This window comes from Schistocerca gregaria, chromosome 4 (assembly GCF_023897955.1).
Source record: "Schistocerca gregaria isolate iqSchGreg1 chromosome 4, iqSchGreg1.2, whole genome shotgun sequence".
NCBI classification, from domain to species: Eukaryota; Metazoa; Arthropoda; class Insecta; order Orthoptera; family Acrididae; genus Schistocerca; species Schistocerca gregaria.
Genome location: NC_064923.1, coordinates 453,779,392 through 454,356,107, shown reverse-complemented (window position 1 = coordinate 454,356,107; position 576,716 = coordinate 453,779,392). Strand labels below are relative to the sequence as shown.

General features: G+C 41.3%; 6 protein-coding genes, 1 long non-coding RNA gene and 1 other non-coding gene across 14 annotated transcripts in view; 4 read left to right on the top strand and 4 right to left on the bottom strand.

The window, feature by feature from the left end:
* Window positions 1-119,004: 119,004 nt before the first annotated feature.
* On the top strand, window positions 119,005-249,923 carry LOC126267315 (protein patched). Its single transcript, XM_049972411.1, has 23 exons — window positions 119,005-119,509; window positions 152,326-152,518; window positions 211,843-212,038; window positions 217,093-217,162; window positions 217,250-217,353; window positions 217,501-217,615; window positions 225,465-225,557; window positions 230,844-230,965; window positions 231,049-231,196; window positions 231,288-231,428; window positions 232,838-232,996; window positions 233,080-233,175; window positions 233,512-233,637; window positions 235,622-235,990; window positions 236,615-236,770; window positions 237,138-237,450; window positions 239,296-239,705; window positions 240,027-240,353; window positions 241,529-241,671; window positions 242,381-242,480; window positions 242,703-242,954; window positions 243,618-243,744; window positions 248,505-249,923. The coding sequence occupies exons 1-23, from the start codon at window positions 119,357-119,359 to the stop codon at window positions 248,597-248,599; spliced, it is 4,008 nt and encodes a 1,335-aa protein (XP_049828368.1). The 5' UTR covers window positions 119,005-119,356; the 3' UTR covers window positions 248,600-249,923.
* LOC126267321 (uncharacterized) lies at window positions 243,110-274,692 on the bottom strand. The gene is made up of 2 exons (XR_007548993.1): window positions 274,605-274,692; window positions 243,110-243,833 (listed from the first exon to the last, which is right to left on the bottom strand). It is a non-coding gene; the product is annotated as an uncharacterized LOC126267321 (long non-coding RNA).
* Window positions 274,693-274,798: 106 nt separating this feature from the next.
* On the top strand, window positions 274,799-404,894 carry LOC126267319 (vesicle transport protein USE1). Of its 3 annotated transcripts, none has more exons than XM_049972419.1 (8): window positions 274,799-274,905; window positions 350,241-350,341; window positions 363,438-363,487; window positions 385,851-385,929; window positions 396,011-396,158; window positions 396,241-396,416; window positions 396,514-396,655; window positions 404,765-404,894. In XM_049972419.1, the coding sequence occupies exons 2-8, from the start codon at window positions 350,246-350,248 to the stop codon at window positions 404,797-404,799; spliced, it is 726 nt and encodes a 241-aa protein (XP_049828376.1). In that variant the 5' UTR covers window positions 274,799-274,905; window positions 350,241-350,245; the 3' UTR covers window positions 404,800-404,894. The 3 variants fall into 3 exon arrangements, with proteins under 3 accessions (XP_049828376.1, XP_049828377.1, XP_049828375.1); XM_049972420.1 differs by lacking the exon at window positions 274,799-274,905 and adding an exon at window positions 296,867-296,886; XM_049972418.1 differs by lacking the exon at window positions 274,799-274,905 and adding an exon at window positions 346,776-346,905.
* LOC126267318 (neuronal acetylcholine receptor subunit alpha-10-like) lies at window positions 289,967-346,691 on the bottom strand. The gene is made up of 10 exons (XM_049972417.1): window positions 346,589-346,691; window positions 346,029-346,496; window positions 344,345-344,493; window positions 336,568-336,612; window positions 321,311-321,417; window positions 314,683-314,893; window positions 296,486-296,654; window positions 292,404-292,556; window positions 292,144-292,316; window positions 289,967-292,062 (listed from the first exon to the last, which is right to left on the bottom strand). Exons 1-10 carry the CDS (start codon window positions 346,650-346,652, stop codon window positions 291,877-291,879), a joined length of 1,725 nt encoding a protein of 574 aa, XP_049828374.1. The 5' UTR covers window positions 346,653-346,691; the 3' UTR covers window positions 289,967-291,876.
* On the top strand, window positions 322,383-322,457 carry Trnas-cga (transfer RNA serine (anticodon CGA)). Its single transcript has one exon. It is a non-coding gene; the product is annotated as a tRNA-Ser (tRNA).
* Window positions 387,978-483,437, bottom strand: LOC126267320 (osteoclast-stimulating factor 1-like). Of its 2 annotated transcripts, XR_007548992.1 has the most exons (6): window positions 483,356-483,437; window positions 456,561-456,607; window positions 428,742-428,859; window positions 413,667-413,878; window positions 413,282-413,569; window positions 387,978-388,333 (listed from the first exon to the last, which is right to left on the bottom strand). XR_007548992.1 is itself a non-coding variant. In XM_049972421.1 (5 exons), the coding sequence occupies exons 1-5, from the start codon at window positions 483,411-483,413 to the stop codon at window positions 413,333-413,335; spliced, it is 672 nt and encodes a 223-aa protein (XP_049828378.1). In that variant the 5' UTR covers window positions 483,414-483,437; the 3' UTR covers window positions 404,830-413,332. The 2 variants fall into 2 exon arrangements, 1 of the variants encoding a protein (XP_049828378.1); XM_049972421.1 differs by lacking the exon at window positions 387,978-388,333 and having other exon boundaries at window positions 404,830-413,569.
* LOC126267317 (cleavage and polyadenylation specificity factor 73) lies at window positions 483,345-550,657 on the top strand. Of its 4 annotated transcripts, none has more exons than XM_049972412.1 (15): window positions 483,345-483,649; window positions 483,840-484,069; window positions 484,153-484,216; window positions 497,449-497,546; window positions 498,867-498,995; window positions 503,759-503,936; window positions 507,083-507,172; window positions 513,154-513,304; window positions 518,472-518,647; window positions 518,725-519,030; window positions 522,068-522,329; window positions 538,777-538,961; window positions 539,147-539,275; window positions 540,085-540,207; window positions 550,541-550,657. In XM_049972412.1, exons 2-15 carry the CDS (start codon window positions 483,999-484,001, stop codon window positions 550,643-550,645), a joined length of 2,067 nt encoding a protein of 688 aa, XP_049828369.1. In that variant the 5' UTR covers window positions 483,345-483,649; window positions 483,840-483,998; the 3' UTR covers window positions 550,646-550,657. The 4 variants fall into 4 exon arrangements, with proteins under 4 accessions (XP_049828369.1, XP_049828370.1, XP_049828371.1 ...); XM_049972413.1 differs by having other exon boundaries at window positions 483,354-483,688; XM_049972414.1 differs by having other exon boundaries at window positions 483,358-483,639.
* A 17,653-nt stretch (window positions 550,658-568,310) lies between these two features.
* LOC126267314 (3-ketoacyl-CoA thiolase, mitochondrial-like) overlaps window positions 568,311-576,716 on the bottom strand; it is a 16,903-nt gene continuing 8,497 nt past the window's right edge. The window contains exons 3-8 of the mRNA XM_049972410.1: window positions 576,601-576,716; window positions 575,992-576,256; window positions 570,104-570,279; window positions 569,712-569,912; window positions 568,601-568,755; window positions 568,311-568,521 (exon numbers count right to left, since the gene is read on the bottom strand). The exon at window positions 576,601-576,716 is cut by the window's right edge and continues 16 nt beyond it. Coding sequence (XP_049828367.1) covers window positions 568,437-568,521; window positions 568,601-568,755; window positions 569,712-569,912; window positions 570,104-570,279; window positions 575,992-576,256; window positions 576,601-576,716 — 998 coding nt within the window. The 3' untranslated portion in view covers window positions 568,311-568,436. The remainder of the gene's footprint in view (window positions 568,522-568,600; window positions 568,756-569,711; window positions 569,913-570,103; window positions 570,280-575,991; window positions 576,257-576,600) is intronic.

The following is a 576,716-nucleotide window of genomic DNA, read 5'->3' as shown; positions in this document are numbered from 1 at the left end:
CGTCCGCTGACAGAAGTCGTCGATTTTAATGTAAGATGAGGACACATACTCCAATGTGTTTCTACTCCGTTTTGTTTTGTGAACGGCACTATGCTTTGCTAGACTTTTTAGCGTTTGAACCTCATGAGCTAAGTTTTACAACGTGATGATGAGAGCATTGTCTCTCAAAACGCGATGCTGAGTTACGTGTAGGCCAAAAACTACAGCTGAATATTGCCTATTATTACTAAGAGTATTCTGAGGTTTAAAGACGGTTGAATAATAATGTAGTGTTCAATGCTGAGAAACAAACTTTTATGCAAAATTACATCAGCAGCACAACAGAAGGGAAATCAAAAAGGAATATGGTCACTAACACTCATTTTTAAAATACCATTTGTGTCAACAAGTATTCGTAACTCCCGGCGTCTTTTGCGAAACATCTTCGCAGTCGCTGGTGCAAGGACTTATAGACAGGCCGAAGAAATTCCTTCGATACCAATGTGCATGCTAAAACAATGCGACGTTTTAAACCCTCTTGGATCGTTGGAGATTTTGAATAGACTTAATATTGGAGTTTATTCCAGAGAAAAAAGTCCAGAGACGTCGAAGTAGGCGAACGTGCTGCCCAGCTGACAACGCCTTCACGTCCCATCCAGAGCCCAGGAAAGAGCTGGGTGAGCGCTTTCCTAGCCATAAGTGACCAATGAGCCGGGCACCCACCGTGCTGATACCATATACATGTCCGTATTTCAAGTAGTACTATCTCTAGAAGAGTCGGTAGATCTTCGGTAAGAAACATTACCGTCCTGAAGAGGACTGCAGGAAGTTGGGCGAAACGTCGGAAATTTAGCTGTCTTCAGTAGTTACAATGACTTAGACTACTACCCAAATTTATTTTATCGAAAATACACCAGCCTTAAAAGTTTACCAACATATACAATTGTGTGCATCTTTTAGCCAGTAAAGTTTCTTCATTGAAGTAAGGAACAATCAGGTTTCTGTTTTTTTTTTTTTTTTGGGGGGGGGGGGGGTGATCTTGTTCTGACTTTTTTTTTGTATTACTGTACTTATCTTCTGTACTATTTACAGTCCGGCTTTAATGGCCTTATCAATTACAATGCTGTCAGTTCTTAGACCATTAACATGTCACATCCGTTAAGGCAGTTCAAAGCAGGTAAACAAGACTCTTGTCAAATAATTCTTTGAAGAAAGAACCTATTGTCTGATGTCTCATCAAAACTGAGTGACATAATCCCTTGTGTCGCTGCAGTCCCACTTGTTAATCCGCTGTTGAAGTGACCCATGATACAAATGGAAGCTATTTGACCGCAAAATGCGAAGAGCATTGAGCTGACTTATTTCAGAGCCTATCGTTGTTTCTCTGGACCTAAAATCTATTTTGTTCGCTCCGCTTATTTCATGCTCGCTCTTTATTCCCTGAATAGTATACCAGTGCCCACTGTGAAGATATTGCTTATTACGCAAGATACATTTTTTCTACTTTCTTGTCTTTTTCTTCATTTACTGTATACAAATATTTTTGATGGTCTAGAATATTTTTTGTTTTGTTCTGTCACATGAAATGTGCCTAGTTTTCTTTACTAATATTGCTATATGAATCTCTCGTTAATTAAGTATGCAAAAGAGTCAATATATGTTTGATTTTCTTTGTAATTCTCCTATGAAATGCATCATGCGAAACTACAGGTAATGTGCAGCACTGTTGTATGAACTGTGAAGCGAGAGCGATATCGCCAGAGGCGAACAGAGACAGCCAGTAGGAGTGCAGAGGCGTGGCGTACGGGCGTTTGGGTTGGGTAATCGTGCTAGTTTAATACATCATGGTTGCAAAATACTAACACGAATCCGTACAGAAGAACGGAAAAACTGGTAGAAGCCGATCACGGGAAAGATCATTTTCGATCCCGGAGAAGTGTCGGCACACGTGAGGCAATACTGACTGTACGGCTTCCTTACAAGATAGCTCAAGGAAAGTCAAACCTACATTTATAGCATTTGTAGGCTTAGAGGAAACTTTTGACAATGTTAACTGAAATACCCTCTTTGAAATTCTGAAGGTATTACGGGTAACACACAGGGATCGAAAGGCTATTTGCAACTTGTACACTAACCAGGCGGCAGTCGAGGGGCATGAAATGGAAGCAGTGCTTGAGAAGGGTGTGGGACAAGGTTGTCATTCAGTATGTAACTCAGCAAACAGTAAAGGAAGCCAAAGATACATTTGGAGTAGGAATTAAAGTCCAGGGAGACAAAATAAAAATTTTGAAGTTTTCCAATGACGTAATTCTGTCAGAGGCGGCAAAGAAGTTGGTAGAACAGTTGAAAGGAATGGGGAGTGTCTTGATAGGAGGGTATAAGATAAACGTCAACAAAAGCAAAACCTGGATAATGGAATATAGTCGAATTAAATACGGTGATGCAGAGGGGATCATATTGCGAAGCGAGACAGTTAAAGTCGTAGAAGAGTTTGGACAGCAAAAAAACTGATGATGCCCGAAGGAAAGAGGAAATGAAATGTAAACTGGTAATAGCAAGAAAAGAGTTTCTGAAGAAGAGAAAATTGTTAACATCGAACACGAATTGAAGTGTCGGTGAACTCTTTCCTGAAAGTATTTGTATGGCGTGTAGCAATGTACTGAAGTGAAACGTGGACGCTAAACAGTTTAGACACAATGAGAATATAAGCTGTTGAAATATGGTGCTACAGAAGAATGCTGAAGATTAGATGGATAGATCACACAACTAATGAGGAGGAACTCAATAGAGTTGGGGATAGAGAAATTTGTGGCAAAACCTGTCTAGAAGAAGGGATTGGTCGATAGAACACATTCTGAGACATCAAGGAATCACCAGTTTAATACTGGAGGGAAGAGGTGAATATGGTAAGCAATTCAGAAGGATGTAAGTTGCAGTAGTTAATCAGAGACGAACAGGGTTGCACAGGATAGAGTAACATGGAGAGTTGCAGCAAACGAGTCGTTAGACTGAAGACCACCACAACAAATATCGTGCTAAACAGAAGCACGTAGAAAAATTATGCCCCTGTTCATATCTTTCGGTCACGGCTTCCACTAAATTTCAACGTGAACATTATGAAGAAAAAAATGTTAGATTGTATGAATACTGTGACCTTCGGAGAGAACTATAAACAACATTAACAATGTACACGTGAATGTATAGTAATTTTCATTGCTAGAACCAAAATGTTTGCATATAACTAAGTTGCATGAAGTAATGTACTTGAAGGTGACTGTCTTATTTGATTCTTGTTGAACTGTTGCTCGCCTTAAAACTGTCGCCCTGGACACTTTCAAACTTATTATTGCGTGCGGTACAGTTTTCGCTAGAACAGTAACTTTGCGATCTGGATCGCTGAAAGCGGAAGTGCTGTAGTTTCACGATCGACGAATTAATGTGAATTTTACATCATTTTAAAAATATTTTCGGGACGTTGATGACAGAATCGTGTGCGTAAGTAACTCCTTATTTCATATATACGAACTCGGATTTGTGCTGCAGTAACCTCGTCTAACCGGCCTATAGGGATGTGAGGTAGCATTACTGGCTAGAAAAACATTTTCCAAGCAAGAGGACAAACGCACGAGAATTTCATGAATGGTGGTATAAGTAGGCTGTTTAGGTTTTTATGTTGGTAACGCCACGTAGCGCTCTGTATGAAAGTCACTGACTGTGCTGTGTACAGTCTGTGGCTAGTTTGCATTGTTGGAATATTTGCTATTGTAGTGTTGAGCAGTTGGATGTGAACAGCGCGTAGCGTTGTGCAGTTGGAGGTGAGCCGCCAGCAATGGTGGATGTGGGGAGAGAGATGGCAGATTTTTGAGAGCGGACGATCTGGAGGTGTGTCCGTCAGAAAAAAGAAATTTGTAAAACTGGATGTCATGAACTGATATATATGACTTTTGAACACTATGAAGGTAAATACATTGTTTGTTCTCCATCAAAATCTTTCAAAAAAAATGGTTCAAATGGCTCTGAGCACTATGGGACTCAACTGCTGTGGTCATTAATCCCCTAGAACTTAGAACTACTTAAACCTAACTAACCTAAGGACATCACACACATCCATGCCAAAGGCAGGATTCGAACCTGCGACCGTAGCAGTCGCACGGTTCCGGACTGCGCGCCTAGAACCGCGAGACCACCGCGGCCGGCTCAAAATCTTTCATTTGCTATCTATGCCTATCAGTAGTTAGTGCCTTCAGTAGTTCAAATCTTTTATTTAGCTGGCAGTATTGGCGCACGCTGTATTGCAGTAGTTTGAGTAACGAAGATTTTTGTGAGGTAAGTGATTCATGATAGGTATAGGATATTGTTAGTCAGGGCCATTCTTTTGTAGGGATTATTGAAAGTCAGATTGCGTTGCGCTAAAAAAAGAAAATATTCTGTCAGTTTACTGTTGATCAGAATAAGTAAAGAGAGAAATGTCTGGGTACATTCAGTTTTGCTCAGCTGTTTGAAAATCAAATAACGTAAGAGGTTTACCAGCACAGTAATTCATTAATTTTTCTAAGGGGATGTTTCAATGGAACTACAATAAATTAGCGGTTATCATATCGAGCCGCCATCGAAGGCAGATAGCAACGACCCCCCCCCCCCTCCCCCCCGCCACACAGAGAGAGAGAGAGAAGCTGCAACGCCCAACGCTCCCCCTTTACAAAGACTAAAACTATCTCTTGTAGTTTCAAGTGTAATTTGTTTCTCTTACGTGGAAAACTTCTCGAGTAACTGCTTTCCTCAAAAATTAAAGTAAATTCAGTCAAATGCATTATAATTTATGTTGACACTGTCGATTCCACGATTAACACTACTCAATTATATTTGCTATGCCTTTTTCTCTTTTGTTTAGTTATAGGTGTTATGACCTGTGTATATGGGCGCAGTGCGTTCATTATACAAATTCACGTGTTTTGTATTTGTGGTATGTCGCAGCCCCAGCAACTTGTGGCGTCTGCTATTAAATTCGGAGAGCCGACCAATCACAACTGTGCATGGTACGCTATAAATAGGAATTTTGAATTTCACTGCTGTCAAATACATAAAGTATTTACATTCAGTGGGACGTCATATTACTGTGTGATCCAAAGTGCGCGTTTATTTGGCATTCACATTTGTAAATGTACAACTTACAGCCATTCCCTTAATTATTTACGAAATTATTTCCAGGATTTTTTCTGTTTTATAGTATTTGGGGATTTGTTAACAAACTCTGATGAGGTGAATTTTGAAGTAAAACGGTTTTTTTGGGTCTATATAATGAAGGGAGATCACTGAGAATCGTTTACTTCAACCTTTGTAATAAATTTTCGGGCAATCGCTAAATTGTCATTCTTGTTGACATCGTCTGTTGGGACACGTTTGTGCGTACAGCGTAACTGTTGGCGTTCCTTCTACATTCTCTGCAAAGAAGTAGCATTTCTAATTCCTCGTGGTGTGTGAAAATCACTTTTTATTTTCAAACTAACCGGCAGTCGACACAGGATGAAAACTACATTTCCCCTATCCCCCTTTTATACTGGCATCGTAGCAAATGGTTCAAATGGCTCTGAGCACTATGGGACTCAACATCTGAGGTCATCAGTCCCCTAGAACTTAGAACTACTTAAACCTAACTCACCTAAGGACATCACACACATCCATGCCCGAGGTAGAATTCGAACGTGCGACCGTAGCGGTCGCGCGGTTCCAGACTGGAGCATCGAGAACCGCTCGGCCACACAAGGGCCGGCCGGTATCGTAGCAACCCAACACTGTTTCCTCCTTACTGGATGTGCGTATTTTCTTATTTGGATATGAAATCATGAACTTCCGCAAAAGACATCAGTCAGTTTCATGTTTAATACAAATAAATCCTAAGTATTAGATATCGTAATTACTCTGAAACTAGTAATCAGATTTTGAGGGTGAAGCGCCATTGGATTCGTTTCTTTTAGAACTATAAGAATAGCAGAAAAATTTTCTATTGTTCCATTTGAAAAGTGAAGTTGATACGGACACGTCTGTAATTACAATAGCTGTAAAAAGACACCATACTTCGTTTATTGAGGACTTTCGCACAACGCATCTGGGTGAAACTATAAGAATAGCAGAAAAATTTTCTATTGTTCCATTTGAAAAGTGAAGTTGATACTGGCACGTCTGTAATTACAATAGCTGTAAACAGACACCATACGTCGTTTATTGAGGACTTTCGCACAACGCATCTGGGTGAAAAGAGAATAACGATATCCTACACGGTGCTGGAGATATCCGAGGTTAGCAGCTGAGATGAATTAACCTACATATAGGGTGCTTCAAAGTCTTTGCATCAAACGGCTAGGGGTGATAGAAGATATCATGAAAAACATTTGTTTTAGATCAAATGTGTACTGACAGTACCTGGCGAAATCAGGCATCCTTTAATACTGGTTATGCCTGGTTAGGTGGTTAGCCATAGCATTCTGTGATGTTCGTGCACCATGTGTATTGCCTGTCCTCCAATCATATGTTTCGCGTGAAAGGGAGGCCTAGAAAAATTAAAGTTCCTGATCCACTTCTAAAATACCTTTCTCTGCTTAGAGACACACATTCTTACGGTTTTCTTGGTTCAAATGGTTCAAATGGCTCTGAGCACTATGGGACTCAACTGCTGTGGTCATTAGTCCCCTAGAACTTAGAACTACTTAAACCTAACTAACCTAAGGACATCACACACATCCATGCCCGAGGCAGGATTCGAACCTGCGACCGTAGCAGTCGCATGGTTCCGGACTGCGCGCCTAGAACCGCGAGACCACCGCGGCCGGCGGTTTTCTTGTTGGAGATCACTATCAATTTATCGGGGTAGGTAGTATGCGGAACACCTAGTTAGTAGACTCCGCTAATTTGGTAAAATGTCATATATATACACTTCAATTATTAAATTTGCCCATGTTTGATGCATATATTGGACACATCTCCCCCTCCCCTGCCTCCTCAGCCAGTCTCTCTGTCTACTCCATCCTCCCTCTTCTATCAGTCCATATCCTCATTTTCTCTGTTCCTCCATCTCCTCCTCCTCCCTCTCTTTGTCCATCTCTTCCACACCGCGCAGAGTGGCCGCGTGGTTGGAGGCGCCATGTTAGCAATTGTGCAGCCTCTCCCAATGGAGGTTTGAGTCCTCCCTCGGGCATGGGTGTGTGTACTGTCTTAAGCATAAGTTAGTTTAAGTAGTTTGTAAGTGTAGGGACCAATGACCTTAGCAGTTTGGTCCCTTAGAAATTCACACACATTATTTCTTCACCCCCTCTGTGTTGACAACTTCCTCCTGTCCCTCTACCTCATTTTCCTACCTCTCTTCCCTCCACTTTCTGTCCATCTACTCCTCTTCCGCCATCTCCATCTCCTCCCCTCTCCCTGTCCATCCCCTTTCCCCCCCTCTCTCTCCTCCTGCCCAATCCTCTCTGTGTCCGTTTGGACATACAGCCCCTGTGAGGAAGTTGACAAAGCAGGCCGATACTATGGCTACAACATGCTTGATGTGCTGGGCAGGCTACATGTCAGGTACCTGAAAACAATTTTTGCCCCTGACCTGTCGGTTACCCTCCAAAGCGGGTCAGTAAGGCAGGCCCATAATAATATGTCAGTCATGCAAAGCAACCTACATGTCCTACATGTCAATGGCTGGAAAATCCTTTCTTGCTTGTAACTTGTAGTGTGCCCTGCAAAGGAGGTCACGACAGGCCAATACTACAGGCACAATGTGCCTGTGTGATTGTGAAGGGGCTACGTTGTGCTTGGTTCACAATATGGCAGATGTTCCCATGCAGTCCCAACATCACGTCACTGTCACTCTCAAATGCCCCTCATATCTGGACATTGCACAATTAGGCAGGCTTCTAAATGGGGAACCACAATGGGAGCACTTTCAAATTCTTACAAGTGCTGATAACGGTGTCTCACACAGGTATGTGGAGTCTCCCTGTTTTTAACAGTGATTATTCACCATCTGATGCAATTCATGCCCCTCACATGCCCTACCAGACCTGGTAACAATACTAAACAGGAACAACACTAACAAACTGTGGTCACCATTCTGCCTGTCACAGAGAACTGCAACTCTAATGATCTACAACATGCCAATGGTGTGTACGTGCACAAAGTTAAATCGATATCCAATCATATATTCTGGGTGCTTCACCGTTTTTTTTTTTTTTTTTGTTAGTGAATGTTTCGAATAAAGACAATAAAAGAAAACTAGCACAAACGATGATAACACAAAGTAGGTGCTAGACTAATCCCAACGTATGGGCCTGAAGTGAAGACCATGCTTTCTATCAGCATGAGAAAAAGTATGAGATTTTAAACAATGTCATAAATATCGATATTGCGATATGGACAGAAGGGATCTCAGGCCTGGGAAGTAAGGATGAACATAGATTCTCTCTCTCTCTCTCTCTCTCTCTCTCTCTCTCTCTCCCTCTCAATGTATCTGTCTCGCTCTACCTGTCTGCCTCTCTCTCTTATTCTGTCTGTCTCTCATTCTGTCTGTCTCTCTCTCATTCTGTCTCTCTCCCTCTCTCTCTCTATCTATCTCTCTCTCTCTCTCTCTCTCTCTCTCTCTCTCTCTCTCTCTCTCTCTCTCTCTCTCTGTCTGCCTCCCTCTCTCTATCTATCTGTCTCTCTTTCTATCTGTCTGTCTGTCTGTCTCTCTATCATTTCCTCTCTGTCTGTCTCTCTATCTGTCTGTCTCTCTATCTGTCTGTCTCTCTCTTTATCTGTCTCTCTCTCTCTCTCTATCTGTCTGTCTCTCTCTCTCTCTCTCTTTCTCTCTCTCTCTCTCTCTCTCTCACACACACACACACCTGCTTGTTAACCAAGTTCGCCTGCGTAAATGGTCAAATGAATATGTACTAAAAAGTTCTATTGAATAAAGTTTGGAAAATAACAAAGCCCATCAGAAATAAGTAATCGAAAATGACACGTAATTTGTTTTGCTTATTTGCCAACTCAGTGAATTTCGCAACTCTTCACACCACACAATGTTACTGCTTAAGTTTAATTTTCTCGAGCTCCCAGTTGCACCGTGGTTAAATATTCTCTAGCTTCTGCACGAGAGCGTCTCGGATATTGTCAAGTAGTTACTATCGTATGGTTGCTGTTTCAGTCCTTAAATAGGCGTGCAGCCGCCTATGACGTCACTAGTGCCCATCTCTGCGCCTTATAGGTTATTCGTTTTGTAGCGCGGTGTAAAGTAAGAGATTAAGTAAGAAGACTGAACAGACTCACTTCAGACATAAGAATTTTATCGTCAGGGAATCATCACCGATATCGAATAACAGCATCTTACGTATTGCCATTAAATGAAACTTGGTGAGCTTTGTATATAATTGATTGGTGAACAGAGAGGGGAGGTGGAAGGTACAGAGAACGGTAAGGGGTGGACAGTGAACACTTACGAGCCGTAAATTGGCGGTGAGGCGTGTGTCGGATCAGCTAATAACCGCCGCGGGGAACGCCAGCTCCCTTTCAAGATACCGCTGCTATAATGACCGGATCCATGCGCGTAGTCGTCGCTGTTATTACGTGAGCGAGGGACGTTTCGCAGAAACGATTTGCGGCGTCGTTGGGATGATCGAGTCACTGGAGACAATTGCCCAAAGCAACGTGCTGCCCACTCTTTCTTCTTTTTCCTTCCGACCTCTTTGTTTGGCGCTGTTCCCACTTCTGGGGATTCCTCCTGTGATCGGTATTTGCTTGCTTAAACTGTCCTCACTAGAGCCGCGAATTCGAACGTCAACATGGAACGTGACGAGTTTCTGAGGTCAGAGCGTGCAAAATGTAACTTGCACAGTCTTTCCATTAGTCCAGGGCAATGTCCAGCATGTCAGATATTCGAAACGGGAATTCGATTGTGAACCAATGAAGTGGAAGAAGGTTACCTACGTCACGTACATGTCGATTCTCTTTACCGAACAGACAGGACATCAGGCCCGCTTGGACACGAGATGAATTACGTGCACTGATAGATACCTTTAAAGAACAATGTTTGTACAACGTGAAGAGTAAAAATTATAAGAATAAACACTGTCGTGTGGAGGCTCTCTCGAGAGTTGCAGAAATGAAAAGCGTTTGGCCGTAGTCAAACAGCCTGAAGGTTTACCACACAAAATAAGCTAATAAGCGGAAAACATCAAGAGATGATACTCCGCGGCCGTACTTCCTACCTGTCGTGATAACGTCGACTTGAAACCGTGACCTACATAGCAAATTTCATGAAGTTTCTCCTTACCTGTGTTGTTGAATCCTTTATTGCAGGAGAAATTCGTGAAGGTTCGGTGCAGCGGCATAGTGTACGCGATCTCTCTGTGCTCCGTATAAATTATTTCTATATTTTCAACTTAGCCACTCGACCATAGAGCATCTGACGTGAAAATGGGGTACGAGCCGAGTGTATTCTAAACGGGTGCAGAAAATTATCTAAAATATGTAAAGAGCCCGACTGAAAAAGTAAATCAGCAGACATTATCTGGGATGGCGTATTAAAATCGTCTTTGCTTCTCATACCTGCGTTACAGCACAGAACATCACATGTCATTCGCAACAGAGTGAAATCTCCAGACTTAAAAGTAACATCCTGCGTAACCCCAAGGGAGTTTTATAGAACCATTACCCTTCACAGTACATATAAATAACCGTGTGGGTAATGTTGGACGTTGCATGAGGCTTTTCGCATATGATACAGAGAAGTCGCAACGCAAAAAAATCGTACCGAAATGCAGGAAGATTTGCAAAAGATCGATGTACGGTGCAGGGATTAGCAGTTGATCCCCAACATGAACAAATGTAACGGTCTGCGCAGAAGTAGTCCGGTAAACTCTGTATTATGTGATTATATGATTGCAGAAAAATAACTGTTTTGTTTCTGTAGAACATCTAGGACTATGCGTACGGGGCGATTTAAAGAAGAACGGATACATACGCCACACTGAGATTCATTGTGCTAGCTAACATCCCGAAGATGTTCGGGCTCATGTGCGGTTCATCTGCATCGAAATGTCTTGGCACAAACTTGTCTAGGGGGTAACCCCCACGTGTCGCATTACTCTCCCCAAATTAGACACTTGTGACACTTTGGCTAAATTGTCTGGCTGATGGTAAGTTTGAGAAATAGGAAGTTAACATAACATCCAGTAACAGTAATAATAATACCGGGAAGTAAATTAACGACCCATAAATGATATAGGCCACACAGTTGCGATTTGGTTAGAACAATGTTTATTCAGAAAGCAAACTAATAGCGAAAGTGGTTGTATTTAGAGTTACTGTTACACTCAAGCGCATTCGCAGTCTCATCGCGAATTACAAGTTCGATACTCCACCTCGTTAACAATGCGAAAAGTTAAAGAGTTCACACCAGGCGCGCGGCTGCTCACCGCTCAGAGACTGTCCCGTGATACCACACAACGCGAAATTTTCTAAGTCGTTCACTTCCTAGCTACCTAAAGACCGACCGCCCGCTTTCGCGTCTCAATGCGAAATATACCCTTTTGTGTCTCCAGCCGAACTGTACTCTTTGGTGTCTAGACCAGAACTGCCCTTCCGCCTGTCTCCGACCGCGTTTCCAGCACGCCGAACATCTTCGCTCAACTGACTAGCGCAGTTCCCTTTCCTGAAGTCAATCATCTGATTGGCTACAGCTTATTCTATATACATTTTAACATATTTAAATAATCAAAGCTTGACCACTTTCGCGTTCTAAATAAAGTAACAATAATATCCATTACATAATAAACGTTAAATTCTTTTAAATAAAACCAATACAAATTCCTTCTTAACTTCGAATTCCACCGCCAGTAGCCTTGCACCAATGTGCTTTCTGATAAATAAATAAAGAACAAGAGTAACTATTATGCACTAAACTTTATACAAAATATTCTATTACCTAATGATTCAATATGGTGTCATGCTGTCATCGTTCAATGTGTTTTGTGTGGAGGATATGATGATCTAATGCTTAACTGAAAATACTGATAATTAAAATTTATTATATCTTTTAAACAAATGCAGTTACAGACTTGATATTTACAACATTTTGTCATATTAATGATGCGGTTCTATATGAAATGTCGATCGTTAAGATCGACTAAAGCCTTCAGATTTTAGCATTCAGGTCTCTGTTACAAAACTTATGAATTTCAGTTTAACTGTAAATCCTAAACTGTTATAGATATAATTAATATTCAAGGTTTATTGGGATCACCATGAAATTTTTCGAAGGATGGCAGAGTAAAATTACTGTGGCTTGATTCCCTTCACTGCTATAGAATCAAACAGTTTTCATAAATGTTTCCCTTTATGGCAGAGCTTAGGTCTGCCGTATTTAACACTGCTACGTCTCGTTTGTCTCACTCGTACACTACAGCACGTAGGCCTCAATAGACGCCTGTGAGTTTCCCCATCTCGTAGTGAATCTGTGCCCTTTCTGGCACGCGGTCCTTCAACGACAGGGTTCGTTTCATAAAGCCTGAAGGCTGACTCTTTCGGCCATATATTTAAATGATTGCGAAATGCTCGTTAACTCGCAATTGAAAGGTTAGCTAGTAAGTGTAGCCCACCTACAAAGGAGGTAGCTTCCAAAATCCTTATAACCCTTATTCGATCAATACTTGAATAATGCTCGTCAGTTTGGAATCCACGCCAGATAGGATTACCAGAGGAAATAGAGAAGGTGCAAATGAGAGCAGGTTCATTTAGTAAGCGCGATAGTGGCAGACGTTGCAAGATAATCGTTCTGCATCTCGGTGTGGTTTACTGCTAAAATTCCTAGAAGAGTCAATCGAAATATTGCTTCCTACTACGTATATCTCGCGAGAAGCCCACTAAGATAAAATTAGATAGATTCGAGCCCACGCAAATGTTTACCAACAATCGTTCTCCCCAAGAACCTTTCGCGACTGTAACAGGAAAAGGGGGAAAATAACAGTGGTACACAAAGGTGGCTTATCCAGCGTAGATTGCTCTGACCCTTGAGTACACTCAATTACTTGCAAGCAGAAAAATGGAAAAAGCTTATTTTGTCTCCTCAGTGTGGCGCCACTTTATGACCCTCTTAGTAATTTATGAAAGACTCTCATTTTTCAAAGTAATACCACACTGGCGTTCAAGATTAAAGCAACAAACCTCTGTTTCCCCGTCTTGTGTTTAATTCACGATAAAATCAAACTGTCAACGTCTGTACGATAGTGTTCTGCACGGAAGATGTCATTTCGGTCAACAGAAAACCACGTCAGCGATGACGTCAGGGAATCTATCAAATAGAGCAGTGTTTGTCAGGTAGTCCCACATCCACACAGACGGTGCAATGTGGCACAGAGAAGACACTTACCAGACTCTCTGCGGTGGAGGGCCATAGGAAGAATGGAAGCAGGGCAGTCACAAACTCATGTGGCCCGATGGATTAACGTGAATCGTTCTGTTGTCCTTGGATTTGACGACACTTTATAGAGACGGAAACTGTATCACGGAACCAGGGCAGGACCGACCACGTGTGATATCAAAAAGAGAGGGGATTATTTGGCTGTAAATGCACGACGGTACCACATTAGTACTGCTTAGTAACTGGCATCAGACCTCGCAGCATCCACTGGACGTGTTGTGTCGGGGCAAACGGTGTAGAGAACACTTCGACAGAGTAGCCTTTATTGTCGGAGGCCTACTGCATGTGTGCCTCTGACGCGTCTTTACAGATGGAACGTCTAGACTGGTTCAAACGGCTTTAATCACTATGGGACTTAACATCTGAGGTCATCAGTCTCCTAGACTAAGAACTACTTTAACCTAACTAACCTAATGACAGCACACACGTCCATGCACGAGGCAGGATTCGAACCTGCAACCGTAACGGTCGCGCAGTTCCAGACTGTAGCGCCTAGAACCGCTCGGCCACCCCGGCCGGCGATCGTCCCGCAACATAGTACAGAGCTGCATCGCTTCCACGTCGCAACAGATGTTGAAAGTGGCCTTCATGGGATACAGTGCACACGTTCACACATCGCATCACGGATTGTTGCACTCTTTCCCAAGTTCCGGCCTCTTTCTGAATAGCGTCGCACGCTTCGTGAACACGCTGTTGAAGAGTCTACACATCACCAACTAGTTCAGCATACACAACGGTCTCAGAAGTCCTCAGAGCTAAAAATCCGTGTTCTTAAGTCCGGTCATCCAGCAGGCCATGCTACAGGGCCTCCGCTTCCTATTCAACGTCCGGGGAAGATGTTGTTGAGGTGTCGGCGAACAGTAAAACGGAAGTGGGGGTGGTACTCCGTCATGCAGAAACCACATAACCTGTCGTATTGCTAAAGGCACAGTCTCAAGTAGCCCATGCAGTGCAGGTACCATCCTCCATCGAGACGTTGGACTAATATGCTGCCCCAGTACGTGGTGCCCAGGAATGCCTGCCCGGGCATTGACGCTGAACCGATGATGGTGAGACGCCTCAACGGCCCCAGAATTGTCTTTAGCCCACAGATGACGACTATGGAGCTTGATACCAGTTCTGCTAAAGTTTGCTTCGGCGGTAAAGAAGACTGATGACAGAAACCCCATACTTGTGGTGGTCTGGTGCAACAAACCATCTACAAAATCCTTCCCGTAGAGGGAAATCCGCTGCTGATAATCCCTGCACTCGCCGAACGTAATAGGGACAGTAGCAATTGTCATGCAAGATACTTATAATCGTACTCTGGTTTACACAATGTACTAGGGTTCGTCTCAATATGCTGTCCTCCAAATCCGGTGTCCGCACAGTCCGCTACCTCCCTGCACGTTCGTCGGTATGAAAGGACCCGCGATCATACAAACGTCTGAAAAGGGCTTGAAATGTTGAGGTTGGTACCTTTGAGGGTGCTAACTCTCCACCGTTTGCATCTACTTGGCCGTACAGAAACACCATCTCGGCTTGTTTCCAACATGAATACCGGACCATTCTACTGTAAGCTGCGTAAATCACACAGTCTGTAACACACAAGGAACACACGGCAGGCGGTCAGAGGAACTTTCATCCATCAAGGCCATCTATCGTAGTCACGATGCATTTATGGACACATGTTCATAGGACAGGTTTCCTACATTTCCAGTTTACACACTGTATAATGTACAGTTATTCTCGACAATGACTCGTTCGTTCTATTCCATTCTCTTCTGCTTGCCTTTCAATTACCATTGCGACTCCGGCCCCTGTTCTGATGAATGTGTCTGTTTCTAATTTAAATAATGACGACCTTCTTAACGCCATCTGCTATCCTTTACTATTTCGAAACCTTAAAGTTAAAAGTGGTCACTGTAATAGTGTTAGTGGAAGCTGGTGTGGTCTGCGTAAAGCCATTAACTTATTTTCATTTTGAATACCGATTACTTGTATCTATCGTTCAACTGGGTTACACGGTGTCGATAATTATACAGTAGGTGCACACTGATCAGCCAGAACATTATGACCACCTACCTAATAGCTTGTATGTCCACCTTTGGCACGGATACCAGCGGCGACGCTTCGTGACATGAAAGCAATGAGGCCTTGGTAGCTAACTGAAGGGAGCTGGCACCACATATGCAAACACAATTCACCTAATTCCCGGAAATTGCGAGGAGATGGGAGACGAGCTCTGACGCCATGTTCAGTCACTGCGAACCGGTTCAGATCTGGTGAGCTAGGGGGGAGCCGGCCGTTGTGGCCGTGCGGTTCTAGGCGATTCAGTCCGGAACCGCGCGACTGCTACTGTCGCAGGTACCAATCTTGCCTCAGGCATGAATGTGTGTGATGTCCTTAGGTTAGTTAGGTTTAAGTAGTTCTACGTCTAGGGGACTGATGACCTCAGATGTTAAGTCCTATAGTGCTCAGAGCTTTTTGAACCCGTTAGAAGATCGCTCGCCTTCCCAGTACTACATACGGAAAGCACACTCACTAATGCTACACCCATCGTGCCTGTGCGTGACGAGTAGTTATTCCTCGACAGCTGACGGTGCTATAGCCTGGACGGATTTATGTCGATAGTAGGTAGATGGTCATAATCTTCTAGCTGATCAGTGTATATTTGAAAGGCAACCTCACAAGCCGAAGCTATTCAGTAACTTTAGCTTGAGAAGAAATCAGCGTAATTTTTTCTTAAGAAAGAAAATAATTTGATCCAAAAAAGAAAATATTACACGCAGCCTTTGCTAATAATTCAACGCTAAACTCAGACATTATTTGCTTTAGATAACCATTTCAACTGCGAAGAATTTATAGCCGATCCTCATGAAATATTATTGCAAACTCTAAAAGAAAGGTCTCACGATTCTTTTGTTTAGAGATAATTTCAAATACCAATAGAGGTCAGTTCCGTCTGCCAGTTAATTTATTGCAGTGTCAATGACGATGGTCCACAAGCGCTGCTTAGAGCTGCAACCACTTTATTTTTAGATTTAATCGCTGTCCTTTCTTTATCTCTGCTTTCTACTTATTGCACCATGTGGATATTTTTTCCGTATTTCTGTGCAATGTTCGGTATTCGATGAGAAAATGTGGCTTTGTGGCGGAAATAAGAAGTAGAATAATTATATTTAGAAGAACTTTCGGAAAAGGTGAATCGTTTGTTGACAATAACTAAGGAAGAAAGTTGCCAAGTGTTTTGTAAAGAGTGAAGTATTGCAAGGTAGCGAACCATGCGCGGTAAAAAAAAGAGAGGAATGTATAATTTTGAAATGTGTTTGATATAGAAATTCTAAAAGTTTAACACATAGTCAGAATGCCGAATGAAAAAGTACTTATATGAAAATGGGTGAAAAACTTGTCGCAGTGTAACATGACTCATACATACGGGTCACGATTCTGTATCAGTTCAGTCACATTTATTTTATATACTAGCGACCTGCCCCAGCTTCCCATATATAGCACTATCTGCGGCCTGTATACTTGTTTATAATATGTATTGTATTGTATGTTAACCGGAGGCCTAGAAACGACGGAGAGGTTCCATCCCCACCACAGCCGCAGTGGTCCACAACCCCACGATGACTGCCGCAGTTCACTTCGCCTCTCCGCCGCCCCACACCGAATCACTCTTCCAGGGTTATTGTGCCGTTGGGCCCTCGGTGGACCCCCCAGGGAACGTCTCACACCAGTGTAACCCCTATGTTTGCGTGGTAGAGTAATGGTGTACGCGTACGTGGAGAACTTGTTTGCGCAGAAATAGCCGACATAGTGTAGCTGAGGCGGAATAAGGGGAACCAGCCCGCATTCGCCGAGGCAGAAGGAAAACCACCTAAAAACGAACCACAGACTGACGGCTCGCCGGACCTCGACACAAGTCAGCCGGACGGATTCGTGCCGGGCCCAGGCGCTCATTCCCAATCCGGAACTGGTACGGCTTACAATATGTAGTGAGGAGCGAGATGATGCATGTCACTCTGTCAGTTACGATGCGTCACACTTTCGGAAGGAGTTTCCAAACGGGGAGTTAAAGCTTGATGTCCTCGAGCCGCAGCAAGTCTCGCCTCACGAGCCTGACTGGACTCTACAGACTGCATAATCCTCAGTCTTTTAGCCATTCTGCCGGCCGGGTGGCCGAGCGGTTCTAGGCGCTTCAGTCTGGCACCGTGCGACCGCTACGGTCGCAGGTTCGAATTCCGCCTCGGGCATGGATGTGTGTGATGTCCTTAGGTTAGCTAGGTTTAAGTAGTTCTAAGTTCTAGGGGACAAATGACCTCAGATGTTAAGTCCCATAGTGCTCAGAGCCATTTGAACCATTTTTTAGCCATTCTAGTGTATTTTTACTCGACATTGGGGATTTTTATTTGTAGACAAAACGAAATCAAAATATAATAAATAGGCACATAAATCCTAGCCACGAAGTCAGATAACTGAAGAGCCAAAGAAACTGGTATACCTGCCTAATATCGTGTAAGACCCCCGCGAGCACGCAGAAGTTTCCCAACACGACGTGGCATGGACGAATGTCTAAAGTAGTGCTGGAGGGAACTGACACCATGAATCCTGCAGGGCTGTCCATAAATCCATAACAGTACGATCGGGTGGACATCTCTTCTGAACAGCACGTTGTAAGGCATCCCAGATGCGCTCAAAAATATTCATGTCTGGGGTGTTTGGTGGGCTGCGGAAGTTTTTAAACTCAAAACAGTGTTCCTGGAGCAATTTTGTGGCACTTATGGACGTGTGGGGTGTAGCATTGACCTGTGGAATTGCCCAAGTCCGTCGGAATGCACAATGGACATGAATGGAAGCAGGTGATCAGATAGGATGCATATGTACATGTCACCTATCAAAATCGCATCTAGACGTATCAGGCATCGCATATCACTCCAACTGCACATGCCACACACAATTACAGAGCCTTCACAAGATTGAACAGTCCCCTGCTGTCATGCAGAGTCCATGTATTCATGAGGTTGTCTCCAAACCTGTACACATACATTTGAAAGGAGACTCGTCCGACCAGGTAACATGTTTCCAGTCATCAACAGTCCATTGTCGGTGTTGACGGGCCCAGGCGAGGCGAAAAGCTTTGTGTCGTGCAGTCATCAAGGGTACACACCTGGGCCTTCGGCTTTGAAAGCCCATATCGATGATGTTTGGGGTTGAATGGTTCGCATACTGACACTTTTTGATGACCCAGCATTGAAGTCTGCAGTAGAGGTCTGCATTATCTCCGATTTTTACCGGCGAGTGCCGCTCGCCCCTCTGGCTCTCGCGAGTACGCGGCCGAGCGTCCTCTTCCGCCGGCTGTGGGCAGCCGATCGCCAGTGCTCGGCCGAGTGCACCAATCGCTCGGCCGGTCGCCAGTAGCCGGTGGACTCAGTGCCAGCGAGCGGCGCTCCGTCACACCCCTTGAGATCAGAGGTCACCGCTTCACACTAACCACTCACTTATTTCATTAACAAATGTCTTTGGTTGTTTACTACCAGTTCTATGACCTAAATCATACACTTGTATATGTTACATTTGATGTTTGTTAATATGTTGCAGACTACTGGAGTTTCGCCTTTAAGGTTATCATGTATTCCAGTAATTGTAACGTTAAAAACTGTAATCTCTGTATTTAGTATTATGTTCCGTTCGGTAGACAAACGGGAACACAGTAGTCTGTCTCCAAACACGGGCACGTATACGTTGTACTAATATTGAATGCAGGATCTGGAAGGAATGACGGAGTTAAAAGTAATACTCACGAAATTTTGTTGCACGAACGTTAATTTCTGAACAAATTGTGGCCTGTAAATAACGTTACAAGTGAATCATGACTATACAATTCGTTTTTCGTCATTGGTTCTCCATGATACACAGGCGTCATTTGTGTTCCTGGAGCTATTACTACAGCTGACGGTTTGAACTTTTTCCTGTGAAGTCAATGAAAGTGGAATCATACATTTATAGAGTTTGAGGAATGTTTCCTTCTTTGTGATTACGTGGTATGTTGCGAATACTTACGTAATTATGATGGATCAATAAGAGATCGTCCAGCTTGTCTGATACAAGGCACGATCTTTTGCTAGACAGCAGGTGACCGGCTTTGCTAAAATTTCTCTCGCTGGCAGCACTAGTGGCAGGAATACAGAGACCTCTTCTGGCTTCTACCGACAGCCTTGGAAATAACCCCGCGTGCGTTTTCCACCACTGCAAAATTTGCCCTTAGGCACAGCTGCAGTCTGATTTGGAGAGCGAAAGGTACCTGTCGAGTTCATTGGTAGTAACTGTGTGTCCATCTTCGTCGTCCTCATCCGATCTCCACTCCATCCCGGACTTTTTCATGGGAATAACGTGGTCACTGTTTGCTTGAATGGACTCTAAACATGGATGAAAACATCCGTAAGATATTCCTATCACCTTCAAATATGTATACACCGCAGTTAGACTGGTTACTAAACGACTGTATTTACAGTGACATTATATATATATATATATATATATATCGCACAGATTACATCAAAACGCATTGTGGAATGTTTAAGCTGCGAAACCTTTCCCAAATATCACATTGAAGGCGTAATAAACGTTGATCTAACGAAAGATGGCAGATTAGACAAACAAACATTCGTTTACTAGTTGGTTTCAGTGAATGAACCTTACCATTTACGGGCAGTTCCGAGTACAATCTCTAACATTCTGCGTGGTGTCTGTTTGTTCTAAGTAGTGTCTCCCTACCACTTTCGTGCAACGACGCTCTGAGCGTATGTTTTAGGGAATTGACTCGTTTGAACCTGGGACCTGTTGCTGGTAAGGAGACGCCAGACCACACATGACGTGCAGAGTTCACAAGAGTTCAGTGAGACTAGCGATGATATAATAGCCGGCCGCGGTGGTCTCGCGATTCTAGGCGCGCAGTCCGGAACCGTATGACTGCTACGGTCGCAGGTTCGAATCCTGTCCCTGGCATGGATGTGTGTGATGTCCTTAGGTTAGTTAGGTTTAAGTAGTTCTAAGTTCTAGGGGACTGATGACCACAGCAGTTGAATCCCATAGTGCTCAGATCCATTTGAACCATTTTTTTTGATGATATAATCAAATACTTTCAGCGTCAGCTCCACTGAACTCCCTGTAAAAGAATCTTAATACTAACTAAATTTAGTGGTAGGGATTCAAGGCTTCCCTATTTTTAGTTAGCTGGTAAAATAATGTCGAAAAAGCAGTTAAGTTCACCATTGGAAATTTTATTCTACTCACAAAATATTGTTCATAAATTTCACTATTGATAAAGGGAAATATGTTAATACAGGATGATAAAAACCAACTGCGTTCAACAAAAATGTGAACGAATATTCCCTGAATGGGTTTCCAAGTTCTACAATGGATCGAAGGATGACCTACTCCATATCACATCTATAATCTAGATTTAAGTTAAGTTTCATAAAAGAGAAAACTATCAAAATGGTGTACAGTGACCCTCAATTATCTTTAATTACTTATTTAACTTGTCGTAAATTACAGTAGCTGATGTGGTTTCTCAATAATTATATAACAGAAAAATCATCGCGTTTCAGATTTTAACTTACGTACAAATGTGAATACCACCAAGTTTAATTGACGATCGACACTAGTATTACGCAAAAAGGGGGTGTAACAGATGAGACTTTTACAGTTCTGAGTGAAGCCTTATGCGCTGTTATGCGGCATCGCGTGCGTTCATTACCTTGTCGTTGGTTAGGCAGCGTCAGAGGGTGGCGGGCGGCGCAGCTCCACACCTTGCCGTCTAGGAAGCAACATTCTCTTAACTTCTCCTTACTACAATTTACCGAATTTGGTTTAAAAAACTATCTGGCTGAGTTTTCAACTGACCAATCAGGGTCTCAATGTTAACCATAAGCTCCGCCTACAAAAATTCTGTCTATCCAATGAGAAATGTTATACTCTTCGTGGTGGGACAATGTTTTTACAGTTTGCAACCTAGCAGAGACACGAAAAAGTCTCACGCTAAAACTTGCAGTTGGTGTGGCCCTTTTAGTGTTATCGTAAGATCTATACTGCTCTTCTGGAGGGCTCTCTCTTTTAACATGCGCTGGGGGTGATTTTGACGGTCGGCTGGGGACGTGTGTGTCCGTCCCTTATCGTAGGGCGTCCTAGCCTACACGGTTCTGCTCTCGGCTTTTGTTTTCGTTTCTCCCCTCGGAACTGCGCCTGTTTCACGGTGGGAAGGTGTGACATCCATTTAGGCATTCTTGTGTTAGTCTGTGGTATTCCATTTGCTCACTCGTTGATCGTATTACTTTGGTTAATTTAATGTCAGGATTTATTTGGAGCTATGTGACATACTGCCAGATTTGCTATCATGTCAGGGTTTTCATGGAAGGTGTTGGATTTGCCTGACACCTTACAAATCATCGAACTTCAGCATACACGGCTTGCTTTTCGTCTGCTGTGAGGTTCTTCAAATGACGCCGTGATGGCCATAGAACCGTGGCAACGTAATGGATAACCTCAATTTTGCACTTCTCTGTGATGAAGTATGCTGTTCTCCTTTTTATTTTCGTCACGAGCTGAAAAGGAAACCCAATATACATAACTGAACTCTGATAATTCAACAGTTGTATAAAAGATCGTAACCCATAGAAAGTGTTCTTACCTCGTTGTCACTGTCTATTGGTTCACAATGATGTAACAGACTCTTGTACCACGGCAGCACACGTTCCAGCGTTGTTATCTTTGCAGTTTCCAAACCCAAACTCGCTTCTTTAAAGGGGGTTAGAAAAGCGACAACGCCTCGTACGCACCCTTCTTGGAAGGTTTCTAAGAGTGGCGATTGCCCCCGGGATTCTAATAGATCTCGATATCGTCGATTTGACTTATGACGGAATTGAGCAATAACAGTATACTGTTCCACCGAGTTACAGCTTCTTGCTTCACAGAGTGCCGCAGACGCCCCGAGTGACCTGATCTCTTCAAATAGCCTTCTATACCTCTTGCTGATAGTGGACACGACAGGATATCAGGGGTTTCGTCTTATAAAAACGTCTCTTGAAATGTGTGACGAAGCGCAGTCATCAAGCAGTGATCAAAGCAAGGCAAATGGTCGTAAGATTCAAGTGCCTTCTTCATATTAGTAACATTTCGTAAGGTCACTCTTGTTAATTCCTAACTCAAGCATCCGCTCTTAGATTTCGTGCCGTATGTTCTCTCCTGCCTTAGGTACGTCTGGAAAGTCGGTTGTTATCAAAACCGGCGTTTCTAGCTGCCATTCAGCATTCACTTAATGTGATGTCACAGTCAAAAAATTTCTCTTCTTGTAGTTATCAGACCACAGATCAGCGTATAAAGCGCACATTTTGTTCTTTAAGGCGCGTATTAGCTAGGGCACCATTGTCACCTGTATTTTGTCTGCCTTTTCTTTAATATGCCGCGATACGGTGGTAGGGTGCGGAAGAACATCTTCTATACTGACTTTTCCGTAAGTGGTGCCATCATTGATGAGCTCCTGCGAATAATTCTTGAAGCCAATCTTACTACAAGTATTTAACGGTAGCAAATCTATTCCACTCATATCGACCAACCTATCAACAACAACTTTCTTCTTTAAACGCAGTGCCTACCTCCTCCCTCGTGATTTCATCCATCTCCACAGACAGCTACCACCACCCTTCACAGAGGAATGGGATACTTAAAACTCTAGTACATGACGCAGAGAGTCTACCCCAGGAACTGGAACATCTGAGAACTGTGTTTCGAAAAAATGGGTACTCAGAGTGGCAGATTCAACGTGCTCTCCGCCCAACCACTACAGCACAACCTGTGGAGATGGATGAAATCACGAGGGAGGAAGTAGACACTGCGTTTATTCCATATACAGGCGCACTCTCGAGGAAAATCGCCCGCATTTTGAAGAAACACCGGGTCGGAACTGTGTTTTGTCCTCCGTATAAAACTCGTGCACTGGTGGGGAGCGCCAAAGATGACCTCGGTTTGAGGAAGGACGGTGTGTACCAGATTCCGTGTCAATGTGGCAAATCGTATATTGGTTAGACGATGCGTACCATCGATGATCGATGCCGTGAACGCCAGAGGCACACTCGACTGATGCATCCGAGCAAGTCGACGGTCGCTGAACATTGTTTGTCGGAAAATCACGCTATGGAGTATGAACGCACGAGGATTCTGGTACAGACGTCGAGATACTGGGACAGCGTTGTCAGAGAGGCCATCGAAATTCGCACCAATGACGCCCTCATAAACCGTGACTGTGGCTGTAATCTTAGCAAGGCTTGGGAACCAGCGATTGGATTAATCAAGAGTCAACCGAGCAAACGTATAGTTGTGACGACCACGGCGGACAGAGCCATCACACCTACGCCATCTCAGACGCCGTCGCAATCTGTTCCACCGCGCGACCGCGGCGCGGGGCGCGGATGGCGGAAGGAGTGCGCCGCGGGCGGAGGATATTTAAATCTGCCGCCGCCGCGACCGAGATTCCCGCTCACGCTGCGGTGAGGTACGCATAGCTGATTGTCGCTGTTGCCACTCGTGATGACGGGACGCGGAAGGGGACGCAAAGCTGCTGCCTTGGCGGAGTTGCTGCTCACGTTAGCAGGGACACCCGGCAAGAAGAAGAGGAAGACTGCAGCGCAGTGCTTTCGCTGCCAAAAGCTTGGCCACGTCGCCAAGCACTGCAGTGGAGCAGTTGCGTGCTTGAAGTGTGCGCAAGCACACGACACACGCGACTGCAAAAAGCAGAAGGACGCCCCCTGTACCTGCGCCAATTGTGGCGGCGCACATGCGGCCAATGCTCGTTCCTGCGGCTACAGAAGAAATTGGCGCGGGCCGGGGAAGATGACGCAGAAGCAAGTGACCACCACACATGAAGAGGTGGTCACTTGCACTGAAGACGTAGTCACCAGGCGCCTCAACGACGCCGTACAAGAAGCGATGTCCGCCTTCAAATCTGCCATGGCGGAAGAGAGGGCGGCCATGCTGGCGGAACTGGGCGAGGCTCGGCGTCAGATTGCTGTGCTGACGCAGGAGCTTCGCTCAGCCAAAGAAGTTCCCGCCACAACTGAAGACACCGCCACCCAGACGACTCCTTCACGTGAGAGGGAGTTCGCGACGGTGGCCACGCAGACCGACGAGCCTGCCGAAGGGGAGGCGACACAGCACAAGGAGGACACCGAGGTAGCAGCGCAAGAAGAAGAGTGGGAAGAAGCTCCATTCCTCCCGCTCCCGGATATGTACAGCGCAAGCGCTGTAACAAAGAAGATCGCTGGGTCGCTTCGCGATGGCACATACCCCCACCACGAAAACCCTTATCCCTTCGTTCCTCCTAACCATCCCAAACCTCCACTCCCACATCGCCCAATTGGGTATCCAGAAGGCCTTACAGGTCTTTCTAGGGAGGATTTCGACTTGATCGATTCCTACCCTATATTCACAGAGCTGCAAATGCGCTGCGTCATCATCAATCTGGTCCACGGAGAGATTGATAAAGAGGGAATCCGTATGCACGGGTTCCCAACCGAGGCAGAGCCCTCTGCAACCAGCAAGAAGAAGAAGAAAAGTCGTCATATCGACAAGACCAAGAAATAGGCCACCGGCACTCCTTGCCAGTCCAGATCCAATCCAAAAAGTATAGACAGAAGATCCTACAAGATTCCCAGGGGAGTAAAGGCCAACAGGCCACAAACTTCCACCCGAACCTCCTCACAGAGAGGAAGTCATATAAGGAGCAGCAGCAGCCGCGACCGAACCCAGTTCCCCCTGAGCAGCCATAGCGTACGGATCTCCGTACCGGCACGTTCACAGGAGCTCAGTCCGTCAGTTCACCTGATTATGGCGACATGTATGATCGCCGAAATATTGTGCCCGTTGGACTCTGTACACCGGCAGTACACCCATGGATATTTTGATCATACCTGCTGTGCTTGACTGGTCCGAAAGTATGGTATCACATGTGGTACATTGCACGAAACCAGCAGAAGCCTGCGTGACAGAATCCACTACAAGTGCAAACGATTTCCAAGCTTCGCTTTTCGTCTCATCTTCCGACATGTCTTTCTTCTTCGGGACCAATGAGCCGCTCTATATTCTCGCCATAATACTTCTCTTCGTTTCATGAACGGAACGTGTACAACCTATACTTGGTTTATCCATAACGCTGTCTGCGCTGGTCAAAGCCAGGTCGTCAACTGCGTTTACACACGGTTTCTGATGCGATTCGGCACTGTAGAGCGCGCGGCGGTTGTGCTGTCACCGGCCGAGATTGTGGGTGCCCTAGAGCGCCCGTCAGCGTTCGACAGCCCAACCGATAACCGAGAGGTGGAGGACAACCGGCCGCATGGTGCATTAGAAGCCACAGCCGTATCGCAGCGTGGGGCTTTCCCAGCCGACAAGCAGCGGCACGAAATGGGAAATGCTCGAGCGGTTGTTTTCATCGAAATGCAGAGCTCTAGTCTGCAGCAATTTGCCGAAGGGTTGCAAGTCTGTCACCTTGAACGATTCTCTTCAGTCGTCGTCGATCTCGTTATTTCAGGATCATTTTCCGGCCGCAGCGACGTCGGAGATTTGATGTTTTACCGGATTCCTGATATTTACGGTACACTCGTGAAATGATCCTATGAGAAAATCCCCACTTCATCGCTACCTCGGTGATGCTGCTGTCTCCCATCGCTCGTGCGCCGACTGTAACACAACGTTCCAACTCACTTGAATCTTGATAACTTGCCACTGTAGCAGCAGTAACCGTTCTAACAACTGCGCCAGACACTAGTTTTGTATAGGCGTTGCCGACCGCAGCGCCGTATTCTGCCTGTTTACATATATCTGTATTTGAATACGCAAGTCTATACCAGTTTCTTTGGCGCTTCAGAGTGTAAAAAAACCTGTCGAAGAAGCAAAACAATTTCGTTAGTTTTTAATACACAAAGTGAAATCAGTAAATCCACATATCCCTGCTAAGTAAATTCAGTATTAGTTTCTATTCATAGAGATAACATTACAGCGCTTCATTTTGTCAGTGATGTAAACTGCCAAAGCCACTCTTCTCACTGAGGTAAAAAGTTTAACAGCACAATTTATTGATTCTTTGGTGTACTACGACACTAATAGCGCCATATGTCGTTTCTTTGGTGTACTACGCTATGATGATAGACATCCGAACTACTAAGCTGCACAGATTCCTAAAACTTAAAATTAATATGCCTTTGTATCTGTGATCCAATTTTGATGATATAAAACCTGTATATCTCCCCAAGCCACGCTCAAGTTACCTGCGAAAACCCGATGAAATTTATCTCGTAGTGTTGGAGACTTAGTACATTCAAACAGGCAAACTGACAACGTTTTTAAAAACAGTCTTACTGCATTCTGTTACATCCCATACATCACACACCATCAGTATTTGGCGCAGCATGCATGTCAACAAGATTCCTGCCTTTTCATTTCACTGAACTGTGAGAAAATCTCTACCGTCTCAACAGAATTTCTGTCCCCTACCCCTGTTAGACACTGCGTGTGCTACGTGCACTAATACTGAAAGAAGGTAATGAATCGTTTACACTATTTGTACACAATGGACGTCAGCGAGATTTTTAGCGGTATTCCCTTCATTTTTAAGCTTCAAGAAACAGTAACATTCGTCACACTGGACGCAAGCGCGCTGTCACCTCTCCAACGGAGTTTTGGAGTGAGAACAGAGAATCTAGAATTCTTATCATTCGCTTTCTGGCGTTCGCTCCACGCTTACTATGCTGATTGAAGATGTAAATGTCACTTCTGCCAATAATATGAGGTATTAGTTTCATACTTCAAAATCTGTGTGCAGTGTAGCTGTTTCTTTTGCATCTTCGATGTAGAGTTTATTGAGTTATTTCTCTTGTTTATTTGAAAATGTGAGCTGGCCGGATGAGGAACTCTGATCTTGTTCTTCTTTCAGATTTCCTAACGGTTTCAATTAAACTCCCACATAATTAGCTTCCGTTATTCCTGATAGCCTTTCAGTATTTTGTAAGAGTAACATTGGAGCAATAATTCACGTTGGTTTTAAAAATTGAATGAAAATTTTGTATTTAAGGAATCGACTTCCATTTATGAAACCTACTTCCTATAGCTTCTCTCGTGATTAGGTGACCCTGATTTACCAATCAGGAATACTCTAAGTTGTTTTTTCAGTGTGATACCGTTTCCGTTCGCACTGTAGTAAAATTATGAGTGGAGTTCAAAAAAGGTTCAAATGGCTCTGAGCACTATGGGACTTAACTTCTGGGGTCATCAGTCCCCTAGAACTTAGATCTACTTAAAACTAACTAACCTAAGGATATCACACACATCCATGCCCGAGGCAGGATTCGAACCTGCGACCGTAGCGGTCTCGCGGTTCCAAACTGTAGCGCCTAGAACCGCTCGGCCACTCCGGCCGGCCTATGAGTGGAGTAATACGTAATACGATGACGAGTGGGTAGCGCTCGCAGGTTTTACTTCAGAGTTCAAACCAGTTACAAACGCAGATTAATTTCAGGAGAGAACGAAAAATCATGTCTACTAGGAAATAGATTGCGAAGATATTGCCTACAACGAAGATTCATCAGAGTAAATAGTGCGGGGAATAGAGGGAGACGAAGAAGAAGACACGAAATATTGGACGATATTAAAAATAGACGAACTTAGCTGCCGAGTAAGGAAGAAGCCCAGGGCAGAGGAAAGTGGGGAGCGGCCAGTCGATGCATGTTGCAAGACTGATACCCTGAATAACAAAGCCGGCCGAAGTGGCCGAGCGGTTCTAGGCGCTTCAGTCTGGAACCGAGCGGCCGCTACGGTCGCAGGTTCGAATCCTGCCTCGGGCATGGATGTATGTGATGTCCTTAGGTTAGTTAGGTTTAAGTAGTTCTAAGTTCTAGGGGACTGATGACCTCAGAAGTTAAGTCCCATAGGGATCAGAGCCATTTGAACCATGTGAATAACAAACAAGGATTCTGCTGTAACCGAACATGAAGACAAATTCATCAGGTTGCCAGATTTATACTCAGAACATTAAAAGCCCTGTATACGGTGTTCTGTGAACTGCACCCAGAAAAAATCGAAGAAAGATCTTCTGATCACCCAGTGTGTGCTCCACAAATTGCCTTGCAGGTAGAAGAGCCGCAGGCTCTTATCTAAAGTTCGGATGAAGAGGAATGGAGATACTCGAACGAGAACTGTCATACCAAAAATTTTACAACCGGAAGAGAACTTTTTTTATTTTCTGTTCGACATAATCACAAAACTTCTAGCTATAGTCCGATCTTCAGAAACTACAGTGAAAAACCTAAAAACCAAATTGCAAAGACGGAATTTAAGTATCGTCTCTTCTGTACTTAACAAAGCATACTTTAAAATAAATGTAATTAAAATACGGTCCTTAGCCATGGATCAATGTATGGCACATGCAATGTAAATAAGATGGGTTGTCATATTAACTAAAAGGCCAAGATTTTGAGCTTGAATAGGCGATATAATCTATACGGAGCTTCTCCCACATCTGGCGCTACGAGCGCGCAAACTTTATATATGTTGTTGTTGTTGTGGTCTTCAGTCCTGAGACTGGTTTGATGCAGCTCTCCATGCTACTCTATCCTGTGCAAGCTTCTTCATCTCCCAGTACCTACTGCAACCTACATCCTTCTGAATCTGCTTAGTGTACTCATCTCTCGGTCTCCCTCTACGATTTTTACCCTCCACACTGCCCTCCAATGCTAAATTTGTGATCCCTTGATGCCTCAAAACATGTCCTACCAACCGATCCCTTCTTCTAGTCAAGTTGTGCCACAAACTTCTCTTCTCCCCAATCCTATTCAATACCTCCTCATTAGTTACGTGATCTATCCACCTTATCTTCAGTATTCTTCTGTAGCACCACATTTCGAAAGCTTCTATTCTCTTCTTGTCCAAACTAGTTATCGTCCATGTTTCACTTCCATACATGGCTACATTCCAAACAAATATTTTCAGAAATGACTTCCTGACACTTAAATCTATATTCGATGTTAACAAATTTCTCTTCTTCAGAAACGCTTTCCTTGCCATTGCCAGTCTACATTTTATATCCTCTCTACTTCGACCATCATCAGTTATTTTACTTCCTAAATAGCAAAACTCCTTTACTACTTTAAGTGTCTCATTTCCTAATCTAATTCCCTCAGCATCACCCGATTTAATTGGACTACATTCCATTATCCTCGTTTTGCTTTTGTTGATGTTCATCTTATATCCTCCTTTCAAGACACTGTCCATTCCGTTCAACTGCTCTTCCAAGTCCTTTGCCGTCTCTGACAGAATTACAATGTCATCGGCGAACCTCAAAGTTTTTACTTCGTCTCCATGAATTTTAATACCTACTCCAAATTTTTCTTTTGTTTCCTTTACTGCTTGCTCAATATACAGATTGAATAACATCGGGGAGAGGCTACAACCCTGTCTCACTCCTTTCCCAACCACTGCTTCCCTTTCATGCCCCTCGACTCTTATGACTGCCATCTGGTTTCTGTACAAATTGTAAATGGCCTTTCGCTCCCTGTATTTTACCCCGGTAACCTTTAGAATTTGAAAAAGAGTATTCCAGTCAACATTGTCAAAAGCTTTCTCTAAGTCTACAAATGCTAGAAACGTAGGTTTACCTTTTCTTAATCTTTCTTCTAAGATAAGTCGTAAGGTCAGTATTGCCTCACGTGTTCCAACATTTCGACGGAATCCAAACTGATCCTCCCCGAGGTCCGCATTTACCAGTTTTTATTTGATCGAACTGTCAAGAATGTTCTTCAAACCAATTATGAACAACTGTAGTCTGCTGACTTGGTGCACTGTCATCCATAAAAATTCCATCCTTGTTTGGGAAGCTGAAGTCCATGAAAGGCTGGAGATGGTCTCCAAATAGCCGAACTTAACCATCTACATTCAAGGATAAGTCCACTTGGACTAGAGGACCCAGTCCATTCATGTAAACACAATGCACCCCATTATGAAGCCAGTACTAGCTCGCAAGGTGCCTTGTTGACAACCTGGGTCCACGGCTTCTTGGGGTCTGCGACATACTGGAACCCTACCACCAGCTCTTACCAACTGAAAGCGGGACTCATCTGACCAGGCCACGATTTTCCAGTTGTCCAGGCTCCGCCGTATGGTCACGATCCCATGAGAGGCGCTGCAGACGATCTTTTCCTGTCAGCGAAAGCACTCGCGTCTGTCACCTGCTGCCATATCACATTAACGCCTAATTTCTCCCTTCCGTCCCAACGGACACGTTCGTCGTACGTCCCACATTGTTTTGTGCGGTTATTTCATGTAGTGTTGCTTGTCACTGATAACTTACGAAAGTGGCACTGCTCTCGGTCGTTAAGTGAACGCCATTGGCCGCTGCGTTGTCCGCCGTGAGAAGTGACGCCTGATATTTGGTATTCTCGGCACACTCTTGATATTGTGGATCTCGCAATACTGAATTCCCAAACGATTTTAGAAATGGAACGCCCTATGTTTCTAACTACAGCTACCATACCGCGTACAAAGTATGTTAATTCCCGTCGTGCGGCCATAATCAGGTCGGAGATCTTTTCACATGAATCATCTGAGTACGAATGACAGCTCCGTCAACGCACTGCCCCTTTATGCCTTGTGTAAACGGTATATGCCCTCAACCATTTTCCCTTATCCGAAACCATGCCCGATTCTCTCTCCAGGCGTCTTCCAATTGAGATAGCACTGCGTCTCCAATAACACTTATACTGACAGAGTGTTAAGCCCAAACATTCTTTCTTACATTGTTTCTCGTATGGTTTTTTCTGACGAGTTTGTCATTTCTTTTGCGGCTTGCGTGACAGAGTAATCAGTGTGTCGCAGTGAGATATTGAGGAACTTAGTCTGATACCGGATAGCGCTGGAGTTTTTCTTCGGTGGGAGGGCTCGAACACGGGCTGATAAGAATATTGTTGATTTAACATGTCTTACATTGTTCACATCTTACTGCTAGTTCCCTAGCACGAATTACGTAGTTTAGAATCGTGTATCATCAGTATAATTTTGACCCCACAGCTTTACGACATAATACAGCGCCTTACCTCTGCACGAGTACGTAAAATACTTGCTTTAATCGAAATTTTAAAACAATATACTTCATCCCAGAAGGAATATTCACCCTTTAGCGTAGAGTACGATAATTCCAAACTTCATTGCAAATCAAAACTGGATGCCGGTCTAGGACAAGGTGTGACCTTTGCGTTTCGCGAAATGTTGTACCGCCTGAGGTATCCGAGAACGACTCACGACCTGTCCTCACAGCTTTATTTCACCAGTACCTCATCTCCTCCAAAATATGAAATCTGAAAGGTGGGAGATACTGGCAGAAGTAAAGCTGTGACGGCGTCTAGTGTCAATACGAAGACACTCCGAAGACGAAGCGAAATGCTGCGAGATGGCACGTAGATGTCATCCAACCGACGTCGTGGCTCCCACGTAAGTGGAGGCGCACGGCCTAAACAGAAATGTACTCTCTCTCAGTCGCCTCGTGGCTTTTGCAAGATGGCGGCTGTAGGGATATGACGAGGGGTAACTCCAAGAACCCTTCCACCGGTACCCGAGAAAATCGATACGACAGTCACTGGGGACGGGGACGCAGTTGAGTGATGTCAGGAGGGGGAGATGTGGGTAGGGAAGACTCACTCTGTGCCAGACGTGTACATACATACATCAAATCTGCTCGCATTACCAGTGCGAAAGCATATTAAGAAGTAACGTTTGCAAAAGAATTGTTCACATGGAATAGATACACAGTGCGTGAGCAAATCATCGACACACATGAATAGATACTCGTATTTTTATCTGTCTTATTGTCCCAGAATAGATTAAAAATAGCTCTACTAACTCAGTTCTGACTAGGATTTTCTGGAAGTTTCGCTTGGTAGTAACGGAGATGCCGTAAATGGTAATCCCCTCCCAGATCACAATTTGGGATCCCCTCTGCCACATTACTAGCTCGACATTATTTGCCTGAAAAAACTGGGCTCTGGTCGGGCATCGGATAACTTGCTCTACCCTTCAGGATAGAAAACAGAATGTATATTTTTAAAAAAAAAATCTGAAGAAAGTTAGTGTCACGTATACGGAGAACGAACGTAAATCTCCTGAAAATATACTAAGAAAATTCCAAGAACAGATTCATTAACAGTAACCTGTGAGTGCATAAGATACTAGGACAGCAGTTTTAACGCCCTGAAGCTTTTCTGAGTCATCAGTCTTCTGACTGGTTAGATGCAGCTCTCCGCGAATTCCTCTCCTGTGGCAACCATTGGGAGTAGCACTTACAACCTTCGTCCTCAATTATTTGCTGGATGTATTCCAATCTCCTTCTACCTCTGCAGTGTAAACCACTACAATTCCATCTACAATACCATCGAAGTTATTCTCTGATGTCTTAATAGATGTCCTACCATATTGTCCCGTCTTCTTTTCAATGTTTTCCATATCTTCCTTTCCTCGTCGACTCTCCGGACAATCTCTTCATTCCTTGTCTAGTCAGTCCACCTGATTTTCAACATTCTTCTGTAGCACCACATCTCAGATGCTTCAATTCCCTTCTCTCCCGGTTTTCCTACAGTCCGTGTTTCACTGACACACAATTCTGTACTCCAAACGTACATTCTCAGAAATTTCTGCCTCAAAGTAAGGCCTGCGTTTGGTAGTAGTAGAATTCTCTTACCCTGGAATGCCTTTTTGCCTGTACTAGTCTGCTTTTAAAGTCCTCCGTGTTCCGTCCGTTAAGGGTTATTTTGCTGCTTAGGTAGCAGAATTCCTTTACTTCATCTACTTCGTGATCACCAATTACGATAAGTTTCTCGCTGTTCTCATCTCTGCTACTTCTCGTTATTTTCGTCTTTCTTCGATTTACTCTCAATCCATATTCTGTACTCACTTGACTGTTCATTCCATTCAACAAATCCTACAATCCTTCTTCAGTTTCACGGAGGATAGCAATGTCATCAGCGGAACTTAACATTGTTATCCTTTCACTTTGAATTTTAATCCCACTCTTGGACCTTTCTTTTACTTCCGTCATTGCTTCTTCGACTTACAGATGGAACAGCAAGGGTGAAAGACTAGATCCGTGTCTTACCCTTTTTAATGCGAGCACCTCGTTCTTGGTCTTCCATTCTTATTGCTCCCTCTTGGCACTTGTACATGTTGTATATTACCCGTCGTTCCCTATAGCTTACCCCTATTTTCCTCAGAATTTCGAACATCATGCACCATTTGACATTGTCGAACGGTTTTTCCTGGTCGACAAGTCCTATAAACGTGTCCTGATATTTCTTTAGTTTTCTTTCGATTATCAACCGCAACGTCATAAATGCCTCTCTGGTGCCTTCATGTTTCGTAAAGACAAACTGATCGTCATTTAACACATCCTCAGTTTGATTTTCCATTCATCTGCATATTATTCTTGTCAATGCATATTATTCTTGTCAACAACTTGGATGCATAAGCTATGAAGCTGATTCTGCGATAATTCTCGCACTTTTCGGTTCTTGCAATCTTAGTAATTGTGCGGAAAATGTTTTTCCGAAAGTCTGATGGTATATCTCATACAATCTACCCACCAACGTGAATATATTTCCCTCAGTGATTTTAGATATTCCGATGGAATATGGAATGCCATCTATCTCTTCTGCCTTATTTGATTTTAGGTCTTCCAAATCTCTTTTAAATTCTAATTCCAATACTGGACCTCCTCTCTCTTCTATACCGACTCCTGTTTCTTCTCCTGTCACATCAAAAGACAAATCTTCCATCTCACTGAGGCTTTCAATGTACTCTTTCCACCTATCCGCTCTCCCCTTTGCACTCAACAGCGGAACTCCCATTGCACTTGTAATTTTATCGCCATTGTTCTTAATTTCACCTAAGGTTATTTTGACTTTTCTATATGGGGAATCATTCCTTCCGACGATCATTTTGTTTTCGATTTCTTCACACTTTCCATGTAGCCATTTCGCCTTACCTTCCCTGCACTTCCTATTTATTTCATCCCTTAAACATACCTCATTTTTAAGTGAAATTCGACTCAAAAGTGAACAACAACGCGACCTGACTACCTTCAGCCTTGTATAGTGTAGTGAACATGAACTTTCTCATTGCGCAAGGGAATAGTGAAAGGCTTACTCCAAATCATAAACCTTGTAGCAAATTTCATACAGTTACTCCCTGTGAACGACAACACGACCTGACTAACTTCAACCTTTTATGGTGTAGTGAACAGGAGCTTTGTCATTGCGCAAGGGAATAGTGAAATGGTTACTCCAAAACATAACCTTTATAGCATTTTTCCCTACCTGTGCTGTTGGATCCTTCCCTGCAGGAGCAATTCGTGCAGTGCAAACAGACATGCAGAAGGTATACTACAACGCCCGATACAATAAAATGAGTTCCTATGAACTAAACATCTGCGTCTTCGTGATCACAAACACGTACATTAAAGTTCTACTACTAAACGCACTTACTGTACCTCGTTAGCTGAAAATTGCGTTGGAAAACAAAATAATCTGTCTGCTAAAGTCAGGTCATTCACTTTCTTCGTGAAGTACACTGGCGTGCAACACTTAAGGACGAGAGTAACTTGTGCATGATATGCCACTTACAAGTAACATCGATCGATGAAACTTGGACCATACCTAGGAAGAACTGCTACTGTGTAGTACAGAAGATAAGGGACAGAAATACGCAATGAGACTTTTATTCAGAGACAACAATTTCACTTAAGTCACCGCTATCATGATGGAACACTGGACATTAGAAATGGTGGGACATGGTTCTTAATAAGGTACGTGATCACTAAAGACTTCTTTTTAATACATTCTACATCTACATCTACATTTATACCCCGCAAGCCACCCAACGGTGTGTGGCGGAGGGCGCTTTCCGTACGACTGTCATTGCCTCCCTTTCCTGTTCCAGTCGCGTATGTTTCGCGGGAAGAACGACTGCCGGAAAGCCTCCGTGCGCGCTCGAATCTCTCTGATTCTACATTCGTGATCTCCTCGAGAGGTATAAGTAGGGGGAAGCAATATATTCGGTACCTCATCCAGAAACGCACCCTCGGAACCTGGACAGCAAGCTACACCGCGATGCAGAGCGCCTCTCTTGCAGAGTCTGCTACTTGAGTTTGCTAAACATCTCCGTAACACTATCACGCTTACCAAATAACCGTGTGACGAAAATCCGCCGCTCTTCTTTGCATCTTTTCTATCTCCTCTGTCAAACCGACCTGGTACGGATTCCACATTGATGAGCAATACTCAAGTATCGGTCGAACAAGTGTTTTGTTAAGCCACCCCCTTTGTTGATGGACTACGCTTTCTAAGGACTCTCCCAATGAATCTCAACCTGGCACCCGCCTTACCAACAATTAATTTTATATGATCTTTCCACTTCAAATCGTTCCGTACGCATACTCCCAGATATTTTACAGAAATAATTGCTACCAATGTTTGTTCCGCTATCATATAATCATACAATAAAGGATCCTTCTTTCTATGTATTCGCAATACATTACATTTGTCCACGTTAAGGGTCAGTTGCCACTCCCTGCACCAAGTGCCTATCCGCTGCAGATCTTCCTGCATTTCGATGCAATTTTCTAATGCTGCAACTTCTCTGTATAGTACAGCATCATCGGCGAAAAGCTGATGTAACTTCCGACACGATCTCATAGGTCATTTATATATCTTGTGAAAAGCAATAGTCCCATTACACTCCCCTGTCGCACGCCAGAGGTTACTTTAACGTCTGTAGCTGTCTCTCCATTGAGAACAACATGCTGTGTTCTGTTTGCCAAAAACTCTTCAATCCAGCCACACAGCTGGTCTGATATTCCGTAGGCTCTTACTTTACTTATCAGGCGACAGTGCGAAACTGTATCGAACGCCTTCCGAAAGGCAAGGAAAATGACATCTACTGGTAGCCTGCATCTAATATTTTCTGGGTCTCATGAACAAATAAAGCGAGTTGGGTCTCACACGATCGCTGTTTCCGGAATCCTACTCTGCAACGTGCTCCACTCCTAGTGACAAGGGTGGAAAGGGGTTCCTATTTCAGGCGTTCCATTGCCCCACCACAGTAGTTCACATCTGCTGGATGGTCGTTGGTGCTGCAATGCTTCTCCCCAACGCATCCCGTGCGTGCTCGAAAGGATTTAAGTTGGAAGAACGTGCAGGCCAGTCCATTCGCCGAATGTCCTCTCGTTCCAAGGAATCCTCAACCGTCACAGTTCCATGCCGTCGCGTATTGTCATCCACAATAATGAAGTCAAGGCCGAATGCACTCCGTAAAGACGCACACAGTGAAGGATTACATTTGATCTATAATTAGAATATATTTACCGTTCGCAGGTTGATAACAGGGAAAATTGGAGCAAGAATGTTGTTGATGTTATAAAACACGGTGACTGGCAGTAGGGTTGAAACACGTCTATTGGGAGTTTCTTATTTGCATTTCTGGAATTTGAACATACTGTGGGTGTCTCAAACCCTAAGCGAAAATTTTGAATGTCATATGATTCACGCGCAGTCTTTGATCAGAGTAGCTGTGTCGCTAGAAGATGTGTTCTTTTTGTCATCGCTGTTCGGCATCGAGGACCGCGACAGTTCTATCGTTAGTGTAGTAGTGAGAAAGAAGCCGAGCAGACGACTCGTGGCAATGTAGATGTAAAGTTAAGTGCATCTGTGTGTAAGTAAAATGATTTATGTTTGAATATTGTGAAACAGAGGAGAAATATTCGATTAGTGGTTTAGAATGATATGTAAGGATATTTTAAAAAAAGGGTATGAAGAAGAATAAAAGTAATACAGGGTTTATCAAAAAGAATCGTCCGATTTCAAAAGTGATAAGTATTATGCTGTAAGTAGGCTGTTTATGTGTGTGTATGTTGGCAGTGATATGCAGCCCTCTGCATTAATAACTCTGACAGCGCTGTGCACACTCTGTAGGAGACTCTGTGGCTGGTCGCACTAGCAGTTGGAGGCGATGGAAGTTGGGAGTGAGTAGTCAGCAGTGGTGGAGGTTAGAGGTCAATAATTAGCAGTGTTGTAGGTTTGCAGTATTAGTGCGAGCGAACGGTCTGAATGTGTATCTGTCACGGAGATTTGTTACTGATGATTACATAATCTTTGAACTGGTTGTCACTTGATTAAGGTAAAATGTGCTAAATACATTGTTTGATCTGCAACAAAATCTTTCCTTTGCTAACCACATGCCTATTAGTAGTTAGAGCCTTCAGTAGTTAGAATCTTTTATTTAGCTGGTAGTACTGGTGCTTGTGGCATTTCTGTGGTTCGTGTAATGAAGATTTTCTGTGAGGTAAGTGACTTATGAAATGTATGGGTTATTGTCAGGATTTCTTCTAATTCAGGGTCTTTCTTTTGTATTAATTATTTAAAGTCAGGTTATTATTTTTGAGCAGTCAGATTGCGTTGCGCTAGGATATTGTGGGTCAGTGTTGAAATGATAAAATAGCAAAGAGACAATATAGTCAATTTCACTCAGCAGATTAAGTAAACAATTTATTTCATAAAGAAGTTTCAATGTTATTTGAGATATGTGCGTGAACAACGTTCTGTTGGAAAGAGCGAACTCTCAACTTTTACATGATTCCCGTTAGGTAGAAGCAGTGTGCGCCCACTTCAGTTCTAGTAAAATTGGTGTCAAGGCAACAGAAAGCGTTTTGTGTTCTACGTTTTGCGCAGTGCGGGTCAGTAACAACAGTTGAGCGTGACTTTCATACTAGATATGTTGTTGAGCCTTCTACAGCATAGATCGTTAGTCTATGTCATGAACAATTCTGAGAAACAGATTGTTTGTGTAAAGGCAAATCGCCGGGCCGTTCCCAAGTGTCTGACACAGACGTCGAACGCATCTGCCATAGTTTCACAAGGAGTCTGCAGAAATCCGTTCACCATGCAGGTCGACAGCTCACCATGCCTCCGATGTCCGTCTGGCGTGTGTTGCGTAGACGTTTACACATGAACCCATAGAAATTTCAGTTACTGCAAGCTCTTCGTGAATGTGACAAACAACAATGTGTGGAGTTCTGTAATTCGTTCTTGGATGGAGGATGACAGTTTTCTTCCACGCTTAGTACTTAGTGACGAGGCGACATTCCACTTAAACGGAAAGGTGAACAGTCATAACGTGAGAATATGTGGTACGGAACAAGTACATGACAGGGGCTCTTCAAAATTTAATGTGTTTTGGGCAGTTTCACGGGAACAGGTGTATGGTCCATTTTTCTTTGCCGAGAACACCGTTACAGGAAGCACATATCTCTATATGCTAGAGAGCTCTCTTTTATCACCGTTGGAGATTGATTCGAAAGACTTCATTTACCTACAGGATGGGGCACCGCCACACTGGCATCTGGAAGTGCGTGTATTATTAAATCAAAAGATTCCTGAACGATGGATCGGTCGCACTGGACCAAATGATTTAGCCTTACATTACTGACCTCCAAGGTCACTGGACCTGACTGTATGTGATTATTTATTTTGGGGGCTTATGAAAGACTCTGTTTATGTGTCTCCGTTACCAGCAACAATGAATGAACTGAGACATCGCACAACAGCAGCTGTGGAAGCTGTAACTCGCTGCCGTGTGGGAACAATTTGAATACCGCATTGACATATACCGTGATCTTACGGGAGGCATACTGAACACCTATGAAAAGGTATGGAAAAAAATCTTTTTGAGTTTCCCGTTCATCAAAAAACAAAATTCATTGTATATGTTTATTAGTTTCAGACATACAGACTTGCCAAATCTGATGACTCTTTTTGATACACCTGTATATTTTATTTGGTGGCACTGCAGTCACGCGAAGTTAGGATTCATTGTTGAATGACACATCCGTATCAGGGAACTTTACATTCTTCATTAAAAACTGAATAATTTTCACTCTAAGGTATTTTTCATGTTTATTGTTCGTCTGAGTTTTGTGAGAGTAAGAGTTTGATATCAGTGGTGCCCTTTTTCAACGTTAATGTGTGTCGTAACATGAATTTCGTACAATTAATAACATATCAGATATTTTAAAACCAGTTTGTTACAAGAATATTCCACGTAAGAGCATTGTCCACATCCTCGATCCAAGTCATTTTTATTTAAAGAGTGTCTCACTCAGCGATGTGCATAAAATACACTAATTGTTGTCTGGAGCATTGCACTAAACTCTCAGCTTTTGTAGTTAGAAATTTGCAACTGGTGCACAGAGAGGAGCAAGCACCGGTTTTCCAAGCAATTACGTTACGAGATAAGACATTTTCATTTCAGGATTAGTTTCCCTCGAAAATTATCAAAGGACACGGACCATTTCATGAAGAGCATTATTATTCAGATTTCTTTAATTAAAGAAATTAATAGCGAAGTTCAGAATTTAATCAGTTAGCATATTTTTAGAATGATTATAAAACAGGGCCAAATTCATATTGTGGTCTCGCAGGCAGATACATTTGGTTTCTCTCGCAGTTGAAATGCAGAAAATCCCCCTTAGCTAAACAATAGTAATGTCATAACCGATCAACCAAGCCCGTTCAAAATATTAAATGAAAGAATTTGATAAAGGAAACATTCAGGGTGCATTTCATAGCCTGCATGTCCTTCCTTATTAACCCGGTGACGGTTGTTTGATGGATTACGCTAGTCTCCATTTTTTGAACTTTCCTCAGATGATTTGTCACTATTATTTTTTTGAACTTTCCTCGGATGGTTTGTCGCTATTAGATTTTTCTGAGTCATTTGTTAATGCTGATTCCAGAAATGACTTCCGTTTTGTTCCATCACGTCAGGTTTCTGCACAAAATAATAAGTTGCATTACAAAGAATTGAACAATTTCATTGAAACGAACATGTTACAAAATGGCCGATTTTTCTCAACAAGCATTATTGAGACATTCAAAAAGCACAGTACTAACAAATCTGTATTTGGTCTAGCAAAGAGGAAAGGGAAGATGTCCACTAATTTTCAAATTCATTCTTTTTCGACTTACTTGCATACCGGCCGTCTTCTCCGCCTTTACCGTACCTCTTTAACACCCAGCAGTAGTCAGCCATCATACTTTCATTTCATATTCCCTGGTATCTTATCTCCAGCTCCCCAATGTCCTGGTGGAAGCGTTCAGCTTATTTTTCACTGCAATGTCCCAGATTTTCCGGAAAATAGTCGGTGTGGGAGTGCAGAAAGTGAACACTAGTATTGCAGCCCCACTTCTGGAAGTTTTCTAACATGGTCTCAATAATACTATTGGGATTTAGGTCTTTATTCCCAAGAAATTTTTCAGTGACAGATCTGAAGGAAGTCCATGCATTCTTTCTCTCTCATTTACTGTCTTCTCAAAATTCTCCATCCCTCATCAATTTACGAATACGAAGACAGACAAAAATTCCAGCGGTTAACTTTTCTCGTGTGATGAAGGGGAATTTCATTAAAAGATACTTGAAGCAGGACCCATTTTTTGGTAGAGCCTTTACAAACCGCTTCATCAAACCTAATTTGATATGTAGTGGTGGAAGCAAAAATTCTTGGGATTCACAAACGGTCTGTGTACGACATTTTTAGTTCCAGGAGTGAAATGCGTCCGCTCTGGGCAATGTCTCTTACCAATGCCTCTGTTTCTCTCTGCTGTCCCACTCGCATAAAAAGCAAAGCATTTCAGTACATCCCGCCTGTTGTCCTAATACCAGTCCTATAACTTCGGAATCACGACAGACAAACCACTCATCTTCCTTATATTTCATTAGAACTGAATGAGCCACAGGAAGGGATCCATAAACATTCCCATTATGAAGTAACACCCCCTTGAGGCTCCTCTTTGATGAATCTATAAAGCCTCCACTGATTAGAATCTTGTTCAGTTCCATACAACTACGTTAACTTGTTAACATTGCAGTACACTAAAAGAATTTTTATGTGAGTTTAGAGGAACTAGTTCTTTTTCTCTTTGTCTGCACCATGAAAATTTTGTTTCTGATGCCAGAAGATTCTTACTTTTTAGCCGCGACCCTCGTAATTCGGAAGATTTCTTAGGCATATTCAGATCTCGTACTAGGTCGTTAAGTTAACTCTGGGAGAACTGTTGTGATGTTACGTTGTCTGGAGGATTGTAGTCATCATCATTACTACCAGTATCACCTTCGGCAGTATCACTTTCAGACCCTTCTGGTCCTGTGTTCTCAAAATCATACTGTAAGGAGAGGGGCAGCCAGGTCTTCTCCGCCTGAAACGGGCCTAATGGCAGACAGAATATTTAGGCACACGATGTGATTCTTATTTTTTGCACTACATCCCTGAACTTTTTGTAAACAGAGATAGCAGTCAGTAATGTGGTCTTTCAGCTCCCTCCAAACCATAGGAACTGCAAACGCCTTGCATGATTTCTTTCCCTTACTCCACAACCTCATACTCTGAACACAATAACGCAAACTTTCTTGGACGCCCATGCCTTGTCCTGGTCTCCAAGTTTAACTTTAAAATAAGCTTAATAAGCTTTCTTCACAAAGTCTATTATGTCTGTTCGTTGCACTGTCAAGTTTCCACAACTGTAACAGAAAATATCACGTCTGTTCATAAATTTGCGAATCGACATTATCACAGATAGAAGAGGTATTTCACGGAGATACAAGAAAATTAAGAGCATCTCTCGAAGAAAAATTATACATAAAACTGCCCTCCCACGAAAATCACACCAATCACTGCTGTGCAAGAAATACTAGTGCACTCATTTCACTTGAAAACAACAAGAAAAGCCGCGCGGGGTTGCGGCGTTTTCTCAAGGGTTTTGTCCCGGTCCGTGCGGCTTTCTCCGTCGGAGGCTCGAGTCCTCCCCCGGGTATGGGTGTGTGTGTTGTCCTTGGAGTAAGTTAGTTTAAGTTACATTACGTAGAGCGTAAGCTTAGGGACCGATGACCCAGTAGTTTGGTCCCATAAGACCTTCCTACAAATTTTCAAATTTTTTCCAAAACAAACAGCTGGTCCAGTTGTGCCAACACAACGGCTTGCAAGTCTGTAGAGTGAAATTTCCCTATCCAAGTCCCTAAAATGTACTCGCTTTCATAGCGAAAAACCTGTACACGTTAGACAGAAACTAAGAACAGTTTTGGAATCAGGATAAGAAATGGAGTTAAAAACACACATTACATTTCAATCACTCGATAGCATGCAGACTAGAATGATTAAAGGATGCGTGGGAATGTGCGGAGCAAGGGACTTGAGACAGAGCAACAGGAAACGCTTTGTCCAAGCAGTGTCGGTGACCGGTGGACAGGACCGCGTCCGGGGTGGCGTAAGATTCTTGGAAGTGAGGTCAACCCAGAACTCACAGGTGGCAGCAAGCATTGTCCTCCCACATCAGTGTTTGGGGCTAAGGGCCGGCCAAAGGCGGTACTGTGCTTGGCCTGGAGTTAGGGAGGGGGTGCTCCCATGCTTTCTCCCTTTTGAAGATAAGTATATGCCATTTCCGGAAAGCGCAGGCCACAGGAAACAAACTTTAGCCTCATAGTGGCCCTCTTTGAATTTCTCTAAGCCTGTTGCTACACTACGAGCATTGGCGGGAGAACACGCTGTTGGTGTTAAGATGCACGTTAAGTCAGGCCGTAGTGTTGAAAATAACGCTTTTGAAAGTAGGGGAGAGCTTCAAGCTTTCATTGGATTCTGGAACAGACGCACTATTTTCGGCGGATCTCTGTTGGAGGAAATCCTATCGATTGGGCCGAAGTGGCTCGTAATTTTTCGATTGGCGACTGACACGTTTTGGTGGCAAGGAGTACGCAGGGCGTAAGTGTGTGCCGCAAGAGAAGTACTTATCGTCAGTGGGACACGAAAGTGTCTTTTTCGGCTCGGTGGTAGGAAGCAAGAGGGTCCAGTTACACATTCCGGTAGGGCTCTCGAGTGTCGTGATCGACTTCGCGTAGCAGAATGGTACAGACTGCCCCATCTTGGAGTCCTGCAAAGGACCTCAGGACTCCGTCCTCGCTAAGGGGCCAGCACGTCTGCAACGCACAGCTTGGCGCAGCCCACTCATACATACTGTGAGCGTAATTTGCAGAACAGGCAGGGTAGTTCAATTTGATTTCATATTTGTAGAATCCAGAATGATCACCTGTCCTACCTCCTTTCACACTGATGATGAGTGTGTGGACTTCTGGGTTTTAGTCATCAACTTCCAGTCACTGTTCCGATCGAGAATTACAGGATTAAATAGTTACCAGTCATCGAAAAGATCGAGTGAGAGTAAGACCTTAAGAGGGCAAAAGATAATTTAACTGACAGGAAGCTGCCACTGCTTTCCATTTAATCTGCATACAAATTTTGATAGATATAATTATCACAGAGTTCTAATTATTCACTTTCAGTTTTCATCACATGAATAAATAGGAGTATTGAATTTAATCACTCTTCCCGTTCGACCGCTTCACTACTATAAGTTGTAGGGTTCAATCTGTGTCCAGGAGGATAATAGCTATCAGGTCAAAATTATAACCAGTACAGAGAGTTATTGAAAGTGAGATATTTGTATCTCAATTTCCCCACTTTAAGAGCTATGCCTAGGGCTGAGCCGGCAGCGGTGGCCGAGCGGTTCTAGGCGCTTCCGTCCAGAGCCACGCGACTGCTACAGTCGTAGGTTCGAATCCTGCCTCGGGCATGGATGTGTGTGATGTCCTTAGGTTAGTAAAATTTAAGTAGTTCTACGTTCTAGGAGACTGATGACGTCAGATGTTAAGTCCAATAGTGCTCAGAACGATTTGAACCATTTGAACGTAGGGCTGAAATTTTCACATTATACATTTAACTTTTCGCGCAAACGTTTAGAAGTTAGTTCTTAAAGCGGCGGACTGCCCACAATTAGTTTTGGACGTTTTAGATAATGTGCACCACTGTGCTGTCTGTAATAATGTTATTTCATTTTGCTACCGGCTTCGGTTGTGAAAGATCATCAAAGGCAATCGATCAAAATACTCAAGAAAATTATCACAGGCATATCAAATGTCATACATGCGGTAAGTAGGCTGTTTACGTTTTTATGTTGGTAACGCCACGTAGCGCTCTGTATGAAAATCACTGACTGTGCTGTGTGCAGTCTGTGGCTGGTTTGCATTATTGGAATATTTGCTATTGTAGTGTTGGACAGTTGGATGTGAAGAGCGCGTAGCGTTATGCAGTTGGAGGTGAGCCGCCAGCGTGGTGGGTGCGGGGAGTGAGATGGCGGAGTTTTGAGAGCGGATGGTCTGAACGTGTGTCCATCAGAAAGAGTAAATTTGTAAGAGTGGATATCAAGAACTGATATATATATATATATATATATATATATATATATATATATATATATATATATATATATATATATATATATAGGTAAATACATTGTTTGTTCTCTATCAAAATCTTTCATTTGCTAATTATGCCTATCAGTAGTTAATGCCTTCAGTAGTTAGAATCTTTTATTTAGCTGGCAGTATTGGCGCTCGCTGTATTGCAGTAGATCGAGTAACGAAGATTTTTGTGAGGTAAGTGATTCATGAAAGGTACAGGTTATTGTTAGTCAGGGCCATTCTTTTTAGGGATTATTGAAAGTCAGATTGCGTTGCGCTAAAAATATTGTGTGTCATTTTAGTGATGATCAGAATAAGTAAAGAGAGAAATGTTTGAGTACGTTCAGTTTTGCTCAGCTGTTTGAAAATCGAATAGTTCTAGGTGCTTTGTTCTGGAACCGCGCGACTGCTGCGGTCGCAGGTACGAATCCTGCCTCAGGCATGGATGTGTGTGATGTCCTTAGGTTAGTTAGGTTTAAGTAGTTCTACGCTCTAGAGAACTGATGACCTCAGATGTTAAGTCCCATAGCGCTCAGAGCCATTTGAACCAAAATCAAATAATGTAAGGGGTTTACCAGCACAGTGATTCATAAATTTTGAGAAGGGGACATTTCATATGTCGACCTTTAGCCGAAGACACCTCACTGGAATCTTCTGATTTTTTCTTGTAGTTTGTGTAATTAGGGTAGCTATTATTTATTGCTAGCGCGTAATTATAGAGAGAATTTCCTTTGTAGTTGTAGTTTTTCATTGTTACAGTAAAACAGTTGTGGCATGCATGTAGATTTGCACCAAGTATTTCGCAGATGCGCTTGCAATTAACTAGATATTATTTTCAGTGCTACGTTAATGTGTTTTCTTATTTTTGCTCTTCAAATTGTGCTTTTCTTGTTACCGTGTGAAATACGTGATAAATATGGCCTGTGAAAAACGTAACACTAGGCTCCAAAGTAAATTGAGAAATGATAGTGACGTCGAGCGTAGCTTATCAGCATCACCGTGTAATGAATTACCAGGCATTCAAAGTAGTAATTTGATAACTGTGCATAGGGAAATGGAGCGGGTGGCAAATAATGGTGTAGACAGTGAAACAATTAGTGAACAGGGAAGCATTATCGATCGATCGGTCGGCAACAGCTCGCCTAAGGAATCCGAAATGACAGGACATAATCTTGCAAAACACTTGCGTCCTCACCCGTTTCTCAGTCAAGTCAAGACACATTTTCTGCTTTTCAAAATGCGAATATAGGCTTTTCAAATGCATTGCCGAACAGCACTGAGGACCATGTTTCAGACACCAGTGCATTGTTATTACAATTAATGCAACAAATGGGACAAAAGCTTCAAAAGTTAGACACTATGGAACAAAATCACATACAAACACAACAACAGCTTCAAAAGTTAGACTCAATGGAACAAACGCTTGAACAAATACGTGAAGGTTTGCTGAGTTACTTAAAATCTAATGGAAATTTCAAAAAGTCTGTAATGATGTAAAAACACAAATTTGTGAGCATTTTCAACCTATTTTTTCGCGGCATGAAAATGCATTACAGAATGACGAAGCAGCCATAAAAGAACTGCAAACTATTGTTCATGAAAATCACAACACCTTGCAAGCTAAAATTGACCCAGTTGCATCTACCGATTCGGTTACCCAACTTGCAAAAATCAGGAAAACGTAAAAGACACAGGTGATACGATTTCAACACAACTGGACACTCTGAAGCTTGGTTCAGAAAAACGCACTGAGGAAATCAGTTCACTATTGGAGAAAGTAGCCGAACTTTCGGATCAGTTCACTAACTTCTCTACAAAGGTAGATATGATATGAATGACACAAGACCCGTAGCCTTCACTGACACAGAAGAGTATGAACAAATTAAGAAATTTCAACAAAATAAAAACCAAATTAATACGAAACACAAAAGAGAAATTCGGGAAGTGCAAGATCAGTTGGCACAAGTAATACAAGAATTACATATTTCAGAGGACAATCGCACTCCAATACGGGAAGAGGGACAAAGAAATACAGAACAACCACAAAATAATAACACAGGGCACTTCGGAAATTATGAAAGAAATTGGCAAGGTACACCGAGTTTTGAGATGGAACCGCCGAAACGACGTAACAATGACCGATATGCGACTCGCCGACACGATGACTTTAACTATAAGCTGTTCGTTACTACACGTAAATTCAAAACATTTAAGAATGCCGGCAACGACATTCATTCACAAGCATGGCTTCATCAATTCTCTCATTGTTTTTCTCCCAACTAGTCATTGGAGCACAAGTTAGAATTTATGTGTGGCTACTTACAGAATGAACCAGCTGTAATAATGCGATCGGTCATTCACGATTGTCACAGTGAAGGAAAATTTTATCATGCCTTTCTCTCAGCATATTGGTCTCAAGCTACTCAAGACCGAGTAAAACATAGCATCATAATGATGAAACATTTCGAACAGTCTGAATTTTCCAGTCTTGTCAAATATTTCGAAGACATGTTACATAAGAATCAGTATCTTTCAAACGCATACAGCCCCTCCGAACTCATCCGAATTTGGTTAACCAAACTGCCTGAACATTTACGACATATTATTTTGGCAGGACGTTGCAAAGACGACATTGAAGCTTTTCAGGGACTCGTACAAGATTTGGAAAACAACACTGACAATCGCGGGACGCGAAAATAGGAACACAACAATTACAGGTCACATCCGTCACAATTCAGCGATGAAAGAAATAATAACTGGACACGACAAGGCTATTCTTACAAAGCAAATCGTGATCAAAACAGACACCACCCATATGACAACCACTGGCAGAGTAGTAATTACAGGGAAAGATCACCTCTCCGCAGTAATGACTATCACAGAGACAATCAGAGAAACAGACAATATGGGAACCAAAATAATTATTATCAAGGGAGACAGAATAACTTCAGATGCAACGGTCCATCGCGCAGTTATGATTCCGGGAGAAATTCTCCACCACATGACCGATAAAAAAGAAACTATGTGAACTACCGACAAAAGGACAGACCTGAATTTCACCAGAACTGGCGGGATTCAAACAGGGCAGGACTCTATCGACAAGGTGAATTTGTAGAAGCTAGGTCTCCCAGTCCCAATAACGCTGCGCGCCAACAAAGAGACAGTAGGCAATGACTCAAACCGCAGGCAGCCACGTGCGCCAGCTGGCTCAGAGAAAAATAACAAAGACGCATGGTTTCAAGTTAACTATCCAGTCTAGAACGTAGGGAACATATTTAGACAGTAATTACGAATGCATTGTTATTGTGAACAAAAGGCACAGTGTTGTTATTTGTACATTCTTGCTTGTTATTTGCACGATTACGTAACGAATATACGGCTTACATACTTAGAACATATACTGCTAATTAGATTTTAATGCAACATTTAGGTTTTCTTGAGCAGACATTCTTTATTTGAAGCACATCCTGTGAGATTAAAGATGACTTAGCATTTGGTTTCTTTGACAGCTACAGGATTATATCACGACGCTATTAATGAGTGACACAATTTATATTACTGCTTTTGCGCTGTATCTGTTTTATATCTGCACATTTTTTCTGAATTCTTCGGGAAAGTAAAAGATGTTTTAGTGGTAACTTTTGTGGTATAGCTACAATGGGACAGCCTTTTTCGTAGCACAAATACACGTTACAGTACAGTACTCTCTTGATCACGGTACTGTACGTAGTAACTACGATATCTATACGCATGGCATTTCGCTTTTGTTTATTACGAGGTAAGTACATTGACTTCTACAGAATTTTGCTTACGGACAACTATAATTACGACACTTGGCATGTTTTTTTACACTTAAGTAATGACAGAGATTATCTTACAACAAGATGGACAGTTTAGCACTGCAGTACACGTATTTGAGCGATTAATTTTGTACTTATTTTTAAAGATTTTTGAATTACAAAGATACAAATGTTTTCCGTGATAAATTTCATTCCATTGCTGTAATCTGTAACGCCTGAGGGTATAATTACATTAATCCTCAAGGAGGTACATGCTTACTTTGTGTACCATGTGTTTGGCAAGCACAAGGAGCCCTAGCTAATATGGTATTTGCTAATACAATTTCACACATCGGTACTACATTTCTCTAACACGTAAATTACACGGCTATCTGATCATTTAACTGAGAGAGACAAACATTGTTTTTTTTTTTTTTTTTTTACCACGTCAGTGGCACATGTTTCCGCAATTACACAGTTAGATAACTTCACACTTATGTAATTGTATTTTGTCTGTACTTTGTGAACTGTTCATATTTTTTTCGGAACCATTATGATACTATCAGAGCTTTGAATGATGTATTTGGTATCGGATCATGATTTTGATGTAGATGACACTATTGAAATGAGCAGAGAATTTTTTTTAGGTTTTGAAATTATTGCAGAAAGCTACGACGTTTTTCAGATTTGACTAAGGTATTATGATGTTGTTATTACGACAACGATGTGTAATTATGCTGTTGAGGTATGTTTATGATTAATAAGCTGATGCTATATGAGGAATTTCATTATGCTACGTATTTATTACGATGAAATGTTGAAGTGTTGACAAATATGTATATGTGTAATAAGGTAAGGAATAATGAATAGTGGATAGGTACTCTGATTTGTGAAAAGGCTGTTGGAAATGAAGAATCGTACATTAAGAATTATGAAATGTGTGTACATGCTTGAATGTATCACAATGCCAGCGAAAATTTTTTAGACACTGTTATATTTATAGGATTTTGTTTCTACACATTTGTAACGCAAATTCTCGACCTGTGAATTTTTTTTATGTGAGACTGTTGCTGTAGCACAAACGGCTGTTGTAACTATTTCGGTAAGAAAGCTAAGTGACCTTGATGTAATGCAATGTGGGCGCCCAGCTGTGCCACCTGCCTGGAGAAAAAGCCATTAGGTGAAAAAAAGAGGCCATTAACCTTGTTTGTGTTAATTGTTTTGTATTGCTGCATTGCCTCGTCCCTTAGTATATGTATCTGAGCTCAGTAGGCCATTAACCTTGCTATTGACATTTCTTTGTAGAAAGCATCTCAAATATGACACGCTATTACTTGGAAACATAATGTGGAGCTCATACATTGTGCTACGTATTGAAATGCTTATGAATTGATGGGAAATATTCATACACCTGCACACCTGACTGAGACAACTGGCTTTCTACGAGAGTTGAGAGAATTTCTACTGACTTATGAGATTCAATATGGCTAGTGAATGATGTTTCACGCCTTGCTTTATGTATATATTTGCTCATTTTGTTTAATATCTAGTTTCTAGTTGCACTGCAGCATTGGTTAAAATAAAATTTAATAGATGTACTAATATCATTATTTTCTTTCTACAGACCCAGTTAATAATAATTTTATGATGTACTTTCTTAGCAAAGAGAGGACAAATAGACATTTCCCTTCACAGGAATTGCACACATAATTTTTCAACGATTTGGTAACATTTTTGTCAGAGAACGTTTTTGTGATGCATCACTCTAGTGTTAAGTTCTGTCATAGGTATTAGACTTTTCCTATCTTTACTGTAATATTTTTTCTGCTTGAACTTTGTCATTTTTAGGTATAAGTTATTGCATTTGCTGCTGCTATTTGACAGGCATAGTGCTACTAAATTTCATTTTGTATTACTCTGTTAAGCTAGTTTTACTACTTATTTATTTTTCTTGTTTGCCGCACTGTGCCTTATATTAGTTGTAATTTTGCAATTGCTTTGCTAATTTAGATATACTGCTGCTCGCTTTGCCAATTTGCATTTTTTGTCATTGCTGTTTGTGTTAATTGTTTTGTATTGCTGCATTGCCTCGTCCCTTAGTATATGTATCTGAGCTCAGTAGATTTAAGTTAGCTTAAGAGGGGGCGATACTATATAAGAAACTAACTGTGGATAATAGGGAAAGAATGCATTGAGAAGTTATATGAAAATGATTTGGGCAAAAATGAGTATTGTACAATGAGAAATATTTATTTTGAAACAGGATATGAACAAAACAGTAGGGTTTAAGGACAACAGGCTTAGATAGGACTTATTTTTATTTTTATTTATTTATTTATTTATTTATTGCAGGAGCAAATGTTGAAATAAGAGGAAAGATATATGGAATGAAGTTTTGGGTTGGACTGCAGTACCAAATGTTACACTGAAAACGAACCCTGTCATTTCCTTTTGTGTTATTCCGCTATGTGTTTGTGTACCCTTGTATATTTGTGTTTTTCATGTCTTCATGTGTTCAGCTAATAAGATTTACATTGTAGAATTTTTCTAATGCAAAGCTACATTCACTATGATGAGGAATACTGTTATCCTCAAATATAATTTGCATTAATAATATGCTATTTACTTTGTAAAGATGTTTAGACATTATTTTTGAAAGCTATTCTGATCTTTTTTTGTATTTACTTGTGTCATAATTCCTGTAACACTGATGTATATGTTTATTTCTATTCTTTTGTAAAGCCCATATTGCTAAAAATGTTATCTGTACTATTATGTTCCTTAATGATGTATTTTGTACCTTTGTAATTGTATTCTTATGTTGTAAATTTCTAATTGTATAGACACCAGTTCTTCAAATTAAGTTTCATTTCACTACACATGTTTCTGCTGGTCATAGTATATGCACAATATGTGAGAAGTTGGGACTGTTACTGATTGCACATGTGTTAATAATTCAGCAAGGGACTAGTTAACAGCATTGATGGTTCTAAGGAGAATTCCAAAAACTTTGTGAGTGTACAAGTAGTGGTTTATGGACTTGCGATATTGTCTGAAAGACTCTTCGATGGTGATTGTGTACCTGCACAGTACCAACAGATGGCTGCTGGCTGTCTCTACAAGGACAGCAGTGGATCTGCACCTTTTATGGCCCACCAATTCGATACTCTCTACCAGGACTACAGTGGGTCTGCTCTGTGATGACCTACCTACCAATAGTCTTCAAAACTTCAACCGACTCTACTGTGGGTTTGCTCTGTTGTGGTCCATTACCTGTCTACATGTCAAGAGTCAGCACTGTCTTTCCGTTGGAAGGACAACACTGCTTCTTGAAGACTGCTTGGAAATCCGCTACTTTTGTGTGCATTTTGTTTTACTGCTCAGACTTTGTAAAAAAACTGTAATTACTATTGTGATAAATGATCAGGACTGTCTTTATGAGAACAATTTTAGCTTTTGACCAACATTGTATCAATAAGTGTATGCATTTGATTTCTTTGTTATTGTAATTATGAAAAAAATTTTCAAATCTGTATTGGCCACTGCCCAAAACAATTTGTAAAATTTTTTATGGGTAACATGGGGGCTATGTAAGTACGCTGTTTAGGGTTTATGTTGGTAACGCCACGTAGCGCTCTGTTTGAAAATCACTAACTGTGCTGTGTGCATTCTGTGGCTGGTTTGCATTGTTGGAATATTTGCTATTGTAGTGTTGGCAGTTGGATGTGAAGACTGCATAGCGTTGTGCAGTTGAAGGTGAGCCATCAGCATGGTGTATGTGAGGAGTGAGATGGTGGAGTTTTGAGAGAGGATGATCTGGACGTGTGTCCATCAGAAAGAGTAAATTTGTAATATTGGATATCATGAACTGATACATATATGATGACTTTGGACCATTATTAAGGTATATCATTGTTTGTTCCCTATCAAAATCTTTCATTTGCTAACTATGCCTATTAGTAGTTAGTGCCTTCAGTAGTTAGAATCTTTTATTTAGCTGGCAGTATTGGCGCTCGCTGTATTGCAATAGTTCAAGTAACGAAGATAGTTAGTCAAGGTCATTCTTTTGTAGGGATTATTGAGAGTCAGATTGCAATGCGGTAAAAATATTGTGTGTCAGTTTAATGATGATCAGAATAAGTAAAGAGGGAAATGTCTGAGTACGTTCAGTTTCGCTCAGCTGTTTGAAAATCAAATAACGTAAGGGGTTTACCGTCATACATAAATTTTTCTAATGGGACGTTTCAATGCTACGACAGGAAACCCTAACTGCCAAGATAAAATAAAGCCAAAAATTGTTAAAAGATTAAAATACACTCCTGGAAATTGAAATAAGAACACAGTGAATTCTTTGTCCCAGGAAGGGGAAACTTTATTGACACATTCCTGGGGTCAGATACATCACATGATCACACTGACAGAACCACAGGCACATAGACACAGGCAACAGAGCATGCACAATGTCGGCACTAGTACAGTGTATATCCACCTTTCGCAGCAATGCAGGCTGCTATTCTCCCATGGAGACGATCGTAGAGATGCTGGATGTAGTCCTGTGGAACGGCTTGCCATGCCATTTCCACCTGGCGCCTCAGTTGGACCAGCGTTCGTGCTGGACGAGCAGACCGCGTGAGACGACCCTTCATCCAGTCCCGAACATGCTCAATGGGGGAAAGATCCGGAGATCTTGCTGGCCAGGGTAGTTGACTTACAACTTCTAGAGCACGTTGGGTGGCACGGGATACATGCGGACGTGCATTGTCCTGTTGGAACAGCAAGTTCCCTTGCCGGTCTAGGAATGGTAGAACGATGGGTTCGATGACGGTTTGGAGGTACCATGCACTATTCAGTGTCCCCTCGACGATCACCAGAGGTGTACGGCCAGTCTAGGAGATCGCTCCCCACACCACGATGCCGGGTGTTGACCCTGTGTTCCTCGGTCGTATGCAGTCCTGATTGTGGCGCTCACCTGCACGGCGCCAAACACGCATACGACCATCATTGGCACCAAGGCAGAAGCGACTCTCATCGCTGAAGACGATACGTCTCCATTCTTCCCTCCATTCACGCCTGTCGCGACATCACTGGGGGGCGGGCTGCATGATGTTGGGGCGTGAGCGGAAGACGGCCTAACGGTGTGTGGGACCGTAGCCCAGCTTCATGGAGACGGTAGCGAATGGTCCTCGCCGATACCCCAGGAGCAACAGTGTCCCTAATTTGCTGGGAAGTGGCGGCGCGGTCCGCTACGGCACTGCGTAGGATCCTACGGACTTGGCGTGCATCCGTGCGTCGCTGCGGTCCGGTCCCAGGTCGACGGGCACGTGCACCTTCCTCCGACCACTGGCGACAACATCGATGTACTGTGGAGACCTCACGCCCCACGTGTTGAGCAATTCGGCTGTACGTCCACCCGGCCTCTCGCATGCCCACTATACCTCCTCGCTCAAAGTCCGTCAACTGCACATACGGTTCACGTCCACGCTGTCGCGGCATGCTACCAGTGTTAAAGACTGCGATGGAGCTCCGTATGCCACGGCAAACTGGCTGACACTGACGGCGGCGGTGCACAAATGCTGCGCAGCTAGCGCCATTCGACGGCCAACACCGCGGTTCCTGGTGTGTCCGCTGTGCCGTGCGTGTGATCATTGCTTGTACAGCCCTCTCGCAGTGTCCGGAGCAAGTATGGTGGGTCTGACACACCGGTGTCAATGTGTTCTTTTTTCCATTTCCAGGAGTGTATGATGGCGCATTGTCACAAGAACAACAAGTCATGATCAGCTATACAAGTCAAATAACTTCAAAGTCAAAGATGACATTCTTGGCCCAATACAAACAATTTGCCAGTAAAAAATTCTGTGATACTCAGATTACAAAACTGATGCGTTAAGTTCTACAACTGATTGAGTGATTGAGATTACATAAAGACACAAATAAAATAAAATATAAGGTAACAGACAACACGACTGGTAAATGTAGGAATATACAACATTTTACAATCTATTCAAAAAACGAAGCATGTAAAATACAAGCTAGAGAGCAATCCACGAAATTAAATTTTTGAATGGATTGTAAAATATTGTATATTCTTACGTTCATCAATCTTGTTTATCTCATACTTTATATTTTATTTTCTTGGTGTTTTCGTGTAATCTCTCTGAAGTGTAAAATTCTTACTACTTCAGTTTTGCAATCTGACTATCTCAGAATTGTTTAATGGTAACTTCTTTGGACACGGCCAAGACCATCAGCTTTTGACTTTGAAGTTCTTTGATTTGTATTGCTTACATAACTTGTTGTCCTTGTGTCAATGTAATCTTGGCAATTATGGTTTCCTGTGGTAACTTATGTTAAAGGATGTATGGCATGTGATACACCTGTGATAATTTTCGCGAGTATTTTGATACATTTGACTTTTTTCCATTTTTCTTATTTCGATTGGCATTCTCACTCCTCTTTTGCATGTTGTACAGCTGCCGTTGATGATGGTGTAGAAACGAAATCGGTAGCAAAATAAAATAACATTATTACAGACAGCATAGTGAAATGCATTTTCTAAAATTTTTACATGCTGTTGATCACTGATTTGTAACATGGCTATAATATTACACCTTACAAGCACTCATCAACATATTTTGCCATTATTTACAACTGGAATTAGGTAGCTTTTAATAGGTTGTACATCGTATATACTATGAATATTTAAAGAAGATTGACATTGTCACATACATTTTGTAAATACTTATTAACGCTTATTGCATGAAATGTGATGGAGTATCTTTATTATCAAACTGGCATAATGAATGATTGCCCATACTAGTAGAGGTTGGAACGCCAGTGGAGATGAAACGGCAGGCGTAACTCAGTCCCTGGGTGGAAAAGCCCGCACACGTGTATTGGTCTTGCTTAACACAGGAAGTAGACAAGACGGACAGTCGGGGCACCTGAGCACTGACGCACAATACACCAGCAGCCAGCCGGTTATGTAGTGGGGCCAGAAGGATAACTGGATAATACTTTCGAAACTCTGAAAATCTTGAACGCAGCAGAGAGGAAGGAGGAAGCGTTACCTCGGAAAGCGCATAGGGTTATTTCCAAGGATTTTTACTCTGAGAAGCGTACCATTGTATGAATTCGTAATTAACGGGAATAGGTATTTCCTCACAAACTTTCCGCTTTGGACGACAAAAGACTAAAATATGGTTGGTCGGCGTTCAGAAGAATCTGTAGAGAGGGAGAATATTCCGTGGTTTCAAGAACATGATTCGCCTTCAGCTGCAGCGAGGGAGAGGGGCCGAGCTATTCTGGGAAGCCAGCGGTGGAAAGAAGGTAGTCTTCCGTTTAGAGCGCCCGGGTTTGGCGATCGCTCACTATCATCTTTTGTTGGTAAAGACGGACTTTCTGTCTTTGCTCTCAAGAGATTTTATAGTTAGAACGGTCAGGCACTGTACTGTTACGAACTTATACGTTTCTGGGCTTCGCCTCTGGATAGGGAGTCGTCTTTGAGTATGCAGCGTTCAGTGATTGAGAGCACTTCTGCTGTCTATACTCACGTAGAGGCGTTATGTGAATTCCGTCTTTGTCGCTAGGAGTTCAGGTTTCTCGTCTAACACAGAGAGGAGAAGACAGTGTTAGATTATGCTAGTCAGAGGACCGCCTTCTGCCGTCCTAGTGTTTGAAAGAGTTTATTTTGTGACTGGAGTTCTTCCATCATCGCAAACTTGTACGAGAATCATCACTTCGACGCACCAGACGCAGTTCATACGTTGATATTTCTAATTGCTTCGGCTTATTTGGGCTATAGGGCTAAACAGCTGTCATCACGTAAGTTTTATTTCCACTGAGGTTGCACACCAGTGTAGATCATCTTTGAAAGTAGTGTCTTTCAGTGTTTGGTATGTAGATGATGTCAGTCATATTGCGTTATTTATATTAGAATGTGTAGCCATAAAAAGAGGCAGATTTGGGCAGTTCATCAGTAATATTAGTTAGGAAATATAAACATTTGTAATATAAAGAGGTTTTTAATATACAATAAATGTATAAGCAGAAACAACATTTATCATTTTGTAGTTACTAATTCACTTAATCATTCATTCGTGTTTAGGTTGTAATTTATATGTTAAAGTGCAAGAAGAAGGAAATATACCACAATTAAGAGATCCTAAGATCTGCTTCAGGGGGTAGTCAGACAGGGCCAAATCTTCATTTTCGCGTTCAGTATTTTCCTTGCGCACATTCATTTCACACCCACTGGAGTACCATAATGGAGCTTAAGCAGGGTGCATAGTTTTGGAGGGTTCAGGAAAATTCTACTCCGCAGGGTTTTGCAATTGTACCATGTTCAAGATGCGGAGGACACTACACCTATGGAACACTATGCCTCCGCACACTATAACGTCTGGATCACCATAACGATTATTTTCGACAATGTTTGCCGTATCCTCATATTGCAAGAATGGGAACACATAATGCACCCAGGAACACTGTCGAACTGCTGCGGCTGTAGTGACCTCCAAATCACTAACCCGGTACAGTCTGCGGTCAACGTTATTTTGACAGTGTAAACCTTCGTCATCGAGTCTTTTCACGTGTGCGTTAGGCCCTGACTTCATTTCTATGCATGACAATGCGCGAAAGCTTCGAACAGTGCAGATGGAGGAGCTTTGCAAACGAGAGGGTATTCAGTGAATGGACTGGTCCTCATGTCGCTCCAACTTAAATTCCGTCGTGTGTAGGGGGAACATACTGCATCACGCCCACACGCATCATGGACCATCAGCCAGTTGTCAATCATGCTGGTGGAGAAAAGGAACTCCCCATCACGAGAACTCCTGACCAACCTTGGGACCAAAATGGGAGTATCTTTCAGAGAGTGCATTGCTGTCCCACGTGCTCACACACCCTACTAAGAAACATATACACCTTTTCTAATGTCTAAGGGATCTTCATTAATCACACTAAATTCACTGTAATTATTAGCTTTGAGAAAAAGGGTCGTTTCTGTTCGTCTGATTCCGTATTTCTTCCAGTTCAGTTATCTTCTCTACTATATTGCAGCAGTTCTTCATGTGTACGGTCCAAGTTTCATCGAGCTACGTTACTTGGCAGTGAAACATTTACTTGGCAGTGAAACATCAACCGAAAGTTACTTTCGGCCTTAAGTCTTGCACACCAGTCAATAATGAGACTGAATCCGATTCTCTCGTGAGAGATGTTCTTAAGGGAGCACACGTGAGGATTGTAAAAAAGATCAGAGGACTGAAAAATGATTTCGGAAGAGTCGTAAATTATGTGAAAACTGAATATAAAATGGGTGTTAGTATACATGCATGTATGCATGCATGTGTGCATGTTCCACATCTCCTCCTAAGCCACTGTACCGATTTCAACCAAACTCAATATATACATTATTTACTGTCTGGAAGAATCGCATTGTCGGTAATAACCACCTACCTATCAATGGGGTGGGGATGAAAAAGAAGAGTGATCCATGACGTGCGAATGGTCAGAATTTATTCATCCAGTATTTGAGGATGAGAGCATTTAGTGACTTCCAAAAAACTTTGCACTTGATTTCAAACATTTACGGAACTTTTTCTCGCCGACAATCCCCACTAAATTATCTTTACTACTAACGGTTTTCGCGACACGTGTTGCATACAGAACCCACATATACCACTGAGTTTACTTGCAGTATTATATCATTGTACCACACAAAACTGCAGGACAAAATTCGCCTGGGACACAGATGAGCTATGTGTACAAATAGGCGGTATGAAATACGTTAAATATATGTGAGTATGCGAGCAAAGTCACGCATAAAAAGTCCCTCCTACACACCTGGATCTGTTTCAGCCAAGCTTGTCACACCTTTTTACTATATGGAAAGAAATACTGTGAGGATAAGAACTAGCAACCTCCTATTGGGATGGGAGTGATAACGTGGAAAGAGAAGGGGGTGAGAGGAGATGGACAGAGAGAGTAGAAAAAGGAGATGGGTAGAAAGGGGAGAGGTAGAGTTGGAAAGAGGGAAGGAAGGGGAGGAGATGGATAGAGAAAGGAAAAAGTAGGAGATGGTCAGAGAGAGGGAGAAGGAAATGGCCAGAGAACGGGAAACGGAGGAGACGGACAGAGTGAAGGGGAAGTGGAGATGAAATAATACCCGGACAATGCCGGGTATTCAGCTAGTGTTTATATATTATACAGAACGAGACTAGCCAGGAAGCACAAAGAAGTGGGATACTTGTAAGTACTAAGGAATGAGGAGATAACGCTTGACGTTCTCTGTGGCTATAGGTACTCGGATAGTGAGCAGCTCACTAGCCATTTCAGCTGAAGAGGAATGGACGTCTCCAAAAAGAGCAGTCACACAATATGGAGAGAAAAACGTAGATACGAGGAAGGAAAGGCCGAAGAACCCATGGGTAATGGAAGAAATTCTTTATTTGATCGAAGAAAGAAAAAGTGCAAAAAAGTTTAGGGAAATTCAGGAATACAGAAATATGTCACGTAGGAATGAAATAAACAGAAAGTGTGGAGAAAGCAATGCCTACATGAAAAACGTGAAGAAATCGAAAAAGAAATTGTTGTCGGAAGGAGCTTGTAAAAAAGTCAAAACAACCGTCGGTGAAATTAAAAACACAGGCTGTAACATTAATAGTGCAATGAAAATTCCACTGTTAAAGGCAGAGCGGAGAGGGGATAGGTGTAAAGACTACATCGAGGGCCTCTGTGAGGAGTTGGAATTATCTGATGACGTTATAGAAGAAGAAACAGAAGTCGACAGAGAAGAGATAGGGAATCCAGTATTGAACCAGAATTAAGAAGAGCTTTGAAAGACTTAAAACTAAATAAGTAAGAAGGGATAGAATACATTCCATCGAAATTTCTGAAATAATTGGAGAAAGCGGAAACAAAACGATTACTTACGTTGGTCTGTAAGATGTATAAGAATAGTGATATACAATCTGACATTCGGGAAAACATCAACAGCACAATTCCCAAGATTTTAAGAGCCGACAGGTGTAAGGTAGACGAGGTACTGGCGGAAGTAAAGCTGTGAGGACGGGGCGTGAGTCGTGCTTGGGGTGTGAGTCGTGCTTGGGTAGCTCAGTTGGTAGAGCACTTGCCCGCGAAAGGAAAAGGTCCCGAGTTCGAGTCTCGGTCCGGCACACAGTTTTAATCTGCCAGGAAGTTTCAGGTGTAAGAATTATCGGACAATCAGCTTAACAGCTCATGTATCCAAGCTGCTGACAAAAATAAAATAGAGAAGAGTGGAAAAGAAATTTGAGGTTCCGTGGATGTCGGTAAGTTTGGCTCCAGGAAAAGTAAAAGCACCAGAGAGGCAGTTCTCACTTTACAGTTGATATGAAATTGAAACTGAAGAAGAAACAAGACAGGGTCATAGGACTTGTCGACCTGAAATAAGCGTTCGACAACATAAAATGATGCAAGATGTTCGAAATCCTGTGAAAAATAGGGGTAAACTATAGATAAAGAAGGGTAATATACAATATGTACAAGAACGAAGATGGAACTATAAGAGTGGAAGACTAAGAAATAAGTGCACGGATTAAAAAGGGTGTAAGACAGAGGTGTAGTCTTTCGCTCATGCTGTTCAATCAATACGTCGAAGAAGCAGTGACGGAAATAAGGGAAACGTCGAAGAGTGGGATTAAAATTCAAGGTGAAAGGATACCAATGTTTAAGATTAGCTGGTGACATTGCTATCTTCGATGAAAGCAAAGAATGATTACAGTATCAGTTAAATGGAATGAATAGTCTAATGAATACAGAATATGGATTGGGCATAAACCGAAGAAAGACGAAAGTAATGAGAAGTACCAGAAGAGCGAGAAACTTATTATCATAATTGATCACGAAGTAGTTGAAGTTAAGGAATTTTTCTACCTAGGCAGCAAGGTAAGCAGTGACGGACGGAACAAGGAGGGCATAGAAAGCAGACTAGCAATGGCAAATCTGGCATTCCTGGTCAAGAGATGTCTACGAGTATTAAACATTGGTCTTATTTCGAGGCAGAAATTTCTTATAACGTACGTTCGGAGAACAGCATTGTATTCGTAGTGGGTCGCATCAAACCAGTCAGAAGATGGTTCAAATGGCTCTGAGCACTATGGGACTTAACTTCTGAGGCCATCAGTCCCCTAGAACTTAGAGCTACTTAAACCTAACTAACCTAAGGACATCACACACATCCATGCCCGAGGCAGGATTGGAACCTGCGACTGAAGCGGTCGCGCGGTTCCAGACTATAGCGCCTAGAACCTCTCGGCCACTTAGGCCGGCCAGTCAGAAGACTAATGACTCAAAATGACCCTAAGCACTATGGGACTTAACATCTGAGGTCATCAGTCCCCTAGACTTAGAACTACTTAAACATAACTAACCTAAGGACATCACACACATCCATGCTCGAGGTATGATTCGAACCTGCGACCATATCAGCAGCGCGGTTCCGCACTGAAGCGCCTAGAACCGCTAGGCCACAGCGGCCGGCAAGGACTCAAAAAGTGCAAAAAGGTACAAAGTCTGAGGTCTTACATATAAGCGCTCTTCAACGGACCACGTGGCTATTCATGACTATACATTTCAAAAAAGGCTGAAGACAAACCTGTATTCATGTTAAGGCCCACAATATTATTTATTGAGTGAAAATGTAATAGGGTATACTAATTGCAGACTGAGATGAATGAACTGAAAATAGCCATTTCTTACTATGTGCCTCAACTAAGTTGTGAAACCGAACAAATAACTAACTTTTCTCACATGGAATGCAGTAGAAAAGCATCTCGCGTGAATCGGTCTGAGAAAACACGTAGCAAATATAATTACGCCAAAGCCTTGCAAGCAGTCAGTCATCTCTCCATAGTCGTGGACGATGTCGCTTCTTTGTACCCATTTCAGTATCACGAGACAAGTGTCTACAGTAATTAGTTCGGGACATCAGCCGGCCGGAGTGGTCGAGCGTTTCTAGGCGCTACAGTCTGGAACCGCGTGACCACTAAGGTCGCAGGTTCGAATCCTACCTCGGGCATGGATGTGTTTGGTGTCCTTAGGTTAGTTAGGTTTAAGTAGTTCTAAGTTCTAGGGGACTGATGACGTCAGAAGTTAAGTCCCATAGTGATCAGAGCCATTTGAACCATTTAATTCGGGACATCAAACAAGCAGTATACCAGAGGTTGTTTCCGGTAGCAGGAGGATGCCAAGAATGCCCCTTTGTCTAACAAGCCACGCTAAATAGTACTATTGGTCGATTGATCGCAGGGTTTAATTCGCGAAATTAAGACATTACTTTGCTACTCTCAACAAAAGATGAAGCTACTCTTGTAGACGAAAGACTGAACGTATGTTGTTAGCGACATGAAAGTGCTCAGCAATACGCATATGATGGAAAACGTCTGTAATGAGCAGGCTTTTATCCTTGGTGCAAATCCAACGCAGTCCATGAAAATAAAAGTGATAGCAGCTCGCGTAAGAGCATCACACACGTTTCCTCCCGGTGTGTGTTTACAGTCGTTTAGTACTACGCTTGTACTGCCACTTTTCCTCTTTTAGCGCAAATTCTTATGCGAACCTAAGCAAATGATCTATATGGCTCCAACACCCATTACGACTGCTGAGACAGATTATCTCTGAATCGTGACATAAAAATTCAGTGAATAAAATGGACTTACTTGTGTCTGATTTATAATTGCGGAGAATAGGATCGCAACGGGATTGTAATTATCGGCATTGTTGTAAGCTGCCATTTTGAATACGGAATGAAATTTGATTAATTATGATAACATTTCATCTCATACAACAGAAATGTAGCTATGGTGATCATCGATGTAAACAATATAATTTCATGAATGGAAAGGATACACTATATGATCAAAAGTGTCCGGACACCTGGCTGAAAATAACTTTGAGTTCGTGGCGCCCTCCATCGGTAATGGTGTTGGCTCACCCTTACCCTTGATGACACCTTCCACTCTCGTAGGCATAATTTCTGTCAGGTGCTGGACGGTTTCTCGGGGAATGGCAGAGTGCCGCACAGAGGAGAGGTATTGATGTCGGACGGTGTGGTCTGGCGTGAAGTCGGGGTTCCAAAACATCCTAAAAGTGTTCCATAGGATTCAGGTCAGGACTCTGTGCAGGTCAGTCCATTACAGGGATGTTACTGTCGTGTAACCACTCCGCCACAGGGCATTCACTATGAACAGGCGCTCTATCGCGTTGAAAGGTGCAATCGTTATTTCCGAATTGCTCTTCAACAGTGGTAAGCAAGAAGGGGCTGTGCCACGCAAAACAACAAAGGGTGCAAGCTCCCTCCATGAGAAACACGATCACACCATAACACCACCACCTCCGAATTTTACTGTTGGCACTACACACGCTGGTAAATGACATTCACCAGGCATTCGCCATACCCACACCCTGCCATCGGAAGAGCACATTGTGTACCGTGAGTCATCACTCTACACAAAGTTTTTCGACTGTTCAGTGGTCCAATGTTTACGCTCCTTACTGCAAGCGAGGAGTCGTTTGGTATTTGCTGGCATGATGTGTGGTTTATGAGCAGTTGCACGCCCGTGAAATCCAAGTTTTCTCACCTCCCGCATAACTGTCATAGTACTTGCAGTGGATCCTGATGCAGTTTGGAATTCATGTGTAATGGTGTGGATAGACGACTACTGGGACTTAACTTCTGAGGTCATTAGTCCCCTGGAACTTAGAACTACTTAAACCTAACTAACCTAAGGACATCACACACATCCATGTCCGAGGCAGGATTCGGACCTGCGACAGTAGCGGTGACGCGGTTCCAGAAAGTTGCGCCTAGAACCGCTCGGCCGCTTCGGCTGGCCTCTCTTCAACTGTCGGCGGCCTCTGTCAGTCAACAGAAGAGGACGGCCTGTACACTTTTGTACTGTTCGTGTCCCTTCACTTTTCCACTTCACTACCTCATCGGAAACAGTGGACCTAGGGATATTTATGAGTGTGCAAATCTCGCGTACAGACCAGTGACCACGTTCGAAGTCTGTGAGTTCCGCGGAGCGTAAGGTATCGTAAGCGAATAGAAACAAGACACACAGCCAATACCGTCGACATTCGCACTGGTTCAGATGGCTCTGAGCGCTATGGGACTTAACATCTGAGGTCATCAGTCCCCTAGAACTTAGAACTACTTAAACCTAACTAACCTCATCACACAACACCCAGTCATTACGAGGCAGAGAAAATCCTTGAGCCCGCCGGGAATCGAACCCGGGAAGACATTCGCACTGTTATGCATTATTTTCAGTGCGATGTAAACACATCAAAAAAAGTTTTGCATCACCACGGTTCCCAGAACTCCTGAAGATGGACGTTGACTGTGGATTTTGTCACACACACAGTCCCTTTGATTCTTCAGAGATGTCACTAAACCTGCTCAAAGATGTAAACAACCATGCATGAGCAGTCCCTATTTGACGGAGAGGCTCCGACAGCTGATCAGTTCCAGTCATTGCACTTGGAAGGAGGTACACGGCTCGTGTGGTCTGTAGTTCAACCATGCCTTAGACGGCCAATACCGCAGTTCGATCGCGACCGTATTGTTACTTTGAGCCAAGAAGGGCTCTCAACAAGGGAAGTCTCCAGGCGTCTCGGAGTGAACCAAAGCGATGTTGTTCGGACATGGAGAAGATACAGAGAGACAGGAACTGTCCATGGCATGCTTCGATCAGGCCGCCCAAGGGCCTACTACTGCAGTGGATGACCGCTACCTAAGGATTATGCCTCACAGGCACCCTGACAGCAACGCCACCACGTTGAATAATGCTTTTCGTGCAACGGAGGGACGTCCTGCTAAGGCTCAAACTATGAGCAATAGGCGTCATGGTGCGCAACTTCACTCTCGACTTCCACGGCGAGGTCCATCTTTGCAACCGCAACACCGTCAGCGCGGTACACATGAGCCCAACAACGAGCCGAATGGACCGCTCAGGATTGGCATCATGTTCTCTTCACCAGTGAGTCTCGCATATGCCTTCAACAAGACAATCGTCGGCTGGCCGGGGTGGCCGAGCGGTTCTAGGCGCTACAGTCTGGAACCGCGAGACCGCGAATCCTGCCTCGGGCATGGATGTGTGTGGTGTCCTTAGGTTAGTTAGGTGTAAGTAGTTCTAAGTTCTAGGGGACTGATGACCTCAGAAGTTAAGTCCCATAGTGCTCAGAGCCATTTGAACCAGACAATCGTCGGAGACGTGTTTGGAGGCAACCCGATCAGGCTGAACGCCTTAGGCATACTGTCCAGCGAGTGCAGCAAGGTGGAGGTTCCCTCATGTTTTGGGGTGGCATTATGTGGGATCGACGTACGCCGCTGGTGGTCATGGAGGGCGCCGCAACGACAGTATGATACTTGAATGCCATATTCCGACCGATAGTGCAACTATATCGGCAGCATATTGGCGAGGCATTCGTCTTCGTGGACGAAAATTCGCGCCTGAACCGGGCACATGTTGTGAATGACTTCCTTCAGGATAACGGCATCGCTCGACTAGAGTGCCCAGTGTGTTCTCCAGACATGAACCCTATCGAACATGCCTGGGATGAATTGATAAGGGCTGTTTATGGTCGACGTGATCCACCAACCACTCTGAGCGATCTACGCCGAATCGCCGTTGTGGAGTGGGACAATCTGGACCAACAGCGCCCTGATGAACTTGTGGATAATATGCCACGACGAAAACAGGCAAGCATCAATGCAAGAGGACGTGCTATTGGGTATCAGAGGTACCGGAGTGACAGCAATCTGGACCACCACGTCTGAAGGTCTCGCTGTATGGTAGTACAGCATGCAATGTGTGGTTTTCATGAGCTATTGCTCATGTTTGTGTTGGTCTCTATTCTAATTTTCTGTACAGGTTCCGGAACTCTCGGAAGCGAGGTGTTGCAAGGTTTTTTTTATGTGTGTAGAGACAAAGCCAATTGGGGGCAAGAAACCAAACCAACTGCGGTAACCAAAATAGTAGGAAAATATGCTTGAACAACCTCTGAAGGTTTTTCGGAGTTCTTGTTCGTTTTGTGTATATACACTGATGTGACAAAAGCCAGGGGTTAGCTAAATGCACATATGCAGATGGCGGTAGATCGCGTACACACGTTATAAATCGGCAGTTCATTGCCGGAGCTGATTTTGTACCCAGGTGACTCGTATAAAAGGTTTCCGACAGGAATTAAAAGACTTTGAACGTTCAATTGTAGTTGGCGTTAGACACATGGGACATGCCATTTAGAAAATCGTCAGGGAATTCAATATTGAAAAATGAACGTTAAGAATGTGCCGGGAACACCAAATTTCAGGCATTAACTCTCACCGCGGACTACGCAGTGACCGACGGCATTCACTAAATTGCCCAGAGCAGCAGCGGTTCCGTTGGGTTGTCAGTGATAACAGACTAGTAATATTACGTGAAATAACCGCAGAAATAAATATGGGACGTACGAAGAACGTATCCGTTAGGACATTGCGGCGAAATGTGGCGTTAATGGGCTACGGCAGCAGATGACCGACGCGACAGCACGACATCGCCCGCAGCGCCTCTCCTGAGCTTGCTACCATATCGGTTGGACCCTAGATGGCCGAAAACCGTGGTCTGGTCAGTAGTTAGTAAGAGCTCATGGTAAGGTTTGAGTGCGACGCATGACCCACGAAGCCATGGACCCACGTAGTCAACAAGGCATTGTACAAGCTGGTGGTGACTCCACGATGGCGCGGGTTATGTTTACATGGCATTCACTGGGCCCTGGTTATGTTCGGCTACTTAGAGACCATTGCAGCCGTTCATGTTCGTAAACAGCGATGGCATATTTATGGATGACAATGCACCACGTCTCCGGGCCACAGTCGTTTTCGATTCTGAACAGTTCGAGTGAATGATTTGGCCATCGCATGATACGAATCCCATCGCGACATAATCGAGAGGTCTGTATGTGCATAAAATCTTGCACAGGCAGCACTTCCGCAATTACGTGCGGCTATAAAGGTAGCATGGCTCAATATTTCTGCAGAGGACTTCCAACTACTTTATGAGTTAAAGAGCATTTCGCTCACATTTAAGTATATGGCCGAAAGAGTCAGCCTACAAGAATTGTGAAACGATCTCTGTCGTCCAGGACCGCGTGCCACAAAGGGCGCAGATTCACCACGAGATGGGGAGACTCACAGGGGTCTATTGTCTATTGAGGCCTAAGCGCTGTAGGGTGCGAGTGAGACGACAACCTACGTCATAGGGAAACCCAGCAGAAGGCTTTTGTGCCCAAGGAGACATAGCAATGTTAAATATGGCGGACCTAAGGTCGACCGTAAAGGAAAACATTTATGAAAACTATTTAATTCTGTAGTAGTGCAGGGAACCAAGCCACTGTAATTTTAATCTGCCATCCTCAGGAAATTTCATGGTAATCCCAATAAAACTTGAATATTGATTATATCTATAATAGTTTAGGATTTACTGTTAAAGTGAAATTCACAAGTTTTGTAACAAAGAGTCGATTCTAAAATCTGAACGCTTTAGTCGATCTTAATGATCGTCATTTCATAGCGAAGCGCATCATTAAAATGACAAATGTTGTAAATATTATTTCTGCAACTTCATTTGTTTAAAAAATATAGTAAATTTAAATTATCAGTATTTTCAGTTAATCATCAGATCATCATTTCCTCCACACAAAACTCATTGAACGATGACAGCATGACACCTTATTAAAACATTAGGTAATAGAATATTTGTTGTTAAGTTTAGTGCATAATAGTTACTTTTGTTCTTTATTTATTTATAAGAAAGTACATGGGTACAAGGCTACTGGACGTGACATTCAAAGTTAAGAAGGAAATTGTATTGGTTTTATGTAAAAGAATTTAACGTGTATTATGTAATGGATGCTGTTTTTACTTTATTTGGAACGTGAAAGTGGTCAAACTTTGATTATTTAAATATGTTAAAATGTGAAGTAATGTAGAATAAGATGTAACCAATCAGATAGAAGGCTTCAGGAAAGGGACTATCCTAGTCAGTTGAGTGACGATGTTCGGCGCGCGGGAATACGCGGCCGGAGACAGGCAGGGGAGGACAGTTCGGCTGGAGGCAACAAAGGGTACAGTTCCAAGTGAGACACGAAAGCGGACTGTCGGTCTTCAGACAGCTAGGAAGTGAAACGACTTAGAAATTTTCGTGTTGTGTGGTATCGCGGGACTTATTCCCTGAGCGGTGAACAGCCGCTCGCCTGGTGTGAACTCTAACATTTCGCATAGTTAACGAGGTGGTGTACGAACTTGTAATTCTGATGAGATTGTGAATGATCGAACTGTGTCAAATGGATGTACGCTCGAGTGTAACAGTAACTCTAAATACGACCACTTTCGCCATTAGTTTGCTTTCTGAATAAACATTATTCTAACCAAATCGCAACTGTGTGGCCTACATCATTTATGGGTCGTTAATTTAGCTTCCCGATATTATTATTGCTGTTATTATATGTTATGTTAACTTTGTATTTCGCAAACATGCCATCGGCCAGACAATTTAACCAAAGGGTCACAAGTGTCTAATTTAGAGCGTGTAATGCGGCACGTGCGGTTCAACCACTAAACGAGTTTGAGCCAAGACATTTCGAAGAAAAGGAACCGCATGTGACCAGAACGAGATTTTCACTCTGCAGCGGAGTGTGCGCTGATATGAAACTTCCTGGCAGATTAAAACTGTTTCATATCAGCGCACACTTCCTGGCAGATTAAAACTGTTTCATATCAGCGCACACTCCGCTGCAGAGTGAAAATCTCATTCTGGAAACATCCCCCAGGCTGTGGCTAAGCCATGTCTCCGCAATATCCTTTCTTTCAGGAGTGCTAGTTCTGCAAGGTTCGCAGGAGAGCTTCTGTACAGTTTGGACGGTAGGAGACGAGGTACTGGCAGAAGTAAAGCTGTGAGTACCGGGCGTGAGTCGTGCTTCGGTATCTCAGATGGTAGAGCACTTGCCCGCAAAAGGCAAAGGTCCCAAGTTCGAGTCTAGGTCGGGCACACAGTTTTAATCTGCCAGGAAGTTTCAACAGCATGTGAGCCCGAACATCTTTGTGATTTTAGCTCGCAGCTTGTCGAGTCCATTCCACGTCGAGCTGCTGACTTTTGTCTAGTGAATAACGTGAGAAAAGTTTCGTTACGCATTTTGCAGGCGGTGCTGTGGTCTGTAGGAAGGGCGCAACACAGGAAGACCGTAGCGGAATGTGGTGAGACTGCAGAGGATCGCTAGTTGCTGCTGGATCTTGTAGTTGACATGAACGTAAATAAATGAAATATATCGGGAAAGAAAAGGTAAAAAGAACCTTTACTTTTTGATTGTACTATTTTCAATAAATCACTGAAAACAGTAACAACGTAAAATACCTACGAGTAATCGTCCGGAGGGATCTAAAGTGGAATGGGCTCACAAAACTAATTGTAAGAAAAGCAGATGTCAGGCTGAAATTCATTGCAAGAAGTCTAAGAAAATTTAATTCATCCAAGAGAAAAGTTACTTACAAAAACCGCGTTAGAACGAGTCTGAATTTTGTCTGTCAGTCTGTGACGCTTTCCGCGTTGGATGAATAGAAGAGAGAGAAAACTTCCATCAATAAGAGTCTCATTGCGTGGCATGTTCGTTTAGTAAACGCAAGAGACTTACGTAGATTCTCAACACACTAGTGGCAGACGGAACAAGAGAAGTGGGGTGGTTTACTGTTGAACTATCGAGAAAGTACGTTCCAAAATAGTCGCGCAGGACATAAGTCTCGCGAAATGATCACGACGAGAAAATCATAGAAATTGGAGCTTGTATGGAGACCTACCATAAGTCGATCTAACTACGCATCATTCGCAAAATCAGCAGGGAAACAGGGGGAGGGGGGGGGGGGGGGACGGGGAGAATGATAGGATACTGGAAGTACACTCCGCCACACACCGTATGGTGGCTTGCGGACTGTAGATGTAGATGTAGCAGTAGCTGGCAATGTCTGATAAGACAGTCAGTAGACTGAGTAAATGCGAGCTGGAAGCTCTAGCCTTCATAAACGTTTTGTTTCAAAGGAAAGTATGGATATGGAAATCCAGAGATACCAACTTGTTTACAGAGAGATGTGTTAGTGTTACACAGCTCTGATGATAGTGGGAAATCAGGTGTGTTTGCAATAGAACTAAACGGTGTGTTCTAAAAAGGACGGTAGCTGTGAATTTTATTTAATAATGAAGGATATGCGTATCTGAAAGCAGGCAGGTGCAGCGGGTAAGAATGTACCACACAACAGGAGTCTATCGAGTTCAGATAGGTAAGTGTGGAACGTGTGGAATGTTGTTGCTGATAGATGTTCCGACAGTGGTTACTACACATTGTCGGCTGCGCCTGCTTTTCTCAAGACAGAGAACAAGGGTTCCGTAACTTGGTGGATAAATTCTTTCAGACTCGCTCTCCCTAGCCGACACCTTTACGCCACATACTGCAGGTTTCACATTTGTTTATTTCTAGCTCACCGTGACAGTTCTCTAACCGCCCGCACAGGTCTCAGAAAGTTTTCCCCCTTTCTTCCTTCGGTGACCCTGTAGCAGAAGCACTTGTGGTCCCACTGTAGCCACGTTTCACTCCTCCATTACTCTTTTCAAGTGCAGGCAACACAATAGGCTCGGCACAAAGGAATGGTGGAAGTGGCGCTCTGGCATGCGACAACATGCAGTCTCTTCTGTAGGAAGGTTGTAAAACTGTCAATGTCGCGCGCCTAGAGTAAAGTGGGAGTATACGTTAAAAGGAACGTCAGCCACCGGAGATAAATTAAGATTATAGTAAGGCGAAGTTCAGGTTGTCTCTTACGGGACCACAGTACATACCAGCAGCAGCAGCGCAGCGGTACTGGTGGCCACAGATGTTATTCCGGATGATTTCTTATAAATTCCGAAGGATCCTGTACCACTGGGCAAGTTATATCACTCGTTTAACGTCGTACAAAATGACAAAATGTCCAGTTAGTTGATGGCACCTTGGTGGTTTGCTTTTCAATTTCGCTGTTTATTTATTCGAGCGCCATCTAGTCTAGTGGGGCCAGTTGGATCCCATTCTAGGTCTTCTCATCGAACCAGGTATCTCCACTTCAGTACAGAGTGATGCTAACCACATAGACAGTAGTAAAACATATAAGATTCCAAAGATTCATTGAGGAGCTACAACTTTATGAATACCTGCGTAAAAGCTAGTTAACCGCATTCGGGCATCAATACAAATGCCAGTGTGTGTAGTGTAGACTGAACAAGCCCTTGGCAGATTTGCAGAGATAGTTATATGTTGTACTAGATGTCCATGAACATCGCGCAGTTCGTGTAAATTATGGGCCAATGGTTTGTGAGCATGGAGCTGGCGCCTGATAGCATCCTACAGGCAATGCTGTCACCTGAGACACCGTTTGTTAAAATCGCATGAAGCAGTTAAAAGTTGGAAGTTCATTGTGCAAAAGTTTATTCACTATGAAACATTAACTTCTGCAGTTTTAAAAATGTTGAAATATGTTGTGTCATTGGATGCGCCTCGTTAATCTGAGATCGCCCATATATTCAGATTTGCGTTACTTGTAAATGAGTTCAAATTATTGTAAATGATTATAGACTCTCCAATTCAAATGAGGCACTAGTCAGTAGCAATAATTATGGCAATGTAGGCGAAAGTAATGTAGATGATTTTGTATCGGAGACAAGTGAAGCTATCTGTGAAAGGAGCGAATAGTAGCCTCGTCAGCTGGAGATGAATTTTGTGCCGTATCGACGGAAATACGTGAAACTACTTGTGTAGGCAGCGCAGCAATAGTCTCGTCAGCTGGTGATGAATATTATGTATCGGCGGAAGTGGGTGATTTATTGTTAAAGGGAAACAAAGGTGATGTTTTAGAGCTGTAGTTCCTAAAGTTCAAGAGATATCTCGGAGGAAGGAGTTTGTGCATTTATTTCTGTTAGTGGAAGCGAACCAATGGCTCTTGATGAAAGCTTGAATTATGAGTGGATGTGGAAGAATGAATGTGGAAGTAATGTGTTAGGTAGTGGATCAGAATGAAAAGAGGGGGTGAAATAGGAGAGGAAATCTTACGGAGACAAAAGTAGATCTGAATTTGGCGCAGTTCGAGTATACTGAGAAATCTGATGTGGTGCGATGCAAGAGGAGCAGCGTGTATGGTGTATTGGAGGAGATTGACAAAGTTATTGATGGTGATTTCTATAATGTATGGACGGGTGTAATGGACGTTTTAAGTAATGAATCCTATGAGTTATCGGCGGACGTTAATTGAGTTAATTTTGATGAATTTTTGTTGTGATGCGGCAGAAATAAGTGTAATTTTGTATAAGGAAGACGAAGTTGTGGTTAGTTGTGAGAATATTGCGGCTACTTCAGAGGTAGCTTACGACAGTGATGAAACGAAGGATTTTGAGGGCGAATTAAAGCCTACAGATGAGTTGGAGGTAGATCAGGAGAATCTAGGAATGGATAATGAGATTGAGGGTTGCTCTGAAATTGCAATGTGTACCGTAAATCTGGAGGAAAAGGGAATAAATCTTGAAAGTGATCTTTTGATGAAACAGTTTTTAGAGAGGGGTGAAATTAAAAATGTGTAACCTGTAAGTGATCTGATCGATGTTAAAGATGAAAGAAAGTGTGCATATCTCGAAATTAAAAATGGTGTTCCAGCAGCTGTCACAAAATTTGCCTCTAAACGCAAGAGTCCATTGATAAACAAGGAAAAAAGCCTCGAAATCGAACAATTTAAAAAACGTAAAAAAAGTGAGATTAAAAAAAATAGACTGTCGAGAGAAATGCTATAAGAGGCAACAGTGGCAGCGTTGCACCTCGTGAATGAAGAATGGAGTGTGCATAAATATAAGTATGTATATATGTGTAATTCCACGTGTAGTATGTAAGAATTTTGAGGGCTACGTCTGTTTAGCGTAAGGGGTGATTTGGTAAATTTAAGGTGTCAGTGACGGATATTTATATGTGTTACCTGTAGTGTTTTCTATGTGTTTCTCGTGTAATATATTTCATCTGTAATTTTTTTCGTACGAAATTTGGTGGTTGGAGGTCACCAGACCACCTTAAAATTTTAATTACTTGTGGAAGTGGAAGCCAATTTGTTGGGGGTATTTACGTAGGTTAGTTATACAATGTATGTTACTTTGGGTTTTCAACATATTTACGCACGTAAAACCATGGGCCTTAAGTCTGGGGATAAATTGAATATTAGTGCAACTAAGAGTGAACATTCGTTAAATTTATGATCCAGCTACGGGCAGAGATAAGTCTTGGAAGTTAAAGGGGCGGTTTATGCATGGGTAATATTAGTTTTAGAAGTATATGATTAGATGCAGCAAATTTGTAGAGAAATGATAAAATCTTGGTTGATTTATGGTGTCTAACAAATTTCATACTGCCAAAGACGTGTTTTTAGTGGGAACAACGCCAGAGTGTTTGCTTACTACCCTGTTTGTAAACAGGATAGAGACAGTATTCAGTGCCTAATATACGGGGACTCGGCAAGTCATACGATTATTGGTACCGGTAGCTATACCACAACCATATTTCGACAGCTATGACGGTTATTCGCCGCAGTACGTGGCCAAGAGGATGCAGAGGTGGCTGGACTATGACATTGTCATAGCCATCACATATGACGTTGTCTGACATGCTGGGTGCAACCGCTCATACTTACAGAGTCTTGTATTCCTGTATTTTCTTTCCTCTTTGGAAAACAGTGAAATCTGGTGAGCATGAAAACGATACTTTCCACACTTGACACAGATGTAGGGAGGTGCACCGGGAGCATTTGCATGCGGTGCTCGTCCACAGTCTCTACAGTTGGGGCTAGCATTGCAACATGAAGGTGTGCCTAAATTTCAATCATTTGAAGCAGTGCATGGGGGGGAAATACGTTTTCACATCACATCGATGTACCATCATCTTGACCTTTTCAGGCAATGAATCACACTGAAAGGTCAAGACAAAGGCATTGGTAGCAACCCTATTTTCCTTTGACCCCTACGCACATGACGGAAAAAGTGTACATCCTGTCGCTCCAAGCTCATCATCCAGTTATAAGAGCAGGTCTTCGTGGCACGTATCCCTTCATCAGATCGTAACAGCAAGTTTCTGTGGAAAATGATGCCCTGAGCTAGATGTAGACTGTTATGGAGAGTGATAGTCATTCCTTTGTCACGCAGCTTGTTACAAACGAACAGTGGCCGTGACTGCCACTTCCCCAAACTAAGTTCTTCACAAAGAACAAAGGCGTTGTGGCCAAGAAGGAATCACCATGAGTCTTTGTACAAACAAAATACTGTGGGGAGTGTTGCTCTGCTTGCCACTTAGCTCTACATTCCTCCCACAGCGCATCAAAGGAAGGGAACATTTTACGGTCATGTCTTCCTGCATCGAAAAAGGATTGTCCTTTTTTATAGCGACTGCTGAGATTATAGAGATAGATAGATAACTTCATCCACTACATTTGTGGCTGCCATCCACTCTGGATGGGAGCTCTCCCCAAGGGCACAACCCAGTAATCCGTTGCTTGGAGAAGCCATGGCCATGCTCATGACGAGCACATTATCCTTGGCATGCATGGCGAGTTTTCATCTCAGGCACTAACAGTGCAATTCCTGCATGGTCAGGGAGCTACCACCGCGCAGCTAGTTGACAACACACCCCACAACCATACTGGCTTTTGGGTATACTACTGTATTAAAGGGGGGCGTGCACAGATGGAAAGGCACAAAGATGGAGCACGCACTACACTGGGCGACCTCCCCTCCACGATTCGCACTTCTGGAGAATTTTAAAAATTGTTGGCAGGTCAATCACAATGACAGGGACCATGTGTTTGTTTGACGAAAAGTTTTAGAATATGCTGAAAGTGAAAACTCGAGACCCAGTCATAAACCAGGTCTAGGCAGGGTCGGAACCAATAAAACCATCCGATGGAGAGGGGACAGTGGAAGTATAAGCAGACAGCACAGAAGAGGAAGTAATGCCGCGAAGCCTGGGACCCCGTGGTAGCTAAGCATGTACTCACAAAAGAGTTACGAGCCCCCAGGAGGCCCAATACCGAGAAGCATGCTCATGTTTGCTCCCCCATGACGACACCCCAGTCCACAAAGCTTAGATTGTGGACGAGCTTTTAGTCAGAAAATGGACCACAGTCCTGAATCAACCACTGTATTCAACAGATTTTGCCCCAGCTGATTTCTGGTTGTTCCCCAGGTTGAATTTGGTAATTAAAGGACGCCGTTACGGCGCAATTGAGGACATTCAAGGCAGAACACTTTGAAAACGATTTCAGCTGTGTTTGGTTCAGGAGGAGACTATTTTGAATAAATACAGTTATTTTGTGAACATAACCTATGAATTTTTTTCATAGCCACAGTTATAAGGGCACTGGGACCACTGTACATTTACATCCATGGTTCACGAGAGGAGAAATATCTGCATCAGTATAGGACGAACTGCATGAGATTATTTTATCTTATGCTCTTGACATTTTATCATTTCTTACTTATTAACTACTTACATTTTTATTCCTATTTTCATAGTTTTCTGTTTGTGTTTTTAAATGAACTTTTAATATTTGAAAACTAAACAAAACAAAATCGTGTATGAAATGCTCTATTTACTTACATTTCCGATAAAAATCAAGCACAATTTAGTTTGAAAAACCATTCAGTTTCAAACAGTTTCTCGGTTCCTTGTGACATAATAAACATACACACATTGTCCATAAATATAAATGTTAATATTATACAACGTTTTTATAATCGGTATTCGCAAAATACGTTTTAATCCAGGCTTAAATTGACAGACTTCAGGAGTTCTAAGTGACACTGAAAATATATGGTCTGGTGCATCCACAATGCTCCAAAAACGTGGTTTTAGATCATAAATTTTTCAACTTTTTTCAAGGGAATCTTCAGTTAATGCTCTCTTGTCATCTATACCCTATCTATTGAGCCGTCTCTCCCCAACAAATTAGTGCTAATGACGCCCTTGGGAGGAAAAGCCACGAACAAAACTCTACAAATCCTGTGTGCTGATGGATGAATGTGTGATGGAGGTGCGTCTAAAGGTCAATTTTGTACGTTTTTCTAGAATAACACGAAAACCGTGGCCTCCGGCGAAGACTTATTCCAGTGCAAGTTGTAACTACATTAAGTATTCTACAAAAAGGTACTCGCGTGTAGTTTATGAAGGCCAGTTATGACATTGCGGCTTGCATAAAACACAGCAGTAGGAGCATGTGAATCACACTGAATATTGATTTTTCAGGGCTCTTGGACGAGTTTCTCTCATAGCGTCGCTTTCCCCTAACTCTTCTCTAATTCCTAGAAATGCCTGACCTCGGTTGAAATAATTCACATGTCTGCGGCATAAAAAAATGTTTCATTTATTAAGTGTTTTTATAGTGTTTTCAACGCTGATTTCGGGGAAAATAGTGAAAAAATTCCATCACGTACCGTCATTTCACAAACTGCTTGTCTAGTTTTAGCTTTTTTCGATATTTCAGCACTCTAGTGAGTTTGAATTTTGGATTTTAGGATTTCCATAAACTGTTACTTAGCCGTTCTTGGATGATACAGATGATCGCCAGTCATTGGCTCAGCAAGGTGACAATGAAGAAGACAGAGGTTGCTACGATCCTGGCACAACCGATCTCATTCAATTCTCACAATCTGAACTGAACAATTTAGTTAGATACCAAGGCCTTTCTAAAGAATCGGCAGAGGTTTTAGAATGTAGATTGAAAGATAAACATATGTTAACTCCGGGAACATCCTTTTCTTGGTGTCGGTCGAGGGAAAAGGAGTTTGTATCTTTTTTCTCTCAAGAAGGTGACCTGGTGTTTTGCATTGATTTTCCTGGACTTATGGCACGTTTCAAAATAGGATATGCTCCTGATGAGTGGAGAATTCTTCAGAAAGAAGCCTTAAAGCAGTACTTCTATACAATGGTAATAAGTATGCTTCTATACCAGTTGGACTCTCGGTTCACTTAAAAGAATGTTACGAAAACTTTGAACTGGTTTTAATGAAACTCTTCTATTTAGACTGCAAATGGACACTATGATTTAAATGTGATTTCAGTGCTGCTTGGTCAACAAAGTGGCCACACAAAGTTTCCTTGCTTTCTCTGTGAGTGGGACAGTAGAGACAGAAAGCAACACCACATAAAAAAGCTTAGCCCTTGAGAAAAACCTTACAGTTAGGGGTAAAAAATGTTGAGAGGAAAAGCCTTGTGGATCCCAAAAAGGTGTTACTTGCACCACTTCACATTAAGTTGAGGCTGATGAAACAATTTGTTAAGGCATTGCCAAAAGAAGGGGCGTGTTTCAGATATCTTAGTGAACAATTTCCTGGTTTATCCGAGACAAAGCTACAGGAAGCAATCTTTGTCGGACCAGACATTAGAAAACTAATGACAGATCCCAACTTTGTTGACAAAATAAAAACAAAATAGAAGGCAGCATGGACATCTTTTAAATTAGTTGTTACCGGTTTCCTAGGAAACAAAAGAGATCCAAACTACAAGACAATCGTCGCAGACATGCTCGACAACTTTAAGAAGCTGAGTTGTAACATGAGCATTAAAGTTCATTTTTTCCACTCACATCTCGACTACTTCGCTGCAAACCTTGGTGCTGTAAGTGAAGAGCAGGACGAAAGATTCCACCAAGACATCAAAGAAATGGAAAGAAGATATCAAGGAAGATTGAACGTCAACATGATAGCGGACTACTGCTGGATGATAAAAAGGGATGATCCTCAACGAGTCAACAGCCGGAAAAGCAATAAAAGAAGCTTCGACAGAAAGCGAAAGCGTTATTATAAGGATTTATGAGCTTAAATAGAAATGGAAGTGTAGTTTAGAACATGATTTATACATTAAATTAAATTTTATAACTTTGGAAAAAATGTGATAATTGCTTAAATTTTGTTATTATACATAAAAATTCTACCTTTTTGTGAGAAAACCTGACGTGTTAGAAAAAAAATTGATTGTAAAAATCAGCGCTGAGAAGTACATAAAAGCCAGTGATCAAATTTGAAACAACTTTCAAAAAATATTTTTTTGCAGACCCGTATAATTCTCAAATGCGGGCGAACTTGCTACCATTTCAGCGTTTACTTCTGCGGTTTAGTCGGTGATACCGACGTTTCATAAAGGGTTGCTATTTTCTGGCAGTGACCGTCGCTCTATGGGTGCTCCACTGTCACCTCTGTGTGCTTTCACTGCTGTGGGACTCTCTACTTCACGCCAGCCGCATCATGCCTCCCCTTATATTACTAGAATTTGACATCGATGAAGTTTGATATCTATGACATATTCTGTGCTGTTAATTCCTTAGTGCGGCTGCGGTATGATGCAGAATGTGGCAGTCAGTCCATTACCTGTTCTCACATGGCACGTGCAGGTGTGTGCTGGTACGCAGTACGGCAGTCCTCCCTTATGGTGGTCAAACGCGGTCGACTGGAGCCTCTATAATGAGTCTGCTTGCCCTCTCGTTTGTATGCTGTCCAACAGCGAGCTACTGCCACATCCGAATGCCCCACAAATCTGGATGTTGCGCGATGTGACTGGCCTGCCAAACGGAAACCCACAATAAGGTCCCTTTCAAACTCTGTAAGGTACTGATAACGCTTTTTATACGAATACACGGGGTCTCTGTGACCTTCACTGTGGCCACTCAACATTTGACGCTGTTTGCGTCCCTTGTACACATACACCATATCAGATCTAGTAACAATACGGCACACAAACAACTCCGATGCACCAGTACTGGGGAAAAGAGAGAATGAGTGAGGTTTGTTAGAGCAGGTTGCATACACTCAGGAGCAAGCATGCATTCAGGGGGAATGATCACGCCATGCTAACGCATGTTCTGATTCATGTCAGCCCTTAAATATTGTTTATGGCATTTTGTATCAAACTGACATCAGATTATATGAAGACAGTAACTGTTCTCGAAAGAACAGAATACTGTTGATGACCGGATGGATGGGCAAATGTCTGTAAGGTACATTACATATGTAGAATTGTGGACAGTTGGGAATATGTCTCACGAGAAGCGTGCAACGGATAAGTCCCTGCAGTCGCGCTATTCATCTGTGTCCTCGGTGGCTCAGATGGATAGAGCGTCTGCCATGTAAGCAGGAGATACTGGGTTCGAGTCCATGGCGGGGCAAACATTTTCAGCTGTTCACATCGAGGTATATCAACAACACCTGTCGCCAGCTGAGGGTTTCAGTTAGTCATCATTTATGACATCAAATTATGCATGCAAATTAATTAAATCGATCAGTTAATTACCCCACACCCTTTTGAATACTAGTTCTAAGCCACTTTTCTTTATCACCTTCCCTCTGGGAAATCACCACTCCTCGCCCATCCCCTCCCCCTCCTTCCTCCCCTTAATCTATTGTTCAGTTCTATGCTACTTTTCCCAGTATTCTGTCATTGAACATGAGCTGCTTCAGATCAGGCCCGAATTATTCAAATATTCCCCTCCCACTCTATCAATTTGACTGACTAATTAATTACATCAATAACCCTTTGTGTGGGACAGTTTTCTTTGGTGGATACAGCCCCCTTCTTGAAAGATTGATTGACTGTCTATTTGGTGGGAAATCGATTGCAGTGCATGGAATATCGGTTAAACAATTTCTGATAAACAAGGCAGTGTGTTGATTATTGTTTATTTAAACAATTCATGGGATACAAGGCAGTGTATGGAATATAGTTTATTTATTTGAGGAGTTTGTTGGACAATTGACTGCAATGTATGGAATACTGTTTATATAAACAAGTTGTGAGTGACAAGGCAGTATGGAATATTTAAACAGTTGGAGCACTTTATTATTTCACTCGTGGAAGGAAAACTGTCATGAAACACTCACCACACATAATCATACAATCACAGATTGCGTTAAGTGTATCTCGGGAAAAAACTCCTGATCACATCACTGACTGCTGGGTTGATTGTACTGCACCATACCACACACGCCAGGGACTGCAGGAGCGCTGGAGTGCACTAATCGTCCACAAACAAAGCATCAGGTAGTGGCATCCCTTTGAATTTTGGTACCAGACTCACTTCCTGCCTGCCTGCTCCCCCCTCTCTCCCCCTACCCCTATCTCCCTTGCCCCCTCTGTCCTCCACCTCTCTCTACCACCATCTCTCCCCTACCTCTCTCTCCCTGTCTCTCACCAACTGTTCTCCCCTCTCTCCCCCCACCTCTCTCTCCCCAGTCTCCCCACTCTCTCTCCCCCTCTCTCCCACTCCCTCCTCCTCTCTGCTCTCCTCCCCCTTCACCCTCCCAACTCACTCTACCCCCTTTCCCTCTCTCTCCCACCTCTCCCCTCCCTCTCTCCTCCCTCACCCCCCTCCACCATCCTCCCCCCTACCCCCATGTATAATTGTATTAAATCCTAGCTGTACTTTGTGCCAGTTACTCCTGTTTGGTGTCAATTAATGAATAAGTTATAGCTGTTGTGTGGTGCTTCAGTGTTCTACAGTTTGTCTACTGAGGCAATAAGAACACCTGAAAATTGGCTGGTGTACAAATAAGCTTTCCAGTCAAGCAAGATAGAGAAAAGATTATGAATTATGTTGCATCTCCATACAGATTTAATTATTTACCTGTGAAGTAAGAGGAAACTCTTAATATGGACTCCAGCAAAAAAAAAAAAAACATAAGTGTTATAGTAAAGCAGAATAAACATATTTTTATATATATAAAGCTCCATCGCCATCTGGATCTGCTTAAAAAGAATCAGCTCTAAATGCTGTGAACTGGATGTTGTGCGCCTTACAATAGAACAGCCACTCACAGAGTTTAAAACCTATGCAGCAACAACATTTAACGCTAATTTGTTTGAGAAAGTTGTAAATTTAAAGTTAAAGGTGGAAATTCCAGAAGAATATGGAGCAGAAGAGTTGCCATTGTACACCTGGGAAGATGAGGACTATTTTAACAACAGTGCTGATCATTTTTGGAACACAATCTACGACCAGCCTAGAGACAAAAGTGATGACACTTTCTGCAGGACCTGACCATCATTTTGCAGGACAATGCTCAAGCATGTACAGTACAAGCTGTTACTGATTTGTTTGACTGATGGGGCTGCTAAGTGCTATACCACCTACTGCACTCCACTGACTTAAGCCCTCGTGAGTTCAACTCGATTTCTAAACTGAAAGAAACACTTCACGGCATTCGCTTCAGAACTGCTACAAATTCGTCAAGCAATAGAACGCACCGCTCGAACTGTCAACACAACTGGCACTGCTAAGAGTATCCTACGACTTCCACATCGCTGGCATGGGTTATACACAATACTGGTGACTACTTTGAAGGTCAGCAAAACTTTGAAATATGTATCTATTTTGTACGAGCTGTAAATAAATAGTTGCCATTATTAAAGTTCCAACCTCGTAACAATAATCGTTTCAAAATTATCGATCCATAATTTTGACCATCAGATGTAGTCAGTTGTGCGTTACGGGACAAATTACTTGTAAATTTCACGTGAAATGAGGGTATAAAAAGTAACGCAGTCAGGAGCTTGGAGTCACTGACATCAGCAGTACGGTAGAGAAATATTCACTAGCGAGTAAAAACGACTCACGGCATTCGTTCCTTCAGTTATATTTTCATCTATTGGCAAGGCACAAAGAGTGACACAGTATTTGGCCACAGTAAACGAACACCACCAGAGAAGAGTGTTGTACATACAGCCACAGCTGAGAACGTGAGCCAGGTGTCAACATCACGACAAGGTCGCTAAGACCGGAATGGATCGTTTTTCAGAGTTCACAAGCCTCCACCACTAACAGAAGGTTTGACTAATGCAGCTAGGGAGCTGTAGAAGGTTTCTGCTCATCTGATCGTACAAGATCGAGCTACTGCCGAAATGAGAGTGAAGATTATACTTGAAGGGATGTACAGAGCCCACAAGTAACCAACCCAAACAGGTATTTGACTACCAGCAAACACTGAACATTGAAAAGATTGTTTTGGCAAATTGGCTAGTTCGATCAGCACTTTGCACACGCAGTACATACAGTAATAGCTGTGACTATTCCAAAACATAACACGAAACGATATTAATAACTTACTATCGTATAGTTTTCAACAAATATCTGTTTCCAGCACTGATTATACAGGCCTTGAGTCAACAAGGCAAAACCTTTGATTGGAAAACTGTGCAGAATCGCCGTCACATTCGATTGAATCTATTCAGTACTCTTAAAATGCTCCCCTTGAGTATGGGAAAGAACGTGAAGTCTGCTCGGATGAAATCACGCGAAAATAAGTATGAGGGATTGTTGGAGGACTATCATCGCTCTCTAGACCAAAATCTGACAGAATAGAACAGTGTTGTGGGTCGCCAAACAATACAAAGAAAATTACAGCAAACACCCTTCTACATAGCTGAATATTTGATCGATTTGGAGTAGGAATTAAAATCCATGGAGAAGAAATAAAAACACTGAGGTTTGCCGATGACATTGTAATTCTGCCAGAGACAGCAAAGGACCTGGGAGAGCAGTTGAACGGAATGGATAGTGTCTTGAAAGGAGGATGTAAGATGAACATCAACAAAAGCAAAACGAGGATAATGGAATGTACTCGAATGAAACCAGGTGATGCTGAGGAAATTAGAGTAGGAAATGAGGCCCTTAAAGTAATAGATAAGTTTTGCTATTTGGGGAACAAAATAACCAATGATGGTCAAAGTACAGAGGATATAAAATCTAGACTGGCAATGGCAAGGAAAGCGTTTCTGAAGAAGAGAAATTTGTGAGCATCGAGTATAGATTTAAGTGTCAGGAAGTCATTTCTGAAAGTATTTGTACGGAGTGGAGCCATGTATGGAAGTGAAACATAGACGATAAATAGTTTGGACAAGAAGAGAATAGAAGCTTTTGAAATGTGGTGCTACAGAAGAATGCTGAAGATTAGATGGGTAGATCACATAACTAATGATGAGGTATTGAATAGGATTGGGAGAAGAAGAGTTTGTGAGACAACTTGACCAGGAGAAGGGATCTGTTTCTAGGACATGTTCTGAGGCATCAAGGGATCACCAATTAATATTGGAGGGCAGCGTGGAGGGTAAAAATCGTAGATGGAGAGCAAGAGGTGAATAAACTAAACAGATTCAGAAGTATGTAGGCTACTGGGAGATGCTACAGATTTTTTTTATTCCACATCATTCAACGTACGAGTAGCTAATAATAAAAAGTTCGAACTAGGAATCCATAACTTTTAAATGATTAGACTTTGAAGTGAAGGTTATTTTTGGCTGTGAGCACCAGAGGATGACACAAAAATCAGTCAACAAATTGCACACCCGAACTGAGACGGTGAACCACCCGGAAAAGAATGAGATCTATTGTGGATGTGGTGACTAAGACAACAACCCAGCTAGTTGTATGTAGTTCTGCCAAGTGCTACTTTGTTACGGGTGCCAAAAATGCGACCAACGTTATGGCTCACACTCTGCAAATACGTTCTAAATTCCAGTAGTGTGCACTCAAGAGCGGCTCGATACGCCCCATTTACCTACGTCAATCAAACTAAGAAAAGCCACAACTAATTTTTTCGCATTTCTTTACGTCTTATTTGTTTTATATACTTATCTTACAACGAATATAGTCGCATAGATGTAATTGCTCCGTCACCCAGGATAAACACCACGATTTCAACACAAGAAACAAGAAACAATATTATCGCTTGAGATTGTTAGCTTTTTTTATTTCGTTATTAAACTGGGCAAAGAAGTAAAAAGGTAGCATGTAGATTCTTCCTTGAAACTCTAAACTAAAATGTTGACTTTGATTCTGAAGTGACCGTCACTTATGATTATTTTATATGGCAGTTGTATTGTGCTCAGTGTTGAGAATATCTAATGTGTTGTAAAATGGCTATTTTTTTATGCTGTTATTGGGAGTGTTAGTATTTGTAAATTAAAATGATATATTTGACGAATTGTGACCAGAGAAACAGTTTTTTAGGCAACAGTATCTGTGTCTGCGATGGCAGCTCCGTGGAGCAGTAGAATCTTTGACAGCCAGTAGTGGATAGCTGCAGTGAACAGCAGGCGGATTTCTTCGTTGAGTGTACAGTGCAATGCATGAACGCAGTTTTGGAACTGTGTGAGTTGCATTTTATTACGAGGAGGAATGATGACTCAGAACAATGGCTGGATAGCATATGGACATGAATAGGTTTTGAAATGAAGAACAAGGTATTAGTTGATGAGGTAAAAAGTTTAATTTTATTTTTGTAGTCTTATATTGTTGGTCAGCTTCACCCTCGTCACAGTCAAGTTTTTCATAATTATTCTACTGATTGATCCTTGGAGTTAATTTACTGTACCATGGACGTTATTAGATTAAATGAATATTCATATTAGTGTCTCTAATTGATCTCGTTCGTAAGTTCCTTCCTAACTGGAATTTCCGAACTTAAAGGTTGAGTCATGTGTTTCATTGGAATTCTGTGTCAAAATTATGAACGCAATTTCCCTGCACCAATGGTAGTTAGTGTTTAGCAGTATTTTTTTGTTGTTTCCGAGTCTGCGGTGCTGCTGTTTCTGTCAGCACTTCATTTTGCACGCGAGATTCACAATACGTGATTGTTTTGTTTCCTTTGCTCAGTGTAGGTTGTGTCAGCTTTTTTTTTATTTTACCAGGGCCATGTGTCAGCGCAGAAAGTTATGTGAGTTTCAGGTTACATTCTTATACAGGTCCACATTACAGTTTTTAATATATACAACCACTTTTTTTCAAACAGTTCGCACTGACTACGTCTACTGAGCGTGAAATTATTGGTTTGCTTATTTATTTTCTTGTGAATGAGATCCGTTTTCACACACACAAGATCCTTTCCAGTTTAATGTGGCTTTGAGCCCAGGAGCACGTTTAGGTTGTCGTTTCACATTCCCGGCTTTTTGTTTAAGGTAACATACTCCAGAAAAGGCTACTCACTTACATTGTCTCGAAATCTACCTCAGCATATGATAGCCAAGTTCGTAGAGTAACAGTATGGCCGACTGACTTCAAAGTCTCAAACACAACAATATTATGTTGTTTTTTTGTAATCTGGCGCATGGTGTTTACAAATGGTTCAATAGTGCCAAATAGTGCTGCGGAGATGCAGTCCTCGATAAAAATTCATGGTGTCTTCTTTCGGACATGTATGCCGCATCAGGACTTTGTGCGGAATAAGAGGCGACGAGTAAAAATGTGTACCAGACCAGAACTGCTGGCCCAGAACTGCTGGACCGGTGCTCAAACCCGGGATTTCCTGCTTTCTAGGCAGTTGCATTAACCAGTGCACCTCCTGGACACAATGTTTATCCGAAAGAAAAAGTTCATATGTGTGTGAATTCTAATGGGACTTAACTGCTAAGGTCATCAGTCCCCAAGCTTACACACTACTTAACCTAAATTATCCTTAGGACAATCACACGCACCCATGCCCGAGGGAGGGCTCAAACCTCCGCCGGGACCAGCCGCACAGTCCATGACTTCAGCGGCTCAGACCGCTCAGCTAAGCCCGAGCGGCTATCCGAAAGAAAAGACATCACGAATTCATATAATTGATTCGCCTCAATCGGCAATGAATCCACCACCTTCAGTGCGAATGCACATTTACCTTAGACCTCCGCGGGTATCTAAAATTAGCAAGCATGGAGGACACAGACAGGGACTGCGGACAGGCGGCTACGTGGGAATGCTGGTCGGCCGAAGAGCTAGCCGAAATAGTGTGCACATTTGCGATGAATATTGTGTCCGGGTGGCTCACTGGGTGTCACAGTCCGCACAGTAAGCAGGAGACCCTGGGTTCGAGTCCCGATCCGGCACACATTCTAACTCGTTGCCGCGGACTCCCTACAAAGTTCCGATGCGGTTGATATCATTAGTAAATCCCCGTTCCTTTCCTTTCTCTCCCCCCCCCCCCCCCCCCCCTCCCACCTACATCTTCAGTTTACTCGATATGGAAGTTGCACATGGCCAAGCATTTTTATTACTCATAGAAATGTCTGCGAAAAAAAAAAATGGTTCAAATGGCTCTGAGCACTATGGGACTTAACATCTGTGGTCATCAGTCCCCTAGAACTTAGAACTACTTAAACCTAACTAACCTAAGGACATCACACACATCCATGCCCAAGGCAGGATTCGAACCTGCGACCGTAACGATCACGCGGTTCCAGACTGAAGCGCCTATAACCGCACGGCCACACCGGCCGGCTGTCTGCGCTAACAGTTCAGTTACTTGCTGCTTTACAGACTGTACTATATGCACGAGAACTACAATTTGACAGATTCGCAACATGTTACGATCCCATAAATTCCGTCTGTTACTTATGATGACATAAAGAATTACTTTAAGATATCGAGCAGAGGAATCCTAATTAATTTTACTATAATGATTGACCTGCATAAATCTATATTTTTTTAGTGGTAGGTCGCGTCACATAAAGACCAAAGAAGGAACTGTCAAGTTTTCCTGAAATCTGCAAAAAAATTCAACAGTTTGTAATCTACCCAACCTTCTCTTAAATTCTGATTACATTCAAATACGTACATGCCCTGAACAAATGCCTTACTCAACGTAAAGCTTAAACAGAATAAAAGATAACAGTATCTGGCTACTATTATTGAACAGAACAAGAGAAGAATAGGAGCAGCTCACTTTGCACAACTTAATAACACATGGATTGATTCTATGATCGTACTAATTTGTGATACGCTCGTAGCATGGATATAAAACGTGTAACTAACACAACTTGTATCCATGTTAGGTGCTGTGAGCATGCTTGCCTCAGTCCAGATAAAAATTTGAAATTTTAGGCGTCACAGTAATCAACTTGTATATAAAGTTATGAACCCCAATCTCTCTCTCCACTTCCAGCTGATGACATCTTCTGGCCTGAAAAAAAAAAAAAAAAAAAAAAAAAAAAAAAAAAAAAAAAAAAAAAAAAAAATGCAAAGAAATAGCCGAAGAGTACTATTGACTGCAGTTTTGATAAACATGTATACAGATTGTGATAGTAACCCAGGAACACTGGAGTAGTAGGAAAAGGTCGGCGTCGCCCCACTCTGCATTATTGCCAAATTTATTCGAGATGGTGGATACAACATGGCAGTGATAGACATGCAAATGTCGCAATGACGTCATAGTGGGAAGTACAAACTTTGGAGGGAAAATAGGTCAACTGGGCTACCTCCACTAACCTAACCCCCTTCCCTCCTCTCCCCAAGAAAATGGCAGAAAGATCAAATTTTAGTGAAAAAAAGATCGATCGGGCCTCCACCACTGACCTGAGAAAGTGGCGGGAAGAAAGGTCACTTGGACTACCTCCACTAACCTAAGTCATCTGACAGCCACCTCTTCCAAGGAATTGGCGGGAAAAGGACTCTGCCTGTGCTGGGCTGCTGGATAGGGTGGATGTAAGTCTTTATTTTGCATGTAGTGCTCATTTAAACAATAGCTCCTTCCAGCGTGGTCACCATGGGTTCCAGAGCCCTACTGACTTAGTATACAGTACTGCCACCAGAGGGAGCCATCATCCCCCCAGGATATAATCCAAAATGGTGGTCTGAGAAAAAATGGCGGGAAAAGGACTCAGCCTGTTCTGGGCAGCTGGACAGAGCAAGGAGTGTACTTTATTTTTGAACAATTTATTTAGGGATGGATCTGGCACAATATGTTTATTACACTGATACAAAACAGTCGCTCTGACATGCTTGCGGTCACACTACATAGCCTACATACCTAGAAATTACTCATGAATCACCGAGATAATGTAGTACACTGTTGTACAGACATACAAACAATTGTAAATTACCAAAATAATGCTACTACACAGTAGTGTATCGTCCCATGTGGTCTGGCTAAAAGTGGCGGGAAAAGGATTCAGCCCATTGTGGGCTGCTGGAGAGAGGAACAGGTTTACTTTCTTTATTTTGGAACAAATTATTTAGGAACATATTTCACATAGTTTATTTATCACACTAATACAAAACACTCGCTCTGACGTGCTTGGGGTCACAATACACAGCCTACAGACACGTAAACAACTCGTAAATTACATAAATAATGCCATATACAGCATACAGACCTGCAAAATACTCGTAAATCACCGAAATAATGCTGGACACCGATGTGCAGACATGAAAACAACTTGTAATTATCAAAATAACGAATGTAAAACGCTCTGCACACATGCTCACTAATTCTAAACTGTCCAACTAATGCAGTACACAGCATACAGACCTGAAACCTACACACAGTATACCGAAATAATGCAGTACACAGATGTACAGACGCGCAAACAACTCGTAAATTGTCAAAACAATGCATGGTCTAAATGGTTTAAAAATGTTCAAATGTGTGAGAATTCTTATGGGACTTAACTGCTAACGTCATCAGTCCCAAAGCTTACACACTACTTAACCTAAATTATCCTAAAGACAAACACACACACACACACACACACATGCCTGAGGGAGGATTCGAACCTCTGCCGGGACCAGCCGCACAGTCCACGACTGCAGCGCCATAGACCGCTCGGCTAATCCCGCGCGGCTCAAAATGTTTCAAATAGCTCTAAGCTCGTTGGGACTTAACATCTGAGGTCATCAGACTTAGAACTACTTAAACCTAACCAACCTAAGGACATCACACACTTCCATGCCTGAGGCAGGATTCGAACCTGCGACCGTAGCAGCTGTGCACTTCTGGACTGCAGCGCCTAGAACCGCTCTCCCACAACAGCTGGCACAATACATGTAAAAAGGCTGTGCAAACACGCTCACAACGCTTAAACAGCCGAAAATAATGTACTGCACAAACACTCAGTGCACCTAATAAACTCTTTCAAACAATCGTCAATTTACGAAATATCAGCGAACTATTCTAACGCATGCACATGTCAATGCTGCTGACACAGCACAGGCACTTTGCAGGACCAATTGGACCCAAGCCAGCTCCGGAGAGACAAACGCTGGGGCAAGCGCCATCGCTCTCACACTGCTGCTGCCTGCAGCAAGCAAGTGAAAGTTGCATCTATTTTCAGGTATACAGCTAGAATTCTTCGAGTGTTATACTGATGCCACCTGTCTATGTAAATAACAGCCAAGTCACCCTCTAGACGTGCGCGTGTTTACCATTGCTGGTGGGATGCCTCTCTACCTGTGGTCCAGCAAAGACCTAATTGCTGACTGACTCACCCCCGCAGACACAGCTTCTCAATGCTATACTGATATCACAGGTCGCACTATAGAAATCTGTTACAATGCTTTCCAGATTAGCACAGGGTGCACTGTCCCTGGCGATCCTAACAGGACATGTCAGCAGCATCTAGCTGTGCATGCGTTTGCCTTCCCAGCTTAACTGAACCGCCATGAAACGTTTCTGTAGTGACTCACCATTGCAAGCGCATCTAAAAGGATCTCAATGTTGTATTGACGGCACATGTGTATGTAAATAAGAGTTAAATTTACCTCTTGGAAATTGTAAATTGTCCCAGGAGTAGTTAACAGTCGCTTTTGTAGGAGCTTGTCCGCATGGAAATTCTTGTCATATTAGAACCTGTTTACGGAAATAGCCCAGAATAACGCCGAATTCATTCCTCCTGATGGTCCTAACATGGAACCCCGTCCATCACGTGTTACCCTTCCTGGAAATCGTTAAGTCCAGCTTTCAACAAACATCTCCAAAACACAAAAGTTCTCACCGCTATGTAGAAGCTCCTATGTCCTGGCACGAAGGATGTCTTGTGAATGAATGGAGCATTATGATTGGCTCTTACTAAATTTACCCACCGAGTTAGTGATGCTGCTAGTGGAAGCATTGTCCACATATATCTTTCTGCAGACAAGACTTTAGCGGTAAAACTTTTTTGTACAGATTGCCATATTGTACTGACAGTAAAGCCCTGCAAAGGTAGACTACAGATCGTCAAATACAGAAAGATTCATACTCAGTTACACTGCTCTGCCACTGAGGATGGAAGCTTGAGTATTAGAGCGTGAAACCGATCTCCAACCCGACAATATATCATCGTCTACCGTGTCGATGTAGTAAACATACAATTCGTATCCTGCACTATACAAATCTTCCCTTTGCATCACTCATATAGCTATCGACCGGCAGACACGCACGTTTATACACTTGCAGTACTAGATATTTTCCAGCAAGGTCAGGCAGTCATCCACCACAGCCAACGGTCACAAGTCATGCGAACACAATGTGTGACCAGAGCGCCCTCAGCCGACCGAAGTCACTCTCTGAGCTGTTGTACAAAGATGGACTCATTTCCCCTCAGCACAAAGGCGTTATAGTTACTGGCTCTGACCTGCTTGGTTGCTTGCTTCCTTCACCCAACTCCAGACTCTGGGATTACAAGAACAAATGTAATTTCACATGGTTTGACAGAATATCATATCATTTAAGTATTAAATCTCGATATAAAGGGCACAGGAATATCGCTTACATAGCACTAGTATCGCTTGCACAGTATAATCCTAGAGATACAGACTAGGAATTATTTCTCTAGAAAAACGAAACTTCAGCGAGGTGTAGCATGCTGTAAACCACTGAGTAACTAGAACCTTATCCTATCTGCAAAGACCTTTACACGAGAACTCAAAAAAAAAAAAAAAAAAAAAAGACGGAACTGATATTTCCATTCACGAATACTGATGTTGGTGATGTTACAGGTACCAAACCATTCTTATAATTAGGAAAGTCAACTAAGGTGTTTATCATGTCTAGAGAACCAACAAATGTCTTCCACCTGTCTTTTACCTGCTGGATGCACACACCATAATCAATGTCCCCTCAACTAAATACAGACACGAAATGTATAGGAGCAGTCAACCAAACAATTTACATGGGAGGGAACAATGGTCCAGTGCAAACTTATGTCCATACTGAACCTTCTCAAGTCCCACATGATCACGAAAGCTATCCAAGACATACTAAGTATTAGTTCGGTATTCGGGCATCTAGAGGACGATACTGTTAAGTCAGCTACATTCCTGCATCTCATTAGGCCTCTCCATTTGGACAGCCAGAATCGTGAATCATTCCCGCCACCAGCGCAGACAGAATCATCCTACGAAATGGGCCCCATATATATTTTATCAGTATTCTTACAATTAAATATTACTGTCGTGGTGTCAATTGGTCGACATTTGACAATGAGCGAAGTATCGGAAATACACCTTGCTGACAGCAATGGCTCTAGAAATAGAAATATGTATACCATCCTTAGGACTTGACATACTCTTCCTTTTGCTACCATTGTATTCCATATCAAATCCATACCTTCCTTATGACTGGTAGTTGTCACTTCCTTTGCACATGTCAGAACACAAAGACATACTTCAGAAGCCTGATGCTCAAGGCGAACCTATCTCGCATCCCTCATTACTAAGTATAATTCTGTGGCAATAACTTATTGCTGACGATAGAAATAATACCGAGTGAAAGTGAGTGAGGGATTGACATGTCTCATAAGTTTTTCTTGTGCGGGATACCACTGTGTCTTAGAAAGAGAGTTGTAATCGTCTTACAAACCACCAGATGTTAAAAAAGAAAGATCGTAACAACTACTGTATGTTATTGTCACAAGCGGTCTTGGTTCTACAAGTGCATACAAGTATCTGTGTTAAAAGCTATACTGGCTTTATAAATAGAGGTGTAGCATTACCTCCAAATCAAGTGGTTTTTCCAGACAAATACCGTGACACAGAAGTGTATATTATCAGACCAACAGTAGAGTTACACGTTGCTGACAGTGCAACCTCGTAATAAAATTACCGAATTTAGAAAATCATTCGGCTACAGAACAGAACTTTCTATGTAACGGGTATTTGCAACTACCTCATGCTGCCAATAGATATTTCTCCAGTATTTGAAATTATTCTGTCTCGATGTCACGTCAGAGGTTTGGTGATATATCGACTGGGTTATAGGTGATGGTTGATTGAGAAGGATCACCAACAGCAGATGGTGTGCTGATTGAGGTCTTTCCATTCAACCACATACCTCCTTTGTATCTGATGGATAAGTCCTATAATGGTTACAGCCTCAAGTGAATCATATTTCTGGCACTCTCAAATCTCGAAATGAGAGGCCTTTTTCAAACCTATCTGCTACAGTAAAGTTTTATATAGGCTCTATGCCTCCTGCAACCGCTGCCATTTCTGCAGCTTTGCGCATGTGATTGTTCCAATTTAAGTTGGAACTGAGCATAACTCAGAGAGAGCTATATCCACCATCATCTGCAACCCATGTAGAAACAGAGTGACCTGAGCTAGGCGACTGGACCGTATTTTGACCAGTCGGTGAAAATGGGAAGAAGTTGTCATAGCTCTGCCAGCAGTGTATGATGTGTAAGACCAGTGAGAAACGAAGCCTGCTTCTGCAACACGAGGTTGTATAAAAGACAGTACGGGAACTGGGAGAAGGACGGGAGGTTTACTACTGCATTATGGTACATCACCAAGCTACATACAGATACTTCAGTCAGAAGTAGATCTGTGTCCCTCAGGGGCCATTCATGTCCATCACTGCAACATGCTATCAATGTTATTCTGCGCCATCCAACAGAGAAAAATTACAAACTATAAAAGCACCACTAACTTCATCCGATACAGAACTCTATAAGATTCTTACTGCATCTCTCGCCTCCCATAAATCGAAAACAGATACCATCTGCATGTTGACATTGAGTAACGAGACCATCCTATTAAATATACATGTGCTGATACATTGCACAGACCAGTGTAAAGTTGCATCGCCTGTACTGTAGGAGGATGAACGTATGCCACACACTATACTATTTGTGGCAAGAGACACTCCCTGTGACCCTGTGTCGTTGTTTGAAACATTGTTTTCCTGCTGTAACACACTTGTACACTGCCATACATTTTGTTTTATCCACCACAACTTCGAGGTCTGTGTCAGTTCTAAACTGACATTAACACATTCTGATCCATTGTTTCTCACAGAAAACTATATGTCGCACGGTGTAAAATCACGTTGTTACTGCAGTACCGTAACACGCCATACACACTGGATGAATTTAAATGAAAGACAGTTACAATATAAGGAAACTGTAAAAGTTTGGCGGTGTTGTCAAGCGATTACAAACTGCTATCTGAAGGTGATTTATGATATCTACATTTAAACTCATCTGTCACAGTGATGGAATAGCTGATGTCTCTGCCTTCTATTTCAACTGATTCCTCATATTACAGTCAGGTAAACGATCTTTGTTTCTGTGATAGCCATTCCCAGAAGGAGTTGCCCTCCACCAAACCCTCTCTCCATCCCAAACAATGTGGTAACCAACAGTGTACCAGTGGATGGATGGGATGGAAAAGACACCGTCGATGTACTGTAATAATAAACATCACAGCTGATAATACGAACAATATTAGCAATTTTATAGTAATTTCAACACCTATCAATGATGTGACAGCATTTTTCGTAATTTCGGTGTCATTGCTAAACTGCCCCTTCTCTACTTTGCGAATATCATTGAAGATGTTGATAGGCTGTGCAGTACGTCCATTCATTGTTAATTCTCGAACATATGCATCATCAAAGTATACCAGACAGCGCTCTACTTATTTCGAGCACCTTGAGCATAGTGCATAATTTATGATCTATCTCTATGCGTATGGGAGTCGCTGAGCATTCTCGCAGTCTTAGGACAAAATTAGAGACTGAAAGATCCACTCATACTATCTTTGACCAACCGGCCCTGTAGCACTGTTACTGATTTAATCTGCAGCTGACCAGAAGTAGACCACTACATTCCCCTCCTCGTGAATGAATGGAGTTTGCTGATTCCTCACCCTTCCAGGTGCACAAGATTTCTCCAGATGCGCTCATATCGAGGAGGTTAGCACTCCTTATTGGTGTACAGTAACGTATTTGAAAGGGTTGTGATGTAATAGCAGATGGTTAAGAAGAACAAGTAATGTGTGATTTTTTTTCATGATGGAGCTCCAGACAGATGGAGTTCGAAGCATTTTACGTAAATCAACTACGCTATCGATTTTAAACTATTGCTCTGGTGTCTGGGAACAGTACCAGGAGGATATTGGTAAGAGAGAACATAAACACATGCACTTGTAAGGCTACACGCTTCTGCACTTAAAACTGGCTATGATGTTAGATCGCTTCAGTTTCTGACCTATCAGTCATGTGGATTGCAGTGCTGTAATATCCCGCTGTAAAAAATATATTTCCAGCGCATGGCAAACACCCTTCTTGCAGGTTTCTCTACGATTAAATATGGTAACAAACTGTAAAATGAAAAAACAACTTAAAACATTCTCTCAGTGTGATACATGCGGAATTTAGTTTTCCAGAGATATTTAGCGTTCACTTTTCACATCCGATCATGGTTCAGAAATTATACTATGCCTGCATAACCCTATATAAAATAATCATTTGTAACTGAGAATATCACTAACAAGGAAACAGAGAAACGCATAGAACCGGCGTCCGACATGTGAAATTACACGTCATGCCGCAACTAACTCTGTAAACAGCACATCCATCAAGCATATGTATTCATGGGGATTGCAGTGTCTCACAGGCACCTATCGCTAACTTAGAATCACCTTAGTTGTGGAACTGAAGTCTCGATTTTATTCCCAAGATGCGACAGGGAAATGGAGTACATTGCATAATTCTTGGTTCGTTTCGAGGAATGTGTTGAGTAGGATGGTCACGTTTCATCACACATGAGATGGAAGTTCTCTGATGACCGAGAGGTTTGCTATTATCGATCCCAGTTAGACAGTGCTGTAAGTCACAACACACAGAACACGTGGTTGTATACAACTGGAATGCAGGTTATGTCATGCATCCTGACAGAACAGAAATAACGGTCAAATGACCTGCATCAACATCTTCCTCAGAATGCATCATCAGTCTGACATTAAATCATATCTCATTACAGTTCCATCTCGATCACCCCGTCCAGTCTCTGTTATCCTTTAACGCAGATGCATGTAAGTTTCGTGGCAGATGTTTCTCTGTTTTCCTGAAAAGCGTCACATACAGTAGTCAACCCGCGTGTAGCACTGTTATCTCAATAGACATACAGTAGGAAGCTGCCTTGACAGAAAAAAGTGACTGTTTCCCTCGTTCCATTCACTTCCATATCGACGTTTTCTCGGTTCCACTTGCTGTCGCATACTTGTTCCCATGTACAATATGTGTTCTGCGCCAACCACAAGACGTGCAAGTACTTCCTCAATTTCCCTGAATTTCATTGTATTTCATTGTATTCTATCGACTTTTTTATGACACTTCTACCCATGCGATCATGACATCGTTTCTGATTATGTTTTCTAAAATTGCTTGTAAATGTAGTACTGCTGCCAACATCTAGCGCAAATGCACTATTTTTTTGATCGGGAGGTGTACTATAGCACTGTACTCGATTGCATCGAGTCGCCTCCATCCACATATTCCACATTTGTAGTGCATTTTCTCTGTTTTCTGCATGTCTGTGTATGTGCTAGTGTCGCAGATTACTCCCATGACTCAGTCCTCCCGCTGGTGGACCCAACTTCGAACACAGACACGTCTTCAGACATAGCACGTGGTTGGTCCACATACCAGTCCTATCGCAGTTGCGACATTTGGTGGATCCGCCTCTGAACATCGGTTTGGATATACAGGGAGGTCGAAAATTCCCGTTACAGACGTCTAGCACTTGTAGAGGGGAGTGAGTACATTGTATTTTGAACAGGAACCCATGTCCGAAAACGTCATCCAACGAAACTACAGAGCGTCAAAGTTATAGGCGCGTGCGTCTGTAAATGTACGTATCAACGGGGTGATTCTGTGATGATGCTACAGACTTTATAGGATGATGGAGAATGATAAATGTATTAATTTGAAGTAAGGATCCCTGTACCGGAAACGAACAAGTGGAAAAGTATAAACGAAAACCGTTCTGATACCTCTGACAGTTGAATACATGTACCAGTTCTTGTGCTGCAAAGAGTGTAGGGTTGGTAACTTTCAGTGGCGGTGATGTGGACAAAAACGAGAAAAAATGTCCAATAAATGTGGGCTCTAAAGTGCGTACCTTAACAGCTATGAACACTTGCTCAGTAGAGGAGATGTGTTTCACACTAGCGAAGATGAACGAATGGTCATAGCTCCTCAGGTATGAAATTTAGAGCCCACATTTATAGGACATTTTTCCTCGTTTTTGTCCACACTACCACCACTGAAAGTTACCAACCCTACACTCTTCGCAACACAAGAAATGGTACATGTATTCATCGTTTATAACTTTCGACTCGTTCGTCTCCGGTACAAGAATCCTCACTTCAAATTAATACATTTATCGTTCTCCATCATCCTAGAAAGTCTGTAACATCATCACGGAATCACCCCATGTATAGGGGTGATTCATTTACAGATGCCCACGCCTGTAACTTTAACGCTCTGAAGTCTCGTTGGATAACGTTTCCAGACATGGGTTCCTATTCAAAATATGATATACTCACTCCGCTCTACAATTCCTAGAAGTCTGTAACGGGAATTTCCGACTACCCCGTATAGTGCATGGCAGATCCACACTCAAATGCTAACTTGGAAGTGGTGTATTGTGGATCTGAATCCCAACATTGCTCCGGACTTTGTGCATGGTGGGTCCACCTTCAAACCCTATCCCGGACATGGCATATTGCGAATCTGCATCCCAACATCGCTCTGGATATAATGTGTGGTAGATACCCACTCGAACCCTAACTTGGCTGTACTGCGGGACCTGGGAAATATCCTATACATACACATCAAAATCAACCATTTCTTGTTGTTCTTAATCGTCAGCTATTATATCACAACATTAGTACTACATTCAAATCTGTTACTATACACTGATAAGGAGTTCTAACCCCCTCAACATGAGCGCATCTGGAGAAATCTTGTGCACTTGTAGGGGCAAGGGCTCGGCAAGCTCCATTCATTGACGAGACGTGGAACGTAGCGGTCTACTTCTGGTCAGCTGCAGATTAAATCAGTAATGGTGCTGCAGGGTGGGTTGGTCCAAGACAGTGCGAGGCGGTTTTTCAGTCTCTAATTTTGTCCTAAGACTACAAGAATGCTCAGTGACTCCCATCCGCATAGAGATAGATCATAAATTATGCACAGTGCTCGAGGTGCCCGAAATCTGTAGACCACTGTCTGGTATACTTCGATGATATATATGCTCGAGAATTAACAATGAATGGACATTCTGCACAGTTATCTATCTACATTTGCAAAGATACTCGCAAAGTAGAGAAGCAACCAAGTAGGTCAGGGCCAGTAACTATAAAGCCTTTGTGCTGAGGGGAAATGCGTCCATCTTTGTACAACAGTTAGGACAGTGTCTTCAGTCCACTGAGGGCACTCTGGTCACGCTCGTGAGCGAATTTCTTGTGACCATCAGCTGCTATGGATGACAACCCAATCTTGCTGGAAAATATCTAGTGCTGCAAGGAGTATATATGGTGCGTAGGATTATGCTGTCTGTCTTTGTGGTATATGTACGAGTGTCTGGCGGTTGATAGCTGTATGGATGATGCAAAAGGAGCGATTTTGCATGGCGCAGGATACGAATTGTATGTTTACTATATCGACACAGTAGAAAATGATATATTGTCGGGTTGGAGACCGGTTTCACGCTCTAATATTCAAGCTTCTGTCCTCAGTGGCAGAGCAGTGTAATTGAGTATGAATCTTTCTGTATTTGACGATCTGTACTCTAATTTTGCAGGGCTTTGCTGTCAGTACAATATGGCGATCTGTACAAAATAGTTTTGCCACCAAAGTCTTGTCTGCAGAAAGATAAATGTGGACAGTGCTTCCACCAGCAGCATCACTAACTTGGTGGGTAAATTCAGTAAGAGCCAGTCATAATGCTCCTTGCATTCACAAGACATCCTTCGTGCCAGGACTTAGGAGCTTCTATATAGCGGTGAGAACTTTTGTGTTTTGGGGGGTGGTTTAGTGATGATATGGAAATTGGGAAACATGCTGTCACATCACTGGTCGGTGTTGAAATTACTGTAAAATTGCTAAAATTGATCGCACTATCAACTGCGATGCTTATTATTACAGTTCATCGATGGTGTCTTTTTCATCCCATCCATCCACTGGGGCGCTGTTTTTTTTTTTTTTTTTTTTTTTTTTTTTTTTTTTTTTTTTTTTTTTTTTTTTTGAAAGCTGGACTTCATGATTTCCAGGAAGGGTAACACGTGATGGACGTTGTGCCACGTTAGGACCACCAGAAGGAATACATTCGATGTTGGTTACCACATAATGCTTGAGTGACATCGCTACTTTGAGATGGAGTAAGAGTTTTGGTGGAGGGGCAACAACTTTTGGAGATGGCTGACACCGAAACAGTGATTGCTTACATGACTGCAGTATGAGGAATCAGTCGAAATGGAATGCAGAGCCATCAGCTATTCCATCACTATGACAGATGCATTTAAATGTACAGGTTGTCAATCACCTTAGGGCAGCAGTTTGGAAACGCTCAACACCACCACCAAACTTTTACAGTTTCCTTATATTGCGACTGTCTTTCATTTAAATTCATCCAGTGTGTATGGTGTGATATGGTAGCAGAAGTAACAACATGTGACGCCTAGTTTTCTGTGAGAAGCAATGGATCAGAATGTGTCAATGTCAGTGTAGGACATAACACTGATCAAAGTCCTTTTCAAAAACAACACGTATGGCTGTATACAAAGCATATTACAACAGAAAAAACAATTTCTGTTGTGGTTGGCAAGAGAGCCAACACCGTTTTACTAAAGGAGGCCGAAATGCACGCGTTAGCTCACTCAGGCTGGCGTGAGGTCTGGAACATGACGAGGAAATTATAATTTAGAAAAACGCATGAAGCTGGTGGAACACTTAACTTTAATCCATTAATGATGAACGTCGGTTTTGACGGTACATGATTCACAATATCAATAGTAACTGATAATGGCGCCTTGCTAGGTCGTAGCAAATGACGTAGCTGAAGGCTATGCTAAACTATCGTCTCGGCAAATGAGAACGTAAGTAGGCAGTGAACCATCGCTAGCAAAGTCGGCTGTACAACTGGGGCGACTGCTAGGAAGTCTCTCTAGACCTGCCGTATGGCGGCGCTCCGTCTGCAATCACTGACAGTGGCGACACGCGGGTCCGACGTATACTAACGGTCCGCGGCCGATTTAAAGGCTACCACCTAGCAAGTGTGGTGTCTGGCGGTGACACCACAATTTCCAAACAGCGACACAGGGCAACAGGGAGTGTCTCTAGCGACTGATAGTATAGTTTGTGGGATACAGTCATCCTCCTACAGTACAGGCGATGCAACTTTGCACTGGTATGTGCATTGGATCAATACCTGTGTATTTAAAAGGAGCATCCCATGTTCTCGATCCCGGCATGCAGATCGTATTTGTTTTCGCTATATGGGAGGAAGAGATGCAGCAAAAATCGTATGCAGTTCTCCATCGGATGAAGTTAGTGGAGCTTTTATAGTTTTTTCTGTTGGATGGTACACAATATCAATGATAGCTTGTTGCAGCGATGGGCATGAATGGCCCCTGAGGGACATGGATCTAATTTGGACTGAAGTATCTGTATGTAGTTTGGGATGCACCATAATGCAGTAGTAAACTCCCCATCCTTCTCCCAGTTCCCATTCTGTCTTTTATTCAACCTCAAGTTGCAGAAGCAGGCTTCGTTTCTCACTGGTCTTAAACATCATACATTACTGGCGGAGCTATAACAACTTGTTCCCATTTTCACTTACTGGTCAAAACACGGTCCAGTCGCAATAACTCAGGTCTCTCTGTTTCTAAATGGGTTGCAGACGGTGGTGGATATAGCTCTCTCTGACTTATGCTCAGTTCCAACTTAAATTTGAACGACCACATGCGCAAAGCTGCAGAAATGGCAGCAGTTGCAGAAGGCATAGGGCCTATGTAAAATTTTACTGTAGCAGATAGGTTCGAAAAAGGTCTTGAGATTTGAGAGTGCCAGAAATATGATTCACTTGGGGCTGCAATCATTATAGGACTTCTCCATCAGATACAAAGGAGGTATGAGGTTGAATGGAAAGACTTGATTCTAAATCATAGACTTCATTTCTACCATAAAGCGTAACACTAGCGATCTGAAAAGATAGTGTACATTTCTTACGACCTCAATCAGCACACCATCTGCTGTTGGTGATCCTTCTAAATCAACCATCACCTATAACCCAGTCGATATATCACCAAACCTCTGACGTGATATCGAGACACAATAATTTCAAATACTGGAGAAATATCTATCGGCAGCATGAGGAAGTTGCAAATACCCGTTACACATCACGTTCCTTAGTCGAATCATTTTCTAAATTCGATAATTTTATTACAAGGTTGCACTGTAAGCGACGTGTAACCGTACTGTTGGTCTGATAATATACACTTCTGTGTCACGGTATTTGTCTGAAAAAAAAAAAACACTTCATTTGGAGGTAATGCCATACCTCTATTTATAAATCAAGAATAGTTTTTAACATGCATACTTGTATGCACCTGTAGAAGACCGCTTGTGTCAGTAACATACAGTAGTTGTTGCGATCGTGATTTTTAATTTCTGGCGGTTGGTAAGACTATTACGCCTCTCTAAGACACAGCAGTATCACTCACAAGAAACACTTTTGAGACATGTCCACCCATCGCTTATTTTCGGTCAGTATTATTTCGTATTGTCAGCAACCAGTTATTGGCGAAGTATCATACTTAGTAGTAGGGGATACATGATAGATTGCATTGAGCATGAGGCATGTAATGTACTTTGTTTGTGTTCTGACATGTGCAAAGGAAATGACTATGTCCAGTCATAAGGAAGGTACGGATTTAACGTTGGATAACGTAATAGCAAAGGGAAGAGTACGTCATGCCGTAAGGATGGTACACATATTTCTATTTCAAGAGCCACAGCTGTCAGCAGGGTGTATTTCCGATACTTCAATCATTGTCGAATGTCGTCCAATTGAGACCACGATCGTAATATTTAACTGTAAGTACAGTGATAAAATATAAATATGGACGGTTTCCTAGGATGATTCTGTCTGCGCTGGTGGCCTGTGGGGGGAATAATTCACGTTTCCCGTTAACGGTAGGAGTTGTCCAAATGGAAAGGCCTGTTGGGATGCAGGAAGGTTGCTGACTTAATGTATCGTCCTCTAGATGGCTGAATACAGAACTAATACTTAGTATGTGTTGGATAGCTTTCGTGATAGAGTGGAAACTTGAGGAGATTCAGTATGAACGTAAGTTTGTGCTGGACCATTACTCCCTCCCATGTAAATTGTCTGGTTTGCTGCTTTTACTCATTTCACGCCTGTATTTAGCTGAGGGGACATGAATTATGGTGTGTGCATCTAGCAGGTGAAAGACGAGTGGAAGACGCATTTGCTGGTTCTCTAGACAACAGTAACACTTTAGTTGACTTTGTTAGTTATAAGAATGATTTGGAATCTGTTACATCACCAACATCGTTATTCGCGAGTGGAAATATCGGTTTCCTACAAATATTTTTTTTAACTAGTTCTCACGTAAAGATCTTCGCAGATGGGATAAGGTTGTAGTTACTCAGTGGTTTACAGCATGCTCCACCTCGCTTAAGTTTCGTGTTTCTAGTGAAATGGAAATTGAAATGAGCGTTGGCGTCATTGCCTGGGAAGCCCCTTATGGGGCAGGTCCGGCCTTCTAGGTGCAGGTTTTATTACATTCGACACCACATTGGGCGACCTGCGCGCCAGATGGGATTGTAATGATGATGAAGACAACACAACACCCAGTCCCTGAGCGGAGAAAATTCCGAACCACCCTGAATCGAACGTGGGCCGCTTAGAACGGCAGTCCATCACACTAACCATTATGCTATTGAGGGGACTCTAGAGAAATAATTTCTAGTCTACGTCTTTGGAATTATACTGTTCAGGCAATTACTACTATGAAAGCAATACTGCTGTGTGCTTGATATCGAGAAGTGTCGCGAAAATGTTATGATATTCTGGCAAACCATGTGAAATTACATATTTTCTTGTAATCCCTTAGTCTGGAGATGGGGATAGAAATCAAGCAACCAAGTAGGTCAGGGTCAGTAGCTATAACGCCTTTGTGCTGAGGGGAAATGCGCCCATCTTTGTACAACAGTTAGGAGAGTGTCTTCAGTCCACTGAGGGCACTCTGGTCACGCTCGTGAGCGAATTTCTTGTGACCATCAGCTGCTATGGATGACAACCCAATCTTGCTGGAAAATATCTAGTGCTGCAAGGAGTATATATGGTGCGTAGGATTATGCTGTCTGTCTTTGTGGTATATGTACGAGTGTCTGGCGGTTGATAGCTATATGGATGATGCAAAAGAAGCGATTTTGTATGGCGCAGGATACGAATTGTATGTTTACTATATCGACACAGTAGACAATAAAAAAAATTGTTCAAATGGCTTTTAGTACTATGAGACTCAACTGCTGTGGTCATCAGTCCCCTAGAACTTAGAACTACTTAAACCTAACTAACCTAAGGACATCACACACACCCATGCCCGAGGCAGGATTCGAACCTGTGACCGTAGCAGCCCCGCGGTTCCGGACTGCAGCGCCAGAACCGCACGGCCACCGCGGCCGGCCTGATTGGCTGGCCTTACAGCTTGTCAAAGAGTTTTATCTCATTTAGTGCGCCTGCTTAGCTGGGTGATAACGTGCTCGCCTCCCATGCAAGCGGACCCTGGTTCGATTTCCGGCCGGGTTGGAGGTTTTCTCCGCTCGTGGACTGGGTGTCGCGTTGTCGTCATTATTATTTCAGTCTTATCACCGGCGCGCAAGTCGCCCAATGTGGCGTCGAGTGAAATAAGACTTGCACTTGGCGGACGAATTTCCCCGGATGAGGCCTCCTGGCCAACGATGCCATACGCTCATTTCCATTTTCCATCACATATTGCGCTACCCGCGAGCTCTATACTAAATTGGAGAGACTACTCCCCGAAACCAAGCCGTGACGCAATGCGTCAAAGCCGCCATGAGCAAACTGTCAAATAGTCCTACTAAACAGTAGAAATGAAATCACCGTAAAAGACAGCACGTGACGCTTTCTAATTTCCAGTGTAGTTTAATGACTTCCGAGAAGCATTTGATACAACCCCACTTGAGACTGTTTACAGGGATACGAGCAAACGGAATAGGTTCCCCGACATGTGAGAGGCTCGAAGACTTAAGCATCAGAACCAAACGTGCTCGACGGCGAGTGTTCAGCAGAGACGAAGGCAATGTAGGGAGTGCCCCAAGGAAGTGCGATAGGGCCACTGTTATTTTCTGTATAAATAAATGATCTGGCAGACAGAGCGGGCAGCAATCTGCGGTTGTTTGCTGATGATACTTCAAAATGGCTGTAAGCACTATGGGACTTAACATCTGAGGTCATCAGTCCCCTAGAACTTAGAACTACTTAAACCTAACTAACCTAAGGACATCACACACATCCATGCCCGAGGCAGAATTCGAACCTGCGACCGTAGCATTCGCACGGCTCCGGACTGCGCGCCTACAACCGCGAGGCCACCGCGGCCGGCGGTCGCATTACACGCCGTAAATTAGACACTTGTGACCCTTTGGTTAAATTGTCTGGCTGATGGCAAGTTTGCGAAATAGGAAGTTAACATAACATATAATAACAGTAATAATAATATCGGGAAGCTAAATTAACGACCCATGAATGATGTGGGCCACACAGATGCGAATTGGTTAGAATAATGTTTATTCAGGAAGCAAATAAATAGCGACAGTGGTTGTATTTAGAATTACTATTACACTCGAGCGCATATCCATTTGACACGGTTCGATCATTCACAATCTCATCGCGAAATACAAGTTCGTACCCCACCTCGTTAACTATGCGAAATGTTAAGAGTTCACGCCAGGCGCGTGGCTGCTCACCGCTCAGTGACAAAGTCCCGCGATTCCACACAACGTGAAATTTTCTAAGTCGTTCCACTTCCTAGCTGCCTAAAGACCGACTGTCCGCTTTTGCGTCTCAATCCGAACTGTCCCTTTCGCGTCTGCACCCGCACTGACCTCTGCCCGTCCCCGGTCGCGTTTCCCGCGCGCCGAATATCCTCGCTCAACTGATTAGGGCAGTTCCCCTTCCTGAAGCCGTCCATCTGATTGGATACAGCTTATTCTACATTACTTCACATTTTAACATATTTAAATAACCAAAGCTTGACCACTTCCACGTTCTAAATAAAGTAACAATAATATCCATTACATAATAAACGTTAAATTCTTTTACATAAAACCAATACAATTTCCATCTTAACTTTGAATGTCACGGCCAGTAGCCTTGCACTAATGTGCTTTCTGATAAATAAATAAAGAACGAAAGTTACTGTTATACACTAAACTTTACAACAAAGAGTCTATTACCTGATGATTCAATAAGGTGTCATGCTGTCATCGTTCAATGTGTTTTGTGAGGAGAAAATGATGACCTCATGCTTAACTGAAAATATTTATGATTTAAATTTACTATAGCTTTTAAACAAATGATGATACAGACTTGATATTTACAACATTTGTCATTTTAAATACGCACTTCTACACGAAATATCGATCGTTAAGATCGACTAAAGCGTTCAGATTTTAGAATCGACTCTTTGTTACAAAACTTGTGGGTTTCACTTTAATAGTAAATCCTAAACTATTTTAGATATGATCAATATTCAAGCTTTATTGGGATCACCATGAAAATTTATGGAAGATGGTTGATTAAAATTATTGTGTCTTGATTCCGTGTACTACTACAGAGTTAAATAGTTTTCATAAATATTTTCTTTAGGCCGAACTTAGGTCCGCCATATTTAACATTGCTACGTCTCCTTGGCCAAACAAGCCTTCTGCTGGGTTTCCCTATGACGTAGGTTCTCGTCTGTGTCACTCGCACTCTACAGTGCTTAGGCCTCAACAGACAATAGACGCCTGTGAGTTTCCCCATCTCGCGGTGAATCTGCGCCCTTTGTGGCATGCGGTCCTGGACAACAGGGTCCGTTTCACAATTCCTGTAGGCTGACTCTTTCGGTCATATATTTAAATGAGAGCGTAATGCTCGTTAACTCACAACGCACCAAGATGCACAAACGTTCTTATTCAAAAATCAAACCCCTGAAGAGGGGAAGTAGTCAAAATAAACAGAATACGACATCAGTTCGATTAGTGCGGTGGCGCACTACGAAGGAAGAAAGATATACCAGCACAATCTACATCTACATCTACATCCATACCCCGCAAGCCACCTGACGGTGTGTGGCGGAGGGTACCTTGAGTGCCTCTATCGGTTCTCCCTTCTATTCCAGTCTCGTATTGTTCGTGAAAAGAAGGATTGTCGGTATGCCTCTGTGTGGGCTCTAATCTCTCTTATTTTATCCTCATGGTCTCTTAGCGAGATATACGTAGGGGGCAGCACAATATACTGCTTGAATCCTCGGTGAAGGTATGTTCTCGAAACTTCAACAAAAGCCCGTACCGAGCTACTGAGCGCCTCTCCTGCAGAGTCTTCCACTGGAGTTTATCAACTCCGTAACGCTTTCGCGATTACTAAATGATCCTTTAACGAAGCGCACTGCTCTCCGTTGGATCTTCTCTATCTCTTCTATCAACCCTGTCTGGTACGGATCCCACAGTGCTGAGCAGTATTCAAGCAGTGGGCGAACAAGTGTACTGTAACCTACTTCCTTTGTTTTCGGACTGCATTTCCTTAGGATTCTTCCAATAAGTCTCAGACTGGCATCTGCTTTACCGACGATCAACTTTATATGATCATTCCATTTTAAATCACTCCTAATGCGTACTCCCAGATAATTTAAGGAAGTAACTGCTTCCAGTTGCTGACCTGCTATATTGTAGCTAATGATAAGGGATCTTTCTTTCTATGTATTCAGAGCACATTACACTTGTCTACATTGAGATTCAATTGCCATTCCCTGCACCATGCGTCAATTCGCTGCAGATCCTCCTGCATTTCAGTACAATGAGTGGAAACGAAAGAGACACATAAGGAAAGATCAAAACTGTGGATCCAGCGAGCTAAATAACCAACATTCCCCGCCAATGCTTTCTCACACCCTTCCCCCTTCACTCACCCTCATACCATTATGAATAAGTGAATACATGCCAAGACTGTAGGGCTAATTGAGCAATAAGCCGATAAGCGTAATCGTGTGGAACCCATGAAAAGGAGAACAGTAAATTAAAACCCCAACATATTGACAGTTATTGGCACAATAAATTTTTTTAAATCGGGCAGACTATATCAAGTGCAAGGACATCTAACCATGCCAGAAATTTGAGATAATAAGATAGTAATGGACTAAGATAACGAAGTAACATAAAAGGAGAATCTGTACACATAAGGCGATCGTGTGTCTACTAACAAGGAAAGATGATATACGAAGGGAGGTGCTAGTAAGCGATGGTACGACCGCGACATACGGTCAAACCGGCGGGCTTTTTGAATGCGGAAGGTAACCATCAATTATAACTGTCTTGCTGTTCATTTTACTTCCGTGGAGTATGAAGTTTAACGGCCGTGACTGCCAGCATTACAAAGTTCTAAGGTTCTGCTACTGCTTTTCTCTTGCGAGTGCGGTAGGGATTCATGGCTTGACAACTCAGCCAGTAATACCATTGCCCACGAAAGTCCGGGTACTGGGTTTCAACCCCTGTCCGGCAAACAGTTCTCATATGTTTGTAAGTTTCAAAACAGAGTACACAAAGCTACAGCGAGTGATCCATTGTGGGCAAAGAAAAATGCATTAGGGCGATGAAGAAATAGCAACTGATTTATCTGCCATCAAACAACGGTGGTGTTGTATAAGGCATCGTCAGTAAATACACACCATACAAATGGTTAACATATGTAAATACTGTTACGCAGAACTGCTTTTTTGTACTAGTGACATAATTAGTTTTATTAGACGATTTCATAGACTACAAATTAGGTTGAATGCCATAAATTAAAATTCGACTTGTTCAAAGTCATGTACATAACAAAAGATTGTCAATTTTCTCACTATATATGAATTTATTTGTGTTGCAGAATGCAGTTCCTTTCGATCATTTCCCTACCGCTATTTTAAATTAATTTTCATGCAGTATCCTTGTGTCGTATGGTCCATTGTTGTAAAGTACATTGAGGTGACAAAAGTCATGGAATAGCGATATGCACATATACAGATGGCACAAAAAAGGTAGTGCGTTGGCGGATGTACATAGGTGATTGGCGTGGAAATGTTCCTCACGTGATCATTTCCGCACGAAGGAAATTAACAGACTCTGAACGCGGAATGGTAGGTGGAGCTAGACGCGTGGGGCATCCCATTTCGGATATGGTTAGGGAATTCAATGTTTCGAGATCCACTGTGTCAAGAGTGTACCGAAAACATAAAATTTCAGGCATTGCCTCTCGCCACGGACAACGCAGTAGCCGACGACCTTCACTTAACGACCGACAACAGTGGCGTATACGTAGAGTTGTCCGTGCTAACAGACAAGCACTACTTCGCGAAATAACAGCACAAATCAATGTGGAACGTACCATGAACGTATCCATTAGGACGGTGCGGCGAAATTTGGCGTTAATGGGCTATGGCAGCAGGTGGCCGACATGAGAACCTTTGCCAACAGCGATTTCGCCTACAGCGCCTCTCTTGATCTCGTGACCATTTCGGTTGGACTCTAGACGACTGAAATACCGTGGGCTGCTCAGTTGGGTCACGATTTCAGTTGGTAAGAGATGATGGTAGGGTTTGAGTGTTGTCCAGACCTCACAAGGCACCGTGCGAGCTCGTGATGGCTCCACAATGGTGTGGGCTGTGTTTACATGGAATGGATTGGGTCCTCTGGTCCAACTAAACCGGTCATTGACTGGAAATGGTTATTTTCGGTTACATAGAGAGCATTTGCAGCCACTCGTGGACAACATGTTCCCAAACAACGATGAAATTTTTATAGATGACAATGCGCCGTGTCACAGGGCAACAATTGTGTGCGATTCGTTTGAAGAACATTCTGGACAACTCGAGCGAATGGTCTGGCCACCCAGTTCGCCCGACATCAATCCCATCGAATATTTATGGGACGTAATCGAAAGGTCAGTTTTCGTGCACAAACCCTGCACTGGCAATACCATCGCAATTATGGACGGCTACATAGGCAGTACGGCTCAATATTTCTGCAGTGAAGTTCCAGTGACTTGTTGAGTTCGTGCCACATGAGTTGCCGCCTATGCCGGGCAAAAGAAGGTCCGACACGTTATTAGGAGGTATTCCCTGACTTTTATCATCTCACTGTAATGTATACTTACGAAACTGTCAAAACGATCCATTTAATTAGTGAACTGACTCTTTGGATGTATTGCCGATTGCCATTCAAAAGAGAATCGATAAAGAATGGGGATAAGGAAAGATATCTCAGATCTATAAGCAGAATGAAAAACCGGTGACAGGAAACCGGCCCTCCGTGTCATACTGCGGTATTTAACACGCCAAACTCCGCAAACGATCTCAGAGGTTTTCCTTTTAAGAGGCCGATTTTCTGTCGCGCATTTGTCCAGTTGAGTTAGTGATATATTTCTAATGTTCTTGACAGGACGTTAAACTCCAATCATCAGTTGTTTTCTATGGAGATGATCCCCAGCAGTTAGACAAATGTCAGCACTGAGAACCTCTCTTACGCAAAACAAGAATCAGTAGCAAAAAGTAAGCATATACAACCTCAAATATGGAAAACGAACTGATTCAAACAGCGAAACATTGAGCTGAGGCGTTAAATGGTATAGTACTCTGTGCAGCACTTATCGAAATTTGCTTATTCAGCAAAGTCTATTGGTTTCCCCCTGTGGAGGTCATCTATCCTCCAATTTATTTGATGTGCCATGCTACGATATCGTGACAATCTCTTCATCTCAGAGTATGACATACACCCAACGTTCTCAGTAACTCGTTCTATGTGTTCTGATCTATGTTTTCTCCTCCGAATTTTGCTCGCTATAGTTCCCTCTAGAGCCGTGCAACTTACTCCCTGGTCTCTTAGCACAATACATATAATCCTTTCCCTTCCCGTTAGTGTTTCCATATATTCCATTTTTCATAAATTCTACGTTGAATCTCTTCATACTACCTGTGCAGTTCGTTTTCAGCATTGTTCTGCAATACCATGTCTCAAACTCTTCATTTCCTCAGTGTCGTACATAAATAACTGTGGTCGTACAGTTGCATCTGTGTAGAAGTGTGCTCTTAAGATACATACAATCTAACATTCTGCGTGGTCTCTGTTTGTTCTAAGTCGTGTCTACCATTTTCGCGCAACGACGCTCTGAGCATTATTTTTTTTTTTGGGGGGGGGGGGGGGGAATTCAGTAGTTTGAACCTGGGACCTGTTGTTGGTAAGGAGACGCCAGACCACACATGACATGTAGAGTTCAGAAGAGTTCAGTGAGACTAGCGATGATATAATCAAGTACTTAATGATTTCAGCGTCAGCTCCACTGCACTCCCTGTAAAAGAATCTTAATACTAACTAAATTTAGTGGAAGGGGTTCAAGGCTTTCCTATTTTTAGTTAGCTGGTAAAATTTCGTCGAAAAAAGCAGTTAAGTTTACCCTTGGAAATTGTATTCTACTCACAAAACATTGTTTATAAATTGCACTATTGATAAAAGGAAATATTTTAATACAGGTTGATAAAAACCAACTGCGTTCAACAAAAATTTGAACGAATATTCCCTGAATGGGTTTCCAAGTTCTACAATGGATCGAAGGATGACCTATGCCATATCACATCTATAATCTAGATTTAAGTTAAGTTTCATAAAAGAGAAAACTATCAAAGTGATCTACAGTGACCCTCAATTATCTATGATTACCTATCTAACTTGTCGTAAATTACAGTGGCTGATGTGGCTTCTCAATAATTATACAACAGAGAAATCATCGCGTTTCAGATTTTAACTTACGTAGCAAATGTGAATACCATAAGCTTTAATTGACGATCGACACTAGTATTACGCTCAAAGGGGGTGTAACAGGTGAGACTTCTGCAGTTCTGAGTGAAGCCTTATGCGCTCAAAAATGCGGCATCGCGTGCGTTCATTACCTTGTCGGTGGTTAGTCAGCGTCAGGGGGCGGCGGGCGGTGCAGCTCCACACCTCGCCGTCTCGGAATCAATTCTCACCTAACTTCTCCTTACTACAATTTACCGAAGTTGGTTTAAAAAAGCTATCTGGCTGAGTTTTCAAATGACCAATCAGGTTCTCAAAGTTAACCTTAGGCCTTTCCTACAAAAATTCTGTCTATCCAATGAGAAACGTTATACTTATCGTGGTGGGGCAATGTTTTTAGCGATTGCAACGTAACAGAGACGCGAAAAAGTCTCATGCTAAAACTTGCAGCTGGTGTGGCCCTTTTAGTGTTATCGTAAGATCTATACTGTTCTTCTGGAGGGCTCTATCCTTTAACATTGGCTGGAGGGTTCTATCTTTTAACATGGGCTGGGGGTGATCGTGGCGGTCAGCTGGCGACGTGGGTGTCCGTCCCTTCTCGTAGGGCCTTCTCGCTTACACGACTCTGCTCTCGGCTTCTGTTCTCGTTTCTCCCCTCGGAACTGCGTCTGTTTGACGGTGGGAAGGTATGACATGCATTTAGGCGTTCTTGTGTTAGGTTAGTCTGTGGTACTCCATTTACTCACTCGTTGATCGTATTATTTTGGTTAATTTAATGTCAGGATTTATTCGGAGCTATGTGACATACTGCCGAATTTGCTATCATGTCAGGGTTTTCGTGGAAGGTGTTGGACTTGCCTGACACCTTACAACAAGTATCTTTATTGTTTTGCCCAAGATGATTTGTGGACATCGTCGCTTTTTTGTAAATTTCACTGATGAGAAAACTGCAACCACCCATACTTCTTGAAAGAGAGATTTATTTCACCTCGGGCATAGGCTCATCGTCATACGCCACCAAGAATGTCTCGTCTAACTTGTGGTTTTGCATGTTATATAGGCCTACGATATGTTAAAAAAAATAAGACGACGTATTTTAAAAGGTGGTGATATGGACCAATATAAGAAAAAAAATGCGCAGTAATAATGGGTTCTTCAGGTGCCTTCAAACGGACCATATTTTACGGCAGTATTTGGCGGAAACAGCGTTGCTACAATGTGGCTGTAAAAGACGGCAATTTTACGATATGACTGGGCAACACTGCTGATGTCGCAGGCTGTTGGTGAAAGTTGCTGACTTATTTCCGAATGGGGAATATTTCGTATTGCATGTATGTCCTTCCCTCTCGCCCTCATCTATGTTTACTGTTCCATCGACGAAAGCGCTGCAGTCACGTGTCTGACCGAAAACAATATCGTTTCGCTTTTGCCATGTCGTTTGCTTTCGTTGCCAGGAGTTTCATAGTATTCGAGATTTACATGGATTAAGAAATAATAGTGTAAGCATTGGGTGAACAAAAATAAAATAAAAATTGTGTTCTTTTTTTTCAAACTTCCCTCAATGAAATGTTTCAGTCCTTCCACCATAGCACTACATCTGGTACCAAGAGGCCTATTGACGGACAGTGAACTTTAAAGAGGTACATTAAAGTTCTGTAGAAATCGTCATTGGCTAAGAGCAGAAAGCTGATCGCCATTTGGGTTGCAATTGTTATACACTCACTCATTTTTGTATCGGTTTTAACAGTTGTCGGACAGATTGCTTGTACGAGATATTCAAAATCGTTTTCCGACATTCTGCTAACAATTTGAAAGAGACATGTATGCAACATCAGTTCACTAGTTAAATTTTCTGAAACACTTCGCTTACTTCAAAATGAACGCATCTACAAAGCTTGACTGCAATTGTTATTTTTAACTGTATTCCTCGTGTGATGTAAAACATATGGAGCCCCACTTCATCTAGCTCGCGTCCGTCTATTTCGTGGCAGTAGTGTTGCCCCTTGTAAAAACTTCAGCCCGAAAATTTATTGCCGCAAACATTTCTCGGCAATAGTGGTCGATAATGTTGTAGTGCATGTTATTGCAATTTTTTTGTGGCCGCGGTGTCCCGGACAACGTAGTGGGGATATATTGTCGGCAATATGGAGTTTTATGGCACATGTAAACGTACCATAAATGCATACCTCTTGTTGGTCTTCTCTACAGTGAAACACGTATCTTCTACTGCAAGATCTTTGCTGTTACGAACCTGCAGAATGCAGCAAACAAACGAGTAAACAATTGAGAACACGCTATGCTATTACTGTGGAACAGCAGAACTTCTAATGTTATCTGTCCTCTATTTCACACGACCTGCACTTGCGGGCCATCACTAAAGGAGGTGTGCTTATAGTGCCCATTGATAGTAAGGCATGCTTCTGTCCGACGTCTTAGGGAATCACACACTCTCCGAAAGTCTCCGGGTTGGTCACGGATGCGCTGGCAGGCTATGATGACGCGTTCATGCAGTGTTCGTACGTTATTAACGAGGCTTGTAAAGACCAAAGATTTCTAGTGTCCCCACAGCAAAAAATCCAAGGAATTAAGATCGGGGGAACGAGCTGACCAACATGGTGGACATGTCCGGCCAATCCCTACCCCACTGACTGTCGCTTTGAGGTGTTCTCGGACATTTCGGAGAAAGTGAGCAGGTGCACCATTATGCTTGAACCATATCACCGGCAGTTGTAGGAGATCAGAAGTCACAGTCTGCTAGTCGTTCGAAAAGATGGCTGAATAATTGCGCAGATACTACGCTGCGTTCTGGATAGGGCTGTTGATAAATTATCGATAATTAGATATATCGATATTTTGTCCAAGGAATTACGATGAAAAACGGCTATATTTTATTTCCCGATATATCAATATCGAAATGACAATAACAGATTCCAATATTTTTATTTTATATTAAATTTTCCCCATTTTCGGTAAATATTTGAAATTGTTCTTTTGAAATTGTAGTAGAACATAATTTTACTTTCACTGTGTAAAAGAGTCTTACTACTTCTTGAGCTTTCATCGCATCCAGTCTTTCTCTTTGGCTGTACGAAGCAACTATAGGTACCACAAAGACGTCAAATTGAACTGGAGAGTGGATGTGTGAGTACAGTAGCAAGATTTGCGATGTGAAGAAGTAGCACACCAGTTGCGTTAATAAAAATATTTATGGCAACTAGTGAGCTGCGTCTTCACATTGGCCATCTTCAAAAACAGTTGCTGAAAATGATGAACAAAATTCTAAATGACAAGACTGGTCTTTGCGGTGGTTGGAGACATAGGAGGGAGAAATTCTGAGGCAAACGGTGCCTGGCGCTACTAACAGAAAATGCTACATTTAACTTCACCATGCAATTTTGTCACTAAAACTGCTGGGTCGATGTGGTTCGATATGAAGTGCTCCAAACAAATTCGATATGTGACAAAAACGGGGACTGTCCCATCGGACACGCGATTTTGGGCCACTTACTTGCAGTTGCCATTCTTTGCAAAGTGGTTATCACCAAGCGTTGACGTGCATCGTTTTCCTTTCAATTCTTGCTCTAAGGGAGATAAGCAGCATGATAGCTTGTTGATGTACAGAATAATGAATAATAGAAAAATACTTCTACAGCTCTAAAACCGGCAGCATATTTACTATGTGTATAGATATGTTTATAGGCCGTTACGCCAATATATTTTTTTTTTTAATATATCGATACTGTATTTCGATACGTCTGGCCTATAAAGATGTATTTTTTAAATACTTATATATCGGATCTCGATATTTCCAAAAATATCAACAGTTCTATTTCTGGATGTTTTTCAGTAGTACAGGTCACGGGCTCGGCCGTTGGTTTCATTTCCCAGACCATGACATAAAGTCATGGTTGCCATTTTCCGTGTGGAATAACAGATCTCCATTATGGTGCTAAGTTGTGGCGCCTCTTTATTAACCGCTTAGTAATGTCAGAAAGATTCTCGATTTTCAAAGTAATTCTACGTATGTAATAGAAATAATTACATCCTACAGTGTTGTGATTTATGTAAAGTGTCATGTAAGCATACAGCAAGGAGATAGCGCTCCTGCTTTGTTTCGTGTTTCGGTATACAGGGTGAGTCACCTAACGTTACCGCTGGATATATTTCGTAAACCACATCAATTACTGACGAACCGATTCCACAGACCGGACGTGAGGAGAGGGGCTAGTGTAATTGTTTGATACAAACCATACAAAAATACACGAAAGTATGTTTTTAACACAAACCTACGTTTTTTTAAAAAATGGAACCACGTTAGTTTTGTTAGCACATCTGAAGATATAAACAAATGCGTAATCAGTGCCGTTTGTTGCATTGTACAATGTTAATTACATCCGGAGATATTTTAACCTAAAGTTGACGCTTGAAATCTCCGACGTTCAGTTGCGTGTTGTAACAAACACTTCATTGCAGAGGCCCAAACAGCTGCAACATACATCGCGTTTCTACAGAATGATCTGCCAACGTTGCTCTAAAATGTCCCCCTGGAAACGCGTCGACGTATGTGGTATCAGCATGATGGTGCACCTGCACATTCCGCAATTAACACTAGGCTGACCCTTGACAGGATGTTCGACGAGCGTTTCATAGGACGTGGAGGACGCATAAATTGGCCAGCCCGTTCTACTGATCTTACACCTCTGGACTTCTTTCTGTGGGGTATGTTAAAGGAGAATGTGTACCGTGATCTGCCTACAACCCCAGAGGATATGAAACAACGTATTGTGCCAGCCTGCGGCGACATTACACCAGATGTACTGCCGCTTGTACGACATTCATTACGCCATAGATTGCAATTGTGTGCCGCAAATGATGGCCACCACATTGAACATCTATTGGCCTGACATATCGGGACACTCTCTATTCCACTCCGTAATTGAAAACGGAAACCACGTGTGTACGTTACCTCATTCCTCATGGTGCGTCAGTGAAAAAGACCACTAAAAAGGTGTTAGCATGTGGACGTAATGTGCTGTTCCAGTCTCTTCTGTACTTAAGGTCCATCACCGTTCCCTTTGGATCCCTACGTAATTAGGTGCTCTCCGATACACACGACCGAACAGCGGAGGAGTGGTAGTCAAGCGTCAACTTTAGGTTACAATATCTCCGGATGTAATTAACATTTTACAATGCAACACTGATCACGTATTTGTGTATATGTTCAGATATGCTAACAAAACTAATGGGGTTCCATTTAAAAAAACGTATGTTTGTGTTAAAAAACATACTTCCGTGCATTTTTTTATGATTTGTATTAACCAATTACACTAGCCCCTCTCCTCATGTTCGGTCTGTGGAATCGATTCGTCAGTATTTGATGTGGTTTACGAAATATATCCAGCGGTAATGTTAGGTGACTCACCCTGTATACAGGGTGTCCCATTTATCTTCACCACCCTAAATAACTGTTTGTCCAGATGCAAATTACAAAATGTTTCAAGTAAATGTTCTCCGCTGCAGAGTGCAAATCTCATTCTGGAAATGTTCTTTAGCCGTCAGGGGGACATCAATCAGCATGATTGCCTTCGTTGTAGCTTTGTTTTTTTACAAAGATATGAACAGCGATATGACTTTTTTAAATGGCACCCTGTATTTTTTATTCGGTAATTCATTTTCTCCCCTAAAGACCTATTCAAAAATGTATCACAGTGTACCATTCACTGAAACCTTATTTATGTCATTTCCTATCATTTACTGTTCCGAAACATTCAAGTTTAATGAAGTCACTTTAATTGTACTAGAGGAAGATAGTGTGGTTTGCGTAACGACAGTGACTTCTACATGCACTGTTTGCTAATAATTCAACGCTAAACTCAGAAATGTTATTTAACTTAAATAACCATTTCTCTCAATTGCTACGAGTTTATAACTGATTCTCTTGAAATATTATTGCAGCCTGTAACAGGAAGTTTTCATGATCTTCTTGTTGTGACAGAAATACAAATAACAGTTGATATCAGTAATAAAGTGCAAAGATAAAATCACAATTTAAAGATATTTCACTAACTTATCACAGCACAAACTTGTACCAATAGGACTAATGCATGCATCCTACTCACCCAGAACTGTAAATACGGTTTACAGGAACAATACTAACGAATGTTTACTGCATGCTGTATCCATGGACAGCATCATATGTGCATGTGCTCATTGCTCTTAAGGTATGAATTTTAGAGAGAATGTTCACGGAACTTCTTTTTTTTTTTTCGATACGTCTCAAAATATGGAACCGCGAAGCGCACATGCGCCGTAGGCGAAAACGATCACCGTCTATGGCGCTATGAAGAGGCATTGTCATACAGACGTTTACAAAATTGCGTTGCAGGCACACAAAGCAATTGCGACCAGCAGACACAAATTGTCCAGTATGTTTGTTATACTACAGACAGAATTCAATCTTTGTTTCCGTTTTTAATAGCAACTCGGGAAAATAAATACCTAAGCAACGCCGGGTTTTTAAGCTTAGTAGATGTATGAAGAGAAATATTTCCTCAAGACAAAAACGTGAATCTTGCCAGAAAAATCCTGGCTGCCGTCTGATAATGAGCCCAGGTGTTAAAATAGTTACGATGAATTGGTTGATTGCTTGCTTGCTAGGGGGTAGCAGACCAAAAAGCGAGGTCATCGATCCCATCGGATTAGGGAAGGATGGGGAAGGAAGTCGACCGTGCCCTTTTCAAAGCAACCACCCCGGCATTTGCCTGAAGCAATTTAGGGACATCACCGAAAACCTAAATCAGAATGGCCGGATGCGGGTTTGAACCGTCGTCCTCCCGAATGCGAATCCAACGTGCTTACCACTGCGCCACCTCGCTCGGTAAGATGAATTAAATCATTCATTCAAAAAGTGTGAGTGGCTAAAGCTTTTTCTTTAGTGATTCATAGACTTAAGCTTGTATGTTTATGCTACTTTGTCGAAAAATGTCATTTTGAGACCATGACTGTGCAAAATGCAGGTTGATTCTTGCAGAGAAAGATAATGCAACCAGCCCATTTTAATATGCTATTTATTTAAATAAATAGCGCCACTACTGGTTTCGAACCTACAGGTTCATCATCAGACGGCTTGTTCACGTTAAGACACATTTTTATTGTTATTATTATTATTATTATTATCATCGTATGCATCAATTACAGTAATATACATTTAGCAAAACAAAGAAATATATATAAAAGTGAACATGTGAAATCATATATATAGTACACAAGTATTAAAACGGCTCAGACTACACTCGGATGTTGATGGACTCGATCCAGCGGAGTGCCTCGTGGGATGCTTGATGGAGCTTCTCAATGCCACCAGGGAAGCGTCTGATTGGACAGTCATTCACAGTGTGGCTCATTGTTTGGGTTTCACCACAGTCACTTGAAAAGCCCCACTTGTGCATGTCTTATTTGCACCTACCCTCTTCAGTACGATATCCGTTTAACTGCACCCACACCTCCCTTGGCTGGTGGAAGCCTGGAACTGGAACTAACTACAAGTTCGTGATTTCGGGTTCTTGTAGCTGGCCACTCAGGTTTCCACTCTGCGTCCTGGTCGAATCCTGTGGATAGCATTTGGACTTCCATTTCATATGCTTGTCTTCTAGATCTGAGGCGTTTTCTGGGCAGTGATAGCAAATCGTCATGAAGAGGGATCGAGTTATTTTCAGAAACTTGCTGACAGGGCTTGTAAAGAGCAGCCTTTCGACGGAGGCCTGGTCGACAGATGTTTGAAAGCACTGGTAGCCAGCAAGTAGGTGTAGACCGGACTGTACAAGTAATTACTCTCATAACTGAGTTCAGTTGGACGTCTGCTTTCACTTCGTGGGCGCTTCGGAGCTAAACTGGTGCGCAGTATTCTGCTGCAGAGTACACCAGTGGAAGGGATGCTCCTCGGAGGACTGATGTGGTTGCTCCCCATGTGCTGTCTGCCAGCTTTCTCACAAGGTTCACTCGTGTTTGTATCTTCTTTGGCAAGTTGGAAAGGTGTTTTTTGTATGTTAAAGTTCTGTCCAGAGTGACTCCCAGGTATTTTGGGCTTTCGTTGTGTCTGACTGTGCCAAGAGGGCCGAACTGTGGGGTGGTCTTTGCTGATGAAAGACGATTAGAGAGGTGGAACTGGCTTACCTCGGTTTTAGAAATTTTTTATTGTAATGTATTGCCACTGCAAGGGATTTTAACCATATGGGAGAATAAAAAGTGCAAGCTAACGTATACTACAACAAAAATGTATCTTAACATGAACAGGCCGTCCGATGATGAACCTGTCGGTTCGAAACTGATAACGGCACTGTTTATGAAGATAAGTAACATTATAAAAATTGCCATTGTCATCTCTGCAAGAATCAACCTGCATTAGTTGTGTTAATCTGTTTGTCGCACCTAATGGCAAATAGTGTTTGCTTTGCTTCGAGAGAGACTTTACTCCTCGCAATAAGGCAAGAAAAGGCCTCGAACAAGCGTTTCGCGCGCCGCGCTCGGGACATTTCTATTGCCGGTTTTAAGCTTGTCGTTTATCAATGGTCGTCCTCGGACGGCAGCCGGCGAACAATTGACATGTCCACCTCTGCCAGGTGGTCCGCGGAACCACCCACGACAGCGGCGTCCGTTTCAAAAGCGGAGCGGTGACTTCGCAAGACAGCGTCGGAAGCCGTCAGGTGCACAATAGCCTGGCTCGCGACTAGGCGGTCGTAATTTCGAGAGGGGGTGGAGGGAGGAAGGAAGGACACGTGTACGGCGAAAGCAGCGGTAGGTACGCGCCAACATGCGTAGTAGCCGGTGGGAGCAGCTATTTGCTGCACTAATGGCAGTGCCATTTGGGCCAGTCACGAGCGAGCGGGTACCGCTGCCCCCGGTCTCTCTCTCCCCCTCTCTCTCTTTCTCTCTCTCTCTCCCCCGGCCGGGAGGTTTTTGTGAGCGCGCTCCGTGACGCCCGCCTCGGGGCCAGATTTCTCTGTCCCGCCACCACGTGTGTGGTCCAGCGGCGCGGCACTGGCGAGGGCGGCGGCGGGGAGCGGGAGGAGAGTGGGCCGCCGCGGGGAGGGGAGGGGGCGGCCTCGGCGCAGGTTGCCAGGCAACGGCCGCGGCGCCAGCCAATCCCAGCGCTCGGCCATCTCCGGCCGCCGTCGGCCGCCGCCGAGCTGCGGAGCGAGGAGCGGCAGAGAGCGGAGTATACCAGAAGGAAGTCGCAGGCGAACGCGCATCAGTCCGGACCGAAAAGCGCGTAGCGGACGTTCTTCTCAGTGCTTGCGACAGTGCGCGTCGTTTGAGAGGTAGTGCGGTGCCGCGCCCGCGGCGATCGTAGTCAGACACGGTGCCGGCTTCAGGGAGCAACCGTCGCGCGAGCCAGCGGGTCGCGTTTCTGTTGGGACGCCTGCCCCCCGGCGCGAGGGCGCGTGTGACGGCAGAGAGTGTTGTCGAGTGCGGAGCGCCGCCACCACCCGCCTAAATGTGGATACTGGAGGCTGGCGGCGTGCAGTGGCTGCTGAAGCGGACGGCCGAGCTGCCTGCCCCTCCGCACCGACATGGTGAGCGCGGCGGCGACCACGACGACCGCGACTACGACCTCGTCCCGCAGGGCGCCCTCTTCTTCGTCCTCGAAGCCGCCGACGGATCCGGACCTGCTCGTCAGGCCTAGCTGGACCGACGCCGCTGTCGCGCTCGCCCAGGTCGACAAGGTAAGCGCAGAGCGCCAGTGGCACAGTAGTTGCGCGTGCGCGCGGTGGGGTAACGGGTTATAGGGAGAGGGCCGCTGACCCGTGCTGCCAACAGCTGGCGCGCGGCACACATACACAAGGACGTCTCGCGGCCGCCGCCACTGGCGGAGCCGCGCTGCGCTGTTTAAATCTCGCGCACTGCCCTGCACGTGTGCGCAAGTGCCTGTGCGTGGGGACGCCACTTTCCTGGCGACTGGCGAGCGTGACACGCTTGCGGCGGCCGCCGGGACCACCCACGATCCACGCCACACCGAGGCGAGGCGCGCTGCTTTCTTTATGGAAGGCCCTCCCGGCTCTTCTCGGCGGAGGACAAGAAAACGACAAAAAGGCCGCCACTCTGTCTTTCCCAAACTGTTGTGACAGGCGGCGCTCTGGCGCTCCGTGCAGCTTCCCGATTGCCTGACACTGCAAAAAAACACCGGTCTCCACTTGTCATCCCCTCTCGACGTCAAGTATTGAGAGCTTCCGCTCTAAACCTCCAGTTTTTAAGTCGTCCAAGCATAAATCCGGCAGCTTACTACACAAAATCACACCAATTCGTTCATTAGCGGTTTTGCTTATGTCTCTGTACCCCAAAGTTGGGTGACAAAGCATTTAACTTCACGGAACACACTAATTCCCGAGTGTGAATTTACATACTTTATCACGTACAGTAGAAAGCCACTGTCTTGTAGCAGGACTTAGCTAAGTTGAACGTTTTTGCGGAGAGCACGGTGCAAATTTAGTAGCAACACCTGTTTCTCCCCTTTACTCACGTTTCTAATTCAACATAATAAATCTGTCCAACACAATTAATGTTTATGTTCACTTAATGCTGTGAAAAATAAGAGAGAAATTCCACACATCTCGTACATAAGACCTGTGCTACATTATCAAAGATCTGCGACAAATACTGTATAAAGTAATGTTTGTTTGCGTGGCTATTTTCTGCAGCAGCTGTCAGTATCAATTATTATTCGTTTCACCGTCTTAAGCTTACTGCAATTAATCAAAGAGAATTTTACACCAGTTCCGTTTCAAATTGGATACAAATATTTGTGCATTTTTCGTTATTTTAGATTCCAATCAGCATTTTGTTTCTAAAGTTGGTGTGGCAATTTGCTTACGGTATTTCAGCCTCTTGTTTACATATTCTCCAAACTACTGGTTCTTCCCTCTGTGCTACCTGAGGGTTGGAGAGTATGTAAACAAGAGGCATAAACACCGTAATTAAATCGCACACCAACTTTACAAACAAATTGTTGGTTTTAATTTAAAACAACCAAACTGGCAGAATGACCACAGAAGATGCTTTGTAAATAAAAGCAAAACGCGTCTTGTGTAAAATTATCTTTATTTGATTCCAGTCAGCCTAAGAAGGAGAAACAAATAATAATTCCTTTTATACAATCTATGACCACACTGTAACTTGCACAATATGTCAAATATTTCCTAAAAAAAGTCTTTTATAAACTATCTCTGACTAACTTTAAACTGTAAAACGGTTCTAAAGCATTTACATTGCGGGACACGCAAACGCCGGCACTTAATTCATTCCATACTCTACTTTGACACTTCCGCGACTTTTCCCAACATACGTACAGTCTCCTCTGTGACAGGCCACGAATGTGTTCTTTCTCGTCTCTTTGTTGTCTCTAGGTTGCGTGCTGACGCCTTTGACCACTTTTGATCGTCTTTGTCACTCAAGCTATCTAACTGTAAAAGTAAATGTTATTTTGAACCAGTGGTTGCTATATTTTTATACTGAATATTTCATTAAATAACAAATTTTCCAGTTTTGTTACCCTCGCCAAGCAGGAAAATGCCGTCTTTGTTGGAGAACAGTAGATGTAATAACAGCCTTCTAAACTACGTCCGCACAATCCTCTTGCTCGTCGTACTAAAAGTGCAAGTATTAAGATATTTTGAAACGAAAATGAGGACCGTAAAAATAAGAACAAATCTGCAAAAAATGCCACATTATGTAACCGAAATGGACTTCAGAAGTAGCATTTTTACTAACAGTGTCAATGAATTGGTATATCCATCAATTCCTTTAATACACTGGAGACAAAACTGTTATTAATTTAGAGTGTCTCAACCATTCATCAAAAAACGAGAGAGATGAGCACATTTTTTGGCTCGGAAGTGTCTACCGTCACTCGACATGAACTATAATATCTCTTGTAACCCTTCCTATATTTCTTGTTGCATTTCTAGTCTTCTGACAATTACTTTTTTATAAACCTTATTCGGTTAATATTCGTGCAATTTAACTTCAGCTGGACAGCATAAATTCACCACTGCACTTGTTAAACTTAGTTTTCGCTTCTTATTTAGCTATGATCGAGAGCAGCTGATATAATGCGCTTGGAAATGGACTTCCTGGTAATTGCATATCATTATTGAACGTTTATAGATTATATACTTCGAAGTATTTTATCATTTGATACCAGAGATTCATGATCCACACCGAAAACTTACTTCTAAGGTTGTTCTCTTTTGTGAAGTATTGCACTTGTTTTGTCGATTCATACGTTTTGGAACGGTCCTTCCAGGACGGCAGCAGTTAGCAATTGTGTAACTTAGTGTGGAAACACCCCGCTGGCGCTAACGTTCAGCATTTCAACAGAATTATCGATTTCAACTTTCGTTTCAGTATTCAGTGTCAACAGCGTAGCACTACTGTTATCTGTGGTAAGGTTCGATCTTACTAAGAAAACGGTGGGCCTAGAGTTCTGTGAGAATTCATTCTTTCCAAGGAAAAGGGTCTTTCCTACAGACCTGAAGAAAACATATCAACAGCTGTAACTTTATTTAATAATTTTATTTCGGTGCCTCATTACCACTCAGATTTGTTGTTGGGGTGTAGAGTCCACATCTATCGAGAAGTTCTACATGTGTACGGAAACCAGTTGGATATAGTAGTCCCTATAATAACACAAACGACTGGGTGACTTACCTAGATTCGTGTTATAGGGCCCTGAATATCGTGCCAGTGAGCCACCGATACCGATAGCTAAATAAAATTACGGCTGTTAGTATCTATTTTCTTCAGGTCTTCGAGCAGGCGACGTCCCATTCCATCACAGAAGATGGAATTAGAGGACCTTTCCTAAAGTTTCTTGAGACACTAAGAAATTTCAGTAGCTGTCTTGTTTAAGGAGTGCAGTAACTTTATTGACAGAGAGTTAGTAGCCAGTACTGAATGTCAGCAGTCGTTAAAAAAGCTGTGTTACAATTATTTTTCGACATTAATTTACAAAGTTCGTGATGCACACGTCGTGAAGAGGAGAAAACATTGACGAATCGTTGGCCGTCCATTGAGTAGGAATCTAGGGACAATTCGTAAAGAACAAATACATTTCTGAGACACTACAAAAGTTTTTCCTGCACTGAATGTAAACAATCAGTGTGAATTCCTTAGCAAACTGTGTTGCCGTAATTTTCCTACGTTAATTTACAAACTTCGTCATGTAAATCTTGCGAAGAGCGCACAACAACGGCCGGCCAATGTGGCCGAGTGGTTCTAGGCGCTTCAGTCTGGAACCGTGCGATCGCTACGAACGCAGGTTCGAATCCTGCCTCGGTCATGGTTGTGTGTGATGTCCTTAGGTTTAAGTAGCTCTAAGTTCTAGGGGACTGATAACCTCAGATGTTAAGCCCCTTGTGCTCAGAGCCATTTGAAACATTTTTGAACAAAGCTCGCTCTGATGGGGATCTAGTGAAATTTAGCGAAGAAGACAAACACTTTCAAGACCCTGCGAAATTTCAGTGGTTGTTTTGTTTCTGCATTCGTAGTAACTTTGCTGTCAGAGAGTGAGTTTGTGGCAGTAATTATTGTAAACAATCTGTGTAATGGTTCTTCAACTGTTGGTAGAAAATAGTGTGAGAATAACCTGCCGTTTACAACATTTGGCTAAGCTATTGGAGAGCATAGAGCGATCATGAGCCTCTTGTGTTTTCAGTTCGGAGAGGAAGGGGATGTCAGCGGTTCAAATCCCCGTCAGGCCATTGAGATTTTCGTTTTCCGTGGTTTCTCTAAATAGCTTTTTAAGGCAAATGCTCAGAGTAGTGCCTTAGAAAAGGACTACCTTTCAGCCAGAGCTTGAGTTCCGTGTGTGATCTCATGGTTGGCGGGGTGTTGAAACCGTGACCGTCCTTCGGCTGTAGTTGTAGTCGGGCTGGGCACGGCACACAGTAGCTGGCTGGACGGGCGCCCGCCGCTGACTGGGCCAGCTCATGAATGGAGCCGCGGGCGCCTGCCGGCTGTTACGTAACGCTGACTGACATCAGCCCCCGCCAATGACGCGCGCCTACCTGGCTTCGAAGGGGGGACGGCTGCGCGGGTCCCGTCTTGCTATGTGTCGCACACGAATGCCGGACATTTGCCACACTTGCTCCTTCGCCAGGTAGCGATCCCTCAGGTAAGGGACGCCCTTCCTCGTACTACTTCTGTCCGCTTTCAAACCGCCGTCTCCACATCTTACTCGATACAACCAGTACGTAAGGGGCCTTCTTCTTCATTTTGGCCAAATACAGTGCTTCTTTTCCGAAGTCGAAATATTTACAACGTTTGGGAAACGAAAGCAATACCGACGATTGTTAGTATGTAATTAGTTCTGCCAAGTATATAGGGAAGAGACCAAATAGCGAGGTCATCGATTTCATAGTATTAGGGAGGACGGGGAAGGACGTCGGCCGTGCCCTTTCAAAGGAACCATCCTTTGCCTGAAGCGATTTAGGGAAATCACGGAAAACCTAAATCAGGATGGCCGGACGCGGAATTGAACCGTCGTCCTCCCGAGTGCGAGTCCAGTGTGCTAACCACTGCGCCAAGTATAATATAAATCCCTCTGTCTGTACGATAGCTTCCTTTCACGCTTACTGATTGCAATAGAAACAGTCCATCGCCGTGGGAGCAACAAGAAAGGAACGATGTAAAGAGAATGCGAATGTTCGCTAATCATTTCTTTTTGATCACTGCATTTGTGCCTACTTTAATTACTACAACTGCATGCCCAAAAGACAATCTACATCTACATGACTACTTTGCAATTCACATTTAAGTGCGTGGCAGAGGGTTCATCGAACCACAATCATACTATCTCTCTACCATTCTACTCTCGAACAGCACGCGGGAACAACGAACACCTAAACCTTTCTGTTCGAGCTCTGATTTCTCTTATTTTATTTTGATGATCATTCCTACCTATGTAGGTTGGGCTCAACAAAATATTTTCGCATTCGGAAGAGAAAGTTGGAGACTGAAATTTCCTAAATATATCTCGCCGCGACGAAAAACGTCTTTGCTTTAATGACTTCCATCCCAACTCACGTATCATATCTGCCACACTCTCTCCCATATTACGTGATAATACAAAACGAGCTGCCCTTTTTTGCACCCTTTCGATGTCCTCCGTCAATCCCACCTGGTAAGGATCCCACACCGCGCAGCAATATTCTAACAGAGGACGAACGAGTGTAGTGTAAGCTGTCTCTTTAGTGGACTTCTTGCATCTTCTAAGTGTCCTGCCAATGAAACATAACCTTTGGCTCGCCTTCCCCACAATATTATCTATGTGGTCTTTCCAGTAAGGAAAGAAGAAATTAGTATGTGAATCTTTGAAAAGAAGAACGACATACTCCATATTAATTTACTCTCTAAAATGCGATATCGCTTGCGGTGAAACATTAGTTTTCACTAAATAGAGATAAGAACATCTTTAACTGATATGTCATCTAAAGTCGACGTACAATTTTAAAATGTTAGAAACAAGGAAATGAAGTAATACAGAATGCTATGTTTGTGTCGTACCTTGTTCTACATTCTTTAGCTCTGGTATTTACAGGGTCATAGAGAAAGCATCCTAGGTTTTGGAGGGAAAAGCCGTAATTGTAATGATCTGCACTACAACAGAAACAAGAAGCACAATAATGTAATGTGTGTTCTAGTTCACAAGCGACATTGAAGCAGGTAGTTTCTGTGACTTAATATGGGTAGAGGTTATATTCGACAACTGGAATAAATTAACAACTGTCTCCTTTTACCGACCCCCGGTCTCAGATGAAACAGTTGCTGAACAGTTCAAAGAAAACTAGAATCTCATCACAAATAGGTACCCTACTCATACAATTATACTTGGCAGTGACTTCAATCCACCTTCTGTATGTTAACGAAAATACATTTTCAGACCCTATTGTAGATAAACAACTTCCGTAATTGTTCTAAATGCTTTTTTAAAAATTATTTTGAACAATTAGTTCACGAGGCCATTCAAATTGCAAATGGTTACGAAAACACACCTGGCCTCTTGGCCACAAATAATCCTGAACATTACTACGGATACAGGGATTAGTGTACACACTGCCGTAGCGAGGCTCAATTCCGTAACAAAGAAATTCACCAAAACTACACACGAAATATATATATATATATATATATATATATATATATATATATATATATATATATATATATATTTATAAAAGCAGCTAAAAATTCGGTTGACTTCTTTCTAAGAGACAGTCTCCAATCCTTCCAGACTGTGTAAGTGGAGACCATATGCGGCTTAAGTCCATAGTATCAACAGCGCTCGAGAGATTCATAACAAATAAATTAATAAGAGACGGAACTGATCCCCCATGGTACACAAAACAGGACAGAAAGCTGCTTCAGCAGCACCGAGAAAAGCAAGTATAATTTAGACGAACGCAAAACCTCAAAGACTGGCGAAGTTTTACTGAGGCTCGAAATTTGGTGCGGATTTCAATGCGAGATGCATTTAATAGTTTCCACAATTAAACTCTCTCTAGTAATTTGGCGGAAAATGCAAAGAGATTCTGCTTCTAAGTTAAGTAAACCAGCGGAAAGGCTCCGTAAGCGATGGGGAGGAGGAGGAGGAGACGACAAGGGACCCGACCCTTCGGAGCAGGTAAAATCGTGGCAAATGTCCGCACACCGTCGTACACACCCCTGCCGTCAAAAACAGCACGCCGGCCAAAAGGCTTCCGAAGTTCCATTCAGTGTTGTGCCGACATAGAGGAAAGTGCCAAGCAGCTAACTGCAAACTCTTCGGAAGCGAGTCCATGTTTCACTCTATCAGTTTGATTCCCACATAACATACCGAAAGCTTCGGATCAACGCTGACAGATACATGCGCTATTTCTCGATTTTCGAAAAGCATTTGACTCAGTACCATATCTTCGCTTACTGTCAAAACTACAATCACACGGGATGTCAAGTGAAATTTGCAACTTTATCGAAGACTTTTTCGTGGGGAGGATGCAGCATGTTACCTTGGATAGTGTGTCATAGTCAGATGTAGAAGTAACTTCTGGTATACCCGCGGGAAGTGTTTGGGACCCTTGCTGGTCATATTGTATATTAATGACCTTGCTGACAACATTAATGGTAACCTCAGACTTTTTGCAGGCGCTGCAGATATCTGTGATGAAGTACTGTCTGAAAGAATCTGCATAAATATTCAACAATATCTCGATAAGATTTCAAAGGGGTACATGGGCAACTAGCTTCTTATATTCAGAAATGTAAAATTGCGCACTTCACAAAACGAAAAAACGTAGTATATAGGACTATAATATCAGTGAGTTAATGTTGGAATCGGCCAACTCGTACAAATACTTGGGTATACTTTGTAGGAAGATGAAACGGAATGATAACAAAGGCTCAATCGCGTATAAAGCAGGTGGTGGACTTCAGTTTATTGGTAGAATACTGGGGAAGTGCAATCAGGAATCGCTTACAAATGACTCTATAATATTGTTAAAGTCTGTGGGATCCGTACCGAACGGAACTAACAGGGGATATTGAACGTCTACAGAGAAGGGCAGCACGAATCACAGATCCGCGGGAGAGTGTCACAGATACTGAAGGAACGGAACTGGGAAGACTCTCGAAGATAGATGTAAACTATCCCGAGAAAGCCTAACCTGCTTTAATTGATGACTCTAGGAATATACTACAATCCCCTACGTATCGCTCACATAGGAATCGCGAGGAAAAGGTTACAATAATTACTGCTTGCACAAAGGCATTCAATCAATCATTCTTCCCCCGCTCCGTACGCTAATGGAACGGGAAGAAGCTCTAATAACTGTTAGAGGGACGTGCTCTATCATGCACCTCACTGTGAATTGCAGAATATATATGTAGATCAGGCAAAGTTGTCCCCAACCCGAAAGCTTCTCCCTGTTCGAGACATTTTATCGTTGCCTTCCCCAACCCTTGAAATCATTTACCTGTCAATTACTGGGAGACGTGCAGTTTCTTGTACATTCAGAACGATGGCATATTGTCCTCGACGACGATGGTACCGTCAAGAGTGCACGAGGGAAGTGTGGTAGAACCGCTTTTATTTTCTATGTACGTTAATGATCTGGCGGACCGGGTGGACAGCAATCTGCGGTTGTTAGCTGATTTTTTATTTTCTTTTTTAAACTAATTGGCTTTCAGAACTTGTCCATGCAGCCACCTTATCACAGGAAATGTCAAATTACAATTGTTTTTGACAATTAATGGGGCAGACATTATTTGAGGCGTACCTTGTTAGTGTGTAACAGAAAATAAAATTTACAACCAGAGTATTCGAAAACGAGTGAACAAGATAAACCCGTAACACAGCATGCACACTGGTCGTATACTGTAAAAATCCTGCTATTAACACAATAAGAAATAAGTTGACGTTGGTATACATTTGGGAAATTCCCAATTCAGTCAATATTAATGAAAGTATTTCTAAATTAATATTAAAATATTCTTCGTACGTCCTTCGAGAATTGCTTCAAAAGTACTGGATAGAGAACTGAATATCTGTGCGAGTCTCCTAAGTACCATTTAGACAGACCAACAGAACAGTTTAAAAGCTTGTTTGCTGATGATGCTGTTGTGTGCGGGAAGGTGTCGCAGTCAAGTGACTGTAGGAGGATAAAAGATGACTTAAACAAAATTTCTAGTTGATGTGATGACTCGCAGCTAGCTCTAAATGTACAAAAATGTAAATTAATACGGATGAGTAGAAAAACAAACTCGTAATGTTCGGGTGCAGCATTAGTAGTGTCCTGCTTGGACACAGTCACGTCGACTAAATGTCTAGGCGTAAAGTTGCAAAACGATATGAAATGGAACGAGCATATGAGGATTGTGATAGGGAAATCTTGACATTCGGTTTACTGGGAGAATTTTGGGAAAGCGTGGTTCGTCTGTAAAGGGGGCCACATATACTGCGACCTATTCTTGAGTACTGCTCGGGTGTTTGGGATCCGCACCAGGTCGCATTAAAGGAAGACACCGATGCAAATTCAGAGGCGACCTGTTAGCTTTGTTATCAGTAGGTTCGAACAACACGCAAGTGTTACGGATTTTCGGGAACTCAAATAGGAATCCCTGAAGGTAAAGGCGACGTTCGTTTCGAGAAACACTGGTGAGAACATTTAGAGAACCGGCATTTGAAACTGACTGCAGATCGATTCTATTATTGCCAACATACATTTCGCGAAAGAATCTCGAAGATAAAATAAGATACCTCGCTCTATTTGCGAGTGGATCAGGAAAGGAAATACATGGTAGTGACGTAGGATATTAAGTAGATACAGATGTAGAATTTTCCAATTAACAGACTATAATGACAGAAAGAAAGAGAAGACCGATTGCGGACTAAACCCTGCTTCTTTATAGTTGAGGGGTCAGGAAACTAAACTGAATTTTTGCTTGAGGTAACAAGTGCTACGACGGTGGTGCAGCTCCATCTGTATTCCGCCATGTGTGTTAGACAAACTAATATTGCTTTTCCCCATTCCAGCGTACGAAACTAATAAATGCAAAATTATTTCAATGTGGGTGATGATAAATTGAAATTAATACATTTTTTCTTAAAAGGAAATATTTCAAAATGCTAATCATTTCCACAGTCAGTATCAGGAACACTAAGTCGGCGTAAGTACATCAAATAATGCAGTGATAATATTGCTTTCTTTCTAGAAGTGCTTCTTGTAGGTTAACTTGACTCTCCAGCTGTAGGCACAGAGAAAAAACATGTATACTTGGATGACTGGCAGTGACTGTGAAATAGGTGAAATGTCCTAAGGCGCTGCATTAAGAAACATACGTGAGTGTGCTTGTAGAATGCGAGTAATTTTGATGTCACCCTTATACCTGTACACACATTTTAAGCAACGTAGCTGCTCGAGGTCATTCTTGTGCGGGTTTCCACAACACGTGTGACGAACACTGCCTCTGCGGCAGTTTTCTCTGTTTATGACGACATATACTAAATGCCATTCCGACAATTTCCTCCAGCGAACACAGTAAGTCAAAATAACAAATCTACATGAATGTAATGAATAAAATATAGTAGAATCTTTTCTCATAAATGTTGACATGCTCCAGTAGGATTACGTGTTTTTATTATCATTGCAGGCACTCTTATTCTGTTCAAAAATTATACACGTTCATCTAACTGTACAGACTATTCTGTTCACTATTTCGAGGTAAACAATATATCAGTAAAAAAATAGAGGGTGTATACTGAAACGTTACAAATGGATAACCAGCTAACCTTGACGTAAAAATAAATGAAAGTATGTTTTTTATACATTTTTTCAGTGACTAAAGAATACATATAACACATGCCAGTGGTACCTCGACGTTTTATATATATTTTGTAATTAATGGCTTGTACGTTGTTAACCTTTTAGCCACCGGGAATGTTTTCGCACTGTGTGTCAGATAGAGGAAGTGCTTGAGAGGACAGGAGGGAATTCTAAAACTGTTTGACGAACAGCAGGCCCATCACATATTTGTTCCTTATTTCGAATTCCTCCTCCAAAGACGATAGCAATATTAATAATAAACTTAGCAGCCCCAGACTTTGCAGTAAAGAAGCTTATCTCGTTGAGTCATTTAAAGTTATTTTTGACTGAAAACAACTGTGTCAGGATGTTACTAATTAGACAGTGCTTACCGCCAGTTCTCTACGCTAGTCTACAACTCATTGTCTGTGTCAAAGTGATGTTTTCATAGCCAGCGGTTTCCGTGAGCAGATATTAGACTTCAAAAAGAATATAATAATTCCAAACCCAAAAGAGCAGTTGTTGATAGATTTGAAAATTACCGAACTATCAGTTTAATAAGTCACAACTGCAAAATATTAAAGCGAATTCTTTACAGACGAATGTAAAAACTGGTAAAAGTCGACCTCGGGGAAGATCAGTTTGGATTCCGTAGAAATGTTTTAACTCGTGAGGCAATGCTAACCCTACGACTTATCTTCGAAAACAGATTAAGGAAAGGCGAACTACGTTTCAAGCATTTGTAGACTTAGAGAAAGCTTTTGATAATGTTGACTGGAATATTCTCTTTCAAATTCTGAAGGTGGCAGGGGTAAAATACAGGGAGCGAAAGGCTATTTACAATTTGTACAGAAAGCAGATGGTAGTTACAAGAGTCGAGGGGCATGAAAGGGAAGCAGTGGTTGGGAAGGGAGTGACACAGGGTTGTAACCTATCCCCAATGTTATTAAATCTGTATATTGAGCCATTGGTAAAGGAAACAAAAGAAAAGTTCGGAGTAGGTATTAAAATCCATGGAGAAGAAATAAAATCTTTGAGATTCGCCGATGACATTGTAATTGTGTCAGAGACAGCAAAGGACTTGGAAGAGCAGTTGAATGGAATGGACAGTGTCTTGAAACGAGGGTATAAGATGAACATAAACAAAAGCAAACAAGGATAATGGAATGTAGTCGAATTAAGTCGGGTGATGCTGAGGGAATTAGATTAGGAAATGAGACACTTAAAGTAGTAAAGGAGTTTTGCTATTTGAGGAGCAAAATAACTGATGACAGTCGAAGTACAGAGGATATCAGATGTAGACTGGCAATGGCAAGGAAAGCGTTTTTGAAGAAGAGAAATTTGTTAACATCCAGTACAGATTTAAGTGTCCAGAAGTCGTTTCTGAAAGTATTTGCATGGAGTGTAGCCATGTATGGAAGTGAAACGTGGACGATAAATAGCTTAGACAAGAAGACAATAGAAGCTTTTGAAATGCGGTGCTGCAGAAGAATGCTGAAGATTAGATGGGTAGATCACAAAACTAATGAGGAGGTATTGAATAGAATTGGGGAAAGAGGAGTTCGTGGCACAACTTGACTAGAAGAAGGGATCGGTTGGTAGGACATGTTGTGAGGCATCGAGGGATCACCAATTTAGTAATGGAGGGCGGTGTGGAGGGTAAAAATCTTAGAGGGAGGCCAAGAGATGAATACACTAAACAGATTCAGAAGGATGTAGGTTGCAGTAGGTACTGGGAGATGAAGAAGCTTGCACAGAATAGAGTAGCATGGAGAGCTGCATCAAACCAGTCTCAGGACTGAAGACCACAACAACAACAAGAATAGGTGTCCGGATACTTTGTGCTTGGTAGTGTTTGTAAGTCGTATGGCAAGGCGGCGGCTGCAGGTGGCGCCTCGGACGGCGGCGCCGCGTCCTTCGCCTCGGCTGTGGCGAGGGCGTGCCCTGGTGCGGTGCGGCTCCGAGCGTAGGCGTGGGCGGGGATAAGCGGCGGGTCGGCCGTGAGGCGCCGCGGGTGGTCCCGCCGGTGACGTCACGCCATTGTCACACGGGCCAAACAGCGGCGCGCGGGCCCGCGGTAGCGCAGCGCCGAGGGGCTCTACCGCCCATTGTCGGGCGTGATGTGACGTGCGCACGCATCCGCCCATTCCGACATCTGGTGCTTGTGCGACGTGCCCGCACAGACAAATACGTCCATAGATCCCTCGCTCGTCTAGAAATAGGGATACGAACAGATTATAAGTGTCTGCCTTGGCCACATGTTGCTTTATTGAAATGCTCAGCACTGCCCGCGTGTGTAATTATTCCAATCTTCTATTAGTCATTCTCCTTCTTCCCGTTCTCTCTGTCCATCTTCTCCTTCACATCCTCTATGTCCATATCTCTTACAAGCCATCTCCCTATTCACCACTTCCATTCCCTCCCTCCCCCACCCCCCACCCCCTCTCTATCCATCTCCTCCTCCCGACTCTCCGTGCCCGTTTGTTCTTATCCTTCTGTGCATCTGCTCCTTCCCCCTCTGTCCATCTTCTCCTTCCCCCTCTGTCCATCTTCTCCTTCCCCCTTTGCCCATCTCCTCCTATAGACCTTTTTGTCTCCCCACGTTTACCGAGCGAGGTGGCGCAGTGGTTAGTACACTGGACTCGCATTCGGGAGGACGACGGTTCAATCCTGCGTCTGGCCATCCTGATTTAGGTTTTCCGTGATTTCCCTGAATCGCTCCAGGCGAATTTATTTATTTATTGTTCCGTGGGACCAAATTAAGGAGAAGTCTCCATGGTCATGGAACGAGTCAATACATGAAATTATAACACGATATTAGAAACAGATAAAATGACATATAAAAAAACATATTCAGGTGACAAGTCGTAAAATTAAATAAAGAAAATCAACAACGTAACACTGGAATTTGCTTAATTTTTTAGCTCTTCCAGGAGCTCCTCGACAGAATAGTTGGAGTGAGCCATGAGGAAACTCTTCAGTTTGGACTTAAAAGCGTTTGGGCTACTGCTAAGATTTTTGAGTTCTTGTGGTAGCTTATTGAAAATGGATGCAGCAGAATACTGCACTGCTTTGTGCACAAGAGTCAAGGAAATGCATTCCACATGCAGAATGGATTTCTGCCAAGTATTAATTGAGTGAAAGCTGCTAACTGTTGGGAATAGGCTAATACCATTCGACATAAGCGTATGAAAATATGCGAAGTAGACTACTTTTCGTGTTGAAGTATCACTTATTTAAGATACTGTTCAGATGGTAAATAAAGCAGCATTTAGTTTCTGAACAAGATCCTGGACATGGGCTTTCCACAACAGCTTACTATCTATCCGAACGCCTAGGAACTTGAACTGTTCCGTCTCGCTTATAATATGCCGGGATGGTTAGTTTGAAAGGGCATGGCCGATTTCCTTCCCTGATCCAATAGACCGAAGACCTCGCTGTTTGGTCTCTTCCCCCAAACAACCCAACCCTACCCTCTCCCCACGTTATCACGCCAAGTTTTGGTTCTTATCCCCACAGTATTTATACTGAGGCGATATGCAGATATACCGATGGCGGTAACATCGCGTACACAAAGTACAAAAGGGCTGTGCTTTGGTGGAGCTGTCACTTGTACTCAGTTGATTCTTGTTAAAAGGTTTCCAACGTGATTATGACCACACGATAGGAATTAAGACTTTCACCGAGGAATGGTAATTGGACCTAGACCCATGGGACATTCAATTTCGGAATTCGTTTGCGAATTCGATATTCAGAAATCCACAGTGCCAAGAATGTGCCGAGAATACCAAATTACAGGCTTTCCCTCTCACCAGACACAACGTAATGGCTGAGAGCCTTCACTTAGCGACTGAGAGCAGCGGCGGTTGTGTAGAGTTGTCAGTGGTGCCAGCTAGCGGTTGTGTAGAGTTGTCAGTGGTGCCAGCTAAGCAACACTGCGTGAAATTACCGCAGAAATCAAAGTGGGACGTACGACAAACACATCCGTTAAGACAGTGCAGGAAAATTTGGCGTTAATGAGCTATGGCAGCAGACGGCCTAGACGAGTGTCTCTGCTAGCTCTGGATCATGGTGTCCAGGGTTCGATTCCCGGCAAGTTGGGGAATTTCTCTGCCCGGGGACTGGATGTTTGCGTTGCTCTCGTCATTTCATCATCATCATTATTGTTCCAGTGGCTAGATTTGACTGTGTGAAAATTTGACTGTGTGAAAATTGAGACTTTGTACAGGACCTGATGACTGCGCACTTGAGCGTCCCACACACCAGTCATGTTCATCATTCATTCCAGATGTTTAGACATTGGAGGAGCATATTCATGCTGCCTTGGACACTGTTCGCATGCAACTTGGCCAATGTGAACGTGTGACACATAAAACGCTATGGCGCATACAAGAGCGCACTGAGGCACATGGAAACCATTTTCAACACATACTGTAACTGTGGCTGCACGGTACAGCAAGTGTTAGACCGCAGTCTCTGTAACAATGTATGACTGAATATAAATGGTCTCTAGCAGGGAAGCCATGCATTTTCAGACATAAGTTCATTAGACCTTTTTTTTTCGTATCCTCTGACCATCATTGGATAGAATTTTGAAACGTACAATTTTTTACCCATTTTCATTTTCCTGACTACAGCGTCATCAGTCGCGAAAGGAAAAAAAAAGGTTTCAGAAGAAACTTATCATTTTTGTCTAATTCTACAATGAAAAAGTAGCTGCCCCGCTCCTACACACGAGCTGGGGAGGGTGGTCGAGTTCAGTATCATTGGATGTGCCACTCCAAGACGAACAAATTTTAACTATAAATTACTTCTATCCGACGTATAGTTTTCGATGTAGTTCAATGACTTCAGATAAACTGAACAGCCTGTATACACGATCCTGGTGGACTCGGTATGCCGTTGTCTTTTGTGAGCCAGCTCTCCCAGCACCACCTCCACGCTGCGAGGCTACGGCAATAATTTCATAACTCTTAATAAGAAACCCTATTCTCGACGTTCTATTCCTCGGACAAAACGCCATTGTGGCCGTGTAACGCGAACTGCACCTTATGATAACAGGCAGTGCAGTTCCGTTAAACGGTATGAAATCATCGTCTCTCCTGCCCTCGCACCGTCATTGGATAGCATTTTAAAACACATTATCTACACCTTTTGATTTTTCCGATTAAAGCGGCTATCTGTCGCGTAACTGAAACAAATATTTCAGATAAAACTTAAGCATTTTTTCCGTGGAATCCGAATCTGTAATTACAAACTGGACTTTCGCATTTAAGATTTCAATGTAGACACCCCTCCACCCCGCCCCCACATACGGGTTGGGGTGTGGGTTGAGTTTGGTACCATTAGAAGCTCCGCAAACCGCCCCCGTCCCCCTCGCCCCGAGACGGACAAATATTAATTATAATTTTTTTGTATCCAATGTGTTGTTCTCGAGATATTTCAATGTCTTTAGATAAACCGAACACACTGTGTAGTCTGCTGACTTACATCGTTGTCATTAGCAAATTAAACTCCGTAATAGAACTCCACTCGGTACTGCCCGATTCTCGCGAAACTCACCAAACTAGCAGTTACTGCGAGAGATGCTCCGAGGGTCTCTAGGGGAAGATAGGAGGCCAAGCGTCCTTTGGTGCTCCTAGTGAAGGCGGCTGCTTTCAGTTTTACGACCCATAAATACGGCCGGATTTAAGGCGAACGATTCGGGCTATCAAAATAAAAGGCGCCGGCTGTGGCGTGACCTGTGTCCGCAGAGTGGCTTTTAGCACGCGCCGGAGCTCCTTACAGGCAGCTAGGCCCGTTTTAAAGTTACGACGGTCGCGAGATACAGCGCCCACAGGATTGAAACGCCTTGGTTCCGGATGTAACGGTATGAGTAAGTCTTCTCTACAGTTAACCATGCATGAATACCCCACCAACAATTTTAATGAGCACAGTAGAAGAATCTGTTGTCAGTATTGTTCAGCACAGGGTATAGAGTAAACCGAAGACAACAACCGCCTCAGCACCTTCATGTTGGACTCTTTTTTTTTTTTTTTTTTCCTAAGTAGTTGCCATCTCGCCAGAATTTTTTTTTAGATATCGTACCATGAGAGGTTTCAGATGCCTCCGGAATGCCATGGTATGTGATTTCAGCCAATTACATCTTGTAGGTGTTACGAATCGTCGAGTTTCAACCTAGTCCTTGAAGCTGAAGAAAACTGTCTCTCTCCACAATAGATATCATAAAGAAGGCGAATTATGCCTGTGTCCAAAGTCGAGACCTGTAATATGAGAGACTAATAATTTCCCTTTGCAATTTGCACTGCCCCAAAAGTCATAGAATCTCTACTAACATCGTGTCGGACCTCCTTATGCCCGGCGTAGTGGCTCGACGTGACATGGCATCAACAAGTTGTTGAAGTCTCCTGCAGAAATGTTGAGCCAGGCAGCCTCAACAGCCGTCCATTTTTGCGGAAGAGCTGCCGGTGCAGTATACTGTGCTCAAACCGACCTCACAACTATGTCACATAAACGTTCGAAGAGCTCTATCAGACGATCTGGCTGTTCAGATCATTCGCTCGAATTGTTCACAATGTCCTTCAGACCAATTGCGGACGACTGTTGTATGGTGATGTGGTACAAAATTCCATCGTTGTTAGGCTGCAAATGTCTCCAAGTAGCCGAACGTGAAAATTTCCAGACGATGATAAGCTTATTTGGACCAGAGGACCCAGTCCATTCATCACCACACCATTGTGTAGCCACCACTATCTTGCACAGTGCCTTATCAACTTGGGTCTGTGGCTTCGTGGGGTCCATTGGTTCTTGCCAATTGAAGTCGGGACTCATCTCCATGCCACGGTTTTTCGGTAGTCTAGGGCCCAACCGATAGGGTCACGAGCCCAGGCGATGCTGCTGTTAGCAGAGGCATTCGCGTTCTGTCGTCTGCTGCCATAGCCCATTAACGGCAGATTTCCCCGCAGTGTCCTAACTGGTGTATTCGACGTACGTCCCACACTGATTTCTGCGGCTATTTCACGCAGTGACAATTCTACACAGACCTCACTGCTCTCGATCGTTAAGTGAACGCCGTCGGCCACTGCGTTGCTCGTGGTGAGAGGTAATACCCGAAATTTGGTATTCTCGGCACACTCTTGACACTGAGGACCTCGGAATATTGAATTCCCTAAACATGTCCGAACTGGAATGTCCCATGCTTGCAGTTATCACTACAACTCCGCGAGCAAAGACTGCTAATTTCCGCGTTTCGGCATTTTTCGAAATTCAGTCGTTAAGGGAATAAAATAGCGTGTGAAAGTTTTTTTTGAAAATAACTCATTACACTTAAACTACTGAAACATTTTTGTGAAGGTACATCTGTGACCATTGGTAATTGACTTCCTGGTCAGAAACAAAAAATACATGTTTCAGTGTTTTTGGAAATTCAGTCCCCAAAGGAGTGAAATAGGGCATGAAAAGTTTTATAAAAGTATTTCATTACGAAAGCATTTCGATAGCTAAATCTATGAAAATTTGTATTTTGTTTCTCTGTTAGAAAATAAAAAAATGTGTTTCACTGCTTTTGGAAATTCAATTCCTACGAGTGTGAAATAGGGATGAAAATTCTTAAGAAAAAGTTCATTATATTAAAAAAATTTTAGCCAAATCTATGAAAATTAGTATTTCACTCCTTGATTTAATATAAAGAAATATGTGGTAGGGAATGAAAGTTTCTATGGAAATATCACCACAAGAACGTAAAAAGTATGAGTAATAAAAACATTGGACTTCAACTACCAGAAACGCTTTTTCGTCAGGAGTACATTCGGGAAAGACCAAGCTTTTAAGGCCTTATTTAGCTTGAGAAGTTAATAATGTGCTGCATTTTGTGAAAAACATAAAAATTCAATTACAAAGAACTAAAAAAAATTACGACTACACTGTCTACGCGACCGAAGCAGCGGGCCCTAAGGTATTTCAGTAAATAACAATCTACACACATGGATAACTTTCACTCAGATTTTTTAAGCCCTCATTTCCAAACGACATTAAGCCAGGCTAGGAGGCTGAAGAGCATTGTCCTGTGGGGGTTCTGTGACAAGACGCTCATTTAAGCCATTAATCCACCGACGATGCACTTCACCACAGATGTCCATGAACAGTCTCATTCTCTTTCATAAATATAGATTCTCTCGGCCCGAAAGCCAATGATCATCCCTTCTTGTAGCTCGAATAAAATCTTCATTTTCGTCTGACAGCAATGGACGAAATGGATACAGGCAGGCTTGCAGACGTGTAAGGACCTTATTCGCTTTTTGACGCACATAAGATGACGTACGCTACGAACTACGCGTTCTAGACATCAAATGTGGGAGGTAACACGGGCACCCGAAGAAATTTTTCCAGGAGAGGGAGGGGTAGACTCTAAAACTAACATTTATGATATTAATGAATGGTGGTGTGGAGAACTATAATGGCCTAAAGCACATCATCGTCGATTAGGTAATTGTAGTTTGTATTCAAGATTCAGACATCTTTTAATCTTATGATGACTCAGGTTTATCTGTCCTGTAGGCCCACATTGTATGTATGAACATTCACGAAAAACTGTCTCGCCTGTTTCTCTGATATTCAATTAAAAGTGAGTTAACGAGTGTGCTTTAGGGGCTTATGGTTCTCAACGTGTAAATTGTTCAGTTTCGAGATATGTCATTCCCTAAGAACTAAATTTTATGGATGACCTTATAACGTACTGTATCCCAGAAAACTGATGGTGCCCACTCAGACGATCAAAACTCTGAAGTCCAGATTCCATCGGGGCTGAGCGGGTGGCCGTGGGACCGGAGGGCTGGTGGGGGGGGGGGGGGGGACAAGTGACCTCTCTTCCCCCCCCCCCCCCTCCACCATCTTTGCTCCTAGCTGACACCTACTATGGGAATGGGCACAATAAAGTGTTCGTCAGTGGAGATGTGAGAACCTCATCCGATGTGGACCACCTGCGAGCCTTAGTAATTTGTGGCCCTACTTGCCTATAATGGCCGGCAGCAAAAATGTACGCGTCGTGGCGGTGCGTCGTTCAACCGCGAGCAGTGTCCGCCGTCGTGCAGCTATCAAATCAGCACAAAAAGTAAAGCGTCCACAACGGTACGCCTGTCTCTGCCCGCACGAACCTTTCCTATGACTATTACAGCTCATCAGCCTCCCATTTACGGGCGGCAATTTAGAACTAGTTTTACTATGGGCGTAGCCTTGCGAAATAAACACTGTCATGTGCTCTCTGCCCTTCGCAGTTGTTACTACAGGCGACTGGATAATTATACTGGAAAAGGAGCTCATCGTGAGTCTGCTTCGTACTGAACTATAGTTATTACTTTGTAACAGAGGATCCACAGAAAATAATTATTGTATACGGTCGATGTCGCTTTTCTCTTGTTTTCTATAGTATTTTGCCAAGTTTTCCGTAGAAAGCATACCAGTAATATTCGACAGCTAGAGTACAAGTTTTCGACTTAGCATAAAATACCTGGTATCAACATGATGTATCTTGTCCCAGTAATGATACATCACTTAACACAAAAGTAGGAAATTACGTAAGGACTTCGGAAAGTAATTCATGTCGTCTCAAGCTAAGGGCATTGCGCAACTTGTGTGGCAATATGTCAGAAGAGAGTACACGTCCTGGGTTTCATGAAGATACAGTTACGCTGCGTTACGGATAACAAGCGCGTCACAATATGGGAGTAAAATTGTGCGATAACTGGAAACGTACTCCAAAGTTGGACAGAACGGTTCTTTCGGGCAAAACGTCTAAATGGCGCACGGATTAATCCTGAAATTCTGGCGGTGTATGGACCAAAAACGCACTGTTGCGGCCAGCTGTAGTTAAATCGTGCCAGTAGTTTCACCAAGGCACCAAAAACATGAATGAATGTTTCTGGCGGGGAAAGGAAAGCCACCGGCATCGACGACAGACGACAGTGTCCAGGGAATCGGCAAGCTTAAAGAATGTCTGGAGGGAGGGGCAGTGGGGGCGAGAGCATTTACAATATCAGGAATCTGGGAAAACATCGAATCTCCGACATCGCTGCGGCCGGAAAAAGATCCTGCGAGAACGGGACCAACGACGACTGAAGAGAATCGTTCAACGTCACAGAAGTGCAAACCCTTCCGCAAATTGCTGCAGATTTCAGCGCTGGGCCATCAACAAGTCAGCGTGTGAACCATTCAACGAAACACCATCGATATGGGCTTTCGGAGCCGATCACCCACTCGTGTACCCTTGATGACTGCACGACACAAAGCTTTACGCCTCGTCTGGGCCTGTCAATACCGACAATGGTCTGTTGATGACTGTAAACGTGTTGCGTGCTCGGACGAGTCTCCTTTCGAATTGTATCGAGCGGACAGATGTGTACTGGTATGGAGACAACCTCATAAATACATGGACCCTGAATGTCAGGCAGGGGACTGTTCAAGCTGTTGGACGATGTGTAATGTTGTGGGGCGTGTGCAGTTGGAGTGTATGGGACCTCTGATACGTCTACGTACGATTCTGACAGGTTACACGTACGTACTCATCCTGTCTGATCACCTGCATCTATTCATGTCCATTGTGCATTCCGTCGTACTTGGGCAGTTCCAACAGGACAATGCGACACCTCACAGGTCCAGAATTGCTGTAGAGTGGCTCCAGGTACACTCTTCTGAGTTTAGCCACTTCCGCGGACCACCAAACACGTCAGACATGAACATTATTGAGCATCTCTGGGATGCCTTGCAACTTGCTGTTCAGAAGAGATCTACCCCCTCGCACTTTTGTGAGTTTATAGACAGCCCTGCGGGATTCATGGTGGGAGTTCCCACCAGCACTACTTCAGACGTTAGTCGAGTCCATGCCACGTCGTGTTGCGGCTCTATTGCGTGCTCGCCGGGGCTCTACACGATATTAGGCGGGTGTACCAGTTTCATTGGCTCTTCAGTTTATCTATGGAGGCACAAGTTTCGGGTTCAAGCGCTGATACTGAACATAAATTTTTTGATAACGTAGTTGATGGTATTCACAGCGAAGCGCCACTTCTGGAGATAACGCATAGATCTTGCAACTCCAGAACGATGAGGGCTGAGTGATCTCCATACGATCCAGTTCTATTCACGTGCAGGGGGAGAGTTTCCGAATGGACAAGCCAAATAAAGTCGAAAAATCCACAATTTATTGTAGGTGCTGATGTTTGCAAGACTGAAGTGATCGTGGGAACCTTTGTTGACCTCAACCTATGTACTTCTGAGTGGCCTTGTTAAAGAGCTTGAGTGGTTCTCTCCACGTTGGCAGCTACTTCACGACGAATATTTGGTGGCGCTACGCGTGCGAGTTATTGGTTTTTCAAGTGGCGTAAGTTTCAAATAACCTCTAATAAGCCTATATGTTTCGTTTAGCACTTTGTCAACTATTTTTGTGAATATGGACTTGGGCCATACTGGTTATACTCTGCAGCACTGGAACATGTCAATAGCGCCGTCGTTGTCAGGATTTGTTGTCGAGGGCCCTAAGTACTACCAGTAATCCTTGCGAAGGATATTATTCCTGGGTTTCACCTCCATTCTCATATTCTCGCAGCGCTGCTTGTACGTCAGAGTGCGATCCAGATTTGCAACAGCCTAGTTTTACGTTGTTACGTTCAAAGTGTGGACTAGGCGAGCTCCTCGCCTTCGGTAGTGTGCCCATTGGGCGATCTCTGATGTGGACTGAGTCGTTATCTTGAATCAGGAAGCGTCCAGCGGCCGGCTCTTCTCAGAAGGCATGCGCCTGGGGGCCATTCAGCGCCTGCTGGAGGGCTGCCAACAACTCTCCCTAAAGTAGATGTACCCGTCGCTTCTGTGACCTTATATCTAAAGCGAGAGATTCGGCTGCTTAGCTGACTCTCATTCATATTGTATTTTGTCTCTACCGACACAGATGTTACTAGCATGGCCAGACATTTTCTAAATACTCACACAAAGAATTGTTAGCGTTGTTCCTCGAGTCCCTTGTCGCTGTTCGAAACGCTATTTTCTCGTTTTGCAGTTGAAATCAGTCTAAGAAAATACAGTACACGTGGCACGTTAAGCATACTTTTTGACAGATTTTGCGGACAAACTAACATGGACACACGCAAAGAAGAGTTAAAAGTAATGGTTGCTCTGAATACAGCGCTGTTTAAATAAATATGACAACCTCGGCTGTAAAGAATAGCAAGGTTTTTTTGAGAAATTGCACAGAAAATTTTCGATAAAATCTCATAAGTGAGGTATGTCAAGTATATCCATTAAGATTTATTCATTCAGACGAGTCACTGTTTTCAAACATTTCAAGAACAATGACAGACTTTTAACTATTGTCCATTCTTTCCAAAATTTTGTTCTTAAAAATGCGTCAGTGGGTACTGAACATTGTTTACATGAAAACTGAGTGCACTTAACATGGCATAGAATTGACGTACAGCTGTTTACTTGTTGGGCAGTAAACGAAACGTACTACGAAACCTCTCAACAGAAATTTAAAACGTCCGAATTGTTACAGTTTATGATACTAAGATTTCCATTATCAGTATTTGCAGCATTAATTATAATTAGGTCAAAAATTTAATGTACTTCAAACACGATATGTCGCCTTACTGTAGCACGTAAGCATGTTAAAGATGGCCCTTGACATACCTTCCATCAACGTGTCTCACAAATTCTCGTAAACAATTGTAAGGGACACAACTTAACATTGTTTACTTACCTAACCTGATTAGCAATAACTTTTTAGGCCATTTGCGTTCAGGAATGCGTTCAAAACATTTATCCGAGTCGTAGTTACGCACGCACTCTCGGGTTGGTACTAAACTTGCCTGAAAAGCATTTCCCTCGCACGTTGCTACCACTACTGGCGGCCATGTTTTTCACACCTGCCACCGTTTACATGCACACATCCTGATAAAGTTTCCACTAGTGAGTATCTGAAATTAGAGACGGAGCTGCTGTTACTCGGTTTATCGCGAACCATCTTCACCCGCCGCGTTTTACGTGCAGGAACTCTGTTCCTCTTCGACTGTCCCCTACCATTGCCTACAGCCTAGACCTTAACTCTCCATACCGCCACAGCAGATTTACTTGAAACCGGAAGCAGGTAGGACTGTAGGTGCTTACTTTATAAAGATCTGGTACAAGCGAATGACATATTGACAGCCAGGAAAGTTCTTTATGACCACCTGAGAGCCAAAATGGCTCTGAGCACTATGGGACAACATCTGAGGTCATCAGTGCCCTAGAACTTAGAACTACTTAAACCTAACTAACCTAAGGACAGCACACACATCCATGCCCGAGGCAGGATTCGAACCTGAGACCGAGCGAGGTGGCGCAGTGGTTAGCACACTGGACTCGCATTCGGGAGGACGACGGTTCAATCCCGTCTCCGACCATCCTGATTTAGGTTTTCCGTGATTTCCCTAAATCGTTTCAGGCAAATGCCGGGATGGTTCCCTTGAAAGGGCACGGCCGATTTCCTTCCCAATCCTTCCCTACCCCGAGCTTGCGCTCCGTCTCTAATGACCTCGTTGTCGACGGGACGTTAAACACTAACCACCACCACCACATTCGAACCTGAGACCGTATCGGTCGCGCAGCGCCAGACTGAAGCGCCTAGAACCGCCTGAGAACTAACCAGCATGTCTCTGGATAACGCGTGTGGTATTTAAACTTTGCATCTCCCGAGAGTCCTACAAACGGGCGAAGCCTATCGAGTATTTTCGATATTCTAGCTGCGTCAGTTCCAAACTTGAAATGCCTCCCTGCGTCCCTCCTGTTCGCCGTGACTAAGATCCTCTTAATGCTACAGCATTTGGAACCCTACGAGCACAGCCGTTTCTTCGTCTGGTGCAAGTCTTTTAATTGGACGCTACTTCGGCGACTTGCTTGTCCTTAATCGGTTCTAATTATCCAACTCTGGTTAAAGTGGACCTACAGTTTAGAGCGTAATTCGAACCACGTGTCGTTCCTCGTGATACCTCACATCGTTTAGAACTGAAGGCTAGGTTAAAAGCAGACTAAAAATTTCCGTGGTCCGACGTGAGCTCGATCTAGCGACCTCTCGGTTTCCAGTCTTGTACTTCACCGCTATACCGCCACGCCTCATTAAGCATAGTATAGCTGTTATCAGGGGCTACTGACGTTAACACGTCGTACGGGAGAGGGCGGAAAACGTATGCACTAACCACACTTCCATAACTACCTCCCGTTTGAAACTATCTACGACCGGACGGATTTTCGACAAGCAGCATGTACTTAACGTCGGTATTGAAGGTACTGCAACGGCTTTATATTTCCAAAGGCTCTTTTTACGGGAGAATCTCTAATAAGCAGATGTATGTATAAAGATTAAGTTTCTTGAAATTCGCCTCGACATATCTCTGTAGAATATTCAGTTTTACGTTTAGTGGCTCAAATGGCTCTGAGCACTATGGGACTTACCATCTATGGTCATCAGTCCCCCAGAACTTAGAACTACTTAAACCTAACTAACCTAAGGACAACACACAACACCCAGCCATCACGAGGCAGAGAAAATCCCTGACCCCGCCGGGAATCGAACCCGGGAACGGGAAGCGAGAACGGTACCGCACGATCACGAGATGCGGGCTACGTTTAGTGAATGTCAGAGAAAGCATTCTCCGTAGGACCCAAAGTGATTACCCAGAGTAATTGAATTTATATTCTGAACTGACACGGTTAAAAGAATGTTTCTTTTTTGCACGTGACATACTTTCACATTTAGCAATGCCTTGGCACGTAAAAAAAAGGCCGGTTTACTTTGGTTCCGACTCCTCTTTAAATTCTTAAGGTCGAGCAGATTTACTATCGCCCGAAGACAAGCACCTCCAGTGGGATCAAGCCGAGAAAAGCACTTTGAGGTTGGTTACCTGAGAAACAGATCACCCAGCTAGAAAAGACAAGAGTATTGCTGCTTTGTTTTCGGTGACAGCCCTGAAAGCCTAAATATATATATTTTTTTAACAAGATGTTAATACCCTCCACGCCTTCCCCAAAATAGCTAATGTTTCCAATCGCCAGAACATTGACATTCTTGAAACTTCCTGGCAGATTAAAACTGTGTGCCCGACCGAGACTCGAACTCGGGATCTTTGCCTTTCGCGGGCAAGTGCTCTGCCTGGCAGAAGTAAAGCTGTGAGTACCGGGCGTGAGTCGTGCTTCGGTAGCTCAGATGGTAGAGCACTTGCCCGCGAAAGGCAAAGATCCCGAGTTCGAGTCTCGGTCGGGAACACAGTTTTAATCTGCCAGGAAGTTTCATATCAGCGCACACTCCGCTGCAGAGTGCAAATCTCATTCTGGATTGACATTCTTGCCTTTCTTCCGCCGTATAACGTTTCAGTTTGAAACGGTACCATCTCGCGAATTCATATATAAAACTATTGCCATGAATACTCTCACTTTTACAACTCAGATGTAATCCTAAAATTATCCAGTAATCGACCCGCAAACCACTGGGAGTATTAAAATGGTTCATCTCGTGGTCTGGTATCAGGCTTCTTCTGTTGTCATACTGAGCTAGAAACCTGCCTTTTAAACTAGGTGTTCATTGATTAAAAACGCTTTTTAGATAAGTAAAATACTCTTGCACTGGTGAATCTCCGCTCTAATATTATAAAATATCTCGGAGAGAACGATCTGTTACAGGACGGATTCAGAAAATATCGTTCTTGTGAAGCACAACTGGCTCTTTATTTCCACGCGGTAATGATTGCTATCGACAGTTGATGTTATATTTCCAGATTTTCAGAAGGCTTTAGACACCGTTACCAACAAGCAGCTTCTAGTCAAATTTTGCACGTATAAATACTGCCTCATTTTTGCCATTCGATTCATAACTTGGTATGTTCGTAGTAACTGACGGGAAGTCTTCGAAGTGGTATCTGACGTTCTCCAAGGAAATGTTAGTCTCTCTACCTTTCTTAATCTATATAAACGGTTTAGGAGAAAATGTAAGCAGCCATCTAGGAATGTTTGCACATATGCTGTCGTTTAGCGTCGAGTAAAGTCATCAGAAGATCAATACGAATTTCAAAAGATTTAGTCGAGATTTGTACCTGACGCAGTTGACCCTGAACAATTATAAGTGAGATATTCCAAATCAGTATTAAAAAATCCGTTAAATTACAAGATAAATTACACAAATTTGAATTTAGTTGATTCTACTAAATACTAAAGGATTAAACGGAAGTACAACGTACATTGGAACCATCTCACAGGAAATATTGTGGGAAAGGTGAACCAAAGACGGCGCTTTATTGGCAGATACTCAGACGATGCAACAACTCAACTAAAGAAATTGCCTACACAATGCTTGTTCGTCCTTTTCTTGCCTACTGCTGCGCGGTATGCGATACTTACCAGGTAATACTGGCAGAACACGCCGAGAAAGGTAAGGAAGGGCAGCTGATTTCGTATTGTCGCGAAGCAGAGAAGACAGTGTCACAGATATGACACGCGACTTGGGGTGGCCATAAATAAAACGAAGGCGGTTTTCGACGCGGCTTGATCTTTTCATGTAATCTCAATCGCCAAATTTCTCATCCCAACGCGAAAATTAGAGAAATCAGGGCTCGTACGGAGAGATTTAGCTGTCCACTTTTATCACGCGCTGTTCGACAGTGGAACGGTCGAAGAAGATGTACATCAGCGTCTGCAGAAGCCTCACTGGAGTCAAGAATCGGCACCAACAGTCGTGGCACCGTCTGTGGAAGGCGGCCTTGAGCTCAACGCTTGCGGAACGCGTCTGCGAACGCGGTCGGCTGGGCAGGCGCAGCTGCCTGTGTTTTGACACCCTGATCTCCCTCACCCTAAATCTGCCCAAATTTATGGCTCGTAAAACTGGGAGGGCGCCGCCCTCTGGCGCAGAAGCGGCCGCGGAGGTTAGTCTTCGATTGGGTCATCGCCTCACTTGAGTCAACCATTTGCCAAAACTATGTTGGCGCTTGCACCAAGAGGAGCCGGCTCGGAACGAATCTTTCATTTGTAGCACTAGTGCCAGTCAAGCAGTGTGAATGGTGGTGGAAATAGCGCACTTAACAAACACAGTTTCTGGCCGCGCATCGTATCATACAGATTTTGGTATCCCAAAATCACCTCTGACGATTACTGCAAAACTTTCTTAAAAACGCCTAAGTCACATCGTACCAACATCCTTCTCGAACTGATCTAGTTTTTTTAATGGCTACCGACGACACGAGAAACTACAATCTTGCAGCCTATCTATCGCAGAAAGTTATTTTTAAGTCGCACGTGTGAAATTATATTTGAATAATATATCGAGTCCTCACCACCCCACGAGTTCCTGAAGTTGAAACTCTACGTGTAAACTGTTTTGTATGCACGAGTGTTTGTTTTCTTTCAGTTCATATGCGTGTTGGTACCATATCTATAGTTGTCGCCATTAAACTATTGATTATCCACAAAATATGGCTCGGTGGTTCACAGATAATTCCCTGAACTCCAGTCCAAAAGTCCAGGGTTCGATCCAAGCACATCGTAGTTAGGAGTCATGCTAATCTGTAGCCCGCAGTTCCGGATGGTTGGGTAAGTTAGTTCCAACATGGGAGGAAACGAAGTCACCTCCAATAAAACACTCTGGAGTTCAAATCAACATTGATGACAAATTCATTTATAAGTTTTAACATTTGTCTTTATTACTAACTAAATACACTTTCGCCAACGGCCTTGCCGCAGAGGTGACACCGGTCCCCGTCAGATCACCGAAGTTAAGAGCTGTCGGGCTGGGATAGCAGTTGGAGGGGTTACCATCCGGTCTGCCGATCGCTGTTGCCAAGCTGAGTGCACTCAGCTCTTGTTAGGCAAACTGAGGAGCTACTTGATTGAGAAGTAGCGGCTCCGGTCTCGGAAACTGACATACGGCCGGGAGAGCGGTTGTGTTGACCACATGCTCCTCTCTATCCGCATCCAGTGACGCCTATGGGATGAGGATGACACGGCGGCCGGTCGGTACCATTGGGCCTTCATGGCCTGTTCGGGAGGAGAGGAGAAATGCATTTTCTCTAATATTGAAACTGATGGTACTGGATGGACAACTACGAGCACTTTTGAACAATTCATGTACTACAAAGTGTGGTGCATAAATGGAGAGCTTGTAGTGAGATTTACGTATATTTAACCTATGCTACCGCTTATTTCTATATTTCAGATTTTCTTTTCAGCCCTAACGTTACGTAAACCTAATTCTTTGATACGGTATATAATTCAAATTCACATATAACGCATGAAACATATGCAAGTTAATTAAACTACGTTTATGTAACTAACGAAAGCGCCATAGCTTTGTCAAACAAGATCAGATACTATACTTGAATTATTTTTCTCTTTTAAGATACGTATATCTTTACTGAAGTGAGATTATTCAGTAAAACTCACATCACCGTAACTTGGTTGCGTAATTGATAGACCAGCAGTTATAATGTCCGATGCTGCCTCTATTTCTTGGCATTTCCACTTTCCCAGGGTTTCTCTGAGCAACTAACACCTTCATTCTGATTCCACTATACGTCCATCCTTTACTAGGATCATAAGCTAGTTTTCACGTCGAAGTAGGAAAAGATGATGGTTCGAATGGCTCTGAGCGCTATGGGACTTTATATCTGAGGTCATCAGTCACCTAGAACTTAGAACTAATTAAACCTAACTAACCTAAGGACATCACGCACATCCATTCCCCAGGCAGGATTCGAACCTGCGACCGTAGCGGTCACGCGGTTCCAGATTGAAGCGCCTAGAACCGCTCGGCCACCTCGGCCGGCGGAAAAGATGATACCACATCGAACACGTCATACCTTTCAAAAAACTTTACCTCAAAGTATTAATCTTCGAAATCATTAATAAGTTATTTGCTTCTCGTTTTGCGTAAAAGGTAGATCACAGGCAGTAAAGAGTACGTGCCACAAGGTAACGAACTGCCGCGAAATCTTTTCCACGGTGCCGTAATAGATTCGTAGTTAATACGACGCTACACTATAACAGTGGAAAAATGTTCAAACAGCCACGAGAGCTTCATAAGATGTGGAGATCGTTTGTTCGTAAAATGTGCACGGTAGTCAAACACGCTGGAAAGCTTGTAAGAGTGTTTCAGTGTAGGTTTTGCTGAGAAATAATTGTTCAGAAAAAAATTCGATACGTTGTTCCGTTTCCGAGTGAATTAGGATTGAAATTAGCCTATGAGGCCTTTGAGAGCGCAAATAGAAGCCGCCCGCAAGATACAATAAATGTCAGGTGTTCTCATAGTGCGGATGATAGCACACGAGACTGTTCAGCACTTGGGTCTGTTTCTATACTTACTACCTACCTACCGTTCCACGCCCAACTTTTGTATCGCTCTCTTGCTCATTTTTTGGAATCCAAGTGAAAAACACGTTTGGCGACGCTATTTGGTCTGTGGCGGGCGACTCGAATTTGCTCGCGCAACGGCCTGATTGACTAAATTCGATGTTAACTAGTTTGAAAACGGCGTAACACGTCAATTTTTTTCTTAAGGATTATTTCTCAGCATAACCTACCCTGCAACACCCTTACATGCTTTTCAGACGGTTTCTGACCGCCCTGTATGTATGTTCTTATTAATACAGTATCTTTACTATTGTATGTTCTTATTAATACAGTATCTGTACTATTGTTCGTCGCAGTCTTCACCCATTCGTTAAATATTCATGTCACAGTCTGGGTGAGGACTTTAGACAGAAGAGGGGCAATTTCTTATTTTTCGCAACTGTTATAATAGTTTCAAAGTAGCTAGCCACACGCTGGAGGATCGTTTTACGCCCAGGTGGTCTTGTTTCAGTAGAGCTGATTTACACACCTGTGGAACTGGCCGCGCTTGTGTGGCTTCGCGGGCAGACCTGTTGCTTTCAGCTGACCCCATTACTGCCAATGCGTTGCTTCCTCAACGACGACACGCAATACTTTCTGAGAGCACGCATTGTAACCTTGACTTATGCTGTCCATGCAAGGTCCTAGAGGAGGTGACTTGCCATCACCTCCCTCAAACCTGCTATGGAATGTCACGTGTGTATGTCTGTCGTGTGAATGATTGTGACGAATGTTTATACACTGTTGTGCTGGTTTTGTTATGGATGAAGGGAAACCCAGTAATGGCATTTTTCCTACTGCTCCGAAAAGGACCCAGAGGTCCGTCGAGCTTAACTTCCCTATCCGACAGGCGCCCACCAATAAGTCTCACTTCTTGTGAGGTTTGGAATTTACTCCAGGACACTAGCGGAAAGACTGTTGATCAGAAGCTTTACGTCACCACCTCTCCTTCCCATACCGGCCAAATACTACTCTTGAATATTTCATCAAGCACAACGATTCGAACCCACTTACCTCCGAGTGGAGCGCCATCACGTAGCAGTACGTTAGCGGCCTCGGCTATGGAGGCAGGTTAGAACTTTGCAGTGTTAAATAATTTTTCGTGTTGGTGACCTCCCTCCGCCTTACTATCCGATGCGAATCCGAACCAACACAGAAGCCGCTGCAATTAGGACCCTGGAGTAGGAAGCAGAACGAAAGTGGCTTTAGTTTCGTTTTGGCCATCCTGATTTAGCTTCTCTGTGGTTCACATAAACCACTTCGAAAAAGCCTCTGTGGTATCTTCAACGAAGCCAGTGCCGATACCAAACACCTGTTCTGCATTTTGGCTTATGCGAACTAGCAAGAATCTCTGCTTGAAGACCAGCGAAATAAACGACTTGAACTGCTCAAAAAAGCCCGCAACAGCTGACTCCCGCCTCTCACAGCTTCATAGCAATCCAAAGGGACGGAAGGGGCGTGCAACTACGAACGTCTGGGCCAATGGCAGCGGTGACTGAAGCACAGTTCTCGAAGCGATTTTATCAGCGGAGGTAAGAGACATTTAATGAAACATGGACCATCTCGTCTCATTAGCACAAATGCTCGGCGAGTACTGCTATCACGGCCGGGTTCGCCTGTTGGTTAGGCTACACCTGTAGGCATTCCGCACAATTCCTGGCAAGTTCAAATGGTTCGAATGGCTCTGAGCACTATGGGACTTACCATCTGAGGTCATCAGTCCCCTAGAACTTAGAAGTAGTTAAACCTAACTAACCTAAGGACATCACACACATCCATGGCCGAGGCAGGATTCGAACCTGCGACCGTAGCGGTCGCGCGGGTCCAGGCTGAAGCGCCTAGAACCGTTCGGCCACACTGGCCGGCGCTCCTGGCAAGTCCAAAATTGTATTTGTAAATCAGTACTGTTTTATATGTTGCGGTATTACTATGGGACAATTCAACATGATGAATCGCCTTCTTCTTCTTCTTCTTCTTCTTATTCCGTGCCTGTCACCGTTGTCGAAGGGTCGGTTTGTTGTATGGGGTCTGGAAATGTTAGCGACAGTGGGAGGCCGGATGCTCTTCCTGCCGCGACTATTTCGCCCTCCCTCCTCCTCCCCTCGCCTTCCCCCTTCGACGGGAGGCAATCTGTGTACCGCATCTGTCTGCTTCTAGAACGAATCACATGTTCAAGTGCAAGAACATGCTCTAAATATTTTCTTAGCGTGTGTCCGAGGTGGGGCGTGGATACCAGTCCGGTATTTATCTAGTTCGATGTGAGAAATCGCCTAAAAACCACACCCAAACTGATCAGCTCATCAGCATTCGTCGTTAATTCGCGAGGCGGATCCAGCCACGGGCAGACTCCTCTCCCTTAATCCCAGAATCGGCGCCATAACACGCTCTGCTATTCGGATGGTTTAGTACGAATAAGTGGCTTGGTTCATGAATGAGTCCACGTAAATGCAATAAATTTAACCAAAACTTTACCTTTAATTGTAAGAACAAACAGGTTATTCAGTGGTGGATTCATTGCCTGATTCAGTGGTGGATTCATTGCCTGATTCAGTGGTGGAATCAGTAATATGAATGCATGGTGTCTGTTCTTTCGAAAATGTCCGAAAGAACGAACCGAGCAGAATCAATTATGTTCAAAAGAACTGACACCATGCATTCATATCGTATCATATAACAGTGTACGTCGAGCTCCTACGATTTTAACAAACAGTAATGTAAATGTTTGATTCCCTAGCAGACAGACATCTTGAGCGTGTGTTGCATACTGTGCTGCCGTTATATGGCAGACAGAGCAGAGTGTGACGGTGTTGCTTTTGCAGGGCAAGGCGAGCGGCGTGCGCAGCGCGCTGTGGGCTCGCGCCTGGCTGCAGGGCCACCTGTTCCAGCTGGGCCGCTTCCTGCACCGGCACGCCGGCAAGGTGCTCTTCGTCGCCGTGCTCGTGCTCTCCACCTTCTGCGTCGGACTCAAGTCTGCGCAGCTGCACTCGCGCGTCGACCAGCTCTGGGTACAAGGTCAGTAGCTACCTCACTCACCACTTGGCCAGCCAGGCCCCCGTACTTCGCGAAACTGTTCCATTTTTGGAGGGATCACTACTTTTTCTGGGCCCTCTCAAACAGTGTTTTGACAGTGAAGCTAAGTATCACTCCAAATGGGGCAGGAAGAGCATCCGGCCATGAAGTCAAAGATAAAAAAAAACCTCGTCATAAAGACAAAAAAACCACGTCATAAAGACATAGAGATTTGCGTACCATATAAGAGTTACAATTAAGAAGAAGAAGAAGAAGAAGAAGAAGAAGAAGAAGAAGAAGAAGAAGAGACGCATGACTTCCGAATAGTCACCAATTTCAAATTTGATCAGCATTACATTGGCATCTGCTTAACCATCAGGGTTTCCCAATACGCCCAGAGCTCACCTCTCTGTTCTCTAGGCTCGACTCTCGGGATTAACGTTCGAGAAAGAGGCAATGGCTGAAGGCCACTGACCCTTTCTCGAAGGTTAATCCCCAGAGTCAAGCCTGGAGAACACAAAGGTGAGTTCTAAAATACCGAATTTGCCATTGGGCATATTGGGGAACCCTGATGGTTAAGCAGATACCATGATCTAGGAAGTCAGAATAGACTATTATTATTGTGATCCACCGATCAGGTGATTACATTAGTATACATTAGTCTGCATACATCCTTCAGTTAGACTTCATGATTACAGTCCTATTGTCACTACAGGGTAAACCCCTCATGGATCAGAAAATGCCCGATTGTGTGTTCTTTCCCACTGCCGGGGAAAAATGCTACACCCGTAAGGACTGTGTTCAATGCCACCAGTGTCTATGTCCATACTAAGGTGTTGTGAATCATTTGTCACGGTCATCAATGATGAAATGGCGCTCTGGAGACCTGTCTGTAAGCCCTTTGCTTTCACACTGCAGGTAGTAACCGTGCTGAGTTCAGAGGCGAACACTGCGTGCAGCATTCATTCTAGGGTACAATCATGGCCCACCGACGAATACGTACTCCTGTTGAACAACTTCAGCCATTTGAAATGGGTCGCATTGTGGGACTGTGGGAAGCTGGATGGCTGCATCGGCCGGTTGCTGCACATGTTGGGCAGTGTACCCATGGTGTGTTGCTGCTTTCAGTAGCGGTCTGCGGACATATCCACATCCGTAGGCTAGGTTGCGTCATCCATATAGTGCAGACGCACATCAAATAGACACATTGCGAGAGCAGTAGTGGCCGACCGAACACCACCCAGGGAAGAAATCTGGCCATACATTGCACCTGATCTCTTACTGAGGACCACTGGCAACAATAGCCTGTATCAGAACTAAGGTGATGTGTGCTTCTGAACACACTACCACTGACACCACGACGGCTCCAAGCATGACTACTCTGGTGTGATGGAAGAATCGACTGGAGAGTGGAGTGTCACTCTTCAGTGATGAGAACAGGTTCTGCCTGTATGCGAATGGGACATACGCGTGAACGGTGTAAAACTGGTGAGCAGTCTATTCCGGAGTATAGCCTATTCGGCCACGACACATAGGTCCCACTCGAGACTTCATGGTGCAGTTACAGCCATCAGTTACAGCTCGCGCTCCCATTTGGTGTTTCTGAAGGGTAATGCAACCACCGCGCACTACATGCACAGGTTGTTATCCTCGTGCTACTGTCATGAAGGTGATGTGCTTCTTTAGCAGGACAGAGCACCTCCACATACGGCTCTTTCGACGCAATGTGCTCCTCATAGTGTACGACTGCTGCTCTGGCCAACAATATCTCCAGATCACTCGCCAATTGAACACGTGTGGGACACGGTGAAGCGGGAGCTTACTCACTCAAGAGCCAAAAGTGCAAGTTGTTTGGGACTACACGTCGGAGTAGGCTATTCGGCACCTTCAAGATCGTTTGCACGCGATAACACACTCCTGCGATGTCGTCAGAGTGGGGTACACTGTGTGCTGGTGCGACTGTTTGGTCACCCTTTATTGTAACATGTGTATTTCATTTGCTCTGAAATTGTATCATATACTCTTACAACGATGAACCACTTATCACATCCTTTATTAATAAAATGGCCTTGTCTTTAAGGTGCATTTTTGTCGACAGTGTACGTTGCGATAGGCTAGACTCTAGAGTGGTACCAAATCGCCGTAACTGCCGACTAAGCTAATTCCAATTACTACTCACAGTGGGCTATTCAAGACTTTAACCATCCCAAGTCTAGCAAACAAAATGCGCTTCACGGTCGTGCGTCCAGTTAAGTCTTTTAAACTATTGGCCGATCGGGAAAGGAATACGGAAGGAATCAGCATTTCAGTGAGACGTAACCGCTAGCTGTTTTCTTTATGCCGACCGGTACAAGATTGCGAAGCAGAACGAAAGGAGTACAACCGCTGATGCGTAAACGCCACGCTGTAGTTTCCGCCTGTAGTTTTTGTCTCTTGGGGCAGCCCAGAGGTCGCTGTTATCGTTTTTGCTCCGAGTAATCAGTTCACGGTCAGAAGAAGCCCGGGCAATTAAGTCATAAAAAGCTTACGATAGCTGCTCCCGCTGCTGACAGCAGGGAGTTCATTCGCTATCAGTGTGCTACGCTCCTCCAGTTTATGACCTGTGGGAACCCTTCTTCACACAGAGTAAGATATGACATTAGTCTACATGCATATGCTAAAGGAGCTCATGTATACTGACATAAAGCAAACTTAAATTTTGGAAATGCTACCCGACACCGAACTTTCTAGGGGGCAAGTAGGGCAGGCACTTTTTCTGCGCTTCCGAGTTTTTCTTTCAGGGAGTTTACAATCTCAATCCCTAAGCGTCATAATCGAGAACTGAGGAGGAAAAACATTGGGACCAAAAATCCTTGCTGATAACACCAGCAAAACCTGTTTGTTGAGGGAGCTGTCCTTCAGTAAAAAATGTTATCACTAGTTTCAAATGCGCCCTCGGTCGATATGGGGACAGTGCACTGTGGTTGACACGTGTGAGAATGAAGAACTGCTGGGGTTTTTGACGAGAATCCTATTGGATTGCAAAATAAGAACTGCAGCAGAAAGTATGGCGTAACGAAAATGGTATCATATTGGACGACCGATCATGCACTGGTGAGAGGCTGTCCATATTGTGCTCCTTCATAAGGCAAACGTATTTTTTCCTATGGAAGAATTTTTAGCTATTTCCAGCGCTAATAGAGTGATTTTTCGTGGCGTTTGAACACTACTGCAAAATAACTAATTTTTCCCGAGTAAGAAGCTTTTGATGTTGCTTAGTACCGCAAATTCAGTAAAGGTGCGTGTGTATTCCATGGGCTACCTGGCAGGGTGTAGTAGATAAGTAAGGATAGGGAAATGGAGGATTGGATTCAACAGACATCAGATCCGTTAAAAAAAAAACTGTTGCCGTGTTTCATGATTATACAGTTCTGCAAGGGTCTTTGATACTATCATCCCTTTTTCGTCAAAATGTTAGTTAATTTTCCACGAAAGCTGCAGCTCACATAGCTCCTTGTCTTCCAAAACGATGCACAGCAACAAGAACTTCCTAAATGACAGCAATCTCCAGTAATGGAAGTTAAAATCTTCTGTATTGTTAGGCTGCGTCATATTTCTTCTAAAATGATCGACGTTTCGACTCCACCGTTGGGATCTTCCTCAGGATCTTCTGGTGTCCACTACTGCTAGTGGACTCCAGAATATCCTGAGGAAAGCCTGCAGACTTAGATAATCTGCAGTAATGTCTGTTGTTAGCTGGAATAAAATATCATTTTCTTTGGATTACCTGCTTTTGCACGGGTTCGGATGTGTGATTTTCAAGTGTCTAAAATACATGCTAGCTGTGTCCTGGAACTAGCTGCTCACAAAATCATTGCCTAAGTGCAACCTAAGAGTCCTCGCCCACAGGAAACGCTCCCTGTGAGTCACTGTCTACCTGTACTCCCCAAGTCTTTGTCCACTCCCGTGGATGGCGGCTTGAACAATCACCCTTACTACGGTTAACTTTCGTATTACTAACTTCGTGTTTTTTGTATTTCTGTGTGCTTAGAGGTTCGATATGGAAGTTTTCGCGACCTTCCACAGTAGGCAGGTTATAAGGGTACTCACATCTCACAAAAAGAACCAAAGTAGACGGGATGATATTGGGCTCTGCTCAAAACAGAAATTGGCTTATTGTCGAGGAATACTTTAGACCAAAAACTGTAGGTTCAAACGATTATTAATGTGGAGCTACTGATGATGTTCCTTAGAAGTACATTACACTGAATCAGGCATAGAAGGCACGAGATACAGAAGAGAACAAAAATATGGAACGACCAAAAACACAACGCATTACTATGGATAATAAGGTGTAGGAAAACCGTTGGCATTCAGTCAGTTCCCAGTCGTCTAGGAATGAATAAATACAGGTCCAAAACATTGGAGCTTAGCGATCACACATCCTTCTCTCCAAAGTAGACTACAAAAGGTTAACAATATTGAGATCTGGTGAGTGTGGTGGCCAGGGGACAAGCGACAATCCATTCTCATGCTCGAAAAACCAGTACTGGACAATACGAGCTCTGTGAACAGACTGTCGTCTTAGAACACAGTATCATCATGGGCGAACAAACGTTGTACCAGGAGATGGACCTGATTCACCCAAAATGTTCACGTAATGCTTGGCAGTAATACGATCTTGCAGTGTAATCATGGGGCCCACGGAATACCACGATATGGTTTCCCAAATCTTCACAGGACCCACATCATGTTTCAGTCTTTGGACATAAACTCGGCCGGAAGTTGGAAACAGTGTGAAACAAACTCATCTGACCAAATGACTATCTTCTATGGCCCCACTGTCCATGTTTTATGGCTGCGGCGCCAGGTTTTACTATTATAGGCATTTGAATCACTTTTAAAGTTCCAGCTCGCACTCCAGTTCCCAATTTATGGAGTTCCCTTCGTGTTGTGTTGGTGCTAACGGTCTCCGACATCGCTGCGGTCGGAAAAATATCCTGCACGAATAGGACCAACGACGACTGAAGATAATCGTTCAGTGCGACATAAGTGCAACCCTTCCGTAAATTGCTGCTGATTACAGGGCTGGGCCATGAACAAGTGTCACCGTACGAACCAATCAACAAACATCACTTTCGGAGCCGAAGGCAGAATGGTGTACTCTTGATGACTGCATTACTCAAAGCTTTACGCCTCGCCTGGGCGCGTCAACACTGAGACTAGACTCTTGATGACTGAAAACAAGTTGGTCGGACGAGTCTCGTTTCAAATTGTATCGAGCGGATAAACTTGTACAGGTATGGAGACAACCCCATGAATCCATGGACCCTGCATGTCAACAGGGGACTGTTCACACTCGTGGAGGCTCTGTAATGTTGTGGGGCATCTGCAGTTGGAGTGATATGGGACACCTGGTACGTCTGGATAAGACTCTGACAGTTGACATGTATGTAAGCATACGATCTGATCACCTGTATTCAATCAGGTCCATTGTGCATTACGACGGACTTGGGGAATTCCACCAGAATTGCTACAAAGTCGCTCCAGGAACACTCTTCTGAGTTTAAACACTTCCGCTGGTCACCAAACTCTCCAGGCATTAACATTATTGAGCATATCTGGGAAGAGATCTCCACACCCTCGCACACTTACGGATTTCTCCAGCACTACCTCAGATATTGGAGTCCATGCCACGTCGTGCTGCGATACTTCTGTGTGCTCGCAGGGGCCCTACACGATACTAGGCAAGTGTACCAGTTTCTTAGACTCTTCAGTTTCTTTTTGATTGGCGGATTTTTTTACATCGCAATCTTATTGAGAAAATTGCGTTTTCTAGCGCTACATGACAAATCTTTGTTTTCTTTCTTTTAGAACAACATCCCACTGTTTCACGTTAAAAATCAACAGTTTCCGAAAAAAAACGCAAAGTAAACGGTGACAATTTCAGTTCTGAAATAAACACTGTTTAATTCTTAACTAATAGACAGGAGGTTAATTATGTAAAACAAAAATGTTCCATAGGTTACACTGCCCTTTACGGTTGTAGGTTCACCACTTTCGGTTTTTTGGGGAATCTATTACGAAAGTGATCGCATATGTAAAGAAAGCGATCGTTACGAAGTAACACGAAGCTATGCAACACACTCAACATACTGGTAACGCGGGTACGACGTTAACTGACCATAGCTACTAGGAGAACTATGCCAGTCTACGCTCACGTGTGGTAGTCTAGGTTAGCCTACGGTAGTTTTACAACTTCAGGTATTAGTGGAACTTTCCTCGGCCTTGTCTGGACGCACTGGGCACAGCTTACAGGGTACCTCCTCTGTATGTAAAATAGTGGAGAGTCACGCACGCCACCAGGAAGTGAGGGGACCGGCCGCAGTCACGGCAACAGAAGTCCCCTCCGGCTTGCCCGCTCGCGACGCGGTATGCGTGCTGCGTCCTCGCCCCGGTGCGACTCAAGGTCGCGGTCAACCGCCTGCCGAGGGCGCGCCGCCCCCACCTGCTTCCGGATGACCGCGAGCGCTCTGCAGTGGTAACCGCCGTGGCCACTTGCCCGTTCCATCTCTGACGATATCAGCCGGCACGAAAACCAAAGAGCTACACGTGGACAGTAAATCTCTGCACATTCCTTATGTTTCACCTTCATAGTAAAGCTGCCGTCCATCTGAAAATACTATTAAACACCACTTTTTTTCTAAGCGTGTGGTATTTTTTTTTTTTATAACAGCTTCAAACGACTGACTACTTTGCATATGAGTGATGTGTTAAATACCTGCAGTGAAAAACGTAAACGAGAAAAAGTTTGGGAAATGTTTGAATATATTTAAATTTTATTGGAGCTCGCTAAGTGCTCAGTCACCTTAGCTGAGTAACCGCCGAGTTTGACTGCCATCAGGTGGGTCTGGGCTCGGTTTCCGGTCAGATCGCAGATTTCTCTTGTAGGGGACCTGGGTGTTGTGGTGTACTCATAATTCCATTGTGGCCTCAACTGAAAAGACTTGCGACTCAGCGGTCTAACTTACCCAGGTGGGAACTCCCGGTCATCATTGCCCATACGATCACTTCATCTCTTCATATGTGAAAACTACGCGTTGAAACAGAATAAGATTTTCACTCTGCAGCGGAGTGTGCGCTCTTATGAAACTTCGTGGCAGATTAAAACTGTGTGCCGGACCGAGACTCGAACTCGGGACCGTCGCCTTTCGCGGACAAGTGCTCTACCAACTGAACTACCCAACCACGACTCACACCCCGTCCTCACAGCTTTACTTCTGCCAGTAGTTTGGGAGGAAGAAGGCGAGGTACTTGCAGAAGTAAAGCTGTGTGTGTGTGTGTGTGTGTGAGTGTGTGTGTGTGTGTGTGTGTGTGTGAGAGAGAGAGAGAGAGAGAGAGAGAGAGAGAGAGAGAGAGAGAGAGAGAGAGAAACGCTACAGGAGCACAGTGGTGCTTCCCTCGCTCAGCCCGCTCCATTTCCAGTGACACTTGATGCGCTCTGTGAAAGCGCCAGAGGAAACAAAAAGAAAACTGTACGGATTATAGTTCCTTACTCTCTCTCTGTCTCTCCTTTGTACGGGCGGCGATGTTTGGCTTAGGAAACATTTACAAGCCACGATAGCGGGTAATGTACGCTACGGGGCACGCCCGCGCGTAGCATTGTGATGGCGGCGTATTTACTGCGACCGTGGAGTCGCGCCCGCTATTACAGGCGGCGGTAACGCGCCCGCTGCCCACTACATCACGGCGGCGTGGGCGTCGGCGCTTGCCTCTCTTCCTGACGTCGCCAACGTCGGTGACCCGAGCAGGCAGTCCGGCAACAACCATGCACTGAGGTGACAAAAGTCGTCGGATAGCGACAAGCACATACACAGCTGGCGGTTGTATCGCGTACACGAGGTATAAAAGGGCAGTGCATTGACGGAGCTGTAATTTGTACTCAGGTGATTCACGCTTTCCGAGGTGATTATGTCGACCGACGACAATTAACAGGCTTTGAACGCAGAATCCTCATTGAATCTAGACGCCTGAGACATTTCATTTCGGAAACTGTTAGGGGATTCAGTATTCAGAGATCCACAGTGTCAAGAGAGTGCCAAGAATACCAAATTTCAGGCATTACCTTTCACCACGGACAACGCAGTGACTGACGGCCTTCACGTAACGACCGAGAGCAGCGGCGTTTACGTAGCGTTGTCAGTGCTAACACACAAGCAACACTGCGTGAAATAAACGCAGAAATCAATGTGGGACGTACGACGAACGTATCCCCTAGGACAGTGCAGTGAAATTTGGCGTTAATGGACTGAGGCAGCGAACGACAGACGCGAGTACCTTTGCAAACAGCGCGACATCGCGTGTGGCGCGTTTCCTGGACTCGTGATCATATCGGTTGGACCGGAGACGACTGGAATGAATCCCGATTTCAATTGGTAAGACGTGATGGCAGGGTTCGTGTGTGGCGCAGAGCCCCACGAAGCCATGGGCCCAAGTTGTCAACAAGACACTGTGCAAGCTGGTGGGGGCTCCGTAATGGTGTGGGCTGCGTTTACATGGAAGGGATGGGTCCTCTGGTCGAAATGAACATGAAGCCTATGAATGGCTGCAGAGTGTCTCAAAGTAGTCGAGTATAACGATTCCCAATCTATGATTGGTTCATTTGGATACGAATCCATTCCATATGAACACATCCCACATCACTACGGAGCCGCCACCAGTTTGCACATTACCTTGTTGACGAGTTGGGTCCATGGCTTCGTGACGCCTCCACCACACTCGAACCCTAGCATGAGCTCTTACCAACTGTAATCGGGTCTCATCCGACCAGATCACGGTTTTCCAGTTTAACGTTAAATTTCCCGGCAGTGAACTAATCGATATTTCACGCAGTGTTGCTTGTCTGGCAGCACTAACAACTCTATACAAACGCCGCTGCTGTCGGTCGTTAAGTGAAGTGAAGTGAAGTGAAGGCCGTCAGCCATTGAGTTGTCTGTGGTGAGAGATAATGCCTGAAATTTGGTATTCTCGGCAGACTGCTGACACTATGGATCTCGGACCATTTCCGAAATGGAACGTCGCATGCGTATAGTTCCAACTGCGATTCGGCACTCAAAGTCTGTTTATCACCTCGTGCGGCCATAATCCAGCCGGAAGGTTTTTCACGTGAATCACCAGAGTACAAATGACAGCTCCGCCAATGCTCTATCCTTCTATATATCCTGTGTACACTGTACTATCGCCATCTGTGCTATCCCATGACTTCTGTCACCCCAGTGTGTACCACACTAATAATCATTCAAATGCCTCGAAAATAGGAATTTAGTAATTGGCACGAGTTTATAGGGAATTTATCAGCGTAGCCGCGGTGAATGTGGTAAAGACTGAAGCCACGGCTTCTGGAATGACACAATTTCTCCTTCCTTGTAGCGTAAAGATTACATCACGAGGACAAAACTTGGCCATCGCTCTCTGAGATATGAAAGTATCGATACATCAATGTCCAATAAATCGCGCAAATGATATCATTGCTGTCTATATGAAAGCTTTCTAGGGCCGTCCAGAACCGACCGACGCAGTGCCATCTTCTACTAATGGTGTCATTCGTATGGCCATGTGGTCAACACACCACTCCCCCAGTCGTTGTCAGTTTCGCAGACCATGGACCCGCTACTTCTCATTCAAGTAGCTCTTCAGCTGACATCCCGATGCTGAGTACTCACCGTTCTGGTTCTCTCACCAAAAAAATCTCAATCAGTGCCGGGAATTGAAAACCAGTTGTCGATATATCAGATGTAAAATATCTATATATTCGACTTATCGTACTTTTGATGAAAATTAACTTTGAACTCTGGAATTGCATGCGCCTTTCTTTGCAGTTTCTCCACGTAACAGTGAGTTGAAGTATGCTTACACTATAGGGTCCCGTCAAAGTCGTGTTTCATTATAGTATTTAGAGGAGGATTGAGGAAGGAATTGGCAGTGGTCCTTTAAATAGGCCATCATACTATGTTCCTGAACTGATTTAAGAAAACCACGCCTGAACTGATTTAAGAAAACCACGGAAAGTTTGAGGAAGCCACACTCCTTCTGTATGTGGCTCTATGCTCTGCCATCATGTGTCTGAAAGACGAAATACGAATAGCGCTAATGGCAGAAAGAATTGGAAGGAGAAACTTTGAGCTTCATGTCTTTAGAGCTTAAACATTGGCTTAGTGATGGGAAGGATAGAGAGACGAACTGCATTTTTGTCAAAGGAACCATCCCAGCATTCATCTGAAACAATTTACGGAAATCACATAGAATTTAAGTGTATTTTTTTAAAAGAAAATAAAATAAAAGAAAGGCGCCGATAAACTTGCTGGGATACGAGAGCAACGCCTCTCGCTGAGCCGACGGGTTGCGTAAGTGGCTCGGAATTCTGTTGAGGCGCTGCCAAGACGTTCCTCCGTGCGGAAACTCCCGTCAGCTGATAAGGCGGGGCCAACTTCCCTGCTCTCCGGCGTGCACACAACACACCATACACTTCCAGCTGAGGTCGTCTCTTCCTGACCTCTTCGCCCATAGTGATTTCTCACGGACATAGACACAGACGAACTCATTATATTCTACATCTCTAAAATTCTCGAAAGCGCTCCACAAGGTAATGCGAGCGAACTATATGAAACAGTGTTTGACTATTATGGCAACAAAAGAAAGGGGCCAATAAAGAACAATGAAACAAGGAAATAGTCGAAATAAACATACGTCCGAAAACCAACTGTTTCCCCAATGCGACGTTTGCGCAAGTGCAGTCATGCCTGCGTTAGTATAGTGGCTATGTCTAAGACTAAATTTATTTCCAAACACCGCAAGGGGCGTAAATTATAATGTAATAAGTTGCCATCGTTTGATATTATCATCATTCCAGATACCTAAGTACTGGGAAACAGCTTTTGGACAACAAGTATAATGGTCGTTGCTCGCCAATACAACGGCCTGCCAGGCATACCGACTTGAACGACCTGGATTTTCTTTTTGTGGAGATATTTAAAACCTTTGATGTATTCCAGCCCTCGTAACACTGACAATGAACTATGGGAACGTATTGTGGATGATTGTCATTGCCTTCTGTACACGCCTCGGATTTTTGAAGAAAGAAAAAAAAGGAGTGGACGAATACTTTTTGAATTTGTTATCGCTATGGATGTATTTCCTTGTCCATCAATAAAAATGACTTACCAAAGTTCCTTGCGTATGACTGGATGTTCACATTTTATGTTCCCTTCCTTTCACGTGATATATACTTAGCTTTTAAAAAAAAAAAATTACAGCTAAAGGAATACTTTTTGGACTCCCTGTATACAGGGTGTTACAAAAAGGTACGGCCAAACTTCCAGGAAACATTCCTCACACACAAATAAAGAAAAGATGTTATGTGGACATGTGTCCGGAAACGCTTAATTTCCATGTTAGAGCTCATTTTAGTTTCGTGAGTATGTACTGTACTTCCTCGATTCACCGCCATGATTTCATACGGGATACTCTACCTGTGCTGCTAGAACATGTGCCTTTACAAGTACGACACAACATGTGGTTCATGCACGATGGAGCTCCTGCACTTTTCAGTCGAAGTGTTGGTACGCTTCTCAACAACAGATTCGGTGACCGATGGATTGGTAGAGGCGGACCAATTCCATGGCCTCACGCTCTCCTGACCTCAACCCTCTTGACTTTCATTTATGGGGGCATTTGAAAGCTCTTGTCTACGCAACTGCGGTACCAAATGTAGAGACTCTTCGTGCTCGTATTGTGGACGGCTGTGATACAGTATGCCATTCTCCAGGGCTGCATCAGCGCATCGGGGATTCCATGCGACGGAGGGTGGATGCATGTATCCTCGCTAACGGAGGACATTTTGAACATTTCCTGTAACAAAGTGTTTGAAGTCACGCTGGTACGTTCTGTTGCTGTGTGTTTCCATTCCATGATTAATGTGATTTGAAGAGAAGTAATAAAATGAGCTCTAACATGGAAAATAAGCGTTTCCAGACACATGTCCACATAACATATTTTCTTTCTTTGTGTGTGAAGAATGTTTCCTGAAGGTTGACCGTACCTTTTTGTAACACCGTGTATAGAACGGCCTCCTTTAGCTTTTATCAAAGATCTTTGCTAAAAGCTCCCTTCTACACGGCCAAAGATTTAACCAAAGGGCTTTGATAGTATTTATCGCTGTCCTCGAACACTACATTGCTGACGTCACACAGACGTGCGTTCGTATTTATCGTTGGCCACGGTAGACGTCACGGAGAAGTGTTACAGAAGTGAATCTAGCTTCTCCGAACGCACGCGGGGTGCCTCGATTTGAGAGTGGGCGCGTAAAGCGTGGTAGCCGGCAACCGGCCTCTCGACTGCCACCGGGCAGCGCGCGCGCCCACGCAGCGGCGAGTGAGTCATGCGCGCGCGGCGCAGCGCCCGTGGCCGTGCATTCCCGCGTGCCTCGCCGGGGCTGTTGTGTAGTAAGCGGCGGCCCGGCCGGCCAGCGCAGCGCCGTCACAAACCGGTTGCCCTCGTGCTGGCGCAGCTGCCTGCCGCCGGTGGTGGGGGCCGGGCCTCGCAAGGCAGGGGAGCCTTGCGGCGGGGAGGGGAGGGGAGGGGAGGCCACCCAGGTCGCGGACCACACGGCCGCGATGAATGGAGGGAAGGGAAAACACCCGGCCTGCGCGGAGCGCCGCGTGCCTGTGTGCGCTCTCGGTCGCCGACGATGGAGCCGGAAAAGCTGCGCGCTGCGTTGCGTAGATGCTGCTCTGCTGCTCCGGCCTCGGGAGCTGACAAAGTCTTCCGCTGCTACCGCGGGCAGGCGCCTCGGCTGGGCAGTTTCACCGGCGCCGCCGTGCAGCGTAATGTTGCGCAACGAGACAGTTGGAAAAAGCATTGTTCCCACTTTCAGGAATTTCGCCACTTCTTTAGTGCGAATCGTCTTACGTTTTCTGTAGTTTAGGCCTATTTTATTTTGACTGGGATTTAGGGGAATTTGGAGTAAAATCGAACTTGAACTGGTAATCCTGCTATTGGGCCCCACTCTGTGGCCGCACCCATTTATCAAAGGGAAATCCTTGAGACTGTTATTGCATATAATCCGTCTAATTTTCACTTGCTGTAATAACTGTGCTATTACCGTCAGTAAGGGTGTCATCAGAGCTTAGTCATATTACTACACTAATCGCAAAAAAGAAAGAATGAAGGAAGATTGTAGCCGAGCGGTCTAGGGCGCTGCAGTCATGGACTGTGCGGCTGGTCCCGGCGGAGGCTCGAGTCCTCCTCCAGGCATGGTTGCGTCTGTTTGTCCTTACGATAGTTTAGGGTAAGTAGTGTGTAAGCTTAGGGACTGATGGCTTGAGCAGTTGAGTCACATAAGATTTCACACACATTTAAATATTTTTGATGGAAGATTGGCTTTAACTTCCCGTCGACATCGGGGTCATTAGACACACAGCACCAGCTCGGATTGTGTCACGGATGAGGAAGGATAGCGGCCTTGCCCCTACCGGGAACCCATTCCGGTTCAAATGGCTCTGAGCACTATGGGACTTAACATCTGAGGTCATCAGTCGCCTAGAACTTAGAACTAATTAAACCTAACTAACCTAAGGACATCACACACATCCATGCCCGAGGCAGGATTCGAACCTGCGACCGTAACGGTCCCGCGGTTCCAGACTGAAGCGGCTAGAACCGCTCGGCCACAGTGGCCGGCGAACCCACTCCGTCATTTGCCTCGAGTGAGGTAGGTACATTACGGAAAACCAAAATTTGTGTGGCTGGAAGCGGGTGTGAACCGTCGTCCTCCCGAATCAGAGTCTAGTGTGCTAACCACTGCGTCACCTCTCTCGATATTAACCGCACAAAAAGTTCAGATTACACCGGGACCTGTGAAGTTGTGACGCTGTGTGGTATCGAGATGCGAGAAGGGAAATATTTTCGTGTTTGTCTTTCAGCTCATCCCAAGTAGCACGGAATGTGGAGAAAGTCTGTGAATGTACAGCCATTTTCTGCTGACAAAAAGTAGATAATGAATGCAGACGTCAAGCTCTCATCGAAGCTAAGAATTTTGGGGTTGAAGATCAGGAAGAAATTTAAAAAATCACATTTGAAATTTACTGAAATAAGTTACTAACCCTGAAAGATCATCGTGGCTATTTTCCTTACGAAAACGTCGAAGTGAACATTTCACTTTTACTAGCAATTTCATCGTCAAATACTGATGTATAAAGAGTATTCGGTGCTCTAAAAAATGTACAAAGTGCCAGATGGGATAGACAACCACAAAAACCTTAAGTAGTTGCTTCACACAAAACTGGGAATTATATGAATATGTAGTGTTGTTCTTTCGGACCTTTCCTAAAGAATAGACGCCACACATTCATGTAATTGATTTGCCTCAGTGGGCAATGTATTCACCAACTCCAGTGTAAATGCAGTTACGTTAGACTTCCTACGGGAATCTCAAAATAGCGAGCACGGAGGACATGGAAGGGGACTGTAACTGCAGATGGGTGGCGCTAAATGTGAGAGTGGATCGACCGGGAGGCGTGCCGAGATAGTCCACGTATTTGCGATAAACACTGTGTCCGGATGGCATAGTTGTTATTGCAACTGTCTAGTACGCACGAGATCCCTGGTATGAATACCATTCCAGCACACATTTTCACTTGTTGTCTCTGATTCCGCATGAAGTCCCGATGCAGGTGACATCAATATTTGCTTCCCTTCTTTTTCATTTCCTTTCCTCCCCACCCCCTCCTCCCTCCACTTTCAATGTACATAAAACTGGAATTACTAGCAAATTGCTCAATTTCAGAATCCAACAGTGCTATGCTAAATGCAGTGAAGACATATAAAAGTAATACAAGTTTCTCTCCCTGTAGATCTGTGAACGATTCGTATAGTGTACTATAGGTATTTTATGTTATTAAATATCTGAAATAATGTTGTTCTTTATGGTAATTATATTCTCTAAATCTCGGGATTTTTGGGGAATGTAGGGATAATTGAGAAAGAAACTGTGATAAAACCAAAATCGTAAAACGAAACACTGTTAAAAATAAACAACCAACTGTCACTACGCAAAGAGAACTGAAAATCTCGTCAAGGTGGCAGCTCTGTCGTATTTACGCTAGAGAAAATAGGTACATACTTACGTAGTCAATGCTAAGCGAAGCTTGAGGTGTGCTAAGAGCGACGCCACTTGATAGTACATTACTGGAAACGACTGAGTTGTAGTGATGAATCACGCTATTCCCTGTGGCAATCCGGTCGAAAGGCGTGTGTTTGCCGAAAGCATGGAGAACGGTACCTGGCAGCACGTGTAGTGCCAACAGTGAAGTCAGAAGACCTGGTGTTACTTCATAGGCTGTTTCTCGTGGTTCAGCTACATGTACGTGATTACTCTGCTGTTCACAATTGTCTGGCAGAGGGTTCAGTGAACCACCTTCAAGCTGTCTCTGAAGTTCCACTCTAGAACGGCGCGGGAAAAACGAGCACTTACATTTTTCTGTACGAGCCCTGATTCCTCTTATTTTACCGTGATGATCATTTCTCCCTATGTAGGTCGGTGCCAACAGAATGTTTCTGCAAACGGAAGAGAAAACTAGTGATTGAAATTTCATGAGAAGATCCCGTCGCAACGAAAACCGCCTTTGTTTTAATGATTGCCACTCCAGTTCACGTATCATATCGGTGGCACTGTCTCCCCTATTTCGCGATAATACAAAACGAGCCGCCCTTCTTTGAACTTTTTCGATAACATCCGCCAGGTCCCCTGATGCGGATTGTGGTGTAAGCAGTCTCTTTAGTAGATCTGTTGCACCGTCCAAGTGTTCTGCCAATGAATCGCGGTCTTTGATTTCCTCTACCCACAACATTATCTATGTGATCGTTCCAATTTACATTATTTGTAATTGACATCCCTGAGTATTTAGTTGAATTTACAGCGTTCAGATTTGTGTGACTTATCGCGTAACCGAAATTTAGCGGATTTGTTTTAGTACTCATGTGAATAACTTCACACTTTTCGTTATTCAGTGTTAATTGCCACTTTTCGCACCATACAGATATCTAAATCATTTTGCAATACGTTTTTGTCATCTGATGACTTTACAAGGCGGTAAATGACAGCATCATCTGCAAACAATCTAAGAGGGCTACTGAGATTGTCTCCTATGTCGTTGATATACATCAAAACAATAGAGGGCCTGTAACACTTCCTTGGGAACGCCAGATGTTACTTCTGTTTTATTCGATGACTTCCGTCTATTAGTATGAACTGTGACCTTTCTGACAGGAAATCACGAATCCACACGCACCACTAAGGCGATATTCCGGAGCATGCAGTTTGGTTAGCAGACGCTTCTACATCTAAATCTACATGACTACTCTGCAATTCAAATTTAACTGCTTGGCAGTGGTTTCATCGAACCACAATCATTCTATCTCTCTACTATTCCACTCCCTAACAGCGCGCGGGAAAAACGAACACCTAAACCTTTCTGATCGAGCTCTGATTTCTCTATTTTATTTTGATGATCATTCCTACCTATGTAGGTTGGGCTCAACAAAATATTTTCGCATTCGGAAAAGAAAGTTGGTGACTGAAATTTCGTAAAAAGATCTCGCCGCGACGAAAAACGTCTTTGCTGTAATGACTTCCATCCCAATTCGCGTATCACATCTGCCACACTCTCTCCCCTATTACGTGATAATACAAAACGAGCTGCCCTTTTTTGCACCTTTTCGATGTTCTCCGCCAATCCCACCTGGTAAGGATCCCACACCGCGTAGCAATATTCTAACAGAGGACGAACGAGTGTAGTGTAAGCTGTCTCTTTAGTGGACTTGTTGCATTTTCTAAGTGTCCTGCCAATAAACGCAACCTTTGGCTCGCCTTCCCCACAATATTATCTATGTGGTCTTTCCAATTGAAGTTGTTCGTAATTTTAACACACAGGTACTTAGTTGAATTGACAGCCTTGAGAATTATACTATTTATCGAGTAATCGAATTCCAACGGATTTCTTTTGGAACTCATGAGGAACGGTGTCGAAAGTCTTCTGGAAATCTAAAAATAAGGAACCAGTTTGACATCACTTGTCGATAGCACTCATTACTTCGTGAGTATAAAGAGCTAGTTGTGTTTAACAAGAACGATGTTTCCTGAATCCGTGCTGACTGTGTGTCAATAAATCGTTTTCTTAGAGGCAATTTAGGTTAGGGTGTGATCCTCTCATCGCGTTTAAGGAAATGCTGTACATGAACGTATATGAACCCACTTTTCCAGCATTTTGTAGTGCACACACAATGCAGAGATAGTAGTTTGTAGCAGCATGATAATGCACTATGTGATGCATCCCTGAGGCAATAGTTAGTGGACATTGGGTAACTTTTATGAAATAGACTGACCTGCCCAATGTCATGACCTGAACTCAATGCAATAACTTCGGGATGCGTTAGAACGTCATTTTGCTTCAGACTCCTGCGTCCAGCAGTAGAACTTTCTCTGGTTTCTGCTCTTGAGGAAGAATGGGTTGCCCATCATCAGACCTCTCATTGAAAGTGTCGTCAAAAGATTTCAGGCCGTCATAGGGCGAAAAATAGACACACCATCGTACCTTGTTCACTAATAGATGTCCGGATACTTTTGATCAGATGGTGTGGTTCTCTAAGCGACTGGAAATTTCATTTTTGCAGTCTAAGTTGCATACTGAACGCAAGTATGTTGACGTCGCGATCGCAACATCCGTGTCGTACATGCGTGCCGAGTGAGGAGAAGCGGATGTGCCTTCTGCTCAAGGTCACGGGAAGGTAAAAGAAATCTTTGGAAGAGTAGTGTGGGCCGCGGCGCGGAGCGAGCAGATTGGGAGCTCTGGTAATTGCGAGGTTTAAACGCGCGGCCGGCGAGCGTGCGCCGACATGGCGGGCGTTGGGCTAGGTCGTGCGCTCGCAATTAAACTGCACTGAAGGCGGGGGCACGGCCCCACCGTAAAGTACGAGCGGCAGGGCAGCCCGTGCCGGCAACATGAAACGCGGGCAGCGCGCCCGTGTTGCGTGCCAGGTGCCGTACCTAGGCCTGGCCAGCTAACCTCTCCTATTAGTCCTTCGTGCCACCTGCCTCCTCATGTCCAACACCACGTTTCCATTATGACTGTTTTTAGGAACAGGATAGCGCACGAAATGTGACACCATTTTGTTTCTGAACAAACGCTTTGCTATTGTGACAAACTCGAAGGAACATTGAAACGTCCCCTTTGGAAAATAATAAATGACAGTGCAGGAAAACCTCTTACATTATTTGATTTTCAAACAGCTGAGCAAAACTGAACGTAGTCAGACATTTCTCTCTTTATTTATTCTGACCATCACTAAACTGACACACAATACTTTTAGCGCAACGCAATCTGACTTTCAATAATACCTACAAAAGAATGGCCCTGACTAACAATAACGTACACCTTTCATGAATTACTTAGCTTACAAAAATCTTCGTTACTCGAACTACTGCAATACAGCGAGCGCCAATACTGCCAGCTAAATAAAAGATTCAAACTACAGAAGGCACTAACTACTGATAGGCATAGCTAGCAAATAAAAGATTTTGGTAGAGAAAAAACAATGTATTTACCTTACTAGTGTTCAAAAGTCATAATACATATAGCACTTGATGACATCCAGTCTTACAAATTTCAAAACTCCGCCATTTCTCTCCCCACATCCACCACTGCTGGCGGCTCACATCCAATTGCGCAACGCTACATGCTGCTAACAGCCAACTGCCCAACACTACAATAGCCAACAACAATGCAAACCAGCCACAGACTGCACACAGCACAGGCAGTGATTTTCATACACAGCGCTACGTGGCGTTACCAACATAAAAACCTAAACAGCCAACTTTCAACGTGTGTTACCATGGCAAAAATTCTGTGGAGGATTTATTTAGCCCAGGACGTTCTCAATATGTCCACCATTTTCATTTCTAACTTCCTTCATACGAACACTGATATTACCGATAGCCGGCCGCGGTGGCCGAGCGGATCTAGGCGTTCCAGTCCGGAGCCGCGCTCCTGCTACGGTCGCAGGTTCGAATCCTGCCTCGGGCATGGATGTGTGTGATGTCCTTAGGTTAGTTAGGTTTAAGTAGTTCTAAGTTCTAGGGGACTGATGACCACAGCAGTTGAGTCCCATAGTGCTCAAAGCCATTTGAACCATTTTTATTACCGATAACTCTATGCCACACTTCTTCCTTGATTTGACTGCAAGCTTCAAGAATAAGGCGTATGAGCTCCATTAAAGCACGTGCATGTTTAAGGAAAGTTGTTTCCTTTAGGTGCCCCCCCCCCCCCCCCCCCCCCACTGGCGGCTCATGAGTGTACATTCTGGACGTTCAGAAATTTTTGGATTCAGGTAAATGTGAGAGTGTGAAATTAATAACGTCTGGTGTATAACACCTACGCTTATCAACAAATGTAATACTAATAATAATGATAATAATAATAATATGTATAATCATCTGACAAAAGAAAGAATTGTTTGTGGCATTTTGTTGTTTTGTCCATAATTAAATACAGTTTAGTGAAATAATGTAATAATGTGTAAACTTTTGCAACTCTCCATTTCGCATTTTTGTGTACGTGGGAGTTTTTGTGCTTTTCCACTTTTTCGGACAAATGTACAAGATCCCTGACAGATGTCAGTTCACGAATTTACTTTTGGGCAGAAAATCAGATATTCTTACGCTGTTACCACACAACAACTTGCACTAACTGCACACTTCCTTGTTAAATGTTCGCTTGTAGTCACGCTTATTTGGTTTCGTCACTCACCCAGTCTAAGGACCTGTTCTCCGAGGCCTAGTCCCTTTGCGGCTAACTTTTCCTGGTAATTTACTTTTCTGTTCCCAGGATGAGATTTTCACTCTGCAGCAGTGTGCGCTAATAATAAACTTCCTGAAAGATTAAAGCTATAACCCGCATATCTAAAAGCTCGTAAAAGAAATCTGACATAGTGTCTGCAGTATTTGGCCTTGCTCCATTTTGCGTGAATCACTGCGTATTGAAGGGAAATACAGTAGCAAGAAGCTGTGGAACGCAGTTAATTGCGGAGAGTGTACAAATAACGCACACATTTGAACGGAGTGTACTCATGTATGGAAGTGAAACATGGACAATAAAGTTTGGACAAGAAGAGCATAGAAGCTTTTGAAATGCTGAAGATAAGATGGCGAGATCACGCAATTAATGAGGAGGTGCTGAATAGATCTGAGAAGAGGGTGATGCTGAGGGAATTAGATTAGGAAATGAGACACTTAAAGTAGTAAAGGAGTTTTGCTATTTGCGGAGCAAAATAATTGATGATGGTCGAAGTAGAGCGGATATAAAATGTAGACTGGCAATGGCAAGGAAAGCGTTTATGAAGAAGAGAAATTTGTTAACATCGAGTATAGATTTAAGTGTCAGGAAGTCATTTCTGAAAGTATTTGTATGGAGTGTAGCCATGTATGGAAGTGAAACATGGACGATAAATAGTTTCGACAAGAAGAGAATAGAAGCTTTCGAAATGTGGTGCTACAGAAGAACGCTGAAGATTAGATGGGTAGATCACATAACTAATGAGGAGGTATTGAATAGAATTGGGGAAAGAAGAGTTCGTGGCACAACTTGACTAGAAGAAGGGATCGGTTGGTAGGACATGTTGTGAGGCATCAAGGGATCAGCAATTTAGTATTGGAGGGCAGCGTGGAGGGTAAAAATCGTAGAGGGAGACCAAGAGATGAATACAGTAAGCAGATTCAGAAGGACGTAGGTTGCAGTAGGTACTGGGAGATGAAGAAGCTTGCACAGGATAGAGTAGCATCGAGAGCTGCATCAAACCAGACTCAGGACTGAAGACAACAACAATAACAAGAAAAGAAGTGACTAGGAGGAGGACACATTCTGAGAGGTCAAAGGAGCACCACTTTAGTATTGGAGTGAAGTTTGGAGGGGGGGGGGGGGTAAAAATCGTATAGGAAAACCCAGAGATGAATCCAGTAAGCAGATTGAGATGGTTATTGTAGTTATTTGGAGATGATTAGGCTTCCAGAGAATAGAGTAGCATGGAGAGCTGATTCAAACCAAGTCTCCGGACTGAAGACAATGAAGAGATACTGGATCGAACTGGAGGGAAAATAAATTTGTGGCATAACTTGACTAAAAGGAAGGATTGTTTGTAGCAAGCATCAAGGAATCGTCATTTCAGTAATGGAAGGAAGCGTGGCCAAAATTGTAGAGGTAGGCCAAGGATTAAATACAATAAGTAGGTTCAAATGCAAGTAGGTTGTAATAGTTATGCAGAGATGAATAGGCTTACAAAGGATATACTAATGTGCAGAGCGGCGTCAAAGCAGACTTCGGACTGAAAACTACAACTACTTCATTACAGATTACTGAATCACCTGCAAAATGGACTGAGCGTGCTACTAACATTGTCTGGAGCAGTAAGCATGCGGTCTCCCCCATCCCTTTCATCGTTCTTGATGATTACAATAGTATTATGGCTCTCTGCGACGGAAGGTGGTAGGCAGCATAAAGAGGCTGCGATACCTTCGCCGAGCCATCGGCTGTGTGTCCAGCGGCAGGTGGCGAACACAATGGCGGCTAATGGAAGGGCCCACGTCACCCACACTGCCGGCTCTATTAGCAGCCAAACACGTCCGGGCAGCTGTGCGTGGGAATCCCACCGACAAACAAGCCACTGTGGTAGCTGTCTCAGAGGCGCTGACAACACACCGACATCAGCAAGACCGGTAGTCTGTTCGTGTAGCCTTATGGCTTCGTCCAAAGCATCAAAAATGCTTCCGAAGTGATGGGTGCCTGATGTTTCTCTCCCCCTCTCCAAAAGAAGATAGGGATACCGCCGCATTCGTCCATCGAATAAGAAGCAGCGCATTTAAACAATCAAGAAGTTTTTAGAGACAGCTTCATTCTTAAAATATTGTTCACCTCAACAAAATTCGATCCCCGCTGCAGGGATTGTATTCTGGAGCATCATATTTGTGTGCGGTTGGTCAAGAAATATCGTCTTAAAGAAGTTCTCAGTGGCAAATACCTAAACTGTAGGATGCACAAGTCTTGAAAAATGAAACTGCCTAGTAGCTCAGAAGATTTTATGCAGTATGATGACGGTTGGATGTAACCATACCGGCATACCTGGTTAACATCTATGTTGTGAGGCCCCGTCATTTCTCTTCTCTGCTTCTTCTTCATTAACAACGTTTCCAACGCACTTTTGGGATGCCTGTCGAGAACTCTGAAAATGCCTAAACGCTGACGAAATACACTAATGGGAAAAAAGTCGCATCGCCCAAAGAAGTTAATGTAGAGCAATGAAATTTCGGGAATGCAGTTAGCTCGGTAGCACATTTAAGTGACTAACGTTGCAAGATTACCGGTTAATGCACGCGCGAGATAAACAATTTCAAATGTGAAATGCTGGTACATTAATGACCGGTGTAACCGCCAGAATGTTGAATATAAGCATGCAAAACATGCATGTAATTTGTTTTACAGGTGCCGGATGTCAGTTTGTGCGATTGCGTTCCATGCGTGTTGCAGATGGTCAGTCAACACAGGGACTGTTAATGCTGTTTGCGGAAGCTGCTGGAATTGTCGTCCGATGATGTCCTATATGTGCTTGGTTGAAGACGATCTGGTGATCGAGCAGACCAAGGCAACTTGTCTGCACTCTGTAGAGCGTGTTGGGTTCCAACAGCGGTACGCGAGGGAGCGTTGTCTCGCTGGAAATGACAACCTGGAATGATGTGCACGAATGGTAGCACAACAGATCGAATCATCAGACTGACGTGTAATTTTGCAGTCAGGATGTGTGGGGGTAACTTGGAGAACGTTCCTGCTGTCACACGAAATCGCACCTCACTCCGTAACTCCAGGTGGAGATGCAGTGTGTCTAGCATGCAGGCAGGTTGGTAACTGTCACCAAGGCAGAACCACCTTTCATCACAAAACACAACAGCTCTCCAGCCTGCCCTCCGATGGGCTCTCACTTTATACCCCTGAGGTCACAAACGGCGGTGGTTTAGGGTCAGTGTAGGGTGTCTGATTTGGATCTGTCCTTGATGTTGCGTCACTATGGGGCCAACTGCTGCAGATGCAGTACGATGCACCAGAGCCATGCGCCGGAAATAGTGGTGTTCCCTCTCGGTAGTGCCACGTGGCCGTCCCGTGTCAGATCATCTTGCGACCCACACTATCGTGAGCATCATTGCCAGCAATCATGTACAGTGGCTAAATTTCTGCCAAGTGTTTCTGCAGTATCGCAGAAGGAACATAGAACTTCTCGTATCCCTACTACACGTCGTCGTTCAATCTCAGTGAGGTGTTGATAATGGCGCCTTTGTCGCCTTATAGGCACTTTTGACTAACGTGAAATCACCACGTCCAGTCGTAAAGATAACTAACGCTCACGGCCATTAAAGGGTGTACTGAAATCAAACCTGATTTGCATCGTCATAGTGGCGCTACTAGCTCCACACTCATGCAACTGGCATGAAATGTGAGTTGACATCATCTTTGATGTGTAGAAACACGCGTACCAACTTTCGTTTATGTCACACAACTCCTTCTTGGTGTTTCTATTTTTCTTTTTTCCCGTCAGTATAGATAGTCCCTTCTCCATCGCGAGAGAAATTGTTTTGAAACATTGAGTTGGTGAAGAAGGCGTAGAGAAACGGCGAAGTCTAGCAAGCCAGAAGATACTTACCTAGATCGACAACGACCACAAAAACGTGTAATATAATACGTAGCTGTATAGACTTGGTTCTCTTGTCGGTTGATCTTCGTTCTCGGTCCCTTATGTTTACCCGCGAAAGCCAAACTAAGTACACAAAATTTTAGTGTTTAAAGGAGATAAAGAGCAGCACTTTATGTGACAAGAAGGTCACAGGTCGACCGTTTTCCCGCTAAAGGTCCACGAAGATGTTGACGCTACTGATGGACAGACGCGATGATGAAGCTGCTGTGTGAGAAGCCTGTTTTAGGTATTTGTCTCCCTCCTATGCGTTTATGATTGTGGGGAGAGATGAAACGTTGGTGCACGAGGGGCCAATAGCCTGCAATCGCTATTCATGAAATCAACTGGTTGTTCTGAACGTGTTAGACTATCATTAGCAAGCGTATGTCCGTTGTGCATTAATGTAAACAGATATTTTCAGTAACATCTCTAAAACAATACTCATCACACGGCAGTTTGAAGACAGCCCTGAACTAGGGTCAAAACTTTCACCAGACCCTCTAGCACCTGTGAAATTATCGACAGATAAAAAAGTATTATTTTATCTCTTCTAAACAATCTAAAATTTTGTATCCGTAGTCTTCTTACAACCTGTGTTTTGTTTAGCAAGGCGCATTGTTACATGGCAGTAAATGGTCGTCATCATAACTATATGATACTGAGGGAAGGCACTGGGTAGAGACGATAGAATTTTGTGTTTGCTTAAGTTTGCCAGAACATCTTGGATTTATAGAAAACATTCCAACAGCATGGTGCTGTAAGCAGTCAATGTACAACAAGCTATACTTGAGCAGGCCTAAACTGAGGGCAGGAGAATTAAAGTAGTGAACCATGTTCTAAGGCAGAATAGCTTCGTAGAAAACTGCGGCCGGTTGTGGAGCGAAGGTAAACGAGACTCTGAATGAAAAAATTGTGGGGGACATCAAGAGCAGCAGATAACTTCTAACATTTGCGAATCTCAAAAGAGTCGCCATGATGGCGGTAAAAAAAAATGTTTCCATTAGATACTGAAGATGGTGCTGTTCATGGTGGTGAAAGAAGCTGTGGGATCTTGATTATGATGATACTGATCGCGGTCATTTACAGCAGCTGCTACTTTTTGACTGAAACATCTTATTCGTATGAATTACCTCGATACGTCACTTTTCTATAACTGACTCTCACTGCACCTACTGTGTTTCATGGAAACTGTGACTGCCGCTTTCCATTGAATCGTGGTGTCCAAAATCGAATTTCTACACTGTCATGATGTGAACGTCCTCGAAGCGAAAGTTTAGAGAAGAGTATAAAGCTTCGCTTGCAAGTTTGCTCTCACAGTCAACTGTGACTGCCGCTTTCCATTGAATGGTGGTGTCCAAAATCGAATTTCTACGCTTTCATGATGTGAACGTCCTCGAAGCGAAAGTTTAGAGAAGAGTATAAAGCTTCGCTTGCAAGTTTGCTCTCACGTCCGTTTCGACATTTTCGGATAAAATAAATCAGCGTTTGTACCAAGAGGTAATGTAACCCAGCGTTTATGAAAGCATAAAAAGTAACGCCTTACGATTTCGAGACTACACCGCCTTTACCTTTTTCCGAAAACATTGCCTGACATGATGATTCTTCGAGGACTATGTGCAGTGAGTGGCTGTGACCTGGTGAAGGTTTAAGCGATGACGCGGCTCAAGTTGTAAGTAGTAGCTGGCACGAGCTGAACCTAGATAACCCAGGCTCCCATGTTTGTCAATAGCGGAAGGAGGCGCACATCTGGCTTTCTCTGCGCACGCCCCTTTCCACTTCGTTTATGCTTGTAAATGTTGGGAATGAACCAACACACATTAAACAGCAGGAAACTAAAATATCCAGCCAACATTCGAACCTAGAACTTTTCAATTACATATCTCGACACTCATTAATTGGAGCTATACAGACGTATATTATTTTTTTCCCCTCTATTGATAGTTGTGATGCCTTTTAACATGTACTCCGCATACCACCGAAATGTGTGTGCTGTGCGAAACATACTATATTATTAGGAATTTCCCATAATCAGAAACGAGAAGTTGTGATGTGTATGTATTCTAACAAAAAATTTAGCGAAAATCTCGTTCAAAACTGTTTTTATTGACTGGTTTCGAGAGGTGAGGTTGTCACCTTCAAATCTTTAAAAACTTTTGGGATGTACGTCACGTTCCGTTGTGCATTCAGTGCTCATGCCATGTTAACATTTTAGAGGAGAGTATACTGCTCATTCCACACGGGTTTGTCAAAAAATAAAATTACAAACATGTTTATCACAAGTAAAAATATGTGCAGGTAAAATGCACCTTGTGTAACTTGGCATGTCTGCATATGTAGCAATCCTTTGATGCTTGTCAGTTGTTAAAATCCACAATATATACTAAAAGTGCAGATTTATACCAATGTTTACATATACAATCACAATAGTTTGGTAGGCAGAAGGCGTGACGAATACAACGATGTAATTGTTTATTTTATGCTGATAAAATTCACAAAATTGTTTGGTAAAATATGCATAAACGTCAATATTGCGATTTGTAAGTCTTCAGCTAAGCCGGTGGCGTAGTAAGGCCAGATAGTCAAGACCAAAAAAGGTCGAATGTGGGAAATATTTCTTGCAGTCGGAAATATATTTGCAGAGATTGGAGGGAGTGCCGTGAACAACATACTAGAAATCTTAATCAGTCGGAGCCGAGTGAGGGTGTGTTTGAATGTCACTTTGTACATTTTCTCTTGAATAACAGGCAAACTACAGCATCTAGCGAAAACGTATCCCACTATTAAATTTAACCACATGAAATGACCTAGAAAAATATCATGTTCGTTTTTTCTATAGGACTAAAAGTTTGTGCGTAGCAAGCGAGAGAATGTAAAAACCTCGCGCATGCGCATGACAGCCAGATATAATACTGCGGGTTGCATAAAACGACAGCGGTAGGGGCAGCTGAATCACCTTGTCTATGCAGATATATATTCCACTCACCAGACTTCCTTTCATATTTCATCATCGTGAAGCCTGTTAAGGATAGCGACCGATGCTATTGGGAGAATGGCGCAACGCTGTGTTTAGTGATGAGAGCCATGTGTGACTTGTCAGTGACGGTCGTCTGAGCAGGTGGCGTCGACTAGGAAAGTAGCAAGTGTGGGAGGGCATGAGGCAGCGATGTACTGGAAAAACCCCGGGCACTACAGTATTAGGAGCGATAGCTTACCATAGGAGCACATTTCTGATATTTGTAAATGGAACACTGTGCAGTGCAAGATTCAATCAGAGCTGAACAGAGAACAAGAAATAATAACGAAATTAATGAGATGCTGAACCAGCCCAATGTTTCAGAATATCAAAAGAGCAGATTACTTGAATGGGTTGGTCAGCTAGTATGCCAGAGACCCAGGTTCCTAAGCAAGCTTTTATTGCCTACATTACAACAAAAAGACCCCTGGGCAGGGCAAAAAACAGATGTGAAGGATGCGGAAGCTTTCAAAGATGTCTGTTGGGCGGAAGCGGGAACGCACAGATTACAGTGGAAACAGATTTTAAACACAGCGCTTGGTCTCACGGGATGGTACCCGCTGGATGAGTATTTAAAGCATGTCGTCACTTTGTGCCGTTATTTCAGCATAAAAGGTAAAAAACCATTGTGAAAAGCTTCAGCTCTGCCTGACAAATTTTATAAACACGAACATGCATTTTTATTAACTATAATTCGTATTTTTTTTTATTACTCTCCATTATTTGTCTATCAAGTACTTCATCCTCAACCTTTTCGGGAAGCGGAACATCGTATTCCGCCTTACATCTTCGAAGGCAACGAAGTGAAATAAAGGGGATAATAGGGATGATGGCGCAGTAACAGGAGTCCCACACGGGGCGGATTTGCGGAATAAGAGAAGTAGGCAAGGCTGCGCCGCGCGATGGCGTAGGTGCGGCATTCCATCAGAACCTGTGTCGGCGCTCGGCGCGGTGCGCCGGCGGCCAGCTAGGCGCCATTGCCGGTTTGTCCAGGTTACGCCGCCGTGTGTGGCCGGAAGCAGGTATACAACAAGAACCGAGCGAAAGCGGCCCGGCCGCAAGAGACGGGCACGGGCCGGCCGCGCTCTTAATGAAGACGTAACGGCCGGCCACGCCAGGATCTAGGCTCGCCGCGGCCGCCGAAAGCGGGCCCGTGGCGCCGGATCCAGGTTCTCCCACTCTGCTAAGGCCGGTTGGCATTTCCCGGTACTGTTCAGCATCGGAGACTGCAGTCTGCGACTCAGAACTCTTGTCTATCTTCCTGCTTACCAATTTCCTTAATAAATGAATTGTTAATTTACTAATTAGTTCTACGTTTCGACGAATGTAACGCTGCAGACTTATTAAAACACTAAGAAACCAAATAAGCTTCATTTGAAGGATGAGTACCTTCTAACATTGTGATAAGACGACTGTCTTAATCGCTAAGACGGCAGGTCAGATGTAAATGACAGCAAAGAAAACTATGTTCAACGCTGGAAGAAGAGGAAATAAGAATAATTTGTATTAGCCTACGGTGGATATTATTTCAAAAATATGGATGTATCGATAAACTCTTGCACGTATCAGAAAATTTGTTGCAGTTTAAATGACGCCCATTCGGAAAGTGCAACACACTCGGTCATATCGTTAGGCAAAGCTGTTACTGGTGGTGTAAGTTTGCCAAAGACGTACTTCGCTTTACCAGGTAATCGCCGTTATTCGACCAACAAAAGCGCGAAAAATAAATGCTGAGAAACCGAAACTGGAACAGAAGTAAATTATCTCGCGTTAGCGTAGCTTAGAAGTTTCAAGAACCAGTATTTCGTGAGTAATCTGGGTATGAACAACTCCCTACGTATCACTACTGTAGAGACCTCAGAGAAAGCATTAGTCTACTCTAGTTTTCTTAGTTGCTTTAGCCAGGTTAAGGTCCGTACCCACGTTATCTGTTCATTAGGTGTGTTGAATACATATCGGGCGTTACCTCATAGCATTAGTTTTCTTTATATATGCGTTCAGTGTCTTACCAGATTCCTCTGAAAATCGGAAACTGTGAATCCTCTTGAAACTGAAAAACGTGTGAATTGCTAAGAGACCAAACTGCTGAGGTCATCGATCCGTACTTCAAAAATGTTCTAATATGTGTGGAATCTTATGGGACTCAACTGCTAAGGTCATCAGTCCCTAAGCGTACGTACTACTTAACCTAAATTATCCTAAGGACTAGAAACTGAGTGAAGATGTATAAAGAGCCATTCGGCACACTGGACCGTAACAACATGTGAACACTTGGCATGCGAGACCGTGTCCCACCCTCTTTATACTTCACATGTCACTCCCATTGTCTATCTCGTTTGGAGCACGGGGAAAAAGTCCACATTTCCAGGCATCTTAAAAAGCACTTGCTGCATTTTCGACCCATGCACAGGAGCACAGCGACATCAATAAACTCCCAAACATCACATATTGCTGATGTAAAGAAATTTCTGTTATTAAATGCATTCCGAATGGTCTCCAGTTTCCCTGTTGACTCATTCTCTACTACTATATCTGAATTGAAAATACCGGTGAGAATGCTGGCGGTCAGATTTCAGTGTGATCCTGGCCATACCACTACGGTTTGCTATCAGTACTCACATTCGAAACTGAATGTCAGGTAGCTCATATTTCTTGCGTGCCTCATTTGTCTGTTTCCTTGTGGGTGCCGCAAAGGCAAAAACGAAGCCGATCGTGCTCCACGATGCGTTCGTGACGTGGAGTGCTATCGCCCGCATCTTCTCGAGTGACGTCGCTTCCGGTCCCGCAGAATCACCCCTGCAGCCGGCACCGTTTCCGCCCCTCGGATAGCGGAGGCTCCCGCGAGAAAAATCAGTAAAACCCTTGTTGTGACGCAGCTTGAATTCCTTTATGCGAGTCGAAACACTTTAGAATTACATTTGCAGTGACCAAGAAACCATCTGTAGAGGTGAATCGCTAGATTTGTTACTGGTAGATACGATCAACACACAAGCAATAGGTTAAGTGCACCGTGAAATCAAACGGGAATACCTGGAGGGACGAAGACGTTCTTTTCGAGGAACATTATTGAGAAATTTTAGATAAGCGCATTTCCGAGGTCTGCAGAACGATTCTGTTGGCACAAACGTTCATGACACGTAAGGACAGCGAAGACAAATGGAGACAAATCGGGGCTCGTACGGAAGCATATTGGCAGCCGTTTCTCCCTCGCTGTATTTGCGCGTGGAATAGGAAAGGGAATGACTAGCGTATCCCCTCCGCCATGCACCGTATGTAAACGTATTTTCATTCGACCCCCCTTTTGAAAGTTTTTCGTCGCCATGCAATCTGCTTATCGACATAGGCATCTCGTCTTTTGGCCTAAATAAGTTGAATGAACTCTGTTCCCAGTCATTCTACTCCGAACAAAAAAAAAATGGTTCAAATGGCTCTGAGCACTATGGGACTTAACATCTGAGGTCATGAGTCCCCTAGAACTTAGAACTACTTAAACCTAACTAACCTAGGGACATCACACACATCCATGCCCGAGGCAGGATTCGAACCTGCGACCGTAGCGACTCCGAACATTCAGACTAAGTTTCCGCAAGTAGCAAATAGAACATTTGCCTCATTAGCAACTAACGCTTACCGTTGATAAGTCCTTTGAAACATAATTCTCTGAACTTCTGTAACAATGTATCTTTGAACGAATAACTGCCACTTGCTCGCCAACAGGGTGATTCAAAAGTCACATTCGTAGGATAAATAGGGTGAACCAGAACTTCACCAACAAACTTTCGGGGGTGGTAGTATGGACCAAAACAAGAAAAAAGGTCCAGTAAAGATGCATAACTTGAGAGCTATGAGCATTTGCTCACCTTCCACTATCCTGAAACACGTCTTTTCTACTGCAAGCTCTTTGGTTCCCATATTTTTTGAGATCTTAATAGGGATTAAAATAAGGAAAAGTGTCCAGTAAATAAAGGCTCTTAAATGCATAACTTAAAAGTTATGGACTCATCTTCAACTGACGCGATGATTTTCAGGCACATGTGAAAACTGCACGCAGTGAAATTTCATACCTGAAAACTACCTGCTCACTTCGTCACGGCCCACCATTACCCCGAGTGCACGCTCACCCGCTCCCTACGCCCTTAGTGGGTTCGTGTGCAGCTCTGCACAAGCCGCGTCGACGCCGCTATGCAAACGACCGAAATAAACAAAATATCCTACTGCCGGAATAAACGCAAGAGCGCCACCCGATATGGCCTCATACATACGCATACGGTCCTCGTTATATTTCTTTTAACGTTAATATCCTGCTTTTCCTTTTATGATGCACGCTCTATCCTTAAATGAAAAATTGATATGCACTGTCATCTTAAATTTCGATTGTCTTTTTCTTATGTAAGTTGTGATCAACAATCCACTCATTTAAAATGTGTCTTACTCAGTATACAATTTTATAATGCCCTTTCACTTTCCAGTAACAACACTGATATGCAGGACAATCCAGGACTATTGCTCTTACATAAGTCTCGCACCAGTGCAAAGATGAGCGTACACAATTCTCTTGCAAGCCCCTAGTCCTGCATTCGTATATTTAAGTTTAGAGTGTGTAATATAAGTGGACTCACTTCTCTACTCTTGTTCCCACTCTACAATTAGAGGTAACACAGCTGTCATACTGTACAAAATACCTTATCCGTGTTTCTTTACTAAGTGCACAGGGTGGTGGTATTCGGTAATACTTGACAAGGTCCCCGAGAGCTGCAGCCTTGGCTGGACGAGACATATGTTTACTCGCTGCAGTAGCTCCAGGCTACCTGAGGCATCCGCTCTCAACGGATGTTCGGCAGGACCTTCGTACAGAAAGGATCTGGAAAATCCAGTTCGGAACACACAAGGTTATATTTCCCGACAAGGAACAGATTGTATTGGACAGACAGACCTCGCCAGTTTGCAAAAACGCCACTACATAGCGCTTGGAGTGGCAACTGACTTATGGAACTCGACAATGAGTGATGTAGATATTAGTGTCAGAGGTGGTGGGAAACAGCTGAAGTTGCTAAAATGTAGCAAAGCTTTAGGACCGAATGGAGCCCCTATCACATTCTACACCAGATTTCCGTCTGAAAAATGGTTCAAATGGCTCTGAGCACTATGCGGCTGGACTTCTGAGGTCATCAGTCGCCTAGAACTTAGAACTTATTAAACCTAACTAACATAAGGACGTCACACACATCCATGCTCGAGGCAGGATTCGAACATGCGACCGTAGCAGTCGCTCGGTTCCAGACTGTAGCGCCTAGAGCCGCACGGCCACTCCGGCCGGCAGATTTCCGTCTGAGTTCAAAATTGGTTCAAATGGCTCTGAGCACTATGGGACTTAACATCTATGGTCATCAGTCCCCTAGAACTTAGAACTACTTAAACCTAACTAACCTAAGGACAGCACACAACACCCAGCCATCACGAGGCAGAGAAAATCCCTGACCCCGCCGGGAATCGAACCCGGGAACCGCACGACCACGAGATGCGGGCCGGTCTGAGTTAGCTCTTCTCTTGACTATGATCTATTGTAGATCCGTCGAACAAAAATCGGTGCCCCGTCGTTCGCAGAAGGCACCCATTCGCAAGAAGCGTGTTAGACGTGAACTTCAAAACTAACATCCAATATACTTGAGATCCATTTGTTACTCAATTTTAGCATATTCTGCGCTCAAACATAATGAGATATCTCGAAGAGAATGGCCGCCTCCATGCCAATGCAATGCTTTTCCAATTTCCCCAAAGCCTTTGACTCAGTAGCACATCTACGCTTATTATCAAAAGTACGACCGCATGGAGTACCAAGCAAAATTTGTGACTGGACTATTTTTTCGTAGTGAGGACGCAACAAGTTATCCTCTAAGGAAAGAGAAGCAACTTCGAGTACGCTACACGGATGTGTGTTGGGGCCCTTATTGTTAATATCGTATAGTAGTAACCTTGCAGAAAATGTTTTAAAAACCTTTCGCAGATGACGTAGTTATTCATAATTAGGTGCTGTCTGAAAAACCTGCATAAATAGCCAGTTAAAAACTCCATATGATTCCGAAGTCTTTTAACGAAAAGATTGGAAACTTGCTTCAAATGGTAAGAAATGTAAAACTGGGCTTTTCACAAAACGAAAGCAACATGGTAGCGCCCGATTACAATATCAGCCAGTCATGATTGGAGCAGGTCGACACATACAAGTGCCTGGAGTGAACAATATGTAGGGATATGAAATTGAATGATCACATTCGCTCAGTCGCCGGTAAAGCAGATGATAAACTTTTGAATGTTGGTAGAATACTGGGGAAGAGGAATCAATTTACAAGAGAGATTGCTAACGAAACACTCGCGCGAAAAATCCTAAAATATTGCTTAAGTGTGTGGGACCCGTACCAAATAGGACTAAAAGGAATTACAAAACGTATACATAGAAGCGCAGCAATAACGATCACACGATTCATTGACCAATAGTTTGTGTCGCGGAGATGCTGATGAACTGAACTGACAACACCTGAAGATCCAATCAAACTGTCCCGAGAAATCCTTTTTAGTAAATCTCAGGACCCAGCTTTAAATTATGAATCTAAGAATATACTACAACCTCCTACGTATCGGTCCAACAGTAATTACAAGGATAAGTTTAAAATGATTACAGCGCCCACTGGAGGTTTATGCAATCGTTCTTCCCGTGCTCCATTCGTGGAAGTACCATCTGCCACGTTTTCACAGTGTTTTATAATATGGGTGTAGATGTAGAATTATCGCGCTACAGAAAATTATTTTCGTGGTTGTAAGTCACACGTAGAGAACGCGCAGACGTAGCGGTAGAAGTGGGAGAAGGAACTACGTACAATTAAAGTCACCAATACTGGGTGAACCACAACTCCACCGACAAAATTTCGGTGGTTGTTCAGAGATATTTTCTGAGTATTTAGATATAAGAGGACTGATCTCCGGTGGCTTGTTACAGAGTAGTAATGAAATTATAATTTTATTTGGCTTTGTTCCTGTGAAAATCCAGTAAAATGTAATCATCAAAACGTAGTAACACGAAAGGGTCCTGTTATTCCTTGGTGCCTTCTTACAGATGCAAAACTGCCGTCAAATAGTGGCCGTCACTACAGAAACAGTAGATCATATCGTCGTCATGCCGATTTTCCATTTAATTAACATACTCTGATGAGCCGAAGCATTACGGCCATGTGCTTAATAGCTTGTTTGGCCGTCTTGCAACGAAGTACGTCATTGATTTTGGGTATCAGGGATCAGACAGTTTGTTAGTAAGTTTGTGGAGGTATGTGGCATTATATGTCTACGCACGGGTCATGTAATTTGCGTAAACAGCGCACCGCTGATTGGCGCACGCGATGTTGGCACCCGATAGCGACCCGTACGGGTTCCATAGGATTTACATCAGGCGAATTTGGTCGCCGAGACATCAACTTGAGTTCGCTGTAACACTCCTCAAACCACTGCAGCACGGTTCCGGCTCCGAGACACGGAAAATTATGCCCCTGAAAGACGACATCGCCGTCGGGGAAGACATCAAGCATGAAGGGAAGCACGTGGTTCGCATCAGTCAGTGGCGCGCTGCACGTTTCAAGCCGCCGTCCACGTCGATGACGGCGTTTGAGGGGACGACCTAGTGTAGCAAAAATGTGATTCACCCGAATATCCGACACGTTTCCATCGATCGATGGTCGAATCCTGATGGTGCCGTACCCACTGCAATCGTAATTTACAATGTCGTTGGATCAATATGTGGCTTATTGCGGAGCTCCTAGTTCAACAATGTGCGATGAATGGTGTGCTCCGAAACACATGTGCACCAGCATTGTGCTGTTTCGGCAGAGATGCCACAGATCACCATCTATCCTACTTTACAGAACAGACAAGCCTCCAAGCCCCACATTATGTGAAGAGTCGTGGACGTCCAACCATTTAGCGCCGAGTGTTAGTTTCACTGCCCCCCCCCCCCCCCTTTCCCCTTTCCGCAGATGCTCACGACAGTTGCACGTCAACATTCGACCAGCTTCACCGTTTTCGAAATACTCGTTCACAGGCTCTGCATAATAATAATCTTCCCTTTGTGAAAGTCGCTTACCTCAGTGGTTATCCCCATTTGCAGCCTATATCTTCGCTATGATAATCCCCCGTCCGTGTCTGCTCCGCTTACATACTTTAGTTACCCCGCGACGTGCCCACAAGGCAATCTGGTGGCATCCATCGTCGCGACGGGCATTGGTCATGTTTTGACTGATAAGTGTATCTGATTCTTGCATACCGGCGGATTTTTCATCTGTAAAGGCAAGTACAGTGAGTAGATGGGACAAGTTAATTTCCCATAAAGATACACAGTGCATACCGCCGACATTTTCAGTGTTGAGCGGATGTTTTCAGTGCAATACTGATAGAAGGGGTAAGGATTAGAACGGAATGTAATTACTCTCTAACAAGCCACGGGAGAAGACGGGTCCCTTATACCAAAGTACTCAGAAAATGTTCCTGAGCATAGTCCGAAAATTTGTCGGTGGAATTTTGGCTCGCCCTGTATACATGCATATTGATGTTTTCGTTAGAACGACAACGAATCATATGTACGTTATATATACAATATGCTGATCCACGAGTACAGACCATATTTTATCTTAAAGAATACTTTGTCGAGTAGAAGAAATAATATTTTTAAAGTCATTCCAAGCATGTGGGTCAATGTGTTCCTCTCTATCTACATTATTTCTTGATTTATTCAATTTTCAAATTTATACTGACATTTTGATCACGCGGTACGTATCGTAGGCCGGCCAAAGTGGCAGTGCGGTTCTAGGCGCTGCAGTCTGGAACAGCGAGACCGTTAGGGTCGCAGGTTCGAATATACTAGAAACGACATGTGATTACATTTTCACGCAATTTGGGTGCATAGATCCCGAGAAATCAGTACCCAGAACAACTACCTCTGACCGTAATAACGGCCTTGATACGTCTGGGCATTGAGTCAAACAGAGCTTGGATGGCGTGTACAGGTACAGCTGCCCATGCAGCTCCAACACGATACCACAGTTCATCAGGAGTAGTGACTGGCGTACTGTGACGAGCCAGTTGCTCGTATCGCCGGCCGCGGTGGTCTCGCGGTTCTAGGCGCTCAGCTCGGAACCGCGCGACTGCTACGGTCGCAGGTTCGAATCCTGCCTCGGGCATGGATGTGTGCGATGTCTTTAGGTTAGTTAGGTTTAACTAGTTCTAAGTTCTAGGGGACTAATGACCTCCGAAGTTGAGTCCCATAGTGCTCAGAGCCGTTTGAACCATTTTTTTACGTATGCTGCAGCAAGGGTCGCATCAAGTCAATATGACTCCACTCTTGCATCAGCCTACAGCCTGCGTGCTCTGAAGAAGTGGGTGCATTTTTATGTGATCCGTAACTCCGTCAGCATTCTCGACGGAACATTTGGTTTTCGGTAGGGCCGCTGTACAGGTTAGTGGGTGGGTGGATGCGGGTGGTGTCGGCGCGGTGCGTGGCTGGGCAAAAGTAGGTAAGGCGGTGGCGAGCGGTCCGGAAGCGGGCAGGGCCCGGCCGTGTGGCGGGGCGGCAGGTGGCCGGCGGCCTTTGGCCGGGCCACACACGTCGCCCGCGGGTTATGTGGCAACGCGGCAGCGCGCCGCCGCACCGCACGCCAGCGGCCAGCGGCCAGCCACCGGCCTCGGACGCCCCCTCGCGGCACGCCGCGGCGCCGCCTCGGAAGTGGGTGAGCGATGCCGGTCGCTGCCCGGCAACCCTCCCCCGTACACACTTTATTCCGAAATCGACCTTCACTCTCGATATTTACGCCTCTTTCCACCATCTACATCTACATCCATACTCCGCAAGCCACCTGACAGAGACATCCACAAGACACTAACAGTGCATCGCGGAAGTTACCATCCAAATACACTACTGGCCATTAAATTGTTACACCACGAAGATGACGTGCTACAGACGCGAAATTTAACCGACAGGAAGACGGTGCTGTGGTGTCCAAATGATTAGCTTTTCAGAGCATTCACACAAGGCTGACATGAGGAAGTTTCCAACCAATTTCTCATACAGAAACAGCAACTGACCGGCGTTGCCTGGTGAAACGTTGTTGTGATGCCTCGTGCAAGGAGGAGAAATACGTACCATTACGTTTCCGACTTCGATAAAGGTCGGTTTCTAGCCTATCGCGATTGCGATCTATCGTATCGCGATATTGCTGCTCGTGTTCGTCGAGATTCAATGACTGTTAGCAGAATATGGAATCGGTGCGTTCAGGAGGGTAATACGGATCCCAACGGCCTCGTATCACTAGCAGTCGAGATGACAGGCATCTTATCCGCATGGCTGTAACAGATCGTGCAGCCACGTCTCGATCCCTGAGTCAACAGATGGGGACGTTTGCTAGACAACAACCATCTGCACTAACAATTCGACGACGTTTGCAGCAGTACGGACTGTCAGCTCGGAGACCATGGCTGCGGATACCCTTGACGCTGCATCACAGACAGGAGAGCCTGCGATGGTGTACTCAGCGACAAACCTGCCGACACGGATGGCAAAACGCCATTTTTTCGGAGGCTGTCCATTACACTGAGATGACAGAAGTCACTGGATGCCTCCTAATATCGCATCGGACCTCCTTTTGCCCGAAATGGCGTGGCGTGGACTCAAGTCGTTGGGAGTCCTCTGCAGAAATATTGAGCCATGGTGCTTCTACAGCCGTCCATAATTACGGAAGTGTTGGTGCAGTATTTCGTGCAAGAACTGATCGCTCGATTATGTCCCCAAATCTTCGATGTGATTCATAACAAATCATTTCCACCAACTGCCAAGGATGTTCTTCAAATCAATCTCGAACAATAAAAATTCCATCGTTGTTTGGGAACACGAACATCGTGAATGGTTGCCGAACATAACCTATCCCAGTCAATGATTGGTTCAGCTGGACCAGAGAACTAAGTCCATTCCACGTAAACGCAGCCCACACCATTATGGAGTCACCACCAGCTTGCGCACTATCTTGTTGATAACGTGGGATCTGCGCCACACTCGAATCCTACCATCAGCTCTTTCCAACTGAAATCGGGACTCGTGTGACCAAACCACGAATTTCCAGTCGTCTAGGGTCCAATCGATATGTTCATGAGCCCAGGAGGGGCGCTGCAGACGATATCGTGCTGTTAGCTAAAGCACTCGCGTTGGTCGTCTGCTGCCATAACCCATTAACACTACGGTTCGGCGCACTGACCCAACGGACACGTTCGATGTACGTCCCATATGGATGTCGGCCGTCATTTCACGCATTTGCTTGTCTGTTAGCCCTGACAACTGTACAAAAACGCCACTGCTCTCGGTCGTTACGTGAAGGCTGTCAGCCACTGCGTTGTCCGCGGTGAGATGTATCCGAACTAAAGAGAGAGGTCAAGTCTCTCTTTATTTCAGATACCTTCATAACCAGACGCTATTACTGGTGCCTGTCTTACACATGCACACGTAATACTTGGTGTTATTCACGCAACAGACCTGAAGAAGACGTGACTCGAACGTCGAAACTGGTTGCCTAATAAAACAATCAAAAGGACGGCTTTTCGTACAGTATTATTGTATTCCAGTTTGTTGAAAATAGTGCATCAAGTGATGCTTTGCTATTGCGCGAGATTTGTAAATTATCTAGTACTCCTGTGGAATAAAACTGGGCCAGAGGGAAACAAATCTTTTATTCATTCATGTAATGAACTGAACTATTATTGCCGGCCGCGGTGGTCTCGCGGTTCTAGGCGCGCAGTCCGGAACCGTGCGACTGCTACGGTCGCAGGTTCGAATCCTGCCTCGGGCATGGATGTGTGTGATGTCCTTAGGTTTAAGTAGTTCTAAGTTCAAGGGGACTAATGACCACAGCAGTTGAGTCCCATAGTTCTCAGAGCCATTTGAACCATTTTTTTTGAACTATTATTTCATGCGTTAAAGCCTCATCAGCCTTCTCTGAGAGCAATCAAAGACCCTACAGTTGTGACTAGACGAAGGTAATTTCGCCTGGTCATAAAAGCTGTTGAGCTCATCAGTCTGAAACCTGGTCTGATGGGGCTCTCAAAGGTAGCCAATACTGTGGAAATGCCTCCGTCTTTCCGTAAATCCTGGAGCCTTCAGTCACTTGAACCCACTTACTGCCTTCAGGCCCGGCTCTCTCTCTCTCTCTCTCTCTCTCTCTCTCTCTCTCTCTCTCTCGGAAATATATGTGACCAGGGGTCTTTGTACCAAAATACTCAGAAAATATCCCGGAAAACATCCGTAATTTCGTCGGTGGAGTTCGGGCTCACTGTGTACAGTACAAACCCAGTGTAACGTACCTCCAGAGACTGGCGTTTGGAACGTGCCGTATAAGAAGGAACTTTGCTGAATGGTGGTAGCAGGTTGTAATCTGGTTTATTATGTTGAGGAAAACCAATAATTTAACAGTCAATACAATCCGGAAGTGAAAGGATAAAATTCGTGTATCTTATGGGCACGTAAAAAGTGGTAGGGAAGGTAATAATTTGGCGTGCGAGTAGTTAGGAGGGAGGGGGGGGCGAAATCGGGCAGTAAAGGGAGCGGCGGGAGGCCCGGCCATACATCATGCGGCGCGGCGCGGCTTATTACAGGAGGCCGGCCCTGACCTACAGCGCCGCTCGCGCCTGACGATGGCGAGGTCGAGCCGAAACGTTCCCTGCCACTTCGTAATTACGGCCTCGCACAGGGTGTTTACGATCCGAAAGCTTCGTGCAGAATTCTGTGTGCTCGATGTACTACAAGGTGTCCCACACAAAATCGGTGCGCCTCACGCCCGAAATTCAAGTAACAGTGAGTTAACTCAAAAAGAATAGTTACCTGTCTACAAGGGATGCTGGAAGCTGTGGCCACGGGCATCCAAACATCGCTGACTTCGTGTGACGACGATATCAGTAACACTCCGTAATTCTGCAGGCGTGATGTCAGAGTTCCTAGCAATGTTCCGTTTAAGATCGTCTATTGTGCAAAGATTGTCAGCATATATATGCTTTTTAGCGTGCCCCATAAATAAAAATCACATGATCTTTAAGTACGGGAACCTTGGGGGCTAGAGGTCTCTACTGACATGTTTGTCTTCAGGAAATACGTTGATGATGTGGGCCATACGTTGGCTGGATGTGTGAGCGGTTGCTCCATCTCGTTGGGATACTGACTGCATACAGCTTCCATGCATCTATTAACTGTGCATATAAAGAGTTAAAGATCTCTAGATATTTGGCACTGTTTAAGATGTAATTGAAAAATATGGGGCCAATAAAGCGCAGGGCGCACAACGCACTTCAAACACATCTTCTCTGAGTGGAAAGGTTCATCAGTAGAAAATGTGGGTTTTCCCGCGGCCTGTATCTGCATTTCTGGGAGCTTATATAACGTGCTAATGAAACCAGACATCTTCTAATATGAAGTAAACCGAGGGGTCCACGTAAACGTTAGCAGTTGATGTTAGCAGCCACTTATAATAAAGAACTCTTTTTCTTTTTTTCTGATCCTCAAATTTCAACTCTTGCGCAACACTCACACGGTTGGCTTTCACCTTCATATCACTAATTGCAGGATGACAGGATGTACGAGATACACCATCCTGCTGCGATAACCACCTTACTTTCTCTGTTTGCAGTTTCAGGGCTCCTCACTGTCTGTCGCCTAACCTGTACAGATCCTACAACCTTCCCCTTTCTTGTACAGATTGTGAATAGTGCTGGTTGTGGGGAATTTCCTACCAGGATACATTTCCTGAAACATTTCTTTTGATGAAACCTATCTTTATGCAACACTCCACTATATCAATTCACTGTAAACAGCCTAATTACTGTAACAACTCAACAATACGATCTTCTGACGACAACTGAAGCACGCACACACAGCTGAATTCAACTTTACAATAAAATAGAGTGTAGCTAGCTTTCGAGACAGTGTTGCCACTACACAAGCAATTCGACTGGAGACAATTAACCAGTAGGTGAGGCGCACCAGTTTTTGTGCGCTCTACCAAAACTACGGTTCGGTATCTAATTTTTGATATATGACATAAATGAACTAGTCAATAGTAGGATTACCGGTAGGGAAAGAAACATAAATGAATGTGTGTGAGAAACTGGGAGCCGACGACGAAAACCGGTTAATGGAATAGAACATAATTATTACAAAAAGTGACTGGTTGCTGTTTTATTTATATTCTTTGTTATTCGTATCATTGTTTGTTTTGCACATATTTAGAGCCAAACATCATTCAGTGTTAATCTATTGCATATTTTATATCCTTACATAATTTAAATTGCATTTTATGAGTAATAGATATTATTTGATCGCGCAACTTCTGCACCTTATGTAACCAAAGCAATTACCTTTGATGTAAGTAAAATTTACATGCACAAACATAATATATTTAATTTTGGTAGTTATTATGTGTTCACTAGAACGTTCTTTCTGATGGTCAAAGGCAAGCGTTTCCTTTTATTATTGATGCGAAAGTTGTTAATTAATAACAGAAACATGTGTTATATAAGTTCGACGAAGTATTGAAGTGATTTTGATATATTTTATGTAGATTTTTTCATTTTTCTTTTTTCGTTGAGAAAATTGCGTTCTCTAGCGCTATATGGTAAATTTGTGTTGTTTTCTTTATTTTTACTACAACATCCCTCTGTTTCAGGTTACAAATCAACAAAACCTGAATTAAACATTGACAATTTCAATTTTGCTATAAATATTTTAATATTTTAATTGTCAGAAGGATAACTATGTTTAACAAAAATGTTCCGTGGGTTACCCAACACTTTGCAAATCCTCAGTCAGTTTCTAGATAGCTCACCGCTTTCTGTTTTTAGAAGGATCTAGTAAGACACTGATAGCATATGTAATGAAAACGACTGTTATGGGCAACGCCCAATAGGTATGCAACACACCTAAGGTAAAGATAGCACAGGTAGGACCTTAACTGACCAAAGCTGTGAGAGAACTGCCGTAGTCTGCACTTACTTATGATAGTGTACTGTAGCCTATGGTACTTCTACAATTCTTAAGTATTACACATCGTCCGCTAGACATTTGTCCAGATAACTTTCATTCTGGTGATGGTTGGAGAGAAGCCAAAACATGGACGATTATCTACTTTCAGAACAACTTCTGCAACTGAGCACCTTGTGCATTGTTAGCAGCTCCACGACTTATTATGGTGATGTGTAATACTGGTGTACGAGACGTATGAGAGGCGAAATACCCTAAAACTTCAGAAAGAATATAATAATTCCACTTCCAAAGAAGGAAGTGCTGACAGGTTTGAACTCTGCGGGACCATCAGTTTAATAAGTCAGGGTTGAAGATATTGAGATGTGTTATGTACGGAAGAATGGAAAAAAACTAGTACAAGAACGTTGGGAAGATCAGTTTGGGCTCACGAGAAATATAGGAACACGCGAGACAGTAACTTACCTTAGAAGACACGTTGAAGGAAGGCAAAACTGTATTTATAGCATTCTTAGATATAGAGAAAGGCTTTTGACAAAGTGGTGTGGACTACACTCTCTGAAATTCTGAAGGTAGCTGAGATAAACTACAGGGTTATTTACATCTTATTCAGAAATCATACTTCATTTATAAGAGTCGAAGGACGTGAAAGAGAAGCCATAGTGAGAAGGGAGTGAAATGGGGTTCTAGAGTGCCTCCCATGTTAATCAATCTAGTAAAGGAAACCAAAGAGAAAGTTGTGGTGGGGAAATGAAGTCTATGGAGAAGAAACTTTTTAATTCCGTCAGAAATGGCAAAGGATATGAAAGAGCATTTAAATGGTACGGATAGTCTCTTGAAAAGAGATTGTAAGATGAAAATCAACAAAAGTGAAATAAGGTTAATGGAGTGTAATCGAATTAAATCAGATGACGGTGAATGAATTAGGTTAGGAAATGAGAAACTGAAAGCAATAGACGACGTTTGCTCTTTACTCCATATATCACGTTTTCTTGTCAAGCAGTAGTCACCAGGAACGATCCGTGACCCGAATTCCACATTTAACTTAGGTCCTCTTTCTCCGCTGGATAAATGAGGTAGATAAGAGACACTCGAGTCGCAAACGTGGCGTCTCATTGAAAGACTTGCACTCGGATATTGTACATAGGATATTCCAGCCGTTATTCCTGTATGCATTTTTGCCAACTGCACGCCTTTTGTTGCTTTTCGTTCCAGTTGTGCAGTAAATATAAATTTACTGCCGTCTGGGAGTTTACGGTGGAAGGCGATACATTCGTTAGTTCGGGGTCTTTATCTACACTGCGAACGATATATTTTATATAAAAAAAAGTTTTATGTAAAGACTTCAGGATTAGAGGAGACCTCTCACCGAAAAGCAGAAGCTCTGAGTTGTGGATAGGTATACAAAAACTATCTTTCGGAGTTATACTGTGACGACCTAGAGCACATTCAAATAATATATATATACACACACACACACACACCATGTAGGGTCACAGGCGTCTGTATGCGTACGTATGTGCGCGTGTACATTTGATTTTATTTTACTCCAGCTCGTCAAAGAACAACTCCGAAAGTCTTGCAAGTTTTGTTTCTTTTTTGTATGTCTTTCGACAACTAAGCGCCTCTGCTTTTCGAGGAGTGGACTCCATAAAGTATTTACATTCTGTAACAACTTTCCTACACTACATTTTCTTTTATATATCTTTGATTCTTTTCGTCGTAGGTCGTTCTTTCGGTGCGCTTCAAAGACGCGTTGTCAAATATCGCTCTCATTACGTTACAACAAGTTCCTGGCCTACGTGAATAACTGCCATTGGAACTGTAATAGGGGCCGCGTGCTTTGCGTGGCTGCGCGTGTGGGGCCAGAGAACGGCACTGCGTGGGCAGGGTGTAGCGTGGAATGGCAGCTGGGGCTGTTTCCGGCGCCGGGGTGGCCTCACGTCTCGTCTCCTCTCCTCTCCTTCTCTTTTGCCTCCTCCTTCCCTCCTCTGCCCTCCAGCCCCTCAGCGAGTGTTCGCTGACAGATGTTTCGCCAAGGACTCCCTGTTAGCGCAGCAGCTCGCCGGAGGCGGCCCACGCGAACTTCTTCGGAAGCGGGCTCCACGGCTGCTCGCCACGCGTCGTACATATCACACCAGTTCCACGGCTGTAACTCTCTCCCTTTCCTGCGGAACAGAGAGAGATTTCTCTTCGGTTAAGGGACTGGATTGGCTTTCGAAGAACTGGTTCAAAAAAATGTTCAAATGGCTCTGAGCTCTATGGGACTTAACTGCTAAGGTCATCAGTCCCCTAGAGCTTAGAACTACTTAAACCTAACTAACCTAAAGACATCACACACATCCGTGCCCGAGGCAGGATTCGAAACTGCGACCGTAACGGTTGCGCAGTTCCAAACTGTAGCGCCTAGAACCGCTCGGCCACCCCGGCTGTCCGAAGAACTGGGGTTCCATGTAGTATTTGACTATCCTAATTTAGCGTGCTTTCTCTTTCTCTAAATCACTAAAAGCGGATGCCTGATAAGAGTCCATTTCCTAGAAAACATCTACCTAGCATTTTATAATTTTCTTGTATTTTTCTTCTAATGGAAAACCGGTACGTATCAACGCCACAGCATCTCATGTAACTTTTTCGTTGCACCTGCGCATGAAGCTATATTCATCAAAATGCTTGCCCTTTACTATCACTAAAGAAGGTGTAAATCGCCACCTAATCCGAAGTATCTGGCCACCCCGGTGATGGTACGATCGGAGGACCCGTCAGTGTAAGAGGACGAAGGGAGTGTTGTCCTGACAGCAGAGAAGCAGCAACAGCAAAATTGCTCGATCAGGGGCTCGTAGTGACTTCGAACGTGGACTTGTCTTTGGAAGTCGTTTGAGTAACGTTTCCGCAATGCACAGGTCGGTTGTAAAAAAATTGGGCGAAATCAGCGGAAGGAATCAGTCTTCATATCCTTAAGTGTTACCAACAGTCCATCTGACGTCCGCAGCTCCTGGTCTCGCATTCTCGCTCCCCGAGCATGGGGTCACGGGTTCGATTCTCGGCGAGGTCAGGGATTTTCACCTGACTCGAGATGACTGGGTGTTTGTGTTGTCCTCATCATTTCGTCCTGATTCATGATAGTGGCGAGATTGGGCTGAGCCAAGGTTGGGAATTTGTACGGGCGCTGATAACCACGCAGTTGAGCACCTCCCCAAACCAAACATCATCAGTCCGTCTAACACAATGACTGCGTATAGAGAGCTAAAAAGAATGATATAAAATGTTCGAGCAGGTTTTCAAAAGGCTCACATTTCTGTAGTCAGTGCTAAGAGATGGTGTAAAGAGGGACGTCACCGGACAGTGGATGAATGGAAGCGAGTGATTTTGGTGACGAGTCACGCTATACCCTGCAGCAAGTCGACGGAATGGTTTGAATTTGACGTATGTTTGGAGCTGCCATCGTGTGTAGTGGCAACAGCGACGTGCAGATGAAGTGGTATTACGTTATGGGGATGTTTTTTTTTTTGTGCAGGGTGTGGTACCTTGCGGTCAGGAGAACACAAAATGCCGAAGGCTATGAACACATTTTAGAGCATTGTGTACTGCGTACAGTAGAGCAACAGTTCGGAGATGATGGTGGTTTTCTCAGCATAACGATGCTCCCTGTCATAAAGCTCCATCTGTGGGGCAATGCTTTGTGGACAATAACTTACCTGAAATAGAATTGCCTGCCCAGAATCCCGACGTGAACGCAATAGCACCATACGGATGAGTCAGAGCCCCGACTTCTCCCCAGATCCCTGCGTCCAAAATCACCACGACCTATGGTCGATTCTCTTGAGGAAGAATAATCTACTCGTCCTCCACAGACATTCAGACATCTAACTGAATGTGTCCTCCGTAGTGATCAAGCCGTCATATTGGTAGAGGTCAGACACACCCCATATTAATATCCAGTAATAGCTGTCGGGATACTTTAGACCAGATAGTGTACATATTGCTGTGTGGCAGTAAAAGCACGTGGGAGAGAGAATTTTACTGCGCCGCCTCTATTGCTCTTCTGTTATCTGGAGAGAAGCTGATGTATAGGAGTATTTCCTTAAAATGACTTAATTAATGAGGTAGCGAAGTTTGTGTTCATTAACCCCGGAATCGCTGTTAGTAATACCCATTAATTTGTTATTAATTCATTTTGTAGATAAATCCTGAGATTCAGTAGGTTTCGTCATGCTGAGTATGAGTTTTAAAGCCCCCCCCCCCCCTTCTTGAACAAAATGGTGTTTCTTATTTTTCGTTCTTCACTCATACACGTTTTGAGACCTTTGCGTATTTTCAGTGTGTCTTGTTTTATTTCTGTAAAATTTTACACAAAATAATTTGGTTGGTTTCATATTTACTCCCAAAAACTATAATGTTTGGATAATTGGTCTGTGTAAGTGTTCACTTGAAATTGCATAAAGATGGGATTGTAGAGGCCCTCCTGCTTTTGTACTTTTTGTGACATGACTGCATGCCATCTGGACAGTAATCACAAACACGGAAAAGCATCAACAGGAGCTTCAAACCCCAGAAGTATGCTTATTTCATTACGTTGTCAGAATTGACACCACATCAGCTTTGTATCGTGCAATCATCAAGGACATACGAGTGGGCCTTCAACTCTGAAATCCCATATCGATTATGTTTCGTTGAATGGTCCGCACAGTGACACTTGATGATGGCCCAGCACTGAAATCTGCAGCTATTTGCGGAAGAGTTGCACTTCTGTCACGTTTTACGATTCTCTTCAGTGTTGTTGGTCCCGTTCTTGCAGGACTTTTTTTCCGGCAGCAGCGATGTCAGACGTTTGATGTTTTACCGGATTCCTGATATTCACGGTACACTCGTGAAATGGTGGTGTGGGAAAATGCCCACTTCATCGCTACCTCGGAGATGCTGTGTCCCATCACTGGTGCGGCGACCATAACACCACGTCCAAACTCACTTAAATCATTGTAGCAGCAGTAACCGATCTAACAACTGCGCCAGACACTTGTCTTATATAGGCGTTGCCGTCTGCAGCGCCGTATTCTGCGTGTTTACATTTCTCTGTATCTAATTACACATGCCTATACCAGTTTCCTTGGCGCTTCAGTGTATCACTCGAACATTTTTAGTTTATTTTAGCGAGTGTTGGTGTACGGTGAGAGCTACGACTGTAGGTTGTGATAGTCGGACTTGGGTGTCCTCGTGACGCTGATAGCCAGCTGGCGGCACTCGCAGCTCTGTGTTGTTCCTCCGCGGCCAGTGAGTCAGCAGTCCCGCATCGCCCTGTGTGGTCGACGGGCGGCGATCTCAGGCGCTACGTGTGTGGCCAAGCAGCTGCCACGGATTAACGACGACTCGCAACGATAAGTTTATCTGTCATGTCCAGGCCACGGTCTATATTTCCTGCAGTACATCTCTCCTGCTGTTGATGGCCATCTATTGAAACACGATAATTTATTTGCGAATTTACTTCTCTTGTACACGTCCCGGTATTGCTCTAACAGACTAGTCCTCACCATAAAACTGGCCGAAACAGAACGGTATTTAAATAGTTTACTACTTGTAATCTTGATTTAAGGCGGTCGTCAATCTGATGGTTTGTTCGAGACCCGTATTACTTTACTTGGCATCTCCTTACGTCAAAATACACCTTGCACAGCACACTGATAATCGTGATCTCGCATTCATTTGCATTTAGATGCTGACATTTACCAACTGAACCCACCATACCGCGTAAGTCTCACTTACACACTTTTATGAACTCTGATCTCCATGCCAGGTCTTCACAAGTTCAATCAAAAAAGAAATAATTTGTGAAAGCGAACTAAACATCTGTCGAAGATCTTCACTAAAGAGGTAGACTAAAAGAAACTAAACTCCGTACGTGCGGAAACACTGTCTCCACGTACGCGTACACCGTAATGGCACTACCACGCAAACATTTGCGGTTACACTCGTCTGGTATGAGACGTGCCCGGGAGGGTCCACTGAGGGGCAAACCGCACAATAACCCTGGGTATGGTGTGGGGTGGCAGTGGGGTGGGTGGACTGCTGTGGCCTGTTGTGGGGTTGCGGTTACTGTGGGCTGTGGCGGGATGAAGCCTCTCCGTCGGATCTAGGTCCCCGGTTCGATACACTAACTCCGCCCAAACAGGCCATGAAGGCCCAATGGTACCGAATGGTCGCCGTGTCATAAAGAGCCCACAGGCGTCACTGGATGCAGATATGGATGGGCATGTGGTCAGCACACCGCTCTCCCGGCCATGTTTCAGTTTATGAGACCGGAGCCGCTACTTCTCAATCAAGTAGCTCATCAGTTTGGCTCGCAAATGCTGAGTGCACCCCGCTTCCCAACAGTGTTCGGCAGACTGTATGGCCACTCAACCAAGTGCTGGTCCAGCCCGACAGCGCTTAACTTAGGTGATCCGACGGGCCGTTGGCTCAATAGGTAAACTAGGGGTTCTATATAGGGAACATCTGTATTAAATTTCAGAAAATGCCAATATTGTTCCATGCTCAACGCTATGTCATATAAAGGTACAGACTGTTGGACACACTCATGAATGTGATGTTTCGTGAGTCATCAGCGATATCCAGCATTTCATGTCGATTCCATGAATATTACTGCTTTTCTGACTTCGTACCGATAGTCACTAATTATCATCGTTGCACGAGGGGGCGTTCAATAAGAAAATGGCTCTGAGCACTGTGGTACTTAACATCTGAGGTCATCAGTTTCCTAGAATTTAGAACTACTTAAACCTAACTAACCTAAGAACATCACACACATCCATGCCCGAGGCAGGATTCGAACCTGCGACCGCAGGGGTCGCGCGGTTCCAGACTGTAGCGCCTAGAACCGCTCGGCTACTCCGGCCGGCGTTCAATAAGAAATGTAACACATTTTTTGAAAGCACTTAGCTTTATTCGGGATTCCGATGCATCACACCATTTCCCACTCTTTTGGCTACGAAACTCTATTTTTCAACATAATCTCCGTTCAGTGCGTCGGCCCTACGCCACCTTTCCGGGAGGGCCTGTAATCCCGCATGGTACCACGCTAGTGGTCGACGTCAGAGCCAACTTCTTGTTGCATCAATAATCCCCCATCACTCACGTACTGCTTCCCGCGGGATATATCCTTCATTGGGCCAAACAGGTGGAAGTCGGAAGGTATGATATCCGGGCTATAGGATGGACGAGGAAGAACAGTCAAATGAAGTTTGCTGAGCTCTTCTCGAGTGGGCTGACTTGTGTGAGTCCTTGTATTGTCGTGGAGAATGAGAAGTTAGTTTGCATTAATGTGGGGACGTGCACTCTGAAGCCATTTCTTCAGCTTCTTCGCTCAACGACTCAACGTGCTTTTGTTCACTGCCAGGTCCCCGTAGACACTCTGCAAACGCTTATGAATATCTCCGATGCTCTGGTTTTCCGCTTGAAGAAATTCATTAACAGTCCTTGCTTGGAAGGCACCTCTGCTGTAGACGCCATTTTAAAGGCTACGTATAGCGGTACTATCAGAACTTCATGATGATGATTACAATTATCAGTGTGTTGTGCAAGGCGTATTTTGACGTAAGGAGATGCCCAGTGAAGTATTACGGGGTTTGAACGAACCATCAGATTGACGACCGCCTTAAATCAAGATTACAAGTAGAGTCTATTAAACTATTTAAGTACCGTTCTGTCTCGGACAGTTTTAATATGGTGAGGACGAGTATGAAGCGAAAATCTTCCACGATGTCCCACAAAAAATTCTGCAATTTTGCAACCGAAATTGGGTAAGAAAGAAACGTGCTCTATAGTTACTGATTGCCCCTCTTATGCTACTGCCAAAGTATATACGATAACTACGTTACTAGAACATTCACTCATTCATCAGTTTGCAAACATTTGTGTTCCATTCATATTTAATGCTCGTACTAGTTGCTTTTTTGTTGCTCATCTGTGCCATCATTTATATTAAATATCTCTAATTCATTTATGATTTTTTTCGTTATTTATTTCCTCTCTATCAGTACATCCAACAGTTCTTACGCATATCATTTCCGCTGTCAATGACGGACGAAGAGAGAAAAAGTAGCTGAGGCGTCACAGGTGTCGTAAAACTAGTCTCTCTAGTTGAATCAACTCCGCAATGGAATAAGGTAGGGAAAGATTTGTCAGCTACGGTGAATGCAGCTTCTCTAGTGGTAAGAGATTCCCAAATGAAGTCCTAGGAAACAAAGGGCTTACAGACAGTGCTTGCTAGCGACCATTGATTGAAATCCATGGGGAAAGTTGAAAATTTGTGCTGGACCGTGATTCGAACCCAGGTGTCCTATTTACTAGACAATTGTTCCAATCGCTAAGCCATCTGGTCACAGTAGTCTGCTACGATTGGCCCTCTTGGAACGTCTGGGATGAGAAAATGCTGCGTGGAAACGAGTTAGGTCCGCGGGAAGTGTGTTTTAGTAAATGATTTCCATTTATAATTTCTGCTATCGAGTGAACATAACTATGTAGTGTATTCATCGTTGTTTTTTTATTCATAGTCCGCAGCTCGTGGTCTTCCGGTAGCGTTCTCGCTTCCGGGGCACAGGGTCCCGGGTTCGATTCTTGACCGGGTCAGGGATTTTTCCTGCCTAGAGATATCTGGGTGTTGTTGTGTCGTCTTCACCATCATCATTTATCCCCATTACGGTCGGAGGAAGGCAATGGCAAACCACCTCCACTAGGACCTTGCCTACTACAGCAGTGCGGCTCTCCTGCATCGTCCCCCACGCTCCTCGGAATATGGGACATCATCATCATCATCTGATTCATAGTAAACTTTTCCGTCAGAATTTGTTGCTTATGAGACGCCATACAAGTTTAAATTGCGAGTACTGCTTTTAATGAGTAACAAACCTATGTCGCATACTTTTTATTGATTGTCATATGTTTCATTTGTGTTGTGGTTCAGACTTTTTTGTTTTGTTGTTTAAGACTTGCACGACGAAATTTGATTTATTAACCCTTTTGTCCGACTACCACGTGTTTAATCATAGCACGACGTCTCTGCCCCCCCCCCCCCCCCTCCCCCAACAGCCCTCCCCCAGATTCCAGTCTTTTCCTTGAAGCAAAAAGGTTTCAAATAAATTTAATAAAATTTATCCCTTCACTTTACTGACGATATACCGGAACTATATCCATCTTCCAGATTTACTATATAGATTTAGTTCGTTTTGCACAGGTCATAAAAGTGAAGCGTTATCAATTTAGTTTAAAATTTATTTGATATCTAACATTTATCAAAGGTGCCTCATTTCAGCTATGTAATTCTAGGATCGATTCGATTAGTTCGTTGCTCAGACATCTACGTATCTGTATGTATAGACCCCCGTCCACAGTATATCGTATACCGCTCCGAGAAATTAAAGTCAATTTATGATCACTGATCTAGTTCCATTCAATCTATGCGCCCATCAGCTAGCTTCCTTATTGGGCACTCATTAATTAGTATAACTGACAACTATTTCAGCGGAGATACCGCTTACATATTTCGAGCCAGAGGAGAAACTGCTCCATAAGGAAGGGGAGTCATATATTGGCTATAAAGCCGGGCAGACGCTTCATGCTAATCATGCAGCCTTGAACGAGCATAATTGATTAGAAAATAAAAAATTATGATGGTGGTGTTGAGCAAGCCTTACACAATGCCTATAAGGCATTGAACAGTTACTAGCAGAAGAGATAAAAATGAGCTTAAAACCGCGTTCAGATCGTCGTCCGGCGGTTGTGATTTAGGTTTTCCGTTGTTACTGAATATGCAGTGGTCCTTTGTCTGTCCCATCCTTATCCAACCGTGCTATCTATTCAAGCTGGTATTGCCGAGATACTGTATACTCATACATTCTTGCTTTTGTTTCTCTGACTTGTCGGTACATCTTTCCAAGTGTGTGGGCAGGACTGAAATTCGGAAATGATACAATTGAAGTTTTCTCATACAAAGTTTTATGTCGGTTGTATACAGAATTCTCAATCACGATATACTCATAAGAAGTATTTACCCCAAGCAGCAAACATTGTCGTAATCTGTTACATTTGAAAAGTCGCTTACAGAGTGCGTCGCTTGTTACAACAGAAAATTTGACTGCCGTTTTCCATGTGCCTTGTTGGATAAGTTACGCCTCACTGTACTACAGTTGTCGTGCGAGACCTGGCGCTGCTCATTGTGGTAAATATGAGAAGCAATGTCTTCTACACAGAGAGAATTTTGTGAGTCTGAGAGAAGAGAGCAAATAGATTTCCCAGGAGGAGGCGAATAAAAGGGCATCACTCAAAAGACGACGCCCTGAACGTAGCCTCCCTTCTAAAGAACTGGTACTGTATGTTGCAGAGGAGATTGATTTCCAATGTAGTAGCAGACATGAAAGAAAAGAGTGCAGGTTTTTCACCGCCGCGTCGTTCACTTCGAGGCGGCTGTCAGGATGCGAAATTGCTCGCGACAGGTCATTTACATACCCCAACAACGGGCCGTTTCTTATTCTGGTCCTCCGCCGCAGTTGACATCAGTCAACATCGTACTTCCTATACTTATCTTGCCATTCCTGGCAGGCACTTGGGCCGATCTGGGCGTTTCGAATCACTTATGGTGAAGAAGATCGATGGTACCGGATTTGTCAAACAGCAAGCTGAGTTCAGAAAGCGCACTGAGGACTATGAACGCTCTTTTTCATCCTATATCGCCGCACAGTAACAAATTTTTCGATTTGACTCAAAAGCTACCAATATCATACTATAATCGTGACTTCATCTCTGTCTCACGTAGCATGCGGAAATTTGCGATGTGCAACGCGCCAGCAGTCTTAAATGGAATTTGATAACGGATGGTGTCGTTACGTAATAGTTACATATAACGATTCACGTGATGTTAGGCTAATTTTTTACTAAAGTACCCTAAGTACGCCTCAAAAAGAAGCCTCCTACAGTTACAGAGGCAGCGTCCATGTTTCACACCGTCTTCGAGATGATTTGGGTTGAAGGCTATGCAACTGAATCCCAGAAATCTAGCTCACAAACTAAGTCTCTTCTGTATAAATGCACTATTCTCGCCCTTGGTGACGCGCAGAATAGGCCTATAGCGACATTGGCCAATTGCAGATCTTACATTCACTGAAGTTTGGTTATATTTCCATCCGTGAATATAGTTGTTGCCGTCAACGACAGAGAGAGAAGACGATTGGCGGACAGGATCATGCCACCATATTTAGGAGTACTGTTATTTTATTTCAGTTTTGCCACTCATTTACTTGTTCTTTCCAGTTGTCACCAAACAGGGATGAGCTCCTTGTGTATAGCATCAAGGAGGTCATTGACGTATTTCCATACAACCTCAAAACAGTTTCTGACACTGAGCGGATGATAGCCTAAGTGTCACACTTCGAAAATTTATCGAAAAAATACGTCCCGTATTAGATTCGTACCTGAGAGCTCGAAACCAGACCCGGCCATACCGATTTATGTATTCTTAGATTTCCCTCGCCCATTTCAGGCTGATGCCAGGATGGTTTCTTCATCATGGTCATCGTCGATTCCTCTTCATTTCTAATCGAAATGTGCTTCTGCTCTCTGTGTGTCAACACCACCACATGAGGCACACGAGAAAGACTGGACGCGACGCATACGTCACGCCACGTGACGCTGCAGGTCCTACAAGTGCGAGCAGCCATCTCCGGTGGGGGTGCGTAACTACTTCAGATGAGTTTAACAATTCATAACTGCGTATTTGTATACCCGAAAGCTTTCGATAACACACGACAAAGTTAAGACGTTTAGTGGGTACCTTTGCATTGACGTACCAATTTCCCGTGAGCCCTGCAATGAGCCGAGCGTTCGCGAAGTATGATGGACAAGCCGACTAGTGTTGTGTCACAAGTTCGTTGTGGGGGCCCGTGTTCCTCCTGGGCTCCGCACCATCACGTTCAGCCCCGTATACTCCATTCTCCTTTTCCGTGCCCGCCACGGCTCGCAACATTCTAACAAGTGTTATAGTGTTTTCTTTTCTGTCGTGATCCTACAGGCCGCTCGCGTTGGTCACGTAGCAAATGTGTTCTACCGGCCTGCAATCTGCTGGTATCGACGTGCCAATTTTTGCTGATTTATGGCAGCTACACGCATTCACGGTTGAAACAGAAGAGACGTGCCGCGGGGATTGATTCAGGTCATTAAACTACTTACTTCGGGAAGAGGCAATCACGTAAGTAAACACAGAGTCATGAAGATGCGAAATTTTGTTGCTGGCGGCCCGATGGGTGAACTTATTCTTTTTTCATTCATTCAGAGGCCACGATTAGCGCAGCGTAGCGGAGAATGAAGCGGCTCTCGTGAGTAGCATTGCATGCTTAATGCATTAGCGGCCAGTAATGGCCCGGACGGCCGGCGAGCAGTCTGTAATTGCGGTCGCGGGTAATTGGAATACTGCAGAGCACAGGGTACGAGGCGCACGGGGTACGCGGAAGAATACGGCGTCCAGGCTGCTGCCTCCCAGGCAGCAGATACCCTCACGTTCATAAAAACAAGATCCCGCAAGAATTCAGTGTCAGCCAATTAATTTACCTTTGAATGCAGTGGCATGAAGCGTTTTCCTGTTAAGCTGCACAGTTGCTCACGCCACTGCTCGCATAAAGCGCCATTCACTTGTCGCATCGTGCGCTATTAGTCAAAACGAAGACCTGCATCGCATGCCGCGGCTGCCGTGAATACACAGAAGAATATTCCCGACCACTCACTTATACTTCTGTAATCACAACACACATTTAGAAGTAGTTACATTTTCATATAAAGTTTACTGAATTGGAACGTTCTAGTGCATTAAAACTGTGTCGCGGACCGGGACTCGAAACTAGGACCTTTACCTTTCGCGGGCAAGTGCTCTCCCAACTTTGTTTCCGTTATTGTTCGTTGCGTTTGTTCCAGGCGGACGTCCCATGACAGCCGCTCAGTTTCTTTGTTGATCCATTCACTCAGTTTTTTATTACAGAGGGCAGCTAACACTCTGACCGAATACGCTGAGTTACCGTGCCGCTATCCAACTGAGCTGCCGGGAAGAAGACTCACGATCGACCTCACAGCTCCACGTCCGCAGTACATGCTATCCTCCAAACTTCATAAAAGTGCTCCTCCGTAACTTGCAGGACTAGCACGCCTGGAAGATAGGATATTGCAGAGACACGGCTTAGCCACAGCCAGAAGATTGTTTCCAGAACTATTGCGCGCACACTCCGCTACAGAGCGAAAATTCATTCTGGAGACATTCCCCAGGTTGCGGCTAAGCCATGTCTCAGCAGCTATCTTTCTTCCAGGCGTGCTAGTCCCACAAGTTACGAAGGAGAACTTCTGTGAAATTTTGATGATGAGAGATAGGTACTGGCGGAAATGAATCTGTGAGGTCGGGTTGTGAGTCGTGCTCGGGCAACTCAGCTGGTAGATCACTCGCCCGTGAAAGGCGAAGATCCTAGGTATGACTCACAGTCGGGCGCACAGTTTAAATCTGCCAGGAAGTTTCATATCAGCGCACACTCCACCGCAGAGGGAAAATTCATTATGGACTGAGTTAGTGTAAATGTATCTCAAAAAGGAAAAGCAAACATTGATAATGGAATGCGAATCGGAAGTACCAGATGTATGAATAGCTACGCTATATAAATTAAAAAATATGTACACTTACGTTATTAGCAGATAGTGAAATTGTAAACATCATGCGCTAGGATCCCTAACACGTCAAATATATGATATTGCACGGACTATGCCATACTGTGAACAGTCAAATACAATCGTATAGAAATTATCTATTAATGTGTGTGATACTCGTGTCATAGTGATCGTTACGAAATCGAAATGTGGAGAGCTGGGGCACACTAGTTACATTAGCTGCGGAAGATTGGCAAAGAAAACTGGTAAGAAACTATTTAAACGACGCTATAATGGGAGATGAGTAGATCTCAGATTACATACTACTTTGATGACATTGCTTGTTAACTGTCAACAGTCTTTACACCACCTGTTATAGATTGGATTTTAACCTATTAGTGTGATTTATGGCATTAGCCAAATTATGTATATTTTACATGCAACCAAGTAACATCGTAATCTTTGATATGCCGTTGAGACATTTATTAGTAGTATGTATTTTTGATCCGAAGTTAACCGCTGTCGGGCTGGGCTAGCACTTGGATGGATTACCATCCGGTCTGCCGACCGCTGTTGGCAAGCGGGGCTACACTTAGCCCTTGTGAGGCCAATTGAGGAGCTACTTAATGGGGAAGCAGCGGCTCCAGTCACGAAAAATGATAACAGCTGGGAGAGCTGTGTGCTGATCACATGCCCCTCCATATCCGCATCCAGTGGCGCCTGTGGGCTGAGATTGACAAGGCGGCCGTTTGGTACCGTTGGGCCTTTCAAGACCTGTTCAGACAGATTTTTACTACTCATTTTTAATCCTTCTGAGGTACTGCTTTGTAAGTACTAACTATGATTAAAACATACCTAAGTAAAATTTTGAGATTTTCATTCTTCTCGTCTGTGTATACCACAAACGTTTTTTCTGCTTTTGTTGGTTATTCATCCAGTGACGTTGGTTACAGTAACATAAGCGTAAAAGAATAAAACTGAATGTGTACAGCTGACGGCCACAAAAATGATGATTTTTTTTTTTTCAAATTCCCAACTACGAGGGACGTTCAATAAGTAATGCACCACTTTTTCTTCTCGGCCAATTTCGCTTGAAAAAAAAATGCGGAGTTTCTTGTGGGATATCTTGGAATATTCTCGCTTCAGCCCGTACAGTTTGATGAAGTTCCAGTAGGTGGTGGTGCTATACATAGCCTTCTAAATGGCGTCTATATCAGATGTGCGTTCCAAGCAGACAACTATCACTGAGTTTCTGTTGGTGGAAAACAAGAGCATAGCAGATATTCATTGGCGCTTGCAGTATGTCTACGGAAATCTGGCGGTGAATGAAAGCACAGTTGGGCAAGACGTCTGACATCGCAACAAGGTCGCACAAACCAGTCCGACCCCCCGCGTGTCTGCCATTAGCGCACAGCTGTGACTACCGCAATGTTGGACGTGAGGACACTCTCATTCGCGGTGATCGACGGATCACAATCGAACACCTCGTTGTCGATCTGGACATCTCTGTCGGTAGTACAGACACAACTGTCCACCATTTGGGGTACTCAAGGGTGTGTGGCCGCTGAGTCCCTTGCTGTCTAACAGAAGACCATAAAGAGCAACGACGGGCCATCTCTTTAGCCCAATGAACGAGCCCTCCGTGGGAAACAGTATGTGAATGTTGCGGAGGTTATTGATACATCAAGACATTGGTCCGATATCCACCAGCAAAGTGGTACCAAGTGTACTTACAGGCCCTTCCAGTACGGTGGCATAAAGCTGTCACATGCAACGGAGATTACGTTGGTAAATATGATTTTGTAGCCAGAAGAGAGGGGAATAATATGACGTATTGGAATCCTGAATAAAACCAACCTGCTTTCTGAAAAAACAAGTGTTGCATGACTTACTGAACGCCCCTCGCGCTTGAATTTTGCAGCTTTCTTTAGTTGCCTGTCTATTGTAATTTTGGCTTTCTCACTTTTTCCTCCCAGTATCAAGCTTTTGGTCTTTTATTCATTCCTACTTTTCGCATTTGCTATTTAGATTTTGAACAGTTTCACTAGACATGTTCTTGGACGTAGTGGCCATGTTGTCTAGCGGGAAGAGCACTAGACTCCGGCCCTAGAGGTCTTGGGTTCAGGCCCGGATAGAGGCATAGAGGCAAAGATTTTTCCTCCTTCGGGGCTGGCCACATGTCCTCACACTGTCCTATCAAATCATTATCGGGGATCTTTCGCAGTGGTAAAAGGTGGCTGGAGCGACGGCCTCACCAATCGCCAACTCCTTAGCGCCGCGGCAGAAAAAAAAAAAAAAATGCACCCTGCCTGCAGCCAAGCCAATAACTCTGTCACGGGCTTGCGCCGCACACAATGCCTTCATCTTTAACTTCTTGGATTCTGCCAACACTGCCATGTCGTTAGCGATGCATATACACCCACCGTTTTGCCTTCGACTCACTCCTCTCGTTCCATGGCAAACAGCGTAGGTGAAAGGCGACATCCATATCTGATTCCTCTTCGTAATCCCTCCTTCAGTTCTCTGCCAGTTCTGACTGATTTTTCGCTTAAGGCTGGATGTGTGTTCAATTGGTCGAAAAGTTTGAAATTATTTTTGCCACCAGGTAAGTTTTGTAGCATGTTAGAAATATTGTCTCCAATTTTCAGAGATCAGTTCGTGCTACAAATGATGTAAAAGCCATCTTGTTTAAACTAATGCGGAGTGCCACGCCCCCTTTCTACATGACTCCGTGCTTGTTTGCGCTATTTTCAAAGCTATTAGCTTTGGAAGAATCAGGACCCTTAGGAGACTAAGATTAGATGCAGTTTGCTTCCCTGAAAACGTACGTATGATGATCTGCGTATCGCTAGTTCTGAAATGATAGTGTAAGATATTGGCAAAAGGATACGCCAGAAGGACGAGACTAGAAGAGAGCTAAATGAAGACAAAAAAGAGCAAATATATTGCTATCCCAACACTAAAGTACTTATTTCTGACATAAATGCTAATAAAACCTTTTTCATTTGCTGCATTTTTCAGTTAATAAGGAATATTTTCTGATGAACCATTGCAATTTTCTTCAGACTTTGTACAGGTACATACTATAACTTCCTACGGTATAAAAATTTTCAACGTGCATTGCTGACAAATTTATTAAAGTTTTTGTGAGATACAAATCCTATGTATCACACCATAAATTTAAAAAAATGTTGTGAGAGCCCTAAGACAGTTGTTAAAAGAAACTGCTACACAAAATTATATAATTACTGAGAATAAACTACCACATTTTGAAAGTGGTAAGTAAAGTAAACTTTGAGAACATGTTCCTCGGACGATAGTATATGTTCTAAAAATATCCAGCAACGTCCTGATCAGATTATAACACAAATAAACTGAGAAAAATTCCAGACTATAGCCAGTAACATAATGACAACAAGTGCCAAATTAGGTTCTATTATCTCTTAAACAGTAAAATTTACATTAGCTTTTATGTACCTGTTTATTCTCTCACATGTCCCCCCTTGAGGTACAACTCCTTAATTTTGTTTTGCTCCAATCCTGGTTGGGGTTGTCTCACCTCACCCTATCGAAAACTTATTCTTTCCAGATCACTAAAAACCGCATAAATATTCCAAAAAAATTGCAAAAGGAATTTATTTCTGCAAGTTATTTGTACTTCCTGCAGGCGACGTTTCCACACGCATCGCAAAGTCATCGTGCGTAGAACAAGAGCAAAGGTTGGTCTCACTATCGAGCCTTGTGGGACACCAGCACCCTATCCAGCTTGCTGAGACGCTAACACGTTGTCGTTTTGGTCCGCAGAAGGGGGTCGGCTGGAGCAGGAGCTGGCGTACACGCGCCAGGCGCTGGGCGAGGCGGCGGCCAGCACGCACCAGCTGTTCATCCAGACGCCGCGCGACGCCGACGCGGGCGGCTCCCTGCTGCACCCAGGGGCGCTGTTGGCACACCTTGCCGCCGTACGCGCCGCCTCCGCTGCCACCGTCACCCTCTTCGACATGTGAGTACCTCTCCTCTAGAGACTTGCGATATGCTCTGCTTACTGTCACTGTGAAAATACTGTTCTATCCTCATCTAGAGGAGCGACACTCGCTGATGTGAGACATACTCTTTGCAGTAATTGGTTATTACAAGAAATAAGCTAAATACAACGTCTGACAATAACGTCTGCCAAACTTGAGAACAGCACAAGGAAGATTAACGATGACACAGTCCCACGAGGCTGGTAACTCGTCAGCAGTCTCTGGATGAGCAAGAGGGGCTGTGACAAGGTCCTATGACGCTGATAGCTAGTAGGCATTCTACTGGTAACGGCACGGTCCATGTGAAGTTGGTGGCTTTTAGGCAGTCGACTGGTAACGACACTGTCCTATGAGGCAGGTGAGTCATAGGCAGTGCACTGGTAACGACAGTGTCCTATGAGACGGGTGATTCATGGGCAGTGCACTGGTAACGACATGGTCCTACGAGGCTTGTGGGTCATAGGCAGTGCACTGATAATGACACGGTCCTATGAGGCAGGTGGCTTGTGGGCAGTGCACAGTCCTACAAGGCTGGTGGCTCGTAGGCAGTCCCCTGGTAACGACACGGTTCTATGACGCTGGTGGCTCGTAGGCAGTGCACTGGTAAAGAAACGGTCCCACAAGACGATGATCACGTGGGCAGTCACAACAGATATTGCAAAGCCGTGCCTTTGGAGTGGCTCGTGGAAGCGCAGGGTAGCACAGCACCTTGGCAGATACCGAAGTGACAGCAGCAGGCGGTATCCGTAGCGTGGACGTGAGTGTGGATGTGGCAGTGCGGACATAAATTAGTGCTCGCAACAGCAGCTCTTCGTGCTGCGACTTGCATGCAGTGTAATGGCGAGACTGTCGCCCCAGGGTGCTGTGCTGACTGCTGGCGGCTTAACAGTAGATAGCACTTTGCTCTTCTGTTTGCAGATAACCAAATAACCTCGTAAGTGAGCTAGGGGCCGTACCTGGCCTGCGAAACAGGCACATAAATGTGGTGGCCGAAATATGTAGGGGGCACTCACACATATACTCAACAAATACATCAGCTCACCGGATAAATGCTAGTCATGCCCTTTCAAGAGCGGAAAAGCCTCGTTGGAGCTCTGTGGGTGGTGTAGAACTGGTACCAGGTGGTCGTGTGATGCCTCACGGCCGACAAAAATAAACAAAAGAATCGAAGGAATTACCTGAATGGTACTGAATTCGATAAGTTTGATGTACATGTACAGATAAACAAATGATTAAATTTCAGAAATAATGGATGACTTTTCCAAGGGAAATAACTTCGCCTACGGAACCAGTCAGTAAGGCGTTGGTCCACCTCTGGCCCTTATGCCAGCAGTTTTATCGTGCCACATTCTGTCCAATTGGCGCAATGGATCGTCAAAATCCCAAGCTGGTTGGGGGCTCTGCCCGTAATGCTCCAAACGTTCTCACATTGGGAGATCCAGCGACCTCTCTGGTCGAGGTAGGGTTTCGCAAGAACGAAGGCAAACGTTGGAAACTCCCACTGTGTGTGGGCGGGCATTATCTCGCTGAAATGTAAACCCAGAATAGCTTGCCATGAAGGGCAACAAAACGGGGCGTAGGGCATCATCGACGTATCGATGTGCTGTTAGGGTGCCGCGGATGACAACCAAAGGGGTCTTACTATAAAAAGAAATGGCTCCCCAGACCATCGCTCTTGGTGTCGAGAAGTATCACGGACGACAGGATACCAATCTGGCTACAAATCTAGAAAAGAAGTGCGTGAACACGCAAGATTCGAATTCGGGTTTCCTGCTCATTACGTAGATGCACAAACCGCCCCGGGTTCAAAGCCCAGCATTCGTGCAAATTTTCATTCGTTGTTCAGTCCGCACACGTATATTACAGATGCTTACACTTGGACAGGTCTCTGGAATCTCTGGTTTTCAGGAAGCCCCCCCCCCCCCCCCCACACCATCATTTCATTTGATGCAGAGATTCCAATTGGATACAGTTCGAGAGTCTCTGCTGTGCTGTGCTGTGCTGTTAGTATTAGGGGGGAATACCACGTGGCCTGAGGCGTGACTAGGAAGTTGTATTGAGGAAGGAGTCGTGCTAGGGTAGTCCGTGTAGTAGTGAAATCCGACTGTCCCAAGGTGGGGTAGTGGTTACATCAGAGTAGTGAACAGGAGACTCGGGTACGAATCCCGGCCTTGGTACAAATTTTCATTCATTGCTTCAGTTGGCTATGAACATCAGATAATATTATATAGCTCTGTAAATAAAGCCTATTTCTCTCTTCTAACATATCTCATCAAAATAATTGGGAGAGGGAATGGATTTAGCAGGATCGAAGACCCAGGCTGTTTTGGATGTTAAAATAGTACCTACTACATATTAGACGGACGTTTACGTTGTTGTTTAGCCCCGCGGCTGCATGGAGATTTGCATAGCTGGTCGTCCCGCCACCAGAGCTGCGCGCAGCGGGTTGCATACCTCGCGGAGCGCAGGCTTCGCCCACGCCCGCTCCTGCTGTTTACGAGCCGGCTTGCGCTTCACTGACGGCCAATAGTGCCGACCGCTGTGCCGTTTGTAACTGCAGTGTAAATTACAAACGAGACACGCGGTTTTATTCATTAAGCAGCCGACGCATGGTAAATACTTGTCGGAAATATTTTAGCCGGAGCTAAATTATGCTCGTAGGCGTGCTTGCAGGGGAGGAGAGGAAATGTACGACACCTTTGAACAAGTTCTTGCGTGCTGCGAGCGAGTATGTGTGTGACATCTGTGTAGAGTGTGAGGCTGCATTTTTTTTAATTTTTAAAGTTCAACGTTTTTACTTTCAAGGTTACGTCATTTTTGTTCTCTGCCAATCAACGCTAAAGTACAACAAAAAGTTGTGTTTCGTGAATAAACGCCGACATTCGCGACTCTGGTGACCACCTTTCCCGTTTGTTTTGTATTTCAGATGTGTGCTCTTCAGAGTATTTATAAAAAAAGCGACGCCCCGGTCTTTGTAACTATTCGCATTTTGCTCAGTGAACATCCGTCTTGTTTTACTGTTACTTACTGAAATGCCTAACTGAATTAAGACGTTAGGTTTGGTTAAGCTGCAACATACCGTCAGTGACGCTATATGCTCCGTTACAGAAATTGTTGTGGTCCATATACAATGAATTACATGCACTGAAATCTATGGGTTTTGTAAACCCTCCTCGCCAGTTTTGTAAAGGCCTCGTCGCTACTGCTGTGGAGGCCGAGTTGCCACTGTTGCTACAGTAGACCGAGTCTGTGAATTCGTGAAACGGCTTCTGTTGCAGTACATCGCTAAGACAATTTCTCCCTGCCACTATTACACAGCTATGGCCTAGAGTCAGGTAACACGATAGGAGAATGAAGGTTCCACAACACCCCAACAAATTAGAAACAAAGTCACACAGGTGATTGCCGGCCGTTGTGGCCGTGCGGTTCTAGGCGCTTCAGTCTGGAACCGCTTGACCGCTACGGTCGCAGGTTCGAATCCTGCCTCGGGCATGGATGTGTATGATGTCCTTAGGTTAGTTAGGTTTAAGTAGTTCTAAGTTCTAGGGGACTGATGGCCACAGCAGTAGTCCCATTCTGCTCAGAGCCATTTGAACCATCATCAGTCACCTAGACTTCACAACTACTTAAACCTAATTAACCTAAGGACATCACACACATCCAAGCCCGAGGCAGAATTCGGACCTGCGACCGTAGCGGTCGCGCAGTTCCAGACTGAAGCGCCTAGAACCGCTTGGCCACCCCGGCCGGCTAGGCGCTTCATTCCGGAACCAACCGGTTAGTTAGGTTTACGTAGTTCTAAGTCGAGGGGACTGATGACGTCAGATGTTACGTCCCATACTGCTTAGAGCCACTTGAACCATTGTTGATGATATATAACCAACTGGGCGAGAGCTGCTCTTCTGTTTTCCGAGTAGGATTCTGTCCGAGTAGGATTCTGTCGCTGGCAGACTGTACTCGCCGGAAATTACCCGAGGCGAAGTCGATATCTTCATCTTCAGTGCCGCCCGTGGCGCTGGCGGAACTCTCGCAAGTTGCGAGTCTGTGGCACCGGCACCTGCTCGCATCTTTGCGCACCTGTGGTGCTTTTGCTCTAGCTGTGTCTTGTTCGCACGACACAGCAATGAGGATGAAATTAATGAAGATCCAGGGACATGAAATGCAACCTGGTCTGAACCTAGAATGCAATCAATACGCTGCGAGAATTAAAAATTCGAGCCAGATTGGGTAATTAAGTTGAAAAGCAACGCATTTCCGTTGAGAAGCGAGTAGAGGATTACACAAGTGAGAGGCTCAAAACAGCTACACAAATACCGTATCAGTAGGTATAGCAATTAGTAAAATATGTTGGATAGGAAAGGAAGTGAAAAAGGAAAAAGGTGTTTTGTGTATACTTGCTGTCACGTGGCATCTATAGTTCCAAATCAGAAGTTTAGCAACGTATAAAGTTTATTGTTGAGAGATGTAGGGAATCGTACTTTTTTTTCGAAAGGACTGGGGTTGAAATTCCAGCCTAAAAAGCCTTTAACACCGTGATCAGACACAGAGAGCCGCGCGATGCAGCACCATGTCCCCGTACCACATGACATCATCCGGACGCGGGGTGGAGGGGTAAGGGATCAGCACATCGCTCTCTTGGCCGTTGTTTGCATTTCTGACCTCGGAGCTGCTACTACGCGGCCAAGTAGCTTCTTAATTGGCATCACGAGCCTGGATGACCCCGTTCCAGTCAACCTACCAAGGGAAAGTCTCTGATAGTTTCGCGAACTGAACCTAGGCTCTCCGCATTGTGGTCATACGTGGTAGCCACCCTACTCCGGAACAGTACACTCTCCATTCCTTTCTTCAACATTAAATGTGCTACTTCTTCACTGGCCTTTAACGAAAAATTATTTGTTTCTTGGAGTCTCTTCGCATTACGTATCTCGGGTCTTCCAAGACTTATGCTTGCCAATTGTTATTACTCATGCTTATTGCAGTCTCTGTTACTAGTAAGCTTGATGACAAATGCCTCGTTTCCTTCTTGTTGCAGAACGTGGAGATTGAAAGATCTGTGTTATTCGCCCAGTGTGCCAGATTTTGAAGAGCATTACATTGAGCAGGTACGTGCATTTCTCCCGTTCTTGTTATCTCCACGGTTGTGCTACGAAAGGAACAGGATCAACATTTATTGTCGTTTTGTTGCGCAGATATTCGAGAACATCATGCCGTGCACCTTCATCTCTCCCCTGGACTGCTTCTGGGAAGGCTCCAAACTGCTGGGGCCAGAACCAGGATACCCCGTTACCATCCCGTAAGTGACTGCATCCTATCTCTCGTTTCGATCCATGCTAAACTCCATTCATGGAGTGTAAATTTTAAAAAATATTAATCAGGAAGTGTTCCTGCAATTAGCGAATCACTCATGACAACCTTTTTCTTCTTTTTCCTTTTCTTACAGGGTCATCGGATCTAACGTTCGGTGGACGAACTTGCACCCACAGAAATTAGTTGAACAGATGAAATCGTTCGACTTCAACTTCCACTTCGGTACGCTAGAAGGATACATGAAGAGAGTAAGTACGATTGTTTTACTTTTCTTTTACCTTACTGACGAATCTATTTTTTTGTCATACGATTATTTTAAATGCACCGACTGATGTTCTATGTATTATATTAGAGGTGTCACGCTGCATTAACTGACACTGTGCCAGTTTTAGAAATGAAGTGTCATGTAAATCATGCTTCAATATCTCGCTATTGCTGCTCCACGACTTTAGCCTGTCCTGTTGGCTAGCTATGATATAACAGCGTATCAAAAATATGACATCTTTAGTGAAAGTTAGCCTTCTTAAATATATTTCCATTTCCTACCAATATTTTGGAGGAAAGCTTCTTAATAATAGCCGCAGGAAGGAAAGTTAAGGTGTGACATCCCATCGACTACAAGGACTTTCAGTCTTATTTAAATTAGTTGACGTTTGACAGATACTGACTGGAGTACTCCTGCCAGCAATATGGGCAATGGTAGCCTGGCTTTTTCAGCTGTCATTTTGTTGCCACCTCCCTCCACTCCACACACGCACACGCACACGCACACGCACACGCACACGCACACGCACACGCACACGCACACGCACACGCACACGCACATGCACACACACGCACACGCACCGCGCTGTACGAAGCATTGTGCCTGGCAGTTTCCAAGTAACTTTTCTGGAAGCGTAAATTTGCCAGTGTCAAGGAAAAACGTATTCCTGGCCCTAATTAAAATTAAGAACATATTTTTGACATAATTATTAGCAATATAGAGATCTATGCTATACATGAATTACAAAATTTTTATGTCATTTTTGATAGGAGTTCAGGCTTTATATTGTTGCGAATAAAAATATTGAGAAATTTTTGAAAAAAAAAATGACTTTTCCGATGTTTATACGAGGGGTGTTCAATACGTAATGGAACAAATTTCTTCTGAAAGCATCTTGGTTTTTTCAGGATTCCAATGCACTATACTATTCCCCATTCTTTTGGCTACAAAGCCCTATTTTCAACATAATCTCCGTTCAATCCGACAGCCTTACGCCAGATTACCAGGGGGGGGGGGGGAGGGGGGGGGCTGTATGCCCGCGTGGTACCACCACAGTGGTTGACGTCGGAGCCAGTGTCTTGTGCATAAATAACCGCGTACCTCTTCCGGTGACGTGCATCCTTCATTGGGGCAAGCAGACACAAGTCGTAAGGTGGAAGATCCGGGCTGTAGACTGGATGAGGAAGAACTGTCCAATGAAGTTTTTTCAGCTTCTCTCGGGTGCGCAGACTTGGGTTGTCATGGAGGAGGAAAGTGTGTTTGCATTTTTGTGGCTGTGAACACGCTGCAGTCGTTTCTCCAATTTTCTGAGGGTAGGGCAATAAACTTCAGAGTTGATCGTTGCACCACGAGGGAGGATCTAAACAGAATAACCGTTTCACAGCCCCAGAAGACCTACGTCATAAAATTAATGGTGCGGCTTTGAACTTTTTCTTCTGAGAAGAGGAGGGGTGGCGCCACCGCATGGATTCTCGTTTTGTTTCCTGTTTGAATTTATGAATCCATGTTCGACAAAAGATGTCGCGACAGCCTCGTAACACGGAAGCAATTCCGCACAGATGGTCCTTCGTTGCTCTTTATTGTCTTCGGTCAGGCGGCGAGGAACCCAGCATACACACCCATGTGAGCAGCCCAACTGCTGGACAAGTGTGTCAGCACTACCAAAAGCCACGTCCAGTTGAGCAGCGAGGTGATTGTTTGTGATCCGTGGATGACATCGAATGAGTGTCCACATGTTCTAGCATTGCAGGAGCGACAGCTTTGCGCGGCTGGCCGCCGCTCGGGATATGGACAGGTTTGCGCGACCTTATTGCGGAGATGACAGACGCCTCGCCCAACGACTCACTGCGATTTTGTTCACTCCCAAGTCTCCGCAGACATTGTGCAAGTGCCTATGAATATCTACGATGCTCTGGTTTTCAGCCAAATGAAAATGACAGCTTTCTGATTGGAGCGCACCTCCAGTACAGACGCCGACACCTGTTGGAAACTCACGAAATTATAGGGCCTGAATCGGGAATATTCCGCCATGTCCCACAACAAATTCCGCATTCTTTCAATCGAAATTGGCCGAGAAAGAAAATGTATTGCATTACTTATTAAATGCCCCTCGTACATAGCAAACACTATGCGACGCGCAAATTTGGAAAGATCTATTACTGAGCGAGGTATTTTGGTTATCATAAGAGAGTATTTCAGTGAGTTCAATACTTTCTGAGATGTTACATGGCAAGTTCCCAAAAATATTTGCCCGCTTCAAATGAAGAATAGTTCTTGACAAGCTTAGGGGCGCTATGCTGGGTGTAAACGATAACTGTTTACAATGTACCACAACAGTGTAGGGGAGGCCGAGATGAACATTTCATGCAGGACACTTGGCCTAGCAAGCTGAGAAACAGCCTCAAATTGCCCCCCCCCCCCCCCCAAAAAAAAAAACATGCTCGCCGCGCGCAATTTTAAATATCTTCTCGCTCTCTTACACCAGCAGCTTAGTTGGTTATTTCGCTAACATTGTTATTTTACTGTTTCCCATGAGAGTATTGAGAGGAAAAATTTTGTAAACGTTATGCGGAAATTCATTACGTTTTCAGTTAAATTAAGAAACTACCGTGCTTTCAAGGGCAAATTTAGAAGGGAAAACGAGCAACGCGATTTAACTGTGAATTTTATGCTCTTAAAATTCACAATATTTAGAGCCAAAATTTACACAAACGTCAGTTTCAAATTTAATAAGTGCAACAACAAGGGGTTGTTAATATTCAAGTACAATTTTAGCTAAAATCTCGGACGGCGCGCATCTTTTACAGGCCAATTTGATGCTGTTTCGCGACTTGATAGAATAAGTCTTCTCAGTCGATTTGTTCGCAAACATTTACCGCTTACAGCCCTTCGAAGATTAGCCATTCGTGAAATTCAGAGTTTTTACGTCATTTTTTCAGGAGATAGATATTTTAAATCGATTTTCTAGAGCCGTGGGGCGCCGTGACGCTTTCCTACAGATAGTACTTCTCGCGAAAACGTCACAACTTCGGACCTGCAAAGTCAGATGCCGAATAATATAAATCATTCTATAGAGACAGAGCAGAAACTTGTAATGGTGAAGGATGGAGTAGGAAATGGACTTTGTCCTTTTCGTGGGAACCATTCCAGCATTTGAGCAATTAAAGGAAACCGCTTGGCCGCCTCGCTCCGTTGTATCAGTCGACCATACTGACGTGACAAAAATCATGGGATACCACGTTATACCGTGTTGGACCTCCTTTTACCCGGCGTAGTGCAGCATCTCGACGTAGCGTAGACTCAACAAGTCGTTGGAAGTCCACTGCAGAAACATTGAACCCTGCTGCCTCTATAGCCGTCCATAATTGCGAAACTGTTACCGGTGCAGGGTTTTGTGCATTAACTGATCACCTCCCATAATTGCTCGATGTGATTCGTGTAGGGCGATTTGGGCGGCCAAACCATTCCCTCGAATTCTCTAGAAGGTTCTTTAAACCAGTTTCAAATAATCTGAAAGTAGCCAAACAGAACTATTTCTAATCAATTATCGGTTCACTGGACCAGAGGACTCAGTCCATTCTATGTAAACACATGTGGTGGTGGTTAGTGTTTAACGTCCCGTCGACAACGAGGTCATTAGAGACGGAGCGCAAGCTCGGGTTAGGGAAGGATTGGGAAGGAAATCGGCCGTGCCCTTTCAAAGGAACCATCCCGGCATTTGCCTGAAACGATTTAGGGAAATCACGGAAAACCTAAATCAGGATGGCCGGAGACGGGATTGAACCGTCGCCCTCCCGAATGCGAGTCCAGTGTGCTAACCACTGCGCCACCTCTCTTGGTATATGTAAACACAGCCAACACTGTTATGAAGCCATCATCAGCTTGCACAGTGCCTTGTTGACAACTTCGGTTCATGATTCGTCGTGTCTGCGCCACAGTCGAACCCTACAATCAGCGATTACCGATTGAAATTGGGACTCATCTGACCAGGTCGCGGTTCTCCAGTCATCTACGGTCCAATCTGTGTGGTCACGAGATAATGACAGGCGCTGCAAGCGACGTCGTGCTGTTAGCAAAGTTACTCACGTCGGGCGTTTACTGCCATAACCCATTAACACCGAATTTCGCCGCACTGTCCTAACGGATACGTATCGTACGTCCCACATCGATTTCTGCTGTTATTTCGCGTAGTGTTGCTTGACTGTCAGCACTGACAACGCTTTGCAAAAGCCGCTGCTCTCGGTCGTTAAGTGAAAGCCGACGGCCACTGCGTCTTTGGTGAGAGGTAATGCCTGAAATTTGGTATTCTCGGCATATTCTTGTTGTCGATCTCAGAATTCCCAAACGATTTCCAAAACGGAATGTGTCTAGCTCCAACTACTATTCCGCGTTCAAAGTTTGTTAATTCCCTTCGTGCGGCCATAATCAATTTGGAAACCTTTTCATATGAATCACTTGAGAACAAATGACAACTCCGCCAAAGCACTGTCCTTTTATACTTCATGTACGGGATACTACCGCCATTTGTATATGTGCATATTGCTGTCCCATTACTTTCGTCACCGCAGTGTAAAGCAGCGACGCTGTCTCGAGATGAAAGTAAAGTCGAGGCTGTAAGCGTGTCATTGCGCAGCTGTGAGGCGACCTTTTGTAAACGCCGTGCTCAGCCCACAGCCCCCCTGCGTGTCCGCTGGGCCTTCAGACTGGCTCAGCGGCGTGTATTTTGAGAGCGGCCCACCGGCCGCGGAGGTAGCTGCTGTCAGCCCGGACCACCCAGGGGCTGCCGCCTGGGCACGCACGCCACGCATAAATAACGCAATTGTCTCGGACCGCCCTCTCCTCTCTGGAATTCCCGCGCGCGCACCGCCGCTGTAAATCCGGAGGGAGCAAAGCGGAGCAACGGAAGAAAGGAGAAAGAAAGAAAGACGGAGACATCAAACGGATACGGCCATCGACCGAAGGAGAACAATTAAGAGCTTTTGGTGGACAGCCCTGCGATGAACGGCTTGGACCGCATCAGGCGCCTGGAATGTATTGTAGGTCGTACTGAAGCGGTACCTCGAAGCGACCCTACGACATTCTCTGTCTTGAACAGCCATCCGCATATAGGCTGATTGGAAAACGTTTCAGCAACTGACACGGGCGCCCATACGGTAGTTGTAAGGAAGTGGGGGGGGGGGGGGGACAAGACATTGGAGTATTTTTAATATTTTGGAAAACAAATGGTGACTTGCAAGCAACTATAAAAATGTTCTAGTTTCTGCCATTGTTCAAAACCTGCGTAAACCAATAAAAAAATTCCTGTCTACGTTGTATTTTTCTATCTTCGCTGAGAGCTAGGGAGGGTGCGCCCCATTCGCACGTACCCCCCCCCCCCCCCCCCCGTGCGTCCTGGAGCAGCTCACGTTGTTACATTACGGTGCTATTTTCGACTACTGTACGCGTCACAGTGAAGGGATTAACTAAATAACGCTTCCTATTAGATTCAGATTAGCAGACCACCGGCGTCCGCGGCGAGGAATGACTGCTAGTCGGACACACGCACTGTGCATATAGTATCAGTAAGGGTGCTTTATATGTTTACAATGGGGAAGGCGCGCGATCTATCGGAGTTTGACCGAGTGCAGATTGTGATGGCCCGGAGGCTCAGCACGAGCATTTCGGAAACTGCATGACTTGTCGAGTGTTCGAAGAGTGCTGTGGTGAGTGTCGTCAACACGTGGCGAAACCACTTCCAGATGTCGTAGGTTGGGCGGCCATTCCTCATTACAGAAGTCGGACATCGTAGGCTGGGTAGTCTGCTAAAACAGGACAGACGGCGAACTGCGGCAGAACTAACATCAGACTTTAATGCTAGGCAGAGTACAGCTGTGTCTGAACACACAGTGCACCGAGCACTCCTAACGATGGGCCTCCGCAGCTGACGACCCGTATATGTGCTAGTGTTGGGACCACGTACACCCCTTCATGACAATCATGTTTCCCACCGGCAGTGGCACTTTTCAACAAGATAACGCGCCATGTCACAAGGCCAGGAGTGCGGAGGAGCGGTTCGAGGAACACAATGGCGAGTACCAATTGATGTGCTCACCCCCCACTCCTCCCATCTCGCCAGACCTGAACCCGATCGAACACATCTGGAATGTGACAGAGCTCATCGCCCCTCTTTCCGTGTCGTCAGCTCCCTCCAGCGGTCTTCCAAAGCCTCATTGCTTCAATGCCACGACGCTTCGCCACAGTTATCCTCGCCAGAGGTGAACATACAAGCTATTACGCAGGTGGTCGTAATGTTCAGGCTGAACAGTGTAAATCAGCATTGTTTCACTGCGATCAGCCACGTAATGCTACAACTAGCTGAAAGAGGGGTGTAACGGAATTATAGGAAATCACTTCTCGAAACGTTTGAGACTCAGTAATAAATTTAAAAAATCTATATTCTTCATTCCACAGAGGGGGGCGGGTGTTCCTCCCGCCCCCGCTGTAGTGAACACCTATGGACCAGGTGTAAATGATCAGACCATAAATTAATAGCTGGCGTTTGTTCGCCGTTGTTTCTGGTTTGCAAGTAACGTTAAGACGGTGAAATTCCTAAATCCCACTAAATTTCAATGAAATACTCATTAATTAATACCAAGGCATTCCACGTTTCTCTTTATATTACCGTGGCTGCGCTCTCGCAGAAGCACTGTGCATGCAGGTTACGTTATTACTGCGGTGTCCGCAACACTGCATACCTTCCAACATTATTTATTTAGAACTGTTGAGAACTATGGCTTCATGAAAGCGTATTACGGCAATGCAGGAGCCATCAGAACCTCACAACGTCGATTTGTACTTTCAGCATGCACTTCATTTCCCAACTGAGAAATCACGTTATTCCAACTAGCGCTCCCACTTGACAAATTCCCCATTTACATTAATTTCAGACACACAACCTTCTCTACGTGGCTACCGAATGTCATCGATATCTGTACGATTTTACTCCTCCGCATTTTCGGATTAATTCATTACGAATCCTTTTCAAACTAGCTTGCTGATTAATTTCCCCAGATAAACAAAGAATATGTAATCGCATTCCAAACAATATCGTCTCTCGATCGTCACATGAATACATGCTGTCTAGACGCGAAGGCCACATTAAAACGTCCATTTGACGCAATCCTAGGGGACTGTGGAACGAGAGATGATACATTTCATACTGCTCTCCGGTCCGCATCGCTTTTTATTTGTTAGTTTCAGGCCACCAACTGGTTTTACTCATCTTCTACTGCAATCCCCTGCACTTCATCATAAACTACTTATCAGTTACTTGCAAAATTCCCATCGATTTCGGCCTCAAAGACATAAAATTTTTAGGCGCAGACACGAAAATTTATAGTAGTCTTACCATCGAATACTGACACAGGGTCATCATTCAGTGATTACAGGCACAATCACATGCGTTTGTGAACGGTCAAAGTAGAAACGTTTGCCGCTCGGTGGCATTACATTTGTCCACTTATTTCCCAATGTACAATCTCCGGTGATCTTTAATGCTCATAACAGCACCAAAGCCCCATCAGTTAAAGAAAGGAATGCTGTTTGGATCGTGAATGGATAAAACTGAATCACTCAGCATAAAATTCCTTTACAAATTAGTGTTGGTTAGTGATGAATCCATCTGCTATTCAGTACATTCTGCATTGGTATGGCACAACTAAAACAAGATTTTTGTAGACGGAGAGATTGTAATACGATTTAGCTGCAGCCAGTAAAAGAGAGATCAGTGTAATTTGAGTAAGCCTGCAGTTGTGTGGAGACCGAGGTGCCTAATTATCGGCTTTGCGTTACAGGCGGGAATAAGCAGCGCCTACCAGGAGAAGCCCTGCCTCAACCCGTTGGACCCCGAATGTCCAGAGACGGCGCCCAACAAGAAGACGGGACAGGTAAGCCACACTGTGTTAGGATCTCTCTTGCAAAATAATGTCTTGTGAATTATCTAGCGCTGTACTGGGACCAGCTCCGTAGCCAAATATTACAAGCAGTGGCAGATCAGCAACTCTTTCGATATGTATTCGACAGCGGTACGATATTGACGAAACGCTAGTTTTCGCAGGGGAGAATCGTTGCAGAGCGAGTATTCCTATAACTAAGGTTCCAGCCACTGCTTCTGATAGTTACGAGGTAATTATAAGTAGCGAGATTTCTTGACTCAAGCGCCATGTTTCGAGGTTGAGTTCAGTTGTGTTGTTGGGATTTTGCTTAATTCACGCGATGGGAACGCTGGGTAACGTACTACGGCAGAAATCGGGATCAATATATACCACTGTCATGTAAAGATACCATAGGTTTCCAGGCTTCTCAACACTGTGCACAAGAGCATGCCCAGGATCTGAGATGGGGCGCAACTCACAGTTTCAGATTTCACGACAAATGGATCTAGAACACTCACTGCTAGTCAGTATTCATCTCACCGTGCTTCAAACCGATACTTAAATAATACGTCTGTTGTGTGGTGAGGCATGATTTGTTCGATTTGTGAAGATCTTTTCTAGGGCCCGCGAGAGACGAACAATAGCTTGTTAAATAAGGCTTTAACTATATATCATAAAGCAGGATTGGAAATACCAACAATGAAAGTAGTGTATCTGCAACATTAGTTGCAAATTGCCTCTGGTTCCTGCCTGACTCTACTTCTACCAACAAATAACAGCCATCTGCTATTAACGGGTAAATTAGCGTCAATTTAGGCGCTTCTCACTGCAACAATCCATTAATCGTTAACTTCTTGATGTTTCTCATTTTCAGACGAATTCCATATCTCTTAACTACTATTGTCTACGTTGTCGGATCGGAGGCAAGTATTAAAATTCAGGCTATATTTCTCTACCTGTAGACGTTCTGGACGAGGTGAATAGTGACGCTGTAACTTCCGGAAAAAGCAGATGCTCGCAGGAAATTTAAAGTACTAATTGCGTCACGTACCGCAGGCGTGCAACCACCGCCTACCTATTTTTTTTTAACGCCCTGCCGACTGTTATTCCACCCTGTATGGAAAAAGTGCGGCAACAGTTACTGGTCAATCCAGTCACAACTACAGGGGTAGGGTGTCAGCCATGGTCCTACCGGGCTAATAAAGGTCGAGTGCTGTCTAAATACAAAAAGTCCACAGTGAAATATAACTGCAAGGCACAGTATTTCACTGAACGGTTGAATCTTGAGTAGAGTTATAACGTTTCAGTTATGTCACTACGATTGAATCGTGAGTAGAGTTATAACGTTACAGTTATGTCACTAAGTTTACATGCGACACATCTTCCGAAAGAGGAAAACTGAATTTCGGAAACCGTTGTCCGCTGTGGTGTTTACATGATAAGATCTGAAGCGGATTTTGTAGCCCATTTAAATATGGTGCCTGGAAAACAGCCGTTACAGTTTGATTTAGTCAACACAATCGCTATTTCTCTTCAAGTAGGCGAGACGTAAACAGCTTCAGTTTAATAATTTCTACTTACCTTTCACTATACAAAAGGCCACTCCGTCCATATTAGCCGAAAATTTTCAAAAGTAAGACGAAACCTGACAGCCCAAGCACGTTTCAAAACCGACTGCGTTTACATGGGAGCGAAAATAGATTGCGGAATTGGAAAACCGACAACGAGAAGCGGATTTCTAAAATCGATTTTGAAGTTTTTATATGACCCCCCAGAAGCGGTCCTGGGAAATCGGTTTACGAAATCCGTTTCTGGGAGCTTCATGTTAACGGGATGACACAGTGTGTACCATTACGGTACGACTGTTTGTGTGAATTTCCAAACTGCAGGGCTATTTCGTGGCGAGTTGCGGTGTTACGATCCTTGAAGTTTCAAGAACAGCTGTACAATTCAAAGCTGCAGCAGGCATCCTGGACGCGAATGTAATAACAGTACGTTTCTGACGCTCACCGGCAATGGAGCAGTGAGGCAACATCAAGCGATTTGGGTCCTCCAACATTTCTGGGCGAGATTTCGTCAGTTCGACCCGAATACCGAGAGGCAGGTTCCTAGTTGCTCCTCCATGATAACAGCCCATCCCACAAGCGAAGATTGTAGACGAGTTTTCGGCCAGCTGATGGATCACAGTCCTGGATCACCAACTGTATTCGCCGGATTTGGCCCCAGCCTACTTCTGGTTGTTTCCCAAATTGAAGCTGGCAATAAAAGGACACTATTGTGATGCAATTAAGGCCATTGACGAAAATTGTCCTGCAGTACTAAATGTACCTCCGAAAAATGGCTACAGTGGCTAGTTGAAAACACTTTGAAAACGATTTCAGCTGTGTTTCGATTCAGGAGAGACTATTTGGAATAAAAACAGTGACTTACTTAACATAACCCATGACTTTTATTTTTATAGCCACAGTTTCCATGGAACTAAGACACACTGTGTATAGCTCATGACCTCCAAATTTACATGCTTTTTTTCCAGAATCGCCTTGTGTGTTGAATCAACAGCGCTGGCAAATGGAACTGGATTGCAGAAACTGTATCTGACACTCTGAACATCTTAAATCTTTTGTCAGAGTGCACTATGCGGGGATAGGTGGTGAAAAACGCCGATTATATGTGACACCTGGCAAAAATTCCACACTTTGCGCTCGGCACAGGTGCAGAGAAGGACAAGGAACGACTCTCCCTCCCTTTGAAACCTAAAAGGCACCGTGGCAGAGTTTGTGTGGTCGCGAGAAGCCACAGCCCCACGGATATCTCAATTTCGGGGACTGCTTTTGTGGGACACTTTTCCGCTCGTAATGGGAAGTACGGCCGCCAGTCGCCAGTCAGCACACAATACGGCCCGACGGTGGGTAGCTTGATGTATCGCCGCGTGACAATAGCGGCAGGTAGGTGAGCGGAGGCCGAGAATGCAAGGTACGGGCCGCCACCTGGCATGTCCGAGTCGGTGGTCTGCTGCCCCCTTCCCTCGTATTTTTCTCTTTGGGCTGCGTCGCTCCTGGCTTGCATTATAGCACAAAGTTGATTCAGTTTCCATAGTTGCCGGACAATGACATTGCTTAGAATTCAGTGGCAGCTGAACCATGGTGCAGCTCGACATTTTTTATACACAAAAAGCCTACGAGGCGAAATTTATATACGAGGTGTAGTCATAAGTTTTAATTACGACCTCTAAAAGTAAAGTTATATGTCTGCATTCCAGCTACACCTTGAACTCCCCGCGCTACAGTGCCGTTGCTCGGCGCTAGAGGAGCCAGAAAAAGAAGAGAAACAGCCGATTGATAAGGTGGACATTTTGTTTGGCTTCTGCAGCGGCGTGCAACGGTACTGTGGCGAGGGTCTTTACACTGAAGTGACAAGTCATGGGATAGCAATATGCACATATACCAATGGCGGTAGCAATCCGTACACAAGGTATAAAACGGCAGTGAATTGCCTTAGCTGTCATTTGTACTCAGCTGATTCATGTGCAGAGCTTTCCAGCGTGACTATGGCCACACGACGGCAACTAACAGACTTTGAACGTGGAATGGTAGTGGAAGCTAGACGCATGGGACATTTCATTTCGGAAACCATTAGGGAATTCCGTATACAACAACCACAGTGTCAAATTTCAGGTATTACCTCTCATCACGGCCGACGGCCTTCACTTAATGACCGAGAGCAGCGCCGTCTGCATAGAATTGTGTATGCTAACAGACAAACAGCCTTGCACGAAATAACCGCAGAAATCAAAATAGGGCGTACGACGAACATATCCGTTAGGACAGTGTGACGAAATTTGGCATTAATCGGCTATGACAGCACACGACTGACGCGAGTGGCTTTGTTAACAGCACGACATCACCTGCAGCTCCTTGAGCTCATGATGATTTCGATTGGATCCTAGATGACTGAAAACCCATGGCCTGGACAGATAAGTCCCGCTTTCAGTTGGTAAGAGCTGATGATAGCATTCAAGTGTAGCATAGCACAGACCCCACAAAGCCAAGACCCAGAACATTCTGGACAATTTGAGTGAACGATTTGGCCAGCCAGAACGCCTGCCCAGCACATATCCTGTCAAACATTTATGGGACATAATAGAGAGGTCAGTCCATACACGAAATCCTGTGCAACCAGTTATAGAGGCAGCATTGCTCAATATTTCTGCAGGGGAGCAGCATGGCTAAATATTTCAGCATGGGACTTCCATGTCAAGTTGCTGCACTACACCAGGCAAAAGGAGATCCAACATGGTATCCCATGACTTTTGTCACCTCCGTCTATAAAGTGCACCATGGTTGTAGACATGTACCTGCAAACAAATAAGAAATGAATGACTTAACATTATTATTTTGAGGTGATAAAACTGTGACTGCTTTTCATACATACCCCCACTATATTAGTGGACTATGCCATAATGTTTGGCACGTTAGTAAGGTATTGCAGTATGACGATTTAAATGTATACTAGAACTGCAAACATACGTATACAAACAAACAAAAAATGAATTACCTGGCATTCTGGTCATGCCTTGTGTATATTAAATTGAAATATTATAGGATCGACAGGAACTTGAGCTTCATACACCTACATTATTCATCTGGCACTAAAAGAGCCACCAACCCATACAGACCCCTATCTCAGACAGTAAAGCAAGTCAGTGTGATGTGAAAATCACAACAACTTATAGTGAGATCCTCACTCCTAACTGATAAAATACTCCCTGGAAACTGTACAAAAGCTCAGTACAAAGTAGTTTCAGAATTGCTTCACATCCTCGTTGGATTTTCTGTGTAGATATCCTCTTTTCTCATCAGAGATTATTCAGTTACACATATTTCTGTGGTTTTTGTGAACTGTCTGTGTGACTTGAAGTTTTTTAGCACAGTAGAGAACACCATATAATTCATCATAGCCTAATTGTACAAATAACTTTGTCTGCGATGCTGCAATCATATAGCACTACTTGAGTCTGAGTGGAAATAAAAGTCTCCCTTTACTCTGTTTATGTTCCCATGAACATTTCCACTTTTACAATGATTTTCAAATAATAATTTGCCTCTGAAAATTGTGTGTGTGTGTGTGTGTATGAGAGAGAGAGAGAGAGAGAGAGAGAGAGAGAGAGAGAGAGAGAGAGAGAGAAATTTCTTTGAAGAACATTAATCCAGTTAAAACCACATTTCGTACCATAATGATTCTGAAATATTCAATATGTGAATACGGTACTATTTTTTTCTTCTTCAACTCACATTCCAGATACCTGATATAGGGGCAGAACTGACAGGTGGCTGCTATGGTTTTGCTGCTAAGTATATGCATTGGCCTGAGGATTTGATAGTTGGAGGCACAGTCAAGAATAAGACTGGACATATTAAAAAGTAAGCTGTTGTCTGCTTTCTGGTATTCACCACTGTTCATACTCTACGTCCTGCTATCACTAATGCCTGTTTATAATTTTCAGAGCTCGAGCTCTCCAAACTGTTGTGCAGTTGATGGGAGAACGAGAGTTATATGATTTCTGGTCAGCATCGTACAAAGTCCATCATGTTGAATGGACCCCTGAAAAAGCTGCCTTGGTGCTCGATACTTGGCAGAGGAGGTTCTCGGAGGTATGAATTTATGTACTTCCAATGACATTGATTAAATATGGACAGTATCTCCCACATTACTTATCAATATTTGTTTCTTATACACTTGCAGGAACTTCAGAAGTATATGAATGGAGACAACGGTACATCTCCATATAGCATGTATTCATTTTCCACTACTACATTGAATGATATTCTAAGTCAATTTTCGGAACTGCGGTTAGAGAAAGTAATCGCTGGATATGTATTAATGGTAAGCCATGTAAAAACTAACTAATCACCTTCTATCAGTATAAAAACAAACTTTGTAGACAATAGTGAAGAAATGAGATTAGTTTGTTTAACCCGTCCCAACAATATGAAAAAATATCACTTTAAAATTTTTCACATAATCAACCTTTATTATAAAATAAGAAATGTGTTACAAAATAAGAAACTGGCAAAAAGCAAACAGTCAGTTCTTTTAAAGAGTTGGTTTCACTTTGGAATCTCTGGGATGTATAGTTTACAATTACCCGTCATTTTGTGTGATGTATTTGAAAGCAATTTCGAATTTTTCCTTGACACAATCTCCATGCCGACTGTTGCTTTAAATAACTGCTACAATGCACTACATTTGTAAAGTATCTCAGTATGTTTGCAATAGCATCAGTTGTTCCATGTAACAGGCATTGTTACTTCAAAACAAAATTAATAATGCAGTGGTTTGATGCAAGATCACTGGTACTCAGTGTTAAAAGGCCTATTGCTATTCTATATTTTTTCATAACAAAAGGGTGTATTATTGTTGCATGCCAAGAATGAAGTGCTAAGCATTTGAACCGGATAGAAAAGTGTGGTCTTCTCTGAGTTCCACCAGCTATTAAGCAACTCATATTTTAGCTGTAACATAACAAGATAACTTTTGACGTGCACCTGGGCAGAATACCATATTTGGGCCAGAGATCCAGTCTCCTGACCCATACAATAAAGGCTCTCTGCTGACTTTTCTAGGAAATATTTTCTGTCAGCATGCTCCACTCTGTTCTCCAGAAATTTACTTGCACAATGTTAAATTTTCCATTACAATAGAGGAACAAGATTTTTCAGACAGTAGGTAAGAATTCAATGGAGCCACAAACAAATGCAGTAAACTTCTTTCTTTCCTCCATTTATCCCCTGGAACCTAAAGTAGCAAACAAAACAGTATTTTTCTTAGAGAATAGTTAGTAAATTGTTTTGAGTGGTCATAGGTTGCCCAATAGACTTATCCAGTTTGTCAGTACATTGCCTGGCATCAGTTGTTATACTTGCCATAGCACTACTGGGTTCCACTCCACTTTGTATTAAAGAGTGAATAAGATTTCCACAGTCAGGTACCCTCCAGTGTATTCAGTTTACTTAGCCATTAGAGTATAACGCCTTCTGTATTGTATATAATAAACTGAATTATCTTAGTATGACAAAAATCTGTAAATATACTTTGAACTGACACTTCTGAGTGTCAAAAGATCTCAAAATTAATTTAGGCTGCAGAGCACCTAGCTGTACCATAAAGTTAACTCATGATATTTAACAAAAGTAATAAGGTTACAATTTCATCCCCAGTCATTTTGAGATTTGTACAAAGCAAACAGTGGGATGAATATGGATTTTTCTTCAAGCAAAGTGACTTATTTCCAGCTGTTATATGCTGGACTGTCGCTTCTGCGGTGGAGCGATCCGGTGCGCTCACAGACAGGTGTGGGTGTGGCAGGTGTGGTGCTAGTATCCATTACAGTGGCTGCTGGTCTGGGCTTCTGTGCTTTGCTTGGCATCGCCTTCAATGCCTCAACCACGCAGGTCAGTACCTTGACCACAGCTGTTCTTTATAGCAGCATAACTGCCAATCAACAGGCTGACTCACGACTTGCTCTCCATTGCAGATTGTGCCATTTCTAGCACTTGGACTTGGCGTAGATGATATGTTTCTCTTGACACACACTTATGCTGACCAGGAAGTCACCAACATACAAACAGATGTAAGTACAGATTGTATAAAGCATTTTCCCATTTTATTCTTGTCTATAAAATGCACCCTATTCACACACAGGAACTAAGTACATTGTAAGATTATACATATCATTGCGACAAAAATTTGAAAAAGTGATTTGAATAAAATAGCAGGACTCTATACAACTGTGATGCTGATACTGTTTGCTCTTGCATTGTAGTAATATTCAGGTTCTCAATAGTTTAGACTCATCAAACATGCTAATTTTTTATACCAAGTGAAATTACAAATAAGTTGTAAAATTACTATGCTCATTGTCCAATCATTAAGTATTTCATCAAAAGGACTGCCTCTTTTGTTCCAGGAACAAACAGGCATGGTCCTGAAGCGGTCTGGTCTCAGCGTGCTGCTGACATCATTGAGCAATGCTTGTGCCTTCTTTGCTGCTGCACTCATCCCCATTCCTGCGCTCAGAGTCTTTTCACTGCAGGTTAGTTGGAAAACATTAAACACATGTCTGCTAATTGTAAATAAAAATAAAAGGAAGATTGTGTAAAAGTTATATTTGAACAAGCTATTTGAATAAATATTGTAATCACACACCCTATTTTTATGTATGTTTTACCCTTCCATTATACCTTTAATAACAGCAGAAATCCCTCTTAAAACAGGTTATATAGATATTAAAATATAGAAAAATTATCAAACATGGTATTAATTCAGTCTTGTAATTTCTTAGTTGAGGAAAAGATAAAATCTTAATAGTGTTTCATTTTCTTATGTCATTAATAATTTAATTTTAAATCAAAATTATGTTGAAAATTAGCTTCAGATAAAAGGTTATATCGTTTTCCTACACCTGGGTATGCACACATACATGAATCATGGATTTGGTTAGCTATAATCTGGAAATATTCATGTAACTATTGCTTCCACATTCCGATTTTTCCACCCAACTGGCAGACATAACAATGGAGCACTAAATATAAAAATTATTCGTATTGACAAACTTTTCAGCATTTAGTATTATAAATTAGCACAAACAAGCCTGTAAAAATGTAAGTGCTCACTCACTCACTTAATTACCATAAAATTTTGTCCTCAGTTTTTATATCTACCACATATCACACAACAGAAAAGGAAAATAATGTGCAGCATCACAGAATACACAAAAGTAAATTTTATTGTTTCTCAGTTGACTTATCAACACTGTTCTACAGAAATAATAAGAGCTCAAAAAGGCATGTGTCCAAGATCTATCAATAATGAGAGTCATTGCATGGCAGAATTTCACCACATTAATCTGTTTGTAAATGATCCTTTCTTCTGCCTTACAAGCAAACTTTAAACTAAAAAACTGAAAACAACTTTGGTAGAGTCATAGTGTCATATTCCTGACTGCTAAATCTAGTTTACATCTTTAACACTTGAGGCCAAGTTTGTTTTTGACAAGGGTAGTACAGCAATTATTAAATTGCATAAAAAAAGGTTGCTCACCAAGGGATCTGACAACTGGATTTTATTCTGACTGCCACTGTTGTAGCATTCTGTTTTTTCATCCAAAAACAAAGACGCTCCACATTTTTACTAGAAACTACTATTTACTATATTTAAAAAAACTTGCTTCATGACACATTTTAAACATTACTTATGCGTTACTCGACAGGTGCCAACAACTTCCTTACAAAATTAAGTTTGAAAAGCAGTGTATTTTGGATCACCTGTTCTTAGCTTGTTTTTGGGAAATAGTCATCCAAATTTTCTGTTTTTCATTCATTTTCCTGTTGACAATGATTCTCACTTTCTGAAGAGCCACAGCATCGGTATAGTCAAATGAATTTTGTTCTAATAACGCTTTTCAGTGTATTGGTGTGTGTCCTTAGTTTCCTCAATCCCCTCATCTTCACTCTTGTCCTCTACTTTTGTTCACTACATGCATGTCAAACTCACTACTCAATTTCAAGTTCACATGCACTGCTACTTAACCACTTGTGAATGGTTTTGTTACCTACGTATTCACAACAAGAAATTTTTCAAGTTTGTGTAGTGTGTTTAAAAAAATATTTCTTTTAATTATAATAAAATACTTCAGGCATAGTTTTTTTTTTATTTTTCAAAAATTGCTGAACCATGCATAGATAACATTTTTTGCAAATCGGATGATCCACAGTCTTATAATTGAGATCTTGCTGTAGTTTTAAATATTCATTTCCAATGTTATTATTATTATTATTAGTTCTCAAAGTTGTGAGTTGTGTGTCCATACCTGTTGCTCCAGCCAGGATTTACAAAATTACAGGTGTTTCTTCCATGAAATTGTTTATTATTACAATCACCATAAAAAAACCTGTTAACCATCTAACCTCACTTATTTTTAATTTTAAATCATTCTTGCATAAGGTGTGTTAAAATTTCTACCATCAAAGTATTTACTCCATAATGTTTATTTATACTGCAACATTTCTGCTTTACAGGCAGCAGTGCTCATGCTCTTTAACCTGGCAGCAATGTTGCTTGTGTACCCTGCAATTGTAAGCCTCGACCTGCGGCGACGGCGTGCCGGTCGAGCTGATGTCCTCTGCTGCTGCACTTGTCCACAGCAGCCAGCTTTTACAAGTAGTTGTGTGACGTCAGATGGGGAGTCAGATCGGGGGCGGCCCAGGGCTACACGTATCACACCTGAGCCGCCCCCACCTCAGCCACGCAAGCTGACAGCTATCACACGTGCACTGCCTCCAGACCGTCAGCAAACTGTCACTGTGCTTGCAGCACCTCCTCAAGCGACACAGGGTGCCTCTACAGCTCCACCTTCACCACTGGCCTCCCGAACACATCATTCTGCTGTGAGTATTTTATTTTACACATTAGCACTGTCCACCAAACTTCAGTTTTGTGTCTTTTGATTATATATTGGGAATGGTTATAGTATGTATCTTTCCGTTCCCTATATTGGTTTAGCTTTACTTAGAATCTCACTGCTTCATGCCTTGTACAACCAGGTTCTCTTTTGTCTCTCAATACCCAGACTTTAATTGCTAGAAGTCAAAGAAAGCACTAAATAACCCCTTACTATATTGCTGAGGGACTTAGCAATAGATAAACACGTAAACATGGACTGTAGTATGGTAGCTGAGTTTATTATCTTCTGTTTATTGTAAGAACACACTGCCCCACACTCTACATACATGCCTATCTGGTTATCTGTTAGGGAATGAGGCACATTTCTGAATTGACAGAGAACGAAAGAACATATAAATTATCTCTGGAAAAAGTCAGTGGAGATAAACAGTGGAGAATACTGCTGGAAATAATCCAGGGGAAACACAGTGGAAGAAGGAAACATAAAACTGTTAAAACTACTGAGCTGGGAAACATGAAGATAATGAAATTAGTAATAACAATTGTAGGTAAATAAACATCTCAAGCATCATTTCTGTAAATGTATAATTGCAACATTGCTCTTGCAGGAATGTTGGGTGGGTTCACGAGAAGTACTGACAGTGGATCCAGAGAGCGGTGAACAGCATTCCACTAGCTGTCCAATACATGGCTGTTGGCGGTGGTCACTGACGCGAGCAGCTGCGCAACATTATGCACCTTTTATTGCCAAAACCAGTGTCAAGGTATGTATCATATTCATGCAGTGCTAGTCACCTCTTTATTGTCTGCCAGTTTTGACAAGTTAAGCATTTAAAAACATGAGTACAATAACCTTATACAAATCAGAAATCCCAGTATCAGTGTTCTCTACAGTATGAGCTAATAAGAAAAATCTTCGCTTAAATTTGTTTGTATGTAAATTGGAGACATTGCTCAGAACATGAAAACAGATCTTACCATCACCTTACTACTGTTGTGATATACATTGTCTAAAAGCAAAATATATCTCACTGCAAAAATTAAACTTCCAAGAACAGTTCATCCAGCTAACCACTTTTATCATATTTCATCTTGGAATAGTCATTATATTTGTGCTCTTTTCTCACACAGGTATTTTCCATGGTGCTAATGATCTTCGTCCTCGCTGGCAGTGTGTGGGGAGTATTTAAAGTCAGTGATGGGCTGGATCTGACGGATATTGTGCCACAGAACACTGAAGAGCATGCATTCCTTGGAGCGCAAGAAAAGTATTTTGGCTTCTACAACATGTATGCTGTCACTCAGGGAAACTTTGAGTATCCAAATAATCAGAGGCTGCTGTATGAATATCACGAGGCCTTTATGAGGGTGCCCAACATTGTTAAAAATGACAATGGTGGTCTTCCAGATTTCTGGCTCAGCATGTTCAGAGATTGGCTCATAGGTGAGAGTTCTACACACACACACACACACACACACACACACACACACACACACACCGCATGTATGCTAATGCAACTTGGGCAACTAAGACCACACTGGCAGTGTGGCATCTCCGCTATATGGCGGGTAGCAACTTTCCTTCTCGTAATATTGTTGCATTCCATACCAGATTTTCCACTGTTTGATTTAACATTCACAAAGAAATTTTTTGAATCCACAGTATTAAAATACAGTATCTGACTACTTTAAAAAATCTCAGGTCATTCCAAAAAAACCTGCTAAATGCTGTGCAGGCATGACAGATCTTTGCAACCTTTGCATAGCGAGTATGTGACAAGATATTGTCTTCGCAAAGGAGTTTTTTGGTTTATTGTTCAACGCAGATTCAGTTCACTTTTGTTTTCTTGCAAGGAAACATCATCAACTTGACTTCATATCTTAAGGAAAAAAAAGTACGCTTGCAAGATATCAGCCCCAGCAACCAAACGTGAAAATTTGTGCCATAATTCTGACAGTACATAGTTATGACTTTCTGAAAGTACATCTTTTAAACTTTTATGCACACTGGTGTTTCTCACTCAGTCTGCCCTACTGCAGTCACTTCATGCCCAAGTACGAAGTACTATGCAGTGGAGTGAGAGGTTCAGGAAATACTGTTTTTTCATTGGTAACATGTTTTGTTGACTGTTTCTAACATGTAGTTAATGACTGAGATCTCTCTGGTTTGAGCATTTTTTATGTTGCGATTCACAAATGCAGTGTATATGAATGAAACAAATTAGTGGATCATTACTGAAGTAGAGTGGAACTATTTAATTTTTTTATCATCACTGTTATTCATTTTCAGGAGAGGCACTGTGCTTCAGTGAGATTCATATGATTAAATTGTAAAACAAAATTCATTAACTTCTTTCCAAAAAAGTTCTTCCGGTTCTTAGGTTTATTCATTTTGGTGAGGCATATATACACCTGCAATACCTGTATATTGATATGAGAAATTGTTAAAATGTTACTGAACTTACATGTGCATGAGGCTGACATATTACATACTCATAGGTATAGTACTTCCTGTTTTTCATATAGAGTAACATCTGTTCTTGATCAAGATTTCAAAACACATTGAGCAGATGTGGCACTTTAGGCATAAGGCAACTGCAGTGGGGTAGAATGAGTGACAAACAAGCAGTGTGTGTGTGTGAAAGTTTGAGCTGCACTTTCAGAAGTTCAAAACAGTGTATTATCAAAATTAGGGCCAAATTGTTGTATGGGATAGTTTCCTGGGGGTGTTATCTTGCAAGTGTGCTTTTTCTGCTTAAAATATGAGGTCAAGGTTGGTAACGTTTCCTTGTCAATGTTACTGAAAATCTTCAGTGTATGTTAGAAAGGCTACATTTAGACCTAAGTTTTTTTGAATAATGTTGAACTAATATCAGTTGTTAGCACCAATCTTACAATGTAAGGAAATATAGCAACAATAACAAAAAAGTGATTAACACTTATTATTAATACTTTAAAAAAGAAAAGGAAAAAAAGATATATGAAAAAGAAGTCTGAATTTTAGAGACTTGAAGAGATATGCTATGAAAAAATGTTTCAGGGCAAATTAGAAATGGATTGCTAAGGTAACTATTATAATTCATAAAAAGTGAATATACAGCAATGAGAACCATGAAATAACTTGATTATGGATCATTATATAGGGGTTTGAATCTGACTTTAAAGAGATTCATATTCTTCCTTACATGTCATTTGTGCAAGAATGCTTATGTGAAAGAAGAAGTTATGCCTTAATTCATCTTGAGGATTAGATGTCCTCACAAAATTGATTTTCTTTTCTCATTTTCAGAGCTCCAAAAGGCATTTGATCATGACTGGGAGCGTGGCTGCATAACTCAGGAGAAATGGTATGCAAATGCCTCTGATGAAGCCATCCTAGCATACAAGCTATTAGTCCAGACAGGACATGTAGACAACCCTGTAGACAAGTCACAAGTTCGCCAGCTACGCCTTGTTGATGCAGAGGGCATTATAAGTCCAAAGGCATTCTATAATTACCTGAGTGCCTGGGCCACAAATGATGTACTAGCATACGGTGCATCCCAGGGCAACTTGAGACCCAAACCACGTTCATGGCTGCATGCACCTAGTGATGTTGGTCTCAAGATTCCCAAGTCACCACCACTTACATATGCACAGATGCCTTTCTACTTGCATGGGCTTGGTGACACACAGAGCATCACACACCTCATTGGAGAGGTAAGACACATGCTTTCAAATGTTTTAAATACACTTATCAATGCAACAATAACAGTAGACATTCAAATGATGTATGATTCCTAGATTTCATTTTAAAATGTCAGAGTATCACAAGGGCTGATGGAACTGTCAATGTATAAATGTATTTATAGCCAATGATATTTGATTCCATTTACCAGCAAATTCAGTGTAGGTCCTATAAGTTTTTTAAGTGAATATTCAGAAAAAAGTTCTAAATTTACACAATTTGAAACAAATCAAGCAGAGGAATTTCATGTTGTTCATTCTGTTAACGTAATTTCTTGTGGTCTAACACAACAGGTACGTGCAGTATGTGAGAAATTTGAAGAGCGTGGCCTGCCGAATTTTCCATCGGGAATACCATTCCTCTTCTGGGAACAGTACCTGGGGCTTCGGCAGTCACTGAGCTTGGCACTAGCTTGTGCACTTGCAGCAGTTTTTGTTGTTGTCACAGTTCTGCTTGTGAATCCACGTGCAGCAGCACTAATCACACTCTCATTGGCTGCGATCGTGCTGCAGCTACTGGGTGCCATGGGCATGCTTGGTATTAAGCTCAGTGCCATCCCTGCAGTGCTGCTCATTGTTGCTGTAGGGATCGGTGTCCACTTTACGGTCCACATCTGCCTGGTAAGTTTACACCTATCTGCAGTTAGATGGTGGATGTAAATAATTCTAATTAAGCTAACAACCAAAGTACATTCTTTTTCTGTGAAATTACTGTGTATGTCAATTGTTTTTAACTGAGGATATAGCTGAATTGTATTACACAGTTACTACTAAATGTTTTGGGATGAATTTCTTTGTATACCCCACCAGGATATACTACATACATCCACTTTTGACAATGATTGCATTATATTCTAGAAATCAGCTACCGGTACATTCCATTTAACATTTTTTTTTATTCATCAAGTGAATTGGCACTGTCATGAACATTCTTGCCTCAAATTCAGGAGTAGTGTGGTTCAAATCTCCATCTGGCTGTCCTGATTTCATTCTCCTAATGCAATTAATATGAATGCTGGGTTGTTTACAAGCCAGTTACCCTCCCATCCTTGTCCCATTCATTTTTATACTCTGTTTCTAATGGCCTTGTTGTTCATAGGCTGTTAAGACCAACTTTCTTTTCTATTTCTCATAAAACCAAGTTTTTTTGATAATACTCACCTTACAGCAGAGATTAGACTATGGTACCTCTTTCCAGTTTATGGACTCTAGAAATACAAAAGGACAGGTTTGGCTGGCATGATACTCTGTATTGCATTCCAGCTTCTCTGCTCACACAACTATGCAGAGAAGAACTGATTGGTAGTATGTCTGTCTTACACACTTGCCTTTGTAAATCAGACAATTAATTAGTAACAAGACATTTAAATGAAAGTTTTTTGTCTGTTCTTATTAGTACTAAACTGGGTGGCAAGTATGAGGAAAAATGTTTCACCTTTTTATGATACATGTTCTTAAAGAGGAGGGAGGGAGAATATGGTATTTTGTAAATGTATATAAATTTATATAAGCATTTTTGCAACTACATTACTGTCCATGTCTTGGGTTTCTGCTTCTACAATGGTAAACAATGCTGCACTGGTTTATCCAACTGAAATCTCTCCTATCTAGATGTGAACATTATATATGCATATTTAAATTTAAAAAAATGGTACAAGTTCTGATAGCAACATTTGTAGGTTATAACTATCCCTTCTTTCTCAGCAGTAAACTTCCTCTTAAATAATGTCTACTGAATTTTTTTTTTTGGTCCAATGTCTGATTAAAAAACACTAAAGACTTCTTTTTTCCCTCAGGGCTTTGTGACTTGTATTGGAAGTAGAGAGCGCAGGACAAAACTGGCACTAGAGTACATGCTAGCACCAGTAGTACACGGGGCATTCGCTACTCTTCTGGGAGTTCTTATGCTTGCCTTCTCAGAATTTGATTTTATAGTAAGGTAAGTAAAATGAAAATAGCAAATGAATCTTACATTATTTATATTAAAATTAACACAAGGTGTTCTGAAACTCGTTTTCTTCAGTCAGGTGTGATGTGCAAACTGCAAAAATAACATTTACAGATGCAGATTTTGTCAATGTGAACAAAATATTTTTTTTAAAAACAGAACTACATAATTAAAAACACCAGTAGACAGTAGCATTAAAAATGGGGGGGGGAGAGGCGGGAGGGGGGGGGGGGGCTGGCACACTCACAACAATCACCAAAATTGTCATGATTAAGCTAAAGTCTTAACTCCTTCAGACTTTTTATACGCTATCAGGAAATGCATTGTGAATGACAGCACTTCTTTCAAATTGTTGCCATGCACTGTGTTGTCCTTAGCGTAGGTTAGTTTAAGTAGTGTTTAAGTCTAGGGATGGATGACCTCACATTTGAACTTTTTTTTTAATTGTTGAGGATTATTGGAAAGACTGTTTTACTACAAGGGCATAAAAACTCATAGATATTATAAAACTGAAAACTAGTGCCATGAAAATCAGTACTAGCTCACTCACGTAAATGGTATGCCTAGTATTGTTCATAAAAACACCTAAAATAGAACACAATACTCCTCACCTTGTTTGGAATTCTGTTTTATACTTGAAGTCAGACATATGACCCTTCCTTATCTTCAATTGTGTAAAATGTGCTTATTTCATTTTCAGGTACTTTTTCTATGTGCTCTTTATACTTATTGCTGTGGGACTTCTTAATGGGCTCCTGTTCTTTCCTGTTCTATTGTCGATGATTGGGCCTCCAGCTGAGGTAAGAAATACATATACTCGTGGGAGATACATGTAACAAAATTTGGTGTACTGAATTCCTTTTCCTTGATGAAGTGTGCAAATAAGATAATGCTTACCACTGATGTTTATATCTGAAGCTTCCATTTTTTCCTACACTGATTTCGTATAAATATAGTGCTTTCTCTGTCTTCACTTATATTACATTTCATACATGCTCTAAAAATATTTTCTGATTATGTAGGTAATTCCTCACGAGCACACTGATCGAATTTCCACACCTACTCCACCTCCATCACCTGCACATGGACGATCGGGTTCTTGTCGGATAACAAAAGTGGCTCCACCACGTCGCAGTGCTCACTGCAACCGTCTGCATGCAGAACCCTCCCTCACAACAATTACTGAGGAAGGAAACTCTTGGCACTCTACACATGAAATAGTTGTGCAGCCAGAACTTGTTGTTGAAACAACATATGCTCCAGCAACAGCTTCAGTGAGTTCTTTTTGTGTTTTATTTATAATATTCTGCACTGAAAATGCAATTTTTTGAATAAAATTTGGATTAGCTGCTAATGTGTAAAATGTGCTTGCATTCATTTAGGACTGTTTCAACTCTCATAGTGTAATCTGTAAAAATATCTGCAGAGATAAAATATCAGTATTTAATAGAAAACAAAGTTTATCAGCTTAAAGTATTTTTCTTGAGTTATTCTTTTGTTCCATGAGTAATACACTATACTTTTTAAGAGCTACAAATGTACTGCAATGAGCAATTTTATAAACAAAACTGTTGCTGTACATTTTATTACACAAAGACAGTACCTTAATGTTAAAAATAAATTAATATCATTAATCTTTCCAATGCTGTGGGAAACAGTGATAATTATCTATACTGTCCCAATTAGATTACTTCAAATTAATAACTTTTTAATTAATATATTTCATACAACAGTTCCCATTTACATCACAAACTTGTTTTGGAAATGAATTGGATTGTTTTTATAGCTCACAATTTTTATGAGAAAATGAACAAGTATTATTTCACGCATTGAACTGGAAACAAACATTTTACTGTTGCTTCAATACCATGTAACACTGATGAACAGATAATATTTGAAGTCAGAATTATAAAAATTGTTTCTTTCTTTTTTTACAGAGTTCCTCTCAGAACAGTGACAATTCATCACAAAGTTCAACCTCAACACCAACACCACAGCCACATGTTACAACAAAGGTCACTGCTACAGCTCACGTCAAGGTTGAGGTCCATACACCGCTACCAAGTAAGTGCAAGGGCTTTTAGTCTTTAAATTTTTTTCCAGCTGAGTGCACTATTTCTGGCAGTTTAATCCAACTTCTAATCTGCTGCAAACTGTAACATCCAAAAAAGGTTATAGAACATTTCTGGAATATTAATTACATAAGCCAGCTACCTGCATCATGAAGTAAATACAAGTAAAAATCTCAAAGAAGAATATGGTGTGCCTAGCATAAATAGAACTACCCAGACAGAATACAACAAATAGGAACACAGATAGATTAGGATTTCACATTCCATCATAGATAACTAGGGGCAGCTTTTCAGAAAAATGATAACCCAAAAATAATGCTAAATTGCAAAGACAGGTTTACCAATATTCGTAACTGATATTTATTGAATGTTTAAAGTGGATTTTGCCTTTTCTTCCCCCTTCAAGCTGAGGTTTGTGTATAATCTTAAAATGGCTGTTCCTTTCCTGCATAATGAACTATGATGTGATGTCAAAAACAGCACCAATATTGACAAACAGTTAATTTGACAATAAACACACCAAAATTTACAAAAGACAGTGAAATTAATTTGGCATAAAACCATTTAATCTGGCAAAAAACAACCAAAACTGGAGAAAATGTAACCTTGGGAATTTGGCAAAGTAACACAGCTACCAGCAAAAAAACTAATTTCTTAAAAAGATATCAAAATTGGCAACAAAATTCTACAGGCATTTGAAAAAATATTTGCCAAAATTAAATTTGGTAAAAAAATATTTTTAGATTTGGTAAAAAATAATACTAACACTGGGCAAAAATAACATCAAATTTGGCAGAAAATAGCACCAAATTTGGTCAAAAAATAACACCATTTTTTTCTGTCTCTATTAATAAATCATTAGACATGGATCACAAGCTCAAGTAGGACAAGGAACTATCCTGGCATTCACTTTAACTGACTCTGTAAATCCTAAGTAACCAAAATTTTGAAGGTTGGATGGGGAGTTGGAACCCACTCCCCCCAAACAAAAATCAGTTCCTCAACAATCAGACTGCCTTCATTGGTAAGGATATGTGGTGTAGGGAAAGTTGATTCAATGGTAAAGGTTACAGAAAACTGCAGGAAACAAGCTCTGGAACTGAAAAGAAGGAAATAATATAATAATAATATTGCCAAGATTAACAGGTAAAGAGACAGGAGAAATGAAATATCAAGGGAAAGAGACATGCTACATCTACATCTACATCTACATGACTACTCTGCAATTCACATTTAAGTGCTTGGCAGAGGGTTCATCGAACCACAATCATACTATCTCTCTACTATTCCACTCCCGAACAGCGAGCGGGAAAAACGAACACCTAAACCTTTCTGTTCGAGCTCTGATTTCTCTTATTTTATTTTGATGATCATTCCTACCTATGTAGGTTGGGCTCAACAAAATATTTTCGCATTCGGAAGAGAAAGTTGGTGACTGAAATTTCGTAAAAAGGTCTCGCCGCGACGAAAAACGTCTATGCTGTAATGACTTCCATCCCAACTCGTGTATCATATCTGCCACACTCTCTCCCCTATAACGCGATAATACAAAACGAGCTGCCCTTCTTTGCACCCTCTCGATGTCCTCCGTCAATCCCACCTGGTAAGGATCCCACACCGCGCAGCAATATTCTAACAGAGGACGAACGAGTGTAGTGTAAGCTGTCTCTTTAGTGGACTTGTTGCATCTTCTAAGTGTCCTGCCAATGAAACGCAACCTTTGGCTCGCCTTCCCGACAATATTATCTATGTGGTCCTTCCAACTGAAGTTGTTTGTAATTTTAACACCCAGGTACTTAGTTGAATTGACAGCCTTGAGAATTGTACTATTTATCGAGTAATCGAATTCCAACGGATTTCTTTTGGAACTCATGTGGATCATCTCACACTTTTCGTTATTTAGCGTCAACTGCCACCTGACACACCATACAGCAATCTTTTCTAAATCGCTTTGCAGCTGATACTGGTCTTCGGATGACCTTACTAGACGGTAAATTACAGCATCATCTGCGAACAACCTAAGAGAACTGCTCAGATTGTCACCCAGGTCATTTATATAGATCAGGAACAGTAGAGGTCCCAGGACGCTTCCCTGGGGAACACCTGATATCACTTCATAATGCTATATGATTATATTTTTTAAGGCCATTAGTTGGAGGGTGACCTAAGCCAGCAAACATAAAATAACAGAACAGGACTCGAACTACAGCTAAGCCAGACACTGGGACTACCCAGATGATTCCAAATTAGCTTCATCTACCATCTCAAGACACTATACTTTATACTCCAACTCTCTCTCTCTCTCTTCCTTCCTTCCTTCTACCTGCTGCTCTGTACAAAAGTTACATTTTTTCTGCGTTTTTCATTTATAAAAGTTCTTTGTACCAGTATAGTCTACTAAACACCACTTTCCACTGCACTGTACTTCCCATCTGACCTTGAAATTGTCACTGGGTTGGCAAACAGGTTAAGTCTCCTGCCTTGTATACACATAGTAAGAACATAAAAAAAAGTCCCAGCAAGTAACTGGACATCTAAAATATGCCTATAAAAGTTCATTAATATTTTGCTTTAATACCAAAAAGCTTCTGTCAGTAACATGCACATCCTGTCATGATATTTGATACATCTTGAAGTTGAAACTTGACAGTAATGAGAAGTCCACTTAGATTTACTACAATGCTGTTATAGAATGAATATTTTTTTCACAATAGTTAATTTCTTTGCACTTGTCTGCTGTGTTTTTGTACAGATGTATTAATAACTTGTCACACACATATCTTCAGAAAGGAAAAAGGAATTGGCTAGGTGCAGTTGAATACAGGTCACTCACAAACCCATGCCACATATTTTTTTTCAGTTTTATTTAACATTTTTTTAATGTATTGTATGAAAACAGCTGCTTTTTTCATTATCGATCTACTGCAGTTACCTATTTCTTGTGCATCTAGTTTCTATTAATGCACTATTTTCAATGAACTAACTCCATCCCCAGTCACACTTGCACCCTTACACAGTTTCAAAAAACTTCATAATGCTCACTAAGCCCTCTCCTCTCCCCTTTGACAGAAAAACTGAGCAATCATTAATAGATCTGTAATGTAACTCTACACTGTGCACTGAATTACTGACTTTGTTTCCCCCATACAAAACTAATTCTATTTACGAAGAAAGGAGAAATGAAAATAGCTAGTTACCTGGTAGAACTCAAGTTGGCATAATTCAACAAACTGCCTAAAATGCTGTGTTCTTGACTGCTGTGCTTAGGGTATTTTGATGGTAATACTATTACCCCAATTTATCACTACACAACATTGATTTTATTCTTCAACAATTGAAAGGATGTTAATTGAATACTTTTCAGAATTAATTACAATAAATATGGTTACAAAATACAGGGTGGGTCATGGAAGTATCCCTTCTTTCAAGGCAAATTTGTGAAGGGAAGGAGGATAGGAAGGATGAGTATGGGCTCTATCGATGCAGTAGCAGTGGAAGTTCCAACTGGTGCCACCGTCAGTTGTAAACGTGGCTTGGTCAAAAGAGCAGTTTTGCTGTTGAAATGCACTTTTCCCAAAACTAGTCTACTGTTGCAGTACAGCATATGGTGCATACTCGTTATCAAATACACCCCCTCAAAACTCTGTTCCTGACTGGAAACCAATTTTTTTACTGGTGAAGAACTTCCATGGAACACAGTGAACAGCCGTGTTGATATCATCAATTCTGAGCAATGTCACCATTATCCAACAATTTTTTGAACTACAGCATCAACAAATGTATTTGGGACTCCTGTCTTTCAGCCACATGAGTGACATGGACCACGTTGCTAAAAATTTGATGGCTGTTTTGAGGGAAATCTTCCCCGGGTACTTGATCTCCTGGTATGGGGACACTCCATGGCCTGTGTACTTGCCGACTTTAACTCCTTGTAATTAGTTTTTATTGGTTTATCTCAAGATTAAGGTGTATGAACATTAATCCACAACCCTATGAACCTTGAAGCATGTAATAAGTCTTGAAGTAGGCTGCATTGCACTACAGAAGCTCCACAAAGTTTTCCTCCAGAACTCCAGTATATTAACAATGAGAGAAGCTCTTGGAAGACTTGTTGTTTAAATAAGCCTCATGAAATTAATTTCAATTTGTATCCTACTGATACCAAAATACAATTTTGTTCTACATTGCATTTAAAAAAAAATTAACCTTCAAAGTTAGGGATAGTCTACTGCCCAACCTTTAGCATACCGAGATCAATGTGTACACCACCTTCTTACATACTATATCTTCAGAGTAACACATTGCTAAATCACAAATACTAACAAGCATACAGCTGTAGGTAACATTACAAGCAGTAACTACACTTATTATAGATAATGTGAAATTTATTCTATTCTGTGGCGTATACATTTCAGCCTATTCTCATGTTACCTTCCTGACAGACAATGGCAAAATTCAGGAAGTTCTTCCTTCGGCTGTAGCCTCGTAGCAGTATCTACTTCACTTCTATTGCAAGTGCAGACACTATGGCGTGATCTTTCTAAAAGACTACCACAGAACTACTGTATGTAGTTCTCTGGAATGGTACTATGATAGCTGTAATAATCATCTTTCGCTTTTAAGAGCTTATTTTCATTCTGAAGAAGTAAATAATCACTTACAATGCTGTGCATTTATCAGCTATAATTTTAAAAGAAATATCTTTTGGAAAGTATAATTTGCTGAAAAAAAAAATTGTTGTTGCCTTTTCAGGTACAATGGAAAGGGAATGCAGTAGCAAGTCTCGCCAGAGTCGTCGGAGGGATTCAAGCTCTGAGCGTGATTCCACAGACAAAAATGCTTCTTAACCTATCATTTATAAATCATGTTACCATTGTCCATAGGACATTCAACAAACAAGTATAAATTAATGTACCTGCACAATTCACAATTAGTGTGTACCTCACAAACCTTAAGTGTATGTATTTCTAACTCCAGGGTCATTTAAAACATCAACACTACTTGTCTCTTAAGAGATACAATTAGTTGCAGCCATAATGTTACCAGTCTTTATATAAAAAAACAATGATTAATATACACAGTTTTCTATGAAAAAGAACTCAACACAAGTGGTTATGCTAGAGAAATTTGTTGCACTAGTTTAAGCACTTGTATTATGAAACTATTTTCATACTTTCCAGTATTTTGAAATATGGAAAGAAGTAAAATATATTTTCTAAGAGCTTGTTAATCAAGTTTCCGAATGTTGTTTTATTCGCTAACACTTTCAATTTTATCATGGTTGTAAGTAATGTCGGAATTGTTTAAAAAGAAAAAGGATTTCTTAGAAAAATTATGTTATATGATTATATTTTAATAAAAATTATTTTACATAAACCTACTTAAATTTTATATGAAATTAAATGAATAATTATGGCATTAGGTTTAGATCAAATAGTGTGACCAGTTTATTTTATCACTTTTAACTGAAGAGGTGTTGGAAAAGGTGCAGTTAAATGCCCGGAGTTAAGGAAAACAGGTCCCCATTTTGTCTGAGGGGAATCATTACACCATTACTTTAATCATGTAGTACTATTTATATTATCAATTCAGATTTCATTTAATTTATGGACTGCATAATGCAGTTTTGTGCTTGTAAATGCATTTACGTCATGTCTTCATAACACATATATATATTCATAAACATACATATATATTATTTATAAAAATGAGAGTTTTTAATTTTATACTACTTGTACAGAAAGTGTGCCACTTTATGTGTATATTGGATCGTTATAAGGAGCCAAATATTACTTAGCAATAATGCACAACGAAAAATGTACAAAAATGTAAATAGTTGTACAGACAATCAAAGATGTAACTATACTTAATATATGTAAATTGTATTCTATGTAAATAATTTAACAAGTGTAAAACTATGTTTTACAGATACAAATACCTCTTAAGAAGATTGTAACATATGTATGAACTACTTTCTTGGTAACTAAATGAACCAAGGAATTTGTATGTACTTAGTCACACTTATTTAAAAAAGACATATTGCAGAAAAATACAGAAACTTCTGTGGCAAAAAATCTGTCATGATCAAAAATGAAGACTGTATTGAATGTATAGTCAAGGAAAATGATAACTGAAAAATATACTTTCTTTCATAAATTTTTAAAAAGAGAACTGCATTTATTTATTTTGATACCCTACTTTAGATTCAATACTTATTTTAACTCTGTTATAACTATACCAAGGCATATGTTTATATTTTGATCACTGTTATAAGTCGCCTGTCACTTTTCTCAGCATTATCCAAGAGTACTTCCCTCTTCATTTTCTCCTTGGTCTCTCCCAACTAACCTAGAGACCTAGAACCCAGTATGATGTCCTCGACAGCGAGTGTTCATCAGAAACAAGCGTATCGTAGGTAGTGCCCAAGGGCAGTGTGAAAGGATCGCAGTTCTTCTCTGTGTACATAAATTATTTGGCACACATTCTGATCATATTGCTATGCTATGCTAACTGTGGGCAAGGGGACTCACACTAATGAAGCACCCCAACATGTGAGAGGCAAGGAGACTCATACTAATGAAGCAGCCCATGGGAACATCATTCTACTATGTCCATGTCGTTCCTGGGTAACGCTAAAAGTAGGATCCGTACATTTTGTACAAAAATAGCTTAATTTGGAGTAACGAAAGAAATGGCGTTAACGCCTGTGTCAGTGTGATACAATACGCATGATATTTATGTGCCTTCAAAACCCTAAAAACAATTGATTTCGGTATTCCAGTTTGTCTCTGAATCGCACGACTACTCATTTCGGGATCCAGTTGGACACAGGCGAGAACGGCAAGGGTACGAGCATGTGAGAACTGTGGTATGGAAGGCTAGTGGTAGACTTCGGTTTACTGGGAGAATTTTAGGGAAGAGTGGTTCACCTGTAAAGGACACCGCGTTTAGGACGGCGGTGCGACCTGTTCTTGAGTACTGCTGGAGTGTTTGGGTCGTATTGGAGGAAGACATTGAAGCACTTCAGCGGCGAGCTGCTAGATCTGTTATCAGTAGGTTCGAACAAGAAGCAAGAAGTAAGTCTTACAGAGATGCTTCAGGAACTGAAATGGGAATTCCTGGGGGGGAGGCGACCTTCTTTTCAAGTAACACTATTGAGAATATTTAGAGAATCGAATTTTGAAGCTGACTGCAAACGATTCTACTGCCACCAATATATATTGCGCATATTGTCCATGAAGATGAGAGAGATTAGGGCTCATACGAAGGCGTTTTCCCTCGCTCTATTTGCGAGTGGAACAGGAAAGTAAATGAGTAGTAGTGGTCCAGGGTACCCTCCGCCACGCACCGTGCGGTGGCTTGCGGAGTATGTATGTAGACGTAGATGTAGACCTGAAAGTTTGAGAGCCACCTTTTGTTTATGCTGCTGCTAAGTGCTGCACCAAATGCATGTTTCTATCATTGACAAGCTCTTACAATGAAGTATAAAAAGTTTATACAGAGTGTAATAACTTCTGTATACACATTTTAAAGTGTTTAGAGGAGATAAAAAGAAACTTGTTATGTGACAAAAATGTCACAGGTAGACCATTCCCCACTAAGGGTCCATGAAGGTTTTGATGCCAGTGATGATCACAGTGTTCAGACTGCCATGTAATGAACACTGTTTTAAGGATGTTGCTGAACGTGGCATCCATTGACATTAATGCTCAACTGTCCTCTGCATACTAATGACTGTCTAACACTGCAAAACTGGGAGTTTCACAAATAATGGCTGCAGCTTCAGGGGGTCTTCTGGGGTGTCTCTCAGTGTCTGGTACACCAAATACTCCCTTCCCCCCCCCCCCCCCCCTCCCCACCAAAAAAGAAATTCATAGGAATGAGGTTGGGAGAATGAGAAGGCCACGATACTGTTAAAGTCCTCCCAATCTAGCAGATGGGGAAAACATAGTTTAAATGTTCAGACACCAATGGTAAAATGGAGTGGGTCCCCATTATGCTGGAATAATTGTTGCCTCACTCCTTGCCCAATATTCTCCAACATTCTCCGTGACATTTCACAGAGAAAGGTATTGCAGTTTCTTACAGCAAGTGAGTTAGGCAGAAGACACCTATCAATCAGATGGCAATAAACACACTAGCCAACACTTTATGGCGAATCTCTGTTTATGGTGGAATGCAAGAGTTTTCTTAGGATTTTCCAACTTACACATCATCAGTTGATAGGCCTTGTACCTTCTGATACTTGAATGGATGTGTGCCCATCTCATGCAGTACTTTCCACACAATGACACTAGGTATATTAAGTTCCTTGGCCATTGATTGTGTCCTGGTACTGGGATGTCCTCAGTTTGGAGTGCCACAGCTTCCTCAAATTGAGTAATTTACTCTCTGCAAGGTCTACCATTGTCCATTCGGTCTGGTCTAAGTAATCCTGTTCCACGAAGAAGGCCACAAGTGTTTGAAATGTGACATGGTTTGGTAACCTCATCCCCGAAAACATTCTGCATATAGGTACTTTGCTGCTGTCTGATACATTACGCCTCCCAGTAAATGAGATGTGTATCAGTTAATTAAGTTAGAATGTAATCTGCCACTGAGAACCGGAACACACCAGCACAAAGCTCCACAAAAACAATAATAATTTTGGTGATGAATTTTGTCCGAAAGCTGAAAGTTTCTAGCAATCTGTTTCATTCTGCCTATCTGTGATTCAACACCACTTCTATCATTTCCGTATTGTTATTATTCCAGCCCAAACTTTCCACTGTTTACTACTGTAACTGTATGTCCAGGGATGTGGATACCTCTAGCAGTAATAAAAACAGTAGTTTCACAGTGGTGTGCACATAAGGTGTTGGTGGGATAATACCAAGTGGCAAGGAGCAATGTATTTACATTACACTCCAGCCAACAGCATCTTTTTGTCATATCTGCCTATAGCATGTGCACTGGGGTGCTTGCAGAACATTTAGCATGGATTTTCATGTTAGTTTTGGTAAGGCGAGGTTACTGAGTCACTACAGTGATCATTGTGGTAGACATAAAATAAACATGACAAGCATTATATTATGATGGGACAGCAATAGTTTTCCAATATGTACATGAATTCGACTAGATAGTCAGAAGCAGAAACATTGGTCAGTTGTAGGTCTTATCCTTGCACTGCCAGAAACTTATCAAGGTAGGCAATGGCTGTAAGGTAAGATTCAAATCAGATTCTAATATCAATGTGTTGCCTGTGATGCAGCCGAAACAATTTGAGCATTGCCGTAAAGGAAGTCCAGTATCAAACCCTTCAAGGACCCCTAGCAGGGAAACTGTACCTGTGACTGTGTGTGACATAATGGAACTGATTCTTTTAATTTCCTCTAATAACTCTATAAATTTGTATAGAGTTTTTGTTACATCCTGCAGAGCCTGATTCATGACATTGAATGACCTTGTTATTTAAACTGATGTCAAATACAAATGATAATCTGCAATGTATCGTATAAAAACCATTTTGAAAATGATTGTGAGAGGTAAATGTCTTGAGTAGAAACACTTGGTTTGGAATGACCATAAAATATGAATCACGAAAGTCACACAATCTAGGTTATGTTTATTTTGCTACATAATCATTATTACTCCCCAACTGCTGTTCATACTATAGAACTTTGACAAAGCAAGTTCCTTCATGTGAGATAGGGAAATGTGCCTAGTGGCTCACTAGCTGAATGACAGACTACAAATCCGGAGATCTGGGGATCTGGGATTCGATCTCCAGTTAGTCCTCGGATATTTAGCTGCCACCCTCTATAATTTCTTTCACCTCCAGCAATGACTGCAGATGTGCAAACTTAACAGATACTGGGTGCAGTACCACAACTAAAAAGATCCCACCTAAACTTCTAAAATGTTTAGATAGTGTGTGCAGCAATGTATGAGCACATATTAAGCTATCAGAATGATACAAGTCATTCTTTATGGCTTGTGCCAACTTCAAACACTTCATTTATTAGCTCACAAAAACCTCATAGTATTTTATCAGTTTTAGATATTGCTTTCTTTCAAAGGTTATCTTCGCATAGCTAATGATGCATTTAGATAGCATGGAACAAGTTGACTGAAGCAACAAATTGGTTTCATGATTAAGGTGGTGAGTTACATACCAACTCAATCAAACAAACATGCAAATTATTTAATTAAATTACTGATGGAAACCACAATGACAGCTTACACAAGTATAAATTTCACACTTTTACAGTGCATATAATCTCATAAGGGGGTGGGGGTCAGTGGATGCATGAAGTGTGACAGAAGAGAGAGAAACCTTCTACATTACCAAACCTTACAAATGTGTTGCTGCATGGCTCTCACAATGATGCTACATGCTTCTACATTTCATTTTTGTAACTTCCAAATATCAAAAACAGGAATCCTGCTTCTAGACTGTATAAACATGGTGAGTAAATAAATATCTTGCTTGCCTGCATGTAAAGCACTTCATGTTTGGTGCAATGATCGGGCATTTATTTATACACTCCTGGAAATTGAAATAAGAACACAGTGAATTCTTTGCCCCAGGAAGGGGAAACTTTATTGACACATCCCTGGGGTCAGATACATCACATGATCACACTGACAGAACCACAGGCACATGGACACAGGCAACAGAGCATGCACAATGTCGGCACTAGTACAGTGTATATCCACCTTTCGCAGTAATGCAGGCTGCTATTCTCCCATGGAGACGATCGTAGAGATGCTGGATGTAGTCCTGTGGAACGGCTTGCCATGCCATTTCCACCTGGCGCCTCAGCTGGACCAGCGTTCGTGCTGGACGTGCAGACCGCGTGAGACGACGCTTCATCCAGTCCCAAACATGCTCAATGGGGGACAGATCCAGAGATCTTGCTGGCCAGGGTAGTTGACTTACACCTTCTAGAGCATGTTGGGTGGCACGGGATACATGCGGACATGCATTGTCCTGTTGGAACAGCAAGTTCCCTTGCCGGTCTAGGAATGGTAGAACGATGGGTTCGATGACGGTTTGGATGTACCGTGCACTATTCAGTGTCCCCTTGACGATCACCAGAGGTGTACGGCCAGTGTAGGAGATCGCTCCCCACACCATGATGCCGGGTGTTGGCCCTGTGTGCCTCGGTCGTATGCAGTCCTGATTGTGGCGCTCACCTGCACGGCGCCAAACACGCATACGACCATCATTGGCACCAAGGCAAAAGCGACTCTCACCGCTGAAGACGACACGTCTCCATTCGTCCCTCCATTCACGCCTGTCGCGACACCACTGGAGGCGGGCTGCACGATGTTGGGGCGTGAGCGGAAGACGGCCTAATGGTGTGCGGGACCGTAGCCCAGCTTCATGGAGACGGTTGCGAATGGTCCTCGCCGATACCCCAGGAGCAACAGTGTCCCTAATTTGCTGGGAAGTGACGGTGCAGTCCCCTACGGCACTGCGTAGGAACCTACGGTCTTGGCGTGCATCCGTGCGTCGCTTTGGTCCAGTCCCAGGTCGACGGGCACGTGCACCTTCCGCCGACCACTGGCGACAACATCGATGTACTGTGGAGACCTCACGCCCCATGTGTTGAGCAGTTCGGCGGTACGTCCACCCGGCCTCCCGCATGCCCACTATACGCCCTCGCTCAAAGTCCGTCAACTGCACATACGGTTCACGTCCATGCTGTCGCGGCGTGCTACCAGTGTTAAAGACTGCGATGGAGCTCTGTATGCCACGGCAAACTGGCTGACACTGACGGCGGCAGTGCACAAATGCTGCGCAGCCGGCGCCATTCGACGGCCAACACCGCGATTCCTGGTGTGTCCACTGTGCCGTGCGTGTGATCATTGCTTGTACAGCCCTCTCGCAGTGTCCGGAGCAAGTATGGTGGGTCTGACACACCGGTGTCAATGTGTTCTTTTTTCCATTTCCAGGAGTGTAGATTGCCCTTGTATGTCTGCAGATAAACATTCACAGCTATATATCATTTGTTGGTGATGAACAATTTGGTTGCACGGTGAGTTAAATTATAATGTCACTGAAACACGGCTACAATGCATTATGGAAACAGCATTATGACGAGGTACCCAGAATGACACAAATTGTCACTGACTGACAACAGATGGTGGTAGATGTACAGAACATTTCAAAACTAGGTTGCCCTCTGAGATTATATGCTCTATAATAGTCTATGTGACTTAAGGGATTAATCTAGGGCCATCAGACTGCTGAAAACTCTAGTGAGTACACTTGACACAAAAAGCATAATCATTCCTGCCAATCTCACTGATGCAGAAGACACATGAGCAATCTAGATGCACGTATTGTACCTGCTGGCATTCACAGCAATCAGATGGACAGCTGACAGAGTGTACTCCACAGCTAACCAAAAGAAGTGCTGCAAACAAAATGTTTCAACACAATGAAATTTTGGTGTGTTTGGGATTTGGATACTGCTAAGCTAGGTTATAAGATACTATATAAATTTGCAAGCAACTCTGTGTGAAATACATATTATGTAGCAATAAAATGCAAAATAAATGGCCAGTAGATGATTCAAGCTGCTTGAATGTGAGTTTGAACTCTACCCTTAATGACTAAATCCACTGGCTCAGCGCCTACCATCTTACTCACTTCACGAAACTAAAAACAGACACAGTGAAACCTCTTTATAACATATATAATCCATATAATTTTTTCCTCTATGTTACATCTGTTTTTTTCGGTCCCCACTAAAAGCCCATATAAACAATGTTAAATTTTCCTCTTTACTGTGTTTCCTCTATATTACAATTTCCTCCGTGTAACACTCATATTTTTGGAACCCTGGTCAATTATTTACCTCTTTATAACATTTAAGTGACTGCATGTTGACGCATTATTTTCCGTTCTAAGGATTCACAGTTTGCACCGGCTCGGAAAGCCTACGCTCAGCGTATTTCATATGTCAGTGGCAGAACCTGGTCACGTGACATGTGACACACATTCTGCTACAATTATTTACCTCTTTATAATGTTTAAATGACTGGATGTAGACGCATTGTTTTCCATTCTGTGGATTCACGGTTTGCACCGGCTCGGAAAGCCCACGCTCAGCATATTTCATATGTCAGCGGCAGAACCTGGTCACGTGACATGTGACACACATTCTGCTTGCGATCTTTTTGGCGCCATTTACTTTCACCCACCCACCTATCGGGCCCCATGTTTTAATTACAAAAAACTAATCATTCGATACATTGATCATTTGCAATGAATATCCTATTACAGTGTTGTGAAAATTTTAAATGTCATCTATGGCACCATTTGTCAAAGCTGATTAGTGGTATCCCGATCTTCAGTAATGCCCTACAATTATTATTTGGAAGCCTTCCTCTTTATGGTGTTTTCCTCTATACAGTGTTCAGAATTTGTGGTCCCTTGAAAAATGTTATATAGAGGTTTCACTGTATATGGTGAAAATATTATAGTTACAAAGCAACAACAGACATACACAGTAAACAGTGGTAGAAAATATTAGCTTTGAGAAATGGTAAAGTCTTTCATTTAACAACAAGAAGGGAAAGAGATGGAGCAATGACCCACTTCAGAAATGAATTTGAAAGTCAATCACAAAGCCAGGGCAAGTGAAACATAGCACAGGAGAAGGGAAAAAATTGGAAAATCATGATGACAGATGATATTTGAAAACATAAAGGTGCAAAGAGAGCAGAAAAAAGGCACTAATAAAAGGGCAGATTGAAACTAAAGGTATAGATGAGAGGAAAATGGACAGCAATCAAGAAGCAGAAAATTAAAAGCACCTGGTGGGGATGTCATCAAGAAACACAACAGAATATGAAGAGAGAGACAAAAACTCAAATATGGTGGAAAATGAAGGCTAAAATCAGTGGATATGGGGGATGCTGTGAATGAGATTTGGACGAGTGATTGGCATATTTAGAAAGCATTCTAATTGACTGCATGAGCCAGGAACTGGTATGTATGGAAACGCACACTGAGGATAAAAAGTTCTTAAAGTTTAGGAACACCCATTACCATGAATGCTGTCCCCTTGTCATATATGCTGGCTGAGTGCTTACTAGTTTGTGTGGTGCTCTGTGAAGATGTTCCCACAGCCTCTCACACAGGTTGGGACAAGCAGTGGGTAGGAAAAAAGAACATAATGTTTAGGAATTTCCCATCTGCAATATTCTGAGAAGATGGAGCTACGAAAAAAAATTGAAATTCCTTGGTGATGAGTACACACTCTCTACCCATTCTTCTTTGTCACAGCTTAGTGGTGGTGAGGGTGACATATAAAACTAAATAGCAGTTGCACATCTGCAAATGCATGGTGTATGTTATCCATTGAATCAGATACTACCACTGACAGTGCTGCAGACAACAGTGGGCCACGAGATTAAGAAACTTAAGGCATGGAAAGGTACAGGAGTTGGCCAGTTTTTTACAGAGGTTGAGAGAAAATTACAGTACTCCTGGCAGTTTCAGGAGGGAAATGGGTGAGCAGCATTTATTTTGGGATGCAGTTTCAGAAAATAAGAGCCCCAGTTGGGGAGTTAGTTGTGTTCTGGATCAGAATACTATTCTGTAAGAAGAAATGCTACTCTTTAGTTGTTTATAAAGTGAGTACCATTTAGTGATTTGGATGCACCAAAAATGTGCATGTGAATATAGTATAATCAGAAGTGATTGAATTGGACTGATGAGGTTAAAGGGGCCAAACTTTGAGGTTATCAGTCCTTCCATCCTATATGTGTCAAGCCAGGAAGAGTCATCAGTGGAGGAGGACACTGAAGACAAATCTAGCGAACCTGACTGTAACCGAGAATCAATAAAACCAAGAGACAGAAGCAAGTAGAAGTGAGAGAAGGGTAAGGGGGTGAAGATGGGTGAGTTGCTCTCCCAAGAAACAAATGGCGGTCCCTGGGACATGTTATGCAATGGGAGATCACCTGCTGCATATGACCAGTGTTTCCTCACCCTACATTACCACAAAAAGTTAGTGATGTCAACAAGTTGATAAAATCTCAAGAAAGAGAACAATGATGACAGGACAGTAAACCAACAGACGCAAAAGAATAAGGGGAATTAAAAAGGTGGAAGGCAACTCTCCAATTCCTCAAGTGGCCAACATGGCCAATGTGCCCTACCTCACAGAGGAGTAGAAGCCATCTCCACATGTAAAACACAGAACCAGATCAGCTGCCCTGCACTGCTCGCTAGCACCAGAGGCAACATGTTTGCCAGTTTAAGTTTTTCACTGTAAGGCAAACAAATTAGGGCAGTGCAGTAGGATGTGAGCCATCACCAGACATGCACCACAATGACAGTGGAGTGGATCCTTATGTTGTAGGATGTAGCCATGAGTCAGCCAAGTGTGGCCAATATGAAGCCAACCGAGAATGGTAGATTGCCTGTGAAAAGCAAGAAAGTGAAGACTGCCACATGACTGTGATTCCATTTATTACTCGCAGTTTGTTCAGAGAAACGATGGCAAACCAATTCATATTTCAAGCCTCCAATAATTGATGACATAGGGTCAACTGAAGGCTGAGTTCCGATATCCCACCTCCAAAGTCAGTATCTTTGTAGCCAGCTTGGCTAACTGGTCAGCTTGTTTGTTCCCTGAGATCCTAATGTGATCTGGGGTCTAGACAAAGACAACCATCTAGCTTTATGGAGGTCGGAAAGGAGATCCTAGACAGTAACAACCATTAGGTGTCAAGGGTAGCACAGCTCAATAGCCTGAAGGCTACTCGGGGAGTCACTGCAGATTAAGGTTGTCTCTGGAGCAAGAACAAACATGATTGAGGACTCAGGCGATAACCACCAATTCTGCAGCGAATACACTGCATCCGTTTGGCAGGGAACATAGTTCCCTATACTTTACATGTGTGTAGGGAAAACTAGTTCATCTGTTGAATATAGAACTGTCATGTATACCAATTCTGAACCTAGAAATGCATCAAGAACGGCCAGGAACAAGTGGTAAAAAACAGTGGGGTTAACACAGTCTTTTGGCCAAAGAATAGGCCAAGACAGATCTAAGAACAGGGTACACACCATGGGGGCCTATGCAATGCTTCCTGACAAAAGACGACTCTACAGGAAAGTTGGAGTTAAGAGCAGAGACAGTGTATGCAGTCCGTGATCGTGACTCCAGTCCTCGGCCTCTAATGTGGTAGATGGCTCTCGAGACTCAGGAGGAGGACATGATATTTCAGATGCTCAGAGGAGCAGTAAATGTGTATCACATAGTTGAGCTGTAGTTGTTGGTGCCTGTTCTGTAGTGCCAATAGGCTCTTCACAGGGCTGGTCCAAAAGGCACCTGCTACAAGTTGAACCCCACAATGGTTATCAGGTCCAGCATCCACAATGCTGAAAACAATGTCGAACCATATGCCAGATTCCCATGATCAAGACAGGACTGGGTCAGGGCTTTGTAAAGCCACAAAAGGGTTGAGCATTCTGTGCCCCAGCTAGTATTACTGAAATTGTGAAGAGTATTAAGGTGTGACCAGCACATTCACCTAAGCTGGCAAAGATGGAGAAACCATGTCAACCAGGCATTGAAGACAAGTCCCACAAACCAGTAAGACTGAACTATTGGCTGTAGAGGTAGAGTTCTGGTTGTGGGTGGGCAGTACAAAGGTGACAGGAGTACATGACACACGTCTTGGTGGCTGAAAACTGGAAGCCATGAGTGAGATACCAGGACTGTGCCTTTCATATGGCACCCTGCAGTCAATGTTCAGCAACACCTGAAGTGGAGGAACAACAGTAAATGCAAAAATTGTCAGCATATGGGGAGGAAACACTGTAGGTCTCATATCTGTAGCTAGACCATTGATAACCAGTACAAATCAGGGTTCGCAGCTGTACTCCATTCTCCTGCACGTGGGGCACTAGGAAAAGCACCAATTTGAACCTGGAAAGCACAGTACAACAAGAAGTTTCAGATAAAAATTGGGAGAAGGCCCCAGAGACCCCACTCGTGCAGGGTAATGAGGATGTTATGACACCAGTTGATGTCATAAACCTTCTGCAAGTCGAAGAGACTAGTGATAAGGTGTTGATGCCAGACAAGAGCTGTTTAGATAGCAGACTCCATGCAGTCCACATTGTCAGCATTAGAACAGCCTAGGCACAAGCTATCGTCGGACAGAGTCAAAAGACCCCGAGACTCGAGGTACAATACAGCCACTGGCTCACCGTACACTTGAGCAAGTTGCAGAAAGCATTTGTGAAACTAATTAGGTGACAGCTATTCTGCTCAAGGGAGTGTTTACCCAGTTTCAGTGCCAGGACACTCACACTTTCTCGTCAATGGGATGGGAACTAAACCTCACTCCAGATGCATTTAAAAATGGCAAGGACATGATGTTGGCAATCCACCAATAGGTGTTTGAGCATTTGACTGCAGATGTGGTCTAGTCCTGGAGTCATGTCACAACAAATGTTTACAGTACTGAGGAATCGGGTGGAACATTATAGGGCTTCACGAGATGTGTAGTGAAAGGTAAGTGACTTTGTTCCAGTCGCTGTTTGAGCACACGAAATGCAAGCCGTGATTCTCAGATGCAAAAGCTCGAGCATACTGCAGAGCACAACGTTTGGCGACAGCATCTGCATCAGTGTAGACAACACACTTTATGGAGACACCAGATAAACCTGTGGGGGAATGCTGTTCGTTAGAGGCATCAAAACTTTGCCCAAACCTGTGAAGAAGGGGTACTTGGCCCAAAGTGGCAATCACAGTGATTTCTGATGTCTGAAGTGTCTTCTGATGGCAGAATCCCATTAAAGGGATTTGTCAAGTCCGCTGCCGAGAGAATGGCTGCAGTTGTGTTCTGGACAGGCATATCAATACTTACACATGGCAGGTTGCTAAGAGTGATAGCAGTGGCAAATGAATCCCAGTCAGCATTGGTTAGAGGCCACCTGGGTAGAGGTCCAGTTGAGAGATGCTGAGGGAGGGACAGAATGATCGAAATGTGATCACTATTACATTGGTCATCATGGACTTTCCAATTGATGGGGAGGGGAGGGGGAGGGGGCAGTAGAGGGAAGGCCAGGGTTGCAGATGGGAAGATATCAATGGCTGAATATGATCCATATGCCACGCTGAAGTGTGTGGGGGCACTGATAATCAAGAGACAAAGATTGAGCTCTGGGAGCAAAATTTCAATCACTTGACTTCAGCCAGTGGTCATAGTTCCACCCCAAAAGGAACTGTGGGCACTGAAGCAACCCAAAATCAGTTGGATGGAGGGAGCTGAGAAACCAGTGCAGACAGCACGGCCTGGGACACTTCACAATTGGGTGGGAGATACAAATTACAGCGAAGTCCTCAAATGAACAGCCACAGCCAACAAAGTCTTATTGAGTGGCACACGTTTGCTGTAGACAGGGCTCAAAATGTACAAGCAACCTCCCAGCCCTTTCACAGTTAGCTTGATTCTTAAATAGCCCCAATAGCTATGGAGGGCAGCGGTTAGCAATTCAGGAAGCAAGTGTCCTGAAGGGCAATGCAGAAAGCAGACATCGTAGCTGAGCGAGGTGGTGGAAAAAACTGCTATATTTCCATTGGAGGATCATGTAATCAGTATCCTGAGAGGGTGTGAAGTAACAAAGTGTGCAGCGAAGGATCAAAGGATGCAGTTTATGCCCAATGGTCATTTGCTGCCACCAAATGCAAGGATACAGCATCAATATACACCGTTTCTGAAGTAGGTTGTGTTGGGGGATTCGGCAGCACCAGTGGAGTTACCGTTGAGTTACCAGGAACTCTGCCTTGGGTATAGAGTCAGAACATGCAAGGTCCAACAGCATGGGGACTACTGGCACCTTCATCATCTTGCCGGTCTTCTTTTTGTCCCTCTTCTGCTCGGATGATTTCAATGTCTGGGAAGGCTCAGTCCTAGTTTCAAGGACAGAGGAGGAACACGGAGCTCTACAACCAGCAATCTGTGACTTCTTCCTCCAATGGCTGGTATTCGGTCGCAGTCAGCAGAATCCTGGGAGGGGAGCATCCCAAGGGACCACACCCTAGAGAGAGATGCCAGCAGAGGGAGTCGCTTCTCCAGCTGGCAGTTGGGGATTGACATCACCCACGGATGGAGAGTCAACACTCCCAAAGTGAATGTGGGGGAACAGGAGGAGAGCTCCTACCACCAAAGGAGTGGGTGTAATCGAGTGGCTGCGAGAGTCCAAAGCAGAAGGCATGGAGGGTGAGGGTGCTGTCGCGAGACAGGATGACATTGTCATAGCCTTAGCAAATATCATCGTCATACATAATGGATGCAATCAGATTTCTTCTTGGTCTCCTGAAACATGGGACAGTCGAGTCTTGTACTCTTGGATTTCTTTTTTTCCCTCTTTGAAAGATGGTGCACTCTGATGAAAAGGGGGAATGGTGCACCCCACTGTTGACACAGTTGGGGGGGGGGGGGGGGAGTGGCACAAGTAGTGTCCATGTGCAACAGATGTCCACAATCCCTACAAGTGGGGCAGATGTCACAATGCAAAGACATGTGCCCGAATCTCATGCATCTGAAGCACTGCATGGAACTGAGAATACACAGTTTCACATTGCATCAACACACTATCTTCTTCACACTTTCAGGCCACAAGTCACCTTCAAAGGCCAATGTGAAGGCCCTAGTATCAACCCTATTGTTCTCTGGCATCCGCTGGACACGACAGACAAAATGCACACCCCATCGAACAAATTGATAAGCAAATCGTCGTCACTGGTCCGCAAAAGGTGGTCACAGTGGAAAATTTGAATACCGTGTCTACAGGGAAAGGAGTGTTTCTCAAAGCACACAAAGTGCTCTTCTTTGTTGGTATCCATCAGCGAGATCAACAGAGGCTTGCAAGGTGTAGTGTGGCAATACAACAGGCACAGGTTTCAGACAGCCTACACAATATTTAAGGTGGGCGAAAGACTTCTGATATTAATACACCAAAGTTTAATAAATTATCTAGATCATTTAATATAGTTCTTAATTTAAAATGACATTTCAGGTACTGCCATCATCACATGCGTAATTAAGTTTAAAGGAACATAAGAATTAGAGTTGTTAATCATAAATTACTACGGAAAAAACTCATCAAAATTTTGAATTTATATAACAGAGTTCACTGTATGTTGCAATAAAAGTTATGCTTAAGTAACTACCAACTTGTCTCAAAATTTATAGAAATACAATAGTTCATACATCATGTATGGGCAACACCACCATAAAACTTAAATTTTAAATATACAGGGTGTCCCCACACCTCTCCCTGATTACAAACATGCATAAGGCAGAAAATATGACACATAGACACAAGAGATTTATCTTGAAGTACAGGTAATATATTCAAGTTTGTGTACATGCACACAATTAATAAATTTTGACATGTGCTCCTTTCATTGTCCAATGGATATCCAGGCAATATTCCAATGCCACCCATGTGTTACTCAACATTTTGTGAGAGATGGATGTTATGATGTTAATAATTCTGCACCCTAATGCTGCAATGTCATTCACTGGTGTTTGGTAAACCTGGTCCCTGACATAACCCCAAAGGAAGAAATCCAGTAGTGTTATATCTGATGATCACGGAGGCCAGCTGACGGGACCATCACACCCATTCCATCTTCCCGGAAATATTGCATCCAACTAGACAAGAACATGTACACTACCCACAACAACTTGTTGGAAAATTAAGTCCAGAATGTCCTGAATCTGTGACACAACAAATAACTGCAACATACCAAAATAGGTACTAAATATGATTGTCATTTCATTGAAGGAAAAAAGGTCCTATGATTATCTTGCACATGACCCATTGGCTAGAGGGACTGCATGATCTGGACTCTGTACACATAGACAAGAAGTTGTTTACATAGGATGCGGTGCACTGACATCTTTAGAATCTGCAACTTATGCGAGGCTCTGTGGACTGACTTCCTGGGACTTCTCGTGAAGGCATCTCTCACTGCCTGAATTGTCTACACACTAGGTCAAGGCCTGCCTGTTCTAAGGAGACTTTGCATACCACATCTTGATGGTTGTCTATAGTTTGTTGTCTGACATTTTCTCTGTACTGTTTTTGGTGACTTTCTCTCATGACACCTGAAGATACATTAGGCTGATCTGAGTACATTTTGTTTGCAAAAGGTATTCAATTCAACTGTTGTTACATTACTGAGCCCTGTAACAAACAAAGTAACACTACATATGTACTATAATATCCCTTGGTCCATGCTAGCCAGTAGAAATCGTGGATCAATCAGCTGATCAGTTCAACAACCTTCCTATTGTTATTGGTTTAAAGTATGTATGAAGTGTGTCCAATGAAACAGTCATTGTTAGCCACCATATTGTTTAATTTGTGTTTAATGTGGAGTTTAGTAACGGGCGTAAAACAGTTTGTTGCATTTCAAAGGTAATTATACATACTTAATTTTGATCAAAGGATTCAGTGATGAACTGTTATGTACTACAAGCTTTTATAGGACTTCGACCATTTGTTGGTCGATGTTTGCTGTAGAACCTGTTTCAGTAACATGATCAAAAGCATAGAGAAAGTTTTCTCTGCTAAAAACAACTCATTTCACTCGCAGACAATCATCAAATGACCAAATGTGAATGGCAGTGTTCCAATTTGAGAAGATCCTATAGAAGTTTTCTTTATCTTACATTTCAAGAATTTTACAGGCAACCATCGGAGTTGACAGCTGCTTCTGCACCAAGAGAGTAACTTGTCTATGTGTACAAAATTATGTATGATGTGGAAGTAGTAGACACTACTCGAGATATTGTCCTTCACCTACATACAGAAACACTACACACACTAGTTCCATAACAACGAGTTCAATATTACCAGCTTAAAACACTGATTTCTTCTTTTGAGCAGTAATATTATAGGACACAAAAACTTGGAAATGTCACATGAAGTTCAAGTTATAAAGTATTTGTCTGTGTGTTATATTTTATGTTTTATGAATGTTTGTAATCACTGAAAGACTACTAGACACCCACTATTTTGGCTTAACATGCAGCTGCTGTGATTATAAAAATTGTTTCCTGAAACAGTTATGGATTCTGACTAATTTAAGTAAAGTATTTAAACACCACTCATGGATTAGGCCTTAGGCCTGTTCTGACTGGCTGACAGCTACCTGCAAGGTAATACAAAGGACCATCTATGATCATGGGACATGTAATCAGCATTTTGCCAACCTCTCCAGCTGTTACTACCAGCAATTAATCCTGATGATGCCACTGCTTCTTTATTCAAGCAGCTCCCATTTGGCCTTGCTCCTCATTTGGCCTCACCTACCTCAGAAAATAATTTCAGGAGGTATTGTGAAGCGAAAGTGGGATGGGTCCTTCCGTACCAACGGCAGCAACATTAAGCATTCAGCCATGGGGGTGGTCTCTTTATTGTCTGTGAAATACAGACTAAACCTGAAGAAAATGCAAAAATGTTAGGAAATTAAGAAGATGAGACCTCGATAAATAGAGACAACAATAAAGTGGTAGGATTTTCAAAGAGAGCATTAGGCAACAACTAACTGAAAAAGGCAACAGAAATACAACAGACAATGAATGAGTAGATTAAAACTGTGTGCTGGACCGAGACTTGAACTTGAGACCTTTGCCTCTCGTCCGCAAGTCTCTACCATCTGAGATACCCAAACACGAGCCATGCCCCGTCCTCACAGCTTTACTTCTACAAGGTTCGCAGGAGAGCTTCTGTAAAGTCTGGAAGGTAGGAGACGAGATACTGGCAGAAGTAAAGCTGTGAGGACGGGGCTCGAGTCGTGCTTGGGTAGCTCAGTTGGTAGAGCACTTGCCTGCGAAAGGCAAAGTCCCGATCCGGCACACAGTTTTAATCTGCCAGGAAGTTTCATATCAGTGCACACTCTGCTGCAGAGTGAAAATCTCATTCTGGAAACATCTCTAAATGGTATTTGACCAGATCAGCAAATATGGCACAGCTGTCAACAAGGCAAAATGTAATCTGCAACAGAAACAAGCAACATTTCTAGGTCACTCATAGTGTCAGCAGCCGGCATTTGTCGTATGAAAGACAAGGTCAATGTCATAAAGGACATAACTCACCCAATGAATTATCATCAATTAAAAAGGTTCCTAGGCGTCATAAAGTCCTACTGTCAACACCTACCAGGAGCAGCCAAGGTGCAAGCACCTCTGATGGTACCATTGGCAAGTAAAGATATCTCCTGACAACGGCTGCTGCCACACATGGCAGAGATGCAACAGTCTTTTGACCAGATTAAAGCCAGCTTAGAAAAAAACCGTTCTTTTAACTTATCCCATTAACTAGGTGCTGCTATCAGTGGTGGTAGATGGAAGTTAACAGGCAAATGGAGCTGCACTAACATCAGTTGGTGCAAAAACAATAGCACTGTTAGAGTTTCTCTTGCACAAGTTCACAAAAGCAGAGGTCAAATGGAGCGCTTATGACCACGGGCTGCTAGACATTTATGAAAGGATAAACATTTTCGATCATGTGTGGAAGCAAAACCATATACTGTGTATATGGATCATGAATCAATAACTTTTGCTTTTAATAAAACCAAAGATAGCTGCTATCTGAGGCAATTCCGATAGCTGACATTCATCAGTCAATTTGCAAAAGATTTGAGACACATTAGAGGAGTCGAGAACATAGAGGCCAATTTCCCCCCCTCCCCCCCCCCCCCCCCCCCCCCCACACACACACACATTGCAGCCAACGTACACACTGTGGATTTTGAGTAACTCACCAAAGGTGTCTGATCTGGTGTTATGTGCCTCAAGCCAGACCTAGACATTTCATACCTCAGGGGGCTCTGCAGGATGTTATTTGAGACTGCATCGCTTGACTCACCAAGATACAAAACTTAGAACTACTTAAACCTAACTAACCTAAGGACATCACACTCATCCATGCCGAGGCAGGATTCGAACCTGCGACCCCAGCGGTTGCTCGGTTCCCGACTGTAGTGCCTAGAACCTCTCGGCCACTCCGGCCGTCAACTAATGGATTCATAAAGCCCAGCACTAAGAAGGACAGCTGCAGGTAGGTGAGGGATTGCAAGTCATGCCAGCAATGCAGGATGGAAAGACATGCACATAAATGGAAAGACATGCCCATAAACAGATCAGATAGTTTCCAAAGACAACAGACTGGTTCTCACATCTACATTTAAATACTGTAAGACCACTGACCCCTCTGAGGGGTATCACTATTTAAGGTCTGCCATCAATAGGCATACTCAATGTGTCGAAATTTCATCAGTCGCACATATATCAATGGTAATGGCAAAGTGGCTCTTTTTATCAACGTGGATAGTGCGCTTTGGCTGCCCGTCACAAGTCACTATGGATAAAAGATGGCAGTTTGACTCAACCCTGTTCCATGAGCTATCCAGTCTGTGCAGATTTCAGCATGATTGTACCACCATTTACCATCCATCGAATAACACATTGATGGATCAGTGGCATTGAAGATTAAAGGCTGCACTCATGTACCATACAAACAATTGGTCTCCGTGCTGCAGCTGGTTTTAAGGCTTTACATCTTCCATAAAGTTTTTTCCACACAGCCTGGACCGGAAGACACAAATTTACCACACTTGCTTCTACAAGAACAGAGACAAATTGTGAAGCTGTACCCTACTCCAGTGTCACAGTGCGGCGATAACAATATTTTCATCCACAATGATTTGCAAATATGCTCATGCTATGAACAAATGCAGTACAATGCCTTCTGCAACCATCACACATCAGGCCATACAAAGTGTTACAATGAGATGAGCATACCTTTTGCATGCAATGTAACGGCGACCAGCAGAAGGTGTCAATCGAACAAATGAAACCAGCTTACATTCTCACATCAGACGCTGAGGCAGTTCAAGAGGGACAGAACCGGCATATGCTACACCAGTACAGTTATTTCTTTATCTCCTTTCTTAAATGAAGACTTAACTTCAGATATTTCAGGAAATGTTGCACTGATAAATGACTGATTACAAAGATACTTAATATGGCATTAAAATCAAAGCACACTCTTTAATTAGGCTAGTTTATTTGTTAATATTTTACCATAATCACAAGACTTTTTGATTTTAAAGACTTTTTATGGAGTATACTTCTACTGTGAGGGTCATATTCCTCCATCCCTAGATCCCATATTTTCTTTATTTTGTTATCTGATATGGTTATCTTTTTCTCATAATGCCTTTTCTTTGATGTCCATATTAATTTACTTACTTTAATATTTTGCAGTATGTCTTGTAATGAGCTGTGGCATCAACATCAGAGCTGTTTCTGAGAGAGCTGGACACCAAATATTTCTTCATTCAAATTGTTTGGCACAAGGCATGCTACAATGTCCTTTGCTGGTGAAGGCCAAAACCTTAATTCAAGTTGTTGTTAGGTTGCAACCTGATCTTTGTAGCTAGACATGAGGAAAACACCAAGTCAGCCTTTTACTGATGGGTCAGACAGAATAAGTTCTTGTGGTGTGGTTTTGGTGGGCAGCAACTGAGGACGCCCCTCTGTCATGCAGCAAAGACAGGGTGTAGTCATTTGTTGGTGGATCTGTGATATGCAGAGCATTCAATTCAGGCTCACGAGAACTGCAAGGAGCTGATGTTCGAACTGACAAGAGACTTTCAACAAGATATCACAACTGTCATGAGGTACAATTGGGAGACAGGAACAGGCACCAGTACTGGCATGGAGGAACGTAGTTTTAAAATGAATATGGTAATTCCAACAACTCAAAAGCAATGCCCAATGTTTTTACCATAGTGAAGCACAGAGGTGTATGGTAGCCAGGACCAGGCTTATAAGACAACTGTGGTATGCCACAGACCATACCAAGATAGTCATAGAACTTGTGGTTAACTAACCCGGAAATGTAAATGTCTTGGAAGTTCTACTAAAAACAGAAAACTAGGAGATTTATGGTGAAAAAATGTAGACAAGAGATGGGAAATTTTCTGTGCAACTATGAATTACTATATAAATACTTTAGTACTGAAGATGACCACTACCGAAAAGGAGAGGCGTTGAGTTGTCAATAAACATACACAAAAGAAGGGGAAATTCCTAGTTATCAGAAATATCCTTTGGAAAGGCAGAAGCATTGAATTGTCAATAGCCACACATAAAAGAAGAAACACTTGGAAGCTTTCAGAGTTATCCTTTAATGAGATAGAGTACACAAAAACACACACACACACTCTCATACACATGCATGCACATGCTTATGCTCCTAAATGGTTTCGGCTAGTCTTTTTAGCCTAGCCGGCACCATAAAGGGATGTGTGTGTGTGTGTGTGTGTGTGTGTGTGTGTGTGTGTGTGTGTGTGTGTGTGTGTGTGAGAGAGAGAGAGAGAGAGAGAGAGAGAGAGAGAGAGAGAGAGAGAGAAGGTACACACGTGTATCTGTGTACTAGATCATCACAGGATAACGCCAAAAGCTAGCAAGTTTTCCTTCTTTTGTGTGTGTCTATTGACAACTCAATGCTTTTGCTTTTTGGTGAATGGTCTCCTTTAATCCTGAAGCATTTACATTCCACAAGAACTTTCCAACGACAATTTTTACATAAACATTAGCTGTCCAAAAGTTATAGAAAAACACAAAAAAAGCTCAGTAAAATCTGGAATACTATCAATGTTATTCAGAGCAGGGAAGAATTTATTAGTAAGATACATGTTTGGCAAAGGGTGAGGTGTGTACAGACATGAAGAAAGCCTACAGTAGGCTGGTAAGGGAGATAAAAGCCAGTTATTATAAAAAATAAAATTATAACTTTTTCACATGTACCCAAATTTGTGTGGGCAATTCTTAAAAAACAAAAATTCAGAAGGATTGGATGGTATGTCTCCCAAAATAATTAAGCATATTTCTAAATACCTAACAAAACCTCTCACATTCCTTATAAATCAAATACTGCAGGGAGGAATATTTCCAAATTGCCTAAAGAAAGCAAAGTAACCCCATATGTAAAGGGGAAAATAAAATTAAAAATTAGTAGAAGTCATAATCAAGCTATAGTTGCCCATTACAAACCATATTGTAAGGTGCTTAAAATGTTATTAGGATGGCTAAAAGTGTGTGGTATGCAAATAGAATAGCTAATTCACAGGACAAAATTAAAACCATATGGTTAGTGTGAAGGAAGTGCCTAGTCAACAGCACAAGGTCGACAATATAAAGTCAGTTCATAGTAAAAATATTTCTGTTACTGGTACGTCAGGTACATATACAATATTTAGCAATCATTTTGTGAGCATTGCTGGTGAATTAAACATAAACCTAGTTTCTACAGGGGATTACATAACTCTCTTGGGAAATAGCTTTCCAAGATTGAAATCTAAGATACTCCTCTATGATACTGACAAGGGGGAGATTGAGTCAATAACGAAATCACTGAAGACAACGGACTCTCATGGATATGACAGAGTGCCTAGCAGAATACTAAAGTACTGTGCTTCACATGTTAGCCCTGTACTTAGCCATATTTGTAAATTTTCCTTACAGAATGGTCAGTTTCCAGAACGATTAACTACTCAGTGGTAAAGCTGCATTGTAAAAAGGGAGAAAGGGATAATGTAGACAAATTCAGACCTATTTTTACACCATCAGTGTTTGCTAAAGTTATTGAAAAGGCTGTGTATGTAAGGATGTACCATTTTATATCATATAATTTACTATCAAATGTACAGTTCGGCTTTAGAAGTGGTTTAGCAACTGAAAATGCAATCACAAGATTTTAAACATGGCTGAAACAGCAACTGTTGAAATTCTTCATGGTAAATAACAACAGCCAAAACAGTTGCACGTTAAAGATTTATTAAAATTCTTGACCACAGTTTCGGTATATCTAAATATACCGTCATCAAAAGTAAAATCTTTATCCTGGAAACAGGTGTATTTTACTTCTGCTGAAGGTATATTTAAATATACCGAAACTGTGGTCAAGAATTTTAATAAATCCTTATCCTGCAACTGTTTTGGCTGTCATCATTTACCACGATGAAAATACTATATTCTTATTTCTCTGTGAGGTTTGGATGGATTACACAAAAGGTTTCGAAACCTAGGCACATTTTTTGATTTCACTAAGCCATTTGTTTGATTGTGCTGATCACAAAATATTGCTCCAGAGGTTGGACCATTATGGAATATGGGGAGTAGCTCACAATTGGTTCACCTCTTACTTTAACAACAGACAACAAAGGTCATTATTCACAGTGTTGAGAATGGCTGTGATATGGGGTCCAAGTAGGGCACAGTCAAGTGGGGGTGTCCCAGGGATCAGTGTTGGGGCTGCTCCTGTTCCTTATTTATACAAATGATATGCTCTCTAGTATTACATGTGAATCTAAAATATTTCTGTTTGCTGATGAGCTTGGTAGTAAAGGATGTTGTGTGCAACACTGGCTCTGTTTCAAATAGTGCAGTTCATGACATAAGTTCATGGCTTGTACAAAATAAGATAACACTAAATCACAGTAAGACTCAGTTTTTACAGTTGCTAACACACAATTCAACAAAACCCCACATTTTAATTTTATAGAATGGGCATATGATTAGTGAAACGGAACAGTTCAAATTTCTAGGTGTTCAGATTGGTAGTAAACTATCATGAAAAACCCACGTTCAGGATCTTGTTTAAAGACTTAATGCTGCCATTTTTTTGCTATTCGAACGGTATCTGAAGTATGAATTATTCAACATGAAACTTAGTCTACTTTGCTTATTTTCATTCGCTCAAATGGTTATCGGAAGTACGAATCATTCAACATGAAAATTAGTCTACTTTGCTTGTTTTCATTTGCTTATATATTATGGTATTATATTTTGGGCAACTATTCCCATTCTCTAAGAATATTTTTGATTCAGAGACGGGCAGTTCGGGCAATAAGTAGAGTAGGTTTGCGAACCTCTTGATGACCCGTGTTCACTCGTCTGGTTATTCTGACACTGGCCTCTCAATATATATAGTCTTTACTGCCCTTTCTTGTTAACAATATCAGCTTATTCCAAAGAATTAGCAGCTTTCACTCAGTTAATACTAGGCAGAGATCCAATCTACATTTGGATCACACAGTATACTGCTGCATCCATTTTCAATAATAAGCTACCACAAGAATTCAAAAATCTCAGCAGTAATCCACACACTTTCAAATCAAAACTGAAGTGTTCCCTCATGGGTCACTCCTTCTATTCTATCGAGGAGACTAAATATGGAGACTGTTATAACAGTGAATGTGTGTTTACAAATTGAAGGTCTGTCTAATCCTGTAGTAGCTGGGCTGTTTCATTTCTTGCTCAACGAGTTTCAAGATTCTCTGTCCCATGCTGAAGATGTAGCGTAATAAGTTTCAATTAGATAAAATGTTTTCAGTTCCAAAACTGCATCACTTTTTTGTATCTTTGATAAACTAGAGGGCATATTTATCAGAATGGGCAACAATTTATTTCACTTTCCATTAAAAGCCCAACTTTCATATACATAGTCATTACTATTATTATTATTATCATTATTATTCTTGATTGTTATAATTATTTTTTATTGTTATAGTTATCATTGTACTACTGTTATAATCTCTATTTTTCTTCTTTAACATCAATACTGCATAATACATTATATGTCCTTAATGCTCGGTAGAAACTGTAACTCGTTCAATCTGAGTATGCCTGGTTAGGTGTAAGAGAGGGCCTGAAGGCCCTAATCTTGCCAGGTAAAATAAATGCATAAATAAATAAATAAATATACCATCCGGAAAAGCTTTTTCTGACTGGTCAGTCTGTTCAGTGCAGAGAATGGAGAAAGAAAGTCTGACCAACACATATTTACTACCTCAGGAAGGAATGGAGGTGGAGAGATTTGGGAGGGAGGGGGGTAAACTTCACTGAAATTTCATAAGAAAGGTTAGTCATTTGCTAAAATGATCCAAGTATGACCTTGGAGAGCTTCCCCCCCCCCCCCCCTCCCCGGCAGCTTTATGTAACAGTATCAGAATTTGCAGCTTCATTGTGCATTGTGGTTGGTGGGTTCTCTGATCATGTAACGACATTCTTGTTCATAGAATATATTATATAGGCTAATTGCTTTTGTCAAAAAATAAAATAAATGACTTGAAACTAGCCTTGATGTTCTGTTACACTATGAAGATTACAAGTTGCCTTTAAAAACAGAAGCTATTAATAACTCAGATGCTGATTCTGTGCTATACCAGGAGACAATGGTGGGAAAAATTTATCGATTTCCTGAAACTTCTTGGAGCCTGGAGTCTCAAAGCTTTTGTCGATGTTGTCACAAACAAACTAGTATTGCTATCAGGGATTCATTCATCAAGGAATCGTTTTACAGTGATACAGGACCTGTGAGCTTAATACAAGGAAATATGGAAAAACAAAAAATTAAACTGGCGTAATTAACTCGCAAATAGCGGAAATTTACAATAAATGCGGGCAATATGGAGTTGACGGGGCGGATGCTAAATGGAACACAACTATGTTTACGCCACGAACCCAATATTTTGAACCTTTCCTTATAACAAATTGTAAATGAGCGTACAACTCCCTCGTGTGCCACTTAATAATTTTTTATGCACTTGTGAATTAACATGTGAAAGCAAGAGTTGACAATGTTGGGGTACGGCTTTAATCATGAACGAAGTGAATATATTATGCTTTACTATCAGAGTCCTATTCGTTGTTTATTTATCGTATTATATGTAAAATTTCAGCTGCATGCGGAAAGAAATAAAATCTGCGTAAACGATTAAATACGCTTCCGTATTTTTATGCAATTACCTGATCTAGTTTGCTGTGTCTCATCCGATAAAGCAGCAGATGAAACAGTATGTAATACGATTTATGTCGTACACTAATAAGTATGCACACCAAATTCATCAACTTGTATGCGAACAGTTTCCAAACACAACAAGAAGCGTTACCAGGGCAACAAGCGATTTGTCAGCGCTAGTCTTTTGTTCAACATGGCAAGTTTCTTAAACTTCATGTTATTGTCAGTGTAGCCACTTAGCCAACACAGCGGTAAACCTGCTGTACGCTGCTTACGAATGACGAAGTACTCACCATTGGTTTGATAACAGTATGTGCATTTATTATACGTACTTGTAAACCAACAATCCATTTTATGTATTGTAAAACCATTAGTTCTAATCTTGTATACGAAGGGGTCATAACTTAAAACAGATCTTGATGACTGTTTTTTTACTTGAATGTTGCGCTTCTGAACAATGACATGTCGGTAATGTTATTGTTGCCGTTATTTTTTTTTTTTGTCAGGAATTACAAAAACGAAGAGCGACTTTGCCTGTGGGAAAATTTAAAATGTTTTCTCATACAGTTATATGCTAAGATTTTTTTTTGCGTCTGCACATGCTTCATTGAGACAAGCATAGTATCATATGTAGTTAGAAGTAATGGTGTTTTGATGAAATTTCTGCAACAGCGTCTTCCTTCGTAAGGTATTCCCTCACCGGCAATTTGTGTTGTGAACTGCTTGGATGTATGTACGCTCTTACTTAGTAATGATCGGGTCCTTTACGTCAGTAAGTAGAGGGTTATATTATAGCCCTAGAGTCATCTTTTATAGCCAGTTCTTGAAACTATTTAAGTAGACTTTTTTGGTATAGATCACATTAATCAAAAGTCTGCCAGTTCAGTTTCTCGTATAGCATCTCTGTGACACACTCTCACAGGCCAAACAAACGTGTGACAACTCGTGCTGTCTTCTCTCTCTCTCTCTCTCTCTCTCTCTCTCTCTCTCTCTCTCTCTATATATATATATATATATATATATATATATATATATATATACGTTCTGTATCACATGTTAGCCCTATTTGGTATGGGTCACACACTCTTAAACGCTTGAGCAATATTCCTGAATGGATCGCACGAGTTTCATCTGTAAGCAGTTACCTTTCTAGACTGATTACATTTTCCCAGTATTCTACTAATAAACTGAAGCCTACCACCTGCTTTACACATGACTGAGCCTATGTGATCATTCCATTTCATATCTCTACTAAGTATTACACCTAGGTATTTGTAGATAGTACTTCATTATAGAAAACTGAATCATCTGGAAAAAAAGCCTGATTTTGCTATTAATATTGTCCACAAGATCATAACATACTGGTACAACATGAACAACAAGCATCCCAACTTACTTCTCTGACCCACACCCGAAGTTACTTCTGTGTCTGAATGTGACTCTCCATCCAAGAGAACATGCTGCATTCTCTTTACCAAAAAATCCTCAATGAAGTCACAAATTTTGCTTGGTACCCCACATGATCGTACTTTTGACACTAAGCATAAATGTGGTACTGAGGTAAATAGTTTTTGGCAGTCGAAGAAATATTGCGTCTACCAGACTGCCTTGATCCAATGCTTTATGTCATGAGAAAATACAGGTTGGGTTTCGCATGAATGATGTTTTTGGAATCCATGCTTGTTGGCCATGGAGCAGGTCATTAAGTTTGAGCTCAAAATATGTTCTAAGATGCTACAACAAATTGATTTCAGAGATATTGGACAGTAGTTTTGTCGATCAGTTATAGTACCATTCGTGTATATGAAACATCCATATGTTCTTCCAACTGCTGGGCTCATTTTTGGTTCGAGGAATCCATGACAGATTTAGTTAAAAGAGAGACTAACTCAGCTGCAAATTCAGTATAAAATCTGACAGGGACTCCATTGGGGCCTGGAGCTTGGTGCAGTTCTCAACTGTTCCTGCTGTTTCTCAACACCACTGACACTAACACTCATTTCATTCGTATTTCAGTGGTTTATGGCTATTCAGAGATTTTATAGGATGACAATTGAGTGTATTGTGTAATATGATCCATTCATTGTGAAACCTGGTAAATTTAATGATTGTGAAAGATTACAATGTTTATCTATACAGTTTCTGAAAAGTATTTTTTATTCTTTTTTATCTTTGAATGACTCAGCTAATGTGGACATACATATTTTGTTATTTCATTCTGCTGTGGGTAGGGTGTATTACATGTTGCTTCACACTAAAAGGGCAAAGAAGCTATTTCAATACAGAGTTTCTGTGCAGCACTGAACTGCTTGTACCATCACAGCACATAAAAAATCTATTATTCTTTGGAAATGAAAATTTTTATACATTTTTTGGGTAATACCATCAGAGGTGCAGTAGGCCTAATTACAACTTCAATAGGATGGCACAATAGGCTAATACGGAGTTCACCATGCTATATTTTGACACACATATGATATTTTTCATTAATTTTTGCATTGGAAAGAATGTATGCATAAGAGTTTTCTTCAAGAATGTTGCAATTTTTGGCCACCAAATTGTTATTTGTATATTACCTGACTATCCAGCTTAATCCTGGCAGTTTTACAACTGCGATCCCTGAATTTGGGTATTATCATCTTTCACAAATTACAAGCGACATGAAATTAGGGATTAAAATAGTTAGGTCCCAGTTATGCAGTCCTAATAGCTCTTAGCATTGACTTATGTGGGTGATGCCACAGGCACATGAACAGTTTCTCTTTTTGCAGTTGCATTTAAATTGTTTTACATGAGAATCATTTCATGGATTCTTTCATTTACCAAACATGACCCAGGCTGCAACTTCATTTAAACCCTTTTTTACATACTTTGCAAGTTAAATGACACGACTTTCCAGTCTTTTATTATCAGTTACAAAAGCTCTGTTTGATAATTCAAGAATTATTTTATTGAATAAAAGCTGTAGCCTATTCCACCATATATGGTTCAAGGGTCTCATTTATGGAGTCCGGGAATAATGATTTTTTGAATGCCTCAGTGTGTGCAGTAATAATTCTTAACTTATCTTCACGGTCCCAATGTGAGTGATAGTATATTCCTAGAGTCATCATTTAAAGCCGGTTATTGAATCTGTTAATTAACTTCCTTGGGATAGTTTATGCCTGTCTTCAAGAGTCTGACAGTTCAGTTCCTTCAGTATATCTGTGACACCCTCCCATGGATTAAGCAAATCTGTGACCATTCATGGTACACTTCTCTGTATACATTCAATACCCCTGTTACTCCTCTTTGGTAAGGATCCCACACTCTTGGGGAATATTTTAGAATGGGCCGCACCAGTGATTTGTAAGCAATCTCTTTTGTAAACTGATTGCATTTCCCTAGTATTTTACGAATAAACCGAATCCTACCACCTTCTTTGCCGTGACTGAGCCTATGTGATCATTCCATTTCATATCCCTATTAAGTGTTACACCTATTTAGTTGTATGAATTGGCTGATTACAGGTGTGACCCATTGGTTTTGTAGTCAAGGATACTACATTTTTCCTTCTTGTGAAGTGTACAGTTTTACATTTCTGCACACTGAGAGCAAGTTGCCAGTCTTTGCACCACTTTGAAAATATTATCAAGATCTAACTGAATATTTATGCAGCTTCTTGGAGATAGTACTTAATTATAGATAACTGCATCATATGCTAAAATCTTGATATTACTATTAATATTGTCTCAAGGGCATTAACATACAACATGAACAGCAAATGTCTGAACACACTTCCCAGGGACACACTTGAAGTTACTTCTACATATGACGATGAATCTCCGTCCGTAATAAAATATTGCATTCTCTGTATCAAAAAATCTTCAGTCTGGTCCAATTTGCACTTGTCACTGCATATGATCATACTTTTGACAATAAGTGATACAGCATCTACCTGACTGCCTTGATGTCCAAAGCTTTCAGTATGTCATGTGAGAAAAGTGTGAGTTGAGTTTCGCGTGATCGATGTTTTCGGAATCCAAGGTGGTTGGTACAGAGAGCATGTTGTTTGAGATCGGCGTATCTAATTGTGTTTGAGCTCAAATTATTCATTGCTGTCCAACAACGAGACGTGAGTGTTACGGTCCAACAACGAGACGTGAGTGTTACGGGTCCTTCTCCTGTTGTGGCTGTGAACATGGTTATTTTGGTGCAGTTCCTCAGTTCTGTTTAAAAAATCTTCATTTGCAAATAGTACAGACTTGTAGATGTGTAGGCTTGGTAGGTTCATTATTTTCAGCTGAGTGTGAAGTGTGGTCTAAGTGATCCCAGTTTCTTCAACAGTGGAGTAGTCAGAGTGTTCAAAAGAGACCCCTCAACTTTTAATTCCACAATAATTCAGGTTTAATATCTTTCCACCAAACTATGTGACATTTTCACATTTCTGTTTATTGTAATTTAGTAAATTTTCATGATTTCATTAAGTATATCTGCTACAGCAGCAGAGGTCATTGACCTGTGCCATAACTCATTTTTAGAATACTGCTGTTCTAATAATTACAAATCTTTTTGTGTTGCATATTGTTTTGGTTAACAATAATTGCCTCAAATGATGATGTATGCACTGAATTAGGAAATGGCTTATTGGATTAGGGTGATTTTCTATCAGAGACAACTGATGATGAAGATTAGTAGGTGTTACCATCAGTAGATGACTCCCCATCTCATTTGTTTCCAGAACAGTCTCAGGGATCAGTTACTGTAATGTTGAACATGTCAGCTAGAGATGGAATAGAATGCAAAGTTACTAACACACCACTACTTGGAACGAGGATTGCTTTGAATGTCCTGAAGGAGAGAGGGCAGGCCCATTGCGTATGCATGCCACCAAGTGGATGAGTGATGTTGTGTGTTATATAAAACACACAGAATTAAATTCCTGAAATGTTTTTTTTTTTTTTTTTAAATCATCATTTAGGCTGTATAATTGGAGCCAGTGATTTGTATCATGTAGCAGCAAAGGCAAGTCAGCATTGTGTAACACCAACAGTCTCTTGCATTTCAGTCCTCAGCGTGAGGAATCATAACTTTTTGCACAAAAAGAAGCAAAACCATAAGGCACTGAATACTTTCAGGAAATTCAGTTTATAGTGGTGTTATGTGTCTTTCTACATCAAAGATATGGAAACAGAAAATGGGTAGAATCGGAGCATGCACAAGAGGTTTCAAAAGTTAAAAGGAAGCTCTCTGAAGAGGAAGAAGAAGAAGAGAGAGAAAAAGGAAACAAGTGAGTGTCATTTGAATGAGCTATAAACTTGCACTACTTTTAGCAAAGACCTTGCATCCTTTCACAGAAGATGATTTAATAAAAGAATACTTGATAGCTGCAGCTGGAAAACTGTGTCCACCCCAGGTAGAACAGTTTCATGTGATGCCATTATCAAACACAACAATTATGCTTCACTCACAGGTTATGGCAGACATCATTCAGAACCAGCTTGTGAAATCTTTGTAAAGAGTTTTTGCATAAGGTTTTCATGAAATTTGTTAGTTTTTGTCTACATACAGAGCACAAGTTGTGTTATGAAATAGATCGGGATTCTTAGAGCAACTGACTGGGAAAACAAAAGAATCTGGCAGTACCTTGTTTGCACTGATTTGCAGATTAAAGTAATTGGCCTACAATGTGGCAGGGAATATAACGACATTCTAGATATCTCCAAGTATTTCCCTCAGGATCAATGTCATCATTTACATAAGTCTCCACAAAGTCCCCACCCTATTCCCTGTGATGATGAAGGATGTACAATACGTGTTGCTTGTAGGCCTGTGCCCACAGTATTCTTGCAGAGTATGTTTGCTGTGAAGCCTTGCCAGAAATGAAAAGTAAAGTTAACTAAAAAGCTGTTATTTTGAAAATGGCTGCAGCCTACTAAGTTACATAAAGTGTTCGAGTTTAATCTATTGCTGCTTGCATAATATTTACGCGAGTATGCTGATTTAAGAGTAGTAATTATGTACATTTTTTAGAATAGAGGCATTTTTATGACGAACATAAGACTTCTACACCCAATTAAAGAGTCCCACCCTTAATACTAGGCAAGAAGGCAAAGTGTACATCGAAATAATTTTTGTGTGATGTACATTTTGAGTGTGAATGGCAGTTTCATTTTCTTAGTGTCCAAAAATGCCATTGAGAAGTAAATTTACTGCAAAATGAGTGTAAGACCCAAAAAAACTTTGAAGAGGCCTCTGCAGAACATGATTTTAACCCAACATGAAATCTTGTCAGATACTGTACTTAGTGCTCATCCACACTGTTTAATTTCACTCGTATGTTACATTTTGTAATTGTTAATCACAGATTTTTGTTGCAAAGTTAATCTACCTCCATGAAGAGTTATAATACTTTAATTTCCCTTGGCCCTCACAATCAGATTTCTCTGCAAGGTCACAGAAAATACCCCTGGCGGCAATTCATTTGTGAGGTTGTACATGGCTTTTTACATAAATCAGTAATGCATTCTAGGATTTTTTAATTAAAAATGTCAGAAAGCACTTTTGTAGTCAGAAGCTTTTGGTTTATATTAAAAATAAAGATTCCAAGACTTACCAAGCGGGAAAGCGCCGGCAGCTTTTGGTTTTATATAATAGACTAAATGATTTTACAGTGTTGATACTAAAGAAGTTTTGACCCTTGATGACAACCTTATATTCGAATGATATATTACTTTCTGTTCATACAAAAAGTAATTCACTCTTGTCAATATTACCCATCCTTTCTCCATACTTTTGTATAATTTTGTCCTAATGTGTTTCAGGGAGATCAAAAGTGTACAGGAATATGTTTAAGAAAGAATTGAGTGTTCTGTTGTGTACTCTCTGCTTTATAAATACCTTCCTAGTGTTCTTCCCATACCTTGTCTAAACATTGTGACAACTGCTACACTGTAATTTGGGACAACTCTAATTTCAGTAATCGATATATATATCTGAAATGAGCTTCCTACTATAGATTTTAGTACATTGTTGTTGTCCATATTGCTCCCAGAACTTATAGATCGAGGTTGCATTGTGTATCCAAAGATGCTGTGAGCACTCCCATTGCACTCACTGTACAGGGTGTTTCCAGAAGTGTGTGCAAAAATTTAACAAGACGTACAGGATGCTCCACTGAACAATTTGAAGTAGGGAAACAGGTTGGAGAAGCCAGCTTAAGGAGATAGTAGGAATAAAATCACATCACTGTGTACTTTTTAATTTACATTAGTCACAGTTAACTGCAAATGCCATTGCTGACACCATGAACATACCATTTGTATTTTGTCTTACAAAATGTGTTGTAACTAATGGCCATCAACCTCAGTGCAAGCATGACATCGACGAACGATATTCTGACACACCCTGACAAATATCCATGTTGTGTTTCGAATCACATCACAGGCAGCCACAATCCTGGCAGCCAGTTCCATCTCCATATCCACCAGGGGCTCATACACGAAGTGACTTTAGATATCCCCATAGAAAATAATGAAGGGGTTCAGGTCAGGTGACCTTGCAGGCCATGGAATAGGACCTCCCCTTCCAATCCAGTGGCCATGAAATACTGTACCAGTACTTCTCTATCGAATTGTATTGTATGTCTGTGAATGACACTGAGTAATGAATGGATCTGTTGTTGATTCATAGCACATTGTCGTGAGACAATGTAAATATGATACAACAGGGCCACCTTATGGACAAGTAAAGTAAACAAAACCTGCATCATGACTTCCTGGTAATCAGTTACATCCTCTTCGTGTAAAGACTGTACATGTAAATAAACAGCACAGTATGTGAAAATGTGTATGCATGTTAGTTGTAAATAAGCTGGAAAACAGACAAGGCAATAGATAAGTTTACTTCCATATCTTCTGAAGCTGGCTTGACCCCAGGTTCCCTGTTTCAAATAGTTCAGTTGAGCATTCTTTATGTCCTGTTAAATTTTTGCATGCAATTACAGAAATGTCCTGTATACTTACTCCTCTCCTCCTTGATTATTGATTGTTTATTAATCACCATTATTTGATGATTGACTGGGTGGAACTCATTAAGCACAATTGAGTGAAATGTTGCTATTAGTTTATTATATCCTTTGTTGGAACAAATTATTGAATTACAGTGATGAAATTATGCCACAAAATTTGAATAAAATTTCAGCAGCTTCCATAAACAGTTGTCTCTTGAGCAACACACTCTTCTTTTGAATTGTGGTTCAGTATTATTATTATTACTACTAATACACTTAGCTTAACATACATCTGTAAAGTTCAGTACACTAGTAGCCTACCATTTGAATTTTTCCTCCAACTGACTGTTAGCAACTAACTGCATCAATAAGCTTCACTTTATAATGTCTCCCGGGCTGGTGCATTCACAAAACAAGCAACTGCAAATCTCGTTATTGAGAGCAAAGCTGATAATCCATTCTTTATCACACATCACAGAATTTGTATCTGTTTGCATATTTATCAAAATGCAGAAGCGGTGGCCTCACAACACCCTGAACAGCCACGCTTTGCGTATGTCTATTATGCTTTTTGAGAGCACAGGCCACCAACCTGTGTTTATCACAGTGATGACTAACACGAGTGACCATGAATGTGGGATGGGTTGAAATGGAACTTGTCCTAAGTTACATTTCTCATGCAGCATGCCAACTATTTTTGTACATGATGTTTGTAGTTTTTCTACAATGGGAGGTCATGCGGTATCATGCATGCCATCAGTCCAGTCTGCAGCTGTGAGTATCAAACCGTTGATGGAAATAATCAATTTTGAAAATATAATATAGTTGGATACTCGCCAAGCTCTGTTTTCTCCTGCAGCTGCTTGATGAGTTGATTTTTTATCTATCCAATTACATTCTACAGGATTGATGCAATACCATATTTTATGGACTATTGAAATGCTACGGGCTATATACACACCTTAATTTTTAAGCAGCTTTTTAAAAAATAATATTTTTACCATTTTTACTGTTAGATTGAAATGCCAGACTAAAAAAAAGGGAGCTTATAAAACCAAATTGACCTTTAAAATCCCTGAAAATTGTTGTGACCTTTCTTCTTCTTCTTCCTCTTCTTCTTCCTCCTCCTCCTCCACTGCCATTGAGAGCGTTGCTTATGTCACACTTCTTGTAAGTTTAACAATAGTGTATTCTCTCACTCTTAGACCACAGCTGTTTTATTCACTGACACACTTGTTTGAATATAGGTTGTTTTAAAGCTCCCTTTGGTGTGAATTCATGTTGCATTTCATCCATTATCCATTTATTCCATTCCTCTCTCATATACACTTTAAATGGTTTATTTATAAAGACACCATGAGGTTGCAATAGTGAAGTAAGCCCTCACAGAATAACAGGAAGCTCTGTATTTTCCTGTCTCAGTATCTCTTTCACAGAATTTTTTTAATTGCTGCTTAACTGATCTGGCACAAGAACAGAACTCTTCTTCAATAAAGCACCTTTCCTTCTCTCCCACACTCTGTTAATCCATAATATCATACTAGCCTCGTCCATCAAACCTTTGTAGTGTACATGAACACCACCACTTAGCAGTATTTCAGAAGATTTGACATTGCTTTACACTTCAGAATGTACACTGAATTAAGTTTAGCACCCCCAGCACAACATGAAAGGACAACAATGTAGTGGATTTTTAATGTCCACATGTTTTTGTAGTTAAACAATGGAAAATCCAGGATGGAATGCAATAATATTGTGAAAAGGAAAGTTCCTACTCACCATATAGCAGAGATGCTGAGTCGCAGATAGGTACAACAAAAAGACTGTTACAAATAACTTTCAGGCAGTAAGGCCTTCAACTGGCAGTGTAGTCTCAGTTGCCTGAGACTGCAGTTGTGTGTGTGAGAGTTGCATTTGTTTATGTATGTATGTGTTCGCCATCTAATTCTGACGAAGGCCTTACTGGCCAAAAGCTATTTGTGACAGTCTTTTTGTTGCACCTATCTATGACTCAGCATCTCCGCTATAAGGTGAGTAGCAATTTTCCTTTTCACAATATTGTTTTTATAGTTAACAGTTTTAGCCCTTTCGTGGCAACAGTTCTGTTACGTGGCTCATCAAATGTCAGAGGAGTTTCATCCACATTCACTGTTTACTCAGTTCCACATTGGTTTTCTTTCAATGTTCAATAATAAAACAATGGAAAGATAATGTTTTTTCTTCATACTTTAGTATGTTAAGTTCCACTGTAGTGCAGGCTTACGAGTGTGTATTTGAATCATTTTTGTATCATTTCCAAAGCCATTTTGATAGTGCCCTTGAATCGATTCCAGTATGCCATCTTCTAATTTTGGCCATTTTGCATTCAATTTTCTATTTGCACATTTAGTCTCCCCCCTGAACCATGGACCTTGCCGTTGGTGGGGAGACTTGCGTGCCTCAGCGATACAGATGGCCGTACCGTAGGTGCAACCACAACGGAGGGGTATCTGTTGAGAGACCAGACAAACATGTGGTTCCTGAAGAGGGGCAGCAGCCTTTTCAGTAGTTGCAGGGGCAACATGGATGATTGACTGATCTGGCCTTGCAACATTAACCAAAACGGCCTTGCTGTGCTGGTACTGCAAATGGCTGAAAGCAATGGGAAACTACAGCCGTAATTTTTCCCGAGGGCATGCAGCTTTACTGTACGGTTAAATGATGATGGCGTTCTCTTGGGTAAAATATTCCGGAGGTAAAATAGTACCCCATTCGGATCTCCGGGCGGGGACTACTCAAAGAGGACGTCGTTATCAGGAGAAAGAAAACTGGCGTTCTACAGATCGGAGCGTGGAATGTCAGATCCCTTAATCGGGCAGGTAGGTTAGAAAATTTAAAAAGGGAAATGGATAGGTTAAAGTTAGATATAGTGGGAATTAGTGAAGTTCGGTGGCAGGAGGAACAAGACTTTTGGTCAGGTGAATACAGGGTTATAAATACAAAATCAAATAGGGGTAATGCAGGAGTAGGTTTAATAATGAATAAAAAAAATAGGAGTGCGGGTAGGCTACTACAAACAGCATAGTGAACGCATTATTGTGGCCAAGATAGACACAAAGCCCACACCTACTACAGTAGTACAAGTTTATATGCCAACTAGCTCTGCAGATGATGAAGAAATTGATGAAATGTATGATGAGATAAAAGAAATTATTCAGGTAGTGAAGTGAGACGAAAATTTAATAGTCATGGGTGACTGGAATTCGTCAGTAGGAAAAGGGAGAGAAGGAAACATAGTAGGTGATTATGGATTGGGGCTAAGAAAAGAAAGAGAAAGCCGTCTGGTAGAATTTTGCACAGAGGGTAACTTAATCATAGCTAACACTTGGTTCAAGAATCATAAAAGAATGTCGTATACATGGAAGAATCCTGGAGATACTAAAAGGTATCAGATAGATTATATAAAGGTAAGACAGAGATTTAGGAATCAGGTTTCCAGGGGCAGATGTGGACTCTGACCACAATCTATTGGTTATGACCTGTAGGTTAAAACTGAAGAAACTGCAAAAAGGTGGGACTTTAAGGACATGGGATCTGGATAAGCTGAAAGAACCAGAGGTTGTACAGAGTTTCAAGGAGAGCATAAGGGAACAATTGACAGGAATGGGGGAAAGAAACACAGTAGAAGAAGAATGGGTAGCTCTGAGGGATGAAGTAGTGAAGGCAGCAGAGGATAAAGTAGGTCAAAAGACCAGTGCTAGTAGAAATCCTTGGGTAACAGAAGAAATATTGAATTTAATTGATGAAAGGAGAAAATATAAAAATGCAGTAAACGAAGCAGGCGAAAATGAATACAAACGTCTCAAAAATGAGATCAACAGGAAGTGCAAAATGGCTAAGCAGGGATGGCTAGAGGACAAATGTAAGGATGTAGAAGCTTATCTCACTAGGGGCAAGATAGATACTGCCTACAGGAAAATTAAAGAGACCTTTGGAGAGAAGAGAACCAAGTGTATGAATATCAAGAGCTCAGATGGCAACCCAGTTCTAAGCAAAGAAGGGAAGGCAGAAAGGTGGAAGGAGTATATAGAAGGTTTATACAAGGGCGATGTACTTGAGGACAATATTATGGAAATGGAAGAGGATGTAGATGAAGATGAAATGGGAGATAAGATACTGTGTGAATAGTTTGACAGAGCACTGAATGACCTGAGTCGAAACAAGGCACCCGGAGTAGACAACATTCCATTAGAACTACTGACGGCCTTGGGAGAGCCAGTCATGACAAAACTCTACCAGCTGGTGAGCAATATGTGTGAGACAGGCGAAATACCCTCAGGCTTCAAGAAGAATATAATAATACCAATCCCAAAGAAAGCAGGTGTTGACAGATGTGAAAATTATCGAACTATCAGTTTAATAAGTCACAGCTGCAAAATACTAACGCGAATTCTTTACAGACGAATGGAAAAACTAGTAGATGCGGACCTCGGGGAGGATCAGTTTGGTTTCCGTAGAAATTTTGGAACATGTGAGGCAATACTGACCTTACGACTTATCTTAGAAGAAAGATTAAGAAAAGGCAAACCTATGTTTCTAACATTTGTAGACTTAGAGAAAGCTTTTGACAATGTTGACTGGAACACTCTCTTTCAAATTCTGAAAGTGGCAGGGGTAAAATACAGGGAGCAAAAGGCTATTTACAATTTGTACAGAAACCAGATGGCAGTTATACGAGTCGAGGGGCATGAAAGGGAAGCAGTGGTTGGGAAAGTAGTGAGACAGGGTTGTAGCCTCTCCCCGATGTTATTCAATCTGTATATTGAGCAAGCAGTAAAGGAAACAAAAGAAAAATTTGGAGTAGGTATTAAAATTCATGGAGAAGAAGTAAAAACTTTGAGGTTCGCCGATGACATTGTAATTCTGTCAGAGACTGCAAAGGACTTGGAAGAGCAGTTGAACGGAATGGACAATGTCTTGAAAGGAGGATATAAGATGAACATCAACAAAAGCAAAATGAGGATAATGGAATGTAGTCTGATTAAATTGGGTGATTGTGTGGGAATTAGATTAGGAAATGAGACGTTTAAAGTAGTAGATGAGTTTTGCTATTTGGGAAGTAAAATAACTGATGATGGTCGAAGTAGAGAGGATATAAAATGTAGACTGGCAATGGCCAGGGAAGCGTTTCTGAAGAAGAGAAATTTGTTAACATCGAATATAGATTTATGTATCAGGAAGTCGTTTCTGAAAGTATTTGTTTGGAGTGTAGCCATGTATGGAAGTGAAACATGGACAATAACTAGTTTGGACAAGAAGAGATTAGAAGCTTTCCAAATGTGGTGCTACAGAAGAATGCTGAAGATAAGGTGGATAGATCACGTAACTAATGAGGAGGTATTGAATAGGATTGGGGAGAAGCGAAGTTTGTGGCACAACTTGACTAGAAGAAGGGATCGGTTAGTAGGACATGTTTTGAGGCATCAAGGGATCACAAATTTAGCATTGGAGGGCAGTGTGGAGGGTAAAAATCGTAGAGGGAGACCAAGAGATGAATACACTAAGCAGATTCAGAAGGATGTAGGTTGCAGTAGGTACTGGGAGATGAAGAACCTTGCACAGGATAGAGTAGCATGGAGAGCTGCATCAAACCAGTCTCAGGACTGAAGACAACAACAACAACAACATCTAGTCTCCCTTTTTTTCCAGGTTTTCTTTAACAGCATGCCTGAATATCTTTCATTTTTTCCTATTATGAAAGTAGATATTAACAAAAATATTGTATTGTTATCAGTAACACAAGCCCTTTCAATTCAGGTCCACTGGCACCGCTGATTGCAATGACACATCATAGACCAGACATTGTTCTGAGTTTGTGATGGCAGTGTATGAGGAAGACAGTGTTAGAAAACTTGTGAACCCCCGCACTCATGTTCCTTGCATTGGTGCACTACCGCTGCTAGTTGAACCCAGTGTTGCCAGATAGAGATATGTTTCCAGTGGCATTGAATATATGGCCATTTTTAAGACTGTCAGGTATTTTAAATCAAACATTGGATGTTTTTATATTAATTTTGAATGTAAGACACACCTACATTTTGGAGGTAATTTTTTGAAGAAAAAAATGTGTCTTATAGTCTGTGAAATATTGTAGATCAATGCCTATTTCATAGTTGCTGTGTTAAATCCACTCCATGGGTGAAATTGTATTGTTAGTTAAGTCACTGTGAACAAGTTGGTGTCATCATGTGCTATGATCACATAGTGTTTTTCAATATCTACTTGGCACTGCGGATGATCCTCTTCTGTCCGCTGATTCCACACATGCATCACTATTCTAGCAGCATGTTCTGTGTTTGTTGAAGTACTGTGGTACGATAAGCCTATTTCCTTAAGTGAACATAATTTTAGAACTATTACAAACTTTCTCACATGTTAATATTCTCTCTTTTACTTGCTTCACATTTTCACTTCATTTAATGGCTCTTTTACTGTCCGAGATTGGTGTAACAGTGACCTTCTCAGAGTTTCTGTGCACACTTAATCATTTATTTCAGGCCATTATTTCTGGATATTGAAATTTTCAGAAACATCTGTATATTGTCAGTATCGTATTGCACAGATAACAATATGAATTAGGATAAATTGCTGTCCCTATTCCATCCTGCTTCCAACCCATTGTCCAGTGGCTCATATCCCTGTAAAAGCCCTAGTTGCAAGACCAGTCTCATACATCTTCCTACCACCTACTCCAACCTCTTCACAGGCATCTCCTACCTGACCGAAGGCAGGGCCAGTTGTGAAAGCAATCATGTGTTCTACCGACTTAGCTGCAACCATTGTGTGGCATTCCATGTGGGTGTCTGTCCACGTGAATGGCTGCTACCAAACTGTGGAACTGATGGACAGCTGCACCCAGACCATCCAGTTCCTGAGCACACTGTGCAATTCACTGTGCTTAACTCGATTGCTTCACTGCCTATGCCATCTGGATCCTCCCCACTAACACCAGCTTCTTTGAACTGCATGGGTGGGAATTCTCCCTGGTATATATCCTTTTTTCTGTAACCCTGCTGGCCTTAACCTTAACCAGTCCTGCATGTATGAATGTTTGTGTGTTTTTCTAAATCTGATGAATGATTTCATCCAATAGCTTAGTCTTCTTTCAAATCCTCCCATCTGCCACTCACCGTATCCTTTATGCAGTGAGTAACAATCTATCCTAATTAATGTTTTTGGTATTCCAGCCTGGTTATTACATTGTTACATACATACATACATGGCAAAATCAGAAGAGAACTCTTGATAACAACCCCCTGTGAAATTTTCTTGTGTCAAACAACACTAAAAAAACTGTGTATTTCACCATTTTATTTGACTAACTTGTCTGTCCATCAGAACTACATAAATTTCTTCTTTATTGTGTTTTGTTCATTGTGTTCTCCAAACATTTTAACAATTCTTACACTCTAGCTGTATGAAGTGACATTTTTCTTATAGCTACAGTATGATCCACATTATACAAGGTATTTGTAAACCTGACTTGCAGTTCCTAAGATCTGCAGAGGGTGCCGGGTAGATAAAGAATGGAACAGGGCCAAGTGTTTCTAGACAAACTATTTCCATACTACAGGATAAATGTAAAACTATGTGTGCCACAAATTTACATCTGCAGGATAGATAACCAATAGTAATTTACTATGTCTGTTACAGTTAATGTGGCAAGACACACACAAAATACACAGTACATACAGTCACATTGTACACTCAGTCTCTCTTTTACCTCTGGTAATAAACTTCGTATTCCCCAACTGTAATTTAACATTTGGCATTTTTGCCAAATTAGCTAGTTCATTACAAATGTAGTAATTACCCAAGTAACATCCTCTGTATTTGCCATGTGACTGCTGAAAACTTCAAGGATGGCAACTATGTTTATGTCATCGAAGGGAACTAAATAAAATGTAGTCACAATGAAGGCATATAAAAGATCTATGTTGGAAACAAGGAAGGATTCCTCTTTTAAGAGAAAGGGTGGCAAAGTGTATTTGGGAGGGGAGAGATGAAAGAAGGAAAATTGGAAAGAGGTGAGAAATATTATAGAAATTAATTATAGCCTTGTCCCCACACATTATGGTAACTTGAACTATGCATGTTAGTATACTAGCCCTGACAGGACAGGAGTCCTTCTTTAGTTTCTGTGTGTATTAGCTTTTTGTCAGATCTGTCTCTTTCAGCTAGATCTGTTTCCTTTAAGCAGGAAATGATGCTACAGCAGTATGGAACAATCAGCATTCCAACACAATCTATTGGCCTTGGTTTAGTTTGGGTGCAGATCTTTTGTGTTCCCTATATGGTTTAGCCTACACATTTGAAAGGCAAAGACTTAATTGTTTGTCAACATTGTAGTTCTAAACCAATTACAAAAAAGTCAAGAAACTACAACAATTCGTGTGTCAGTTACATTGTTTCACAGGTTGTAGTTCCTTATTTGAATTGTTGTAGTGACTGGAATATCATGTGTTTGTTTGCTGCCATGCTTAGATAGCATTGTGTGAAACACAGCATATCAAATGCTAAACGCAGAAAAATTGATACAGTCCTTTGTCAGGCAGGCATGTTTGTTTATTCAGTAAAAGTGCAGAGGTGAAGAAACTGAAGGGAATGTGTAAGAAGAGCAATAAATAGGTAGGTAAAAAATAATGATAGGGAAAGTGAAACAATTAAAAAAAGGCAGAAATCAAAATAATATCAAAGAACTCGGAACACAGAAGTAGAATGAAATGAATGCAAAGTAATGTTAGGAACAATGCACGGATCAGTTTCCATTTTTTCAGTTTCATCTCTTTTTTTTTTAGGTCTTATATACATTCAGTTTTCCAGTTTCTTTGTATTTAATTTTTTGCTTTACAATTACATCTACTTGCCCCTTCCACTTATACTTACATGTCATGTATAAGGTGTTTCTGATTTCAGGATTTTTAATCTTTTCTGTCATGGTCCTTTTTAATTTCTATTCCAATGTAATCTTGTGTTCCTTAGTTCAGTGGTGTGTGTGTGTGTGTGTGTGTGTGTGTGTGTGTGTGTGTGTGTGTCATGTTGGACAAACACTAACTTTTTCTATTTGCCACTCTACATACTTCAGTAGTAACTTCTAATTTAGAACATTACACATACTATGGTTTTCATATTCTGTGTTATCTTTTTTATAACATTCCATGTCTGGATCATCATAAAATAAGATGTCAATGAGATTTCACTAAAGATTTGAATCACTTAATGACATGCTTGCCAAAATAAACACGCATGTACTATGGACTGTTTGTTGCAAGTAAAATGCTTAAATACACAGCATAGGTAAAACAGGAAATACGGTCAATTACAGTGGCTAAGATTGTCCAGTATTGCTGAATTTGTTCTGAATTTTTTGTTTCTTCTGGAGAAGTTTCTTTGTTGTTCGACCCTAACTCATCAAGAGTTGCGTAAGTGTAGTCTTCCTGAAACACCAAGCATGGTTTAGTACAATGACAAAAAACATATTAATAAAGCAAGAACATATTGTAAACACATTTACTTACTGTATTCAGTATTGGTGGCAGGAACAGAATTCTGTGCAAGTACCTATTTGACAGAATATAACACACCTTCCTTGGCAGAGCACATCTAAACTTATAACGTGTGAGGCAGATGACAAGAGTGGAAATAAAAAGCGAAAGAGCCATTGCTATTAATCCTGAGCAATATGCAAACACTGTAAGACATACAGAGAGTTCAGTTGGATCTTGCCTTTCACTGTTCAGCTTTATATGTGTAAACTTAATCAATAAGCCATACTTACAAATAGGTGGTACATTGTAAGCTGGAGTTGGCAACAGATTCCCAAACTCAATTATAAATTTTGACAATATGATCATACCACAACAAGAACAAAGAATTTTGTATTGGCCATCAGGAGGAAGCCAAAATGACACCAATGTCATCAAAATGCAAGCTGAAAAAGAATGGTATTTGTTAAGAATACTGATTCTGCACAGCTGTTCCCAACAGTTAATGTCAACTTTCCATGTTATTTTTATTAAATCTAAAAGCTAAAAGAATAAACTGAAAATTGGTTGTTATTAAGAATAAATTCATGTTAGATTAGATTAGCTAACAATTTATTATATGGATCTACAGCAAGGAGATCTGCAAGGATGTAGAACATGCTGTAAAGCAAGTATACATTGATGAGCCAAAACATTATGACCACTGCTTAATATAATAGCCTGTTTGTCCATCTTTGGAAAAAAATACATCACTGCTTCCGTGTATCAGGTATCTGACAGTTTGTTGGGAGGTGTGTGGAGATATACGGCATTAGATGTCTATGTACAGTTTGTGTACTTTGTGTAAATAATGGGTCGCTGATTTGTGTCCGTGGTGATGGTGCCCGATAACGACCCAGATGGGTTCCATAGGATTTACATCAGGTGAATTTTGTTGCTGAGACATCAGTGTGAGTTTACTATAATGCTCCTCAAACAACTGTAGCATGGTTCTGGCTCCAAAACACTGACAGTTATACTGCAGAAAGATGACATTGATGTTGGGGAAGACATCAAAAATGTGAAGGGATGTAGATGGTTTGCAGCTGTCAGTGTGTCTTTGATTACTACCACATGTCCCATCCAAGTGCAGGAGAATCTCTTCCATAGCATAATACTGCTCCCACAGTCTGTGTCCATGGTGTGCTGCAGGTTTCAAGCTGCCATTCACCTCGTTGATGGCATTTATAGAGACAACTATCTAGCTAGTGTGACAAAACTGCGATTCCCCAAAAGAGCCAACATTTTTCCATTGATCAATGGTCACATCCTGATGGTTCTGTGCCCACTGCAATTGTAATTGATGATGTCGTTGGATCTACATGTGAACACGTAGGGGTGGGGTCTACTGCGAAGTCCATATTCAACAATGTATGATGATGAACAGAGTGCTCCAAAACACTTGTGTATGCACCAGCATTGTGCTCTTTCGGCAGAGATGCATCAGATCACCATCCATCCTACTTTACAGAGCAGATAAGCCTCCAAGCTCTACATTCTGCGAAGAGTCGTGGACATTGAATCTTTTAGCATATAGTGGTAGTTTCACTGTCCTCATACCCCATTCCACAGATGCTCACGACAATAGCATGTGAACATTTGACCAGCTTCACCATTTTTGAGATACTTGTTCACAGGCTCCATGTAACAATAATCAGCTCTTTGTCAATTCACTTATCTCGATGGATTTCCCAATTTGTATCCCATGTCTTCACTCCGATAATTCCTTGTCTATGTCTGCTATGCTTACATACGTTTGTTACTGCGTCACATACCTCCAACGCCACGAGGCGGCATCCAACATCGCATTAGGCAGTGTTCGTAATGTTTTGGCTGATCAGAGTATATGTTACATACAGAAAAGATATAATAATGTTCTTCTTGCAAATCCTAAGTAAAATGGTGTCATCTATGTGGAATAGGTCCAAAAATCAGAAATATATTGGAGAATTAATGTCAGAACTTGTCACAAACAATTAAACATATGTACACTCAGGTACATAACAAAATCTTTTGGGTAAAGTACATGTGCATCATCAAACAGAAAGTATTTTACAAAACTTATTTACATTGATCACTTTTCCTCACTGATGATGAGCCGAAGTGAGATTTTACGTAGCAATCATTTTTATGTAATTAATATTACATACATCAGTTGCTTCTGCAAAGAAGTTTGTCTCTCTTGTACCATTCCCTCACCTTCTCATTTCCTATGTTACAAGACTTTTTTTAAAAAAAATTATTCCCAGTCGTTAAATAATGAATGATAGCTGCAAACTCCTTTTAAAATGATCTATATCATGTCAAGTGATTTCACTTTCAGTGAATGCATTGAGTATTTATTTGCATACTGCCAAATACAGGAGTGACCTGTGGATTTATTTACAATAAACTTTTTCTTACAGTAATGGATGGTTAAGTATAATATACAGGGAAACACATAACAAAGGATATTGGGAAATGAAGGCATATGTTGACCCAGTAAGAATTGCAAGGGGGTACATGTTAACAGAAGGAATAAAAGGCGGGACTGTCAAATGTGTACACAAGCGACAAAAGGTTGGAAGATAATTGCCCACATGTACTTAAATAATGTTAGATTTATTGTACACTAAGAAAAGAAGTTGAAATTGAGAGGGGATGAATTGATGTGAGAATAAGGCGACTGATAAATATTAAGTACATGTAACAGTCAGATATTGCAAGTATTGAAGTGATTGTTTAAGGTTTGGATATATGTTGATAAAAGAAATACAGATAAGAAGTATAGATTCATTCCTCATTTTCACATTAGCATTTTGCATCAAGTACAATAAACTTCTGAATACTTGAACTACAGACAACTAATGCTTTGGATAAAGAGCACCTCTGTCATTATGGCAAACGAGTAGGATGTCATCAGACCATGTACTGGCTATAATGACAGTTGAGCACAGGATGACAAGACATGCAATATCAGAACGTTAGAACGTTTGATTGTGATCAGATCGTGGGTGCCTAATGTGTGACTCATCTTCAGCATCTCATGGGCACTGAACTCTACTCATGCCACTACGTCAAGGTAACTATACCATTCAAAAACGACACCTCATTACGGGGTGCAGAGGACATTACCTGTACCCATCACGTGGCACTGAGATTAGCGTAGATACTGGAATATCACCATTAGATGATCAAAGAGCGTAGAAAGGTTGCCTTTGCTGAAGAGTCAGAGTGCACTGTAAGTCAGTAAATGCCAGTGGCAGAATATGATTACTTCAAAACTACATGATACACTTCATACAAATTGTTACCAGGGAACCTTGTAGGAAGGTGGTGGAGGTATTCTCATTTAGGGATATGTTTACTGGGGATGCAATGCAATATGTGACAGGTATGCTGTAACCTCTCACTTGCAAATGATACTGGAACATATTGTCTGACGATGTGTATGGGTTTGTTCACTTATAACACTCATCGAGCAGCTTGTACCCGCAGCAAGACAATAAACCACAGTATCACTCACAAATTCTGTCACAAATGGTTTGAGGAACATTAAATAGATATGAGATTGTGTGTGTGCTCTTGGCCCCTCCCACCCCCCGTTTCCATCCTACACTTACCATGTAACATGCCTTCTAACCTTTGTACTGTTGAATACGTCTGAAGCACGATCACTTTTGATGTTTCATGTGGCCCTTGCCACCATATGTAGCTGCCACCAACAGGATAAAGGGTGTGTTCTGCAAACCCACTTGTTATGTGCCTAACTCAACAGCTCATGAATAGATTTCTTTGTTGTCCCTTATATTTTCAGCTCTCACTCTTTAAATGTAGTTATTATTGAACACTTTTACACCTCCTCTCATCATTAAGTTTATTTGTGTAAGCAGATTTTGTGCCTTAAAATTATGTTTAGAATTTTTTCCACACATTTTTAATCTGCCAGGAAGTTTCATATCAGCGCACACTCCGCTGCAGAGTGAAAATCTCATTCTGGCAGTTTTATCTTGTTTAACTACCTGAGTTTTATTCCACATTTTGAGTCATTATTTGTATGATTGTGGGAGAAAATCAAACAGTGAAACTCCAGGTTGGAATAGCAACAATTAATGAAAAGATAGATAGCTACATACCATAAAATGACATATTAAGTTGCAGAAAGGCACAACTAAAAGACACGCATTAACTTTCGGCCACAGCCTGTGTCAAAAAAGTACACACACACAAGTATCTTTTCCTTAGTTATTGTAAGAGAAAAGGTAATCTTATTATAAAATTTCATCTAGAACATTATTCATAATCAGTAAGATTTTTAGAAGAGTTTGTACAGAATATCTTATGGTATACTACTTACCAATGAACGGCCCAACAAACAGTGTTTTGTATGATTCATTATCTCGTTTGATTGTAATTTGAATAACGATGCCAGATAATGGATCAGTTGAACCAGGAATGGAGACCAATGCAGATTCAACCGTGTGTGAAATTATGTTCCACTCTGACCCAGTGCTCTGATCAGTACCCTTTAGAAAAAAGAAAAAAAAAAAACAACTACAGTATTACCCAGTAATGTATTAAACATGATAAAATGTTATATTAGTAATTCATTCTGTTACAGATCTGGAGAATATTCAGAATCTGTACAATAGGAGAAAGTCCACAGCTTGTGGTCGTGTGGTAGTGTTCTCGCTTCCCGCGCCCGGGTTCAATTCCCGGGGGGGGGGGGGGGGGGGGGGGTGTCAGGGATTTTCCCAGGTAAGTCTTTCCGCTCCAGGGATTGGAATGACTCCTTACCCTCTCCCTTAAAACCCACACCCTTTCGTCTTTCCCTCTCCTTCCCTCTTTCCTGACAAAGCAACCGTTGGTTGCGAAAGCTTGAGATTTTGTGTGTGTGTTTCTGTGTTTTTTAATTGTGTCTATCTACCAGCACTTTCCCGTTTGGCAAGTCATGGAATCTTTGTTTTTAATATATTAAACTATGTGCAATTTGACCTTGTATTTATTATAAGTTTAAATTGAAACCTGCACAATTTGATACGTTCCATATCCTTGTGATTGACTCACTAACTGGATCTATGGAACATGAAATGAATAAATAAATTCCTTATGTTGTTGTTGATGGGCGTATCTCTGAATGAGTTCAAGAATTCAAGTACTTGGGTTCCGTATTTACAAAAGTGAAGTGACAAAAGAAGTGCATCAATGATTGATAAACGCCAGTTGCATTTTCCAGTACGGGGAGGTGCACTGGCCCCCATTCATATCTGCCTGACAGAATAATGACAAGGTCCAGCATGCTGGCCAGCCTGGATGTGCTTCTTAGGCAGTTTCCCACATCCCACTAGGGGAATACTGGGCTTGTACGCACCTTCCGCCTTTGCTAAATGCTTTGTAAACATTTATGAAACTTTCTCACCCTTGCACATAGAATTTACTCTTAGACACAGACAGATGAAGTGTACTGATTCTGTCCTAGGGTATGTGTAGGAGACTTATGACCTTAGATGTTTAGTCTCCATAAACACACAATTACCAGCAGCAGCAGCAGTGGCAAGAGCTAATTATGTTTTCATTATTGTAGGAGTGTATTAAACAACAGTAGTACAAACAATCCATTATTAAAATAAAAATATATAAGTGAGTCTGAAGATGGAATTAACATCTTTCTGCAACAGAAGATCAAAATAACTTTTGGTGTTGCACTAAATGGTTTGTCAGATACATTACATTTGATTTAGTGCTTAATATAAGAAACAGAAACAGTGTCATTAACTTTGGGAAGAATTGCTGAATTATTCTTGCCTAAAATTGTGTAGGTAGTTTATCAAACAGTCTAAGTAGGAATTGCATCAAAAGCAACATTCATTTGAGAGAACTGTTAAATCAGAATGGAGACAAAATTGCTGGTAAGAACTTTCCTTCAGGAGGCGAAATTCCAGCAGTTTTGATAGACACACTTGAAAGTAGAAAGAAAAATTCCTAATCAGAACTGTTATGTTGTTCCTTCCTCAGTGAGGAAAGAGGGATTATTTGGAGGGTCATTCGATTCAGACACATGGACAAGAGTGACTACCTGTGGTGAGGACAACAGTAGACTAAGAAAACTGGGGAGACATATTTTTTTCTGCTTTCCTCCTATTTCTGATTGGTACTATTCATTCTACATCTGATTTCTCTTCCTCTCAATCCATATTCACGTCTCACTCTTTCCTTCTGTCAACTCTGGACTGAAGCCACAGCTTTCTGTGTTGCCTCGTCCTCCGTCTGTGTCTTCCCTTGTCTTCACAATATTTGAGTCCCTCTAAAACTGATGTCTGAGTAACCAACCCCTCCTTTCCAATTCCCAATGTATACCCACAGAGGAGAACTAAAAGTTTCTGGGATAGGTGTGGGGACAGTGGGTTAGTGGGGGTTGAAACCAGGAGTGTTACGGGAGCGAAGGATGTGTTGTAAGGATAACTCCTGTCTGCATAGTTCACAAAGGCTGGTGCTGGAGGGAAGGATCCGGATAGCCTGGGTTGTGAAGCAGCCTTTGAATTCGGCATATTCTGCTGTTCCATGTTGTGCCACTAGGTGGTCAACTTTGTTCTTGCACACAGTTTGACAATGGCCATTTATTCTGGTGGACAGCTGGTTGGTTGTCACACCAACATAATTAAAAAGCTGTGCAGTGATTGCAGCAAGGTTGGATGGTGACATGTCTTCTTTCACAGGCATACATGTCTCTGATGGGATAAGGTAAGCTTGTGCCAGGGCTGGAGTAGTGCTGGGTGGGTGGATTGAGCAGGTCTCGCATCAGGGTCTTCCATAAGGGTTGGGTGTGACAGCAGCATAAGGACGGACAAGGATGTTGTATACGTTGAGTGGATGGCAGAATACCATTTTAGGAAGGGTGGGAAGGATCTTGTGTAGGAATATGGTTCAGTTGTTCCAGTCTAGGGTGATACTGGGTGCCAGGAGAAATGCTCCATTGTAGCTTATTCTTGAGGATGATGGGAGGATTAGGGTTTTGTAAGGATATGGTATGGGAAATATGTTTGCAGATTAGGTTTTGGGGTCGGGGTTATGCCTGTCTGTGATGGCTCTCATGAGGACTTCAGCACCCTGGGCAAGGGAATTATTGTCGCTAAAGATAAGCTGTCCAAGATGGCCAGGCTGTATGGGAGTGATTTTTTCAGAGTGGAAAGGGTGAGTTAGTTAGTTAGTTTTGTGTTCCATTGATCTGTAGCATGGAAAAATCATTATGATGTGGAACATGTCAAATGCACAAGAAATGCTCACAGGAAACAAGTTCTTTTTTTACGTTATAGAGTTATACCTGAATATTTCTGTTATCTATCCCATTCCCTTAAGCGGCACAAAATGCATATATTATATCTCCAAATTTGGGGAACGGCCTTGCCGCAGTGGATACACCGGTTCCCATTGGACCACCGAAGTTAAGCGCTGTCGGGTGTGGTCGGCACTTGAATGGGTGACCATTCAGGCCGCCATGCGCTGTTGCCATTTTTCAGGGTGCACTCAGCCTCATGATACCAATTGAGGAGCTACTCGACCGATTAGTACTGGCTTCGGTCAAGAATACCATCATAACGACTGGGAGAGTGGTGTGCTGACCCCACGCCCCTCCTATCCGCATCCTCCACTGAGGATGACACAGCAGTGGGATGGTCCCGGTAGGCCACTTGTGGCCTGAAGACGGAGAGCTTATATCTTCAGATTTATTTACTCATATTCAAGAATTCATCTATGGTATAGAAGGAGTTGTCAAGGTGGTCTGATTTCAATTTGTTTTTGAAACTATTACTGCGGTCTGTCAGACATTTTATTTCATCTGGTAATTTATCAAAAAGTTTTATAGCAGCACATTTTACCCCTTTCTGTGCCAATGATAGGTTAAGTAAAGGATAGTGTAGGTCTTTCTTTTTTTCTGGTATTGTAATCATGAATGTCACTGTTGATTTTAGTCTGGTCCATGTTGTTGAGAAAAAATTTCATTACTGAGTAAATCTACTGTGAAGCAGTTGTAAGAATTCTTAACCTTTTAAACAGATGCTTACAAGCTCTGAGACTATGAACCCCACACATTATTCTAACTACTTTCTTTTGAGCAGCGAATACCTTTTGCCTAAGTGTTGAATTGCCCCAGAATATTATTCTGTATGACATCAGAGAGTGGAAGTATGCAAAGTATGTTAGCATACTAATTTCTACATCCTCAAAATTGCCAATTATTCTGATTGCAAAAGTTGCTGAACCTAGTCGCTTTAGGAGATCCAAAATATGAATTTTCCAATTAAGATTCTCATCTATATCTACACCCAATAACTTTGTATTCTCTACCCTGGCTACTGACTTCTTTTGATGTGTTGTATTTATTGAAGGAATTATACTTTTTGCAGCAGAAAATTGGATGTACTGTGTTTTTTCGAAGTTCAGAGCGAGCCCATTTGCAGAAAACCAATTAATAACTTTTCCAAAGACCTTATTTGTATAATTTTCTACCGGACTTTCTTTTACTGGATTAATAATTATGCTTGTATCACCAACAAACAGTGTCAGTTCAGCATCTTGTTTCACATAAGAAGGGAGGTCATTCGCATATATCAGGAACAGGAGGGTACCCATGATTGAACCTTGAGGAACACCTAATGTAATTTCACCACAGTTAGATGAAGTGGCAAACTCCTTTGGATCACTTGAAGCATATAAAGAGACTTTTTGCTTCCTGTTCTGTAGATATGACTTAAACCAGTCATATGCTGTTCCATTTATACCATAGAATTGTAATTTCTCTAGCATAATGTCATGGTTCACAGAAGCAGATGCTTTGAACAAGTCACAGAATATCCCTCTTGGTGGAATTTTACTATTTAAAGACTATTATGTGAACAGTAAAACTGAATATTGATGTCTCAGTGGGACAGCATTTCTGAATTCCGAACTGTGATTTACTAAGTGTCCCATTACTGTTGAGATGGCTAACGACTCTTGAGTACATTACTTTCTCAAAGATTTTTGAAAATGCTTAAAGCAAGGATACTGGTTGGTAATTATTGACGTCTGTGGTTTCCCCCTTTTTGTAGAGAGGCCTGACAATGGCATATTTTAACCTGACTGGAAAAATACCCTGAGTCGGTGATGTGACTCAAAACATCAGCTGTAATTGATTCACATTGTTTTAATAACTTGTTAGAGATGTCACCTACTCCATCAGAACATTTATTTTTCAAAGATTTAATAATTTTCCTTATTTCACAAGAGGTTGTTAGATGAAACTTAGTCTGACAAAAATTTTTCAAAACAGGCTCTTCCATGTACTGCCTGTCTTTTTCTTTTGAATTTTTCTCACCAGTTTTTTCTTCTACACATAAGAAGTGATTGTTAAATACATTGGTTACCTGTGTACTGTTGGTTAAGATGGTCTCATTCTCTTTAACAGTAATACTACCTACCCCAGTGGTTACTTTTCCTGTCTCCCTTCTAACAACATTCCATATTGATTTGATTCTATTGCTGGAGTTGTTAATTTCTTCTCTACCATACATATTTCTTGATTTACTTACAACTTTTCTCAGTATGTTACAATAATTTTTATAGTGTAAAACTACTTCTGAATCTTTACTAGTTCTTGCTGTCTCATGCAGTTTTCTTTTTCTTTCTGAAGACACTTTAATACCTGTAGTAATCCAATGTTTCTTTGAAAAGTTTGTGGTGTTAAATTAAGAAATTTTCTTTGGAAAACAATGTTCAAAAAGGGATATAAATTTATCAAGAAATATGCTGCGTTTATCATTAGCATTTGGCTCATTATATACCTCTTCTCAGTTTACTTTTCCTAAACTTTCTCTGAAGTGATCTATAGATACCGGGTTGAGCACCCTCACACTTTTACTTAATGGTTTCTGAAGTGTGCACCCTGTTAGGTTTTGTAAGTTAATCAGTTGTGCATCATGGTTAGATAATCCATTTACCACAGGGAAAGCATGTGTTTGTTCTACATCCTCTTGCTGTACAAATACATTATCTATTAGAGTACTACTGTCCTGAGATATATGTGTAGGGAAATTGATCACTGATTCTAAGTTATATGTTGTTAACAACACTTCTAGTTCACTTTTCCTGTCAGAATTGCTTAGAAAGTTAACACTGAACTCACCATAGATTAATAACTTCTTTTTGTCTGACAGACAGCATAATAGGGAGTCAAACTTTTTTATTAATAGCTCCCAATCTCCTAGTGGAGACCTGTACACTGCTGCTAATATCAACACAACATTATCTAGCTGAAGTTCACATGCACAAACCTCAAAGTGCTAATCAACACAAAATTTGCTTACTTCAACAGTTCTGTATTTATACCCTTGTTTTATGAAAATGGCAACTCCTCCTTTATCCATAATAGATCTACAAGTGTAAATGCTAAATTATACCCACTCATACTGACGTTTTCTATCCCCACAGTTACATGATGCTCAGACAGACAAAGTATATCAATCTCATTCTTATTTTTGAGATTATCTAAACACATTATCAGCTCATCTACTTTATCTTTTTTCCCCTGATATTTTGGCGAAGTAAGTTGATACCACCCTTAGCTTTATCCCTATTTGCTGTGCATAAAGTTTCTTTTCTTCTATTTTCTCTGATTGGTGTCTGTCTGGAATTTGGCTTTAACCTAAAAAAACCTATCTGCCTGGTCCCAATAACCACAGGGATCATCCCATGTGTGACTGTGGCCCTCTTTACAGAACCTGCTAATAGAGAAGCTAACTTATCTTATCCCTTCCTATAAGGTGCAGGCCATGTGTAGTGTAACCCCACCTACCAATAGCATCAACTGGAACAACACTCATGTGAGACTTTGCCAGTGTCTGGAGCATCCTGTTCAGCTCAGTGTTAACATGCCTTACAGCAGTGTTTACCCAGGGCTGATCATGGCACTATACCCAGGGCTGATCATGACAGCTGTCTAAATGCAGGTACTGTTGGTGGTTACCGGATGAAGCTGATAGGAGAGAATGAGTTAAGGTTTTGGAGGAATGAAGATAGGATGTGTTGCCCTGAGTCCATATTAAGTAGATATTAGCAATGAACCTGAACCATCAAGGAGTTTGACATTTTGTGAGGCTAGGAGGGTTTCCTCTAGATGGCCCTTAAAAAGGCTGCCATAGGAGGGTGACATGTGGGTGACTATGGTTGTACCATGCATTGGAGTAGTAGTTGTGCATCAGGATATGGTAAGGTGTATGAACATGAGATGTGGACTCTGAAGAATATTGGGAGAGGAAATGATCTGTAGCTGCATGGTGAGGGTCACAAGGGATGTTGTTTTATGCGAATGTGGCATCTACAGTGATGAGTAGGGATCTTGGTGGTAAATGAGTGGGGATTGTGGACAGTCAGTAAAGGACATGCTTAGCGACTTTCATGGGAGAGGTTAGGCTTCAGGCAATGGGCTGGATGTGTTGGTCAATAAGAGCAAAAATCTTTCAATAAAAGCACAATAACCTGCTACAGTGGGACATGTAGAATTGTTGGGTGTGTAAATTTTTGAGGAGCAGGTGGTTGTGTGGGCTGTTGGGGTGAGGATGGAGATGGACTCAGGGTAAAGATTCTGGGATGTGCTTAAGGATTACAGTAGGGATTGGAGACTATGTTGGACATCTGGGATGATATCTCTGTGGCAGAGCTAGTAAGTGGAGGAGTCAGATAGTTGGCAGATAAAGTTGCAATAATGCTGAAAGAAGAATCTGAATTTCATGCAACAACTTAATAATGTTGGAGTACAGATTTGTGAAAATAAGAGAGTGGGTTACACTAAAATGTTTGAGCCATTGGCAAGACTTCCATTTTGAAATAGGAGACATATATTGCGATATGTGACATGTCCTTTCATTAGAGACCAAGTGTGTGAATTACACTGCTGATTTATATTTTAAATCCAGTTTGATATTAGTTCAAAAAGTGGCCATTTTTACTTAATGGTTGAAATTATCTGTTACTAATATAAAATTACCCACAGTGTCAATTAGAAATGATGTGTTTAAATCATTACAAAAGTTATAAATACTATCATTTCTTCTGTGAAAGGGGTGTTATATAAGCTAAGTAGAGCAGCATATTAATGAGTTTTGTATATGTGAATAATTTATAACTATTACTTGTAAGGGGATGTTTCACAGAAGTTTTTAATTTTTTCTTAGCCCGTGTTGTAACTGGGAATATTGCATTACAAGCTTAGTCCATTTGCAACACAGTTGTAAACACGAGATTTGTGTTTGGAAACAGCAGAATTTAAAATCTTGGTTTGGTCATGTTGATCTGTTTGTTGGAAATCTTGAGAAGGTCTTCCTAGGGGAAGAACTGGAGAGGGTGTAGAGGACAAAGAAATTGAAGTGACTCAACAGGGCATAGAAAGTGATTTTAATAACCCAAAGAAATATAAGATGCCAGGAGAAGACAGGATAATGGCAGAGGTGTTGAATGCAGGAGGTGAAACACTTCAGAAAGAAATGTAGTGTCTCATTAGTGAAGTTTGGAGAAAGGAGAAGACACCAAAAGAGTGGATGTCAACTACTGTTATCCCACTGCCCAAGAAGAACAGTAAAAGGAACTGTAGCAACAAAAAGAGGTATGTCTTCACTAAGTGTACTGCACAAAGTGCTAATAATTCTTGAAATGGAAAGAGAAGGCAGGAAGGTGAAGCTGAATGGAACACCACAGTTATTAGGATATGTAAGCATCATTGCAGCTATAGCGATGTCAGAGGGAGAGATAGAAACTTTAGGGTGCTTAGCAGAGACTGCCATTAAGACTGGACTGTGATTAAATGAAGTGAGAGAAGTGTTTGGGAAGCCACTAATAATGTCCCATTAAAGGTAGGAATGTGGAACATAACTAGAGTGGAAAATTTTAAGTGCCATACCTCCCTCAACAGGCATAACTTAAAACAAGAATTTGTAAAGACTACCTGGGTCTCTGTGATGATTGCATGAGATGTGGCTAATGTTTACTAATATAGAGTGCATCAAGTGGTTTATAACCACAAGAGTTTGTTTCCCAAAAATCAAAGTTCCAGAACAAAAGGTACATTCCACAAGTCTCTTGTCCTGAAAACTGTTTCAGCTTCATAGGAAACATTCTATTTGACAAAAGGCATGGACTATACTGTAATACTGTGTTGGCTGGTGTAGATGAATAACCATAAATGAGTAAGTTAATGATGCCATTTCTTCTCAGCTATTTGCTCTGACTGGTTACTGAACCTTGAATACTTGACACTTTACCATACTGTTATTTATCAGAGGTTAGATAATAACTTTGTAACTTGGATAAGGAAAAACGTTTTTCATTGACCAACAGTCTTCCAATTACTTTCTTAACAATAATATAGGTGTGCATAAATTACATTGATCACCAATTTACAGCTACTTGATTTGATTTCTAAGGCTGTTTTCATCTACATCTACATCTACATCCATACTCTGCAAGCCACCTGACGGTGAGTGGTGGAGGGTATCCTGAGTACCTCTATCAGTTCTCCCTTGTATTCCAGTCTTGTATTGTTCGTGGAAAGAAGGATTGTCGGTATGCTTCTGTGTGGGCTCTAATCTCTCTGATTTTATCCTCATGGTCTCTTCACGAGATAAACGTAGGAGGGAGCAATATACTGCTTGACTCTTCGGTGAAGGTACGTTCTCGAAACATTAACAAAAGCCCGTACCGAGCTACTGAGCGTCTCTCCTGCAGAGTCTTCCACTGGAGTTTATCTATCATCTCCGTAACGCTTTCGCGATTACTAAATGATCCTGTAACGAAGCGCGCTGCTCTCCATTGGATCTTCTCTCTCTCTTCCATCAACCCTATCTGGTACGGATCCCACACTGCTGAGCAGTTTTCAAGCAGTGGGCGAACAAGCGTACTGTAACCTACTTCCTTTGTTTTCGTATTGCATTTCCTTACGATTCTTCCAATGAATCTCATTTTGGCTTTACCGATGATCAACTTTATATGATCATTCCATTTTAAATCACTCCTTATGCCTACTCCCAGATAATTTATGGAATTAACTGCATCCAGTTGCTGACCTGCTATTTTGTAGCTAAATGATAAGGGAGCTATCTTTCCTTGTATTCGCAGCACATTACACTTGTCTACATTGAGATTCAATTGCCATTTCGTGCACCTTGCGTCAATTCGCTGCAGATCCTCCTGAATTTCAGTACAATTTTCCATTTTAAAACCTCTCGATACACCACAGCATCATCTGCAAAATGCCTCAGTGAACTTCCGATGTCATCCACCAGGTCATTTACGTATATTGTGAATAGCAACGGTTCTATGACACTCCCTGTGGCACACCTGAAATCACTCTTACTTCGGAAGACTTCTCTCCATTGAGAATGACATGCTGCATTCTGTTATCTAGGGACTCCTCAATCCAATCACACAATTGGTCTGATAGTCCATATGCTCTTACTTTGTTAATTAAACGATTGTGGGGAACTGTATCGAACGCCTTGCAGAAGTCAAGAAACACGACATCTACCTGGGATCCCATGTCTATGGCCCTCTGAGTGTCGTGGACGAATAGCGCGAGCTGGGTTTCACACGAGCGTCTTTTTCGAAACCCATGCTGATTCCTACAGAGTAGATTTCTAGTCTCCAGAAAAGTCATTATACTCGAACATAATACATGTTCCAAAATTCTACAACTGATTGACGTTAGAGATATAGGTCTATAGTTCTGCACATCTGTTTGACATCCCTTGTTGAAAACGGGGATGACCTGTGCCCTTTTCCAATTCTTTGGAACGCTACGCTCTTCTAGAGACCTACGGTACACCGCTGCAAGAAGGGGGGCAAGTTCCTTCGCGTACTCTGTGTAAAATCAAACTGGTATCCAATCAGGTCCAGCGGCCTTTCCTCTTTTGAGCGATTTTAATCGTTTCTCTGTCCCTCTGTCGTCTATTTCGATATCTACCATTTTGTCATCTGTGCGATAATCTAGAGAAGGAACTACAGTGCAGTCTTCCTCTGTGAAACAGCTTTGGAAAAAGGCATTTAATATTTCGGCCTTTAGTCTGTCATCCTCTGTTTCAGTACCATTTTGGTCACAGTGTCTGGACATTTTGTTTTGATCCACCTACCGCTTTGACGTAAGACCACTTCCACTCTGCTGTCATTTGTTTAAAACAAAGTGATCTGAAGCTTTTCAGCATGAAATGTTGTTGATTTTGTAAGATCTCCTTGTAACAAAAGTGCCCATCTCACACTCACTCGCAGACTGATAAGTTTCTTAACAACAACAACAATAACAATACAATCTCTTCAGCATTTGATAATCAATACAATCTCTGTAGTAACAGTTTCAGAGTGCCATGCAAATTATTTTTCTGAACATGACAGGTAAGAATATGGAAGTTTACAATTTATAAATTAAAGTTTAGAGCTTAACAGCACTTTTTAAATTTTAAAACATTTTACATTTGTTGTTATATTAGGAACAAATGTTACAATTTTTTATCGTCATTAGATTGCCTATGAATTACATAATATTGTGTGCCAGAAAAACGTACAGAACAGAATGTTTTTATTTATTTTGTATGAAGAGGCAGAGCTCACCTAGAGAATAAAATTGATTTTCTGTTAATTTTTTTATGGTTTGTCTTTTAATTTTGGTAGTAAGAATGGCTGTGAGGTTTTTAAGGAGAGTATGGGCCAGCTTCAGCATGACATGAGCTGCATTGTTTTCATATAATGCTGTTCTGGATCTATTTACATGGTAGCTATTTTGATTTTTGTCTAGTATTATGTTGGTGTACATCATATTTTAAGAGTGTATTAAGTGTTTTCACAAGAAATGCTACTTGTAATGTACAGGGTGATTACAATTAAAGTTAAACTTTCAAACTGCTGTAGAAATAACACCACTGGTCAGAATGATGTCAAATTGCAACGGAATATTATCGGAGAAGGGGGAAAACATATGTCAGAAGAAAAATAATTAGTTACAAAATGTAGCAATAAATGACACAGTAAGCATCATAATTTAATAGGGGTTGACTACAAATGATGAATAAATCATACAACAACGCCTAAAGTGTAAGTTCGACATTAAACAAACTGTACTACTCAGTGTGCATGGGCGTACAGGCGTGATACTGTTAGCTACGTAAGCCCATCCACCATGGCAAGATCATAATACATCGGGCGGGAAAAATTGGTTTTTAATTGTCCTGAGGCCAAAAACAGCATAAAAGCATCAATCAAAATCAAATCAGATTATTAATTTATGTGTGACTGGTGCAAAACATGTTAAATATGCTGTCCACTGTTTCCTCCAACAAGTTGAAATCGAGGAATAGCATGTTCCACAACTGATTGAAGAGTTTCTGGGGTCATTTCTGAATGTGTTGTGCAATGCATGCCTTCAGTGCAGCTAATTTTTCAAACGGGACACTGATACAACATATTTCTTATAGCTCCACAGCCATAAGTCACAAGGATTAAGCTCAGGTGATTGGGACGGCCAGACTGTAGGGAAATGACGGCTGCTAATTCTAACATTTCTGAAATGGTGCTTCAACAGCTGCTTAACTGGATTTGTAATGTGCGTAGGTGCGCCATCTTACATAATAATGATTCCATCCACACTGTTGGAGAGCTTGAATTATGTGGTTGTGCAAAAGACACTCATAGCACTTACCAGTGATGATACAGGTAACAGGACTGGAAGCACCAGTCTCTTCGAAAAAATATGGCCCCCTTTGATAAATGATGCTGTAGTCCCGCACCACTCAGCGACCTTTTCAGGATGAAGTAGTACTGGTTGATTTGTGTGCGGATTTTCCATTACCCATATTCGACAGTTCTGTTTATTGACATATCCTGTCAGATCAAGTGATCTTCAGCTGTTCAAAATCTTCCATGACCGATCATTGTCCACTTCCATGAGAGCAAGAAATTCTGAAGCAAAGGTCTCTCTTGCTGGCAGGTCAACAGGAAGCTGCTCGTGCACATGGGTAATTTTGAATCGATAGCAAAGAACGATGTTTCGTAGGATTTTATGCTCGATGGTATGTCCACTGTTCAGGCAATTCTCCATGCACTACACATTTGCACACCACCACTCATTTCCTCTTGCATTGCTGGAACCACAGCTTCCATTGACGTCAAATCAATTTGTTTCCTCCCTCTACCAGATTGCACACGAAAAGAACCCATCTTTTTGAATTTCCTAACTCATTTTCTCCAGACCTACAGCAGTCATCGGACCAACATCTTTTTTCAAACTCTTCAGTGTCCGGAACTTCTGCAGAGCAACGTGTGCGCAGTCGTCATTCTTGGCATAGTCCGTATCAATTCAGGTAGGCTAGGAAAAAATCTTACCTTTGTAGTCTCCGAGGTTATTGAATTTAGCATATATTAAAATTAAGGACTAAATAAGGAACACATACTTTTTGGTTTTCCCCAAAAAATTTTCTGCTGAAAATGACGCTACTCATGCCATTTTGAAGATCTGAATTTTGGAAAAAATTTTAAAGTGCTCTATATTTGGAACAGTTTTTTTGAAGATTATTGCTTTAAGATTACAAAGAAATCCTCCATTTGGCCTTATCTGTAAAAGTTCTTTTACTATACCATTCTGAACTTCTTTTATAATTTATAGAAAGAAAATTTCCTTTCTAAAATGCGAATCCATAAAAATTGCATTTTTTTCTGTTGCTTAGTATCTTATAGTTCTACATTCCCTGGAAAGGAGAGCTTGCACTTTTAGTTTGAACAGGTTTGATAAACAGTTGAAATTTTTGCCATACATAAAACCTGTTTTATTACCACATTATTACATAACAGGCTCATAAAAAGCAAAACCTAGTCTTATTTAACATAATTTTAATTTTGGAAGATTAGTAAGAGACTCATTTTTCAAGCATTTTAAATGGTTCCAAATGTATATGAATGGTCCTAAGACTTAAAGGTTTCTGTGCACTCTGTTTTGTACTGAAACATCCCCCTTCTCAGGTTGTGAATCTGAATATTATCCTGCTGTTTCTGAGGTGTTGGCCGAACGAACATAATTTCTTCTTTCTTGCTCTTTAAAGTGTGTGCAATATGTGTTTGCCCATCACTTTGAGTCCAAAAATGTGTCTTCTGAATGTCTTTCACGGGAGTAGCTTCTTTGGACCATTCTTCTTTTTTCTGCTCAAGGAATTCTTCGATTTCCTCTTTGGACAAAAGAATGAGGACTGTGGACGTGTAAGATTTCACAATTCTCATAAAATCCTCTGCATTCTGAATCACAGCTGTATTTATGCGGCCTGGAAATATTATGTTTTGTAGCATGGTGCTTTAGCAGGCCTCCTACACCATCACAAGGCCCCTTCCTGTGACCAGTAGCACTGTATACCCAGTCAGTTGGCACAAGTGACTTACCCAATTCAAACAGCTGGTAACGATTTTTAAAATGACTAGGAGCACCATCAGAAATAATGATGATCTTCTCTGTTCCTGTTTGCAGTTGAAGATTTTTGCACATTCTAGCAAAGCATGTGCTGAGTCATGTTCTGTGTCATCACTTATAACTGCAACACTTGTGGTCTTGTTTTGAAAGTATGTCACTCCTGTAAAAATTGAAACCTGGTTATTACCCTTGTACTTCTTGTGGGCGAATTACAGACCAGTTCTCAGCAAAATCACAGTGAAGCACTAAACACAGTTCTTCAGCCTGTACACACCCTTTCACCTCTGCAATGTGTTGTTGTTGCAATTTCTTCAGATACTGGTGTGTTACTGCTTTCACTGACCATTTACCAAGTTCATCATAAACTGTCAAAGGCTACAGTTTTCTTAAGTAGTTTATTTTCATCCCATGTCACATGTATAATTTCTACAGAGTTATCTGCTACGTCTTCCAGCCCAAGTGTCTGTAAAGACAGTCCTCCCTTTCCAGGGCAGTCTCCACATTCTTGAAACAAACAACTCTCTCACTTTACACCATAGACTACTAATGACTTCACATGCCCAACCAAGGTGTTATATTTCACTTGCTCCAGTAAGTTCTTCAAAGTTACCACACAAAGTTCAAAATTTGTACAGTACGCACATAAACAGATATCTTTGAATAGGTGTGGAACTACCCATTTAGGTCATAATGCGTAATATTTTGATCTTCCAATATGTAAAGTTTTATAGTTTCTCTTATAAACTGCAAAAGTTTCTTTAATAATGCGAGTCATGTACCTCTTCACTTTCACAACTTTTTGACCTTCCACTGTTACATTTATAGTGTCTTTTATGTTGGCACTCTGGCAAGAACAGTCCCATTTAGCTACCAGATAAAATTACTGCACTATTTGAACTTGAGCTGCTTCTAAGGATGACCATAATAGGGATCTGGTCATATAAAGACTCCTTTTACAGACCTCACGTTTCTTGATTTGTGTACCATGTATTTTGATACTGATGGAATGTGGTTCAAAATTGTTTTCTTTGAAAATGTCTCTGGAATAATATTTAATACTTGCACCTTTTCACTGTAGGATGCACAATGGTAAACAGCTGAATTGATATTTGTAAAAAAAATTCCTGGCAAGAGGTGCCAGAATGCTTTGGTTCATTTTCTTCTGAAGATGGAATTTCTGCTTTGAAGAGTGTGGTCAGATTTGCTGTAGTGTATTCATCTGTAGCTTTAGTAATTTCTCTGTGCTTTCGTGATGCATAGAGCCTATGACTCGACTTCACTGACCACGGTTTCTTAATAGGACTAACACCTATTTCTGTAGTTGACTGATTCAGGGTACTTAATTCTTCCTCTATTGCTGCAAAATCTGCATCATCTGCACCATGGGTGGCTTCACCTTGTTCAGATACTATCATTGTTGTTATTCTGTCAAAACATTGAGAACACAAAAAGACGTCACAGGAAATATCTTCACTTTGAAACAGAGTCTTCAAATGAGAACACTTATCCCCAACCTGAACAAAGTCTGTTTTTTTGTTTGTCGTATATATCACTCTTTTGTGGATATACAAACTGTCAGCACACTTCACTCTCCTGTGGCCCCAGACAGAACACATTTCAAACAGTCCTTTTCACAACACTCACTGCAACTGTGTCAATTGGCAAATTCCTCACGAAAATGCAGAACTCACTGGATGGTCTTTGATTTCGTAGAAGCCTCTTCAGTAAACAAATGAGCACTGAATAACTATAATACAAAAAACCTGCAATGAACAACCACGACAAAGCAACTGACAAGAAACTAAAAAAAAGTGTAAGAAATATCTGCAACAATGAAAGTGAAAAGAAATAATTGCAACAAAAAAAGTGATAAGAAATAACTGCTACAAAGACAATAGAAATAAAAATTGTAACAAAGAAATTAGTAAGAAACATTACCCTTGAAACTAAAAATAAATGATGATTTAAAATAAAACCTTTCCAACTTAAAAGTGGAAGCTCTCCTTTATAGAGAATATTGTTCTAATGGTACTAATCAACAGAAAAAAATCTAACTTTTCTGGTTTGACATTTTTTTAAAAAAAGAAAAAAGAAAAAAACCTGTAAATTATTAAAAAAATTCAAAAGGTGACAGTAAAAGAACTTTGACAGATATGTCCAAACAGAGGATGCCGTTGCAGTCAAAAAGCAATTATCTTTTAAATAAAAAAACCTCTAACAAAATATCTACAAATGTTACAAAGCCACAGCATTTAAAAATTTCTTCCAAAATTCGCATCTTCAAAATGGTGTTCGGAGTGTCATCTTTGGAGGCCTGTATCTTGGGGCAGCAATTTTTTGGAGAAGACAAAAAAAATGTGTTTCTTACTTACTCCTGAATTTTAACATGTGCTAAATTCAATAACATCTGAGGCTATGAAGGTAAGCCCCCTGCCTGAAGTGATATGGATGATGCCTCTTGTAATACAGCTTTACAAGCAGAGTGCAAACCTGCATTGAGGCAGTCATGGCGAACATCGCAGATGGGAAAGGAGGAAAAGCAGTGTACCTGGCGTGTTTATACCATCTTCAATGGGTCGTGCGCATGTTTCCATTTACATATTCTTGACAGACACAACACCATCTATTGATCAATTTCCACACTATTTTTTTTTTTCTTCTGTCATATGTTTTCCCCCTTATCCAATAATAATCTGTTGGAATTTGACTTCATTCTTACCAGTGGTGTTATGTCTACAGAGTTATGAAAGTTTAATTATAATCATCCTGTATATACACTTTCAGTGCTAAGCACACCTAATTTAGGAAAAAAGTTATGTTGTGATTCTCTGAGTTTGGCACACAAATAATTCTGGCAGCTTTTTTCTGCAGTGTTAACATATTTCATTTGGTTTGCCATGTTGCATTCCATACTTCTACCACATAGGTCAGATTTGATGAGAACAATAAGTAATTTTGTATGCATGTCACATTTGTGGTTGTCCTGGATTGTGGTTCACAATAATTTTATCCAGATTTCCTTTTTCACAAATTTGTTTCTTGTGGATAATTCTGAACCAAACTGCATTTCTTAGTGTTAAATTTCCATTGTGGCCTGTTTGTAGCACTTACACTTACATAGCTTTTGTTGAAACAGTACTTTGTTCCATAGGTAACACTGTTGCACAGTACCTCTAGACTGGCTTAAGTGTTGCACACAGCTTATGTTAAAATGAAGAGTCCAGTATTTTGTATCATTGAGATAAATGAAGAAGAGAAGGGGTTCCAACGTGGAACTGTGAGACACTCCATATTGAATGTTAGTAATTTCACCATGTGAGTAGGAAAAAACTGTGTGGATGGGAGGGGGGGGGGGGGGTCATAAATCACAGAAAGCCTCTTTGCAGAATGCTGTTGAGGATCATAGCCCCTGAAAAACAGTGATTCATCTCCTCCAGTTTAGTAATGACTGGATGTTAAATCCTATCGAAAAAAATGAACTTTTGTATGCAATGAGAGAAGAGAAAGTGATTGTTAAATCAAAAGCTGTAATTCCTGCCTGTCTGCTTATCTGATGTTCTTTACTGAATGTATAGAAAGACTGCCTCCTTTCATATTCCATTTTCCTGCAGCTTAGAAAAGTATTACATATTTGTACATGCTACATTTAATGGTTGTAGTATTATGTAGCAGCCGGTTGCTATCCATTGTGCGGAGTGTAACTAATATATTATAGCTGTAGCTTGTACCATACCTACTTTAGAATAAACAGTGCTCTACACTTCCAACCACCTTTCATGAAATTCATTCCCCAAAATTTTATGAAATATAACATCTCAAACACCTACTGAAAAGCTAATTTTATTTTTGATACTGCGTAAAATCTACGGGAATAAGGTGGCATCATTAGTTATCAAATGATAAAATCCTTTCATTTTACTGGTTGTTTGAGAATTTAGTCATATTGTACATACCTTTGTGCTAGTGTCAATCAGCATCTGAAGCAACCAATGTTTACAAGCAAAGCATATTGTACATACCATTGTGCTACTGTCAGTCAGCATCTGAAGCAACTGCTGTTTAGAAGCGAAGCATTTTGTACATACCATTGTACTATTGTCAGTCATCATCTGAAGCAACTGACTTTTAGAGGCAAAGGTTAGTGTAAGTTCACAGGTGTGCTGATCTTTTGGCCAGTTATTCAAATCTGATGAGCACCAAGACTCTAAATGAACTGGAGACGACCAGGATACAGAACCATCTGATTTTGCGAGTACTCGAGTTTCTCCAAATTGACCTGAACCATGACCAGCAGCACTGAAAAATAGTGAAATTTAAATGCCATCCATACATAGCTATTTAAATGAAAGAAAATCTGCAGAATGGTATTTAAAAAAAACTGGTACAGAAAAACTGTGGATAAGACAATGTCATTGTAGCTGTCTTACTGATTATTCAGGTTCTTCATCTCACTGTACCTACTGCAACCTACATCCTTCTGAATCTATTTAGTGTATTGATATCCTGGTCTCCCTCTATGATTTTTACCCGCCATGCTGCCCTCCAATGCTAAATTTGTGATCCCCTGATGCCTCAGAACATGTCCTTCCCACCGGTCCCTTCTTCTAGTCAAGTTGTGCCACAAATTTCTCTTCTCTCCAATTCTGTTCAATACCTCCTCATTAGTTATGTGATCTACCCATCTAATCTTCAGCATTCTTCTGTAGCATCACATTTCAAAAGCTTCTATTCTCTTCTTGTCTAAACTATTTATCGTCCATGTTTCACTTCCATACATGGCTACACTCCATACAGATACTTTCAGAAACATCTTCCTGACACTTAAATCTATACTCGATGTTAACAAATTTCTCTTCTTCAGAAAAGCTTCCTTGCCATTGCCAGTGTACCTTTTATATCCTCTCTACTTTGACCATCATCAGTTATTTTCCTTCCCAAATAGCAAAACTCATCTACTACTTTAAACGTCTCATTTCCTAATCTAATTCCCACACAATCACCCAATTTAATCCGACTACATTCCATTATCCTCATTTTGATTTTGTTGATGTTCATCTTATATCTCCCTTTCAAGACACTGTCCATTTCGTTCAGCTGCTCTTCCAGGTCCTTTGCTATCTCTTACAGAATTACAATGTCATCGGCGAACCTCAAAAGTTTTTATTTCATCTCCATGGATTTTAATACCTACTCCAAATTTTTCTTTTGTTTCTTTTACTGCTTGCTCAACACACAGATTGAATAGCATCGGTGAGAGGCTACAACCCTGTCTCACTCCCTTCCCAACCACTGCTTCCCTTTCATGTCCCTCGACTCTTATAACTGCCATCTGGTTTCTGTACAAATTGTAAATAGCCTTTCGCTCCCCGTATTTTACCCCTGCCACCTTCAGAATTTGAAAGAGAGTATTCCAGTCAACATTGTCAAAAGATTTCTCTAAGTCTACAAATGTTAGAAATGTAGGTTTGCCTTTCATTAATCTATTTTCTAAGATAAGTCGCAGGGTCATTATTGCTTCACGTCTTCCAGCATTTCTACGGAACCCAAACTGATCTTCTCCAAGGTCAGCTTCTACCAGTTATTCCATTCATCAGTAAAGAATTCGTGTTAGTATTTTGCAGCCATGGCTTATTAAACTGATAGTTCGGTAATTTTCACATCTGTCAACACCTGCTTTCTTTGGGATTGGAATTATTATATTCTTCTTGAAGTCTGAGGGTATTTCGCCTGTCTCATACATCTTGCTCACTAGATGGTAGAGTTTTGTTAGGCCTGACTCTCCCAAGGCTGTCAGTAGTTCTAATGGAACGTTGTCTGCTCCCGGGGCCTTGCTCGACTTAGGTCTTTTTTTTGCTCGACTTAGGTCTTTCAGTGCTCTGTCAAACTCTTCACGCGGTATCATATCACCTATTTCATCTTCATCTACTTTCTCTTCCATTTCTATAACGCCCTTTTATAGACCCTCTATATACTCCTTCCACCTTTCTGCTTTCCCTTCTTTGCTTAGAACTGGGTTTCCATCTGAATTCTTGATATTCTACATCTACATCTACATCCATACTCCGCAAGCCACCTGGCGGTGTGTGGCGGAGGGTACCCTGAGTACCTCTATCGGTTCTCCCTTCTATTCCAGTCTCGTATTGTACGTGGAAAGAAGGATTGTCGGTATGCTTCTGTGTGGGCTCTAATCTCTCTGATTTTATCCTCATGGTCTCTTCGCGAGATATACGTAGGAGGGAGCAATATACTGCTTGACTCTTCGGTGAAGGTATGTTCTCGAAACTTTAACAAAAGCCCGTACCGAGCTACTGAGCGTCTCTCCTGCAGAGTCTTCCACTGGAGTTTATCTATCATCTCCGTACTTTCGCAATTACTAAATGATCCTGTAACGAAGTGCGCTGCTCTCCGTTGGATCTTCTCTATCTCTTCTATCAACCCTACCTGGTGCGGATCCCACACTGCTGAGCAGTATTCAAGCATTGGGCGAACAAGCGTACTGTAACCTACTTCCTTTGTTGTCGGATTGCATTTCCTTAAGATTCTTCCAATGAATCTCAGTCTGGCATCTGCTTTACCGACAATCAACTTTATATGATCATTCCATTTTAAATCACTCCTAATGAGTACTCCCAGATAATTTATGGAATTAACTACTTCCAGTTGCTGACCTGCTATTTTGTAGCTAAATGATAAGGGACCTATCTTTCTATGTATTCGCATCACATTACACTTGTCTACATTGAGATTCAATTGCCATTCCGTGCACCATGCGTCAATTCGCTGCAGATCCTCCTGCATTTCAGTACAATTTTCCATTGTTGCAACCTCTCGATACACCACAGCATCATCTGCAAAAAGCCTCGGTGAACTTCCGATGTCATCCACCAGGTCATTTATGTATATTGTGAATAGCAACGGTCCTATGACACTCCCCTGCGGCACACCTGAAATCACTCTTACTTCGGAAGACTTCTCTCCATTGAGAATGACATGCTGCGTTCTGTTATCTAGGAACTCCTCAATCCAATCACACAATTGATCTGATAGTCCGTATGCTCTTATTTTGTTCATTAAACGACTGTGGGGAACTGTGTCAAACGCCTTGCGGAAGTCAAGAAACACGGCATCTACCTGTGAACCCGTGTCTAAGGCCCTCTGAGTCTCGTGGACGAATAGCGAGAGCTGGGTTTCACACGACCGTCTTTTTCGAAACCCATGCTGATTCCTACAGAGTAGATTTCTAGTCTAACCCTGTATTCACCTGATCAGAAGTCTTGTTCCTCCTGCCACCAAACTTCATTAATTCCCACTGTATCTATCTTGAACCTATCCATTTCCCTTTTTAAATTTTCTAACCTATCTGGCCGCTTAAGGGATCTGACATTCCATGCTCCGATCCGTAGAACGCCAGTTTTTTCTCCTGATAACAACTTCCTCCTGAGTAGTCCCCGCCTGAAGATCTGAATGGGGGACTAAATTACCTCCAGAATATTTTACCCAAGAGAATGCCATCAGCATTTAACCATACAGTAAAGCTGCATGCCCTCGGGAGAAATTACGGCTGTAGTTTCCCTTTTCTTTCAGCCGTTCGCAGTACCAGCACAGCAAGGCCATTTTGGTTAGTGTTAGAAGGCCAGATCAGTCAGTCATCCAGACTGTTGCCCCTGCAACTACTGAAAGAGCTGCTGCCCCTCTTCAGGAACCACAGATTTGTCTGGCCTCTCAACAGATCCCCCTCCGTTATGGTTGCACCTATGATACGGCTATCTGTATCGCTGAGGCACACAAGCCTCCTCACCAAAGGCAAGGTCCATGGTTCATGGGGGGGGGGGGGGGGGGGGGGGAATTATTAAGTATGTGAATGAAAGTAATTTATTTCAATAAAGACATGATACACGAATAAAAGAACGAAGAAATTTAATTTAAAAAAGCACCTATTTTACATACATATATTGCACTAAATCCTTTTTTAGTTAAGTTATAGACCATAGATTCTCAAAAACAGTCAGCTGCGGAACAGTATGTTGATAGTGGACTACGTATAGCAAAAGAGAGAGAGAGAGAGAGAGAGAGAGAGAGAGAGAGAGAGAGAGAGAATATATTTCCTGCAAGAAGAGGAGATAAAGAAAATAAAGACAGAAAGGATAAAAATAAAACTGAAGCATAAGAAAAACTAGAAATGATGGTAATCAAAATCAATGAGGTTGAAGTGCAAAAAATACCTTCTGATATCACCAGAAAATATTGGTGAAAATTTGAGCTGGGGGAAATTGCAGCCCTTTGCCATCACTTATGCTGCTCACAGTAAGTTTAAGGCAATTAATAGTGTATATGAACCCTCATTCACAGAGTAACTCTTAGATCTAAGGGCAGAACTCAGCTTCTTATGGGAAAAAAACTATTAACAGTTACAGGGAAAAGTATTTACTACAAAATGTTTGGGAAGTTAATGAGATTATATTTAGCACTATCACGCAGGTATTCTTAAAGGAACAAATTCATTTACATGTAAAATTAACCAAAGTCAAGATAGCCATTTCTCATGTCATGGCACATGAAGTAGCTGATCCAGGAAACATAGCTGCAGAAATTAACAAGTGAGATTATGACATACTAATCAATCACCTCTGTGATTTCATAATCAAGAACAGATCCCACTAATGGAAATTCTATTTGTTGTCACTCTTAAAAGCAGGGACAGAGCAGATTCTGAGAACTAATGGTGAATCCCAAGCTTGTAAACTACTGGGAAGGTCATATTCCAGATCTATGAAGTCATCTCTCATTAGTATTATCTTGTAACCAACCATCTGTGTGAACTGAAACAAAAGTGAGGCACTTAAGACATTATCTTTAAATGCAGACTTCTACAAGAGAAATGTTCCAAATGGAACATGGGGCCTTCACGGAACAAGTGAAGGCATTTGATTCTGTTGGCAGCATTATTCTGTAGAAAGTTCTTGCTCATGATGACTATCCAAGTTCATAACAGTACTGAATCCATGTCATGATTAAATGTCAGCTTAAGTAATATTTAATAGCAATAGTGGGATATCTATCTGAGTCAATATAGATGTGAAACAGGGGTATGTTTCTTTTCCATCTGTTTCTCAACTATTTTAAAGCTAATGTAATTCTTCAGGCTTTTCCGGTGAGGCGTTGTCATGTTGATTAATTGGGTTTCCGCTGGTAATTCGCTTCTTTTGTGCATGATATTTCAAGTGCACAACTCAGTCTTCTTCAGGTGCTGTCCAATTCTGATTCCAGTGTGGAACGAGTCCGGTATTTATGCCTACATTGTGTTAGGCGTTTCCTCTGCAGTCCGCACTGTGCCTGGTGCTCCGTCTGCAATGTGGGCTGACCAGTAGCAATGGCTGTAGCGTTTTCTTCTAGCTGCGACACCAGTTTCCAGCTGAGCTTGGTTTGGAACCAAGCACTTGGTCTTCTGAAGACACGACATAGGCAACATCCAGACCGCAAGGGACACAAATATAAAGATGGAATTAGAGATAACAGCCCAGTACATGTAACAAAGGATTTACGTGAAATGCTATCTCAGACAACAGACACAATACCTGAGGACGTTCTTCCAAGCCTTTAGTGACAAACTGAACAAAATCAGCCTGAAAATAACACTGCAGCCGCTCCTGGGAGACAAGAACTTTGGATGGAAGGCCTAACATGGCACACCACGGTAACAGAATGTCCTAATTCACAGAAGAACTCAATGATGACAATTGGAAGATAAAACATCTAGCACAGCTTGGACACCATTCAGAACTTAATTCAGCTATATTGATAACCACAAAGTATAATTACAGTGATCAGAAAAGCCGCGGCTAGAAGAAAACGCTACAGCTGTTGCTATTGGTCGCCACACACCGCGGACAGAGTGCCAGGTGTGGCGCAGACCGCAGAGGAACGCCTAGCGCAATGTAGGCATAAATAACGGACTCGTACCACACTGGAATCAGTATCGGACAACACCTGAAGAAGACTGCGAGTCACACAGTTGAAATATCGTGCAGGAAAGATGTAATTACCAGCAGAAACCCGATTTAAAACATGTACACCCAGCAGCTCTAGGGAGTGGAGCTTCCAGTAGTGTATTAAACATTGAGGGCCCAGTGCTTCAAAATGTTGTTCACCTATGAAACTGATCATGGCAAACTGACTGTGAGCAAGAGTGTCATGGTGTGAATGAAATTGCCATCCTTAGGAGTTGTTTGCCAGAGAGAGATTTGCAATTATTTTATATTTCTTAGAATGAAAGATAAGCTTTCTTTTCCGGCAGTCTAGTATAATACTTTAAATGAACAGCATAAATATTTGTAAGCTCAGCTGGTGGGCTAAGCAAGTGGACTGCCATCACTGCTTTTTGATTTTCCCTGGTTGTATAATCAAGCTCCCTTTGATAAATGAATTTACTGTATGTAGTGCAGAACAACATGTGATCTTGGGAACAATGAATTTTGTGAGATATGGTTGTGCCATGAAATTCCTTATCTGCTTTAACACTTTGAATGCCATGGAAGACACATAGCGTAAGAGTCAATTGGAGAAATGGATAGAATTTCTAAAGTACCATTCTAGGCTTGTACTGCAAATGAAGAATGCTGCTAATAATTTTTAAAATAAAAATATCTTTTGATAAAATATTATCATATTTATCGTTAAAATTTACGTGTCAGAGAATAATAGAAGTAGACCTACTTGACAAGAATAATATCTGGTTGCCATATTTCTCGATTTGTGAAGTACAGCAGTGAAACATTGTTGTACGCTAGTGGATTCCATCTCATTTTCTCATCATTCCATTTCTGAAACAGACAGATAATTTACAGAATATAGATTCATACATAAAAGTAGCAATTTATATTTGTTCATTAACATATCACAGCAAATTATAGGAAAAACGATTTTTCCTTGATGTGGAGCCACAGTCATATAAAAGCTACATAAAGATATATCCACCATTTGACTGTATGATATGCTTTATTATACAATCCAGATTTCAGTGGTAGGCCATTATCAAGTGTTACAAATGTCAAAAACCTTCTGACTTGTGTGGAACTCAAGTTATTGTTAAAATATATATCTTCAGTTATATAATCCTGATGTTTCGTAAGTAGAAGGGAGAATGTTGCTGTGATATATTAAATGGGTGGCAATTTGAATAACTTATGTACATGATGAGGCTGTGAAATAAAATGAATGCCCGCGAAAGGCAAAGGTCCCGAGTTCGAGTCTCGGTCGGGCACACAGTTTTAATCTGCCAGGAAGTTTCATATCAGCGCACACTCCGCTGCAGAGTGAAAATCTCATTCTGGAAACATCCCCCAGGCTGTGGCTAAGCCATGTCTCCACAGTATCCTTTCTTTCAGGAGTGCTAGTTCTGCAAGGTTCGCAGAAGAGCTTCTGTAAAGTTTGGAAGGTAGGAGACGGATACTGGCAGAAGTAAGGCTGTGAGTACCGGACGTGAGTCGTGCTTCGGTAGCTCAGTTGGTAGAGCACTTGCCCGCGAAGGCAAAGGTCCCGAGTTCGAGTCTCGGTCGGGCACACAGTTTTAATTTGCCAGGAAGTTTCATATCAGCGCACACTCCGCTGCAGAGTGAAAATCTCATTCTGGAAACATCCCCCAGGCTGTGGCTAAGCCATGTCTCCGCAGTATCCTTTCTTTCAGGAGTGCTAGTTCTGCAAGGTTCGCAGAAGAGCTTCTGTAAAGTTTGGAAGGTAGGAGACGGATACTGGCAGAAGTAAGGCTGTGAGTACCGGACGTGAGTCGTGCTTCGGTAGCTCAGTTGGTAGAGCACTTGCCCGCGAAAGGCAAAGGTCCCGAGTTCGAGTCTCGGTCGGGCACACAGTTTTAATCTGCCAGGAAGTTTCAATGACCAAATTATAGCTTCAGACTTTGTTTCACTGTATGTAAGCAGCAACCAACATAAACATAACATATCACAAAAATTTTCTCATTTTTACTTAATAACATCAGGTTTATGTAACTGGAGAGAAATATTTAAATGTTGTCTTGTTTTCCAAAAAAAGTCAGATGATTTTTGACATTTGTAACACTTGATAATTGTCTAAGGCTGAAATCTGGGTCATGTAATAAAGCATATTACACAGCCAAATGGCAGTTATATCTTTCCGTAAGAGAGGTAAAATGTTGAATTCAGTTATATAATTTGGTTAAAATATTTTAAAACTTTTCAACTTGTCACCAGCAAAGCAGGTTCTTACCTCCATTAAAATCAAAGGAGTGAGGCTACTGAAAGCAGTTGGATTTCTTCTGCAGATGAAAATAACTAACAGAAAGACTGACCAGACGGAAAGTTATATCACGACTCTTTCCTGTCGAAAATCCTATGCCAGCTGCAAAAGATGCTTGCAAAGTATGACACCTGTAACTAAAGTACCCTTTTAGTACTCTGTAAGATGGATCCTATGAATGCTCGCACTGCCAGATTAAGCTTCAGTACAACCCTGAGTGTGTGTTCCAAATCGGTTTTTAATGACCTGCATTTATGAACATTTACCACATCCAATAGTGTTACTATTTGAGGGATGAGTGTAATTTAGTTACTCTTGTAGGGAATTGAGTTTACAGTGAGAGATGATTCATTTGTTTCTTCATAATACTATTTCACACCAATACAGTTTTGGGTAGCAATACTTTAATTTTTATGTGAGTTTCATTAGTAATCAGTAAGCTAGTAGCTTTCCATCTCATCCTGTCTAATAATTCTTCCCTGACCTAGGGTCCAGGGCAACTTTTCCAAACTCACCCCAATTCATAAACCTCACCAGTCCTTTTCCTTCAGCCCTTATACTTCCCCTCTAACCCTTCTGCTAGAAGAAGAAGCCAGTGGCCCCCAATGGTATTCAAGACAACCATCAAGATCGAGCTTAGCCTTGGGCTAGGGTGTCCATTCATCCCGTTTTTCCCGGGACAATCCAGTTTTTTACCAAAATGACCCACTGTCCTGAAAGTTTTTTTGGGGACACTCAAATGTCACATTTTTTTATGATTCCACTTGGCTAGAGTATTTTATGCTACTGGTTGTTTGACTTGCTATTAACTGCTCGATTACTTATGCTAGGAAGCGTGTGATGACTTTCAGCATACCCCAAACATGTACCGAACTGTCAACAATCGCAAGTAATTTTAAATACACTATAGGTTACAAATAACAACGAAGATTCGCCTCTTCTAAATCGATCCACTGAATCAGTCCTTTCGGTCCAGAGATACTCTACACCACTAATACTTGCTCTCTGGCTTTCATCATCTCACTGTTAATGTTTTGCACTGTGCAAACACTGTTGCATTATGCCAAAACGAAAGTGTAATTTTAACAGCAATATAAAAAGCAAGTTTCCTTTTATCACTGGTAGTGGAGAAACTGTAGAATGTACGTTGTGCAGATCAAAATTTGCTATTGATCATGCTGTAAGGTCTGACATTGTGAATCACATTAAGTCTAAGAAATATCGCATGAGTGATCAAACGAAAAGAGCTAACAAATGCGTGAGTGACTACTATGTAAACTTAAAATCAGTAGCAGAAATGGATAGGCAGTTGGCAGCACAAGAAGGTACGTTTTCATACCACAGTTCAATGCATAACCATAGCTTTAAGTCAATGGGCTGTACTACAGCAGTTGTTAAAAAACTTTTCAATCCTAAATTCACATGTGGACACACAAAACATAATGCAATCATTTCAAATGTTATTGCACCGTATGCAGCTCAGCAGGTTTTAAATGAACTGAAAAGTGCTCGATTCATTTATGTAGTGATTGATTCATCAAATCATCTGGATTTGAAGTTGGTTCCTCTCCTTATCCGGTATTTTCACCCTGAAAATGGTATCACGGTGGAAGTGCTTGAATTGCTTAATTTAGCTGGAGAAACTTCAGAATTATGTGCTGGAGGTTTTAAAGAAATGTGATCTTGAGGGAAAGGTGATTGTAGTTTCTGGAGGCACCACCAATTTTGGTGGTGGTGGTGGGGGGGGGGGGGGGGGGGGAATTTGTTCTATAAACTGCAACAGAACACATTGAATAATATAGTAGGTGTTGCCTGTCCTGCACATGTGGTGCACAATTCCTTACAAACTGGCTCAGATTGCCTACCCATCGACTGCCAATTAATTGTAAACCAGCATTTCCACATACATGCAGTAAGGGTTGAACCTCTGAAGTAATTCTGTAAGTTTACTGAAACTGTATACAAAACTACTTGGGCACAGCAAGACATGGTGGCTATCTCTGCTACCAGCATTGGAAAGAATTGTAGTGATATTTCCTGCTTTGAAATCATATTTCATTTTCCTTGATAAGTGTCCTGTTATCCTCAAACAATTCTTTGATAACCTTGTGTCTATTGTTCTTCTATATTTTCTTGCTAGCCAGCTAAAACCTTTCTCCACAACAAGTAAATGTATTGAGAAACAAGAAATCACAATAGTGGAAGTTTCTCAAGAAATAATCAAATAATTGGGCAAATTGCAATGTAGAAAATCTGAAACATTTCCCACATCCTTTGTACATGAGGCTCTAAGAAAGCTGGAAGAAGAGGGTGAAATTACTGTAGAACAATTTCATATTTATGCTGCCATTTTCTATGAATCTTGCATTGAGTATATTAAAGAAAGGTGTTTACCATTTCTCACGCCTTTTAAGGCATTTGACTGGGTTAATACTGAAAAGGAGCAGCTACAGTAAAGGATATTCAGGACTGTTGTGTTTTTGTTAAAAGTATTGTTCCAAATTTTCCTGTTGATGAAGGCGAACTTTTTGATGAATTTTCATGTGCACAGAACTTCATAAAAAGTGAAGGAGGAGACAAAGAAAGTGTTAGTGCAATGTGGTCTAAAATATTTGCTTATTTCAAAAGTAAAAACATTAACATGAAAAACATGATTCATTTGGTGGAGTTTTGTCTGGCAATTCCTGGGTCAAATGCTGCTGTGGAACGTGTGTTTTCATTAGTGAACTCTTTGTGGTCAGATGAAAAAAAAAAAAAAAAACACATAATGAAGAGGCCTTGCTCATTGTCAAAACACACTTTAATGGTGTATCGTGTACTGACTTTTATGATACAATTTCAAATGAATATGGACTTCTTGATAAATTACATGAAAGTGAAAAGTATGTTGATAGTGTGGCAGAATAATTGTAAAAAGTTATTTGGGGTCATCTGAGTGCACATTTTAAAGGTAAACTTGTATGTGTATTTAATTAGTCTATACAATATTTATGTCCTGTTTTTTCTTCATTGTCCCAGATTTTTCTCTAATTTATTTTAAATGTCTCCTTTTTCAGTGAAAATGAAATGGACACCCTACCTTAGGCCCTACTTACGTATTATAAATCTGAGACAATCAAACAATGGAAACTCCAGCTAGGAATGTAAGAAAAGACAGATTGCTACTTAGTGCAAAACAGGCACACACACCCAAGCACCCACCCACCCACCCACCCACACACACACACACACACACACACACACACACACACACACACACACTCTCCATGCACAAATGACCACCAACTCCAGCATCTCGGGCTGGAATGCAACTGACACATGGGACGGAAGCAACAATCTGGAGGGGGTGGGAAACTGGAAGGGAAAGGGATGGTAGTGTGTGGGTGGGGAGAGAGACGGACTCTGTCTGGTGGTGCGTGCAGGGACTAGATTGCCAACAGGGGCAGTGTCAGAAGGATGTGGGGCAGAGAGGTGGGGGGAAAGCAGAAGAGTTGGGGAGAGATGGGCAGATCATTGGCAGAGGGCTGCAAATAAACAAGGTGGGAAATGAGGATGGGGAGCAGATGATAGGAGAGACGGGGTGGAAATTGTTGAGTGGAAGATGTGGGAACACTATGTTACTGTAGAATCCCTCCAACCAAAATCACCCTAATTCCAGCACTGAACCCTGCCTCTTCCAGTTCATACCACCATCCAATCGTGATCTCTCCCCCCTCCCCCCCTCCCCCCCCTCATCCCACCTAACCACCTGCTGGTCACTTCCAGGAATTCATTACCTCCAACTTAGCCCCTCCATCCTTCCCCAGGTCCCTTCCTCAGAACACCAATCTTTAAGTAGAAGAAAGAACAGCCATAACAAAGTCAAAACAAATCTTGACCTAACCACACTACCTGCAGTCAAAGGTTCCACCACTGTTGTTATGAATTGCTGTGACTACCTGGCAGAAGGCCTCTACCAGAGTGATACCATCCCAGAAGTCCAACACAAACTCCAGTCCCTGCTTTAAGCCTTAGGCACTTTCCAGAAATCTCCCCTGAATCCATTTCGCTCCTTGCCCCTATGACATCCCGCACACGTACCTTCTACATGCTCCCCAAAATCCACAAGCCCAACAATCCTGGATGCGCCATTGTGGCTGGTTGTTGTGCCCCCACTGAAAGACTTTCAGCCCTCAATGACGACACATCCAATCAATTGCCTGTAATCTAGCCTCCCATGTCAAAGACACCAACCATTTCCTTCACTGACTCTCCACCATCGCCACCCCTTCCTCTTCCACTTTCTCACCTCCTCCAGGTTGCTGCTTGCATCCCACCACATGATAGCTGCATTCCAGCCCGAGATGCTGGAGTTGTTAGTTGTGTGTGCATGATGTGTGTTTCCTGTTTGTGTGTGTGAAAGGTAGGGTAGGTGTGTGTGTGTGTGTGTGTGTGTGTGTGTGTGTGTGTGTGTGTGTGTTTTACTGATGAAGGTTGTGGCTGAACTCTTTATGGAGTGTCTTTTAATTACGCCTGCCTGCAACTTGACGAGATTTCTTTATGGTAAGTAGCAATCTGTCTTTTGTTGCATTGTTGTAAAACTTAAGACTTAAAGGGTGAGGGGAGGAGGACTTACTAATTCTATGAGTATTTAGCCAAAGAATGTGACAGGAAGCAGAGATAATTGAAGTTCAGGGAAAAGAAATAAATACTTCTGTAATATGTGCTGGTGACATTGTTATTCTGTCAGAGAAGACACAGGACTTGGAAGGTCAATTAATCAAAATGGATAGCGTATTGCGCAGAAGTTATGATACGAACATTAAGTGAAACAAGGGTAATGGAGAGTAGTCAAATTAAATCAGGCGATTGCATGTGTGTTAGACTAGGAAGTGAGTGCTAAAAGTAGATGGTGAGTTTTGTTATTGAGTACCAAAATAACTGACTAAGGCTGAAGTGGCAAGGATATAAAATGCAAACTGCCAAAAGCGTTTCTGAGAAACATAGAGCTTTTAACATTAAATATAAACTGAAGTATAAGGAAGTCATTTCTTAAGTTAGTTGTCTCTATTGTAGCCTTATATAAGAGTGAAATGTAGATGATGATTAAGTCATATAAGAAGAAAAAGAAGCTATTGAAAAGCAGTGCTACAGAAGAATGCTGAAGATTACATGGGTAGGTCAGATAACCAGTGAGGAGACACTGAGTGGATTTCAGGAGAAAATAAATTTGTGGCACAGGTTCATTAAAAGAAGAGGTTGCTTTACAAGATTCATCGTGAGGGGCCAAGGAATATTCAATTTGGTGTGTGTATCCTTTCGTCTTTCGCTCTCCTTCCCCCTCTCCTGACGAAGCAACCGTTGATTGTGAAAGCTTGAATTTTGTGTGTGTGTGTTTATGTTTGTTTGTTTGTCTATCAACATGCCAACGCCTTCGTTTGGTAAGTTAAATCATCGTTGCTTTTGAGAGAGAGAGAGAGAGAGAGAGAGAGAGAGAGAGAGAGAGAGAGACTCAACTGTAGTAAGCTGGTTCAAGTGGGTTTAGCTTGCAGTAATTATGCAGAGATGATGCGGCATATACAGGACAGACAGATATGGAGAGCTGCGTAAAACCAGGCTTCAGATTAAAGACAACTACTACTTTCAGTTTCAGATCACATTTTTTTTGTATTACATGGTGCAGCAGGTTAGACATGGGTACAGTGTCGCAGTGACAGAAGTAGTTTCATAACAGTGCCAGTGTACCAAATAAACAAGGTGAAAGAAAGTAGAAAAATTACAGAATATGTTCCTGAACATAGTAGAGTCTTTTAGCCTAGTAGAGGCTCCCTCAGGACCCTGGTGAACACATCGGTCTCCATCACTATGGAGTGCCAGCTATCCACAGCCCTTGTCCATTTCCTCCATGTTTGCTCTCTGAAATTCCCAAAGGAGGTCTGGTATTTTTCCTGCATCTGCGCTGAAGAAGGTGGATTCATTGCCCAGCCAGGTCAATCAGATCATACGAAAAGAACAGACACTACGTAGAATCTGCAGATGTTATACCTACATGTAAATTGAAAGTGGAGAGGGGAAGAAAGGGAGGGAATCACTGCTGTCTGCTGCGTTGGGGCCTCACACAGATTCGGTGGCACTGAGTTGACCAGACCAGGCCTCCTGGTAAGCATGAGATCCTAGGTTTGTATCTTGGTCCGGCACACATTTTCACTTGTAGCCACGAATCCCGCATAATGTCCTGATGCAACTGACAGCAGTGATCCCTTCCTTTCCTTTCTTCACCTCCTCACCTTCAGTTTACATATAATGTATAATAGCTGTGGATTCTGTATGGTGTCTGTTCTTTTTTCTACAGACAAATTTCTATTAAGAAGTATGATTTTGAATTGAAATTTTTTAATCAGATTCTGTGGCAAAATAAAATGAACTCCTAATACTAAACAATGATTCTAACATGTCCAAGAGAACAGACACCGCGCATTCTTATAAAATTCTGGGGTATTTTTTTATATTCAGGGACAAACTGAGTTAAGAAGGAGATAGCTTCAAGGAACGGAAGACTTTAAAAACAGAGTAAATGAAGACAAGTGTAAGGGACACAAAAATATTTATTATTTATTAAACTGGAAATGGGAAGAAGCTGCTGATTGAAGAAAATTAGGAGAAAGAGCACGTAATGATGTGTAAATTTGTTTAACCTTCATTTTGTGATCCATTTTAAAAAGTCTCGTTCACTCTTGTCCTATTTATCTATTCCTTTTCCAGGTTATGTTTCTATTCAATGATTTCATTAAGTAATGTAAAGTTGCATCAGTGTAAAACATGGTGATTGAAATATTCATTTTGCGTGTGGAGAGGAAAATAAATTTTCTGTTAAGACTTACGATTTTGAATTGAAATTTGTTGTCAGATTATGTGGCAAAATAAAATGAAATCCTAATGCTAAACAAAGATTCAAATATCTGACAAAATGAGCTTGTACGAAGTGTGATCAACAAAATTTCGTGAAAGTGCAAACAGTACAATCATTTGATGTAATTTGTCCAGTAGCCTGATCCATTGAGACAGCCAGCATCAAGTTGGAACACGTTCTGACTTGTCAGTCAGGGTCCAGAGACGCCAGGGTGAGGTGGTGTTTACTGCGTGTGTCATGCATTGTGCAGCTCAATAGTCCTGTTTCATGTTGCAAAAAAATTGCCGAAGAAACTCATGAAATGTCAAAATAGGTCAATGGCAATAATGCTGTAACTCTGAAGACAGTTGCCATGAGCAATTTAAAAGTGGAAATGAGTTGGCAGAAAACGGACGACGTTTGGGATGTCTGTTAAACTAAAACACAGAAAAAATGCAAAAGGTGAGGAGAATTGTTTGTTAAAACATTTGAATAACAATTCAAGGGCTTATCAAAGAACGTAGCATCTGATACAGGTCCATGCAAAACATTTTTAACTGATAATTTGAAAATGAGGAAGGATGAGCAGAAGGAAAATTTTGTATCGATTTGCAATTCTGCCAGTACCTCGTCTCCTACCTTCCAAACTGAACAGAAGCTCTCCTGCGAACCTTGCAGAACTAGCACTCCTGAAAGAAAGGAATTGCGGAGACATGGCTTAGCCACAGCCTCGGGGATGTTTCCAGAATGAGATTTTCACTTTGGAAAGTAGCAGACGAGATACTGGCAGAAGTAAAGCCGTGAGGACGGGGCGTGAGTCGTGCTTGGGTAGCTGAGTTGGTAGAGCACTTGCTCGCAAAAGGCAAAGGTCCCAAGTTTGAGTCTCGGTCCGGCACACAATTTTAATCTGCCAGGAAGTTTCATATCAGCACACACTCCGCTGCAGAGTGAAAATCTCATTCTGGATATAGATATTAGTGTCAGTGGCATTGAAATACAGCTGACACTAAAATTGAACAAGACCTGCAGTCCATTAGAATCCCAGGCAGATTCTGTGCAGAATTTACAGGGGAGACAGCTACTCTCTGACTCACAGTATAACAAGAATGTCTCAAACAATAAACTGTGCTTAGTGGTTGAAAGAAAGCACAGGCACACTTATCTACCAGAAGGGTAGCAGAAGTGATCCACAAAATTTCTATTCGGTATCCTTGACATCCATCTGTTATAGGATCTTAGAACATATTTTGAGCTCAAATGTAATGATGTAACTTGGAAAGTTACCAGCATATATTTTAAAACACCAGTCATGAGAAACTTAACTTGTACTCATCTGACATGACACTCTGAAAGTTGTGGGTCAAAGCAAACAGGTGGATGCAGTATTTCTTGACTTCTGAAAAACTTTCAGAGTTGTAGCACACCAGTGCTTTTTAATGACAGTACAATGGTATAAGGTATCACTTAAAATTTGTGGCGGGTTTGAGAATTTTGTGGTAGGGAAGACGCAGCATGTTATCTTGCATGGTGAGTCACTGACTTATGTAGAAGTAACTACAGTTGTGCCCCAGGGAAGTGTTTGAATCCTTGTTGTTGTTCAGCTTGTTTATTAATGACGAAACAGACAATATTAATAGTAATGTCAGACTTTTTGCAGATGATGCAGTTTTATTTTCTTATTCTTATTCTTCTTCTTCTGCTTTATTAATACCCTTCTCCTCTTCTTTTGCTTTGTTAAGACCGTTCAGGATCACGTGTTACTTGTTTTGCAAGTCCTCTTTCTTCCCAATACCTCTTCATTCTTTTGCTTCTGTTAAGAAACTTTGATTTTGTTGTCTAGCCACCTGTAACCATCCACCAACCCTTTATACTCCTCCCTGTCCTGTACTATTGCCTGCAGATTCCTTTCTTTTATTCCTACAGCCTTCCAGTCATCTCTGACTTCCTTCATCCTATTGTTTCCTGTATGATATGTTGCATTTCATATCTTCTTAGTCGACCTCGCCTCGTCCAGCCCCACGACGTGCCCAACAAATCATAACTTCCTCTTCCGTATCTCGCTCGATATGGGTTAAATATTTTCATACAGTTCCTGTCATGTTCTGTGTATCCAGATATCCCCATGTTTTTTGGTGTCCCACATGCCTCTCAAATTTTTCCGCTCCTCCTCCTCCAGCTTTATAGAAGCTCTCTTGTCAAGTGTGATCATTTCTGATGCACACAGAGCAGCATTTCTTACAGTTGCTGTGTAATGTCACAGTTTTGAATTCCATGACAGATTTTTCTTGCCATATGTTAAATTCACCGCATACCAAAGCTTCTGAAAAAGCTGTGCCCTGTCTACTGTGCTACTGTTGCTTTGTATGCCACCAGTTATCTTCTCCCCAAAATAGCAAATACTGTTGACTTTGTCAACCATTTGGTCATCTATCTTCCAGTCAGACTCAGTGTTCAATGTCTTGGTCTTCTTATATGCAATCTTCAGTCTGACTTTTACTGCTGTTTTGGCTAAATTTTTTAGTGCTGTCTTTGCCTATTCTTCTGTCTCATTTAAAAGTGCCATGCCATCTGCGAATGCCAGACAGTCCACTATTGCATTATGTTTGACCTTGTACTTTGTTTGCACCTCTTGGATCTTCATGTGACTATTTAGTTGTGTCTACTGTCTCGGTACTTCATCCAAAACCAGGTTAAATAAAATTGGTGACAATCCATCCCCTAGCTGGACTCCGGTTTTTATTTCAAAACTGTGTGACAGCGTACTGCAATGCCTGATCCTGGAAGTAGTGTTGCTTAATGTTTCCTTTATTTTTGTGTGTGATGTAGCATCCAGTCCTCTATCTTAATAACACATCAGGCAGAATACTTCTGTCAGCTGAATCATAGGCCTTTTGAAAGTTCACAAATGTCACTATTGTCTTTTTTCCTTCCCTGTGCCTGTGTTCTATTATCATTTTTATTCCAAATATCTGTTTGTACAGTTCCTCCCTTTTCTTAAAGCCACACTGGTACTCTCCTATTGTCTGCCCCAGTTGTTCTTCAACTCTGTTCAGCAAGCTTCTCGACACAACCTTGTACCCTATGTTTATCAGAGATACGCCCCTGTAGTTATCCAGTACTTTCTTGTCCCCTTTCTTGTTTAGGGTATTATAATGGCTTCTTTCCAGATATCCATTATTATATTGTACACACTTCTTTCTATTTCAGGCCCACCCCACTTGATCTCTTCAGCACAGATACCATCATTGCCTGATCCCTTGTTGTGTTTGAGGTTTTTAATTGCCTCTGCTACTTCTGCCATGTTGGGTACATTGTCTATCCTGACTTTTGTCCCTAGAGCGTAAGGGGTCCACTTTACTGTCGGTGCTTCTGCATTCAGCAAATCTCTAAAATTCCTAGCCATTTCCTCACACACCTCTTTCTCGCCAATTTTTATTGTGCCATCTTGTACTATTACGAAGGATTCTTATGCCTCGAAACCTTTAATTCTGCTCTTCATTTCTCTGAAAAAGATATGTGGTTTGTGTTTCTTCAAGGCTGTGTTTGCTTCTTCAAGTTTCTCATTCCATCTACTTCTCTTGGCATTTCTGATCATTTTGTTAGCAATTTTTCTCGCATTCTGGACTTTCGACCAGTCTTCTTTCTTCTTCTTCCAGGATTTCCATTTCATCCATGCTTTTCTCCCGGTCTAGACTGCATTCTCACATTCTTCTGTCCACCACTCATGTCTCCTTTTCTTGTTGTGAGTGGCCAGTTGCACTGCCTCTTCTTCCATCATACCTCTCACTCTCTTCCAATCACTCTGAACTACCATTCTCTGTGTTTTTTTTAGAAGATCTAGGTCGATTCTGTGGGTGTTCATGGTCCTACATTTCCTTGCTCTGTTGGGTATCCATCTGCATTTTATTTCGACAAAGTGGTGATCTGATTCCTTCCTGGTATTTTTCCTCACTTTCTTTTTCATAATCTCTCTGTGATTCTTTTCACGGATTGCTACATGGTCTAGCTGATTTTCCCCAACCCCGTTTTCATGGCTGACCCACGTTATTGTCTTGCTTAACTTATCTTTGTAATGGGTGGTCATTATTCTCATCTTGTGTGTCCTACACAGTTCCACTAATCTCTCACCATTCTTGTTTGTTCTCTTGTGGGCTTGATAATCTCCCACAGGACCTCTAAATCTCCTAGCAAAATAGTGACATCTCTTTTCTTTAATGAAATGCTATATAAAAAAACTAAAAAAAAAACCTGCACCAAAATATTCAGTCAGAGGTTGATAAGAGTTCTCAGGTGTCCAGCCAGATATAATCATGAATGCACATGATATTTCAGCAAATAACGATCTGCCATCATCAGGTGATGCTGATAGACCACCTGATGATAGTGAAACAGTTATTTGCCAAAATATCATGGGCATTCGGCAATTGTATCTGGCTTGACACCTGAGAACCCTTCAAACAGCATGTATGATGGGAAAGCATCAGGTCACATAGACAACCTACTTAACTTTGAGAAATATAAAATTGTACTCTTCATAAAATGCAGAATAGTGGCATTCTTTGCCTACAATACTGAGAGTCTCAGTTGGTGTTAGTTAAATTATGCAAATGTCTGGTTAAAACAGTTTGTGGAGACATGAAGTTGAAACACATAGGATCAGTCATAAGTAAAGTGACAGATTTTGGTAGGTTACTAAAAATGCAGAGTACAAGCCTACAGGTGGACGCGGGTCATCCAGACATGTTCATAAGAAAACAATGCATTTAAGAGGTAAAACCAAAATATATTCTGCATTACAGGGTACGATGGGCGTGCCCTATGTTTGGTGTAGCGGCACCAGTCACTTAGCAGAGTGAGGGACGTAGGAAAGGAGAGGGAGAAAGAAATCCATTGAGAGAGAGAGTCAGCTGTGCAACCAACACTCCACTCATATTCCCTGCATCCAGCTCGTAATACCTCCCTCACTCATTTTGTTGGCTTTTACAGTCAACACATGGGAACACTTTGCCCACAAGCAATCCTAACTGGAAATAACTACTTCCAGGCTATAACGATTGTTGGAACTGGTTCACAGGCCACGACAGGAAGTATCAAAGTACTGGCTGTTATGAAAAAAATTTCAAACTGTTAACTCATTACTACTGATACTTCTTAAACTGGTGGTAGCCTGTACAGCAGTCAGTCTTCAAAGGAGACTGCTTATGTATTACTCATGTGACACACCTATAATATTACTCCTCAAGTGTATGAGACCCATACCACACAGAACTAACAGGCTGTATTGAATTTTAAGGGCTGCAAAAGTAGTCAGGTTTGCTCAACTCACAAAGCAGATTGTCACAAAAACATGGAAAAACCTATACTGGCAGACGCTTGAAGATAGACATCAGCTATCCTGTGAAAGCTTACTTACAAAGTTTCAAGAGTTAGTATTAAATGAGGAATCTAGGGGCCCCTACTAGAGATTAGAAAGAGCTCCACATACTTGCTTTAAACTCGCCAGCAGGTAGTACAATTTAAATTCCAAACTCCCTGTCTCTGTACACTCAGATACTCAACTTGCAAATCTCTCCACTGCCTATTCCACTCGAATCTGTAGTTGGATGCAAGTAGACTATATGGTGGAGGTGAAACAAACAAGAAAACAACAATTTTGTTTTAATTGGATGAACTTTGCATGCTTTTCATCTGAAGCTTGGAATATAGCATTAAACACTTCCAAACATCGTTCTTCCTCTCATGCATCACATTTTCTATTGTATACACTGCATCACTCTATTTTTGTCTCACACATTTCACAATCGTGCAAAAGACAGCTTTGTCAGAGGCCATCTGATCCCAACAATCGGTCATTTGCCCTGTCAATGCTACCATACTGTAGTGAGATTGTGCACTAGACTTCCGTACTAAGTTTGAGTTAGCCTCACTCCTGTATGCTTCAGTAAGAGAGAATGAATCAACAAGTAGGAAGTGACCACAGCACTGGCCTTTTCAGGCTCATCATACTCCCAGAACTGTAGTAAGAAGGAAGATAGCCGCTCTAGCATTGATGTAACAGTGGCACCTTGAGTTCTAGTGTATGCAACCCTCAACTTTAGACTTGTACTCACTCTGTTTCTCATGTTTTGCCCATTTGTTTCACACTGAGGTCTGCACAAAAGACAACATTAAATTAATTACAGAGCTGTTTGAGCAATCACTGTTCTGGTATTACATACACATAAGAAAAAGGAAGAAATCCTTGTACATGGTACTATGGGGAATACTGCCTGCTATGCACTTTGCAGAGGCTTTACTACCTATGTATGTAGATGTAACTCGGATATAGACTACAATAAAATTACGTCTGAGCTGTTTCCTTCGTCTTATGCATCTCTGTACCTTGGCTTCAGAACTGCTCATTCTTTCATTCAGTACCTGAACATCGTATTCTTCCATTCTTCCTTTTCGTGTAATTTCTCTCTAACTAAAAGAATTTCAGAATGCTAGGAATGGAACAGAGCCAGATGATATGAAGAAAGACAACTTTTCCTTTTCCGATTAGACAATAGTATCTAACCTTGGCATCTTCCAACTGGCAATCCCATACACTTTTAGTTTGTCCCATAAGACATTGTGAACAGTATGAGACCTATCAGGACCCTGGAACATGGTATAGCAATGAGGAACAGTGTGCCACGTTGCTAGCCACATTCTGGAGACAAAATTTTTTTTCATTAAAGGGTTTCGGGTTCAAGAACACCAACACCACCATATTTTAGTTCGAAGACATTGATGCACAAATGAAAAAGGTGATAAAACTGCAACTAAAACATATAAAAATAAGACTCACCATTCGCATGACCCCATTCACAGTGAATATGGATTTCTTCTCATCCTAGACAGAGAATAGAGAAATGAAAGGTTTTATTCAATTAAACGTATGAGAAAAGTTATGCAATTTACTATTAATTTTAATAAAAATGTTATGTGTAATTCGTTTAATATAAATTCTTATAATTATTAACATTCTTGAGGAAAGACCTGTGGTCAGATAACACAACTTCAAATTGTATTTAATTGTTTACAACAAAAGCAGTAATAATATAAGCAGTACTTCAGCTTTCATATAGAAAAACAAAATTTGGAAAAAAGGTTCTGAACACCATTATAGGTATAGTGCAACTATGTTTCACTTCTAATTGCCTTTTACATGTGTTGAGCAATAGAACATTCTTCCAAATTAAGTCCTTTATCATATATTTATTGCATCCATACCGTCAGTCACATACATTTTCCATTGAACTCAGCAAGATGATCATCTTTTGAGGATATGGAGAGAGTTATTAGTAAAGTGAAACAGGTGCTATAAAAAGCTACTATGTTCTATACTGTATAGTAACTAAAACTTGCTTTGATCTAAAAGGGCACACATTATTCAGGAACATACAGACAAGAATTAACTGATGAAATTGTAAACGATGTTTTCAGAAAATCATTAAGTGGTTCTCTGCAAATGGGCTCTCATTAAACATTGACAAAACACAGTATATACAGTTTCACACAGTAAATGGAGTAACACCATTAAATAAATATAGACTTCGATCAGAAATCGGTAGCTAAGGTAGAATATTCAAAATATCTAGGTGTATGCCTTGATGAGGGGTTGAACTGGAAAAAAACACATTGAAGATCTGCTGAAACATTTGAGTTCAGCTACTTATGCTGTTTGGATCATTGAAAATTTTGGTGATATACATCTCAATAAATTAGCTTACCACGCCTATTTTCATTCTCTGCTTTCATATGGCATCATATTCTGTGGTAACTCATCATTGAGTAAAAGAGTGTTCATTGCACAAAAGCGTGTAATCAGAGTAATTACTTGAGCTCATCCAAGATCATCCTGCAGAGACTTATTTAAAGAGCTAGTGATCTTCACTGTAGCCTCAATATATATATATATATATATATATATATATATATATATATATATATATATATATATATATATATAATGATGTAAAAAAAAAAAAAAAAAAACCATGAACCATGGACCTTGCCGTTGGTGGGGAGGCTTGCGTGCCTCAGCGATACAGATGGCCGTACCGTAGGTGCAACCACAACGGAGGGGTATCTGTTGAGAGGCCAGACAAACGTGTGGTTCCTGAAGAGGGGCAGCAGCCTTTTCAGTAGTTGCAGGGGCAACAGTCTGGATGATTGACTGATCTGGCCTTGCAACATTAACCAAAACGGCCTTGCTGTGCTGGTACTGCGAACGGCTGAAAGCAAGGGGAAACTACAGCCGTAATTTTTCCCGAGGACATGCAGCTTTACTGTATGATTAAATGATGATGGCATCCTCTTGGGTAAAATATTCCGGAGGTAAAATAGTCCCCCATTCGGATCTCCGGGCGGGGACTACTCAGGAGGATGTCGTTATCAGGAGAAAGAAAACTGGCGTTCTACGGATCGGAGCGTGGAATGTCAGATCCCTTAATCGGGCAGGTAGGTTAGAAAATTTAAAAAGGGAAACGGATAGGTTAAAGTTAGATATAGTGGGAATTAGTGAAGTTCGGTGGCAGGAGGAACAAGACTTCTGGTCAGGTGACTACAGGGTTATAAACACAAAATCAAATAGGGGTAATGCAGGAGTAGGTTTAATAATGAATAGGAAAATAGGAATACGGGTAAGCTACTACAAACAGCATAGTGAACGCATTATTGTGGCCAAGATAGATACGAAGCCCACACCTACTACAGTAGTACAAGTTTATATGCCAACTAGCTCTGCAGATGATGAAGAAATTGAAGAAATGTACGATGAAATAAAAGAAATTATTCAGATAGTGAAGGGAGACGAAAATTTAATAGTAATGGGTGACTGGAATTCGAGTGTAGGAAAAGGGAGAGAAGGAAACATAGTAGGTGAATATGGATTGGGACTAAGAAATGAAAGAGGAAGCCGCCTAGTAGAATTTTGCACAGAGCACAACTTAATCATAGCTAACACTTGGTTTAAGAATCATGAAAGAAGGTTGTATACGTGGAAGAACCCTGGAGATACTAAAAGGTATCAGATAGATTATATAATGGTAAGACAGAGATTTAGGAACCAGGTTTTAAGTTGTAAGACATTTCCAGGGGCAGTTGTGGACTCTGACCACAATCTATTGGTTATGACCTGTAGATTAAAACTGAAGAAACTGCAAAAATGTGAGAAATTAAGGAGATGGGACCTGGATAAACTGAAAGAACCAGAGGTTGTAGAGAGTTTCAGAGAGAGCATAAGGGAACAATTGACAGGAATAGGGGAAAGAAATACAGTAGAAGAAGAATGGGTAGCTCTGAGGGATGTAGTAGTGAAGGCAGCAGAGGATAAAGTAGGTACAAAGACGAGGGCTGCTAGAAATCCTTGGGTAACAGAAGAAATATTGAATTTAATTGATGAAAGGAGAAAATATAAAAATGCAGTAAATGAAGCAGGCAAAAAGGAATACAAACGTCTCAAAAATGAGATCGACAGGAAGTGCAAAATGGCTAAACAGGGATGGCTAGAGGACAAATGTAAGGATGTAGAAGCTTATCTCACTAGGGGTAAGATAGATACTGCCTACAGGAAAATTAAAGAGACCTTTGGAGAGAAGAGAACCACGTGTATGAATATCAAGAGCTCAGATGGCAGCCCAGTTCTAAGCAAAGAAGGGAAGGCAGAAAGGTGGAAGGAGTATACAGAAGGTTTATACAAGGGCGATGTACTTGAGGACAATATTATGGAAATAGAAGAGGATGTAGATGAAGACGAAATGGGAGATACGATACTGCGTGAAGAGTTTGACAGAGCACTGAAAGACCTGAGTCGAAACAAGGCCCCCGGAGTAGACAACATTCCATTAGAACTACTGACGGCCTTGGGAGAGCCAGTCATGACAAAACTCTACCAGCTGGTGAGCAAGATGTATGAGACAGGCGAAATACCCTCAGACTTCAAGAAGAATATAATAATTCCAATCCCAAAGAAAGCAGGTGTTGACAGATGTGAAAATTACCGAACTATCAGTTTAATAAGCCACGGCTGCAAAATACTAACGCGAATTCTTTACAGACGAATGGAAAAACTGGTAGATGGAGACCTCGGGGAGGATCAGTTTGGATTCCGTCGAAATGTTGGAACACGTGAGGCAATACTGACCTTACGACTTATCTTAGAAGAAAGATTAAGAAAAGGCAAACCCACGTTTCTAGCATTTGTAGACTTAGAGAAAGCTTTTGACAATGTTGACTGGAATACTCTTTTTCAAATTCTAAAGGTGGCAGGGGTAAAATACAGGGAGCGAAAGGCTATTTATAATTTGTACAGAAACCAGATGGTAGTAATAAGAGTCGAGGGGCATGAAAGGGAAGCAGTGGTTGGGAAAGGAGTGAGACAGGGTTGTAGCCTCTCCCCGATGTTATTCAATCTGTATATTGAGCAAGCAGTAAAGGAAACAAAAGAAAAATTAGGAGTAGGTATTAAAATTCATGGAGACGAAGTAAAAACTTTGAGGTTCGCCGATGACATTGTAATTCTGTCAGAGACGGCAAAGGACTTGGAAGAGCAGTTGAACGGAATGGACAGTGTCTTGAAAGGAGGATATAAGATGAACATTAACAAAAGCAAAACGAGGATAATGGAATGTAGTCTGATTAAATTGGGTGATTGTGTGGGAATTAGATTAGGAAATGAGACAATTAAAGTAGTAAAGGAGTTTTGCTATTTAGTAAGTAAAATAACTGATGATGGTCGAAGTAGAGAGGATATAAAATGTAGACTGGCAATGGCAAGGAAAGCGTTTCTGAAGAAGAGAAATTTGTTAACATCGAATATAGATTTATGTATCAGGAAGTCGTTTCTGAAAGTATTTGTTTGGAGTGTAGCCATGTATGGAAGTGAAACATGGACGATAACTAGTTTGGACAAGAAGAGAATAGAAGCTTTCGAAATGTGGTGCTACAGAAGAATACTGAAGATAAGGTGGATAGATCACGTAACTAATGAGGAGGTATTGAATAGGATTGGGGAGAAGAGAAGTTTGTGGCACAACTTGACTAGAAGAAGGGATCGGTTGGTAGGACATGTTTTGAGGCATCAAGGGATCACAAATTTAGCATTGGAAGGCAGCGTGGAGGATAAAAATCGTAGAGGGAGACCGAGAGATGAATACACTAAGCAGATTCAGAAGGATGTAGGTTGCAGTAGGTACTGGGAGATGAAGCAGCTTGCACAGGATAGAGTAGCATGGAGAGCTGCATCAAACCAGTCTCAGGACTGAAGACAACAACAACAACAACAACAACAACAACAACAACAACAACAACAACATGTAAATAAAATAGAAAGAAACTTCCACATGTGAAAAATATATTAAAAACAAAGATTCCAAGACTTACCAAGCGGGAAAGCGCCGGCAGACAGGCACAATGAACAAAACACACAAACACACACACAGAATTACTAGCTTTCGCAACCGATGGTTGCTTCTTCAGGAAGGAGAGGGAAAGACGAAAGGATGTGGGTTTTAAGGGAGAGGGTAAGGATTCATTCCAATCCTGGGAGCGGAAAGACTTCTCTTAGGGGGAAATAATAACTATAAACATTTGGGCATAAAATTTTTCAATAAGTTACCATACTCAGCTCGTACAGCCCCATTTAATAAATTCAAGAGTGTATTGCAAAATTGGTTAAAATGCAGTGAATTCTATACAATTGAAGAATTCCTAGGAAATACTCATTATAATAAAAGCTTTTGATAAGTGATAAATGTTTTCAATTCTTAAATAAGCTAAATAATTCTGTGTATATAAGTGTTTATTGACCTAACTGTACTCCATTGTAAACTTTGACGAAGCCAATTGTATCAAAAATACTGAAAGGCGAATAAAAATATTCTATTCTATTCTATTTTAAACAATGTTTGGCTTCAGTAACATAGGACACACACACACACACACACACACACACACACACACACACACACACACACACAAAAGTTTCTGTTTTATTTTACCATTGGACAGTGGGTGCCTCAGGACACACAGTATATCCCCAACCCTTGCACTTGGAACTGTACATATTATGCTAGTTGTTGCTATTGCCTTTCCTAAACAGTGTCTGTCCTTAAAACTTCGGCATATAGGGCACGTGATATTTCAGCCTGCAAGATGAGCTTGTTTACTTGAAGAACGTTTTCAAACCAAATGGATATCCTCAGCAACAGATTCAGAAAACACTTCACATTAAACAAAGGATTAGATACAGAATAAGAAAAACGAGGGTGATGCCGTCAAGTATGTTACATTTATGATTTTTGTAAGTGTTCTTTCCTTGAAGATAGCAGAGATCTGCAACAGACATCAAGCCAAAATTATTTTCACCCTTCTGTAAAGACAAATATCATCAGCTCAGTCAAAGGTAACTTGTTGCTAATGAGGCAGATGGTTATCTGTTTCCTTGTGGGAGTGGTGGCAAGCAACATGAACTGTTCACAAAAGGTATATTAAAAATCAACTGTACACTCACTTGCTACAACCTTACAAGTCAGTTGTGGCAGAACGCCACATCCATATAGGCCACTCTGTGAATCACAAGAAAGGGCAATTATCTCATAATTTGTTACTCAGTGATAATGGAAGTTGTGGAAATTCAGTTGACACAAGACAGATCATGATAGTGGTCTTTATTTGAACAAGACATAGAATCCAGCCTTCATCTGCATCTTCACAGATACTCTGCAAATCACATTTACGTGCCTGGTAGAGGGTTCATCGAACCACCTTCACAATAATTCTCTATTATTCCAATCTCGGATAGCGTCTGGAAAAAACAACTGTATCTTTGTGTTATTTTATTATGATGATCATATCTCCCTGTCTAGGTCAACGTCAGCAAAATATTTTTGCATTCAGAGGAGAATGTGGGTGATTGAAATTTCATGAGAAAATTCCACCGCAACTAAACACGCCTTTGTTTTCATGATGTCCACCCCAAATACTGTATCATTTCAGTGACATACAGAATGTGCTGCCCTTCTTTTAACTCTCTCAATGTAATCCATCAATCCTATCTGGTAAGGATCTCAACACTGCACAGCAATATTGTAAAAGAGGATGGACAAGCATAGTGTAAGCAGTCTCTTTAGTAGATCTGTTACATTTTCTACATGTCCTTCCAATAAAGTGAAGTCTTTAGTTAGCCTTCCCACAATGTGTTCCTTCCAATTTAAGTCGTTTGTAATTCCTAGGTATTTAGTTGAATTTACAGACATTAGATTTGACTGATTCATTGTGCATCCAAAGTTTAACAGATTCCTTTTAGCACTCATGTGGATGACCTCACACTTTTTGTTATTTAGGGTCAACTGCCAATTTTTGTGCCATACAAACATCTTTCTAAATCATTTTGCAATTTGTTTTGATCTTCTGATGACTTTACCAGCCGATGAACAACACTGTTGTGTGCAAACATCCTAAGATGGCTTACTCCTAAATTGTTTATATAGATAAGGAGCAGCAAAGGGCCTATAACACTACCATGAGGAATGCCAGAAATCACTCTATGACATATTGTCAGTTACTATGAACTGTGACCTCTCTGATAGGAAATTACGAAACCAGTAACATATTCCATAAGCACGCAATTTCACTACAAGCTGCTTGTGTAGTACAGTGTCAAAAGCCTTTTGGAAATCTAGAAATATGGGATCAATATGGTATCCCTCATCAATAGCACTCAACACTTTGCATGAGTAAAGAGCTAGTTGTGTTTCACAAGAACTATGTTTTCTAAGTCCATGTTGACTATGTGTCAATAGATCGTTCTCTCTAAGGTAATTCATGATGATCGAACACAATATATGTTCCAAAATCGTGCTGCATATCAATGTTAATGATATGGGCCTGTAATTTAGCAGATTACTCCTACTATCTTTCTTGAATATTGGTGTGACCTGTGCAATTTTCCAGTCTGGGTATGGTTGTATATGGTTGTTAAAAATGGAGCTATTGTATCATCGTACTCTGAAAGAACCAGTATAGTGTCTGGACGAGAAGATCTGCTTTTGTTAAGTGATCTAAGTTGCTTTTGCTTCTCTAGTCTGAGGACATCTGCTTCTACTTTACTCATGTTGGCAGCTTTTCTTGATTCAATTTCTGGAATATTTAATTTGTCTTGCTTGATGAAGGAATTTTGGAAGGCTTACTCGAACTAGATCACAGAAGAGTCACCACACCTGGCAGCAAAAATTCACCAAAGAATGATTGAGCCATTTGAGCACTTTCCTCATTTCCCATAGCTAGTGCACATTTTCAAGAACTCCTCTAAGCCACCCACCAGCATATTTGCTGCAGATTTGCTTGCATCGTGCCACTGCTGTGGTGCATGTAAGATAGTTGTTTGCAACTTGTTATCAGTCTCTTGGCTTTCCTTAAGGATTGCCAGAAGGTTTGTGGCTGAAATATCAGTAGAAGACAAAGAATTTCTGCAGTTGCATGCCCAAAACTTACAGAATATTTCTTACATTGCAAAACAACTGAAGATGCACAGGAAAAGTCATAGTTGTTCACGTAATTTGTGGACTGATGCTCGGACTTACCAGTTTCACATTTAAACACTGTAAATCAATGTATACTGTTGTGATTTGATCTTCGGCGACAGTGGGTCGTGAATATGGATCATAATATGTCAACATGTCCTTACGCAGTTTCTGTGTTACAGTCAATTGTTCTTCTTCTTGTTGATATCCTGTTGACATGTGAAAAACAGGTATTAATTATTCAGTTGTTTTGTTAGACTACTAGGTCCAAATTACATGCACTGTTGTGACTTTTTCACACTCCCATTCTCATCTTTTACTGCACTTACGAAATTTGTATCTAGTGCTGTATATTTTGAATAAACTTGTTTATTATTATTATTATTTTAAAAAAAGCAATCATATTTCAGTGGTAAATAGTTTACTGTAAAGAGTTCATTATGTGAAACCTGGCTCTAAAAATGTTTTTTGCCTTAGCTTCTTAAATATTGTGTAATATGCTAAGATAGATTAGAGGCCATTAATCCCAACTGCAGAAACTTACTGACCTACTGCAAAACTTGGTGCTACAAGTGGGCAGATGTAGAGAAAGGAATGCATTTTTGCAACAGAGAAACAGATAAGTAAGTAACAGTTATAAAGAACTGAGAAGCAATAAAAAAAATTAGAGTACACTGGGATAACTTGTGTGTGGGGATGTACTTCAACAGCCCTATCAGGATGGGTTCCCTTTTATCAAGAACAGACCTTGCACTTATATAAGGCAATATATGATCTTTGGAAAAGTAGCTGAATCCTTCAGGTGGGTGTTGATTCATTTGGAACAATAGTGTTTTCAGTTTATATTAGCCACACATAAAAATATATTGTTTGCACACAAGAGAATCTATTGCTTGTGTGGGGGAGGAGATTAAATACTCTATTAATTGAACAGACCATATTATTTTTGATAGATACATTATATCAGAGGCTGTTGTTGCATTTATAAAAGAATATAACATGAAGGGAACTGAAATCTATTGTAAATAACAATTCAAAAAAGTAAATGCGTGGCCCCAAAGTATAGCACAAGTACAGATCAAATATTTACCTCAGTGTTGTTAATATAATTATGCAGTAATTATCATCAGTTGCAAATTAAAAAAAAAAATTATTGATCAAGTTGCCTCATTTTTATCTAATACCTTCAGTTTAATTATTATGGACAGTCAACAGAACAAAATAAAAATTATTAAATAGGTGAAAGGTTTACGTTTTTTGGGGGCCCAGATCACGCAAACTAATTATCACAGAACAATTTATCAAGTATAAAAACCGCATTAAAGCTTTTATCATTGCTGTAACTTTGTAGAATTTCCCTATTATATAAATTGTCTCTCATTTTAAAACAAAAAATAGTCTGTATCTAACATCATGAGCTTAGCAATAAAATGTATGCAATATATGTTCATTCCACTACAATACAGAGTGAATTCATTACATCTGTGATGCTTGACATTTCCTCTCGTAAGAGTTCATTGGTAACTCTATGATAATGATTTCAATTAAAATATTTTGCTCATTTCAGTATTGTTGGTGTCATATTATTTCGATGTAATGTGTTTGGAGGCGATTCATTTAAATTCTTAACAGCAGATTGTCACTTTTTCATTAACATAAACTAATAATTATGCAACTTAGGAAAATGTACAATAAATTGTGATTGAGTTTAGCATTCAAAGTTAAATGAACGTCATAATTGTACCTCTGTTGGTAGGACAGCCATATATCCACTTTCCAGTAACTTGATACCATGTACTGAAGCACACATATTGAACATGTAAAGGAAGAGGATCTGCAGCATACAAAATTCTTTCATTTCCATCGCCTTTTCCAATTTCTATTAGACTATTCGTTAAACGAATCCAGAAGCCACGTTCTTCTGTAGCAGACAAAATAGATGGCGTTCTCGTGTGATTCATCGTCCTCCGTCGTTGTTTTCCACGTATTACAGAAAATGAGTTCTGTCCAGCACCAAGAACAATCTCATATACGGGAGTAGTAAATGTGAGTGATGATGTTGGAGAAAGAAGGATATGGGCATCACTTGATGCTCTCACAGAAAAATTTATAATCATAGCATTATTAGCATATGTAGCTATTTCATCTACTGGATGAAAATTTTTGTATGCATATGTATCAGTAAACTCAGTCTGGCACCCATATTGTAGATCTGAAAGAAAATTATGTGCAAGTTGTTTTATAGTAAAAAGTATTAGCATGCACAAACTGGATCCGGTTTTAATTGTACATGGCTGTACATACTTGCATTAACTTTCTCCTTTGAGATTCCCACTAGAAGAAAGAAGAGTAAAACATCAGAGTACATTATGGATCACAAACACAATGCAACTGAAGCATGTATTCCTCTAGCTGTCTAACTGACAGGAAGTTGTCTGATATCCATTTATCTTATCCTTGTTTAAAGCTTTTTATTGCATCCGTTCACTTGCTGTCTGTACCTATGACTAGAATTGTAATTTTTGTTGAGCACCGTCACTTTAAGGCACAAAAGATACCTAAATGGAAACAGCATATGCAAAAACTGAGAGCTCTCTCAGTGAAGACTGCATCAGTAATTGGTATTTCACAGAACAACATATATTGTATTTATACTTTTGTATACATACTTTCCTTTGTTTCAAAGATACACATGAGTGGAAGAGATGAGAAGTGATCTTGTAGATCTGTATTCCTGCTATGGATTTTTTATTTTAAATGCTTAAATATTTAAGGGCAGTAAGTACATATTTTTGACTAGTGTGCAGAAGCGTCAACAGTAATCACAATTCCATATCTATATTACTAAACAACTATTTGGAAACGTGGTACAAGTTGGAGGTTGCCTGTATGGATGGCTTCCAGGGCAAAAACAACTTGATTTTCAGTATTCTGCAGCTTACTCAAAACAACCTTGAATCTACTATGCATTAGAAGTTTTGCTCGGAATCCCTTACGCATCCTTAATACAGTCCTGATCTCTCCCAACATGATTTCCATGTTTTTGCAGACCTGGAGGGAGACATTTGTGGCTGTCAGTGTGCTTCAGACAAAGAGGTCCACACCTGGATACAATCATGGTTGCATATGCAAGTGCAAACATTTTTTCACAGTGGTAGTAATGTATTAACAGTTATGACAAATTCTTTTAAAAGAAACAAACAGTTTACTTACTTTTTTCCATCTGTCTTGTTTTCATTTGACTGTCCCTTGTAATATTTCTGAACGAACATACATTGCACTGTATTTTGTAAATATGGTCGAGGGCCATAATAAATTTATATGATCTTTGTGAAATAGAGATTATAGAATTGCTTATGTAAATTGAATTAAATTATTTTTATAGCATTCAGAATGTGATTTCACAGTATAGACATAACAAACAAAATGGAGTATAAAATACCAGGAGCTAGTGGAACATAGCACCTGAGCACAGAAAACATTGCTCACCACCAGCAAAGCTACAATAATATTGTGTAGCAGCTTTGTTTGAAAAATGCTAGAGGCTGCAAGACTATACATAAGAAAAAATGGAAGACATCATGCAGAAGTAACTGGAATAAGATGGTTGGGATGGACAGGCAATACAGTTCTGTTCTGCCCTGTGTGCACAAATTGATGTGATCATTTTGAAACTGTGGTAGTTGGCCACTGCGGCAATTAAGTAGTTTTGGACAGAGTGTTCCAGTCATATTTCAGCTGACATATTGTAAGTATTTTTGGAAGGAAGTTACTGTCAGTGTCATTTCCTATTTTAAAAAAACCATTTATTTACCAACATAGACTAGGCATACTTTCTTAGGAAAACACATGAACTGCCTTGTAATGAATTAATTTATTTATTCTTAAATATTTTAGCCTGTGGTCATACGAATAATGTGACTTGAGGTTGAAAAAAAAGGAATTCAAATGCAGTAAATGTAAACTAGCAGGCAACCACATTTGAGTGGAAAATTTGTAAATGAAGTGTGTACTGTTGGCAAATAGAGCAATTTCACAATGACCATGACCAGTGTGTGTGTGTGTGTGTGTGTGTGTGTGTGTGTGTGTGTGTGTGTGTGTGTTATTACATTCAAATGATGGTGTCTCCTGAGCACATTTTGGCTTTGCATCAGGAATGTTGTCTAGGATCTGCAAGGATGAGTCTTGGTAGAGAATGTCCTTAGTGCTTGGTGTTCAGTTGTGAATCTTTTGCTGCCACTCAGCACTAGTCACTTCCACATACATTACCAGACTATGTGATCTTCTTCTCTTCAGGCACATTTATTTGTTACTTTTCTTTTGATTTGGTGAAAGTTACTTACAGACTATGGGCAATCAGAAAGTGAATCGGCCATCTTTAGGGGTTCAGATACCACATAAAGCCCCTTTGTTTGATATTTGGAAAGAATTTGTGGATTTGTCTTCCTTTATCAGCATCATACCAACACTCCTGCTGGAGAAAGAGGCTCTTGTTTCTTACCTATTTTTCTCTATGACCTTTTGGCTCCTGATAACCTGGTTAATATCCCTTGTTGTATCCTGTTTAAGCTTTGTGTTGGCTACCAGCAGCAGCATAACAGGCCAGACACTTTCACAATAACTTTTGTACCTCTTACACATGCTTCTTCTATAGGAGCACAGAAATTGAATCACACCCAGGAAGACACTTAAAATTGTGTTTTTATGGCTGTGTTATTGAGTCACATTAGTGGATCTCTCACAGGGTCTTTCCCCAAATGTATATAGTGTTTTGTGGCATTGCTTGTAACCTTACTTATAGGTACTAGTTGTGCACCTCTCAATGACCAGTGTTAAATCTGTTCTTAGTTCATTTCATAAGTTACTCTTGACAAGATTCATATGCCGTCAGGCCATTCGCTGATTCTTTTGCAGTTTTCCTTGGAGTGGACCTCACATAAAATCGTGAAACACAGGACCATAATAGATGGATGCTTGTGGACAGCCTTCAGAAATCTTTTTGCTTAAGTGTTGATCTGGACACACATTTCTTGCCTCTCTGTCTTTTAGGAAGCCTTGTAGAGCTTGAAGGCAATCCAACTCCCTTAGGGGGTTCAAATGTACTGGCCACCAGATCAAACAATGCAGTAGTGCTTGTGATTACAGCAACTATGTATTTCCTTCGAGTATTTCTTGCTAAAGTTATTGAATCTTTTCTTCTCATCCTGTCCAATAGGTCTTCCTGACCCAGGGCTAAGGGCAACTTTTTCATAACCTTCCCCATTTCCTAAATCTTGCCAGTCCTTTTCCTTCATCCCTCTTTATTTCCCCATTAACCCTTCTTCCAGAGTAAGGAGCCACTGCCTCCAGAAACTTGCACATTTCCATAGCCTTTATATGTTTTTCTTTCTGCCACCACTTGACGGTGTGATTTTTTCCCTACACAATTATTTTATATTGCCTCATTTACAGAATTATATGTCGATTTCCCATTTCTAAAACCACATTGATTGAGGACTAATTCCACATAGTAGCCTCTGCACCTACTATCTGCTACATAATGATTTTAGCAACACTTCTCAGACAGATAAGCTTGTAGATTTCAAAAGTAGATTATCTTTGTTCTCACTCTTCTTCATAATACCTTCTTTAAGTAATCACATTTATCTTTTTAATATTGTGAGTATTACAGCCTATAGCAAACATGTATTCATCAGCTGATGGAACTATGGACTACTCTGCACACCTGGCAGAATGAAATGATGAAGTGGAATCAGAAGTAGTTTACACAGAATATAAATCATTAAGCAATGAATTTCAGAAATAACTGTTACCATGTATTACAAATTTGAACATGTTAGATGTTGTCTTGAGCTGACATGGTTCAATGTGGCCCAGTATAAATGTGTCCAAAAATCTGCTTTTATAACTCCCAAGTACGTCATATTTTAATGGAATCTTTGTGTTTGGTTTACAGGCAGTATGGGGATGTCAAAGCTGGAAGTCAATTTGCAGCGACTGCTGTTGCACTGTGATGAGCTAGCAAGGGAAGACAAGAAAGACTGGAGACTTGATAAGGTATTTATTGGAAAATGCCACAGTGTGGCATATCAACCTTAACGTTTGAATGAAGCCTCACCCGTAAAGAGAACATTTGCACTGAAATGAGGATTGACACATTGTTGGATAAACCATTCGCAGAAGTGTACCCGTGGAGGCCAATCAGCTGCTGATAGTGCCTGCACATGCTGTACATGGTACGGAAACAACTGGTTCTCCCATAGCACTCTCCATACAGTGATGTGGTAAACGTTACCTTGTACAGCAGCAACTTCTCTGACGCTGGCATTATGGTTATCGTCAACTGCACGAAGAATTGCCTCGTCCATTGCAGGTGTCCTCGTCGTTCTAGGTCTTCTCCAGTCACAAGTCATAGGCTGAAATGTTCTATGCTCCCTAAGACGCCGATCAATTGCTTCTAACGTCTTCCTGTCGGGACACCTTCGTTCTGGAAATCTGTCTCTATACAAACGTACTGCGCCACGGCTATTGTCCCATGCTAATCCATACATCAAATGGGCATCTGCCAACTCCGCATTTGTAAACATTGCACTGACTGCAAAACCATGTTCGTGATGAACACTAACCTGTTGCTGCTACGTACTGATGTGCTTGATGCTAGTACTGTAGAGCAATGAGTCGCATGTCAACACAAGCACCGAAATCAGCATTACTTTTCTTCAATTGGGCCAACTGGCGGTGAATCGAGGAAGTACAGCACATACTGACGAAACTAAAATGAGCTCCAACATGGAAATTAAGCGTTTCCGCACACATGTCCACATAACATCTTTTCTTTATTTGTGTGTGAGGAATGTTTCCTGAAAGTTTGGCCGTACCTTTTTGTAACACTGTAGATTCACAACAGTTAATATCCTGTGCTTGATAAAGAGGGGCGGCAGTGTTCCTTGGGCTTAATTTTGCTCATTATTCTGATTACTTTTTTTTGAATTTTCAGAATTTCACTGACAAAGCAAGAATGTCCCCATAACAATATGCCATAGGAAATGTGTGACTGAAAGAGGCAAAAATATACCACCTTTAGATACTAATCAGTGACTACATCTGTCAGTCTCCAGATGAGATAATACACTCTTGCTATTCTCTTGCAGATATGGCTAATGTGTTCCTCCCAGTTTAATTTTGAATCAATGTGGAATCCTATTGATTTGCTTTCAACAGCTGTAGTTAAACCCAGAATTAGTTCTTGTTATTTGTCAGGATTACACAGGAGTTCATTAGAAGAAAACCAATTCCTAGTTTTTCCTGTGTTGCCTGATGCAGTTCTGTTGTGTCATGGTGTGTATTGAGCAATGTTGTATCATCTGCATAACACACAATTGAATTTGCTCCTACATGGTAAGGTAAGTCATTAATAGCAATGATGAACAGAAAAGGACCTAGGACCAAGCCCTGAGGCACTCCAGTCTGAACTTCCTTCAGTGAGGATCATCTATTTTTAATTGATGCAAACTGTCTCCTGTTACTTAAGTATGATTCGATTACATCCAAAGATGATTTGTGTATGCCATAAAATTCCAGTTTTGCAAGTAGCGTGTTAGATTGTATGCAGTCGAAGGCTTTGCTAAGATCACAAAGTACGACTTATACTAGATCCTTATTTTTGAATGCAGTTAACACCTGGTTAACAACTTCAGTGCCAGCAGTAGTGGTATTTTTACCATCTTGATATGCAGACTGTCTGTTGGAGAGGAGATCATGCTTATCAAAATAGTTATTTAGTTGACTGTACATTACATATTCAAAAACTTTAGAGAAAATTGGGACAATGGAAACTGGTCGATAGTTTTGGGGCAGATGCTTATCTTCCTTTTTAATGACTGGTATCACTTTAGCAGTTTTGAGTGGATCTGGGAAAACTCCAGATTCTAAACACACATTAAAAATGAAAGAAGAGGTTGTCAGATAAGGTGTGTTATTTTTTTCATTACATAGTTAGAAAACCAATAACAGTCCATACTTTTGGAGTTGGTGAACCTTGACACAACTTTTACAATATCCTCTGGGGTGACAAAATTCCAGTGGAAAATATACATCCTATGGGCACAGCACCAAGATGATCTAGTGCACAAGTGCCATTTTGCTTGATTTTGCTTTTCAGCTCGCTCACTGAGGTTAGGAAGTAATTATTTACTTCTTCTGGGACCAGCATTGCATCTTGTGTATGGGTTTGTGAATTATATTGGTTGATGATATCCCATGCTGCTTTACATTTGTTGAGAGCACTTTCAATGTAATGTTCACATGCTTGTTTTTTGGCTAAGGACAGTTTGTCTTTGTAGATTTTTTTTACATTTTAGATAAGCTCTATTAAAAGTATTATCTAGCTCAGGTCCTTGTTTACAAGAATTTTTATATATTCTGTACAGTCTGAGCATCTCCTCCCTAGTGAGAGCTAGCTCATCTGTATACCATTTTAGCTGTTTGTTTTTCTGTTTATGCTTATTGCTACTTTTGATTAATGGTGAGCAGGAGTAGCATAACTCTATGAGTATTTCCAGGAGGTTGTTAAACACCATTTCGCCAGCACCCTTCTCAGGTTGTGTGTTGTATGCAAAGTCCCAGTTAACATCAGATATTTTGTCAATAATATTCATCTTATGCAACAGGGGATTCAGAGCTAAGGCAAGTAGTGCCACCAAGAGCTAGCGGCCTTGTCTTACCAACCTCTGAACTTAAATCAGTTTTGTGTTACGGCCATTTATTAATGCCCTGGCGGGGGCAGTGTTAAGTATATTTTTTATTATTTGATTGAAAGAGTCTCTGAGATTGAGTTTTTCTAGATTCTTGTGTAGGTAGTCATGGCTTACTCTGTTGAAGGCCTTATTGAAGTCCACTGACACAATCACAGCCTTGGATTTGTTTACTGCTGTATCATTTTTTCTTTCTTTCTTTCTTTCTTTATTTTATTTTCCAGCTTGTCTACCAGGCATCACACTGCCACTTCGTAGTCAATGTTTAGTAGCATGATAGGTCTGTAATCCTCTATTCTTTACAGTACACTTTTTTTGGGTTAAGATTGTGTCTCCCTTTGTGAAATCTTCTGGTATTTTTTGACTGCCAATCCTGTCATTCACAACTTAGTGACGGTGTCCGCAACAATGTTCCAGCTCATATGGTAGAATTCAGTGGGAATCCCATCTGATCCTGGTGATTTTCCAGATAGCTGGATTTAATGGTGTTATGGACATCTTTTTCCATACTTTCTTCCAGGTTTGATCTATCTGTACCTGTCAGAACATCAGGCAAGTTGTGTAGGAGGATGTCTGTTATGGTGTCACTCAATTCCTCTCTCTTGAACAGTTGACATTTCTGCTCCAAGATCTCTTGTATTGCTGTTATAATTCTTCTGTTTGGAGTTCCTTAATTTCTTTTTGCATTGTTTTTTCTAATTATCCTGCTGATATGGTGCATTGTGGCCAGTTCTTATTCTACTGTCCACATTGGTTGGCTTCTTGTTTTGATCCTTTTGTTTCCTCTTTTATTATGTTCATGAGTTTAACCTTTATGCAACTTAGTTTGCACAAGTGCTCTGCCCCATTGTCCATTGGAACATTTATTGTGTGTCTTATTCGCTGAGTATAAAAGTCTGCTGTGCAATTTTTCCACATGGCCTTCAGCACAGTATTTTATAAGTGTTTTTCTGATCATGGGTTTAGCGTGTGTTGGTCGTATCTTTCGTGTCACTAATGAGCATTCTCCAAAAGCTTTCTTAATTTTATCCATTGTTTACCAGTGTTTCGTCCGCGACTGTTTTACTTTCGTATCTGAGTCTTTCTTTTGTATTGGTAGGTTTATTTCTGAAGTCTGACAGCTGTGTTCTGAGAAGGTGAAGGGTTTTATTTATACAAAGGATATTTTATGGGTTAAGTTCCAAGGCATGATATCCTGTCAAGTCTGCCATTCCTGTTGTTGTACGAGAATGTGTACTCAGGTTTTGTGTGAATGTGTGTGGTTAATTTTTTTTTTTTTTTTTTTTTTTTTTTCGCCGCACACATCTCTGAGTTACATTTTTCTGATGGCAACTTCTAAATTGGTGTATGTGTTTGGTGTCGACATGTGATCTTTCACTATAACACAATTGAAGTCACTTCAAATCAGTAACTTCTCCTAGTTTTCAGCTTCATCGGTATTCTGCTGTGTTGTCCTCTGTGACTGTCCATTGTATGTTACAAATCCTATGTGACCACAAACCATTTTTAATGATGGAACATGTTTTCATAAATCTATTTTTACACTCTGCAGCGCTGAGTATATTTACCCCATTTTTCCCTCATTAGTCCAAAAACATTCCCATACATGCTGAAAGACTTTATGATCTCCTTGTCATGCACTTCAGAAAGTAGAGTGCACACTTTTACATTCCTTATGCCATACGCTCAATGCTGAATCATAACGTTGCTAAATGACCTGTCTCTGTGTTGAAATTTCCAAGTGCATCCCTCACCTCCCCACCCCACAACCTCAGTCTCCCAGCTTCATCAGTGCTGTCTATTTTTATGAACAGTGAGTTAGTCAAGAAATCCAGTTAAGCCCATTTATGGGTTCCATAGGAACTTTCATATCATCTGTTATCCAGGTATGACTTTCGAATGTAGTTGGTCTTTTAGAATTCTGGTCAAATGCATATTTCATTATATTAGATCGATTGAGTGAAGCCATGATTTTTCAAAAGAAGGCAGAACAGAAATCAGAAATTAAATTTAGTACTTGCCAGACATCAGCAGCAGCAGCTCACACAGCAGTAGGCTCAGCGTGAGGGTTGTTGGTCAGGAAGTCCTGTCTACCTAGGACCCACAATAGGAGTGGCAGCACAAAATGTTCCCAGGTGGGCAGCCAGCCAAGTACTTAGCTACCGCACCTGTTTGACATTGTTTGAATTTTCCTCATACCCTACATCTACATAAATAGAGGGCATTATACCTCATCCGATGGCCCAGTCCGGCAAAATATTCTATGAACATGTAAAGAGCATTTATCTGCTTCTATTAACATAGTTTGAGCCAAATCAGTGAGCCTCATTCCGTGTACTCCTGTTGTTAGATTTACAATTGGAGATCTACATAACTCTTTTAAGTCTCAATTTCTCCTCCTAAGATCTATTGGAAAAGAGCCTCTCTGGCAGATCATCTACAGAAAACACTGTCATACTAAAACAAGGTGACGTTTTCCACTTTTGCTGTATTAAGTTTATTTATTCATCTCAAGTTTCAGTCTTCTTGGCCATCCTCAATTGATTTTGTAGTTCTGGAAGAGAAAACAATCACTTAATATTGAGATATCACTATCTTTAAATTTTTGTTGTCCTTTGTAAATTTCAAGCTATCAAACCAACAAGACAGCATTTGTGAAACATAATGACCGGAAACACAAATTTAAAGACACTGACATTTCAATATGTAAGGCGTAGTTTTCTATTGAAGGACCACAATGTCACTTGAGAATGACCGAGAAGGCTGACACATATGATGAACAAACAAAGTTAATGCAGCAAAAATGGAAAATGTCATCACCTTTTAATAAATTAGTAACTGCTATGGAAAAAAGAAACTTTCATACTATAATTGCTCGTATACTAGATTTTGACCATCTGTAGACTTTTGATGTGCAAGGGTAGTTATCATAACTAAATTGAATATATTAATTGTACATATATAAATTTAACTGTTCAAATGTATTTAAATTTTATAATAAAATCTTTAACATTGTGAGGAATAACATAAAATTAAGAAAAAAAAAATGTTAGAAGCTGTGAGAATCAAATCGAGGGCCAACAAATTACCAGTCAGTGCTGCTAACCACTCCCCCACTATGCTATTACATCAACTGCTTCTAATAAACCCCTCATAATGTATGCCTGCACAAAACATTGCATGCAATTTCAAAGAAAAATATTGACCTGGTGCTGTGAGCAATGTAGAACTCATAGCGCCAGAAGGGATGTCTTCACATCAGAACATGCACAGTCAAAAACAAACAACTGCATCCCTTCTCTGAGCTGATTGTAGTGCAGCTGACCATCATTTCAGGACTTGCCACTGGTTTCTAGTTGTTACAGAGAGAGCGCTACGACCGTTTTTTTTTTTTTTTTTTGCACACATTTGAAGAAGAATGGCATGATTGTAGTGTGGTTTCTGACTCGCATTCAAAGAGAAATAGCATAATTTTACTGTGTTTTCTGGCTTGCATTCAAAGCGAAATGGCATAGTTTTAGTGTGATATTAACAATGTGCTGCAACGCTTTAGCACATGATAACCAGCCACCACTGGTCGGAACTGTACAGAGTAAAGGGAATTAGGACTTCTCTATTTAGTGGTGTGGCACATGGCAGACAATCCACAGACACTGCAGCAACATTCTATTCAGTGACAAATGAAGTAGATTACCTTGATTGTGAAGTAGATCAGCTTGATTGTGAAGTGCTGTCAACGTCAATTTGTCATCAGTTAGAATGCCATAGAGGTGACTTAGTAAATAAAATTTGGATAATGAACACATGTCTGGAAATGAACCATTTTGATATAAAATAAGTTTGAAGTTCAAATCTCCTGCATCATGATACATACACAGCAGAGACAATGAGCTCCGACCTGTGTGCTCTACAGGAGCCCATGCCATGAGCAATGTTTCAGTACTCATTGTTGGGTTCTTTTCTATGTGATGAAGGATATCCTCATCAAAGTCGAGAGTGTGGCGAGTCCATGATGGAGCACCACAGTCAACCCTCCTAGTTTTGAACATACCAGTTTATTGAAGCAATTGTTGTTAGACAAAAATGGTCTATGATGTCATAATTACAACAGCGATTGACAACAGTGCCCTCTTCTCAGTTTGTGTGTATACTGCAAAGTGATAGATTTGAAATTGATCCATTCTTGAAACTTATATCTAAATGCTACATTTATGGACAGAGATTTCTTATGAAACTTCAAGATGATACGTGTGTACTGTGACAGCCACTGTGAAAATTTGTAATACTTATTCCTGGAAGGGGAAAAAAATGTAAAGCAATCAATTGAAATGAAGAGGTATGGTAAGTGCAAGGATGAAATTAAGAAAATTGAAGACTTCATTTATAGATTCCAAATGATTATTAGGGATAAAATAGATAAAACTTCCAGCACTGTACACAGTTATATTTAAGATGCTTTCAGACAGCCAAAGCCAAGGAATAGTCACTAGATTAAGTGGCAGAAGTGTTTATAAAATCAACAGTGTAGTGAGACATGGAACCAATTTCAAGGCTATGACTGCCATCAGCAATGAAAAAATTTTGGGGCTAAGTGGTAATGACGTTTCCATCTTCCTTGCTCAATACAAAAGAACTCACGTTTCACTTGAATAGAGATTGCATGAATTCAGAAACAGAAATGTGATCCTTTTTTTTCCATCTGCATGTTGTCATGAGCTACATAATTGTGTAAATAAAGTAATAAGAAAATAAATCAAAGACGTACAAATGATAAGTGAACAGAGGAGAAGATTTCACATAACTTGTGGCCTCCAACTCAACAGATTGGGAAAGAACTTCATTACTATCAGTAGAATAGAAATGACAGATAAGAAATTAGTATGTTCCACAACATTTTGAAAGTCATAGCTCTCAAGGATAAAAGTGATGTTTTTTAATTCTATTAACATGTAGTGTTTTGGACGAGGGGGGGATCAAATATAAATGGAATTTTTGTTCCTGAACATCAACAGTTGGTAGCCACTTCTGCGATGCTTAGGTGGGACCGTTAGAAGTGAGGAGAGCATGCTGTTAGATATTTCCCGCAATTTCGTCAGTAACGCTCATGATGTCTGAGCAACAGGTGCACCCCTCCATTGTGCAACACATAATTATCAAATTTCTTGCTTGTGAAGGAGTTACAATGGCGGAAATTTGCCAAAGATTGACTGCACAGTTCAGTGATAAAATATTATCAAGGACATGTGTGTTTGCCTGTCATAAAAAGTTCAAGGAAGGACAAGAACATGTGGAAAATAAGCAACATGATCACCGTCCGTCAACCAGCATTACGGACAATAACACTCATGTGGATAAAGACATTATTGATAACGATGGACGGGCGAGAGTATCAGAAATTGCACAGGAAGTCGGATTCAGTTGTGGGAGCTGTCAAGCAATCATCACAAATGACCTACAGTTCCTTAAAGTGTATTCCAGATGGGTTCCTAAACTTCTGAAAATCTGAAGTTTAGACGTTTGGATGTCTGTCAGAGGCTCACAGCAAGGTTTACAGAAGAAGGTGATGCATTTTTGAGTCAGATCGTCACCTGTGATGAAACATGGATTCATCACAACACTTCAAAATCCAAACAAGCCAGTAAGGAGTGGGGGAAGAAAGGGGAGGCAGCACCAGTGAAAGCCAAGACTCGACTGTCAACTGGCATGATTCTTTCGACCATTTTTTTCAATCAGTGAGACATTTTGCTGATTGATTTTTTGCATGAGCAATGCACAATCAATGCTGCTTACTACTGCGAACTGTTGAATGAGGCAAGAGTTGCATATCGCTGCAAAAGACTAGACCAGTCGATTCGACAGGTCATCCTCCTCCACAACAATGCGCGACCCCATAATGCAGCTCTAACTGTCTACAAGCTACAGGAAATGCATTGGACTACACTTGATCATCCTCCGTACAGCCTGGACTTATCGCCCTGCGATTTCCGTTTATTCGGATTGCTTAAAGAAGCTCTAGAGGGGGCAACGATTTGCAGATGACTAGAGTATGGAAGACTTCGTGCCCAACTGGCTGGTGACAGCGCCCAGTTCTTCTTATGATGAGGGCATCAAAAAGCTGCCCATACGCTGGGACGATTGCATTTCCAAAGCAGGAGACAATGTGGAAAAATAAATTATAATTGCCTTGAGTTTTTCAATAAATAAATTTAAAAAAAAATCCGATTTATATTTGAACCGTCATCTTAACAAAGGTAATTTTTTATAACATCAGAGTTGACGATTTTTAGGAGAACTAAACGTTCCAGTAGTCTTAAATGTAAATAATTTAGGAGTGGATATAAAACTCACCAGGTAATAGAGGCAGTGTGTTATAGACAGGCATACAAACAAGACTGAAAAGTTAGCTAGCTTTCAGAAAAATCCTTTGTCAAGCTAGAGTACACATACACATAGACAAGCATGTGGACACACCTGTATGGCAACATCTCGCTGGTTGAATAGACTGTGCCAGGACTGCAGTTCTCCAGCTTGACTGGAATGGGGTGCTAGACAGGTGTGGGGAAAAAAGGAGGTGTGGAGCAAGAGGAAATGTTGGGGAAGGGGGCCTGGTAGCTGTGGTGGCTGGAAGGTAGTCAGCAGGTGCATAGGCTAGGAATGTCAGAAGGAGAGACAGCAGAAACCTAGGATAAGAATGTGACTCAAGCACTAATACATTCAAACAGCACATGATGATGATGACGATGATGATGATACAGAGGAATGAATTGGGAGATGATGACAGAACAGAGGAAGAGGAGATAGCAGGGAAGAGGGTGTGGGTACAGGATGAATGAAGTTGGCCCAGGGCTGGGTGGAGACAGATGGGTAGAGGGGTGGGGGGGGGGGGGCGGGAGGGGGGGGGCAGGGGACAAGTGGATATTGAGGGCAAAAGTATTAAGGGAATGAACTGTGTGCTGCAAGGACAATTCCCATCTATGTATTTTGGAGCTGCTGTTGGGACGGGGCAGGGGAAGGATACAGATAGCATGAGGTGTGAAGCAGCCATTGAAATTGAGCATGTAGGTCGCAGCAATGTGTGCCACCACTGGGTGGTGAACTCTGCTTTTAGCTACAGTGTGGGGGGGTGGACATTCATTCAGGTAAACTGCTGAAACATTATCACCATTGCTTATTGCAAGATTGAATGCCATCTGGTGGTGTTGTGGGCATGAGACATTGTAAGGAAAATGTGTAAATGGAGGAGAGGTAAATGGGGAATCACTCCCATCACTGCAAATCGGGAAATCCAATGACTTAAGTGACTGTGACAAAGGGCAGGTTGTTATGGTCCCACACATGGGGTCAAGCATCACAGAAATAGTGAAGAATGTTGACTGTTCACATGGTACATAATAATCATCTATGGGAAGTGGTTGAGGGATGGTAGAACCACAGTAGGTGACAAAGTGTTGGACACCTGCAGTTCATTAAAAATGTGGAAGTCACAGGCTTGCCCCCTATATAAAGCAAGGAAGGGGTGATATGTGGGAGACCTGATGACTGTACAAAGCTGGTGTGAGCACAAGTTTTTCTTAATGCACTGTTTAGCTGACATTGTTGAACACAGAGATTTGCACCAGATGACCTCAATGTATTCCCATGTTCACCTAATTACATTGTCAATTAAGGCTGCAGTGGGCACGAAACAATCAAGATTGGGCCATACATCAATGTAAACATGTAGCCTGGTCAGATGAACCACGTTTCTTGCTACACAATATCAGTGATCATGCCCAGATCTGCTGTATTGAAGTAAATGGTTGCTCAAAACATGCACCCCTTCTTGGATCCAGGCCAGCAGGGGCAGTATTATGTTATGGGGGACATCCCTGCTTCCCTCAGACCAGTAGTAATTGAAGGCACCAGGACAGCTGTGGACTATGTGAATATTGTTGTGGACCACATCCATTCTTTCATCTCTGATTGTCTTTCCCAACAGCAGTGACAACTTGTAGCAGGATAACTGACCAAGTCAAAAGGCCAGAATCAGGCTACAGTGGTTTGAGGAGTATGATACTGAACTCAAATTGGTGTCTTGGCCAACAAATTTTTCTGATATGAATCTGATGGAATACACCTGGGACATACAGGGTGCCAACTCCACACCCATAAATTACCCATCTGTAATATATGGGGATTGTGTGACCTGTGGGTAGACATCTGGTACCACATACATATGGAAACCTGCCAGTGACTTGTCGAATCCATGCCACCCAGAGTCACTTCTGTAATGCATTTCAAAGGTGGGTCAAGATACCATTAAGCAGGTGGTCATAAGGTTTTGGCCATCAGTGTATGTCTTACAAAAAGACAGTCAAGGTAAAATTAGAAAGATATGAGCTCACATGTTGGCTTACCAATAGTCCTGCACAATGTTCTTGAGTAGAAGAAAAAAGGGGAAGTGACAGTGGTACATGAAGTATCCTCTGGCACACACTTCAGGTGGCTCGCAGTGTAGAATACCAGTAGAACATTGCATCTGAAATTTTGAATATTGCAACCAATAGAATAATTACTACATTGTGTGTTTCATTTGTAAAGCAAAACACATTTCCCAACTGCAGTGAATCTCTGTGGGTCTTTTTGAAATACAAAGCATTTATTCTTCTCAGACAAACAAACTATTTAACAGGATGAACAGTAATTCTATTAACAAATGAGTTGTAAGTCGACTGTTTCAGAAGGAATATCAGAGTTTCAATTATTTTATGCTGTGCACAGTAATGCTTCATCACTAGAATGCAAGTCAACTTGTGCATATGCTTCTAAACTGTATCCTCAGACTGTAACTTCAAGTAAAAGAAGCCAAGGCATGAATTGGCAAGACAGTGTTAACTTCCTTTCTGCATTTAGTTTAATTGTGATGCTCCACGTGGTAATAACTTCTGTAGGTAGTGTAAATAGTTTCGAAGAATTGTCTGTATTTGTAAGAAGAGATTGGCTCAACCCACAGTATCTGAACCAAATATTGTGATCATGGAAACTCCAGGAGTGAAACAAAAGTAAGGATAGGCAACCATCCATCTACAATTGATTGATGTATGGTCCATTGACACAGCTAGAAAATTTCAGTAGTTATGATACACCTCTTATTTCCATTCTGCCCCCTCCCTTCTCTCTCTCTCTCTCTCTCTCTCTCTCTCTCTCTCTCTCTCTCTCTCTCTCTCTCTCTCTCTCTAAAATGGGAAAAATCATCTGAGGGGTTTCCCATTGTCATTTTTACTAACTAAACCAAATGTTCAAAGTATGAGAGGGTGTGCTCTAAGCCCTGACAAGTCTGTTCTAAAGTCTACCTATGAACGCATTTTCGATATTGTCAGCAAGGAGAATCGTAAGGAAATGCTTGCAACTATATTCATAACATTTACAACTTTCACGAGCCCTAGAGCTACAGATAAATGTTTGTGTGGCAATTTTGTAACAGGCTAAATGGAGTCTGTATTCAACTGCTTGATGTTGCCATGAAATGAATGTCAGAGCTTATGACAGGGTTTGTACTTCCATGCCACACGCTATTCAGCTTCATCCTTTGGTAATTCCTAAAGAATAAAGTAAGGAATGAGGAAGTTCTACACAGAATCAGTAAAGAAAAGAACATTTGGAAAACACTTAACAATAAGATAGAACAGGATGGTAGGACTTGTGTCAAGACAACAGGGAATAACATGCATGGTATCAGAGTGAACAGAACATAAAAACTCCAAGGAAAGACAGAAAGTGGAGTACTTCCAAAAAATACTTGCCGACATAGGGTGCAAGTGCTACTCTCAGATAAAGAAATTGGCGCAAGAGTGGAATTCATAGCATCCCTTATCAAACTAGTCAGGAGACTGATTACTCAAAAGGACTGTGTGCATGCGCCTTCACTACCAGATTACCTGTGGAACTACTGAAACAGGACTGAAAAAAACATCAGTTACTCCAGATATGCTAATTAAAGTGGTGGAATAATTCTCCTGTTGACTGAATGAATGTATGCCAGATGACAAAAGGTTAAAGTTTTAAGCAGTTCGATTTGTTTTCCAATTTAATGGAGATTCTGTTAATGTAAGCCAGAGTTAATAAATGTCACAGAGCTTCAAAAGCCTAATATTCTTTTTGCACCTTCCGGTATTACAGTTTTCTCCATATAATATATTAAGTTTGAAAATTCATCTTGAAAAACATTATATGCTTACTCTCAAAAAGCAAATGTGATGCAGCTAAGGTAATCAGACAGAATATTCAGTAAGAAATAATTCACTTGGCACAATTGGCATATGTTTTCTAGTCAAAATAATAAAGGTAAATAACATTTTATGCTTATCTGTTATTTCTTACTTTCTATGCTCTGTTCTAATGCTTCGTGCAATTCTTTTCAGTATATTTTAGCCCTTGATGAGATGATTTCAAGTCTTCAGAAGTTGCCCAAGTAAGTAGAAAATTTGATGCTGAATTTTTCAGTTTTAGATAGCACTGCTGCATACTTTCAGTTCTGTTCTGTGTTGTTTTGATATGAAACAGCTATATAAAATTTGATAAATCTTATTGCCCTCCAGCAATTTATTATTTTCGTAATGACAGTAAAAATCTTTTGAAATGTGAATAACACTCAAAGACTGTATACAACAGAGAGAGAGAAAGATATTTTCAGTGCTGACTTGCACATTCTGAACACCATTGTTGCCCTTGAAGAGAAGAAAGGATAAAGACAAAAATAATGATGAGGGAAAGTACAGAATACCCTTCAACTTAGGATAAGCCATGTGACCTTTTTATTGAGTTGTACTGTGTTCCACATCATTTAGTTGCCTTTATGTCATAGTTTGTTAATTCATTCATTCAACTTAAGGTCTGCTAAGTCTGTGGCTAGATCTTTTCATGTGTGTCTTCTTTCCTTCTACAGCATAATGCTGGCTGAGACTTCTAAAGAGGAAGGTGTATCAACATGTCCATATATATCCAAAATAGTTTTACTCATTTTGCTTTCAAATGCTCACAGTCAGAAATATAAGACACACTAGGCTCCAATACCATGTTATATAGTGTACCCAGTGGCATCATACTTGTGTCCTGTGGCCAGGCTACAGGAGAGGCCGCGTGAGATTTTAAGTTTGTTCACAAAATAGAGTCAAAGCTCCATTGACAAGTGCTTTAAATACATGCGAACTTGAGTGGCTCAAACATTCCTCCTGTTATGGATGAAATAGCTGGTAGAAAGAGAATGTTTGTTGTTTTTCACTGATACTGCAATTACTGGCAGCCACAGTGGAACAAAACAGCAAATTTTCATAAGACTTGCTTAAAAGGACATCCACAACTGAGCTTCATGCTAGAATCAGATAATTAACCACTTCAGTTGTAAATAATTTTATTCGTTTAATCATGACCAGTTTTAGGCGATTATAACCCCATCTTCAGGTGTACAAGAACCATCAGTTGTGTGGCTGCCATACATAGAACACCAGGCTGCAGCCGTTATGCACCACACGATCCTTGTATACCTGAAAATGGGCATACAGTCGCCCAAAACTGGTCATGATTGAACCAATAAAATTATTTTATGTGAAGCAGTTAATTATGTGATCCTAGCAAATTTTCAGTTTGTACAGTGTTCTAGGAATCTAAAATTTAAAATCATTGAAAAGGACCCTAGTATTTTTCTGATGAGTTCAGCTGCGGCTCTTTGTTCCAATCTCAACTTAGAAATGGCAGATGCTTCTGTGAAATTAAAATGATTTTAGAAGACTTTGAAGACATGTAATGTAGACATATTACAGAATGGTTTTCAGAACTGCACCAAAGTAATTAAGCCAAAGTAAGTACTGCATGCTTAAGACAGACAGTCACAAGAAGGTGCAAGTCAATCAAATTATTGGCAAACAAAGAAAATACAGATAACAGTAAAAATAGGCTCTTTGAAATAAAATGACAGCAACTGCAGTGACATAAAAGCATGAATGCCAGGAGAAAAATGTAATGAATTTGAAAAGCAAATCTTGTTTCATATCATAAGTTTGGAGTAGAATATGAAAGACTAAGCATAATTTTAATTATGCTAGAAGTAAAGTTGTTAATGTTAAGAATGCAGAATTTGGTTTTAATTGAAGAGTAAGTTTGCAGGTTGAATGGTCTAGACAGCTTTTAGCAAGACAGGTTCCCTACAGTCAGGTTCCAACCAATTAGTGCACTGTTTGAAATATTTTGAGATTTTTTCCACATGCACAAATCAATATCTAGACTGAAGGAAAAAAACAGAAGAAAATTGTGCAAGACTGACTAGTGATAAAATCCCAAATCTTTGATCACATCACATCATTTACTAGCTGAGCCACCAAGCCACTTGCAATAATTAACAAGCACATAGAAACTAAAGCACAAATAGAACGGTGAATAAAAAGTCACAAAATCACTCATGTCCAGATTTTGTGAACCACTGGTTTTAAATAATTAACAATAACAACGTACTGAAAGTATATATTTGCCAAAGGATGGATATAATTACAAATAATGAAATTGTATACAAAGAGGTCTTTGTCAGTTGCTAAAAAGCTACATGGAAACAAAAGAGGACAGCTTTAACATTTGCAAAAAGTAAAGCACACAAATTAACAGTTAATTAAAAAAATGCTCCATGAAAATAAGAGGCCAGGAGAGGGTGATAAATTATACAACACAGGCAATGGAAAATAATTTCTTGAATAGAGAGTTAAGGAATAAATTTGACAGTGTCAAGTGGAGCAACTATATATACATATTAGGATTCAGTATGTGAAGTTAAGGCTTGGAGCTGTTGTCTGCTTTGACACCACAACTATGCAGTGAGCGGTTACTGTTGTAACTGCGACCAGGACGGTCGCGGGGTAGCAATGACAGAAGGCGCGACGGGACCCGCGGAGAGGCCCACGAACAACGACACAACGGAAGAGGACGGACACGACCAACGAAGGACAGAACGAATACAACAAGACTGAACAACTGAGTCACAAGGAAACAAACATGTCCACTCGTACACGAACCAGGAAGTAAGCAGTCTAGTGCAAAGTGAGGTGTAAACCGACGTAAGCAAGATTAGACTGATTGGCTGAGCGATAGGCCGGCACTTAAGTACGCTATCGGGGGCACCGCTATTGGCCACTGGGACCACATGTTCCACTGTGGCGCCCCCACACTAAAAGCCAGGAGGCGCGCACTGCCACAGCTTACGGCGCGATGGTGCAGAGACCTCTATGGGTCTTCGACATCCATGACGTCTGGCGCGGATTCAAATTCCGCGGCGCGTGGAACCAGAGTTACCTTTACTCCTTCCCTGATCTGAACACCAAGCATAGCAACATATTCCTTATTTATAATGTTAACAAACTGAAGTAACTACAACAAAACAGACCAAGGAAGAGCTGCACTTATTGTAAATGGAGTATGATTTGCTGTGTTTCAACATTAAATATGCATTCAAGATTTTTTGAAGATGCTGCCGAGAAGAGAGGAAAAAAAAAATCAGTAAACCTGTAAGTCGGAAGTTAAATAACTGAAGAGTAGTAAGAGCTATAATCAGGTATATGGATGTCTTGGTTAAATAGATCAGTAAAGCAGTTAGTAATGAGTGGATGCACTACATTGAGCATGTTGCGCTCAGCAGCATGTGGTGAACGCAGCTCGTGGCCACTGGTTGGCAGTGGACATTCATTCCCATACAGTGTCATTAATTCCCATACAGTGTCATTAAGCATTAGGACTAATGTGAGTGTCTTGGACATTTTCCGTCTCTCACAGTTGTAATTTGCTCAGAATCACAGTCACATTAATACACAAAATAACAACAGTTGAGGTGATGTCCAAGCGAAGCAATGGTTAAACAGTTCTAGGCTTGGACCAGAGACTTTGTAGGTTCTGTGACAAGCAGGCCAATGACTTCCTATACTTGTGCCACTAGGCTGAAAACTGTAGGGTCCCCTAAATGGGACATGGATGCAGCACACATCAGAGGCTGCTAACCAGGCAGGGATTTTTTTAGATTAGATAGTTCTCCGTCCAGTCCAGGTAATTATAGCTGTATGAGACTTTAAAGCATTAATGTATGTGACTCACTTCATTTTCCTAGAAATAAAAGTCTTGGAGCATGTAGTGAGTGCTGATGGAATCAGTCCTGATCCAGAGAAAATAACAGCAGTCACAGATTATCAGATTCTTCAATATGTTCTTAATGCGAGAAGTTTTCTCAGAAGGTGCTTGTGTTATTCAGTGTCTCCATCAAACAGTGTCATGTTGACACTACAGTCAAGTTCAGATCCAAATGCATGGTCATCAATTGAAGTACAACTCTTAGAACTGAAAGCACATTTATTACTGACATCAGCATATAGCCAGAATAGAACTGAACTTCTGGATGAAGAGAGCAGCTATTTATACAAACACTGAATATTCCAGAATGTTGGTATTTATGCAAGCATTGAATATTCCAGCCTATAAGAACATTACAAAATAAGATATTTCTAGAGCATTTCAGAAATGATAAATACTAAATAACGAATAATTGTTGGTGGTTGGGTTCGATTAGATTAGATTAGATTACATTTTCGTTCCATAGATCTGTGCTGAGGAGATCCTCATGGATGTGGAACGTGCCAATTTTTTTTATTATTATTTGTTTAATTTTTAAAGCTGAAATAACAATACTAATAGTACGAATATATACAATACATCATTTGTTTCTATTAAAAAAATTCATCAATGGAGTAGAAGGTGTTGGCCACTAGTAAATCTTTCAGGCTCCTTTTAAACTGATCTTTATTTGTAACAAAATTTTTTATGTTTGCTGGCAAATTATTGAAGATGAGTGTTCCTGAGTAGTGGACTCCTTTTTGAACTAAAGTAAGTGCTTTTAAGTCCTTGTGCTCATCATTTTTGTTCCTGGTATTGTATGTATGAACTGAGCTGTTTGTTGGAAAAAGAGATATATTATTTAGGACAAATTTCATTAAGGAGTAAGTATACTGAGAGGCAGTAGTTAGTATACCCAGTTCTTTGAAGAGGTTTCTACAGGACATACGTGGGTTGCCAGTTGAAAGCCAACCACCAGCATTTCAGAAATGTTCTTGAAACAGCTTACATTTGTAATGTTCTTATGTGCTGGAATAGGTTTGTATGAATACCAGTATTCTAAAATATTCGATGTTTATATAAATAGCTGCACTCTCCATTCAGGAGTTCAGTTCTGTCTTGGCCATAATTTGTTGTCAATAATAAATGAACTTTTTGTGTAAGTGTTGTACTTTGTCGATGACCGTGCCTTTGGATTTGGACTTGATTGTTGTTTCGATGTGCAATATGTTCCCCAATCACATAGTCATCATTGGAGGAGACTTGAATCATCCAGCAATTTATTAGGATAATTGTAAGATGTAAGTGATGGATGGCACAAGACACCATGTGAAACAATACTAAATGCTTTCTCTGAAGACTACCAACAGAAGTTAGTTCATAAATGCAGTCATGACACAAATATATTAGAACTAATGGTAACAAATAGACCCTAGCTATTTGAGGATTTCCAAACAAACTCGCTGCAGCCCCCTCGGGGCCAGGGGCTGCAGCATATGTGATGCCAGATTAGAAAAAGTAAATAGCGAGGCAGTCATTCATGTCTCAAGAAATAATGTGAAACCGTCAGCTCAGGGCATTACATGCATGGGAAACAGTGATTCAGATTTAGAAAAGTAGTTGACAGGGCACTACATAGGTATCTAGTAGAACAGTTCATGTGGAAGTGACCCTCCATGGTATATGGCTTCTGTTCGAAAACAGAACAATATGTGTAAAACCAGAGCGTAGGGCTATAGATGGAGGGATGCTAAATGAAAACACATTCCCAGAAGGGCGATGCGTAAGTGTCCAACAGTTTCTGTGACAGAATCTTACTGAAAGATCTCTCACAAAACCCAAAGAAATTTGGTTGTATGTAAAGATTGTATGTGGCACCAAAGGTAGTGCCTAGATACTCATGGGTGACATAGGAACTGAAGCCAAAGGAGAAATGCTGAAATCTACTTTCAGGTGTTCCTACCACTGCCACCCCCCCCCCCTCCCCCCACCCCCAAAGGGAGATACAGAAGTACTGATTCAGTTTAGTTCTTGCTCCACAGCAAAGATGAGTGAGAAAGATATTAGTGGCACTGGTGTTAAAAAAGAGGTGAAATGATTAAAACTTAATCAGACATCATGACCCAAGGCAGTGCCTATCAGATTCCATACGGAATTTGTGACTTGAGATAACCTTGAACAAAAAAATTGTGCCCCAACAAGAAGAAAGCACACCAACTAGAAAGGTATCAGAAGAGATCTACAAAACTACTGTCAAATATAATTCACATTCATCTCTTTTAGAAACTTATAGTCTGTTCTGTAAAATCTTTTGTTATTTTAGTTATTATGCAGCTGTTGGACTTTACAGAGAGAATGAGCTTAGTTACTAAATAAACTTGACCATGTGCTTAATATGAAAACATGCCTCTTATATTTTTCAGGTGTTAAAGTCTCTCAATTGAAAGATGGGAAATGTCACTTTGAAATAATAACAGTATAAATCAACTTTACTTCAATTTATTATCATTTTAGAAAGTAACTCACTTCCTAACAATGCCCAGGCATATCCACACTTGTATCAGTAGTTAAGCTCATTTCACATGCATGCTGAAGTAACCATAGCTGCATTGCATTTCCACATTAATTTAACAGTTGGAACTGTTCATGGAAGCCTTTTCAGTTACGTTCCAGTAGCAAAACATTTCTCTGACAGAAGTTACTGACCAACAGCCAAGATACTGTGAATCACTAAAATGATTTTACACTATGATCCAATGTAATACTTTCAACAAATAATCATATTTCCCAATAAATTCTTTGCAGCATTTATGCAACAAGCCGCTACAGTTGATCTCTTTTTATTTAACCCAAACTATGATTCTCTGCACACTAATGCTGTGTGTGACCAGTAGTGGTTGGCATTATTGATGTTAAAAACAAGACAATGTGTCTGCCAGAGAAAAAGCAAGCATGCTCAGCTTTGAATGAAAATTCCAGAAGCCAGTGATGAGTAAGGAGTACAATATCACTATTGCGTAACATCAAAGATAGCATTACCCCAAAAAGAAATTTGGAATCCCAAAGAAAATTTTGACCCAACAATAACATCCCCAGAGAAACAAATAACTACACACTAATGAATAATCCAGCAGTCGCTTCCTCCTGAGTCATCATACTGTAGTACAATAAAAATATCAGATATGCTTCACATTCTCTGATCCCTACACCAAAGATTTACAATTTGTTTACATTTTGTTTATAGATATGGTAAGTTGACAAAGAATATACAAGGAAACTGAATTGGTCAGACACCTAAATGAAACAAAAAAAATATCAAATCAGTATCCATGAGAATAGTGTCAAAACTATGTAATGCCGTTCAATTAAATCTCTGTACCCTAATTATTAACTCTCCAATAAGCAAGGACATATCTTACTAGTGTAAAGGTATCTTCATATAAATCTCTTTAGATTTATATGAAGACGCCTTTACAGTAGTAATACGGAAAGATAGTTTCCACTCACCATACAGCAGAGGTGCTGAGACACAAATAAGTACAAGAAGAAGACTGTCAAACAAAGGCAAAGGCAGCCAGAGATTGTTGTGTAAGAGGGGTGTGTGTGTGTGTGTGAGTGCGCGCGCGCGAGTTTTCTGATGAAGGCCTGTTTGGCCTAAGGCTTTGTTTGACAGTCTTTTTGTTGTGCCTGTCTGCAAGTCAGCATCTCTGCTGTACGGTGAGTAGCAATTATCTTTTTCATATATTATCATTGTTCCATTGCGATTTTCCATTGTTTGAAATCTGCAGAAGTTATGTTCACAGGTTGCACAGAAAAAAACAGTGTCATTACAAAATCATCACCTCTCAAACAATTCGGAAACATTGTATACCTTTCTGTTTTATCTAGTGCAACACCACTGAAAATTCCCCTTGACATTGTAATGATGTATGACTTTTACTTTTTCAGACACATATACACAGACTCAGCAATTACGATACTTCAGGTGTCTCCTACACATAATCGTTGCTCATGTTAAGCAAAAAAAAAAAAAAAAAAAATTAACCTCACATCTTAATTATACTTATAAGTGCACTTTAGTACATAAAAACAATCAAATGATTCATATATATTCACCAGACTGGAAGCTAATTAGTTACCTACTGTTTGCCCAACATGGTGAAGCACCTTGAGACTGTACGTAAAATAGAATGTTATTACTCAAGTGAAAAGCAGTTTACTCTGGTTATTTAATAGGAAAACATAGCACAAGAATAATTACTATCTGTTTCAGAATTTCCAATCATGATAACAAAACTTGGTTCTATATTGGTGCATTTATAGCCACAGAAGCAAAATTGAAAATATTTATCCTTCAAGAGTAAAGAACTTGACAAAGCAAATATAATGTGAATAATAGTTCAAATGTATTAATTAGCATAAGGTAAAGAAATATATAAAAGTTTATGCTGTATAACAAATGTAAAACAGAAAATACGGTGTTTGTAATTGGAAAATATCTTAACATGCTGATTTTTGTTGTTTTTCTTCTACTGAGAATGGCGTGGTTAGTGTGTCAAAGCACTGATTGTTGCTCAGAGGCCACCTCCCCTTAGCTCTGCCTGTTCTGTTTTACACAAGTTTGCATTTTATCTTGATGAAGCACTCCGCTGTCATTCCGTCTTCTTCTGCTGTACTGTATTTAATTAGGTGAGCTGTAACCATCTCCGTGGTAATAGCGTCTACTCTCATTTCCTTCATTTGTATTTTCTATTCACTCCAATTGCTTCTCGTCTCTTTCATTTTACTCTAATACTGGCTGCACACAGGCAGATTTCTATGACACGCCAGAGCTGGGGACCAGTTCTGTGGATATTTTTGGCTGGATTTGGTCTGCCGATCTCCAGCCCATTGTTGTAGGCCATGACCAACAGATCTGGTCTCTCAGACTTGCCAGAAAAGAGGGTCGCTTAGTGTGTGGTGTAAATTGATGGATTTTCGTTATTTATCCATGGAGATCCAGGACTGTGGTACTTGGTCAACAGGCCAGAGACCACAGATGATGGATTTCAGTAGTTGTGACTGTGTCTCCCCGAAAATACATTTTTAGGTATTCTTTTCTGTAGTTCATTTTCGGGTTTTGAAGCTTGTTTATTCAGTCACAGGAGGTTAATATTGGCAATAGTAAGAAGAAAATTTTGGCAGGGCAATTTGTATGCTATGTACTCACAAACTTCTTGAAAGAAAAGTTGCACAAAATGAGTCGGAAAATGCAATGCCGAAAGACAACATTCTAAACATGAAAAAGATTCTCGAGTCTTTGTGAACAGCGGTTCGTAATACCTGTAGAATAATGAAGACAACACAGTTATTGGTAATACAATAATGAAAGTAATACAAGCAGCTTTTTATTGGCACTCACCATAGTCTTTGTTTATACAATTCATCCCCCTCCCCCTTCTTGCTTCTTTCAAGAAGCTTGCACTTCTCTGAGTTCTTTTCTGAAATTATTGAAGGTATTTTAAATCTGTCCAGTGGAACAAGCATGTTGTTCTCACCAAACATATTTTGTTTTATTGAATAAAATGTAATCAATGTCCGTTACGAAATATGTTTTCAATGTGGCTGTCTTTTGAGATCTACAAACTGTTTGTTATTAAAGATGTTGATTTTACTTACGTCATTTTGTGTCCAGTTTTTGCTCACATGAAACACAACATATTTCACATCAAGAAATGTTTAGCTCAGCAAAGCGGTGTGGGATAATCAAACACGTGAAACTCCAGAAAAGTGCAAGCAGGTGGCGTTTCCTCCAGGCTGTGGCTTCGTAATGCAAATACTGTAAATTGAGCTAATCACGTATTTTGGCTGTCGTAACTTTGATAGGCAATAGGGCTTGATGGCTACAACGGCATGGAAACTGAACTTATTCAAAAGGGCCCACTCCAGTTCAAGAAAGTTCTTAATCGTGTGCCTGCTGACACGTGCACTACCTACCATTCCTATAATTTTAATCAAAACTCAAACCAAAATACTATCATTAATGTGACCTAGTTACATGAAATTCACACTGATGTGACAGCACTCAGTTTATTCTATTTGTATCACAAGCAAGATTATCCTCACCCTGCAACCATATTCATGCAGTTAACATGTTTTGAATTGAGTCTGCCATTGCTGGTAAGTATGTTACGGTCATTTATAATTTAAAATCATCCTCTGACTGTCTAAATGATTTCATTTCCAGAAATTAATTTCTTTTATTCTTGACCACATACTGTGCATATTCTCGTGATCATCTTTTTAAGGAGGCTCAGGTGGGACTGAAACACTTACACACCAAAGCAAATTTTGGGCGCCAAACAGAATGTTTCTAATACAATAGGGCTCTCCCATCAGTGGGGGGATCAAAGATGTGTAAGGCTAGATTCAAACAGTCCAGGACGGGATTGATTTATGTTCCCTCGCAAGTTAGGGCTTGCAGATTTTGCAGAATCTGTTGGACATATTCAAAGCCGGTTGCTACACTCTGCTTGTGTGTGGCCAGCTAATATTCACCCCACTGCTCCACAGTTCCAATTATCCTGCTACTCAAATGACTATGAACTTCACACAGTACGCATTGCATCACCCAGCAAACCTTGTGGCTTTCTTGAACTGGTATTTAAGATTCTGATTTCTCTGTAATTCCTTTTCCAAAAATTCGGATTACATTTTGTCATATCTTTCAATGTACGGACACTTGCAAATCAGATTTAAACTTTCAACTTCTGTGCTTTTGTACCAGTATTTTTCCAAGAACATGATCTCAAATTTTCATACAAGAACTTTCCTTTTCCTTGCTTCGAAGACAACATATCTTCAAGTTTCTTGTCACGATCTAGTGAACTCTTGACATTTTACTTGTAAATCTTGTGTTTATTTTGTATCAGTCTGCTTCAGCATCTCTGTAGTAATAATCTTTGCATCCTATGCTTGAATCTTCCTCACCAAAATATATTTTTTGTCCACTGTCGAAGCATCTGAATCGATAATGAGAATGTTAGCACCCGATTCAGTACTATCACCATCTGTACATGTGCTACTCATTGTGTCATCGAAGACTGCAATAGTTTGAATTTTGACTCCATTTGTATAGAATATTCTGGAAGAAGAATTGGTGTGGTTTACGATTCTTTATGTACAACCTTGTGGTCCTTTATTTGGCTCATTTCAAATACCTTCACAATCCTCTGGATTTTCCTTCTCATATTTGTCTTAATTCTCCTTACATATCTTCACTTTTCTCTCGTCACTCTCCTTAACCGTTAATTTCAGTACATCCCTAAATTCTTTTACCCTTTCCTCTTTGTCTTCCCTAACTATTAACCTCATCTCAGTAAAGAGAAAGAAACAGTGGACATACTGATGCAAGAAATAAATGGAGATAGTAGTAAGGGAAGGTAATGAGGGAAGGGTAAAATAATTTAGGGATGAACTGTAATCCATGGTTAAGGAGAATGATGAGGAGAAGTTGAACATAGGTAAGGAGATTCGAGACAAATATGTGAAGGAAAATCCAGAGGCTCATGAATACATGTGAAAAAGGCAAATAAAGGAATACAAGGCTGCACATAAACAATCATGAAACACACCAATTCTTCTTCCAGAATGTTCAATACAACGGGGTCAAAATACCACTGATTTGGTGATAGTGCCAAATCGGAAGCTAACATTCTCATTATGGATTCAAATGCTTCATCCCTGGACAAAAAACGTATTTTGAAGAAGAAGATTCAAGCAGAGGATGCAAAGAATATTGCTACTGTGAAGCTGAAGCAGACTGCTACAAAACAAATAAATGATTTATGAGTAAAATGTCATGAGTTCACTACATTGTGAGAAGAAACTTGAAGATATGTTGTCTTTGAAGCAAGAAAAAGAAAACTTCTCATATGCAAGGTCTGAATAGCTTCTTGGAAAAATACTGGTTTAAAATCACGAAAGTTGAGGGTTAAATTTGATTTGCAACTGTCTATACATCCAGGGATGTGATAAAATTGCTCCAAATTTTTGTAAAAGGAATTAAGAGAGAAATCAATATCTTAAAATACTAATTCAAGAAAGCCACAAGGTGTGTTGGGTGAGGCAATGCTTAGAACTGGGGTGAATATTAGCTGGCCACATATGAGGAGATTTCAGTGACAGGACTTGAATATTTCCAACTGATTCTGCAAATTGTGCACGCCCTACCTTGCAAGGGAATCTATATCAATCCTGTCCTGGATAGGTCAAATCTACCCTTGCAAATCTTTTATCCAGCGAGTTAGCACTTACTTATTTCTTGTTCAATCTGTCAGATAAATTTTACAAAGAACAGATAAGATCAATATGAATGAAAATAAATGTTTGGAACTTAACAATGTGGAAACAAAGTTATATCAGTTATTACATTACAATTATGTCAGGGAAACTATATTATTACATTAAATGGAACAAAAATCACATAAATTGAAGAAAATTAATTACACAGTAACATAAAGATTATGGAGCCATTTCCTGGCATTGTCTGTTAACTTGTGGAGCGACATCAGAGAGCCGTCTCTGAAACCATGAATGTTACAAACCAGAAGATGGTCCATTGTTTGTATCTCACCACAGTCACAACACAAATTGTCTGTTTAGCCTCATTTTTTTGGTTGTTTGCTGTCTGCATCGGAGTGAGCTGGTTGGTCCTCGTCCTGCCCCTGTATTACTATTCAAGGTGTGAGTAATAAACTGAACGCCAGCACCTAGCGATGGACAAACGCCTCTGTGCCTCCCGGGCTAGCCAGATATGCAAGAAGAGTTAGCACTGCTGATGGGGAAGCCCCATTGTACGAGAAGTTTGGTGCTGGGCCCCACCATTTGCTTTGGCACCTAGGTGAGTCAATCTCACCTGAGCCTCCTTAAAGAGAGGATCACGAGTGTTTGCATCATATGCGATCTGGAATAAAAGGAATTTGTCTGTGGAAATGAAATTATTGAGATAGTCAGAAGATGACTTTAAATTATGGATGACCATAAGTACTTACCAGCAATAGCAAACTCAATTCAAAAAGTGTAAGTGCATGAGTGCAGGTGCGGAATGAGTGTGATTAGGCTTGTAGGGATAATCTTGATAGTGATTAAAGTACAATACATTGAGTGCTGTCATATCAGTGTGAATGTCATTTAATATGGTCATATTAATGATAGTATTTTGGTAGGAATTTTGATTAAAATTATGGGAAAGGTAGATAGGGAATGTGTCAGCAGGCACATGGTTAAGAAGTTTCTCGAACTGGCACGTGTAGCTTGTGTATAAGTTCAGCTTCCGTGCTGTCATAGCCATCAAGTCTTATTGCCTATTAAAATTCAGACAGACAAAATACACAAGTTAGCTCAAATAAAAGGATGAGCAATTTACATTTGTCAATATGTGAAAGGAGATGAACAGTTTTAACCAACGGAAGTGATTGTGAGAGAAGAATAATGAGTGTAGGAACAGTTTCCAAACATTCAGATACGCTGATAAAATAGATTACAAAAGGAGAGAGAGGAGGATGTCAGATCAGAAAGTGAGCCAATGGATCAAGCAGATGCTACATCACAGCATGCAACAGCCAACAGTACCAGAAAACAATGAATGTAAGTGTTGCAAGTTGCTGTAGGTCATTAACAAAAAGTTCACTGCAGTAGAAAAAAAAAAAAAAAAGACGAAAAGTGATACCTTGAATTTTAAGTATTGCTAGAGTAGGGTAATATTCTGGAAAAAGTAATAGAAAGCTTAAAATAGTGAAAATGGAGCCAGTATTACCAGTAGACAAGATCCAGGAGGAGTGTGTCTCAAATGAGTGCAATTATCAATTGAATGTAGGGAAAATATAACAATTATTTCTAAGGAGTGAAATTAAACAGGATGAAGAGCAGTACCTCACGAGTTATCCTTTGAGAACAGTATGGAGCACGAAAATAGAAAAAAATCTGGCCACACTCCAAATGATATGTACAGAAAGTATTACTTCAACCGAAATGATAATAAGGGAAATCATAGTGATAAGCACTGATAGTGGCTGTCACAGATGCACAGAAATTCTAAAGACAAGGATAGGAACTAGCTCAGAGATCAAATAATAGACTTTGAGGTTGATAAGAAGATACAAAAATAAGTAGCTTAAATTGTCAATAATAATGGAAATAATTGAAAATCACATAAGCAAATAAAAGAAATAAAATCAGAAGCAGTCAAAGAGAATCAGGAAAGACAAGCAGTGAGTTTTGACAGAATGCTTAAAACATGGGAGGAAGGAGTAGATCAGAAGATGTGAATAGGACAAAAAGCACAGGACAAAATGAACAAAATATTGAAGGAACTAGGAAGACAGGGAACGGCAATTACAGGTAGAGGTGGTAGCAGTTCTGAAAAAAAAAAAATAAATAAATAAATAAATAAAAATAAAAAAGAAATAAAAAAGAAATCTCTGTACACATACAAACAAAAATTCAAAGAGGTGAGCCAAGTGGTAGGGGAAGTATAAAAATTGCAGCAAACTATATAACAAGGACTTGAGCAGACAGTGAGTAGCAAACTACACAGTGAAAGCAGGACCAGTGAAAGGACCCACTACAGTAGTAGCTAAAAATGACTCCCAGGTGGAATAAATTTACCCCAAAAGGAAAATTATGTCCTGTTGCATTCATCAGAATTTTCCAGTTTATTGCAGGAAATACATATTTAAACAAATGGATGACAAAACATATAATTGGAGTATGCATTTCAAGAAGCAACATTTAAAGTATGCAGAGTTCGATAACATGTTCTTAAACAAATACTAGTCCAAGAGCAAGGAAGCCAATATTTTGGTTTCGATATGTAGTCCCTCATATAATCAAATACATTAAATGTATTCACTGTTGCGAATGTAGACAACCACCACCTGTATAGTGGAATGACAACAATGAAAATTTGTGCTGGACCAGAACTTCAACTTGGATTTACCACTTATTGTGCGCACATGCCTTACCATTAGGGTATCCGAGCATGACTCATGACCAGACCCAAACTTTCCTATGCCGTCAACAGTGTGTGTACAGTCTGCACTCGTACATTCATATGTGTATTCACATACAGGTGAGACATTTTACTTGAAAGTCACTTGCCCAGTGTTGGGTGATAAATATGATATTGCAGTGTCTGTGTTATTCTGAATTACGATGCAATGTTCCTTTGGGTGCACTTGCATGTCCACAGTAACATTGCATTGTACTTTGAAGGAAGATTCATCGTGCTTTTGACCATCACAGGCACTGCAGTATCGTATTTATCCGCCAACACCGGCAAGAAACTTTCAATTAAAATGCATCCCCTGTATGGGTTTATAGATATGAATGTTTGAGTACTGGCTGTAGACACATGGTTGACAACTTACGAAAGTTTGGGTCTGGCAGTGAGTCATGTTTTGTATTTTAAACAAGCTGCCAAACTTTGCACCACTTTGGAATCTTATCACAAAATGACTGTTATTTGTGCAGCTTTTCTCATCACAGAATACTTCATTATCTGCAAAAGTCTGAGATTATTATAATACTGTTTGCCAGGTCATTAACATATAACATAAACAATAAGGATCGAAACACACTTCCTTGTGTCCACCCTTACAAGAATCCTCAATCCAGTCACACATTTAGTTTAATATCCCAGACTTCCATTACTAAGTGTTAGTGTGGTAAATAGTCAAATGCTTTTTGTAAGTAAGGAAATATTACTTATACCTAGCTCTCTTCATCTATGCCTTTCAGGGCATCATGTGTGATTTGGGATTTGCACCAACAATGTTTTTGAAATCTGTGCTGTTTGGCATGGTGAAAGTCATACATTCTATTTAAGATACATCATTATGTTTGCGCCAATAACTGTAAGGACTAATGCTGTCTTTGGTGGTATGAGTTGATAGCGAGTTCAAATGTGACTTAATGGTAGTGCAGTACCTTATTTTTGCAGTTGATTTTGTATTGGCGTTATGATACAGTAATGTCATACTTCTTACTCACTGCTGGCTTCTGGAATTTTCAAAGCAGAGTGTGCTGTTTCTCTGGTGGGAGAGCTGTCTTGCTTTTAACATGAACAATGCCCATGTGTGACTGGTCACACACAGAGTTAGTGTCCCGAGAGTCGTGGTTTGGATTACATAAGAAGTGGCAACGTCCACCCATATTGCACATAAATGGTCGAAGAATTTGTTATCAAGTATGATTATTAGTTGAAAGTATTATGTTGGACCACAGAGGTATTTTACTGATTTTATTTATTTAAAGAAAGGTGCACAGCATTATCAATGAAAATTGTGGCTGAAACAGCATTATGGTTCCAGAATGAGATTTTCACTCTGCAGCGGAGTGTGCGCTGATATGAAACTTCCTGGCAGATTAAAACTGTGTGCCCAACCGAGACTCGAACTCGGGACCTTTGCCTTTCGCGGGCAAGTGCTCTACCATCTGAGCTACCGAAGCACGACTCACGCCCGGTACTCACAGCTTTACTTCTGCCAGTATCCGTCTCCTACCTTCCAAACTTTACAGAAGCTCTCCTGCGAAAGGTAGGAGACGGATACTGGCAGAAGTAAAGTTGTGAGTACCGGGCGTGAGTCGTGCTTCGGTAGCTCAGATGGTAGAGCACTTGCCCGCGAAAGGCAAAGGTGCCGAGTTCGAGTCTCGGTCGGGCACACAGTTTTAATCTTCAGGAAGTTTCAGCATTATGGTTGTTGGTCAGTAACTTCTGTTGGAGAAATATATTGCTATTAGAACATAAAAGGCTTCCGTGAACAATAATAACCTGTTAAATTAATGTGGAAATGATATGCAGCAATGATTAATTCAGCATGAATGTGAAATGAGCTTAACTGTTAATACAAGAGTGAATGTGCCTAGGCATTGTTAGGAAGTGCGCGATAAGTGGAAAATCCGGGTTTGAGTCCCAGTCACAAATTTTCATCATTGTCATTTCATTATACAGGTGATAAATGTCCACATTCCCAACTGTGACTACATTTAACATATTTTGTAATGGCTGCAGGCACTGCAGTGTTTGTTCCTTTCTCTTTAATGAGATGAGGTCCCACAAAACTACCTTCTTGTATTTGCTATTTTATAGATGACACTTTTACACTTGAAAGTCAGAAGCACAAAACATAAGCCTAACTCTCTTCCTCCACATGAATTTCTTCACACAGCCAAGTAAATAAAAAATCTGCCTACAACAGAAATTTCGAACTATGTGCAATTGGGACTCTTCCAACACTTAATGTTTCTTTCTGTGACTTGGTTGCTGTGCTGTAGTGTGGTGCTGAAAACTGCACCACTCCTGTCATGTCATTGAGCTGGTTGTCGCAGTCCGAGATGGTGTAGATTTTTGTTTTCACACATGATTTCCTTGTCAGTAACCCACTTTATTATACTCTCCACTCTCGGACTCATCACTCCATTGTCTGCAGACATTTCCCATTATTGTGTAACAAATCACTATTCTTTACTGAGAAGCACAAGCTGTGTTGCAGTCACCAACTGTGAAGCTCCTTCTTCTTTATTTTGGTTATTTAATAGATACTGAACATGAGTATGGAAGCTTTACAGAGAGAACATGCTTCACTACTAATCAAACCTGACCATGTGCCTAATATGAAAACATGTGCCTTATACTTTTCAGAAGTTAGTCTCTCAATTAAAAGAGGGGAAATGTCACTTTGGAATAATAACAGTAAAAATCAATATTATTCCGATTTATTATCATTTTGGCAAGAAATAACTCCGTAACAATGTCTAGGCACATTCACTTTTGTATTAATGGTTAAACTCACTTCACATTCGCGCTGAATTAACCATTGCTGCATATCATCTATTACAGTTGTAAAACATGGACCCTTAAGGCCAGAGACAAGGAGCATATTAATGCATTTGAGCTTCGACACCGGTGCAGGATGCCGTGCATAAAATGGACCAGATAAAGAACTAATGCATCAATTATTGAACAACTCAATATCACAAGGCCCTTTCTTCTCAAATCAACCAAAAAATTCGCACTTCATTGACCATATTGTGAGAAGAGATGGGGAAAATATAGAGAAAATAATCATGGAAGGAAATATTGGGGAAATGAGGCTGAGGGGGAGAGTAGTGAGCAGTTGGGTACACCAAATCGGGAAGATTAGTCTACCTCATCAGTAGGTTCTTAGACAAGTTGGTAACCATTCAGGGTGGAGACGCTCAGTTGATTCATGGGGTCGTTATGCTTGGCAACACATTGATGGTCTGCTGAAACGTCGGAGTTCAGCTACGTATGCTATTAGGGTTATTGCAAATTTTGGTGATAAGAATCTCAGTAAATTAGCTTACTATCCCTGCTTTCATTCACTGCTTTCGTATGGCATCATATTCTGGGGTAATTCATCGTTGAGTAGAAAAGTATTCATTGCTCAAAAACGTGTAATCAGAATAATTGCTGGAGCCCACCCACGGTCATCCTGCAGACATCTATTTAAGGATCTAGGGATCCTCACAGTATATATATTCACTTATGAAATTTGTTGTTAATTATCCAACCCAGTTCAAAAGTAATATCAGTGTGCATTGCTATAACACCAGGAGAAAGGATGATCTTCACTATGCAGGGTTAAATCTGCAACAGAAAGGGGTAAATTATGCTGCCACAAAAGTCTTTGGTCACCTACCAAACAGTATCAAAAGCAAGCCAGATAGCCAACTAACATTTAAAAATAAATTAAAAGAATTTCTAGATGACAACTCCTTAAACATTAGTGTCATGCAATATTTTGTGTAATGTAATATCTTGTACAGACATCTTTTATTAACCTGACACATTCCACATCATTACGAAGTGTCGTATTCAGGATCTATGGAACAAGTATTAATCTTATCTAATCTAATCGAATGGCAATACGTATAATGCCTTTTGGTGATGTGCTTCTCCAAGATCAAGAAAACACTCTGTGTGCACGGTGTTTTAAAATGAACATATGGGTTTTAAGGCTTCGTAGCATTTATTACATTAACTTATAGTTATAAATAATACATCAAATGAATGAGCAGGTCACAGTTTTTCTTACAAGTATCAATTTGAGCAGCGTTCATCACACTTTGTATCAATAGGCAAGTTCATATAGCCTAATGGTAAGGCGACTTTGAAATGATAACAGTAAAAATCCATATTACTTCAGATCAGTATCCTTTTAGCAAGTAGTGCACTTCCTAACTCATACAAATACCTGGGTGTAACAGTTTGTGGGCATATGAAATGGAATGATCTCATATGTTCATTTGTAGGTAAAGTAGGCAAAGTATTGTCTACAAAGGAGACCATTTACAAAACTCATGTGGGCTGTTGTTGAGTATTGCCCAAGTATATGGGACTTTCGCCTTATAGGACTAACAGGATGTTGAATGTCTACAAAGGACAGCATGGATGGTGACAGGTTGGTTTGACCTATGGGAGCTTGGCACGGAAATGCTGAAAAACCTGGACTAGCAGACAGGTGAAGAAACATGCTAATTATACCAAAAAAACCTACTTACACAGTTCCAAGAGCCACAATTAAGTGATCATAATGTGGTTTCTATTCATTAGACCGGAAATGCTTTCCTCCTGGACATAGGATAGATATAGTTAGGAAAAGAATGTAAAGACAAGACTCTTGTGGTAGGAGTATTGTTAGAAGGATTAGTCAAGTACAGCCCTAAACAAAGGCATTTTGGATAAGAGCAGTTACTACAATTTGCCACAGTTGTTCAGAACTCCAGCTACATCACATAGTCATGGCTGAATTACTCTCACTTCCTCTGTGATCCATTGTCTGAAAATGTGTCAGATAGTCCATCACTGTAATTGTCAGTGTTGTTTCTATACAACATAACAGCACTTTTTCCAGTCTACTGACCTAATGCTCGACTAGTATTATCTGGAAGGTACTTTTGTTTCATTTTTGTAAATGCTTCTGCTGACCATCATGATATTATCTTCTGAGATATTGTTGAGACCATGTTGCCAGCAGTTCATTTCTTCTTTAGCTCATTTACTGTACATGAAAATATTAGCTCGTCAGGAGCTACTCTGCCTTACTTCACTTCATTAGTAAAAGAATATATCTTTTGTAAATGGAGCAACACATATTTTAACATAAGAAATCAGAGTACACTCATCACTACATTGTTGTTTTATAGACAGGTTTAATATTTAGCAACTTATAAGACCATTCAAGAACAGTGCTAATACCACTCCAAACCAGCTAAATTCAATGACAAACAGTTCAATTTTAACAATATTGTTGCATAATGCTGTATATGTGGTGGATCTGCTAATGGCCTTTTCTGTCCATAACTCGTCATTCAAGGCTGGTTCTTTGAATGGAGTAAACATTCCTCATTCTGTGGACCCCGGTGTTAATATCAGGGTCATTACAAAAGTCATGATAACTATTTTTATCTAAAAAATGGTAACGATTTAACAAATTCTAAAATATGCAAATGGAAGGTTAGTTCATATGTAAACATTACATGTTGGGAGATGGATGAACACACAGACTGCCATAAAGATATAGCACGAGAAAAAAAATTAAACAAATTTTGTTGTTTCAATGATGTTTTGCTGTCAGTTGCAACAATACATAGTAGTACAGGGCAGCAACGTGAACCTGTGGCATCTTAGAGTCCCTTGAAATAGCCTCCCAACAAATCCATCACACATTTCCAACACTGTGGAAGATGTTGAATACCCATGGCTTCACCGCTAGTGAAGTATCAGATCCCACACATCACTGCTGTGGCAATGTCTTCACATGTTCAAAATTGTGTTTCATGCAGTGGCTCTTTCAGTTTTGGTAAGATATCAAAATCGCTAATTGATAAGTCTGGCGAATATGTTGGATGCTCCAGAACTTCGTATACCCATCACAGGAGCGAATTCAGCACACTCACTACCTTAAGGGCTCTTGTGTTGTTCTGAAGCATTAATGCATCATGTGGACTCTCAGGACGTTTCTCCCAAGTAGCCCATCATACAGTAGGTGTCATTGCAAAAAAGTGTGAGAGTAGTACAGCTCGTTAACAGTTTGTCCATGTGGAATGAAATGGCACAAAATCATCCTCTCCTGTCATAGGATATGGTGACCATTAACTTGACAGGAGAGGCATTGTGACGAAATTTCTGACTGCATGGTGAATGTACATGATGCCATTCCATGGACTGGTGTTTGTTCTGGCTCATAGGCACTGGCCACCCAGAATTCATCTATGGTGATGTTGCTTGCAAGCATATTGCCTCCCTTCTTCTTATAATGCACTAGATGCAAATAAGTTTTGTAACACGTACACTTTTCCACTTTGTGCATGAGGCACCCATTTTGCAACAACTTTATGCACGTTTAGTGCATTGCTTAAAATCCTGTAGATTGTTGTCTTCTCAGTGCCAGTGTGGCGCAGTAATTCCTGCAGCATCCATCTTCTGTTGTTCTACAATCATGGGGCGATCTGGGTAGGAGCACAGTCTGTACCCACAGTAACAGGACAGGCCACCCAGATCGGTGCATGTCGGCCATTGCAGCTCTGCCATATGTGAATGCATCTACCTCGGTATGGTAGAGCAGCATTTCCTACCATTTCCACAAGCTGCTCATGGCATTGTCATGCATTACTTCCACAGTAAACTGAAATCTTTACGTAAGTGCACTGTTCAAATTGAGTAACATCAATCATGGATGGCTGCTCAACTCACACTGTTGTCTCTCTTCATGCTTCATTCTCCTGGAAAGGACTGCCATCTGGTGTCAGGTCACATACTATGGATACTTAGGGAGGCTCCTGATGCCACGGAATGTGCGTGGTTTGCAATGTACTATTCTGTACTGTTGCAATTGACTGTAAAACACTTTTCTTTGACAAACTCATTTTTGTCTTTTTTCTCATGCTATATCTTTATGGCACTGTGTGTGTTCATTCATCTCTCTACATGTGATGTTTACATATGAAATAACTTCCAACTGCATATTTCAGAATTTTTTAATTCATTAGGATTTTCAGGACAAAAAATGGCTGCCACGACAATGACGCTTATATATAACCAGTTCTGATTTTATGGAAATAAGTGAATTGTTGCATTTTGTTTTTGTGTCTCCATCTTTGAAAGCTAAGGAGTCCAATATCTTGCACTTATCACTCATAAAAGAGCATATGTTGTGCTGATTGATACTGTCGTGGTATAATAACATAGTAGAACTTTGCTAGATCACAACTTTTCATGTAACTTATCTACAGTCTCTTCTACATTTGTTTGAATTCGAGGTGTCCTCTTCACTCATCACCATGCCTTGTTATCACCATTGGACTGTATGCTCACTAATTCATATCTTTTCATTCTTCTGTCACAATATTTGTTTATTATTATTATTAGTATATTTCCCAATGTCTACAACCCCTCTACAGTAAGACTCCTTATTTATTTGTTAGTAACTCTTTATTTAATTAGGTTTATATGTGACTGAGTCACTGCCTCTCACATACTAACTAACTGAGATTTACACTTAACAAGGTCACCACTGCCTTTTTGCATGATGTGCTCAGTCTGAATTTTTCACTTTCAGTAATTGTGTATGAGCAGTATCCTTCTACATAACAGAAAGTAATATTCAGTATTTAAATCTGCATTTCTACAGCAAACCAAATAAGGACACCATGGCTGAATATGTCAGAAGAGTTGTGTTCTTAAAGGGCATAGCAGAAACCAATAAACTGGTAAGAATATTTTTCAATTTAAACTCCGCATGTTACTTTTCCAAATAGTAGTAGCTGTTATATTCTCCTTGAGAGATGAGGTGTTTTAAGACTTAAGAGAAAAATCAGTATTGTACAATTTTTGAAAGTGTAATTTCATTTGTTTAGCATTGTATCATTTTGCATAGTTGTATTCATAAATTTATAAATTATCATGTTTCTTGATGTACAGCTGCTGTAAACAGAATTGCTTCAGTTAAAACAGCTTATTTAGAAGAAAATACAACACTGTAGCTTAGTCCTATCACAAATTTCTTTCTATATATTTAACACATGCTCAATAGTTACATCAATGCATTACAAACAGTTGGGTTAAAAATGACTTAATAATACCAGAAGTAGAAATCAATTGACACACACTGGGTGAGGATCCATGTATAAAGTAGGTATCCAGATGGATAATTAACTAAGGTGGCACCCGCACATTAGCTAAAAAGCTTAGTTCTACCTAGTCCTTTGGGTCAATGCAGCTAACGTGAAAGACAATACGAGAGAATAAAAGTTGCTACTCACCATATAGTGGAGATGCTGAGCTGTGATAGGCACAATAGAACGATTCACACAATCATAGCTTTCGGCCATTGTCAGCAGTACACACACGCGCACACACACACTCACACAAGCGCAACTTGCACACACATCTGGAGTCTCAGAGAGCTGAAACTACACGGTGAGCAGCAGCACCAGCACCAGCACATGATGGGCGTGGCGACTGGGTGGGGGTCAGGAGGAGGCTGGGGTGGGGAGGGGGAGGGATAGTATGGTGGGAGTGGCAGACAGTGAGGTGTTGCAGTTTAGACGGAGGGCAGGAGAGAAGGTGTGGAGGGGGAGGGGGTGAGTAGCAGAAAAGGAGAGAAATAAAAATAAAAGAAATTAAACTGGGTGTGGTGGTGAAATGATGGCTGTGTAGTGCTGGAATGGGAACAGGGAGGGGGATGGATGGGTGAGAACAGAGGCTAACGACAGTGGGAATGTAGAATGTATTGCAGGGAAAGTTCCCACTTGTGCAATTCAGAAAAGCTGGTGTGGGTGGGAAGGATCCATATGGCACAGGCTGTGAAGCAGTCATTGAGATGAAGGGTATCATGTTTGGCAGCTTGTGGTCCACTTGTTTTTTGGCCACAGTTATAATGTCAGTGGCCGTTCATGCCGACGAACAGCTTGTTGGTTGTCATGCCTACATAGAATGCAGCACAGTGGTTGCAGCTTAACTTGTAGATCACAGGACTGGTTTCACAGGTAGCCCTGCCTTTGATGTGATAGGTAATGTTAGTGACTGGACTGGAGTAGGTGGTGGTAGGAGGATGTATGGGACAGGTATTGCATTTAGGTCTATTACAGGGGTATGAACCTTGAGGTAAGGGATTGGGAGCAGTGATTGTGTAAAGATGGACGGGTATATTGTGTAGGTTCGGTGGACGGCGGAATACCACAGTAGGAGGGATGGGAAGGATAGTGGGCAGGGCACGACGAGGTAGTCGAAACCCTGGCGGAGAATGTAATTCAGTTGCTCTAGTCCCGGATGGTACTGAATTACGAGGGGAATTCTCCTGTGTGGCCGGACTGTGGGATGTGGTGGGAGACTGGGAAGATAAGCCATGGGAGATTTGTTTTTGTACAAGGATGGGAGGATAATTACAGTCACTGAAGGATTCAGTGAGACCCTCGGTATATATTTTACAGGAATATGCAGTAAGAATATTTTGTATTGTTAATAACCAAATATCTCACAGAAGCCTTGTCAGAGAAATAGGGTTCTTACACCTATGTGCTAATATAAGCATTCCCTAATAGTATTGTAGTTAATAGAAAGAGTGAATTTGCTGTAAACTGTGGAATTCGCAGCTAAAAGTCTAGAAGTAACAGTTATTCACAAATAGACTATGTATCATTATATATGGTGCCAAATGGAGTTTTATATTCTGCTGCAAAAATCTTGTAGCAGATTTCCAGTGGACATCAGGCAGGGCACTGAAAAAACTCAAATATTCAAAAACAAAGCCAAAGAATACTTCACTAGCTAAGCCTACAGTTTATCAGAATATTTGGACTTAGGGATATACATTTCACTCAGATGAAATGTTTGTATTTAACAAATTTTGGTTTGGTATTTTGAGAGGAGGAGTAGTGGCCTTTTTCTCCCCTCTCCAAAGTAACTGTTTATCTCCTTTTATATTCGGCCACTTGTTGCCAAGGTTGTTTTGACTACACTGCAGAGGTTCCACTGGATAGCGCTTGCACATCCTCCATACAATCCCAATCTCTCCCCGCGCGATTCCCATAGTTTTGGGCCCCTGATGAAAGACATTCGTCACTGTTGATTTGCTTCAGACTAAGATCTGCACGGATGGGTACAATCATGGTTCTGTAAACAACCATAAACATTTTATCACTGTCTTGTCTCACATTGGATAAATGTTTTAACAGTTACGGCAATTACTTTTGAAATAATAAACAATTTATTTATTTTTAGGGTTCCATGTGTTAATCCTTAAAAATGTAACCATTATGGGATCAGTTTGTTGCTGGTCTGCTTGTCTGAATGTTGAAAACCATTTTTCTCAGTAATGGGTAGATGCATCAAGTTCAAATTTGTGGCACACAATGAAGTCTACAGTCCCTGGGCGGCGGCGCACAAAATTGAAGTTTCTGAGTCTATTCAGTCAAAAAATATGGGCATTTATGTCAGATATTTTGACAGTTAAAACTCGTTCATCAAAAACTATAGGCTACTTCCTGTTGACCTACAGTCATGAAATTTGGCAAGAAGCATAGTTCACAGTACAACCAACGGAAAAATCTGAACATTGTTAATGTGTAATTACGCATATCATACAGAAAAAGAAATAAAATGTCATTTGTTGTCCGACTGTCTGTCCATCCATCTGTTAAGACCACTTTTTCTCAGGAACAACAAGTTGAAATGAAGGTCTACTGTCTCTTGGTGGTGTAACAAATTGCAGATTCTAAGTCAATGCTATTAAAAAATACGGCTAGTTATGTCACACATTTTGATACTTGCAAACTCATAAAAACCTGTAGAGTACTTCCAGCTGATCCAGAGTCATGAAATTTGGCAGGAAGCAAGGTTTCACAGTACAAGTGAAGGGAAAAATATATCCAAAAATTATTGATTATAATTCTTTTGTCATTTGTTATCCAACTTCAAATGTGTAATTAAAACATTCTCACAACTACTCACCTAACAGGCAAAAATTGTTGAGATTCTCGATTCCTGGGAAAGATGAACTGTCTATATACATAATTAAATTTGTAAGGAACTCTCAGAGTGTGAGTCATACATCCCCCCCCCCCCCCCCCCCCCAAAAAAAATCAAAATCTGTCACATTTTCATTTGACTGCCTCCTGGGTCCTAGCGTAGTTATGTCACTTCAAAGGTCAGAGGAAAGCAAGTGCACACCACCTCCAATAAAGGCACCATACAGTTCAAACTAGATATTGGACAGAGAACAGCTTTAATGTTTCAGTGTGGATAAAACCAGGATTTTGTTTCTTGGATGCTAACTGTTACTGATGCAAGCAGGTACTTCTTATGTATGATTTTCATTCCCATTGAATAGTGTGGAGTACACTATTTCTTTTGCATATATTCCTTGTGTCTTAATATTGTCAACTCGTAAACAGGTGAAGCAGATTCTTCCACCATATTAATTGCTCTGTCTTCAAACAGTAAAATACAATCATCTGATCATATTTATTTACCCCTATTAACTAAACTAAACACCACTCGTGGATTAGACCTGTTCCAATCAGACAACTGCTACCTACAAGGCTGTGTGAGAAGCAATCTATGATTGAGGGACATGTGATCAGCATGGCAGCAACCCTAGCAGCTATTATTGTCAGTAAAAAAATCATGGTGATGTTTCTGCTTTTTTATTCAAGCAGCTTCTCATTTGTCCTTACAAAGCTGAGAGCACCCTTTTCCAGACCTCCTTACCTCAGAAATATCTGAGGTGTTACTTGGAACAGAACCTGGGTCCATCTGCACTAAAGGCAGCGACGCTAACCATTCACCTATGGAGGAAGTTCTATTTGCTTCCATTATATGCCAAAGCAGAGAGAGAGAGAGAGAGAGAGAGAGAGAGAGAGAGAGAGAGAGAGAGAATGTGTGTGCACGTGCATGCAAATTTAACACACTGTTGTGATGATCAAAACAGCCCGTGTGCGCCTCCATTTCAACAACAGAAGATTTGGGTGGCTTCATACAAAACTCATTTGACCTTTAGAAATTATTTTACTGGTAGGCTATTAGTATTTTAGCAGAAAGCAGATTAACTGCCAATGTTTTAAGTGTGTACATTTGGTGGCCTACTATTAGTGCATATATACTGTTCAACACATCTCTGTCGACACTCAATGGATATTTCTTTGTGATGAAAGACTGAAAGCAAAGTGAAAATCTCTGCCCTTCTCAGGTTGCTGTCTTCTTCACAACAGCAATGTCACAACTGCAAATATAATTTCACGGCTTACCATAAATTAGGGTATTTCCCACATATTCTATAATCTTTGTTAAAACAGTGTTGGGCGGCCCCTTCAATAGCAGATTTCCTTCTTTCTCTGCATACCTCCTGCCTTCTATACATGTTTAGTCAAACCATTTGACAGAAACTGCTTATGTCACACTTGTCTGCCTCTCTCTTCATGTTGATATGGGACTGTATTTGCTTTCAAAAATAACAAATGTCTCCATCAAGTGACCATAAATTCCATACAAGAAGGAAAGGGGGGGCAGAGAGAGAGAGAGAGCTGATTTTTAAAAGTAAATTAAGATTAGGAGTTTATTTGTCTCTGTTTTGAACATGCTAATTTAAACACTGTAAGGTGCTTTGATCAATGATAAATATTTGCCTGCCTTTGGCTGCTTCATAAGAGATGTAAACTGTTAATGAGAAAAGCATGTAAGCATTTCCATTTCTGCCATGATGCATTTTTTTCCAGGGACTGTTGACTTGGGGATAGAAACAGATGATTTTTGACATAATGCACTTTCCCCAGGCACTCTTTTCTTGCAACTCTGCTTGGGGCAAGAAACAGTCAGATAGAATGACAGAGCAGTCAAGTGATACTTCACACTACGAGTCCCACATTCAACTTTTCTGTTTTGAGTACGTTAAAGTGTAATAGTAATGAAGTAACAATGAAAATGATATACCTCATTGGTCATCACCTACCCCTTTCCCACACACAAACAAAACCAAATTATAATACATTTTACTACAAACTTTGTTTTATAACGCTTCAAGTGTATGACATGATGTTGTAAATGAACAACTGAATTTTTCTCTTCAAATCTGGATAATTAGCCACATGTAAAGGTAGTTCAGTATTGTCCACCTCAACTGCCTACCTCCCTACCCCCTCCCACAAGCTAAAATCAACTAGTTCTTATTTCAGGTTATCAAATATATGCAGCTAATTACAATTATATTTAATACACACTTTTCCTCCAACCCTTCTACTGTTATCTTAATTCAAAGTGAGTCATTTGTTTCAAGAGTTTTTGTAGCTGCATCGGTTTCTTGTTGTACCTTAAGGACTAAAGAATTTCTGTTTTTCATAAAAATCAATACTGAACTGCCAGCCCATGGATGAACTTTTTCCCAAAAACATAGTTTTAACATTAATACCAGTAGAGTAGCGCATAAACATTAAAGTATCTGACGCTATGGTTTTGACTTTATGTGCTAGCAGTGATGCTGCCGTGTCGAGATGAGATGAGATGAGAGCTTATGAACTTATAGGTGGCAGACCCCTCCCTAGTCCTGAAGCAGTATAAGTCAGTAAAAAGAGGATGGCTTTGCCTGATAGCTGTTCGTTTTTGGCTGCAGCCTACATTACCTGCCTGGCAGTGCTGTGCGAAGTAGCCATTGTTGTCTGCTGTTTTACTTCATTGCACTTCACTGTATTTAGTACTGTTTACTTTCCTTGCCATAAGTGCATGAAATTGCTGCGGTTAAGAAGTTTATTAAACTTGTCAATATGTATGATGATTTCAGTTTTGTTTGTGAACAACATTTAAATGAAGTTTTACTTCTGTACATGACTTCTGCTTTTGTGGAAACATTAAGTGCAGTTTATGGTGCGGGCACTGGAGGAGTCAGGCATGGCTTGTTTTCCACTCGGGTGATCACACCACGTCAGTCTCTGTGGGTCCCAGCTTGTTTCCTCTGCTCCATGCTCCTCTATTCTGAAATCTGTCAACTTAACTGTTCACACACTATATGAGGTGTTATCAAAAAGATATCTTAAAGAATCTGTCTTCATTCGTCAGCATCAACTTGGTTCCCCTAAAAGTAATCCCCTCAGACATAATACGCTTGTGCTATCACCTTTTCCAATCTTAGAAGCACTTCTGGAACTCACTGTTCATTACTGTGTTCAACTCATTCAGCAATTCGATTTTTATCTCACTGCTGGTGACAAAATGACACACTTTCATGCTTCTTTTCAGCCTCGGGAATAGAAAGAAGTCGCAGGGGACCATGTCTGGTGAGTATGTTGGCTAGTACAACATTGTGTTTTTGTTGTGGTCTTCAGTCCTGAGACTGGTTTGATGCAGCTCTCCATGCTACTCTATCTTGTGCTAGCACAACATAATGGTTTTGTTTTTTGCCAAAAGATCTCGCAAACAAGCCTTGAGGTGTGGGCAGGAGCATTATCATTATGTAGTTTCCTTGAGCGGTTTTGCCACAATTCTGATTATGTTCTTCGGACTGGTTCACGCAAACTGCAGATAACTTCCAGATAGTATTCCTTATTGAGCGTATGATCATAAGACAGGGACTCATGGTGTGCACTGTTCCACTGTAATCAAAGAAAACAGTAAGAGAAACCTTCACATTTGAGCGAACATTTCACATTTTTTTCTGTCTTTGCTCTTAAGGCAGTTTACATTGGGATGATGTGCCCTTGTGTCAGTGTCATACCCTTGTACCCATGTGCTGTCCTGTTATAACATTCTTTGGAAGTTCCGGATTGTTATTGACTTCATTCAACAATTTCTGGTCGATTTCACCAATTTTGGAACAAACTTTGCTGTCACACGTTTAATGCCAAAAATATCTGACAGAATTGCTTGGCAAAGCAAAGGATATGCCAGCATCATGAACAACCTCTCTGATGGTGATTTGGTGTTTTTCAGAACCATTTTCTTTACTTCTTCCATATTGTCCTTGATGTACTTTGGTGTCCACACTGGTTGCTTGTTCACAATCCTCTTTGAAACATTTACACTACTTATAAACTCCTGTCTTACTCATAGTAGATTCCCCAAAGTCACACTCAACTTTTCAAGCAAAATTTAATGCAAATTATTTGATTCATCTTTCTCAAAAGCAAAAATTTGTCACACACTTGAAAACACGTATAACCTTTACGACTGTCAACAATAAACTAAATATTCAAAATAGCTGAAAATGCTGACACACGTCAGGAACATGTGTACCAACAAGATAAAAAAAAAATGAAAAACTAGATGTATAAAACTCCCGCAAAATTAAAAAAATTCCTGTTACTTTGTGATCACACCTTGTAAATATGTGAATCGGGCCCACAGGTCACCAAAAGTCGCCTGAACCTGTTAGAGAGCCTCGTAAAGCACAGCTAGTTCCATTATAAGCAACCCTTTTGTGAGGTATTACAGCAACCATTCAAATTTAGATCTCTCACGAGTTGATTGAGAACCATCATGACTAATTTTTTCAAATAGGTGGACAAGAGAACAGTTACTTTCAAGAAGAGCTAAGGCAGCATGAAATGTTGTAGCAACTAAACATACCTGGAAAACACAGCCTAGTTTTAATAGCTGATAGGATAATTCTTGTGAAACACTCTACAGTAGTCTGATTTTTTTGGGACTTTGAGAAAACACAGAATATAAGGAATCTAAGAAAGTCTCTATATGGTACACATCTGTAACATCATGCGGAGCTATTTCCATTTTGAGATTCGTCCAGTGCACAACAATTAAGCCCTTATGAAATTGATTACACAGTAGAACAGCTATATCTTTGTAAGCTGCAAGCATTGTTAATGCACCATCTGCTACATCTACATCTACATGACTACTCTGCAAGTCACATTTAAGTGCTTGGCAGAGGGTTCATCGAACCACAATCATACTATCTCTCTACTATTCCACTCCCGAACAGCGAGTGGGAAAAACGAACACCTAAACCTTTCTGTTCGAGCTCTGATTTCTCTTATTTTATTTTGATGATCATTCCTACCTATCTAGGTTGGGCTCAAGAAAATATTTTCGCATTCGGAAGAGAAAGTTGGTGGCTGAAATTTCGTAAAAAGGTCTCGCCGCGACGAAAAACGTCTATGCTGTAATGACTTCCATCCTAACTCGTGTATCATATCTGCCACACTCTCTCCCCTATAACGTGATAATACAAAACGAGCTGCCCTTTTTTGCACCCTTTCGATGTCCTCCGTCAATCCCACCTGGTAAGGATCCCACACCGCGCAGCAATATTCTAACAGAGGACAAATGAGTGTAGTGTAAGCTGTCTTTTTAGTGGACTTGTTGCATCTTCTAAGTGTCCTGCCAATGAAACGCAACCTTTGGCTCGCCTTCCCGACAATATTATCTATGTGGTCCTTCCAACTGAAGTTGTTCGTAATTTTAACACCCAGGTACTTAGTTGAATTGACAGCCTTGAGAATTGTACTATTTATCGAGTAATCGAATTCCAACGGATTTCTTTTGGAACTCATGTGGATCATCTCTCACTTTTCGTTATTTAGTGTCAACTGCCACCTGACACACCATACAGCAATCTTTTCTAAATTGCTTTGCAACTGATACTGGTCTTCGGATGACCTTACTAGACGGTAAATTACAGCATCAACTGCGAACAATCTAAGAGAACTGCTCAGATTGTCACCCAGGTCATTTATATAGATCAGGAACAGCAGAGGTCCCAGGACGCTTCCCTGGGGACACCTGATATCACTTCAGTAGAAGATGGTTTAGTAAATTGTATTTAATGTTATGCTCTTCAAGAGCTACTAACAGTGTACTGAAAATACCTTCACCTACTCTATTCTCCAATTCAACACCAAAAAAAATTATTCTAAGGAACTGCTTCAAAGGACAGATGTTTATATACTACTAAACAGGTTTTATTGGAAATTTTCCTACAAAAATTTGTACCCAATTCTATAAGGAAGTGAGCAAGATTCTTCCTCATTTCTTCTCCTACCAGCTTAAGAATATGTCAACATGCATGTTCAGAATGAAGCACACATCTGCAGTTAATAAACCATTAAACTATTGTAGTTAGATTATTACGGGATATGATTTGAACGATAATTTCCATTTAGCTATTGCATATGCAGATCTGAACTACAAAGTAATTATGATTATTTTTTCTTGACAGTTCTTTCCCCACATTTCACTTCCACTCATATATTCTTGTATACTTGTGTTTGCTACATGTGACTTTACACATTTCATATGTGATTTGCACTTTGCGTGATCATCATTCAGTTTTTTGGCATTTTTATCAGAAACGTCAACTATAAATGTGTTATCAATTGCACACATTCCATACTATCCACCTTAAGTTCATGAACTTCTGAACACATTGTACATGTAACTGAGATTTTGTCACGTACAAACAGCTATAATTTAGTCTTTGTAAAAGTGATAATGCAACACAATTTCCCATTATAATTTAAAACCCCTTGTTACTCTCATTCCTACCTTCTCACTGTTCTCAGTCCCTGAAGATTCACTATCTCTTTCTTTGTTAGCAGCATCATTACCATTTTGCTTTTTAGATTCCACCATCTATTTTAACTCTTTTAGCACCACTGTTAGTATTGTGATTGCCAATGTTAAATGGCAAATGCCTTACATAATTATGAGGGCAGCAAACACGGCCACCACATCACTTGACAATGACCAAGGAATACTTTAGCAAAAACTTGTGGATGTATAAGCCTTAGAAGACTATCCAATTTCTGATAATCTTCTAAGTATCTAAAATTGTCTTGTCTTTTTTAGAATAATCCTGTGGAAAAAGTAGTCGCTGCACAGTTACTCCCACATGGCACAGCAACAGCATCAGAAACAATAATTAAAGAAATCCATCAAAAGACTACCTCTAAATATAATAAAGAATTGCGAGAACAGCTTTTACAAACAGAAAAAGGTAAGATCTTCCACTTACACATTCTTTATGTGGAGATAAAACTTATAATTTTGTGTCTTTATGAAGAGAAAATAATGTGCAGGAACAGATAGTGACATCAGACAGAGAAAGCCAAAAACATCTGGAAAAGATTTGGACGATTTGTTAAAATTACATCATTCAATGCAGGAGAAAATTGCCGAAGACATGATCAGCTTGGCTCGAAATTTGAAACAACAATCCCAGGTTGCCAGTAGCATTATTAACAAGGATAATGAGGTTAATATTAATTCATTAAAATATTGTATGGCATGAGAAATTACAGAGTATCATTGTAATAAAACATGTCATTTTTTTCTATTTTTATAATTCACAGGTATTAAGCAAATCATCTACACAAACAGATAAAAATATAACTAGATTGAAAGCTGAATCTGAAAGACTACAAGAATTTAGTCGAAGAGCTTGGAAATGCTGGCTTTGGCTCATGGTAGCAGTGGCAGTGATGATATTCTTTGGTAGGTATTATATGTATAAATGTTTTTCACATCAGGTCATCTTTAGTGACGAAATGACATTTCTGCTAAGTGGAAATGTGAACGCATGTAATATGCACATTTGGGAATCAGCAGAGAGCATAGTGGTTGTTTTAAAGGTATGCACTACACCCTTTTGAAACAAAAATTTCAAAATAGGTATGTAGTCAGTTTCTTCATGCAAGTCATTTTATTATTCTAAAAGCTTGAATGCAGAAGTGGACACCATAAATTGCATACAATAAATGCAAGAGTACAGGATGTTTCAAAATGCATGCACAGGTTATTTATTTCATGTAACTTTCAATTCTAAATAATACATCAAATGAAAAAGTATCTCAAACAGTTTGGTTTGTGTACCTCTGCACAAAGGGCAGAATATGGAACAACCAAGAGTGATTGAAAAACATGATGAATAGGTTAGTCTTATATGCATAGCCCCAAGAAATCTGTTCAGAAGGCTTGTCCTGAATTAGAATTTCCACTGATGTCTGTGTAGAGTCTTTTAACAAGATGCTTACAGCATCATCCTTATCGTTTGCAGTTGTTACAAGTTCTAAAACCTACAGATTATGGTTTACATACTAGCTCTGCAAGCAAAATGTTAATGCACTATGATTGAAATTTTCCTGGATCAGGTCATCTTCAGTGACGAATTGACATTTCTGCTAAGTGGAAATGTGTTTCTTATCTTAATGCACTAGAACTATGGTTCTTTTCTCAGTTGGATGGAGCTGATCCACAGAACTTTATTTCACAACAAGCTGATGTGTCATATTGGCATAACTCAGTAAGTGATTAGTTAAACAATGTTGTACGAAACTACTGGATGGCCACAAGGGACTGGGCAACAGAGGTCATTAAGCATGTCCTTTGTGTTCACACTTGATCTGCAAGTTTTTACCGTTTGGGGTTCATAAAGGATCATGTATATGTGCCTTCACTACCAGCTGATCTACCCAACTTTAAAAATAACATTGTTGCAACAATTACTCCAGACATACTTATCAAGATTTGGAAGAACTTGTCTATTGACACAAAGTGTGATGAACGCTGCTCAAATTGATACGTGTAAGAAAAACTGCTCATTCATTTGATGTATTATTTATAACTGTAAGTTAATGTAATAAATGCTATGAAGCCTCAAAACCCATATATTCATTTTGAAACACTGTGCACACAAGGTGTTTTCTTGATGTTGGAGAAGCATATCATCAAAAGGCATTGTACATATTGCCAAGCATCACGACCCCGGGAGTCAACCGAGCGTCTCCACCCTAAATGGTTACCAACTTGTCTTAGAGCCTACTGATGAGGTAGACTAATCTTCCCGATTTGGTGTACCCAACTGCTCACTACTCTCCCCCTCAGCCTCATTCCCCCAATATTTCCTTCCATGATTATTTTCTCTATATTTTCCCCATCTCTTCTTACAATATGGCCAACAAAGTGGGAATTTTTTGGTTGATTTGAGAAGAAAGGGCCTTGTGATATTGAGTTGTTCAATAATAGTTATTTATCTGGTCCATTTTATGCATTAATATGCTCCTTGTCTCTGGCCTTAAGGGCCCATGTTTTACAACCGCAATAGGAGATGGAAAACATGAGTGCCTCAACAAGCCCAGTCTTCATAGTGTTTGTCATTTCTCTTCTCTGCCAGAGCTTTGTAAGCTGCTTCATAGGCACTTACTCTAACATGATTCATCATCTTATCTTTACAACTACCCATGTCACAGATTGTTAATCTAGGATAGATGAAAAAATGTGTGCCTTCCTAATCCTTTAATCAACATATTATGCTTGGTAAATTATCGTGAGTTTGGACTTGCTAAGACTGACATCTAATTCATAGGATAAGCTAATTGTCTTAGTAGCTCAGCAAGTTCATCTTCGCTGCTGGCTAAAAGCACAGAGTAATCAGCAAATTGGAGGTTGTTCTTCCATCAATTGACATACATTAGGCCCAGCCAGCAAGTGTTCCCCGATAAGTGTTTTGCAGTTAGGGAAACGGGACAACTGTGCCTGATACCTGTTGATAAAATTGAACAAATCAGATGTGCTACCACTTGTTTTCACAGCTACAAGGTGATTATTATATAGAGTTCTAACAAGTGCTACCACATGTGGCGAGACACTGAATACTGCAAGCATGTGACACAACTTTTTCCTGACAAAACAGTCAAAGGCTTTCCTATTGTCAAGAAAGCAGATGAAAAGGGGAATACAGAACTGCCACGATTTCTGAATTGTCTGATGTTGGAGATCTGTTCCCAAGTCCTTTTTTCTTAGCAGAACCTGCTTTCTCTATGGATATGTGAGACTGAATGTATGACTTCACACATTTGTTCAAGACGTAGAGCAAAATTTTGCTTGCATGGGGTATGAGAGCAGTAGGTGGGCCCTTTCTTGTGCAGGGGAATGAAGAAAGACTACTTCCCAGTTTCCCTATTCTTTTGCCCTGTCAGTGCAACAAATCAACACCTTCCTGCCCCATTTCTTTGATCATCTCCCCAGGTATACTGTCTAAAGCAGGAGATTTATAATTCTTCAGATGTTGAATGGCATTCTTTATTTCATTGTGTAAGATTGTAGGCTCCAATGAAGTTGCCCAAGTGCTTGATTGTCTATGCTCTTGTTAATTCCAGAATACAACTTTTCACAGTACTGTTTCCATCTCGCAACAATGTCTTCCTCATCTCTGACAGTACTGCCATTCTCGTCATTTACAACCCTTGTACATGAATTAAATTCACGAGTGATGCTATTGAGTTTCTTGAAAAGATCATAGACAGTGTTAATGAAATGTGATCTCTCTCTTCTACAATTCTGTTGTATTTCTTTGCACAGGTTCTTATCTGTCTTGATCTTAGGTTGTATGGAACACAATGTTCTTCAGACTGCTTCTTTCAATTAACTGTAATGCAGTCTGTGATATCCAAGGATGTTTTGTATTTTGTTATCATTCTGATGTTGGAAGTGACCTTAGGAGAAATATATTTTAAGGTATTATTTAGACAACCTGTAGAAAGCTGCATCAGTTGTTCAAATTTCCTTCGCCACTTTCAGTCCTGCTGTGGTGCCATTTACATAAGATCATGGGCAGCAATGTTTCAGGAATTGCTTTTATTAGTCACTGGTGTTTCATAGACAAGTTTTTTTTGGATTACAATCTATACACATTTTACCAGCACCTATGATGGCAGAGTGCTAACAACTCCTTTTCTCCACTCTTCTCTATGAATAACAACTGAATTACTCTGAACTCAAGTATCAGGTGGTCACCTCTGTTTTCTTCTTCCATTTGGTACATAGTCCATTATGCATGTTGGAGACCTTACTCCTTTTGAGATGCTCATATTATTGTAATTGTTTCTGGTGAATAAAACCAATGACTTTATGTGGTTTATCTTTATGTGACCCCATATAAAGAAACAATTAAAATACTTGCAGACATCATGTACAAATGAAAGTTGACCTCCATCATTGAGTGTGTGAAATTAGCCATTCCTTTCCTATTCTGCTCACTTATTGAAACATGGCATTAGTGCTCTGCAGTGTTGTAATCTTATCTAGTCATGGTTTCTGCACAAGACATACAATTGAGACAATGGAATGATTACAAAGTTTACTACAAATAACAAATGTAGCTAACAGTGCTTCACACGAACATTGCTGTTCTCCTTCTAACAGTATCCATTTGAGTTCACCATGTATCAGATTTATACTCAATATACCAACCTGTCAGTGATAGCAGCATGCTTCTCGAGTCCTTCAGAATCTTCCATCTGTCCCACTTCACTACCCCCAAAACTGTAGTAGTAGTAGTCATCTAAAATTGTTGCACTGGCATCTTGTGCACAGTTCCCTTATGAGAGGCACTGCAATTTCCCATAAACCTCCCATCACATGTATGTTTTGCATTTGTACCCCTGTTTTTATAGTTACCACCACTTCATAATATTATTCCTTGGTATTTCAACAATATAACAGGTTTCAGGGGTCTACTATTAATGCTATAACCTGATACTATAAGATTCACATTTTACTCTTGTTTAAGGTTGTTGTCATGCATCCAGTAATATTTTGCACACAGACGTTATCATCATATCTGTACCAGTGCCTTTATCACATAAATTAAGTTTGTAGGACAGCCACAGGTCATGATAAATATTTGTGTTTCAATGAGTTTTACTCAGTTTAACAAGGACACCACCAGAAACCTTGGAATTGACAGTTCAAAGTAGTTGCCAGGTTACAGTACAGATTAAAACTAGAGGCATAGGCAAGTGTATTTCCAGGCCCTAGAATTGGGATGGGACCAACCAAATGGATGAATGGCTAGGTCCTCTCTTTGCAGACCATACTCTGAAATAAAACAAAGTATCCAGATTTTTTATGCGGGCACTCATTCTCTGAAAGTGTGACACGTGGGGTTTAATTTCAGCAGAAATGTGCTTTAACTGTGTTCTGGCACCTTCCAGGGAGTTTTTGTGTATTTATTTAATTCACAGGAACAAGTTGGCACCAGAGATTTAGAATTTTATATGTCTATTAAATCGCACCATAACTATAATTTGCCACTACACCAGTATCAGTGAACGTGACAATGGATGACCAATGAGGTGCGATGGGCAATGTCGTGGGGCAAGATAGTGTATGTACAATATGTCCAAGACAAGTTGAGCTTCATCCTGAAGTTGTGATCAGCAACGTTAGTACTAGGTCTTATGGGGATTACAGGATTGCATTGGTAGGTCAGTGACTTTGCCTAACTCATACGACATAACACCGCGAAGGGGAGTTTGTGCTAACCAGAATTTAAGAACAGTATTTTGAAGGGGGGGGGGGGGGGGGGGGAAGCCCACCTCTCGTTTGCAAGTTTTATCACAAGTTTGTTTCAAAAATCAAACTTCTGACTTTTATGGCTGAGAGGGAGGGGGTTGTATAATTGAAGAGGTGCATAGTGGCACCTAAAATGTTAGAAATTAAGCACTGGGGCAGGAACAATAAGAGCACAGAATAATGGCTTAATCAATTACTCCCATTGGTTACCTCCGTCTTGAGTAAGAATATTTTGCATGGGTAAGGGAGATGAAGTAATTGGAGTGCTCATAACTACAGATATACACTACTGGCCATTAAAATTGCTGCACCACGAAGATGACATGCTACAGATGCGAAATTTAACCGATAGAAAGAAGATGCTGTGATATGCAAATGATTAGCCTTTCAGAGCATTTACACACTGTGGCGACACCTACAACGTGCTGACATCAGGAAAGTTTCCAACCAATTTCTAATACACAAACAGCAGTTGACCGGTGTTGCCTGGTGAAACGTTGTGATGCCTCATGTAAGGAGGAGTAATGTGTACCATCACATTTCCGACTTTGATAAAGGTCAGATTGTAGCCTGCGGCAATTGTGGTTTATCGTATCGCGACATTGCTGCTCGCGTTCATCGAGATCCAATGGCTGTTAGCAGAATATGGAATCGGTGGGTTCAGGAGGGTAATACGGAACGCCGTGCTGAATCCCAACGGCCTCTTATCCGCATGGCTGTAACAGATCGTGCAGCCACGTCTTGATCCCTGAGTCAACAGATGGGGATGTTTGCAAGACAACAACCGTCTGCACGAACAGTTCAACAACATTTGCACCAGCATGGACTACCAGCTCTGAGACCATGGCTGCGGTTACCCTTGATGCTGCATCACAGACAGGAGCACCTGCGATGGTGTACTCAACAACAAACTTCACTGCACGAATGGCAAAACATCATTTTTTTGGATGAATCCAGGTTCTGTTTACAGTGTCATGATGGTTGCATCAGTGTTTGGCGACATTGCGGTGAACACACGTTGGAAGCGTGTATTCGTCATCGCCATACTGGCGTATCACCCGGCGTGATGGTATGGGATGCCATTGGTTACACATCTCAGTCACCTCTTGTTCACATTGATGACACTTTGAACAGTGGACGTTACATTTCAGATGTGTTACGACACGTGGCTCTACCCTTCATTCGATCCAGAAACCCTACATTTCAGCAGGATAATGCACGACCACATGTTGCAAGTCCAGTATGGGCCTTTCTGGACACAGAAAATGTTCGACTACTGCCCTGGCCAGCACATTCTCCAGATCTCTCACTAATTGGAAACGGCTGGCCAATGGTGGCCGAGGAACTGGCTCGTCACTATACACCAGTCACTACTCTTGATGAACTGTGGTATCATGTTGAAGCTGCATGGGCAGCTGTACCTGTACATGCCATCCAAGCTCTGGTTGACTCAATGCCCAGGCATATCAAGGCCATTATTACGGCCAGAGGTGATTGTTCTGGGTACTGATTTCTCAGGATCTATGCACCCAAATTGCGTGAAAATGTAATCACATGTCAGTTCTAGTATAATATACACTCCTGGAAATGGAAAAAAGAACACATTGACACCATACTTGCTCCGGACACTGCGAGAGGGCTGTACAAGCAATGATCACACGTACGGCACAGCGGACACACCAGGAACAGCGGTGTTGGCCGTCGAATGGCGCTAGCTGCGCAGCATTTGTGCACCGCCGCCGTCAGTGTCAGCCAGTTTGCCGTGGCATACGGAGCTCCATCGCAGTCTTTAACACTGGTAGCATGCCGCGACAGCGTGGACGTGAACCATATGTGCAGTTGATGGACTTTGAGCGAGGGCGTATCGAATTGCTTAACACGTGGGGTGTGAGGTCTCCACAGTACATCGATGTTGTCGCCAGTGGTCGGCGGAAGGTGCACGTGCCCGTCGACCTGGGACTGGACCGCATCGACGCACGGATGCACGCCAAGACCGTAGGATCCTACGCAGTGCTGTAGGGGACAGCACTGCCACTTCCCAGCAAATTAGGGACACTGTTGCTCCTGGAGTATTGGCGAGGACCATTCGCAACCGTCTCCATGAAGCTGGGCTACGGTCCCGCACACCATTAGGCCGTCTTCCGTTCACGCCCCGTGCAGCCCGCCTCCAGTGGTGTCGTGACAGGCGTGAATGGAGGGACGAATGGAGACGTGTCGTCTTCAGCGATGAGAGTCTCTTCTGCCTTGGTGCCAATGATGGTCGTATGTGCGCCGTGCAGGTGAGCGTCACAATCAGGACTGCATACGACCGAGGCACACAGGGCCAACACCCGGCATCATGATGTGGGGAGCGATCTCCTACACTGGCCGTACACCTCTGGTGATCGTCGAGGGGACACTGAATAGTGCACGGTACATCCAAACCGTCATCGAACCCATCGTTCTACCATTCCTAGACCGGCAAGGGAACTTGCTGTTCCAACAGGACAATGCACATCCGCATGTATCCCGTGCCGCCCAACGTGCTCTAGAAGGTGTAAGTCAACTACCCTGGCCAGCAAGATCTCCAGATCTGTCCCCCATTGAGCATGTTTGGGACTGGATGAAGCGTCGTCTCACGCGGTCTGCACGTCCAGCACGAACGCTGGTCCAATTGAGCCACCAGGTGGAAATGGCATGGCAAGCCATTCCACAGGACTACATCCAGCATCTCTCCATGGGAGAATAGCAGCCTGCATTGCTGCGAAAGGTGGATATACACTGTACTAGTGCTGACAGTGTGCATGCTCTGTTGCCTGTGTCCATGTGCCTGTGGTTCTGTCAGTGTGATCATGTGATGTATCTGACCCAAGAATGTGTCAATAAAGTTTCCCCTTCTTGGGACAATGAATTCACGGTGTTCTTATTTCAATTTCCAGGAGTGTATTTGTCCAATTAATACCTGTTTATCATCTGCATTTCTTCTTGGTGTAGCAATTTTAATGGCCAGGAGTGTACTCCGTGTGGAATAGGAATGTATGTTAGATAAATCATATGGACCACAAAAAGAAATTCTGCAAACAAGGTAAGGCTTGGATAGCATTTGATGGCAATACAGTATATTACTGGGGAAAAAAAGCAAATGCCATACCTTTGGTGCATCTTTTCATTAACAGTACTTCCAAAATAGAATGTAAACACAGGCAATAAATTAGAGTGAAATTATGACAAAGTGCTTCTAATTACTAACTCAAAAATTATTTCTTGCAGGTATGTTACTGTTTATAAGGGTAACAAAGAAATGAAAAGTGGAAAATAGAATCAACAATGCCATGAAAAATTGTATGTTTTGTATTTATATTTTATGTTAAAATACTTTATAATAAAGGTTGATGCTGTTTTCGTTTGTTTTCAACACTTACTATTAACAATCACATCTAAAGCAAACTTCCTTCTTATGACAATAACAGTAATTCCAGAACAAAATAGAGTTGACTCAAGTGTGGTACATACACAAATTATCAGGATACATTCAGTGGTCTGCAATATAGAATAATAAGATAATAAAAGGAACAACACCACGGAAACAAAACATTATCCAGTTTTTAACTGCTTTCAAACAATGGAAAATGTAAGATACAATACTTTCATTATTCCTACTCACCCAATAAAGTAGATGTTGAGTTGCAGACAGGGACAACAGAAAAAGTGTGCGAGTAGAAAGGGCTTTTGGCTGAAAACTTAATTCTATAGTAGTATTTTTGTTGTGCCTGCTTGCGACTCAACATCTCATTTAATTGCCTTCATCTGTTCAAACACATCTTTCCACACATTAATTATGACTGTGTCAGAAGTGCATAACACCTGTAAACACACTTTACTACCACGGAACAGAAAAGGGGGGGGGGGCAATTGTACACTCCCCCCTCTGTAATGAGAACTCTATTTTGTAAAGATTCATTGGGGGGGGGGGGGATAGAAATTGGTTCATACCGCTCTGGTCTTTAATCCATTTTTTTTTCCCTCCCAGTATTTCTTAATTTTGTTTGTGTGACATCTCAAAGTTACAGCATACAATTGTTCTCCTTGTTTTTGCTCATTTCATCGGGCTTGCGCACAAATCTACTCACAAATTTTTAGGTAATATAACAGTGGCGGTCAATTTATTGTGTTGTAGGAACACGAAAGCATTCACAGGTAAGTGAATTTGAATTTAATAGAAAAGTGTCACTAGTTATTGAAATTAAAAAGATGGTACTGATGATCTTTGCTACAAATTAAGTGAAGCAGAACAAGGGAAAATAAACAATGATTCAGTAATAAAATCTTAAGATCATTGCCTACACCCTTTTATTTGTAGGCACCTTTTGTTGTTGTTGTTTATTTAATTTTACAATTGTATTGCTATAAAAAAAGCTATAATATATTAAAACTATACATCATTCTTTGTCAGCTTCAAATATACAAAATTTATACTTTACAAAATACTGATTACTTAATCATTTATAGAAATTCTCTTACATATCTTGCCATTAATAAAACCTAAAAAGGAAACTACTGTTTTAGCTATTTCAGTTCATTTCATATAAAATGATCTGTTCATAAAGACCCTAACAGAGTATGAGCGCTCTATTTTATTAAGTATGTGCCATACAGGTACAAACTTATAATTGGACCATTAACACAAGCCACAGGCCTGAGCCAGCTGCTGCTTGAGTAGTGTGTTAACTTTAAGCTGGTTTATCAGCTCCCTAGGCCTGAATCGGGAGATGTCAGAAAGCTTTGGCTTCAGCCAGTGTTACCTAACTGATAAGTTACGTGAAGTAGCCATCTCCATTTTTAGAAATATTTGTCCTTTATTGAGAAACATCCCAAAAACTTTTTTAAACTGAAACCCAACTACTGATTCCAAGATCATTGTGCACAGCAAATGGCTGTAATTTTTATGATGTTTTCTTAAGATCAAAATCTGTAACAACCTTGAAAATTTTCTTCATATCTTTATCCATTTCTGAGATGCAGATGTTCAAAGGTACCCTACTTGTATATGTGATACAAAAGCATAGTTTATAAATTGACATAGCATGGGAAAATATGCTGTTAAGTGTCTCCATTATCATCTGGAAACCACTTGTAGTACTGATGCACATGCAACATAGTTTTGCACATAAAATCTTGTCTGAGGTGTAAAATTAGATTTGCATGGTTTCAGTCGTACACAGCTAAACTATCTAAATTTTTCTGACCATTACATTTCTCTTCTTATGAGTTACATGCCCTGCCACAGGTGGGGAAAGAAAGGAACTAGTGGAAAAATGTTACTAACTGAAAAATGGGGGTACCAGCTGCCTCATTCTACCTTACTCAGCATTCTAAAAAAATTTGGAATGTGAACATGTTTGCTCCTTTTATGTTGAGAGAGAAGGAGACAGCAACAGTGGCAGAGAAACAGAAAAGTAATAAATACTGGAAGATAGTAGACAGAAAACTGCAAAGAGACAATGGCAGTGGGCCATTGTTGCAGTGACAGAAAAGAGTGAAGGAGACAATGAGGAAGTGGACGTGGCTGAGAGCCAGTGATAATGACAATGACAACATGGAAGAGAGAGATAGTGACAGTGAGAAGAGAGAGCAGCTGTAGGAAGAGGCAAGGAATGAGATATTAGCAGTAAGAGGACACTGTAGTTGTAGGGCAGAACAAAGGGGATTGTGGCTATGACAACAGAGAGACACAAAGAGATAATGAGTTGGGTTGAATGAGCTAGTGGGTGTGAGTGAGTTACGGCTTGGAGAGGTTGTAGGAGTTTGAGGTTGTGGTGGTGGGGGGGGGGGGGGGGGGGGGGAGTGCAAATATGTTTACATGCCACAACTTTTGGGGAAAATTTTAAAGCTGCTAAGGAAGGTAGACAGACAGCACAGCTGGTACCTCAATTTTCAGTTAGAATCGTTTAAACACACAGGAACATATTCACATTTTTTATGCTCTGATAGCAGCATTTTTCCATTGGTTTATGTCCCTGCACGACTTCTGCTTTTGTGGAAGACTTCTGCTTTTGTGGAAGCATGAACCACAGATTAAGTTGCCAGACCCTTGTCAGTTTATGTGGGGGCTGGGCTTGTTTCCTGCACTCCCTCAGCCCTTGCCCTCCTCTCTGGCATCAGCCAACTTCCAGTTAACGCACTGTACCCATGCGTGTCCAAATTGATATTATTCAGTCTAGTTTTGCAAATGAGAACACATTTGTACGAGCATCTGACAAAGTCTCGGGTAGCATTTGCCTGCCTACAGTTTTCTTTAACTTTGAGAAGAACAAAAAAATTGCTCAACGACCAGTTGCTGCCTTTATTAGAAGAATACAAAGTTCGAAGGACAATGGCTGGACTCTTGAGAATATAAAAATTTAACACAGTGATGGATGCAGAACTTTTGCAGAATTTAAGATACCAGTAAAGATGGGAGCAAAATAAACAATGAACAAAAACCCACACTGACAGAAGTAAACAAATGAGCTGAGATTTGGCATAATCAATCATATGGTTTGTTTACACCAGTGGATTTCTTTAGACTGTGATATAATCCAGTTTCTGGTGAAGTGAATGACTGTACAGTAAATATGTAAGTGGAAGATATACTTGCTTTATTGGAAATTTAATTACAATTGCAAAACCACTGGCAGTGAGATCCACTGTTTTAAAATTGAAAAACAGTAATAAGTATGAACAGAGAAAGATAAATATCATCTTGTGGTCATTAAATTTTTCTCAAATTTCACAATCAGGACATCCAAAACCAAATGATTACTTACACATGGCTATGACCTCTCAGTGGTACACTGACAGACAATAAATCCAAAGGTCTTGGGTTTGATTCAATCATTGTTATCCATTTCTTGTCACCCCCTCTGTCAATGTTAGTTAATGTGAAACATGCAGAATTGCACCATGGTTTGGAGTCCACTTTAAAAAGTTGGTCCCCCTCCCACTATAACTGACTGGATAAGTCAGTTATAGTGGAAGTTCAATGCTTAGTAAAGTACTGTGGTGTCAAACCAATGTTCTGGTTGACAACAGCTTTACCTTATGACCTTCGAATATGTCGAAGTGTGCCATTCAAGATGAGACTTTTCTTTTTTTTAGACGAGTTAACTGTTCTTTGGAGAAAGAGACTATCATTTAAACAGTATACAAAATGAGTCTGTGAAGTGATGCAATTATTTGTTTTCTAACACTCCTAACCACCTTCTGAGCTCTGGGAATATCAGCATATCTATTTCTGTAAACCTCCTGACAGTGCATGCATCACAATGTGCAATGGAATCAATAATCTTGACTGACTGTATACAGTCAAGTTCCTGTGTTAAAATCAACAAAAATCTTGTCAACGCCAGCTAAACAATCTGGCTAGCCAATATCGACTCTGATAAGGCATACTGTGATTTTGTGAGCAGTTGAAGTCCCTTAAGGAGGAACATAAAGAATCTTGCTCTTTATGGCCATCAATCAGAAATGGTGCTTAAAATGTGTTTTGTCTTCTTGATTTTTCAACATTAACCATTGAATTAGTGAGTGGATTATAGCAGAAATGCTATACTGTGTTCAAGAGGTGAAGAAAATGGGTTGTCTGACTGCAGAAGGGTATCCACAATATCTGGCAGTTGCAACATAAGAAAGCTACAAGCCATACCTCTCCCCACACCCAGGAATTGCCTTACAGTTATGATGTGGTTCCAGCAGATTTTTTTTTCCTGTTCCGAGAATTAAGACTATCCTGAAAAGAGTTTATTTTGGGAATATCAAAATGAAGCAAACAACTTATACAAAGACTCTAAACAAGGTCCCTGTCCAAGTCAAGGGGGGAAAAAAATAGGTGGGTTCCATGGGGGGGGGGGCTAACTTCGAGAATTTTAAATGTTTGTAATTTTTTTTTTTTTTTTACACAGACATTATCACTTTGATTTTTGGACACAGCTAACATATATTATACATATGCATGTATAAATTTTGCATCAATATGAACATGGTGAATAATCCAGATGGTTGTATTAATAAGTAAGCTGTATACATGGAGATGCTTGACAATACACAAGAAAAACAGTCTCGTTGAAAAGCTAATTCTGCACTTCATTTGTTGGATGAGCAGTTGCTTGGTGGCCATAATACTGACATGCTTAGCTGAAGAGTCATTTGGTGTTAAATAAAACTTCTGAATCAGAAAATCATCTCAATGATGACACTACGGATAAATAGGAGGAACAACTGTATGTTCAAAACTGGAAAAGAACAGCATTTATCAGTATTTGTAAGGCACAATGTGTGGAAATGGGAGGATAGACAAGATATTTATTGCACTTCCACATAATTTCTAAACACAATGTTACAAATGCAGAACGCACACCAGAAAAAAAAAAAAAAATCTTAAAATTACTTCCAGTTGTCATATTTGACACATGCACGTCAGACTGATAGGCAGCAGCCTTTTTCTAGTACATATGTGAATGGAAAGTCATCCTCTGGTCTAAAAGACTATTATTTCATGTAACAGACACCTTGCTTTTCATTTTGACATTACTGCGAGGACAAATAACCTACAGGTAAAATGATTGCTGTATGAATTCAAAAGAAAATAATTAAGGGGCTACTACATCAATGGAGATTTCAAGAGGTGTAAAAGAAAGAGCGCTCATTATTAAAATATGTACACTGCAAAAGCAAGAAGCAAGTTATTAGGAAGAGACATAAATAGTGCACATACTTGGGAAAGCATACTAATATAATGATTGGAGAAACTGTCCAATCAGTCTTAGATTCTGATTGAATTGGTACACAATTACCCATCACCAAACATTTCTTATTTATGAAGAAATATCTGTTCATTTATATGTATAAAGTTTGAATTTTTCTGTAAATATTTGTTAACTATTTTAATGCTGTCAAATCTAAAATTACTTTTTAACCAAAGATGCAAATTTTATCCTTGTTTGAATTCTAATTGGGCTTAACTGGCAATAAAAGTGAGGTGTCATTGAAATTGTTTGAAACAATGCTCATAAAGACTAGGACAGTATGTAGGCTGTGTCGCACAAAGTGCAGCTGATATTAATGTGCTTTTGCATCTATTATGTAAGTACACAACACAAACTTGAAGATTTTGCATTGACTTCAGCTAATAGCTCACTCTCGCACACACACACACACACACACACACACACTCTTATAGCACCTGTTTCATGTGTTAGTGGCCTGCACTGATACCAACAGCGATTCAAGTTAACAAGTCCATGGCTTCTATTTTGATCTCGACAAGAAGTGTTTATAGCATCATATTTTGTTAACATAATAATCATTTTTGAAATTTTGTGGATCAATTAATTGAAATTTACCAACAGTCTAACAAACTATCTTCTATTGCTATTATGTTATTCCCATTATGAGCTGCAGGTATCTTATTAAGTAGACACAAAACTGTTTCAATGCACACAACTCAAGTCTGTATAGCTGAACTGCAGCATAAATCATGGATGTTGCAATACAAATTTTAAAATTAGAAATATTTCTGTTTTCCATAAAACACACTTTAAATTATTCAGTCGGCACTGACACAGCAGCTTGCACGAATTAACACACAACGTAAATGGTCACAGCATTTTATATTAAATACATCATAAATGAACACACTGCTCCATTTAAAAACAATTGCTACACCTGGATGTGAAGTGGATAGCCTCTGTGAGGCTAAAATACAAGAAATCAACTCAGAATTTTGCATGTTGAATTTTAAAAGGCATACAAAAATTATGTTAATAGTACCCAGGATACTGGAAAAGTTACACAGCGTAAAGTTTATGCACAGATGAGAATATCTACAACTGCACACTCATCGAAGACAATTGACGCGATGGCTGATAGTTCATACAAATCGAAGTTACTCAACTGACACTGATTGATTTCCTTCACTACCAACCTGGCCTGACAGATAGCAGACAGCACTGAGTTTAGCATGTCTGGTTTTCTCGACAAAAGTGGATGTGACGTGTCACATTAACGACACATGAAGCAAAACCCAGCACTGAGAAGACAACACAAAATGGCAACAGAAGTGCCAGTGTAGACTTCATTGTATGCTGGGCTAAGACAAGCCACATTGTTGGGTGTCTTCTTGGAATGTGAAAATAATAGATACTGGCTCTCATGACTACAAGCATCTAGATTTAACAGATTGGGTGCTCAACTACCAAGCAATCCGACAGATGTCCCTGTGTGCACACTACTGTGATCCTTTGTGACTGGAGGGTGCCCACTGTTGCTGTTTACTTGTTTAGCTCAGGAGAAGCTAATTCAAGGCAATGGCAAGTTTGAAGATTTATCACATACACATCATTTGTTTCCAGAATGAGATTTTCACTCTGCAGTGGAATTGCGCTGTTATGAAACTTTCCTGGCAGATTAAAACTGTGTGCCAGACCGAGACTCATTCTCGGGACCATTGCCTTTCACAGGTAAGTGCTCTAACTATCTGAGCTACCCAGTACTGGCCGAAGTAAAGCTGTGAGGACGGGGTGCGAGTCGTGCTTGGGTAGCTCAGTTGGTAGAACATTTGCCTGCGAAAGGCGAAGGTCCCCAGTTCGAGTCTCGGTCTGGCACACAGTTTTGATCTGCCATAAAAGTTTCCCATCACTTGTTTATGATTTGTTATAATAAATGAAAATGCCATGTGGCTAGGGCCTCCTCTCAGGTAGACCGATCGCCTGGTGCAAGTCTTTTGAATTGACGTCACTTCAGCGACTTGTGTGTCAATGGGGATGAAATGATAAGGACAACACAACACCCAGTCCCAGAGCGGAGAAAATCTCTGGCCCAGCCAGGAATCGAACCCAGGCCATTGGGTATGACATTCTGTCACGCTGACCAATTAGCTACCAGGGGTGAACATTTGTTATAATGATGTCACAAAATCTAACAGTCAATCTTGAGAGAGAGCGCTCTTATACATATATAACATCGAATATTTCAGAACATACTTCTAGGAAATTAACAAAGTCCAAGAATCTTTTACAAATGCAAAGCTGGATTTCTTTATTTATTCTAACGTAGTTGGATATGAAACTCTTCCCACTTCTGTACTGCCGCCACTCACCCACTACACTGGAGGTACTCAAAATTAGACTAATTTTTATCTTAATAAAGATGTGAAGGATTTTTAACACCAATATGCCATTAACTGATATTTAATTCTAACTAACAGCAAAAAAGAGTAACATGTTTGTGAAAAATCTTCAATGCGGCGTTCCACTGATTTAGTTTGGCTCGAGCTGAACAGGTAAACAGAAGAAATGGGTACCCTGAACTCTCAAAAAGGATCATGGTAGCATGACTTTAGAGACACCCTGGATTGCTTGGTAGTTGAGCGTCCCTATTTCTGTTAGCTGTAGATGCCAATCTCAAGACTGGGGCAGAACAGCCAGTCACTAAAAATAAGTTACTCTTGCATATCAGTCATTAAAGCTATCCTAAAGTTTGTCATTAACTTGCAGTATCTTGGGTAACTTTACATTTTATCCAATGTATTTTCAAAACCTATTACTTTGGTACCAAATATTACAAAATAAAATATACTTTTTCTTTCAGTTACAACCAAACAAATTGTTACTGAATTATTTTATCCATTTTTAATACAGGAGTACAATGCATTAAACTATTGTACACATCTTTTCATATTGTTCTTTCCCCTTTTTTATATAAATATTGGAATGTTTAACTACTGGCTCAGATAGTCTTCTGATATCTTACTTGTTTGGTGTTTACAATATCACAGCAACGAAAAAAGAGCAGCATGAAGTTTCAATCTGAATCATCAGCATAGTCCTCTGCACTGTAGCAAGTTAAATGATTGTTTGTGCGATGTGTTTTATTTAACTGAATTATGTTCCTTAGAGCAGGATTCATAGCAAGATCCAGTGGTGTCTGGTCATCTTTGTTGCACAAATCAGCATTTGCCCCCTTTTCTAATAGAATCTCCACAACTTCAGAATGTCCACGGGCAGCAGCTACGTGCAGCGCAGTGTCACCAACTTTATTCTGCAAAGGAATACAGAAAGATAGATAATTTCATTTATAAGAATTCACTATATGTTACTCTTAATGCCACTGTGATTTTAAAAAGGTGATTATGTACCTGAGCATCGATTATTTGATTTGGTAATGATATAAGTTCCTTTACACAGTCAATATGGCCACCATGGCTTGCCCAGTATAAAGGTGTGTTACCAGCACTATCCAATCCTGTGCCAGATACACCTTGTCTTAAACATTCTTGCAGAAAACTAAGATTGCCCCGCCGAGCTGCTTCATGCAGTGGCATTTCCACTTCTTCTGTCTGGCTTTCCACTATTGTAGTGAAAATAAACAAGAATAATTAAACAGTAACAAGACTTTCTTAAGTACAAGAAGTAGTTTCAATGAGCTAAGTATTTTCTTCAGTCTATTCAGCTGCAATGCAAATGAGTAACTGTGTGAATGTTTCAGTTATCCCAGAAGATTCACCCAACATAAGTTGTGGACAAAATGTTTGCTCTGCACTTTATCATTAATAATAAATCCCAACACATGATCTTGAGAAACATCTTAAACCTTAATTAAAACTACATTAGCTTGAACGTCCCAGATAGGACTGCATCAACAGAGTACAGTTATGTTCATAATAATGTTAAATTTGAATGACAGAGAAAGTAACTATGGTGCAACCTCTTAATTGCAATGTTGATGTCTTAAAGGTAGGTGCTTTTGACTACTAATGAGGTAGATCAAGGTCCCTTTCCATTTCTTTTGTTACAAATTTTACTAGAGTTACTGTGTATGGAACAGACATCATTAGAATTTGTGTGAACTTTTTAAGTGACATGTGAGATATGCAGATCAGTAAAGTGGTGTTGAGTCACTGGGGCTATGACTAAATCGACAGTTTCCCATCCCACAGTGAAGCTGATTGCAAATATAGAGGGCACAGGTTTCATTGCTAGTCTCTCGCCCCCCACCCCCACCTACAGGGGAGTGAGTCTGGGATACGAGATATTCTGATTTGCAAGACCAACTGAGGAGTGTTATAGTAAATCAACTTGAGGTTTTTCCACTTTGTGATGCAAAGCATTCTTTCTTTAATTCATTCACATCAGACACACATACTTTTGCTCATTGTTGACCATCAATGATGTTAGTGCAACTGTAAATTAATTTAATAAATTCTGAGTTTCTTAATACATAATCCTCTGTTTTTATATACAAGTTTCCTTATATTTGCTTCAAATTTAGTGCATTGCAAACTGAATAATAACACTCCAAAACCAGTATGCTAATAATTAAATTTTGCAGATGTTTATTGATAAAAAAATTTATAAAACAGGTAACAAATACAGAGTGTTACAAAAAGATACGGCTAAACTTGCAGGAAACATTCCTCACATACAAAATAAAGAAAATATGTTATGTGGACATGTGTCTGGAAACGCTTAATTTCCATGTTAGAGCTCATTTTAGTTTCGTCAGTATGGAGCACTTCATCATGATTTCATACATGATACTCTACCTGTGCTGCTAGAACATGCACCTTTACAAGTACGACACAACATGTGGTTCATGCATGATAGAGCTCCTGCACATTTCAGTCGAAATGTTCGTACACTTCTCAACAACAGATCTGGTGACCAGTGGATTGGTAGAGGCCTCCACGCTCTCCTGACTTCAACCCTCTAGACTTTCATTTATGGGGGCATTTGTAAACTCTTGTCTACGCAACCCCGGTACCAAATGTACTGTAGAGACTCTTCGTGCTCGTATTGTGGACGGCTGTGATGCAATGCGCCATTCTCCAGGCCTGCATCAGCAGCGCATCAGGGATTCCATGCGACGGAGGGTGAATGCATGTATCCTCGCTAACGGAGGATATTTTGAACATTTCCTGTAACAAAGTGTTTGAAGTCTCACTGGTACGTTCTGTTGCTGTGTGTTTCCATTCCATGATTAATGTGATTTGAAGAGAAGTAATAAAATGAGCTCTAACATGGAAAGTAAGCATTTCCGGACACATGTCCGCATACCATATTTTCTTTCTTTGTATGTGAGGAATGTTTCCTGAAAGTTTGGCCGTACCTTTTTGTAACACCCTGTATAATAGCTGGTACTGGGCAGTGTACTGTAAAAGGCGTTTTTCAATCAGAGTGTACGAAGTTCCAAAAGAAATATAATGTATCAACTTATGTGATTCTAAATATAGTGGCTTGAGTTTTCAACGGGTCAAACATGATAATCAAAATAATTTTTCCTGCACTTTGTGCATCCATACGGGTGTGGCTTGGATTAGTACTTTCCCTCTCCCTCTATTGCTGTTACTGCTTGCCTAAATCTTACAACTCCTTTTATCTTTCTGTTCACTACCAAAGAAAAGACTATCTTCAAAACTCACAGGTCAGAAAAACCAATTGCTCTGAAAATTATGTACCTTATTTTCTTTTGTTACTACCAATGCTGAAGTTGTTTTCTAGTTTCAACATTTCACGATTCAACTTGCAGATGCAGTTTGTACATCTAGAAAATCAGTTCAGAGACAAACATCTGCTGCTTAAAGAAATTAAATTTTTTATTCCTTGGAATGTTTGCTTTGTTTTAATCTGTTGTACGATTAGTGTTGAACAGTAACATAATAACAATATCAAATTTGGGGGGGGAAAAAACCACTGCCAGTGCACTGAAATAATAGTCATTCGCCATGTCAGATGGCTCGTTGGTCTAGGGGTATGATTCCTGCCTGACAAAAATCTGAATCTCCTAGAAATGGAGTGGGAATAAAAGAAATTTTACAGTTTAAGACGGTGTGTGATGTCATTTCAGCGATTATAAAATATAGTAAAATCTATGAAAAACTTTGTAGTATGAGCTCGCTTATCAGTATGACGCTGTACACTTTATGGCTTAGATTTATAAACTGATTCAGTTGGAAAGGATGTCAAAGTGTTGTATCCTCTCCTGAACCAAGCTGCCTCACAACTGTTGTAACTGGTCCTTGATATCTTTGACAATGGCAGTGGGGCAGAGCTGGCATCTGATGAGCTGTTCCTACACATTTTATGGACACACATCTGTGGATATTGATGGCCACGGCAGTAATTCAACAACACAGACAGGTCATAGACACACATGCACTGTGCCATTGGAAAATGGCATCACAATACTGTCGCCCTAGAGGTAACACATCAGAATGGAGGATGTCCTTGACATACTGTTGTGCCATCAGAGTTCCCTCAGTCACTACCAGCTGTGATCAGAAGTAATATCCAATGATGCCCCATATCATGATGCCAGGAGTACCACCACTGTTCCTGTCCAAAACATAGGAAGAATCTGGGGTAATGCAGTACCATGATTCATTGCTGAACACAACGCAATGCCATACATCAGCAGTCTCTGCCTCCTGGCCACGGCATCACTCTAAATGTAGTCATTTGTGCTGCTGGCTGCGTTAGCCGCAGCCTAATGCATGAGATATTAATTCCGTAGTCCAGCTGCTTACAATCTCTGACCAATGGTGTGGGATGACGCAGAATGTGCAGGAAGTCCATTACTTGTTCTCAGATGGCAGGCACAAATACGAATGGATTATGAAGTAAGAACACTAAACACTAATGGACAGTGGTGGCCATTCTATCAATACACAAAGTGCATCTCTAATCCTTTACATACCTGCTAATGGTGTGTAAACGTATGAAGTTACAGTAATATTCGACCATATCTTCTGGGTGCATAACTTTTTTTGTCACACAAAGTATATCAACTTTCTGAACACACTTTAGTCGATACCTGAATGTTCGTGTCATGTCATTTGACGAAACTGATTAACTAGTTACAATTTTGGACACTTGTGTTACAGATTAGGCTGTATGTATGAAACACACACTAACTTTTCAGGTGTTAATATAATTGTACTTTTCTTTTGATGAATAATTAATGAGAGCTGATAGTCTGGTTAAAGCACTAAAAATATTTACTGAATCATGGAAACAAATCTGCAGCAAGATTACAGAGAAATGTTTCATTTATGGACCTAGTTGAAATGCAAATACCACACTGGATTGTATCAAGTATTCTTAGGGCAAGAGACCTCTTTTTAATATGAGAGACTGAAAGTTTATAAATAAAATGCTTTAGGGTGGACAGTCACTGTAACAGGTTCACCTTGGGCAATGTCTCACAAATGGTGCATCTTTTAGAAATGGAAACATAATGAATGCAATGATTTTCCCCATTTCTTTCCAGAGCTTGATGGTCTGAGCATGGCAGAAATCCTAATGTATCTCTCTGATTGGAGTGCCATTGCAGTCCATTGGGTGATGAAAGAGGTAGATGCATCCTTAGTGCCCACACATGCTCTTTTTCTCAGTTGAGTGGTGCTCGTGTCCAAGATCAAAGCAGGCTATGAAGTTACCACAATCTGACTGTACATTCCGAACCCAATGCGCTGCTATAAGTGTCATCATTTCAACCACAATTGGCCAAATGTGTAACATGGGGTAGGGATGTGCATAAGGGCGATTGTCTGCCTCCTCCTACCTGCTGTATAAACTACAATGATGACCATGCTGCCACCTCTCGAGATTGTTGTGAAATTGCCCAGTGTCATGGTAGCATTGCCATCTCCTTGTTCAGCTCTGCAACAAGCCAACAAACATTTGCCTTTCTGGGCAAAGTCACCTGCTACACAACTAGCAGGATGGAAAGTACAGAAGGCATACTCCCATGAAGACTTCCTACATCCCTCAAGACAACAAACACCTGAGTCTTCCTCTGCCAGCCGTAAAGGCTTCGTGAAGTCAAACAAATGCAAATGGTGTTCTCCTTCGCCGACTCAGAGATTGTCTTCGACGATGTCGCAACATGATACCCTCACCCGTCCAACCTCCGTGTCGCTGGTGCACACTGCCCACTGTTTTCCTGGCCTGGGCTCTGCAGAGAGAATGCCGACACCTCTTTAGATCTCGTGGAGCAGGATCCTCCAGCCTTTGCACCTGTAACAGTGAGAATTTGAAGGCTAGCATTCGGGAGCCACTGAGGTGACACCCCTTCATTTTTTCTCTCCACCGCTTACCTCGTTAAGACAAGACTCTGTCAATGGAATGTTCGTGGCCTTTGATCAGAGAGGATTTACAGCTGCTCTTAGAATCACAGCGTTTGCTTGTTCTGTGTCTCCAGGAAACAAAATTGTGTCCTCATGATCGCTTTGAGCTCTTGCATTTCTTTCTGGTTCTTGTTGAGCTGCCCCCAGCCACCTCCCCACCCCCATTCCGTGTCATGCGGGAGTCAACTGCTCATCGGGATGAAATTCAAAGTCAACCCATCTCCCTTACTACCAATCTTCAGGCTGTTGCAATTCGCCTTTTCCTTCTTTGCTTGACCTATCCCCATTGTACCATTTACATCCCTCTGTCATTCGAAGCCACCAGGGCAGACTTCCTCCAGCTTATTGGGCACCTATGTCAACCCTTTCTGATACTCAGTGACTTTAATGAGCACAATCCCCTTTGGGGTCCTCCCAGAACCTGTCAGAGAGGTGCCCTCTTCGTTACCTTCTCAATCAACTTAACCACCTCTGCCTGAACACAGGGGCACTCGTGTTCCTTTCAGACTCCACGCACACCTATTCCCATTTGGTCCTATCCTGCTGCACTGCCCAACTTGCCCATCATCTCGAGTGGTCCATTTTCTGACACATACTCGAGTGACCATTTCTCGTGTGCTATCCATTTGCCGAGTCCTACCCCACCAATGTGCACACCCAAATGGCAGCTTATTAAGGCCAAGTGGAGGCTTTACTCCTCCAACAAACAACATTTTCCCAGAATGAAATTTTCACTCTGCAGCGGAGTGTGCTCTGATATGAAACTTCCTGGCAGATTAAAACTGTGTGCCGGAGCAAGACTCGGGACCTTTGCCTTTCGTGGGCAAGAGCTTTACCATCTGAGGTACCCAAGCACGACTCACGACCCGTCCTCACAGCTTCAATCCTGGTAGAGCACTTGCCTACGAAAGGCAAAGGTCCTGAGTTTGAGTCTCAGTCCGGCACACAGTTTTAATCTGCCAGGAAGTTCCATATCAGCACACACTCTGCTGCAGAGTGAAAATTTCATTCTGGAAACATCCCCCAGGTCGTGGCTAAGCCATGTCCCCGAAGTATCCTTTCTTCCAGGAGTGCTAGTTCTCCAGGTTCGCAGAAGAGCTTCTGTGAAGTTTGAAAGGTAGGAGATGAGTTTCTGGTAGAATTGAAGCTGTGAGAATGGGTCGTGAGTCGTGCTTGGGTAACTCAGTTGGTAGAACACTTGCCTGCAACAGGCAAAGGTCCCCAGTTCGAGTCTTGGTCTGGCACACAGTTTTAATCTGCAGGGAGTTTCAAAATTTCCCCAGTTGTGATGACCACATAGAATATTGTACAAATGTTATCCTTACAATCACAGAACATTCCATTCTTCACACTCCCTCTTTATCAAGCCAAATCCTAATCCGTTGGTGGACTGAGGCATGTGACACAATTCACATATGGAGATGTGCTCTCCGCATTTTTAACAGTCATCCTACAATAGCAAACTGCATTCGGGCCCACCTCCAACGGCTCTCTGGGACCAAGATCTGTTCCCCAATTTCCAGCCTGACAGTGACAGATGATGACATAGCGGACTCTATTGTTACCTCCAACATCTTGGGCCACCATTTTGCAAAGATTTAGAGCTGCTACCACTATCACCTTGCCCTCCTCTGGACACGAGTGGAATCATGAGTGCTATAATGCCACCATTACTAGAAGGGAGCTAGATTGTGCTTTCACTTTGTCCTGATCCTCTGCCCTAGGGCCAAACGATCTCCATATTCATATGTTGCAGAATGTTTCTTTTGTTTGCAAGCACTTTCTGCTTTATACGTACAACTGCATCTGGGCAGAGGGCATGTTTCCCAGACGCTGGTGTGAAGCCACTGTCTTACCCATACCTCAGACTGATAAGGACAAACACCTTCCTTCTAGTTACCACCCCATTTCTCTCACCAGCTGTGTTTGCAAGGTGATGGAACGTGTGATTCATGTCCGGTTGGTATGGTGGCTCGAGTATTGCAATTTATTAACCAGTGCACAGTGTGGATTTGGAGTGCACCGTTCTGCAGTTGACCATCTCATCACTTCGTCCACTCATGTTATGAATGGTTTTCTGTGGAAATTCCAAACCGTGCCCATGTTTTCAATTTGGAGAAAGCCCACAACACCTGCTGGAGGACTGGTATCCTGAAGATTGGTAGTAAGGGAGATGGGTTGACTTTGAATTTCATCCCGATGAGCAGTTGACTCCCGCATGACACGGAATGGGGGTGGGGAGGTGGCTGGGGGCAGCTCAACAAGAACCAGAAAGAAATGCAAGAGCTCAAAGCGATCATGAGGACACAATTTTGTTTCCTGGAGACACAGAACAAGCAAACGCTGTGATTCTAAGAGCAGCTGTAAATCCTCTCTGATCAAAGGCCACGAACATTCCATTGACAGAGTCTTGTCTTAACGAGGTAAGCGGTGGAGAGAAAAAATGAAGGGGTGTCACCTCAGTGGCTCCCGAATGCTAGCCTTCAAATTCTCACTGTTACAGGTGCAAAGGCTGGAGGATCCTGCTCCACGAGATCTAAAGAGGTGTCGGCATTCTCTCTGCAGAGCCCAGGCCAGGAAAACGGTGGGCAGTGTGCACCAGCGACACGGAGGTTGGACGGGTGAGGGTATCATGTTGCGACATCGTCGAAGACAATCTCTGAGTCGGCGAAGGAGAACACCATTTGCATTTGTTTGACTTCACGAAGCCTTTACGGCTGGCAGAGGAAGACTCAGGTGTTTGTTGTCTTGAGGGATGTAGGAAGTCTTCATGGGAGTATGCCTTCTGTACTTTCCATCCTGCTAGTTGTGTAGCAGGTGACTTTGCCCAGAAAGGCAAATGTTTGTTGGCTTGTTGCAGAGCTGAACAAGGAGATGGCAATGCTACCATGACACTGGGCAATTTCACAACAATCTCGAGAGGTGGCAGCATGGTCATCATTGTAGTTTATACAGCAGGTAGGAGGAGGCAGACAATCGCCCTTATGCACATCCCTACCCCATGTTACACATTTGGCCAATTGTGGTTGAAATGATGACACTTATAGCAGCGCATTGGGTTCGGAATGTACAGTCAGATTGTGGTAACTTCATAGCCTGCTTTGATCTTGGACACGAGCACCACTCAACTGAGAAAAAGAGCATGTGTGGGCACTAAGGATGCATCTACCTCTTTCATCACCCAATGGACTGCAATGGCACTCCAATCAGAGAGATACATTAGGATTTCTGCCATGCTCAGACCATCAAGCTGCCTAGTGCAAACACCATTGGAAGCAGTAGTGCTTTGGAATCACAAGTAGTCTCCAAAAGCAGAGTGCCACAGAATAAAAGAGAACACGATTTTACAGGATCATCAACACTTTTCTGAATGAGAAACAGATTTACCATTGCAAAGTACTGACTGTCTTCAGTACGTTAAACCACAAGGAACCATGGTATAGCTAGGAGGGTCTTTGGACTGGGACTTCATTCCGTATACGTTTGGTAGACATTGACTGCAAAGATGATGATTGGCTAGTTGTGAGAAAATCCCCCATGATTGCCAGCATCTCTGATGGTGTGTGCCTTCCAACAGGGGTCCACCCCTCAGAGTGGGGCTCACCAACCTTAGGTGATTGTTCACAACTCAGGTCACACCTTATGAACACCTGACACAGGAGCCAACTGGCAATTTGGGAAGGTAGCAGATCAGGTAATCACCTCTCCCTGGGCCTGGTCAGTATGAGGGGGTACATGCAAACCCTACCTGTCAACCTGGGGCTGGTAATTACGCATTACGCAGTCACATGTTACATGTCAGACACGTGAGCCGGCCTTCAGGAGCACACAGGGAGGAAGAATAAAAAGAGGAAGTTTACGAAGCCCTTATATCCAGCATATTGCACCATCATTTCTTAGGTGCTTCTATCATGGCCCCTTTTAATCATTGCCCAACTTATACTTTCCATTCTCTCAAAACTGATAGCTATCTGCATCACTACCTCCACAGTGGAAATGAGGTCCACAATTGTGCAACTTGAACAATGGAAGTATAATAATGAGTGGCCTGCAGGGGCTCAATGACACTGTCAGCTCCAGGTAGGCATGCAAAAGCTCTTTAAAATTTTAGGCCCATCCCAAGATCTCACACCTGAACTCACAGAAGTGCTTACTCCAAGTAAACTTTGTACTGCTATCTTCAACCTAGAGACAAGACCCAACTCTCCTGGTTGCCCTATAGTTGGTTAATTTCAAAGCAACTACAGCATGTATCTTCTTTAATTGTTCAACCTCTGCACCCTATTTCATACAACACCCATTACTGTCCTTATCTCACTAACATGAGTTCAATCTGTTGTTGAACATTTTCAGAAAAAGTAACTACCTGAAAATGAACCCATTTCTCCCTCTTCTTTTAAATCATCATCATCATCATCATCATCATCATCATATACATTTAAAATCTGAAGGGCACAAAAGAGGCCAGGGATACAGCCGTCATGGTTTCCAATAATCTCTTGAGAAGGCTTTCTTGGAATAAACTAGCAGTTAACACCTTATCTGGATATGGTACACTGACAATATTTTAACCTTTAGGATCAACAATTAAGTTTACACGAGAAATTTCGTAGTGCTTGCAGTACCAACACTGCCCCATAAAGCTTAGGTGCACCTCAGCTCACCCTCACGTAGATGCAGCTAGTATAGGCTACCCACCTTGTGGCTCTATTTCACATTCAAGAACTACTAGGCCACCCCTACCATGTGTGCTCACTTAGCTGGTACAGTACAGTACGGTTGTGTAGTCCATGCACCAGATGCCTAACTGCTCATGTATCAACTGTTTACCCACATGTGCCTGTGGGATCCCCAGCTACTCTCATGCGGGCACTTGGGCTGAAACAACTTGTCCTAAAACATACCAGTCTTGCAGAAGTACTCAGAGCTTTTAGCTCTGTCAATTGCAACCTCTCAATAAAAATAATGACTGTATTGCATTTACGAATGTACTGCTCAAACTTCCACTGCTCCCTTCCAGGTGTGTAATTAATATTTCTACACGGTCTTCCATAATGCTGCTATTCTTGGCTGCCTTTTTGATAACATCAGAAATGCTGTTCCTCTTTTTTCTCCACTTCTCACTACTAACTCAATGCACAGATTTCACAAGGAGTTAGTTGAGGGTGTATGTTGAAAATGGTAGCTTCTTTTGTGATATAATTTTGGACGATCTGGTCTCCTTAGAAAATTTTTCACAAGTCTGCATTCCATAATTTTAACCATGAAACAATTTCATTTTTCCTTGCTGCAAAAGTTGATGTTTATCATGAACAACATAATCAGGACATGATCCACACTAATGACATAACCTTGCAACACTTGCCTTAAGAGATATTATGAACCAATTCTGAAAAAAACTGCAGTTTTGAATTATGTATTTACATACAATTCAGCACCAGTCTGATTAATACTAGCCAATATGTTTGACATGGAGCAGAGCACTAGATAGCCTTCACGTCAACAATGCAAGTTGCATTTGTTCATAGCACCTCCACTGCCACAAGTAATTTCTAAGTGTAAGGGATCAAATTACTATTGCAAAATGACATACTATTGAAAGTCACACTATTTTCTAATCAACACTGTTTTCATGGTTCCTTTTGCTGAACAACAATTTCAAAACAAAAGTTCTTAACTGTTTTATTACTTCACTGATTTTGCTCATTTTCATTCTAACAAAACCCTGTAACTATGATTTACAGTCATAAAGAAATCATCTTACATACCCAGAACTGTTTTAAAGAAAGAAAAATCTCGCACTGTGGTGACAAGAATAAGTGTGCCTATCACATAGCAGATTTCCTCATTTTCTAAATTACCCTTTCATACAATATGCAGCAAACAACTGCTAACAGACACAGAGGAGGAGGAGGAGGAGGAGGAGGAATCATGTATGGGACAGGTCTCAGATCCTCCAGTCCTGTGTTGTACTGAGTCATGAGGGGAATGCTCCTCTGTGGTGAAAAGATAAAGACAGGGGACATCTGTTTTCGAAAAAGGTTAGGAAGGTAACTACAGTCTGTTAAGGCCTCAGTGAGACCCTTGGTATATCTGATGAGGGACAGCTCATCACTACAGATGTGATGACCATGGATGGACAGGCTATGTGAAAGGTGAAAGGGACTTCTTTGTGTGTAGTGGGTGGCAGCTGTCTAAGTGGAGGCATTGCTGGAAGGTTGGTAGATTAGATATGATCAGGCTACTGATGTAGCCATCCTTGAGGTAGAGGTCAACTTCAAGGAAGATGCTTATTGGGTTGAGGAGGACCAAGTAAAGCAAATGGGGGAGAATGTGTTGAGGTCACCCTTGGTCCAGATCACAAAGATATCATTAATGAATCTGAACAAAGTGAGGTGTTCAGCATCATGGGTGGTTAGGATGGATTGGGTACCCATTGCTGCACCGCAGATTTGCTTGTAGGTTATACCTTCATAGGGGAAGTAACCGGGATACAGTTGGTCATGGTGACTAGCAAGGAAGTTGCAGGTTTGGAGTCAGTCAGTCCTTGGGACAGAAACTGTTCAATACTGGCAAGGCCATGGGCATTGGGGATGTTAGTGCAGAGAGAGAGAGATAGCATCAATTGTGATAAACAGGGTACCATGCAGTAACGAAACAGGAACTGTGGCGAAAATGGTTGGTGTATTTTATATAGGATGGTAGGTTACAGGTAATAGGCTGAAGATGTTGATTCACAAGAGCAGAGATTATCTCAGAGGGGCCACAGTTAAACAGCCACCACTGTGCTTCCTGGGTGGTTGGTAAGCAAGTAGAAGATAGGAGTGTGGGAAGTGGTAGAGGTGAGGAGAGAGAAAGAGACTCATACAAGAGGCTCTGGGGTGGGCCTGAGCATTTGAGGAGGGACTGGCGATCTTGTTGGATTTCTGGAATGGAGTAACTGTGTTGTGGTTTGTTGGTAGATGAATCTGACAGCTGACAGAATACCTCTGCCAGGTAATCCCTGCAGTTCAAATCCACAGTGGTGAAGCCTTTGTTGTTTGAATGAAGGAGTGAGCTCAGGCAGGGTTCAATAATGGTTTTGGGTCAAATCTGATTGGTAGGTTTGGTAGAAAAGAGTTTTTCAACTAAATGGACTGGGAGGAGGAGAGGAGGCCTTAATAAGTGCACCATTATGGAATTTTGGAGAGAGGTAAAAGGTACGGCCTTTGGAAAGAAAGAGTACTTCTGTGAGACTAAGGCTTTTAAAGGAAAGTTTCATATTTCAGGTCTTTTTAGGTTCTGAATTATGTATGGTGGTGGGGGTGAGTTTCTGTGGGTGTGCAAAATGTACTAGGTCTGTGAGGCAGGGTATGTTGGCTATGAGGGAGGTCTGGTGGCTCTGGATACGGAAGTAGGTGGTGAACAAGTTAACGAGTTTTTTGAGAGGGCATTTTGCATGCTGCTGTAGTTACTAGAGGCCAAGAGTTTCAATGTGAGAGATGAGTACAGAAATCTGAGATTGCAGAGCAGGAGAATTTTACAGATGGAGAAAAGGTATTGCGAGGAAGTTTGGTCCTGACTTACATGGTTTTTCAGGACCACACTGGTCAGGGCTATGTACAGATAGATAGAGGTAATTGTGGAAGGAAGGGTTGCAGCCAGGAGTGGATAATTTGATGGTCAGGCCATTTGGGGGGATTCCGTGAGCTAGGCAACAATGCGGGAACAGTGTGTGGGACTGGGTTTTGGCTAGGGATAAGTAAACTTTCCTGTACTGGCACAGATGGAAGGAGAAAGGATCTGTAGCGGAGGATAAAAAAAAAAAATGTTTGTAAGGGTTGTTACCGATAGAAAAACTATCTTGTAGAAAGTTACAAATCTTACACTTGCAAATATGTTAATAATAACTAAAATAACTCCGTCCCATTTTAGATGGAATTTATCATCACCTTGCACACTTTGTTCATTTAAATTGGTCAGTTGGCTTGATAACTGCAATTTTTGCATCGTGTAGTAGCTCACATCTCTAATGAATGCACAACTAAACTAAACTACGCCCAAACAGGCCTTGAAGGCCCAATGGTACTGACTGACCACCGTATCAGCCATAGGCGTCACTGGATGTGGATATGGAGGAGCATGTTGTCAGTACACTGCTCTCAATGAAGACATGACTGGAAATGGAAAATGGAAGTTGCAACAAATGAGAACAAAGCAAGCCCTTGTTAAAGGATCATGTTATGGACAACATGGTAACAGGTGATTTTCGGAGAATGTGGGTGAATAAGAATTGAGATTTAACTTTGATTTTTTGGCAGCATAAAGCCACTTGTTCACAAAGTCTCGAGATTAGTAATATTGAAAATATGATGCTTAGTTGGGAATTAGAAAATTTGTCAGTTCACACAGTGATAGCATTTGATGACAACAAATGAACATTAACCTGATGCAAAGTCAGTTAATAGTAGAGCTCTCATACTGGTTACAGTTACAATTGCAGACAGTTTACCACAAAAATCTGTAAGTGAATTTTTAATAAACATTTCAGTTGAAAATAAACACTTATGTTCTTTGCGACTGATGTCAATTGACTACTGTTATTTTTTTAGTAATTTCCAGCAATTAATATTTTAACTAACAACTATTTTTGCACCAGTATGTGATTGACCTCTAGACTGTACATAACAGGAGTAAAAGACTTATACATGACTCCTACCAACTATCTGCTCTCACCTGAAAAATGTTCCCGTTGTATTGTAACTTCTCCTAGTTCTGCCTTCACTTACCTCCTCTCCATATCTATTCATTTCCTTCAGTCATCTCTCCTTTGTATTTAATGGCTTCTCTCGTGTTCACTTTTCTTTTGATGCTTCCACTTCACCATTGCTCCTTTCATTTTATTTAGTCTTCTTATTTTTTCCTCAACTGTACTTCTATTTTCAGTGTGCTCTTTCTGTAACTATTCAATCTGACCACTTCTCTGATTTTTAAATCTCCTACCATTAAATATTTAATGTTGATCTCCCTCTCCAGAATATCTCTCAATCTGTGATAGAGAACAACTTGCCTAAAAAAGCACACAATAATTTTATTTATTTATTTCAACATTTTGCTCTCTGTCAGTGAATGAAAGGCCTCCTTGTGCCATAACTTATTTGTGTAATATGGTTTATCCATATGGCAGCATTTGCTATGCAAGCTAATACTTTGTACTACTCATTTCTACCTACCAACCTATTAGTCAAACAATGGAAAATCCAGGACAGAATGTAACAATATTGTGAAAAGGAAATATGCTACTTGCTATATAGCAGAGAGCTGAGTCGTAGATAGGCATGACAAAAAGTATGTCACAATTAGCTTTTGGCCAGTAAGGCCTTCATCAAAATCAGATGACAAACACACATACACACTCACGCAAATGCAACTCACACCCATGACTGCAGTCTCAGGCAACTGAGGCCACACTGCCAGTTGTCTGAGACGGCAGTTATGTTTGTGAGAGTTGCAGTTGTGTGAATGTGTATGTGTGTGTATTTGCTGACTAATTCTGATGAAGGTCTTACTGGTCGAAACCTTATTGTGACAGTGTTTTTGTTGTGCCTACCTGCAACTCAGCATCTCCCCTATATGGTAAGTAACAACTTTCCTTTTCACAATATTGTACCAACGTATTAGCTCATTCTATGTATGAAAATTATTGTTGATACTGGGATAAATGACTCACAATTTGTGATAGAGTGGGTGTTTGTAAGAATGGCAAAACACCATCTGCTGTTGAGCTGACACACTGACAAACAGTAAAATCTCTTGTCTAATTTTTCTGAGTGAATTTTCCCTTTGATTTACATCTTTCACTGACCTTTCTCAGTACCTCTCAAAATATAGAATAGAAGGCATAGCTTTATTTAACATTTTTCATTTGCCAGTTTTAGCTTCCAAGTAACGTAAATTATACAATAAAGTTTGAATTTCCATACTAACTTCAGATTTCAGTTAATATGATTCTTTAATACATGGGTGTAGTCTTGTTAATGATGACTGCTGAGCTTCTGTTTTTCTATTCATTTTATGGCTTACTGTGAAGAAATATAAAATAATTACCATAATTGCTGGGAATAAGGCCAGTTCTATTCCCACATCGTGCTTTCCACCAATTTGGGTCTGTCACTTGGTCAAACACGTACAGCAAATCACCTTCTTGAAAGGATAGTTCATCTGTCTGCAAAAGAAAAATAAATTTGATCTTCTAAGCAAAAAATAAATAATGTTTGACATTAATAACTCAAAGAACTAACATAACACCATACATTAACAGACAAGACACAAGGCTGTGTATACCTGACATTTATTAGTTAATAGCAGCGCCATGAAATTATAAATACTAATTTGTTTACCAACAGTCATGTAGGTTACATATGAATACTCAGGTGGCAACAGCCACAAACACTAAGAGGCATCTGACCTCCACAACTACTTAACATTGTGGTACTCATTACTTAACACTTACAGGTGAAACCAGATGGCTGACCAGCTGTTGAAAGGTAAGTGAAGTCATTTCAAGACAGCAGTGTACGACATTATCTTGGAAAAAGAATTGTGGGCCATTACAGAGGCTTATCACAAGGCCAGATATATACTGAAGCAGATAATGGCTCTCACACTGGAGCCAAGCTTACAGAAAAATTAACGAACAGTAAGGAAACATGAGAAAAGGCAAGAACTCAGCTATTGCTGACTGGGACATGGAAACATGTACTAGTGCAGAAACCCTTTTGAGCTACCACTCTTTCGCTAGGAAAAATACACCCAACTATGAGGGTAGTTTGAAAAGTTCTCAAAAACAAATAGAAAAAAAGTACTTTCTTCACTGAAACTTTTTGTTTTTTTTTGTTTTTCAATGTAGTCTCCTTGTAGATTAACGCACTTCGTCCAATGATTTTCCAGTGCTTTGACCCCATCTCGAAAACGAGTTTCCTCCAGGTCAGCAAAATAGTTGTCAACTCGGGCTATCAATTCTTCTTTTGAAGTGAATCTTTGTCTACCAAGAAAAATTTTCAGTTTTGGGGAGAGATGGAAGTCTGATGGAGCCATATCAGGTGAATAAGGTGGGTGTGGCAAAAATTAATACTTTAGTTCATGTAATTTTGCCACGGTGATGGCTCATGCATGTGGGTGTGCATTATCTTAATGGAAGAGGACTTTCTTCCTTGCTTTTTTCGTGTATTCTTTCAGATGACATATGGCAAGCAATGAGCAATATCATGCACTTTGAATTGGCGAACCTCCATGACCATTTTGTGCACTTTTACTATGATTTCTGGAGTAGTGACACATCTTGGCCGACCACTGCATGGATCATCATCTAAGCTCTCCCGACCAGATTTAAATTCATTTGTCCACTTGGCAACAGTTGAATATGAAGGAGCAGAGTTTCCCAGTGTATTTTGGAAATCAACATGAATGTCCTTTTGCTTTCACACCTTTCTTCACAAAGTACTTAATCACTTCTTGAATCTCTATTTTTTGCTGCTTGAATTTCGATTTTTTTTCCATCTCCGCAAATCACTACGTGGGAACAACAACAGAGCCATGTCACCACCACAGCTCTCTTCCAAGAGCACTGACGTGGCACATGTTTACAGGCAACAGTCCAATGTCATTGCGTTAGCGCTGTCCTCTCATGGTGATTCCGAGAACTTCATACACAGATACCAAAATGCAACCATACCAGGTACAGTAGCTCTAAAGTTAGTCAAGTACCTATGCTGTTACATATGTTTATGTGACAGCTATAGGCGAATGGTAGCCGTTCCTCAGTTTTGTTTGTTATGTAAAGGTTTCATATTATCTGTAATGGTTGACATGACAGTTCAGCACAGCATTTGTGTGTGGTAGAATTTCCTGCTTTTGTCTCATCCCATCCTTAAACACATACCGAAAGTTTCTACAACAATTAAAACTTTAGATAATACATGTTACAGTGAGGAAACATTTCACAATAGTTTAGTGCACTAAAGATAAGTTTTTGTTTTCATGAAAATATCTGCATATAATTGTGTTACTAATAGCTGCCTCATGTAACTTCATCCTAACAAAACTATTAGTTGAATATAGTCTAAGAAATTAATTACACTGAAGAGCCAAAGAAATTGGTACACCTGCCTAATATTGTGCACAGCACCCGCGAGCATGCTGAAGTTGCCAGTGAAAACCCCATAAAACTTTGTCTAGCAGTTTCAAGATTAGCATGTTCAAAGACAGACAGCAGACACAATTATTCTTCTTCTTCTCAGCAATCACATGCCCTGCAGACCACACGCTGCATCAACAATCTGCTTCTACCGTCTTCTATCTCTCTCCACCCTGCGGAAATCCCTAATGCTGCGATGTCCTCCTCTATGTCATCTTTCCACCTTGTACAAGGTTGGCCCAATGGTCTTGTTGCCTGGAGAGTTCCTTCAAATCCTTTCTTTTCCATTCTAGCCACATGTCCAGCCCACTGCAGTCTCCTACTTTTTATCTCTAGATGATAATGGGTTGCTTCATTAACTGATAAATTTCATTCTTCTTTCGAATTCTCCATAAGCCATTTTCCAGCACAGGTCCCCAGATTTTTCTCATTACTTTTCTTTCGAAACCATTCTGCTTTTCGCTTTTATTCTTTGTAAGCGTCCAGCTTTCTGCACCGTACAGTACTATGGAGCAGATGATAGTGTTGTGTATCTTCATCTTTGTGGTGATTGACAAAGCTTTACTTTTGAGTGGGTTGCTTAGCGAGTACAGACATCTTGACCCTGAGGCTATTATTTTGTTTGTATCCACTGTTATGATACTTTTACTGTTGAAACGTGATTCAGGGTATTTAAACTGAAGAATTTTTCTGAATTTAGAGTGGTCAATTTCATCTATATCTACGTGACTACTCTGCTATTCACAATAAAGTGACTGGCAGACATTCCACTCTCGAACGGTGTGCGGGAAAAACGATCACTTAAATTCTTCTGTGCAAGCCCTGATTTCTCTTATTTTATCATGATGATCATTTCTCCTTATGTAGGTGGGTGCCAACAGAATGTTTTCACAATTGGAGGAGAAAACTGGTGACTGAAATGAGAAGATCCCGTTGCAACGAGAAACGCCATTGTTTTAATGATTGCCATTACAATTCATGTATCATGTCTGCGGCACTATCTCCCCTACTTCGCAATAATACAAAACGAGCTGCCCTTCTTTGTACTTTTTTGATGTGATGCGTCAGTCCCATCTTATGTGGATCCCACACCGCACAGCAATACTCTAGAATAGGGCAGACAAGCCTGGTGTAAACAGTCTCTCTAGTAGACCTGTTGCACCTACTAAGTGTTCTGCCAATGAATCACAGTCTTTGGTTGACTCTACCCACAACATTATCTATGTGATAGTTCCAATGTAGGGTATTTGAATTGTAATCGCTAAGTATTTATTTGAATTTACAGTCTTCAGATTTGTGTGACTTATCATGTAATCGAAATTTTGCAGATTTCTTTTAGTACTCATGTGAATAACTTCACACTTTTCTTTATTCGTGGTCAATTGCCACTTTTCGCACCATACAGATATCTTATCTAAATCATTTTGCAATTCGTTTTGGTCATGTGATGACTTTACAAGATGGTAAATGACAGTATTTTCTGCAAACAATCTAAGACGGCTACTGTGATTGGCTCCTATTTTGTTAATATAGATCAGGAACAATGGAGGGCCTATAACACTTCCTTGGGGAATGCCAGATATTATTTCTGTTTTACTCGATTTTTCCGTCTATTACTACAAACTGTGGCCTTTCTGGCAGGAAATCATGAATCCAGTCGCACAACTGAGGCGATATTCCATAGGCACGCAGTTTGGTTAGAAGCAACTTGTGACGAACGGAGTCGAAAGCCTTCTAGAAATCTAAAAATATGGAACCAATGACATCCCATGTCGATAGGACTCATTACTTCATGAGTATAAAGAGCTAGTTGCGTTTTGCAAGAATGATATTTTCTGAATCCATGCTGATTATGTATCAATAGATTGTTTTCTTCAAGGTACTTCATAATGTTCGAATACAGTGTATGTTCCAAAACCCTACTGCATATCGACGTTAATGATATGGGCATGTAATTCAATGAATTACTTCCACTTCCCTTTTTGGGTATTGATGTGACTTGAGCAATTTTCCAGTCTTTAGGTACGGATCTTTCTCTGAGTGAGCAGATGTATATAATTGCTAAATATGGAGCTATTATATCAGCATACTCTTAGAGGAACCTGACTGGTATACAATCTGGACCAGAAGCCTTGCTTTTATTAAGTGATTTAAGCTGCTTTGAGACACCAAGGATATTTATTTCTATGTTTCTCATCTTGGCAATTGTTCTTGATTGGAATTCAGGAACATTTACTTCGTCTTCTTTGGTGAAGGAGTTTCGAAAAATCGTGTTTAACAACTCTGCTTTAGTGGTACTGTCATCAGTGACTTGACCGTTGTTATCGTGCAGTGAAGGTATTGATTGCGTCCTGCCGCTGGTGTGCTTTATGTATGACCAGAATCTCTTTGGGTTTTCTGACAGATTTCGAGACAGAGTTTCATTATGGAAATTACTGAAAGCGTCTCACATTGAAGTACGCACTATATTTTGAACTTCTGCAAAACTTTGCCAGTCTTGGGGATTTTGCGTTCTTTTAAATTTGGCATGCTTTTTTCGCTGCTTCTGCAACAACGATCTAACCCATTTTGTGTACCATGGGGGATCAGTACCATCACTTATTAATTTATGTGGTATATATCTTTCAACTGCTGTCAATACTGTCTCTTTGAAATCATTGCACAGCTTTTCTATGCTTACACGATCAGATTGGAAGGAGTGCAGACTATCTCTTAAAAGGCATTAAGAACATTTTATTCAGCTCTATTAAATACATATACTTTGCGTTTCTTTGATGGTTGTAGGAGTTACGGTATTCAGCGTAGCAGCTATGGCCTTGTGGTCGCTAATCCCTGTATTCATCACGATACTCACTATTTGTCCAGATTATTTGTTGCTAAGAGGTCAAGTACGCTTTTGCAACCAATTATGCTTCGTGTGGGCTCATGAAGTAATTGCTCAAAACAATTTTCCGAGAAAGCATGCAGTACAATTTAGGATGACATATGCAAGCTGCCGGCTTTCCCGGGTTTCTCGTTTGAAAATACACTTTCTCCAGGGTGAAAATACATTTTTCCCTATGTTATGTGAGAGTATACTTTTCCTTGGCACTGTAAAACTTATCAGTCTTTTGAATGTTTATGGTTTTATACGCTGACATAGAATTCCCAGGCACTTTAGAAAACGAAACTCAGGGGGGAAAAACAAGTTTTGGAAAGATCTTTGATGTGCAGCAGCAACATGTATGCTGCATATTTTCGTGTTACGAAGATATAAATTCGAATTCCACCAAACACCTCATGTTACTCTCCAAGGCATTGAAATCGAGACTGCGACGCGCTTTTGCAAGCCAGTCATAGCTCATGTCATGTGATCTTGCCATCTGATGACAGCATAGGACACATGATGTAGTCAGCCAATAGCAGGATCACTCTAAAGTAACGAGAACACACAAATAAGAAAAGTTGATGGTTTAAATTAATGTACATAGTGTTGGTACAGGAAAAATAGAGGTTTCACATATAATCATAGTCTCTAAGATTAATAAGCTGCAAGAGAAGCTAAGCTTCCACATATAATGTTGATCTTCTTAGCGTGTGTTACACTTTAAGATATATTACACAAATGTGCAAGTAAATTTTTTAATAACAACGTAAATGTCTGATCTTCTGGGCTCGAAATTCTTCTATATGGTTGTCCTCAAAGAGTTGATTTTTAATTGAGATTCAAACGCTCTGTGATTTAAGAACTTCATCATACATTCTCGCACATAGTTCATCTAGTGTAAAAGGAAATTTACTTTGAAAGTAACGCTTTTCAAACCACCATCTGCAATGTTTTCCCGTGACTTGTTAGAAACTGATTCATTTCAGCAGTTGCCAGAGAGCTTCAGCTAACGCGCCACCGGTTTTGCGCAGCTACGATGACACAGGAAGCCCGTATGTTCGTACGTGTAAAACATTACAAGATCTTGCACTATGTCACAAAAGAAACAAGACATCAGAGGACACTTCAAGATCATCGGAAGTTCATGAACCATACTAAAATGTATAATTGGGCTTAAAGTGCACATTCATATGTCCAGATTCGGATGTAAATTTTCTTGAGTACCGGTACTGTATTATCTCATGTTTGGCATAGCATAATGCCATGCGAGCTAGAAGATGGGAAACGTGCACTTTAAATGCAGCGAACAGTTGAAACTAGCCAACAGTGTGAAATTAAACACTTTGTTTCAAATAAATTGACTGCCTCGGCACCAAAGGCAAATATCTTTAGCAAAGCGACAAAAATAACTTCATTGTTCTGCAAGGTGATTAATGCTTGACTGTCAGAAAGGTAGAAGTAAAACCTGAAAATAACATTTTAGCTTTCCGTAACTATGCGAGGGTATTTTAATTCATTTGATAGCTTGCAGCCACAGAAATCCGTTTTGTTTTCATTTGTTGTGAGAGTAGTAAATGGAGAGGAAACAGCAAAATCACTAAATGTAAACACAGGTCACGTGGAGACTACCCACCACCCACAACTCAGACTGCTCTGTGCATCAGCCCCGGATCTACGATATTTACGAACCAGGGCAAAACTAGATAGTGGCGCCCAGCCACACATCTGTAGCCAGAAGCGGGAGAACCAACTACCCATACGCAACTCAAATGCGCAGGCACAAGAGCCCACCCACAACTGCTCAAATGAATATAATGTCACCAGCTGTCACGTCACACTCATCGGAGGCAATTTGTCGTTTGAATCATTGCATAGTCTTTCTAAAGCCTTTGATACACTTTGCAATTGGCAGACACTTGTATGAGCACTATGTTTTGTTGTTGTATATGGCAGGTTTCCTTTGTGACTTAAGTTTTATTTTTGTTTTTTCTTCCTCTTGTTAATGTTTTGTTGCTGCAGTATTATCCTGCAGACGTGGGGTATAGTAATATCCTTTGTTGGAGTATTGAGTCTTACCAGTCAAAATCACAAAAATTTAACAGAAAACTAGAACAATGAAACATCCCCGGAATTCTAAAATTTTTCCCGGTTTTCTCCCGGATGAAAAAATTCCCGGGTCGTATACACCCTGGACTATAATTGTATGAGTGGGGTACCTATTTGAAATGAGACTCAAATTTTCTTTGAACTGTCCAGCAACTATATCTTCCAAGTCAGAGGGTCAGTAAAAATGACCCAATTAATAGTTTAGTCCAGCTGTGAAGTATAACCCCTCTTCACACTATTTCGCAGGAACTATCTACTTCAATTTCACTAGAAGGCAAACTACTTCTGACAGCAATAAATACTCCACCACCGATTGTATTTAATCTATCCTTTCTTAACACTGTTAGATTGTTAGAAAAAATTTCTGCTGAACTTATTTTCGGCTTTAGCTGACTTTCTGTACCTATAACTGTTTGAGCTTCAGTACTTTCTATCCTAGGGCTCGGAGCTCTGGTTCTATCCCAACACAGCTATGACAATTTACAACTACAATACCGATCGTTTCTACAATTAACTTACTGTGTATTACCTGCGCCCTTTTAGGCGGATGCCCTTTCTGTGGTTCCCTGAGGCCCTCTAACCTAAAAACCCACCCAGTCCCTTCCACACCCCCCACTACCTGTGTAGCCGCTCCCTGTGGGGTTGGGTTGTGGGGGTTAAAGGGACCAGACTGCTACGGTCATCGGTCCCTTTTTCCAAATACTAAAAACACTCGCAGAGGATAAAAATGATCAACAGACGATAAGACAGATGACACAGAACAAGAGAAACGTAGACAAAGACCAGACAAGACGAACTAAAATCACACAGACTGTGGCGGTGGTTGGCCGACCATACAAACAAAAGGGGAAAAGCCAACCACCGAGAAACACATGAAAAAAAATCAGACAAATCGTAGGCCACAGGCCAGAATCAACACAAAAACACGCACTTACATTAAGCGATAAAATCCCCCTGCCCGAATAAAACGCAGAACTATGTCCGCTATGGAAGAGTCGTCGGATAAAAGCGCAAAGAGCGTATCAGGCAGCGCAAAAGTCTGCCTGAGCACAGTTAAAAGGGCGCACTCCAACAGAATATGGACCACCATCAAGGACGCCCCACAACGACAAAGAGGGGGATCCTCACGACACAGTAAATAACTGTGCGTGAGTCGGGTGTGGCCAATAGCCGACAAAGGACGACTGATTCCCTGCGGTTGGCTCGCATGGATGACCGCCACACAGTAGTCGTCTCCTTGATACGGCAGAGTTTGTTTGGCACGGGCAGGTTGCGCCAATCAGTGTCCCATAAATCGAAAACTTTGCGGTGTAATAGTGCCCGCAAATCAGTCGCCTGGAGGCCAATCTCCAGAGATGGTGCACTAGTGGCCTCTTTCGCCAGGCGGTCAACAGTTTCATTTCCGGGTATCCCAACATGGCCCGGGGTCCAAACGAAAACCACAGATCTGCCGCAACGGGCAAGAGTATGCAGGGACTCCTGGATAGCCAACACCAGACGAGAACGAGGGAAACACTGTTCGAGAGCTCGTAAACCGCTCAGGGAATCGCTACAGATAACGAAGGACTCACCTGAGCAGGAGCGGATATACTCTAGGGCACGAAAGATGGCGATCAGCTCAGCAGTGTAAACACTGCAGCAAGCCGGCAACGAACGTTGTTCAGAATGGTCCCCTAGAGTTAGTGCACAACCGACACGACCAGCAACCATCGAACCGTCGGTATAGACAATGCCAGAGCCCTGATACGTGGCCAGGATGGAATAAAAGCGGCGTCGGAAGGCCACCGTAGGGACTGAGTCCTTCGGGCCCTGTGCCAAGTCGAGCCGAAGGCAAGGGCGAGGCTTACACCATGGGGGTGTATGCAGAGGGGCCCGGAAAGGAGGTGGTATAGGGTAACACTCAAGCCCGTAGAGAAGCTGTTTGACGTGTACGGCGATCGGACAACCCAACCGGGGCCGACGTTCTGGCAGACGGACGACTGACTGCGGGAACAGGACACGATAATTGGGATGCCCGGGCGAGCTAAAAACATGGGCAGAATAAGCAGCCAGTAATTGTTGGCGTCGTAACCGCAGTGGAGGGACACCTGCCTCCACAAGTATGCTGTCCACAGGGCTGGTCCGGAAGGCACCAGTGGCAAGGCAGATGGAGATGCTGAGCCATAGGCCAGACTCCCATAGTCCAGACGGGACTGGTAAAGCCGTAGTAGAGTAGATCGGTCGGCGCCCCACCCAGTGTGGCTCAGGCATCGCATAGCGTTTAGATGCCGCCAACACGCCTGTTTAAGCTGCCGAATATGAGGCAGCCAAGTCAACCGGGCATCAAAAACCACCCCCAAAAACCTATGTGACTCCACCACTGAAAGAAGCTCGCCGTCAAGATAAAGCCGCGGCTCCGGGTGAACAGTGCGTCGCCGGCAGAAATGCATAATGCAGGTCTTGGCTGCCGAAAACTGAAAACCATGTGCTACAGCCCAAGACTGCGCCTTGCGGATTGCGCCCTGTAGCTGACGTTCAGCAGCTGCAATGCCAATAGAGCTGTAGTAAAGGCAGAAGTCGTCAGCATACAGCGAAGCGGAGACAGAATTTCCCACAGCCGCAGCGAGCCCGTTAATGGCTATTAAAAAACAGACAGACACTTAGAACAGAACCCTGTGGCACACCGTTCTCCTGGACTTGGAAGGAACTATATGAGGCCGCGACGTGCACGCGGAAGGTACAGTAGGACAGAAAATTGCAGATATAGATCGGCAGAGGGCCCCAAAGGTCCCATCCATGAAGCGTAGAAAGGATGAGATGACGCCGTGTCGTATCATACGCCTTCCACATGTCGAAAAAGACAGCGACCAGATGCTAAGGGCGGGCAAAGGCAGTACGGATGGCCGACTGCAGGCTCACCAGATTGTCGGCGGCGGAGCGGCCTTTACGGAACCCACCATGAGACGGAGCCAGAAGGCCCCGAGACTCCAGTACCCAATTCAAGCGCCGGCTCACCATCCGTTCAAGAAACTTGCAAAGAACGTTGGTGAGGCTAATGGGACAGTAGCTGTCCACCTCCAAAGGGTTCTTCCCCGGTTTCAGAATGGGACAACAAGACTTTCCCGCCATTGCGACAGAAACTCACCCTCGACCCAAATGTGGTTGTAAAGGTCGAGGAGGCGTCGCTGGCAGTCCACTGAAAGGTGTTTCAGCATCTGAGAGTGTATGCTATCTGGGCCAGGAGCAGTATCAGGACAAGCGGCGAGGGCACTGCGGAATTCCCACTCACTGAATGGAACAATGTACAATTCAGGATGGTGGGTGCGAAAAGAAAGACTCCGATGTTCTATCCGCTCTTTAATGGAGCGGAAGCCCAAGGGGTAGTTGGCAGAAGCGGAATTCAGAGCAAAGTGCTCTGCCAAGCGGTTTGCAATGACGTCGGAGTCAGTACAAACTGCTCCATTCAGTGAGAGCGCAGGGACGCTGACAGGGGTCCGATAGCCATAGAGGCAGCGAATCTTGGCCCAGACCTGCGATGGAGTGACATGGAGGCCAATGGTGGACACATACCGCTCCCAGCACTCCTTCTTGCGTTGGCAGATAATGCGATGGGCTCGCTCACGCAGCCGTTTGAAGGCGATAAGGTGTTCGATTGAGGGATGTCGCTTGTAATGCTGGAGCGCCCGCCGGCGAGCTTTAATCGCTTCAGCGATCTCAGGTGACCACCAAGGCACAGTCCGCCGCAGAGGGGACCCAGAAGAATGGGGAATGGCAGATTCGGCGGCAGTAACGATGCCGGTGGTGACCGATTGAACCACTGCATCAATGTCATCATTAGAGAGAGGCTCAATAGCGGCAGTGGAGGAGAACAAGTCCCAGTCAGCCTTATTCAGAGCCCATCTGCTAGGGCACCCAGAAGACTGACGCTGTGGTAGTGACAGAAAGATCGGAAAGTGGTCACTACCACAAAGGTCGTCATGCACTCTCCATTGGACAGACGGTAAGAGGCTAGAGCTACAGATTGAAAGGTCAATGGCGGAGTATGTGCCATGCGCCACACTGAAGTGTGTGAAGGCACCATCATTTAATATCGAGAGATCGAGCTGCGCCAATAAATGCTCAACGATGGCACCTCGACCTCTTGTCACCGACCCACCCCACAGATGGTTATGGGCGTTAAAGTCGCCCAGTAACAAGAAAGGTGGCGGCAATTGGGCTATCAGAGCAGCCAGGACATGCTGTGCGACATCACCATCCGGTGGAAGGTAAAGACTGCAGACGGTAACAGCCTGTGGCGTCCACACCTGAACAGCAACAGCCTCTAAAGGTGTTTGGAGAGGTACAGACTCGCTGTGAAGAGAGTTCAGGACATATATGCAGATGCCACCAGACACCCTTTTATAAGCTGCCCAGTTCTTATAATAACCCCGGTAGCCACGGAGGGCGGGGGTTCGCATTGCCGGAAACCAAGTTTCCTGCAGAGCAATGCAGAGGAAAGGGTGAAGGCTGATAAGTTGGTGGAGCTCAGCTAGATGGTGGAAGAAACCGCTGCAGTTCCACTGGAGGATGGTGTTGTCCATGGCTGAGAAAGGCGTGATGGGACTGGGAAGGGAGATTACGCCGCTGGGTCACCTTCTGCCTCCGATTTAGCACCTGTGATAGTGCTTTCCATGGCGTCTGATGGACCGGCGAGATCGAGGTCCTCAGCGGACGCCAGAATCTCCACCGCATCCTCAGACACAGAGCTGGAAGGTTGCGGTGGGATGGCTGCCACCACGAGTTCCTGGGCTGAGAGCTCTTCTTGGGTTTCTCACGCCATTCCTTGGGTCGCACCGACTGGGAGGGCTTCACCGATTCAGTCTCCAGGACGGAGGAGGATCGTGAAGCCCTACGACCAGCTGATTGCGGGCACTTACGCCACTGTCGGCTGTCAGCCTTCTCGCTGGCGGAAACCTGGGAAGGGAGGGACCCAAGGGACCCCTTGCGAGCGTGAGAAGCCGAAGAAGTTGGACACTTCTCCGGCTTAGAAGTGGGGACGCACGTCCCTGATGGGTGGGATGGTGTTGCTCCTGAGGTAGGTGGCGCAGGAGCAACCCGGTGGGTAGAGCCCCCCATTGGCGAAGGGGGCAGGAGGAGTTGTACTACTCGTCGATCCGGCCACAATTTGAGAAACAGACGGGGCTAGCACAGGTGTTGTAGCAGCAGCGTAGGAAGATGTCATTCTCACAGGATGGAGTCGATTGTATTTCCTTTTGGCCTCAGTATAGGTTAGTCGGTCCAGGGTCTTGTATTCCATGATTTTACGCTCTTTCTGGAAAATTCGGCAGTCTGGCGAGCAAGGTGAATGGTGCTCCCCACAGTTGACATAGATGGGAGGCGGGGCACATGGAGTATTGGGATGTGATGGGCGTCTGCAATCTCGACATGTGAGGCTGGAAGTGCAGCGAGAAGACATATGGCCGAACTTCCAGCACTTAAAGCACCGCATCGGGGGAGGGATATAGGGCTTAACGTCACATCGGTAGACCATCACTTTGACTTTTTCCTGTAATGTATCCCCTTCGAAGGCCAAGATGAAGGCACCGGAAGCAATCTGATTTTCCTTCGGACCCTGATGAACGCGCCGGACCTTGGTGCTCTAAATTGGCGCGCAGCTCTTCATCAGACTGCAAAAGAAGATCCCTATGGTAAATAACTCCCTGGACCATATTTAAACTCTTATGGGGTGTGATCGTAACGGCAACATCCCCCAACTTGTCACAAGCGAGTAACCGTCGTGACTGGGCAGAGGATGCAGTTTGTATCAGGACTGACCCAGAGCGCATTTTTGACAAGCCCTCCACCTCCCCAAACTTGTCCTCTAAATGCTTGACGAAGAACTGAGGCTTTGTGGAGAGAAAAGACTCCCCATCAACCCTCGTACAAACTAAGAAGCGGGGCGAATAACTGCTACTGCCATCCTGAGACTTACGTTCCTCCCACGGTGTGGCCAGGGAGGGGAACATTTTCGGATCGTACTTCTGAGCGTTAAACTGAGCCCGAGAACGCTTAGAGACTGCTGGCGGCTGGCCACCAGCGAGAGACGATGTACCATGCTTCATTGCGGTTCATCCGCCCTGATGCCACCTACTCCGACCAAGGCCCCTCCCCACGGGCGCCACCCAGCCATGGCAAGAGCCACCTGTAAGGATGGCCATTGCCGGGAGTCCCGATACCCCAGGAGGATAGGCATCTACTCTTTGGCATACGTGGGGAGATAACGGCGCAGGCATCAGTAGAGCGATCCCTGTGTTGTCAGGGGGCTGCAACCAACAGGGTACATGGCAGCCCCACCACAACGGACTGGCTACCGTGCTGGATGTTAGGTAACATGTGGTCCATGGTCGCCGTCGGTGCAGAAAGAGGCACTGCACAGTGCAAGGTGTTATCTGCACGCAGAAAAAGAGTTATGCCCAAGAGATGGAGAGCAGACAGGTCTGCAGTTCAATGGTGTATAAGCTGGTGAAAGGTCTGATCGCAAGATGGACACAATGCAAGACTCCTTTTAGTCGCCTCTTACGACAGGCAGGAATACCGCGGGCCTATTCGAACCCCCGAACCCGCAGGGGGTCGCTCCCTGTGTGTAGTGGATTCCTGACCTATTAAGCAGAGCCCGGAAACCCACCACCCGATGGTACAAGTCAAGGAATCTGCAGCCTACATGATCACAGAACCGCCTGAGCCTCTGATTCAGACCCTCCACTTGGCTCTGCACCAAAGGACCACAGTCGGTTCTATCAATGATGCTGCAGATGGTGAGCTCTGCCTTAATTGATTGACTGCACCCTGTACTCTTCATTGCATCCGGAAGCAGCCTTTACACATCCGTAATGATCCCCCCCACCGGTATGCACATCGAGTGCACAATGGTTTTCTTTCCCTCCTTGGCTGAGAAGCTTCCTCTGGAATATGGTGGATGACTGCATCTGGCTGAGACACCGTCAGCCACAGATAACGTCCAACACCTGTTCATTAAATGAACTGAGAAGGCCCTACAATCGGCCCCTCAAAGTTTTCCGTTGCCTGCCAGACTTTGGAACGATCTCCCACTCAACCATGGGTAAGGGGTCAACCTCAGTGCAGGCAGTGGACAGAACAGGAAAAACGTCAGACATGATCGATGCAGTCTCTCGCATCCCCGCATCCGATCCCCCACAGTGATGCCCCTTGCCAGCAGCCTCAAGCTGTGAGACTGAAGCCAACGCAGCCTGGAGCTGTGAGCAAAGGGTTGTCAATGCAGCCCACATCTGTACACAGCAAATCACAGTTACTATCCATTACTGCAGTCGCTCCCGTTTGAAGCTAATAGCCTCATTTTGCTGCACTGTGCCTCAGAGATCTGTACATATCTTTCAGTTCTTCCTCAGTGTCACTCAGCAACACTATATCATCTGCATAAGCCAGGAGTTTTACTTCACCGTGTTTGAATCTGAGACCACTGTATGGATGTAAATTACTCTCCCAAACCACTTTCTCTAATGCAAGGTTGAGGAGGACACACGAAACAGTTTCTCCTTGTCGTAAGCCTGTTTTAATCAGAAAGTTGGGGGGGGGGGGGGGGGGGGGGGGAATATGGATCCTCTGAACTTCACTGCTGCTTGGGAGCCATCCATGCACAGTTGTATCATCCTAATGATTTTACTGAGTATACTAAATTGTCGTAATGTGTTTTAGAGGCTATTGATAATTTGTTTACTGACAGACATAATCGTTTTACATATTTATTATTGGCATAGGTAGATGCTGAATTTCATTAAGGAAGAAATATATTGGGAAACATAAGTTAGTGTCTCCTGTTGAAAGAATAGGTCTCTGCAGAACATTCTTGAATTCACATCATAAATAATTCGTCTCTACAGCCAACACACACTGTGCGAGAGAACAACTACTGTATCGATATTTAAAACAATTCTCATTTATTCTTCAGCCTCAGTTGCACACTTTTACATGGATGACATGTTTTTCTCTCTCTGGATCGTCTTAAGGTCTATGTAAACTGTGTCAGCAATCTGATTTGTTTGTGTCAGAGCTTCATATTAGAGTACTGTGTTTAGCAAATATAATTTGCAACACACACTTTTTTACTTAGAAAACTTCAGACTGACTTGATGAGTTACCCCAAAACTGATCCCACATGACATAATGGAATGTTCGGTCGGTAGGTTGGGGGGAGGATTAAGGAACTAGAAAGTGAGGTCATCATACCCTCATTTAAGGAGTTGTCTGTCTGGAGTTATTGACATCAGCCAGTATATGATCAAATTGTGATATATGTAAAGTGCATTACTGATGCCACAGATGAGGAGTAATTTAAAGAGAGGTAAAGGAATGCTGAACTGCAGCAAGAGGAACCTCCCTCATGCCAGAGATTGCCCACCCCCCACCCCCTCTACAACCAGCTGCAAGGTTAAGACAGTAACAGTAATTCCTTTTAGACATATGGTGAAGAGATCCATAATAGTAAAAAAGCTAAAGACATATTGAGCATCAATCACACTGACAACAATAGAATAAGTAGAGAAATGATCAGGTCAGCAGGTGAAAGGGTACAGTCATGTGTCCACCTGGGCTCAGCATGCAGCATTGGCACCCGTCCAACTGTCCCAGCCCTGATCTGCTATAGTCAAAGAGTTAAAAATGTGAACAGAACCCATTCTCTTGTAGGAAACAAGAAAGCCTGTTCATGTGCTCTTTTTTTTCAGCTAGTAATGTGTATAAGGAGTTCTTAAGGTTTTGCCTTCACTGAAGAACTGTATGAGTAGGCACAATGAAAAAAATAAAAGTAAGGTGCAGAAGAAAAAAGTGATAAATGCACCTAAAAATAAATAAAACAGAGTGGGTGGCAGATGAGGTAGGACTGAGGTCCTCCCCAGGCCCAGCATATGTTACATCTGAAAATTAAAACCACTTTCACAATGGAATCCAAGAACCATTTCAATTGGCCACGCACTGTCTACTAACATTGGAGGCAAAGAATCTGGAACCTCATGCTTGGCCTGGAGAGCCAGAAGCAGGGTGTGAGCTACAGTCTGTAAGGCTATGTAACCACAATGTGGGAGTGGCTAATTCCACAAAGAAAAATTATGGATTAATCTGTTAAGAACAACGTGAAGGAGGCATAGGTGGTAGATTCCTACATGGAGGAAAGCGAGGAGAATCCATGGAGGTGACAAACTTTAAGTCCTTGAAACAGATCAGTCCCAATACACGGTCTAAGTAGTAACGAAGGAATGCATGGGAATATATGAGAAGTATACTCGAAGCAGGGTCAGTAGAGATTCCGGCAGAGGGTCTTGAGGCACATTCCATCTGGTAGATCTGCCCAAGGGTGAGTGACAGGGGTCGATACTGTAGCCGACTCTCAGGATGGAGGGGTAGCTGCAGTGCAGGAAGTGGAGGGTTAATGCAGAATTTGCACGCTAGTGATTGGTCAAAGAGACTTGACTTTATTTTACTCCTCCCAACTGCACATGGAGCGGACCAGGTGACCTGCAAGATGACAGCCAGTCAGCCAGTATCCAAACAATTAGCTGCTACACATCTGCCCAGCTTTGCTGATATGGGTGCTCTGTGTGCAGCACACATCCCCGTCACGTGAGCTGTGCCACATGTACCTTGCATCAGTGGTGCTAAAAGACAGCAGGGAATCTTGCTACAGTAGCCAGCTCTGATGAATGACTGCACCCCAGCGGATATTGACATGTGGTGCAGCAGCACTTACACCGTGATAGAGAAAGACGGCTGCCATACATGGGATACGAGCCACTGCCACTGAGCAGGAGTCCAGCTTGCTGCTGGAGTGAGCTTGGGATGTCCTGCAGAGCCGTAGCATAAGCCTGGGGAGAGGACTTAGAGCAGGAAGTAGGTATCAGCATGGAGACCTGAACCCGACACTGCTGCTGGTTGTGGTCCCCTCATCTATCATAGCCCCCCATGTCCTGGTAGAGATGCTGAGTTGCAAATGAATCTGCTACCATAACGACAACTATTTAAATTGGATAGCAGTGCACCTGCCATGTGAAAGTGCTGCTTGTAGTCCATTTTCAACAACACTAATGAAACCTGTTGGTGGAGAAATCACCTTGTCTGTACTGCAAGAAGTATGTGTTACTGATGCACTGGGAGGTTTCACTGAGCAAGCCTGGCCAGTCTTGCAATAACTGAAGAGCTCTATCACTGTAATTGAAATGCAAACAGCACACGCTCATCAGCTACCAGCTTCTTCTGCAATATTCCAATGTATATTCCCACAGATTTGCCCATTAATAGTAGTGCACTAAACTAATTGTCCTCCACAAGACGAGCTGTCTCCCAGGTCCCACTTGAGATCACATCACATTGTGCTTTTACATGTTTACATCCTGCCAGTCATGCACCCTCGGCAATTCTCTCTATACTCTCACAGCTTATTCTGTGGTCTCTCATCTTCCTGCACTCTATGGAATAAATTTCTTATCAACACTCACCCTCTCACTATTCACTACAGCTTTCGTCAACTTTGAATCTATTCTTGTGTTGCTTAATCTCCCAACATCTCCAAAAGGCTCCACACCCTGCTCATTATCTTAAAAAGTAAAAAAACATTTCCACTACCAGACACCTTGCCCTGCTTGTGTAGCCACAACTTCAAACTCTCCATTCCACATTTACAAACTAAAAATAACAATGGAGAACTCTCTCCCTCTTAATAAATTATCCTTAACATATCACCTTCTCAGCATCCTATGTGTCTATCCAGTGTTTTTTTTTATTTAGAAAAAAAACCTGTTGCTTTAGAACATCATTCAGAACTTTGTAATTGCGACAACGGTTACCTTTAGACTTACCTAGAAAACATATTCTTAAACCTACCCTCACATAAGATCCACATATGATACTACCACTTAATACTGCAACAGGTAGCCCCACTTACCTCTCTCACTTTAGCGGTTGTTGCAAACTGAATTCCCCTTGTAATGAATGCTTGGATTTCTAGTACTCCTGCTCACCAAAAAGCAACCACCTGGCACATAGTGGTACAATATCATACGAATTACGCCTTAGTGTCTTTGTACACTGTTTAGCTGGTTTGTCCAGTACAACAAATGCATCTCATGACAGCTTTATACTGGCATCAGTTTCCCATTGTTGAAGGTTAACCTTCGCATGTTGTTTAGCCAGAATATTTATTTTCAGGTTTGCCTCACACCTTCACATATTTTATGACACAATTGTCATCAGGTGCTCTGCAAGGTTGTGACCCAGTACTCGCACTACTGTTACATTCCATACCTCTAGCATACACTCCTCAACCGATTCAGCCCTGTCTGCTTCATCACTAACTTCATGAACTTGTTTCCTCTTCGTTTCCCTCTGTTCACCCTGCTTCTAAGGAAACACACACATCTGCACAGTTTCTTTCCCAATATCTGCAAAATAACTATCAACAACTTCTTTTGCATTTCCCACAGTACCTAAAAATAAAACACCTTTGTCTGCAGTTCCGCTAAGCACAGCACAAAAATCAATGGCATATGCATTTACCAATACATCTGGCACATGTTCCACAGCCTCCAAACAACACTCATCACATCCAAATAGGATAGATATCACTGACTTACATCATTCATGTTGCTATCCCCATATTTAACCACAACATCATAATAACACTTATTACCTCAACCTACTACTCTGAGTGGCTGTCCATAAGTACTACTTCACCCAATGAAAACAATAATCCTGGTCTCACCTCCTGAATCACTGCACATTTTACTATCTTACTTTGCACGTCAATGAGCCACATCCACTGGCACATACAGCAGAACTTAACATTCTTGTTTACACTCCACAGAACACTGTCTACAACTACCTGCCACACACCGAGCTTGCCACAATACTTGCAGTCAAATAAAAACATAAACAAACAAACAAACAGACTGCACCCATCCCACCATAAGCTGTTGAAACTGCAACACTGCAGCAGTCTAGACATCATCTTCATCCACAGACGCCAGTTGAAGGTCTCGCCGATTCTTCTGCTCTCACCACACAACATGGTGACAGGGTCAAAGACTGCACTCCTGACACAAAATATCAGCGACCCCAGGGGTGGCTACACTGCAGTATGGCAGGTAGCAGAGAGCTGATGCAGGATTGCAGGTCAGTGATTGTCCTCAGAGACTTGGCTGTCAAAATTAGCACTTTATTTTACTCAGTACATCTATGCTTTGTTGGTATGGAGTAGTGACCATGCCCCTCACTGCACATGGAATGTACCAAGTGATCTGTGATTTGACAGACAGGGTCCAGCCAGCTGGTTGCAATACGAGCACCCTGCTTTGATAACACCAGTGCAGCACACAACCCCATCAGAAGTCATGCCCTAGTACCTTGGATCAGTGATGCTTAAAGATGGGAGGGAATCTTGCTAGGGTAACCACCTCTGTGATGAATGAGTTGCATCCCAGCACCCGTAGGCATGTGGTGTGGTGCCACCTCCACTGTGATGGCTGAAGATAGCTGTCATGCAAGGGATAAGACCTGCTGCCTACTGGGCAGGAGTGAGCCTGGAATGGCCCACTAAGTCCAGGGAGTGGATGTAGTGCACGAAGTAGATACCCTGAGACTGCTGCTGGCTGCTCCATGTGGTCTCATCATCTACTGTAGCACCACTCCTTGCAGAGCTGCTGCGCTGTGAATCAATCTGCTACCAGAATGAAAGCTATTTAAACAGGGTAGCAGCACACCTGTTATGCCAATGTGCCACTTCGTTACATTTTCAACACTGCTATAACCAATCAATGAAGAAATCCCCTTGCCTGTACTGCATGAATAGTGCATTACTACTGTACTGGCAGATTTCACTGAGCAAGCCTGGTCCAGCTTGCAGTAATTCAACAGCTATATCACAGTAATTTAAATCCTGATACCTCACACTCACTAGCTACCAGCACTTGCTTCAATACGTCAGCTGCATATTCCCACATATTCGCCTATAATGTAGTAGTGGCACTGCAATACTTTTGTATCCAAACAGAAATTGATATGTAGAGTGATTAAGAAACTGTCATAAGTTGATTGAGAAAATGAACAAGAGTTGATATAGTCAAGTGACTAGGTAAGATGGCTTCTTCAGAGAGGAGATGACCTACCAGACTAGTCCAAAATGCACCAACGGCCAGTCTTACTCCATGTTAATGTAATGGGTCCAATAATTTTGAAGCTGAAGGTACCACTAAAGCAAAAATCTGGCAACCATAGTCCACAGAAGACCAGACCAGGTCCCATCAAATACGGAGTAGAGTACTGTAATCCACACCCCAAGAGGCATGAGTGTTTAAAGCTGCCATTCAAGCCAAGGATACAGACTATGATCTGTACCAAATGTCAAGGTCATCAATATACAGCACACGGATGACCACAGGTCCAACAGAGGTTACTAGCCCACTGATAGCAATGAGGAAGAATGTAACACTCGGCACAGAGCCCTGAGGAACACTTTTCTCTTGGATCCATGAGGAGTTGTGCAATGTGCAAACTCTAACCTGAAACAATCAGTGAGATAAACATTGACAATATTCTATAGGGCGGCTCAAGAGCCCCAGTCATGGAGGGTACTTAAAATGTGATGCAATCAAGTAGTGCAGCATGCCTTATGTAGGTAAAAATGACTGCAATGTGATGTCCACATTTAGAAAAAGCCTGTCAGACTGTTGGTTCCAACCTAACCAAATAGTCTGTTGTGGGCTATCCCTCCTGGAAACAACAGTGATATGGGGCACATGGCCACGATTCAAGAAACCAGCACAATTGAGCTATCATCCTTTCAAGCAGTTTGCAGAATGCGTTGGTTAGGGTAATAGGTTGGTAGCTGTTGATGGACACTGGATTTTTGCCCAATTTAAGGATTAGGATGATGACACTATCTCTCCAGTGTGGAGGCAACACACTTTCCATTGAAATAAGGTCAAAGCCCCTTAGTAGATGGTAGATGGAGTCTGTGAGTCACATTCAGATGTTGGATCATCTGATTATGAATCAAGTAAGGGCCAGCCCTTGACCAAGAAGTCAAGGGCCTGAAACAGTTCCCAGTCATTGTCAAGTTAATTATATAATTCAGGATTATGGTGGGAGGGGGGGGGGGGGGGGAGGACACGGGGATATCTTCAACTTCTTTTTATGTACTCAAAAGATAGTCACATAATAAAAGGAAGCCAATGTTGTCACAAAGTGAATCCGTGACACATCGGTAAAAACATCACCATGAGGAAAGATGTTGTTGTGGTCTTCAGTCCTGAAACTGGTTTGATGCAGCTCTCCATGCTACTCTATCCTGTGCTAGCTTCTTCATCTCACCGTACCTACTGCAACCTACATCCTTCTGAATCTGCTTAGTGTATTCATCTCTTGGTCTCCCTCTACGATTTTTACCCTCCAATACTAAATTGGTGATCCCTTGATGCCTCAGAACATGTCCTACCAACTGATCCCTTCTTCTGGTCAAGTTGTGCCACAAACTTCTCTTCTACCCAATCCTATTCAATACCTCCTCATTAGTTATGTGATCTACCCATCTAATCTTCAGCATTCTTCTGTAACACCACATTTCAAAAGCTTCTATTCTCTTATCGTCCAAGCTATTTATCGTCCATGTTTCACTTCCATACATGGCTACACTCCATACAAATACTTTCAGAAATGACTTCCTCACACTTAAATCAATACTCGTTGTTAACAAATTTGTCTTCTTCAGAAACGCTTACCTTGCCATTGCCAGTGTACATTTTATATCCTTTCTACTTCGACCATCATCAGTTATTTTGCTCCCCAAATAGCAAAACTCCTTTACTACCTTAAGTGTCTCATTTCCTAATCTACTTCCCTCAGCATCACCCGACTTAATTTGACTACATTCCATTATCCTCATTTTGCTTTTGTTGATATTCATCTTATATCCTCCTTTCAAGACACTGTCCATTCCATTCAACTGCTCTTCCAAGTCCTTTGCTGTCTCCGACAGAATTACAATGTCATCGGCGAACCTCTAAGTTTTTATTTCTTCTCCATGTACTTTAATACCTACTCCGAAATTTTGTTTTGTTTCCTTTATTGAGTGCTCAATATACAGATTCAATAACATCGGGGATAGGCTACAACCCTGTCTCACTCCCTTCCCAACCACTGCCTCCCTTTCATGCCCCTCGACTCTTACAACTGCCATCTGGATTCTGTACAAATTGTAAATAGCCTTTCGCTCCCTGTATTTTACCCCTGCCACCTTTAGAATTTGAAAGAGAGTATTCCAGTCAACATTGTCAAAAGCTTTCTCCAAGTCTACAAATGCTAGAAACAAAGGTTTGCCCTTCCTTAATCTTTCTTCTAAGATAAGGCGTAAGGTCAGTATTGCCTCACGTGTTCCAGTATTTCTACGGAATCCAAACTGATCTTCCCCGAGGTCAGCTTCTACTAGTTTGACAAATGTAGATTCAGAGTTCCCTAAGCTTTTGACACCTCTGATGTCACTGGAGTAGCCTTCTTCCTTCTATAGAAGGTCCAGACTTTTGAGAGGGCTTATCCACTATGGGGGCAGGAACTGAAGAGAGGCAGGCAGCCCTTTGACCCTTAGTACATGGCTCCTTCACTAAAGTCTGCAACTTGCAGTCCAGTGGCTACAGTGGCTAGTGTTGCTACCTCTGGATCACAGGTTCCCAGGTTTGGTTCTGGCCAGGTTAGGTAAGGGATTCTCTCTGCCTGGGAACTGGACATTTGTGTTGTCCTCATCACTTCATCATCATTCAGGACAGTGGAAAGAATGGACTATGTAAAGACTGGGACTATCCTCATCCTCATCATCCTCTACTCACTGGCTTGTGTCAGGTGACTAGCCTGTAGATTTCCATGAAGAGGGTAATCCAAAGGCAGGCCTGGTACTGATAGGTGCCACAGGAAGATGTTACTTCTCTGGCTGTGTGCTGGGAGTCAAGACTCCACAGAAGAGTAGAGTTTCTCCCCCTCAGGGGCTATTTATTTATTCGTGTCAGAAGCATTTACAATATATGAAATAATGTACAATATTTACATGTTGTTTGTAGATACATTTACAAGATAATTATTTACACTTTTGCCGCCCAGAAGTTAGCGACCTCTATTGCATTTGGCGTTGCATGTAGCAAGTCTTCTGTTGTGCATGTTGCTGGACATTGGGTACACTGGAGCAGGTGGAAGGTCGTCTGCATTGCTCCACACTCGCAGAGTGGCGGCTCCTCTAGGAAACCCCATTTGGTCAGATTGCTCTTACATTTCGTGACACTCAAGTGTAGTCTGTTGAGGAATCTCCATGTACTCCAACGGGTGGTAGTCTTTCGCTTTGTGTAATCCATCCCACAGTACTGGTAAGCCTTGCACGCCATAGTTCGATTCGGCATTGCTGTGGTGCCCCAACTAGGGCCTCGGTAGATCTGAGGAAGCTCTTTCTGGATTTTAGTCGTGGGTTTGCTGGCTGATAGCCATATAGGGGGTGAGCTGCAGAAGTTTCTCATTTTTCCTTCTCGCTTTTTGCTGCTACCTCCCGGCGGATGTTGGGGGGTGCAATTCCCGCGAGGCTGTACAGTTTATGCAGAGGAGTAGGCTTCAGGCACCCGGTGATGATACGACAAGTATCATTAAGAGCAACATCTGCTGTTTTGGCATGGCAAGAATTGAACCACACTGGGCTTGCGTATTCTCCGGGCAGAGTAACACAACGCAAGGGAAGAGGTTCTCACAGTGTTGGCGTGTGCTCCCCACGTTGTGCCTGTTAGCTTTCTGATGATCTTGTTCCTGGCTGCCACTTTTTGCTTGGTATTTAGGCAGTGCCTCTTGTATGTTAATGCACGGTCAAGGTGACCACTAGGTATTTGGGATACATACAGTGTTCTACTGATGTTTCTTCCCAGGTGATTTTGAGGGCTCTAGCTGCCTGTCGGTTTTTAAGATGGAAAGCGCAAGTCTGTGTTTTTCCAGAATTTGGTCTCAACTGGTTTTCCCTGCAGTAAGCTGACAGTTCTCTCAATGCTTTGGACAGATTCTCTTCAACAGTTTCAAAGCAGCGGGCTTGGGCGGTGATAGCACAATCATCTGCATAGATGAAGCTCTGTGTTCCTTCAAGTAGTGATTAATCATTTGTGTAGATGTTAAACAAAGCTGGAGCAAGCACACTTCCCTGGGGTAATCTGTATTTCTGTGATCTCCATCTGCTTCTCTTGCCCTGGAATTCAACAAAAAATCTTCTATTTTCAAGGAGATTCCTTATGAAACAGGTTAGCTGGTAGTCTCTAGTGGCATTGTACAGCTTCATTATAAGTCTTCTATGATTAACTGTGTCATAAGCTACTGTTAGATCTATACATACAGCTCCTGCGATCTCTTCCCTTTCAAAATCATCTTCAATGTGATGTGATAGTTTCAACACTTGAGATGTGCAGCTCTTTCCCTGTCTAAATCCAGCCTCCTGTGGGATGTATATTGTCTCTAGCTTCTCCGTTAATCGGTGTAGTATGAGTCTTTCAAGGAGTTTATACAGATGACATAGGAGAGATATAGGGCGGTAGCTTTTAGGATCATTTTGGTCCTTGCCTGGCTTGCGGATAGCTACATCTTTGGCTTTCCTCCAGATTTTAGGAATCTTGCAGGATTGGACACAGTTGTTCATTAGGTCTCTCAGCCATGCTTTTGTTATCGGCCCAAATTTCTTTATCTGCTCAACTCTTATATCATCGAGGCCTGCCGCTTTCTCATTTTTGCACTTACTCAGAGCGAGATCCACCTCAGTCTGGGTAAATGGTTGAAGCAGAGTATTGGTTTCTTGGTCAGGTCGTCTCTCACATGTCTTCTTACCAGGCCTGGCTGAATAAGGTGGTTTCCCATTTTGTACGAGTTGGTGTGCAATTTGATCAGCTCGGACATTCGCATGCATATTCGCATGTGTAGGGTCATTATTCAAGCGTTTTAGAAGCCTCCAGGCCTCTTGACTATTTCTACTCATATCACAGCCTTCCATCAGTTTCTCCCACTGTCTTCTCTTTGCCTCGGAGATTGAGGAGAGGACAGATCTAATTATTTGGGAGGTTTCCTCACTGAATGGGTTTTCAGAGTATTGAGTATAATACTCCTCGAGCAGTGTAGCTGTTTCTGAAGTTATGCCCTGCAGGTAGTTTGTCTTGCAGCCTCTTTGGATACATGCTCGCGAGCAGAATTTAACAAGCTCAACAAAGTGTTCACACTCTACAGGCACAGGCTTAATTGTTTGAACTTTATCATCCAGCATTTTAGAAAGTTTTGGCCAATCTGCCTTCTTAAAATTATACCTTTGTCTAAAACCAATTCCTCGGGGTCTTACGATGGGAAGATATCGGCACATTATTGGTCTATGTTGTGTGTTAGGTATGGGATGACACACTGATTTGTGGCACTGTTGCGCTGCATTTTCACTCACAAATAAGAGGTCATGGTTGTACCCTCGTTGCCACCTTCCACTGTCAAAGGATGGAGGAAGTTTACTATCATGAATGAGGGTAAGGGAGTTAGTTTCCACCCAAGATATAACGGCTTCTACATTTTCATCTTCTCGGGTGTATCCCCAGGTATGGCTGTGGCTATTAAAATCCCCTATTACCACAGATATATTCCGTGAGTCAAAGTTTTTAGGAGAAACAAAGGAGAATTTTTCGGAAGGAGGCTTGTCGTACACTGACGTTATCACACAGTTGCTGAGTTCCAAGGTGATGACCTCGATGTTATTGTCATTTGTGCAATAGGCACTCAAGACTTGGATTTCAGGCTTGACGAAAATAGCACTTCCATATTTAGCATGAGGTATTTCTGCAGGTAGCTGCAAACCAGATATTTTCGGTCGTCTTTGCTGGGTATCTCTGTGAGTTTCTTGTATGCACAGTACATCGCACTTCTGTTCACGGCACAGTTCTTGAAGCAGCTGTTGCTTAGGTCGTGACATGCCTTCAATATTTACTGAAATAACTGTCAGAACAGGTTCTAAAAAGAACCGTTTCCTCATGGGCTGATTTACTTGCACTACTGCAAAAGGTTGACACTGAGGGAATGAAAGGAGTAAGTATTTGAGGTGCTGCCAATGACCTGGCCACATTAGAGTCAAAAGCCAATACCAATGAGACAGGATGTAAACAAGTGCACTTTTTTGAGCGGAGAGGCAATCTGAGACCTTAAGTTCTTGGATTTTAAATTCCTGAATTGGGTAGCACACTCTGGGGATCAGGAAGGGTGATAATCTCCACTCACATGATGGGTTTTCATGAAGCAGCTGGCCAGTCTCCACAAACTGATTTATTTGTCAACTGGCAAGACATATACCAGAAGCATTGACATTTAATGCACTGCATGGTTCAATTTATATGGCAACATCTGATGAATATTTTCTGCAATACACCAGATATCTAGAATAAATTCACAAGTTATTCATAGAGACATTTTAAACTTCACTTCAGTCACTGTAGTGTTCACAGTATAAAATTTATATCTATGCACCAAATCCATGCAACCACTGGTTATCACTTTCATCACAGCTAGGACAGATGCAAAGAGTCTGTGGAGGAGGAAATGTCAGCTAGGGGTTGGGGTTGTTTGGGGGGAAGAGACCAAACAGCGAGGTCCTCGGTCTCATCGGATTAGGGAAGGACGGGGAAGGAAGTTGGCCGTGTCCTTCCCAGCATTTGCCTGGAGCGATTTAGGGAAGTCACGGTAAACCTGAATCAGGATAGCCAGATGCAGGATTGAACCGTCATCCTCCCAAATGCAAGTCCAGTGTGCTAACAACTGCGCCGTCTCGCTAGGTCAGCTAGTGTGAGAGTGATAATGTACAGTACCTTGAGGTGTATAGACAATTTAAAGAAGGTTTCATCTGTACTTATGAAATTTTTGAAAATGCTCTAGGAAAAAATCTACAGAGTGAGACTGGAAGATGAGAAAATAAAGGTAGACCATACTGAGAATGAGATGAATTGGAGATTCCCACAAAGTACTTACAGAGGAAGAAACCGACTTCTCAACAGCGCCTGTGAATGGCATTTTATTTATGCGACCAATACCTTCTACTGAAGGATGCGATTGTTTAAAATGTGCATTTGCTAAGAATATAAGATTTCAGTTTTATCATTCTTAATTCTGATGCTGTTTCTTCAATGTAACAGAAATTTAAAAAATCTACAGTTATTTATTGTTCCAATTAATTATCTCAAAAATGGATGAACCAAATTCCTTAGATTTTGAAGAATCATTTCTGCTTGTTAGCACTCTGTATGTATGGCAAAAAACAAATTAATCGGTCGCACCCCAAAACAAGTAATAAGTATGAGATTGACCCCTCTTATTTTTTCTGACCGTCTGATACAAGGGAAAAGTACTAAACTTTTTTCTGATGTCTTTTATCTGTAGGAAGAAAAAAATCTAAAACAATGATATAAGTCTATCCTTTTCCATGATAATTCACAAATATAATGAAAACTTACATCAATGAGTGAAACAAGAATCTCCCAGGCTAGCAATCATTTTATTCAGACTTTGATTAGGTTATGTTCCACTTTTAAGATATCCTTGGAATATTAAAGGAACACATTTTACTTCCAACATCTGTGACTCGATTCCGACAGCTGGGTAACACACTGAGCCAATAGTAACAGTCATCAGAATTTTGTTGTGTTAGTGAATTAGTAGGCAATTAATTATAAAATTAAGATTTGTTTTTACTTACTAATTGTGCTGTGTAATTGTACAGTGCTCTCACAACCTTCACCTTTCCTGTAAATCAATGAAAGCAAAAATTAGAAAACAGGAATCTGGAACTTTAAAGTTTAATACAGTTTATCCTTTAGGATTAAGCTGGACATGTATCAATATTCTTAAGAAAAATTCTATGTGCTGAGCTGAACTATTAATGGACTGTGAGAAATCAGCAGCAGGCAGACACAACTACAATGAAAAAAATTTCTGTTGACTACTAACTTAGCTCACAGCACTCATGCTTCAAGTTCCTAGTTTCTTGATTAGCAAATTGTAAGATATCTATATCTTGAATTAATCACCAGCTGACTTCTTTAATGATGGTTTATTCCAAAGACCAACAACAGCTACACACTGTACTTAAGCAATAGTGAATAATGTTCCTAAGTTATCTATTTGACAGGCTACCTGCTTCCAAATTCATTGCTCAGTACAAAGTACAAGAAAGATAGTTTTAAAGATAATATGAAAGACCCTGCACATAAATGTGGCTGACCGATGACTGATGACTGATAAATGGTAGATGAAAGAGTTATTTTGATATCCATTAAATTCTTAACTGTTTGTGGATATGTCACATTGATACAAAACTTTCACAGCATTTATGTTTATGTCAGAGAAAATTAATGGCAGGTAATCTGCAAATCTATCATTGCTACGTAAGCAACAGCAATACCCCTCATTCCCATGGATCCCCAAGTATAACAACATTCCCTTTCATTCTGTGTATTCAGGAGAGTATTAAGTCCACCTCTGTGGCTGAGTGGTCAGCATGTCTGACTGTCATGTCGAGGAACCAGATTCTATTCCCAGTATTTCCAGGGATTTTTGTTTGGTGGGAGATCAGGAAAATGGGGTTCCACTAACCCTTGTGATGTCAAATAAGGAGCTATTTGAATGGGAAGTAGCAGTTCCAAGGTCTACTAGGAAGTTAATGTGCTCGCCATATGCCCCTTCATACAGTATCCAAATGACGTCAGTAGGAGAAGACGGCACAACAGCCAGTCAGCACTACATAGTCCAGCAGGGCCAGAGAGAAGAGCTTACAGGAGAGTGTTGTGAACATTATTCATCATCTACTTTGCCTTGAAGGTACACAGAAAGCTGATGAGAAATTTCTCTCAATGACAATACTTCATCCCCTCAAACGCCTTTAATTATTTTTTGTTGCCTCAGGATTCCACAGACAACATGTTATGAAATCTTCTCAGACACTCAATAAACCGATTTCCATGAAAACACTCCTTTGGATTTCAAGCTGCTGCACAATACTGACATTTCGTAGAAGCAGTATGATATTCATAGTTTCACATTGCATATAATATACACAAAGGGTGTTCCGAGAGGAATGGTCAGTATTCAGGGATATGGCAAGAACCATCATTTGAAGAAAAAAAGGCTAGTAATGATGGGCCCTAAAATGCATACCGTCACATGGGGTGAAGTTGACTGATTTTAGACTTTAAACTTAACCATCTTAGTTTTCCACTTACAGTTATTTATGGGAGACACAGTTGTAAAAACAGGTAGGCTATATTTTTTCAGTGCATACAATTTACATTTTTATGCATGCACCATTTTCCACTAACAACTGTGGGGTGCAACAAACAAAACTGCAACCTACATGGCAAATTCATAAGTTAATGTACATATACCTGCACTGATGTGCTGTTACTTAACACAAAATGTTTTGATTCAAAAATGGCTCTGAGCACTATGGGACTTAACATCTATGGTCATCAGTCCCCTAGAACTTAGAACTACTTAAACCTAACTAACCTAATGACAGCACACAACACCCAGCCATCACAAGGCAGAGAAAAATCCCTGACCCCGCCGGGAATCGAACCCGGGAACCCGGGCGTGGGAAGCGAGAATGCTACCGCACGACCACGAGATGCGGGTACAAAAGTTTTGAACTTTTCAGTCAACTTAACCCCAGCAGCCAACTTCATCCCATTTGACAGTACCTTAAGAGCTAGGAGTACTTCTTTGTCTTCGATACACTGCGGCACTAGACTGTTATAGATATTTGTTGCTACATCCGCTGCATCGCACTTTTGCTGCATTCATTAAGTCTCATTCTTCCCACATTGATGAGTGTTTAAAGAACCACCGAGAAAAAATGATTTACTTCGCCCCAGTTCCACCATGAAGTTGTATAGTTTTATTTAAGTGTCTATAAATAGGTAAGTATAATAAATTGACTTTTGTTAATGCTCTAGCTGTCATCAAGAAGGGTCAATGCACAACAAACACATGACCAAGGCACAGAAGTTGTTTTATGTCCAGTCACATGAACTAAAGTTTCAGTTCATTAAAAAAGTTAAAAAAAAAAATCAGGCCTCTGGAAAGCAATCAGTTTTTAGATAGAGGTTTGAAATATGGCACATTTCATTACTGCCATCAATTAACAACTTTTGAGCAGTAAATATAATATTTTTCAATATTTTAAATGCCTTAGCGATGACAACCATTTATAATGTGCTGAGTTTTATCCACCTGACATCTTGTGCAAGTAGTTCAGCATAAAATGAACCTGTTTTACTACAAAAAAAGGTACTAGACTCGAAGATGACAGCTAAGACTGTTGAAATCAGTTGTTTGGAGGGAAAAAAAATGTGTGTTTGAATGGTTGTTAACAACTGCAAAACAAATCTCTTCTACTGCAAGCTCTTTGCTTTCCATATTTTGGAAGCATATAGTTTAGATCAAAACAAGGAAAGACTTTAGAGTAAAATTCATACCTTAAGAGCTATGGTTGGTTGGTTCAGAGGGGGTGAAGGGACCAAACTGCAAGGTCATCGGTCCCTTGTTCCCAGTAAAATAATTACACAACAGAAAGAAGAAAAGAAAGGAGACGTACAGCCCAATGACAGGAAAAAGGAAGAACCAGAAGGACGACAGGACGACCAACACTACTATGGACAAAAAAAAAAAGAAAAGAAAACCACAGAGAGAAGCAAGAAACAAGTAGAAGGGATAAAACAAGAGAGCAGATGACCGCGGCTGGCTTACCACGAGAATAAAAAGGAAAAGCCAGCCACTCTGTGACACATTAAAACATCCACCCTAAAAGTATTAGAATGGAGAACACAAGGGACAAAGGACATTCACAAAAACCTATATAGAATGATAAAGCCCACCCTCACATATAAAACGTAAAACTAAATTAGCCAATGAGGCATTGTCAGCTAAAATTAACGGCAACAAGTCCGAAAGGAGGTCAGCTCACCAAGATATGGGCCACTGTAAGCCAGGCGCCGCACCGACCAGGTGGGTCATCATGGCTCAGGAGGTAGCTATGTGTCACCGAAGTGTGGCCAATGCGGAGCCGGCAGAGAACCACAGAGTCCCTGCTAGAGGCCCTAATGGAGGACTGCCACACATTCGTAGTCTCCTTAATGGCACACAGTTTGTTGTGCATGCTGAGGTTACGCCATTTCATCTCCCAAAGCCGCAAGACTTTGTGGCATAATACTGCATGCAGGTCAGTTGCAGAGAAGCCGATCTCCATAAACGGTTTCCACGTAGCCTGTTTGGCCAGCCAGTTGGCAACTTCGTTGTCTGGGATTCCGACGTGACCTGGGGTTCAGACAAACATCACTGAACAACTGGTCTGTTCCAGGGCATAGATGAACTCCTGGATGGCTGCTACCAAAGGATGATGAGGGTAGCACTGGTTGATAGCTTGTAGGCTGCTCAAGGAGTCAGTACACAGAAGAAATGACTTCCCAGGGCATGAACGGATGTGCTCAAGAGCATGAGATATAGCTACCATGCTTGGCAGTGAAAACACTGCCACCTTCAGGCAAGGAATGCTGTTCAATATGTCCTCCTTCGACATACGCGAAGCAGACGTGACCATCAGACATCGAGCCGTCTGTGTAAACCACTTTGTGGCCTCGGTACATGTCAAGAATTGAGAGGAAGTGGCAACAGAGAGGCGTGGGGTTAGCTGAGTCCTTAGGGCCATAGAAAGGTCCAAGCGAAGCCGCGGCATAGGTGTACATCATGGAGGTGTACGTGAATGGATCTCAAGTATAGGTGGTAAAGGCAAGGACTCCAGTTCGGAAAGAAGGGATCAGACACAAACTGCAACTGGAAGCCTGACGGCCGCCGATATGGGAGATGAACCGCCGTGAGTGAGAAAAGGAGACAGTGATTTGGATATGCAGGAGAACTACGAATGTATGCAATGTAACTGACCAGTAGTTGTGCACGCCTAATCTCCAATGGAGGGACTCCGGCCTCCACAAGAACATTGGTCACCGGACTCATCCTAAAAGCTCCTGTCGCTAGGCGTATGTCACAGTTGTGCACTGGGTTGAGTAAACGCAATGCTGAGGGCACCACTGAACCATAAACGAGACTCCCATAGTCAAGGCGGGATTGAACAAGGGTTCTGTAGAGCCGCAACAGCATAGGCCGATCTGCACCCCAGTTGGTGTTGCTCAGGCAGCGGAGGGCATTGAGGTGTTGCCAGCACTTCCGCTTAAGCTGATAAAGGTGAGGAAGCCAAGTCAATTGGGCATCGAAAACCGGTCCTAAGAATCAATATGTCACCACTACAGTGAGCAGATCATCATTAATGTAAAGTTCTGGTTCTGGATGAATAGTACGACACTGACAGAAGAGCATAACATACGACTTCGCGGCCGAAAACTGGAAACCGTGGGCTACAGCCCATGACTGCACCTTATGGATGGTCCCTGTAGGTGCCATTCAGCAACACCAGTACTTGTGGAGCAGTACGTAATTCAGAAGTCGTCTGCATACAGAGAAGGTGAGAAGCACAGCCCTACAGCTGCTGCTAGACCATTAATGGCCATTAAAAACAGAGACACACACAATACAGAGCCCTGCGGGCCACCATTCTCCTGGATATGGGGGGAACTATGGGAGGCACCAACTTAGACACAGGAAGAATGAAGCAACAAGAAATTTTGGATAAAAATAGGAAGCGGGCCTCGGAGACCCCACTCGTATAATGTGGCAAGGTAGCATGTCGCCAGGTGATGTCATACGCTTTTCGTAAAGACGGCAACCAGGTGTTGGCATCTGGAAAATGCTGTTCGGATGGCAGTCTTGAGGGACACAAGATTACCAGTGGTAGAGCGACCCTGGCAGAAGCCTCCCTGAGATGGAGCCAACAGGCCACATGACTCCAGGACCCAACCCAACTGCCAACATACCATACATTCCAGCAGCTTACAAAGAAAACTGTTGAGACTCATGGGCCGATAGCTATCCACATCATACGTGTTTTTACTGGGTTTGAGCACCGGAATGATGGTGCTCTCCTGCCACTGCGATGGAAAGATGCCACTTCACCAGATCCGGGTGAAGATGACGAGGAGATGTCGCTTGTAGGCAGATGAGAGATGTTTAATCATCTGACTGTGGATCGGATCAGGCCCAGGAGCTGTGTAAGAGAAATGTGCAAGGGCACTGAGAAGCTCCCTCTCGGTAAATGCAACATTATAGGACTCACAGTAGCATCTAGTGAACAAGAGGACTTTCCCTTCCAGCTGCCGTTTGAGAGTGCAAAAAGCTGGGGGGTAATTTTCCTACGCAGAGGCTCGAGCATAGTGCTCAGAAAAGTGCTTGACAATCATGTTTGTGTCGGCAGATAACATACCACTTATGTTCACACCAGGAACACCTGTTGGGGGGGGGTCTAGTACCCAAAAAGACATTTGACGTTTGCCCAGACTTGGGAAGATAACGAATGGCACACAATGGTCAGGACTTATCTCTCCCAACACTCCTGCTTCCACCATTTGATAAATTGGCGAATGCGGGCACGGAGCCATTTAAAGGCTATGAGTTGCTCCAGGGAAGGATGCCACTGTAGAGCTTGCCAACGCTCCTTAATTGCTTCAGCAACTTCCAGCGACCACCAAGGGACTGCCTTTTGCCAGGGGCACTCTAAAGTGCGAGGGATCGAGTTTTCTGCCACACAAACGACTGTTGTAGTCACCTGCTCAACCATCACACTGATGTTCCCGTGTGTGGGAGATTCAATGCTGACAGCAGAGGTGAAAGTTTCCCAGCCTGCCTTGTTTAAGGCCCATCTGGGCAGGTGTCCATGGGCCTGACACCGGGCAGTGACAGGAAGAAGGGGAAGTGGTCACTACCATTCAGGTTGTCGTGTGCTCTCCAGTGGATAGATGGGAGAAGTTCTGGGCTGCAAATTGAAAAATCAATGGCCGAGTAACCACCATTAGCCACATCGACATCTCTGTATCGACCAATAAGAGTGGTGCCATCTCACAAGGGGTTATGGGCGTTAAAATCTCCAGAAAGTAGGAAAGGTTTAGGGAGTTGAGCAATCAATGCAGCTAGTACATTCAGGAGAAGAGGAAGATATACATTGCAGACAGTTATTGTCTATGTAGTCCTTATTCTGAGAGCCACAGCTTCAAGAGGGGTTTGAAGGGGCATAGGTTCAAACAGACTGAGTTTAGGACATAAACACAAACTCCACCTGACACTTGATTATAGTCTCTACAGTTCCTGTAGTATCCCTTATAGCCACGGAGGGCAGGGGTCTGCATTGTCGAGAACCTGGTTTCCTGGAGGGCAATACAGATAGCAGGTGTAAAGCTTAACAATGTAGCTCAGCTAGGTGGTGGAAAAAACTGCCAATTCCACTGGAGGGTGACATAATCTTGAGGCTAGGAAGAAATGGAACAATCGATGAGGCAGTTTAGACCTCATGGTCACCTGCTGCCACTGACTTTTTGCCTGAGCAGTCTATATCCATTGTGTCTAAGGGTTCAGCAAGATCTAGGTACTCAGCAGATGCCAGAATGTCCACCCACCTCATCTGCAGAAGCAGAGCTTGTAGGTAGCGGTGGTGTGGGTGCCACCACAATTCCCTTGGTCTTGAGGACCTTCTTTTTGGAGTTGTCTCGCTGCTCCTTGGGTTTCCCTGGCTGGGAGGACTTCACTGATCCAGTGTCTGAGACTGAGGATGAGCATGAAGTCCTACAACCAGCTGCTTTTGCGCTCTTCAGCCACTGGCAGGTGTCATCTTTCCCACTAGAAGAAACCTGAGAAGGGAGTGACAGAGGGCCCCTTACCAGCGAGAGGAGCCAAAGAAGACTTGCGCGCCTCTGGCTCAGAAGTGGGGACTGATATCCCCAATGGTTTGGGGGGGCGGGGGCTCCCAAACTAGGTGGTGCAGGAGCAACTGTTAGCCCTGACCTGGGCCACCGACATGGGAGATGGACCGCCGTGGGCATGAAAAGGAGATGGTAATTCGGATGTTCAGGAGAACTACAAATGTGTGCAGCGTAACTGGCGAGCAGCTGTGCACGTCTGATCTGCAATGGAGGGACTCCAGCCTCCACCAGTACGCTGGTGACTGGACTTGTCCTAAAAGCTACTGTCGCTAGTCGAACCCTGCAGTGGTGCACAGGGTCAAGTAAATGTAATGCTGAGGGATTGGACAAGGACTCTGTAGAGGATGAGCAGCAGCAGCAGCGGTAGCAGCAGCATATAGCAATCTGCGCCCCTATTGGTGTTGCTCAGGTAACGGATGGCATTGAGGTACCCCCAGCAGTTCCACTCAAGCTGACGAAGATGAGGAAGCCATGCCAATCGAGCGTCAAAAACCAGTCCTAAGAATCAATGTCTCCACTACAGTGAGTGGATTGTCATGAAGATAAAGTTCTGGGTCCGGATGAACGGTATGACGCTGACACACGACCTTGCGCCTGAAAACTGGAAGCTGTGGGCTAGAGCCCATAACCACGCCTTGTGGATGGCTCCCTGTAGGTGCCACTCAGCAACACCAGTACTGGAGCAGAAATCGTCTGCATACAGAGAAGGGAAGACGAAGGGCCCCAACAGCTGCTGCTAGACCATTAATGGTCACAAAATAATAGAGACACTCAATACAGAGCCCTGCAGGACTTCATTCTCCTGGATATGGATGGAACTATGGGAGGCACCAACTTGGACATGGAAAGTACAGACCGACAGGAAATTTTGGATAAAAATTGGCAGCGGGCCCTGGAGACCCCGCTCATACAATGTGGCAAGGATATGATGTCACTTGGTCATGTTTTACGCTTTACGTAAGTAAAAATGACGGCAACCAGGCTGTTCAGATGGCAGACTTGATGGGCACAAGATTATTAGTGGTAGAGCAACCCAGGGGGAAGATGCCCTGACATGGAGCCAGTAGGCCACGTGACTCCAGGACCCAACCCAACCGCCGACACACCATATGTTCCAGCAGCTTACAAAGAATATTGGTGAGACTGATGGGCAGGTAGCTATCCACATTAAGCGGGTTTCTACTGGGTTTGTACACTGGAATTATGGTGCTCTCCCGCTATCGCGATAGAAAGACGGCATCGCACCAGATCCGGTTGAAGATGACGAGGATATGTCGCTTGTAGTCAGATGAGAGATGTTTAATCATCTGACTGTGGATCCAATTAGGCCCAGGAGATGTGTCGGGGCAGTGTGTAAGAGCACTGAGGAGCTCCTACTCTGTAAATAGGCCATTATAGGATTCATTGTGGCATGTGGTGAATGAGAGGGCTTTCCCTTCCAGTCGCCACTTAGAGAGAGAGAGAGAGAGAGAGAGAGAGAGAGAGAGAGAGAGAGAGAGAGAGAGAGAGAGAGAGAGAGAGAAAGGCTGGGAGGGGGGTAATTTTCCTACGCAGAAGGTTGAGCAAAGTGCTCAGCAAAGTGTTTGGCAATCGCATTTGCGTCGCTAGATAATACGCCATTTATGGAACCACCAGGAACATCTTTTGGGGTCTGGTACCCCAAAAGACATTTGATCTTTGCCCAGACTTGAGAAGGTGACATATGGCACCCAATGGTAAAGACATATCTTTCCCAACACTCCTGCTTTTGTTGTTTGATAAGTTGGCGAACGCAGGCACAGAACTATTTAAAGGATATGAGGTGCTCCAGGGAAGGATGCCGCTTATGCCGACACTCCTTAATTGCTCCAGTGACTTCCGGAGACCACCAAGGGACTGCCTTACACTGGGGGCACCCAAAAGAGCGAGGGATCGCGCTTTCTGCCACAGAAACAATTGCTGAAGTCGCCTGCTCAACCATCACATCGATGTTCCCACATGCGGAAGATTCAATGGTGGCAGCAGAGGAGAAAGTTTCCCAATCTGCCTTGTTTAAAGCCCATCTGGGCAGGCATCCAGGGGCCTGAGGCCGGGGCAGTGGCACAAAGATGGGGAAGTGGTCACTACCACACAGGTCATCATGTGCTCTCCAGTGGATAGATGGGAGAAGTCCTGGGCTACAAATTGATAAATCAGTAGCCGAGTAACTACAATGAGTCACACTGAAATGTGTGGTGGCCCCAGTATTTAAGAGGCAGAGGTCGATCTGAGGCAGTAAAGTTTTGACATCTCTGCCTCGGACGGTAAGCACGGTGCCACCCCATAAGGGGTTATGGGCATCAAAATCTCCCAAAAGTAGGAAAGGTTCAGGGAGTTGATCAATCAGTGCAGTTAATACATTCAGGGATACTGCACCATCTGGAGGAAGGTATACATTGCAAACAGTTATTTCATGTGTTGTCCATATTCTGACGTCACAGCTTCAAGAGGGGTTTGAAGGGACACAGTTTCACTACAGTCTGAGTTTAGGACATAAAAGCAAAATAAAAGCAAACTCCACCTGACACTCGATTACAAAGGCTATGATTCCTGTAATATACCTAAGAGCTGCGGAGGACAGGGGACCGCATTGCCGGGAACCAGGTTTCCTGCAGGGCAATGCAGACAGCAGGTGTAAAGCTTAACAGTTGCTGTAGCTCAGCCAAGCGATGGAAAAACCACTGCAGTTCCACTGGAGGATGGAGGGTCTGGCAAGATCTAGGTCCTCAGCGGACGCCAGAATCTCCACCCAATCCTCAGATGCAGAGCTTGTAAGTAGCAGGGGTGTGGGTGCCCCTGCAATTTCCTTGGTCTAAGGGTTCTTCTTTTTGGATTTCTCTCGCTGCTCCTTGGGTTTCCCTTGCTGGAGGACACCACTGGCTCTATCTCCGGGACTGAGGATGAGTATGAAGCCCTACGACCAGCTGCTTTTGGGCTCTTCAGCCACTGGCGGGTGTTATCTTTCCCACTAGCAAAAAACCTGGGAAAGGAGTGACCCAAGGGCCCCCTTCCTAGCAAGAGAAGACGAAGAAGACTTGCGTTTCTCTGGCTTAAAAGTGGGGACAGACGTCCCCGATGGTTGGGGGAGTGTTGCTTCCGAATTAGGTAGTGTGGGAGCAACAGGGAGGGAAATTGTTGGAGGGGAGGTATATGCCCCCCACCATCTAGGGGGAAGGTGTATTTCTGGCTCCGAGAGGTAACGGGGGTTGGCGGGAGCTGGTGGTGCTAGAACTGTTGTAGTGGCGGCATAAGATGATGTCATACATTACAGGATGTAGGTGTTTAAATTTTCTCTTAGCCTTAGTGTAGGTCAGTCGGTCCAGGGTCTTGTGCTCCAGGATTTTCCTTTCTTTCTGTAAAATTCTGCAGTCTGGAGAGCAAGCCAAATGGTGCTCTCCACTGTTGACACAGATGTGACGCAGGGCACATGGAGTATTGGGATGTGATGGGCATCCGCAATCTCGACATGTGACGCTGAAAGTACTGCAAGAAGACATATGACCAAGTTTCCAGCACTTAATAAAGCACTACAGCGGAGGGATATAGGGCTTTACATCACAGCGGTAGACCATCACCTTGACCTTCTCGGGCAATGTATCACCCTCGAAGGCCAAGATGAAGGCACCAGTGGCATCCTGATAATCCCTCAGACTCCAGTGCACACGTCGGATGAAATGTAAACCTCGCCGCTCTAAATTTGCGCTCAGCTCATCGTCCGACTGCAAAAAAAAAGTTCCTTTGAACTACGATACCTTGGACCATATTTAAGCTCTTATGAGGTGTGATGGTTACAGAAACATCCCTTAGCTTGTCACAAGTAAGTAACACCCGTGACTGGGCAGAGAATGCTGCTTTGATCAAGACTGACCCAGATCTCATTTTGGACAATCCCTCTACCTCCCCAAACTTGTCCTCTAAATGCTCAACAAAAAACTGAGGCTTCAAACAACTGAGGCTTCATTGTCATGAAAGATTCCCCATCAGCTCTTGAACATACAAGGTAGCAGGGAGAATAAGATCTGCTGCCATCCTTAGTCTGACGCTCCTCCCTTGGTGTGGCCAAGGAGGGGAATGATTTGGGGTCGTACTTTTGTGCGTTGAATTGAGCCTGTGAACGCTTAGAGACTGCTGGTTTTCACAACCAGCAAGAGATGATGGACTGCGCTTCATTGCGTGTCATCCGCCCTGATGCCACCTACTCCGATCAGGGGCCCTGCTCTTCGGCACCACCTAGCCACAGCAAAGGTCACCTGGCAGGATGGTCATTGCCGGGAGTCCCGATGCCCCAAGGGATGGGCATCTACTCCATGGCATATGTGGGGAGTTAACTGTGCAGGCATCAGCAGAACAATCCCTGTGTGGTCAGGGGGGGGGGGGGGGGAGGGGGCTACAACCAACAGGGCACATGGTGGCCCCACCACAACAGACTGGCTACCATGCTGGATATCAGGTACAAAGAAGTCCGTGGTCATCGTCACTGCAGAAAGCAACAATGCAAGGTGGTTGGTGGAAAACATACCCAGGAAGGTGTCCTCTACCAAGAGATGGAGAATAAGCTGGACTGAAATGTGACAACAAGAAAGTGGGCTAAAGATTTCAATGCACAATGGACACGATGCACCATGTAAGGTGCCCTTCCTCAATTAGCTCGCTCTTTGGGATAATTTTGCAGACTGGAGGTCAAAACCTACAGTGAACCATCACATAAAGGACAAAATGTGAGAAACTCCTTTTAGTTGCCTCTTACGACAGGCAGGAATACTTCAGGCCTATTCTTACCCCCGGACCCGCAGGGAGAGATGGAGAATAAGCGGGACTGCAATGCGTCGACGAGAAAGTGGACTAAAGATCTCAATGCACGATGGACATGATGCACCATGTAAGGCGCCCTTCCCCAATTGACTCACTCTTCGGGAAAATTTAGAAAGATGGATGTCAAACCCGACAGGAGACTATCACATAAAGGCCAAAACTTGTGAGACTCCTTTTTGTTGCCTCTTACTGCAGGTGTGAATACCTCGGGCCTATTCTAACCCCCAGACCCACAGGGACAGAAATGTCTTGTATACACTCTTCTCTTTCTCCCTATGCTTTTCTATCAATAAGTGTGTGATATCGGTTGCATCTGTGGATGCTGCAGTCCTTAACTAATCCACTCTGGTCAGGTGTTACTGTGACAATGCTGCTTAACCTAATGTCTAGCACTTGCTTGAATATTTTCAGTATGTCATTGAGGAATTGAACTGGGCAGTAAGTTGAGCAGTTGCTTACATCTCCTTTACACTTCCAGATTGCAGATGTCATGCCAGTTGTCCACAGGTACAGAAATTTGTTCTTGGTGATGACCTGGTTGAAAACTGTGGCATTCCGTGGATTTTCGGGAATTCCCTGGTTCAGCCTATCCCAGTTTTCTTACCTTTTTTTTTTTATCTTCTTAATGGTAAGCCTTGGCTATAATTAAGGGCATACATCCAAAGATAGAGTCATGATTTGAAACTCATGGGAGCAGAGATTTGTTCTTGCTGATAATAACAACGCAGTCTTACCACTGTAGAAAGATAGCTTGTTGGTCTCTAAACATTATTTTACGGCTGCTTGACATGCACAATATGTCCAGTGTCCTGGGTTGAACGATTATGGAACCTGACAAGCTGACCATACAAATCCTGGTAGCATCCATCTTTTGCAGAAGCCTCTGCTCTTTTTGCTGCTAATTTCAGGACTCATTTTCGCAGAAGGTCAGTATCACGATGTATGTCCACCAAGTCTCAAAAGCTACTTTTCTCCCCTGGATTGTTGTTGTTGTTGCGGTCTTCAGTCCTGAGACTGGTTTGATGCAGCTCTCCATGCTACTCTATCCTGTGCAAGCTTCTTCATCTCCCAGTACCTACTGCAACCTACATCCTTTTGAATCTGCTTAGTGTATTCATCTCTTGGTCTCCCTCTACAATTTCTACCCTCCACGCTGCCCTTCAATACTAAATTGGTGATCCCTTGATGCCTCAGAACATGACCTACCAACTGATCCCTTTTTCTAGTTAAATTGTGCCACAAACTTCTCTTCTACCCAATCCTATTCAACATCTCCTCATTAGTTATGTGATCTACCCATCTAATCTTCAGGATTTTTCAGTAGCATCACGTTTCAAAAGCTTCTATTCTCTTCTTGTCTAAACTATTTATCGTCCATGTTTCACTTCCATACATGGCTACACTCCATACAAATACTTTCAGAAATGACTTCCTGACACTTAAATCTATACTCGATGTAAACAAATTTCTCTTCTTCAGAAATGCTTTCCTTGCCATTGCCAGTCTACATTTTATATCTTCTCTACATCGACCATCATCAGTTATTTTGCTCCCCAAATAGCAAAACTCCTTTACTACTTTAAGTGTCTCATTTCCTAATCTAATTCCCTCAGCATCACCCAACTTAATTCAACTACATTCCATTATCCTCATTTTGCTTTTGTTGATGTTCATCTTATATCCTCCTTTCAAGACACTATCCATTCCGCTCAACAGCTCTTCCCAGTCCTTTGCTGTCTCTGACAGAATTACAATGTCATCGGCGGACGTCAAAGTCTTTATTACTTCTCCATGGATTTTAATACCTACTCCGAATTTTTCTTTTGTTTCCTTCACTGCTTGCTCAATATAAAGATTGAATAACATTGGGGATAGGCTACAATCCTGTCTCACTCCCTTCCCAACCACTGCTTCCCTTTTGTGTCCCTCGACTCTTACAACTGCCATCTGGTTTCTGTACAAATTGTAAATAGCCTTTCGCTCCCTGTATTTTACCCCTGCCACCTTCAGAATTCGAAAGAGAGTATTCCAGTCAACATTGTCAAACGCTTTGTCTAAGTCTACAAATGCTAGAAACGTAGGTTTGCCTTTCCTTAATCTAGCTTCTAAGATAAGTCGTAGGGTCAGTATTGCCTCACGTGTTCCAACATTTGTACGGAATCCAAACTGATCTTCCCCGAGGTTGGCTTCTATCAGTTTTTCCATTCGTCTGTAAAGAATTCGTGTTAGTATTTTGCAGCTGTGACTTATTAAACTCATAGTTCGGTAATTTTCACATCTGTCAGCACCTGCTTTCTTTGGGATTGAAATTATTATATTCTTCTTCAAGTCTGAGGGCATTTTGCCTGTCTCATACATTTTGCTCACCAGATGGTAGAGTTTTGTCAGGAGTGGCTCTTCCAAGGCCGTCAGTAGTTCCAATGGAATGTTGTCTACTCCGGGGGCCTTGTTTCGACTCAGGTCTTTCAGTGCTCTGTCAAATTCTTCACGCAGTATCATATCACCCACTTCATCTTCATCTACATCCTCTTCCATTTCCATAATATTGTCCTCAAGTACATCGCCCTTGTATAGACCCTCTATATACTCCTTCCACCTTTCTGCTTTCCCTTCTTTGCTTAGAACTGGGTTTCCATCTGAGCTCTTGATGTTCATACAAGTGGTTCTCTTATTTCCAAAGGTCTCTTTAATTTTCCTGTAGGCAGTATCTATCTTACCCCTAGTGAGATAAGCCTCTACATCCTTACATTTGTCCTCTATCCATCCCTGCTTAGCCATTTTGCACTTCCTGTCAATCTGATTTTTGAGACGTTTGTATTCCTTTTTGCCTGCTTCATTTACTGCATTTTTATATTTTCTCCTTTCATCAATTAAATTCAATATTCCTTCTGTTACCCAAGGAGTTCTACTAGCCCTTGTCTTTTTACCTACTTGATCCTCTGCTGCCTTCAGTACTTCATCCTTCAAAGCTACCCATTCTTCTTCTACTGTATTTCTTTTTCCCATTCCTGTTAATTGTTCTGTTATGCTCTCCCTGAAACTCTGTATAACCTCTGGTTTAGTCAGTTTATCCATGTCCCATCTCCTTAAATTCCCACCTTTTTGCAGTTTCTTCAGTTTTAATCTACAGTTCATAACCAATTGATTGTGGTCAGAGTCCACATCTGCCCCTGGAAATGTCTTACAATTTAAAACCTGGTTCCTAAATCTCTGTCTTACCATTACATAATCTATCTGAAACCTGTCAGTATCTCCAGGCCTCTTCCATGTATACAGCCTTCTTTTATGATTCTTGAACCAAGTGTTAGCTATGATTAAGTTGTGCTCTGTGCAAAATTCTACCAGGTGGCTTCCTCTTTCATTTCTTAGCCCGAATCGATATTCACCAACTACATTCCCTTCTCTCCCTTTTCCTACTACCGAATTCCAGTCACCCATCACTATTAAATTTTCATCTCCCTTTGTAGTTAACTTACCCGCACTCCTATTTTCCTATTCATTATTAAAGCTACTCCTGCATTATCCCTATTTGATTTTGTATTTATGATCCTGTATTCGCCTGACCAAAAGTCTTGTTCCTCCTGCCACCGAACTTCACTAATTCCCACTATATCTAACTTTAACCTAACCATTTCCCTTTTTAAATTTTCTAACCTATCTGCCCGATCAAGGGATCTGACATTCCATGCTCTGATGCGTAGAACGCCAGTTTTCTTTCTCATGACTGATTACCTTAGCTGTTTAGTCCCCCTTAAACATCCCAACAACCACCACCACCACCACCACCACCACCACCACCTTTCTCCTGATAACGACATCCTCTTTGAGTAGTCCCCGCCCGGAGATCCAAATGGGGTACTATTTTACCTCCGGAATATTTTACCCAAGAGAACGCCATCATCATTTAACCGTACAGTAAAGCTGCATGCCCTCGGGAAAAATTACAACTGTTGTTTCCCCTTGCTTTCAGCTGTTCGCAGTATGAGCACAGCAAGGCCGTTTTGGTTAGTGTTACAAGGCCAGATCAGTCAATCATCCAGACTGTTGCCCCTGCGCCTATTGAAAAGGCTGCTGCCCCTCTTCAGGAACCACATGTTTGTCTGGCCTCTCAAGAGATACCCCTCCGTTGTGGTTGCACCTACAGTATGGCTATCTGTATCGCTGAGGCACGAGGCACACAAGCCTCCCCACCAACGGCAAGGTCAATGGTTCACGGGGGTCTCCTGGATTACCTGCTGGATTTCACTATCCCACCACTTGGTCTATTTGTCAATGTATTTTCAGCCTGGTAATCTTTTCTGCAGGGTTTCTCTTGCAGTATCCATTTCACAGCATCTTGCCATACATCTCATATTAACTGATAAAGCTATATCGCAAAGCTTGTTAAAAGAAAAAGAAAAGCTTTGCCATTCCGACCCAAACAGATCAACTGGGTCCGATCAATCGAGTGCTGTGTCACCCATCAGCTAATGGCGTTACCTGGATGCGGTGTGGAATGTCATGTTGTCAGCCGGTCATTCTCCTGACCATCATCAGATTAACAGACATAAAGCTTCTACTACAAAGTTGAGCAGTTTCTCAATTATCACAAAGCTGAGTGGACTGCATTCCAGTCCTCCCACCAAGGAAAAATCCCTGGCAGTATCAGGGATTGAAAATGGGTCCTCCGCATGGAAGTCATCTACACTGACCACTTAGCTGCATAGACAGATGAGAAGTTGGTCAAAATGCATTAATTTGTTCCATTGGGCATCCATTCTCTGCATCTGATTCATTCAGATACTATCTTGGATGTCTTTGGTTGTTAGGCATTTTTCAGATATCCCGGATAAACATGATGTACTGGGGAGCGGTGATGCTGTCCTATAGAATAACTTTGCTATCTGTTGCCATCTTCAGATCTTGTTGCTAAAGCATCCAGTAACCGATATGGGTAGTGACCTCCTCTGGTACTGGTAGCTATGTGTGCCAGCCTTTCTTGACATACATGTTGGTCAAGACCAGATCATGAACAACACTGCACATTCCCAGAATGTGACATCTATCATCATTTTGCAGGCTTATATATTCTCCATAACACTGCTCATATCCTTCCCACTGACATCCAATACATCCATTTACGCCTCCACCAAGGATAGTGGACTCATCATGGGGAGCTGGTAGAAGATGAGCATCAAGACTTTTCTGGAATCCATCCTCATCCTCCTCAACCTAACCTCTGTATTAAGTTTGAGATGCATAGGAAGATATTGTGTGGACAGTTCTTGATTCCATACATCAATTTTGACAGTCAATAGCCAATTTGACACTCTATGAGTGCTTGTGATGTTGCAGTATTGTAGGTTGACCATTAATGCCTCACCATTCCTTCTTGCACCAATACCATGGTATACGACTTTGCCCCATCCCCAATTCTTTTTGTTTCAAACCTCTCCATCTGGTCTTCTATACGGAGGCAATGTCAACACAGTTATTTTCATGCATTTGTAATTGCTAATGACGTTACAATACCAAGTGTAGTAAATCTAAGTCTTAAAAAATTTATCAGTTCATAAGTCAATCAAGAATCTATCCCTTGTAAGATGCGAGATCAGTACTAAGATATCTTCTAATAAGAATTCTGTATCCCTGTTGTTTTAGAGGGGGGTTAAATTGCCTTCCTCCAAAAGTTCAGAAATGTATGTTTTTGAGGAAATCAAGTTACCTCCTGCCAGTGGAGTTCCTAAGAAACATAAACCATACTTCTGTGTGCATTTCCACAGCTTAGGAGCATGCAAATGAGGAGAGATACTTGTAAAGTAACAGCAAGTAATCACAAAATGTAGCTGTGAAATATTTTTGAACAAGTGAATGACATTTATGGATAGAGTATTTAGTCAACCAAACTCGTGGTAATACCATTTAGTTTCAGATGACTAGCTACCGGTATACGATAATTTAAAGAGGATCCTACACAATCCAACAATGTAGAAAATAGAGTATTAACCACAGCAGACAAACTGTTTTAGGTCTAATTTCATCAGAATCATTAGTACTTTAATCATGTTTGCATTTTACAGAATCAAATAGAAGCACCTATTGATGATGATGCAAGGTACTGCAACATGTTTGGGTACTTAAAAGCAACAGTTGTTAACATAATTTGATCTGCAAATACAGCTACTACTGGAGATTCAAAACTAAACCATTAATTTCAACACTAAAAGGTAAAAATCTTGAACTGAATTTGGATCCACTATCACCAGCCAACATTGAAAACTAGCTAGTTACCATTTACAACCCACTGTCAAAAAGTGACTAAAAATAAACAAAACATTTGTTAAAGTAGTCTTAACAGGAACTGTGGCTGTATGATACCTCTTGTAAATACATTACTTTCTTGACACAGCTAGTCAGTTGTCACTGTTGTTCTGTATCGATATAAATAATATTTTATTAAAATGTGGGTTACACATGTGGTGTCGTCGAGTATCTAGAGTGGCACAAGAAGTATCGACCGATGCAGAGAGAATGCACAGCAAAGCAGTATCATAAGGCACCAATGAGATGTTAGGAAGAAGCCATGCCTCTCTCAGTTCTGAGGCACCACCGCCGTGCCTCTGCCCTGAAATAGTGTCGCCAGTGGCTAAGAGCACAGTTATGTTCAAAGTCAGATCCTGTCTGCTTCCAGGAAATTCCTATCAGAGTAACATCATTGTGCTGTCTACTCTCTGTCACTCCGCCTGTGTCAACTATCTGGGAGTGAAGAAAGTTCCCTCTCCTGTGAACGGTACCTATGTGCCAGTGCTCTCAGAACTATGTCAACAAGTGTCTATGAACTTGTGTCTTCTAGTGACTGTAGTTAAGCACCAGTACAGCCATCACGAACATGTATCAATTAGCTGCTCCATAATTGTGGCTCTTAGGGTGCTCTGAACAGCAAGTCCACATGTGCAGTTTCACAGATACAGGCGAGCTTGGCAAGCAAATGTGAGTTTTGTTGTACTTCGATGCGAGATGCCGTTAATAGGTTCCACAACGAAACATTGTCTCGAAATTTGGTAGAAAATCCGAAGAAATTCTGGTCGTATGTAAAGTACACAAGCGGCAAGATGCAGTCAATACCTTCACTGCGCAGTGCCGATGGTACTGTTATCGACGACTGTGCCGCTAAAGCGGAGTTATTGAACGCAGTTTTCTGAAATTCCTTCACCAGGGAAGACGAATGGAATATTCCAGAATTTGAAACACGAACATCTGCTAGCATGAGTTTCTTAGAAGTAGATACCTTAGGGTATCAAATCGCTTGATACAGGCAAGTCTTCAGGTCCAAATTGTATACCGATTAGGTTCCTTTTATATTACGCTGATACAATAGCTCCCTGCTTAGCACTCATATACAACCGCTCGCTCACTGATAGATCTGTACCTATAGATTGGAAAATAGTGCAGGTCGCACCAGTGTTTAAGAAGGGTAGAAGGAATAATCCATGTAACTACAGACCTATATCACTGACGTCGGTTTGCAGTAGGGTTTTGGAGCATATACTGTATTCAAACATTATGAATCACCTCGAAGGGAACGATCTATTGACACGTAATCAGCATGGCTTCAGAAAACATCGCTCTTGTGCAACGCAGCTAGCTCTTTATTCGCACGAAGTAATGGCCGCTATCAACAGGGGATCTCAAGTTGATTCCGTATTTCTAGATTTCCGGAAAGCTTTTGACACCGTTCCTCATAAGCGACTTCTAATCAAGCTGCGGAGCTATGGGGTATCGTCTCAGTTGTGCGACTGGATTCGTGATTTCCTATCAGGAAGGTCGCAGTTCGTAGTAATAGACGGCAAATCATCGAGTAAAACTGAAGTGATATCAGGTGTTCCCCAGGGAAGCGTCCTGGGACCTCTACTGTTCCTGATCTATATAAATGACCTGGGTGACAATCTGAGCAGTTCTCTTAGACTGTTCGCAGATGATGCTGTAATTTACCGTCTAGTAAGGTCATCCGAAGACCAGTATCAGTTGCAAAGCGATTTAGAAAAGATTGCTGTATGGTGTGTCAGGTGGCAGTTGACGCTAAATAACGAAAAGTGAGAGATGATCCACATGAGTTCCAAAAGAAATCTGTTGGAATTCGATTACTCGATAAATAGTACAATTCTCAAGGCTGTCAATTCAACTAAGTACCTGGGTGTTAAAATTACGAACAACTTCAGTTGGAAGGACCACATAGATAATATTGTCGGGAAGGCGAGCCAAAGGTTGCGTTTCATTGGCAGGACACTTAGAAGATGCAACAAGTCCACTAAAGAGACAGCTTACACTACACTCATTCGTCCTCTGTTAAAATATTGCTGCGCGGTGTGGGATCCTTACCAGGTGGGACTGACGGAGGACATCGAAAGGATGCAAAAAAGGGCAGCTCGTTTTGTATTATCACGTTATAGGGGAGAGAGAGTGGCAGATATGATACACGAGTTGGGATGGAAGTCATTAAAGCATAGACGTTTTTCGTCGCGGCGAGACCTTTTTACGAAATTTCAGTCACCAACTTTCTCTTCCGAATGCGAAAATATTTTGTTGAGCCCAACCTACATAGGTAGGAATGATCATCAAAATAAAATAAGAGAAATCAGAGCTCGAACAGAAAGGTTTAGGTGTTCGTTTTTCCCGCTCGCTGTTCGGGAGTGGAATAGTAGAGAGATAGTATAATTGTGGTTCGATGAACCCTCTGCCAAGCACTTAAATGTGACTTGCAGAGTAGTCATGTAGATGTAGAATTAATAAACTATTACTTATTCAATGTTCTAATTAACTGTATTATTATTAGACACCTCAGTGTCCCAAAATTTGGACACAGCAACTAAAGTGACACCAAGGATGCAGCTCGCAATTAGCACACTGTGGCATATTGTGTAAGTAACCCTTTCTTGCAGCAGTGCTATTTTTCTGTTTGTGTGTGTGGTGTTATATGGTGTGTTCACAAGTCACTTCCAGATGTGTCTTTAATGCAAGCTATACAGTTGCAGGGACAAAAGGGTGAACAATTATTACAAGTATTGCATGGAACTCTGGCAGCACCACAACTGCTGCCCCAGCCTAATCAATTGGAAACAACTCAATAAATGGTTCAAGAGCCTACACTCAGAGTATTTCTGAGGCAAATCAAAGACTGGGCTGATTATGTCGCAGTTGACGGCACATTTCAAATCCTACGGCGTAGCAGGTATCTATCGTCTTTAACATTTTCCTTCTGCCACTGGCTCAGATGTATTCAGGTCGGTATAAAAATGGTTTCCAGATCACAAGTGTCGAGACCCCCTACGACGAGTTAGTTCACAAACTGTCAAATCATTTTAAATCACAAGTGCATGAGGCGGCAGCTCACTACAACTTTAAAATGAAAACAGCAACCGGGACAGTCTTCCAAACAGTGTATAACAGAACTTCATAGCGTTACTAGGAAATTTCACTTGCAGTGTCTATGTAGGTTAAGCAACAATGACATTATGATGAGAGATGCAATTACTCATAGCATATGTGATTCCCGTATTTGTGCCGCCATACTAAAAACTCTGACCTAATAGTATCATATTGTCAATTATTGCATCACAAGACATTGTCGATGTAACTGAGCAAGATTTCAAGCACCTGCAATATCTATTGCCCCGAGTAAGACAGTTCAGGGGCCAATCCCTACCTGCTCAGGCCACGTGTTGCCCCTGGCAGCACGGTCGTCTCCACAGCTGGAGACGCCCACAGATGTTGACCTGGTGCTACTGCCATCGTCGTAGTTGTGTTGGCATCTCTGGATCCAGCCAGCAACGGGGTCACACCCGGTCATCCAGTGGGAAGGTCTGGAGGGCACAGATGTCTACTGCTGTCCACCTATTGCACCATCTGCCTCTGCACTTACAACCACCAACGCGCAACCTGTTGTTGGTTTCCTGGTCGGTGTTTTCAGCCACATGCACAGTGGAAACCAGGGTGTGGAGGAGTGCTCGGTACTGACTGAAGTTTCACCACTGACTGTCGCAACTATGCCGGCGCTCCATCCTTCACCCTTACCTTTGTGTCTCATCTCCATATCTGATGCCGAGACTAAAGTTTGGGGGTAAGGCATACAGTGTCATTGAGTATAGAGCAGCATAAGAATTACTGACCACTGCAGAGATACTACACAGCAAATCAGTATCACAAGGCACCAATGAAATGCCAGGAAAAAGCCTCCCACAGTTCTGAGGTGCCACCACCGTGCCTCTGCCCTGAAATGGTGTCACCAGAGGCCAGGAGGGCCGTTCTGAACGAGGTTGGATCGTCCCCACTTTCAGTAAGCTCCTGCCACAGTAACATTGTTGAACTGCCAATTCACTGGGATACAGCCCATGGCAACTGTCGGGGAGTGAAGAAACTTCTGTCTACTGTGAACTGTGCCTACACACCAATGCTGTCACAACTGTTTGAACAAGCATGTATGGACTAGTGTTTTCTGGTGACTATTGTGAACCACAGTATGACCATTATGAACTTTTATCAATCAGCCACTCAGTAATTGTGGCTCATTTAGCATGTTATGAACTGCAAGCCCACACATGCAATTTCATAGCTACAGAGGAGTCTGGCAAGCCAAGATAATTGTTGTAATTAATAATGTACTATTTCTTCAGTGTCCTAATTAGCTGACTTATTGCTACCCACCCCTATGTCCCAGAAGTCAGACACAACACATATATGTGAACACGACAAGCCATGTATGTAGATGAGCCCTATCACTAGAACAACAACTCATGTATTGCAGAGCAGTGTCCTATCTGTTTACACATTAAAATCATTTTACTTCACCACATTGGCCAGCAGAAGGATCGCCACAGCTGAATCACCGAGATGAACCATAGCCTGTTGCCCCTCAGCTTCAACCACTATTTCTCCCTGTGACGAAATGGCCCATTTCTTGAGGTCAGTTCATAAATGTTCACTCTGGATGAAATTCCGTGTGGCTAGGGCCTCCCGTCGGATGATAGCCAATGATACAAAATCCTAGTAAATTCATGTCCCTTACTTTTTTTTGGGTAAGTTAAAAAGCTGACTTCAATGATTAAAATTTGCGCTTGCACCATTCTGAGCAAAAAAGTAAAATGCATCTTGTCTCAAAATTCCTCCAACAACAAAAATATCACTTACAACAGGTGAGTAGTGTTGCCTGGCCAGATAAGGAGTGGAATACAGCAGAGAAAACAGAAAGAATATGCAATTTCATGGTGACATATACTGATAAAAAATTTTCGCGCTTCTTGTCATGTTAAAAGGTTAAGAATGCACAACCCTTTGGAGGGGAGCTCCTGGGACCATTGTCAAGTGCTGACTGTCAAGCGATTACTGCTGCTAGCCTTATATAGCTGGGTGTTACACAAAAAGCGACTGAGGAAAAATATTTGACAACACTCTCAATAGAGAAGGGGGCCTCCAACAGAGCAGCTTTGGACCCAGACATAGGAAGGTTCAAGTGGGTGCTGCAGGTACATGAATACATTACCATGTATGGGGCTGGAGTGAGTACCAGTGACACCATAGACAGTAGTGTGGCTATTTAAGGACAGCAGCAACACATCATATGACTGTTACCACTTGAGAATGGCTGAAGAGAAGTCGGCCAAAAGCTAGTGGGTATTACTAATCGTCTAACATGACTGGAAGATAGAGAAAATTTGGTCAATAGAAAGAAGACTGGAACCTTATTTGTGGTTGTAAACTCATTTACTGTTACATTCTTCACCCTGAACACTGTGAGGTTTTCAGCAGACACTCGGCATTTGAGTCAACCCAGAGCAACTGGTCTGTCCCTAATTTCAAAGATACAATGATATTTCCACCATCCTGTTTCAGTATTCAAAGACAGCCGGCTAGCTGTGGAGCATCCAGTTTGTCTCCTGACCATCCACAATAACAGCTTCCTTTCAGAAATTGCTCTTTCTGTCAGGTGGATCCAGATGGGGAAATGTTTACATGAGTGTTAAGTCATCAAGCATTTACTACTGAGTGGAGTCTGAAAGGACAACAGAAAATAAAACACCACCACTGGCAGCAAATCAAGCAATCAAGTGCATGTTATAACCTGTTTTGAGAAGACTTCTGGTACAAACTGTTTCTCAATCATTCAACCTCTGGAATGGATGTTGGTAGACTCCCACCTTATGTGAATAACCTCTACCAGTGGGAAAGGTTGTGGGTATTATGAACTAAGCTAAGACAGAGCCTCTCTATTCAGTTTCATTTGGTGCAAATGTTACACATTATAATGTTACATGGAATGTGCACTTTTACAGCAAGTGCTTTGGTAACTGGTATTGGGGGGGGGGGGGGGGGGGGAGATGTGATATGCAGTGTGACTGCTGTCTTCTGCAAAGATAGGATGGATCCACAAGTGTTTTGTGTGTAATTTCTGTTTTAGACTGACTGCATCTCCTTCCAATGAACTGAAGTCTGCCGCCTGCTTTACCTACAACTGATCCCATAGGATCATTACTATTTATATCCAAAGAAAGCTGGGTGATGGGCTGGCATTTTAACCTGTGACCTTTGCCTTCCAGGAACAAGTATTCTACCAGCTAAACTATCCAAGATTAACTCGTGACCCACCTCATAGCTTTACTTCTGCTAGTACTTTATCTCCTACCCTCTTCTGCATACCTTGCACAATTACACTGATGGAACAAACAATGTGGAGATATGGCTTAGCCACAGCCTGGGGTATAGTTTCCAGAATGAAGTTTCAGTCTGCAGTGGACTGTGCACTGATTTAAAACTCCCTGGCAGATTAAAACTGTGCCGGGCTGGGACTTGATCCTGGAACCTTTGCCTTTTGTGAGCAAGTGCGAGACTGACTGAGCTATCCAAGCACGACTGCCGGTGGCTGTGACTAAGCCATGTCTCCAGTGTCCTCTTTTCCAGAAGTACTAATCCCACAAGGTATGTAGAATAACTTCTGTGAAGTACGGAAGGTAAGAGCTGTCAGGGCAGGTCACAACTCACACTTGGATACCTGATTTTGTAGAACAATTGTCCATGAAAGGCACTGCAGGCACATGACATGGTAAGGAAAGCATATAAGCAGAGCAGAGATGAGGGGGGAATCATTCTACCAAAAATAAGTTACAAATGGGGAAACCCACTAACATAAGTGACTTTTACAGAGGGCAGAATGTTACTGTTCAGTGCCTGGGAAATAGTGAGGCTGGATGACTGCATGCTACTTTCATGAGCAACAACTGAAAGTGGTAGACAGACAGTGAAACCATGAGTAGCGACAATGTGTCCAATATCCATGCCTCATTACAGAAAGTGGAGAGTGGAGACTTGCCCATTCTGTAAAGCACGATAAGCAACAATGTGTGTGAGATCTGATGACAGAGTAGCAGATTCACAATCAAACTGTCAACTTTCAGCCTAGCCTACAACTCAGGCTACACTACACATTAGAATGTCACAGCATCAAAGATTTCATATTCGCATTAGTTTGCTTTGCCAACTCACAATCAAACTTTTAGCTTCCAAAGTAACCTAGATCATCCAGTATCTATACGTCCGGTTGCCCCTGGTACGGTATCATCCTATACCTCATATGTACAATGTTCCACTGCAGCTCAGCACTCTGCAGTTCAATGTTTACTGAAGCACACCCATAACTTAGAGGCCCATTTTATTTGATTTTGGTCATATTATTTTATGTTTTCATGATTTGGGTTTTTAAGATACCTAAGATCTCAGTTCATCTATGACTTCCTAAGGCTCATGAAGAGGCTCCTATGTCTGGTAGAATTATTCTTGCGGGATTGCCTTTAAATATTCTTTGGTTACATGATGAATATTTCTTTGTTTATGTTGCTTAAGTATTTTAATTTAAATATTGTTTTGTGGCATGGCAGCTCTCTCTCTCTCTCCCCTTTTTTAATGCTGATTTCTGCAAAATTGACTAAATCAAACAGAGTACTAATTTCATTGTACACTGTCCATCAAATCAGTATGTAGTACTAGTAAATCACATCTTAAGTATTGCAGTAAATGATCTGCTTGACAGCATAACTTAAGGATTTTAAAAGAGCAAAATATAAATATGGAGGGACAATAGGACTGAATCAGTACCCGGTACACTTAACAACGAAGGAGTAATACATGGATGTTAATATGAAAGGTGATAAAACATCTAATGTAGAATACAGGTATCACTGAATACGCTCCATGTAACCAATATAAATATTAGACAGAGGATTTCTACCTATGTATATGGTACGGCTAAAGTGGGGTTAATGGGCATTTAAAAGCATCTTTTGCATCCAGATGATAAAGTTTCACAACTGCTGTTACGGATTATCCCGGTTTCAGAAGAAAAACGTATTTGTGGTACTCTACATTCCTCTTATTGTCAGAGCCTGCTGTCACTCATTTACTGATAATTAGGCCTATGTTATTCACACACGTCGTGGCAGTACCACAATTAGCCAAGTCTTTTTTTTAATCATATCTTCTTTTCGTTCCACGCTCTCCACTATCAGAATAGTTTCTTTAATACTTAAAAAGTGAAATGTTGCTTCCTATTGTATCCGGAACCCTCTGTATTTACCACGATCACCTCATTTTTTTCCAATTTTGGGCATTTAAAAATTATTAAACTACCCACTCAGAGCATATCTTTTCAAGGAGGATTAAATCCACGCATCCTCTCAAGGATACGAGCGTTTCAATTTTCATAGGCATGTCACTTGTTGACTAGATGGTCTGTAACAAAACGGAACCAATAGCATCTTTAGAGACAAAAGAAATTACTCACCGGGTTTAGGAATAGGTTTTGGTGGAGCAGGTCGGGTGGCGGATAATTTTGCAGCCATTATGTTTTTTAGACAACAGATTGACACATTAGCGTTATCTAACACGGCAAAACCGCTGTACGTCCATGACAACACTACTGCACAGTGTAGGAAGCGTACAACACACAACGCGCCACCCAAAACCGCAGAGATAAAGACAAAAAATTATCATTGACTTGAAAGCAATGGCTCTCCTACTTGTATTAATATAGGCATGCAATCACGTCGTGTCTATGTTTTCTATGCTGTAAGCCGTGGTAATACTCGTATACATGAGTTTCTATTAGCGAATTAACGTAAGGTTTTTCTCTTCGTAAATTAACATTTCATCCTTTTTTCGATGCTGAGACTGTTACCGGAAAAATAATTAATGATTCTTTAATACTGTTTATTAAGGGTCATTCAGGTTTATTTTGCAATAATTCCTTGACTGTTTATTGTTTTCAGTTATTTCAGGTTGCCAGTGCCGTATTGTTGATATTTTGCTGAAGCAACTATCGACATACGAAATTGTCGATAGATAGCCATTTGGATGCTGATCGATTGGTTGTAGGGATAATTTGAAAGTGGTTGTAAACACACGTGAATAGTATACAAGATACAAAAATGACAACAAAGAGGAAGGCTGATTCTCAAGTTCCAGCAGAGGAGAGTGACTTACTACTGATACGGCCACTGTACGAATTGTATTCTGTCTGTATTTCCTTTTTTATATTTTCCGAAAGCTGTAACTGCCTCTACATTAAAATTTTTGTTTCAGTGGTGCTGGTCAGGAAGTCGGGCGATCGTGCATAATGCTAGAATTTAAAGGAAAGAAAATCATGGTGCGTATTTAAGAAAGCCGTAGTCAAATGTGTTATACCCTACATTTTTAACAGTTCATGATATAAGTAGGTTTGTTTAGTAATTACATTCCACTGAAAATATGTATCATATTGCATGAAAATATTTACTGATCAATTTTTGCAAATTAATAAAAGTAATTTGTAGGATGTAATGTATACTTTATTTTAGTATCTCGTTTTGATCATTACACAAAGTTTTTTCAAGTGAACTATAAGTTGTCATTGTAAGCATGCCTACCTACCTTCCTTCCGTTCCGTCTAGAGCAGTTGACATAGTTCAGCAGTGAACATGTTTCACAGTGCTTTCAAGCAAGTGAGACAGCTGTTTTTTTTCCCCGTAACATAGGCCTCGGGATACCTTATTACCATTTCTATGCCATTCAGCACCCGTGGCTGGACACACAACTGAACTCACAGTGTCAAGTTTATTGCCAAAATAAAGTGAATGTAGAAATTTAGTTCAGACTGGATAAAAAATACTAAAGTTAATAACTATGTTTCAATATACATTACAACAACAACACAATCAGTATTAGAATATAGTGTCGTTGCCACTGTTATCACGTCACTGAGCTGCACTTTGCTCGTTTAATATACAAAAATGTTTAGTAAATCGCTCTATTGGCAATGACCGAATATCCATAGGTAGAGCATAAAATAATTTTAGGGCCACCATTGGGAAACTGTTCCCTGTCTTCGCTGATCGCCTTGACCTTTATTTTATTTATTTATTTACATTTTCTTTGCAAACGTCAGACTTAATACTATGGTTATATTTATACTTATAAAATACACTATATTCTGCAGCTGTTACTTCTTATATCTATTTTTTACATTTATCGCCTTACAGATGATATGCTAATGCCTCATGTTACAATCACTATCTTAAAATTCATTGAAAGAATATAAACATTTTTTATTAGAAAAGATTTTAGTTTTGTTTTAAAAACATTTCCCGTGTACGCTCTTAGAGAGTTTGGTAGCTTGTTTTACCAAATCAAACCACTGATATATGGACTTCTATCAGTCATGTTTAACGTTGTTCTGTTATGGAAATAGTTACACTTTGTTCTAGTGTTGTGATCGTGTACATCACTGCCCTTGATAGCGTCTGTTGGTTGACTTATAAAAAATACAACTATTTTGAAGATGTACAGAGAACATATTGTCAGATATTCGCTCTGCACAAACACTTCACGACATGAATCTCTATGTCCCATCCCATGTATAAGTCTTATTGCTCTTTTCTGTAGCAGTAGTATTCTTTTTAAATGTACATCAGCTGCACAGCCCCATAGTTCAATTCCGTAATTGAGAAAGGGGTAAAGTGTTCCATAATATATTAATTTCAGTACATGGCTAGGAACTATCTTTGCAAGCTGCCTGATGAGATATATGGCACTACTGACTTTTCCGCATACGAAATTAATGTGGTATGTCCACCGCAAATTTTCATCAACATATACTCCCAGAAATTTACAGTTACCATTTTCTGTTGCAGAGATATTACACACACTATTCATACTGTTGTGATGAGAACTGCCTGTTTTAAATGTCAGTAGTTGAGATTTGGTGACATTCATCTTGAGTCCCTGATCATTGAAGTATATTGTTACTTCTCTTACACCACTAGTAGCAATAGATTCTAGTTCTTTAGATTTGCTCCCATAGAATAAGATTGACGTGTCATCTCCATAGCTTACAATATGGGAGTTAATGGGTTGTGCAATGTCGTTAATATATATAAGGAAGAGAAAGGGTCCAAGGATTGATCCCTGTGGTACACCTTGTAATACAGGTTCACTGGTGGACTGGGAGTTCATGATATTATTATCTATTTTGTATGACAATTTAGTGCTTTGCTTACGATTCAACAGGTACGCGGTTAGAAGATTCATGGCTTGATCCCCAATATATAAGATTTTAGCTTTTTAAGAAGTACCCTATGGTTTACCATATCAAATGCTCTTGTCAGGTCCAAAAATATACCTGCAGTCTGCATCTTCTGGTCCAGCAGACAGTACTCTTCATGGATGAACTGTGTAACTGTTGTGGTTGTACTTAGCTCTTTTCTGAAGCCATGCTGCGAATCTACAAGCAGTTTATGTTTTGTGAAAAAGGCACTTAGCTGAGAAAGGATAATGCTTTTGAATATCTTACTAAAAGTGGGAAATAATGATATTGGTCTATAGTTGGAGACTTCTTCCTTACTTCCCTTTTTATACACTGGTTTCACTACACTCATTTTTAGAACTGTTGGATACATGTTTTCTCTAATGCTGCAATCAATCAGGTGAGTAAGAGGTTTATAAATTTCTTTTAAGCATGCTTTAGTAATAGTACTGGATACGCCATCCCATCCAGATGAAAGTTTTTTCTTTAGCATGTATATTGCCCTGCGAACCTCCTGCTCATTCACTTCCACAAATTCAAATTCGGTACACTGGGTGAGATGGCACTGGATCTCTATCTGTGAATCTGTAATATGCGTTGATTGTTCACCAGAAATGTAGTAGTTATTAAAAATATAACATGTAGTATCTGGGTTTTTTACAATGTTACCATCATGTCTTATGCTGAGTGGTTCCATGTTCATTTTGTTGGGACCTTTTCAGTGTTTGTCAATCAGCTTCCAAGATGCTTTGCATATGTTATCAGACTGTTCTATTGTTTTGCTGTTAATCAGCTTCCTTAGACTGATAATTTCAGTTTTAAAAGTTTTCTTGGCCCTATTGTATTTTTCTTTGAAAACCTGCATAGTAGTAGCTTTATAAAGCTGGTTTAGATCATGTACTTGTTGCCTGAGCCTAATCAGATTTGTTGGGAGTTTTAGTCTAGGATTACTTCCATTTTTACAGTGTTTAACTGCCTTCTGGATTTCTCTGACTGGACAACTATATTCATAATGATGCAATAGGGTTGCGTAGAATTCATTCCATTTCTCATCCGACCCTTTTACCTGATACACAGAATCCCATTTCTCATTCGCCAGTTTGTCTTTAAGAGCATTAATATTTAAGGTATTCAGCATTCGTTTCTGTAGCACAATTTTTGTTATTTTAGGCACAACTGAATTTTTGTATTCTATCACCTGACAGAAGTGGTCAGAATAAAGAAAATCTAAGTTACTGTTATTTACCTTATCTATGACATCTTTGTTGATTATAGCATAATCTATTCTACTGGAACATGTGTCCATCACTCTGGTGTCATAGTTCACTATATTTACAAGGTTGTATGAGGTCAGTACATCACTGAGTTTCAAATTTACTATACTATTTGAGTTTGCATCTATATTAAAGTCACCTAATATAGTAAGATCATTAGAACCAGCCTGACCAGCAACACTACTAAGTTTATCCATAAACAGCATTACATCAGCATTTTGTGGCCTATAGGCTCCAATCACTATATGCTGTGGTAACTTAAGATCATTACAGTGGAGTACAATACCTGTCATTTCAATTGATCCTTGTTTGGTGTGGCATTCAAGAAAGGAAATTTTTTTAGCTTCCACATCCTTATTAACATAAATTGCCACACCGCCACCTTTATGGTTTTGCCTAAAATAACTACTTGCTAGTGAGTAATCTTCTAATCTATAGTATATTATTTCACTGCATTTTAGCCTATGCTTCGTTATTACTAGTACACTGTATATACGATCTCTATTTTAGGTGTTGTCTTGATGAACTTCATTTCTCTTTGTGGGTTTCATGATTTGTCTTTGTGTGAGTGAGGCAGTTGAAAATGAATTGTCTTAAAGCAGCCAGAACCCCTAATCTAAAAAAAAAAAAAAAAAAAAAAAAAAAAAAAAAAAAAAAAAAAAAAAAAAAAACCGTTTACAATGGTCTGCTTTTTGCTTGACATAATGATTCTCATTGATCCTTTTCCTCAATAACAGCATAATCTGGTAGCTTACAGAATGGCCCCACAGTAACACTCCATAGCTGATGTGGCTGTGGAACATTACATAGTACGCTGTTAGTAGGCAGTGTTCTGATATTACACTATTAAGTTTCCTCAAGGGGTGTAGAACCTATGAAATTCAGAACAAATGTGCTCAGTGCACTGTGTCAGATTAACTTGGTATCAATGATAAAGCCCAGAAGCTTAACAGCTGCTGTGTTACCCAGTACTCCAGTATCACGAATGCTTTGTATCATCATCTGTGTTTTGCCTTCATTAAATTCCATTTTGTTCATCATAAACCAGGCATCACTGAATAATACTTCTGCCTGTTGAACAGATCCCTGTGGCACATAGTGTTGTAATTTCATTTCACCTGAGTCTGCTTCTTTCACTGATACAATCCCACATCTGGTTTTCTGGTAGATTTTTAGAGTTTGTAGAATGGCTCCTCCAATACCATTCAGTGTTGGCTTGGGGAGCATGGCTTTATGCATTATACAATTGAATCCCCTACCAAGGTCACACAGAGCTGATCTTCCATTATTTACTCCATCATCTTAGCTAACACCAGTTTTATAGATACGGGCCTCTGGCTTGACATTTCATGTGGTGAGTTACAGGAGTGGGGAACTTAAACTTGGCTGTGTGGGTAGGCGGAAGTTTTATCAACCATGAAGTGTGGCTCAAGTGGGCAGCACATGTTTGCAGCAAAGGCATGCTACAAAATCTCAGATACAGTAAAACTTCCCATAATGGACACTTCCCAATAGCAGTCTCCTCTCAGTAGCAGACATTTTAAAATTCCACTTCCAAATAACATTATCACTTGTGATAAAACTCCTCTGAATAATGGATATTCTCAATAATGGATATGGACACTGAAAATTATCTCCCAACAACAGTTAAAACTTCCAAATAAAGGACAGCAAGAAAACGACAACAGTCGTAAGTTAACTTACAACAATCGTAATTATACATGCCTTCACGTGGTGCAGCATGCCTCCACTGAGAGCAGTTGCAGCTGTTGGTATTAGCTTTTTTGATGCTGTAATGAATGGCTTTGATGATGCCGCTACTGCTACATTGATTTCACACACCAACTTTTCATATGCGCTGACATACTGCTTGACTGGTCAATCCATGCCACTGTTGACAAGTCCACCAGCAAGTGCCACAGAAGGCATGTGAGAAGGCACCCATTTAAACCAGTACTTTGCCAGCAGAAGTGCCACCGAGAACGTTTCTCAGTGGGTACGTGTGAAGGGCCCTTAAAATGCATACTGTTTCTGACTACAAGTGGGATAGTTTATGTCCTGTAGTGCTAAGACATCACAAAAACGAAAACAGTCAACAGTGAATGAAAAGGTAGAGATAATCAGTATCTATGAAAAGGGAAAACTTCGAGTTAGAGATATGGCCCCAAGATTTGCTGGCAGAAAAGCACAGAACAGTGACATTTTAAGAAACAAAAATGGCATTCTGAAATCACCTACTGGAAATGATAATGTACCAGTAAATGCACTTTTACCAAAACACCAGGCTCAAAAGTTGACAATTTGACTTTTGAATGGTTTTACTGTGCTCGCAGCAATAACTTCCCAGTTAGTGGATTTCTGATCCACAAGAAAGCAGTCGCATTTGCAAGAAATTAGGGTTTAACCGACTAACTATTCTACTGTGTGTTAATATGGTAGGCAAATTTGAAAAGCCTTTAATTATTGGTAAGGCTGTGAAGCCTAGATGTTTTAAGGGTATTGACTTGAGTAAATTGAATGTGGAGTGATATGCTAATAAATGATCTTGGATGATGAGAGCAATAATGACTGAATGGTTGCTGGCATTTTATAGAAGAATGGAAAGACAAAGGAAGACAGTGATTTTGTTTGTTGCGTAATGCCGCTTCCCATTGCAATGCTGCACTAGAAATGTGAAAATAATCTTTTCGCCGCCAAATTCAACTTCACATTATCAACCAGTGGATCAGGGGATTGTTCAAAATTTCAAGGTGCTTTACAGGCAAAAAGGGTTGAGACATATTTTGTATTGAGTGGACAGTGTTGAATCTGTATGTGAACTTGGAAAATCTGTTAATGTACTGGATACAATTCTGTGGATTTCTTCAGCCTTAAAACAGATAACATGCACAACGCTCGGCAACAATATCAAGAAGGCAGTTTCATTTTTAATGACTGCTTCAGCAATTGATGACAGTGTGGAAGAAAACAATCTCATGGAACATGGGCTTGAACTTCACACTTCAGTAGAGGAATCTTGTGGATCTGAGGGATATGCCAACATCAATTCTGCACTGTACACAGAAAGGACATCAACCAGCATAAGTTAACTCGTAAATGAGCTTCATCAAGAAGGGTGTGGTGACAATGTCTTGAATGGACAACAAAATGAAGATGATGTAACTGAATTGGACTTTACTCCACTTTCAAGTAAGCAGGCAGTGGAAGGGAAAAGAAAACTGAAACACCGCTCTTTAGTGAGGAGTGATGGTGAATGACTTAGTTTAACACTGGTGATTATTTCAAGCCAACCTTCCCAATATATGAAAAAAAATAATTTAATACTGTATTATACTAGTGTGATGGGTTTTGTTAATGTAATATTGTGCTTAAATAGAGGTAAATTTTCACTACTCTATTTATATAGTAGTACAGTACTTTTCTGTCTACAGGACATTGAATGTACTGTATTGTATACTGTATTTTTATTCTTTTTTTTAATAACGTTCACTTCTTAAAAGAGTACATTTTTATTTTCACTGTAGATGTCTGTTATTCAGAAGTTCTACTGTAGTTTTATTAGGGCTCAGTGTGCTTTCTGTTGAGAGTTTAATGTACACCCATGGTCTTCTGGGCCATCTAGCAGTACTGTCAAACATCAGGTATGGAACTTCACACTCACTGCTAATGTTACAAAGAAAGGAGCCTACAGTGTGTGTAAAGGGGGGGGGATAGAGAATTCAAACTCAAGATTACAGTAAGTGCATAAGCTTGTTGTCCTAAGACTCTGACAATTTGTTTGAAACCAAGGATGCCATCTAGATTTGTGTCAGGAAACATGTTTAAATTTCCAGTTTTGCAAATTATTATTATTTTATTTATTTTTAGTTTTCTTAATCTTCCTGTTTGAGTGCTTTACTCTGTATCTCCTGTTTTAAAATTAAGGTATTCAATACTGCAGTCTCAGAGGTAACCACATACATAATACCGTGGCAATTGAAATTAATCAGACAGAAAGAAAAATTTATGAAGAACCAATCACTGTCTTGGCTGATAAAAGTATCTCTAACAGCTACACTGGCAGAGTTGACATAACCTTAAGATGAGAGACTCATTATTTGATAGGACAGTGATTCAAATCCCTGCCAGAGCAAGCAGATTTAGTTTTACCATGATTTCTCTAAATCACTTAAGGCAAGTGCAAAGATGGTTCCCTTCAAAGACCATAGTTGATTTCCTTCCCCACGCTTCCTCAGTTTAAACTTGTGCACCATCTACAATGACGTAGATGTTAACCGTACATTAAATCTCAATCGTTTGCCTCCATTCTATCCGCTTTTAATAGAGCAAGAAGATGTAGTGGTAAGACATATTTTGGAGTATGGCATTTGGCAGCTCAGTTGCATGCCCAGCCATCTTGATTTAGTTTTCCATTATTTCCCTTAATCAATGAAGGAAAATGCTGGGAAGGTTTCTTTGGGTATGGCCGATTTCCTTCTCCATCATTCCCTAATTTAGCTTGTGCTTCATGTTGACAGGATCGCAAACCTTAATCTTCCTTCCTTCTTTCCTTTTTATAGTTTCATAAGAAGCACTGCACAATCTTTGACCATCTCTCATTTGTACATACAGTGTCTGTCCCAAAAGCTCCCATAATAATTTTTGGTAATTGGCAAAGCTGGCTGGCAAGGTGGAGCATCAGGCAGAGAATTTGATGGGCGATCTAAGCTTTGAAATTAGACCGATGTCAGTCACCCGTGACAGTTCTTGAACCAGGGTTACACTCCGTGCAGAGATATGGGGATATTTACTGCACCCTTGTTGAGATAAAATGTACCAGTTTTTCGAGCAGCATAGTGCAATCAAGTTCCGTGTGAAACTGGGGAAACCGGTGTGGAGGTGCCGAAATATTTTGGAAAGCTTATGGTTATGAGACAATGTAAGAAAGTCAAACTTTCATGTGGCAGAAGAGGTTGTTCGAAGGTTGGGAATCTGTGAATGATAATGTTGACTCGAGATGCCCATCGACATCACAAATGGATGACTTGATGCAAAAAGTGCATCAAGTTGCAGACAAGGATCAACGATTAAGTGTTTCAATGATTGCAGAGGAGTGTAGAATCCTCAAAATAATTTTTTACCACACTTTAATGGAGGATCTTCCAGTGATGAAAGTCTGCGTGAAAATGGTGCCAAAATCCTGAAGATTGAGATGAAGGAAAAATGTTTGTTGAAGTGCCAGGAATTGCATGAGCAGTACAAAATGGACCCAGAATTTTTGGACAGACGTGGGTTGAGATTTGGATTTTTATGTATGAAACCAAAACAAAACATCAGAGCAGCGATTGGCACACAAGGAGACTCCTTGCCTGAAAGAAGCAAGGAAGAGCAAATCGCGAATCAAGACAATGTTCGTTGTGTTTTTGACAGAAAAGCTGTGGTTCACAGTGAATTCATGCCACAAAGACAAACAATCAACAAGGAATTTTATTGTGAAGTTCTCAAAATGCTGCACAACAGGGTTTGATGTGTCCAAAAAGAAGTTTGCGACATTGAATCGTCCACTGTAACAACACTGCTCACAGTATCTCCGAGTTTCTGGCCAAAATAGGCGTGGCAATGCTGCCCCAGCTGCAATACAGCCCTGATCTGGCATCAGCATACTCCTTTTTGTTCCCCAGGATCAAAAGAACACTGGAAGAAACTCAGCATGGGACACTGGCAGTGGTAAAAGCAACTTCAATGACAGCAGTGAAGGAGATTCCTGTTGACGACGTCCAGGGTGACTTCAGTAATTGGATGAAGTCTCGTAACCATGGATTGAAGCAGGGGGAGACTACTTTGACAAGATTATGAACTGAAATTGAATAAACTTGATTTTCAGTTTCTCCTGGTGTATTTGTTGCTCGAATAGTCACGGGTATACTGCCAGTTCATGGTGTCCAACGAGCACAATATTTCTGTGAACAGACATGTCGCCATCTTCAGGTGCGCTGACGAACTGAGCTTTTGAGGGCGGGCAGCCGATTTAAATCCCCTCCCCCCGCGGGCCGTTCTCTTTGCCATCCGCCCGTGTGCTGGCGGTTGTGAATACGTGGGCGTCGGAATCTGTCCCAGTGTCAGTGTGCTTGCTACGTCCGCCCCGGTCGCCAGTTAGTACTTCTTGCTGAGAGTTCTTTATTACATTCATTGCCGGGTCCCAAGTCTTGCTGAGATTGTAGCCGCAATCTCGGTTGATAAGATCTTCCCTGGCGCGAATTTCGATAGCCTCCCTTATAATGCTGTCCCATTATTTAGAGGTCTGAGCCAGGATCTTGGTACGCTCATAATCCATCTCGTGTTTCGCGGACAAACAGTGCTCTGCTACTGCTGACTTATTTGGATATTTCAGTTGAGTATGCCTTTGATGTTCTCGGCAACGATCATTGATGGTGCGTACTGTTTCTCCGATATAAGTCTTCCGACACTCACAGGGAACTTGGTATATGCCGGCCTTCCTCACACCTAGGTCATCTTCCACACTTCCCAGTAATGCCCGTGTTTTATTCGGCAAGCAAAAGACGGTTTTAACTTGGAGTTTCTTTAATATATGGCCGATTTTCCCTGATAATGCGCCATTGTATGGAATAAAGGCAGTGGCTACCTCTTCTTCCATGACTTCATCCGTCTTCACAGGTTGTGCTGTGGTGGTGGGACGAAGAGTTCGTCTAATCTGCCATTCTGAGTACCCGTTTTTTCGCAACTCGGTTTTGAGGTGTTCCAATTCCTGGGGCAGATTCTCTGCGTCTGAGATGCTACGTGCCGTGTGTACTAGTGTTTTTAGTACTCCATTCCTCTGAGAATGGTGGTGGCAGCTATCTGCATGCAGATACAGGTCAGTGTGCGTTTTCTTCCTGTACACACCATGGCTCAGGGTACCATCAGCCCTTCTCTTGACCACGACGTCCAGGAATGGTAATCCTCCTCCTGCTTCAGTCTCCATAGTGAATTTGGTGTTAGGATGTATGGAGTTTAGGTGTGTAAGGAAATCCAGGAGCTCGTCCGTACCATGGGGCTAGATGACGAACATGTCATTGACATAATGGAAGAAACAAATAGGTTTCCAATTGAATGACGCCAAGGCTTCCTCCTCGAAGTACTCCATGTTCAATTCCCAACCACCGGCAAGAGTGAGCTGCCCATTGCGACTCCATCCGTTTGGTTATAGTATTCCCCATTAAACAGAAAATACGTTGAGGTCAAGACATGCCTAAAGAGTTCGGTGGTCTTCTCGTCAAATTTCTGCCCAATAAGCTCGACTGATTCTCGTAGATGCACACTGGTGAATAGTGAAACCACGTGTAAGCTCACTAGGATATCAGTGTCTTTCAGTCTGAAGCTGTCGAGATGTTTCATGAAATCCACACAATTACGGATATGGTGAGGGCATTTACCTACATAGGGGCTAAGTAATTGAGCCAGATATTTTGCCAGCAAGTAAGTAGGTTTCCCTAATGTTGCTGACAATCGGGCGCATAGGTATCCCCTCTTTGTGGACCTCAGGGAGTCCATAAAGTCTCGGTGGTACAGGTCCTTGAGGTAACAATTTCTTGGCGTTCCCCTCTGGTAGATCCGCATCCTTGAGTAGAGCCCTGGTCTTGTTCTCCACCTTCTTCGTGGGGTCAGCGTTGATCTTCCCGTAAGGACTACATTGAAAAGATACAGCGCCTGCTAGATGATGACTCCTATAGGAGTCATGGAAGAAGAGGTAGCCACTGCCTTTATTCCATACGGTGACGCACTATCGGGAAAAATTGGCCATATATTAAAGAAACACCAAGTTAAAACGATCTTTTGCCCGCCCAATGAAACACGAGTATTACTGGGAAGTGTGAAAGATGACCTCGGTTCGATGAAGGCCGGCATATACCAAATTCCCTGTGAGTGTGGGAAGACTTATATCGGACAAACAGTACGCACCATCGAAGATCATTGCCGAGAACATCAAAGGCACACTCAACTGAAATATCCAAATAAGTCGGCGGTAGCAGAACACTGTTTGTCCAAGAAACACAAGATGGATTATGAGCGCAGCGAAATCGTGGCTCAGACCTTTAAATATTGGGACAGCATTATAAGGGAGGCTATTGAAATTTATACTGGGGAAGATCTTATCAACTGAGATTGAGGCTACAATCTCAGCATTGAATGTAATTAAGGACTCTCAGCAAGAAGTACAAACTGGCAACGAGGGCAGACGTAGCAAGCACATTGACTCTGCAACACATTCCGACGCCCACGTATTCGCGACCAGCGGCACGCGGGTGGACGGCGAAGAGAGCGGCCTGCAGGGGGTAGGGTATTTAAATCGGCTGCCCGCCCTCAAAAGCTCAGTTCGTCAGCACACCTGACGATGGCGACATGTCTGATTGCCGAAATATTGTGCACACTAGACACTATGAACCGGCTGTATACCCATGGACTGTTCAAGCCAAAATAAATTCGTTATGAGAACCCTGTATCAATGGAAATAATCAATTTTTGAAAGTATAATGTAATTGTATAGATAAAACATCTACTCATCAAGAGGAGGCTGGAGAACACAAGCCTTCGGAGCCAGTGGCTTCTTCTGGCACAAGGGTTGAAGGGGAAGGAAGAGCGGTGAAGGAAGAGGACTGTTGAGGTTTACGAAAAGTGGTAGAGTTTGGAAAAGTCACCCAGAAACTTGGGTCGGGGAGGCTTATGGATGGAATTGGAAGGAAACTCCCATCTGCGCAGTTCAGAAAAGCTGGTGGTGGAGGGGAGGATCCAGATGGGCCAGATATAGCAGTTGTGTGTGCATGACGTTTGCTTACATTCCACGTGGGAAAAATATATCTAAAAACAAAGATGATGTGACTTACCAAACGAAAGCGCTGCCAGATCGGTAGACACACAAACATACACACAAAATTCAAGCTTTCGCAACCAATGGTTGCTTCATCAGGAAAGAGCGAAGGAAAGGGAAAGACGAAAGGATGTGGGTTGTAAGGGAGAGGGTAAGGAGTCATTCCAATCCCAGCAGCGGAAAGACTTACCTTAGGGAGAAGAAAGGACAGGTATACACTCTCGCGCGTGCGAGCGCGCGCGCTCCCCCCCTCCCCCCCCCCCCCCCCCCCCCCCCCCCACACACACACACACACACACACACACACATTTGTAAAGACAAAGAGTTTGGGCAGAGATGTCAGTCAAGGCAGAAATACAGAGGAAATTATGTTGTTGAAAGACAGGTGAGGTATGAGCGGCGGCAACTTGAAATTAGCAGAGGTTGAGGCCTGGCGGATAACGAGAAGAGAGGATATACTGAAGGGCAAGTTCCCATCTCCGGAGTTCTGATAGGTTGGTGTTAGTGGGAAGTATCCAGATAACCCGGACGGTGTAACGCTGTGCCAAGATGTGCTGGCCGTGCACCAAGGCGTGTTTAGCCACAGGGTGATCCTCATTACCAACAAACACTGTCTGCCTGTGTCCATTCATGCGAATGGACAGTTTGTTGCTGGTCATTCCCACATAGAAAGGCTTCACAGTGTAGGCAGCTGGTAAATTATGCGGGTGCTTTCACACGTGGCTCTGCCCTTGATCGTGTACACCCTCCGGGTTACAGGACTGGAGTAGGTGGTGGTGGGAGGGTGCATGGGACAAGTTTTACACCGGGGGTGGTATATATATATAGTGTGTGTGTGTGTGTGTGTGTGTGTGTGTGTGTGTGTGTGTGTGTGTGTGTGTGTGTGCTTTTCTGAAGAAGCCTATGTTAAATCTTGGGTGTGAAAGTTAACAGACTGAAAATTTCTTCCATATGTTGTTGTTCTGACATATTTTTCTTAGCAGACACTTGGAAATGGTACACAAGCCAAAACAGCCATAGTGCAATAAAGCAGGTTCATCTAAAAGTGTACACATCATTTAAAGAATGTATAGAGGTGTGAATCTGTATTACAAAAAGTTAACATATTGGTAGTATTACTACGTACATAAAAATCCACCTCTTTTTCTCTCTTTAACCATACATGTATGTGGGATTTAATAGTTTTACTTTTTCCCCAGTTGGACTGTGGTATTCATCCTGGTTTATCTGGAATGGATGCTCTGCCATTTGTTGACCTTGTTGAAGCAGACGAGATAGATTTATTGCTGATATCACAGTAAGTCTAATAACTAAATTCTAGATTAAAGATAGCATTTTTAGGAAATACATTTGCTATTCATCCAATTTCTTTTTATTAAATTTGTGGATTTATCGTCTGCACTTAATTCAGCAGTATTGTTTTTCATTTGTAAGCATAAATTCAGTGTTTTTTCCCCTTCTTCTTCAGTGTATAGTTTCTTGCATATTGACTAATTATAATTGTTTTACATGCTCTCTCTTCTATCAGTTCTGATGTTTTATAAGTGAAAATAATGTAGATGTCATCAAGTGTTCAGGAATTTTAAGATAGGAAAAACTGTAATCAAGCATGATTATGGCAACAATTTTTCATTGAATCATTGTTAGCAGTTTTCTGTATTTTGCTTGTATATTGCAGTTATAGGTCTGGAACAACAACAAATTAGATTTATTTTAGCATATTTAGAGCTGCAGGTTTAAACTTCTATTGAATTAAATCCAACCATTTTGATTGTGTGACTGGTAGGATATATGGCTGTTGAATGAATATGATACTGCACCGACAGTAATATGTGTTGTAACCCTTTTAGACCTGAATTTTTTCTGGAGGAAATAAAATATTTCTTTATGTGGTAATGCTCTTAAGTGAATTTTGCTGGTTTTAGATGCAAGATTTATGCCCGTTTTCAAAACATACTTTGTACACTTGGGTTCATTTTATGGACTAAAATAGCTAATTACAAAATAGTCTCTATTTTAATAAACAGTAAAATTATCATTTAGTAATTACCATGCATAATAACAATAACTATGTGCAGTCATACTGTGGAAAAATGAACCAACCAGTACATTCACAAGTATGTACTTCAGGTTTCGACACAGAAAAAATACTTCTGTTGCATTTGAGACATAGTAAGAGTTAATGTACACAGCTGTAGCTAGAGGCTCTGAAAGGATTAAGGAGGTCTTGCCCCAACCTCCCACCCCCACACACCCAAAAAAAAAAAAAATCGTAAGTATTTGAAAAGCTTTGTGATTCACTGCCAAGAGCTGCTGATAAAAAAAATTCTGCGTTATACAGCCAGTTTCAATCCACAGACATTCATCAGGTATATTTTAATACAATAAATAAATTGTTATCAGGAACTCACTCATGGTGGTGAATCATGGCTTTTTTAAACTTTTGTAAGTGTGTGTGTGTGGGTGTGTGGGTGAGTGTGAGTGTGAGTGTGTGTGCGTGTGTGAGACAGAGAGAGAGAGAGAGAGAGATATTTTCATTTTAAATGCCACACTTTGATCATTTAATTAATTTTTAGAAATAGGTGTATGTGTGCAAAGCTTTGTCACTTATTTCCAGTTTTCATCTAGACCACTGCGGTGCCCTGCCATGGTTTCTGTTGAAAACAAGTTTCAAAGGACGATGTTTCATGACTCATGCCACAAAAGCTATTTACAGGTGGCTTCTCTCTGATTACATCAAAGTGAGGTATGATGCATATTCACAAGATTCTTCTAACTAAGCTGTAAAACATATAGGCCTATCACAAATTCAGTATAAATTACAGTATAGATGTTTTAAGCATATCTTTGGAGTGAGGACTGAATATTTACTAGAGATTTTATCATTAAAAATAGTTTGATTGAAATAGTTTGTGTTATAGTTTGCATGATGAAACAAGTAAAAGCTAGATAAATACTATTATGTAAAATTGGCTTGCCTGTACCTCTTAGTACTACAAGGTGCTCAACGATATAGGTACAGTGTGCACTCCTTGTCTAGGTGTCTGAACTCCATATTTATGAGTGGTAGAAATCAGAAGACTTTGAGCAGATAGTGTTTTGTGTCAGGTAATTGCTAATCTTAACTTTCACACTATATTATTTGCAGTATCATTATAATAGCCATTGTTGTATGCTTTGCTACATTTCACTGACATACACTATGTGACCAAAAGTATTTGGACACACCCAAATACATACACTTTTCATATTAGGTGCATTGTGCTGCCATTTACTGCCAGGTACTCCACATCAGTGACCTCAGTAGTCATTAGACATTGTGAGAGAGCAGAATGGGGTGCTCCACCGCACTAAGGGACTTTGGACGGGATCAAGTGGTTGAATGTCACTTGTGTCATGCATCTGTATGCGAGATTTCCACACTCTCAAACATCCCTAGGCCCTAGGTCCACTGTTTCCAATGTGATAAAGAAGTGGAAACGTGAAGGGAATTTGTTTTTCAAAATATTTGTGCATTCATTGTGAATGCGTTACAAAAAGCACTGTACAGCCCTCAGAACTCTAGTGGGACCAGAATGAGTAAGGATTTTCTTTAATACTTAAAATAATGACATTTTCATTACAAGAACAGCATGTAATCATTGGTTTTCTATATATTTTTGTTGAGTGACAATGATTGAAATTCATTAAGTAAGACATGTGGTGATGGTGTCATGGATGTGTCTAATGTGCATTCATCGGTGTGATAGCTCAGAAAAGACAGAATATTGTTTGACCACAAACCAAGACATTCTTGGTCTCGCACCAGCCAGTCTGACAACGTGATTGAGCAGGTGGAGAAAGTTGCTTTGGAGGGTTGCCGAATCAGTGTGAAACACATTGCTTCCAGAGTAGGCATTTCCGTAGGATTTGTGCACACAATCCTGCATGAAGACCTGGAAATGCATAAAGTGTTCTCCAGTGGGAGCCACGAATGCTGGCAGTGACCCCAAGACTATGTACATGCCATATTGCCAGGCAGTGCTGATGCATGACGATGGCATGAATGGGATTTTCTTTCCATTGATTGCCAACAGTGGATGAGACATAGATGCCATTTTTTGATCCCGAAAAATCAACTAAGTAGAAGCATACACACTCACTGCCACCAAAAAAATTCGGTGTTAGCAAAGTGCTGAAATATGATGGTGGCCATGTTCTGGGACAGCTACGGCATAACTGTCACTGATAGGTGTTACAAAAGGCACTACCTGACAGGTGCATCCTACCAATATATTTTGAAGAACAAACTCCTTTCAGCATTGAATGAAATATGTCTGGAAAAGGATGCATGTCTGCCCTTTTATCAAGACAGTGCACCATCACATCGAACAAAAGTGACTCGGCAGTTTCCTCATGACAACAACTTTGAAATTATTTCTCATGTTCCCTACTGATGTGACCTGACTCATAGTGACTTTCGGCTGTTTCCAACGATAAAAGATACTCTCAGTGACTGCATATTTACTAGCCATGCTACTATTGCATCAACAATTTTCCAGCAGTCAGGTCTGACTCCTAAAGAAGCGTCCACAATGGCCTTGAGATCATGGCACTGACATTGTGAAAGCGTGTACAACAGTAGGCAGATTGCTTCGAGAAGTGACACAAGTTTCACTGTTTTCATGTGATTAGTTTGTGATAAAAAACGTAGGTGTTGAACTTGAATGCACCTCATAAAACTGAAAGACATAAAAACTCAATATTTTGTAGAGTATGCACTCTTATTTCTGTAGTCAGGTTGATTTCAGTTTCAGACCTAATATAACTTCATATTATGTTATTAACATTTTAACATTAAAATGGCTTTGAACCACGAAAACCTAAGCAATGAAAACTACTCAGCTTCCATCATGTTTATGTAAAACATTTGTGTGATTTCAACATAATGTTACCTTTTCAAGTGTATGATGATTAATAATTGTAAAGTTTGTCAGTAGCTGGCAAGTGGCATTGTTCGTAATTCTGCCTCCGTGTTCCGTAGTGCTGCCAGATGCAGGTGACACGTATATGACATACATTACCTTATCAAAAGTATCCGGACACCCCTATATAATGTGGAATCAATTACTAAATGTTATGAGTCACAAGAGGTGGCCCTTACAGTATAAAAGGAGGCGGGGGGGGGGGGGGGGGGGCAGTATTGTGTTCTCAGTAGAGAAGCATTGATAATACATGGGGTAAGTCAGTAGAGATCAGTGACCTCAAATGTGGACTAGTCATTGGGTGTCACCTGAGTAACATATCCATCAGGGACATTTAAACCCTTCTAAAGCTGCTCAAGTTGATTGTTGGTGATGTGACTGTGCATTGGAAAAGCATAGGAACAACCACATATTGTTTAACAAGGGTGACTGTAAATAATCATTTGAAATCAGTGAAAGGAATCATTTGTGAGTTCCAAACTGGTACTCGGCAGTCCAGCTAGCACAATGAGTGTGTGTAGGAAGTTAAAAAGAACCAGGTACAATGGTCAAGCAGCTTCTCGTACCCAAACGTCTCTGTAGATGGTACTCAGCAACGCTTGAGATGGTGTAAAGAGTGATGCCACTGGACAGTGGATGACAGGAAACAAGTGATTTCGAGTGATGAATCACACTATACCCAATGTCAATCCAATGAAATTGTTTTAGTTGGCAAACATTACCTGCTGTGGTGTGTGGTACCAACAGTGAATTGAGGAAGATGTGGTGTTGTGGCATGGGGATGTTTTTCATGGTTAGGTTGTGGTCCACTTATTGTGCTTAAGAAAATGGTAAGTGTGGAGGATGTGAATACATTTCATAGCATTGTGTACTGCATACAGCAGACAAACAGTTCGGAAACATTGATTGTGTCCGTATGATAATGTACCTTGTCATAAAGCAGCATCTGTGAGGCAATGATTTGCGCATAACAACATTCCTAAAATTGACTGGGCTGCCCTGAGTCCTGAAATGAACCTAGGGAAAGACATTTGTGGTAAGTGAGAGCACCTAGTTTGGTCCAGATCCGAGCATCCTGTGTCACTACCTTCTCTAGTTTCGGCTCCAGAGGAAAAATGTGCTGCCATTCCTCCGTAGACATTCAGACACCTTATTGGGAGTATCCTCAGCAGAGCTCAAGCCATCATAAGATGAAGAGTGAACATGCCCCATATTAATATCCACATATAGGTGTCCAATCATTTTGATCAGGTACTGTATTCAGAGTTTTCATTTATGAGGTCTGTTCAAAAACTTCTGGAGCATTCGTAATTTCGTCCCAATGGTGTGTTGAAGTGATATGCATTACATTTTGTGCGAAACTCAAGAAAACCCGTACAGGGACACACCAACTGATGCATGAACTCTATATCAATGAGTACTTAAGCCATACTTGTTGTTACGAATGGTTCACATTGTTTAAAAATGGCCAGACAGACGTAAGATGACTCTCTTTCAGGACTCTCTTCAACATCTACTGAGGACACTCATGTCAGGAAAGGCAACAAAGTTGTGCATGCCAATTGAAGACTGACTGACTGAGAGATTGCAGAAGACTGTAACATTTCCGTTGGTTCAAGTAATGAAATCCTGACACAGCATCTTGGATTGCATTGTGTTGCTGCCGTGTTTGTCCCACGGCTCATGAGTCAAGACCTTTGCCTTGAAGTCTGTGAAGAGCTTTTAGGTCATGCAAATGAGATGAGATGCTCATTAAGAGAATCATAACCAGTGATGAGGTGTCGGTCTATGGTTAAGATGTCGAGACCAAGGTTCATTCTTCACATTGGGTTTGGGAAGGTTCTCCAAGACCAAAAAAAGTTTGTCATGCCTGGTCAAATGTGAAAGCCATGCTGATGGATGGATGTGTTTTTGTTTTTTTTTTGTTTTTTGTTTTTTAAGGATTTGTTCGTCATGAATTTGTGCCACAGGGACAGACTGTTTATTGATGGTACTATCGAGACGCGTTGCAACGTCTGCTAGAAAATGTGAGAAGGAAACAGCCTGAAGTGTGGTGAGACAATTCATGGCTCTTGCATCATGTTAACACACCCACACATTCATTCCTGTTGGTGCGTGACTTCACAAAAGACGAAATCACTGTGCTGCTTCATCCTCCATACTCTCCAGACCAGGCCTTTGCAGACTTTTTTTTTTATTTCCGATGTTGAAAAGCCCATTGGAAGGATGAAAATTTGCAATGATAAGCAAGATAAAAAAAAATTGCAAATGGCACTTTGCACCAAGAATGCTTCCAGAAGTGGAAATGGCATTGGGAGCAGTGTATCAATTCTGGAGGAAAGTATTTCAAAGGAGACCATTCACGATATGTACAAGATATGCGTAAAAACATTTTGAGAGCAAAGTACTGGAATTTTTTGGACAGACCTCGCATTTGTCAGCGGAAAAAAAAATCCTGAATCTTAATTGTGCAGCACAAAAAATTGACAATAAAGGTGAAGTTTTAAGCCTTTCTAATTCATTTTTGTAATTTTTTTTCTTTTAGCAATATAGCCACAGAACAAATGTTGTATACTGAAGCAGATCTTGAAGCTAGCATGGATAAAATTGAAACAATAAATTTCCATGAAGAAAAGGATGTATATGGAATAAAATTTTGGGCCTACAATGCAGGACATGTTCTTGGTGCTGCCATGTTTATGATAGAGATTGCTGGTGTGAAGGTGAAGTAATTATCAACTTTTTAAAATCTAAACAAATGTCATATATTCAGATCTTATGAAGAAAAGGAAACACAAGAGAGGTTTTTCTTGACATAGGTATCGTGTTAGTTTCAGATAAATAAAAAGTATCGACTTATCATCCTGTGTAGCAAAACTAACAGCAGCTACATCTATTAAGATTCTTATCTTGAGCATTTGGAACAATTTTATTGTGTAAAGGAGGGGAAAAAGGGGATAATAGAAAGATGACATGGCCAACATTGGGCAGAAATAAACACAGAGAATAATAGTAAAGCAATATGACAATATTATGAAAAGAAGGGACTGCTACTCACCATATAGTGGAAATGTTGAGTCACAGACAGGCACAACAAAACGACTGCTAAATAAGTAAGCATTAGCCCAGAAGCCCTTTTTCTGAAGTACACAACACACTAACACACACACACAGACACACACACACACACACACACACACACACAGGTACACAAAGGGGTCCAGAAAAATGTAGATACTATTTGATAGTCACTATTAATGGAACAGAGTGACATTCCTGTACAGTTGTTGCATTGGGGGGCAGGGAGGAGGTTATTTTGTGTGTTCAAAGTGACCTGCATTAGCAATCAAATGACACTGATGCCACTGAACTGTTGACTGAAGTACGGTGTCAGCGTTGCCAGTATGATAGCCACGCAGGACATCTCAATGGTTTCTCATATCAGGTTCAGTATAGCTGGCTTCTGTTGATAAACTTCATTTTCCAAGGTCACACATAGATAAATGTCAAGAGGCGTAAGGGTCGGAGGCTTGTAGGTACTCAGCAGCTATGAATCGTCCAGGTAGATTTTCATCCAAGTAGGCTCTGACATTTCTGTGGTAGTGAGATGGAGTTCTGTCTTGTTGTAGGTAAAACCTTTCATATCCAAACACCTCTCAGATGGCAGGTAAAATCGATGTTTGTAGCCTATTAAGATTAACTTCACCAGTGAAGATACCTTAAAAAAAGAATAGGCCCATCAAGCCACGTGATGACAGAAGACCTTTTGGCCAAAAGCTTGCTTGTTTAGCAGTCTTTTTGGTTGTGCCTGTCTGTGACTTAATGTCTCCACTATATTGTGAGTAGCAATCTATGCTTTTCGTAATATTGTCATTATTCCATCTTGTATTTTCCACAGTTTGGTAAGCGGATGTGTAAGATATATAAGACAGCATTACCTTCTTTGCTGTCACGCAGGTCTGCATTGTAATTATGTGTGGTGAAAAAGCATTTGAGTCTTCTTACATGGCTGCAAGTATTAGATTATGTCCTAGTGAGAGACCTGTGGCATGTACCTTACCTACAGAGGAAATAACTAATTTTTGAAAATGGTATGTCTATCAGATATCTTACCAAATTGAAATGAATGGTGATGTTTCAAGTAAATTGTAGCAAATAGTAATTAACTGTAAAATGCATTTTGATATGCAATGACAGTTGTCTATAAAGAACTCATAAACAAATTTATGTGACTTTAAAATTACAAGGAGAAAGAGTTTCTCTCAGTATGCAGAATTCGAAGTACAGTATTACTAATAGAAACATTTAAAAGTAGGAGAAAAACTATAACTTGTTTTCAGATCTCTTAATCCCTTTCACAGTAGTGGAAGAGGAAGGTTAGATCAATCATACACCTGGTTGTTATGTGCCCAGTTGTTATGGCAGTGAGGGGAGACAAATATGAACTGAGTGACTCCATGTGCTTAACAGCATTGGAGGGAAATAAATTACTGTAGAGGGGAATAAATTACTGTGTACATTATTACAGGCATTAAAAATTGTACTGTTAAATATTCCCAAATCAAGAAATCGTTTTGGATTTTGTTTTGATGAACAAGGAGTGATATGTCCGATTGCTAACTCTTGGTGATGTTTTAAACTGATTCTTCATTGACTAGTGTGTGAATGCAATATCTAGTCATAGACGATACTGTGTCGTGCAAAACAATATTGCTCCAGGTCACATATGTTGTTTCTATAGGAGATAAATTATAGGCTATTGAACCAGCTGAGAGTGAGTTATGCGTTTGGCTTGTACACTGTTGACAGTGATAAACTGTAGGCAGTAAAGCTGCCAGATCTTAGGTATGTATCTTAAGTCATAATGCAGTGGAAGCCCTGAATGTAATAACAACAATATGAATTGAATAAATCACTACTCACCATGTAGAAAAGGCGTTGAGGGCTTGCAGTGCATTTGGAAGTTGACTAAGATATTGAACAAAGTCCATCGTATTGAAGAAAACACACACACACACACACACGACTGTTGGCTCCTCAGTACCTCAAGACAACAGTGGCCACGTGAGTGTAAATTGCGCATGTATAATATGTCTGGTATCCCAGTCCGACAATATGGACAGTCCGCCAGAAGGCATGGACGTATATGAGAGCCACTAGGCAGCACCCGTATGACCTGCGAACTCTGCTGTCACCACCATAGCGATGTGCGCAGGCCATGCCCACCGTGCCAGCCTATCAGCACTCACAGGAGGCCCTCGGCTGGTCAACCTGCATCTTTTGTTTGTGTCAGATTCTGGTTACTAGAACGTGTGTGTGTGTGTGTGTGTGTGTGTGTGTGTGTGTGTGTGTGTGTTTTCTTAAAGCTGATGAAGGACATTGTCCATCAACTTAGTTTACTTTCAAAAATGCCTGTCTGCCACTCGCCACTCCCTGTAATTCATAAAACTTGACATTTATCAAGAGTGATATTTGTGTTGTCTGTTTCTATAGAAACTTCAGATTTTTGATCTGTTTTGTTTTGCTGCTAATCATAGTATGAAATGTATTTCAATAATGGCAAGCATGTCAGAAGTTTTGTAGAATTGTTTTAGTTAACAGAGGCAATTTTACTATTTACAATAACAGTGACCTTAATAGAACAGATCCATTTGTGTGTTGCTGCAGTGAAAGCTTCATGCAACCGTGCAAAATTTGTAACCTACTACAAACATTGTTTTAATTTAACTGACATAATAATCCTAAAGTTAGTGATGATTTACAGTCTCATCTAGATAATCCACTGTATTCTTTCACTTTTAGTTTCAGGTTATTAAATCAGAGCATTTTTGACATCATAGTTAATGAGAAGTATTATGTTTTGTTATAGATCTTGTACACTGGTGACTTCTCTCGTCAAGAGGATAGGCATTTGATGGCTGCAGAAATACCCAACATACATCCTGATGTGTTAATCACGGTAATATAATAGTTCGCTAGTACTTAATTTTGATTCAGCAGAAGAAGTGAAAGAATGCTTTGTATTTTAATGTATTTTGGAAGCATTAATACATTCACCTGTTATAAGTTGTAAGAACATACATGCATTTAGGTAGCTAAGAAGTATATACAAATGTTGACATGAGAGCCATTTCCCATCTACAAGAAGCAGATTCTAAATGATAAAATATTTCTAATTAGTGCAACCATATCCATATCTCAAATTCAACTGGGATTGGACTGTGTGACAGACCTGTATATATTCTTGTCTCAAACCAGGAGCTGAAGGCTTATGAATCCCATGGAAGTCCTGTCCAAATGATGACATCTTTGGTTTAGATAGATTGATGACATTTTTGCCATATGGACTCATGGTGAGGCTGACCTGTTAAAATTATTGGACTCTCCAAACACATTCTTCCAATTAAGTTTTACATGGTCATATTCTGAATCCCATGCCTCATTCTCACTGAGGGTCAGCTACACACTTCTGTTCACATTAAACCTCCTAACAAACAACATACTTACATTTTAACAGTATATTTTGACGGTTTCCATCCTTTTGATGTCAGTCATTCCCTGCCATACAGCCTCAGCATTCAAGTCAAATATATTTGTTCAGATGGAGACTCTTTATAGCAATACACCACCATCCTAGCTCAAAAGCAGATTTCCCAGTTCATCACATCCAGTCCTGGTACTGCTGATGGCGACAAAAAGCAACTTAGTAGTGTATCTATTGTCATTCAGTATTACCCTGATGTTGAATTATTAGTCACCTAAAATTATGCCCTGAAATAAGGTCCATTTCGTCAGACATTTTGCCCGTCACATCTAGAATAGCCTTTTTCCACCCTCCCAATCTCCACGGTATCCTTGTCAGACCCTATGCTCCATCTGCACCCATTACCCTACACTGTGGCTGCTACACCTGTGACTGCCCCACTGTAAGACTCGACCTATGCACTCTCCTGCTACCACATATACCAGCCCTGTAACTGGAAAAACATATACTATCAAACGGAGAGCCACCTGTGAAACAATAAATGACATGTATCAACTGTTAGGTAAACACTATTCCACTTTTTACATTGGCATGAATACCACCAAGTTATCAGTTAGGACAAATGGGCATAGGCAGAGTGTATGCCTTAAATTCTGCTGCAGAGCATGGTCTACAAATAATAGTCCTGACTTCAGTGACTGTTTCACCAAATGTGTTATCTGGATTCTTACACCAGACACCTCACAGGTGGGAACTGGCATTACACCATGTCCTTGGTTCTCGTAACCCACCTGGTATTAATTTACATCAATTTCTTGCTCTCAATATTAATTTCTTCACTCCTTTTTAGTTTTATGTATCTAATATTTTCTGAAACATCTATCCCCCCCCCCCCCCCACCACCACCACCACCACCACCGCCACCATCTCTGTCTCACATGCCCTTACTAACGTGTGGACAATGTTGTGTCATTAACCCCTATATTGCCCTATCTCCCACCTTCAAGCTCTCAGGTTTTCAAACCTCGTTCAGTGCATTCTCCAACAATCAGTCTTTCCTTCTCATCCCATCTGGTAGCTCTCTCCTGACCCAGGGTTCTAGGTGACTTTTCCAAACTTGCCTCAATTCCTAAGCCTGGCCACTTCTTTTTCTTCACCCCTCGTCCTTACCCTTAAACCCTTCTGCAAGAAGAAGGAACCACTGGCTCCAAAAGCTTGGAAATTTCAGTACCGTTATATGTGTGTTCTAGTGTGCTGCTTGGTGCATAGACTTTTTGTCTATCCAATTACATTGTAATTTCAAAAATTGATTATTTTCATTGATATTTTAGGCTTCAGCTTTTAATAGATGTCATCATAAGTCATTCAGAATCGACTGCTGGAAAGGCTTCCCTTAAGCAACCCCTAGACTCTCAGTAATATTGTGCAGTATTTCACAAGATGCAATATTATCAACTGTCTGTGGATGAGACTGGAAGCTCGTGTGATAGATCTACTGAAATTGAATTTTTAATGCACTAACTGGTTGGACTGCATAGTTTCTGACTACATTGTATAGCTTTGTCAACTCAGTTTATTTATTTTGCATTATTTCATGTGCTGTCTAAATCAAATTGTGGATATGGCTTCAACATCGGTGGAACCCATGTTCATGTTAGAATTATTGGAACTCTACAGGGGTGGCCATCCTTATTGTGTGTCAACTTGAATGAATGTAGTAACCGTAAGAAGAAAACCGAGAACTATGATTAGTTGTCGAAATATGGAGAAATGTATCTGAAAACAGATAAGCTTATATTATTTAAGAAGTTAAATTCATTGCAGATGAATTATAGGAAGGGAGTGAAAAGAATTACCAGTGCAATGAAAAGCGAAGTTGGTACTGATGAACTACTGGAGCCAATACTTTTGAACATTTTACAAGGGAAACAAATCCCTTCTAAATAAGATAAAATGCAGTTTCATCATTAAATATGTATATATGTGTTTCCTTACCTTTACATAATGTTTCAAGATTTCTGAATATATTTTACATTTCTATCACAGTTAGGCTTTATAGACTGTGGTGATATTACACTTGGGGATTTTACATCTTAAAATGAATTTCATATAGCCAAATAAAGTGAGATAATTGACAGGTGCTGACTTGCAGGACTAGCATCTCACAAATGAATGTCTTTCTACTTAAATATCACTTCGCTGTCTGGAGCCAACCCTGTATATATAGCACAATTTATTGCAGAAGTATGTCAAATTAGCAAGCACCCTACCTCAGAAAGTTCCCATAAGCATTTGGTTCACGTATCCTCAAGATGCTCAGTAAATTTTCATGTGTCAGTCATCCTCTCATCTGGTACCACTCATTCAGCCATCTACACTCCTCTTTTATTTTCAAGGGCGCAAAGCCAGTCCAGGGACAGAATAACAGCTGGTGTCCATACCCACCTTCTTTTCAACTCGGATATTTGACATGTAGTTTTCACAATATAACCTGACTGGCAGAGCCAACAATCAATATAATATATTGCAAAATGTTACTGCCCAATGTTATTGGCAGTCTATAGGCCACTTTAGACTTTTCCATGTGCTACACACTTTAGCTTTACACATCCATGTTGCTCCTATGTGTTTTGTAATGTCATCCACCATCCATTTGGTCAGGATCTCAGTAAATTCTTATCTGTTGGCATCCAGCAGTATACTGCTTTGGTCTACTGACAATCCTTTCACCTGAGTGATGTTCTTCTCAAACCTTTCATTTTCATTACATTCGTACTGATGCCTTCCAATCCAGTTTATTCTCTGATCAAAACATTTGTTTTTTCCTCTCTCTGCTAATAATTTCCAACATGCAGCTCTCCATTACTCACTTTTCATTACATTCGTAGTTATGCCTTCCAATCCAGTTTATTCTCTGATCAAAATGTTTGTCTTTTTCCTCTCTCTGTTAATAATTTCCAACACACAGCTCTCCATTACTCACTTACCAACACTCAGTTTTTCAGTGGTTTGCACATTAAAAATCTATGTTTCACTGCAGTAAGTAAAATTTTGTAATGCACGTTGATGGCTCCCAGTGAAGTAAAATATTCCTTTTTCACAGTCTCAGTTTATGTTGATGCCATCCATGTTGTACAGAGTGCTTATGGACCCATAGAAAAAAATTGTTTGGCAGTCAGTACAACCACTGGTATGCCATATGGAACTTGGCGCCTTCTGGTGCTTCTTTGTGTGATACACCTATATAGTAACTGCATGGGAAAGGTCTAGTGGGTGTGATGAATGCCAAAGACTCTCAGACTTCAGTTCTATGACGTCACAGTTGTCAGGCCGTGCTCTGTCAGAACACTTGCAGACCAAATTCAAACCATTTTGATTTTATTGGAAGCCAAAGTGTGATACACTAGTGATAGTCATTCCTTGTGACATGTATTTGTGCTAATACTTTCAATCAACCTGAAGGTGTGTCAGTATAACCGTATATGCTGGTGAACGTGTTTGGAATTTCTGTAAGTTTTGGCCCCATTCCTTCCTTGCTCTTTTCATGTCTGCTTGGTATTAGTGAACTCATCTTTTCCCGAGTAATAATTCTTGCTAAGCCAGCATTAGATCTTTTTGCTGCAGAAGTTGTTCACATGCAACAGCACATTGTGGTTTCATTTCAGGAGTCAGCATCCAGAGAACACATCTTGCAGACACTTCATGAAATTAGAGAATGTTATGCATAATGTAGTGTGTTGAACCATAACTAATGTTCTCATTTGCCATAATATAATCCAGTGTCACTCAGCAGTTTCCATCACACTAGCTTCATCATTCTAGTGTGTTCCAACATCGCAGAGTGGTGTACTTACCAGAAATGAAAGTATCAGTCATGGACATCACACCCTTTGTAAAAATACAACTATATTTGTAGACTTGCTGCTGTCCCAGCATGCAGTACTGAGCGAAGTTGCCCAATAAGTAGAATACTGGATTCAGCTTTGAAAGACTGTGATTCAGATCCCTGTCCAGCCATCTAGTGATATCCCTAAATCACTTAAACATTGGGATGATTCCTTTGATGAGACAAAGACAGTTTCCTTCCCCAGTTTGACCTTGTACTCTATCTTGAATGGCCACATCATCATTAGGTTGTTAAATTGTAATCGTCATTCCTTCCCTCCTACAGTATGCATTGTTATACTTGACCTTTTGTGATGAATTCCAAAATAATTCACACCTTTACTATGCAGAAACTAAATAACAGAATACTGATCATCCCTCAGGCAAGTTGCTAAAGGGGTAGCCACCTTTATGCTGTTCCTATACCTGTGTATATGGTTCTGCACCCTGTTACAAACATGCTTACCAACTTGTAGGCTATTACTACTATTTTACATTTCCTTATTAAGCATTTACAGTTTTCATTTGCCTTGCCCCCACATAGTCAAGAGGAGGTTTCTAAATACAAAGCTGGCCATTGTTGTTAATATTGTTTGTGTCTGTGTATGTGCGGATGGATATGTGTGTGTGCGCGAGTGTACACCTGTCCTTTTTTCCCCCTAAGGGAAGTCTTTCCGCTCCCGGGATTGGAATGACTCCTTACCCTCTCCCTTAAAACCCACATCCTTTCGTCTTTCCCTCTCCTTCCTGCTTTCCTGAAGAAGCAACCATCGGTTGCGAAAGCTAGTAATTCTGTGTGTGTGTTTTGTTCATTGTGCCTGTCTGCCGGCGCTTTCCCGCTTGGTAAGTCTTGGAATCTTTGTTTTTATAATATATTAACAGAAATAGTCAAAAATTCAAGCACTCGTCTATATAAGGTCTGAGCTGGTGCAGTTCTCAGTTAGTTCTCGGTCAGATTCTCATGGAGCAAAAGTGCGGCAAGTCTGTTAATTTTTCCGGTCGGTACCAAAAAAGTGTAATTGTGAACATTGTTAAAGACTGGAAGTTTTTGACCTACCTAATGTGACGATTAAGTTGTGATTTAGGTGAGATGGACGCAGCTACCAGGAAGACAATATTGAATAAACAAAACAAAGTAGGCCGGGAACACTGCGCACTATTTACTGGGTGAGGAAATGTTTCAATACATCCGGTTGTGACGTGAACTTGAAGTGGCACTAGAACAAGGATACAGCCCAGCACATTACATGCCTTTATAATTTTTTGGTCAAGTAAATATCAACTGCCAAAGTTTTAAGTTAGTGAAGCAGTTTTATTTGTTTGTAGCAGTTTTTATTTTTACATTTGACAATTGCTAAGGTTTGTTGTATGTAATGTCTAAAAATATGTTTAATCTTGTATATATTTGACCTTCAAATCAAATCTTACTGTCGAGTTTCGTGTACTCATTTTACCCAAGAAATTTAGTTTTATGCAGCCATTTCATACTATTGACGGTCTTAAGAATTTTTTGTTTGTGTATGTATTGTTTGTGAAAAACTTGAAAATAAATAAGAGGAATCAATTACCAGGAATCGACATATGGAACACACATTCATGAGAAGAGAGAAGAGCGTGAGGGACGTTTTACGGCACTTGTACATGACATTGTGAACAGGGGAGGACGCTGCCTTATACCAGTGTTCGCACTGGGACGTGCACAGGAGCTGCTTCTTATTTTAGGTAAAAAAAATATATTCTTTACTTGAAATATTTCACTAGAAATAAATTTTCTAAATCAGTTAGACTAGCTTTTGATACCTTCCTGTGCAAAGGAAAAGCCAGTTACGAGTAATGTGCTCAGATGCTTTATCATTATTTCCCCCCCCCCCCCCCCCCCCCATCTACATTCCCTCCAGTGGCTCAAACGTAAAAGTCATATGGCATTAAAAAGGGACTGCAAGAAGGATAGTGATGCGCTATCCAGGAAATTCCATTGAGTTTATCAGTGATTAAGACTCCTTTATGTTCTCATCAGTGCCGTATGGAAGCACAAAGTAGGTTATAAATATCAGTTTATTTGGCAAGAATCTTTCACATCATCCACCTTCCTGTAGTGGTATGCTGTAATCAAAGTCATACATTGTGAATGAAATAAATGATCAACACTGCTTTTGTAAGAATGCAGAGTCGTGCAGTGGGAGATATCAATTGAGTGTTCTCAGGCTTCCAGCCACATGAAGTGGTTAAAATTCCACTAGCTTTTGACCAAACACTCCGTGGCCATTGTCAAGTGGTGTGACTGCCAGTGGGCCACTGGTATGTCCTTCTGTACACTAGCAACCAGTTGTGAAATCACTGGTCTGACAGCATCACCACTTATGGGCATAGTTTTACTCAGCTTTCAGTGCTCCCACTTCAGCCTCATGATCGGTGGATCCTACTACTGCACTGAGCTGCAGGCTGCTGTTTGTGTTAAGGATGTTATCAGTGATTTTCGTTTCGAAGACATCTTTAATTACACGGCCCGAGAAGCCGTTAGTGCTAGCCACGACAAACGTTTCATCATATTTGATCCAGTAACCATTTTTAGAACATAATCAGCTAATGTGAATTTTTCAGGATAGTGTAGACAAAAACAAGCAATTACTAAAACCAGTTCAAGAAGCTGCAGTGTCAGAATACCTGGAGTCTACAAGATACCTTACAAATGTGGCCAGTCTTACATCAATCAAACAATGTACACTGTCGAACAACGTAGGAAGGAACATAGGAGGTTTTATCACCTGCGTTATCCCGAAAAATTCACTTTAGGTGAGCATGTTCTATAAAATGGTCTCCGGATAAGATTTGATGAAGCCTCAGTCATGACTTGCACTAATGACTTCTGGGACTGTTTCATTAAAAAAGCCATCGAAATAAAAATCAACAATAACACCGTTAATAGACTCGGCAGCCTGCAGCTCAGTGCATGTGAGATACAGTGATCATGAAGTTGAAGAAGGAACATGGAATGTCTACTCAGTGCATGCCCAAATACACTATGGTGATGCTATGAGAACCAGTGAACTCACAGGCAATAGCTATTGTATATTAGGGGATACCAACAGCCCACTAACTGTTAGTGGGCTGTTGGTATCCCCTTATATACAATAGCTATTGACAATGGCCATGGAATGCTTGGTTGTAAGCTTGTGGAATTTTAACCACGTGATGTGGATGGGAGCCAGAGAACATTTTATTTAACAAACCTTTTGAATTCCAAAAGTCATGGGTGTGTTTCTTGCTGACACAGAAATTCTGCCTTTGTGTGAGATTATTTTTCCTACTTGTCCATTTTCTACTGTAGCATTGGTAGGAAATACATGTCATGACACACCACAGCTTGTCTTTGAAATCTCTCTTTCTCCTCCTCTAGAGCCAGTTGCTGCAATTGTATTTCCAGACATGTGCACTACGTGATCAAAAGTATTCGAACACCTGGCTGAAAATTACTTACAAGTTTATGGTGCCTTTCATCGGTAATGCTGGAATTCAGTGTGGTGTTGGCCCACACTTAGCCTTGATGACAGCTTTCACTCTTGCAGGCATATGTTCAATCAGATGCTGAAAGGTTTCTTCGGGAATGAAAGCCCATTCTTCACAGAGTGCGTGCAGGAGAGGTATTGATGTCGGTTGGTGAGGCCTGGGACAAGTTGGCATTCCAAAACATCCGAAAGGTGTTCTATAGGGTTCAGGTCAGGACTCTGTTCAGGCCAGTGTATTACAGGGATGTTATTATCATGCAACCAGTCCGCCACGTGCCGTGCATTATGAACAGGTGCTTGATCGTTTTGAAAGATGCAGTCGCCAACCCCAAATTGCTTTTCAACAGTGGGAAGCAAGAATGTGCTTAAAACATCACTGTAGGTCTGTGTAGTGATATTGCCACACAAAACAACATGGGGTGCAAGCCCCCTCCATGAAAAACACAACCACACCACAACCCCACCACCTTCGAATTTTGCTGTTGGCACTAGACACGCTGTCAGATGATGTTCACTGGGCATTCGCAGTACCCACACCCTGGCATCAGATCACCGTATTGTGTACCGTGATTCGTAACTCCACACAATGTTTTTCCAGTGTTCAGTCGTTCAATGTTTACACTCCTTACATCAAGCGAGGCGTCATTTGGCATTTACCGGCGTGATGTGTGGCTTATGAGCCGCCGCTCGACCATGAAATCCAAGTTTTCTCAACTCGTGTCAAACTGTCATAATCCTTGCAGTGGATCCTGATGCAGTTTGGAGTTCCTGTGTGATGATCTAAATAGATGTCTGCCTAGTACACATTACGGTCCTCTTCAACTGTCGGTGCTCTGTCAGTCAACATACGAGATCAGCCTGTACCCTTTTGTGCTGTATGTGTCCCTTCATATTCACTATCACATCAGAAACAGTGGACCTAGGGATATTTAGGAGTGTGGAAATCTTGCATACAGATGTATGACACAAGTGACATCCAATCACCTGACCATGTTCGAAGGCCATGAGTGCCGCGGAGTACCCCATTCAGCTTTCTCACAATGTCTAATGACTACTGATATGGAGTACCTGGCATTAGGTTGCAACACAATGCACCTAATATGAAAAAGTATGTTTTGGGGAGTGTCCAGATACTTATAGTGTATTTGTGCCTCATTGCAAAGACAGAGGAACAACCTCTCTAACACCTTCACTATCAAAAGTTTTCTATGAATCTCATGTGAGTACTCTTTAAATTTGTTTACCTTCAGTGGGTCAGACAAGAATCTTTTGCTTTCCATGAACTGCTGATTTGCGATATATGACACACCGCTGTTTATGACATTTGTGAGCTTTGGTTTCAACGTTCCATTTTTGTACATTCAAATATTTGACTACTATACAGTATATGGTCTACAAAGAGTGCATGAAGTGTGGCCTTTTACTTAGTTACTTTTGACAACTCAGATGATAAACAAATATTAATGCATTGTGCATCAGATGAATGGATGTCTTGTTCACCGATGATGTGACTGAAGAAGATCCATTGTCTGCTGGATAAAACAACTGCATTGTTGACTCCATATATTCATACTTTACAGGATACTTTCAAGCGTACAACACAGTTATTTTCTTAGTTTTCCTTGTAGATTCCCCATAAAGAAGTAGCATATATAATTTCTCTTGGTTTGTGAAAGATATTTGTTTTTTCACACTAGCCAGCTCTCAACACTTGTGAGCAATACAGGCAGAATGAAAGCTGCATTTCCTCTCGGCCCCTTTTACACCAGTATTTCAACAGTGCAATATTCGTGTATCCTCATTATTCAACATGACACATTTCCTAATTTTGGTGTGAAATCACAAACTTCCTCATAAGACAGCAGCCAATTTCATGGTTGAAACAGGTAAATCCTAAGTTGTGAATATTGTACTTGATCTAGAACTAGTAATCGGATTTTAAAGAGCGAAACTCCATTGAATTCATCTCTTTTAGAACTACAATACTGGCAGCATAAATTATCGTAGTTCCACTTGGAAAAGCAGAGTTGATACCAATATCTTTTCAATTCATACGGCTATGAGGAGAGACTATACGTTTAATAAAGATTGTTTCACAGTTCATTCAGATGAAACAGTATTACGATATCTTATATGGTTCCAGAAATACTTTAGGTGAACAGCTTAGCTGAATCACCTTACATATTTTTGTGATCTTCATATAATGTAAGTGGTCTGAAGGTGATGTTGACAGCACACTTCTGCCCATGATGATGTATATTATGGGACAGTTTTAGTAAAAGAGTGATACAGTGGAATACAAAGAGCAAATCATTCACTTGAATTTGTATGGAAGAACGTTGCTGCTCTAAAAGTATTAAAGCTTCACTCGGCAACATCTTGTCATCATGAAACTTTTCAGTTGAGCTGGAACCGTACTTGGTAATGATCCACGATCATGAAACAATTGTTTTGCATTTGCACTTTATGTCAGTGGTTTACCTTCAGGCGGCAAAAACATACAGGAGGTAAATTTCTTGATACTGCCAACTGACACATTTAAATGTACAAGAAACTGGTTTTGCTTTCAGAACTTTTAGTTTCTTCCTGAGGGGAGGGAAGAGAGAGAGGTGGTTGAATCTTAGGAAGGGTCGGGAGGTCACTCAGACCCTAAGGTGACAGTGCCCGACCTGATCCTTCCTTTCTCACCTACCCCAGCTTATTCCTCTCGCCTCCCTGAGGGAAGAACCATTAGCTCAAAAAGCTAGAATAGTTTCTTGTACTTTTATATGTATATTAGCAGTACTAAGAAATTTGCCTCCCAAAGGTAAATACTAAGAAGCCATTTTATCTGTAAATTATTTCATATTGGGCACATCCAGAAATAATTTCACTAGTAATATGTTTCACTGCACTCTTGCTCTCACAAATCTAGGAGGCACAGTGGTTATTGAATTATAACACATTCAATTTGTAATGAGTTTGTCAGCTGTGGAATGTTAAACTTTAATGTGTATTCCTTTCCGTACTTCTGCTCTCAACTTTATATGCAAAATTTTCTCTTCAGTCATAAAAGCTAAAAGTTTGAAGTTAATTAATTATTCTACTTGTTTACAGTACGATAGTAAATGACGAGCAATTTCTTTCTTTCTTTTTAAAAAGCACTGGAAGTGTTAGTTGGTAATCATTTAAAGAAAAGGGGGATGACACTATCTGCAGTTCAATGGTGGCATGAAAAGGATTTATAACACCTGAAATTTTTTCACCTAAATAATTAAGTTTAATGTTACCAAATGTGAAAGTGTGTAATGCTAATGTCACTAATGAAAATTAAAACGCCTCATTTTTCTTTCACACTTTTTCCTGCATTGTATGTGTTTACTGTAGTCTGGCTTACTTTCTAGATGAATATTGGAGTCAGCATACTGAGCTCCATGATATTCCAATTTACTATGCATCTTCATTGGCAAAGAAATGCATGGCAGTTTACCAAACCTATGTCAATGCAATGAACGATAAAATCCGAAGACAGATTGCTATCAATAATCCTTTTGTATTTAAACATATTTCAAATTTGAAGGTAAGTTTTTCACTGAATGCACTAATTGGTATGCTAATTAAATCCATGCATTTATTTACTTTGTAAATTTTTTTTAGGGAATTGACCATTTTGAGGATATTGGTCCATGTGTTGTCATGGCTTCACCTGGTATGATGCAGAGTGGGCTATCAAGAGAACTATTTGAATCATGGTGCACTGATTCAAAGAATGGTGTCATTATTGCTGGCTATTGTGTGGAAGGTACCCTGGCTAAAACAATACTCTCTGAGCCAGAGGAGATCTCTACAATGTCCGGACAGAAGCTGCCTCTTAAAATGTCTGTCGATTACATTTCGTTCTCTGCTCATACTGACTATCAGCAGACCAGTGAATTTATCAGGATTTTAAAGCCACCACATGTGGTTAGTACTTGTTTTGATTTACTAATTAGGCATAATTTTGAATCTCTTGTTTTCATTTTAAGTGTGCCCATCCCCGGTAGCCGAATCGTCAGCGTGGTGGATTGTCAATCCTCTGGGCCCGGGTTCAATTCCCGGCTGGGTCGGGAAATTTTCTCTGCCCAGGGACTGGGTGTTGTGCTTTCCTCATCATCATCCTTATTGACTACAGGTCGCCAAAGTGATGTCAAATCGAAAGACCGGAACTGCTTGATGGGAGGCAGTTTTCTTATTAACAAATTATTGCTGGAGGTGAAATAATTGATAAGTGTCAAAAAAAAAAAAAATGTGTACTGGAACCAGTCCAAAAAACCAACTAGCTCCACTCTATCAAACAGCTATTGTTCTGAGGCACAGGTAAAACACTGGCTATACACTAACGTGTGCTAATCGAGAAGTAAGCAAAGTAAATGCAGAAGTTGTATATGTTTTTTGTTTCTTAAATTGTGACCGATAATTAAGAATTGCTTATGCATTTTCACAAAGAGAAATTCTCTCTTTATCTGGGAACAATTTATTCACAAATAATTATTTTATTTGAATAATTATCTATATAGAAATTTGTCCAAATAATGCCCACCTCTGCCTGATAATTATGTGATAATAGTCTAGATGCTGAGTCATGAATGAGCACAACAAAAAGACTACCAAACAAAGCTTTCAGCCAAACAGGCCCTCATCAGAATGGACAACACACACACACACACACACACACACACACACACACACACACACACACACAATTACCACAGCCTCTGGCTGCCTAGGCTAGACTGCCTGATCAATCTGGCCTCGGCAGCCAGAGACCGTGGTCATCTGTGTGTGAGTTGCATTTGCATAAGTGCGTGTGTTATCTGTTCTGATGAAGGCTTGTTTAGCCAAAAGTTTTGTTGGACAGTCTTTTTGTTGTGCCTATCTGTGACTCAGCATATATGGTGAGCAGCAACTATCCTTTTCATAATATTGACATAATTCTATCCTGGATCTTCCATTGTTTGGCAATTTTGTGACTAGAAATTTTAGGCAAATTTGCTAATGTCAGCATGTTACTGACGCTTTATGAATTTTTTGCTTCTCCATTTTAATTCCCATTAAAATAACAGTCAGGACTTCAGAGATTCACATTAATGTACATTTCATTACTGAATAAGAAATAAATTTTGCATTGTAACTTAACCGCATGCAATCCTGGTATTCGCTGCAGTATCTTCTGACGCAGCAGATTTGGTACTGCACATGTAGCAGAAGGTGTTTGTGGTATTGGAAAATAAGTTTAAGATCAAGTTTCTGCTTTAGTTCATATTATTTCTATGCACAGCCCAGTGGTAAATTGCTCCCTTAACAAGAGATTTGTATTTGATTGTCAAACAGGTGCCGTTTTAATGTGACATATGTTTACTTCATAGGTTCATCAGGAAACCTTTCAGTTTCTTTCTGCTTTTAAAGTAATTTGAAGTGTGAAATTAGTCCACCAGGTTTAGATCATTTTTATAGTTTTTGACTTCAATTGTCTTCAGGATAACTGATTTTAAACAAACAGAGTTAACAGTTTCTATTGGGAATAGTCATATATGTTGCTACAAAACAGATGGTAGCTTTAACTGTAAACAAGAATGTAAATATTATGTCAGCAAGAGCAGTGGCGGCCACCAAGATGATATATAACTAAACCTTATGCTGACAGTATTTGATTTTCATAAACATTCTATAAAAAGAAAGTGTTACATTGTGCTCTCTAAACAAAAAATTAGTTGGTTTGAAACCATTTCAATGCTCAGCAATCAGGAAAATCCTACCTGTTTGAGGCCCATTATGTAAAATGCAGTTGTACCACAGAGTCACAATTCTTTTGTGTGCCAATTTTTTCATGTGCTTGCACATCTACCCCAGTGGTGGAGCTACTTCTTTTTTTTTTAAATTTTATGAATACAATCCATTTAGTTCTCTGTAATACTCTCCCCCTCTTTCTTAAAGTTTGTCACATACTTGCCATAGTTTTTCTCTTGATCTTTTTTATGTTCCTGGCTTAACAATTTATTTTCTGAACATAGAGAATAAATAAAAGTCTTAAAATGAATAAAAAGAACAAATAGTTTACAACTGGTGTGCTGCTCATAAAATAAGACTTCACATTTGTTTGTGTTTCTGAAAACATGTTTATTTTCAGTGTTTTTTTTTTTTTTTTTTTTTTTTTTTTTTTTTTTTTTTTTTTTTTTTTGGCGGAGGGGGACTACCTCTTCTTGCTGACACAGTATCCTGGTGCTCAATTTCTTCATCCTGAGTCATGCTCTCCAAATGCAGTATATGAGGAAGAATAGAAGTTATAAAAATAAAAATTCTCTTTCATCTGTATTTGAGGATCCAGCTTTAGTTCGTCACAGCAGAAGCATCAAAGTCACTGTCTAGTAGCATAGTAAGGAGTTTTTCATTTCTGTGTTGTAGTTTGAAACATTTTTCCCCCACACTTGTCTTCTGTGGCTCATCACTGCAGTCATCACAAAAACAAAGTTACAAACTGTTTGTAGTAACTTAACACATATAGCACATTCCACTCTCCAGTTTGAAACTATGCTTTGTCTGGTTTTCATGAAATACAATTTTAAGGTAGTACTCCCATCCATTGTGAGGGTATGTAAGAAATGTGTAGCATTACACAACCATAACTGCGAACAGTTGTTGTAACATACTATGAACTTGCCTTAAGTGTTCCCTGCAAACAATTCAGCACGTTAGAAGCCTGAAAGAGAAGTATCTGAGCTGAAAAAAGTCTACACCTTAGGGTCGTTTAGCTAATTGTTCCAAAGTCTGTCATTTTACTGCACTTGAGATGCCTCTAAGACATAGAAGTAGGTATGAATTCTCCCAGAATGCCATAATGCTAAGTGATTCATTCAAATAGAGTTTTTTGTGCATTTTCCTTTGATTCTTGTTAATTATTTAGCTTCTTTTATTTACAAGTTAAATATCAAATTGGACATCAAAACCTATATCGCTGCTCTAGGTGCTGGTCCATGGAGAGCAGAATGAAATGAGCAGATTAAAAGCTGCTCTACAGAGAGAATATGAAGACGATCCCAGTACAAAAATGGAAATACACAATCCTCGAAACACTGTCGCCGTTGAATTGTACTTCAGAGGGGAAAAAACTGCAAAGGTCATGGGCACGCTGGCTGTGGAAAAGCCCAAGCCAGGACATAAATTATCAGGCATTCTAGTCAAAAGAAATTTTAACTACCATATGTTAGCACCATGTGATCTTTCAAGTAAGTTGTTCTTCAGTTTTTTACTAAGCTCTGATGTGTTCCAGTAGTTTCTTTTCATGTGATAAAGACTGTGTGTGCTGCGTAATTTTTTCAAATTAACAAGAGAATTCATTGTAAGGAAAAAAAAATATTTTTTTTCTCATATTTTCATGACCTGTTGATGAAACAGAAATGATGCTATTGGATTTGATGAGGAGAGAGATTGGCCTTATCCTTGCTAGAGGAACCAACTCCACATTCACCCTAATTGTTTTGTGAGAACAGGGTGTATTCACTCTAGGAAATCCGGAAAAAACAGGAATTTTTTCATCTGGGAAAAGTTCAGGAAGTTTTTAGAATTACAAGAATTTTTCATTATTTTAGTTTTCAGTTAAATTCTAGTAATTTTGACAGGTAAGAACTGATACACTAACAAAAAATTTTAATTTGGCCCACTACTACAGAATAATACTGCAGCAATAAAACATAAACGAGAGAATAATACCAAAATAAAACTTCAGTTGCAAAGAAAATGTACCATTTACAACAACAAAACATAGTGCACATACAAGCTTTTGCTGACAGCAAAATAAGTTAAACACTACACAATACTTCATAACAGAAAACTGCTTTCAATGTGTCTTTCTCAGGGGCCTCATTTCAATGAGTGTGATGTCCCAAATGTTTACATTTATAGCAGGTTGCAGGAAAATATTGTGAATGGTGACTTCAGAAACATTACTTTCAAAATAAATTTCCTTTTATGATAGATGAATTATGTTACGTATGAGAATGTGCAATGAATTGCTTAAATTACAGGGTGTTAGACTTTCATTCAAAACATAACACTGAGGACCAGCAACTTAGAAAAATTTCGGGCCCAGAAGACCAACCATTTATGCCATTATTTACAATTTTACTGGCACATTTGTGTTTGATACATCTTAAAAAGGTAACACACACTATAAAAGACCAAGTTTTGAGGTTATTTCATAGATTACAAATTATGCAACAAGGATGACTGAAAGTATAATTACGAGAGGGTATCCAGAAAAACTGGAATTATTTTTTAAAAGCTATAAATTTTCATTTACAACTAATATATGTATCCCACCAGTGTTTCCACTGTTCAAACACTTTTTGTAGTCATCTTTAGAAATGGCTGCCATCTATTCTCTCATTATTTCTCAACTTCTTCGGTGTTGTCAAATCAGTGTCCTTTAATGTGTGGAAATAAGAATAAGTGCAAGGAGCCAGGTCAGGTGAGTAAGGTGTGTGGGGCAGCAAAACCATGCCGTTTTTAGCCAAAAACTGTCAGCAGAGGTGTCTGTGTGTGCAGGGGCATTATCATGGTGGAAGAACAAGTCTTTTATCTGCCACAAATCAGATCTTTTCCTTTTTACGAACGTTATTGAGCAATCTTCTTAAAACTTCCAAGTAAAATTTTTGATTGACAGTCTGCACTGGGGGAAACAAACTCTGTTCAAACTGCACTCTTAGCATCAAAAAAGCAAAGCAGCATTGTTTTGATGTTTGATTTGACTTGATGACATTTTTTTGGATGGGGTCATAACCATAGCACCGTGACTTACCACCAGTAATGACCTTTGACAGAAAATCTGGATCAGTTTTGAGCTGTTGTTTCAAACCATGACATGTTTCAACTCTAATATTCCTTTTGATTGTCAGTCAAAACCCGAGGAACAAACTTGGCAGCAACCCCTTTGATTACCAAATCTTCCATTAAAAAGTGCTGAACCAAAAGTATTACCATTTTTAAATCTAGCAAACCACCTGTACACTTTTTTTCCATAATGTCATCTTGGTGAACTGTTTTCAATATTAAAGCAGTTTCAGCAGCATTTTTACTGAGTAAAAAACAAAATTTCACAGGTGCACATTGTCCACTTAAACTCAGATCATAAGAAATGGAACAAGAACAAAACAGTGCTAGCAAAAAGAATCACTGCAGATGACAGAGGAACAGAAAAAGCCTGGTCAACAACACAGGCGGCACTGAAACTGGCAGCAAGTTGTGCTATACACGACTAATGCCAGAAATGCGTAATACACAAGCTTCACCCACAGCAATGTTATTCTGGTATTTTTGCTTACCCATTGTATACTTGGTGGGAAGGGGGGGGGGGGGGGGGGGGATGAAGTGTGTTCTTGAGCAATTTTGCACATAATTGGCTTCACTATGTAAAAGTTGCAGTTATTCAACCAGGTAAGCCAGGAAACGTTCGGCGCACAACAGTGAAATTTGTAATCATGCTAATCAGAAATATTCAACTGCTGCAATTTAAGCTGGTGCCCTTAGAATCGTGCCTAACCACACCCTCGGAAAAAAAGGCATAAAATTCGTGATTGTCAATATTGTATGTGAAAGCTTAACTTTTCTTGTGCTAATGCTGTTTGTACATTAATTTAAACCATTAACTTTTTCTGTTTGTGTGTTCACACTACTTGACAGTGATGTTGCCATGGTGTGACTACGTCATGTTTCTTATGCTCTGAATATATGCTGTCATTGGCTAATGAGATCACATGACACGAGCTACAGTTGACTGACAAAATCACACTGCCATTCGATTTCAGTGCTTCGGAAGCTACCATGCTTGTGTTTATACTTTCGTAATACAAAAATATGGTGCATGAATGTTGCCATGCATCAAAGATCTTTCCCGAACACGCTTTTTTTTTTCTGGGTTGTGTTTTCTAAAGTACCGGGTAGTTGCATGCCAGTGTATAAATCCTTCACCGTTGTAACAGTTGATAAGTTTTACAGCACCAAGGGAAAGTATATTGTCACTTAACGTAGAAAAAATGTACTTTCAGCCAGGAAGAAGTGTATTGTCACCCTAGTAAAGGTGTATTTTTAACCTGAATATCCAGGGCACATCGAGCTGAGTAATAGACTCAGCAATCGGTTGGTCACAGTTTGGTGGTGACCATTCATGTTGTAGTGGGGTCAGGACGGCTCTAGTGTTTATTGGCCTTGCTGCAGGTCATGAATACGTAGCAGGGTGGTTGCCAGTGCAGCAGGTACGTAGAACCAGGTGGTTGGCCATCATGGAATCACTAGCACGATTATAAAACAAGAATAAGTTTACTGATCAAAATTTCTCCAGCAGTTGGAAGCTCTTCTTCTTCTTCTGTCCCCCCCCCCCCCCCCCCCCCTACCCCCACCCCCACTGGTCTGAGTCCAGGGGTGTAGGCTAGTTCTGGATTTCGTTGCTTGCTTAGCTCAGTACACGACAGCAGGTGATGGCCAGTGGACAGTGTCACCAAGGCTGACAGGTATGCCATGGCGTAGAAGTGTAGTCAGTTTGTTAGCAGGCCTGTAGAGCTGCATCAGATAGAACAGGCAACATGCCCACCATGGCAGCAAACTCGGAAGTAACCTGGTCACACCGTTTGGCACAAATGCTTGACCAGCTGACTGCCAGTGCTGGAGGCACCTGAAAGTGGCTACAAACTAAGGACCTCCTGATATAGGATCCCATGTGAGTGACTTGCTGACTCAAGCCGGTGGTTGCAGATTGTGTACACACAGGGCAGGCAATGGCTTGGCACTAAATCAGGTGTGGATGCCGCATGAATGTGGGCTGCAAACCATGGACGCCTGGGTATGTGCTCTGAAGTTGGATGAAGTCAGCCAGCAGATGGCTCCCAGGTGAAATGTATCAGTTCAGCTCCTGGCAGCATCAGGACTAGGCACAGCCCATAGATTCACAGCCAGCAGAGGCAGCACCGAGTAGTAGTTAGGCAGGATGACCCACATCAGGTCGATGGCTGGCATGGAGCACTTCTCAGAGTTGACTGTGGATGATGACAGATACTGTATCGCTGGAGTGGATGGTATTTATGGTCGCTCAACCTGACCTGTTGTGACAGGACATCATTTTTTAATGCATAGAACACAGAAGTAGTGCAGTGTCAGGTGCAGACATGGTGTAATCCGGACCACAACTGTATGATCTGACCTTCATACTATATTGCGCTGACAGCGTTCCAGCCTCGTCCCCTGGCAGTAGATTACGATCATCAATTTGAAAGGCTGTTGCAAACACACCTCCTTTTAGGAGTATCTGGTTCACTGGAATGCAGATTGGCATTATATCCGAAAATCACTTACAGTACATCTTAACTAAACAGTGGGAAGTCCAGGATGAAATAACAACAACATTATGTTATCTTTCCTAATATTATTGTTGTAGTGTATAATACATTTTTACCATTAGTACCATTTTCATTCAGGTTCCTCTTTTGCTGTTCTAATCTCAATTACAATGTACACTAATTATTTGCTAAGGGTGACCCACACTGTCAGCATATGGTGTACAGGAAGTTCAGAAGTGTACATGGTTTTCTGCCATAAAGAAAAAATATCATCTTGCTAATGTGAGTCAAAATAAAGATGGTTTCCTAGATTGAAACGCCTATTGCCTCAACTTTGTATTAGTAATTACTGTCCTGTTGTTGCATGTGCTGAAGCATTTTCTGAACACTATGATGCTCCTGTGTTGCTATTAGTGTACCCAGAGAGTTAAGATCAGGTTTTTGGGGAAAAGTTTGTCAGGCCAGTGTACCAGAAAATATATTATTTTAAAATCATAACTCCTGTTATGGTTGCTGGAAGGTGGGAAGTTGGACATGAAATAACACAAATTGCATTGTTTACCAATATGCCGCTACATTACAATGCCAACCATTCCATACACTTAGGTCACCCCATCTCATAACAATTCGTGATAACTAACCACTACTGGAATGTGCACAGAATATATCCAGTGTAAACCTGCTTTCTGGAAATAGGGTTATGGTGCCAGGATGCCTCATAGGTATCCTTCCATTCCTGTTCCTCTGAAGAATAATTGTACCTCAATTGCTCCTGTGGTAGCCTGAATCACTTGTGCTGGGCATGTGGTTACTTGCTCTAATTGGCACTGAAAAAGTTCAGCAGCCAGTATCAGCGCACATTTTTTCTTCCTGGCAAAACCAGCAGTACCTCTTTTGTACTGACTTGCATGAATTTTCTCAGAGTCACCTCTCTCACTGTGTATGGATGAATTGCATAACAATTGTATAGGTCATTGCTGCTTGCTACTTGGAACTGGACTAGCACATGAAGATGAGCACGGTCAGTACTGTCACAAGGTGGTAAAGTACTGGTAGGGTTTCCTCATCTGGTGGCATAATAAACTCTAGCATAGCCAACAGCTCTTCTCGTGCCGTCCAGAAACTATCTCAGTGCCAACAAGCTACGGAATTATCTGTGCACCATGTTGCGTATGGCTTCCTGTAATTCCATTATCTTAATTCAGGTATCGCTTAGACTGTCAACCAGATATTTTAGAAGTCGCACTACAACCAACTTGTTGTCCAGTGGTTTAACCAGGTTTGTAGTATACCTAATTACTGGTTTCCATTCTTCTGACCATTCTTATGCAACTAGTTAGTTCTGCTGTTAACCCTTATAGCATTCAGATATTGTTCAGAACTCCTCGCTCTAGATTTGTTAGTTGTGTCTCATTTTATTCCATTGGAGCTTAAGTATCTTCCGCTTCCCACTATACTTGCACTCAAATGTTTGTTGGGTTCCCATATATTGTTCGTGTCTGTGGTCCTTAATACTGTTATCAGTAATGAACCTCTTGCATCTAACCACCTTGCATCCATCATCTCAATGTGCATGGCATCATGTCCACAGCTTGCTGTAATAGCTCCTGGAAACATTTGTAAGAGAGTCACAGTACTCAGTACTCTCCTTCTTGCTGGTGTCGAGGTGTAGTTTTGAGAAAACTTATTCCGTCCTTTGTACCTTGTTTCTTATTTCCCCTGCATTATAAGTTAGTTTTAACATTCACTAATAACTGGTTAGGATAATCTCTCTCTGTCTGGAAAGAAGTATACCTTGCTCCAGTGGTCGCTTCTGCAAGGTGCTCACCCCTTTGCAGCTGTACATTGCAACAGTGCCAAAATTATGATGTGCCCTATGATCACCCATGCTGGTCATGCTACATGCCGGAAGGATGCTGTAATCATGCCTGTCCTCAGTACAAGTCCATCATCTACAAACAACACCCATAATTCAATTCCTCACTAACGAATAATATACTCTACTCCCATCATCTGACATTCTTTTGTAACCTAGTGACTCCTGAGTTATGGCAACAAAATGGAAATTGATCTAAGTGATCTGTATACACAACATGTCAAAAAAACCATTACTTATCCATACAATGACATTAGACTGTTAACCTATCATTGGTTCTTTTCTACACACATTGTCATTAATACCTGAAATCCGACAACAACTTCATTTATCATTTGCAAAAAATCAACACACTTCAGTTTCTGTGGTATACAACCTAATAAATACACCTAAAGAAAATATAAACATCTTAATATACTACTACTTCTTTCATGACCTTAATGCATATGGCACTGTGCGTGCAGCTTGTGCTTGGCTGTGTGTGATTCTCTCTCTCTCTCTCTCTCTCTCTCTCTCTCTCTCTCTCTCTCTCTCTCACCCCCCCTCTCTCTCCCCCTCTCTCCCTCCCCCCCCCCCCTTTCTTGTTACCTCCTCACCCCTTTTTTGCGGGGATTGTGCATTTAGGCAACTGTAGTTTGACATTCACTGCCCAGGTCTTCTCAATAACTCAATATGGACCTTGGAACCAGGAATCATGTCCATGACACTTATCTCCCTTATTCCATAATAATACAAAATGTGTTGCTCTTCTTTGAACTTTCTCGGTGTATCACAAGCTGCAACATGGTCAAGAATTGAACAATGACCCAAATATATGGCCACAAATTTTTTGTCATCAGACCACCAGTTTTGGTCTATAATGACCATTTTCAGATCTGTTTTATAAAAACATGTCCTAATATACTGGAGCCATAGTAGCATCATCATATTTTAAACACAAAATTAGAGCCAGCATGATCAAATATATAAAAATAACATCATACGCAAGAATCATCTTGTCAGCAGCACTACTGTTCAAAACATACATACTCCATTAATCTATCTGGTAAGGATACCAGACCATGCAGCAGTACTCCAAAAAAGGACGGACAAGTGTAGTGTACATAGTCTCATCATTAGATCTGTAACATTTTCAAAGTGTTCTGCCAATAAAACACAGTCCTTGAGTTGCCTTCCCCACAACATTTTCTGTGTTTTCTTTCCAACTTAAATTGTTTTTAATTGTAATTCCTAGGTATTTAGTTGAATTTATGGGCTTAAGATTAGATTGATATATTGTGTAACCAAAGTTTAATGGATTTCTTGTAACACTCATATGGATGACTTCACCTTTTTTGTGATTTAGGGATTGCCAATTTTTGTACCATTCAGATATCTTTTCTAAATGGTTTTACGATTTGTTTTGATTTTCTGATGAGTTTACTAGACGATAAATGGCAGAATCATCTCCAAACAACCTAAGATGGCTACTCAGATTGTCTCCTAAATCATTTATGTAGACAAGGAACAGCAGAGGACCTATAACACTACCTCAGGGAACACCAGAAGTCATTGTGTCAAAAGCCTTTTGGAAATCTAGAAATACGGAATCAATTTGAAATCCCTTGTCAATAGCACTCAACCCTTCGTGTATGTAAAGAGCTAGTTGTGTTTCATAAGAACAGTGTTCTCTAAATCCGTGTTGACTGTGCGTCAGTAGACCGTTCTCTTCGAGGTAATTCATAAAAGTTCAAACATACTATACATTCCAAAATCCTGCTGTATACTGCCATTAATGATAAGCATCTGTAATTTAGTGGATAGCTCCTACTTTTCTTGACTATCTGTGTGACCTGTGCACCTTTCTAGTTTTTGGGTACAGATCTTTTATCGAGCGAGCGGTTGTGTATGAGTGTTAAGTATGGAGCTGCATCAGCAGTAGGAACCTAATTGGTATACAGTCTGGACCAGAAGACTTGGTTTTATTAAGTGCTTCACTACTTTGGGGGTGTCTGTTTCTAAGTTACTCATGTTGGCAGCTGTTTTTGATTCAACTTCTGGAATATTCACCTCATCTTTTTTAGTGAAAGAATTTTGAAAGGCTGTGTTTAGTGACTCTGCTTTCACAGCACTATCATCAATAGTATTTCCATTCCTATCATGCAGGAAGGCATCAACTGTGTCTTGCAGCTAGCACACTTTTATAGAATCTTTGCCAGGTTTCGAGATAAAGTTTCATTTTGGAAATTATTATAAGCATCTCACATAGATGTCTGCACTAAATTTTGAGCTTCTGTAAAAGTTTGCCAATCTTGGAAATTTTGTGTTTGTTTGAATTTGGAATGCTTTCTTTGTTATTTCTGCAACAACATCCTGACCCATTTTGTGTACCAAGGGGGATCAACTACAGTGTTTGTTAGTTTATGTGGTATAAATGTCTCAGTTGCTGTAGATACTATTTCTTTGAATTCAAGCCATCTCTTGTCTGCACTTACATTGTTAAATTGGAAGGAGTGGAGATTCTCTCTCAGGAAGGCTTCAAATGATTTTTTTTTCTGCTTTTTGAATAGGTGTATTTTTTGTCTACTTTTGGAAGATTTGGGAGTTACAATATTCAATCTCTCTACGACAGCCCTGTGTTCACTAATCTGTGTATCTGGTTTGATGCTTGTTATTAGCTCAGGATTTTGAAATGTCCTCCCTGATCCTTTTGAAAGGTTTACTAGCTATCGGCAAACTCTGTAGTGTCACACACTGATGGCTTAGTTCTGCTCATTGTGCACGTAACATGCAGTCTTTAACATACTGCTTTACATCTTGTGTCTGTGTTCTCCACCAGTAATTTTCGGCTGTTCATTGGTCCATGGTTTTATGCCTTCCATTACCACATAACATGCAGTCATGTACTTGAGTCAATACTTCTGCTCACAGTGTGAGAGAAACCATTATCTGACACCTAAAACATGTGTCTTACCTAATAAACACACCATCATAAATGGTGAATGTGTTGCAGGTAGTTTGCAATCCACATATACGATTTGTGCTCTGTGTCACTTTGCAGTGCTATGACATAGTGTACATATTACACCAATCTTTTGTTAATGCCATCTGCATTAGAGTACCTGTTATCAGGTTTATGAACTACTTCAAAATTGAACTTGCTCAGTTCCAACAGCCGTCATGTAAGTCTACTCAACAGATCCTTCAATCCCAATAACCACTTCGGTGCTGTGTGATTTGTCAAGGCTTTCAATTTTTCCCCATACAAATAGCTGCAGAAGTATGTAACACTGTGTATCCAGCTTGACATCTGTTCTCTTGTAGAGCAGTTGTCATTTTTATTCAATTGCTGTGATGCATAAGTGACGATGTTCCTTAGCTTTTACCTCTTCTAAAAACGCAAATTACCACATGACCGTTAGCTTCAAGTAATGAAATCAGCTCTTTCTTGTAACCAGGAAGTTGATGTTAATTCCATTAATTGTTCAAATGTCTTTTGCACTCCAGTGTCCAAAGGAACTGTACACCTCTCATTAGAAAGTACATGAGAGCTTGTGCTATTTCAACAAACCATGGGACAAATTTCCTAGATTAATCTGCTATCTCCAAAAATGACTGTAATTTCTTGTCTGTCTGAGGTGTTGGGGAAACTTCATACAGCATTCAGCGTTGGATCTGTTTTTACTCCATCTTAGCTAATTACATGTCCCAAGTAATACACTTTTTGTAGTGCAAAATGACGATTTCCTACACTAAGAGTTAAGTATGCTGAAAACTGTCTCTCAGAACTTCCCACAATTTTTGTACATGCTCTTTCATATTTACAGCAAATACAATAATATCATCTAAATACACTATACACTGTGTCAGCTTGAATATCCTGTGTCCAAGAACTGCTGAAATGTGGCAGATGCATTTTTGGAGAGAAAAAAAAAAACTGCACCAATACTGGTAATGGCCCCAAGCAGCTGTAAATGGAGTTTTTGGTTGTCTCCTATTGTCCTTCCAGATGTTGACTGCCACTGCCTGATCTATAGTGAACAAATACTTACAGTGCCCCAAATTATTAAGGGTTTCCATTATATATGGTATTGGATACGCTTCAGTAATCACACGGCCATTGAGGTATTTATAGTCACAGCAGAATCAATACTACCTAGTTCTGTCCAAACTTCTATTCAGTATCAATTTGCCTGAGTTGAGCACTCTTGTTGCTGTTTTTTACCATGTTTGCAAATTAAATTTGTTTTTTAACTGTGTGTGATAAAACAGAAAGTATTTCTTATTTATTTATTATGAAATGTTTTGAAACCTATGTGTCATCTTCTGTCACTCAAATTTATTGCTGTAAAATATTGTACAATGTTCATGATTCTTTATCTGTTTTAGGCTTAAAAACTATAACATGTGCACATTGTTCAGTTTCTTTCGATTGCTCACCTCAAAACTACATTGGTAATGAAAATCGATTTTTGTGTGTCGACATTTTTGTGTCCTCACCACTGATCTCACCATGAGATACCAAGGAAAAACACAGAAACTTCTATGGAAAAAAAAAATCTTCAAAATTGATATCACAAAAGTTCAAGCAAAATTATGGCACAAAAGAATTCCAAACCACCCAATTTAAATAGCTTACCTAAAAGATGCAAACACAACTACATAATTAGACCGGTAATTCACTTTAAAAATGTGCCATATTACCATGTATCTAGACACACACACACACAAACAGAATTTATGTTTTGCATAGGGCACAGTAAAATAAATTTAATCAGTACCACACCACAGGTGCACCCTACAAGCTGGTACTTTCCTCAGTTATTTTTCTTTAGTCACAAGTCTTGTGACTGGTTGCATGCAGTCTGCCACAGATTCCTGTCCTGCGTCAATCTCTTCATCTCAGAGTAGCGCTTGCATCCTATGTCATCAGCTATGTGCTGGATATATTCCAGTCTCCGTCTTTCTCTACAGTTTTCATCCTCTGTAGCTCCCTCCACAGCCATGTAAATAATTCCCTGATGGCTTAACAACTGTCATCTGGTCCCTTCGTCATGTCAGTGTTTTCCACATATTCCTTTCCTCTCTGATTCTGCGCAGAACCTCCTCATTTCTTATCCCATCAGCCCACCTAATTTTCAGCATTGGTCTGTAGCATCACATCTCATATGCTTTGATTCTCTTCAGTTTAAATTTTCCCATAGTACATGTTTCACTGTGCTCCAAACATACATTCTGAGAAATTTCTTCCTCAAATTAAGGCCTACATTTGATACTAGTTTACTTCTCTTGGTCAAAAAAGCATTTTTTGCCAGTGTTAGTCAGCTTTTGATGTCCTTGCTCCGATTGCTTAGGTTTCCTGCGTAGGTAGCAGAATTTCTTAACTTTGTGACCATTAATTGTGACGTTAAGTTTTCCACTGTTCTCATTTCTACTACTTCTCATTACTTTCATCTTTCTTCAGTTTATTCTCAATTCATATTCTGTATTCATTTGACTGTTCATCTCGTTCAGCAGCTTCTGTAATTCTTCTTCACTTTCACTGGTGATAGCACTGTCATCAGTGATCATTGATATCTCTTCTCCTTGAATTTCAGTTCCACACCTGGCCCTTTGTTTTAGTTCAACCATTGCTGCATTGGTGTATATGAGGTCTGTTCAAAAAATTCCAGAACTTTCGTAATTTTCGAACAATTGTATGTTCGAACGAAATGCAGTTGGCATCCCTGCACGTGCTGGTTTTTTGTGTGGAAAGTGCCAGAAATTTCATTGTTCTACATGTGTTAGTTATTGTTCGGTGCTGTATTGAGTAAAACTTTGTGTTGCATAGTTCACGAATTTCAAGATGGCAGAGTTAAAGGAGCAACACATCTGCTTTAAATTTTGTGTGAAACTCAGGAAAACCTTTACAGAGCCACACCAAATGATGCAAGAAGTCTACAGTGACAAATGCTTCAGCCGTACTCAGTCTTAAGGGTGACTCACATGGTTTAAATATGGCCAGACAGAAGTAAAATGTGACCCTCGATCAGGACGCTCTCTGCCATCTACTGATGATGCTCATGTGAGAAAAGCCAACAAAATTGTTCCTGTCAATCGAAGCCTGACTGTGCGAGAGATTGCAGAAGAATGTAATGTATCAATTGGATCACGTTATGAAATCCTGACACAGCATCTTTGCAATATTTCGTGATGCTGCCAAGTACTTCCCACAGCTCATGAGTCAAGACTAGAAAGACCTTTGCCTTGCAGTCTGTGAAGGGCTTTTGAATCGCGCAAATGAGAACAAGATGTTTCTTAAGAGAACTGTAACTTGTGATGAGACGTGGTTCTATTATTATGATGTTGAGACCCAGGTTCAATCTTCCCCTAAAGCCAAACTGATCATCATCTAACACATCCCAATTTTCTTTTCCATTCTTCTGTATAGTATTCTTGTCAGCAACTTGGATGCAAGAGCTGTTAAGCTGAATTTGTGAAAATTCTCGCACTTGTTAGCTCTTCCAGTCTTCAGAATTGTGTGGATTATATTTTTCCAAAAGTCCAATGGTATATCCCCAGACTCATACGTTGTACACACCAACATGAACAGCTGTTTAGTTGCTACTCCATCAAATGATTTTAGAAATTCTACTGGAATGTTATGTATCCCTTCTGCCTTATTTGATCTTAAGTCTTCCAAAGCGCCTTTAAATTCTGATTCTAATACTGGATACATTATCTCTTCTAAATCTACTCTTGTCTCTTCTTCTTTCACAGCAGAGGTTTTCAGTGTACACATTCCACCTATCCGCTCTCTGTTCTGCATTTAACAGTGGAATTCCTGTTGCACTGTTGATGTTACCACTGTTGCTTTTAGTTTCACCAAAGGTTGTTTTGACTTTTTTTTATGCTGAGTCAGTCCTTTCAACAATCATTTCTTTTTCGATTTTGTCATATTCTTCATGCAGCCAATTCACCTAACTCCCCTGCACTTCCTGTTTATTTCATTCCTTAGTGACTTGTATTTCTGTGTTCATGACCTTCCCTGAACATTTTTATATTTCCTTCTTACTTGGATCAACTGAAGTATTTCTTCGGTTCCACATGGTTTCTTCTCAGTTATCTTCTTTGCACCTGTGTCTTTCTTCCTAACTCTGTGATATCCTTTTTTTCGTAGAGGAGACCATTCCTCTTCAATTGAACTGCCTACTGAAATATTCATTATCACAGTATCTGTAGCCTCAGATAACTTTAAGTGTATCTCTTCATTCCATAGTACTTTTGTGTCTCAGTTCTGTGCACATTTATCCTTCCCGACTAATCTGCTAAATGCCAGCCTACTCTTCTTCACTACTACATAGTGATCTGAGTCTATATCTGCTTCTGGGTACGCATTACAGTCCAGGATCTGATTTCAGAATCTTTGTCTGACCATGATGTAATCTAACTGAAATCTTCCCATATCTCCTGGCCTTTTCCAAGTATATCCCCTCCTCTTGTATTCTTGAACAGAGTATTTGCTATTATTACCTGAAATTTATTACAGAACTCAATTGATTAGTCTTTCTCCTCTTTCATTCCTAGTACCAAGCTCATATTCTCCTGTAACCCTTTCTTCTTCTCCTTCCCCTACAACCGCATTCCAGTCCCACATGACTATTAGAATTTCACCTCCTTTTACATACTGAGTTACCCGTCAGTATGCTCGTATACTCCCCCCCCCCCCCCTCTCTCTCTCTCTCTCTCTCTATCTTCAGCTTGTGATGTTGGCATGTATATGTGTACTATTGTTGTTGATATGGGTTTGCTGCTGGTTCTGATGAGAACAATTGTGTCACTGAAATGTTCACAGTGACGCAATTTCTTCCGGTTCGTAATGAATCCTTCTCCCATTATATCATTTTCTACTACTGTTGATATTACCCTATACTCATCTGACCAGAAATCCTTGTCTTCTTGCCATTCACTTCTCTGACCCCCACTGAGCCTTTGCCTTTCCCTTTTGAGGTTTTCTAGCTTCCCAAGCATGTTCAAGCCTCTGACATCCCATGCCCCAACTTGTAAAATGTTACGGTTTCATTGGTTATGCACTCTTTTTCTTGTGGTCACTTCCCCCTTGGCAATCCCCTTCCGGATATCCGAATGGGGGAGTATTCTGGAATCTCTTGCCAATGTAGAGATCATCATGACACGTCTTCAGATACAGGCCACATGTCCTGTTGATGAACATTATGTGTCTTTAGTGCAGTGGTGTCCATGGCATTCTGCATCCTCATGACGTTCATCATTGCTGATTCTTCCACCTTTAGGGGCAGTTTCCCACTCCATGGACAAGAGAGTGTTCTGAACCTGTGTCCGCTCATCCACCCTCTTTGAGAAAGCTGTTGGCAGAATGAGGGTGAATTCTTGTGCCGGAAATCTCCAGCGACCAATGCTGATTTTTATTTAAAACTAAAGCAGAGGCAGGGCTCAAACCTGGGGCTCAGGACATTTTGATTAATAGTCAGAGACACTACCCATAGACCATTGGTGTGATTATTGTTAACGAGTGCCAGCATTACCGATAGTAAGTGATGGGGCATTCTGTATGGCCTTTAGTACACAGGTGATTAATTCCCAGTTGGGATCCTGTGCTGTGTTACCTGGGTTGCTCGTAATGACCCATGAGGATTAAATAGTTCCTTGAAATCTGACAGTAACTTCTCTGTTATTAATCTCTCTGTCCGTTTTAAAGTCTCCACTTTTTGACATAATACATTTATAATATCTTAGACAAATTGATATGATCAGTCCCAGCATTATAAGTACCTCCTGTATGTGTACAGTGCTGCTGTGCACAAAACCCTGTGCTCTGTCTAGCTCTTCAGTTTCTTCCAGTGGTTCCACAAAACACAATATTTTTACACGTAGTTCCATTCCTAAGTTCATCTACAGTGTGGTACTTTATCGTGCAAATTGATTCTTAGTAGTTGTGTATGCTGCTTAACTGATCCATCTTTCATGAGAGATGGATGACCTGTGTGGCAATGTGGCTCTGACAGCAGGTTTTCCCATATGGAACAATGCTCCCCTCTCCCCTTTGAGTTCTACCATGCGTTGACCATGACCAGTTTTAACGTGATGCTTATATAGAAAATCTGGCCCTAGGTTTGCACTATACTCTTAACCTATATGGAACAAAAGTCCATCTTTTCCCAGAAATGCTTTGTTCTCACATGAAACCTTAATATCACTGAGTCTAGCAACTGTACATCATTACCCCGAACTCCATATATCCAATTTCATGGGTTATTTTCCATGAGGTCCAGACTTACCATAGGTACATGAGAACTTGTGTCTAACAAAATTCTAAGCTTCCAATCCTTTACTATACCAATCGAGCAACACTCTGCATTCGCGTACATTTTTGCAGTGTTAAAATTGACTGGGAGTGCCACTTGGCAGACTTGGAGCTGCCATTGCCATTTATTGTCTGATTATTTGTATTTCGTCCTTTCCCATTGTGATCTTTACTTCTGTGGTCTCACTCTCAGTGTCACACTCTTCCACATCTCTTACATTATGTCTGATAACACTCTGTTCATATGTGGCCTGAAAGTCCACACGATAGAACTTCGTGTCATAGAAAAGAAATTTCTGTTATTACAGACTCTAGCAGGCATGTCTATTTTGTCCAAAGTGTTAGCAAAGCCTGGGTACATGTAGTACAAATCAGTATATATTAAATGTCGGATTTCATCAAATTGATACGAAATTAATACATCTGTGTGTTGGGTGAGACCTGTTTGCAAAGATAAGTATATAATTTCTCTCTCTCTCTCTCTCTCTCTCTCTCTCTCTCTCTCTCTCTCTCTCTCTCCTACCGAGCGAGGTGGTGCAGTGGCTAGCACATTGGACTTGCATTCAGGAAGACGACGGTTCAATCCTGCGTCCGGCCATCCTGATTTGGGTTTTCCGTGATCTCCCTAAATCCTAAATAACTCCAGGCAAATGCTGGGATGGTAGCTTTGAAAGGGCACAGCAAACTTTCTTCCCCGTCCTTCCCTAATGAGACCGATGACCTCGCTGTCTGGTTTCCTCCCCCAAACAACCCAACCCCAACCCTTTTCTTCTCTCTCTCTCTCTCTCTCTCTCTCTCTCTATCTCCCTCCCCCCCCCCCCCCCCCCTCTCTCTCTCTCTCTCTCTCTCTCTCTCTCTCTCTCTCTCTCTCTCTCTCTCTGTCTGTGCCCTGCCATGTCTATTGCTGGATAGACCCTGATTATTTGGAGATATTCTGAAAAACAAAATTCCATTTATAACTTATGTTGGTTTAGTTTTAAAATATGTTCAATAATATGAATAAAAAAAGGTGCACAACAAATCTTTTGTTTGCATTCAAGAACAAAATGGGTAAAAGAGAATTTGTGTTGGCAACTCTTTTTATAAAAGACTTAAAAATAAAAGTAGTTGTCCTATAATATTAAGGATTTTTATTCCCTTTTTGCTATAAAGTTTTTCAAATATTGCAGAGTATACAGACATGAGTATGAGTCAAGTTATGCAGCGCCAGAGTGTGCACTACTCTGGGTCCTTGCCTGTCCTCAGGCATCTTTTAACGCAAACGGCAGGCAATATTGAGATACTAGAGGAGAAGAAGTTCCGCATATTTCAGGCTGTGGAACTCACATTCGAAAACAAGATAATTACACTTGAGGTAATTTTAAGTTCATCATAAACTACTATTTGACATATTTATGGTTGATAAAGGCAATTTCATTTTCCATAATTAAGTCAAACCTTTGCAATAACACTCTCATTTATGAAATATTATCTCGAGTGATTTACGTATGCTGCAGATTGTGCATAATGTTTAATAATATTATTTTCTTTTTTCTTTAGTGGCTTGCAACTCCAGTTAATGATATGTATGCTGATGCTGTTCTTACTGCAGTTTTACAAGCAGAAACCTTGGAATCCTCGTCAACATATTTCCCCCTTCAAGCAAAGATGGATAGAATGCACTTCAAGGTAAGGATTGAAAAGTGAACTTGCGCACGGTGTCTCTCTCTCACACACACACACACACACACACACACACACTCTCTCTCTCTCTCTCTCTCTCTCTCTCTCTGTGTGTGTGTGTGTGTGTGTGTGTGTGTGTGTGTGTGTGTGTGTGTGTGTGTTGTCTAATTCTGATGAAGGCCATTTTGGCCAAAAGTTTACTTGTTTGACAGTACCATTGTTGTACCTGTCTGCAACTCAGCATTTCTGCAACATGGAGAGTAGCAACCTATTGTTTTCATAATATTCTCATTATTCATTATGGAGAGTTAAGAACAAATTTAGTGTTCCTTCCATGTATATTTTTGTGCTAATTTCACCACAACCCAAATTTATTTGAAGAAAAATATTTCCACGTATGAAACCAGATATTACAAAAAGTTTCTTTCTCCCCCTCCCTGACCACATATTAAAGCCCTAAGCTCAGATTTCACAATACGTTTTCCTGAAAAAAATCTGTTATAAACTAAATGGAAGAAATGTTTGCTGTATGGAGCTAGGGACACTGGAGAAGGCACGTAACAATGTACTAAATGCTTCTATTACTTATAGGAATTTCCACTCGATAATGTAAAATTTGCACATACGATACTGTACTTTGTTTTCTGTGCATCAGCATTTCATATTAATCTGTAAGAAATTTTTTCAACGACTGTAGTACTTTAATAATATAATTATAAATTTTGGCAGGTGTCCTGCATTGCAAATTTCATTTGTATTTAATGGGATAGTAAAGTTCTGGTTCTGATATGTCAAAGTATCCATTATTTTTATAGGAATGCCTGATAGAAATGCTGCAAGAAATGTTTGGAGAAGATTCTGTCCCCAAGATCTTTAAAGGGGAAAAGCTTTATGTGACAGTTGATGGAAGGAAAGCTAATATAGATCTTGTAAACTTGGTAAGTAAAATCCTTATTCAACTGATGCATAAAATACTTTGTAGTTACTACCAAAATAATGAGTGGTGATTCACTAAAACACATTGTTTCTATTTACATTTATTTTTTATGGTTTATCAGATTGTCAGTGCTTTTATGGTTGTCTGTCAAGTGTTCAGACACGCACACACCAGTAGAATCATCTTTGAGATTCATTTGTTGTTTGTGAAACAAGCAATTATTTGTATGAAATAAGTCATTAGTGCACATGATGGTAGACTCAGAACATCAGGATACATGGTGATTTTCTTGCTTTGGACAGAGAGAAAAAAAAAAAACTAAATATTTGTAGCAGTCCTTCATTTTTTAGCGAAGGCTACCAGTTGATGTATTCAATGTTTTATAATCCACCATAAAAAAAGACTCATCCTGTGCACATTGTGCACGCCTGTATTACATAACTACTCTTAAACTTGTCTGCAAATTCTGTGTACAAGGTATGTTCAGAAAGTAAGATTTTCTTTGTTTTGTTTTTGGCAATTGTGCATTGTTTTAAAGAAATTACAGGATATTGTCGGTATACTTGTTGACTACTTTGCCACGTAATTATCATCCCGTTCAAGGCACATGGTGAATCGTGGCACAACCTTTTATCCCCTCCTCAAAGAACTCTCCCAACAATTTCTGTCCCCACTTCAGAACCTATTACTGCACCTGAGAAATATGGGGAGTAGTTCAAAACATCCCAAGCGAATGAGTCCAAGAGTGACTTGGTGGCTAAGGCTGCACGAGGATGGGCGTTGTCTTGCAACAAGAACACTTCTCTTGTCAGTATTCCCCTCCTTTTGAGGTTTTTTTTATAGGTCTCACAGTACCATTGTGCATTGAATATTGACGGTCTCTTCATGAAGCAGAAATGTGAGCAAAACTATGCCTTTCAGTTCCAAAACACTGAGGTCATGATTTTATGGCCCAAAATTGTGGTTTTGATTTTCTTGGCAGATGGCGAATTGGTGTGACGCGACTGTGAAAACTGTCGTTTTGTCTCGGGCATGTAATGAGCCAAATTACTGCGACTGGAGATGAAGAGCTCCGAAAATTCTCACCGTCCAATTCAGGTCTCTCAAGAAACTCTGGCACTATTGATTCAGTTTTTTTTTTTCCTACACTATCTTGCTCACTTTTTTCCAGTATCCTAGTGTTTCCCATTTCTGTGAGTGTCTCGTATCATCGGTCTCATTAGGGAAGGATGGGGAAGAAAGTTTGCTGTGCCCTTTCAAAGTTGTGGAAACATCGCAGAAATTTCGTACACTGTCAAGTGGTGGTCTTCACAAATGGTTTCCTCAATTTTTCGCAGCAACTCATCCTTCAAAATGGAATGTTTTCCACTCCTCTGGTCATCATGAACATATGTTCTACCTCCACTAAGCTCCCTTAGACTTGTGAAAAAAATTTTGATCGGTATTATTCCATACATGAGTAGGAAGCGGATCACAGCATGTGGTTTGCACTTGGTGGAAGTTTTTGCCGACGTCTTTCACGCAAATGGACACTATAGTGTGAGTTCACGTACTATCGTGTTCCCTCACTACACAGTGGTGCCAGCCCTCAAAATAACAAAAACCACAACCCGTTGTGGTCACATTCACTTACTTTCTGAACATGCATCATTGCAACAAGGTTGCACAAACCTGTCATCTCCCATATGTTGGCTGGCCACAGTGACTCCTGCAGTGTTGTAATGTGTGAACACTCTCATTTGAGGTGATTGACAAATCATAACCAAACACCTCATAGCACAACTGGACATCTCTGTTGATAGTGCTGACACATTTTTCCACCAGTTGGGATACTGAGAGGTGTGCACCCCCTCTTTGATGCCTAACAGAAGACCATAAAGAACAATTAAGTATCATCTGTGAAATTGCTTGCATGCTAAGAGGCTGATGATGGATTTTTCTTCTTCTTCTTCTTCATCTTTTTTTGAACATGTTGCAGGTGATGAAACAGGGGTTCATCATTTTGAACTGAAAACAAAACAGCAATATATGGAGTGGCCCCAGACTGTCCCTCTTCCAAAGAAAAAGTTCAAAACTACACCCTCAGGCTGTAGAGTCATGGCAACCATTATGTGGAACTCTTGAAGGGGTTATTTTATTTGATGTTCTGTCTCATGGTGCAACAGTCAACTCTGAAGTGTATTATGCTACCCTCAGGAAATTGAAGAAACGACTTCAGTGTGTTCATCGCTACAAAAATGCAAATGGACTTCTCCTTCCCCACGATAATGTGTGGCCTTACACAAGTTTGTGCACCCAAGAGGAGCTCACAAAACTTCTTCCTCATCCACCCTACGGCCCAGATCTCACACCTGCTGACTTCCATTTGTTAGGCCTAATGAAGGATGCAGTCCAAAGGAACAGAACATGGATGATGGGGACATTATTGATGCAGCAAGATGTTGGCTCTGACATCAAACAGTGGAGCGGTACCATGTGAGCATACAGGCTGTCCCAGAAGGGTAGTGTAAGGCCATTGATTGAATGAAGATTATGTTGGAAAAAAGGCTTTTGTAGCCAAAAGAGTGGGGAATAGTATGGTGTATTGGAATCCTGAATAAATCTAACCTGCTTTTTTGGGGGGGGGGGGGGGGGGGAGTGTTGCATTACTTATTGACTGCCCCTTGTGTATTATGTTTATAAGAATGAAGTTTGTACAGCTGCAGGTACATTATATTGCCTGTAACAAATTCTCTTTTGTATTTCAGCATTGAAGAATGCACATATTTCTTGGGAGACAAAAAACTTCCTAGTTTTTACCAAAACCGGTCATCCACTGTACAGTATTTTATTACGATCTTGGTTAAGAAGTTTGCTTCTCTTAAGAAAGCAAACACAAATCGCCTCTTCATACTCAGTATTAGTAAACTAATGAATACACATATATTACTTCAAAATAATTGAATATTTTAGTGCATATAAACGTATCTACAGTAGCTAGATGCTTTATTTTGCATTATTATGTGCACTCACTCAGTGACACAGATTGATAGGTAAAGCCACATGTTCCTCTACCAATTTTTCTGTAATTGTGGTCAGAGGCTGGATAATTGACATACTACTAACACTCTAGTTCATCCAAGAAGATGTTTTATAAGATTCTTCTCTGAAGGCAATCCAGCATATCCATCCAAGGTGTATATGCCATGGGAATTTTTTAGAATTCAAGGAACTTTCCATTATTTTAGTTCTCCGTTAAATTTTTGTAATTTTTTGACTGGTAAGAATTAATATTCTAACGAAGAATTGTACTTTAGCCTGCTACTGCAGAATAATACTGCAGCAGTAAAACATAAATGAAAGAAAACATCAAAATAAAACAAGTTGCAAAGAAAGTGCACCATTTACACCAACAAAACATAGTGCACACACAAGCATCTGTTGACAGCAAAATGTGTCAAAGGCATTAGGGTGAAGGCTTTTGTAACAGCAAACTGCTTTCGATGAGTGTGATGTCACGACTCTTTAAATTAGGTTCGTTTGAGGAGTTGCAGTGGGTTTGTGTGCATGCACAGAGCTGAAGTCTTGTATGAGCACTGCCTTCTCCTACTTTTGGCAACTGGAAGTATGGCTGTTAGCTGTATAAGAAGTAGCAGCAAGCAGCCAGATTCCACCCGGAAAAATTTTCCTGCTATGCCCAAGCTGCCTGATTTGCACGTATCCAGAGGAGTCTGAGTTGTAGTGGGCGGTGGTCTCCACATGACCCATGTTTATGTTTTGTGGTTTTGCTGTTTTCATTGACAATGCTCACGTGAAAACAAAATGGATTTCTGTGGCTGAGAGATATCAAGTGAGTTAAAATGACCAAAATATGTTGTTAGTTTCAGTTGTGCAATTTTTATTTTTGGCAACCAAGCAGTGATTGCCTTGTAGAACAATGAATTTATTTTGTTGATTTGCTAGATAAATTTGGCTTTTATTACTCTTCCCCACAGAGGCAGTCAATTAATTTGAAACGAAATGTTTCATGTCACACTATCAGCTAGTTACAACTGTTCACTGAAATTCGAGTGCATGTTTTCCTCTTCTGTCACACATGGCATTATGCTATAATAAAAAATCAAACATGAGCTAACACAGTACTGGTACTTCAAAGAAATTGGCATCCAAAAAGCCCCACTGAAAAGCTTAACACCAGGTAGGGGCCTTCTTCATTGCGAGCCTGAATATACAAATGAGCAATTTAAGCCAAAATATGCATTTTACTTTGGTTTACGAAATTCTGATACTCTTGGAATATTCTTTGGTGTTTTGTTTCTTTTATGACATAATGTAAGAGCTTTTAATTTTTCCCGTGCAGGGTAACTGCGCACTCTAAGGTGCCTTGCGGCAGTTAGCGCGGCTTAGGACTGACTATGTCATGTGTCCTATACTCTGAAAATCTTCTGTCATTGGCTGGTGAGATCACGTGATGTGAGCTATGATTGGCTGACAAAAGTGCATTGCAGATTCTATTTTGATACTTTGGAAACTAATTTGCTGTGCTTGGTGGTATTCATATTTATAATTTTGTAATACGAAAATATGCAATGCGCATGTTGCTGTGCATCAAAGATCTTTCCAGTACACGGCTTTAATACTGGGAAGTTCTATGTTGGTGTATAAAACCTTTATTATTCAAAGGATTGATAAGTTTTACAGTTCTAAGTGAAAGTGCGCTGTCACTTATTATGGAAAAAGTGTATTTTCACCCACAAAAAAGTGTATTTTCACATGGAAAAAAGTATATTTTCACACGGGAAAAAGTGTATTTTCATCTGGAAAAAAGCATAATTTCATCTGGGAAAAACTGCATTTTCAGCCAGGAAAACATCTAGGGAAAAGTATATTTTTAACAGAATAGATCTGGGAATTTGTTTTCCTTGTCTGCGTATACATCCTGCCATCTGATTTTCTTAGAAATTGTAACGTAGTAAATCTTGTTTTATTAATATACTATATTAAATAAAATCGTCATACCTCAAGAACAGCTTGCATTAGAGCATCAAACTACACAGTTGGCCATGGGGCATGATGGGAATTCATATGTGCATGCGCGCATCCCTTATTGTTGTCAGCCATTTGCACATGAAAATGTCACGGTGCAGTGTGTCCGAGCAAATAGCGCTCATGAAGGCCTAGCCTACAATGCAAGCAATAACAGCCCCATTGCAGCTCAAAGGACGTTTGCGACTGAGTTCAAGCTGAAGGCAACTGGTTCAAGTGTGCTAACAAACAAGAATTTGATTCACAAGTTTGAGAGAACGGGTGGTGTTCATCATGACAGTGTTGGCAATGTCAGCCGTCCAAAAAGGGTGAAAATGCGTGAAAACATCAAGAAGACATACACTGTGTTTCAAATCAGACGAGCTGCACAACAAGTGTGAATCAACCGGGAGTCACTGCGACAAATTACTGTTGAATACCTGCATCTCTTCCCAGACAAAATTCAACCCCATCAGCCATTAAGGCCCAGGGCCATGGAACAGTGGTTGTGTTTCACCCACAGTACTGTCCACAGAATTGACAAACAGGATTTTGATGCGAATATGGTTTTGTTCAGCGATGAAGTCAACTTTTATTTCGATGAGTTCATCAAAGAAGTGAAATTGGTGCATTTGGGGGACTGAATTCACATTTTGTGATCGAGAAGTTTCTTCAACCTCAGTGGGTGACTGTGTAGTCTGCAGTATCCAGTCACGGAATAGTCAGTGTGATATTCCTTGATGGAATGGTGACTACGGAATGCTACGTGAAGGTTCTCGAAGATAATTTCATCCCCGTTATCCAAAGCGACCCTGATTTTGACAAGATGTGTTTCATGCAAGGCGGAGCGTAACTCCATCGAAGCAGGAGAGTGTTTGATGTTGTGGAAGAGCACTTTGGGGTCCGCATTCTGGCTCTGGGGTACCCATAGGCCTCTGTCATATTCTCCAGATCTGAGTACATACCACTCCTTTTTGTGGGGCTATCTTAAAGACAAGGTGTACAGCAATAATCCCAAAACCATTGCTGAGCTGAAAACAGTCATTCAGGAGGCCATCAACAACATTGGTGTTCCAACGCGTCAGTGGGTTGTGCAGAATTTCACTGCTCATCAGCACCACATCATCGCCAATGATAGTGGGCATATCGAACATGTCATAACCTGAATCCAAATATCTGTAGTGATATTTACATGTTGAGTAAAGTGTGTGCATGCCATAGTTTGTCACTTTTTTCCACCCTGTAGGAATATCATTATTTTGAAAGAGAAAAAAGTATGATCAGAAACTGTTATCTCAATGTGAGGAGCAGGCTACTGTCAAAAATGTTTATAACATTTTTCGTTCAAGCAACATGAATCATCCAAACCCAAACCAGGAAGAAAAACTCAAGGTCGTCATGCCAATGCCACCAAATTTCGTTACTGTCATGAAACACAAAGATAAATACTGTTCATTATGAGTGTATCATCACTTACTGTGATCACCACTCCATAAGATTTTCTTTTATAACATTTGTGAAACAATAGTGGTATTATATGTCCTATTTTAAGTCACACCTGTTGATGGACCATTCTGTCACTAACCTTTGTATCTGAGCTGCTAGTGTCTTCTGCAATAGGAAACTTGGTTGGCTCATAAAGTGCACTTTGAGTTAGACATTCTCCATCATTTAAATTTTTAGACCTGCCATATTATATGTAATTATTCACCAATGCTTCCACATTGCAAAAGTAAGCTAACTAACAGTGAAGTGGAGCACATACAGTTTTTGTCAAATTTCTCTGACAGAATGCATGAACTTGTGGATTCCTTCAATCATAAAAACTTCTAATTCAATTCGCTCTGTTGACTTATTCTTACAAAAAATCAGTCTATTATGTTGGATAATTCGTTCTGTATTATATACAGAGGCATAGTATTATATTGCTCATATTTTTTATGTGAAGTGTTTGAAGACTTTGGACCACATAAATTATTTTGTCATAACTTTTTTTTCCTAAGGGATGGTATTAAACAGTTATTCGATACCTTCAAAAGGATTAGTGAATCACTATTTTTAATGATGTCTGCTATTGTCGTGTTCAGTTCTAATTATATTACTGGTTAAGCTGTAAATTTTTGAAAGAGACATCAGATAACTATTGTTAGTAGACACAGTACTCGATACTTGTTTAAGCTCACTTTGTAGTCAGCATGCCAAATTCTTAATAATAATAATAATATTTATTCAACATCGAATAATCAAATACAGTCCCTAGAAATAATACAGATTATTCTTCTGAATACGTCAGTTTATAAATTACAAACTAAAGATTTGTTTGTATTAATAAATTTTACATTTTGATGGATTTTACATTTGGTAGTATACAATCACAATATTACAAATATTGTTTTTATCAACATGATATTACTTAAAACTATGAGCTTGACATACTTATGAAGCACTTTTCATACAGATATAATACTTGTCTAAGGAATAAAAAGAGTTTTCAATTAGAATTCTTTTTAGCTGATCTTTTAATTTGTTAGTAGAAAGGGTTGTGAGATTTTATGGTAGGGCATTGGCTAGTTTCAGCCTAGCATGAAGAGCATTTTTTTTCATATAAAGCTGTTCTGTGGCTATTTACATGATATCTGAACTTTTGCCTCGTATTGTGCTGGTGCAGGTCACAGTTGGTCAGCATGCCAAGATCTTAATCATCAAAGTTAAAAAGGATGTTATGAATATAAAATATTTTTGTGGGCATCACAGATATTATCTGTTCAGCAACTGTCTTTGTGTATTTCATGTTGTCACTGCCTGAAATTTTTGTTTGCATATCTACACAACTTTTTTTCTTTCTTTTTTTTAAAGAAGTGATTACATTCATCATTTTTATTTGATGTATTTAATGATCCATGACATCATCATCTTTATCGTTTTAACATCCGCTGCAGGATAAAGGCCTGCTTTGGAGTTTTCCAGGCACTATTGTCTTTAACTATAGACATCCATTTTTAGTCCTGCATGTTTTCTAACATCACCCACTCACCTTTGATTAAGTTGTCTTCTTTTCTTATCTTTTGGAACATAACAAAAAAAAAAAAAAACCTTGGTTACTGGCTACCTCTTTTCTCCCCTCCATTCCATTTTCAGTACAGACCTAATTATATCTTTCACCCCAGGCAATGATACATTTGTTTGATTTTCTGCTTCTCTGAGTAATTCATACGTATATCGTCATTGATCGTTTTTAAGGTGTTGTCTGTCTCAGAATTACCTCACTCTTTTTACCCAGAATTTAACCACAAAAAATTAGGGTGGAGCTTATCTGCATAACCCTAATATTTTGTTGTGTTGCTGTGGCATAGAAACTTCTGTAATGAGTGGTAACACTAAAAGAAAGTCATTAACAAACTTTGGTATTTGACACAGTCATGGTGCAGATTTCAAATGCACAGTTATTACTCATCTTTGATTAAGTTGCCTTTTTTCTTATCTCTTGGAACGTAACAAATAATAATAATCTTCGTTTATCTACTATCAGTTCCTCTGGGTACATCTTTTCATTTTCATTACAGACCTAATTATATCTGTCACTCCAGGCTTTTAAATGATCCACTGTTTGATTTTCTGCTTCTCTGAGTAATTCCTAACATATATCTTAATTGATCGTTTTCTGTGTACCTTAGTGTCCCAAAATTATCTCATACCTTTTACCCAGAATTTAACCACAAAAAATTAGGGTGCAGCTTATCTGCATTACCCTTCAAATACTGTTGTATTGTCATGTCATAGAAACTTCTCTAATGAGAAGTAACACTGAAAGAAAGTCATCAACAAGCTTTGGATTTGGCACAGCCATGGTGCAAATTTCAGACGTACAGTTATTCGTTATGCAGCATATAGATAAGCTGACAAGAAGTATGGTTTGGATTAGTCTAATGAGTAGAGTTGATTGTATTGGAGAATAAGCTGCAAACTACCATGTGTTTAAGGAAGTATGAAAGAGGCTCAGAAGCTGAGAAATATCGTGGACTTGAATCCAGATTCTTTCCTTTGTCCAAGAAAAAAAGAAAGTTGCAAACTGATGCATAATCCAGTTAAAGGCCATGAGAAGTGCAAACAGTTTAAACATATCACAGGCGGAATTCTGTGGGAGTATCGGTCGCCATACATGTTCATGCTAGAAGTGACCTCTCTAACCAACTACCTTATGCGCTGTTGGAGAACGCTAGAAAATTTTACTGAGAAACATATCAACTTCCAGAGGCATATTGTCCAAATACAGTGGCAACACTCTTACCCACTACACTAGGTTGTACCAGCTACTGTGCCCACCCCACTGGCAGCATTGTACAGATGTGGGCATGTAGTTGACATGTGGGCAGGTGAGTAAAGCCACTTGATAGTTAGCTATACTGGATGCACCTGCCCACCGGTGAGCTGACAGGAACTTGAAGGTGAAAACACTCTAATTGAGAAACAAAAAAAGTAACCATGCTGTTAGCAGTTACTGCTGTGAGAAGAAACCAAGGAAAGTTTCCCAAAATGGTTAGTGACTTCATGTCAAAAAAAAAGGGGGGGGGGCAGGATGACAACAGAATTAATGAAGGACTGGCGTGCTGCTGTTTAGAATCACAGACCTGGTTCACTGCTCCATTGGTGTGCTAGTGTCAGATTCCTTCAAAGGTCGCCTCACATCTAAGGTAAAGAATAAAGTTGCTGCACTGAATACAGACTATACTCTGGAGACATAACTTCAAAACCGCAGGTGCATGATGTGATCGTAAACAAGCCTTTTAGAGGCTATAGGAAAACACTATTCCATTTGTTTTTTAGAAGGGGATCACGCACCTACTCCATCTGACAATATTAAAAATCCGTCACTCACTATCATGTGTGAAAGAATACTCTCTTCATGGTGCACAGTATTGCCAGATTATATCATCAAAGGTTTCAAAACGTGCTGTTTTCCAATCTTCTGGATGCTATTGAGGACAACATACTTGGGAAATAGGGTGTTGGGAAAAGATACATACTGTTAATGAAGTGAACATTAATATCTTTGAAGATGGTGATTAGAAGGGTGATTTTTGTGCATTTATCAACATTACAACATTTAAAAATGTGATTAAGAGTGACCATATTGTGAACAGTTTTTGTAAATGGGTAATGTGCCAAATTTTTCTGAGTTCCTCTCCTCCCCCCCTCCCCTTTCCCTGTCCTGGCTGTGTTTGCGCGCACACCATTGTGTGTGTGTGTGTGTGTTTTATAATTAACGATTTTGCTACAGCATTTATAGTTCAGTGCTAGTGCTTATTACTCAGCATTTCTTTTCATTTTAGGATGTGGTCTGCGAAGAAGATGAAACATTCCAACAGATCGTCCAGACAGCTGTAACAAAATTGTATCAATCTCTGGCACCTCCCAAGACTGAAAATAAAACATAGCTGTTCATGAAACTTCCATTTGTAATTCATTATGAAAATTCTAATTTTATTGTTAACACAGCACAACAACAGAAGAAATAACTTCATTTGAATTGAAATGCTGAAAAATATAAGAATACCTGCCATTACATGAAAAGTGAAAAGTAAAGTGTTTCAAGAACAAAGAGAAAGAAAAACAGCATACAAGAAAGGTTTAAGTAAGTGTGTGTGCGTAGGGGGGGGGGGGGGGGGGGGGGGAGAGAATTATTTGGAAACCAAGAAAAAATGTAAGTTAGCTAGGCCCAAATTGTAAGCAAATTGTTTCAACTGACGTGGCTCCTTTCTTTTAGTTTAGTTTTTTTTTTAGCCTATTAATTGTGTAGATGTCAAAACTACTAAGTAGGATCATTCTGTTTAGTGGGTTTTTTAAGTCTTTAACATAAATTGTGTTACTGCTGCTTATGTCAGCCCCCCTCCCTTTTCTGGAAAAAAATTGCATTTCTTTTTATCTGTTTGTATTGTAAAATTTATTTACCTTCAAATAAATACTTATGTAATACATCGTTATTACACTATATGATACAGATGAAATCATTCTGATCAAAGTTGTAAGAAATTTTTGCTTATACAATTATACAGTTTGGTCTCACAAATAGGGTTTTCCCAAATTGCGTAAAATTGTGATACTCTGTTGGTAAGAATGATAGTGTGCAGTGTAAATATATTGACACAACATACTGTACATTTAATTTCATGATATTGGAGTATCCAAAGTGGAATACAGATAATGGAATGAGTCAAGATAACCATTCACTACATAGTAGGGGTACTGAATAGTAACTCTGGATATTCTGCAGACCACAGAGCTGCGTTGTCCTGGTGCTAGGATACAGGTAAGGCAGTTCTGTCTGTATTTTTTGTCAGTGGTTTAGTCTGTAGAAGAAAATAAGTTCAGAAGACAAGCTACTGTTCTTCTTTTATTGCGTATCTCCTGTTAAACATCTGTGCAATGTGTTGTACCATTATGTTTATTCATTCAGCTGATCTTATGTCTGTTTTATATGTACACACTTATGAGGGTAGGTCATAAAGTTCATACCTATGGCGAGAAATAATGTGACTGTCTGAATGTGTGCATATGTATTGGAACCACAGTTTGTTTTTATGTTGTTTGTGCAGTTTTTGAGTTGTGACAGGTAATATGGCTGTATGTGTATTGATTGCTGGTTGGCATTTGTAAAGGAAATTTAGGATGAAATGGTGAATTCTTTACAGACGAATGGAAAAACTGGTAGATGCGGACCTCGGGGAGGATCAGTTTGGATTCCGTCGAAATGTTGGAACACGTGAGGCAATACTGACCTTACGACTTATCTTAGAAGAAAGATTAAGAAAAGGCAAACCTACGTTTCTAGCATTTGTAGACTTAGAGAAAGCTTTTGACAATATTGACTGGAATACTCTTTTTCAAATTCTAAAGGTGGCAGGGGTAAAATACAGGGAGCGAAAGGCTATTTACAATTTGTACAGAAACCAGATGGCAGTCATAAAAGTCGAGGGGCATGAAAGGGAAGCAGTGGTTGGGAAAGGAGTGAGACAGGGTTGTAGCCTCTCCCCGATGTTATTCAATCTGTATATTGAGCAAGCAGTAAAGGAAACAAAAGAAAAATTTGGAGTAGGTATTAAAATTCATGGAGACGAAGTAAAAACTTTGAGGTTCGCCGATGACATTGTAATTCTGTCAGAGACGGCAAAGGACTTGGAAGAGCAGTTGAACGGAATGGACAGTGTCTTGAAAGGAGGATATAAGATGAACATCAACAAAAGCAAAACGAGGATAATGGAATGTAGTCAAATTAAATCGGGTGATGCTGAGGGAATTAGATTAGGAAATGAGACACTTAAAGTAGTAAAGGAGTTTTGCTATTTAGGAAGTAAAATAACTGATGATGGTCGAAGTAGACCCCTGTTTTAAAGAAAGGATGAGAGTTAATATCACCCAGTATCCATCATGGTGAGACTTCACTAACTACTCTCTCACAAATTAAATGCTTGATTTCCAACTTAACAGATTCCATGGATATCCAAAAAATCGATCACATCTGAGATATGAATTATCTAATTGTAGTCGAAGTAGAGAGGATATAAAATGTAGACTGGCAATGGCAAGGAAAGCGTTTCTGAAGAAGAGAAATTTGTTAACATCGAATATAGATTTATGTATCAGGAAGTCGTTTCTGAAAGTATTTGTTTGGAGTGTAGCCATGTATGGAAGTGAAACATGGACGATTACTAGTTTGGTCAAGAAGAGAATAGAAGCTTTCGAAATGTGGTGCTACAGAAGAATACTGAAGATAAGATCACGTAACTAATGAGGAGGTATTGAATAGGATTGGGGAGAAGAGAAGTTTGTGGCACAACTTGACTAGAAGAAGGGATCGGTTGGTAGGACATGTTTTGAGGCATCAAGGGATCACAAATTTAGCGTTGGAGGGCAGCGTGGAGGGTACAAATCGTAGAGGGAGACCGAGAGATGAGTACACTAAGCAGATTCAAAAGGATGTAGGTTGCAGTAGGTACTGGGAGATGAAGCAGCTTGCACAGGATAGAGTAGCATGGAGAGCTGCATCAAACCAGTCTCAGGACTGAAGACAACAACAACAACAACATGTTCTAGGGGACTGATGACCTCAGAAGTTAAGTCCCATAGTCCTCAGAGCCATTTGAATCATTGTGTTGTGACAGGAAACATATGAAACTGGCCACTGTTTCTCCATATGTGACTAAGACTTTTGATCTACATAACTACAAAAATAATCAAATACTGACAATGTAATGTAAATGCTTACATTAAAAAATTTGCTCACCAAGCTGCGGCAGAAGAACTCGCACACAAAAAGGTTTAACTTGTGCAAGCTTTCAGAGCCTGTGGCTCCTGCTTCTGGCAGAAGAGTTGAAGGGGAAGGAAGAGGGATGAAGGAAAGAGACTGGAGAGGTTTAGGAAAGGGGGTGCAGTTCAGCCACCCAGAACCCCAAGTTAGGGAAGACTTTCCTTCTAATCCTGTCCGGTGAGTCTCCCCTGACCCCAGATTCTGGGTGACTTTTCTGAACTGTGCCCCTTTTCCTAATCCTCTCCAGTCCTTTTCCTTCAAATACTTTTGATCTGTATTATGAGATTAGATATCTTAATCAAAGGAACATTGGCCACTTATTTTCACTTTTTTGCACCAAATTGGCGTTGGACGTACTCAGAAGTGTAAAATATTGGTTTAAAGTAAAGAAACAAGCAGCAATAATTGTTAGGAAGACATTTTGTAGAAAACTCTCCAATAAATGAGGAAAAGTCTTAGGGACAAAACAGCTAGGAAAGTCAGCCTGTCTTCGAGACATCTTCTAACTTGTTTGGTGTCAGAATGCTGTTTTATGCTGTAACTTACTAGAGGTAAAATTGCACACTAACAGTAAACTTTTTGTTTAATGGTTTGTTGTCTGGCAAAATCACACAAAATTTCAGATGTAATTTATCAGTTTTGGTTGTCACGGGCTGTTGTTAGATCATAAGAGGAAGCAGTATTTCACTCATAACACATTGAGAATACCATATTACCAAAGGAGATTTGTGAGGAAACTTTTTGATTAGGAAAATTATACTTTCCTTCGATGTCAAAACTGTTATCAGTCAGAATTACAGTAAATGTTTTTTAAGTTTTCATAACATGTATTTATTTAAATTGTGCAAAATACAAAATTGACAGTAAAATTTCAAAAAATATCAAATAGAAACTATTTTTTGTTGTGGAAACAGTATAAGTGACAAGATCTCAAAGTGCAATGCTTCACGGCAGCAACAATGCTTGATGTGGTGAGGATGACACAAAAATATGTCAGTGCACACAAGATATCTGACCTAGCAAAATTTAAGTACTTGCATAGTTTGACAGAAAAGTAATTTGCACTGATCAGATTTCTGCACCTAACTTGTCTGCTGTGATGGGATACTCATTCTTTCTTGCTGCAACGCCTAAAGAACAAACCACAAGTGGCTATTTTAGATTTTAAATGCATGACTGTGTCTGAATTTACAGCTGATGCCTATGATATTTCTTGACAGACAACTACAGGAAATAATTTTGAGATAAATAACAAAGTATCCAACTTCACTGAGATACTAAGTAAGTCATGTGACAAACATGCTTCTTTAAAAGCAGTAAGAGTAAGGAGAAAACCTGCACCATGAGTTACAGACCACCTCAAACACTTTAGAAGTGTTGGAGATGCAGCACAGAGGACAGTGTGTCCTCTGACAAACATCTCACCTATTAGCAACTACGAAATTGAGTTAGTCAATCTGTGAGGAATGCAAAGCTCAGGTATGCCCACTCGCTAACTGAGGACTTTCACAAAACTAACATTGTGTGGAAAAATCTACAAGATCTAGGAATAGGGAAACCCAAATCTGCAGCTGAATCTCTAGTTCCTACTGAAGATGTAAGAGGGAATTTGACCCCACTGATGTCTTTAAGGGAATCAATAGTTCTGCCCTGGTCAAGTAAAGTGTCAGTGGTTGGAAGAAACAAAAAATTTTTTCTGCAGCCAGCAAGTCCTCACACAGTCCAGAAGTCTACTGCTCAAATTTGTTTGACAACTGCAGGACGTAATAATATAACAGTGCAAATGATCATTTTTCTCATTGATCTTCTACTGCCCAAAATAACTTACTTTTTTTGTACCACTTTCTGACCTCTAGCATATTTCCAAAAGCGTGGAAGCAGAGACTCATAAAACCATGAACCAAGAAGGAATCTGCCAAGCAGCCCTCTAACTAAGGTCCATTTGCATTCTACCAGCATTATCCAAGGATTTCGAATACATAGTTCACAACTAGCATGCTAATTATTTAACATAAAATAACATTTTAGATGGATACTAGTCTGGTTCTTGGAAAAATCACAGCACGAATACTGGCTAATAAATGTAACTGATTGCTAAACTCAAAAGCCAAAATTTTTGTTAAAGTTCTGTAAAGCGGTTCCACTCGTACTTAACATCTTGCCAACAGTGTGTAATGATTGGAACAAAGATGTTGCAATGGAGGGGTGTAGTATCAGTAGTCTCACAAAGATCAGTATTGGGCTCATTACTGTTTTCATTACATGTTAATGATATGACAGCTCTACTCTCCCACTGCAGATATCATGTATACAGTGACGACATTCAGTTATATCTAAGTGCCAATCCAACAAACCTGTGCACAACCATGCAACATATAGAATCCGCTCAGAATAATGTGGCTGGTAGATGCTCAGTCGACAGGGTATATGTGGAGAGAACGATAGTGGTGGGGGTTACGGGCAGCTGCTGTTGGTGAAATGCGAAGCACTAGAAGCAAAGTGCCATTCCATACTGAAGTCTACACCCACATTTTTTGTAAATAATAAGTTGTGTCTCCACGGCCACACTTGCTTGGTGAACATTCAAAAAGACCTATTATGTCTGCTTTTGTTAGTGCTCAAAAAGAATTCCACAGAAAATGCAACAAAAGGAGTGATTTATTTACGCTTGACTTGTTAAAAGTTTGCAAGTTTCAAAAAGGAAAATTAGTGGCAAATTTTAAGTAAAACTACACATTTCTCTTGTTGCCACACTAAAATTTGCTTCTTTTGCTAAAACACAGCAACGTTTACACAGTGTCACCTCGCTAACATGCCCAGACACAATTTCGAGGGAATTCTGAAACAATGGTTTATCAAGTAATGAACTGAGGAAAAGCAAGGTCAATAACTTATGAAAAAGCACATCCTGGTACAAAAATAAAAGTGCAATGCCTTTGATTGCATAGTTCCAAAACCCATAGCGTTTCTCACTTCACCAGCCATCAATGGCCCTTAAAAATGGCATTATTCCATTGAAAAAGTTTGTAGTTAGTGGAATAACATGGTAATAATGAAATTCTGTATAATAACCATATGGCAAAATGCTCTCCTTTTTGCATGCTATCATTTGCTAAAATCTCATTTCAGTATCTCAAACCATTTATGAACTATAAGGAATGTTGTGGATATTTCAACATATTTGTAATACACACCAAACGCAAAATAGTAGTAATCCCTATTTTTCATTGCAATTTTTTTTCGAATTTCGCTTAGTACCTCACTTCCATGCAAATATCATGATAACTGTGACCATTAATGAAATGATGGGCTCATCATCATGAAGTTCACATATAAAGCTGTAAATAACACAAAGATGACATTGTTTTACCAAATATTTTCTATAGAATAATTTGAGAGAGATTGTGGGATGTATGCTTCGATTCTGTAATCACTGACAAGCCAAAAGGGGACAATCAGTTGTCAACCTCCCGTTCTGAACAAATGAATGATCTTGCACACACTGTGATGAACAAAAACTCGTCCCTGCACATTGGCCACCATATCCTGTGTGGACTCTAAATGCCAGTTTACTTGTGCTATCTGTGTGGACACAGAGCATAGGTTTAAAGTTAACCCATCTACAATGCAAGCAATGTCAGTTGCTCACAAATAGATTTATTACCCCTCAATTCAGAGAATCTCTTTCACCATTGATCTTAAACGGCACAGAAATAACCTTTTCTCCTCCTGGGGATAATTTTGGACCATCATGTAGACTGGATTGATTACATAACTTCAGTCTGTAAGAAAGTGTCACTTCACTACTACAGAAATATGAAAAACTGTTTCCTTTCAAGCTTAAAAAAAGGCTCATAGACACTTCCTAAATTGGACTTTGGTTATGCCATTCTCCAAGAACTTTCATACAAATGCTCACACAGACTGGAACCGGTAAAGAATGCTTGTGTATGATATTTGTGATGTACACTTTTTTGACCATACCACATCAGCGTACAAACATGGCTATGTGCCAATAACCATAGAGGCTGTCATACTCTTTGTTTGCTCTATCATCTCCTCAGTCAGTGCACTTCCTCACATTTGTATTCAGCTCATATTCTATTAGCTGAAATACTCGTTCTCAACAAAGTAAAATTCTCCATATACTATCACATAGCACTGCCATGTTCTCTAAACCATTTTCTATATCAGGAAAAAGATTTTGGAACAATTTCCTCAAAATATCAGAGAAATTAAATTCCTTCCAAATGTCAAAAGACATGGTCCACCTTCTGTCACAATAGCCACGTCTCCTACCTGCCCCAGAACTTAGCCCTACCCCTTGTCGGCAGAGTTCGCTATTGATATCCTGTTCTTTCCTAACAGTCACTGTCACTTCAATCTTCTCCTTTTCCTTTGACCATTCCATTTCTAATAATACTAAACATAGGTTCAAATGTACCAAGCTGATCTAGATCATTCTAAATATTCTTTACTATAGTAATAATAAGTGTCTTGAAAGGAGGATATAAGATGAACATCAACAAAAGCAAAACAAGAATTATGGAATGTAGTCGAATTAAGTCGGGTGATGCTGAGGGAATTAGATTAGGAAATGAGATGCTTAAAGTAGTAAAGGAGTTTTGCTATCTGGGGGGAGCAAAATAACTGATGATGGTCGAAGTTGAGATGATATAAAATGTAGACTGGCAATGGCAAGGAAAGTGTTTCTGAAGAAGAGAAACTTGTTAACATCGAGTATAGATTTAAGTGTCAGAAAGTCATTTCTGCAAGTATTTGTATGGAGTGTAGCCATGTATGGAAGTGAAACATGGACGATAACTAGTTTAGACAAGAAGAGAATAGAAGCTTTCGAAATGTGGTGTTACAGAAGAATGCTGAAGATTAGATGGGTAGATCATATAACTAATGAGGAGGTATTGAATAGGACTGGGGAGAAGGGAAGTTTGTGGCACAACTTGACTAGAAGAAGGGATCGGTTGGTAGGACATGTTCTGAGGCATCAAGGGATCACCAATTTAGCATTGGAGGGTAAAAATCGTAGAGGGAGACAAACAGATGAATATACTAAACAGATACAGAAGGATGTAGGTTGCAGTAGGTACTGGGAGATGAAGAAGCTTGCACAGGATAGAGTAGTATGGAGAGCTGCATCAAACCAGTCTCAGGACTGAAGACCACAACAACAACTATAATAATAAAGACCTAGAAGCACTCAATACACTTACACAATCACAATGCCACAAATATAGAATACATCAGATACATTCAGCAACAGAATGATTTACATTAAGCAGAAAGGAAGGAGGAAGGGGATTTATCGACATAAAAAACCTACATTATGGACAGGTAGACAATTTAAGAAAATTCTTTACAAAATGAGCAGAAAATAGCAAAATACACAAAGGAATCACTCATATAAACACATCGGCTACCCCACTGCAATTTCATAACCACTTCTACAACCCCTTAGATCATATAACATCAACAGATACGAAGAAAGTAAATTGGAAAAAGAAAACACTACATGGCAAGCACCCATATCATCGATCAAGACGCGTCCAACACATGACTAAGAAAAGACAATAATACAGTGAGACGGAAGGATTCATGATTGCAATACAGGATCAAACAATAAACACCAGACATTACAGCAAGCATATTATTAAAGATCCCAATACCACAACAGATAAATGCAGACTTTGCAAACAACAAATAGAAACAGTAGATCACATCACAAGCGGATGTACAATACTAGCAAATAGAGAATACACCAGAAGGCATGACAATGTAGCAAAAATAATACATCAACAACTTGCCATACAACATAAACTAATAAAGCAACACGTTCCCACATTCAAGTATGTACGACAAAATATATTGGAGAATGATGAATACAAATTATACTGGAACAGAACCATTATAACAGATAAAACAACACCACATAACAAACCTGACATCATACTCACCAATAAAAAGAAGAAATTAACACAACTAATCGAAATATCCATACCCAATACAACAAATATACAGAAGAAAACAGGAGGAAAAATTGAAAAGTACATCCAACTGGCTGAGGAAGTCAAGGGCATGTGGCATAAAGATAAAGTTGACATTATACCAATTACACTATCAACTACAGGAATCCTACCACACAATATCCACCAGTACATCAATGCAATATAGCTACATCCAAATGTATATATACAACTACAGAAGTCTGTAATTATTGATACATGTTCAATTACCTGAAAGTTCCTAAATGCAATGTAACATATACCGTACAGTTAAAAGAAAGTCACGCTTGGTCAAGGTCCGCGTCACTTTCCATTTTTAACCAGACGTAACATCTGAGAAAGGAAAGAAACAATAATAATAATCATTATTATTATTATTATTATTACTGTCATCACTGGGAAGTTTTGTAAGGTATTTTGTACTTGTTGCTCCTGGTCGGATGTAAGAGAGGGCCTTACACCCTAATTTGATGAGGCTAAATAAGCAATAAATAAATTCATTAATATTTCCTTTTAGCAGCTTCTACAATCCAGACGCTGCATTAACATAATGATGGAAAATACATCTAGTGTCTTCACTGCTGAACCTAATATTTCGGCATCTGTGTTGGTGAATGAAAGAGAGAATTCACTTCAAAATCTTACTAATCTTTACCCTTTATCACTGGCAATAGGACACATGGTATGTCCTCGTGCAGTACAGAATCACTCATGCAAGTGAGCTCAGCTGTTCGTGGAAGTAATGTGTAGTGTGTGGACAAACTACGTGATTTTAGATACAATGAAATAAATTCTCCTCTTGGATGCAAGGTTCTGACCAGCACTAATGAAGCTTACAAAACATGTCAACTGAACTCCTTCCCATATGTTTTCAATTTGTAGCATGTCACACATGATTTTGTGAACAGTGCTACAAGCATTTGTAGCTGCCATGCTGGACTGGGAAACCATTTGCTTACATGAACAATACTTCGTTTCTGAAGATCGTTGTCTTGCATACAAAGATTAGGCATATCGCCTGTTATGTCTTAATTCAGTTTGTATCTGTCATTCCCTTGGTTGAATTGTATGTCTCCTTCCTTTCGGTTTGTAGTTCAGGATTGCTGTGGATACTCGTTCATCTCTCATTCTGTTCATACCTTGCTTCAACCTCTCTCTGCATTCAGTTATTTCCTTATCAACAGCATTTACATTTAACTGGTGCCATCAAACATCTTGACTGTTCAATCTCTTTTTGTGCAGCCCTTCTCAGTCAAGAATCTCATCTCTACTGCTTGTATTTTACTGTCATCGTTCTTTTTATTTATCCAATTCTCACTTCCACACAACAGTAATGGTATCACCATAGTCTTCAGTTCAAAGACTGGTCTGAGACAGCTCTCCATGGTATTATGTCCTGTGCAAGCCTCTTCATAGCTCTATAAAAATTAATTTTAATCTTTTCAGATCTTGTAGTTATGTGGTCTGTTTATTGATCCATGTATCGCCTGAAATTTGTGCAATTTTTCATCTATATTGTTATCATATTTATATGCAGAGACACTGTGTAGTACGACTGGTAACTATCACAAATTGCTCAGGTTCCAGTTTGTATTACACAGTGACACATACATCAGCTCCTCATGTCATCTGGAACCTTGATAAAGATAAAATTCATTGTGATCTGGACTGCTTTTTATTAAAATATCAAGCAGGATCACTGCTGTTTCTCAGTGAAGTCAAAAATTATTATCCAGCAATAGTTCCTGAGATTAGCATTCATGTGCAAACAGAAGGGAACTTGAAATTGTAAACCTATAGATTTCAGCCCATAAATTTATCTACATTAAGTGGATAGACAAACAGAATAGCTGCTCGCACTTACCTTTAACAAGTATTTTTTCATCGTACCAGTTTGGAAAAGAGTCACTATTACTTAGAGATCAACTGCAATTCTGGAATGCACAGAGAAGACAGAAGGACCACTCACTTGTAGTCTCTGTGTTGACTTGTGCTGTTCCCTAGGGAGATTTTAAAATTTTTAAAGCTGATAATGTCCTTTTTGGACTTGCCATTGAAATGGAGAAGGTAACTAGAATTAGGACCAGACTTCTAATATTGGGAATTTTTTTTTAGTTGCGTGTCTGTAACATAGTCAGTGTTCTCTGTTCTTACACTTGCAGGCCAGATTGGGGGGAGGGGGGGGGGGGGGCAAAATCACCGGGGTCCCAAGCCACATAAGCCTCATGAAGGTCATTCAAGGGTTCGGACCCCCAGGGTGCTAAGTTGGCAAAAACCTGCTATTGTAAAATAATTTTTGTCATATTATCAATAAAAGAACATTACCCCAGTGACAGCATAATCCACCTCACTTTTTCTTTCCACTTCAGTTATATGATTTGTAGCCAGTTGCGTACAGTTCTATATCATGTACCAAAACTTCTGTCTGATGGGTTTGAAAATTTTCTTTCTTTAAATGTTGCTGGAAATCTTAGCAAAACATTTCCCCAACAAATGCACACAGAATAAGCTGTGAAACATCATTATAATTTGATAGGTTTGTCAACAATATTCAATCACTGATTTTATATGACAAAGAAGTACACAGAAAATATTTTGCATTGAAAAGCAAACAAAACATAAAATACATAGTTCTCCTGGAAGCATCATGAAACTGAAGAAATGGATTCAAATGCACTTGCTGTGCAGATGCTCGGAAGAAAAGAGGTACCAGTAATGTTCTTTTGTTTGTCTGTAAAATAGCCAACTTACATGGATCCTCCATGTGACTTGATGTGAAATTGTTTCTTGGTCAAACAGGCTTGGCCTTTAGAGCTTCAGTTCAGAAAATTGAAGATCTAAATAATGAAAATTTGCTTTGAATATGGGATCTCTTGAGTCACTATGATCTTGTTCTTGCAAAATACATTAGCAAGGTCAGAGACTGATAAGATCTGGGAAGTGCTTACAAGTGTGTTATCTGTCACGTAATATTCAGAATGAATGTATGTCTCGTCCCATTAGGTCAGGGGTGCCATCTTGGAACTGAGGGAAAATAAAGTATTATACAGTTATTGTTGATGCAACTCCTGACTCAAATCACATTGAATGAACAACATTCATTGTGTGTTAAATTTTCTTCAAGAAGTAAATTGATAAATATGAAATAAACTAATAATTTTTGGATTTTGTAGGTTGTAATCAGAAAATGAGAGTTACTATTGCACATTTAATTCGATCAACACTTGTGAAACACTGAATTCCAACCAATGAATTAGACGATCTTATAAAGGAGCCCAGACACATTTACTTCTGTGAAAACCTGTCACAAAATTTTCTCTGTATGCTTGTTATAGCGTTATGTGGAGTGTGTAGCCATGGGTTGTCATGAAGCAGCTACTTTTGCCTGAATGATTTAACTTCTTTACAACCTTGTTTAGTTGCAGTCTACCTGTTCTGAAACAGTGTTGGAAGTTCTTTATATTCTATGTGTCATATCCATTAGATTTCATGGGCTGATGCTGCAATACCAATTGCAGCTAATTTGGATAAGATTGCTGTTGCTGCTGAAACTCACTCTCTGTGATGGAGGATCAAAAGTTATTCCCAGCACAATTAATATCGAGTCTAGAGGTGCACACTAAGAAGAGGAAATTATTTCATATTGAAGCCAGTAATGTAGTGGCAGATGTGAATTCAGAAGACTTATTCAAGATAAATGTATTTTACGTCATTATTGACAATCTAGTTTCTAACTTGAAAACCTGATTAGTGAAGATTTTAGATGAAACATTTAGGTTTTATGGAAATACTTAAAGTGGCTGACAACCAGTTCACTAAAGCGTGCAAGTTATTTACCAATGAATGCCATTATATCACAAGAGATTTAGAAGAACAAACTAAATTTGAAAACAACTTATACTTCAAACCCTGAATACATTACTTTGGAACCATTAGAACTCTTGAATAAAATCCACAAGCTTAAAATTTTAAGCTCGTTTCTGTATTATGTGCATGTATGTGCGCCTTTTACACTCTACCAATGACTGCAGGTGAAAGGGAAGGTCTGTCAGAACTCTAGCTCTGCATCAACATTGTCTCACAGATTTTGGAACCTTGGAAACAATAAATTAGCAAGGCACTAGACTTTGATGCTATGATTCTAACATTTTCTGAACAAAAGGTACATCAAGCGATATTGACAGTGTTACAGGCAAGTAGAGTATGTATGCTCCCTACAGCACGGCTCATGGCAGCTTATATGTGAGTGCGCTGATGTCTGTTTACTGTGGGCATGCCGTGGAACAAGTGGAGATGGAACACCATATCGCAGCATTATTGGCAGCAGACTTCTCATCATTGTACAATTCAGTATAATACTTTGTTTTACAGTGGAGTGAAAGTAAACTAAACCAATTTAAAAGATACGATTTAGTTGAGCATACATACATTTTACAGTAATTCATTACTGAATAGCACCTGAAACTCAACTTCTAAGTTTAGAAGTCATATCAGTTTTTTGCTGTGCCACTGCCACTGTCTCCTCTCTTACCTAGACTGTCTCTTTCTGTCTTTCATTGCCACTGCCACTGCCTCCAGGGTACACAAGTGTTGTCAGAGATTTGATATTTTACTGGTTTCCTAATATTCACACAACACTCATGAAATGGTCATACAGGAAAATGCTCACTTCATCACTACCTCGGAGACATTGTGTCCCAACCGCAGTGCCGTATTCTGCTTGTTTACGTGTATCTGTATTTTGATATGCATGCCATACCAATTTCTTTGGCACTTCAGAGTAAAACTTTTAAGTACTCTGCAAAGAGAAGTGCAAGAAAAACAATTAACTGGCTATGATTGACTGCATGCAACAATTGGTGCGCTTCTTGAGCAGTTCCTTTGTTGGCACACAACTGTAACTGTTGCCGAGAAGGCACTATGACTAAAAACATTTCTTTAAATTGCAGAATTGCCTTATTTGTGCAAATCCACCAAATTCTGCAGATTGCCAAACGTGTCGAGTGTATGGCTGCTAGAAATAAATAAATCTTTGACAGATTATTCCAGAATGTCATTATGTCTATCAGAATTCCTAAAGAAGCCCGTATGTAATTCCTGATAGGTTACAGAGAACATGAATCAGCTAAGGGTAGGTGTAAAGAATGGAAACAGAATTTACATAAACAGCCATTGGGTCTTCTTTTCTAATGAAAATGACAGCCCATTCCCATTGCTCTGTTGTATCCCCTTGACCCACATAAATTCAAAATTAACACTGATTAGTTTCAAATTGGATAATATTAGTTCGCCAGCCCATGCCACATTAGTCTGTAGCAGGTATAAATGTCAGGAAATCCGTACAACGTTAGTTGCTCTATTCTTGCAATGTCTGTCATGTAAGAATGGAGCAGCACTTAGAACTGTCCTTTCCGTGCACACTTTACTCATTTATATCATCAATATATTTTCTATTACCTGGTTTTGAGTACTAGCACTGATGTGTGTTCTTTGGAAAAATTTTAAAGATGCCTTTGCAGAACTTAATCACCAGCTTCAGTTCAGACCTTCAGGAAAGAATGGAAATTCCCATCATTTAATTTTTCATCATACGACATTAAATTTCCAGAGTACTGTTTACTGTGAAGAGTCGGTTCCTGCTTCTCAGACAGGACCATATATTTCACAGTTAACGTAAGAATGTACCTTCACTTGGCAACTTGATGTGCCTTTTCAATCCTCATTTTATGCACAGCAGATTTTTCCTTGCCTTCTATCTTCAAAAAACGATCAATGTAATTAGCACATTTTTGATTATACATTGCCTTCATGTGACCCAACAAATCCAGAGCTTTCTTCTGGTTAGTGTAGATCCTCATTACTAAAAGACCCAAGTGGTGGTGTCCATCTTTTCTGACAGAGTCCATTTTAAGAAGAACACAACATTTAAAAAACATTATATGCACATGGTCAAAACATGGCGAGGAGTAGTACCTGAAAAGCTACCATTTTGGATGACAAAGGTTTAGCTAGAAAAGCCAATAATGGATAGTCATCAGGTGACACCGATGGGGATTTTCAACAATTGTTATTCACAGAAGTCATCAGTACGAACTTCATTCACACAAATTCCAATATCCCATTAACCACTGTTCACTGATGTGTCACTTGAGTCCAAATTAATTTGGGATGTATTTGTATCAACAGAAGCTGAGTTTGCAATTGGTTCAAACATCCTTTTTTGATATGCATTAAGGCATACTTGTTAGCAGCAGGTGTATTACTAAAGTGAGAGTAAAGCAGAAATTCTAGCCAAGAACTACTTTTATTTAGCGGCTTCAGTCAGAACTGATAAAATGAACCCTCTTTCAAGTCATGCCACAGAATAATTTATGCAGCCTGTCCTTTTAAGAGCTTTTCTAGGTTGAAACACTTTTGTATGTCACTTCACAACAATCTGTGGTTCTATAGAGCTTAAGGTGAGTGAGTAAATTCCAGCAAAAAAGATGCTGCTGCACTGCCACATGAACAAAGAAACAAATTTTAAAAATGTAGGCCATTAGGGAGCACACATTCTCACTGCCCAGCTACATGTCAGCTGTCTCTTTGTATTAGGAATGTATTTAGAGCTGTACCACACATGGTGAGTGTGACAACACCAGATCTGAGGATTCAATGTGCTGATCCAGCATGCAGGACAGTGCGCTCATGGATCTCACAATCACACAACATAGATAAAAACTATACTCTGTTTGCTTTTCTTAGAAGAGATGTACTGCTTGAAGAATAATCTCCCTTTGAACAGCAGCAGGTATTCTTCTTCATGTAATTCATTAAATGGTGTAAACACACATAAAGGTCTAACAACTTTATAACAACTTTTTTAACTTTGAAACATCAAACTCCACTAGTAACCAATGTGTTGTCAGTGAAATACAGTACTGGTACAGTAAGAGTCAAATGAAGTCAGTTTCTTCTTGAGGCATGTCATAATGCAAGAAAAATAAAACAGATATCATCTTCTGACATAGTTGTACTACAACGAACAGGACACCTTTCCATATAATAGTAGAAAACATTACTGCCTACGGCTGCTAGAAACATACACTGTGACACAGACATTGGCTGGTGGAGACAATAGTAAGCTATGGGGGACATTCATCTGTGCTTCCACAGAACCTGAAGTTGTAATTGAAGGAGCTATAACAGCAGTGGACTGCATGAGTATTATTGCAGACCACCTGCATTTCTTTATGCTTGTTTCCACCAATGATGGAATCTTCCAGAGGGATAACTGTCCATTGCACAAGGCCAAAATCTTGACAGGTCTGAGGAATATTACAATGAATTCACAATGTCTTGTCTGAACATGACTGAATACTTCTGGGACATTATAGGGCACCAGCTCCGCGTCTACAATCCACCAGGCTCTGTGATCTTTGCGAAAAGACCTGGTGCCACATACTTTCAGAAACCTACCCAGAATCGCTGCTATATTGTGTTCCATGGGATGGGCAACACGCTACTTAGCAGGTGGTCATAATGTATTGACTCATAGGTGTATGTTACATTTCACAGGAAAATGTTACAGATTTGATTTAAAATTATTTAATTGGATAGGTAAAAAAGCTAATCACCAAGCGGCGATAGAAAACACACATAAGAAACTGTTGTGATTGGCAAGCTTTCGGAGCCAGATACTTCTTCAGACAGAAGGGTTGAAGAGAAAAGGAGGTGGTCAATGTATTTACAGTATGGTATGAGAAGAAAGTCTTTCCTTCCCATCCCATATGGTAAGTCCCCTGACCCGCAGTTCTGGGTGACTTTCCCAAAATCTGCCTTTTTTCCTAGATCTCTCCAGTCCTTTTTTTCTTCACCCTTCTTCCTTCCCCTTATGCCTGAAGAAGTAGACACTGGCTCCGGAAGCTTGCCAGTCACAGCAGTCTTGTGTGTGTGTTTTCTGCTGCTGCTTGGGAAGTAGAATTTTTATTTAACTTTAAATCAAATCTGTTTAATTGGATAGACAAACCAGAATATTAAAATCTGTGGAAATGCAAATTGTGTCTTAAATGTTCATTGCAATAGATGCACATGTTAAGGTCAAATGTAGCTTTAAAAAAAAATGATTTCATGCATAACACTGAATGCAGCTGCCCAAGGAAAGTTGTGAAATAAGGTAAAGCTATTTGCTGAAAAGCTCTCGGGTTTCTAGCCATGTGGCAACATTAAGATAGCATGACATTTCAACAAGTTTCACACTCATTGGCATCGAAATGTTGCTACCAGGGCTTTTCATTTGTAGTATATGCTGGGAAACTATATTCACAAGTTAAGATGCTTGTTATTTATATGTTTATGGGTGATTGTTGCTGGCAATGCAAAACCTTACTGTATTATGATCACTGCAGTTTTATGGTTGCCTACAGATACATGTCAAAGCAGAAGGCTTCAGTACATCTGTAAGTGTGCTGGAAAATGTATTGTGAAATTTATTAATTGATTTTCTCATTTTCAGGTTTGAAGCGAAACTGCACTTTGTTTCACTAACATTAATGGAATTAAATAGTTTGTTTATTTTCCAGTATTGAAAACAAAGGAGAGTATTCCTCACTCCTTGCAGTAGGGGTGTGGTTTCATACCAGAGAACGTCTGGGCTCTTACATTTGGAAATAAAACACCATTCCAATTTTTCTGGATTAATTTCATTTTTTCCTATTAAAATTTAATTAATAAATGTATATAATGTGACAAATATGTTCTCTGACAGAGGGATGACAATATAGGCAGACAAGAATATTTACTAAGCTTTTTTTGAATTTTAATATAGATGTGTGTATATACATATATGAATATAAAAAATATGAAAATCCTTTATATAAATTTTTCAGTACAAATTAGTCTGTTGCGTAGTATTGGATTCATTTAGTGTATGCTCTCTACCAGAAGAGCAATACCTTGGCCACCACCAATACAAGCCGAACCAATTCCATACTTTCCTTTTCTCCTCCTGTAGAGAAAAAAAGCCTCATTACTCAATGAGAATGTCGCCAATTTTGCATGCTTGACAAAATTACATCATAACAAACCTGAGTTCGTGTACAAGATGGCTCGTAATACGTGACCCTGATGCAGCAAGTGGATGTCCCAGTGCAATCGCTCCTCCATTCACATTCAATTTTTCCATGTCCAATTTCAGTTCTTGTTGACAAGACAATGTCTGAGCAGCAAATGCTTCATTAATCTGCAACACAAATTTTCAATATGACCATTTAGTCATACATCCGACTGGAAGTACTAAAGTTTTTCCCCATCATGGTAGTTAGTTTTTTCTTTCTTTTTTTGCTTTTTTTTGGGGGGGGGGGGGGGGAGGATACTCATTTGCAATAAATCACAATGCATAAATCAAAGAAAAACTTAAGATAAACATAAGAAATGAAATGTGCCTAAAAGCTCAGTGCGTTAGTCTGTTGCATAGTATTGGATTCATTTAGTGTATGCTCTTCACCAGAAAAGCAATACCTTGGCCACCAATGTTAGTGAAACAAAGTGCAGTTGTATGTAAAGTGATGCAGTTCACTCTATTAATATGCTACTGCCATGCTAGTTAGAGTGTGGAAATAAAAGTATTCAACACAAGAAAATACAAACATTACTTTCTAACAATGAAAACAATCAATTTTTGGCAATATAATGTAATTGGATAAATAAAGAAAAGACCTACTCACCAAGCGGTGGTGGCACACACACATAAAATAAAGTTATAATTAGGTAAGCTTTTGGAGCTAGTGGCTCCTCCTTCAGGCAGAAGGGTTGAAGGGGAAGGAAGTGGAGTGAAGGAAAGGGACTGGATAGGTCTAGGAAAAGTGGTAGATTTAGGAAAAGTCACCCAGAAGGGAGACTTACTGGATGGGATGAGGAGGAAAGACTTTTCTTAGACCTCTCCAGTTCTTTTCCTTCACCCCTCTTCCTTCCCCTTCAACCCCTTCCGCCTGGAGGAGGAGCCACTGGCTCTGAAAGCTTGGCTAATTATAACCTCCTATTATGTGTGTGTTCTGCCACCACTTGGTGAATAAATATTACTTTCTGTGTAATGAAAATGACAATGTAATTGTACAGCTTTGTCATAATTATACTTAGTTTTACATACAAATAGTTTACTAATATATAATTGCCCTTGAGCTCCTGTGGTTTACTTACCTCAACTAGATCAATATCATTAAGTGTTTTGTCCGTGACCTTCAGCAACTTCTGAATTGCTGGAGCAGGCCCTATGCCCATTATGCTTGGGTCCACACCAACAACCGAATAACCGACAAGTCGTGCTAATGGTTTGTATCCATATTCCTTACAAGCCTCTTCACTAGCCAAAACAACAGCACCAGCACCATCACATATGCCCTGAAATATGCCACCACTGTTTAAAATTTTCAAAAATGGATTATCCACCTATTTGTATTATAAAAATCAAAAAATCTATCTTGAAAGTATGAGCACTCCATACTATATAGCTTGCAATTATCTTTTCCAAATATTTCTCAAAGAGAGAAGAAATAAGTTTCACATAAAATACTCGTTTTAAATGATCATACAGATGCAGATCCTGCAGTGACAACTCCATTCTTCTTAAAAACAGGTGCGAGTTTTGCAAGTCCTTCTGCAGTAGTTTGAGGTCGCGGATGTTCATCTACATCAACAATCACTTCTTTCTTCTTTATTGTCAGTGTGACTGGTGCTAGTTCTTCCTTAAAATATCCTTTATCATTGGCTGTCAAAAAATAAATCACGATATGGTAGTTATTGTGATCTAGGAATACAATAACAAATAAATAAGGATACTAATAGTGAACCATTTTGCCTCTTAAGCTCTTCTGTAATGTGATTTATTATAGAACCATTACTCTTAATAGAAATTGTGTCAATTAAGACTGTGCATGTGCAAAAAATTTATTTTGCAGTACAACACATGTATTTGTTAATACTAATTCCAAGTGCAACCTTCAGTAAATCAGACATGCTCAAACAAAAAAGGTGCAAAATAGCTGTTATGTTTAAGTGGAAAGACTTTCTGCAGCAAGAGTTTTTAGTGCCACTGTAAATCAGGGTGACCTCTGTATGTAATCAAAAGATTTCTCTAAAATTTCGTGTTGAAATTCCAAATCTCTCTGCATTTTTTTTATTTTTTTTAGTGCAAGTAAAAGTTTAACGTCACTAATTTGCATAGCCTCAAATGAAATTATTTGAGTTGCCACATTACCTATTAGTAATTATTCCAAGTTCAACAATGATTTACAGTTTCATAATAAATACATGAATTTTAACCTCTTGCCAGCCATTGAAATTTGCTCATTATCATCATCCATCACAGTTTTGTGCAGTGGCATGTTATTGTGCAATAGCCTCAACCTTATGAGAAACCTGTGCAGGAACATACTTCAAACTGACGGGAATATGGTATCAACAGATTTTGATAGTAATGATAGCTCTTGTTTATAAGGGGATGCTCTTCAAGCTATGGCCACTGTTGATTTTAAGCATGAGAATGCAAGAAAGTCAATGAAGTATTACTTTGCTCTGAAAGAAGAAAAGGACCCAAAGCCTATAATTCAGTACTATTCTACAAAACATGCATGTTTCGTACTTGTGTCACACTTCATACCCCTAAAAAGTATTTGACGAGGAAGGAGACAGACAACAGAAGGTTCCCAATATCAGTGAGCATGTGGGAAGTACTTGTGATCGAGCAACTTACATTCCAACAATTCACTACCCTCCTTCACCTTTCCCTGCACAACTCCACAAACAGTTGTTTTTGAATCAGAATTAGAAAGTGAGTTTTAACACGATGATTCTGGTCATTTATTTCCATTCCCTCCCCCCAAAAGTTTCTCAGAGTTTCCAGAGTGATTCAGAATATTCCCAAGATTTCCTTATTTTTCTGCTATTCCTGAAAAGTCACCACTCCATAAATAGTTTTATTCATTCAAGTTTGTATCAAAATACTATTGTTCTGGAAGAGCATTTAGCAATGATAAAATCTATCAATCTCCTAGTCTTTGTAACAGCTTACTCGTGTTTGTAACCTTCGCTTACTCTGAAAAAACCTATCCTTTGCGTAAAGTTCTACATTTACCATTATTATTTTATATTTATACCAAATTACTCAAAGTTGTCCTCAAGTAACACTCAGTCCAAAGAAGAAAACACAAATCATCCAAGGAAAAATGCTTCCACTCTCTTGCTAAATGATTAATTATGACAGCCAAAATCTCTCTACTGGATCCCTCTTCTTTCCCACCATTCAGTTAAACATGGCTGTGTAACATCTTAGATTAAGGGTCGGCCTGCGACAGCAATCGCACAACTTGCGTATGCCCTGCTAGACGCTGCCGCGAGCGTTAAGAGTGCATTGCGGTCGCAGGTGCGTGTGTTGCGTACGGGCCACGAGGTACTGCCATGAGCGCAACCGTATATATGTGCCAACGGAGTTCGGCCAGATCTCATTTTGTTGGCATCTCATTCTTGCCTATTCTCTTATTTGCTTAGCTTTTATTCATTTATGGCTCATGTTATTGTGCTCTCTTTCAGCCATTCTCATTGTTTTGATTTACTCTGAATTGAAAAGTGCTCATTTTGGCATTTCACTTTTGCGTATTTCTCATTTTGCTAATAATATGCTCATTAGCTTTTTACAGTTGAATTAACATAGTCTCATGTACTGTTTGTTGATTTCAGCCTGATCATATTTTGATGTTCTTTAAATACTGTAATAATGATTGGAAGCATTTCTTCCCTTAAACTTGTGTAAAGTATTCTCGGTGAAGAATTTGTTCTGTGACACAGGTGTAAGGTTTTGAATATAAATTGTATACGAAACTGTGCTTTAAAAGGAATTTATTTTTTCAGTTTGTACTACATCAGACAACAATTTTGCGATATGACGGAGGAATTTGAGGGGCGAACCCATGGGAATAGTCTTAAGTGATCCCATTTACAAATAAAAATTTGTGTGACACAAAGAAGTGACACTGTAGGCACTGAAAATTTATATATATAAAATTATACGTCACAGCTGGTCAAGACAACGGTCTCCGTCCTGCCCTTAGAAGCACAGCAGTGAAGAAAGTATTTCTTTGCTAACTTGACTTCCCATTCTAGAGGCTTCTGACTGACCTTTTACTTTCAAATAAACATGGTAAGGGAAATTCTGGTTGAATGTCAAAGAAAGGGAGACACACACTTGCTAAATTTTGGAAAAATTCTTTAATCTACTAGTCTGTATGTGGTCTTCTTTACTTTTAAATTATTCATATTTTCAAATAAAGATAAAAATTACACTATCAAAACCTAACCTACAATAACATACACAAGAAGAGAGACTGCACAACCACATTTTTTTTAACTTACAATAAGAGACAAAAGTATGTAGTAAAAAAGTAAGATTCCTCAGTGATTAGTTGAAAAAGTCATGCAAGGGCATGCATATTTTATGAAGTTTTAAATTTATCACAATGAGAGAAAAATTCTGACATGATCTATGAAAGAAAATTTACTTTTTACGTGGTGTTATTTGCACAATTTTCTGCTAAATAAGACAGCTACAACTCTAACATTTTCAAGGAGACAGAATGGCTTAGGGAGGCAAAATTCCAATTATTCCCAACACATTCACATAAAATTTTAAAAACTATTATCTAGCTTTTGAACTGTTATTTCCTTCCTTGGAGAGGAAAAATGAACAGTGTTGGAAAAGGACAGGCAGAGTACAGTGACACCAGATTGGTAGAGACCCATCTGTTGGGAGGAGAGAGGAAACAAAGATGAAGGAGAATGTGTCAGACAGGAGATAACTTCAGTTCATACAAAACAGAAGGATGTAGTGCAAAGTGAAGATGGACGGTGTTCTGGCAGGAAATTTTTAACTCACTGGATCAAGTCATCACCAGGGACTTAAAAGTACATGTGTAATAAATCAAAATGTAACTACAGTTTGCCAGTGTGCTGGAACTAGTTATGGTGATGATGGGTGACAAACATGATGCAATGGGCAGTGGTTTGGGGCAAGGTAGTGTAACGTAGTTTTTTTTTTTTTTGTGTGTGTGTGTGTGTGTGTGTGTGTGTGTGTGTGTGTGTGTGTGTGTGTGTGTGTGTGTAATCAATATAGTTGTAATACAACACAATGAGTAAAAGAACTCAAAGCATTTATAAAACATTAAATCCACATCCCGTGTCACATAGTGTTTTGTCTTTCCCAACTCCTCAAAAAGTTTGAATTGCACATGAACCCCAATGGGCCAGGAATACCTTAATTGTCATTCATCACTAAATGCTGTATTAATAATTAATACTGACACAAGTTCATCAATCAGCTACAATGCTTGTTTGAATGTTGTCATAGTCATGAAGACAACCGACTTATGCCGATAAGTATCAAGCAGAACAATGGAGCAAAGTGAGACTCCTATGTGAACCACCTGTTCTTTGTATTTAATGTTGTGGTTTTATTGTATTGATATGAAATTATATTAAAAATCTGAATTTCAGAACAATATTTTGTAAAAAAAGGATTTCTCATTTTAAGTTTTCAAAAATTAAAGAGTTTGTGATTTTTATGGCTGCGAGGGTGCAGGGTTGTACGACTGAAGAAGTGCGTTCTGGCATCTAAGGTGTTGGTGGGATGCAAAAAATGTATTTAAGAACAAGTTAATGTCTTGGGAGTTCAGGGATAGTAGTACTGCATGGGAAGATCCAAATGGCCAATGTGGTGTAGCAGGCATTCGGGTCCCTTGGGTAAGCACAGCAGCTAGATATTAGATGTCACCAAGGTGGACACTATTTCTTTGTCCATTCATGCAGTTAAGACTGTTTGGTGGTGGTCATTCCTAAATGAAAAGGCATGCAGTGAACACATTATGTGGTAAACAACATATGTTGTTTAACATTTTACTCTGACTTTGATGTGGTAGTGCTGGGGTGTGGATGGGCGGGGCAGGCTTGGAAATGAATGAAATGAAGTCCCAGCAGTGTTAAGAACCTCAGCATATGGATAATGGTCTGGGAACATAATATGGTTTGACAAAGGATGTTAGGGGCATTAGGAAGGCAAAAGTGGAAAGTATATACAGGACGTTAGGGAGAGAGTATCGCATTTTGAGGGTTGACTTATAGTCATAGTCTTGGCAGACTAATGTACTGAGGCTTTTGAAGCCCTGTGTTACTGGGTGACAAGTGGGAATGGGTTGCTTCTGAGGTTTTTAAAAGTGGAAGATGTCCTTTTGGTAGGCTGAGAGGTGGAGACTGCACAAGATATTTGTTTGTGCAGATCTGTGAAAAGGAAAACCTAAGAGAACATATAGGTGTAGGAGTTAAGGAAATCATTATTTCCACATGACCGTAGGAAAAGGAGCACTTGATATGCAAGGAGTGGAAGTGATGGTTTTTAATAGTCGATTTTTTTATGGACTAATATTTGGATATAAGCTTTAATGAAATTAATACGAACATCAAGGTAGGTGGCTAAAAACCTCCACTTTTTGCTTTTCTCATAGTTTTAAGTCTCTGTGCAGTCTGCTTCTTAATTCAACTTTACTTCTCACTCTGTCCTTGTATCATCTGTGAACTAAATCTGATCCAATGCTTACCAGCATACTATAACCCTTCTCTCTCTCTCTCTCTCTCTCTCTCTCTCACACACACACACACACACACACACACACACACACACACACACACAGTGCTTGGGATTTTGCCTACTGAAGGAAAGTACTGGGCAATCTTGATGACATTAGTTTTATGAGCATTACATGTGGTTTAAGGCATGTTCCTTTGCCCACGTTTCTGTTGGAGACCTCATTAGTGGCCGCAAAGATAGTTAATTTCCAAAAGTATACTTTTTTAGTTAGCCAAAGCTGCCGAACTTTACTGGTAATGCACAGTGGTTAAGTTGCAGCTTCATCTGTCTACTAGAAAAGAAATATGAGTCACACCAGCATGCATTATGGAGGTTGCACAACTGAAGAATTGACACCATTTGCATTGTTTAGCACTAAGGCCCACTTATTTAATATGAGTCCTCCTCCTTTTCTGTTAAAAATATTTTCGTGAGTTTTGCTTTAAAAAAAATAATAAATAAAAAAATTATCCGTGAAAACTGTGTGCATTCAAGCATAGTAATGATAAAAAATAAAATACTGATAAAATTTTAGTGTCAGATAATCAAATTTAGTGGTCTGCTGGTCCCAGTGTATGATCTGTTACTGCCAATTTATCTAGTGGTGGTTCACTTTAACCATGAAATAACCTCACAAATAGTATAAATGGTCATGAAATTTAGTACAACGAAATTGGAGATAAAGGTGACAGATTTAAAGATTTAGACTGTATATAAATTAAGAATCTGTTAATGCTGAACCCTGCACATGCAAATCATTAGCATGTTGTTTTCCATTAAAGATGCTCAAATGTCAGTGTTTCAGCTTACCATTCTTCCATTGCATTTGTGATCGAAGGGAATATTTATCAACATCTTGTCTTGCAATTTTGTACTTCTCAGCCAGGTTTTCTGCTGTCAGTGCCATTGAAAGGTTGCAGTAGGTGTCTGTAAGACCAACCCACAGAGTATCCTCAAATTCAATTCTTGCTCCAAGAGGTGCTCCAAATCGGATATTACGCACAGCATAAGGAGCTTGGCTCATATTATCTGTTCCTCCTGTCAGAACTACTTTTGAGTCCCCTACGAGAATGTTCTGAAATTTATTACAAAATAAAAAAGTAACTGCAGTCTTAATTTGCAAATTTAGATGATGAACTTATATTTCTTCAAAACCGAAAAAAATACTATTTGCTGTAATTACACAGCTTGTGCTTAAAGCAAAAGGGAAACAGAAAGTTTCCAGTTAACATCAGCAGACATGTAACTTTCAGCTGCAGTTGCAATAATGGGGGCAGACATCTGCATGAATACATGTGAATCATTTTTAGAACAGAAAATTGCTAGCAGTAGTTTCCAAATTACTCAGTCTTTGGCAAATAGTTCATTTTATTCTGGGTTCTTCAACTATTTCCACTCAAATATGAAAAGATTACTTACATGAGCCCCACTGACTATAGCTTGGAATCCAGAACCACAAAGTCTATTGACAGCCAGTGCAGGTCGCTCAATGGGTATTCCGCATCTCAAAGAAACATGGCGTGCAATGAAAATTG

Excerpts from the sequence above, each read along its gene's own strand:
- LOC126267317 (XM_049972412.1), top strand. The coding sequence starts at position 483,999 with ATGACAACAAAGAGGAAGGCTGATTCTCAAGTTCCAGCAGAGGAGAGT. Across the intron at positions 484,217-497,448 it reads TTAAAGGAAAGAAAATCATG|TTGGACTGTGGTATTCATCC; the intron begins GTGCGTATTTAA and ends CTTTTTCCCCAG. Across the intron at positions 540,208-550,540 it reads ATATAGATCTTGTAAACTTG|GATGTGGTCTGCGAAGAAGA; the intron begins GTAAGTAAAATC and ends TTTTCATTTTAG.
- LOC126267319 (XM_049972418.1), top strand. The coding sequence starts at position 346,788 with ATGACTAGAATTGTAATTTTTGTTGAGCACCGTCACTTTAAGGCACAA. Across the intron at positions 346,906-350,240 it reads GAAGACTGCATCAGTAATTG|GCAGTATGGGGATGTCAAAG; the intron begins GTATTTCACAGA and ends TTTGGTTTACAG. Across the intron at positions 396,656-404,764 it reads GGCAGTGATGATATTCTTTG|GTATGTTACTGTTTATAAGG; the intron begins GTAGGTATTATA and ends TATTTCTTGCAG.
- LOC126267315 (XM_049972411.1), top strand. The coding sequence starts at position 119,357 with ATGGTGAGCGCGGCGGCGACCACGACGACCGCGACTACGACCTCGTCC. Across the intron at positions 225,558-230,843 it reads CCAACAAGAAGACGGGACAG|ATACCTGATATAGGGGCAGA; the intron begins GTAAGCCACACT and ends CTCACATTCCAG. Across the intron at positions 241,672-242,380 it reads GAATTTGATTTTATAGTAAG|GTACTTTTTCTATGTGCTCT; the intron begins GTAAGTAAAATG and ends TTTCATTTTCAG.
- LOC126267318 (XM_049972417.1), bottom strand. The coding sequence starts at position 346,652 with ATGTACTCTGATGTTTTACTCTTCTTTCTTCTAGTGGGAATCTCAAAG. Across the intron at positions 344,494-346,028 it reads TGGCTGTCCTACCAACAGAG|GATATCAACAAGAAGAAGAA; the intron begins GTACAATTATGA and ends ACATGTCAACAG. Across the intron at positions 292,317-292,403 it reads TTACAATGTACCACCTATTT|TGTTTGCATATTGCTCAGGA; the intron begins GTAAGTATGGCT and ends TATGTCTTACAG.
- LOC126267320 (XM_049972421.1), bottom strand. The coding sequence starts at position 483,413 with ATGGCTGCAAAATTATCCGCCACCCGACCTGCTCCACCAAAACCTATT. Across the intron at positions 428,860-456,560 it reads ACAATTACACAGCACAATTA|ACAGATGAACTATCCTTTCA; the intron begins GTAAGTAAAAAC and ends TTTCTTTTGCAG. Across the intron at positions 413,570-413,666 it reads ATCAAATAATCGATGCTCAG|AATAAAGTTGGTGACACTGC; the intron begins GTACATAATCAC and ends ATTCCTTTGCAG.